This window comes from Falco peregrinus, chromosome 5 (assembly GCF_023634155.1).
Source record: "Falco peregrinus isolate bFalPer1 chromosome 5, bFalPer1.pri, whole genome shotgun sequence".
NCBI classification, from domain to species: domain Eukaryota; kingdom Metazoa; phylum Chordata; class Aves; order Falconiformes; family Falconidae; genus Falco; species Falco peregrinus.
This window is the reverse complement of record NC_073725.1, coordinates 44,274,135-44,782,624: the sequence shown is the minus strand read 5'-3', so window position 1 is coordinate 44,782,624 and position 508,490 is coordinate 44,274,135. Positions and strand designations below refer to the sequence as shown.

At 40.8% G+C, this 508,490-nt stretch overlaps 6 protein-coding genes, 2 long non-coding RNA genes and 1 other non-coding gene across 15 annotated transcripts; 5 read left to right on the top strand and 4 right to left on the bottom strand.

Moving 5' to 3' along the window:
* Window positions 1-34,516: 34,516 nt before the first annotated feature.
* On the bottom strand, window positions 34,517-79,665 carry SPAG6 (sperm associated antigen 6). Its single transcript, XM_055806631.1, has 11 exons — window positions 79,567-79,665; window positions 79,392-79,487; window positions 67,568-67,734; window positions 64,001-64,184; window positions 57,195-57,400; window positions 56,141-56,314; window positions 53,533-53,685; window positions 51,012-51,203; window positions 49,592-49,708; window positions 46,704-46,849; window positions 34,517-44,517 (listed from the first exon to the last, which is right to left on the bottom strand). The coding sequence occupies exons 1-11, from the start codon at window positions 79,589-79,591 to the stop codon at window positions 44,451-44,453; spliced, it is 1,527 nt and encodes a 508-aa protein (XP_055662606.1). The 5' UTR covers window positions 79,592-79,665; the 3' UTR covers window positions 34,517-44,450.
* Window positions 79,666-87,853: 8,188 nt separating this feature from the next.
* Window positions 87,854-93,183, top strand: LOC114011188 (uncharacterized). The gene is made up of 4 exons (XR_008747454.1): window positions 87,854-88,636; window positions 91,145-91,300; window positions 91,845-91,902; window positions 93,084-93,183. It is a non-coding gene; the product is annotated as an uncharacterized LOC114011188 (long non-coding RNA).
* On the bottom strand, window positions 89,921-100,866 carry BMI1 (BMI1 proto-oncogene, polycomb ring finger). The gene is made up of 10 exons (XM_013296415.3): window positions 100,383-100,866; window positions 95,177-95,310; window positions 94,654-94,750; window positions 93,850-93,905; window positions 93,684-93,734; window positions 93,314-93,422; window positions 93,178-93,223; window positions 92,507-92,605; window positions 91,982-92,062; window positions 89,921-91,878 (listed from the first exon to the last, which is right to left on the bottom strand). Exons 2-10 carry the CDS (start codon window positions 95,286-95,288, stop codon window positions 91,549-91,551), a joined length of 981 nt encoding a protein of 326 aa, XP_013151869.2. The 5' UTR covers window positions 95,289-95,310; window positions 100,383-100,866; the 3' UTR covers window positions 89,921-91,548.
* Window positions 100,867-102,414: 1,548 nt separating this feature from the next.
* Window positions 102,415-106,043, bottom strand: COMMD3 (COMM domain containing 3). Of its 2 annotated transcripts, XM_055805872.1 has the most exons (8): window positions 105,875-106,043; window positions 104,870-104,981; window positions 104,708-104,771; window positions 104,561-104,595; window positions 104,181-104,241; window positions 104,039-104,095; window positions 103,885-103,944; window positions 102,415-102,794 (listed from the first exon to the last, which is right to left on the bottom strand). In XM_055805872.1, the coding sequence occupies exons 1-8, from the start codon at window positions 106,005-106,007 to the stop codon at window positions 102,735-102,737; spliced, it is 582 nt and encodes a 193-aa protein (XP_055661847.1). In that variant the 5' UTR covers window positions 106,008-106,043; the 3' UTR covers window positions 102,415-102,734. The 2 variants fall into 2 exon arrangements, with proteins under 2 accessions (XP_055661847.1, XP_055661848.1); XM_055805873.1 differs by lacking the exons at window positions 104,561-104,595; window positions 104,708-104,771.
* Window positions 106,044-135,749: 29,706 nt separating this feature from the next.
* On the top strand, window positions 135,750-135,823 carry TRNAN-GUU (transfer RNA asparagine (anticodon GUU)). Its single transcript has one exon. It is a non-coding gene; the product is annotated as a tRNA-Asn (tRNA).
* Window positions 135,824-199,395: 63,572 nt separating this feature from the next.
* DNAJC1 (DnaJ heat shock protein family (Hsp40) member C1) lies at window positions 199,396-312,798 on the top strand. The gene is made up of 12 exons (XM_055806260.1): window positions 199,396-199,853; window positions 239,392-239,493; window positions 240,272-240,318; window positions 246,779-246,944; window positions 247,835-247,932; window positions 248,984-249,077; window positions 258,793-258,883; window positions 268,347-268,513; window positions 296,317-296,436; window positions 310,497-310,545; window positions 311,013-311,494; window positions 312,583-312,798. The coding sequence occupies exons 1-12, from the start codon at window positions 199,680-199,682 to the stop codon at window positions 312,649-312,651; spliced, it is 1,659 nt and encodes a 552-aa protein (XP_055662235.1). The 5' UTR covers window positions 199,396-199,679; the 3' UTR covers window positions 312,652-312,798.
* A 5,869-nt stretch (window positions 312,799-318,667) lies between these two features.
* Window positions 318,668-455,580, bottom strand: MLLT10 (MLLT10 histone lysine methyltransferase DOT1L cofactor). 6 transcript variants are annotated; one of them, XM_055806257.1, is made up of 21 exons: window positions 455,371-455,580; window positions 446,919-447,087; window positions 443,187-443,266; window positions 426,287-426,341; window positions 412,630-412,739; window positions 406,371-406,474; window positions 403,796-403,889; window positions 401,655-401,750; window positions 389,391-389,486; window positions 384,355-384,610; window positions 381,742-382,308; window positions 354,273-354,451; window positions 337,228-337,345; window positions 335,817-335,889; window positions 331,084-331,238; window positions 329,073-329,261; window positions 328,591-328,679; window positions 328,104-328,465; window positions 323,463-323,565; window positions 322,477-322,689; window positions 318,668-320,329 (listed from the first exon to the last, which is right to left on the bottom strand). In XM_055806257.1, exons 2-21 carry the CDS (start codon window positions 447,085-447,087, stop codon window positions 320,261-320,263), a joined length of 3,177 nt encoding a protein of 1,058 aa, XP_055662232.1. In that variant the 5' UTR covers window positions 455,371-455,580; the 3' UTR covers window positions 318,668-320,260. The 6 variants fall into 6 exon arrangements, with proteins under 6 accessions (XP_055662232.1, XP_055662229.1, XP_055662230.1 ...); XM_055806254.1 differs by lacking the exon at window positions 455,371-455,580 and adding an exon at window positions 447,690-447,872; XM_055806255.1 differs by lacking the exon at window positions 455,371-455,580 and adding an exon at window positions 447,690-447,870 and having other exon boundaries at window positions 318,668-320,312.
* On the top strand, window positions 352,808-356,252 carry LOC106112277 (uncharacterized). Its single transcript, XR_003553053.2, has 3 exons — window positions 352,808-353,820; window positions 355,680-355,778; window positions 356,073-356,252. It is a non-coding gene; the product is annotated as an uncharacterized LOC106112277 (long non-coding RNA).
* Window positions 455,581-460,322: 4,742 nt separating the features above from the next.
* On the top strand, window positions 460,323-467,872 carry SKIDA1 (SKI/DACH domain containing 1). Its single transcript, XM_055806475.1, has one exon. The coding sequence runs from the start codon at window positions 464,958-464,960 to the stop codon at window positions 467,463-467,465; it is 2,508 nt and encodes an 835-aa protein (XP_055662450.1). The 5' UTR covers window positions 460,323-464,957; the 3' UTR covers window positions 467,466-467,872.
* The last annotated feature ends 40,618 nt before the right edge of the window (window positions 467,873-508,490 follow it).

The window sequence follows — 508,490 nt, the reverse complement described above, 5'->3', positions numbered from 1 at the left end:
CAAACATCCAGAAGGCAACATCTCCTGTTCATGGTTCCTCCAAGCAGCATCCCCCAGCTCCTCCACATGCTCGCCTCTGGTGAAAGTCTTGCCTCGGTTGTGGCTGTTTCCTATTTTCCCACCTTCAGCTTTAAGGCAGCCTGGAGAGCAACACATCTGCTGAGGAAACGAGATTTCTAAAAGCTTGCTATTCAGTTACATAGTTTTTGTCAGATCTAGTCTCCTCACCTTTAAATTAATTTTCAGAGTCAATGAGTTTTCAGCTGTATGTTTACATAGTGCTGAGCCCTTGGAAGGCAGAATTAACCAGAAAGACAACAACCAGGGGCCGTCTCAGCTACGTAACAGTTTTAAAACCCAAACAGGGGACACAAAAAGTCATGGAGAAATGGCACAAAAGCCTGCTGTTCCTGCCTATAGCAATATCTGCTCTTACTCCCACCTCATTAATTGCTAGTTTTCCTGATTATAGAAACAGCTTTTTCTGCTGCTGAAATGTATGGTGTCGTGTCATTTGCATATGCAAACTGACATGCGAACAATGAACCAATTGCACAGTTCCTTAGAGAGCAACAATGTAGAGGATTTACGACATGTATATGGCAACAGGCAGGGAAGGGAGTATGGGGAGATGGACATACAAAGCCGCTCATGATGTTCTTTATATTGTTTTTCTGACAAATAGTCTTTCAGGCTGTTTCTTGAAATAAAATATTTAACATATTAGTGGATTACTGACAGTAGATTTGGGAAAAGAATAGAACTAAATATCTGTGCAACTTTGATTTGCCTCCAGATGCATACCTGTTTATCAGATTTTAATATATAATCTCTGATTACATGATCACACATTGTTCTGCCACAGTATCTCTATGTTATTCAATGCAGAGAAGGCAGCATTAATTTAATGAACAGAAGCCTGGCATTTTATTTTCTTCCTGTTATTCCAGGTATAACCCAAGACTTTATTTTCACATGCCATTTAAACTCTACTATCCAAAAGGAATCACTCATTTCCTTATGGACATTCATCGCTGTATCAAAATGCTTCACTAACTTTTTATTATTTTCCTCCTAGATCAGATGGGAGACACCATTACTACTCCCATTTTACAGACCGTGAACTGAACTAGAGACAGATTAGGGGGAAAAATAAATAGTAATTTGAGATGCCAGGAGCCTGCTTTTTCAAAGCACTGGACATTATATAGGACTTCATAGATTCAAAGCACAGCTCTCATCACGTGAACTCCACCTCTGAGTGCCTAGCATTCCCACATCACAAACATAAAAACAGTAATTGCCTATAGAAGATTTCGCTTAAATAATCTGACCAGGAAAATGTACAGCCCTGTAGCAATAGCAAGGATAGGCTCCAGTTCTCCAGAACATCATTTGGCAGCCTTCATCATTGAACAATGGTTATACCACATCCATGACAAATGAAGACATTTTACTGAAGGCAAACACACAAAAAAAAAAAACAGAAATTTTGTCACATGGACTGATTCTGAACCACAGGGCTCACCACTGGGGTTGACATCCTTAGATTCACCACAAACACATCTGCTACTTGAGGTAAGAAAGCAACTGGCAGCAGGAGTATGTTGTTACATCTGCGTGGACCAGCACTGGAAAGGAACACAAGGCACAACTCACCAGAAAACTTCTCAGCTATCTGGTGATTGCAAAAGATGGGTGGGATTTAGGAACCCTAGATACCATACCTGCTTTGAGCAGGAGCATGATTTAACAAACAGAGTCTTTCTCCTTGAGCTTGCTCCCTTTCTGCCCCATCCTCCACCACCTGTTTCAGGCCCACCCACAGCCCTTGGTTCCACTGCAAGCTTCTCACCCTAAACTCTGCCTGAACAGCCGCAGTTCCCTGGGCAGTACCAGAAAACGCCCAATTGTGCCTCCTTATTTTAAAACACAGAAAAATTACTCAGAAGGTATGGACCGTTTAGCCTGACATCAGTAGACAGCTGAGTAGAAAGCCAAAGACAGCCACACCGGTACAGTATGGTTGGATCTCTCCCACGCATCTGACTTGGAACCGCAGAAGTGAGACATCCTTTACATGTAGATAGTAAGAAACATGTAGATCAACAACCACCTTACTGAAGAATATCAAAATGTAAGATGTGGTTTAATGAGCAATTATCTGAAAGGGACTTTTTCCTGAGTAAACCTTCTGGGAGTAGTTCTTAGTCTTTTTATCTATTCACTGGTGGTCTACACAATGTCATAAGATCTTGATCAGTCAGGCTTGCACATGGCACTAAAAGCAAGGCCTGCAGAAAGCAATGAAGGGATCACGTCATTCTTACAAGTTCTGCTAAATAGTCACAGCCCCGCAGGACGTTTCAGGAAAGTCAAATGGAAATCAGAAATGCAGGTCATGCTGGAAGGACGGAAGACTACTTTGAAAATCAGTTTCTCAGAGGGAAGCCAAAGAGTTCATTCAAATAAGCACCAGAACACAAGCTTGCGGCATAAGGTGCAAATGGAAATATTGAGTGAAAGGAATTGATTTTGCTATAGTACAATCCACTCACAAGACCACTACTACATGCAGTCCTGATGCCCACTTCTCCAAATCTCTCATCTTTCTTACAGACAGTTGTACAGAAGTGGTAAAAAAATGGAAAACAACTCCTATAAGTGTAAGCCAAGGAACAATTGCATAGCTACATTGGGCAGGATAGCTGTTGTCCTTTCTGACCCTGGAACTGGTTTTCAACCCAGCTCTTTCATGGACACTGACCAGGCCCATAAGTTTTGTAGCTTCCCATGAAGACAGCTATTATTTTTTTTTCATGTTTTGCATTTAAGCTTTCCGCACTAAGTCCAGGAGTTGTAAAGGAAAGATTTCCACATGCACACAGATGTAATAATTTGGCTTCTGATCTTAGGAAAATATATGGATGTCAATTTTAACTTTGTTTCCTAAGGAAACCGAGATGCACAGGCACCATGTGTCTCTGTATGTGTATGACCCAGGCATCATGCAAATCCTCTGGCCAGCTTTAACCAAATTTGACAGAGGAGTACAGATTGCTTTGAGCTATGAAGTTCCTACACATTTTCATAGGAACAGGAGTTCAGGTAGAAAAGGGGGACTTTATAAGCACCCTGCACAAGGGAAAGTGGTAGTATGATCCCTCAAGGTAACAGGCACTAAATGAGACTGCAAAAGAAGATCCTACTCACAGCAAAGCTTCACTCAAAGCTCAGAATCAATCACAAAACAAAATCTCTAGAAAGTGCTGGAAGGGGTGAAAGCAGATTAACAGAATTATTTGTTTTGATTGTCCTCAGAAATAGCAGAGCTTGGCCCCAGCTGCCGAAAGGTGCTGACAGGCCAGAACCGAAGGGAGGGGAAGAAAGCTGCCCCCCCGCCCCCACGGCTCTGCCTGGCGCGGCTGCTTGGGCTCTCACAGGGACAGAACTGGCCAGATCGGGGCAAGGTGTTGGTGCCAAGCCAGAGGGTAGAAACCATGGGAGGGTTCACCTTCCCCTCCATGCTGAGCTATGCTTCACCTGCAGGAATCACCAGCCCAGCCCACACCTTCTCTGATCAGTTCCCTGTTGTCACAGGAACCTGCCAAGCTGAAAAAGATTGTAAGTAACTCCGCTTATGAAAAGTACTTGGCAGATTCTTCTCCCTCATTTACTCATTTACTACCTAAAAATGCAGTCACCTAAACATAGGTGAAATCTCTACCAACTGAGATGTACCCTCTGTTGTAAAATACGTACAGAAGTGCTAGATACATGGAAGAATCCCTTTTTTTTTTCTAGGAGGCTATATGACCCCACTCGTACTGTTGCAAACCATTTTCATATAATATTTAATAAACTTCCTTGGTGAACTAGCTTTGTAGTAAAGCATCTGAATAAGTCATGACACTATTTGGCTGATAATCTGCAAACAACACTGGTACCAAATAAAAACAAAATTAAGAAGTGAACTGTGTCTTAATATTTGGTTGAAACTCTAACAAATACCATGATAAATTCTATTTCACTATTAACAGTGCTTCCTGGCAGCTCTCACACCATTTCCCCAGTCACTCTTTTCTTCTTTATTCCCAAAGTTAAACATAAAGTTTACACAGGAGTAAGCAAACCTTATATTACATTGTTATTCAAAATTGTTAGTGGTTTTCTCTTGTTGACTTTTGTTTTCACTGACATATTGGGAAAATACCCGTATTTTCTGTTCTGATTTCAGCCAAATATTAGCAGTGAAATGTTTTCAAAACCTAACACTACCACAAGTCTAGAGAAAAAGCAAGTGCTCAAGAGTATCAAACTCCTTATTGTCCTAGCTGTACTTCACAGAGATGACACACCTGAGAAACAAATGCTTCTAGAGTCAATTTACGAGTTCTAAGACCACAAAACAGTCTCTTCACACATATGTATTTACTATCAGAGAGTGATTTTCCATAAAAACAAATGGTTTTGCTTAGACAGTTATAACATTTTCAGCTGGTAAAGAGTTCTTTACCTACAGGCAAAACCTTTTGGGGTTTAATTGTGGGAAAGTCATTATTAAATCTATGAACTTTAGCATTAGTATAATGTGACAGTATTTCTAAAACAGACCTATGTCACAGCAAGTACATATTCCTTTAAATATTTTAAGTGGAAAAATCCTCCAGGGGAATAAGTAGGACAAACATGTTTACGATTATTCAGCACTGTGGATTGCTGAACTGGTGATGTCAGCTGTACAAGGCATTTCTGCAGGCAAAAAAAAAAAAAAAAAAACAAGATACCATTCAAATGGCTGTATCTATGTCCCCACACTGAAAGCAAATGCTCCATCCCGCTGGCCCAGAACAGATGAGAGGGTGAGAGGGTCTGCTCCTCACAGCTGCATATAAGAAAAATACACCAAAACCGACATCGAATATATTCAGCTTCCAAACTAATGCATTTCAAAGTATTACGTACTAGCAGAAAGTATTCTACTAACAATAATTCTTTCACATTCAGTGCTTTTTAATGTTTGGAAAAGGTGAAGCGAACCTACTCCCTCAAATTCTCAGTGCTGGGTGTTTTGCCAGTCACCCTGCATCACGTCCCTTTTGATGAGGATGGGAGCAAATGCTGTGTCTCAGGATGACAGGGGCTGTGTCCCTGACGCGACATGGGGCTTCTTGACAGGCTTCACTGTCACTCTGCATCAGCGCCCTGGGAGCTGCCACTTGGTTCAGCACCGGCTTGGGCTGCTGACGGGAGGGCACTGTGCTGACCTGGCCCTGGCTGCCCCACGCACCACGGCCCCACGCGGCACCGCAGCTGCTCACGCACCTGCAGCTGCACCAGCTTCTTGACACCCTGCCAGGCCGCAGGGCCGCCTGGGCCAGCCAGCTCCTTCCCCTCAGCAACCAACACGCTGCCACCACAAGCAGAAAAGTGATTCCACCAGGTATCGCTTCTCGCTTGGCAATGAGCTAAAGCACCAACCCAGCATCACTCCACAGCACCTTTACACAGGCGAGTAACCAAAGCCAGGACCCGATTTTCTGCCACTAAACGTTCCATCTTGGATTTTCATCAGGGAAGGCAAGTTAACAGCATCCAATTATCCCGGCCCTCTAGTAATGACACTGTGCCCCCTGCAGTTTCCAGGGAATACGGGCTCTCTCCCGCCTGCCTCTTCTGAGCTGCGGGGCACGAGCTTTGCTTACCCAAACTGCTTGCTTTCAGCCCGAGGGAAGTCTGGCTTGAGACTGCGCTAGCACAGCTAGCAAGGGCTGGATCCTGGGAAGGAGCGCAACACGAGAGCTTGGGCAAAGAGGAGTTCTGCATCTCATTAACTGCTCTTCATTGCTGTGGAAGGTACTCAGGGGAAAGTCTTTATCAGTGCAAAAACAGATTTTCAGAGAAAGTACCCTCTTCCCTCTGGAAGCTCAGCCTTCCTCCTTCCTCCGCTGCCAAGCAGGACAGAGACACACTTATGTGCCACTTCCATGTTGTCAGACCAACTCCAGAGGCCACAGAACCAGCACCGCTCCTTGAGCATCCCTCCTGCTGCACCACCCGCCTGTCAGCGAGGGATGCTGTTGCTGGGGCAAAGCTCAAACTGAAGGCGAGGGCAGTTACATCTGCATGGCGGGGCCTTTCTAGCAAACTTTGTAATAAATATCTACAAACTCACAGATGGTATGTTACTGGCTGTATAATTACCATCACAAATCATTTTTCCACACAGAGTTAAGCATAAGTTCGCAGCAATCCTGTATTATTAATATTGCAAACAACGTTATTAACACTATTGCAAATAACATACAAAGCAAATAAAATACACAGCAGATGATACCTCTGCAGAATGATTGAGAACTAGCGAAAGCACAAGCTTCACTGACTATACCTATTCCTAAAGGACTAAGATTTAATCTAAAACTTCCCTTCTAAACAAATCATGATTTCTGTAACATAAATAAAACACTTCTCTGGCTCAAGCCCAGGCAGCATGTTGACCCATTTACACAACCTTGTTTCCTGCTCATAGGTGGTAATTACCACATCTGTGTTTGTTTCTGAAATTGGAAATTAAAACACAATTTGGTTTACCTAAAACAGGGTCATCATCTGCAAGCTCAAGAAGAAAACAGCTTTCTGTAACACTTAGGGCTCACCAAATCTACACTGGCTGAATTTAAGGAGGCAAAGGAATGTAAATTTTTTTGCCCCATGTGAAACATGGACTCTCACGGAGTCAGGGGAAAATCCTTTTCACTTCAATCAGGCCAGAATTGGGTCACCTCTGCCACCATATCCCCCTTCAGCAAGTGAAATTTTGAGAGAATGAGTAACAGACTATGCACTGAAAAACATTACAGAGTGTAATATTATTGTCAGTTTTACAGAACAGCTAACATGCCTGGTGACTTTCAAAGGACCTTCTAGCTTTTAAGCAACTTAGCTGCTCAAGACAACAGCAAAGATTAAAGCAAGAAGTATGCAGTTCTTCACTCCCATGTGGCTTCTTTAAGATGGGATCTGCTGTCGCTGTGTTCCAGTGGGGGCTCGCCAGCCCCGCAGTGTCAGTAATTTCTCCGCAGGGTTTCTCTGGTCTTCCTACCTCACTAGCTCGTTTCGTTAGAAATACTGAATTATTTGCACTACATCACTGCGAGGCAAGGTGGCATTATTCTCTTAGTTGTATATGCAAGACCTTGAAAGACAAAATTTAAAGCTGAAATGTTTGATCTCTCAAACGGTTTTGATCAGGAAGCAACAAGGCCTGGCTGCTCCCCTGGCTGGCAGGGCAGAGGCTACAGCATCCTACAGCATCACTGGGACAGGGACTGATGGCAGCAGGCTGGGCTGATGTGGGGTCCTGGGCCATGGGCAGGGTGGGTGAGGCCCCAGGTGAGGTTGGGCAGGGACAGAAAGACCTATTAGTGCCCTCAGTTTTGGATGTCCCAGCTGGAAACAATGGGAGATGGGTGTTGTGATATCTTTGTGTGCTGTAGTACTTCACGGATTGACAGTGTAACTCTGAACAACTTTGAAGCGTTTCCGAAATCAGATCTCCTTTAGTTCAGGTCTCAGCTGCTCTTTAAGCACCAGAAATAAGAACAGCACAAAATGGCCATCCCAGAAAAGTTTGTTGCAGGAACCAGCCCAGGTAACAGATGAGCTCTGCAGCAGAGGCAAAGCTGTGTCCCCAGCAGCCCTGATCTGCTGCCTGCAGGATTCCCCCTCCCGCACTGCCTACTCCTGCTGCCCACACAAGACCACAGCCCATACAAAGGAGGAACAGTGACTGAAACACCGGAGTCACTTGCAGGGCATGAGGTATCTTCTGCATCAAATGAGGGAGTCTTGCAGCAAAGATGATGCAAAAATCTCAAAACCAAAACGGTCAAAAAGCCCATTACAGTAAGGCCATGTTAACTTGTAGGGAAAATTTTCATTCTGTTGTTTGCTAATTTTTGACTGCTTGATTTTATGTACCTATTCTTTTAACAGTATTTTACTCTGTGAATTTCCTACTCAGAAAAACACAACCTCCCAAGCAGCATGAAAAAAAACCCTTCTCATTGATTATAATTCTATCAATCCTGCACTCCATCACCTCACTTGGGACATCAGAAGCTGCAGGTGAGTCCTGTGTGACTTGTGTTAATGAAGATACAGTGTAGGAGTGTGCCTAGGGAAGGAAGGAACACAACTTCCCAGCAGAACTCAGTTACTAGACTTGGGAAAGAGGGGGGAAGAAAAAATAGCCATAACAATTCTTCAGTCTGAGTTACTCACGGCCCCACAGATAGCTCTGCGAGCACTGCACAGCAGGCAGCACAAGGGCAGGAATGAATAAACTGGAGATAAGAGAGGAAGAGCTCCTTACCACCAAACGTGAGAGCACCACCAGTGCCACTGGCACCTCCTCTCTGGCTAGCGATAAGGTATGCTCACATGGCTCCTGCACTTAGTGTTGTGGCAGATCGTCCTGAGCATTAATTTATAAACTTGTGTTTTTAAGTAGTTTTCTGAAAGGTTGACGCCACATTTCCGCACAAATAATTAGCTCTCACCCTTTCAGCCTGGAAGGCAGCACACTGGATTTAAGACTTCACAAACGGTAGCACTAGCAGTCTATACACAACCAGGCATGCCCTAGCATCTGAAATAAAGGCTGCTGATATGTTTTGTATGAGAATCACTGCACAAAGTGCATTAATTTCACCGGGCACAGAGTCCCCAGTCCCCTCCGTTCTGGCAGGAGGTCCACAGCACGGGCTTTGGGCTCCCTTCTCATTTGCTGTCTGGCTGGCCCAGCAAACCCGGCGGCCCCTTCCATGCAGCACCCCAGCTTCACCCAGAAGGCCGCATGTCCTTTGGCAGGAGCAGTGCCCTCAGCTACCCCCATCTCGGGAGAGAAAGACAAGGCTTACCTCATGAGCCAGAAGCACGCCCTGGAGGCCAGGTGTCGGTTCCCCGGCAAGGGCTTGCAGGTATGTCAAGGCCAGCGGCACCTTCCCCTGCACACCTCGGTGGCCTCACCTGTGCCTCAGCTGCGCGGCGCCCGCCCCGCCAAGGGGTTATGCTGGGGACCGGCTCGTTCCCTCTCCCCCGGAAGAAGCGGGCACAGGCCGAGCTCGGGCAGCACCTACACAAGTCGGCCCCAGCACCGGTGCTAGAACCCGGCCGCGGTTCCACACCCAGCCGAGGGGCTGGCGCTCCCCAGCTCCTCCGGCCTGGCTCGGAGACCCCAGCGCGGGGCCCGAAGCCGGCGGGGGCGCCCCTCCGGCCCCCGGACAAAGGCCCTGGGCGGCCCCCGGCAAACCCTGCCCGGCGGCCGCCCCGTCCCTCCCGCCTCGGCGGGCGGCGCGGCGGGGCCGGGCGGCGCGGAACGGCCCCCGGGAGGACCCCGGCCCCTGCTGCCGCACCAGGGGCGGCCAGCGGGAGCGCGACCCCGCTCGGCCGGGGGCGGGGGGTGCCCGTTCTCCCGGAGAGCTTATCCAGCGGCCGCGGGGGCCAGTGGCCGAACGGGTCCGCGGCAGCAATGGACCGGAGAGCCGGGCCAGGCATCGCCTCCGCTCCCGGGCGCCGTTGTCCCACCGCGGGGCGGCGTGCCCGCCCGGCCGCCAGGCGCCCCCCGAAGCCCCGCCAGCTGCCCCCGCACCCCCCCGCAGCGCCTCCCGCCGCCAGCCCAGCCTGTCCCCGGGAGTCGGGACGGGGGGCGGGGGCGGGCTTTTCCCGGCGGTGGGGTTTCCCGGGTAGCACGGCACAGCATATGGTTTACATGTTGCACTACTGCATTCACGGGCTAAAATTCAGCCCAGGGATTGACTTGATGTAAAAAAAGCCCTAATTACAATAATTTAGAGGTGCCTGAATGACAGCAGGCTCAATTTTTGGTTGAATTTGCAATTAAGGGAAGATAATTATGCCTCGCACTAGCGCAGAGTATTAATATTTATGGTACGAGCCAGAGGCTCCTTTGGCCGGGAGGATGCGGCGGAGCAAAGGTTGAAGCCCCGCGGTATTGGGGAGGGGAAAGTTTGGAGCCCCATAAAGCAGGAAGACCGCGGCTGCCTCCGTAGCGCTGATGGAATCCAGACCCCGCCAGCGCAGGCAAAGATTTATACATATCCTTTTATATATATTTATATCGCCTGAGATACGGATACTTCCTCTATAAACCTTTTACCATTCAGCAGGCACCTCCTTCACCTACTTCGGTTTTACTCCCGACTATCGATCCCGGGGGCTTTCCATGCCTCATTAACAGATTGGTGACTAAATGAGTAGAATTAATTTTTAAAACCCTTTAATTTACTTTATTAATTACACACATGCGCCCTTGACTACCCTGCGCGTCCCGGCTCCCTCGGCACACGGTGCGGGAAGCGGCTGGAGCGGGGCAGGGAAGGGGTGAAGGGCTCCGAGCCGCGCCCCTCGCCACAGCCGGGGCATCACCTGCCGCCGCCTTTTAGCGACCATTTACGGTTCCTTCCGTGACGCCTTCGCCGGTGCCGGGCTGAGCACAACAAAGGCGAGAGACCCGGGGCGGGGGCGCTTCCCCGACAGCTTCGGCCACTCGGTTTCGGAGAGAGGCGAGAGAAGCGGCTTTAAAAACCAGCGCGCACCCCGAACGCCCCCGCAGGCCGGTGGCGCAGGCAAGGCGCGGGGAAAGCTGCCCCCCGGGCCGGCCGCCGGTGCCCGGGAGCCGCGGGCCGCCGCGGAGCGGTGCGGTGCGGTGGCACGGGTCCCATGGCAACCGGGAGGGAGGGCCGGGGCGGCGGGGCCGGCCAGGAGGGCTCCGCGCGGCGCCCGCGGCTGCCGGTGCCGGTGGGGCGGTTCTGGCAGCGGGGCGGCCCCGCTCCGAGCGCCGGCTGCGAGCTCCCGGACCGCGCGTCCCCTTCCGTGCTGACGCCGCTAAGGCGCCCGTGTGCACCTCTGCACCAGCGGCGGGGGCAGGTTTCAGCGCAAACGTGTGATGCGGAGACGTAAACGAGTCAATACGTAAATGCTCCCCTGTATTTATATACGTCAAAACGATCTTGCCGCCGGGAAAGGCTTCTGTACCTTTCTCTAAGGCAGCCCCCGCCAATTAAAGCAGAATACTGGGAGGTAGCAGCCATAATTTGTTTGGTTTTCCCTCTCTGAGGACTTCCACTTACTCGCAGCGTTGCCTTCAAACAGTTAAACTCCCAACCCTCAGTCCACATGCCAGTAAATTAAAGAAAACCACCTTTATTTATTTATGCTTATCCTTGAAAAAATCCCTGTAAAACCCTGGCTGATTTTGTAGCCGTGTTGAAACACTATCTACGTTTTATTTTCATGAACTAGAGGTAAGTCTGACAGTGTAGAGAGACGTACACCTATGAATCGTTGCATCGTTTACAGTGCAAGTCAGAGGTATATTGTACCAGTCACCATTGGCTTCATACAGCTCGTATCCTTTTGTATGCCCTGTCATTTACTAAGCTGCTCTTTTTGACGAAGAGGGTAGGGAGGTGGAGAAAAAGAGATGCAAATCAGTTTTTGGGGGGTTGGAAGATGAGTATATATTGTCTTGCTAGTAGAGCTGGCTTTGCCATTCCAACAGTTTATGCCAATAGGATGATTTATTAATGGAGTTAGCATGACATTTCCCTGCACTGCCTGCGGAAAGGCATCACAGCATCATTGTAAACTCATCAGCGCTGCATGGAGAAAAACAATAGGATGCGGAAACTGCAGCTGGCTGGAAGAGAGGAACCTAAGTGGAGAGCCTTAAAGTATCTTCCATGAGGACAAATCCTGCCCCCCAGACTTCCAGATGATGAAACGCTCCGGTCCAAAGGACTAACAAGAGACCTCTGCAGCTTCCAAGCCTAATGCTGAGAGTCTGGGGGATTTAAATGATTCACTGACTTTGTACCTGTCTTTCTACACAGAATTTAGGATGAATTTTATCCATGGCTAATCCTATTGACTTCAAAGGGGATGCCTGCAGTAGTAAAGTGTTTTTTACTTAAGTGAGATCTTAAATATGTTTGAAAAAATGAAACAGCTTTGCCGTTTAGTTTCTAAGAATAATGCTGCTTGGATTCTGTTTCTCAGAAAGTTCAGTTTTTAATTTCTCTGTAATCTGACTAATTATCTCTGAACAAGTCCTCAATTTTGGGACAGCAGTCAAGCAGAAAGGCTTCATATTGTTCAGAATCCACTTAAAAGTGAAATATGGTACAATCTAGTCTGGACTCAATCAGAGAGACCCATGGACAAAACATGTTTGGTTTAGATTTTAAAAGCACAACTTAAATGTGGAGAAAACAGCATGGTGAGATTTTAATCAGTGCAGTAGTGTTTGAAATCATGGAAAGAGAAGATGCATAGACCTCTTCTTGTCTGGTTTTCTATTTTACTGCTAATTTCAAGGAAATCTCTTAACTGTGACTTCATCCTCTACTTATCAAAACACTTCTCAAGACAATTTCTTTTACAGTAATGGAGATTCCCAATCCCAGCAGTTGAGTTAAGTCTTTGATGTTTCTTCTCTTCTGATAAGTTCAATGTTTCCTGTTTTTCCAAGGTTCTCATGTTGGTTGATTTGTGTATTATTGGTGTTTGTTTGTAGTGCCATTCTCATCACCCCCAGTCAGCACCTTTTTCCAAAATAACTATGAATTCCAAAAAGTCAAACCTGTCACCTTGTTCAAACCAAATAGCAACCAACTCTATGGGAGAGCTGTTCACTGAGTAAAATAGTCTCCAGGCTTGCCCATATAGGTAAATAGAATGTGCAGGGATGTAACATTCTTTAGAATAATATCTTGGAAACTCTGACCATTCCTAAGTGGAAGAGACAAGAAGCTGTGCCATTACTTGAAAATGCAAATGAAGCGCACAAAATTACAGGTTAAAAAACCAACCAAACAAACACAAAACAAAACAAAACCTTCCCCTCGGGAGGAACATCTTTCACCATCTATGGATTACCATTTTTTTAAGACAAGTGGGCAAGAAGATAAATCAAGCTGCAGAGTTTATCTGATGAATGCTGTCTTCATATGAGGTCCTGTTTGGTCTTTATCTCTTAAGCAGAGATTGACTTCAATTGCAGTTAATATAAAGATTTATTAACTTGAGAAGTAAATATTGACCAAGGTGAAGCCAAGGTCAATGTTTACCTAGAGGACTAATAAATCTTTGCATTAACCTAAATATGGAAGCTGGTGGGCCATATTTTGCTCTCAAATCAGTATCTACCCTAAATTAACCCCAGTAAGATCAAGGTATTTGCACCAAATGTGTTCAGGATACACAGTGTTGTAAAATACATACTGTGTTGATTTATCATTGGGAGAAGAATTGGGCTTTTTTTCAAAGGATAACTGATTATTTCTTCACATATTAAAATCTAAAGAATAAATAGCAGTAGATGGGTAGAGTTGTTTTTGCTTAAAGGTGAACAGTGATTTAAGTGAATATAGGTGCAGGCAAGGGGTTTGTTTTAATTAATGCACTGATGGGTAAATATTATAAATTACCATGGAGATAAAAGGATACTGATTTGACATGACCGATTTCAAGAAACAACAGCTTTTTACCCTCTTATTTATAGCAATACTAGTGCTGGCCCCTTCAGAACATGTGAGCTGCCTGTTCTAGGTAAAACAGCTGAAATACTCATCATATCTGCTGTCCTGCCTTTCTACAGCACCTCTTGACATAATTTCGGTGTTACAGCGCTTGACTGCTTTTGTCTTTGTAACATTTAATTTCTAATCCACACAGCTGTGCTGTTTTATTGGCCCTTGTAGATTTAGCTGTTTAGCTTATTTCATAGGCATTACTGGGCCTTTAACTTGTAAAAATGCCAAGAAAACACCAATCCTTTGGACCTACCTCAAATATTCTACTACAGCCTAGTCTCTATGTGCCTTGGAAGAATATCACCTTTATAAACCTCTCCGGATGCTTCATGAGTTTTGACAGAATTAGTATAAGTGCTTTTCTCTTTTGTTATCTCTTTAATAGATTTTTTTTTTCCCTGGGTTCTCTGTCTCAGTTGTCTGGTTGAAATGCTGCTTTCTCTGTTCTCAGGAACAAAGAAATGGCTCCTGTTTAACTTAATCAAATACTCTGGTCTCTTTCTGATAGAAAGAATAGCGGCCAATTTACCTCTAGCACTATTAAGTCCCCAACAGTTTTCCTGTGTTTGATTTCTGTATGTGCTTTCAGTACAGCCTTTTTTTCCCTACCCGTTTTCCTTTGTCTCCCTCTCTTTGAGAAGACTGACACAAAAGAATATCTTACCCATAACATATTTTTCTTGCAAAATTTAGTAGTTTCATTAATTTATTTCTTGGCATTTATTTGCAATTAAATTAATTCTACCTTCTGCGTGCATGAGGTTTCAGTAAATAAAAGTATTGCTGCTCCAAGCACCAGATCTTTCTATCTTTGCTTTGCTTAGCCTTTGTGCAGCAGAAATCCCGTCAGCTGTAATGGAAAAGCAAAGTATTACTGACTTTAACAGTCTTGCCTGTGTGAGAAATGAGTCTCAAGTTTTGTCTGTTAGTAAATGCATTCTGGATCATATTTCACAATCAGACTTTCATACGCGCTCTGCTAACATTCGGTTTCTAGGCTCAATTTTTTAGTTGCACTTCCCATTCATCACACAGAATAACTGATCCTAGAAAATTAATCTGTGTAGGATGAAACAATAAAACGAGCATCCAGTCTCTGCTGCTCACTTTTCTCATGCAAGTGGACCCCTCGAAATCAATAGAATCATTCAGGGGAGTCAGACAAGCAAGAGCTAACTCAAAACAGGTACTCCGTACTGCCCAGAAACAAAATGCTTCTGTCCTCTCTGCCTCTATGAAATATAGGTGCCTCAGGCTGTATCAAAATTATGAAGGGAAACTAATTTTTTAAAGAATTGTGTGGAAAGGTCTGTTTAAACACTTGATGGCTGGCTTTTGCATGCAAAGAGCACAGTTTGGCAGATGAGCAAAAATGCTATGATCAGGAAATGTTAAGTCACTTTTTTTTTTTTTTTTTAAGGAACTATACAACTAATGCACAGTTAAAGCTCTTTTAACTTGTTTGGAATAGCAAATGCAACCTCTAAACTGCTCAGCTTTTTAAATAGTAAGTGTTAATGCAGAAGGCTGGGAATGCCTTAGAATGTTACTACAAAGTAGTTCTGCTGTTTAATTAATTTGTTTTCACTCTGTTTGCATTCCTTTTGTATCCAGTGTTTTCAAATGTGCTTCAGAAGTATAAAATATTGTCCAGGTGTTTGTAAAACCATCACTGATACAGTCATTTTTAATCAAAAGTGGAAAATACTCACAGAAGGGGAATCTGGAATTTACTGTGGTGCATGGTGGAAACTCAGGGTTCCAGGGCTGTGTTTCAGGGAAAGAAACATTCCTTGAGGTCCAGTCAAAATACCTCAGATGTCTACATGCTTGTCAGAAACTTGTTGTGAAGAAACTGTACACGAAGATTTATTTGCTTATATATTTTAAAATAACAAATATATTCAGATCTCTCCATATGTATTTAAAGTTAACATTCATATAAGAAAAGAGATTAATTTTGTTCATGTAATTGACAGACTAGAAATTATACTTACAGGACTGATGGAATACAGGTTGTCCACATGCCACATTTCTGTGGCAATGAAAACCTGGTCAGTCTGATGTTGTTTTATCTCTTAAGACTTGAATTTGCAGTTATTTATAGACAGTTTTTTTAAGTGTGGACTGTTCTCATCAGTAAAGCTACACACATGTTTAGGCTGCTCTAGTTTTACTGTGTTAATTACGCTGACCTAAACATCTACAAATTGCCTTTTAATTTCTACTATATCATGATAATTAGAATCTTTACAAATACTATTGTGAAGTCAAAAGCCTGGCTAAAGCATCAATTAAAACCTTAAGTTATGTTACTGCCAATAAGTGGTCATTAAGGGCATGTGAGGGCAACCTGCTTTTGTAGAATCAGATTCTTAGGGGTTGGTCTCTAAAGCAGAAGGTTTTAATTTTTATTTCTTTTTTAAATGACTTACAAACTAGTGAGACCACTGTAAGGATAGTGAAGATTTTTTTCTATCAACAGCACATTGTGAATGCAGAGCTAAGCTTTTATACACTAAACTGTATTATTGAACACGGAAGAATAATCCCTGATCTGTGGAAAGACAAGCATTGCGATAATATTGATGGTTTAGGGGAATGCTCACTACATTTTAATGGAGAAAAGAGAAATTAGTAGCTTTCACTAGTCTGACAATTTTCCTGCAACATGAAAAAGGAACTTCTTCAAATATAATAAAGGAGCAGAATACAATTTCTTCACGCATTACAATTCTTCCTACTTACTGGAAGCATACTGCAAATTTTCAATACATGCTATGAAAAGGTAAAGTTTTAAGTCTGTTCAGTGTGATTTTTTTTTCCTTTAGTATGTCATGCATAGCTACAATGGAAGGAACTCTTACTCATGAGCTTGTGTTTTTCTGCATGACCTGCAAAATGTAATATTTGCTCAAAAAGTATTACTGCTAAAATACAGTCCCAGAAGAACACTTCCAAATGGAAATAGTTAATTAAACAAACCTCAGAGTAGGTGAAAACTGTTAATTTCACTCGCCTCCTTATTCCCATATCACATTGCCACCCTAATTAATTTAATCTTCACTGAAAATGAAGTATAAACTCTTGTTTGGGAAGTAATAATCACAGCATGTAACAGGCTGAAATACTGTTCTTAGTCAACACCAGCTGTTTGGCTTGAGGTAGTTTGTGGTGTTGAAAAAGCATTTAAATTATACAGCAGCAGTGGACTTTTAATGGAATATCTGTTTCCACTCAGTAGAAACTTCTCTGTTGAATCTCAACGTGAAACAGAGAAAAAGACAGACTCTCATCTCTTTTCTTGACAAATTTCAGCATGAAGTAGATGAAATTATAAGGGTTTAGATATAAAGCCCAGTGATGTAAGGAAAAATAGTATCCTTTGTGCACAAGCAATAAACTAGACTCTGAACACAATTAATTTTGTAAGGTAAACCACAGAATTAAATAGATATTAGTGGTGGGTTTATGTCCAACAAAGTGACTGGGCAATTTAGCATGTCTTGTGATATCCTCAGCGTACAGCACAGAATAGCTCTTTCTGTTTCCTTTCTCTGAAAATATTTTCATCTCAACTCAAGAACTACGGAGTTAATGGAATGGAAAATTCAGGCAACCTCATGGTCCTGATTTATGCGCGACAAGAGAAACAGTTCCCGTAGATTTCTATGATAAAATGCTTTCCTTTTATTACGATCAAGTTCTTTGCAGTTTGTTTGCTTTTTGTGGGGGCGGATGTTACCCGTCACAAGTTGGACAGGACACAAGTGCTTTTGAGCTACTAAAGAGTTCTGCTGGGGTAGGTATGCAGGTCAGGGTGGCTAATCCCTAACATAGATGCAGTTTTACTAGCCTAATTTTGTTGGTTTTTTTTTCACCAGTACAGTTCGTGGAAAGTGATCCTGCAGCTGTGCAGTGTGCATTTGCAGCCATAGCACTTTACCAGTACGTTACACCACTCTCCCTATTTTGGTAGCATCTTCCTAGTAGAGGCATGACAAAATTACCCACCATAGCCCTGCCAATGCAAGTGCAAGCAGCTCGAGCAGGTATAAATCAGGCGTCGCACAGAGCTATTTGTACATGCAAACCCTGACCTGCAGTGTGTTATTTGCAGCCCTCCACCAGATATCTACATTTGACCCTTCAATGTCAACAGAAATGTCTGACTACCAGCACCTAGTTGTCATCTCCTTTCATTATCACAGGATTTTCTTGGGCCTTTTTCTGTTCTTCATATTCGCAATGCTAAGCTTCCATATTAATTAAATGTCAACATTCACTAGTCTGAGACTATGTTATCCAATAAATACCTGCCTGAAGCCAACTACATGAAGGGTGGAACTCGCATGATTTTTAATACAAATTATTTGTTTGATCAAATTAATCAGTAGCAGAATAAATGGGAGCTGTAATCAGGGCTGAAAAGCATTTGAAAAAAAAAAATGCTGCTGTTGTAACTCGTCTCTCCACTCTGCCTCTGCCAGCCTTCATTTTGGGGAGCTCAGCCTTCCCCATGCAGGGCTGGGCTGCCTGCCTGCCTGTATCCACAACAAACAGCTGAAGACGGTGGGAAACCCCACACAAACAGAGCCTTACTCGGAGCCGGTGGGGCTTGGGTTTTATTCTCTTCCAGGTGTCTCAGCTCCAGGTGGCTTAGTCGAAAAAACCCGCATCCTGGTGGGAGAGCTAACAATACATGGCCCTTCTCTCTCGCTTGGTTTGCTCACGTTACCCGCGGGCTGCACCGCCGCAGCTCCGGCGGGTAGATGCTGTTGGCCGGACCCCCCCGGACAGGGAGCCCAGCCACGGCGGGGCCGGGGGCTGCCCTGCGCCCCCCGCCCACGGAGGCCTCCCCCGCCGGGCCTGCCCCGCCGGGCCCTGCTCCCCGGGGCGCCCCCAGCCCGGGCCGGCTGTCAGCCGCCGCGGTACAAGGCGCCTTGCGGCGGGGCCGAAGCAGCGCCGGCCCGGCAGGGAGCGCGGGCAGCCGCAGGCCCGTCCCGCCGCCCGCAGCCGCAGCGCCCTGGGCCAGGCGCCGGGGCCGGGCCGGGCCGCCCTCCCGCAGCCGGCGGCTCGGGGCCGGGCTCGGCGCAGGAGGCGCGCTGCTTTCCCCGGCGGTGCTGCAGATGGAGCTCCAAGCAACTGTCAGAAGCGCGGGGCCTCGCACCGCCCCGCAGCGGGAGGCCGCTGCAGCCGGCGGCGGCGGGCAGGGCCGGGGCGCCTTCCCCCGCTCCCGCCGCCCGGCCGCGCTGCCTCACCTCGGCAGCCTCCGCGGCTGCCACAGCGTGCTGCGGCGCTCCAGGCCTTACCTCCTCGTCGGGCCCTTTGGGATTCCTCGCCCTCCACGTGCTGCGTGCCATCTTCCCAGTGGGGCTTGCTGGGGCTCTGGGAGAAGCGGCCCCCGCCGGCGCCTGCGGCCCCTGGCAGCCCCCAAGCACGAGCTGAACGGCAGCTGCCACCCGTGGGACCCTGCAGGGTCGGCAGCCCTGAACCCGCTCTGCATCCGAAGCAGGAGAAACCCATGTAATTCCTTGGCTTTGCCTTTTCTTCCGGGGCATCAGGGAAGGACGAGGCAGCCCCGAGGAAGGGCCAGGTGTGGGATGAGCTTGGTGCTGTCGGCGAGGCTGGCAGACCCCTGCCTTGCCATGGTGCCCCGTCACCGCTCGGCCTTCCAGCAGGCTGCCGTGGGGCTGGCGCAGGAGAGTGGTGGGATCTCATACACGGTGGCTTGGAAGCCCTCGGAAAGGGCCTGGGATTTCAAAACAACATGCTGCCACTGCCAGCGCTGCAGCATTTTAATTAAGATTCCACGATATCTGTATGACAAAACCTGGCAATCTTAATAACAAAGTACCACAATGCCACAAAGTAGTTTTACAACTAAAAAAACCTCTGCAGAATATTTCCCTGGAATGTATTAGGATCCGATTTCTGCATTCATTAGTAATATCAAATAGCATGTGGTAGATGGTTATTTGGAAAAAATGCATTAAATGTAAATTGATTTTGTATTTTCAGGAATAATGTGGAGAGAGGCTTTTCCAGCATCTCCAAGCTTCAGCCATTCCACCACCTGCTGCAGTTTGTGCCCTAATCTTGTGAGATTTACATAGCATTTTAATTTTCAGTCTTGTCTGCATTTGCCAGCTGAGGGATTCTTACTATACTTTATATTCATTCTGAATTCACACCATAACAATAGCAAAAAATCAAGTACTGACAAAAGCGAGAGGCCAAACATGACTCAATTAAAATAATATGTATCACTATTAATCACCTCTGCCTGTCCGCCTACGTTCCCGTGGCCGTGCCTCCCTCCACAGCAGCATCACCTATGAGAAAAGCCAGCTCTCATCCCTCCCCTCCTCCCTCCGCTGCCTTCCTGAGGGATGACGAGGAGCCAGGGAGAGTGGGAAGGAGCCCCCAAGGGCCGTGCTGGGAGAAGCCTGGGGCTAAGAGGAGAGGCGGGTGCTGAGCACCGTGCCAGCATGTGCTGGGCTGCCCTGCCCGCCTCAGCTCACACCAGCCACTGAACCGCGCAGCATGGCCAGCGCAGCGAGCAGCCTGGTGCCCGCCTTGTCCTCGTATTTGTGCAGAGCTCAGCTGGTCACCAAAGCTTAACACTTCACATTATTATTAACAGTTAATCCACATAAAAATAAGGCAGGACCAATGACAGGGAATAAAAGCAAGCCGGTAATAACTGTGCTCCACAAAGTAACCCCCCCTGGGTAAGCAAACCAAAGAGGACAGGGCTTCTGCACAATTTGCCACCATCCAGTCGTCAGGGTAGCAGGAGACTGATCGGAGACGAACAGTGACAAAGGGAACACCAGAGGCAGAGGCAGGAGGGCTGGCCCTGGCTGTCACCTCCCCAGGCCCTGCCATAGCCACGGTGCAGCACGTGAGCTGACGTGCAGAAACAGGGCGAGGGTCTCACAGGGCCTCGGCCCAGGGCAGCTGCTGGCAAGCTGGAAATCAGGTCAGTGAGCCGGGGGGCCACCCCCCTCAGAAGTGGTCGACAGAGCAACAAGCCCCAAATCTGCTCACTGCAAAGCCTGCCTCTGGCTGTTGTGGAGACCAGGTTTAACAGGGACCACAGGAATCAGTCTATCCCCTCTTCTGTGCTTCGTGCAATTACTGGCATTTGCTCAAGGTGGACACAAACCGCTGCTGGATCCAGCCAACGGCAGCCCTGTGCCCACCGGGACAGCGGGGGCCCCACTGCAAGGGAAAGCCCTTGTGCAGTGATGGAGAGCAGGGCTGGTATGTCTCTGTGTGACAGAGCAAAAACACAGCCCCACACGCTGCAGACATGCCCAAACATGATTTTGAAGGTCATAACATGAGGCTGGAAATGCAATGGCTGCCCATGAAATTATGAAGCTTTATAAGAATAATCTTACTGCTCTCCAGCATCTGTCTAGCCAAAGGCAGGTCCCCTCACCCCCAAAATAATTCAAATACAACCCAGGGAGCTTCTCTCAAAAGGACCTTTGACAAGGTCTCAACCTGTGACGGAAACGGACAGGACTGTGTATGCAGGAAGTGATGTGGACATCTGCTCCCCTCTCTTTTTCCAGATAAGTCCTATATGTGTCAGCGTTACCCAGAACCTATAGCACAGAGGCAGCAGTCACCAGAAACCACAGACTGCTTGGTTCAAAGGAGAGCAAGGAAAACCATGCAACACTTACCGTAAGCATACATATTTCATCTGGCCGTGCTAGCTGCTCCAGCCCAGTGCGTATGGGCTCCATTTCGTTTGAATAAAAACACTTCGGCTAGCCATGGAGGCAAAGCAACAACTTGCAAGAAGCACTTGCTAGTTTCACATGAGTAATCACACATCTGAAACTGGTAACAAAAAAATGGCCCTGTCGCCAAGCGTATCAAACTTCAGCTTGACTAATTTGTGACTGGTTATCTCTTTGTGAACAATATGTTGAATCAAATCCGGGGAAAAGTGGGTAATTAATGAATCAGTCAATGACATCAGGTCAGTTAGAGACAAAGCTCAGCATGGCTTTTAGCTTGGGACTGTTACTTGTTGCAAATGATCGAACACCTAAAGAACAAACATTTTTTCTGAAAAATGTACTGAGCCAGGCAGACCCAGAAGCATTCGCAACAGAACTGGGCTTGGCTGCTTCCTTGGGTAGCTGCCGTACCACACTTTTCCTCTATGGAAATAGCAACATGAGATGACACATCAGCCAGGTTAATAGTAAAAGGAATTATTTTTCTCTCCGTTCTCATAGCTGAAACTGCTGGGAGAGGCATTTCCGATTTCCTTTTTCAGTAGCAACTCTGGCCATCATGTAGTTTATCTGACCTTTGGCTATGCCACACCATGAAATCAGACACCACTAGGAGGGGGGCCAGAACAAAGCCTGGAGAGATTAATAAGAGCATTATTTGCGATGTGGCACAGGGCCATGAGTCACCGTGCAGCTAGGCTGCTGCACCTTCTGGCAACAGGAACAGCCCGAGTTCTGCATCAAGCTTTCTGCTTTAAAAATAAATAAATAAATAAAAGAACCATTATAATCTTCACTTCTGTTCTTCTTTTACACAAAATCCTGGTCTAATGAATGAATGGGAGAAAGAGGAAAAAACCCAGTCAACTGCAGTAGAAGCAAAATATAAACATAAAGTTAATGTGTGACTTTCATTCAAAAGAGTCTATTCTTTCCATGATTGTTTGGGGCTTTGGGGGATTAACCAATAAAGAAAAAAAATCTGCTTGCTCAGCCTGATGTTAATGTTAATGTGGTACTTTCATCAGTGCAAAGATTTGCTCACATGCCCCCTAATACCTTCCACCTTCACAGCCACAGCGTCCTCGGGTGTGAATGCAGCACTCTACGGCAAATACAACTTCATCTTCCAATGTCATCATGTGCAAATGTCTTGACTTAGAGAACACTAAATTCTGTACAGGTCAGGTTCAAAGAGCTCAAGGATAAATAAATATATGTAATTATTTTTATTACAGTTCTATACCAAGCCCAGATAGTAAGAAGGGGAATTAGATTTCTTATCTTCGACTGCATTTGACTGTAAGGTTAGAGATCAGCAACATCTTGATTAGGAAACAAGAACGATATGAATCAAGAGATTCAAAATGAATCAAGATTATGTGAATCACAGTGAAACAAACATGAACAGTATGACTTGTGCTCTATGTTAAGGAGCTCCCTGACAAGCTCCAGCAGGAAAGCTGAGACTGGGGGAGTCTCTGGGTGAGGAGCAGGGGGGACAGCCCTGCTGGAGGTGAGGCAGCCTCTCACAGCACAGCCAATCAGGAGGAGCCCACGAACGGGGCTTTCTACAGACAGACAGCAGAAGTGTCCTTCTTACCAGCCCTGGTCCTTACAGAGAATTTCAACCATCCAGGCATCTGCTGGAGGGCAACACAGCATTGAGCAGGCAATCCAGGAGCTTCTTACCCTGCACTGATGATAATTTCATCATGTGAATGCAGGAGGGGCCAGCTGGGGGTTACACTTGACTTTGCAGTGGTGAATGTGCTCACAGTATCAGTCTGAGTTTATCTTCCATCACCAAAATTGAATTCAGGATCTAGAAGAAGGCTGGAAAGGTAAGCTACAGAGTTATGACTTCGGATTTCAGAAGAAGAAACTTCAGTTTACTCAGCGAGTTGCTAAATAAAATCTCCTGGGATGCAACCATAAAGTGGAAACATGGCCAGAAGATCAGAACAATTTTTGAAGAGATCTTATTGAGAGCTCAGCAAAAAGCAATCCTGTTGTACAGGAAGATGGAATTTCAGGAGAAGACCTGATTGGGAACATCTTCTTGATGTAACCAGATGCAAAACAAGAGCATGCCAGAGATGGACACGAGCGATGGCGCACATTTCCTGAAAGAACTGCCCAGTGTGACTGTGAGACTTGTCTGCTGTCTGTGACAACTATCGTGACTGGGGAAGTTCCCAATGGCTGGAAAAAGTCTAACACTTCATCTGTCTTTAAAAAGATGAGAAAGGAAACTGGGGAACCATCTGCTGATCAGCAGCATCTCAGTCACTAGAAGTTCAGGGAGTGTGTCCCTCTCAGAATCCACTTCCAAGGCCATAAAGGACAAGAAGACATTTGGGAACAGTTAGTATGGATTCACTGATGGCAAACAACTTGACCAGCTGGCCTGATTTCTAAGATGAAATTACTGAATATGTGAAGAAGATGAAAGCACTGGGTGTAATCTACCCTGACATTAGTAAGGCTTCAACACCACCTCACACAGTGTCATCATTTGGAGGTTCAGAGGGTGTAGGCTAGAAAGACAGTCTGTAAGAGGAGCTGAAATCTGGAAGGTCATGTCTAGCAGGTCACCAGCAACCAGAGGAACACCCAAGGCGTCAGTACAGAGATCCACATTGTTCAGTATCTTCATCAGCAACCTGGTAACACAGTCAGGTTTGTTGGTGACTTAAACTGCCTGGACTGACAAAGGGCAAAGCTTCGATGCAGAGGCTCCTTCATAACTTGAAGTCTGGGCCAACAGACATTTCATGAAGTTCAACAAGGAAACATGATCCATTACAGGCTGGGAAGCACCTCGCTGAAGAGTCGTCTTGGTGAAAAGGAGCTGGGGATTACAGAGGGCACGAGGCCAAATGTGAGTCACCAGCATGTTCTCATCTGAACAGGGCATGTCACATCCTGGGCTACATTAGGAGGACAGTGGCCAGAAACCCAAGGGAAGTTATTACCTCCCTCTATTCAGCTTTGCATTGCAATTTTTGGGTCCAGCAGTCCAAGAAGGGCGTGGAGAAACTGGAAAGGGTCCAGTAGAGGGTTACGGAGGTGATCACAGGCCTGGAGCAACATGAGAGGGGCTGAGGGAGCTGTGCTTGTTTAATTTGATCAAGGCAAGGCTGAGGGTTGCTGGAACAGCTGCCCACAGCTCTTTGAAGGGTGGTTACGCAGACAAGAGCCAAACTTGCCTTCTTATTGCCGGAGGCTGTAAAAGGGGCCAGTGGCCACAAGCTGTGGTATGGACATGAGAAGACGTCTTCACCAGGAGGGCAGTGTAACCCTGAAACAGATGAAGGTTGTGGAACTTCTGCTTCTGGATATGCTTCAAGATTTAGCTGGACCATGGCTGACTGTTGGTGACAGCCTCACTTCAAGCAGGGTGTTGGACTAGATGAACTCCAGAGGTCACTTGATTCTGTGAATAGCTAATTGAAATAACAACTGTATGAAATGATAACGAAGTATGATTATAAATAAGATTAAGTGGATTCATTTTCCATTTACACAAAGAAGGTAGCTGAATATGCTCTGTTTCATATTTTTGCGCTACACTAGAAGATATAGTGATTCCTGAGTAATATTTAAAAAAACTCGAAGATCAGGGGAACAGTAAATAACAAGGAGGAAAGATTGTAATCCAAAGAGTCAAGTTGATCATTTGCATGGGCACAATGAAACAACAAGCTTTCCAATACAACCAAAAGCAAACTCAGACATTTACAAGGATGAAAGATTTACAGTGGAAGAGATGCCATGCTGATCAGCAGAGGTTCGGTAAAAAGACCTGGAGAGCACAGTAAATGAATTTGAATTTGCAGAGCATATTGCTGTCACAAAAGGAGCTAATGTACAAAATCAGTGCACACCAACACGGATAAAAGGAGACACCAAGTATGACGCAGTAGGTTACGTCACCTCCGACACCAGCTCTCCTGAGCTGTTCTGCTGGCCACCTCCTGAGCTGAATACAAATGAACAGAGGAGAGTCCTAGAGGGTACAAAATGTCTTACGGTGAGAGACTGAAACATTTCAGTACGGTCACTTTTCAAGGTGAACCTAATGGAGATTTCTGCATGGGTTTGAAGAGAGACAGTTCCACATGGCACAGGGCCAAAACTGAGTTTTGCTGCTTCCTAGCTGAAAAGAAAAGAGCCTTTACGGGCACTTCAGTGTGTTTTCCTCCACGTTCAGCACAAATGCAGAGCCAGTGAACCCTGTAAGCCCATGTCAAGCCCTGCAAGCCTGTGCCGAACCCTGCAAGCCCATGCCCCAGTGCTGCAGGAGCAAACTCAAAGCCAGGCTGTGGGCATAAGCAGCAAGCAGGAACACGGTTTTCCCTCTGCAGATCTGTTTTGCCGCTTCCAGCAGTTTGCTGCCTGGGGCATCTGTCTGTTCAACCCTCACCCAACACGGGCTTTGGTCTCTGCGTATTTAGACAAGGAACACAGATTCAGCATCTCTTAAAGCTTTCCCAAAGGTTGGAAGTTGAAGCTAGATCAGCTGAAACAGGAAACATGCCACAGTTATGTACACAACATATATCTGAACTAAGTAACAGTCGTTAACCATTGAAATAAATTACTGGTGACTGGCAAGAGAATGCTATTAAATTGAGTGTATGTTTGTCCCAAAAGCTGGTGTTTTCTGCAGCTATTAGGCTTGAAACATGACTTATTCCTGGGTTGGCTAGGCGGGAGGTCAGCTAGATGATCATCCTGGGTCTTTCCGGCCTTAAATTTTGTGGCTCTGTGGAAATTATGTGTCAGAGGGTTTTTCTCATTGTAGCCAGACTGAGAGCTTGAAATCCACATGGTTACTGACAACTCCCAACTGTCAGTAAAGCTGTTTCACAGAAAGTGTTACATGACTGATGTCTCTACAACTGCACTTTTCCAAACAGATGGGGGGGGAAAAAAAAGGCACTGGTCTCAAATCAAATTAGTCTTGATGGATTACGCAAAAGAAATTTAACACATGCTCCACATTTTGAGAAACTTCTAAATATAACATCTCCATTGAAAACAAAGTATATGACAGTGCTAAAAATATGTAAATACACAGCTATAAAACTATCTTCACATTACAGAATGAGGACCACTATTAGGGGCTGGAAAAATGACGTTTTCTTGATGTAGAAGACTCATGTCAGCATTGCCACACCTTGTTTAACCTCAAAGATAAGCTCATTTTTGAAAGCTCACTGTTTGGCTTCTTGAGGTTTGTCTTTACAGAGCACAGGACAAAGACAAAAACATTCCCATTGTAACTGATGTCGTCATTGTGTTTAGAAATAATAAATCCATTACATTATGGAAAAAAATAAAATAACTCACAAGAGAAAACATGATATTTAAATTCTGTTGCAGCTGGAAACGTACTGTAATAAAGAATTAACTACTGAGTCTTTGTCTACACCCTGGTTTTCTTTCATTATAATTAGGCAGGGTATAATCTTATTTTACCAGAGTAGTTATACTGGTTAAACATTTACTGCATATGCAATTTTACTCATCTAAAGGTATGATGCATTAGTATAAGTTACGCCATCACCATTTCAGGAAAGAGATACAGCAACATTAAGAATAGCACACTAGTATACCTACATATCTATCAAGCAATTGTATTGGTTTAAACAGAACCATGTAGTTAAGGGAACATACTGTGTGTGTTCAAATAGGTTCTTGGGAACTTAGAGAGTGATATTCTGAAGATGTAAGTTTTTTACGATTACTTGTAGGAATTAATAACAATAGAAAAAGCAGTCTCAGAGACAGAATTAGCAGAATAAAAAGACAGAACTGAGACTTGTACAAACAAAAAAAGCAGATTTTTTTTCTGAATAATTTCAAATTACACAGGTCAAACAGGCCCTGAGAACTATAGCAAATAGGGTCTGTATAACAGAGAAATTATTTTCTCAAGAAAATTACATTTGAATTCATTTATAGCCATTTTGGTGCTCCAAGTGATAAAAAGCAAATCACTTCTCTAGGTTCTTTATTCCATGTAGAACCTGGTTTGAAAAAAGAATAATGACAGCTTCCTAATTATTATTTTTAAGGTAATTTTTAAAATAAGAAAAAGAATCTCCCATGTAATTATCAAAAAGAATAAATATCCTTCCAGGAACAGCAGCAAAAAATTGGCCTGTAGCCTCCTACCTGGTACAGGGCCAGGGAGTTTTCTTTGGTAAGACCGCGGCAGGAGGAAGAGGCATAAAAACCATTGTAGCAGCCGGCATTAAGAACACTGGCACAGAGGACAATTTTATTCCACTTGTCAGTGAACTCATACAAGATCATCTTACTTGGCTCGGTAAAGACCAGTGCAGCTCTGTGCGAGCAGCAGAACAACATCCCTTTCTCCATGAGAAACACCTGGAGCAGCACTGCAGGGAAAGGCACTTGCAGTTCCTGCAACAATGGTTAGGCTTATAACTAGGAGTACTGAAGAAATATTAATTACTGCCTAAGCAGTGCTTCTTTATATTCAGTGTATTTTACAAACATTCGTTTTGATTCAGCCCTGGCTTCCGCCAGCTTGTAGCAGCAGCCAGATGGGGCTCACTGCCCCACCAGGCACCTACACGACTTCGCGGGGATGTTTATATGGTGGGAGGTGCTGCCTGGGAAAGGATCTTGTTCAGGCATGTGCTGAGTCAATGTATTTCTCTGGCAGCTTGTAATGGCAGAACAATTATAGTCGCCAAAGAGTTATTTATAACTGTCCTCCTGCAACAGGATTCTTGAGGGAGGATGTTGGTACGAGCACTGCTATTCCATGTACACACACATCTACACACACGACAGCTGCGTCTCTATTTAATGAATGCAGCACACTGCTCTGACATAAGTTCTGGGTGGTTGTTTTTTTTCCCAAGGAGGTCACTTGTATGGCGGGAAAAAAAGAATGCAGCTCCAACCACAGTCAGTCTGCACCTCATCCGAAAGCCTGGAGGCCTGCCCGCAAATTGCCGTAACTTCTTCATGAACTCATCAGAACTGACAGCATGGGTAAGCCTCTGACCATACAAACAAACCCGAACGCTTGTGTGGCTTCACTTGCTTTGGCTTGCCTTAGACTCACCTCCTCTCAGAAAGCAGCCACCACACAGCTTCTGAAGCCCGTGTGAGAGCGAGGAAAAGGAAACTTGTCCTTGAAAAACTGAGGGCTCTGAACTCATCACCCCGCAGGAAAGCCAGCCCCATCACAGCCCAGCCTCGCTCCCTGCTGGCTGCAGCCCCTTCGCTTGCTCATGTGGAACAAGTTACAAAATCAAATCGTTGCCTAACAAATTTAAGGAGTAATCTGCCACAGGTGAAGAATGACCTTCATAGTAGTGCTACTTTCTTCTACTCTAGAATATGGATGGACCAGGCAGAAAAATGACACAATCTGAATATGCAATGGCAAGTGCCTGATCTGCAAAATGCAGTTGTATGTATGGGGCCTCCACGCAGCAGCGCGCCTTTGTTATTGTACTGGCTGTGAGCAGATTGGTGAGGAACAGAAATAGTCCTTAGGCACTCAAGAATGTGTGTCTGCTAGTTTATTTTCTCTGTTTTGCAGTTTCAAATGCAAGCCTTCAGCTTGCCTGTCTGCTGCTAGAAGGCTCTGCAGAGGAGGAGACACTGCTTCCCGCGCTGATGTTTTGTACAGTTTCCTTTCCTGGCATTTCCCTGTGCAGGGGGAACATGTGCCTTTTGCTCTTTGTATACAGAAAATGTAAAGAAACTGGGAAACAGGATGGGGCTGTTTACTAACCCTCTCCACAAGCCAATGTAACGGTAAAGGAAGACTGAATGTAAAATCTCCACGAGAGAAAACAAAGCCTGTCTCTCTTCCATCTTGAATCTCAGGGTCCTGCCAGGCAGGCACGATGCTTCGCACATTTAAAGATGCAAAGCACATAATAGGAGCTATATCATAGGGGAAATAAATATGCCTGCATGCATTTCAGAGAAGGTAGGACTAGAAGCACCACCCTTTCTCCACCATTTTTCTTTGGTATGTGGATCTGAATGTTATGAACTACCACAACAGTAAAAAGAGGTGTTGCAAAGACAATCAGGCGACTGATTCCAAAATTGGGATTCAAAACCTCTTGCACATAGACATTAGACTAAAGAAGTAATCTTTTGTACTGATGGGGCTGAATTAAGAAGCTTTCATCCATGGTTGTTCCATATTTATTTCAGCTGCACAAACCCTGGTTTTCTTTGGGGGTTCAGAGGAGCTGGAACGATTTCACAGTGCCACTGTGTCAGAGTCTGATGGCTGGTTTTCACTCCAGACAACATAAGGGATGTACAGCAGCTATCAAAGTGCCAGTATCAAACAAACAGCAGTGATGTTGCCCTTCACAATTATTTTTATTCTATGTGCTTTGTTAGATTTTCTTAAAAAAAATTAAAAAAACCCCTATTCTTAGTGGTGCTAAAATTAGCAATGCCAGAAGTAGATACTGAAATCATCATCTTCCCCATTTATTTCGCTCAGATGTGAATGATGCTGCGTCAAGCACACAAAAGGAATCTCATGCTGCTGGAAAAACAAGTGTATTACATTGCTGAAATGTCAAGTTTCCACCATGCATTTGATAATAGATTGTGTGCTCAGTTTCTTGCATCCGTTGCAGCAGCTTACTAAAGATAGGCTCTGCACTTGCCAACAAACCAGCCTGCCCTTTGGACTTCCAGGCAACTGTGACTTTATCATTAGCCCTTTCAGGTGTGGCCTGGCCTGTCAGATGGTTGTGTGTTTAAAAAATAGTTAATACTTTCTTAACAACAGAATCCTTCACCTGATTGATCTTTTTTTTTTATTATTATCCCATAATCTTCCATCATGTGCTCTTCCCGCAAAGATTTTTGGCTACCGTAACAGGTGAAAGGTCACACCTGGACATCATCCATCACAGCGGCATTTTCTCTGCACTGCAATTGCATGGACAGTTGTTTGTTTTGCAGGCTGTGGTAAGCAGGTAGGAACAACTCCAGCAAAAAGGGTTGCACGCTGTCAGTGCCGGTCCCCAGATGACTTCTATCATAATTTTAAGGCTCTGCATGTCATGAAATGCCCTGACACTAAGCTTCAGTCTGTTTCGAATTATACCAAATGCCTGCACATAAATCTCATTCGGAACGGTCCCCCTCAGACACAGGCTGTGACAAGCTCAGGGTGTGGAGAGCTACATAACTAGGTACAATTGCTATATCCTAGTTATCATTTGGGGAAAGAAAGTACTTAGAGTACCTTTCTTCAACTTGCAAAAAAACAAGACTGGAAAGCATCAGTGGTCACGCACATCTCCGAAAAGTCTGGTGAGGAACTGGCTTCTAGAAATTCTTTCCCTTCAGCTGCAGCCTTGTGAAACTTGCTTGTCTTCAGAATCTTACAGCAGTAGTTGAACGAGCTGTGCTGTCACCTGCCCGGTTTTAGACACACTGCTGCTGCAGGCTAGCAAATAAACATGGGGTCCGTACCCAAGGGATGGGCACAGAGAGGGAGACATATGAGGAGGGGAAGAAGCCTGTATCTATGAGAAGTGACCCACTTAAAAAGCCCCTGGTCACTGCCTGCTTTTGTCCTCCCACCTTGCCCCTGCCTCCTGTGGTGTGGGATGCTGTGTTGTGCGGGAAAGGTGAGCTGAAAAGCAGTGCAGGGGGAAGACAGTAACACACTACCAGGCACTGGAAAGTAGTCAGCATCTCCAGAAACAGGGAAAGCGGACAGTATCAGTGGGTACAGAGAAGATGCTATCAGCTTGACGGAGGTAAGAAGAACAGTTGTATGAAAACGAGAAAGTGAACAAATTAGCTGAATAAATTTTGTGGTGAAAACAGCTGGATGAGCATCTCTGGAGACTGAGAAAAACCAGAAACAGAATGGAGAGATCATCATCATCTGTCCATGCTTATAATGATGACAGATATGACAGCCTGCCCAAGCCAAGCATTCCCATCCTGCTGCAGCACTTTCTTTTCCCAGAACAAAGCTCGGCAATTGCTTCGAGCTCAACAAAAAAATTGACACCTTTCACTGCTGCCTTCTGTGTTTTTATTTACTGTTCACTATTTCTTTTTTGCTTTTCTATTTTCCTTTCTCCCCATCTTGGTGATGACCAGTAAAGAGCATTACCTGCAAAACTGCATTGGCTGTAAGCGGGCACAAGAAAAATCTTCACTGCCTTCCAGCCTCTTTCCCGAGCTGGATCCTCTCAAAGTCTCCTTAGCAGCATTTGTGCCTCATCAGATATAAGAAATAGCTGTGTTTAATAGTGGGGCCAAAAACTGTTCATTGGGGTGTTTCTTTAGCCCAAAGGGCCTTTATTTAGCCATGCTCTTCAGTTTTGTGCTCATTTCTTCTGTTAAATCCTAATCTATACAATATGCTCTCTCCTCCCTTACTCCAATAAACTGCCAATGCAGATATTCCTGTCATGCTGTAGAGAATATCCTACCAATTAGCAATTATATATCAATAGCAGGTATAAGACCTACAACAGAAACTGTATTATCACCTAATCTCCATACATCTTCTCTGTATTTTGCAGACCATTTAATGAGAAGCCATGTAAAATGCCTTGTCTCTGTGGAGGGAAGTGTGGGAAAGAATAACTGGCGCCTAAGTACTCACTTCAAAAGTTGAGCAAATGTGTTTTGAAGTTAAAAAAAAATTAATTACTGACATTTCTCTGGATGATGGCTTCCACTCCTGAGTAGAGCTCCATTCTGTCCCTGACTGCTGTTCATACTCACCCTTCAGCCCTGGGCTGCATTCGATGGGGAAGGTAACCCGGCACGGCAAGCAGCAGGCTGCCAGAGGGACGGCAAGCTGCCATTGCAACTCCCAGGCACAGAAAGGACTTTAGAAGGGATCCTGAGATTTGCAGACCAGGAAGTTTGCCATCCATCCTTGCTAATGGCAGTAGAGTCTAAAAAAATAAAAGTCACCGTAGACAGGAATAGACATGGTCTGTTAGGAACAAGGCAGTGTGGCTTCTGCAGAGAGAAACCCCGTCTCACCAACCCAGCGCACTCCTTGGAATAAATCAGTAAAGACAGAGTGGCTCCAGCAGACGCAGAACAGTTCAATTTTGAAAAAGCTTTTGATGAGGTTCCACACCAAAGGTCATCAGAGAAACTAGCTTGCTACAGGATGGGAGGAAAGCCTGTTACAGACAGACAATTGGAGGCAGAACACAAAGGGAAAGATAAGGCTTAATAATCACTTTCCAGGGTGGAGAACAGGCATCAGACCATCCCTGCTGTGGGATTAATGGTGGGACTGGCTTTACCGAACATTTTCAGTGAGTACCTGAAAAGCAGAGTGTACAGTGAAGTCCTCAGGTTTGTATGTGATACTAAGCTCTTTCAGGCAAGTAACTTTAGAAGGACTTCATAACACTGAGTGGGCGATTAGTCCATAAGCAGATACTAAGAGGATTAGGCAGTGATGAGCCTCTAACATCCAAATGCAGCAGCTGGGGATGCCAGGGGAGTACAGAAGGGATGGGCTGCAGGACGTGACGAGGGTCACCTGCTCTCTGCAGGTAGTGCTGCCTCCTGCCACTGTTGGACACAGACTCAGGGCTGGATGGACCATTGGCTTGATGCAGCAGTTAATGCCTTACATTCTTAAATGTGCTTCTGCACACTGTCCCAAGACACTTCCTATTTCAGCGCATGCTCTAATGGGGTGAATTCCCTGCCTGGCACTAAGCTCGGGATGTAAAAACCCATGGAATCCAACCGCTTCAGTCCCTAAAGCCGGCACTGGCAGCCTCCCTCCATGTCTTCATCATAGGTGACCTGTTAGACACGCTAAATATAAACCCCTTCAAGAACCACAGGACAGTTAAAGAGAGAAGGAAACTGTCTTTGCAGATGTGCTTTTGCACACATGCACTCTCTCACTTCCTCCATCTCCATTAGCAGCCCTTGAAGAGTAAAGGTCTGTGCAAAACCAACAAATGCTTGACTCGAAATCCCTGCTTCTACCTCCACACCTCTCCTTGGATATCTCTGGGGTTTGACAGCATCCTTTCAAGGTCCAGGATCACTCAGCGTTCCATTCTTCCTCTTCAGTTTACCGGTGCAGGCATGTCCATCCCTGCACTGCAGGAAGGCCTGTCTGTTTCAAAGGCAGGGTCTGCTGATGCTCGTTCCTCTACCCACATCCTCTACAGACCCAACCTCAGAGCAGCTGACTGGTAGAAGTCAGTGGCTCAACCTGCCAGCTCCAAAGCCACACTTTTGGTAGCCAAAAACAGCCTGATGCAGTTCCAAAGCACAGTCTGCCCTCAACTGTGACAGGGATATCTTAATCCATGCGGAAGGTCACTGTCAGAAATACCATTAATGAAATGAAGCTGAGGCCCTGCAGCCGGCAGGGCAGATGCCCTCCAACTGCTGCGATGAGGCTCTGCCTTGCAGCGCTGACACCGCCCGGCACAGAATCAAGGGCTGGGGCGGGGGGGGGAAGCTAACATCAAGCATCAAGAAAGCATGATTTTAGCAGCTTCTGTAGCCTGTCAGCCCTCCGTGCTGTGTGGTTTCTGCAGTGATAGGTAAAGGCTAAACCCTCTGTCTCTCACAGCTCCTCCTGCTTCCCTGTTTGTTCGGGTTGTATCCTGAAACCTTCCCTGCATTACATCCCCATTTCCAACACCCAGATACACGACCTCAGAGGCTCCTGAGTTCTCTTCACCAAGGGAGGACTGATGAGCCCAGCCTGAAGACAGACCTCTGCTACCACTTAGAGGAGCTGCATCCCAGCTCCCCCTCCCCCACCCCCTTCAACACCACCCACACAGCAATCCATCAGCATCACCCATGGAGCATCTGGGGGCAACATGTAATTAGGAATGATGCTGCCTGCCATTTATAGACATACTACTGCAAAGAAAAGCTGGTAGAAGTAATACCCACCAACAGACATACCTTACAGTGTGCATCAAACATTAATGGGGAAAAGTAATAGAAAGGTGGAGGAAAGATACAGAGAGGAGAGAGAAGGATGAAGGCAGCAGCATACTCCATGCAGCTCTGGAACAAAGCAGTCATTAAAACACATACTCTGAGTGATCATGATGTAGCTGTGTGACAAAACAGTTTATTTGAAGCAATAAACAAATTCTGTAAAATAAGAACACCCTGTCTTGCTGGGTAAGTAGAGCTGCATTTGCTTCATGATACCTTTATTGGGATACAACCCAGCAGAAATTGTGCAGGCACGCACGTGCTACGTTGCCTATACACAGGACATCATGGGGCCCATGGTGTTTTCCTCTCCTCTTGAAGTCTTTCACTGCAAGAGATCTTCTTTGCAATTTTCCTCACAGCTGATACTGTGTGGCTAATCTCAAGCACGCCTGCTCCTCAGTTTAGGAATATTTCTTCTCAATTATTTCCTATTTTGAATCTCCACCTTGTTTTTTTTTTAAAGGACTTAAAAAAACTGGTTGTGCTTGTCACGACACTGTAAGCATTTAACATGCAGGCCTGTGTGTTTGCTTTTGAGGCATACATCAGCCTATTGTCACAGCAAAAACCAGCTGTTTCCGAAATGCTGTAACAATTCTGCCAAGACTCAGTAACCAGTCTTGGAAAAAGTAAAGTCAAACAAAAAGACTGTGAACTCTGGCAAGCAATGTGTGGAGTGGTAATTCACACGGGCTGAAGAAGACATAAAGAGTAACTAGTCAAATAAACAAAAACACAGGACAAATTATTTAAGTGCATCACAACCTGGAATCAAGGAACAGAAGAGTACTCAGAGGTCTGTAAAAGCATCCGAAGGAGCTGAAGGAGAGATTCTTGCCTCTCTCCCACAGATAAAGTCATGTAGGAGATATGTGTATCAGTGAATTTGAGTTAAAGCAAATGAAAGAATTAAAAACCAAAAAGACAGGCAAGATGAAGGAAATCCAGACAAAACTGACTGAACCACTATTTCATTCAGCAGGAAAAAGGGAAGGAAGCAGATGAACCAGCTGTCCGCTCAAGGCACAACGATACAGCAACTGAAGACAGAGAAGACCTCATGCTCTGCTTTGGGGGCTATGGTAAACACTCTTCAAATGAGGAGTTTTTCAACTGCATTATGAAGCCAGATCCAATCTCTCCGTTGCTTTGTTCTTTCACTTGGTTTGCCAACCTGCAGCAGTAAATCGATGGTGGTTAAACAATGGAATTTTTATCAGGCTTACAAACTGTACTTGCTGCCTACAGTTCCCTGCAGAACAGCTTCAAATTACAGTGCACTTGTGTGAAGTTGCAGAGTTTTGTCATCTAACCATCCCACCAGCCCAGAGCACATCACGGGAGCTGTGCCGCCGTCATCTGACTGCCATATGCCCAGGCCCGGGAACCTTCCTTCAGTGCACAGTCACCCTCAAATCAACAAAAGCTTCTGCCTGGCTGAGAATTTTCAGGACCAGCTCCCCAGACAAGCAGGATGGCCTCTCAACAGCACTATTTAACTAACATTCATCTTTTATGTATTCTTCGTGTGTCTTACCACCCCAGGATTCCAACACACTAGCACCACATTTCATTCATCTGCAACAGATTGGAATGAACATTCAGCTTAAGTTTTATTACCTTACTAGTGAATTTTCGCAAATTACCTTTTTGTTTTGTAGATCTTTTTCAGTTCCTTAACAGCTATTGCAAGGGGGTTTCACACTATGAACCTGACAGGTGACTTAACTGTGTATAAAAGGATCTCTAGGTCTGGTCCTTTGGACCACTTAGGTTGAGGGGAAAGGAAAGGTATATCCCTCCTTCAAGATTCAAATCATTTTCATTAAGATTACAGAAAATTATCTGTGGTCTCTGAGGAGCAGGAAAAATCCAGGTTTCAGATTGCTTTTGTAGTTCTGTGTCCTTCCTTTAGGTGTGCAATGATGTAGCTCCATTTTCACACAGAAGGAATCCAGCTGAGAGCACATTTTTTATTATAACTCCAGATGATGCTCAAGAAGATGAAAACCTCATTTTTCTCAGGTGGTCAGAGAACAAGTCCCAGTAAACTGACATTCTTTTCTCTCATCTGAATTCTGCGGAGGAACTCAAATTGTTTGTAAAGCCGTTCCAAAGATATTTTTAAAAAGATGCACACAAAATACAAGAGAGGACAGTCCTGGACTTTTTCACCTTTTCAATCACTTTTCAATCGCTTAAGAACAGTCATTTAGGTCAGAGTAGTTAAACTGCTATGAAACAGCTGCTAAAGCATTCTTCTATTGTAAATCAAACAGCAATTTTACCAAACGTTCCCATTGTACAACTACATTAACATAAACAAAAAAATCAGGATTTTAAAAAATCCTTGGGAGGGGGAAGGGCTAGGCCTAAAATAATGATTCATGACCTCATGATAATTCGAGTCAATGGCAAAAACATTAGCAGATTTTGTTACTAGTAGGTCGTGCCTGATATAAAAAGATACATAAATATGGGGAGATGGTCCAAACTGGAGCTCCACACCTCAGAGAGAAAGCCAAGTTTCCCCTCTTGCTGTCAGACAAGGCGATGTATCACAGGCACAGCTATAGCTTCTGAAATGGCAGCTTCTTAAAACACTGCCATCAAAACAGTTCATGTTCTCCACTTTAACCAAGGGAATTACCACAAGAAAATGAGTTAAGGTCAGCTACACATTGATCACACTGGTAAACAGTAATAACACTTAGCACTCAGAGCAGTTTTCAACTTCAAAGCACTAATGAACAACACTCCTGGGACATCCTGAGGAGGTGGAAGTTCTCCCTGTGCCAGACCCAACCAGGCAAGGCTGGTGCACTGCTGCCAAATGGACATGGGATGGAGAAGGGGAGAGGAATCTATAAATCCTCTCAGCCCTATGGGTATACGCTGTACTTTGTCTTTTCTAGGGAAGGGTGGGGTCTTAATCCATGCAATTAAGGACAGACTGATTTCAGCTGCATCTCTGTGGCTATGGTGGCATATAAGCAGCACAGGCACAAGGGCTGCTTTCCTTGCCCCCTTCCCTGCCTCCTGGATTCTGGTGTGCTCCAAGCCCTTGCAGTCTTCACAGATAAACTACTGCAGGATTTGCTTTGGAGTGACTAAAAGCAAGAAAGTTTCATATTGTTAAACTGATCATAGAATCACTGGAGTTATCCTCCTTTCCATTCCCATAAAACAAAAATGTCTGTAGGAATCACGATCCAATACTAGGCTGGCATGAGCGGCACTGCCACTGCATCACCAACCGATGCAACTGCCTGGCCCCAAAGTTGGAGGAAGAGACAAGCCCCATGACCAAACCTGGAGACGGCCACAGCAAGGAAGTATTACTCATGAAAGGAGATAGAAAACTTGAAGCTTCCTTACATATTCATTTCCCAAAGCAGGTAATAGCTGCAACACCAGTATGTTAGCGATTCTTCCAGTCTCCCTTTCTATCTCATGCTCTGCACAGCTGGGGATTCAGTCTCCAACACAGAGCATGAGCCATTCCCCAAAAGCTCTAGAAAGATTTTCCTACTGTTCCCTCATTTGAAGCACGATTGGGGAAGAAAAAAAGAGTAATTTTATCACTTCTGCTTAGTTTCCAGCAAGAAGCAGAGCTGTTCAGGGCACAAAGGAGTATAGCTGATGCAGATCCAGTGCCTGATTCTTGCTGCAACGGAAATCAGGTGGGTGCTGCTGACCTTAATGGAAATTAGTACCATAAAGCTGGCATTAGTGAGCAAAGGACCTGCCAATGACCTGCTCTCCTCCAGCCACTAAAGATGCTTTACAGGGGCAAGCTTTGTGAAAGCAAAGACAGAAATCATTACAACTACATTTTGGTTGACCATGCTTGCAAGTGTGCATGTGTGCGTTGTGCAAGTGTAACAGGAAGGGGTTGCCTAAAGATCAGAGCAGACTACAAATGGCAGCTGTTCTTCCTGAATTTTACACATTGCTCAAGTCATAAAGAATTAACTTTGCCCAACTCAGTAAAACTCCCTTCCCTCTTTGTTCATATTCACTCTAGTATAACCATCATTTTTGATCCTCTAGCAATTTCCATTGTTGGGGCTTATTTTCTGTGACTTGAGAACCTGAAATTATGCTATATACCTTTGTAGCTCATTGAACTAACCAGTATTTCTTTTAATTTAGTAAGGAAACATTTAACTGGGTGTGACCAAATAAATACTGTGTCTAAACCAACACAAATATACGTTGCACAAGGCTATAAACCTGTCTCAGAGCTCCAATGATATTGCAAGTCAATGAAGCTTCAGTGTTCTCATTAACGTGATTCCATCAGACCTCTACATTGTATATTATTAATTTTTCAGCAATAGATTGTAATGTAATTTATGGCACTGTGGGGCAACAAAGGCTGCATCTTGGTAGTAATCCAACCTTTTAGGTTGATAATGGCTTTAACACTGCCCTAATATTAAAAGGTGAGCATGTACAGAGGCCATCAGACCCAATTATAAATAGAACAGGGATAAAACACACCACTAGTCTGTATCAGTGAAGACAAAACCTCCCTTGAAAAGAAAGGGCACAAATCTTGTCACAAGATTACAAAGAGTTTTGTTGCCAATTTTGACACAAAATATAATCAAGAACCTTGTTTTTTAGAAAGACATTAACATGCTTTCTCCCCTCTCAAAAAAAATTTTTTTTTTATAAAAGGAACAAAATATAGAACAGTTAAAGTTAATCTGGGTACCTATTCTTTAACTCTGTTTGGAGGTAGGAACTGGTTAGAATAAGTGTACTTTTCTGAAGAAAATGCAAGCCTTCAAAACCTCTGTGGAAATCTGCTAAGATGATGGCATCAGTACACTCACATTGTTCTTCTCCATAGCTTGCTGATGTGCGATAGTGAACACAACCAGTTTCTGTTACAGACAGTAGATCACGGTCCTCAGCACTTCGCTGAGAATTCAGCGAGCCTTGTGATCAGACCTCTGAGAGAGAACACAAGCAACTACAAAATGTGTTTAACCCAAGTAAGAGTAACCTCTTGTGAAAGGCAGCACAATACAATTTACTGGTTTAAAAGGCATTCTCATCATCAAAATATGCATTAGTATTGCTTATATGTATTTTTTAATTCAATCTTTTGTGCAGTATCTAGAAATACAGTACAGTGGTAATAATATAATAGGTATTTTCACTAGCTAAATTATAGAGCTGACTGCAGAATACAGCATAGTAGCATCAATATTAACAGTTAAGTATTATACAAAAATGACATCAATAGTTTTACTATAGTCATGAGAGACATTGTAATTTCCTCTTTCTCCAAGATCCATTGAAATTGTGTCAGATGAGGAAACTCACAAAACCCACTGGCTTTTAGTTCAACTCAAATTCTAAAAATCAGCATCTCTAAGAGTCTTAGGTAAATTTTTGTCAGTTCTTGAACAATATTCCTTTCTGAATATGGTATTAGTCATAAAGAACTTAAGTTCCGCTGCATCAACCTCTCATATGAATTTAATTTTCCCAGCCCTTCTGCAGGTTAAAAAAGGAGTATAACAGGTACTTCACAGCTGAAGATGATGATACATTGGGATTTGTAATAATTATCCAAGATCATAAAACCAATCCTATGTCAGTGCAAGAAGTGGAACCACTGGCTTTGCAATCTAGTGCTGCTCCGTATTTCCTTTCTAACCTAATCACACAAGGAGATCTAAAACTCTTAACCACCAAGATACTGGACACCAAGCAGCCATTAAGAAAAATACCGAGGTAAGCATGTTTTCACAGATCCCTCACCTGAAGGGACAATGGTCAGCCACCCCTACATGCCCAGAAATCAGAGGACTCCAATTTACACCAGAAGCTGAAGGCTACCCCACTGCACCCCCCTATGCATAAAACTCCCTTTTGGCCGAGGTAATTCACAACCCCCTAGACCAAGTCAAGAACTTGAGGATCTACTCACACTCCATCCACTTCCTAATTACAGTAACTTTATGCTTTACTTCACAAAATGAGATTCCTTTCTTCCTTCACCAGTTCCACTCAGCTCCTTCATGATATTGTTTGTTAAGATGCAGATCTCCAGCAGACTGATTACTTCAGATGAGACAAAGCGATCCCTTGGTAAATCCCTCTGTACAACACTTGCAGAACATACTATATGCGCTATATGCACAAGAGCTAAACTCCTTGAATTTCCTCTTTTCGGATCCTCTTGGTTTCCAGTCATTCAAACAAAAATGGAGCTTTTGTAGGCCAATTAATCCATCCACTGAATGAAATATGGTAAAGTTTTACACATCCACATTTCTTTCAAAGCCCTGGTTTACATCTGTAGATTTAATAATAGCTGTAGTAATGTAGACAAAAATCATGGCTCAGGCCTCCAGAGAAGATCTTTAAAGACTTGGGTGGCAATATCCCAATGCTGCAGTCAAAGGAACTGGCAAAATTATTTAAGGACTGTTTCTGCTTAGATTTATTTCTGCCAAAACACTGGCTTAATTTTCTTTGTGTCTATTAATAAGCTACCTCTGTGAGATGGACACTTACTTGAAATGCTTGTATGTCCTAAGCTCAGAAGTAGGCACTGTTCGGTGGCAAACTGAGACAAACATCCAAAGGTGGTGTCAGGCTTAAGCTGCAAAATGAGCCTGTTCATCTTCTCTAGCATCAGTCACAAACTAGCATGAAAACAGCATTTACACAATGAATTAAAATGCAAATCTACATTTTATTCTATGAAATTGAGACAAATGATACACACTTGAAGCCTGCCAGAGTAGCAATTACAAACATTAATATAGTTTTAGATGATGACTTAAGCCAAATGAGAGGATGCAATAGAAACGCTGAGCTTGTGAAACAGTACTGGAAAAAAACCCCAACTCTTGCCCTAGTAATGTAAGCCTAAAATACACATTAGTGATAATTCTGCTGTAAAGGGCTAGATCTACTTTGTAACTCCAGAGAAGCCTCCAGCCACAAGGTGTATATACAATGCAGGGAAGCAGCCTGCCAGCAAAGGAGAGCTCAGGGTGTCTCAAAGTATGTGGGAGAGGACTTCACACTGTCACAACTTAATGGCATGCGACATTGTCCAGGGAAGTCCCGCAACAAGAGGCCAAACAGTCACTGGCCTAGGACAGAACTGCCTAGCTGGTGTAAAGATGTATTTATGCTACGTCTGATTTAGATTGTGCTCTGCACAATCAGATAGATTTGAAGGTTTCCCTTGTGCAATCATTTCCTTTGCCAGGAATCAGAAAAAGACTGTGAAAAGACTGTGAACAAATTGTTTAGGCGTTGAAATTTAACTCTGTAGAATCCTTACAGTGTAATCACAGTGTGACACAGCAGGAGTACGTTTGTCAGAGGACTGAAGCCTCTTTGCTCTCTCTGCACAAAACATATACATTAGCATTGTATGGTGTGGGAGTGCTCCCAAGCACACGATGCAGCTATGGGTACTGTCGTGGTTTAACCTCAGCTGACAACCAAGCATCACGCAGCCGCTTGCTCAAGCCCCCTCACCCAGAGGGATGGGGAGGAGAATCAGAAAGAAATGTAAAACTCAAGGGTTGAGATAAGAACAATTGAATAGGTAAATCCAAAGCCGTGCATGCAAGCAAAGCAAAACAAGGGATTCATTCAGTACTTCCCATGGGCAGGCAGGTGCTCAGCCACCTCCAGCAAAGCCAGGCTCCATCACATGTAACAGTTACTCGGGAAGACAAACACCATAATGCCAGATGTCCCCCCCTCTTCCTTCTTCCCCCAGATTATACACTCAGCATGATGTCATATGGTATGGAATATCCCTTTGGCTACTTCGGGTCAGCTGCCCTGACTGTGTCCCCTCCCAGCTTCTTGTGCCCCTCCAGCCCTCTCACTGGCAGGGCCCAAGGAACTGAAAAGTCCTTGATTTAGTATAAACATCACCCAGCAACACCCAAAAACATCAGTGTGCTATCAGGGTTGTTCTCACACCAAATCCAAAACACAGCACTGCACCAGCTACCAAGAAGAAAATTAACCCTATCCCAGCTGAAACCAGGACAGTACACAGCTCCATGCCTACCCTGCCTCCCATCTGCACTGCGACTGCGTTCAGCCCTCTGCACCATTTCTGTTCTGTTAGGGAAAATAAAGGCTTCAGATCCTTCAAGACTGTCTGGAAGACTTTCCATTACATTTTCTTTTAGAGACTGTATAAGAGTTTATTTTTAAATATCCATAATGTGTATGAGAAAATTATTACAAAAATCTTTTTAATAGACCTAATGTTTTTTCTACTAGTGTCCTAGCATTAATAATGTCAGAATATGAACACCAAAACTGAAAAGGCATTTAGTAGAAGCTAGTCAGTTCCAAGACTTTTCACTCTGATGTGTGCTAAGGAAAAAACCCAGCTGGTGGGGTTTCTATACCAGCATTCATGTCACCAAGAGTTTCCATCTCAGACTCCATACAACAAGGTACCATGCATCCCCTGCTCCTCTTGAAGAGCAGTCTGAGGGCATCAAGTACCTCACAGGAGCCGTACAGCCCTCTGTAGAATTAAACCTTTACACAAGATAGCCCATCAATGTTTTTGTGAACTGTTGAAAAATACGCTGACAAGGATAAAAGAAAATAGTCATTTGGAATTTTGCAGAGAAAAGCCACTCTAAATCATTTCCAACTGCAATAAGTTTTTGCTCCTGTTTTACGAGTAATAGAGGAGACTATCCCTGCTTTATAAACTCAATCAGTTAATATGTTTAAGAAAGTAGACAAGTTTGTCTCCTGCGGGGGTTTTCAAATATTGTCTTTCCTTGTGGCTGCCAGTATTTCAACATCCCGTTCCAGAAACACTCTTTATTACCCTTTGGGAAAAAAAAAAAAATTAAAAAAACCCACAAGAAACAGCTGCATCCGAGGAAAAGAAAAATGGTTAGAAGAACAAAAAATGGTAAATTACATTTACATATTAGGCAATACTAAAGGGTTGTACGCTGCTCCCCGCTGCTACAGTACACCAGAGGAATAAGCAGAATGTAAAAGTCTTTTCACTCTAATCTCTCAGGATGTTCTACAGACAAACAAGAGCTCACATCTCCAATAACCTCCACGTCAATGCATTCTGCAACTTCAAGACTAAGTTTCAAGTGTGTTTCAACTCAATTCTGCAGTAATTTCAGCTCTTGAAGAACAAGTACTGAACAGCCTTAGTCCCATCACGCGGGTCCCCTCTGAACGTGCTCAGAACTTTGCTAACACTCTTCCTGCAACCAAGCAGTTTTCTCTTCTGAGCTGCATAAATTTGCTGCTGATCCAAATGCAGACGAACCTCGGAGGGTCCTTTGTGCCCATGGAAGTTCTAAGTTCACTCTGTCCTTTCCAAGAAGAACAACAATGCATACACCAAACAGGGTATTGCTGCTTCCCTCCACAGTGAATCCTGCCTGAATTAGAACTTTTGAGAAGATGTATCCTCTACCATGCCAGGACCACCAGACTGTCACATATCATGCAGAATTCAACCCTTTTATCACCATCAGATCTGATTATTTCTTTACGTATAGCAGCTACTAACATGTTTGGAGATGCAAAATCATATCACTTTGCTTTCTGAAAGGTAGCAGTAGGCAATACCTCACCACAGAATGGATTCCATAATTAGAAAAAGCACAGGAGCCAGCTTTTTCCCCCTCATCAAGCTTGGGAAGCTCTAAACAATATGCAGAGGCAAAAGGGGAAAATGGTTACAGTACTGAAAAGGCTAAAATTTGAATGAGATAACAACAAACCTTTCTTGTGGAAGGAAAAGGAAATGACCGATTCTAAAAAAGCTTCTGTGATAAATCATCACCCCTGCATGAAATTCCATTCATATATGCTGCAAATGGGAGTGATGTCAGAGAAAAACAAAAAGGAACAAAAACTTAGCAACAAACAAGTTTATAAAGAACAAAATACAGCTTGCTGGAATTGCCGAGCTCTTTCAGTAGTTCAAACAGTAGAAGATTTCAGAATCAAACAAGTTTCAACGGCTGTATTTGTATTACAGCTCTAATAAAAATTTTGAGGTTTATAAAACTGGATGGTAATTTTCCACCCTTTCCAGAAGCATCTCAGAATATCCAGGGGAATAATACCTGAAAGAGAAACATTTTGTTTGTGCATTAGACTACAAGGCATGTTCTGTGCTAAATAATGAAACACTCTCTGTATTTCTATTGACCAGCAAAAATCCTAGCATTAAACACTAGTCAAGGAATTCAACAGTTATTCCCCTACAATATTTTAAGAGTCTGCTTTTCAACTTATATTACCACTCATACTTGGAAGTCAGGTTTCCAAAAATATGTTTAGCTTCTGTTAGGGTACGTAGGTAAGTGGCTAGTTTTCAGATAGGTTCAGCAGCCATAAGCATTGTCTTTACTGAGAAATGTAGATGTTAACTTCCTTTGAAATTATGTCCTTTAGTAAAAAAGCATGAGTTTACACAGAACCATAGACTGCCAGACAACAATAGCCTACTGCTGTTTGTCAAACATAAGCACACACCCCAAAATTAATGTGAAGTCTACAACAATGCAAGAGACATTGATTCTAGAACAAAAAAAAAATTATCACAATGACCTTCTCTAATACCAACTCAAGGACAGAGATTATCCAGTAGGTTTTCATTAGAGTAGGACTCTATGGTGCCATTGTTGTCCTCCTGTCATTCAGTTGGTTTTCCACAACAGGCCAACTACATGCTTCCAATATGCAAACATCACCAAAACTGCATTTAATACTTGTTTCCCAGGTTAAGAGTATCTGACATTTATTACTGTGTGGTATTCTAAAAACATGCATCTTAGTACATTTCTGGTTTTGCAGGCATGTGAATTGTAATCTCTGAGCCCTGGAAGCTTTAAGTATAAAGACAGAGGAACACACTTCCACATAATGCATGCCTGAAATGTATTCAGGCAGAAATCCCCAATGTTTTCACACTGAAGGAAGATCTATTTACCTTGTTGATTTTCATTTTCTGGGTGATTTCTGCATAATGTAACTCTTTTTAAAACTCATATTAGTTCTCTGATTGAAAGCTAACTTTTCAATGCATTATTATATTCAGTCTGCAAACAGCCTAAAATAACAGGTCTCCAGGACAAACCCAGAGCTGGAGTCTATTATAGCAGCTGTGCCTCAGGCAGCACAACCAACATCAGGCAGTAGCACAAAGAGGCAAGCAGTAGATGTTGGAAGGGGCCCTTTTCTTTATTACATCCCAGCCTACATGAGTAACCTTGTTTCATTTACAGGGGAAAAAATAGCTGTAACAAAGAAACATTAATTATGTCCAGCAAAGCATAAGCAAATGTCCTCTTCCCCTCTTAAGTATAAGCTGCAGAATGAAGTTTCTTTATGGTTTTGCTTTTACCCATTTGACAGCCACTAGCTTTTCCGTGTCAAGAGAAGCAGGACTTCATTTTGTGTGACTTTGTAGCTACTATTAGCTGAAGAACTCTGTTGCTATAATTAAAATGATGATGCAGATTTCCAGAGCCTGTAGAGGGAGTGCACGAGTACAACATCGTTTTTCTGTGTTGATAGAGTGAAGGACTGCTAAATGGGTATCTAGAATCTAGGAGGGCATTTCTCTCATTATTACAATTTAAGATGGTGACATTTTGACTGTAAGCTATTTAATAGTGTTTCTGTATTCATTAAGGGCAAAGTTCAACTTGGTGCAGACAGCTGGTGTATGGTCTTTTTATATAACATGATGAGGCTTGGGGGAGGAAGGGCAGCTGTGGGCAGAGCAACTGTGCAGGAGAGTCTCTGGACCCTCTGTACATGAAAGGAAGTTTCGAATGAGCCTCTGAATACACTAATTCAGAAAGATTCTTAGGGCAGTCGAGGATGCAACCAAAGATTCACCAATACCTGTATTTTGGAGCCTGAGTAATCCATAACTAAGTTACCAAGTACAAACTGAACATCCACAGACATTAATATGGCAGCAGTTGTGCTGAAGCCTCAGTCTGTCTGGGTAGTGCAGGACTGACTCTTCTCTCCAGTTTCCTGCAACAACCTGATTATTTGGGCTTTGCTTACAAAGACATTTGATTCCAAAACCAATCAGAAATAAGAAAGTGTTCAAAAGTATGTGTCTAGCGGTTATGTTACCACTGGGGCAATTAACCAAATGTTACAGTGTTTCATTAAATATAAAATTAACATAGAAGTTAATTAATATTTTAAATACTTGCTTTGTATTGTTCCTGTTAAAAACATCTAACAGTGTTGTAAGTATGAATTTTTAAAATTTAATTTTCCCTACCTTACTATTTCTTCTGGATAGCAATTGTTAATAGTGTTGATATATTCTTGAAGAAGTGACCCAGGCTCTGCTTTTATTTCTTGAACCTTTTTAAGTCCACCAGTTGTTACAAAGAGACGACGTGCTTTACTGTCATGTGGTAACACCTACACACAGAAAAGTAAATTAAAAAAAAATATTGTCTTTTAAAGGAACCTCTATGCTACTAGGCTCAAAGATTGCTTATCTGTTTTTAATTCAGAGGATAGATAAAAAGGAACAGAAGTACAACATCTGTAATGACTACTGTATTTTAACACCCAGTTGTACAGGGAAAAAAAAAAATCACAAACCAGCCCTTTATGGTTATAACAATTTAGCATGTAATTTAATACATAACATATATCTAAAATTAATGAATTGAGTATTTCTTTTTACGTAAATAATATTTCTTGAATTATTCCTATGGAGACAGTAAGATTGTAGAGATGAAATAGATAATAAAAACAGAACACTAACATGGAATAACAGCAGCATCTGTTCCACTTAAACCAAGTTATTCAGGTCTTTTATGTCAATTCCCACAGTTTAATTGTAGAGCAGAATTTTATATCATTATAATGATCTAGTATAGATTAGTGCATGAAAACAATACTGAGAATCGTTGCAAGTGAACAATGCAGCCTTGAAGCATTACATGCTACTATTAAATTCCTAGATATTAGGAAGCCTTTTACAAACACATACACACATGCACACAAAGCAAAAAATGTGAAGTTTCTGCAGCCAAAGGGGATGAGAAGCAGAAATGATCAGACAATACATTCTGTGCTCCCTGAGTGATGCCAATATGCAGCTCTGTCCAGAGGATGGGAGGGAGGGAGGTGGGGGCTGGGCCAGGCAAGGGAGAATGACAGCACATAGTCGATAGGCCTACAAGGCTGCAATAATATTAAAAAAAAAAAAGAAAGAAGGGTGTGTGGGGGGTGTGTGTGTGTGGAGACAGATAATGCAAGACATCAGCTGCATCTACAACAAAACCACATGGATTTAAAACCAACTCAAGAGTTATATATCACAGGGGCAAAAGCATTTTGTAAGCCCTCACACTGGTCAGACAAATCAAGCCATAAATTTGACTATCTCAGTGTAAAACAAGAGCCTTGAAGGAAGAAGGGATTGCCTAAAAGGCTGAAGCAAAAGAAGGATGAGGCTTCTGCCATGCGTATAGGCAAACAGCCTTCATCTCTCTGGTCTCTCTAGGCTGTATAAAATCAACACACTGGTGAAGAAAAACACAGGAGCAGCATGACCTCTCCCTATTATATGCTCCACAGAAGTATCAGGAACAACTGTGATCATTTAATTGTGGGCACTGAAAAGACTGCTGTTTCCATGTATTTCCCATAACAAGAACTGCCAAGGAGGAACTAGCAAGGACACAGGATACAGCCCTTTCCCTGCCTTCCTCCTCCACACTGTGACTCCCGGGCTGGATAAGACAGCAGAAAACTCTCTTGGAAGAGACCCTAAAGACAGCAACTCTGAGACACATTCCCTTCCCCCAGTCCAAACTGAGACAGCACAGAATTGCACAGACCCTGAAAACAATAATGCTAAAATTACCCAGTCCAGCACCAAGAATGGATAGCATCCCACTCTGAAGCACAGCTCAGAAATAAGGCTTTTACTGTGCTATAAATAAGCCCACAGAAGTAATGCACCACAGCTCTAAGAACTGCAAATTCCCAAGCTATGGTACAGGAGAGAAAAAAAGCTTTTACTGCAGAGAACTTAATTTTAAATGTATACTTCAGAAGAGCAAATGCCAGACAAGTATAGTTTGTTTAATACAATGTAGGAGAAGAAGAAAAACAAAACAAAACATCAGCTGATATAAAGGGTACAAAACCACTTCAACAGCAAACAACATTCAAATCTATACACTGGGTAACCAACTACTGTGCACTCAGCTCATTAACAGCTCCAGTCAGCAGACAAACAAAAGGCACTGGATTCTGACCAAACCTCCGATCTTTGTACAGACTTAGCAAGAAGATAGGACAAACCTAAGTGTGGCAATGTAATCAGAAATCTGCACTACAAACACTAGTGCTTCCAGATCTGCAATAATCAGAACTGAATATCAGGAGTGTTTTACCTGGCTATTTCTAGAAAGAACACCTCACCAAGAGAGCCTGGTACCTCCTGCTGACATTATACTGCAGAGTATCGCACAAAAGATAGTCTATAGTTGAGCAGGATTCCAAACAGCTGGTAAACATTGCAGACACTGGAAATTTTCTGATTAGTTAGCAATTACTTAAATAATCTGGAATTTTTTTATCAAAGCGTATCACTTTTTATGCGCTGCACTCAAAATCAACAATGTAATAACAAACAGTTTCAAATTTTGAGAGGGATGAAAAAAGATCTAGGATTTTTACACTTACTTAATTGAGACTGAATATTATTAACAAGATAGAAGTGGTGAAGCCTTCATACTCTAGATTATTGTAAAATACCTGACTTAAGTCACTCCTGTACAGACAGCTTTTAGTTTATCAAAAACAGATGTGACTGGGATTTATGTGACACATTGGCTCAGTGAAAATATTTGCACATGAGTTAAAATTCCACTTCATCTCAAGAAGCAAGGAAGAAAAAACCACCTTGCTTATAAGCAACTGTTTTCCCAGCATTAGGATGAATTATGGCAGTTTCCAAATGAAACAGTCTCTAGCTTTATCAGACAAAAGAACTGGTTGCTCCAAACCTACTTCTGCAGGGGATGCTTCAGGATCCTGAGAAAATAACTGAGACCTTTAGAAAGATTTCATCTTTGGAAAGATAGCTTCATTGCTAAATTGAAAACCATTAACATATTATCAAGCAGAGCCTCTTCTTACCTTACTAAACTGCCCAACAATATGTTTCATAATATTGGGAGGGGCATCATGCAGCAATGGTTCAAGTGCCGGAAGATAGGTGCATTTCTGAAGGATGTTCTTTAAGGCTTTTTTAGTCTATTGAAATGCAAAATAAAATTTCTCTAGTAAGACATCAATGAAAACAACAAGAAATCATGTTATATATCACTGAAGTCTAATCAAAAAGGCAAATTGATCAGAATTCTCAAAGAGCATTTTCTGAACAAAAAACTATGATATCTATCAGGTCACTTAATGAAGAATCAATTTTCTACTTAGATTTATTAAACCTCAAAACCTACAGTGCATATTCTTATTATGTTATCTATGGTCAAAGTAATGGCAATTTACCTTTGACTACAATAAAAGCAGGAGTAGACCCTTTAAGTAAATTGAAGTATTGTAATATAATAAGAAGGCTAAATCAAAACACATTTTAAAGGATTCTATTTTAGAAATGGCTTCCTAGAAGAGTCTGCCGATCTGGGACGTCAAAGTGCAGTACTGTCCAGGGGAAGAGAGAGTGAAACAGTTGTACATCAGTGCTTAGTTTCTGAAAACAGACTCAATGTTGACTGCTACGAGCAGTAAAGATCTTCTTGGGCAGGATTATAGCTACGGCTAATTCCACCTTGATATTTTGGTAACTACTGAAAATAATTATACAGAAGTTACTTTACAGATCTGGAATGTTATTCTTCAGTGGAACATACAGAAACATAGTACAACATGGGAGACCATATCCTGTCATATTGTACTCTTCAGCTGGCTGGCTTAGTGTTGCTCAAAAATACACTTTTACCCAAACTGCAACTCTAGTAGCTCCCACACAAGGAAGGCCCTAAACATGAACAGCTATGTGTTTTCAAGAGCAGAGCTTTCAATATTTGTTATAGTTTTATTATAATAATAAAAGTGTAAGCAAATTTCCTACAAGGACTATATTTTGTACAAGGTCTTATACTTTAAAAAGAAGTAGATAATTAGAGATTAGTCACAAGAAATTATAGCATTTATGGGTGTATGCAACTGATCTAAACTGGGAAGAAAAGGGACCAGACTGCTGGTCTCTCACTGCACTCTCAGTTATGGTAGCAATCATTATTACTCTTCAAAAAGTTATCATTTAGGTGCTTTGCTTTCTCATTAACATAATCCTGGATTTATCCCATTTAATACAGCTTTAAAATGGCTGTATCATATGATTTGGTATATGCCATATGCACACCCATTAAGGCCAGCCAGTCCTAACAAATGATACACAGCCTTTGGACACCCTACACCCAGGAAATCCATGCCTCAATAAACATCAATAAAAGCACATACCATTTAGTAGGTTTTAAGCACTTATACCTGTTGATTACAATAAATATACTGTAGATACTACAAAAATACTTGCTTTCATTTGAAGGTCTTCTGAACTGCGTGTGTCCACATACATAGCAAGCAGTGTAGGTAGCACGTTTGCTACTGCAACAGCACGTGCATGCGCAGGAGTATGTCTTCCAACCTGGCCCAAGGCCCAAGCAGCTGCTGCCTTAATATGATCTTCCTGTTCTTCTAGCAAGCAGGCACACAGTGGTGGTATTCCCTGTAGCATCAGTCAAAAGCACAACCTTAAAAAATCTACACCAGGGAAGGACAAGTTTAAACTGATACAAATTGGTAGAAAATATTTCTCTACACTCTTCTAAAATAAGCTATAAGAGAACGTATGCCAGTGGTGTCATTTTTACTTCATGACTATCAAGAATTTTTAATAAATCTTAATAAAGCTAGTTAAAGAAAGAGACAAACAGATTCAATGTTCTGACTCAGAAGGCAGTTTGAGCTAACACACAGATTTAAGGGATAAAAGGAATACATGACAATCAGGCTGTACTAAGAATAAAGGCTTCAAGTTTTGTCAGAGTGAAAATAAAAGAATTTCAGTGTTTATGAATTATTAAAGCAGTTTAAGACCAGAAGGGCTCAATCATTGGGTCTTTTTTTTTTTTTTAATCCACAGCACTAAATTTCAATTCAGCAACCTCTTCTTGAGTCCAGTACTTCATGTTTGACTCATCCAATCACTTCCAGAAAGGGTTTCAACTGTTGATTTGAAGACATCAATAGATGGAGAATACCTCACTCACATCCAGCTGTTACTTAAGTTCTTCTGGTTCAGGGTCACAGTCTTTACCCTTTCTCCACAGGATTATGGAGCTACTCAGTAGCTGGTATTTTATGCCAGGATACTTCAATAGGAATCATTTCATGCTAATTTAGGTAAGGCAAGGCTACTAAACATCTAACCAGAATACCTTTTTCTCCATCCCATGGATAATTTTTTAGTCTTTTCTGCACACTCATAAGGTTTTTTTCAGGATCCTTTTCTAATTACAACAACAGAACTATATACACTAGTACTACAGATAGATTAACCTCTCTTTTCCAATTATGCTTTCACTCTTCAATACCACAAAAGGACTGAATTGTCTGTCTTTTTTGCCACTACACTGCAGCAGACCACCACAATGAAGTGTTTGTTCAGTATGACCCCAAAAATCATTTTACAGAATTCATCCTTTCCAGGATATGCTACTGTTACATCGTAAGATTGTAGATCTGTAACTGCATGTGGTTATCCAACAGTGCATTTCTTTCAAATGGTTCCAGTTTATCAAGCCCTGTCCTCAGCACTATGTACCACTCCAAAAGCTTAGTTTCCCCTAAAGCAAATTTTTTTAATGGGTTTTGGGTTTCTTTTGTGGATCATTCCTTAAAATATTTAATTTTCATAAGAGTTTGAACAGAATCCTATTAAAATCTCTCACTGCACTCTCAATCAGTTATGGTAGCAGCCATTATTACTCTTCAAAAAGTTATCATTTAGGTGCTTTCTCATGAACATAATCCTGGATTCATCCCATTTAATGTCAAGCCCTCAACAGCAAGAGCATGTTTGCTTTAGGCATCCCTGAAAGTGGAGAGAAATAGACACATCCCAGACAAGGGCCTCCAGAGAGGGCAAGGAAAAAGTGTCTATTGCTTTAGTTTTCAAATGCAGAAGAGCTTTTTTTTTGTAATCACTTCTACCTTCCTTGCATATTTATTGATGTTATGTTATAGCAACTTCCATTTTTTAACTTGCATTCCTACTAGAAGACATTTCTATTCCTCCATCTTTATTGTTTCTTTGTTTCCACTCACACAGTATATTTTAAATGACTGACACAGTGTGAAAATGGGCCAACAATGCTCAGTGAAATTACTTCCTTCCTCCTGTCATTAGTTAGCATTATTCACATCAGAATATTATGTCAGGCACTAATTTCACCTATTGTGAATATTGCAAATTCTCTCCCTTCTATATCATTGCACATTAGAATTTATTTAAACCTGAAAACGTATAGCTTATCTCATTTGACATGTCACTTGCACAACTGAATCAAACCACACAACTTTAGAAACTGAAGTCTTTTCAAGTCTGAAGATTTCTGTTGTGAGACTACTCTGGCAGTACTAGCAAAGTCATGCTAGTGCAATGAAGAACATGTCATTAAATATTCTTGTTTCAAAAAGGGTTTTGATGTAGCCACAAATATTCATTTTAAGAGGAAACAGACCACAGAAATTCACTGACTTATTTTCTGTACCCGTGCAATTGCAACACACAAAAATCATGTATTGTAATACAAACAGATGCTCACAAACTAATCCAGGACATTTTATTAAAGGTTCTACTTCATGAAGACACACTTTGATCAGGTTACCACAATTTCAGCTGTACAAAGCAGCAGTATTAGGAGAAAGTGTGTTTGTCAACAGCAAGTATGTAATTCTGTTACAAAATACATTCTCTGTATATGTTAACGTGTATCTCCTTCTCAGAATACCACTGAAGAATTCCAGAAACACAATATAAAGTAACAGCTAACCTTAGAGACAATCACTGCCATTGACAGGTTCTCCGAATGAGCTGCTACGTAACCAAGCATCATGATGCCAGGCAGTCTGACAGTCCCTCTGCAGCTGCCAATACAATCAATCACAGCAGCAACTCCACCTGCATTTACTATAAGCTGTGAAAGCTGAAAAGATAAACAGAAGAATTTAAATACTGTGAAGTATCAACAGGCATAAAGCACTACATTAGCAAAGTCTTTAATGTATTGCTCCTGATTTGCAAAGTAAAGCTGCAATAACAGTGATATACCATACAAACTGTTGGGCACCAAGTGCAGCATGAAGTTCTCAGGAAGGAAGCTGTTTTGCTACTGGTTTTGATTGAGTTTACTGCAAAGAGATTGGGACTCTGAATTCTTGATGCTGTATAGCATGGAATGATACATCCTCAACTCCATTAGTATACACCAAAGAAATGTGCAAGTGACAGCCCGGTACATGAATGCTCTTGAAGATGCACCTACTAAGCCAGATATTCTTTCATACTAGTGCCCACTCATTCCCAAGCCAACATCACATGCTCTGTGCAGGGACAGAGGGAAAGGCCCAGTCCTCCTCTCACCTGCATTCTAGAAAACCTCTGCAGCATGAAAGCCTTTGTGGATCCCCCCACTGAGGCATGAAGCCAGAGACAACTGTCACGGGTGTGCAAAACAACTTGGACTACACTATTCTGCCATGTTAGTGTACTCAGAGAGGTGTCCAGGGAACACACTTGATGGGCAATGGAGTTTGCCCCAGAATGCCAATACAGCCTTGCTTACAAATTATAATCAAGCTATGCAACACATTTCTCCCCAAAAGGTATCACTTCTCACATCACTTGAAGGACAGTAGTAGGGTACGTACGATAGCAACAGTGAATAGAAATTAAAATTATTTTATATTATGATTATGTTCTTCTATCTTTTTAGGTATATCCCACTTTTCCCAAAGATTCCACAGCAATAGAAAATATTTTTTTAATATTTATTAAATATTAAATAAATACTTTAAGAAATAACTTTCTTAAAAGTCAAAATTAAATGAACAATACTGAGGAATGTGGATTTCCAATGCAGCTGATTCCTATAAACAGGAAATCCACCCTTGCCTTAGAGCCTTTAAGAGGGCATTGTTTTATTCATGAAACAGCTACATGAAATTTAAAGTTATAACTTAGGAAAAGCTGTTCACATGATTATGAACTGCAGCTAGTGATGACTAAGTCCTACATCTGGCCACAGCCACGTGCACTTAGACACACAGAGCTGCTGCATAGACTCCCCAGTGCTGTGACCCTCAGGCCCTGCTGCAAGTCCCCCAGATCCTGACCTTCACATGAATTTTACTGCATATGCAGATATGCAGATAGAGAGCCGAGATCCAAAAGCCACAACGCTCACATGACTGACACAACCAGCTCCTCTAGAAATATTATTTGTCAATCTGTCTCTGCTGCAACATGTGTTGCTTGAATAGAGTTGCTCAGAGATGGACACAGATCACCGTCACTCTGAAGGTGAATAGTTAAATATGGGTTGTGACTCGCAAGTCACCCATGCACTTCCTACAGCTCCTTTAGAGAGCTGCTAGAATGGCCAATTCCCCTTGCGTGGAGGATCCCGTGCTAGCAGCTCTTGTGACTTCACCTGCAGCCTTGAGAGTCTGGCCTCACGCTTCCAGCTCTAGTGCCCTGCTTTGATAATGATAATTTCTTCACTTTTTTTGAGAAAGTGAAGTTGCATTGTTCATGAGAGGCAGAGAGAAAGCAGGAAATGTGACAAGAGTGTAACCTTTAATCACCAGCAGCAGCTTAAAGACTACTAGGCTGAAGAAACAGCACAGTATTAATGTTTAAACACTTCTCAGTTGTTAAGCTAGTATCATGATTTTGAAATGGCTGTGTTCCACAAATACACTGCTTGTATTTTATTCCAGTCATTTTTAGAGCCTTTTAATTACCTCTATGGTCCGACAGATTAACAAAAGTTATAATTCCTTGGTTTTCCTATTTCTTTTCTATTGACTTTGCCAAACATCCCCCACCTTTCTGTATCAATTACTGGCAAAAATGCTGCTAATGCTGAGACTGCAATTATAAACTTAATCTAATAAAAGAAACTACCATCAGTTTAATAATAAATAAAAGAATTTTTGACCTTCGTTGTCATTGGAAAAATAATTAAAATGTGATCCCAGCATCCCAGAAGATTTTTAAAAAAGACACACACTGTCTATTATTGTTACAGGATGATCTTGTAATTTATTAGCTGGTATCACGACTTCTGTGAGGCTTTTCTCATGATATTTTTAATATCTAGGACTGACAATACTGTCAGCCTAGAACTCCCTCTCTGTGCAGATATCTTATGGAATGAGGTAGGTAGGTATACATTGTATGATTCCTAGTTTCCTCACCCAATTCATATTCAATACACATCTCATAATATCAGCAACCATTTCCATATTTTTCCAATGAACATGCCAAACAGCTATTTGCCCTCCCTTTCGAAAAGCAAATGACAGAATAATCCTGTATTTTATTTAAAGTGTAAAATCTAATGATATGACCTTGTATTTGCATTTTCAAGGTTTTACCTCAGGCGTATGCTTTGCTATCTCTCTAATTAAAGTTGCACCATTTTTCTTGACATATTCATCTGAGTCCTTCAGGCATGTGAGCACAACTGGGAAAATTTCTGCTTCAACCACCAACTCTGCAAGATCCACTGAATGCTTTGCTATTTGGCTTAGAGCTGACAGCACCTGACGCTAGTAAATAAAAATTTGTTATAAAATCAATAGTATACAAACATCCCACAACACACACTCCTCCTGCACACAAAAAAATCTATTGCATCAAGGAAAACAAAGCACGATAGGGAAAACAATTACAGCTATTTTACAATTCACTGAGTCAATTCATGCAGGAATATAATGGCACAGAACATTCGCTGGTTCCTGAATAAAAGTTTCTCCTTTGTTTTATCCCATTCAAGCTTGCTACGTATTAAAAAAGAAAATATATATACACCTTTTAAAACTGTAATTTAAATTTAGTGAACTCTACAGAAAGTATCTTTATTTGCCTAAGTTTGGTCTGTCAGATCTTATATCAAAGAATTTTTATCTATTTGTTTGAAGTGGCATTTTTATGTTCTCTTCTGTTTCTGTTAGAGTAAGACAGAAAAATCATATTAAGAAACATTTTTTGTGTCCATTAAACTCTAGTGCTTAAACCTTTGACAACAGCTATTCACATCAGATAGTACGTACTAAAATACAATAATACATTTAATATTAACTGCTTTATAGTATAATCTTAAGTATGCAAACCCTTTTAATATAACTGAATTGCGCAAATTTTATCTATTAAAAATTTCTGTTGCATTCTTCATATACTATAAAATTCAAAAAAATTCATACTCTTCACTTTAAAGATTAGTTTAGCTGCTGCTCACAGAGCAGCAGTTTTTATCCGGTAGCTAAATCTGTGAATATGTTCAGAACTCTTTGTCACTAACTATGTAGTTATATTTTGTTTATGCCCAAAACAAGAGCTTCCTAAATAAATATGCACATCAGTGTCTTTGATGCAATATCAAGTAATGACTGGTATAATGGAGATTTTAAAAAAAAAATTTAAATGTACCTTCAGTTTAGCATCAGGGTTCAGGATCATCTGAGCTAAGTGAGCGATAGCTCCTGCATCCACTACTGTCTGTGCTAACTCTGGAGAATGCTTTGAAATATCACTGAGAGTTGAAGCAGCAATCCTTTTCAAAGCAATTTCTGGCTCCTGGATACAGAGCACTAAAAGGGGAACAGCGCCTGCATCCACCACAGCTTGTGACAGTTCTGTAGGTCCAAGGAAAGTAATTAAGTGAGTATGGGTGACTGACCCTTGTGCAAGCCATTTTTCACCCTGACAGATACAGCAAAGGAAAAAGGGGAGGGTGTAGTTCACTGTCTCGACATCTGCATTTCAAATCAGCCCTCCTGGTTTCATAAACCGTGTGGACCAATCCACAACTGAAAAGAATGCAGGTCAATAGATGGACCCCCATTTACATGCACACATTTGAGGTAGATTAGGCTGAAATGGTTTGTTATTCTGTTTTCTTTTTCTTTTTTTAAAGTAAGCAGATGTCAGCTGTTTAAACCCTGGCTATTCTACCCTGATCAATAGGAAAGCATTTTATGCATGGCTAACAACAACAAAGAAAGCCAAAGTACCAAAATTTTACCAACCACCTAATTAGAGAGCATTTTACCCTCTTTAAATGATAAGCAGATATTAGCATAGATCAAATGCCAAAACCAGAAATACAAAAAACATACATAAAAGACTTATCTCACATAAAAGATGGGAAAAATGGAAACTTGCTGATCAAAACTAGGCTTTGCTACCATATATGGGACAAGACAGAATTTATAGTTTAATCACATGAAAATGTTATCATACACAATTAGACAAATGAGAAATATCATCAGTGGGATATTGTGTGTCTGAGATTAGTACAATATCCTTAACTAACAGCACCTCAAATAAAAAAAAAATAAAAAAAAAGAAAAAATCTGAGCATATGATTAGCTGACATTGACAAAAATTACACTGTTAGAAATTCATTAGCTCTCTCCATGTATGCAGCATTAATCACAGTCCTAAAACAAGAATTACTGGATATCAGAAGCAAAATTTATACTAAAACCAAGCTGTCCTATTTTAAAATACTGTTGAAGAAGTGGTAAAAATCAGGGGGGATTCAATAATCTATTAGGTTCTTAGTTCAGTTTTGCTACACCTTATTATGCATATCCATTATTATCTTTAACATTTATCTTGACTTACAGTACCATGGCAACATACGGCTGTTGTATTTCAAGACTCTAACTTAGCTTTTGATTTATAGTCCATCCATAAAGAGATTTTCATACTAAGAAAAATATAGCATACTTCATTAAATATACATAGACTAATATAGTTTTTCATGAAATCTCTAAGTCATGTCATTATTACGTTGTTAATATCCAATGTTCCTGACCAGATTTGTTTTCAATTAGCGAGTTATAGCCACACGCTCCAATACATGTGATAAGTCAAATATTTACACTGTGTATTATTTTATATTTTAAAGTACACTACCTCACAAAATTAATAAATAATGCAGTAATTTTTAAACTAATACAAAACCAACCCTTCAAGATTCACTTTTCAAATAACTATTTGACTGACATTTTAGAAAGTGCATCCTCCAAATACACACAAATCGTAAGATTTCAACAAAACCCAAATGCCAGATCTTCAGTTTTACAAATTTGAAATGAAATATACCTGAAACATATCTGAAAACAAACCTGAAAACTAGCTATTCAATGTAAGTGGTATAAGCTACATTCAGCTTTTAATGGAAAAAACATACCTTGTTTCTTCAAATAATATTTTGATGCAATACACTGGCCAACAGTCCAGACTAATCCATCTGACTGTGCTTCAGTAGCAGCTTCAGAGCAAACAACTCAATTCCCTACAGTCTGCTAGGAGATCCTAGTATTGGGAAAATCACGTCAAGTGGGACAGGATACTACTAGAAGAATAGGTTTCTTTGATGCCTTATGAGCTGAAATCATGAAGTTTGAGTAGGGAGATAAAAAGCAACACCTTAAGGTCACAGCTATGCCCAGGCATGCAGAAGTAACCATGTAGAGCAAACTAAACTTGATCCAATTTAGATCAGCTCTTGTTGTTAGAAGTCTGATATCATTTAAATACTGATGGTTACTGTTGGTCATGGTTAATTAAATGGTTGTTCTTCCAGTGGTGTTTATAAGGTTCACGGCTAATAACTTACCACATAGAGGGCTGTACCATGTATAAAAGACAGACAAGCAGTAAAAAGACTGTCACAAAAACAGGAAAGCTGAGGCAGGGACAAAAGAAAATATAGATCTATTCATCAAACTCCCCTGCAAACTCAGCCCAAAACTACAGTTATAAGTATTAATGATTCTATGATATTTCTTTTTCTCATAAAGAGGCTCAAATAACTTTCCCACTCAGCAGAAAATCTTTAATTCAGACTATACACCAAAGGATTCATGAAACTTTGCTATCCAATTACAAAACACAGACAGGGTGGGGAAAAAAATGAAGGCTGAGAAAGAGTTAAAGGAAAAAATGCAGTTGTCAAGAAGAAATTTTAAAAACAACTATTAGGTCAAAGAAATTAAAAGATTTGGAACAAATTACAAAAGGACTTTTCTGAACACTATGCCAAGACTGCATTATATGGGCAAAGACAAGACCAATAGCTGAAGAGGAGAAAGGAAGCAGAGAAAAACTAATTTATGAACGTCATTTAATTCCACAGAAAGTTATGAAAAGCCTGGGCTTGGAACTTCAGTTTAGGATGCAACTCAGTAAACCTGTCCAACTACATAATGATAGCGTAGGACTTCTCCCTGCATGAATGAAGGCAGGGAATGCTGTTCTACATATGCTCAGAGACAAGAGAACCAAGATTCAAAACTCACCATAAATTAGTCGCTTTAGGAAGATTTTAGCAAATGGAGATACTGCAGACAAGACAGACTGACATGGAGGTAGAAGACATACTGATAATGAAAGACTTCAGAGATTACGACGTCACCAGTTCAACTAGAAGTTGTACTAGAATTGTACAGATTTGTCTCAATACAGAAGTACTCATCACAGACCAAGAAATTCATCCAAAGCAAGTTGAGGGCTAGTCATGAGTTTATGTGATCAGGAAGAGTGGCAAGTGAATGAAGAGGAGTTAGGATCCTGACTACATGCCCACTGAAATCAATGGGAAGTCTTACAGGATTGGTCTAAACTGGTTTACGGTGTTACCAAAAAAAAAAATCCACACTAACATTAGCATGTTGGCAATAATAGCATGAATAATAAAAAAAAAAAAGATTAGGGAGAAAAGATGAAGTTGAGAAAATGAATGTGCAGGTAGTTCTCAGAAAAAGAAAATCAGCTCTGAACAAATGCCATATTCACATAACAGAGCAGCAGCAAAACTTTCTTTGCCTGGAAGCAAATGCAAGTTTCAGTCCAGACCAGGGTTCTCAAACAGACTCTGCTGTGGTAGCAGGTGTATCCACAGTAAATAACAGGTTTTGACCAAACAGCCACCAATACTGTATTTTTCTGAGGACTGTGTCATCTTGTAATGGCCGCATAGGAAGACTAATCCCCACAAGTAGTCCAAAGGCTGCACTTCATAATCACAGGTTTATGCAGACCACTACAACCACAGTGCTAAAGATTCCACTAGAACCAGTGGGAAAACCTTTCAGCAGGAGAAGGATGCAAGTCATTAGTTATGGGGCAAGCTTAGATCCTGGAATAAGGCAGTTACTGCTAGACTTGAATCACCGGAGCGCTGAGCAACCTGGCCTAATCTTGTAGCTAACCCTGTTCTGAGCAGGAAGCTGGACTAGAGACCTCCTGAGGTCTCTTCCAAGCTGTGCTATCCTATGATCCTAAGAGTACCACTGTATGACAGAAAATGAGCACACCACCACTCTCAGCAATACACTTGAGTATAAACAGTACTGGGGGGGGGGGGGGGGGGGGGGGAGGGGTTGTCCTACCAATTTACAATATGCTGAAGCAGGTAAGAGATGATTAATAAATTACTCCTTTTACAGACGCAAAGCAACTGGAAAGCTATGTTATTTACATACCTCAAACACAAGAATTTTGCATTTTAAAAGTAACTGAATATGGTATTAGTAAAAATTTACAAAATACTTCTCATGGACTGGATGGTATTTTCATGGTATTTGAAACACTTTACACTTTTTTTCAAACACAAATAGAAATAATGAATGGCAAAATCACAGCACACTGATCTGTACACTTTGGAGTAAGAACAGCATCTGAAATTCAGCTCAAAGGAATCTGCCAGACAAAGCAGAACTGCAAGAGCTGTTCCTAGATTTTGGAATCTGACCTGGCAAGATTTCTAGTGTCTTGAAATCTCATGAGACATCTGTCTTGACCTAAAATCTCACAGGCCTTCTGGAGACATCTGTTCACAGAAGAACTGCATTTTAAGAGATTGTTATATGAAGACAGTAGGGAACTTGCTAACCAGAGAATGTTTTCATCAGGGGAAAAAAAAAAAAAAAAAGAAGCCTTGATTTCTCAAAATTGAAGTCTTTTCATGGGAACATACACCACAGTTCCTAGAGAGCAGCTTTACCAGGTCATGGATGGAATTTCTGATTAAAAGCAGAGAGATCCTCCCATTGCACAGCTATTGCCGAATGCTGGGAGCCTTTGCTTGCATTCAGGGAAACAGAGGTTCACATCCTGCCTGAGACAAATCAGGACTTTAATCTGTCTCCCACATACATCCCAGACATATGTGCTAACTATTGAACTTTTCTTGCTGGGGCAAATAAGCCTCCCTACCCCTCAGACTTCTCATAAGAGGAAAAAAAATGAAATCTTGTCTTAATGTTGTCCCAGTTTGGAACTGAAACAGTTTTTGAAACTGAAAAACCTTTTGTGGGTGGGAAAAACATTTCACACCCAACTCTATTTTTAGAGTTTAAGCTGCAATATGTGTCCACAGACAGTCAATGAAAGAGACCCATAACTGCTAAATGTTGCCAACACAAGCATTGTGAGTTTAATCCAGAGTTTCTTGAACAGTAACACCAGATGTTGATAAGAACAGGTCCATCTATCTTTGTATCCCATCTCAACAATATCCTGTTGCAAAGGCATGCTTGTAGGAGTGTAAGAAACATACCATCACAAAGCGATCTTTCTTCAGTGTAACTCCTCTACTTTCAGTAATCATTGTAGAGACTTCCTGTGACTGTGTTGCACAGGAAGGTGAATCTCCAAAATTGGCTGTAGCTAGGCAGAAACAATTTCTTTCAGGGTTTTTTTTTTTGTTTTGTTTTGTTTTTAACTGACTACATCTAGTGACCTGTCTATGTCCTGATGCTTGCAGCTTGGTAGCACTCGTGATTTCAACCTTATTTCTGAAAATGCTGTTATTGCTGGCATAAATTGACAGATATGTACCCATTCACTGTCAGTGAATAATTAATTAATAACCATGGAATAAAAATTTGTACAAGGAGTTTGTTGTTTTCAACACCCTCACATCACCTCCATCTTTGCAGACAATGCCATCACAGAGTGAACTGGATCACCCTAAAAATCAACCAGCATCCATGTAGTGAATAGCATGAATGGCAATTGAAGTGAGTCAATATTGATTTACTAACATAACAAAACCACAGAAATGTTTATGTTAGGAGTAACACAGACAGATACACTACACACATTTATACAAACACTTTCAAATGACACTTAAATATCTTTCAGATGGAAGCAACAATTATTTTCCACTAAGAGTGGAATTCAGACCCCATGACCAAACAATAAAAGATCTTTACTACAGAGGTGCCCCAAGAATGAATTTGTTCCCCAGAAAGAGCTGTCTGTTAGGAAAGGGCTGACAACTTTGGAGTCTGTCCCATTAAGTCAACCCCCTCTAAGTTTGAAGGGGAAATCCCCCATGCCTTCCACAGTCCAACACTCCATATCAATTAAAAAAAAAGGAAAGAAAATAACAGCTTTCAAATTCGGTCTACGTACATTTTAGAGCCAAAACCAAACATAAATGCATGAGTTAATGCTATGATCCTAGAATAAGTTTAACTTTAAACAACATGAACACAAGCCATTTCTCCCACCCTTTCCAGACAGCCGTTTCTTCCCTCAGTTCTTTTGATTCATCGCTCTAAACTTTTACTTGAATTCTTTTTCCAGCTATTTATATAGTTATCAACCACATGGATCAGCTTTTAAATAGGAACATGACACTGCCAGTGAGTTATACAACTGCTTGTGAGACAGCAGCGAACTGCTCGATATCGGATTCCTAGATCTATTCCTGACTCAGAGTATGGTCTACTGGCTAATGATAATATAGTCAGTGCAATGAATTTGGCACATTTATTTTGCAGGCAATGCTGTAAGCTGAATGAAACTTGGTTCTGCCTAGGCTTCTCCATTTTACTATGTATATAAAATAAGAACTAATGTCAAGCAAAAGAAACTTTGCTCCACAGGAACAGTTACACAATACATTAAGATTCTGAAATTTCTTCATGAAGGAGAATAAAGCAGAGTATCATTTCCTGGCCACAGGCCCAATGCATCTCCTCTTAGAGCAACTCTCATAACAGCGCTGCTGGTGTCAGATATGCCCGTTTCCCACAAAAGGTACAGCACTGTTGAATTGGTATAGTTAGAGTAGGTTCTTATTCCAATTTAAAATTTCATGACAGTAGAGAAGAAAAAGAATCTTGCTATATTTATGAACATTACAATAATGCAATTTACTATAACGCTTACATAGCATTAAGCTAAAAGATAACACATGTGAAACCTGTTACCTGAATTGTGTCGGGCAACATACTCAAGCGCCCAAGATGCAGCTTCTTTGACTCCAGGGTCAAAATCTTCCAAGCAAATCACAAGCATTTCCAGTGCTCCACACTGAACTATTGCCTGAGCTAGCTGTGGAGAATGTTTAGCAACTGCTCTTAGTACAAATGCAGCTGCTTTCTTGTAGAAACGCTATACAAATCAGAAAGAAGAAAAAAAAAAGCTTTCACTAACATTAAGTAGTTTGAAGCATAATACAATACAGACATGCATAAATTAGACTTCTTTAGTAGCAGCAATGTCTCATACAGATCCAAATGAGGACCACCAGACATCACACAATGAACCTACAGTCCTTCTTTAAGACAGCTCACGATCTAAAACCTGCAGTAAGTGCATAAACAAACAGAAAAAATGAGAGGACTAAGAGGATATGGGTAAAAGATGATAGTCTAGATATGTCTGTCTGTCTAAGTGAGCAGTGAACAAGAAGAGCTGCAAAAACAATAGCTCTTAACATATTTAACCAGATTACACAGGTTGTGCAGGGCAAGCTCCTAAAGTAGTTCTATGCATTGTGACACTTGCAAGGTTTCACAATTTCTAATGTATATACCCTCACAACATCGCTATGAGAAAACATTTACATTTACAAACAGGAAACTGAGACATAAAGAATTAGATCCAACAAAAGCGTTTAGGAATTGAATCCTGAAATGCCTAAATACTGCCTAAGCCCACAACTAAGATCCTGAAAACACATCCTACCAAACACCCAACACTGGATGACCCTCCGTTTCAACAAGGCAGACTGCGATTTTACTCCTCCAAGTGTCCAGAAACAGCTCACTTGCAACAGGACTAAGCACCTCAGCACCTCTATCATAAGTTCAAGCAAAATCCAAGGACAGTTAGTCCTGCCCCCAGAAGTCACATTTCAGTCTCCTCCTGCAATTTCGTAACTATCATTGCGATGTCCAAGCTTAAGATTAAATTTCTTCCCCTGCCTTACAGTTTCAAAATCCAGAGCCCACTTAAAGTACTCCAGCCAGAGACAACCACATTGTGAGAAAGTTCCTCTCCCTCGTGATGCCACTGTGCAGCAATGAGTGCAAGATTCACTGGGACACAATTGACCTACTGCTATGTCCACGTGCCCAGAGTATGCTCTCCAGCCTGGTAGATCATCCTGACAGATCATCCCTATGGACAAGCTCTAGAGGGCTCTCTCTCCATGTCCAGTTGGCTTTAATCTCTTTCCAAGATTTGACTCTCCCCTGCTCTGCACAGGCAGCCTGAGCACTTTACAGTGCTAGATTCCTACTGCCAAGGTACCCAAAACTTAAACAATGCAAAGCCCACATCCCTTTTGGATCAAGTCCAGAGAAACAAAGAACCACATGAGTACTTTTGTACATCCTGTAAGGTGCCCAAACACCTCCAAATGTCTGATCTAAAGCACTAAGGCACAACAAGAGAAAAGTATCTGCAGTGGCTCCATCAGAAGCAAAATGGACCCAGGCCTACGCCCTGACCCTGAAGGAAAGTGACACAACATGCCACATCCATCCACCTGAACTCCTCGGCCCTCAAAGCCCAATGGCCTCATCCATAATACTGGAAACTGTCCCTGCCTTGTGCTATCCCCTAAACCACATCCAGGGATTACCAAACAGTTTGATGGCTGGCATTGGCTAAAACCATATTAGGGAGCACGTTAACAATTAAAGAGCACTGTCATCTTCCAGCGCTCAAACACATGCCCTGGTCCTCCTTAGCTTACCTGTACTCATCTAATTCCTTAATGCCAAAAAAACCCCAGTTTCCTAAGTTAAGGCCTACAAGCAGGTACATTAAACATAATTTACAAGCAAAGCATTAAACATCATTTAGAGGAAACAGAAATTATGGGAAACAGTACAGACAAATGGTCAAATCCCTAGCTAATGTAAGTTATCGTAAGTTTTGCTGAACTCAATGGAGCTACAGTTGTTTACACCAGTCTGTCTGTGCAAATACAGGTATGTTATTTCCGTTACATAACTATGCTCCCGGCAAAGAAAAAACCACTTCTTTGTTTTTATTATTCAAAACACATTTATTTACAAACTGTATTCATGGGCACAGTCAGAACACACTGTAAAACTGTATTTTGTTCAGTTTAATTGACAAAACATTGATTTGGGATATGACCCTGTAACAGTTCTCCATAAATCAGCAGAATCAGTATTTGCTCTGTGCTCAAAGAATCTGATCCTTATAGATGTTGATACACAAAGAGCGAGTGGAATGGAAACTTTTTTTTGCCTATGGGAAGCAACAAACTGCATGCGTTGCTAAACTCTGCATGAACTGGATAATGAGCTTCCTTCACTTGCCCTCAGTCACCAAGGCATAGTAGGCTTTCCATGACCTCACACTAATCTTGCTGCTGCCCCAAGTGATTCTGAATTACAGCCATCTCTATGTAAGGACAGCACAGGCAGTAACATGGAAGACATAAATCAAGGTACTCGAGCTAATTTAGTGAGGGCTTTGAGTTGTAGCAGGGGGGTAGTTTCCAACCCAAAATAGAGGATAAAGAGTTTTGTTCCCCTTCTTCCCTTAAAAATAGAAATAACCAAAATGGTTATAAACTCTTCTAACTAAAACCTTAACTTTCTTTCCATGATAGACTAGTATCAACATCAAGGTTTTTCTTTAGCTTTTGGGGTTTTTTTAAGATTAATTGTATAGGCAATGACTTATATCCACCAAAAAATATGCAATGACTATTTTTGTTTTCCTCAAATGACTGAAAATGAAGATATATAGTTTTCCAAATTGATTTCCATTGAAATCCTACTTTTCCTAATTCTAATAAATCAAAACTGCAACCTAAGTATAGCTGTGATATCAGTGCACATAAGTCTCAGCTGACTCTTTCCAGTTATTAGGAACCTTATTTCAAAGTATTTCTGTTAATCTAGGTTAGAATCACTTGCAAAATCAAAGCTAGAATATATGCAAAACCTGAAGAAAAATGGCAAGGGAGAAAAAGAGACCACCAGATTTATTTGCATTGCAATTGTGACTACACTTGTTTGGTTTTTACAAATATGAAAACCTTTCAGCATAATTTCCTGTGTCAGTAGGTTGATATTTCTCATGCTAGACTTCCAGAAGACTACGTTTGGATATATTAAATATTTAATTATAGAAGTTCAGGTTTTTATATGTATTTTACAAGTGTTTGGTATTACCGACAACTCCTAGTCAATTACCGCTACAGCTTTCAAATCGTCTCATTTTTAAAGAGGGACCTTTTGAAAACACAACAGTGCCATGAATATAGTTCTTATAGTGCACTAAAAGGTAAGATGACTTCAAATAAGCTTGACTTCAAAATATCAAACTTAGGCACACAGTACACACTGATCTCTCAGGGGTTCAAACATACGTGCATGTTGCCTCTGACTTCAATACATTTATTGCTATATTAGAATAACAGCAGATAGCTAATACAGAAATATTTCCCTCTCCCTGTGCAATAGTTTAAAGAAAAAATATTACTTAAGAAAACAATGATGCCTTACATTCTGCTCAGACAATGAACACACGAGCTGTGGAAGAATGTCTCCCTTCACGACTGCCTCTGCCAGGTCATCGTTATAATTGGCAAGTCTCCCAAGAGCCAAAGCAGCAGTCTGTTGAACAGTTGGGACAACATCCAGCAAAAGAGGTCTCAGCAAAGATATTACACCTGAGTTATACCAGGAAGAGAAAAGCCCATTTAGTAAGCAGAATTTTTTCTAAACTTTTGCCTTTATTCATAAAAACCCTCTTCCAGGTAATAAGAACTTGTAGGAAATCCAGGTGTTCCGCTGAAATTAAGCTGGCACTTGGATAGCAGTGCTGACACATAGCAAAGTTTCTGCCCATTTTTCATAGGTACAGAACACTTCTGAAATTTAAAAAAAAGTCACATGTAGAAATAAGCTATATGCAAACATATTAAAGTATACACGAGAAAATAAGGTATATTCAAACATATATAAAATGCATGTGTTAAAGTATGCACAGGAAACTACTCCATCTGGAGGTCCCAGTGAGCTGACATTGGCACATCACTCATTCAGCATGCCAGCAGAACCTCTACATTGAATTACACAGAAGTACATTTCATCTGTTATATGCAATGATTGATTTGGGGACCAATATCCATAATATATTACAGTCCAGACAGAAAAGTTGTAGATTTTCTTATCATGTTATTATTTATGTATCTTCACTGATGAGTCCACCGTGTATCAGTTAAACATGAAAGAATATTAACCATCCTCTAAGGTGGTCTTACAATACATGACATAAGTGAAGTAAGCAGCTGTGACATGAACCATTAGAAGTTATGGCCTAAGAAAGTCCTTAAATGGATAAACATCTGGCTAAAAACAGGAAGTGGGAGGAGTAAACTTTCCATTCTTGCAATACAAGGAAGGAGGTCACAGTGCAGTTCTGCAGTGCCATTCAGTAATCATCCATGATCTGAAACAGCATGAACAGTGAGGCAACTCAAAGTTAGCCAAGGTAGTACCTGTGAGGGAAACTATAAGAAACTAGAGGCTGAATGACTGTGTAACAAAACAACAAATGAAATGGAGCATATACAGGGAAACCAATCCCAACCTCACATATACAGTGATGGACCCCAAACAGGTCACTACCACCCAGGAGAAATATCTCTCTGTTAGAGCTGACAGTTGTGTGGAAATACCAGCTCACTGCTCAGCAGCAGAGAAGAAACTCTACCTACAGAGGTATACAGAGCACTCAGGTTTATTTGGAAAGGAACAGAGCACAAAGCAGAGACCATCATTATGCTATTGTATAAATCCATCCCACATTTAATACCCTCCCCTAGAGCAGAACTGAAAAAGGTTCAGTGAAAGGCAACAAGGATGATCAAAGATGACCAATCTGTAGGAAGAGCTTCAACATACAGAGAACTTCTATTTAATAAGACTGTCCAATAGGGATAGGAGATCTACATGGTTACATAGAAAAAATACTATTTGTAAGGTCTGAGAAGGAAAAATTACTTGTCTTGTGATTCTTCAAAAGTGCTGTCCCCTGTACCAGCCAGCTGCATGAATTAATACTTCTGAGCTTTATACCTCAGCCAGAAAGCAATGCCCTCTGAAGATGCCAATGTGCTACAACTGAACACCAAACACGCAGAGCTACAGTCAGAAATCTCCTTATCAGCTGTCTCAGTTCTTTCCACTACTTTTTTTTTTTTACTAACGAAGATAAAGATTTAGCTGGGTGAATGTGGAAGAAAGCAAGACCTCCTTCTCAAGGGCTTGTGTGGTTGTAAGCACTAAACGAATGTCTTTTGGTGCAACAGTCCCACAACAGTGGGATCACTGCCTAATGGCAGATGACACTCAGGTGTTGAACTAGCACACCATGACAACAAAAAGCTGAGGGCCTTAAAGCAAGGAACAGTCCACAGGGATGGAGCCAAGTTACACCCATAGCGTACTTCTGTATAGAAGGGCACTCTAAAAAGAAAAAAAAATTTGAACAGCAGTGTAATTCTCACAGAGAACATTTATTTTAAATTAAAACCAAATTGCTCCCAGCAAGAAGAAAATAGCCTAATAACCTACACATGGGTCTGAAGGGGGGGGGGGGCAGGCAGGATGTAAAACTAACCATGGAGGCCATGCTGACCACTAATGAATTTGTTCTGAGACTGTCAATACTCCAGACAGAAGCTGTACTGTCATAAGAGGTACGGCCTCCCAGGATGTTCACAAGTCAAAACAAAACAGGTCTCAGGGGGGGCACACAGTAAAGGGAGAAAAGTGAAATGAAACTGTGATGTCTAACAGCAGTACAGAAGCACGAAAAATGGCTCTGTAATATGCATTAACTGAACACGCACATATAGAACCTATGGAAATAGGTCTGTAGTAAAGCTGGGGCCTGCTCACACTTCTGTCAAAGCCAGTGGGAGCTGAAGGAGGCCTCCTGTGTACAAACAGATAAAAGCTAGATTCTCCAGTACTGTAAGATCAACGCAAATTCATTTAGCACTTGGCAGAAATCACTACCTTCAGAATGTGGTCATCATATTGACATCATATCACAAACTCTCCCAAATAGCAGGTATGGTCTCACTAGCAAGTTATGCTTCGTATCAAAGTGCACTAAGTACTTTATATGACAAATTAAAAATAAACTAACATGTGAGTTGGAGCCAACCCCATATGTCATGTACAGTGACCTATCTTCTAGTAAGTCACCTGCACCCTCTACGGTGCATTTTCTCATCCTTCCCTCTAACATCAGTTGCATGGTCAAAAGCTGCTGAAATTCCTAAGGGGTCCTTCAAGCTATTCTGACTACTTACACTGAAGGTATTTTAGCAAAGCAGGAACAGTTACAGTAACATGCTTGTATTTAGCGTACAGATATTACACTGGAGCCCCGAACCTGAGATAATATGAAAACAAGATTATTTTATAAAGGGTAGAGTTAGTTTTATTAGTTTTACTGATATTAAAGAGACTGTTAGAAGTGGTTGAGGAAGAGGAAAAGGAACACTTCAGTGTGCAGTGTCCTGACCCTAGAAAAGCCAAGAGCCTGATGGGTGGGACATTCAACCACGATGTCCCAGACAGTTCAGTTCTGGTGATGGTTTCCAAATCTAATGAAATTTACATCAACTACAATCACTTTACCCAGGAGGAACCCACAAGTTAGATCCAAACCACAGGACGTGTTTCTGGCCTGCATGACATACCTAGACACCGCAAAACATAAAAACACATTTAAGGAAGTTTACCTATACCTATGTTTTGAGTTGTCCCAAATACAAGATTTATAGCATTTGTATTTTCAAGATTAGCTGATACAGATTTCACTTTTAGAATAGGCTAAAAAGCCTTGAGCCTGAAAATGCTTCCAAGCAGCATGCCTCCCTATGGCCAATACCATTAATTTCATGGTAGTATAAACCATGTAAAGTGTGGTGATGATATTTAAGTGTCAGCACAAAATATTCTACTGCAAATTATTTTAGCTGATGAAACTGAAGGCAAGGAAAGAGATGAAAAGTGAAATGGGAGTTACTGTTTGAAGAAAGGACACAAGATGCTACAACAGGGTTGAAAAAAAAACCAACAGTGAATGAATGGAAAAGGTTTAGAAATAATAGAAACTGTGCTGATCCTCAAGGAGACTATATTTTCCCCGAAGTGATGTCCGAGTGTGAGAAAAGAAGTGAACAAATAATTATCATGACAAGAGCTTTGAAGGAACAAGAAAAAGAAAAATCAATTCTTGATGCTGTACAAGCCTTATATTGACATCAAATTAACTGAGAATTTAGAGAAGTGTATAGGCTTAGATTATGTCTGTGCATTGAACAATTAAAATCTTGTACCTCTACTTCCCACCTTCTCTAAAACCATTTTCTTTCCCTGCATCAAGATGTTATCCATCATCTCTAACTAATCTGCAAGACCAACTGCTTGAGGAGTTTTCATCATTGCCATGATTTTTACATCTCCAGCAAACCAAGTATTTCTTTCTTTACAGCACTTAAAAAAAATAAACAATTAATTCTGAGAGTGACGGTTACATAGAGATTATATGGTCTCCACTAAAACACCTATAGGAAAACCAAGACGTCCACCTTTCCTTCTGTAACTTTTGACAACAGTGCTGGAAATGAGATGCCTGATACAGAAGGAGGCTTTCCTCTCCTGGGCCCAGCCCAGCTTTCTTCTAGAGACAGCTGTATTTGGCAGGCTCCTCTATTTGATCTCTTCCTTCCTTGCTTTTGACTATCCTGTCTACAGCAAAGTCTACCTCTCTTCTCCAAAGAGGTCCAAGCCAGGATTCCTATCAGCATTTTTAACTAAATTTAAATGTATTTAACATTATCTTACAGCAAGAAAATAGGTAAGAACCTTTCAACAACTTCCTTTTACCTCTACTATTCACTCATGTGAACAGGGACATACAGAGCCAGGAGTAGCAGTGGCTTGCCCCTGAAAACTTTAGGAGAACCCTTTGGTCTTCTTCTAAATAAGTCTGTTGTGACAGAAGTAGGAAATTCATTAGCTCTAATTCAAAGGCAGCAACACAGAAAGTAAACTACAAAATAAGGCATTTAGACCATTGGACTAGATTTGTTTTGGAAGAGTTCCCACCAGCAACTCAGAGTAACAAAGAATTACTGCCAAATAATCTCTCTTGCATCATGGAACCTTGACTAAACTTGGGCAAGAAATGATTCCCCTTTCTATCCTCAGTTTCCCACTCAGATTTGTTTCAAAGAATAACACACTTTAGAAGCTGAATCACCCTTAACACACACTTCTCAAGTGGAGCTGTTGTGCACAGGCCTGATGTACTTTCTTTTAGGAAGAAAGTGCTGCCTGCTGCCTATCTGGGGGAAAAAAAACCAAACCAAAACAAAAAAAAACCAACAACAAAAAAATCCAACAACAAAACCACTCAGGGCAGCAGCAGGTTCCAAGTTTTTTCATTCCAAGTTTTTGTAGCCAAACAAACGGTCGCTATTCTGGAGACAGCAATCTTCATTTGGTCATTTTGATTTCTGGGAGAAAACTACCTGGAACACAGGGTCCTCTACCCTCCTCCCACCCCTGCAAAACCCTTGTCAAACCTGACTAGTCAAGCCAGAGAAACACCACTGTACGTTTGAAATTCTCTCCATTTCTGCACCTGAAGATAACCACTCATATCCTATTCTCCTTCCTTAAAAATAAAATGTATTTCCTTTTTAAAACGTAAATATGGAAAAAAAAGTCATTCTACGCTAATGCTGTCTCTGAACACACCCTTATCTTGAAAATGTCCTTCTAATTTATGCTTTGCATCAAATATAATGTTGTCTTCTCATTTTTGTATGCTACCTGTTAGGCTAAGAACATTCACTGAGCTAACATTAGCACTCAAACATTCATCATATTACCTTGACTTTTCAGTACTCCTGATGTCAAATTCAGCTGATTTAACAAGGAAATGTAACAAATTTATTTCTGTCTCACCACAACTACTTATCTTCAACTACCCTTTCCTAGAAGCAGCAAAGCAGCGAGTTTCAAGTAGGAGACTTAAATTTCCCAGAAGAATAGTGACAGAGAACTTTCACACTCGCTTGTCTTAACACTGCCTCTTCCAGAGACAACGTGGTACTCACTCCAAGAAAGGACTCCTCACTGCAATGGTTCCATGTATAACACAACTACAATCCTTTAAATATCAGAGGGAACCCAAATACGGTTTGGTAACAGAGACTCTGGGTAATCAAATAATTTGTACAGCAATGGTGTATGACATAATGCAGATTCAGTTTGACAGTGAGACTGGAGATTTCTGAAGGATCAAGGAGCTAAGTTTCTCCTGAAAAGCTGATCTGGCTGATCATTTCCCAGACCCTGTTTCTGCATTAATGGAACAGAACTAATCCTGATCCAAGAGGGCTGAGTTTCTGAAAATGCCCATCACAAGGCTAGTTAGTGACCGCCACACAATCCTTTACAGACACACCAAAACCAAGGCAGCCACAAAAGGCTGCTTCTTTTTAATGGCCACTTGTTCAGATGAGACTGAAATTCCTAACCAATTCTGGCTTTGAAATTTTACTTGCAAATCTCCTCCAAACAGGCCAGGAGGAATCCTGGAGCAGTTGAGCTTTTAGCTAACATGAGCTACAAAAAAAAAGAAGCCAGCGCTCCAGTTCCAGCTGCATTTACTTTCTCCTTCTCTGCCATCTCTCTGGTACTTTTCTTAATACATAGCCTCCTCCTTCCCTTCATCAGGCACCATCACCACCATCATCAAGCCTTGGGGAAAGCCACTCTCTTCACTTGATCTACTACAGCTCCAAAGATAAGCTTTTGCCTTTCATGCCACATTGCATACTTCTCTTCCACTTCTCCTCCCACTAAAGCTCAACAAAGCTTTTAACTCAAAAATAATTTAAACCAAAAAAATGTGCATCCTTCACAAGGAATGGTGCATAAACGCAAATACAGAAACTGGCTATATGGGGGCACTGGAGTCTGTCCATGCACATCTACTTGCAAGGTCCAGATAGCGCAGATGCTTTAAGGGAGCAGCTCTTCCTGCACAGCTGACTTGGCAGCCATGCTCCCTACACACCCTGCGCTCCCAGCAGGCTTTTTACAAAGCACTGTGCTATCAGAGCACATTCTTTAGTATTATTTTAAATGTGGAACTGCATCCTGAAATCCCTTCCAAGAGTCAGATTCTCCTTACACAGGGCCAAGTGTCCAACTGCCACATTCAAAACAGGTACATTTAAAATACATAAACTAGAAAGAGAAGTGGAGAAAAGCATAAGCAAAAAGCCTCAGTGTAATTGGATGAGGGGAAAACATTTGAACAGCCTTTTCTCAAAAATGAAGACTTCTAAAACCACCCCAAAGATCTGGAAGTACAACTTTTAGAACCTGTCACCAGTGGAATAGCTCTGGACCTGGGAAGGGACCAGCACTCATGACATCATCCTTTACCAGCATAAACAGACTATGAAGTAGGGGGAAATCTGCCATGCCACAAGGGTCTGTGACAGAGCCCTAGTCTGACACAGACAAGCCCTGCCCACAAACTGAGCCTCTTGCCAACATGGACTGTGAGGAACAGATACAGAAGATACCAAGAGGTAAAAGAGGAGGAGAGGATATGGTCCTGGAGTACAGCTTGTATAACTGGAAACATGAACTGAGATCAGGGTTGTGGGCTGATGGAGTGGGAGGGCAGTTGGAAAAGATTCACTGGGAAAGGGGTCTTCTTTTACACTGACATTTTGGAACTTTCTTGGAACCCTGCAGCCTGGCCAGCAAGTAGGTGTAGATAACTGGCTAGCTGAAAAAGGTCTCATAGACATAGTCCAGCTGGCTGGACAAAAATGCACATGGCTCTCAGCTTATCTGAAGTAAAGCAAAAGTTACACAATAACAGCAAGATTGCAGTGGGAAAAGAATGTTGCAGGTGGGAACAGATAACTACAGAAGAGAAACTAGGGGCGGGCTTGGTATTTAGGCAGCTAACCAATAATGAGCTTAACTTTTGTAATATGTATGAGCTAATTATAACAAAGTCATAAAAGGTGACTGTAAGGTTCAATAAAGGAAGTCTGCTGATCACTCATATTGAGTGACTGTGTCCTCCCTCCATCGCAACAAGTAGGTAAGGCAGACAAACAGAAGTTGAATTTATCTGCCCAAGATGACAAAAATACCCCAGCAGCAATGAGAAGGGAACCCAGGTGTGCAGGGTCACAGCACACAGAGTGCCATGGCATCACACAAGCTGCTAGACCACACAGCTTCAAATTTCTTTTTCCAGATTCCAGACTCAGCTTTCCCTATGACTTCCACAGCCATTATGCTTAATAATATGATGAGTCCCAAGAAAGCGGTTAAAGACCTGATCTTGTAATAGCTTTAAAGTCAAAGGCTAAGTTGCAAGACTAAACTGTTTCTTAATCCCAATGATATCCTTAAATACCTTACAAATTAAAAAAAGCAGTGAACCCATCACCACAAGCCCTAATGCAAATAAATAAAAATTTAATTGATACCGTAAGAATACAAAAATGAATATTCAGAAGCAACTACAGTCTTATTCTGATACATTTACTAATGCTGAATTGTAAATGCCTTTAAGAAAATAAATTTTAAAACCGCACCATTTCAAAAGGACTATTTATTTACAGAGTGCTACACTTCACAAGGCAGATGAAGAAAGAAGAATTAGGCCCTCAGCGACTACGGCTCATAGAAACATACTGGAAACAGTTCAGATTTTCTCCTAAATTTTCTAAAAGACAGAAAGCTGCCTAAATCTCAGCGCAAGAAAGAAAGAAAGAGCTCAAGTTCATCTGCCATTATAACTGAAAATAGTCTGTAGGATTTACAATTTTGGAAGGATGAGGGGGTGTGGAGCTCACTAATGCATTCCAGGACCAAACTTCATGAGCTGTAGCTGCCAAATGAATAGATTTATTTTAAGGAATATGTTTAAAGCTGTTACTATCAAAGCAGCTTCTCCCATTACTCAGCAGTCCTCCAGAAACAGGATTTGATAAATTAATTTTCTGGCACTGTTCCAAGTATATATTTACTAAACAAAAAATGTTTAGGAGTTTTGGAGGAGATTTTTTTTTCCAAGTATCCCTTAATTAAACATTCAAACGACAAATCCTGCGGTTATTATTCATGGTCGTATTTATTCATAAGGAACAACCTTATCAAAGCCAGCCACAGAGTCAGGGAACACACAGGAATGAGTTCTGACAAAGAGATTTCTCTCATCACTCCTTGTACTTCCCTGCCACCAGAAAGCTGTTGAGCTCCCAGGCACTAAATCCCCAAGACATTCCTGACCACAAGAAAGCCAGTGCTGTGTAAGTGTGTCAAAGTAAATAGGCCAGATTCTAGTTCCCTGGTTAAAGCCACTTTTGCGATTTCTGCTCAGAGGGAAAGGCAGCTCCAGAACTTGATGACATACAGAAGCCTTGTAAGAGAAATGCTCTGGGAAAAGGTGGGATTCCTGTTGGCCGTCTCTGGCCCTCCTTCCAGTTTGCCAGTTCCCACCAGTTTTCCTTACAGGTCATACACAGGAGTCTCCACAACAATGGTACCTTAAGGTTTCTCAACAGTCAAACCAGCATAAAAAACTCTTACCTCTGCTCCTGGCCACTTGCTTCCCTCCATGCTGCAGTCTGCCATCTCCTAATTTGCAACAATACCACTGCTTGTACCTGGCTTAATTCCACAGAAGCAGGGCTTATAGCATAGTAAAGAAGTATTTTTTAAACACACTTCCATCTTTCATGACATTAGCATGGTATCCAAAGACACCTCCACAAAGAACAAGGTCTCAAACCAGTATTTATTTTTCCTATAACATACTAAGCGTTTATCAGAAGGACTTCTAAAAACAGGACCAAACACTTTATTCCTTGAGCACCGATCTTTCACTGCTGCCAGTCTAAATTTCAGATATTCCAGGAATATAAACTGAGGCAAATAATAAAATGTACTGTAGCATACTCTTCTAAGGGCTCCATTTTGTTCAAATTCAAGTCACGGTAATCTTGCCTTCTGCTTCAGCCATAAAAAGACTAAACCCTGACAACCTTTGAGATCCAAGCAAAAAACCCTGCAAGGTGCCCCTGACTCCTAAAGCTAATGGAAAATGACAGCAGGCAAAGACTTCCCACATCTTCTTAAAACAGTGATTTCCCTAAGGGATAGCTAACTTTCTTTACCAGAATAAGAAACGAGCCCCCAGTCCTTTTATATATGGATTTATACAGAGATACATGTATAGACAGACACCCTTCTTTCCCAAATCACTGCTCCAGAGATCACTAGATCAACACCATAAAAGGAATGGCAGTTATCTGCTAGACAGATATGCCTCAAAATATTTGTGTAAGTGCTTTAAAAAAGGACCAAATCACATTTTTTGATGGGAGGTTTTAAAAACCACGTAATCACATTTCACTTAGGAAGAGGTTTTAAAACCTGTATCTAGCACATCCAGAAAAAGGTCAAAACTAACAGCTAACATTTTAATCCATTAGTTTTAAAGACACAGGTTAGGGAAGACGGTAAAACATCTGTGGGCCTCAGCCATTCAAATTGTAATAAGAAATACCTTATTTGCAGACATCCCCCTCTCTTCTAGCATCTGAAAAACTAAAGCCTATGGAAAAGCAGCTCAGTACCAGAATAAGCCAAGAAGGCTGATAACCTACACAAATGCACATTTCCACATTACTGCCCCAGAGCCTCATGCTTGTAAAATTAACCTTCAGATCCACACCTGGTGTGAGCAGAAGACAAGTTGCAGACCTGTGAATTGATTATTTCTTCTGCACAAGCAACAAATCAGTTCTGAAGTAAAGCTACCAACCAGATTACATCAAAAAAAATATTTTAAGAAGTACAATTTAACTAAAAGTTAGTTGGGCACTTTGTTTGCTTTCTTGAGATAGAAACTGTCTACATTTTAAAAAACACTAAACAGTAAGAAGCCTACCTAAATGGGATCTCTTTGTGAGCAACTAAAACCAGAACTATAAACGGACACAGAGGGATCTCTTCTTACAAATAAGACATAAGTTATTCCTATGGCCAAGATGTCCATTTGGTATGAACTGAAGCAGCGGCATTAACTCACTGAAAGATAAAAAAAAACTTACCAAGAGGCACAGCAAGGTAATACAAAAGGCCTGGTGTCGGCATGCCACTCCCATAAGCAAAGCAAATGTTTCTTTAACAAGAGTTTAAGTGACAGACTTTTCAATAAAACCCTTTTCATAAACAGATACAAATACAGAAAACTGGAAGTAATTACATGATTGTTTTTCCTTTTTTGTTTGTTTGTTTACTTGATCCCATCATATCTCAAAAAAGACCAACCACTTTACTAGCTTTGGGAAACAAGTATTTAAAACAAAACCAAGACAAACCAAAACCTAATCAATTCACAAATACCATATGGTAAACCAACTACTGATTTATAGCACTTCTTCAAACTGTCTTTCAGGTAATCAATTACTGAGCACTTCTTTCTCCTCTGTTAAGCTCAGGAACTTTGGCCAAGCGGAGTGGGTCTGCCAGATGCCAGCAGCACAACAGCTGGTAGAAGTGCTCCCGCAGCTCCTGTTTCTAAAAACGCTCAATTTGGTTCACGACATCCCACGACAGCAATATAACAAAAGCGAATCCCTCCTAAACTGCGCAAATCTGCTGGTGGAAAGCATCGAAGAATTTAGGAACAACCTGTAAAGCTACCACAAAACCAGTTACTTCTAAAGTAGGCTTTCCTTGGCAAGTCAGCGCTGGCTTCAGGGGGAATTCCGTTTTCTGTACTTTATATAAAGCTCTGTCAGAAGCATGAGGGAGTAAATGAAGAAGCGGGTTATACTGAGAAATTTTCCCTGAAATAAAAATAAGTTATGAGATCATAGCCAGAGGCATCTGCCTCAAAACAAACACAGAAATAACCCTGCACACAGGCGGGGCAGCCCGCACGCAGCTGACGAGCGTAATTAACTTTCCCACCGCGCCGCAGGAGATCGGCCAGGCCGGCCTCGCACCGCGGGCCGGGAGACCGGGCCAGATCCCGCGGGGGAGAAAAGTCCTTGGAATTAAGCGGCCAAGCTGGGGCGGGGGGGGGGGGGGGGGGGCGGGGGGCAGAGAAGCTCCCTGGCAGCCCGGCGCTCCCGGGACGGCGCGGCCCGGCCACCGCCGCGCTCCCCCGCGGCCCCCGACCCCCGCCGCGCTCCCCCTTCCCCGCTGCCGGGTCCCCCGTGGCGAAAGGGCGGCGAGCGCGTACCTGCGTTTTGGAGGGTCTCGATGTTCTGCGGCCGGGAGGCGAGCTCGGCCACCGCTTGCGCGAACTGCGTCCGGGCGCGCTGGTACTGCTCGAAAACTGCGGGCGGCAGCGCCAGGGCACCGGGTCAGCGGCCGCCCCGCCGGCCCCGGCCCCGGCCGCCGCCGCCCCGGCCTACCTTGCAGGACCTGCCGCTGGCTCATGGCGGCGGCGCAGCGGGCTGCGCGCCCGCGCAGGGCCGCACTGTGTGTACCCGTCGCCCTGGCAACCAGGCGGAAGCCGCGCCGCGGGGGGGCGGGGCCGCGCCACTGCCGCCTGTGACGTCACGCGCCCTCCCGCCACGCACCGCCCCGCGCTGCCCCCGGCCCAGCTCGGCCCCCGGCCCCGCTCCGCGCCGCTCTGCGGCCCCCGGCCCCGCACCGACCGGCGGTGCGTGCAAGCGGGCACGAGATGCAGCCCGGGCGGGCTGCACCCGGATGGCGGCATGTCGTACACGTCTGTTAAACATATAGGTGCTGGGCGCAGGTGTGGCGCAGGCACCTATAGAGATGCGCGGGACGTACCGACCCGTAGCTCTGGGGGGAGAGGGCTCACGCCCCCGTACCGCACCTACGGCACAGGCACACGCAGCGGCGCGGGGACGTGCCTGTGGGTGCACACGGACACCGAGTTACAAAGGAGCGTACACTGGCGGCTGCGCGCGCTGCCGTCCATGCCAGGGAGTTGCTGCGCCCGGCGGCGCCGGGGTGGGGGGCGGCTGCGGGACGGGGCCGGGCTCTGCGCGGGGGCTCGCCCGAGCCGCACCCGGGGCTCGTCCCTCGCGGCCGCCGCTGCAGTCCCTCCGCGTCCCGCGCAGCGCGGGGGCGGGGGCGGGCGGGCCGGAGCCTGCCCGGCCCCGCATTTGGGAGCGGTGACACCGCCGCGCCGGTCCGCCTCGGCGGGACGGGTCGCTACGGGGCTGGCCGGTGGCTTCGCGGGGCGGGCGAGGCTCCCCGCTGCCCCGGCCGCCCCGCCCGCGCAGCCAGCCGCTCCTCGGGCCCCGGCGCGGAGCGGGCGGGAGGCGCGGTGCTCCGCTGCAGCGGAGATTCCTTGTCCCGCCGCGCTGCTGCGCGACTCGCCGAGGGAGAGTGAGAGCCGCGCCGCCCCGGCTGAGTCCCACGCATCGCCCGGCCGCTCCTCCGGGGTCCCCCCGCCCGGCTCTCGCTCCTCCTCCCCTCCCTGGGTGGGGGAGAAATAAAAAGGGAGAAAAAAGAAAAATCAGGGCAGCCGCAGCGCTCCCAGAGCTGCCCCCACCGCACCCCGCCGCGCCTTTATTCTTCGGGGAGGGGGGGGTCCTTTGATTTTAATTGTTTTTCTTTTTTTTTTTCTTCCCCTTTCTTTCTTTCTTGCCACCACTGCGGTTTCTCCTCGGGATCTCCGCGATTGCCTCACACCGCCGCGCCGGCCCACGCCGGGGTTTTTCGCGCCGCACGGGGAACGAACTCGCCCCGTGCAGGGCCACGGAGCCCCCGCACACCCGGGGCGCGGAGCGCGCGGGCGCCTCGGCGGTGCGGCCAGCGCGGGCGCGCAGGAGCGAGCCCGTGGGCTACGGCCACCGTGTCCGCCGGGAGCCACGCGGGTCGTGCCGCGGGGGGAGCGCCATCCCTGCAGGAAGGGACGGCTCTGCCGGCTCCGTGCACCCGCGCAGTCCATTATAAGCCCGAGCGCAGCCACCCGCGCAGCGCCGGGAGCTGCCAGCACCGCGCGGCTGCCCGGCGGCTGGGGGCAGCGCCTGCGCTCTCCGCGCAGGGGCCAGCCGCGCAGGGGGCCGCGCACCGGGCACCCGCGCAGTAAGCCCGCTGACTTTGCCAAGTACAGGCACTAGTTACCCCCGTGCACCATAACATTATTTTTTAATTTTTTTTTCCCAACAGCTGATCATTCCAGTCCATGAGCTAGGCACTACCTTCCACTTTTCCCATCTTGGTGTCTCTGGCTGTAAGGGCTATTTACGAATAATTTTCTTCGTAACCGGTCAGCCAAGGCATGGTTTCATCTATGAGTAAACACAGCCTTGGAGGTCTGTACAGCAACTAATGCAAACGGTGGGACTGCGAAATGAAATCAGGGTTATCAGGATCTGAATGGAAATAGACCCTGCATCTCCTCCAGTATCTTTCGAGGGCGATTCCCAAGACGGGGGATATTTGTCAACGAAGTTACTGGTTAGCCCTGCTATCGATCAGGCTGCTCTAAGTGGAACTGTGATCCACAGCAGAAAACCAGAGTTACTATTCAACAAAAACCGTCCCTTTCTGTAGTCACCCTCTATCGCACATTGGCTTCGGGGTTTCATAGGCTTCTATTTTCTTCTGCAAAGCTCCAAATGTACACAATCAGATGACTGACACTATACAAACGTATTAATTGATAGATAGTGAAAAGTTTTGTCTCATACCTTAAAGTTGAAAGGCTGAAGTTACTTCAGCCGCATTTTAAAAGTTTTTAGAAGTGTAAGAAAGACGTCTAAATTTAATAAATAATCTCTGGGTTTGCACAGCTCCAAAAAGGTGGGCTACCGTAAACAATATCATAGCTTAAAATGACCCACGTGTTTCCAGGAGTATTTAATACTAAAAAAATATCTTTTTAAGCAAACAAGCAAAACAGGCGATGTGCTGTTCTTTACAAATAAATGAGACAAATTAAATCAGATTGGTGAGAAGGTCGTTTGCCACAGAAAATATTTTGGGAAATTATCACCATGTGTACTTGAGAAGGGAACAGCTGTTAAACACATTTCTTTATACTTATTTCTGTTCTTAAGTTAAATAAAAAAAATAAACAAACGGTGATGAATTACTTCCAGAGGTTTGGGGGGGTTTTTTAAGCAGATGTGTCGATTACAGATAAATTGATTTATCTGTCTAATTAAGTCTAATGTTCGGATAAATGAAAGAACAAAACTCACCCTGAGTACCTCCAAAATTCGCTGTTACATTTCGTTGCTTGATACTGAGAGTCTGTTCACATGGTTAATAACAATAATGAGGAATAAACACCATGCAAATGCGGTCTACGGAAATGTCACCGGTTCTCGCAAAAGTACTGAAGACGGAAAATCATTTATGGAAATGACGTAGTTGTGAGACTTCACTGCCTGCTGCTGGGGTGCTCATTAGTAGGAAACCTGTATCCTTAGGCGGGTGGTGTTAGTAACGACTGCGTTACTGCACACGTCATCTTAAAAAATAAACCGGAGACCAGGGGAATAGGCATCAATTATCCAAATTAATAACGTGCCCTCGCTTTCTGGCGGGTGTTCTTTGATCTCAGCCCTTGATTCACTTGGAAAGACACCCGTAACGGGGCGGGGAAGCATCATTTTTCCCAAGCCGGTGAAGGGCGAAGTTGCCTCTGGAGTTTTTTTGGAGGGGGTGAGGGGTGCCGGGGGGGCTTCCCACGGGCTTTCCCGGCTCGGTCCCGTCCCCGCAGGTGCGAGGCAACAGGTGGCTCAGCCCCCGTGCCGGGAGCTGCCCGGTCCCCCCAGCTGGAAGGGCGCCGCGGCGGGTCCTGGCCGGGCTCGCTGCCCCTCGACGGCTCACGCCCCGCGGCGGGGCGGCTGGCCAAGCCGTGGCTGCTCCTCCACGACGTGAAACTGCGTGGCGCTCATTGAAAGATGAGGTCTTCCTGCGTCGTGGTGTGGCGGCTTCCCCACCGGGCTGCGGGGACGTTCCCCGGGACAGCCCGCCGGGGCTGCGGGCCACCAGGGCTGGAGCCAGAGCCGCCCCCCGGGCCAACCCACCTCCCCCCGCCTTTCGGCACGGCGCTGGGTCGCCCGATCTGCCTCTGGAGGGTCTCCTCCGCGCCTGGCAAATTGTTCGAAGCTTTGAGCAGATATTTGCAGGGTTACAGAAATAATTTTTTTAACCCCGTGCTTGCACGACTGAGCGCGTTTGGTGGGAAGAGGAACGCGCAAACTCCTCCTCTCGCTCTTGCGGACCGGAGTTGAAAGCGCTGGGCTTTTGCGGGGGACTTTTTTGGGCGGGGAGGTTGAGCGGGGAAAGGTTAGTGGGAGTCAATGGGGCGCAGGGAACCGAAGTGCTCTCTCGAAGAGAGTGTTCTGAGTGAGGGGACTCCAACTCCGTGTACAGCCTGCACTGAAATATAGTATCTGGGTCCCTGAATAATTAAATTTTCAATTTTAAGTTAGGCGTTACCATTACGTGGTTTTAGCAAAAATTCTGACAGTGGGACCGTAGCAGTGGAGTGTGCCCTCTCTTTTTCCCTGATCTTCGGCTCGGGGCTCCAGCGACTCACTCTATTGTGGGGTCCCCTCTCTGGATTTTCGGTGGTGAGTTTAGTCCGTGAGACCTTCCCATAGAGCAAATTAGTTCTGTAAGGCGAAGAAATGTCGAGGTACTTCAAAAGCACTAGAAGGAGGACTTCTCCTTTTTCTTCACCTAGGAGGGCGACGCTGGCATTTGAGCAGACATTTGTAATCATAAACATGTAAACGGTACAGATTTGGCTGGTGGAGATTGGTGCGTCGCCATTGCACTAGGCAAAATCAGGGGAAAAAAATATAAGGGATAAATAAACTGGATAAGGGAAAAACATTTCAGGTTCACTTGCAGGATGGGACCAGGAAATACTAGCTGGCAGGGCTGAGTCCCTTTTACCACGTGCGTATGGTTACACCTCTGGTTTCCTGCGGAACCGTCAGCGTTTGTGCAGTGCCATTAAAAAAAATATTTTTTTGGGACGTTCCAAAACTGAAAGCCAGAGCCTAATTTATTCTGGGGACTTGAAAGGAACGAGGTCTTCCTTTGTGTCTGTTGCTCCGGGGGAGGGTGTGCGTCGGGCTGGCGCTGAACGCTGCCCGCATCTACATATGTAAACCCAGCAGCGCTTCTCCCGCCCCGTGCCGGTAGGATTGCGGGCGCTGGCAGCTCACAACAATGCTGCCAGACAATGCGAAATACGCGGAGCCTGCGCGGCTGCGGCGGGAAGGTCGGGGAGGGGAAGGGGGCTGGCCAGTGTTTAGCTCCCGATCTGGAAGGACCAAATTTGCGCGATACCCGGCGGAGCCCACGGCTCGCCCCGCGGCCGCTCCGTCCTCCTGCCCCATCATTGTTCCTGGCTGCTGTGGTTAGAGGGGTGGGGACAAGCAGCAGCCAGACGACGATATCCCAGTCTGCAGAAGAAGGTGTAACGAGAGGCACTGGCAGCAGCAAAGGCTGCAAATCGCTGTCGTGTGGTTGCTATTAGCAACAAATCAGCTGAACAGCCTGCAAACCCCGAGCACCTAGTGCGGAGGTGGGAAGGAAAACGCCAGGGCTGGGGAGGCTGGGGCTGTGGGCGCTTTCCCGAGGGGACTTCCGAGCAGCCGCGGGCTGCCTCCCCGGAGGGCGGCCGGGGAGAGCAGGGCGAGGGGAGCCGCCGCTGCCGCCGCTGCGCACCGCGCTCCAGGAGAGAGGAGAGGCAACACACTTAAAAGAGACAAAATGGCAGCTCGTGGCTTGTAGGCATCCCTCTCGGCGCTGAGCGCCTGCCTCGCCTCCGCCGGTTCCCCCCGCTGCCGGCTCCTCGGTGCTTGGGGGCTCTCCCTGCGCGCCCCCTGCCCGGGGATAGCGCCCGAGCCCGCGGAGCGGCAGCGCGGTGTCCCCCGGGGCTCCAGCCGCAGCCCTTCGCCCTCCGCAACCAGCCCACCCCTCCTGGAAATCAAACTCTCACCCCTGCGTGTGGGACACGTCCCGACCGGCTGCACCGTAGCACCCAGTGGCCGGGCAGAGCCGCGGCCCTGCGCACCCGGCTGCGCCTCGCGGGCTGCCGGCGCCGGGACCCCGCGGAGGGTGTGCGCAGGCTGCGCACCCCGCGCAGAGACAGCTGCCTCGCAGGGACACCACTCTCACAGCACCTCTGCCCCTTGGCCACGCCAACACCTTCCTTTGCAGCACTCTTTTCACGTTGCTCTGGGTTTTGTTTTGTTTTGTTTTGTTTTGGATTTGGTGGGGGTTTTTTTCCGCGTTTCCCATGTAAAGTTTTTGGGGTTGCGTATGCAAGGCTGTTGTGGGGTGGGCTGGTGATTGGTTTTATTTCTATTTCGTTTATTTTCCTTTTTTTAGGATCAGCCCATTTCGGAGGCCTCCGACAGCGACAGGGTATTTGGCACGGTGTTATCTCACAGATCAGAAAGTGCCTCGTCGAGGAGGCACCTCTCGAGCGTCCCCAGCACATCCAGAGGGAAGAGTGCGAAATGCCAGGGCTGGCAGGAGTGCCCGAGAGCTCTGCGCTCCGCGGAGGCCCCGGGATGCGGGGCGGCGCCTCCCGGCCTCGGCCTCTTCCACCGGGGATGCGGCGTGCGAGAGACACCGGCAGCGCGGAGCCCGCGGCGGGCGCGGTGTGTGTGTGTGTGCTGCTGGCTGGCCCTGCTGTTGGGAAAGTGCCTCCCTGCCACCGGGGAGATGTCACCCGGCCGCTCCCCGGGGAATATCCCCCGCCACCGGCGCGGGCAGCGGGGAAGGCATCTGCCTTTCCCTGGCGATGGGGAACATAGAGCCCTTTGTCTCTCTAGACGAGGTGCGATATTCAGCTGCGTGCCATGAAAATACAGGCGCCAAATGGCCACCGCGGCCCCCTCCCTTCTCTGGGGGAGGTCGGGGCGTACCGGGGCCCCGCCGTGCCCTGGGGGAAAGCCGGGGCCGGCCAGCCTCGGGGGGAAGCGGGCTACCTGCGGCAGGGTGGACGGGGATACGGTACCGCGGCGCCCGGCAGCTTGCCCGGGACGCCGGAAAGTCACGTCCCGGTGCGCACACCCCGAGACGTGCGGGCTCGCTGGAGCGCCCTACGGGCAGGACGGCGGGGGCGCGGGGCGGAGCGGGGCTGCACCGCTACGCCTCGGCGGGGGGCGGCTGCGGCCGGGCGTGCTGCCCGCCGGGCGCGCCCGCCTCCTCCCGGCCCCGCGGCGGAGCGGGGCGCCTCATCCCGTCGCGGCCGCCCGCGCTAGCGGAGGCCGGTCGGGCAGCGCTGCGCGGGGGCGCGGTGCGGTGCGGAGGGGCACGGTGCGGTGCGGGGCGCCCGTGGGGGTCCCTGCGCGCCGCCCCCCTCGCGCCCCGTTCGAATCTGGCGGCGCGCGGGGGAAGTTCCGCGGGCGCGAGGCCGGAGAGCTGCGCAGGCGCAAGATGGCCTCTGCTCGGGCGGCGGCGGGGGGCGCGGAGCCGGCCCGGCCCGCCCGGCGGCGGGGGGGACGGCGGGGGCAGCCACCGGGGGCTGGGCCTCGGCCGTGGCACCGGCGGGGGCCGAGCGCCACGTTTCCGCGCCGGCCGGGGGAGCCGTGTTCCCGTCGGCGGAGGCGGCGCGGAGCGAAGCGCGGTCGTACCGCGGCTCCCCGCCGGCCCTCCGCGGCCCGGGGGAGGGGGCAGCCGCACGCCCCGGCGGCGGGGCGGCCGGGAGGCCTGCGGGCTCCTCGCAGCCCCGGGGCAGTGTCCGCCACCGCCGCTCGCGGCCTTCCCGCGGCCGCCGCTGTCCTGCCCGGCGCACCCGCGGCTCGGCGGCGGCGCCCGGGGATGGCGGTCCCGCTCCCTGGCCGCCCCAAGCAGGGAAAACCTCCGCATGCCGCAGGAGGTTCATGTTCTTCGTGCTTTACCCGTTACCGTCTCTCTCTTTTTTTTTTTTTTTTTTTTCCCTCCCCTTTTAGCCCGCATCCCCACATCGTTGCTGTTAAATAAATACAGATATCCCATCCCCAAAGACGGCGGGACCGAAAGCTGCCCCGGTCCCCACCGGGCTTTAGCGGCTTTTCTGTTGTCCTGGCGGGACTCCTCTGTTAGCGGTGAGGGAAAAGGAGTGAAGGAGGCAGAGCTGTAAAAAAATCCGTGCTGCCAGAATCCTTGCAATTCTTCAGTTTGTAAAGCACAAAGCGACGGCGGCTTGCAGCTCTCGGAGCGGGGCAACGGCTTGGAACCGCGGGGAGCGGAGACCCACGGCTCTCAGACGGCGGAGCCGGTCCTTCTCCCGGCGTCCTCCCGGTAACAGACAGGCAGAAAACATGAAAAAGAAACTGTTTAGAGTAAAATAAAGGAAATCCGTTTCAAGTACGCAGGAGTAGAAGCAAGAACGTTAAAAATTAACAGCGGAAACAGGAAACACTTCTCCGAGTAAACATTGTCTCCGAATGTCACCGTATCGAAACGGGGAGGGCGCAAGGTGCCGGCCGGGGCAGCCGCCACCCGCCTCCCGCGGCCGTACCTGGCGGCGGGGGCCGCCGCTGCCCCGCGCCGGGCCGGGAACCGGAGCCAGGCGGGGCGAGCCTGCCCGATCCTCGTGAACCGGTTTGGTGGCAAAGATCGGAACTGCAGGAGTTCCTGCGCGGTGAGCGATGAACAGTCCAGGAGTGATGTTCGGAAGGCAGGAGCGCAGCTCCCTGCCACCGGGGCGAGGGGACATGCGGGGCGGGGCGGAGGCGAGGCGCAGGGGCGGCGGGGGTGGAAGGCTGGGGGGGGGTTCGCCCCGGTTCCCGCACCGGGGGGACTTGCTTTCTCCGCGCCTTGAGAAACGAGTTAATCCCTGGGCAGCCGTACGGCGGAGGGGGTGACAGGCGGAACGTCCTCGGCAGCCGCGGGGGGAAAAGGACCAAAAGCATCGCTTGGGCTGGAAGGACGCCTGCCGCTTGCTCTGCCTTCGCCTTCGGGTTTCAGCGCCCCCGTCCATTATAAGAAAATCGGAGAATGTGGCGTTCGGGTGGAGTTCCCAGCAGCCCCCCCGGTGCCGCCTGGTGCGCTGCCCCTGCCCACGGGCTTACCGGAGCTTCTCGGCGGTGGCCGCCCGCCGGCACCGGCCTGCCGAGCGGCAGCGGCGCAGTTTGTGAGCAGTGCTCGGTGCTGGGGGACGAACAGCTCGACTTAGCAAGCTCGTCATGCTCCTTCCCTTTCTCTTGTTGTACATTTCAGCATTTCTTCTCCCTATCCCTGCCTGTTTTGCCCAGAAGCTTGCGGAGCTCCGCACGCTCCCTCGCCCTCCCCGGGCTGGGCGGCGGCCGCCTATGCCCTGCCCCGGCCGGGCACAGAAGCGCCGCTCGGAGCCGCAGGCAGCTGAACCAGGGAGGAAAATTCGGTCGGACGAGGACTGAAAAACATCATTTTCCATCAGGCGCAGACCCCCTCCCCGTGCCTCCGTCTTTGCTCAGATTGCTTGTTGAACAAGCTCAGAAAAACGCAGCAGACCTCAGCTTTATCCCTCGATCTATATAAATGCAACGTCGCATAATTGTAAGAGTCTTCTTACATATACCGAGCTGAGATTTCTTTCCAAACAGGGAGGATTCACGTACATCCGTAAGGAAACTCATTCGCTATGTAGCTGCAAAGAAAACCGGTGAGGCTGACACAGCAGCTTCGCAAGCAGAACATCAAGATGCTATCTTTGATCGTCCTCCCAGTTGTGCTTAGCAATATATACGCATCGCAGTGCCATCTGCCTAGGGCCAGCAGCAAAACAAAAGTTTCACATGGCAGCTCAAACATCCTCGGCGGCTTCTGCAGCTCAGCAAGAGAGCTACTGAAAACGTTTGTTCTTTTTCAGACGGGAGATGTCAAACTGGAAGATGTCGAAAGTACTGCAAGAGCTTAGTAAACCTCGAAGGGAATTGTCCAGCTCTTGTTTCATTGCTTTAGACTTCACGGACACTCCATAAAGACCGAGAATAGTTCCGGTTTGATGCTAAAAGTTGTGATTATCAGCTACTTCCAGCATAAACAGGGGCAGTTTGGCCAGTGTGCTAACATACAAGCCTCTGCTGCAGGTTCAGGGCTGGTCTTTGGATGAATTAATTCAACCAGTACAGTGCGATTAACTCATATAGTTGAGGGAACTATGCCAAGATAGTCACTCAGGCACACGGAGAGGTATCTTCACATTAAAACATAGTTCCACCGAGGCTTTAAAAAGCAATCCAGAGCAGTACAGGCAGAATCTGGCACTCGCCATCACAAAAATCATGTTCCTCCCTCCCCAGCCAGCACAGTTTATCAGGAGTTAGGTCTGGACAGATTGGAGGTAAAACTTGTGGCTGCCTGGGATGTGAGAATACACCATTTGCTTATTTTCAAGAATAATTCGGGAACAAATAAAGAACAGCAAATGTTTTTGAGGCAGGCAACCAAAACAAATCACTGCAATTTCTAGGCATTTTCTGTTGTTGTTGTTTCAGGACTCTACTGGGTTTTTTTTCACTAAAATCTTTCATATATCCAGAAAGACTTCCAATGAGAACAAGATGCTTGTCCTTCAACACCACATTATCAACAGAGGTCATTTGCTATTTTTCAATGAATTATCCCTTTTATTTGTTTATTTCTTTGATCAGCTATAAATGAAAGTTATTCGTGTATATAAAACTGAAGTTTTTACTGTTGAAATTGAACTGTACATGTTTACTACAGGAAAAAATATCAACTCTTGTTTAACAAGACATTATACATCAATAAGCAATAACCTTGTGGAGGATTTGCAATCACCTGGTCTATAAAAACAAGCAGGACAAATAACAGCAATTTATATGCAAAAGTAATGATTTAATGACTATAAGCAAGACAAAGCAATAAGAATTGTGCTTCTTTTGCAGACTGGAGACAATGAAATGTTTAACTACAATTTTCCCGTACAAACATGAAACAATATCCATATAGAATAAACACCCTCACAAATGTATAACTGATGGGTGATGAACACACACAAAGTTCGACCAAAGCAAAGCACAAACTGAAAAGTGTTCTCGGCTGTTCATATTTTATGGTGGAAAAGTTCTTTCTACCCCCCCAAAAAATACCCTTAGAAGCCTCAAATAAAATGCACCTATTTTGCAGGCCATTAAAGAGGAGGCATTCTCCACAATTCATTGGAAATATTAAAGTACCTGTTAAATTTTAATGAAGTTAGTACTGTACCATATACATATATATTAAAACAAATTTAGATAAAATGCCTTCATCCAGCAACTTGCTGGTTCCTTAAAATTTATACCAAATAGTTTATGGCTTCTATAATGATTCCATGTGCTTTTAAAAACACAGTCCCACCACACCAAATAATAAAAAGGTAATCAAACAGGTCAAAGACTTCCATGTCCCTTAGCTTTTTTTTTTTTTTTTTTTTCTTCTTCATCACTGCATCACTTCAACATTTGGTAAAGTAAAAATATAACACTTGGAAAAAAAGACAAAGCCAGTCAAATCCTTTTAAGATTGCCAATTGCCTCCAGGTTATGAAAGACTTGAATGTACTTTCCCAATACTGTAGCTCTCACACGCAAAGTGTTTCTTGCAGTATGAGCAAAGCTCAAACAGGCGGCATCTGCAAGGGTCGAACCAGTTTAGAAATTTAACAACCATATTATGAGTGCATGAAACACAATATTTTCTTTATAGTATTTATAAATATATCATACAATACTGTTTCCTGTTATGTCATATACCAATATGGCATTGTACAATAAGCATAATGCCATCTGATTCTTACAAAAGCGAATCATTTAAACAAGTCAGTAAATAAAACGGTAATACCCGCTTTTAGGCATACAGATTGTAAAACTGAAGTTTACTTTTCTTTTGATCGGTTCTGCGCAGCAACAGAGAAGTAAAAGATGCAACATAAGAATCAAAATGGCTAATACGCAAAAATTGTTATTCACAGTGACATGGCTACATATATGCATTATTCTATGCATATTCTTTCCGTTTTGTTGGATTTCAAGATGAAAAAGCACTTGCTTTCTACAGGTTCACAAAACAGCATAAGAACAATAACAATCGAAGAGAATGCAATGGAGGAGTTAGTCTGGATTAACAAACTACTTCCCGGGATTTGTATCAACTTCTGGAGACTCCCGAGTCCAGATGATGGGGACGGAAACAACTCCGCATCACTCAGAACAGGTGAAGGTGTAACTTTTGTTTGCTTCCCAGTCCTCTGAAAACAATTTACATTTCAATCTTGCGTTTCCATTAACGTCCATCCTGAATGTCACCTAGTCCGCCTTTTATAGCCAAGTTCAGTGTCACTACAAAAGAAAGCAATTTGGACGATAGTCACATGGATTAGCATCTATAAAGCTGTAATGGCATGGAGAGATCTATATAAAGGAGGGGCGGGGAGGGCAGGGGGTGATAGCCTGGTTGGCACGTCAACCAGATGAAGTGGCCGAAGAGCCATTTATCGACGTTTTCCGTGCTCTGTTGGTAAAGGAGGACTGGTGGTTACTGCTGGGGCTGCTGCTGGTGCCGTTCATGGTGCTGGAGATGTGGGGGAACTGGGGGTGTGGAGACTGGACCGGCGTGCTGGGGCTGGGCAAACAGGAGGAGGTGGAGGGGATGCCTCCTGCTGGGCTGCTCGCCTTGTCGCTCCCAGAGTCACTTTCCAGCTCCCCGCTATTATTCAAGCCTTCCCTCTGGTGACTGATCTTCATTCTCTTGCATGTAGGTCGGACCCGGTATTTCAAGGGGAGAGGCCCGTTCTGCAAGGCAAAGGCAAAACCCTGGTAAGGACCCTCCCCGGGCCACAACCCGCACCTGCACCCCCCACCCTGCCCTGGGAGGAGGCATGCTGGAGATACTCACCCGCCTCCAGGTATAGATGTAGGCAATATCCATTAGGGTGTAGTAGTCCTTCAGAGGCTCCTCTTCGTACATCACATCAATCTGTCCAAGAGAAACCCTTGCATTAAGGAGCATCCAGGTATTTACCCCTAGCGTATGACTGCTCTAGGGGGGAAAGTAACCCCACTGCCATATGTATCAGAAAACTGAAAAAATGCTATACCAAACCCAGCAGGGGATATGGACTTTTCATATCTATTAGATATGTTTTAAATACATTAAGGAGCAGTTTCTCAATACTTTGGTATTTACAGCATTGAAAAAATTACAGAATGTCACCAAACTCTCCTGATAGATATTTTTAAAATAATGTTCATAATCCCATCAACATATTGCACACACCAGAAATACTTGGTAGTTGGCACTTGCTGAAACTGGCTGTAATGAGAAACTAAGTGCTAACCAGCAGTAGCAGGCTCAGAATAGCAAGACTGATTTAAAAAAAAAAAACAAACCAACAATACAACACTCTTTCCCCATACGTACCTGGAAAGTGTTGGGTATATCCATTTTACTCCGCAGGAACTTTCTTAGGTGCATCACTGTCATTGCTGCTGGGCAGCGTAAGTATCTTTTGTCATTCACCTGATGGCATAGTAAAGAAAATCAGTCTACTGAGAACAAGCAATTACTCCCACCAAACTTGTATTCTAACATTTTATGTCATTAAAAAAAAAAAAAAAAGGGACCTTGTTAGATTATGAATTATGATACAACAATTTCTGCTGCCTTAGAAGGAACAACAGAAATAAGAGCTAAATTACAGTTCCAGAGAAAGTAATAAAAAAGCAGCGAATTTCATATGTAAAGATTTGTATCTCATACAAAATCCCTTTTTAGGATATATATGCATTACATAGGGTCTTTTTATATTCAATAATAAATAATTTATTAAAATATAAATTTACAGCAGAATTTGACAAAATATCAGCTTCTGCTTTAAAAGTAATACTACAGGTTTTTTTTTTATTTTAAAAAGTTGCTTACATATACAGCTGTATGATGATGTTTTACCTCTTTTGTACCTAGCACCACAATAGGAGATATGCTTCTTTTGTTCTAGATACATATACCTATGCATTTTTCTCAGCTACAAACCTGCCCCGAAGATGTTTGTGTGTGTTACATTTCCCCTGGAGTAAAGGAAAGTTATTTACCTCTTCCTTTGATTTTTCTTTCTCCTTATTTCCTTTTCGTTCCAGTCTGCGAGAAGAAATGAAACAATTACAACAAATAATAAATATAGCTGCCAACAGTCAGGTAAACATAAAATATTGCCATTCTGGAACTTGCCTATTCTGGTCAAAGAATTCAATGGATAAGCTTATTATCTCGTCGTCTGTTATAATTCTTTTGTCTTCGTCAGCCACTTCTCCCCTGTCTTCATTAGAGCCATTGGCAGCTGCGCAGAAATTTCCACAATAATTTACATTTTGAAATTCAAATCAGGAAGAATGGCAATTCTCAGTAACAAGAAAAAAAATCTCCATAGTAAGATTATTAATTAAAGCTCCCTAACTGCTAAAACAGTAAACTTTTATTAGGCTGAATTTACTTCTTAAAATTCTGTCATGGTAATACACGATTTGTAAGTTAAAAAGGAAACAGCAATGCATCTAGGTCAACGCTACATTCATTAAAATTGTGAACGAGAAGCTTTTACCATCAGCTGATGGATGAGCAGCATAAAAATCCCTTCTTCTTTTCATTTCATCTAGATGGAAAAGCACATATTTTTATTTTAGTATTTACTCTGTAGCTCCCGGTACTGATAGCAGCTCTGGTTTTGTTTTTCTGCTCTGAAGAAAAAATCCAGTTTAACTACTTACTTTTGAAAAGGCCTGGTACTAGCTTGTATACAATATCTTGGAGAGTTTTATCTGACCTGAAAAAAAGAACAACCCCAAAACATAAAATTAAGCATATGAAGCGATATTTTAATCCAAGCAGCAGCCCCCCATTTATAATCTTTCACAACAATGAGACATCTTCTACAAAGTGGGAGCCTAGTCATAAAAAGTTAACTTACAAGACCTTGTAATCAAACCGACAGTGTTCTAAATACTGCTATAAAACAAAAGTCATCTGTGCCACCACAACTGAAAAAGAACTAGCTTGGACTGAAGGAAGCCCTTAAAACCTGTATGTTTTTAAATAAATAAAGATAATAATAAAGAAAATAAAGACGGCAAAACGTAATACTGAAAGAAAAACATTTCTGAAAGAAGCAGCATGCTTTAAAGGCTTTTGCCCCTGAGCTTGGAAAGTTTCAGCAAGAGTTTCCATGACTGGAAGCTATGGCTGGAGTGAGGCATTTCTCAAAGATACAGAAACTAAAAACTGTCGGGATGGTACACATGAGAATGGGGGAGAGTGAGGAGGCACTGCATCAATGGGTGGCGTATGCAAAAACAGATCAACAAAAACTTTCTGTCTCGCATCCAGAGAAATCTTCAATTTCAATCAATGACAAAACTCCAAAGAGAGAGCATACTACACGAGTTGGCTTGTAAATTGACAAGCCCTTTCAGATTTAAATCACAGATGAAGAGATAACATCGACCAACTACTGCTCGTCTCCCCATAAAAAGTAAAGTAAGAGGCACAGGGTGCGCACTGCATCTTTCTCCTACCTTATATTCAAAAGCGGTCGAGTTTTGTGAACTTGGACATCACAGATAGGACAATACTTGCTGGTCTCCAAGTAACGCACGATACAGGTCTTACAGACTGTAAGTCAAACACGAAAGCCTTTTACTGATGGAAAGCCTTTTACTGATGGTCGTAGGTGACGCTCAGATATGCACAGACAGAGGTGCGATTTTCTAAACTATGCAAGCTTGAGCAAATCGTCCATTGTCAGCAGTGCGCTGCTTAAGCTAAACAAATAGCCAAATAAGCTGCAATTACCATGAAAAGGGGACGCTTAGAGTATATAGATTATTACTTTAACAAAGACCGCAGGGCCACCGTCAGAAAAACTGCGTCGCGGCCAGACCACCTATTTCCCAGCCCGTCGGGGAGCCAAAGGGGCGGCGGTGCCGGGCACCTTGGGGGGCTTGGACTGGGGGGTCTTTAGTGTTGTGTGTGTTCCTGGGATGCCGGGAAAGGTGGGAAGTGGCGGGGGAACAACGCGGAGCGCCCGGTCGTACTTACAGGAGTGGAGGCATTCTATGATGGTTGTTGCATCGATGAAGTACCCGCCGCAGAGCACGCACATGAGATGGGGGTTTAGCTCGGTGATTTTGATTCTGGTCGTTCGGTGCATTTTGGCGTGGCGAGTGGCGGCCCTGGAAGACACACACACACACAGAGGGCCGATCAGCGGGGACGAGCGCGGCGGCGTCCCAGGTGCCGAGCCCCGGCGCGTCGCTTTCCCCCGTGCGGCCGCATCCCCCGGCGCCCGGGCAGATCAAGCGCGGGAGGCGGCGGCGGCGCGGGGCCGGGCGGCGGGCGGAGGCCGGTCCCGAGGCCGGCGGGCGGCCCCGCACCGCCCCGCACCGCCCCGGGCCGGCCTGGGCGCAGCCCCGCGGAGGCGCGGTCGCTCCGCGGCACCCACCGCGCCGCTCCCCGGCGGGCACGGGCTTTCCCTACGGCGCGGCGGGGCACCGGCCGGCTCGCGCTCCCCGGGCGGCTCGGCGGCGATGCGGCGGGTAGCTCCGGGGAGGGGGGGACGGCCGGGCACCGGGCTGCCGGCGAGCAGCACAAAGGGGAACCAGCGCCTCCCGGTGCGGCTGCCCTGGCATTTCCGGAGAGCGGGGAGGGGCGGCGGGGGGAGGGACGGGGGTGGGGGGGGGACACACGCACCTCCGAGCGGGGCCGGGCACCGGGGCGGCGGGGCCGGCCCGCGAGGGGGGTCCGGGCGGCTGCCGCTGCTGCTCGGTGCCGATCCGGATCTGCTCCGCTCTCCGAGGGGGTTGCTATAGCAACTTACACTTACACTTGGCATCCTGCCACCGCTGGGAACACACGAGAGCTGGGCGGGGGGGCGGCCGGGGGGGGGCGGGCCGGGCCGAGCCGAGCCGGGCCAGGGGGTGGGACGCGGGGCCCGGGGGCTGGCGGAGGGGGTGGAGGAGCCGAGAAGCCCGCGGGGGTCTGGGAGCCCGGCTGCGAGGGGAGGGGAGGGGGAGGGCGGGAGGTGCGGGGGGTGGCCCGGGGGGGGTCAGGGTGCCGCAGCTCGGGGGGTGCCGGGGCGCGGTACGGGGCTGCCCGGGCGGCGGGGGCGGCCGCGGGCCCGGAGCTGAGCCGGGCTTTGGGGTCTCAGCCCGGCGGAGCCGAGCGCCAGAGGCTCCTCCCGAGCCTCGGCCATTTCGGATCCTCTCAGGGGCCTCTCTCCACGTCGACTCGGTGCGAGGAGCTGTCTGAGATCGCTCCTCTCCCCCTCCGCTCTCTCCCGCCCTCCGCCGCGCCGCGCTCCCGGGGACCGAGCCCCCCGCGCCGCCGGCGGGGTGCCGAGCCCCAGCTCCGCGCCGCCAGCCTCCCCGCTCCCCCTTCTCCCCTTTCCTCCTTTCTCTCCTTCCCCCGCTCCAGCTCCTCTCTCTCTCTCTCTTTCTCCCCCCCCTCCCCTTTTGACTCTCGTTTGAAAAGCCTCCCGCGGACGAAGCGAGCGCGGTGCAAAGTTTTGCAAGAGGTGGAAAAAGACTGGCAGCACCATGGTAAGGTGGTTGGACGGGAGAAAACAAGTCTCCGGATCCTTAAACAAACCCCCTTTTCAGCAATAAAGCATACCAAGGTAGGGGTGGGGGTGGGTGGGGGGAAGTCCAGACCGACTTTAAACGGTACATTAGTGACAACATGCGAAGGACCATGTGACCAGATCATTCCTAAAGCTAAATCAACACCTTGTCAACACAATGCAGTGACAAGAGTGAAAAACAAATGTCATTTTCACAGTCTGAAACCCGTAACCCCCATCGGATGCACTGGCACCAACGTTTGATGCACACATACGATTTAAAATGAGAGGGAATAAGAGGTAAACTACGTCGGGGGAAAAAACCCTGACAGCTACGTCAGTTGCAGAGTAAATTATTTTCTGTCAACCAGATCCTGATAACAACGTTACTCCAATGCAAACTATTCATTTCCCCACGTCAGTGCTCCCAGCACACCAGCTCCCACCCTTGGTCCCCACTCTCCCCGAGGCAGAGCTTGCCAGCCACCTCTCACTGCAGCACCGTGCGAGATGGAGCAGTCTCAAGATGCGAGGTTCTCCTCAGCCACTCGCAAACTTCGATGTTAAGGCAGCATTAAAAAAAAAAAAAAAAAAAAAAAAAAGCAACACACCAAGCAAACCTATTTCCTAAAACCTTTGCATTTCAGCCAAATTGCCCAGGACAGGGGTACAATATTCCTCAAGAAGTGTGCACAGCGCCAACGAGCGACCCTAGCCAGGAAACTTCTCTTGCTGCTGCAGGAGAACCCTCGAGTGAGCAGCCGATAAAACCCCTCAGCATCAAACCACAGCCGGCCAGCACACAGAAAAGCAAAGTGCAAGAAGCACCCAGCCAGACCAGGTCCCCAAAGCTGTTCCTAGCCCTGTGCGGCAAAAAGCAAGACTCCCATTGCGTTGTACTGCGGCTTAAATGTCGCTTCCAGGGTCCCTGACCCTCCGCTTCTTACTTTTAAATTGATACCGAGGGTCTGCTTTTCCCAGAAAAGGCTGAGCTCGGGCTTCTGCACTCCTCTGCGGAGTCCAACGCCCTGAAGCCGGAGACTCTGGGGTCCCTTTAGGTACTTAAACACGGGCAGGCTGCTTTCACGGTTCTGTGTTTTATTTGCTGGAATCACTACCTTATAATTCAGAAATATCTGAACCAAAAAACCCAGCAGTGACCGAGGTCACGCAAGCCGGTTGACCGAGAATTCCTTCCCAGCCCTGACGGACTGGGACAAACCTTTCAAGACATTAACGCGTTTATTTCACACAGGCGTAGCCCCTTCCTAAATGGAGGGGGATTAAATTCAACCGTGAAACCTGTTTTGTCGAAGCAACCCCTAAACGTGGATTATTTATCGCCCAAAGTTAGCACATTTTCAACGTGCTATGAACTATCTTTGAAACCAGTGGTTTTTCTCCAGCGAGCTGAACCAAGCGCCTGACTTCTCCCCAAAAAGCCACCCGGCCGGGCACACGCACACGCGTGTCTGTCCTGCGGGTATGGCACACGAATGCAGCACGTTTCAGTACAGCAGCCTGAGCTTCATATTTTGGTACGAGGGAAACCCTCTCAGATTTTTTTTCCTGCTCGTGCTGCGAGCATGGCAAACACCAACACTTCACACAGTCAATACAAACAGCCTCTTAACCATGACAATATATATATTTACACACTGACACACGGAACAACTAAACGTAAAATACACGGACATAATACTCGCTAGAAGTAAACACTGGCAGCCAACTGATTATTTAGAGGCCTTAAACGGGTTATGTCAAAATGAAGAAAAACAGAAGTGCATTCTCCTGCTAAGAATCAGCTATGTTATTAAAAATCTATAAAGGCAATAAGCTATTAAACCTTGCTCGACAGGTCTCTAACAGAAATACATACATAAAAACCAGAAGCATCGCTCGGGTAGGTTTGTGTACTTTGCACCCATCTCCTCTCGGAAAATTCTCTCATCAGGAATAAAGCAGCCGTCATTCTACATCTTCACCCTTTATCAGTCAGAGCCACTTTTACCATCGAGCCTGTTATTACTCTTTTGCTTAAGAATGGCCACATATGTTTCAAAGGAGGGGACGGTGCTTCTTTCAGAGAAGGCACACGGAGCTCAAATATCTCTGCCCAGCTCGCTGCAGCGAGGAAGGACCTGAATATTGGCAACTGAGTGCAAAAGGACCCCTGTCCCTTAAACCGCCTCCCTGGAACTAAGTGAAGGACATGATCTGTCTGCTTACAGAATACACTAAAATGTTAATTTCGTGCTATCGAAGCGGTCAGGTAGGTCAAGCCTTCATGTCTCTGGCAAACTGCAACACAAGTTTGTCTCAGTTTCCAGGACACGCTGCAGAGTCACTCAAAGTGGTTTCACTGGACTGGCTTTGCAGAATCTCCCTGGTCTTTGGGACAGTCCCATAAAATAAGTTGCTCTGACCACTACAGACCAAGCAAAAAAAAAAAAAAAAATCCTTTTAACGCCAAGCTTGCAATGGGGCACACATGCCCAGGTTTTCCTCAACTTTTCTGGAGAGTGGAGGAGTGAATCAAAGTTTCTAGACACTGAAAAGTTCACTACCTCACTTTTGTAGAGACGCGATTTTTCTACTTATTTTTACCTGATTATTTGCAAATATTTACAGCAAACACAGAGGAACGTCCCGCGTTATATATTGCCAAGGCCACACAGTTACAAAAACACACACCAGCAACTTTCCAGTGCTGCCCATAAGTAGCACGAGGAGCCCACTCGTGTTATCTTTAAGATCTGACAAAGGATTTAATGTGGATTTACCCTTCCGGGGGTCAGGAGAAAAATAAATAAATAAATAAAAATAATAGAAAATAAATTAGAAAAAAACCCTCCAAAGCCAACACCACAACCCTGCGTCCCACAGACACATCACCTTTGCTCCAAAGGCTCCAGCAAACCGCACTCCCCAGCTCCCCAAGACCGCAGCCAAACTGCTACCCTGGCCCCCCAAAAAAGTTATTCCTCGGCGATGGCCACCCCCTTCCTCTCCCAGCAGGCACAAACCCCCAAAGTTTAGCATTTAGAGCAGAAATGTAAGAGGAGACATTGGAAACAACTGGGAACCGCCATCTTACAACCCATCCAATTTCACACAAGTACTTGTCCAACTTAAGTTAATAACATTTTCTGCTGGGTGCCCCGACCCCTAACAACCCCCCCAGGAGGATCGCTACCCCCCGCTGGCTCTATCTCTATAAAATGGGTGCGCTATCTGACATTTTAACCTCCCCCAGACACATTTCTTTCGGGGAGGACTGAAATCACTTGACCCAGGCAGCTCCAGATTTCACGAACGTCCCTGTTTAATCAAAATCTGCCTTTAAACAAAGGGCGCTCAGGCCGGGCTGGCAGCAGGGTCTGGAAATATAAATATTCTCCTCGGGGGCCATGTGCACAGAAAGGTTTTAGGGGGCGTCTGGAGAAAGAAAGGAACTAAAATTTGCAAATGTGGGTGCGTAACGCGAGCGAGTGCACAGGCTGCTGCTGCTGCTGCGTGTCTATATGTGTGTGTGTGTGGCTGGAGCAGCCTGTCAGCGCTTTTCCCATACGGAGAGCTCGGGGGACACCTAGGCTCCCCTTTGCAGCCCCCAAACCGGCCGAAAACCGCCGCCGAGCCCCCTTCGCCCCCCGCCCTTGGTAAGGCGACACCTCGCTTCATACGTACCCGGAAAACGGAGCCGGTGGGTGATGATCGGAGCGGCCAAAAAAGACAATGAAAGTTAAAAGTCGTTCAGCAGAAAATGAATGTGAGCCAAGCGGCCATCTTGAAATGAACTGCAGACGCTGTCAATTGCAATAAGCTTATTGCCGCCGCCGCCGCTGCGCTCCGCTCATTTTAGTTACAAAACACCCGGGTTCTCTCCTGGCGTCCACCGGCCCTTCTCGCTCCCTCGCTCTCCCGCCGAGTTCGCCGCCCGGGCGGCTCAGGCGCTGGGAGCGCAAAGTCTCCCCGGTCCGGATGGGTCCTCTCTCCACCAGCCCATTGTCTCTCCCTCTGCCCCCCGCTCCGCCTCGCGGCCTCGCTCGCGTTCCTTTTTTATTATTATTGTTATTATTACGAGTATTATTGTTGTTGTTATTTCATAGTTGGTGGCGGGGACCCGGGGAGGGAAGGAGGGCGGGCGGGCGGGCGGGCGGGAGGAGGGCGGAGGAGGGAAGAATGCAACGCTGAAGGCACACAGTGGAAACTGACACCGTCCCCAAAATGGCTCGGAGTTCGCCCGCCCCGCCAGCGTCACGTGGGGCGCCTCATTCCTTAAGGGCGGCCTGGGAATTAGCGGCGCTGCCGCCGGGGCCCGGCAGCCTCCCCGTGACCCAATCCCGCAACCCGGCCGCCTCCTCCCCCTCCCGCCCTCCCCTCCCCCGCCCGCCGCCCCTTCCCCTCCCTCCCGCCCTCCCCTCCCCCCCGGCCCTGCACGCGCTCGCCCGCGCGCCGCCGATGCCTCCTTTTCCCCGCCGCGCCGCCCGCCCCGACCCCCGGCCCCGCTCCCGCTCCGCGGCTCCCGCCCGCCTCCCCCCGCCCGCCGCGCCCCGACGCCTCCTGCCTTCGCCCGCGCCGCCGCTCCCGCTCGGCCCCTCCGCTGGCCGCCCTCGCCCCCGCTCCCCGCGGGGCCCCGCGCCCCCCCCCCGCCCCCCCCCGCCCCGAACACCGCCCGCCCTCGAGCACCCCGCGAGGTGCGGTCCCCGCCCCGCCCGGCGCTGCCCCCCCATCCTTCCCCCCGCCGCAGCCCCCGCCCCCCCCGCACACCCGCGCCCCCCCCCCGCGCCAGCCCGGCCCCCTTCCCCGCAGCTCTCGCCTCACTGCGCGGCACTTGTTGCGCGCGCCCACCCGCGGCCCCCGACACCCGCGGCCGCTCCGCGCGCCCCGTCCCGCCGTGGCCTCGCGCTCCCGCCGCCTCTCGCGCGCTGCCCTCCGCCCGCGGGACGCGCCCCCCGCCCCGCCGCGCCCGCCCGGGGCTGCGCGGGGCCGCCGGCGTCGAAGGGCGACGCGTCCCCTCGAGGGCCGCGCCGACGCTTTCCTGCCCCCGAGCAGCGGCCGCCGGCCCCGGCGCCCCCCGAGCGGCGGCGGGTGCCGGTGTCGCGGGGGCCCGCGGTGTCCCCCGCCCCGCGGAGGGGACGGGGAGCGCCAGGCGCTGCCGCCGCCGAAGCGGGCGGGAGGGAAGCGGGGAAACCCTCGCGGGCGACCGCTCGCTGCCGGAGGCAACGCGCCGCCCGCCGCCCGGGCGCGGAGGAGCGGGGAGGGAAGAGCCCGGTTCCGCGCCGCGGGCCCCGCCGCCGCCGCGCTTGCTCCGCGGGGTCGCTCTCTCCCGCCGACAGGTGCCGACGGGCTCCGCGACGGCCGCCGGCGCCGGGGCGGCCCGCAGCGAGCGGAGGGCAGCAGCCCCGCCGCCGGGCGCGGGGCGGCACCGCGCGGGGGGAGCCGCCGCCCGGCTCCGCTCGGTCCCGCGGGCTGCCGGCTTCCCGGTAGGCGGCCGGCCCCGCGGAGCAGAGCCGGGGTGCAGCCTGCCGCCCGTGCCGGGGACCAACCTTCACTCCGACCGGAGATGCGAGAGCAGCTGGAGCGAAATACCGCAGCGCGGTGGGCAATTTAGCAAACGCGCCGCGGCACGGGAGGAAGGGATTTTCGCCTCACAAGCGCTGATCTAACGTTTAGCATCTTACTTTTAGGTACAGCTAATTCACCCGTAGAAATTGCGGAACAGGAGTGCATAAACTTTATTAGATCCCAGAGAAAAATAATCGGTGACAACTCTAAAAATACACAGAATAACATAAAAGGAATGCTTTGAAGACACGACAGTCCAGCAAATATTTAACAAGAGTTAATTAAAAAAAAATGACATGAGCAAGGAATACCAAGTGTGGTCAGAAAAAAGTTATTTCGCATCCAAGGACTTGAAGAAGAAAAACAATAAAAATGAACAGTTTGCATCAAGAGATGAAAGCTATTTGTCATTTAGAAGACACTCTTAGGAATCAGAGTACTTGGGCTCAGCAGGCTGACACCTTCCTTCAATCACATCTGAGTCGCTCTTCCTAGACTTTTTGCAGCATCTTTTAGTTTTCCAACTAAATCCTAAGAGATGAAACACTGTCTTAGAATAAACATTTTTTTTGAAAGGTCAGCTAGAGGAACATAAATTTTTTTTTATAGAGTGGCAAGGGAAACCAGCACCTTATACCACAAAGAAAGTTTGCAACTGATGAACAATGCCAGCAAGTAATTAAATAGCTCCCTATTTTTACAACGTAGTAAGAAAAGTGGGAACTGAAGGAAAACAGCTTTAAACCATATTATCTACTAAAATAGATCACTATTCTTAACAGGTAGATCTTATCAGTACCCTTAGGATAGCCAAAGAGGACATTTGCTCTAGGCTCTCAAGTACTATATACATTTCTAAAACTGAAAACATTTTGAATGCAATTTTGTACTAGGACCATTCTCCAGCCAAAAATGCGTCAGATTTAACTAAATCAGCAAACTGATTAAATACACTCATTAGTGAGAAAAGGATGACTTTTCAGACACACATTACAAAAGCAGAGGTATAAACCTGAAGTTTTAATATCTTGCTTTTTCTCTCCCTCCCCCTCCCGCCCCCCCCCCGCCCCCCCCAATCCCTCTTCCCAATCCTCCAGAGTTTGGTCACTTCCAAGCATCACAATACCTCTATTGTTCAGTTACACATTTAAATCACTAAACAAAGATCAACATTTGTTTCAGTACATTTCTTACATGTCATTAACACCACTGAAGAGCCGTCAGATCCTTTTCTATTTTTAATCATGACACATTTAAATCATTGAACCAGCTTCTTTAATCATTTCTCTAAAGCATGGGAAATCAGAGTTTCAGAAAAATGATGTATTTCTTCTCATATATGTATGTATATATATTACAGTTATGAAAACAAATAAAATATTTAGGCATGTATGTAAAACACTCCCCATGCAACTAAAATCAGTTACTTTGCAACTTTATTTGAGAGGACAGGAAAGCTACACTCATAATTTTTGTAGAAGATTCTCCCCTACCCTTCCAGTCCTGGATTTTTATTTTCTATAACAGTATGTATGATTTCTTTTTGACTGGCAAGCTGTTAAAAACATTTACATCCACAACTGGAGCCAAACATAGAAATGATGATGAAGGAAAGAAGTACCTGTAATTGCTCCATCGTGCAACTAAAACTAACATCTGGGTGTGATCCTGAATCATTATTCTGAAGAAAAACAAAACAAAACAACGTCTGTTTTATATATATAAAAAATTGTGATATTGCATTTTTTCCTCTGAGGGTGCCAGGAGTACAGTACCTCTACGTTTAAGGTCACCAAGTAGGAAGGCTGGTAAGTTTTATGAAGTTGATTGCTCTAAATTAAAAACAAAGAGCGTAAAAAAAAGTCAAGTCTCAGCACCCAAACAGACTAAAGAAACACCTTGATGTGCTAAAATTACCTTGATCTGATATTCCAAGCGCCAAGAGACATCAGTTATATGGAGAGGAGATCTGCCTATGCTGAAAGACACAACAGTTACAAGTTCCCTACGCTAAAAGAAAATGCCATTTTCACAAGCTGTCCATCAATAAATAACTTTTTCATGATCCTTGTCATGTTTCTTGAAAAGTTCAAAAAGTTTCTTTAAAGTAGAATTCCAAAAGGAAGAAGAAAAGTTTCAACAGCTGTTTTCTAAAGTTTGTTAAAAATTTACTTTTTTTTTTTTAATGGAACAACATTTTAAACTTTAATCACCTAAAGTATGCATAGGTGTTTTCCAGGACAGTTTCAAAGTACTTGTAATTGAAACTATGTATCTGTGCTGACTGATTGACCTACCTTCCCAATAGGATTTCCAATGCATCCTTGTTTTTCTGGGGAAAAGAAAGAAAAAAAGGGGAAAAAAAAGGAAAAAAATATTTGCTAGGTTCAAGAAATTCCTATGAGAGAAAGAAAAGATAAATATGTTAAAATTGGTTTAAGAACCTGATATTCGGTGCAAAATTGTTCTATTCTCTCTTTATCCAGCTTACATTCTTCTAGACACGTGCTACAGGGAGAAAGAATTTATTAATTTTCTGTTAACTCAGCAGCCCACTTTAGAGTAACAAGCACCAGAAAAATGGGGTAGCTTCAACGTATTAATACCTTATAGCAGATATGTCGGCTTTCTGCTTTCCTGCCTCCAGAATACACGTTGCGGCCGCAGCATGGCAATGTTTTAATACCGTAGGGTCAATATCTTTCAGGTCTGGATCGTCTAAAATGAATGAATTACTGATCACACACGTTGTTTGCCACATGCCCGCACCCGATACCAAGAGCTGCTGCTCGCCCTTTGAACGGCACCTTTCCCACGCACGCTTCCAAACGAACGGCGTTTGGTGGCTCGGAGCGAGGGGACGGAGCGAGCAGGCGGGGTGCGCGGGGGCAGGGGCAGCGCCTGGTGCCAGCCGTACCGGGCGGGGCTGGCCGGCGGCGATCGCCCCGCCGCCTCTGCAGCTCCTTCCCCTGAAAAAACAGGAGCAAGGGGAAAAAAAAAAAAAAAAAAAAGAAAAAAAAAGAAAACCTCAATTTCCTCCCCAAGCCCCGTCCGCGCTTCTCAGAAGCCTGTCGCCAAAGGCGAGGAGCGCAGCCGGGGCCGCCCGTCGCCCCCGGCCGGCACCGGCGGCTCCCTCCGTGCGCCGGGGCGGCGGCGGGGTCATTAACACCGCCAAATTAATTGCACGGCCGTATGCCCTCACGCCGGGGTTGCCGCTGCAAGCGTCCACACGCGAAAAAACCCGCGGTCGCAGCGAGGCGGCCGAGGAAACCCGCCTCCTCACCCCACCCCGCGGACACGATCGTGGGGGGACCCCGTCGCGGGCCGCCCCCACCCCTATTTCCGACCGGTTCCAGCCGTAACGCAGCGGCCGCGCATTAGCGGTGACACCCCGCGCCGTGGCACCCTGGAGCCGCCCGCGGGCGACGCTCCGGGTGGGAGCCGCCCCGTGTGCGCGGGGCGAGGGAGGGTGGCGGACGCCGGCCCCTGCAGCGCGGACACGCGTGTACAGCCGCGTGCCCCCGCCGGGGGACGGAGCACGGTGCCCGCCTGCGCGCCCCGCGGAGCGGCGCGGCCCGCACCGCCCCCACGCCGCGCTCCCCACGCCTTACCCAGCCCGGCCTGCGGGTGATCGAGGAGGCTGCGGAACGCGGCGCGGAGGAGAGCGGCGTAAGGGCGGCGGGGGAAGCGGCGGGGGTCGCCCAGCAGCCGCCACCCGCCCTGCGCGTACGCCGACAGCTCCATTGTGGGCGCCGTGACCTTCGACACGCGCCCACGTGACGCGCGCGCAGCTGATCGCCGCGACGAGGCGGAGCCGCCGCCGTGGGGCGGCCGGGAGGGGGCGGGAGGAGGCGCCGCTCGCCGGGCGCTGCGGGGCCGCGGGGAGCTCGGGGAGCGGCGCGTCCCCCCGCTCCCCCGAGTCACGCCGCTGTCCTGCCCACGCGTGACTGCTGCGCGGGTGGCGGCGCGCCCCGCTGCTCGGCCCGTGGGGCTTGCGGCGGGAGTTGATGCCGTTTCTGACCGGGTTTGGGGCAGGATGCGGCGCCTGGCGCAGCGGCGGTTGCTTGGGGCGTATGTAGCCCGTCAGTGCTTTCAGTTCTTAATAAATCTTCAAAGTGCTTATATCTCATTAAATCCCTAAAGCGCTTGTATCTCAACACATCTTTAACCTGCATATATCGGTGTGAAACTGTGAAAGTCCACAAATTCAAGCTGTAAGTTTCTGCAGACCTGCCGCCTGCTAACTTAGAACGTCAGAAAGAGAGCATAACCCTTTTCCTTGTAGGTTATTTTGCTTCTGAGATAGCCACCTTAGATATGTGTCACAAGGCATTTGCCCCGTGTGTGGTTATAGACCTGCATATCAAACCAAATTTTATTTTTTTTATCTATGGTTACGTCCGTCTTAAATGCAAGCATAGAATCAAAATGATCTTGTAACTAAGATTGCGGTAGCATTTTGCTAAAGGCTTTGCATATTTTGACGTACATAAAATAGTGGTTTACAATACAGCCTTCACTGGTGATTTAGTAAAGATGTACAAATGCTATCTAAAAACAGCTCCACATTAAGCTAATAAATTCCTAATGTGAGGCATTAACCTGTTGCGTTACCTTTTTCTTTTTTGTCATAGTGAAACATTGTCATAGTCTACAAAAAAATCTTAAAAGTTAATATTTTACAAGTGAACAATGAAATGGTGTGTGTTCATATTAGCTAAGGACCAAATTAGGACTGATCTAATAAAGCACAGGTAAAGGCCTTACTATGTCACGTGAATTATGATGTATATACCCTTTGGAGCTGAAGGATGCAAAATGCTTTAGATACCACCTTTTTCTTCGCTCATGGCTGTTCCAAATGGACAAGAACATTACTGTGCAATCTGTTCCTCTTTATTGAACAAACGTTTCTGCTGAACCTTTCTTAAAGGAAAATTCAATGTTGAAAGCTGCTCAGCCTAAAAAAATGAGCAAAAGCGAAAGGCCTCTGACAGATTCATGATTTTAAAATAACATCTATATAATGTCAAAAAGATAGTCCTTTTTTTCCTGCTACAGATACATATCAGACAACAAGAAGGGCAAAACCAACTGACTTTGCAAATTATTGCCATATATGTCAAATAATAGAAAAACAGAGCAGAGCATTTTCCCCCTCTAAATTTTTAATGTTACTTAAATAGTGTTGCTGATAAAAGCAGGTCAGATAGCTGTACTTATAAAGTATAATATTCCAGAGTAACTTAATTTAAAATAGTGCATATAGCCCCACTCTTTTGATCGTCTGCTGACCTGTGCTGCAATCCATTTGCAGGTTGACAGTGCTGTCAGAGGACTGCACTTCTTACTGGGAAAGGGCTTTCAACAAACACATTTCACTTCATCTGAACTATTCATGGTAATTGACTGGTCACTGATTTAATCAAAAAGCTGTTAGGAATTTTGTATCTGTATCCATAGCTCTCACTAATTACAATCAGTTGTCTTAAGAGCTCAGTCCAGCTTTGGAGGCCAGTTCAAGTTTTGTTGCAGTAAGAACAGTAAGGTTAAACTTCATGAAGTCACATTTTATGTTTATTTGAATCACACTGCTTTTGAGATCATCACTGGATTTTTATTTCCTTTTTACTTTTTGTGATACTAATATAGTTCTTTTCTGCAAACCCAGCTGCCCCCTTGGCAGCGTGTGTGTCTCCTTCAGTACGGATGCAGAGCACGGTTGACTGGGTGATCCTATCTCCTTGGTTTCCTGGCACCGTGGGTTGTCTGGTCACTGTGTTGTAAAAACATGTGTTTGTACACCTAGGTCTCAGTCATGCCCAGGTTAAGGTAAAAAGAAAAACAGCTGCAGGATCAGGCCCTTAGTTCTAGCACACTGTGTATGTACGGTATTAGGCCTCGTGATACTGTGCAGAATGAATGCTTAGAGTTTTGGGGTGTGATCTGAAGGAGTATCACTGGCCTGATCCTTTGGCATAAAAATTAATACACTGGATTGTTGAAATCTGAGCTTCAGAGTTCCGGCTGACAGAAGTCTGGTAATCTTCATTTTGCCAGAAACAAGAAAGGCATGGCAACAGGCAGGAGGACTCACAAAATAAGACTTCCTCTATCTTTTGGTGTGATGGTCAAATATAGACACGATACTTAAGAAAAGACAGCATAAAATGGAGGAGAAGAAAAAACATAAAATGGAGGAAAGGACAAAGCTCCTGAACTGTAGAATTACAAAGGTAAAGAGATGAAGGCTATAAAAGAGGATAGTACCCTCAAAAAGTATGAAATGTATGCATACGGCACGATTGCATGTTACAGAAATGTAATCTTCACCATGCCCTTATAATTTATAGCGTATTGAAATCCGTAAATTAAAACCTAGCTTTAAAAACAAAACAACTGCTAACGATTCATTGCAAGATTATGTGGTACATGGAAGTTTAACTCATTTTCATCGCCAAATTTGTATTATCAATTCCCCTACCCTACCTCTCAGCCTGACTTTTTTTCTTTCTCTCTTTTTTGCTCCAAAAAGGACATGAGATGGATTCAGACTGTTAGATTGCTATCAGATTTTATTGTCTGTGCATAGTGTGTACACATTTAAAAACCTTATTCATTACAATTTCCAAGAGGAAGCTAAACCGTATATTAAATAAAGAAATGATGAAGGAAATGCATTAATACTTGAATACTAATTATCAGGGAAACAAACTACCTCAGTCCACGCAAGCTAATATTTTTTACAGCTTGCACTTTGTTGGTCGAAACAAAATAATGCCACTGTCTAAAATGAAGGGAAATCACTTAGCGTGTCCACAGGACTAATTCATAAAAATTAAGAATTGCTGTGAATATTTCCAAAAAGTCTCAGATTAGCATTTTTTCTTCTGGGTATTGCTCTTCACAGAGTTTAGCTATTCTAGCATCAGTTTTTTGCAAAATTATTACTGACTTTCAAGAGTTTCACCCACACGTTAATGGAATGCCCCTAGAACTTTTCTTTTAAGTCAGTATCAAGTCTTCTTTATTATAAAATATATTTTACTGAAAAGAAGTTTAAGGCAGGTAAGAACAGTAAAGAATAAGTATTTTCTACAAAATTTATTTCTTGCTGGAATCGTATCTGAAGAAAAAACATGATACTTATGTATCAGTCACTGACATGATCACAGCATCAAAGAAAAGGAGTCTGCTTACCCCAGAAGGCCCAGGGAAATTTCTCTCATGTCACAGGCACAACAGTGCAATACAGTAAATAAAATACTTCCTTGAACCAAGCCACTATGTGGATTATTTATTTGGTGTGATTGCTGTAGGCAATCCTCATATCTGGTGAAAGTGCAGTACTTGTCACATATTTTAAAAAATACTTTATACTCCCAGACTTTTTTTGGTATGTATTGATTTCCATAAATGCAAGGACTGTTCAATAAAACATACTTTGTTTGCTCACAAATAGTTCTGATTAGCGGTTAAGGAAATCGTCTTTTTAATTAAATATGTAAAAGCACTTGATTTATTTCAGTAAGGTAAAACCTCTAGTAGCTGAATACATTTTTATCAACTATTTAATAGTTTTTTATTCTATTTAACCTGAAAAACATTTTTGCTATTAGGTAGTATTTTTGAATTAAGTGACATTATTAAAAAAGAAGAAGGACTTACCTATTTACATTTTGCTTAGCTTTATTCTGACTTGTTTTTAGCTTCTAGTTGTCAAAACTTAGAATCTTCTGATTTTCTTCTCATACATGAAAAAAGCTATATATTCTTAGGGTGTAAGATATTGAAAACAACTTAGAGCTTTCACATTTAAATGATACACTTCTAAGCAATTAATACTTCTGTCCTTATTTAAGTTCCCAGGAATAGAGGCAACCAGCGAAGTATCATTTCCTTAAAACATCATTGCTCCTCTGATTTCTAACAGTTCTGGAAAATCACATATATATTATAAAAGTTCCATTTTCTCCTTGCTTTACTAAAACATGTATCAGATCAAAACTAAAAAAAATAATTATATTTTATTATTTCTTGTCAAATAAAAAAATCACAGGGAGAATTTGTACACTTTATGTCTAAGGGCACACAAAAGCCTGCGTAATAAAAGGATGTAGGGATTTAGGCATGTGCGCAAGCATCACTGGGATGTACTAGATAGTACATCATCCTCCAGGACAGCAGCTTTGTCTTTTTGTATGGTTTAACATATTTTAAAGTCCTTCTAATTAAGTGAAAATCCTGTATTTTGTATTTACTAAATTTTCAGTCATTCTTTTTCTCTCACAGAGAAATAAAGCTATGTAGCTCATAATGTGTTTGCTCTTTCTTAAAACTGTAGTGTCTTTGACTAAATTGGAGGAGGTATATAAATGAGGCCTACATGAAAGATGCTGTCTTTAATGTTGGCTGGAGAAATACAAAGATTTCTGCTGCTTTAGTGGAACTACTACTGTAATTCTGTGTCTAGTCCTGTGTCACAGATGAACATAGTTTGTCATACTCACAAAAATGCTGGGAAATGCTTTTTAGTGACTATACTGTTATTTTCTTTTTGTAAGCAACATTTATTGGTAGTGTCTTGTAAATGGAAATTTTTGCTACTTTCCAAATGACCTGACATAATTTACAGATACTTCAAAGTTGTACCTACTGCTTGTGCTACTCAGGCAGCACTCAGATACAGACATTACACAATAGTACCCGAAGTTCTTTACATTTAGACTTAGTATTTAGATCTACTGAGAAATGGCTAGTCAGTATGTGCTTTTAAACAGTAAACCAAATACATTTGAAATTTGTCAATGTTTTAAGTAAGCCTTTTTACATGTTTATACACTCGATGGTAAGATTGTAGCCTTGCTGGTAGAAGCCTGTAAGGAGGATATTATGCTCTGTTGTCAAGAAGCATTCACAGTCTGTCACATTAGTGCTAGAGATGTGTATAGAAGAGTAATTATTATAAGCTGACATCCAGCAAATGTAAGTAAGAATAGATAAACCTCAAAGGAAAATTAAGCTGTATGTTTTAGGTACTATTTGTCTCCAGATGTTTAATGTCAGGACACTAAAATGTTATTTAGCATAGCACCTAATTGGTAAAATAATTTTTTATTTATATAACAAACAGAAATGTGACTTTCTTAGCTCTGCACTTAGCTTCTTATCAAGGTAGATAAATATAGAAATACAAACAACGAGCTATCAATTATCCAGTATTTAAAGAGACGCATGGTATAACATTTTAATTCTCTTTATACAGTTCAGCAGTACCAAGCAGCAAAAGTATCTAAATCTGCTAATGTAATATGCGGTTTTCATTTAAAAAAAATAAATAATAAAGTTGGAACAGATATATGAACAGCACTATATGGCATTTTTTGCTAGACTTACTCCTGCTGTTTCATGGAAATGTTTGATTCTGGTCATAAAGCAAGGCTTGCAAGCCAAAATGATAGATGCCTTAAAAGAAGCATTGATAAATAAAATCCTGCAGACCTTGGCATTCACAGTTCCCTTTTGGCAATAGTGAGGAAAGGCTGAGTAATAGTTAGGAAACAGACTTATTTAAGATGTTTATTGCAGCTAAAGATATTAGGGCTAGAGCTGCAGCTAGTGTAGATCAGCATATCTGCCTTGAAATTACTTATATTGCTTTGTGTCAGCAGAGAATCTGGCCCATATCCATTATCTAGAGGGAATATAAACTACTACAAAGCATACTTATCTAACCAAAAGCAAACGTAGTGTGAGTAGCTCATTGATGTTTCTTGTAACACTTATGTTAACCTTTATAATGTGATAAAAATCTGGCACAGTTATGTATGGTTGCAAATGATCTTGCTTTGATAATAGCAACAATTATAAATTAGCATTTATCGCTTTTAATCGCTTTTCAAATTACATTGGTAAAAGCTTAACTTGATACTGATGAGAGGGCTAGTAATTTAGGACCTTGTTGTTGCTCTAATTAACTTTACTGGGAGCAGAATTAGGCCTCTTGTCTGAAACAGATCTGCCTGTCATAGTAGGGAACTGTATTTTTTTAATATAATGTCTTTTTTGTGTTCTCTTTTGTGAACTTACTTCATATCTAGTGATGACCACATTTCACAGAGCCACTAAGTTTAGACTGCTGGCTTTTACATATAAACAAGTGTGTTACTCAACCCAGTAAAATCACAGAGAGTGAAGTTCAGATGCAGGCATCTGCAAACTGCAAGTTAAAAGTTGTAGTTGAAAAGACTGTGCTGTGAGACTTAGAATAACATAACAAACCCTGGCTCATTCTTAATTTGCTTGGCTCAATTAATGAAAGAGGAGTTTACTAATTACCCAAATTTTGAGCAGTAAACACTGGGTCTAAGTAGTATCTCAATTAGTGGTTATAATGCTGCAACCATTAGACCTGTTCAGCAGCCGTTCCGGCAATGACTTACATGCAAATCAAGGCATTGAAATACATGGAATTTTACACATGCTGAATTGTCCGCATCGTTTATATGACAACAAGTTTATTTCAGATTGTAGAAATAGTTTTGATATTAAAAATACAGTTGTGGTTTCTGCCCATTTTTAAATAGCAACTGTCGTTATGGCCAATCTGAGAAAACAAAGGGGAATGCTTTGGTGACCCTAAGTTTATTATATCGGCAACACCACTGAAAACTACCAAGTGTCCATGTACTGTCTGTTTCATGCAAGATTTATTTGTTGTGAGAGAAAACCCTGATGGTTGGTTAGTGAATTAGGTCAATAAGCAGTAGGATAGTGATAGGGGAGATTCTATTGCTCTTGGGGATTTAGGCTTCCTAGCACGACATTTAAATCAATAGGAATCATCAGTTACCCTAATCTGCCCATACCAAATAGCACTTGGGCCTGAGGTGGTGGAAAAAAATTGGAAGAGACCCTGGGAAAATGTTTTTTTCCCCCTGAGATAATTAATGTAATGCACTGTGTAGATTCTTATAAAAATATTTTATCTACTTTTACTGTATGTGCAATTTTATTTAAAAATATACTTCAAAAGGTAACATTACTTATGATCATCATCACTTCTTATTGGTGCACTCATAGAACACTTCAACTGTTTTTGCAAATGCATCAGTAACCTGTCAAACTGTACACAAGAAAGAGGCACAAGGCAAGAAATTCCCATTGCAGTATAAACAAAATGTTAAGATCCTGGCTTGTGACTTCTGGTATTAGTTAACATAGTACAATGTTGATACAGTCAAAATGATAACAGAAAGACAGTTAAAATTACAAAGCTATGTACAACCAATATGAAGAAGTGTAAGAAGCCTGTATTTCATAAGTAAAGTGAACACTTCCTCAGTAATAATTCAAATTGGTGAGGATACAAATGCAGAACTATATAAGTGCGTCAATGAGATGCAAAGATAAATCTACATTGTTTTCACATCCTTTGTTTTCACTGTGGACACAGGAATCTGAGGTGAATGTATACTGCCATAGCAGCACTTAGAAATCTGGGAGACAATGTTCTTCTAAAATAAAGTTTATTTTCTTGATCTATTAGTAGCAGGCAAATATAGTTTTGGTCAATTTGCTACGTTAAATCCTAAATAATATTTGTTATATAAGTGAGAACAGTTTTAGACAATGTTATAAACAGTCCATCATTGAAAAAACCTCTTACCTCCTTTTGCCTTATGCTTATTGTAAGACATAAGTGAACCCATTCTTTGTTTAAATAGTTATATTAATCAAAGGGACGTTTTCAGACAAAACACTTTATCCTAGACCACTATTCAAAATAAGCATTAGATACTCCCCTTCGGCTCCACGGTATGCTCACACAGGAACATGTTAACCTTAGAGAGCTACATCAGCTTGTAACAGACATTCATTGATGGCATCATTCTGATTTTGGTGGTCAGGAAGCCTGCTTGCAGCACCTACATGGGATGTGTATTTGTTCAGTCAAATGTTGTTGCCATTATACCATTTTCACAGCAATAAAGTTCCATTGAGGCCAATTAGGAACTACTAGAGTGGAGAGTGAGCAACAAATTTCAAAATTTGATCCATCATTTCTTGGCTGTCGAACCCTGTGCCCATCTGTTCAGATGGCAAGCAGCCCACTTGCAAGTGAGCTAGACCTTTCCCCTAAGAAATGAATGACTGGCAAGAACAGTTTAGTTAGTCCATGTAACAATGTGAACAATTTTTTTTCCTGCAGGAGGTATGGTCCGGTATCTAGGATAGCTGGACAGCATTTGCATCTTTTCACTTCTTTACATTTTTTAGACTTGTACATTGTTAGAAATGGTTAAGTGAGGGAGGAAAGAAAATCAGGGGCTTATTGGTAATGGTTGCTGCCAAAAAGACAGGTTGTATTGGAGCAGGTGCTTTGAAAATCTGTGAAAGCCAGCTGAAAGGTGTCAAAATGTGCATAACATGAACCAACAGTTCACAGACATTTTGTGTGAATTTGGTCTTGTAGCAGGAAAGTTCAGAAGGAACCCTCAGCAGAAAGTATCTGCCTTAGGAACAGCCAGCCAGCTTAACAGGCATACCCTTGTCTGCTCAGTCACACCGTGCATGATGCTCTCATGCAGGAGGGAAGACAAAGAAAAAGAAAAGGTTTCCTCTTGTTACATTTGTATCCTTCATTATCTTGGAATTGTCAAATAATGAAAAAAGATATGATAATCTGTTCCTAAAATATGTTAAGCCAATCATCTAGTCTAAAAATAAAAGCGGATCAATTGAAACTCCATAAGCTGTGTTCGGGTGGGTGATTAACTCCAGAGCGTGTGCAGGTAAAAAGAAAGAAGAATGCATGATCCTTTTTATAGTACCAGTCAAACTAATGCCTGTGAGCCACACTTGTCCCTTGACCTTGTTAAATGTGGCCCACGTGTTGGAGGGAGTACAAGAAACTTTTCCGACACATTCCCTTCCCACATGTTTTTCCTGCAGTGTGCTACTGTAGATAGTTCTAAAACACATGGGAGTACAAGTGGCTTCCCCATGTGTATTTAAAATCTAACAGAGCTACAGCAGTCAAAACCACATGGGGATAGAAAAGGAGCATCAGGAAGAAAATGCTTTTCCACTATTTGTGCTCATGGTCTTCATGTGCTCAGGGAACACATGGGAGAGCAAAAGCAAGACAAAAAAAGACAAGGGAGCACAAGAGAAGAAAGAAAGAGGAAGAAGGAAAGAGACAGAAGCAAAGAAAAAGGAACAAAGCATTGAAATGACATTGGGGGGAAAAAAAGGAGAAAAGACAAATGAGAAAGGAGAAGGCATTGCAAGGAAAGGACGGGAACTGACAGGGAAAAAAATCACGGAGAAAATAATTTTGCTGCTTGAAAGGATAAAACCAAATAAGCCTGCCTGGGCTTTTCCTTTCAGCTTTATAGTTTGTGTGCGTGCTTAGTTTCAACAAATGTAGGAAGAGGCGCATTTTGCACATTCCCCGATGTCATCCCTCCTTTCGTTTTGTCTCCAGATACTGCATCTTTGTTTCTGCTTCTGCTTTCTGTCTCACTACGTCTCCGGCTTCCCCCTCCCCTTTTTCTTTTTTCTGCCTCTCACAGGCAATGAATGAGATGTGGCATATCATTGTATTAGCAGGGCCAGTTTTTTTTCCCAAACTTGCCTTAAAAATGGAATGCCAACGAGTATGTTGTTATTCTTTGAGCCTTTTTTCCCCCCAAGAAGACTGAATTGAGACAGCCTGAAGTCATCAACATAAACCTAAGTGAGCATATGGGTGAAATGTGACTTTTGCACAATGCTAGTCATGGGATATAGTTATAGCTTGATTTCAAGGAGCTTTACAATGTCAGTGCTGAGAAAGTTTTTACTTTAGTTGGTGAAGTCCAAGAGGAACAAATAAACATTCTCTTGCCTTTGCCTCTCATGCTTGTGGATCACATGTCTGCATCCACAGCCTCTCCTCTGGACTTCCCTAGGTGAACTGCTTTCTAGGTGCACCACTTACCCTGTAAGCTGTCCTCAGGAAAGATGCTTTTGTATGTTGCACAGCAAATCTGAGCACACTCACAGGAGTATACAAATATTATGTTATCTAATATTATAAATTTGGTGCAACTTGGATTGGAATAAAAATTAAATCGCTTTGAACACAATTTTTATTGTATTATGATTTGATAAGACTTCTGTTCATCTCAGAATTTTTTTCCTTCATTTGGGGATGAAGATAATACTGAGTTTTGGCATTGCATGTAGATTTACGATTTTTATTTTTAAAAGCAAAGGAAGACTCTTAAAACATGTATATACTCTGCTTCTGGCCCCAGTTTCTCCTGGTTTTACATCTTATGCTCTATTTTTTTTCTTCTTGTTGACCCTTTTTAGTTGTATGCCAGGATCTCAAGCTTTCCAAACTAAAGCCAGGAGCTCAGGAGGATGAACAGCTTTCAGAAAATGGTCAACAGCTCTCAGGGTGCAATTCTAAAGGTCGTTTGTTATCACATCTGTTCCTGTCAAGACATCCTCTCTGAGGCAAAGCCCATCGGAGAGGCTGGAAACCCTGGGAGGTTCTATGCTAGCATTTTCTCTCTCATGCTGTATGGTGAGACTGAAAAGAGTGCATTCATCTGTGGAGTTCTCCCAGTGTCAGTGAAAACTGTCAGAAACCTTTTCCCTCTGTCCTGTTTTACTGTGACCTTCATTTCCCAGCCAATGGCCTGACTCTTAAGTGAAAAAAACCCCAAACAGTTAATGTTAGGATTGGTCTGATTCCCTCTGCGTCTCTTGGGGCAGAGTAAAACCGGAGACCAGCATGTCACAGAAAGTCCAAAATTTCTTGAAAGTGGCTATGAAGAACAGGAGTCAGAGGAGAAAGGAAGAATGCTGGGTTGAATGACCTGTTAGTTTTGCTAGGGTTGGAACTTCCCAATGCTGGAAGCTGTTCACACCATGGAAGTTATGGAGCTGATTAGGCTGGGCAAGTCATGCTGCTCAGGCTTGGAGGTGGAGTGCTGCTTTGAGCTTCCCATCCACCATCCACCTGCATCACTAGGATCACCATGCCACATTCTACTGGAAAAATGCCATAAGGATTTTACATATAGAAATGGAGTCAAGCATGCATTTTATGGTAGTAATCTAATTTAATGATTTAAGTTGATAATATTACCATTACATTACAGTCCTCTGGAAAAAAAGAGGGCAGAATTTAGAGTGTTATCTAGATCAGTTTTTAAATAGTCTGTGAATACAGTAAAATACCTGATTAACTTAAAAAGAGTTGCTGTATCAGGTAGATAATACGTGTTTTAAAATGTAAGCACATACTAGAGTACTTGTTCATTTAATCTATTATTTACAGGACAATGTATAAGTCTAATGTTATGGGCCAAAGTATCTCCTAGCACAAGCTGGTAAAGCCCTGTTGGGAACCGTGTAGCTCTGCCTATTACACCAGTGAATAACAGTTTGGTATTTTTCTATATTAAATGGATAGGCTACTTAAATTAACTAAACGATGATATGCCTCTGTTCATATTTTGGAGAATAATTTATTTAATTTAAAGACAGTGAAGATGTAGTAGCTTAAAGTACAAACCATTTTTAAGCATAAATAAATTCAGACAGATTCTTTACACATTCTAAGATTTCAGTTCATTTTTAACACCTATATTGTTTTGTGAAGGCAAGAAAGTTAGGTAAAAGTGGTATTTTGTGGAAGAGGCTTTTGTCCTTGTCTGCAAAGGAGAGGTGTTCCAGAACTGTTCCACATTGTATTTTACATGGCAGACAGAGGATGAAAAATGGTGAATTCTGCATCTGTCACTATTCTGCATCTGTCATTCAAAGAAAATTCCCCTTTCCCTTTTTAGGAAAGTTGCCTAAGGATGATGGGATATGGCTGATAACAATAATCCATATTTAGGCAACCAGAAGATTGTGACAACATTAGCCAGAGTAAGGGAATGCAGACTTAAAATCAAAACATCTGTTATGGTAACTTTAACTTACCCTATTATTCCTAGATGTTGCAGTGTCATAACTTACATTCCTGCATCGTTTTGCCATAAAAATACACATCTAGCCTTGAAATTCAGCACTAAATTTAATTTGCTTTAAACTTCATATCATTAAATTAATATTACTGAAGCACAGCTGTTCATCTTTGTATTGGGTTTGCGTGGCAAGGTTTTGGTAGTGGGGGGGCTGCAGGAGTCGTGTCTGTGAGAAGCTGCTAGAAGATTCCCGTGTCTGATAGAGCCAACACCAGCCGGCTCCACTGCTGGCCAAGGCCAAGCCCATCAGCAATGGTGGTAGCACCTCTGGGGTAACGTATTTAAGAAGGGAGAAAAAACTGCTACAAAACCAGCAGCTGGAGGAGAGGAGTGAGAACATGTGAGAGCAACAACTCTGCAGACACCACAGTCATTAAAGAAACAGGGGGAGGAGGTGCTCCACGTGCTGGAGCAGAGATTCCCCAGCAGCCCCTGGTGAAGCCCACGGTGAGGCAGCTGTGCCCTCAGCCCAGGGAGGTTCATGGTGGAGCAGATCCCCACCTGCAGCCCATGGAGGAGCCCATGCCAGAAAGGGTGGATACCTGGAAAAGGATGTGACCCTGTGGGAAGCCCATACTGGAGCAGGTTCCTGGCAGGACCTGGGGACCCATGCAGACAGGAGCCCATGCGGAAGCAGGACTTGTGACGCCACAAGGGACCCACACTGGAGCAGTCTATCCGGAAGGACTGCACCTCGTGGAAGGGACCCGCACTGGAGCAGTTAGTGAAGAATGGCAGCATGTGGGAAGGGCTCACGTTGGAGAAGTTTGTGGAGAGCTGTCTCTGGTGAGAGGGACCCCACGCTGGAGCAGGGGAAGAGTGTGAGGAGTCCTCCCCCCGCGGATGAAGGAGTGGCAGAGAGAATGTGTGATGAACTGACTGCAACCTCCATTCCCTGTCCCCCTGTGCTGCTGGAGGGGGAGGAGGTTGAGAAATAGGGAATGAAGCTGAGCCTGGGAAGAAGGAAGGGATGGAGGTAAGATGATTTTAAGATTTGGTTTTATTTCTCATTATCCTACTCTGATTTGATTGGTAATAACTTAAATGATTTTTTTCCCCATGTTGGGTCTGTTTTCCCCATGTTGGTAATTGTTGAGTGATCTCTCCCTGTCCTTATCTTGAACCATGAGCCTTTTGTTATATTTTCTCTCCCCTGCCCAGCTGAGAAGGGGAGCAACTGAGCAGCTTTGGTGGGCACCTGGCACCCAGCCAGGGTCAACCCACCACAATCTTTAGACACTAACAGTACAAGTAAGTAATCTTCTACTTAATGGATTGCAAAATATGTTGTAATTTGTCCCTGATTATAAGAATAATTTTATTTGCCTCAGCATAACTATTAAATACAGAGAGATTGTAGTGGTATGAAGGATTTCATTATTAATAGTTTTATGAGAGAGATTCAGAATATAAACAGATTTCATGGCTGTTCTTAACCAAAATACCTAATATATACCCTTCATTCATGCACATCAAGTTTGCCGTGGAAATTTCTGTCAACATACAGAGTTCTTTGATTTTCCTGTGCTTCATATCACAACGTGTTGCTGTATCACCAGCACTATAGCAATGAGCACAAGGTTGCATAAATCACAGGAGGCAAATGCCCCAAATAAAATACTATAATGAATGAATGGAGGTGTAGTGCGTGATGAGACTGATTCTGTTATGTGATAGATCTCGGTCAGAAGATTTCATTCTGTTAGTTTCAGAGAGAATCAGTCCCATTATGTGTGCTAGGAAATGCTGATATTAATTCTGATTCTGCCCTCTTTCTACCAATCATTCTTCTCATGAGCAAGACCCAGTGCTGGTAACTTACAGCTGCTGCAGAGCTTGAATTTAGGACCGTATGCAGTGTCTGCGCTTGTGCTGCCAAATCACATTGCTTGTCCTCTGTTTGTTCACTGTGCCTACTGACTATGATACTGGACTTCCAAAGAATATATTAACTTCCTGACTCTCTATAGTAATACCATACAGATGGTTCAAATAAACATTCCAAGACAGTGCATTTTTCATCTTGAAAAAAATAGCAATCCCAAAGAAGTTTTGTATTTATTCAGTGCTTACTGTCATTGCCTTTGACACCAAGCACAAAATTAATAGTTCAAAAAATTGGAGTTAACTCTCTAGGCTTTTGCATTGATTCTCTTTTGTTGTTCTTCATTTATTTTGTTGACCACCGCAGTCAAAAAGAGAGGAAAAACTGCTCATGACATTCATTTTCTTGAGTTATTGCACTATTCTGTCTCACTAAAACTTTGTTGTTGTTTTTTATATTTTGAAAAAAATGTAACTGTTTTTATGTGAAGCACAATCTTCATAAAGAAATGAAGTTGCTCTTGACTCTACCTTACCATTCTGAAATTTCATTGACATTGATACAAAACATGACTAGGTAACTAAGTTACCTACATTAAACTTCTGCATATTAAAAATGTGCTGCTTTGTTTCTTTAATTATGTCATTGGCAGTTCATTTAGTAATATTGCTTCTATCAAAAAAGCTGCTGAAACATTATGAGTGAGAACCTTAGCAAAAATCATCATGTAAATAATGGATATTTTGGCTGTATATGGGCTGAAGGTTTGGTCATATTTGATCACACAGTTTTTATAGTTACATTATTGTAGGTGCACTGAAATTTTTGGCTTCAGAAAGAGTACACATGATTAAATAAAAAGAGACTTTGCTCCAAATATTACTCATCAGTAACATACTAATTCCCACCAGAGAAGATGAGATATATCACGGCCTACAGGTCTTCCATTTCTATTTCGTACTGCCATTTACTAAGTAATTACCTAATGAAAATTGTTAGATGTGCTAGGTTTCTGAGTTGGATTCTTGTACTCTAAGCTGTAATTATGGAAAAACTTACAGATGGAATGATGGAAATTATGGAAAATACTGTGCATGTCCATACTTTTCTGAGTTTTGTTTTAATTCTTTGGGCTAATTATGAAGATAAAAGTGATACTTCCAGTAAACTGCAGAACAATCAGAGTTAGTCAAATCCATATGATACCTGTTTTTAAAGGAGTTTTCAAAAGCTGGACACTAATTTTGATCTCTCATCCAATTGCGAGTGATGTAAATGGGAATGTGTCCCTGATTTCTATGGGAACAGGAGCAGGTGATAGTTTTTCATTGTTGTTTCACACATGAAGGTGGCAATTGTGTATGTATGACTTACAGTGATGTCAGATCTACATTTTTATATGTTTTGCTGCAGTCTGTGAATAACTGGACTGTATGGATATAAATCTGTCTTTGATTAAGACAGATTATTCTGGTGTCCCATTATAAGATTATTTTACATAAATAGAGTTATCATTGACAAGTACAGAATCATTCTGATTTATAGGACTTTCTGAAAAATATACACATCTGTGAAAAATGTTAACTTACGTGTAGAAATAAGGGTTTGATGCAGGTTCTTTTTATTCTGCTTTTGCATTAAGGAAAACTATTTTGCCTGTTACTGGTTCAAACAGTCATGGAAATTTGCTTTTATCAGAGATCTATTCTTCATAATTTACAGATAAAGTAAATCAATCTGTATTTTTATGACTGGAAGTGAGGGAGCATTGTAAAACTGCAGTATTAGGCAAAGTACATAAGAACATTCTGAACCCCCAAATGCTATATTAAGGTCACACACGTTTTAAATTAGGAGCCTCTGTTCTCACTCATAAATGTCTCAAACTTTCAGCTTCTGATCTGAAACTTTTGGTGGTTGAATATTGTAACAGTAGCCACTGGAATTAGTAGATACTGACCCTTGTGCCATATGACAGGGTATATATAACTGTTTGTGACCCTGACCAGGTTCATGTAACTGGAGCGAAGAAATTAAGTCTAGTCTCTTTCTAGAGCTCCTGCACACTAGAACTTTAAGGTAAAGGTGACTGTTTTTTTTAATTGGTCTATCAGTATAAAATAAACTTACACAAAGAATAATACTAGATTTAAATACTTTTCTCCCCATTCACGTGACATCTATCATATTGTATTTATAAACATGAGGAAAGCAAAACATAGCTCAGTCTCACTGCCTTCAGATTGGTGGTTGTTACCAGTGAATACCTGAATATTTATCTTATATGTTTTCAGCTTAGATTTTTAAAAATTATTTTTGGTATTGTTTCTTTGTTATTTTTCTTTTGTTCTTACTATCTGCAAGACACATAACATGACAAGCACTGAGCATCTATTTATGTGGAGCATTCAAGGATATGGAGAGTTATAAATATGTATGTGTGATGATAATATGTAACTATGACAAGGATATTCCTGCCTATATTTTTTGGAAGTGACCATACAAAGCTATGGTTTATTGAAATAATGGTAAAAATAACATTCTATAAGTGTACTAGTTACATAAATACTCAAAAATACAAAAATGTGTTCTTAGTCCCAGGTAGAAAAGCTCCTCTTTGAAATATTTGGAGACAGATGTCCCTACGCCTCCCTATCCCCCAAGATCCATTTTCTGCAAAGCTCTTTTAAATGTGAGAGAGGATAGAGTTTCGCAACAGTTTATTGCTAGATTTACAATACTGGCAACAAAGTCATTCTTAAAAAATGGGAAAGACTTCTTCCAGGAACTGATTTCTGGTTGGGTTAATGTATTATATAGGCCAGACTGTGTCTGCGACTAGCCTTTACACAGTAATCCTGCTACAAATGCACGTGAGATCCAGTCCTGTAGGAAAAATGCTTCTGGGAGCCAAGCACCCCTACCTTCTGGGTAATCTCTTCAATGGAGCAAGAGTAAGATAGGGTCATGCTTCCACATTGATGCAAACATAGAAAGAACAGTCAATGGCTTCCTAAAGGTGCTGCAAGCCAGCAATGTCCTTACATTGGTTTACAGACAGATTGTTCCTTTTCCAATTATTCCTAATGTGTTGTTTGAAACAACCATCGTCACGACTGCTGGTCAGCACACAGAAGGTTAATTATTTGGCCGTGTATTTTGACATTACTGGCTAGATTTTATGATGTCCTTTTTTGTTTCTTACATAGAACATTAGCTGAAATCAGCTGGATGTAAAATGGACATTCTGTATTTCATTTCTATATATTATTTTAAATAATTCCCAGAAGAGCTGTGCCACATCAAAAGGCAAAAATAGTGGCTAAAATGGTTTGGTGCATTAAATTGGGTAGGATATTTTTTCCTTTCTAAGTAGAATAGGATCACTGTGTATCAGAGTCTTTATCACACCACCTACCTGGTTTGCAAAACCTTGCTGCTGCAGGCAGCTTGATGCGGCTGCCCGTGACACCAGTGGCAAAACCCTGTGGGGGTTTTTTTGTCTTCAGCAGAAGAGGGATTGGGCTGTCCAGTGCCAACAGCATGGAAATCTGGTGGGTCCTCAGTGTCGCACTGGGTGTACAGTGATTTTTCACTCTTCGTTGTTTCAAGGAGCTCCACTGAGGGCTGCTCCACAGTAGTAAAACTTAAAGCGGCGCAGGGTATGAGAAAAGCATACAAAACCTTTGAAAATTCACTTTTGAAATGTAAATCCTTTATAAAAGGTTAAAAGATTACAGCTATTAATTTTAGCATGTCTTTTTGGATAATAATTGCTTTTGAAGTGGCTCTGTCCTTAGACCAGGGTAACTTCATTTTGTGTTACTTGGTGACGGCCAGGTTTTGTTTACACATAAATGGATAATTATTTTGTAAGAACGATAGAAAGAAATGGCATTGCACAGAAGTAGTGTGTCTACATGCACATATACGTGCACACAAGGCTTACCTTCACGCCACGAGCCAGTGCTTTTGGGGCTGCGGCAGCAGGACTCGCTGTGTCTCTCATTTCCCCTCATGGCCGCGTGAGGGGCTGGCGAAGAAGGGGCAGGTGAGGAAGGGGCTGGTGAAGAAGAGGTTGTTCTCCACTGCCGCCTCTTCTGGAGGGCCTCTGGAGGAGGCACTGCCACACGGCCGTGGCGAGGTGCCAGGGTGGCGGCCGAGGTGGCGGTTCTCGGGCACAGGCATTACCCTGAGGCGGGGTGCGGGAGGAAACCGTGGCAGGGCGGCCAGGTAGGGCGGCCGGTGGCACGTGGTGCCTGTGGAGAAGGGCGGGAAGGAGTGCTGCTGCCGCTGCGGTGCTCGCTGAGGGGAGCACGGGCAATGGCGGGCTCCCAGGGCTGGCTGAAGGCAGGGTTCCCTGGAAAGAGGTCAGCACCTGGCAGGGTGGGTGCTGGCGGGTGCTGCAGGCTGGCTCGGGAGCGTTTTCCCTCAGGGGAGGCCCGTGATGGCGGCCATCAGGGCATGTGCCTGGGTGGGGAGGTTGTTGCAGCTCTGCCGCCATGTCAGGATTGGCAGTTCTGTGCGCGGGGCTCAGGCGTGCATGGGGTTCATCTGTACCTTTTTTATTAGCAAAACAAAAAAGTCTGTGAAATTCAAACCTTTTGCCATCCCTCCAGCTTAAGCAGTTCTACGGGTAATTATTTTAAAAACAATTACACAAGATGTTACCTCAGGCAAATCATATAAAATTAAAAGAAAGTACAGTGCCATATTGTCAAATTTCACATCAGTAGGAAGTTTTAAAACTCGCAGCCTTCTGGAATTCCTGTGGTTCAGTGTTTGTTCACGATGCGCGCCGGGGGAAAATGTATGGTAATTCCATGCAGAGGTAAATGTGACTGAATCCTGTTTGCTTTCAAATAATTGCATTTATTTACATCAGTTTAACCTCCATTTAAAATGTCATGTATATCTCAGTTAGATTAATGCATGTAAAAAAACAAGCCTCTGTGGGAAGTGTTTTGAGTAAGCAATTTGTTTTGCTTGTAATTAATGGATTCTTACCTAAAGTACAAGTTATAAGTAAAAATAAACTAATGGTGAGTGGTAGTTTGCTGCTGTCCTTCAAGTAGTGGACAGTTGGGTAATTACAGACCATCAAAGAACTAGTGCACTGCTGATTATTATCTTTTAAGAATTTACCAGCCTCTCATTGTTCAAAAGAAACTTGCATTGAAGGCTTTAAATATATGCTATTAATAAAACAGACCTATTAAGTGGTGTGGTGGTTGGTATTTACAGCTCACACAGGAGAACAAGTCACCTTTCCTTTGTTGCTTTGTCTGATACAGAATACCACATTGTGAAATCGTAAGCCAAATCTCATTTAGCCATGTGTATCTGCATCTGTGCTGAGGGCTTCATTCTGCAAATGTTTAAGCAGCTTGAATATGATGAGAAGCTTTGAAGCAGAGTCAGACTATACCTCTGGAGAAAGTTTCTTGAGTGTTTGTAAGGCCAGATCCTGAAAATGTCAGAAAATCCAAACCTTGTGAGCAAACCTTGGAACTGAAATGAAATAGTACCAGTGAGGAAGGTATTGGCAATAGCATCTGCTCTGAACTAGAAATGTGTGCAATTTCTAACATGTTTTTATATGTATACTTATGCCATGTGTTGTTAAAGATTTGTTATTTTAAAATCCTTATTGATAGGTATTTACAGAATTTATTTTCCAAAACTAAACAAGTCACTAGCCACAGAAGTATTTTTCACAGTTGTGATTCTCCATTTATTTAATATCAGAGTGAACAAAACATACATTTCCATGGTGATTTTAGTTAAAAACTGTGCTTGGGATGGAAATGATGTTATATATATCCCTTTTCGTCATAGAGGTAAATCCATATTTAATATAATCTAGGCTGTGGTCTTTGTATTGGCTAGAATTAACATTTGAAGCATAATATTGAAATATGTGTTAATGCACGCAGTGGTGCTGGAGATAGTGAACTTTTTGTACGGGGGAAGGAGGGGGTACATGCTATGTAAAGCTGGTTGCCATGTTTCCATCAGAAGTACTGCACAGCTCTTGAAGCTTGTCAGGAGTTTGGATTCAACGTTGTTGTGCTCATTTGCCTGTAGACCATGTACAGAGAGCAGACATGTTGTCTTCAGTAAGGAGGCATCCACTGCCTAAGTTGATCTATGTAGTTTGGCTACCCATTTATCTTGTGTTTGTATCAGAATGAAAGAGTCAGTCCCGCATCTCTCATTCAGAATACTTACATGAGGTTGGATTCTTCATCTGAGTAAGATTACCAGGATAGGCATCATAAACCTCTCTAAATAGAACACTGAAATTGTAAATAATGTAAAACAAATGCTAAATATTGTACTCTTCAGTCGCTTTCATTGAGCCAAACTCTAATAATCATTAAGGCATGTAAAAAAATTCAGACGTACGTGGTTTATAGGAAAGGTCAGATGCAGCCCATGGTTATTTTTAATTCACTGAATTGTTTTCAGCAGACATATCTGTATGTAGCGTAATCTGTTGCCCATTTTCAGCAAAACATCCCTAAATTCATCATACATGAAAACAGAACTGGAGGAAGAGGAAATGAACAATTTTCCAATTTATGCAATTTAAGAGAAATATGGGGGCGATCTTTAATGATCATTGGCTGTATGAAATACAAATTATCTGTACCTACCAAGCTACAAAGGTCTGTTGAAGATGGCAGAAATGCTGCTTTTAAATGGTTCTGTAGTCTTGTGAGACTAGTCTTGTTATAAATCTGCTTGTGTGTCATTGAACTGGATCCTGTGATTTGTAAAAGACCATAAATATATATATTTTTTGTTAATGTAATTCATTTTGACATGTTTTAGCTTTGTGGTTTTGGCATAATATTTTAACAAGCTTCAAAAACTCCTAAGTTAAAATCAAATGAAAGAATATCAGAAAATGAGCTATTTTAAGGTTGCTTGACAATTTAATTGAGAATTCACTGATTTTAACAGTACAATTGTGTTATTACAATTGTGTTTTCTTGATTTTTTAACAAAGATGAAAAATTTCCAGGTACGTTGACAGACTTATGCACATCTGTTTTGGGGGAGGTTGGGTGTTGTTTGTTGGTTGTGGGTGTTGTTTTTTTTTATAAACTGCAAAGAAGAAAAAGGTTAAAACTGAGAATCTGGAAATACCCATTACATGAATACCATAAGGAAAGCAATTGTTCAAGTGCTATGTTAGCAGAATTTTTTAAAGCTGGTTAATGTAATGACAAGACTAGGAAGGAATATAAGACTTTAAAATATATTCATTCATACAATAATGTACATGATTATATGTTTTTCATATTTTGTATTTATACTTAGGTAGTTACTTGTGGAAATTGAGCAGATGTACAGTGTATTAACCTACAGTGTGAACAAACTGGAAAAGCTAATGATACTGCAGTGACTGCTTGGCTGTGTGAAAAACTGAAAATGCTAGTTTGTGTTCTTTTGAAAAATACATAGTTGCGATGTGGGATGATTGGAGGTATCTTCAGTAGCAATTGGGTACGTTGCGGTGCATATTTATTAATGTACCTTTTTTTTCTTAAAGTAGAATTTCATATATGTATAATTATTATATGGATGCAGTAAATAAATACTTGCAACACAAAACTGAGGAAAATTAGAAAGGCTTTTATATGAATGGAAGAAAAGTGAAAAAGGAGAAGGGCAAAGGAATAGTTTTAGTCCTTTCAGGCCTAGGGGGTTCCTGGCCAGGTGAAATTATGAGATTTTACATGTTGCCTGACTGCTCTTGGACTTATTAGGGCCTTACATCATGGCCTTGAGGAGGAGGACAATGACTTTGGTATTGTCAGAATATGCTGCTGTGCACAGCCTATACTTCCTTTTCCTGAGAGGATTATGCTGTGTGTGAGTGGCAGTGTTCTGCCTAACAGTAGAGATGTCTGAATGGAAGATCCCTTCCCTCAGAGGTGGCACATCTCAGTAAATGTTCTGGTCACTTGAGCCAGGGGCATTTTGACCAAGATGTATTAAACTACTCTTCCTATTTATTAATTACTGCATGTGATTCTTTATTTAGGGGCAAATTGTTCTCATTTTATTCACAGTTAGTGAATTGCAAGTGTGTGGAAAGGGAGAGAGATTTAGCTTTCGTATATCTCTGAAATAATTTATAATACAGTCTAATAATAATAAAGTCCCTCTGAAGTCCCTCCTGGCAAGGACAATGGCAAAAAAGGATTGTGGCTCCTCATAACATCCTTGTCCTGTCTTACTTTTTACTTACTTTTACCAGCTTAGCTATATTAAATGTCCAAACAACAGTCTGTGTACACTGTGTTCATACTTTTAGACATGTATCATGCTTTTATTTCACCTTTGATTTTCTTGGGACATGATGCTATAGGGAATTAAGATAAAGTGCAGTCATCTGTCCAGTTTCCTTCCTGTAGCCATATTGTATATTATACTCTCAGGCCCCACAGTGTTCTGCAGGAGATTATCCATGAAATGATAAATCCTCGGTAGGAGCCATCAAAGCATCATTGCCAGTTTGTAGCCGCCAAAAGACCCTCACATCTCTTTCACTGTCACTGCATTATTGATTAGCTTGCGAAATAGTGAAGCTGTATTGATGGCAAATATTTAAGGATGAAAAAGGAAACTGTCCTCCAAGGTATCTGCAGTCCTCTCTTCTCTGTTAAAGAGACCTTTCTTCTCTTGTATTTCTCTGGCTGTCTTCTACCTATTGTATGCCGTAGGATGACGTGCTCATCCGAGGGTACTGGCAGGATGGGCAAATGGTTGCCTCAGCCTGCTGGGGCTGGTAGTTGCCAAAAGCTGAGAAAGGCACATGAAGGAGAGTGCTTAGATAAAAATTGCTTGGTTGGTTTTGCACACACGTGCATTTTGACAGAAATTATAGGAAGCAATTCCCATTTTCTATTTGTCTATATTTCAATTAATTTGTATTTTAAAATTACCGTAATAACCCAGGCAGTCTAGGCCATGAGGTCTGAAGCAGTCCTGCCTAAAGCAGCACATAACTGGCTGATATTCTAGTCCCATTAGACAACATAGCTGTTGGAATCCCAGCGTGTTCTGTCTTAATATTTATGGGTTCTCCTGATCCAGTTACAGGAGTACTCTGTGCAGACAGGCTAAAATACAAGATCTGAGAAAAATCTTAGCTTGTTGATCCATTTGGGTGAATGAAGAACAGCAAAGTACACAACAAAACAATTCCCTGCAAACTCAGCAAGTTATTTCTCCCTGTCCCTTCTCCAAGGAGTCCCTGCTTAGCTACATTGGCACATGCAGGTGGTTTCTGCCTGGTTAGTGTATATTTAGTTCTCTGCCTGGTACTTTAGCTGAAATCATTAACATGTGTCTTGTGTGTTACCTGAATGAAAGGCGAGTTCACGGGTTATTATTGCCCATTTTTTCTCTTTGCTCCTGCACTTCCCTGTTTCGATTACAAATCCCCCTCCAGGCACAAAGCAAGCTGGACACCTACAGTGCAGCTAAAGAGTTATTTGTTCCCTAGGTGGACACTAATGAATGACTGCAGTGCTGCCCTGAGTGAGGGGGTCCCCACTATTAAAAGTTTAATAGAAAGATCTGAGAAGCTGGGGGCCAAGAGGAGGAGGAGGGGACAGGGAGCTGTAACTCACTAAGTGCCTTCTCTGTTCCTTTGCTGTAGTAGAGATTATACCATTCATTAGGACAGGGGCAAGAGGAGAGATGTCAGTTCTCTCTGCATTCTCCTTTTGCCTTCAGCGTCACCACAAGCTGTTGAAACTGCAAAAATATGTTGGTTCCTTTCCACTGTAGAATCCTTGAAAGCAGCAGGAGTACAGCCTGTCTGAAAAATGAGTTAGTTCACACTTCCTTTCATTTTTCTGATTTTTTATCCTTTTGTTTCCTTCCCACTCCTCTTTGTTCTCTTTTTTTCTCCATGATCTGTCTGTCTTTTCTTTACACTCTGTACTCTTATTTTCCTCTATAACATACTTTTCAAGGCTTGGCATTAGGATAGGTATATTTAATTTAGGATAGGTATATTTAATTCGGGGACTTAAAGGTTCTTAAAAAAATATTATTTAAATATTCCAGCACCCACATGATCACCCATGAGTGATCAAAAAATTTCATAGAACAGTGGAAATACATTGTCTCTCATTTCAACTTCCTCAAATTTCCTCTCTCCCACTCTATTGTAGTAGAGAGATACCTGGTTTTAGTTTTGCTTTTAGTTTTTGATCTAGGCCCCATTACTGTAGCATCTGTCCATGTCTGAGACCATATGAAGAAAAGGGATTGATTATAATTAAGAGAGGTATAGATGTATCCTTTTGTTTCTCTCTGCTGTTTATGACCAAGCATATTCTGAATTTCTCTTACGCAATCCTTATGAGGAACAAGATGAATCTCTTGTACACCATTCCTATTATAGTGCCAAGAAAGAGGTTTTTGTTGCATGTTCAGGCCACCAATGTTTGGTATCCTGGCGTCCCGCAGGATGCTGCTCAGATTGCAAGGGACAGACAGGGTACAGCAATGGAAGAAGCTTCCTTGCACCAGAGGGGTCTGAGAGAGTTTGAATTCTGCTGGAGCTAACTGTAACCATAGGAATTCAAGTTTGTTTTCATGATGGGATATCATAACCTCCCTCCATTTTGGCAATAGGGTTCTAGGATTAGGAACCTCTGCTAACCTTTTGTTAGCTGGTAATAGATGTAGCTGGAGGAACAAAAATATAATGGCTTCTCCATGGTTCTTTGGACCCCATGTGTCATCTTTCATACAGAGCTCTTCCAGAAGGCAATGCAAGAACATTTTGAGTCTGTAAACGCATCCTGAAAAGAGCACTGATACCTGAATTTGATGCCTGAGCTCTTTGAAACAGTCTGATGAAGAAAAGGCCTCCAGAAGTGGTGTTGCCCAAACAACCTGTCAGCACAGGTTTCTTAAGATTGCTGCCTGGCTGAATATGTCTGATCCCTGTTTGGAAATATCTAGAGTGGATCCACAAAGTTTACCTGTGTCTTCCTTTCTCACTGCCTTTCCTTCAAACAATGTTCTGGATGAATTATAGCACTTGGACAGATGTAAAGCTGACTAGTGTGATCACTTGCAAAATAACTTTTAGAACTGAGGTGGATGTTTTCTGGTGAGAATATTTCAGGGAAATGGGTATTCCTAAGCAATGCAAGATATAAAATTTATGTTCTTTTTATTTTTTAACACAATGGGTTTTAGTCCACTCTAAAATTTGCCTTAACTTTTTTTTCTTAATTTTTCTTAACTTTAATTTTTTCTTAACTTCAACCTATTTAAGAAAATACTTTTATACCATGCTAGTAATCTGATTGTACTTGAAGTTAATCTGATTGTACTTGAAGTTAACACAGACTTTTGTATTGCTCCGAATACAGTTGCTTACCTGTACTGAGGCCTATGTTTAGAACTTAAACCTGAATCCTGGACTTCAGAAAATATTAAAATAGGTTTCTGCTCCTGAAAACACAGGTTGGCAATTCCTCTGCTTTCCTGTGTGTTCTGTAGACACAACATTAAAGTTCAGTTGCATAAGACTCATTCTTATTTTTGTGATATTCACTATCATTTTAAGAACTCTTAAGCATTCTTAGTATGTTTAGTTCAAAAAACCTGCAAGGACAGGAAATTTCTCCCTTTCTTACCATGATAATAAGAAGTGCTTGAGAGAAGTAAGTGCTATGGGAGAAGCATCATTATTGCTCTCCTCAGTGTTATGCTCACTTCTTATGCCAGTAAAATTTTATTCTTTTCACGTTTTTGAAGCAGTATCTTAGGATTGTTTTGGTGGGTTTTGTTTGTGTGTGTGTGTAAACTATGAAACTGACTGCCATAATGATTGTACTCTCTTCAGTAGTCACTCAGAACAGATAGATGGCAGGGAACTGCAATTCAAAATCCTCCTTATAGTGTGTTGAGTGAGATCTGTACATCAGTTCTGAATGTACCCCTCTCTGTTTGTTTTGGGTTGTTTGGGGTTTTTTTGTATCTTTTGTCATAGCTGCAGACTATGTTCCAAGTTGCTGATAATAGCAGTGGCTATTGTATAATTTTGTCACAAGCTGCACTGAAACAACTTTTTGTTTCTTGGAACGTAAGTGCAACTATACGTTTTGTGATCCAGAACTGGGTAGCCTAGGCCATTTCCTTTTGGTAAACATAGTTATAGAAGTTGAGAGAACGGTTGACTTTTAGGTTACCCAACAGTATGCAATTAGCAACACCCCAAGATTTCTGGATTTTCTCAACTAGCCACCTTTTGTATGACTCACATTATAAGAGAAGGCAGAACAAGTGAACTGGAGAGGTCAGTAAAATACTATTGTTCAGCCTTGTTCTTTGTTTTTAAGGTAAGTTGATCCTATTGGCAGGGATGTCCTTTCAGTTATAACACTTCTCTGACTTTACTAAAAGGCCCAAGAGTAGAAGTTAATAAAGTCTTAAAAAAGGTATGGTAAGCTGCCTTTGTATTTGAAAAACAGAAAATCTGTATACACACAACTGAATAAAAAAGCTAAAAATGCATTTTATTTGAAGAATGAAAAGAAGTCTTGCAACTGATCAAGAAAAACTATCTATACCTGCTTCTGCCAACCTTTTGAATCCTTCTACAGGAATAATCTTTCCATGGTCTGATGCTTGCAGCTGCATAAAAAATGCCACTTTTGTCATGGAAATCTTATTCTCTGCTTTTAGTAATTTTAATAGCAATGTTGAATTATGTTAGTTGTCCATTTATTTTAATGTCTTGGTTCTGGTATGGACTAGAATCATGTTTCAGAGAAAGCCACAGGAAATCTTTGGATGGTAAGCTGTGTACTTACAGACTTCTGTTACAAAGTAAGCAATCGCGAATATATTTGGGCAGAAGCTGATCAGCTGTTCTGAAATTTTTTGTGACTGTGAATTTTTGTAGTGTGGGCCGAGTTGTAACTTGAGAGTTGACAAAAAGTTGATGAAAAATGACTCATAGAATAATAAATAATGTAGGTGCATGTGCTTGTTGGGGGGTAAATGGTCCTTTCCTCTGAGAAACTGTAGAAATAGTTAATGAGTAATTCTGTGATGTAAGTGGGAAGATTCTTTTGTCTCTGTTACATCCTACTGAATTCATTTTAGGAACAGTTCTGAATGAATAACTAGACTTGTTTTTCTGAACAGAGGATGAGAATATGGTATGTTTATAAAAGTCATAAACAATACCCAGTCTCACCCTCTGTCCTATGTTAACTTTCTCTGACATTCAGGAACCAAAGCCTATATTTGAAGAAGATTGCAGATGTCATAGCAATAAACATGCCAGTTCCTGGATCTCAAAATAGCAATAAAATAATGTTATAAAATATTTAAATACAGGAAATATAAAAATAGTTTACTATTACAGAGTATAATATTTTCATATATTCATATATAATTTAATTGTATACATTTACGTTTTAATAAAAATAGAAAATAAAACATTATCCATAATTAGTGAATCCAATAATGGCATTTAAATTATATACACTAGATACTGGGAAAAACTTGGCAACTCCAGATACAATTCGCAAGAAACAGCCTATCAACAAAAAGAGCCGTCCAGAAATAAAGAACAAAAAACACTGATAGGGAGGACGATTAATCTGAAGTAGCAGCCCTTTCTGGTTTCTGAACGCCTTAAACAGCACTCGGCCTCTTCCTTTCTACTGAAGATAAAGTCAGAAACCTTCTCCTAAGGGTAGACAGCTAATCTTTTCCATTTGCAGAGCAGTGATAGATAATGTTGCTCTCTGCTATGATGGCTCACTGGTTAGTGCTTCAACAGTCAGTGAAAGTCATCCATATTAAGATCTTTTGCTGATCTCTTGGTTTCAAGCTGAAGAGGTAACATTCACTTCTGCGTATGTTTCTCGTTATTTTCTTTTTTACCTTGTAAGACTTTAAATGGAAGACTGAGATTCAGTGAGGAAGAATGCTGAGAAGAAAGGTGCCAAGTGACTCTGTAGCCTCACCTGCAGCGCTCTCGCTGTCCTGACACATTGAATAGGCAGTCTGGTACGTCTAATGCCAGGTGCTGTGTTTCTCTGAGACACCTCGAAGTCAGAGCTTGTGCTCAGTATCAGCATAGGAAAGTCCATTTTTAGATCTGGCCTCAACACAGATTTTGAAAACAGTCAAGTTTACATTCATTAAAACTAACGGGAATATTTATGTGTATAAAGTAAAATGTTTCAGGGCCCAAAATCCATGCCCAAGTGTTTATCTACTGCTCTATGTGTTACGCCTTTGTTCAGACCAGAATTTTGGTATTTCCACTAAATAATTTGCTTGTGTGTAAAATCACAGGACTGTTTACTTGTCCTCCTACACAGAGAAAATAGAAGTGATCCAGCCTGTGAACTGATTCTTCTGACTGAGAATAGCAGAGGTCTGGGTAGGAAAGCATGCCACAGTGGGCATGATGGCCCAAATAACAATCTTTAAAATAGTTAATTACTGTTGAGGGCTTGCATATCTTGTCTTTCTCCTCCATGTTTTGAAAGATGTAGTTCAGTAAGGTACCAATGATACACAATGAAAGAATTGAGCAGTACTGTGATAATAGTGACATTTATGTCGCTCTTTTCAAAGTATTGGAAAAATGGGAAAGGCTAAGCTATGGATAATAAAGGGTCAGCTTAAAGTTACTCACTGGGCTGAGAAATTAAGTCTTACGGTGTTGAAGAGCAAGGCATTGTACAAAATATGAGAGCTGGAGTAACAGGCTTTTGCTCTTCTTCTGCTGAAGACTCTGGTTTCAGGAGTGACCTGGGCCGCCTTGGTCTTGGGTGGGCAGAGGCTAGGAGATACCCCACATCTGCTTGGAAAGGAGTTAGTACTCATCCTTGTAGTAGGTGTTGTGTGCCTGCTCGACTCCAAAGGCTTTCAGCAGACAGAGGAGCCATCAGGCAGAACTTCATGGAGCCATGGGGACAATGTGAAGCAACTGACACAGTAAGAATTCAAAGAGATTCGAACAGTATTAGTCTGTGAAAGAAAAGGGGAAAACATTTGCTTATGTTTGGATGTGAAAACTGTATTTGGTGGGGCTGTGGGTGTAGATTTACTGTAAGGTAATGTGGGAAGCAGGTTTCAATGAAACAGTAATAGGAAGGTCAGCTTTTCTTCACGGCTGTTTTCAGTCACTTGGAAAGGTAAATATAACTTACCTACATACCTGGATGGGGATGCTGTCTGTTTTAAACAGCCCACCTATTCCCTGCAGTCACTTAAATTACCTTTTAAATATACTAATAGGGCAAATTTTCAATGATATTTGGGAATTACATTTTGGCTGGCATGTGTAACGAATGAATTAGCAGCAGCCAAGAAGAAGCTGTTTTAACTCTGATTCGTGAATTTACTCCCCAGAAAAAGAATGCTGTTCTGAACAACGATCTCGGGAATTAGCCTTTCATATTCTTTTAGCATTTCGCAAGATTCGCCCTTCGTAGGCCGGGACTCGCACGCACAACCGCGCAGCGCGGTGACCCGCAGGACGAAGGCAGCGGAGCGCGCGACCGGCCTGGGCGCCGCAGCACATGGGCGGCGCGGCGGAGGCGGTACCCAGCGGCAGTCTCTGTGGCGCAATCGGTTAGCGCGTTCGGCTGTTAACCGAAAGGTTGGTGGTTCGAGCCCACCCAGGGACGGGTTCCCCTTTTGGCTCGCCGCTTTTCCTGCAGCGCCCGTCGTTTTGTGCGTGTGCGCCGGGGGAGGATGTGAGATTAGCGCCGGCGGCCCTGCAGGCGCCGCGTGTTTCTGGGCAGGGGGGCCCGCGGCGGGGAGCGCGGCGCGGCAGCAGCCCCAGCTGCGGCGGAGGCAGCTGCCCCCCGCGCCAAGCTCTGGCAGCGAGCGGTGTCGCCTGCGGGGCGAGGTGGTCCCGGCCTGCGTCGCCCGGCCCCCAGCGCCGCGAGAGGCTGGGGCCCCGAGCCCCTGTCCTCGTCCCCCGGTGCGGGTCCCCGTGGCCCCCTCTGCGCTGAGCGCCGCGGCCGGCGGGCGAGAAGGGGCTGGCTGCGGCTCCGTCCCGAGGCGGGCGGGGACCAGAGTTTCTACACGCGCTGCCGCGAGGGAAGGTGCAGAGGAAAAGATCTTGTTTGAGCTGCGTGATGATAATTAACGATGATGCCGAGCGGCCGGGGTTTGCTTCAGGAGGCGCTGCGTGTACAGCGCTGCAGTACTCGAGCTAGCGCCGTCGGAGAGCCAGGGCAGGAGCCGGGGCTCGGAGAGGGGCATGCCATTTGCGAGGAGGGCTGTTAGAATTACTGTTGTGTACGGCCGTGGCCGCTGTCGCCGGTGCCCATTAGCGCAGAAGTTAACAGGCACCCAGGCAGACTCCGTCTCTCCCGAGGGACGAAGGCTGCGCGGCTGCCCACCCTGCCCGGTCGGCGCTGAAGCCGCCGGGGTGAAGCCTCGGCACGGAGCGGAGTCTCCCAGCGCGCTGCCGGGGCCCGGCCGCCAGGGCCCGGCCCCCCGGTGCCCCCGCGGGTCCCCCCGCCCGCAGCGGGAGGGTTTCCAGGCCCGTTTCCTGCTGGCAGGCAGCGCTGCCGCGCCGGGCTCGCCCTGCCCGCACCAAACCGCTTTGCATAAATGAATGTTAAAGGCAAGTGCGTTGGGAGCTTCGCCTAAACGTATCAATTAGAAGTTGGCACCTTCGCCGCATCGGAGCCCGTGAGCTGGTTTCAATGAGCGTTCCGGCCGCGTGAAGTGCGGCTGCCTTCCGGAGCAACTTCTGTCAACTCTTGCGAGGGTCTACTTACGGTTTATAGAGAACAGAATTCGTATTAAAAATGCCCCCTTCCCCGGTGAAGTTGCGTTGCACAGGTCTGCCTTTGCAACGCTCCTGTTTTGAATAAGGAGTACGATATAGCCCTCTTAAAGGTCAGGCTGTGCCACTGATGTACCACTGATGACAAGATACGGCCCTCGCTAGCTGAGGTACCGGAGAAAAGACACGTATTTAGAAACACCGAAGAATCCTTTGAAAATAATAAACTCTAAATCGTTGATGTGCTCTATCTGCAGCAGTTCGCTGGCTTTTTTTGTTGGTTTTTTTGTTTTTTTTTTAAATCACCCTCATCTTTTCGGTAAAACATTTTGAAAAACTGGCAGCCGGGAGCTTAGCATCAGGGTAGGTGCAGCTGGCTGCAGGACCCACCGATTGCCATCAGCAACACCTAACCCATAAATATTTCCTCGTGATCAGGAGATTTTTATTTTAACCAGAGTAATTGAGATAAATCCTCTTCTTGGTATTTCCGTGCTGTTTGCAGCAAGAGGATGAATTCAGCCTGGTAGCGCTGCATTCGCTGCCTGCCAGCCAAGCCTCACAGGGGACAGAAAATTTAAAATCTGCATTTGCCTGTGCTTGGATTGCCTCGCTACCAGGCAGACGTCAAGAGCTGACAGGAATCAACAACAACAACAACAAAATTGATCATGTCAGTGTAAAGCAGCAATGGCTGGAAAGGCAGTAACAATTTAGGAGCTCGGCTGTACCAAACCGATACTTCGGGAGGAAGGGCAAGCGGTTCTGCCCCCATAAAGCAAATCTTGCTTTCCTTAGCGAGTCACAGATGCGTTTTATAGAGGTGACTATTCCTGACCACGAGGTTTGTTAACGCTCCTTCCAGTTGTTGCACGTTGGTGTGCAAATGTACACCAGCAAACCTGTTAAAAGAGATGCGGTATGTGAGCATCCACTCTGTGCTCCCGAGCGAGGTATGTGCAGGAGGAGGCTCTTTCAAATGCACATCATGGGCTCAATAATATAAAGCGACGTTTAGGCGATGCTTGATAAACTCATTTTGTAGAAGTGGAAAGCTCGTGCATGGGAAGTGCCTCATCCCATCTGCTCGCTAACTAATTACAATTAAGGTTGTGGAAAACGGGAAACCCGATACATTTTCGGGAGAAGATAGGGAATCGAAGCTTTCTTTGTATGAGGTAAAATTTTTTTAGAGGTCAGTGAAGCTTTCAGCTCTCAATCATGAAAAAAAAAAAAAGCTGCTCATAGCTGCGCAATGCATCCAGAGAAACCAACCAGTTCTTGCGTTAATCCATTTCTCTACATGCAGTTCAGGATAAACGCTGTGTTAAGTATAATAAGGAACGGCATCATCTGAGACTTTCAGGAAAAAGACTTGACATATTCAAAGTGACCTCCTAACAAACACCGAGTTGAATTCCAGTTCGTATTTCTAACCAGTATTCCAACCGATTTGTAGCGCAGCTGGGGAAGAGCCGCCGCCGAGATGCCCGAGGGCCCCGGCGGGCCCCCAGCCGGACAACCGGGCGTTTCTGTGCCCACCGGCGCCGGGCAAACCCCCGCAGCCCGCAACGCGCCGCGGCTCTTTGTTCGCCGGGCGATGGGCCGGGGCCGCGGGCAGCCCGGCGGCTCGGGTGGGCAGCCCCCGGTGAGGCGAGGCAGAGGGGACAGCTCTGCCGCGGTCTCCGCCTGGGGCTCGGCACCTCGTGGCGCGGAGCCGCCGCGGGCCGCCCGCCCGCCCCCGCCCGCTGCTCTGCCCGGCGGGGGGGGGGGGGGGGGGAGCTCGTGGGAGCGCGGCGCTGCCCGGGGGTGCGGGGCCCCCTCTCCGCCGCGTCCCGCGCAGCGAAGGGGGGAGGGGACAGCACGGCGACCCGCACTGCTGGCGCCTCCGGCCAGAGCCGACCCCCGCCTTTGCTCGGGGCCGGGGGGGGGGGGCCGCGACAAGCGGGGACAAAAGAACACTGCCCCCGCCAGGGGAAGCCCCAGGGGAGAGGTCGGCTGTGCGTGGGAGCCGGGGGGAGCCGTGCCGCCCCCTCCCCTCCCCGGGCCTTCCCACCGCCTCTTGCCAGCGGGCGGGGCGGCGGCGCCCCCAGGGCCGCGCGGAGCCGCCCCCCCCGCAGCCGCCGGCAGCGGAGCCGCGGCCCCCGCCGCCCCCCCGGCCCCCGCCGCGGCCGTCGGCCGCCCTGCCCCGCCCCGCAGCTGCTCGGTGGCAGCCCGGGAGGGGACGGCGGGGGCCCGCGCGGGAGTCCAGGTGCGGGGTGCGGGCCGCCCGCGGAGCCGCCGCGCTGCCGGGCGCTGCCCCGGCCCTGCCTCCGCTCCCGGGCGGTGGGGCCGAGCGGCTCTGCCGGGGGTGTCCCGCGGGGGCGGCCGCCCCGCCGCCGGCTGCGGCGCATCCTCGCCTGCCTGCGGCCGGCGGGCCGCGGTGCGGGGGCGGCATCCAGCCGGAGCGGCGTCCGGGGGGCGGCGCGGGTGTCCGGGCTGGCAGCGGGGGGGCTTGAAGCAGCCCCCTTTGAACTTTCGCCAATATTTAATGACTGGGGAGGTTGATAGGGTGGGGGATAAAATATTCGTAGTCTTAATAAAGACGGGGACCCGGAGTATTTGAGGCACGAAAAACTGTAGAGCTCGCAGAAAGGGTGCAGAAAACAGCCATCTTGAATATTTTAATCTCTGGCAAGTGTTTCTTTGGAACAAAATGGATGTTGGAGGGAAACAGCATAGTTAACATTACTGTAGCCTTCCATTTCTAACACCATCCTTCTCGCAGAATTCAGCTGGCACGAAGCAACGAAACTGGAAAGAACACCGCAGCCTTTCCTCTGCGTGCAGGGGCAATAAATAATCATCAGCTGAAGACTGTGCTCTGGAAATCAGAACCTCCCTACATCCTGGTGCTTTTTTTACCCGCGATTTGTATCGATTTGTTTCCATCGATGGCAGTCACATGTAATGCTGCAAAAACACTTTCAGAGCTTATGCAACGTAAACAATCGGTCTGTGTTCAGCCAGAACACGTTTGTAGAGATTTTTTCTTTATTTTTAATAATCCCGTACGTTGTTACTGTCACCGAAGTTGAAGGAGGTATTCCTGCCGATAACCCTGGAAATAGGATCAGGCCCTGGGCTCAGGGTTGGTTGTGTGGTTGTGTGTTCATGATACAAACCAATTATTCTAAGGATTCATTGTTTGGTCATAAAAATCACTCTAGGCTGAAATTAGGCTTAGAAAGTCCCCAGGATTTTTTTTTTTTACTTTTACTAAAACGGATTAACAGCTGTCTTTATTTTTTTTCTTTCCTCTCCCCCCCTCCCCAAACTGATGGTGAAAACAAATACAACATGCTGATTTCAGATGCTTTTTGTTTTCATATAACTGCAAAACAGCTTTCCCTTTTTTACTAAGAACTGTGAGGCTATTAGTGCTGGTTAGGCCTTCCCAAATTTTAAAAATAATTTTTTATTTTTTTTTAAAAAGGAACAACCGACTGCAGGGGGTGTGTGTGGTGAGAGCAGAGACAATAAGTCAGTGGTTCAGCTACACAGGCTCAGAAAGGCTCTTTCCCTGGCATTATTTATTTATTTATTTCCTCATCGCTGTTTGCTTACTTTGGACCTACTCCTCCGCAGATAAGCTCCGCAGAAACAACCCACTTTCAAAAGCCAAAGACAGCTAATAAGAACCACGCAGGGATGGCCGGAGAGCACTGTCTGAAGATTAAAGGACAGGATGCCAAGGCAGAACTGCTTGATTTTATTCACTTACTGATTTCTTTAATGTCAATTTGGGCAACATTTCTAATCCTGATTGCCAAGGATAAGGTTCCTATTGAGGAATTAGAGTTTCTAATTTTTCAAGGAAATTTTGAGGTATGCATATACCTCAAATGCATATGCAGTTCCTGATTATTTCAGTACCTTGCTATAGCTTTATGTTCTGTATCTGAACATTTTTGCTTGAATTTCTGAGTGCCATACTTTCCCCTGTGGACTGATACATTAAAATATATTTAGCAACTGTTTCATAGGCATCCTGATGTTTGTAAAGCATTTCTTGAGACTGTTTGGATCAAAAGCCACTATGAAGTCAAGCAGCTACTTAGTCATTTTTTCAACTGGAGCATGTAGGAATCTCAAAAGAATAGCATTTGTGAAAAGAAGAGTGAGCAAAATTACTAAAATGGAAATAAGCTCCATCAGAGGTTAAAATTACAAACATGTTTATAAAAAAATTGCATAGCCTAGAATCAATAACCTAGAAAAGCAGGAGCTGGCTTCTAATGGGCAGGTCTTATTCTAAAAATGAAAGCAGCATTCAGCTCAAATTGTTAGTGTTATCTGAGAAGCAGGAAGATTTCAGCTAGATTGAATAATACTGGGAATGTGAGGACTGCTCTAGGGCCCAGAGAGGAAAGCCATATCAAATTTGTTGAAAGCTTAAGGAATTGCATTTAATGCCATGCAACTCCAATTTATGTGGGAAAGGTATGTAGGGTTCCGGGGAGGAAACAGGGTGCTCTGTATTTTGTGGAAAAAACTCTGTATTTTGTCCATCAAATGTGAAGGACAAAGGAATTTTGTAGAAATAAATAGAAGAAATAAATGAATTTAACTTACCCACTTGCCAAAGCAGGTGAGTTAAAAAGTGCCTTTTTAATTATGACTCAAAATATATATTTTGCCTAAAAAATGTATTCACAAGAAGAGAAACAACAGTACATTTTTCCTGTAAAGAATAAGTACATTTGTCCTCATATACCTAAGGCATTGTTACATGTGATGGGCTCAGAAATTTTTTTCTGGTGTTATATTCCTTTGTCATCATCATAGCTTTGGTGACGAAACCAGAGAGCTAGATTGCACCTTAATAAGTAAACAGGCAGGGACAGGTGTGGGGATACTTTATCCACACCTTCCAGAAGGCAAGGAGTACCTAGGAACTTCTAGATAACTGAGGCCAAAGGGACTGGTGTTTTTATGTTATATTCTGAATGGGCAGGATATTCTGGTTTTTTTTGTTTTCTTGATGGGTCATTGCCATACCAGGCTCTGCAAACAACTGTTAAGTGCTTATTAGAGTAGTGCATGTATTGGTAAGGAATAATTGGTGTAACAACTTGAGGGCTGTTTGTAAATGTATCTGTTTGGAAATCAGGGCAGTTAAATCTATTGTGCTGTCTAAAAGATAATTGTAAAGTGATGCAGTAAAATGGCAGAAGAACTGAAGTGATCAGCTTTGGTCTCCTTTTCTTTTTACAGATTCCCTGCAAACATTTCTGGTTTTCTCAGACGGATGTGTTGTTCAGATCGCTTCTGTAAGTATTTCTTCTTCTACAGCTTGATTGAGAATAGGCAGTGACAAGTAGCTGCTATTCAAAAGTCAGGTCTTCAGTTTTATTTGAGGACATACTGTACCTGACATTGGGGATTTTTTGGGTGCTATAAATATTCTGAAACTCAAACATTAGCTTCACATATACTCTCCATGATATAAATATTCTGAAACTCAAACATTAGCTTCACATATACTCTCCATGATTTGCTTAGCCTCAGCAGAGTGAAAGTGATACAGAAAAGGTCTGTGCTTGGTACTTCAGGGCCTCACAGGGTTGCCGGGCCCTGAGGTACTTCCAGTATAAATGAGAGATAAAACTCATAATTAATGATGTGCAAAGTTCTAAGTTTATACAAATATCTGCAAAAATGTTTTATTCATTTGGCTTTAGTATTTAGTAATGGATTCTGGGTTTGACCCGGTCTAAGTTAAAATGAGGAAAGAAAAAGAAAAAAAAAAAAAAGTACTTTTCCACTTTCATTTTCATTTGGGCAGTGCAGGTCTCATCAAACAGATGGTGGAGCTTCCCCAGAGTGCGGCGGTGACTGTCCTTGACTTCTCTAGTATGAATAGTTTGCTCCCAGCTTGTAACTTGTTCCGTTATATCATGTTGTGGAGAGCTTACAAACAAGGATCTTCTGTACGCCTAACCTAAGTATTCCCTTTTTTCAGTCCTGAGATCCAGCTCTTGCTTTTACTGCTGTCACATCATGCACTTTTAAAATCACAGATATGCTGGCTGGAAAGATAATAATTAGGAGTTTATTGTGGAAGGAAGGTAAGATTAGCTGCAGCAAAGATTTGTTACTAGAAAATTAATATCCTAATTTTCAAGATTTAAGAGACTTGTACAAAATACCTGCTGGACTTTTTTTTAGTTTCCAGTTCACATGAGTGCCGAAAGAACCATTTGGGGCCTATTACCCAGCTTTTGGAAAGTTTTCTTGTAGTGGAAAAAATTGTAAGGGATTTGGAAATGAGGACTCATCTGGCTAGTAGATGTTCATAAAAATCTTAATGACTTCAGCAGCCTGAGGCTGTTGGGGCTGGGCTGGGCTTGGATGGAAACTACTGGACTGGCTTACTGGAGGTTCCCCTCCCTACACGTGTGGTGACGATAAGGGAAGGGGAAGGGCTGGAAGCAGGCTTTGAAATCGTGGAGTGTATCTGTGGCTGGGCTGACACCATCTCTACACAAAATGGTACAAAATTATTTTGTACTATCAATTGCATGAAAAAAAATAGCTCTAATGCATGGGACAGTTTTGGAGCTTGCACATAAAACTCTTTGGGTTTTCCTACAAAGGCACTTCACAATTTTATACTTGCCATTTTCATGCTATAGTTTACAGCTTTATATAGAGAGTATATTGCTCTGAAGCGAAAGTGTTTTCAATTTAGTTTGTGTTTCTTTGGAGGGCTTTTTAAGCCAAAATCACAATGTATTTGACTTAAAATGGTGACATTGCTATATACAGAAAAGCTGCTTTGCAGCATTTCTAGAGGCTTTTACATACTTCAGTAATTTTACTGTTACTCAGACATCTGTGTGCTTTTAACTCAAAGGCAATACCATTGATCTCAGGGGTAACTCGACTTTGGTGGTAATATGCAAAGGAGAAACCTAATTTATGGTCAGTTTGACAGCTGGCTTGAAAAGTGGAATAATAAAAAAATATTAATTCATTAGAAAAAAAACCCCACACCTTCATAATCAGTTCTAGGCTGGTCTGTGTAATATACTGAGCACATGATATTGCAGTCAGGCCACTGGGTGCTATTGGCAATTGGGAATTATCTCTGAAACCCATGCTGATTTTCACTTGAACATATTTAAATCTGTTTCTCTCTAAGAGAATGTAGGGGATGTTGTCCCAGTGTTGTGGGGCTGAATGGGCTGGCCTGAAGGTGAGGAGTATTGTGATGCTCCCGCTAGGAAAAGAAGGTGTGTTTTAGAAAAACTGAGCAAATTGTCATTCTCTTCAGGAAAAATTATTTTGTTGCTCAGCCATGAAGCTATGGTACGGTACAGCAGTCTGCCGTTCTGCCAGCCTTTGGGGTGTTCTGCGGACACACTGAAACCCCAGCACTGAAGCTGAGTACCAGCAAGAGGCTCTGAAGCTGTGTGTGTCCTGAGAAGACCTTCAAGGTGAGCTGCTACGGCACGAAGTGACACTATGGCATTGATGACACCACCAAAGCAGGACATTCTTTGTTACCCTTACCTTTTGGGAGGTACAGGGCCAATGAACAAGCCACCAAATAAGACCTTTTTTCTTTAACTATTTTTGATTATGTGTTGAATCCTGTTACCTCTCTCTCTCTCTGACTTTGCTAGGATTTCTCGACAGACAAGCAGGTTTTGGCCTCACCATCACTAATCTGCAGAGGAATAACAGATTTTTGCAACAATACAGTGGTCACTTAAACATCCATAAAGGATCATTTCTGGGGTTTGGTATTTTGGATACTCTGCTGATGTAGTTAGTCATGCAAAGTGTTCTCCTCAGCCTTACTTGAGCATGAACCTAGGTGTTGTCTTGGTTTAGAAAGGTATTCCAGTGTTGTTGAAGGTGTTGCAACAGGGTAAGTATAGGTGAGCAGACAGCCGCTGGGGCTGTGGAGGCTGCTGTGGCTCTTCTGGAGACCCAGAGCAGCTCTTGAAGCTCCAGCCCCACCAGCCCCAAGCAGTCACTGCTGTCAGAGGTAAAACCTGTCCATCCCTGAGCCCTCAGTGCCCTGGGTTGAGGAGTCCAAAGAAGAAAGAAACCTGTTTGCTTTTCTGGCACTGGTTCAATCAGTGCCATGTTCAGACTGTTCACCCATGGGTATATGACAGCAAATCCACCTTTCCTGTCTGTGATCCTGTCTCCTTCCTCTGCTGTGTGTTTGGAGCAGTTTTTCTGGCATGGATCAGGTGCTGCAGGCATCCATCCATCCATCCCTGCTGGTCCTGCAGCCTGCTGCGCTGCTGGCTTAGCTCCTCTGGAGCAGCGGTTCCTGTCGGGCAGCGACACGAGCGCTGTCTGCGCAAGATGAATTTTCTCACTCGCTTTCTCTCTCCTTCTCTCTGCATTTCCCCTTGGTCTCTGCTGCCTTTTTTTGCTTCTGAGATCCCTCACTGCCTTTAGTTGCTCCCCCATCTCTTCCCTCCTCCTTTCCTTTCTTCCTTTCTTCCATTTTTCCCATTTCTTGTATTCCCCCTTCACTTATTTTTCTCTCTATTATCTTTCCTGTCCTCCTCTGCATTCTTTCAATCCCAGCAGGGCTCGCGCATACAAATTGACCCCCTCCCAGCCAGTAATGTGATCGAAGCTCTTTGTGGCTCCTACTATCTCTATGGTAACTATCAGGGGGGTCTCGAGAGTGGTGGTAGACCCAATGCACCGGCCCTCATACTGTTGTTATGTGCTGACCACATGGGCCTGACTGCTCATTTACAACTACTTCTTATTTAAAAAATAAATAATCGATACCTTAAAGCACTTAAATGGGGAAAACAGACTACAGGCTTGAGCACAAATAGTTGGGTTCTCAGTGTTTTGGAAAATGGTTTCTGTGTTCAGAGCTGCTTTACTTGGCAGATCCGTTGTTGTTTTCCAGTCGTTGTGGAGTGGCGTGTTGGCTGCTTCATGTACTCTGGAGTTACGCTGCGAAAATGAGTATCCCCATTGCAGGGGTGGCCGGCAGCAGTGCAGCGGTGGTGGCTGTAACCACCAGCACAGACTGACAAAGTATGTAAGAGGGGTTTGTGTGTTATGCATGTTGTGACTCTTGCTTTTTCCCGTGCTAGCCAGCCTCCTGCATACCCCCGGGTGGCTGCTGTAATGCAGGTATTAAAAATTAAATTGTAGGCAAGGGTTGGGTTGGTAATATATCTACTTGGCCGCAATTTGGGATTTGTGCAAGCATGAAGCAGCCATGGGATCTGATGGAAGGAACCACTGAAAAACCTGTGGTGTGGACAGGAGAAAGGGACATGCACCCTTTTGGCTAGAAGGCTTTCCTCAAATAGCCAGGGGTGCCAGTGGGAATGTGGGGAACAGGGTAGACTTAATGAAATCTAAGTCTGTGTATATTATACCAAATCCGTTTGCTCAAGAGAGAAGAAACTAGCCCTAGAACTTCTGAAGATCTTAAATTAATAGTACAAAATTAATTAGATCCAGATACTTGTAGTAGTTATTTATGCAGTACATACAATATTAAAAATATAATTCCTGTCAGGACTCTACTCCGAATGTTGTTCTGTTCTGTTAAATACCTCAAAACCACTGTGATTCCCCCCCCCCCAAAGTGTGTGTCTAATATTTGTGTCCAAAAATTTGATTACATTTGTAATAGCTGTTAATTCATTAATTATATCAGCCTATAGACAGCAATAAATAAAATGTGTGACAATTTTTTCAAGATTTACCTAGGTTTTAAAATAAATTGTTTCATTTCTTATGTAGCTTTGTAGACATTTCTGAACCTCAAAAAAAGTCAACTAACCTTATTATATCCTGACATGACATATTGCCACCTCAGGTAGGATGTGCAATGGCGATCAGTTAAGTACACTTTACCAGCCTTTATGCTACATGAAAATGCACTGCAAACCCAAGACCATCCTATTTGAATCTCTAAAACCCTCAAACAATTACACTGCAGAGTTGACACTGAAAGCATCATTTTGCTCAAATTCCTGAAAAGAATAAACTTCAGAAGATGATTATTAGATTTTTCAGCTGGCTGCGTAATCCATGTTCACAACTGTATTAATCGTTTAGTCCATTTAACTGTATATCGATTGAGTTTTGCATCTACCTGCCTATGGCTAAATCAACATCTATAAATTGCCCTTTTGGGTGAAATGCAGTCAGCGGTGAAAGGGTTAACACTGTGGGCATTTAAGTGGTCATAATTAACAGTCCATTAAGATGAATGGAGAAAGTTCGCACTTAGGGATGCTATTGTTTAATTCTGTCTGTTTACAGACTCAAGAGGACAACAGCTCGGGGCTTGACATTGCCCAGGGTTTGCACTAGGGAAGTTAGGAATCACATTTTAAAATGAATTATAACCTTAGATTAAAAAAAAAAAAAGGCAAAAATCCTTTGGGAAATATATTTCGTGCTTTTGTCGCAATTCACTCTCTAGAGTAAGTGGGTCTGATACTGCCATTTTGCTTTCCACTGAACAAGTCCACTGAAACAAAGCCCTCACTATACTTAATCCCCTCCCTGTTTCACAACGATTTATATGTGGTGGATTTTGTAGATGGTTATTAATAGGGATGCAGGAGGAACTCAGCTCTATGAACCTGTAAAGGTTCTCCTGGTTCTGATGGGTGACTGCTTTTCTGCAGGGTTTAACATTTGCTATAAAATCCCACTATTAATATCATTGATGTCGAGCATTGCAAATATGAAACAGGACACAAACCCAACATACCAGCCTAGAAAATCTCCATGTAAAAACTTGGTTTTATTTGCCTTTTGCATCCCTAAGATTTAACAAAAAATATTTTTCAACCTTTTCTCCAGTGAAGCTGGAAATACATTTCCTAAAAGGAAGCCGAATTTTTCATGTAATCTGTTCACTTTGAGCTCAGAATCTTAAAAAAAAAAAAAAATCACAAGACCACAGCAATACCAAGACTTGCAACAAAATCCTGGGTGTTTGAACATCACTGCTGAAGAACGCAGCTTTCGCAGCAAGCCTGAAGTCAGAGCTCTCAGGAGAGCTGCGACGGGCCCAGGCTATTCACTATTTGAACAAGAACTTTTTTAACCAAAGTACAGTAGTGAAACCGCCAGAGAAGCCTATCATTTTGAAATAACACACAGTTCTTTTTAAAAGGTCTCCATTTTATTGGTACAATTTTTTCCCTTGTAAAGGATTGTGAGTGTAATTAATTACAGGCAATAAATTGTAAGTGCATTTCATAGCTCCTGTATGTCTAGCTATATGACAGTGCTCAGAAATGCTGTTGTTAAACATACTGAAGGGCAATAGAAAAGGCAGACATTGTCACTAAATGTTATTCTTTCTTTTGGTATCAGAGCCCCTGAAAACAATATGACAAATATCTCCATGAAAATGTCCTAATTACTGATGTCAACATGAATTACTGTTAAGTTTTTTCAGACACAGTTTTGGTCTTAAGGGCAGGGATGCTTGCTAAAAGATAACCTCAAAATATGATTATAGAATTAGTTTACCTGTTCTCATTAGAAATAACGTATTCATGAATTAATATGGTTTTGCATGTCGTCTACAGTTTGGATTTCTTGTGCTTTTAAATGTAACTTTAGAAGTTAAAAATACAATGCTTTTTTTAAAAAAATAATGTTGATTTTAAGAATTCTCAATGTTAATTTTAGCAAGCATGTGCTTGGTTAAATTTAAATTAGACCATAATACCTTACACTTATTAACATTAAAAATGCAGCTGAAAGAGCCAGAATGATTCCTGGAGGTACTTTGTAGGAAATCTTGTTTTATTGCATTTTCCTGGCAAATCAGATTTATAGAAAGGTAAAATGCATCATTTTAAAATAAAGTATTTAAAATTAGTTCAGCAACTTGAGTTCTGCATGTTTCTGGTTAATAGAAATTGTTAATATTTTGAAAACAAACTGAAAAAAGTAGTCTGAATTAACAGGAAACAGTACTTTATGATGCATGTCCCATTAAAACTGTTAGTAATTTTTAAAAAATTAATAATTTATTTCATCGATTAAAAATGGAATCCAAAATAATAGAGGAGAAAGACTCAGAGACTAAAGCTGTGTTTGAAGAATGGTAGAATTCTTATGCATTAAACAGGAATTCAAGCAGCCACTATCTTTATTGGATTAAACCAGTGAACTCCAGCAGATGCTAATTCAAGATGGAATTGTTACTGAAGACGTGAAGCCTCAAGCCCAGCTCCATGGATTTGAGTTCGCGGTGCATAGGTGAGCTGCAGCCCCTGAGCACACCTCTGCTCACTTTGCTACTCCTGAAAGCTCTTTGGGTGCTGTAAGAAAGGCTTCATGCAAGAACAGACCCCTGTACGTCAGCGTCCAGGGCAATGATTAGGGTGTTCTCCTGAGAAGCTGGTTTGTATCCCCAGAGGCTGGCAGTATCATCTGAACTTGCCTCTTTTACTCTCTGGATATTGCTGTGGCTGGAGTCTGGCAAAAACCCATGAGGAACTCTGAAAATTTTAGTGTTATTTCATGAGGGGCACCTCATTCCAGTTTTTAACTGGAAATAGCTGTTGCTGCTGTGTTGTGTGCTGGATTCAGTGCTGGTACCCAGCAGCAACGTGCCTGCTGGAGCAAAGTGGAGGTGGAGGCATGCAGCAGCCCTTGGCGGCTCAGCTGAGCAGCAGCAGTTCTGGCCATACTCAGAACAAAAAGCCAAGATACCAGGATTTCCTGGTTAAAATGTAGTCAGCTGTCCTGTGTCAGGTTCCCGTGAAGCCAGGAGAGGGTTTGGGTGGTTTCATGCTTGGAAGGAGGCAGTGGTGCCTCCTTCATTCAGAGCTTCATTCAGAGCCTGTGGATGCTGTCCACTTCCCAAAACCTTCAAGCTGCGTCTTTGGAGCTTGTGTGAGCTGTGGCAGGACCACAGGCTCCTTGTCCTTCTGTGTGTGACAGCTGAAGCGGAGGTGATTGATCTTGATTACTCTGTTGTGTAGGTGGGTAGATGCATAAGGGAGCTTGCCTGTCTTTGCCTGTGAGGTATTTATATTTCGAGATTTGTGTTTCCCGCTCCCTTGGTTTCAGTAATATATAATCTTTGTATAGGGGCATCTTGGTCAGCAGCCTGAGGGCAGTATGAATACTCTCTTTTTCTCTGAAAAAAACCCCAGGCCCGTTTTACCTCTTTGTTTACCTGATACTCCATTCTTTGGTGATTCTTGACTCGTATCACTGCTTTCATGCACCTTTAATTGCAATCGCTGCCAGTATCAGCAACAAGCTCCGTAGGGTTTTTCCTTTTCCTTGATTTGTGCTGTAACTGGCCACAAATCCTTTGTCTTCCCCAGGACATAAGCCATTAGTTTTCCACAGATGAGGAGTTGACTGGTTGCAGGATGCTCAGTAAATGTGCTTTCTAAGAAGTAAACCTGTACTGCTGCTTTGTTCCAGCTGTAAAGAACTTGCCATGATAAAAACAGCCTTTAAATGGTGATGTCAAAATGTCAAAGAGGAAGGTGGCTGTATGTGAGGTCATGGGTCTCGCTGATGCAGAAAGCAGCCAGCCCTGGAAGTCAGCTGCAGATGGGAGATGGACAATGGCGTGTGCCAGGACCGTCCTGCACAGGAAGGACACTTTGGGAAGCAGTGCTTCTCCTGGAGACCACGGGCGCCCCACCAGCAGGCATGCTCTGGGTTGTCCTTGTGGTAAGGAGAGAAATAATAAATGTTAAAAGCCCACTGGCTTTTCTTTTAACTTTTAATGCTGGGCTAAAAGGGTTGCAGTCAGATTCCAGTGACTAGTCAAATCTAACTTTACAATTTAAAATGATGCGATTTCACTAAATTCCTTGGGTAACTATTCTACAAGCCTTTAAACACAGTGATTAAACTCAAGAAGAAAACTAGTATGAGTTCTGGTGAATTTTGGAAAAGGTTCAAAAAGTGAATGTTTATGAGGATGGCATAATATATTTATTCTGGATACAGGGTCTGCAGGTTTCTTTAATTTTATTTTTTTTTTTAATTCTAAGGTTAAACATCCCACCTTATGACTCTTACGTCTAGCCCTGCACACTTCTTCAAATGAGAGGAAGAAGGAGAATTTGCGAGTCTCATCTTTGTGTAGGACTCAAACTTACTGAAGCTGGACAGTTATGCTTATATGGCACAGTCACAGATCTTGATTTATATCAAGATTGTGGTGATATTTTTGGATGATGTGGATTTTATATATCCTGCGCATTTTACATACGCGGCTGTATATGCAGTTAGACTTACTCAGCTTGATAGGATTGTATCAGACTAATACTTATGGTCCATTAGTGTGTGGTGCAGGTTTGCCTGAAAGGGTCAGGGTGTTTTTTGCAGAATACAGACAACAACAACCATTATTGAAAAAGCAAGTGGCTGTTCGGGTGTGCTATTGAAGAAAGAAAACTGCTGGAACGCAACAGTGCTTTCAGAGGGTAGGCATTTTCTCCGATGTGTGTAATGACTGACAAGTGATCTCTGATCCCGAGTGCTTGGATGTGGTCTGGGAAATCTCATCCTGGCTGTTGTTACAGGCAGGGCTGTATGGGTGGCACTTGGCCTTTGAGCCAGCGGCTCATCGGTATCTGCGCTCCCTGCGCATGGTCTCCTAGCAGCAGCAGCAGCTGATGGTAAATGATGCCAATGTAATTGTTTCAAGAAATTGCAGAGTGTTTCTTTAAGAATTATAAAAATATTCAATTACAGTTTGAAGGTATGAGAGCCCAGCGTGTTTTCTGTGTCAGGCAGGAAATTTCCTAACAGTTCACTTTACTGTGTGCTACCTAGGAGAGCTTTTCTGAAGGTCAGTTTAAGGCACTGAGATAATTCTAATGCATAAATGGGTTTTGCTAGTATCTGTTGTCACAATAAATGAATCACTGCTTGCTTTCAAGACCAGGCAGACAATTAACTTGGGGTTCATGTGGTGGTTTTTAATTTTACTGGACATAAATTCACATTTTACAGGTAGATGTAGGGGTGTTTAAAACTTATTTTAGGTAAAACAGCCATTATTTTCTTCAAAGGACAGCCCATAGCTCCTGTAGCACCTGCTGCCTGTCTCTGGGACATACCAGCATGTTATGCATTTGGCTACCTCTGGTTTTGTAGGATGAATTCATGCATCCAGGGCTAGCACTGAGTGTAGGTGCCGGCAGCTTCCAAGGATGCCTGTGATCCCAGTTGTTCTTCAAGGCACAGTGGTGTTTCTGTGACCTTATTCAGTGAATGTAGATCACTCATTTCTCAACAAAATTCTAGCAGTCATCAGAAATGGAGACAAGACACAGCTATCTTTTTGGTGTTGATATTTACAGTTCGCTGTAGCTGTTTTTAAATAGGTAGTTTTTTTCCAAATGTTTTTTAAATCCTGTCTGTTCTATTCATAGAGTGAAGGAAGGAAGAAAATAAATAACTGGTCCCTGGTGAGCAGGAGCTTAATTTTAACTGAGATTTCCTTGTTTGCGTGCCCAAGGTAAGAGCCGTAAGAGATGCTGCTTGGGAGCCAGAGAAATGGATATCATTGGGAAGACTGTGCTCCAGAGTTAGGAGAAGCTTGAAGCTCAAGCTAGACAGTTTTTTCTTACAACAACTTGTTTCTCTTTCTTGGTAGAAATACTGATTTTTACAGAAATGCATGAATAATGATTTCTTGTCTTATTGAGAAAAAATGAGTGATGATTGTGTGTCATGCAATTTTTCTACATTTGTTCTGAACAGAGGGGAGAGGATAGCTTCAGACCATGTGGTATATCTAGGTTGTGTATCTTTTGGATTTGTGGAGTGCAACCATATGTGAGAGAAAGGCCACTTGAAATATGTGGCAACTGTAAATGTATCACCTACTCCACAAGATTTACTGATGGGGTGTTTGGATCTTTTCCTAAAACTCTTGCTGTGGAAATTTTTTGAGGAATTGATGCCATGCTACTTACTAGCTGTATGATTTGGCATGGGATTCTCTGCTGGCAGCGCCACGGGACCAGTCCCACCTTGAAATGTTGTGGTCTGTGTTAGGCCTCAGTGTTTGAAAATCGTTTGTCTTTACTGGCAGATGCTGGAGGAAGATCAGAGCTGCAATTAACCTATTTACAGTTAAAGCTTACGCATGACTTGGAAAAAAACCCTAAACTTCAAACCAAAAAAGCTTTTAAAGTTATAGAACAAATGACTGAATAGAGCAAATCTGGGTTTAATTAACTATAAAATTGGTTGCAAATGTTTTAAAAATCTTTTAACATTATGGGTTGGGAAGTTGCTATTTTGGAAGCTCTCGGCAAGTGGCACAGCCCTCTGGGGAGTATGTGGGTGGCGGAAATGCTCTGCTGGCGTGGGTGATGGAGCCAGGTCCCCCCAGGAACAACGGTGCCTCTACCAGGAAGCAGCTGAGCCCGGGACTGTGCCTGGCGCTTGCCTGCACAGAGGAATCCCACACTTGGGTGTGTTTTAGCTCCTGTTGCTGCTTCTGCTGCTGAGAAAATTCAAATCATTTGGCATTTTCTCACTTAGAGACACTTCCTTGCGCAGTCGCCTCGGGGCCCAAAATAGCATTACTGACCTGAATGTGGACCATCCCTCCTGCACGTCATCGAACCAGCTGCGTTTGACCATTGACCGGGGGGGCTGCTGGGTTAAGCTGCCTTCCTATGGGTGCCCCGTGTGCGTGGAGACCAGAATAAACCAGAGAAGGGTGAAGCATTTGAGGAAAGCCCACGCTACCAAATATTGCAATTGCAGACATTTGGCAAAATCTTTTCCAAGGGGCTGGAACGAGGGGCTGATTTTAAGAATTGTTCTCCAGTTATTAGCTGTGACTGGAAGGGATGACATAGGAAAAGAAAAAGTGTTGGTATTTCCAGATCGGTCAGTATTTCAGATTATATTCGTTTATTATAGAGAAGCATCCAAATCTTTCAGCCACTCCTCAAGGCTTAAATAGCAGAGACTGGCATATAATGAGTAGAAATATAGTGTATATTTGCCAATTTAGGCTGAGAATCTAACTTCTGATCCTTTCCAACATACCAATGGCCAATATAAAAAATGTTTTTGTGGCAGAAGCCTATGCAAACTGAGGTGTTTCTTGGGGAGTAATAGAAGTGGAATGTGTAAAGAATGTTGTGTTTACTATCTGGGAAGCATTATTAAGAAGTATTTAATTTCTCTCAAAAAAAATAAACCGTTATATAAGAAAAGCAAACCCTGCAAAAAAGACCCCACCACAGTCAGGCTTTGAAAAATGTTTTAATAGTGAAGCTGAGCAAATAATTTAAAAAATAATTTAAAAAGTAATTTATTCAGTGCATGTAAATAATGTAATAACTGTGATCTCAGCTCACAAAAGTAATAATTTTTTCGATTTCTTTAACTAATACCTCTATATTTTATTTATTATCTGTTGGATTGAAACATTTAATACTTGTCTTGAGTAGCTCATGTTCAGAGTTGTAGCAACAATAATAAAAGTGTGTTCTAGTGCTGTGATCAGATGAACGCACAGGCATATCATGGAAGATTTTTACACGTGTAGATTTAAAATCTTTCTCACATAGGAATGTTTGTACATTATTTGTTGAGCGCTACTTGGTTGCAAATGCAACTGCTGCATTTTGCTCACTATTTAAGTCAGCAAGCTGTTCTTAGCAGTTCTGGTGAACACTTTTCCTCGTTCAGTTTCACTGGGGATAAGCTGATGTCTCATTGAGTCCTGGCGATCTGGACCCCCCTGGTACTAAGAGCTGCCAAAGCTATTTTGCTTGTCGTTAGTGCACATCAGGGACCTCCTCACAGCTATGATGATCTTCAAGGAGATATCATTTTTGATTATGGAGATGACCGCGTAACCTTTTAAAACAATCAGTTTATGCTGAACACTAATGCCCAGTGTGCAAACGCCAGGGGAAGCTGCTCTGCAGGCACTGCTGCTGCTCACAGCTCTGCCCTCTGTCCTGAGGAACACAGATGAAACCCCAATAAACACAGCCTGTGGGTACCTCACAGCTGTCATTTTTCACCGCCTATTTTTTATTGGGGAGGTAGTGAAGGTATTTCAGGTTTACAAGTGATGACCAGAGTACAAAGTCACTGCAGTCCAACTCCTCAGGGAGTTTAAACAACTAGTTTTCGCACAGGCATAAATCGGAACCTGGATCCTGGTCTGTCAGGTCCTGCACAGGCTGCCAAAACACTGGTCCAGTGGTATGGGTTCTTGGTGCACTGCCAGCTGTAAGCAAGGACACAGTCATGCCCCCAAAGCCTTGAGAGGACACTACAAGCCTGCCCTGCTAACCTGGAGGGAACCACACAGGAGCTGCCCTGGGCAGGGAAGGATGCCTGGGCTGCTTTAGACATCACCTGTCTGAGGCAGGACCTGCAGATCCTTCCCACCAGCATGAACCTCATTTTTTTTTTCCTTTGTAAAAGCAGGAGAAGACTTGTTTCAGAGTGTAAGACTTAAGTCTCAAAGGTTACGTGGGTGTTGTTAGGACCTGGTAATATTACTGCTACAGAATATGCTGCTGATGGGGAAAATGTCCCTGTAAGGCTTGGAGCTGCAGTTCAGAAAACTTTCACTGGACTAACACAGTAGAAACATTTACAGGCCTCATCAGGAGTCAGTAATAACTTTAATGGAGCCGTTAATTAGTTCTGCTCTTTTCAGACAGGATCATTAGAATTTAATGAGAATTAATAATTTCATAAAGCATGGAAATATACTGCCCCAAGCAAAATATGGTAACACACATTTCACAGATAGCTATTTTAAATGAATGCAGTGACATTTTCTCATATTGTTGGATGATCTATAATATTTTTATGTAGTAACTCTAGGTAAAGTATGTATTTAGCTCACATTGTAAAGCGTGTTACTGTTTTAAGACACAAAGCCCCATTGTTTGTGAACAGGAATATAAACCTAAATACAGCGAGGTAGATGTGATTCTTTACCACTGTTGGCTTTTTTCTTCAACATTTTAAAGACAAAGCTACTGATCACCTAGAAGCATCACTGAAGAACAGCAGAATTCCTCTGCCATGTGCTATAATATTCTCTTGTGTCAGATCTATCACACTACTTATCTGAGTAAACCAAGCACATTATCTGAGAATAAGATGTCATAAAAGAAGGACAGAAAATATTTATCAAACATATTTGGGGCTGGTTTATTTTCACATCATCTGACAGCATAGTAATTAAGGTAACAAGCAACACACAAGCATACTATTTAGGGGGATTTTTTTAGTCTAGCATATTATGTAAATGGTTATCTACAGTTTTTGTTTTTAAACTATTGTTCGCAGTATAAAAGGAAACCATATCTCATTTCCAGATTCTGAGCTGGTTTAAATTGGCCTGACTTCCACTGACCTTCATGAGGGGTTGTACTGATGTAAATGAGTGGAGGATGGAGCCCAAATGCTTTAATGAAGGCTTTGGAAGTCCTAGAAGAAAGTGGAGGAAATTCCTACTTTGGAAGTCCTAGAAGAGAGGGGAGAAAATTCCTTCTGGTTCAAGTGCCCAAAGCTATTGTATATACTATAACTGGTGAAGACTCTTCTTCGCAAAATTGTGCCTTTGGTGCTTGAATATATGGATGACATTCTTTATTATATTCATTGCAAATGAAAATAGTTAATCAATAAAACCGAAAATATGGTGGTTACTATGAACTGGCTTTCTGCATACAGCCTGGACTTGCAGGCAAAACAAACATACATAAAATGGAGGCAGCCAAAAAAAAAAGGGTTGATCCTGACCCCCTATCCCTGTAATGTGATGCAACTGTAAGTTTAACACAGTTAAGTCAGTATAAAGCTGGTGCATTGGGGCAGAGATTCCGACTTGCATAGTTTCTGACCTTATTCCCGAAAGAATTATAGCCTGGATTAAACATGTCAGAGTGAGTAAGGGCCGAAGAAGAGCTCCCCTGTAACTGGGGCTAGGCTGTGGTACCGTATCATTAGAGAACTATTTGTGGGGAGATCCAAATTCCCTCTTGCTGTAGCAATACCTTGCCAAAGCACAGAAAGATCAAACTGTTCAGCTTTTCATGATGGTCCAACCCATTTCATTTCTAAAACTGCAGAGCAGTAAAATGAACCATTCTTACTTGCTGGCCCTTCTGAGCAAAAAAATAGCAAGAGAAAGCCCTGGCTTAACTTTCAAATACATGATACATCTCTTATCACATATGTGAAAGAAAATTACCCTACTTCTCTCATATTATTTTTTATTAAATTTTATAGTATTTAAGACTAAAAGGTATTTTTTCTCAGCCTCTTTTTCATCTTCCAAGCATGAAAATTTCTGTTACCATAATGATTGTTATGTACTGCAGCAGCACTGAGGCACTACCGATTGGAAACCAAAGAGCCACTGTTCCTGTATAACAAAAAGACAATCTCTTCCAGAAAGCTGGCAAATACAGGGAACGGGACAGGAGGACACAGCAGAGCAGGGAAGATGTTGCAATGGCACTGCTTGTTGTATGTGCAGCTGTGAAGGGTGAGATTTGACCACTCCTTGGTTATTGAGTGGGAAGTCGAACAGACATGTGACATAGCAGCATTTTAAAATCCCCAGGGCCTGATGCTAGCTGTGGTACCTGTGAGCAGTGCTGCCCAGTCCCACTGCTTTCTCTCCTTTGGATCACGTGCTGGAGGTGGCCCAGGTTCAGCCGTGATGGCCATCCTCTGTTCCTGTTCTGCAAGAATTTTCCCTTGGTCTCTCTGAGCAAGTGGGAAGGTGAGGCGAGAAGAGATCATTCCCGGTACCTTAGTTACTTCATTTCTACCAGCTTTGAAGTGGCTGGTGCCATGAAATTACTGAGCATTCTCCATGGGACGACAAGTGATGGAAAACTCTCCGTGCCCGCTGCCTGCTCTGTCACGTGCAGGTGGCAGGCAGCCTCACACCACTCCTCCTGGCTGGCCCTGCTAAGGAGACTGCCGGGGTTTTGCTTTCAAAGTCTGCCTTACACCGGTCTCCATCTTCACAGGGGTCAGGGCTGTGCGGAGCAATTGTTTTTCACTCTCATAATGTGTCTTTCCTCACAATAACATGTAAAAGTGAATGGAGGTAACAGCTTTTCTTTCTGGTCTAACCTAGACCTTTTATGATATTTTAATATTGGTTTAGGTTTTACTTTGAAAGCAATTTGCATCAGTAGTTGTACACTTGATCATGTATCATATGATCTAAACCCTAGCTACCTGATCCCGTAAGACGATTAGTATTTTACTGCTGTATTTTATTAAATATTGATGCCAAAGTTTTCTTTTCAGCATTTGCAAATCCATAGTCAATTAACTGTAAAATAATCTTTCAATTTGGTGAGAGCTACTGTAGTTGTATTTACTTTGCAGTTTACTACCATATGTTTAAAATATTTTAATATTTTTATTACACCTAAAAACTTCATTAAAAGAACATTCAAGCTGCAAAGTGGAGTATTCTGAAATTAGGAAAGGATGGAAGTATGTTTTCCTGTGCAACTTCAAAACTCTTTAGGGAAACCAGAACTGCGTGTTAGGTGCCTGGACGCTGTATACAGTGTCTGAGGAGAGGCAGGTGCCTTCAGAAGGGTTATAAACAAACCTATGTGATGGTCTGGGAGTCACCTACACTCATAAATTGGGAGTGCGAGAGACAGGGCTCCCTCTGAAATGTTAGCTCTCTCCAGAGGTGAAGCATCTGACTGTGGCTAGGCAGGAGCTTCCTTGGTGTGTGTGGGACCCGCAGCCTGTGGGAAGCAGCCATGCTGATCTCCTCTCCTCTCCCCAGGGAAGAGACATCGGGAGAGTCTCTGAGAGAAAGGCATATTAATGCAGAAAAATCCACAGTTCTGTACCTCTGTGAAATTTCTGTCTGCTTCAGGGGGATTGTAACATCCTGGTCACCACAAGGCTGCTCGTGCACTGTACGTGTGATTGTAGCCGGAGGAGTAGCCACTAGACTTGAGGGCTCCCTGTCTCAGGCATCACCTCCACTGCTGGGTATGGAGATGCGCTCTTGGCCACTTTTTGTGGTTCAGTGGATCTTCACTTCATTGCTGAGCTCCAGCACACCTTCAACATGAAGGGGTTAAATGCCCTCAGACAGATTTGCCCTGTAGATGGGAGCTAAGAGAGTTTGAACTCCCTTCAGCCTATGGAGAAGTGGCCTAAATCTGGTGTTCCTGTGCAAGTCCTCAGTCAGGAAATGATTTTATAGAAGAGATTACTGCTGCTAACTACAGGGCATCATAATACCAATGATCCCTGCTCCACCTCTGGAAAGAGAGGCTGGAGGTAGAGAAGAGAGTTTCAGGCTGCGCATCCCAAATGGATACAGGTACTCGTTGCAGCCTCAAGGGAAACAAGCAGCCACCCGCAAGCAGTGAGGTTGAACTCCTCATGTCCTCAGTGTACTTCCCTAGCAGAGGGTTAAGTACTGCTTGCTCTTTAATGAAAGTTGGAATTCCTTTATACATGTCGAGAGTGGCTGGGAAGGCAGGCACAAAGCACACAAACCCAGCTCTGCTTTGACCTTTGTTCTTGTCCCTTTCTTTTTGTTCAGGAGGATCTTCAAACCTGTAAACCCTGAAGCTTCTGCACAGCTTCATTCTGGATCTAGGTTTGACTTCTGGGGCTACTGTTCATGTCAGCGCAAGAAAAACTTTATGGTGAGCAAAGTTCCTGCTGCTCCACCCCACACAGCTAAGCTGGTAGCTTTTTGCCTTGCAGTGGGTTGGTTGGAAGAACTTTGCCTGGTGTCTTGGCTAGAAACTATTACACCTGAATAAAGTTCGTGGGACTGGGAGCTATTCAAATAACAGAGGACTTGGGCACCGCTTTAAAATGCAGTTTTCATGAACATATAAACCCAATTTAGCAGTACTTCTGTCAAACCACTACTTTACGTGATGTTCCTTATGTGATGGTATATGATACAAGCCTAAAATTTATACTTCAGTGTGTTTCAACCTCAACTTCTGGCTGAGTTCTTCAGCTGGTGTGGATTCATGCAGCTCCTTTGGCTTTAGAGGAGAAGGGATGATTTACATCAGCTAAAGAGAGGGTCCCTCTTTCTAATGTGGTTTTCTTGGGTCTTTTTGATGTATTTTTCTGTCATTTCATTTTTCGTTATTTTACCAGGAATCTTAAATGTTTCCCTGTAAACATTAAAAAACCACTTGTGTCTTTGGCATCAAATATAACAATAGAACTTGTTTTTACATCTCTCCATGGTATAATATAGAGGCATTGCCAAAAGCTATCCACTATCATTACAAACATGGGAATGGAAGACATATATAAACATAGGAGTGTAACCCCTTTCTCCAATAAGGGTTTATAATAGCAACAGTGAACTTGACCCAGTGCATTTCCTGTAGGGATAAGGTGACCTGCAGGGGTTAATGGCCCGTGGCTTTGCCTTGGGCTATCATCTCACCCAGCCAGTGATTAATCCTGGAGAAATGCCCTTTGCTCCCATCATTATCCCTTAAATGGAGCCTTTAGAATTCAAAATGATTTCGGAATGGAATTTACCACTGCCCTGCACTCCATTCATTGCAAGGAACTTTACTGTAACTGCATGTCACACTTGCATAAATAACCTTCAGAGCGGGGTGGAAAAATAAAAGAAAGATGAAAGGACTGGCCCAGGGAAAGGGAATAAAATTCCAGTGCAGGCTACCACTGCCAGTAATATTCCAACAGCAGGGTGATGCAATACCAGGAGGATACAACTGCTGCATCAAGTGGAAGTAACCAGAAAGCCCTGCAACATTTGCTGTATGTAAGAATTTTCCTGTGCAAGCATTAACTGCAGCATATTTTCAGGCAGCAACGTATTATGTTTTTGTTTGTTTACTTATCTGGTTCCCAGGCATATTCTTGAGAAACTAGGTTCTCTTTGTAAACTCAGGACGGCAAGGTCCCTGCAGTGGAAGCGCATGGTCTGAATAGCTGTCTAAGGAGCTGGGTTATCCCCTTGGACAGGCGGAGTGCAGAAAAGGCTGCGAGTGTCAAGGCAGCATTCTGCATCAAAACCAGAAAGCTTCAGCTCATCTGCTGCACTCTCCTGCAGGTCTATTGCTTGCGAATTGTATCTGCTAGCATAGCAGCTCGCGTACTTGTAGAAGATATTGCTTATATTTTACTCCTGAGAAGGCAGTAAAATCTGTTGTAGTATAACAATCTGTACTCTTGGTCAGTTCTATACTTCCCTTTTACCACCTGATGTAGGTTTCATACCCAGCCATATTAAGATAAACATGCCTTGTACACAAGACTGTAGAAGCAATCAAATTTACTTACTGTTTTTTCTTTTAATAGGCACAAGTTTTCTCATACACTATTTCAGTCAAGGAATGTTCCAGATAGGAAGGTATTCAAGATCAGTGCTGGACAACCAGTTTAACATAACTCTACAATTAATACACTGGTGGCTAAAGTCTGCAATGCCATCCTGGCAGGTTCCCACGTCATCTTCACTGATCACACCTCCACCTCACCAGGAAATATATTCCTAGTGTATTTGGAGTCATTTTGCATGTGGAGCCACGTCATCTCTTGCGTGTGGTGAGTTTGGAGGTAGTGGTCACCTGGTATGTGGTTGTATTTTGATCCTGGTCAGGGCCATTTTTATTCACTCTCATCTTGCATAGTATTATTTTACTTTGCTTTATTGTGGATCAACCTCAGGCAAGACAATCTATAGTGCCTGCAAAGGCGGAAATATTCTCCAGCTGGTTCAGGGTTATCCAAGATGGAGTATAGGATGCTCTTCAATAAGTTGCTCACTATTCCTCTGGTGTGTAAGCAGCATGTGGCAGAGTGAAGCAGGGTTGTCCAGCTCTGGAAGCCAGCCTGAAAACTGTACCTGTGTGTGCTTGTCTGCCAGAAGCTTCTGACTGCAATATTAAGCATCTCACAAGCAGAGACAGTCAAGGTCTTCTCTTTTCCAATGAGTGAACCCAAATCAAGATGTTAATGGAAACTGGGATTTCCCACTGTGCCAGTGTTCCCTTCAGGCAGTTCCAAGAGTGGTTTCAGATACCTGTGGGTGATGGTGTGGCCCTTCTCTGAACCCTTATCTCGCTTGATTATCAATGAGCCTGAGGTAGAGCCTGGTCTCTGGGCCGTGTGGAGCCCTGGTCTCAAATCCATGAGCAAGAACTTGGTGATCTGTGGATGAAGGTACAGTGTAGGTCAGCACAGGAGGAACATACATGCTGAACAGCTTTAACAACTGAAGCCTAGACCTTTATATACTGTGGATTTAATTTTGTAAAGATACTCCAGCTCCTGTCCTTCTGCAGTAGCCAGAAAGAGCCATGCTGCTGTGCTATGGTGTTCTGTCACTGCTGGGCCACCTGGCAGCAATGCCCAGGGAGGGGCAGTTCCTAGGGTTGGGGACCAGGACTCTGGGGTTCTTTGCTGTCCAAGTTCCCACTCAGCACTGTGCCAGTCAGACCTGACATGAGAGCAGATAATCCACATGTGGCTCTTTAACTTGCTACCCTTCTTTCTTGGTAAAAATATCAATCATCTCTGGTATCTCGCCTTCTATTCACGGTGTCTCAGCTAAATTCTAAAGTGGCTAGACAATATGTCACACTGCGAAGATGCAGGACCTCTGGGATACTGTTGGAGAGCTGTTATCAAACAGAGGGGGCAAAAGGTAGACACCTTTTCCAGTCGCAAAGTCACAAAACATTGACTGTGTTTGTGTTATTTTTAAAATAAGATTTATCTTTCTGCTTATTTTTCGTCAGGATGGTATACTTTATCAAATGATGTTGTTTAATTATCAATACCTACATAACTCAAATGCCTGTAAGATTTTTGGGAGAAGTCTTTTCTGTTTTGTTAAGAGAAAGCTGCTATTGAACATAGGACATTCCTAGTACATTCTTTAGCAAAAGCAGGTACCAGGATAGATGCTTACTTACATACATGAACATGAGTATATGAAAAGAGGAGTGCATGTCTTCACCTTTGGGAATAATTTCAGTTCTGGAAATCAGAAAAAAAAAAAGCTTGCAGTTAAATTTTTTAGGTGTTGCAGCTGTTAGGAAAGAAGGAATTTTGTCTGAAAATGAGAGTTCTGATTCTGTTTTACTGGGAAGAAGAAACAGTAATAAACTGTATCATGTTTACAAATACCTGCACAAAGTGTTGCCATATGTGTAAAACCTTGGGGCACGCAGGGCCAGTGCCGTAGCTGGGGCATCCATCCTCCAGCCTGTTTTGTTGGAGGAAAGAAGTGTCTTGCCCCACCTTGGGACTGGAAGAGGCAGTCTGGGACCAGGCCAGCGCTACTGCCATCACTGTAATCTGGGATTATCAAAACTGGATTTATGTCATGTTGTTTACTTAAAGACAATTAAATACCTGGTTGGTTTCATGTCTTTTTTTCTGCTATACTAGCAACTATGAGAAAACACTTAAAACAAGCATATACCTGAAAATAATTAATTACAAATTCTGTTAAATTCTCCCAACTGTTTTCATTTTACCATCAGCTTTAGAGCAGTATTTCATTGTGTGTGTGGAGGGAATTAGGCACCACGGTGCCTGATACCTGAATGAGACTCCTCATTTTATTAGGGTATAAATAATGGTAATAATTTGATGGGGCTCCTTGAATAACAGAAGAACAGAATGGGGCTTGCTTTACAGCATCATACCTTGCCTTGTCTGTAGGGCTGGTGTTGCAGATTGCTTTCCCACAGATTGGCTTCTGCCAGTAAGAAGGTCATAAATGCCCACCTTAATCACTGGATATGTCTAAAAACCCCAATTTAATCACTATATAGGTGCCATGTACTTTTCAAGATGCAGCTTAAAGAACTTTGAAGAGTGGAAAATATGTTCTTATTACGGTGTAGTTGAGGCTGCTATTTGATAGTGCAGGGGCTGGGACAGAGAGCTGGTCCCAAGTGCATTCATCTGTAAAGGGAGCAAAGCCAGTGGCTGGTTGCACAACACCCCTCTGCTGAGACACTAGAGGGTCCAGGACTCGTCTGAATTTCCTTTTCTTCTATAAAATAATTTTCTTTTATTTAAAACAAGGGCAGGGGAGGGGGAGAAAAGAGAAAACTCTTAAAACTTGAAAACAGACCCTTCTGTAACACAACTGTTATTTTTTAAACAAGGCATTGTTTCTAGCCAGCTCCATAGGTTGGAATTCATGAAACATATAGATGGTATGGAACATGGAAGGCTGTGGACTTCAAGCACTTACTCTTTCTCTTGTCTCTACTCACAAAGAATTCAAACACAGAATACTACTCAAGGGAATATAAAATGGAAAACTTAATTGATCGGAATAATATTTTGCCCTTTCACTTCAAACACTACGGCTGATCATCATGACCTTTCCTTTTCTTAAGGGGAGGTATCAGAAGACACATTGCCTTTGCTGGCACAACCAAACTGGCTGCTTTCTAAATCACCTGGTAGACACCTTTTCCAGTAGCAAAGTAGTGCCTACACCTGTTCCCTGGTGCAGAGACCCTTAAGCACAATGGAAGGGGACAGGAACATACCGTAAAGCTGTGCACCAGAGATCCCTTCGGTGTGTCTGCATAGCTAGTGACTGTGTGTATTCCCCAGACAACTTTTTCAACAGAAGAAGAGAAAACAGCCTTCTGGAGTAGTTGTTGTCCGCAGAGATTTTGAGTGCAGCTGTCAAGTAAGGGCAGCAGAGCCAGTATTGTTCCACAGAGACCTGTGGCATCATGGCCATGATGCAGCCATTTATCATCAGCCTCTGCCATTCCCAACCCGGGGCCTCTCACATGATAACATAGCGCGCCACCGCTCCTTTAATGACTTGGTCCCTGGTTAATCAGTTTGTTCAGGTTTTGAATGCTGTATTCAAGCATATTTTTAACAATGAAAAGCTCTCAGTGCTAAAAGAAAGGTCCTACGTATTTGAGTCACATTCTTTTCTTTCCAACCGTTTCAGGTTTTGTGTCACTTGATTTGTACTAGCTGTGGCTCATTATGAGAAGTATTTGTCCGTGTGGGCACTGAGGCACGCACAGCCCTACATGTGAAATTTAATTATGGGCATGGGAATTTCCTGTCCATTCCCCTGAAATATTGTTGGTTAGAACTTGATAGAGTGAAGGTTTTGCAAATTGGAAGAGAGAACCATGAAGGAAGATAGACAGAGGAATAGACAGAGGGGTCCAGAGATGTCTGATGTCTGGGGATTGAAGAAAAAAGCCAGGTTCCCTTAGGAGCAGTGAATGACCTTGGAACTATTGGAACAGAGAAAAAAGAAGACACCCTGAAGGCACAGAGGGATACAGAATGGAGCCGGATGACAAACACTGAGGGATGAGTCAAACTGGACCGAGAGAGAAAAAAGGGCTTGGAGGGGAGAAAGGTTAGGGCTAGAGGGAGTCTTCTGGTCAAGGAAGCTTTAAATCAGAGACTGTGAGCGCAGGATGCCTGTGCTGATATTACGGTGCAAGGTACTCTGAAAAGCTAAGAGATAAAATCAGCAAAATTTTTATTTCACAGAATTGCTCTGCCTCTCCCATCTCATTAGAAACATTTTAGCAAGTGCCAGGTGCATGGCAAAGGCTGAGCCCTGGCCACTAGTGCACAGCCTGACAGGAGAGAGGGACTTCGCCTCCTGTAAATGAAGCCATTTGCCAGGAACCTCCCTGCACATGCAGTGATGCAGTTTATGTGTCCCGGCTTGGGAGGAGGATTATACGCAGTGGAGAAATCTTTCTTTACAGGTGGGCAAGCGGTATTGTCACTGTCACTCAGGAGTTTTGTTAGGCTGGGGCTATATTAAGCATTTCCTAAGTATTCAGGGACTCTGACTGCAGAATCCAATCATGCTACTGAACTTTGATTCATCTTTTGAACTCTCCTTTGAGAAAAAAAACCTGTAGTCTGTAGTCCCCTTTGCCTAGTTTGGGTTATTATACCATGACCACTGTTTCTGTCCGTGCACTCTGTGACCTACCCAGCACAAACAACGTCTCTCCCTCTCCTCCCAGGGAGCACAGCCCTGACCCTTAGCTCCATGCTGGCTGCTGTGGGGTTTCCCCAGTGGCCGAGCATCAGCCCTATCATGAGCATCATCGCATATAGGGACATGGGGCAGAGCTGGTCTTTCCTGGAGAGAAAGAAATGGCAGCAGGTAGCACTTGTTCCTGCTACAGCATCACAAGCAGCTCCAGCACCATAATAGAAGGGAGTGAGGCTCATGCAGGAATTAAGGCTCCCTTAATTATCACTCTCTTTCTCCTTGCCCTAAATCCATTCCCGCTACAGCTTCCAGAAGGCGTTGAGGAGCACTGCCAGCTGCAGCCTGACAGCTAACAGCAGCACGTTAATCAGAGGAGACTGAGGTATGGCTGCAAACTTCTCAGGTATTTCTGTCTGCCTACCAGCATGATGGTTGTCATAGTCGCACACTGGCTGCTTTTCACCAACAAACAATCAACAGATTTCAACCAAGCCTAGCGATGGTGCTGTTGTCACTTGTGGTGCAGCTACAGAGAGCTGGATGTTATCTCCATGTTCTTGGGAGGGAAACCATCAAAACACCAGCAGACAGGAGGGAGTTGGTGTGTTGTCTTCCTGCATCTGCAGATGGTGTGAAAATGGGGACCTTTCACCTTTGTAGAATGCCAAAATCTGAAACTTAATTATTTTTAATTTGCATTAACCATTTCAGTACCTGAACACTTTAGCAAAATACTTGCCAGTATACATTGTCATGTTGGACACTGTAAATGTAGATACATACATTTAATTTAATGTTGAGGAAATACAGATCTTTCCTGTATTGATGACATTGCATATTTTCCTGGTTAGGATGTTAGAAGTTGCTTTTCCCTTGACTTAGACTATGGAGAAGGTATCCTAGGTCAGTGGCAGTTCTTTCTGAGGAAATCCTGTGGAACACATCGGTTCTGTACGCAATTGCAAGGCGAGAGCTACAGCCAAGGAGCTTTTCAGTACCACTTTCCTAGTCATGATCATTGAATTACTGTATGAAGAATGCAAATAACTGAATATTCATTTGGCTGTGGAGACAATTTTGCACCTTTAGAACTTGAGATGCAGCTGAGCTTCAGCTAAAATACAGAAATTTAAGACATATTATTTAGAATCAGAGATAACTCTCTTCAAAGTTAAGATTGTTTTTCCATTTAGCAACTCTCTTACTTTATAACTTTATATACAAAGTTAAGACCATTACATAAGCCTAAGCATTATTTCTGGAGAAAGTAGAATGTGAAGTGTTTGCAATAAGGAGGTGTTAGTACACCCAGCTGAAGGATGGAAATAAATTCATACAATTGCATGGAATATTTCTCTGGGTTTTTTCAGTGCTATCAGCCACTGGAAAATAGGAAAAAAAAATAAAACCCAGACATATAGTTGAAAGCTAACAGTCTTATTTGCAACTTACTTTAACTTAAGACTACCACCAGAGTTTCCATTGTTTGGTGCTGGAGTCATATAGTCTGCTGATGTACAGATAATATCACAGTCCCAAAGTAATAGCTTTCTGTTTATAGCATATTGAAAGAACAATTGTTAGGAAATTAAAACTTCAGAAAAGCCTGAGTCCTGAGATAAAATAATACAAATACCTTATTTACCCATACCTCATTGAAATCCAAAAAGCAGGGGTATATTTCATATGGACAGCAAGTTATCAAAGTATCTCTATCAACTTAGTTGCAGTCTAAGTACTCTCACACTTTTAAGGAGAGTGAGAGGGGCAACCCACGAGAGAGAGAAACGGAGATGGAAGACTCAGTAGAAGAGGATGTCAGGACTAAAAAGAGAACAGGAGGAAAGAGCAGCTCACCATAGTCTGCAGTAGCTAGTAGAGTGGGGATGGAGTCAGAGGAGAAAGGAAAAGAGACTGGGAAGATTGAAATGTTTAACTGTTATTTGTCCAAGGATAATGCTGGAGTAAAAACATAACTTTTAGTGAGATTCTGACAGATTTCCCAGCATCAGACCAAACTGAATCACTTGCTATCAGCTGTGACTATATAAAACATGCTGCTCCAACTAAATTGGCAAAGGAAATAAGAAATGAATGGTTAGCACATAAACCCCTAAATTTTATGTTGATTCACCATGTTCTTTGTTACCTCAGAGAAATAAAGATCTGAAGAGCGTAAATATGCAAAAAATGTTTGCCAGGTTGTGCATTTCTGATGTTTCCTAGTTCTTCCACAAGTACGACACTCTTGCAGCAGGTTGCAGAATTCCACCATTAACAGACAGCAAAATACAGATAATTTGTGGGTCCCTTTTTCTTCTTTTTGGAGCGTGGATTTACACAGAGAAAGGCAAGTCACCTTGTGGATATTCATTCGATTAGAAGACCATTTCCTGGGAACATGCTTAGCTTGTAAACTTGGGAGTCGGGACTGTCTTTGTTCTGTGTTAGTGCCAGGTGGCCTTGGTCTCTAAACAGGAGTTCTGGTTGCACTAATAATAAATAATCTTTAAAGATTATAGTAATTCTTGATTTGGAGGTGACAAAGAGGTGCAGAAAGTAAACCAGTCATTTATAAAAATCCAGCCTAGGTTGGCTTAGCCTTTTCAGAGCTGTGAGCCAAATGTAAGCTTTGGGGCACCTCTGTAAGCTGATCTTTGGAGCTCCATCAGAGCAGGGTTCTCCTCCAACACAGGTGGGCTGACAGTTTACAGAGTAAGTGTTTGGGCATGTGGAGGTGCTCGGGGAGGTAATATGCCAGCTGACACAGTCTTGGCAGCCAGCTCTGACTCATGAGCTGCTGCTTTGATCTGGCCTTTTCATTGCACTCACGAGAGCTGCTCCATTTTTTTCAAACATGTTGATAAATTTCTCATTTTCCCTTGTATTTGCATAACTCACGTAATTGCTGTGAAGTAACTTGAGAGTTCTCTGTAAGTATTCCATAATCTGTGCTTGGGATTTGTGTCATCTTGATTAGGTGTGATTTGTAGGGTTTTGTGATGAAGGTTTTGTTTCTGTTCCTTGGCTGAATGAGAATTGAGACACTTCGGGCAGAAGCATAGATGCCAGCAGCACTGCTGTCCTGTCTGCTCTGTCAGGGCATATGCCATGTTTTCAGGTGGAATCTTCTAAAATTACTCTTCAGCGGACAAGCTTTCAGTAAAAACAGGCAGTGGGATAGTAATTATGAGTCAGTATGAATGAAATAGGTGTCAGTCATACTGGAAGCAATCACTTATTAGAGAAGTGCACAAATATGTAGCTCTCAATTGTTTGTTTGCTCTCATGTAAGAATAAGACCACGGTTAAGCTACAGTTTTCACATCAGCAAAAGACATACAAGACATACAATAGGGTCAAGCAATACCTATATGCATACAAATATAGTGCAAAAATTATATTTCTGTTTCTCTTTGAATTGATTATTTTAAAAAAACGGGCAAGGAATTTGCTAGGAAATTCAATTGCATAATGTGCAAGTTGTGTACAGTTTGCAAACATAGTAGTAAACTTTAAGGCAGAGCCTTTTTTTAATTACAAAGTGATGAAGGGCTAAAATCAGAGCAAGAAGAAGAGACCTTTATAAAGGGGGGCACATAATTCATGATACATTCTAAGGTGTGTGTGTAAAACTGAGGATTAGCCTGAATGGCTAGCGAAAGCTGGAGCACACACAAGGTTCAATCACAGAAAGACTGAGCTACCTTCACTCAGAATCCATGGAAAAAACCACATTACCAATACCTTTATCTGCTCATGGAAACACATCACGCTAATTTGCTCCACTCCGCTCCACCTCTTAAACCACAAGTTTTAGTTTAAAGTTGTGGCAGTCACTCTCAAAAGCCTGTATGGCACTGGTTGTCCTCTTTTTTTTTGCAGTTACGCTCTGACAGATTGTTCCAACAAGCATGAGACTTCAAGGGAGTGCCTGGCCAAGGTCACCATTCCCATGTCTCAAGAAGGACGTGGGGCCACGAGCTTCATAGTTATCAGAGGTAAAAGCGTGCCTTGCTTCCCCAGCCAACTGCTTCCAGTCTTACTCTCATCTCACGTGAATGTGAAGAAGTGTAATCATGACCATTTATCACCAAAGGAAGGAAAGAAAAAAGCCCTTAGTTGTGGTCAAAAGGAGCAATCGGGTTACACATTCTGGCATCTAATAAGACAAGACCTAAAAAAAAGAGTTACTCATGTACTTGACCTGCGTGGTTAACCAAAAATCAGCCTCATAAGAGTATTTTGTTGTAATAAGAAATTGCTGATGGAATCATGTAATTCTCTGATGCCATTATAATTCTTTTCAAAGATGGTGCACAGACAGTCCTGATCCCTGAACACAGCAGAAATGTGACAGCAATGAACGGTACTTTTTCTGTAGCTCCAAGCCCTTTACTAGCCTTTTCTTTTCCCTGTAAAAAGGGAATTCCTTTAACATAAAAGTCACTTTTACACAGTCACTAAGCCTGCCGTACAGTTCACTTTCCTACTGCATATGTTTGACATCTGTAAGAAATATTGTTGTACATGGTTCGAATATACAGCCCACCACTCAAGCCATGCAGAAAATCTGGAGGAGATGGCAGAAGCTCAAGACATCTGAACAGAACTTTTACTGTTAGAGAGGTATGTGGGTTTCAACCAGAATGATCCTGATTAGCTAAAAAAGAAAGAAAGAAAGAAAGAAAGAAAGAAAGAAAGAAAGAAAGAAAGAAGAGAATTTCTGTCCTAAACATTTAATGGTGGCCTCATTCACTGCATTACAGAGTGGAAGCAGTGGGGCTGAACAGCAAACGTTTCAGCAATGCAATTGCAGTCTCTCAAATATTTAAATCTGGAAAAATTCTCTGATTTCTTCCTGTGCTATGATACCTTAAGAACAATAGGAAACCATCAATTCTAATTTTCAATTTGTCAGTAACCTTGTCTTCTAGTTTAAAGCAAAGGAATCATCCTCTTTTTTTTTTTCTTTCTTTCTAATATGCATCAGAAATTTAATCTATTAATTTGTGCTGATCTTTTATTTAGGCATATAATTATCTATATGTAAATTTTGTTCTTTAGTTGAAAGAACACTTCCCTATTTTTAGTATTTTTTTATTGATAAGAGAAAGTCAATATAAAACAATTTAAAAATACAGAGACAATATAAAACGAGGCAGGACTACCACACAGCTCTGCAGATACCAAATCCCTGAGTAGTATTCTCTGTCCTGGCCTCGGAGTAGGTTACAGCTGTGGTATTAAAGGCCAGTTCCCAAGGGTCTTTCCTCCCACATAAATTAACTGGAAAGCAGTCTGTGGGGGGGTGAGGACAGAGGTGGGTATTGGCAGTGTTGGGAGATCTGATCTGCTTCTGTCTGCATGGAGTAAAGAACTGCCTAAGGATTTAAATTTAAGGACATAATCCTGCAAGTTACTGGATCCTCTCAACACTCCTTTATTTCAATATTCTGTAAAGGAACTGAGGATCTGGAAGGCCAACACCTGAAATACAGAATGTTGCACCGTCAGTTAACTCGGTGCTGATGTGGTGCCTGGATCCTGGCTGGCAGTCTGGCCACGGGGCAGAGACAACCTGAGCCATCTCTGGCCAAGGAACTCAGGCACAGGCTGAACACAACCCCAGAGCAGAGCTCAGCTTTCACGGCTCAGCTCCAGCTCCCCAGAGCTTGGCTTACCCCGGCCACCCTGCTGCTGGGCTTTGGGGACATCCTGCTCTCAGCTTTGGTACCCACCTACCAGACTTGTCCTGCCCTCCGCATCTCACTGCTAAGGCTGCTGCTGGTGGATTATCTCTCTCCTGTGGTTTTCTCTCTCTCTTTTCCGGAGCTTGTCTCCAGGAGAGTTGTGTTGGCTGCCTAGAAGGTGGGAGCTTGGAGGGTGGGGGAGATGAAAGTCTCTGTCACCATCTGGAAGGTTCTTGGTGGGATAAATTGTCTATGTGAACAAAACCATGAAATCTCATTGTTCATGACATATATGCTCTTCAAAGGTTGACTGGCCAGTGGAAATACAAAATAAACCCCCTAAATTGGCCTCCTAAGTTACCCAGGACCCAAAATAGACCTCTTGTAGTACAAGGCGTGTATTCTGTGTTGCAAGGATTTTACAGCGATCAGATGTTAAGCCGTATCCCATCTTCTGCTAGTTTACTGTTTAAAGAGACACCTGGCAGCGTTCTGCCTTCTCTAGCCGACACAGAGCAGTTTTGGCAATGCTTTCAAAATGGTGTGAGTGCCAGAGGCGATACAAAAGTGTATTGACTGCTCAGCCCAGGTTGGTTCCTGCCAAAATATAGCACGGACACAACCCAAGTAAGCAAAGGCAACTTGAGGGGGTAGTCTGCAGGCACCTGATCTTTGCCATTTGGCTCAGCACGCCTGAGCCCGAACACAGCTGCAGTTACTAAACCCCGTGGGTGTAGCCAGGACGGCTGTATTCCAGCAGAAAGTGGCTGGAATCACCTCTATGAGCCCTGCCGATGGAGGGACTTTTCTGCTCTAACCCAGTTCTCTCCCGTGGGATGGGGAAGAGGAAGCACAGAAGCTGTTAGCAAAACAGCATGGATGCCCAATATTCTTAAGCTTCTGTGCCAGACCTCTTATTTTTCACGAGGTGCCTGTTTTTACAGGTGAAACGTACCGATTCCTCTGCGTTGGGAAAGGTCATTTAGGCGACTAACAAAGGAGGCTGTTAATTACCAAGAGGTAGTTCTATAGGGTGTACTTTGCAGGGTGTAGGTGAGAGCTGTCTTTTCTCACGCAATTTCTGCCTCCATTAATTACAAACCCCTGCTCTGACAGCATCCTGTGGAGTGTCAGTCAGAGATGGGGATGGAGATGGAGTGCTCCCCAGGCCACGAGGAGGTGGCTCTGTTCAGTGCCACAGCCTGTCCCTGGGGCTGCGTGGTGAGCCAGGCTGGGAGGTGAGGCACATACGATAGTCAGACTAGCAAATCTTTACTTTTTTTCTTTTTTTTCTTTAGCACAGTGAAGGAAAGAGTAAAGAGGGAGGGAGGGAGAGGAGAAGAGGAGGAAGAAAGGGGAAAAGTGGCAAGGAAGCGCTGATCGGGTCAACCTCTGCGCTCCTGCAGCGGGCTGGGCTCGCCATCGTCAGTTCTGTAAAACTGTGTTACAACTTTTGGTTAATTTTTTAAGTAGGCTGTAATCATTTATCAAGTTTGTGATAGATCAGAAAGTACTGGTGGTGTTAGAAAAACTCTGGAAAGAGTAAGCAAATTAACATGAGACAGCTGTTACAGGCTTTTCCAGCCTCCCAAGAAGGCCGCTTGGACTGCAGCATGGTGCACGCTGCTTTTCACTGGCATGGGTCCACTGTTTGTGTCACAGCCAGACAGCTTGCATTAGAGTTTGGCCCGAATGTGAAAAAGCCCTGTTATTTGTATTTAATTGAGAAATACAGAGTCACAATTCAGGTTTTAAAGCTTTTTAATTAGTGAAAGGTTAGGACAGAAAATTCAGTATAGCTGTTACTGATGAATCTGGCCAGGGCTTGGAAGGTGGGTGTTCAGTAGGTGGGTGCTTACAGCAACCTCATCCTTTGAGGGTGATGAGCACCCTCCAGCCCACCGGCTTCCCTGAGAGCAAGTGTGCAGTTTCTGCTATCACTAACATCATATGACAAGTTAAACTTACAACTCATGAGGGTAGGTGCTGCCTGCGATGCAGGACTACGTTACAGCTGCTGACAGAGCATCATATTCAGAGAGGTCTGATGCCAGGTGAAATCCAGAGCAACTCTCTTTCCCATCAGTAGAGTTTCATCAGTGTAAAGCCACTATAGGAAAAATCAGAATCCAGGCCAATGTGAAAAAATTTACTACTACAAAGTGTAAGGAGGTTGTAAGTCTTATTCAAACTGCACTTGAGATGTGGAAGTTTTATTCTGGACCTGGTGTCTGGCTGCTTTGGGTGCTGAAGCCATCTTAAAAATTACCTAAGTATCCCTTCATGTGTGGATCTCTCATCAAATGCTTTTCTACCTCTCAGCGAACTGCAAATTAGCACTTGAAACAGAGTGCTCAGCCTTCTGCCACAGTTTAGGAAGTGGGATCTTGGTGTTATACTACAAGCTGTTTTGGCTTTTACCTAGGCCAAGACTGAAAGGGGGAAAAAAACCCCAAACAAAACATGTTTAGAACTAAGATTGCGATTCAGGATTTTCAATGATTTATTCATCCACCAAAAGAAATCTGAGGACATCCAAAGTTACTTGCAAGCATGAGTTGAATTTGGCAAATAGCTTCAGATTAAAAAAAAAATAAATATCAAAATAGATCAGTTCAGCATTTCCCAAACTATTTCCTAAAGCTTTTTCAGACTAGCTTCATATGCACGCCTGAGTGAAGCTCACATAACGGACGAAAGGGAGGTCTGTTTCAGGGTGACAAACTACTTGGAAGCTGAAGTCCAGGACAGTCCCCTGAAATGGGAGATCAGGTCGAATTCCTCGTCTGGTCAAAAGAGAATACGGATCGGAGTGCAGCTCTTCTCCCCATTGGAGATATGAGAGAGGACAAAAGAAAACAATATGTTTTGTTAAACTTGTTTTTAAGTGATTAAAAATAGCTTCAGGTTAACTCAGGACAGTTTGTTTCCCAAGTTAGGCCCAAGTTATTTATTTATCTCTGCTTAGAGCAGCATTTCTGCGCAGCTCCCCTTAGCTGAGCTGAGCACAAGCACAGCCTATGTAAGTAATGGTACATCCCTCGGTATGACGGGCCACAGGCATGGATGAAGGAATTACTGTATAGTCTTGCTTCTGATTTGAAATTATAGTAAACATTTATCTACTAATGCAAATCGGATTCAGTCTATGAAGATTGATTTTCGTATAATTTGACCTTGTCTAATAAGTCTTCTTGACCAGATGAATTACAGGGACTTTGCACTGATTTATTTTTGCTTATGCATAAAGTACTGTGTGCTTGTTCATCTATTATGCTTAGCACATCAGACTCAGGAAGATTATATTATTTGAAAATTAAATTTCATACAGTCATATTTAACATAGACCTCTCTTCAGCTGTTTGGCTTCCTATAGCCCTGTTCTCCAACATGAAGAAAATCCATAGGAAAGAAATTACTTTGTTGTCTGAAGTCTGCATGTTAAATAATAAACCCAGAACTGTTACTGATCTGATTGTACTCATGCTACGATGGAAGAGAAAGACTAAGCAATATAATGTTACTGTAAGCATTTCACCCTAACCTGTGGCCACAAATACTGATGTGACTTAATTATAATTACACCATTGTTGTGTCACTACAGGGAGAATTTGCCGTTATTTGATTACCTTATCCTTATTCCGTATTTTTCAACATATTTCAGTTTCTATTTCTCTCAACAGTAACTCCACCTCAAATCCAGAGATTCTTGTAAGGCTGTATCCAAAGTTGCTGCCATTAAGGGAAAGGCTCCCTTCCATTTCAACACCCTGTGTATCAGGTCTCTGATGCCAAAAGTGTCTTAAGTTCTTGAATGTATTTTAAACATTAACTATATATGAGTGAGGGGAAGATAATCGTGATTGTAATTACTCTTTTTCACATTATTGTCTTACATTTCCATTGAAGTAACCTCATGTTGTTACTTTCTTTTGATTACCATGGTTCTTTCCCAACCCATCTTTTCTTACATTTGAAATTTTAAAAAATATCATATACTCATTTAATCAACTGCCCCTTTTAGAACATTTATGATTATAGTAAATTTGTTTCAACACTGCCTTCCTCAGCATTTCCCTAGATACCTCTTTGCATCTATTCCAACAAATTGCGGTCTATTTATCACTATTAATTGTTTACAGTCCTTCAAGTGGTCCATGATTTATCTCAAATTATTTAATATATACCCTTCATTTTTTAAAATATGAAGCTGAATTATGTCATTTAGCCAATTACCCAAGTAAATAGGGAGTGTGGTTATCCTGCTCATTGAAAAATTGTTGTGTTTTGGCAACTGCATAGTTGGACAATAGATACAGCCTCTATGAAACTCAGCCAGTCATGTGTGTGTGTGTGTATATCCTTCCAAGCAAGCAACAGTAAAAACTTAACTGTCATACGTTTTTTATATATATCTGTACACACACACACACACACACACACACATATGCACGCATGCACACATATAACTGGAATAACATTTACTTTTTTTCTAAATAAAATCTTAGCTATATTAAAGTTGAGATGTTTTGGGATTCTCCACCAATAGGGCCATGTTTGTAGGGCCATGATTCTGCAAAATATTTAAGCGTGTTACAATGTGGAATTACATTGGTGTCATTAGAATTAATGTGCCTGAAAAGATGCACTTAAGAACTTTGAGGGAGTTTAAGCAGCAGAACTTGAAGGCAAACCAATATTAATGAAAGTGTGAACATTTAAATGTTACTGACTTACCAGTGATAGAACGAAGCATTCAGTCCTATAAGGAAACTATATCTATTTCTTTTTTATGATGATAGAGATCTAACTTTTAGCCCTTCAGCTACTCATATTTTGAGATTGAATAGTGTACCTCAGAAGTGTATAATTTTAGCGGAAAAATATTCATATTTAAGAGGAAAAAATAGTATTCCCATAGAAGTCTGATTGAAATTAAATATCAGGTGTTTGAAACTACTCAGGTGTTTAGAAAGTTAGAATTTGCTGAAGGGAAAGGAATTTGTATCCAAAGAGTAGGCAATGTATTAAAAATGCATGGAGAAAACTGAAAAAAACCATAGGATGCATTGTGGAACCATGTGATAAAATCAATTTCACAGTGAATCATGCAGCTCTGCAGTTGAGTGTTGATAACTCATGATTCAGCCAAGAGTCTGAGAATACTTAGTATTTTTTTTAAAGACCCAACTCTCAAATTCATATGATTACAGTGGGAATTCCAGCCTTAATTAAACTGAAGTAATTTGCAGAAGTTCTGCCTGCAGAACAATGCTACAAGCCATGTTCATGTATGCTCTAAAGACTTAGAAATCAAAAGACAAATAAAAGCAACCTGTAAATTTTTGTTGGTGTAGACTTTTATTGCTATTAGATTGTAAATAAGGTTTATTTGTTTTGTCTGGAGACTGCTTTATTCAAAATGAGTAACAATCTACAATACTGAGCTGTAGAGGGGAATACGGTGAAATGAGACAACCTACAAAGCAATCTATTTAATTTAACACAGGATTGCAGAGTGACAAACTCTATCTCGGTAAACTAAAGCGCTAGCAATAAAGGTTAATGAGGTACGAGCACAAATGCAATCTACCTTAATACCAGTGAAAAGATCCACCCAACTGCTGTGTGTTTCCAACTAATAAAACACGACTGACATGCATTACCAGCTATGTGTAAGGAACCTAACAAATGATGGATCAACAAATCATCTGTATTTTTTTCCCCTGTTATTTTTGCATAATATACTCAGTGACTTTAACAAAGAACAAGAATTTTTTTCCCCAAGAATTACCATAAATTTGCTTCTTTGAAAGTCTGGAGTATCCTTTCAGCATTTGCTCTGATCAGTTCTGGGGATCATACAGGTCTATAACACATATGATGACAGCGTTACTGGGGCTGCAGAATCAAGCACCCCAAAATTAGGAAGTGCTACATTTGAAGTTTTGTGTAACTCCAGTTTTTTATGAGCTTATATCTGTTTTGACTAGCATGGCTAGAAAACTTTAGCACTTGTACCTAATGTTGAAGATTGGTCCATTTAAGACCTAAGGAAGTGTTTGTCCAAACTCTCTCCAACCAATATAATTTGATTTCTTAAAAGATACTACCTGTGACTGCAAATCTCACTTTACAGGTATTTCTGATACAGTTTTTAATCAGCGATAAATTGCTGGTTTTGCTGAACAACCATTCACAGTACTTAGTCGCTCTTCTTCACATATCTCTTCATCAGATACCAGTGTGTTCTACGTCTAGTCTCTCCTGCCTTCCATTCCCCATTTTGTCATCACTTTCTGCTCCCAGGTGTCTTGTCTGGCTGGCCCCAGTTTCACCAGTCACTGGCTCTCTCTGTTTGGAGTCAGGTGGCTCCTTCCTCTTGCACCTTGTGTGAAGGCAAAGCGAGCCACTGTAAGTGCAGGAATGACACGCGGCTGTTTCTCACTACCTGTTCCAAGCAATTCATGCTGGGAAAGTACAACTTCACCTGCATATATTTGGTTGGAAGAAGCATACTTAGATGCTCCAGTGACAGCATGTGCATGGTACAGTTACGTAGGAGTCTGGAAGCAAAGGAGAGTACTTTGCGGTGGTGGGGGCAAGGTGGTGCATGCTGTCGTCACTCCAGAGCTACAAGCTGGTGGAGAGTGCTCTGCTCACAGAGTGGCTGTTGGGGTTTTGGAGACCTGTTCAGTTCCTGGATCTAAGGTTGCATGAAATGCAACATGCACAACAACTTAAAGCTGCCTTAAGAATGTCCTTCTGCTCTGACTGTTCCCCCTGCTTCTGGACCCCAGACATCTGCTCCCACCAAGGGATGAGGCCACTGCTCCCCACATTGGGCTGGCGCAGCTGCTGACAGGGCTGTCCCAGCAGCAGGACTGATGTGGCTCAAGATCCCCATTGGGTGTATTCACAACCTTCTACAATGTAGTTAATGCACAAGCTGCTTATCCTGGATTATGCTAATTCCAGTGGCAGTGGCAGCAGTGTAAAATGTCACCTGAGGTGCTATGTCCCCACCAGTACTAAAATAACTCTTTACAGCCATAATATTTCTTGGGATGCATCGCATTATCCTCAACCCTGTTACACACTCATCTAATCTCTGTAAAAATCTTCCCAATAAATTGTTCTTTTTGGATGGACAAGGAGGGTCGTAGAGAGGTGCAGAAGAGTGGGCAGTACAGTGGCTTTGCCATGCCTCCATAATTACGGGATAATTATATTAGCAGTTAATGAGTTTTACTGTTTTAAGTTAATACCTCTTGGTGATCTTGGGTCAGCCAATATACACTACAAATAACTTTATATTTATTTAAATTTGTTTTGTATGTGCTTAGGATTCAGGTCAGGGCAACATTATAAAATGTCTATTTCTGCTTATTATGGTTTTTTAACATCTCCCATCCTTTCTGCTCTTAGTCTTCCTGTCCCTTTTTAACCGGTATCCCTGCCTGCTTGACTCAGTGCCAGAGTGGTGGCAACAGCAGGTGCTGGAGACAGCAAATAGTGGAGGAGAACATGGGTATCTTTTGATACCCTCCAGTCTCTTTCAGAATCATTTCCCCTCTCAAACCACCCTTGTTCTAGGTCTGAACTGAGGGATACTCATGAGTTATCACTGTATGAGTAACGTGTGATGAAGACAAATCACTGAAAGTTAGGTCTAAACTTGTTTGTGAGAAGAAGAGGTAAGCACCACAGGGTTTAGTGGAGCTGCTCCTACTGACACAAGGAATAAATCTGGAAAAAAATTGGTTTAGTTTTGAAGTTCTATGCTTTCATTAATTTTAATTAGAATTTTAATTTCTTTAGCACCATGGACCTGTCTCTGGATTTCAAGAGCAGTTCATGAGACTGTATCTCTGCAATCCCATAAGGCTCTATCAATAGGATTGTTGTGCTTTCTCCAACAAGATTATAAGCACTCATTTGCTTTCAGCAGAAGTTTTACCAAGCATCTATTCATATCGTAATGGATTATTGACATAACACAGCAGACTGTTATGAAGTATTCCACTATGTGTAATTAGAGTGTATTTAATCTGCATAATAAAAATCCATATGAACAGTTGTTGTCATTCATGCCCAAAAGCTGCTCATCTAAGTGAAGTATCTAGCTTGCCCCATAGATTTAGGGATGGAAAGCAGCACTTAGAAAAAAATCTCATCTAAATCAAGACTGTCAAAAAAGTGCTTTTACTCAGCAATCCAGATGTGGGCAATCTGATTTCTGCCCTTCACCCCTCCCCACCCACCCACACTCCCCCCACCCCCCAAAAAAAAGAAAGAGGCATATAAGGCATATAGACTTGAATGTTAGCTTCCACCTTTCATCTTAGATCATGTTTTTACAGTCATTTGGTAAGTATTTACTTTATCATTCCTTGTGCCTTTGGTAGGATGCCAAGGCACTATACAAGGATCTTGCTCAGGGTCCTTCTGCCAGGGCTGGGAGGAAGGGTGAGGCAGGTTCTGTGCACTGTGGGGCAATCCACCCACCCAGTGCTCCCACACCTGCATAATGGGTAGAAGGTCAGGCTAGCATCTGTATATCATTTAAAACCCACTAAGGTATGAAAAGTAGAGCTTAACCGGGAATATGAGTCGCTCATAGAGCACCACTGGATGCTTTGTAATGGGAGAATTTTAGAGTTAAAAAAAAGTGAGGGAAGAGAAGCTGTAACTGATAATGCAGCCTGATAATACTGGGAAAACCAGTAAGTAGGAGAAACATTTTATCCCTGTAGCCTGCTAAGGCTTCCTCCATGAAAGCTTTTACTAGATCAAAATTTGCAAAGAAAGCACTGCTAGCAGGAAAAAAGAGCTCAAAATATTTAATAAGATGTTTATTTATATTTTTTTCATTTCTTACTTCTTTTAATAAACATGTTTGTGATTTTTATTTTGCCAGGGAACCTCCTTGTGTTCAAAATTAGCCAAAGCCGAAGGATATTAACTTTCATTGTAAAGAAAGGTTCTGTTCAACCACTGCCACTGCTTGTTATGTCGTGGTGAAAATCCATCTGTAAGTAGCCTGAAAACAGACAAATGAAATGAAAAAAACTCCCCATAGGTAAAACCTCAGCTATAATTTTCACATCAGCCTTTTACAGTCAGAATACAATAGAGCCATTTTGTGGTATAATAAAGAGTTGTTAGTTGTTCTTCTTGTGATTTAAAGCCCTAAAATTGTCAGCATAGTCTAGAATATTATCGTGCACAAAAGAAAACTACACTGCATAAATTCCATAGTAGCTTTTCATTTTGGCATCAAAATAATAAACTCAATTACTTAAGAAAAGGCATGTGTAGGGAGTGCAGTGGGCTGTCGTGGCATTCATGAACTGGTGTGTGTGTGTTGAATTATGCAGAAGTGTGGTTCACAATGAATTGAAAAAATTGTGCTGACACATGAAGATACTGCAACATTCAGGTGAGCAAGTCCTGTTAAGCAACTTTTAAGCACCTAGTGCAGAATTCTTACTTTTGTATCTAGAAATTAATGCTAAATGCATGGGTAGTAAGTTATTCTGGAATTGGTTCTAATTCTGGTATTTAACTTTTGAATGTTTGTCTTCACAACTTTAGCAATGTTCCTTAAATACAACTTCCAGCATGATGTGAATTTAGATGGTCAGACTTAAAAATTGCAGGTTCCTCCAGATCACAAGAACAAATGCACACATTTGTGGTTCTCAGCCAAGGAGATAGGATTTTGGGTTGTACTGTAATTTAAACCAAAGAATGTTAATTTTAGTGTACTCATAAAACACTTGTGGCTATCTTAGAAGAGTCCCAAGATGTGTTATCAACCCAGATATTATACAGAGCTTTCAAGAAACAGGATTCTGAATGTCTGAGTTTAAAAAAAAAAAGGCAAATGCGATAAGAAATATGTTGAAAGACATTCTAAATCCCTTCATCAGAGGGAAAGAGATAAAAATAATAACACTCAGTAGCTAAAAAATACAATCTGTGGAAATCTTAATGAAGCCTAATGACTCATGTGAGCTGCATTGTTAAATTTACTACCCCCATTTTACAGCTAAGAAAAAAGAAATATGAAAGTGAACACTAACATTTTCATCTTTTGGGTGTATTAAATTTTGCAACTTAATCCATATTCTTACATGCTAGTGAAAGAGGGAATAACGGAGTTCTTATTGCAAATGAAAATTAAACTATCACATAAGGGGGGATAAATATGCAGGGGAGAGAGAAAGACCCCCATTCTGTCAGGCAGCAAATGATTAGTGACCCTAACAGGGGTTGTTTGAAAGCAGGATGCTGAAAGCTTTAAAAGGCCAGCCACCTGGATGTCTTTTCCCTCTGAAAGAAGAATGTGTATTTCAAAAGTTCTCAGTCAATGTCAGTTTGGTCTTCTCCATCTTATGCAGCCTGCACTTGAACCCTCGTAGAGCAAGTAAGCATCCATTGGGTTTTATTTTGTGTGTTGTTCTGCACATAGTTTTGTCCTGTGAGCTGATCATCCTTTGGCTTCTTTACAGTCTTTTGTACTTTGGAATTTGTGAATTCAGAATCTTACTCATTTTCTTCATTCTTTTCCATCAGAAGCTGTGGATATCTCCTACCCTTCTGCACTCTGTGTGTGACAAAGACCATCTCTATGACACAATACTGCCTTTTGAACCCCTACTTTGCTGTTACATATTTTATATATATACATACAAAACATGCTGTCTTGTAGTTGCTTAAATATACTTTACCATAATGATTTTATTATATTTATAAGGAACTTGCATTTCCACAGGTTTTAATAGAGTGGTTACATAACCAGGTGGTCCTACTGATTTCTGTTAGGTATTTCAGCAGATGACAGCCTTAGTTTCGAGAATTCTGCTTTGTAACTTCATTAAGCTAAATAGAGGTCACAGCTCCAAGGAGTTTTTTGAGATCACCTTTTCACAATTTTGATACAATTTTCTAATCAATGAAGATTACAATGTGAAAATGTGTAAAGAATGAAGGCAGTGGGTTGATTAGCATTGATAACATGCAGCTGTGGCCTTGCCTCGAAGGCAGTGGGTTGGTTGGCATGGACAATGTGCAGCTGTAGCTCGTTCCTGCTAAGTAGTTAAATAGCCCTGAGGATGGTGGGAGAGAGGGTTGGATTGAGGAGGAGTGGTGTGGTCTGGCTTCTGGAAGAAGGAGAAACAGCATGGGCAGTAGAATCTGACTGACAGTAAAAGTCTTGTTGAGGCCTGATAGCTTGCTTGTGCTGCAACAGTTGGTGCCCCATGTCAGGCTGACTGAGTTGGACTGTGTCTATGGTAACTGGTGCCCAGCGTAGCTGAGACAAGCAGGAGAACCTGCAACCCGTAACAACCACTGTGAGAGGTGAGCCATTGACAACTAATTGATATGGGTGTATTGCAATATTTGTTGTCCATCTTAATGCAAATAGCAACTAAAAAGCTATGCTCAACACTTTGGTCTTCAGCATCAGGTTCTGGTCTGTCCTTTTCTTTTTCTTTGGTATACTTTACCAGTACTTTTATGATCATATTGTATCTGTTTTTTGTCAATTTGCTGTGAATTAGGTATTCAAAGAGAAAGCCCATCTACATATGTCTTTACGCTATCATATACTGATAAGGAAGCAAAATGATCCATATAGGAGATGTACAAATCCAGCCCCATCCTCATTCCAGGCCTTCAGTTTTAAAGGATTTTGTGGCCCCATCTTAATAGCCCATTTGATCTGGAGCAAGACCCCAGATCCTTGTTTAAAGAGCTGTATGTAAATAATTATTTATAAAAATAGCTTCTTTACAGAATGTATATATGCATACATAGATGTGTGTATATATATGTATGCATAATGCATATGTAAATATTATGAAATGTAGATTTATTATGCCATATAAATATAAATATATACATTCTATGTATGTAGATATGGTCAATTTTACAGCTTCTTTTTGGCCCAAATTTCACCAGCTGTTCTCTGCTTCCTTTACTTTTCATAGGCTGCTGGACTTTCCCCTGAGGAACCTGTTTTTCTGCTTCTGATGGCTGCTGTTGTCTTAACTGTCCTACAGAAATGCATATGCCTGGCAAGATGTTCAAAGTTGGATTCAAGTCCTGGACATGAGGGGATCAATGGTGTTATGTCTGAGAACAGTTAAGGAGGAAATTGGAAGGTCTGACTAAGTCTAACAGCCTGGAGGACGAACTGTCCAGCTGACAGCTCTTGGATCGGTTCATCTTTCTACAACCGGAAAGAAACAAGCTTTTGACAGACAGGCTCTTAAGATGTCATTTGGTGACATGTAGGTGGGTCTTCACAGTTAGCTCAGACCACATCTTCCAAGACTTCCTAGTTTGGAACAGCAACTCATGAGACTGTCCAGAACAGCCATGACTCTCACATGGTTGAGATCCACAATGGTACTCACTTTGATCCTTCCAGACTCATTTGCAGAGAGGTCCTTGTATGTGACACTGATTTTATCTTCAAATAGCTTCTGTTCATGTCCTAGGATTTACCAGCTTCCTTTGTATTGTTAAGTGACTTGGCTGTTGATTTGACAGCATTTACCTTCATAACTTGAGCGAGCATTCCTTCACACTGAAAGTCCTTCAGAAGAGAAATCGGAAGTCTCAGCTCATAAGCCCTTCCTCATTTTCCCTGGGAGTCCAGAAGGCTTTTCTCTCTTTTATTAAATATTCCTGGAAGAACTCCTAACTCCAAAGCAAAAGCACAGGGCAAAGATCATGGGGTCCTTCTATACTGTCCTTCTGAAACAATTCTGCTTCCACAGTGTCCTTAAAGACAAAAGTGCAGACTAAAAGTCTCTCACTCATTTTTATGATCAGGGAGCTGTGTTATTGCATTACTCCTCCACCCTAACGTGGCCAGAGGAGTTCTGTGTGAACATAGACTGGCTTGTTCCTTGTATAGACCAAACCCCTTCAATCTGTCATTAATGTAAGTCTTCCTTCGACTAATATGGATACTTCTTTTCCCTTTAAAGAAGTCCAGTGAATCAGCTTCGAGAATACCCTCGACCACCAGCCAGAGGATGAGCCCCATGCCTTCAGTGTCTACAGGAAGTACCAGCGTTTCTGCCCTGGAGCTGGCTAGCGTCTAGCGTTCTTGTTGGATGGTTTCTTGATTATTTTTTTTTTTTTTTTCCAGTTAGAGGGTGTTCTGGTTTTGGCTGGGATAGTTAATTTTCTTTTTAGTAGCTGGTTTTGCCAAAAGAATGCTGTGTTTTGGATTTGGTGTGAGAACAGTGTTGATGGAACACTGGTGTTTTTAGTTGTTACTGGGTGATGTTTATACCAAGTCAGGGAATTTTCAGTTTCTCGGGCCCTGCCAGCGAGAGGGCTGGAGGGGCATGGGAAACTAGGAGGGGACACAGCCAGGGCAGCTGACCTGAACTGGCCAAAGGGATATTCCATACCATAGAACATCATGCTTGGTATATAAACTGGGGGCCAGGGGGGGTTGGCCAGGGCCTGCCGATCATTACTTGGGCACTGGCCAGGCACCAGTCAGTGGGTGGTGAGCACTGTGTTGTGCATCACTTGCTTTTCTTTTCTCCCTTCCCTTTGGATGTCATTCCTCTCCCCTTCTCCCTCCTTTTTATTATAACTTCTATTATTATTCTTGTTGTTTTAGTTTTATGTCATTTATTAAACTGTTCTTATCTCAACCCTAGTTTTACATTCCTTTCCGATTCTCCTCCCCAACCCTCTGGGTGAGGGGGAGTGAGCGAGCAGCTGTGTGGTGCTTTGTTACCGGCCAGGGTTAAACCATGACAGAGGAGTATGCCTTCCCAGAAATTTTTTTCATGACCATAGTCATCCAGTAGGTAAGAATATATGACTGTAGTGATTCTTCCATGGCCTAAGGTAGTTTTTTCTCCAGTACTCTTAAGCTTTTGGTACAGTTCCCTAAAACACTGCTTTTCAATGCCAAGACCTCCTAATGCTGAGCTTGCCTTCAGTCCACAGTAGGCGATGGCTCTCTGGATGACACTTCACCTGTTTACACTGGTTGGTGATAACCTGGTAAACAACAGTGCAGATTTCAGTGGCCACATGCAGCAAGTGTGCTGGTGTATGATGATGATTTACAGGACAGGACTTTTTGATCAGCTTGTTTGAAATGTCCTTGACAGTCATACCCACATTGTGTTAACAAGTAGAGGGTTTTCCCCTGGGGTTCGCTGAATATTTTTGAAACTGCCCAAAGTTTCTTCCCATCACGGGCTTGCTCCTTGTTGCCTTGTTAGCTTGTCTTTATACCTTTGATATGAAACCTTCCAAATCTTGTTCCATTCTTCATTTCTCAGTGAAATCAGCCTTGCAGTTATTTCAGTCTGGAGAATAAAAGGAGATGGAAGCTTTTAGAAACAGGCTGCTGTATACTGCCTCTTTTAGAGTTTACCCTCTGTACTCCTACATACCTTCCTAAGTAGTGTCAGAATTCTCTTAGTTGGGAGAGGGACTTCTATCAGCTGTTCTTAAGCTATGTGCTTCCAGTGCTGAACTGTCTGGCATAATTTTGATATAGTCTCTTGCACAAAGACAAAAATTACCTAGCTATCAGTGCTTGGTTATAGTTATGCTGGTGGTATGAGTGACATTCAACCACATAACTCAAAAAGAGTTACAGATAAGCTACCTTTCCTATGTTACTTCTATATTCAATTATCCACTTCATTATGTTCTGCTTCCTCTTTATGTGTTTGCCTTCTGCACTTGCATTTTAATTCAGTATTTGCTTTATTATCTACTATCTGACACTTTTAGTCCTAAAAGAGATAGTGCTTCATTTCTGAAACAACTGCAAATCTTCATTTTTCTGGATTTTTGTCTTGACTTGCAGTTCACATTCACCACAGAACACCTCCTGAGATTAACTTTTCTTGTTTGTATTCCACACAACTATATCTTAACTCCAAAAGTCTTGCTGTAACTTCAAATATAGTATTACTTGTGTGTTGTGTCCAGCTGTGACTGGTATGTACTTTTTGTATTCAAAGTGATAATCCAGTCTTTGCATGTAGCAGTCTTCAGCAAAATTTCTGCTACAATTCATTCTTTCTAGCTCTTCTTTGCTTTTTTCAGCTCTAGTCTGCAGACTTTTGCAGGATTGTTTTGCTTCTTAAAAACGTAATGGATTTGCCCAAAGACTCCCTTGGTCTACATTTTATTTCAAACCTTTGTGCAATCTTTTGTACAACTTCTTATAAATCCACTCTGTATTTTGTGGACTTCTCTATAGAGTCTTCACTTTCGTTTTGCAATTGCATCACTTCATGGATTTACTGTTTAATACATACAAAACATCATGCATCTCCTTTTTGATTTCTTACAGGACACTGATTCCTCTTCAGCTTTACCTTACTGTAACTGAAGAGTATTCTTTAGTGCTGTAACAGCTGTCTTGTTCTCACTTGCATGTAGGCTATTCATCTAATCTAATACACCTGACTACAAGTATTTTTTAGGCTACTGTTTAATCTTCTGGGGAAGAGAAAAAATCTTGCCCTGCTTTCCTTCAATTTTCTAGTGTATTTCTGAAAAGTTAGAGACATAGAGAAACCAGTGATGACTATACTAAGATATCTTTTACTTACATAAGTAGAAGAAAAGATAGCATCTATTTCGTTGCTGGTACTACATTGTCTTCTGAGGTGGCAGTGAAACAGAACTCCAAATCAGGATTTAGAAGTACCATAAGTCATTATTGTCACTAAAGAGAGAATGCTGGGGAAAGATTCACATGTTCTACTTGATCAGCTGGATGGCACGGACCGAGTGTAGCAAGATCTAATTCAAACCAGAATGCCTCTTAAAAGTGTTTTTTACCATGAGTGTTATATAATGTTCATAGGTGTTATGTACTTAAAACTCTCTGAAGTTAAATGAGGATGGAATGAAATGGTATATTTATGCACCAAATTTAAAAGACCAAGGTTAAAAATTGGCTTGTAATGACTTACTATTTAGAAGCTCTTACATTTAGTTAAGTTATTCAATGTTGTTTTCTATGGAGATATTCCAGAAAACTGCTTTCAGTTCTGGAATGACTGATCTCCTAATTGAGTGAAACTTGGCAAGCCTCAGATCTACAAGAAGCACAAAGAATACAGGTATGATAGCAAACTATAAAAAAAGATTTAATTAAATACTGTATTTCTAAAGTTATTGTAGCTGAGAAACCACCATTTTCTTTCGCTTATTGTTCAGGAAAAAGGCAAAATGTAACCAGAAAACAATAAGGTCCAGTTTGCTCATTCCTTAGCTGCAAAATCCTTTTTCGAAAATAAATCTTTATGCTGCTTCTCTCTCCTTGTAACAAATGTTTTGATGACTTGCTGGCAAAAATGAAAACAGGAAGAAAGACAATAGTTTGTGAAGAGCCTTTTCACTTGGGAAATATTACTTTATGACAGATTATGTTACAGTTACTATAACTCCAAATATAATACAAAAAGAAAGCAACAATGTAAGTGCCTCCCCAGGTATTTCATGGTAATTACAGCTTTCTGACTGAGAGAGCTGATGGCTAAAGGCAATTTAGATATTTAAACTGACCAGTTTGTCTCTCCTTTTAGGTCAAGGTTACTCTATTAACAGGCATGTAGACTGACAGCATATTCAAGATCTTTTTTTTGGAGGGAGGTGCAGTTTCAGGCGACAGCCTTCAAAAATATGGGTAAAAGAGTGATAGAATCAACTATATGATAACTGAGGCGTACTTAAATGAGAGCCAGAAGAGTACTGTGACTACCATTTACAGTTTACCTTGGCTGCTGTTGCTATTCTGTACAGTTCTCAATAAGGAGGAGGTGGTGTGTCTATTTGTCCTGAACATACTATAGTTGTCCTACACTAAAAAATGTTCACTGAATATTCTTTTCCATGAGGCAAATTTTTTAATATAAATGAACAGATTATCTTCAGCAGTGAGCCACGGACTGAAATTTTAGAAAGCTGACTACAACAGTATTTAACATTTTTTATAAAGGCACACTGAAATTCCACTTCAGGTGCGACCCACTGTTGCACCTGGCCTCTTTCCAGATTAGTTTTGTTTTCAGTATTCCTGTACTCTAAAAAGACTGCAGATGTGACAGGTTTTTGGCACAACCAGGAAGTGCTACAGTTATGGAAGTGCCACCATTTGTGGGAATTTTAGTCCTCTGTCCAGTGAGAACAGGAAAAGTAGTGTGGAGAGTGGGAGCAAAGTCTGCTACTGGTCCTGAACATGGGCCACAGCTGGGGCAAGGTAGCTTGCTCTTAACTGCAGAAAGGCTGAGGTTGGTTTCCCAGGAGTATTAAAAAATACAAACACTGACAGTCACAAATAAGTAAAAATCACTCAAAATCAAAACAGAGACCAAAACCCCACAGTTAATCTCTTAAGCAGAAAACCTTGTTACTTTTTTCCCCTCTTGTGTTTGAATGTACTGCATTCTTTGACATAAAACTTAAGCACAACACTTGGGCAGGATTGTTCCTATACCTGCTGTGAGCTACAGCATCTAGAGGGCTCTTCCCACTCTCTGTCAGCTGTTCAGAGGGCAAGTGGCCACAGATGCATCTCTGCTCTGGCTTGTTTTTTCACTGCCAGAGTACTTGATCCATTCTCAGGTGGACCTGCTGACAGAACAGGCTGTTTTTTGCCCCAGAGTCCAGTTCTTTAAAAAGAAAAGCTACTTTGTTAAAGGAAAGTTGGATGGTAGTGTAGGAATTTTGGCCAGAGCTTGTTCATTATAGGTTGCCTTTGGAAGGCTACTAAATGTTTGTTCCTAAGCTGCATGGCCTAAATCGGGTTGTTTGGTGTTGTGGTTTTGTTTGGGGTTTTTTGTTTTTTTGGTTTTTTTTGTCCTGGAAATGTCAGCAGGAGACACTTGTTGTATCAGGACAGCAAAAGGGGCCCCATCTCTGGGTGCCACCCTGCTTGTGGGTGTGCCAACAGAGGACAAATATGCCCAAGTCCCATCTCTATAGCAGATGCTGAGGCTGGAGTGGGTGCCAGGCTGAGTGAGCAGCTGGGGAACATGGAGGGGCTGGGGTGGACGAGGAGCAGGAGGGAAAGCAGGCTGTGCAGAGCAGTGGGGTGAGGTGCCAGGAAGGGGGAGCATGGCTACAGGGAGCTGCTGGCGGTCTCTAAAGCTGAAGGGCAGGCAGGATGTTAGTTCCATGCTATCAGGAGCTCCCCGCAGGCAAACCTCTCACCACACAGTGCAGGGAAGAACAGGCACCATGCCTTTCCTTAGCTAAGATTGACAGACACCCCTCATAATGCAGCGCATGGCCACGGAAGTTCTGCATCCTGTATGATTGTCATGTAGGAGACAAGCTCTCCTGGACATTTATAGCAATTAGCCTCACAACTGCAGCTCATGTGGACGTGCTCAGTTTGTCAGCTTCACCTGTCATGTATGTATGATTTGCTGTGCATGCACAATAGCGTGCACATGCAATGCAGTTAACTGGGGCTGTCTTGGCTTTATGCTTATGATCTTGAGCCCTGTGTTTGATAGGACCGCAATCATTGATGGCTGGTGGCACGTAAATTATCAGTCACTGACATGCAAGCTGTGGGAGGGCAGCCTGCACCCAGCAGGAGATACTGCAGAGAGAATTCCTTTTGCCCTTTCCTCTAACATGCTGCAAGAATAAATCACCTACTCTGCTCTAAATGGTGCTTAAGTGATATAACGGTGTCCTTTGCTGGCCTGTAGACAGAGATAACAGCACTTTGATCTAGCATTGATTAAAACTCTGCTAGTCTCATGTTTGTTTACTGTTTTAAAATAAATATTTTACAACAGAAAGTTGAAAACCAGAATTTGAATATAAAAGCAAATCTGGACTATATGGAATAAGGACAAGAGGGCTGTTTTTCAACACTAAGATTTGTATTCAAGGATATCCTAAAGGCGTACAAGGGACTTTGACATCAAAATCCTTAATATTTGCAGGATATAAGAGTGTTGGAACTTACATTATGGGTCAAAAAACAGGAGAATATTTGTCTGGCCTCTGCAATACAAATGAAAAAATTAGTGGATCTGTGATTTACCTATTACAGGTGGTTGCTTTTCCTAGTTTTCACAGATAGTTTTGATTTTGGGAGGATTGCCATGCTACTGACAAGCTATTAAATATAGTAATTTTTGTCTTGTAACTTTTTTATACTTTGTGCTGAACATATGACTCAGTAGTACGGCCTGCATAAACACGTGGGCCCAGATAACACCGCTGTGCAAGCTCCTACTGTGCTCTGAAAACTACCTGCTCAGCCTGCCAGTGACTGAGAATATATACTAGGAACATCCACTAAGTGATTTCTTCCTGTACATGCCACATGGAGAAGTCAATATTTATACCTCACACTTGAAAGAATTCATTAAATATATTTTGCTAAATAACACTCTATATTACATATTCCTTGTCTAATATTTGTCCACAGAAGAAGTATGTTATGCGAATTGAATGCCTGGTTAAGAAGAAGTAAATGAGTACAACATATTTAATATTTATTTGGTAGCAGAACACAGTAGACACAGGGGAGGTGAGAGAGAATGCAAATACAGGAGGAAGAAAAAGTCAGTAAAGGGCATAGACAGAACATGAAATATTTCTACGTGACTAGAGTGATTCTGAAAAAAGTAAGCAGCGAGACAAATGCAGATATTTGGAATTTAGAATTTAAAAGTGAAATATTTTAAGTAACAAATAACATTTAAGGAGGACTGTAAATTACTTTTCACAGCAGATGTGCTTTGTCTGAAAATATATTGCTTCAAGAGAATTCCAGAGGTGATCCACTTCTCTAAGGTCTGGATAATTTGGGTTCTTCGTGTTTAGGGTGCCTTTTATCTTCAGGGACAGGTTCTTGGTATGATAAATCTGTTTTTACTTTTCTATTGTTTTTGTCTGTGATGTAGTCAGTGAAATTCATACCACAGCAAAATCTAATAACAACAAAAAAACCCCCATGTTGTTGAGAGTTGTTAAAACTCTGCTAAAGGCTACTTACTGGAGAGGTTAGTTATGGAGAAATTGGACTGGTTAATGGGAGTTTGTGAGAAATTATATTGCAGAATTTTGGCAAAGTGCGTGCTTTGACCAGTAATCTGTTTTTCTGAAAGTAAGGTTTTGCACTTGTAATGAAAATAATGTTCTGCTCTATTTTCTGAAATATATTCCTTGAGAGCAAATGGAAGTCACAACTGTACAGGTAGAGGAAGGATTTTGGCAATTTATGTTACGATTTGAAGAAAACTCAAATATAATCTATCAGCAGCAAGATGCTGTGATATGTTTAACACTGAACTGTTAATTTTATAGAAGTGACTGCAAGAAGTGAATATATCTCTACTTGACATCATATAAATGTAAGAAAATTTGTATCAAACATTATAATGCTCATTTAAGCAGATATGTGTTTGCATATGTAGCTGTGGGTAGGATTTAAAAGTGTCCTTTTGGTATATATAATCATAGAATAATCCAACCTCATTTCCTTATATTGGTTTCTAGCTATGTACTTTTTCTGCTATGTGTGTAATTGTGGTTATCAAATGCAGACTGGCCTTCCTAGGAATTTCTTTTTGGTATCTGTATAGACTGGAATTCCTCTGACATCAATGGATTTTTTCCCAATCACAATTAAGTGCACTGTTATATTTCATATGGAATTTGAAGAGTTTTTACAGGATCCTTCTTAGAAAGACATGTGTACACACATACATCACATTGATGGTCTTCATATGTTTAGTTAGGTCTGCTGTTTTTGCACTATATAACCACAGTCTGCCAACTTTGTTAATGCAAGCCTGAAATGTGAAAACCACGGAACTTGAAATTTAACTTTCTTTTATAAAGAAAACATTTTGAACATCCTGAGCAAATTTCAGAGTATTATCCTAAACTTTGAATGGACAGCAATTTACTACAAAAAAAAAAAAAACCCTAAAAAAATCTATGGTACAGAAACATCAGTCTTGAGTAAATGTTGTCGCTTATGCTCATCTCTCATAGCTTTTCATTCACTCTGAGTAAAGTCAGTTCTTTTATTGAAATGACACCCCACAAACCAAATGGTGTCCATGATTAATTCCTACATACATTTGCTGTAGCAAGCTCTTCCGTTGTACTGTTGGTATGTTGTGCTTCTGGTTGCACAGTCTCTCTGTGCATGGTCATAGTTCTAGTAATTTGTTTTATGGTGCCGTTGGATTTGCCAGACTTTCTCTTCTCCAACATTTTATGGTGCTAGTATCTTCCTTTCTTGGGAAGGCACCTTAGCAAATGTTACAAATGTACATACCTACCATGTTAATGAACTGGAGAGGAGTGTTATGTACTGACCAATGGGATTGTATCACCTTTATAACAATAAACAAATTCTCTGATTATATTTAAACTTGCTCTTTTCATTTGCCAGATCAAATTCTTTTTTTTTTTTTTTTTTTTAATTATTCCTAACATCAGCTCCTCTGTGGCAAAGCAACAAATACAAGGAGGGACCAATCAGGAACAAAAGAGCACTGTAAGCATTGTGCAGGGAATTAAAATCAACAGAACCAGAAAGATTCTGTGATTCTCTAAGTGTTAGGAGAGTGGTTGCAGTACTGAATTACTATTGTTACCTTATTTAGTGCCTAGATGGTTCTCGTTTTTCCTGTACAAGATGAAGCACAGTGTGGGACCTGATAGAAGCATGGTGAAACCACGTGCACAGAGAGGACCGCAGCAGCTCTCACGTAGCAGCCATCTTGTATCACCTCTTCGTGGTCCTCCAGTTTGCGCTCCCAGCTATTGTCTTAATGTCAGAGCAGTCGAAGTTGGAAAAAATGGTAAAGATGTCCCTCTGGTGTATTTTTAGGTCTCCACACTTTTTTTTAAATCACATCTGCGATTACTGTGAAGCAGAAAAGGACTTGGAAGGGTCATGTAGCTATGAAACCGATATAAAATGTTCTCTGCGGAGAAATAGTTCTTTGCCCCCTGGTGGTGAACTAATTTTGAAAAATACTACAAAACACTTTTAGGAAAATTTACTTGAAATTAAAGAGAGATACCAATTGCTTCATTGAATACAAGTAAAAGTAAACTGCTAGGCAATACTTAATGTGTCAAACATAATTAAGAAAAATCCTGTTATGAACAAACTCCATCAATCTTTGATAGTCACTGCAGAATAGAACAAAAGGAATCAACATCATGGAAAACTCTATGAGACCTTCAACGTTTCAAAATCATGTTTCTTACTTCATTTTTTTGGAAGGGTTAACACAAATGTCTTCAGAACATAGTGTAGCCTTGAGAATCCCTGATTTCCAGTGTTCTGACATCATGGACTATGGGAATTATATTCATCTGTACAGCATCTTTAGATCTGCCCCTCTCTGGAGATTAGTAACGTCGTCCATACGGTGACAGCTCTCATTCTGGGGAACTAGACTAACATTCCCTGGATAAAAACTTTAAAAGAGCTGTACATATTTCTAAAACTTGTCTAGAGGTTTTCAGCTTGCGTATATTGAGCATCTCCATATGTGAGTACATAGAGTACTAGGATGTTGTTCTTTGAATAGTAATAACAAAATTGAGATCGGAAATCATCCACTTGCAGTTTAAGCCACAGATCATTTTGAAAGGTGTCAAGAATACATTGTTTAAAAAGATGACATAAGTCTTCTAATCACTGATTTTGTTTCGTCTTTTAATTCTTGTGCCTCCTAAACTTCTGCCTAAAAGAGTGCTTCCCTGTGTCGATGTTCTTCTTCGGAAAAATACATATTAAAATATAGTGACAGACTACTGTCATGTCATACAGCAAAACATTATGCATTTATGCTGGAGAAAGGCCATTTATAATGGTCAAGGCTTTCATGCATTGGCTTTATACTGTTAGGATATGGCTGATATTCTGAAGATGAAACCCCTTTTCCTGTCCCACAGAATGTGAGTTATCTTGTACAGTGTTAATGTGGCTTCAGGTAGTTTTTCAGTTTGGAAAAGAGTATCACAGGGTATTGCATACTCAGTAGGGAGGGATTGATTGGTTTTTGGCACTAATGATGTAACATGAGGAGGAAAAAAAAAAAAAAAAAAGAGTAATTAGTAAAAGAGAGGACTGAGCTGCCCAGAGGAGGCACATATTACCTATTTCCTAAATAATATTCTTTCATGTCTGATGGACCATAATAGCTTTCTGGTTTTAGCTGCATTACTTTTGCTTCTCTTTCCATTCCCACATTTCTTTCTCATTATTTTGACTTATGTCAATTCTAAGGTAACAGCTGGTCTATGCAAATGGCATATTTCTTACAAATCTTTCAGTGGGCAGGTTTGCTCTAAAGTGATCCTGTCCCCCCATCTTTTCCCCTGCCATGCTGGATGTTACCTTCCCCTGGTCTCTGGACCATTCATCTGTTTGTGTGGCTCTAAACTGTAATTGTGAAATGATGTGACTTTAAAAAAAGATCCCTTAAAAAGGCAATAACCAGACTACTTGCCTATTGGGATGGCGCACTACCGGAGCCCTCGGAGCAACGTTACTGCCGCCTTGCTGGCCGCTTTTGCAGGAGAACCCTCTCTTTCCCGTGCAAGTCCTCAAATGTTCCTGCCAGCTGTGAAACAAAATTCCTGCCTCCGCTCTGCTTAGCCTCACTGCTCAGGGAACAGCTCGCTTTCAGCTCTCGGGGTGTAGTTATACAAAGGTTTTTTTCCAATGGGAAAGCCAGTTTAAGCCAGGCAGTTTCCTGCCTGTGCTGCCCTCTTGTTCTTGCTCCTTCATCACAGTTTGCTGTCCCCTCGATTGTGCGAATGCAGCTGTTTGTGGGCTGTGTTGTAAATTGGATCACTGAAGTAAATCTGAGGGTTTGTGTGCGTGTGTGTATATATGTGTGTGTGAACAGCTTTTTTTTTTTTAAGAAAAAACAACTGGATCATTTCAGTCATTTGATTTATAATGTGGCCCACAAAGAGTTGAATTAGCACAGTTGAGGAGGCAGCAAACAGTGGCGCAGAAGTGGGAACAAGCCCCTGGGCTGGGGGGAGGGCGCAGGAAACTCTTAAGCCAGCTTTGTTAACAGAGAAAACTACTGTCACTGTACAAAATCATGCAGAGCACCTAAACGGAACAGCTGGAGTAGAAAACTGGTATAGACTGCAGAGCAGTCAGGCTCTTGTATTGCTGGAGATAAGGCTTTATCTTTAGGAAGAAAAGGGGTGGTCCCTTAATAAGCTCTTTCCCCTAGATGTCTTCTATTCATTTGAGACATCAAAATCGCAGGCTGTTTAGCTATTCAGAATATGATCATGCGAATCCTACTGGGCTTATGAAGCATGTTGGTCTTTCAGTGCTGTTAAAAACGCTAATAATAACTGGTTTATGCCTCGGGCCTTGGGTGCTACTGTCAATTAGCATCAGAACAGAGATTTATTTAAACAAATAATTTCTGTAGATGCTTCTTTCCCTTATGGTTTGCAAAGGAGAGATTCGTGACCGACAGGACCTGGCTCAGTGATACCTGCCTGCGTGTGCTGACAAACTCGGGGCAGAGAAAGAAAATGCCATCCTTGCCTTCATAGTTCTCCATATTCTTAAAGGAGCTGCCCAGCTGGGGAGACTACATACGGAATTAAAAACCTTTCTCTGATCCTCTAGCCATTTAAATGTCATGCCTGAGTCACAGAAAAAAATACTAATACCTTCCAACATGAGTAGTTTTAGATGGTAATGAAAAAGCTGTATGTAATCCTCCTCCTTCTCTACCTTTGTGTCAGAGTTCACAGTGCTCAGATTTAAATCGTCGTCACTGGTCACCGAACTCACCAGTCTTTGCACGTGTCACTGGAAATTTCTCACCTATAGCACTGCAGGCTCATCGCAAAGGCAAGCGTTGCTGAATTTGATTACCTTTTGTTTGTATTTTAAGGCTTTCTCTGAAACCAGGAGAGAGAACTGACTTTTAACTGATTTATTTTATATTGTGGAAGCCTAGTGTGACTCGGATTAACTGAAAGTATTGGAGAAGGGGCAAGGACTCTAATGACTCACCAAGAAAAAATAAATTCTCGCGACTTTAAAGAGGAAAACAGAAGAATGAGAAGATAATAATGTGTCATTATTATGGTGGTGCTTATAGCATTTTAATAGCATTTTTAGTATTTTCTTCCCAAAATTTCAGTATTTATTCTGGAGTACAGAATTATTTTAATGGAAACATTTAAACTAATCTCATAGTCTAGAATTAAAATTTTTTTTTAGAAATGTTACATGTAGTATCAGACTTTTTCTTCTAATGGTTTAAAGAGCAGAATAAATATGAGTATTCAAATTTCCCACATTGTTAAAACCAATTGGAATAATTTAAGTACGCTGACTGAAACGTAAGATATCTCTTAAATATGTATTTTAAATAATCATAATCCCATTATCATTAGTGCCTTTTTTTCTCCTATTATTCTTTCTAAATTCACATTCCTCTTGACTGAAAGAAATCATGATTTATCTGAAGAATTCTGAGATGTTTCTTTCAAAATAGCTATCATCTGCTGTTGTTCTTATAAGTATTGAAGCCATAAGCTACCTGCGATTGGTGCTCAGTGTTGGGACAGTTTTTCCTAGTCTCGGTGGAACAAAATAAATCAACTGCTTTTATCAGGTTTTTCTTGAAGGCTGTTTTAACAGTTTCAGCAAGAGCAGCCAGAGGTGGATTCTGGAAGGAGTCATTCTTCGTAACAAATGCTGAATGATGAAAAATAGGATCAAAATAACAAATGCTTCTCTTTGAGGTTGATCATTGCGCTAGATCAACTTAACTAACGAGGCTTAAAAGCTAATGAGGTAAGCGGAAGTAGATAAAGAAAATACAGAATGAGTCAGAAGGGAAGGAGAATTTGGAAAGGATCTATTAAGGGGAATGGAGTATTGTTAATTTCACATTTAAAAAAATCTTTAACCTGATTTAAAAACAATACTACCTTCCTGAACTCTTCATTTTGCCCTTGTTCCTGAGGGTACTTTGCATCTTTAAACTTCGTTCTACAACCTTATGAGTAGGTTAACTTTTTGAATCCAAAGCTGCTATTTTTGTGCAATAAAGCTTGTGGCTTGAAAGCACGGAGAATGTAGATAGACCAGGCAACAAAGGGAATCTATGCTCTGAATATTGGTGTGCAAACCAGAACAGATTAAGAAAATAAGGATAAGGGAAGAAACTGATCTATACCAGGGTCAGTTACTCCAGCAAAACAAAGCAGCTGATAAATTAGTAACCCATGACTTTTGCTCTACTTTGTCATTCTCTAGAAAAGGATTTTTTTTTGGCTCTGCCATCAAGTGAGAGAAGCATTTTTTTAAATGATCAGAATAAACAATTAAGCACTCCTTTTTGAGAAGGGTGAATTAAAAAGTTTACGTCAGACACTGTTGGTTAAATTATCATTTCCTGGCAAATGGGTTTACATGTCTTTTCAGAAAACAGAGCCAGAGGCAGAATCATGATCCTAACAGCCCAGTGGGCATGCATATGGGATATGGAAACATGAGTTTAAATATCAAGCTAATTAATATTTAAATAGTTTATACAAAAGGGAATAGTTTCAATAGAAGGGAATACCTAAGACTACTCTATACTTTATGAGTTGGAAAATTGCTAATGGTTATGTCGGTTCAAGTCCTTCCTCTGAATTAAGCGGAGTGTATTTTAAAGCCACATCTTGCTATTCCCACAGAGTATCCAAGGCAGTGCTCTACTGTACAGGGATTTTGTAAATGGTGCCTAGTTCCTCTTAAGTGAATTCAGGTGCATATAAGATTGGCATTTGGGATCTTATTTTATATTGGAAAAACTATTTTCAGAACTTGATTCGGTTCATGGGTATTTTTGGGATGAGGGAGACTGGCTTTTCTTAAGGAGAAGGTTCTCACAGGGAACTATTAACCAGGCCTCGTTTCAAGAGAGGTGAAGCAGATGGGGTGTTCCAAGGAGCCTGACCATACCACAGGAAAGTGATTTAATGTTCATAGTCTGTATTGTTAAGCCATTAAGCCTCCATCTAATTTCTCACCTAGCATTCATGCTTGACATTAATTTAAGCAAGGGAAGAACGGAAGGTCCAGGGACAACAGCTTAAAAATCGAGTTGACGTTGACAATAAGCTGGAGTGATTTTAGAGTGAAACAGGTTACAATAACCAAGCCTGCCCTTAAGGGATTAATAAATCCAATGCATCCCTGAGGGGCAGGCTGTGCGCAGGGCAGAGCGGGCCCCCGCCGCTGTCATCCCGCACCCCTCCGGCGCTGCTGACCCCGAGAGCGGCCCTGGCCACGGGGCGGGGGGGCAGCGGCCGCCCCCACCAGCACCCCCCCCGTCCGGCTGAGGGAGGGCTGCTCGGGGCGGGGGGCGCAGGGCCCCCTCCCGGCCGCCGGGGGAGGGCTGTGTGTGTGTGAATCACCCTCGGGGGTGAACCCCGGGTGGGGCGGGGCCGAGGGGGCTGCGGCAGCCCCTGGGAAGGGCGAGGGCGCTGCGCGGCGCCAGCAGGCGCAGGCGGGCGGGCAGGGTGCGGGCGGCGGCGGGAGGAGGCGGCCGGCGGGAGGAGGGGGGGAAGGGCCGGCGGGCGGCGCGGGGCGGGGCGGGGCAGGCGGGCGGGCGGGCGGGCGCGCGGACAGGGCCGGCTGCGCAGAGAGAGCTCGCGCCAGGGCCCCGCGAGCCGCTGTCACGCCCCCGCGCGCGCGGCTGGCCCCGGGTGCCCCCCCGCCCTTCCCCGCAGCCCCTCGACTGCGCGAGCGCCAGCCGTTGCCGGGGTACGCAACGTCACGGCCTGCGGAGGCGGCGATTGGCCAGGCGGGGAGCGCTCCCCCGCCCCCCGTGGGACTCGCCGCCGGCGGGGCCGGGCCTGTCTCCTTCCCCCTCAGTGCGGAGCCGCCGCCGGGCCGTGCGCGGCCTCCGTGGCGCCTCCCCGGCCACGTCCTCGCCGCCGCTGTCGCCGGGGCGGGGGTCATGGGCTGCCCGCGGTCCGCGCCGCGCCTCCGGCTGCTGCCGCTCCTCCGGCTGCTGCCGCTCCTAGCGCTGGTGGCGCCCCGCGCCCGCGGCTGGGACAGCGGCGACCTGGAGCTCTTCGACCTGGTGGAGGAGGTGCCGCGGAACTTCTACGACTTCCTGGGGGTGCAGCAGGTGAGCGAGGGACAGGGCCCCCGCCCGCCGCCCGCGGGCGCTGGGACGCGCCTCCCCCGCCGCTCCCTGCCCCGATCCCTTCCCGCGGGCACGAGCCTCGCCTGTCACCGCCGTCCCTGCCGCCGCCGAACATGGCTGGCTGGCCCCCGCCCCGCTGCCCGGCTGCTCACGGCGGCACACGGGCGCTGGGCACGCCGCCGGCCCCTCGCCTTCCGTCTCGCTCGGCGCTGTCACCCGCCTCATGCCCTGGCACGCGTGCGGCTGCCCTGCTTTGTCGCCGCGGTGCGGGCCCCCTCCCGTGCCCCGCTCCCGGGGCCCAGGGCAAGGCTCCTGTCCCTTCCCCAGCTGCTCCCTTCCCTCTCTCTGTAGCAGCTCCGCTCTTTTTCGAGTACTGTTTGTTTTTCTATCCTTCTGGACCCACCGTACATTAACCCTCCTTTTATCACTGCACCTTTTTGCATTCCTACTGCCTGTTGCTCTATTTTTTTCTCCAAATGCATTTATAGCTACACAGAAATACCTTGTGGGCTTCTTCCACTTCACAGACATATGCTGGGTATCACTGTTTCTCATCTTTCCCTCGTTCTGCACAGCTGCTGGTTCCTTATCTTCTTAAGATTGTGCATTGCCATGTGTTGCGGCTCCTGTTTTCTCTCACGCATGCCATGTGGTAGACTGTGACCCTTTGCTGTGGTAATGGCTTGTAGATAGTTATATTTGTTTACTTTCCCTGTATCTTGGTTATTGTGCATGGTTTTCACCTCTGTTTGCTAGGCAACACTTGACGATTATCTTAAAGCATTTACTCTGCACCTCTGGTTAATTTTCATGCACATGTAGTCCAGACAGGCACTACTGTTCCAAACACTTTCATCCCATTTTAGATGTGGTTGCTGGCTTCACTGCCACTTGGCATCTCCAACTTGTATCACTTGTCCAGGCTCCCACTTGATGGCCGCCTTCATCTCTAGATGCTCTGCTCTCTGTGTGTCTGATCTTGCTTGATCTCTCTTCCTGCATCTTATCAGTTGTCTTTTTGTCTTTTTTTTTTTTTTTACCCCAGTTGGTATTCCTGTCCTTAATAAATAAATATGCAGTTCTTTATGATCTGCTACTTCACCCAGAGTCACCAAAAGACATTTTGTTCTTTGTCTCCTAGCACCTCTACATTCTGATGAGTGATCCTGCTATTTGAATGGTTTCCCTGACAACCTTAAAGTTTATCCTGAAGTAGTTTTTGAGAATAATAGCTGTATTTTCAAGTACTTTTCATTAGGGCCATGTCTGCAAAGAGAGGGAAGGTGACTGCAATATGCAAGGGTCCTATTTTGGAAACTGCTGGGTACAGCTGTTAATGGTGGTTGTGGGGTTCTGACTCAGTTTCATCTTTCTTGTATTCCTTTTCAAGCATCTGGTGTTAAATACTAGGGAATACCATCACACATACAACACAGAAAACACTGCTACCCAATTTTCATGAGCGTAAAAATCTAGGTTTTATTTCCTCAAAGGCAATTTTAGTGTTACGTAACCTAGGAATATAACATTTTGTTTCAGTTGGTGATGTTCAGATATGGTATCCAGCTCTTTGTTAGTAGCTTTCACAATCCTTTTTTTCTAGGGCTCAGTCTGTACCTTGTGCAGTATGTTTGGCAAAATATAGTGGTACTTTTGGCAAGCAAATGTCCTGCTAGTTCACACTTCTACTGTACTTCTAATCTTAATGGAGAACTTGAATCACTGGCAGTGTGTGAGCAGGGAAAAGTTGGTGAAACTGCAACACAAATGAAATGAAGTTTTGTCAGTTAAAAGTATATGCTGGTCACTCATAATGTCGTTATAGTCAAGACTTTAGGTGAAATTGTATTGAATGCTTTGCACATGCAGCAGAATATACCTGTGAGTACAGTGATGGAATACATAGTGTTGAAGTTGAGCTTCAGTAGAAGTTTGTAAGCATTGGAAGATGCTGTGTAGGTTTACAGGTTCTTCCACGCTATATCCTTTTTTCCTGCTGCTTGCTTCTCCAGCTCTAACCTATACCTGGAGCTTCAAAGAAGATACGGAAGCACAGGGTTCTGACTTGCAGTGACAGCTGCAGCCATTTAAGTTACCAAATGACAAGAGTAACTGGCCTTGTAACAGGGTCAATGGAAGTGCCAAATTTCAGGTGTGCTGTATCCTGCCTTGAATGTCTTAACACAAAGCTGCTTTTTACCACGATGCCTCTATGTGCTGTTGGCATGTAGACCTTACTGGTTATTTTGTGTGTCACTATTTTAGTTGGAATGCCTTTGACTAGAATGCTGTGATTAACTTTTTGTAGTTCTGGTGCTTGCGGTTTTATTCCCTGTGCTCGGCTATTTTTCTTGGCATTTTAGCACAACAGGGACAGTATGCATAACAATAGCCTTTGGACATGACTCTTGCATTCATCGAAGCTTGCTTTCTCCTACTCCTCCCCTCCGCATTCCTCTTGGTGTCCATTGCCTTGTATTGTGTCCTGATAATCACTTCTTCATGTACTTCAGGGGGAGGGAGTACTTCTCCCTTATGCAGGATGTAACTTATGTGTCTGAGAGGTGGATGCTCAACTGTGTTTGTTAATGGTAGTATATCGGGGCTGCCAGATTTCTTCTAAACATGTCATCTTGTGTTTTGAAAAAATATAGGGAATGACTCCAATGCTTCCGTAAGGCATTAAAGCAGCTCTTAGGTTTTGTTGGGAAAATTTGATACTGGCTGCTTGTTGAATGTCATACATGATGTCAGAAGCTGATGTTGACCTCGGTTGACAAGGTGCAGAAGGCATTGTGGGAGGTTCTGTAGCTCTCTAGTGTGCTTTGATAAAACCTCTGGCTGCTGGATTTTCCCCTGGAATTGGAAAGGAATGATCTTGTTTTGTTTCTGCTCTATGCTTGCAAGAGTAAGGATTTTAAGTTTTGTCTTTTCAAGGGTCTTGTGGAAGCCTCCTGGCGTTGTCAATTAACTGTCATCCAGCACTGGCAGGGTGTTAGGTTTGAGGCTGCTGTAGTGTTTTCCAAGATTGGTGGCTGAGATAGAGCATGATCTAATGAAAGTGATTTTTGTTGTGAATATGGAATGACAGAGGAAGAGTAAGATTGTGACTGTCTCGACTGTTAGAATAACTGTCAGTGCTTGGCTTCAGGGAGGGGTTGGCTGAGAAATATGCAGGTTGTCACAGAATGGTTGAGGTTGGAAGGAATCTCTGGAGGTTATCTTGTCCAACCTCAAAGTGTTAGGGCTGAGAACTGAGATTAAGAAGTATGTGATTTTTATATAAGGATGCGATCTATCTATTCGTTAATCTGTCTGATCTAATGGTAACAGCGTATATAAGTTTTGCATTGTTATGTTGTTACTATTGCTGTTCTGAAGAATTTGGGAATTGCTCTGCTTTCCTGTTTCTTTGATGGTTCTTAAATTGGTGATGTGATTAACTTGAATGGCTCATTTAAAACATTGCTGTTCTCAAGAAATTTGACCTAGCAGAATGGGGAGATAAGAACCTTTGGCTTAAGGAGAGATTACATTTCGATGTCCCCAGGTGGTTACTGAAGAAAGTAGAATCATAAACTCCTGACAGATCAGATAAAATAATAATTTCAGTAATCACTTTAGTATAGCCAGTTTCAAACTGACAAGGGCATCGGGACCAAAGAGTATTCATCCTAAAAACTCATGTGAAGCAGCAGAATTAAACCAGAGGCTATGCAGACTCAGTTAATAAAATTGCCCTGTTAACCTGAGAATGAGAACATGTGAATGTGATGTCAACTTTTTGGAAAAAATCCAGGAAGATCTGGGGAGCTACAAGCTTGTATGGTGGACAGACTGATCAGGTTAATTTCATTGTCTCTGGCAGCTTTCAGTTGCTGATACCTGCATAAATTTGATATGCTCTGGATGAATCAATTTGGCATCAGTTGAACCTGTGGAACTTCTTGCCAAAATACGCTTTTGGTTAGAACTGTTTATATGGCTTCAAGGGGATTACCTGCTCCTCTACTCTTTTTGGCTTGTAGTAAGGAAGGCACTACAGGCCTCTGGATGTCTTCTGAAACTTTGTGTTAGGATACAAGGGATCCGATCAAGACATTTTTAGGAAACATTTGTGAATATGTGTTAAAATGCAAGAGCTGCATTGCTAGAATTGGCCAGTGCAGAGTAGTATGTTATATATTGGTTAGGATCAAGGAATTTCTGCATAAGGCTTTGGTGTCTACTGGTAATAAGGTAAGGGAACAGGTTTGCATTAACAGTTCTGCTAGGTCTGTGCAGTGTATGAAAGCAAATGCAGAAAGTTTCTCCAAGTGCCCTTTGATGTAGTAGAAGAGGCCCTGGGAGCTCAGGTTCCTGAAGGAGGGTTACCACATCGGTGGTTGTTGCTGGCCAACGCTGGATAAATATATAACCCCTCAAAAATATTGAGATGTTATCTTCAGTATTGGCTTATGCCTTCCTTGTGGCACATGATACTTATTTTGAACCAAGCTCTAATGCATTTGTGTGGCTTTACTGTAGAGAGCTAAGAGCACTGGATTTGTGTCATTGCTAGATGATGGGTTTGCTAGATGCTGCTGCAGTACAAAGTCAGAACTGCATGTACAGAATCTGAGTTTGGTCCTGCAGCCTGTGAGACACTGGTATGTTAGCAACTCCAAGAAACTGCAAGATGTGAAAACCAAGGAGTCAGGTTTCTTTGGCTGCAGGAAGCCAAAACCTTTCTAGATGAGCTGGACATACTGAGCTAATAGGTGCCTTTCAAGAACACTGGAACAGAGGAGCTGTGTGTACCTTGGCAAGTAGCAGGGTCTGACAGAGTTGCGTCTGTAGAGTGCAATGTCTGGTGGTGTCCATACTGTTTGCATTTCATGGGTTTTGTTGTTGTTGAACTAAATCCAGGCTGGCTGCATCGACTAAATGCCCGATTGTGTTCCAATGTGCTGTTTGCGCTCCTGGTTTTACATCTTGTAGTTCAGTTCTGTCTAAAAGGAATCAAGGACAGCTTCATGATACGCAGTGGGTACAATAAGGAAGTATGCTGTATACGTGCACTCCTGATCTGCACTAGAAAATTAAGGTAGATGCACGTCTAAGACTATAGTTTATAGTAAATGGCTGATGCTGAATTTCACCTGTTGGCATAGCCCTAGAAGAAGCTTACCAGGAATTAGCCCCACAACACATTGTGTGGCTTTTATGATATTACAAGGTGCTATGGGACACTTAAGAAAATTCTCAGTAATAGGCATTTGCATAGTCTGTCTTATGGAAGTGTATTGACTGATGACATGCGATGCATACATCACTGCAGTTCTGAAGTTCTGAATTCGTATGTTATATAAGTAAAGTTCTTGGATATAGATTTGGTAACCTACTTTTCAGAAAGAACAGCAGTCTGAAGCTGTCAGTGTTCTGTTGTCTGGCACTGCCATAATTCTGGCTCTGAATGGGTTGCTGTCCATTAAAAAAAAAAAAGTCTAGATGAAACTCAGCAGTTTGTTTCTTCTTCCCAGTGACAAGCTGGATCACATGCATCACACTCCAAAGACTTACTTTCGTTGCTCTTCTTACACTTAAGGCTGTTCTCCTCCCTGCTGCTTTTTAAGGTTAACATATGTGGGTGCAGCGTTACTAAAATCATGGAGTGTGCATCATCTGCAAATGTTTTAGAGAAAATCTAGGTTGGTGATACTGCTTCAGTGTTCCAAACTTTGGAAGAGATAGTTTCACATGCATGCAATTGTGACATTGCTTTTTCAGATGATTGTATCAGAACTGTGAGATGTAGGCTTTTCTTACTTTGTTTTGTAAGATTATTTTGTCTTTGCATGACAAACAGGATATTTAGTGTGACCTTTGAAAGTCTTGTGCTATGAAGTGACATGGAGCCATGTAGTAGCTTGATATCTCAGTTACTCATCTTTGAGGGATCAAAGTTATTGGCCTAATGATTAGGCAGTTAGACATGATGTTTAAGTCTGTTTCATGATTGTTTTCTACTCATTGTTAGCTTTTAATGTGCTGTCAAAAGCAGCCTCAGAGTTCTTGGTTGGAAATACGTTTCAACTTTCTTGCTCCAAACTGTCAAAATAATTAACTCCTATAATACACAACTAGGTGATATTAGTAGCAGACCTTTATTTGGACAGTGAAGGATTTTAGTAATTCCTGAAACTGTATTTCTTTTTAAGTGGTGCATGAGGGAGGGGTTCTTCAAAATTGTTTTTTTGACTTTTAAGAATTGGATTCTGTTATGGCAGTTAGAGCAAAAAAAGCCCATCAGAGAGCCCCAAGATACACTATCAGCATTGAGGCAGTAGTAGACTCCATTGCACTAGTTCAAACAAAAATAGCATTAGAAAAATCTGGATTTATTTCTAGTGGCTTTAGCTGTAATCTCCGTTCATTACATACAAGTAATTGTATGGTTTTTCTCAGTATGTTACTAAGACATAATTCTGCATCCCTTCGTGGTTTTAAACTTCCTGTTTGAGTCTGTTATTTATAAGTTATACATGGAAGTAAGATTTTCAGCAGTTCTGGAAACTGCTTTTCATAAAAAAATGTAAATTTTTTCAATAATGTGAAGTTATTGTTGAGATTATTCACGTGGATCCTTTAGAACAAAGTTGTTCTGAGTTATATTAGTTTACTTGCTCGCAAGAGTTGCCACCGAGAAGCACTTATGATAACTGCTTAGATTTCTAACTAAGGAAATGGGTTTTCAGGTGTGGGGTTTTTTTGCTTTTTTTTAACAGTGCTGAACTTGTAGGTAAGCTGCGGATACATAACATAACTCATTCTATAAGTGCCCTGACACATACCATGTATGCGTATCATTTCCTGATGTTTTTGTTCACAGTTCCTGCATTTGAAAATGATCAAGACATGTAGACTTGTAAAACTTGTATTTTCCATAAAGATAGGTTTTCTGTATTGTTCCCTATTAAATTTCTGCTTGGATGTTGTCCAAGGAGATCCATGTTTTTTTGCTTTCATTGTTGGCTCCTTTCTTAAATACGGAAAAGTGTTTCAGAATTGACCGTTGTAAGTAGTTTTAAATACATCTACTGTTAACTTTCCCTGACAATTCATTCATATAATACTTCCCTGGTTTCTTTCAGATTATATTTTTCTTCTTTCTTGCTGTGTAGAAGGACATATGGTAATAGGAAACCACTGTGTTTGGGAACCCAAGGGAACTAACAGTATGCAAAGTGCTGTAAAAAGGATAAAACAAGCAGTGTTTAATGTTTTTTTTCTGTCTGCAGCAGCAATAATGTTTCAGCTCTTCCCTCTGTTTCCTACTTCACTTAGCCTTTATGAATGCATCCATAATAGCTTGATCTCAAATTCCAGAAATAAAAATGGGTTACTTCTCTTCCTAGAAATGTTGTTTGACATGTAATTCACTGAGGGGAGTGACCAGATTCTTGGTGAGGAATGGTAGGCGACCTGTGCCGGTGGCCTCTGGTGCTTACACAAGGATGTTTGTTTTATGCTTGTTTCAAACACATCTCCTTTGCTGAAGTTCTCATGTATGTATCTAAACCAGGCACATACTTAATCTAACGGTTTTGTAAATAACTTCCCACTGGGCTTTTTACTGCTTGACTGCTGTGGATTGTGGTCATCATGTTTGGAGTTGTGTAAAGAAAAATCTTAGAGGCAACTTAATTTCATTCTCTTGAATGATAAACCTGTTATGCTCCATCTAGAGTCATTTTACAATTAAGATTAACACGGTTTTCTCGTAAGATCTAGAGAAAACTGTAGCTTTAAGGGAGGTATTTGGAGGTATCTTTGGTGCTATTTAAACTTCAAGTACTTGTTAAAATTTAAAAAATAAAATGAAAATTAAGCATTTAAAATGTTCCTTAGTTGGGTTGGTGGTTCTTGTGTTCTCAGCAGAGCCAGTAACAAAGGGCCTGCGGTGCTGTTGTGCAGCTGAGCCGTTAAGGATGAGAGTATAAGCAATGACAAAGGTTTTAATCTCCAAGAATAGGTCTGATATACATTAATTACCTCCTTTTATTCATTTTAATATCTGAAACGTTTTGGTTTTCCACAGCATCCTAGTGGGCTAAAGAAATTAATGCAGCATATGAAAACCTTCAGTTTTGCTTTTGATTTCCTTGTTAGTATTTGTGCTTTTGCTTAGCTGTGTGTTGTGCCTGTGAAGTTTGCCTCTCAATTTTGGGTTCCTAAACAGTAGTTTGTTGTTGTGGTTTTTTTTTTTTTCTTTTTTTTTCCTCCTGCAGCCTTAAATTGTTGGTTTTCCCTAAATTCTGAGGAGATTTGGGGTTTCTGGTTTTCTTTTGCTTCTTGCTTGTTTGGATGTTATTAGTTCTGTATGGAAGTTATTTGTAAACTTACATATGTGGCAATGTGTTGTGCATGTGGTATATGTTAGTTATGCAAACAGTAATGCAGTTTGAATGTAACACTTTAAAGCAGGATTCTGTATTACTGGGCTCTCATGTGATGGATTGCTTAAATGCACATTTCTTAAATGACCTGCCTTGCAGGCCTTACAAACTGATCTTCCTGATGTCAAACAAATGAGCAGTGGAATGAGAAATGAAGAAAATTCATAAGCAGTCCCTCATCTTGCTAGATCTGAAATTCTTCCTTCTCTGTGTTAAATCTTGAAAACCTGTAGAGGAAACCAGAAGATGCATACGAACTGTTGAAAGAAAGTCACTCTGCAATCCGTCTCTGACTAAAGAGAGAAGGAAGAATTAGGGGGAGTGTTGCTTTACACGAGCTGTAATACTGAAATGTTGCTGTCTCCAACACTCAAGTGCTTTTGCTTGTTGAAGGAAGCATTCAGGCTAATGAGGGTGAGAAGGCTGTGAAGTATCCTTATTGCACTGATTTGGGGTGAACAGCTTCTCCTTTAAAGGGAAATAGTTGTTTTTACCTACCCCTGATAATATTGCAAATGATTCTATAGTCTGATCAATGTTTCATTAAATTTCAAACTTATTTAGACTAGCTTTTGTATTTAATAATCACCATTTCATAGTCATGGTTCTTATTGTGTTATTTTATGGGATATAAATGCTGTGATGGGAGAGTAGAAGAGCTGTATGCCACTTAATTTTGTGACAGTTTCCAGTTGTATTAGTAATTGCTTTACTGGATGTTGTGTCTAACAGTGGCTACTGTAATGTTACAGTAGGAAAAAAGTCTGTAAAATTCCACGCTGTTTGGAAGCTTCTTCCCATTTCCTAGTAGGAATTATTTAAAATCTTATTCAATTGAAAGGAAATCTTACTCAATTCAAGCACTTCTTACAGTGGATTAAATATTTGAAATAAACCTGTTTTCCAACCTGAGTCTACCTATCTGTTGTATTTTTTCTGTCAACTTGTAACCTGTGTGGTTTGTAGTTTCTGTTCTACTGAGTATTTTTCTGTTTCTGCTGCAGCAGCTTTTCAACACTATAAGCTACCCCAGCAACATTCAAAACAAAATAATGAAATTGAATGTTGGACTGTATCTGTTGAGAATAGTATTTGTTTCAACGGATGACATACAGATGGAGGGTATCAAGCAGTCAGTTGTCTCTTGCATCTTACAATTGTGAAAGAACAAACTTTTTTTGTATGTGAGTTATATACTACATTTAAAAATCAGGTATAACTGACTTAGATTCACGTTCAGTTACGTAGTACAGAGGAACCATGCTGGAGTGCACCAGTAGTCCATTTAGTAAAAATTTCTGGTCTTTGTGTTTTCTGGTTGAGTAATGCTAGGTGCTTAACCAGGAAGCTGTGTTACTCTTGAAAAGGACCAAATTAAAAAAAAAATAAAAAATAAGAAATCCAGTCCTCTGCTGGACAGATGGTAACTCATTGATAGGTTAGTCTGACTTACTAATTTCCTCACTCATGTTGATTTGTGCCTTTCACACACCTATAGTTACCTTTCTTACCTACAAATGTATATTATTTATAGGCACCTTAATTTTCTGATGGAGGTACAGACCACATTGATTAGCGAGCTTAGATTTAAGGACAGTAGCTGAAGCAGATCAGTAGCTTACTGGTTTCCAGGGTCCTGTGATTCATTGGTTGAAAATCACTGTCTATCTCTGTGCAGTTAGATATTCTTTTGGTCCCTGGAGATACCTACTTCTGTTTCCTTGTTAAATGTTTTTTTTTCCTTGGTGGTGTTGTGCGGTACGGCTTCTGAAGAGGAGTTATTTTTTTAAAATGTTATTTGCAGTTGAGAATATTAAACACCCTTGCCTTGCCTTGTCTTGATTATAAATGTTTAATAGTAGTCTAGTATTGTGTCTCAAGCAATGGATCCTGGTTCCCGTAAGGGCCTGTTTCCATTCCTGAATCATCTTGGCCTCCAGTTAGGGCACTCCACAAGCTCCTTGGATGCCTTCAGGGAGTGCTGGATGCTATCAGTGTGCTCTGGCTGGTTTCCATTCTGGTTTCTTATTTATATACTTCCATATAACCCTTGCACTACTTTCTTAAATAAACAAAAATAATAAAGCCAAAGGCAATAGATGGTGTTACCTGGGGAGAGCATGTGAGCATAGCCATGTTTTGCATTCCATTTGCCCCCCTGTACCTCTCAGCCTCCACAGTTTTTGATCAGTAATGTTAAAAGGTGCATTCCTGGTGATGCCTTTCAGTGAGATGGTGCTGTACAGCAGGTTTGGAGAACTGTCAGCAGCAGCTTGTGTTGGATTGCTTCATGATTTGTAATTGCCAGCTCCAAGCTCTGCTCTCTGTAGGCATGGTTTAGTAAGGCAAAAGTCTTGTCCATGCTGAATGTTTTCTCGGACTTCTTTTTGCCAAATCACTTGGTTTGGCATTTCCTTGCTAGCATCTGGTATCTGTCCAAAATGTATGGTGTCACCTACGAACTCTGAGATTTCACTGTATGCTCTACTCATCAGGTTGTCATTGAAAGTGCTGAATCAAGCTAGTTCCAGTACCAATCCCCCAGCAGGAGACCTTTCAGCTGCCTATTCTCTGCCCCGAAACCTGGCCATTAAACCTTGCTCTTTGTATCCTGTTCATTAATTTTCTAGTTGTAAGACTCTTTCTTCCCATTCTGTGGCAAGTTAGTTTCTTTGATGGCCTTTGGTGTGGAACCTTGTTAAAAGCTTTTTCAAAATCGGACTGTACTGTGTCTGCTGGAGCTCTGGACCTTCTCTGTCTGTCCTTACTGATGCACTCTGACTTGGGTGGGTTGGTGAGGCAGGGTTTCTTTTTGCAGAAGCCATGCAGCATCTTTTCTAACAGACCACGTTTGTCCCTGTCTACAGTGACTTTATTTTTATAGCCCCTACTACCTTTAGTAAGGATGGATGACAGACTTTCTGGTCTGTAATTACCAGGATCTCCTTTTTTCTTTTCTCTTTCTTTTTTTTTTTTTTTAATTTTTTTTTTTGGTGTGTGTATGGGAATCACGTTGGCAGCCTGCCATGTCCCCGATAGCAGTTTTTTGCAGTACTGGGTTACCTTCTTCACTTGCAGGTCTATAGCTTTGTGTATCAGTTTCGTTCAGCAATCTCAGGTGAAAGCCGTGGTCCTGGCAACTTACAGCATCTAATTTTTGTGTTTGGAGGTATATGTCTGTATATTTATTTCAAGTTAAATTAGCTTCTCTTGAATTGCCTACTACAAGGACTGTGTTGATGTGGGAATCTCCTGAACATATCCAACAGGAAGGACTTGTTAAATAAATTATTAAATTGCATGGCTGTAGCTTTATTCCTGAATGAAACTTTTCATGGTTTCATCATCAAGCAGTTTGTAGCTAGCATCCTGTTTTTGATTACATTTAAAGAAATAAAAGGATTTTGAAAATCAAATGAATGCCACTCTGATTTGCTTGGACAAATACAAGAGGCTGTATTAACAAGTTAGGAAGAAGTAGTCAACACTTTTTTTTTTTTAGCTATGCATTCCACAAGTTCCACTGGAACTGGCACAAAATCCTGTTATATTGTTGTTATAGTTACTGATAACTGGAAGGGAGAATAACTGCTGTTAAAAAATTTTCTTGTTCTAACTGCTACACTTACATGATTAGGCATATTCTTACAAGCTCAGGTCTGTAGCCGAGATACCCAGAAGGAGTTCAGGAGTCTATCATCTGCTTCTGGGTGCTTTGCTTTAGTGTCTAGCATTAACTCTGGAATATCTCAGTCTTGGACAGTAGTTCTCTTTTCAGAAGGTAGAATGGAGGGGCTTGGGTTTGTATTACTAAAGATTTAGGTAGAGTTGGTTTGGTTCTATCCCGCCACTCTGCCTTTTGACTTATGGTTCCTTTATACCATAGAATTCTGTGGATTTTTTAATTCCCCAGCAACATTCTTACTGTGTACTTAAGTTTATTGTTTTGGAAACGATGAGGTTATTTTATTCTATCCTAATTTTGATGGTACTAGTTACTGGCAATGTGTTTGCTTATTCCTATTGGCTTAAGAAAGATTTTGGTATTGCTTTGTTTCAGTACTAGAAATCACTCTGAAAATTTCAATTTTTGTTTTTTATTGAACACTAACATTGTGAGGAGAAAGAAGTGAAAGAGTTTTATGAAATGCCCTCAGTTCTAGAAGTTTTAAAAAGATAGAAACTTGACAAAATAGATTTTGCAGCAGGGAACTTATTTGGAAAGCAGGAACTTTAAGTGAGCTTTTAAAGCTAAAAGTTGCATTGAATAAAATGTATTGAATTTCAAGGTTCTAGTATAGTTCTTTAGTGTACGTTCAAATTTATTTTTCTGCTAAATAGAGTTGATCTGTTTAGTGTTCAGGGACCTGATAAACTCTTACTTCTATGTACTATCTAAAGCAGTTAACCCCTGTATTTGATCCTACCCGTTGCTTCCATGCTGTGTATGTCTTGACTAACGCAGAGATGTGGATTTAGGGTAGGCTTGATTGACTCTGTTAACATGTACGTATCTGGAGTGATGCACTGAGAAATCAAGTTTGAGAACCCAAAGAAACAGTAACTAGAAAAAAGTATGGTGTAATGAAAGACTAAATCAGACTGCGTTTTCTGGGGAGTCTAGTTTTGTAGGTATGATATAATTGGTGCAGAGTTCGGATAGTTCCATAGGACAGGTGTTGATGGTGAGTATTTCCTATTTTGAGCTACCTTAACAGTTGGACCTACGATTGTCCTGTGTAGGCTCCAATTTGTCATAGCGCAACAAGTTCAATATATACGTGCAATTAAACGTTATTCAGTGCTACAGCTGATTTTTATCATACGTGTCTTAGCTTTATCGTGACTTTTGCATAAAACCATTATGTTTAATTCTGTCTGTCTCTGAAGATGTAAGCTTGAGTAGACTGTATTTTAATCCAAAATGTTTAGGTAATGCTATATTCTCCCTCTACACGGAACAGACTTAGAAATTCACTTGAAGTAAATACCATACCCTAACAATAGAGAACTTTAATCTTGATATTGCACTTCCTATTTTAAAACATGATGGTTTAAAGTTGTCACAAAACATTTGCTTGCATTCATTTTGTGGTATTTGAAGTCTAGAAAACAAATTGGGACAGCATCTTTGTTTAAAAAGTGCTCTTGTATGGATTGCCATTTTTCATTGCAGAATGTCAGCTTCTCTTGTATATGTATTTGTGAATATGAACACTGCCTAACATTGAATATGGATATCCATATTTTCTTCTTAAGATATAATTTCATTTGTCTTCTATGTTTGTCTTCAAATTTGGATGTTTTAAAAAAATACTGTTTTTTTTAAGAAAACTCGTGGTATTTAGGGAACTGTTAACAGGGGCATGGTATCTTCTTAAATTTCTGACTTAAAGCAGAAGGCTGTAAAATGTGAGTTTCTTCACTTCTGGAATATGTAAGATGCATTCCCATAGCTTATGTGCTATTTTCTAACAGATTAACTTGAAGACACTGTCATTGAATTAATGGTATCCCATTATTATCGGGGTATTGGTTATCCTGTCTGCTGTCATGAGATATGAGAGCCTTACATGACAGCTGGTTAGGCATGATCAGATTGATACGATGGCTAGGAAGGACAGTACTGGACTAGGTTGGTTTCTGAAATTGATTTCTCAGTCAAGATAGAATTGTATCTTGATCAGGTATTCAATATTTTGCAGTCCAGCTAAGACAAATATACAGAGTATTTCCCATTCCAGCTGCAAGAGTGGAACTTGCTATTAACATAAAACCTAGCACCTCCCGCAGCTTGCACAGGGATTGCTTGTGGAGTCCCAGACTGTTTTTGGCTGCAAGCCTTAAAGAAGTAAATATATTGCAGTCATTCCCATTCTTCACAGGACAAGTTGGTAAGATAATTATTGTGGTTATTCTTAAGGGATAGCTTGCTTAAGCAGAGGTGCATTTTGGATTCTCCGTTGGTGGGGGTGGGTGGGTAAACAAAATCTACACACAAAAATACTGCCACCCCCCAAAAAAATTTCTATTAATGGATCTAGGCATGAAGGCAAGAATGCCTAAAGGGATGGTAACTGTTATTTAGTTGGCAAAGCTGGAAAATAATTATTAAACCTTCAGGGTGAAACCTTGGCCATTTGTCCAGTTATACAATGAAACCAGTATGCCATTTAAAATTGAGATGGTATGAGTCCTGAAGTGGTGGTCAAAGAAGATGACTCCCTGAAGGACATCGATTGCTTAGATACTCGTAAGAATAAAACATGAAAGGAAACCAATGTGTTGTGAAATGTGGAAATAAGCTGATTCTGATCTCACCCCCGTATTTGCTGGGTGTTTTTATATGACTAAATTAATATACAAATTGCAATTTTCTGTGCTAGGCTGTGCTAAGAGTATTTGAGATAATTGCTCAGTCTAGAAAATGCTGTTTTGACTTTCAGACCCATGCTTGTGCTCTATCACTACTGACTGAATGTCAGTAGTGACAGATAGATACACTGGCAGTAGGCACCTTGTGAACAGGACTCATTTTCACAAGAAACTTTCTTGTAATAACTTGGTTAAAGAAAAAACATCATTACAAGTGGTGGAAAAAATACTATAGATGAGTTTTACTAGTGTAAAATCTGTCACCTAGTCAAGTGAGATACAGTGTGGGATAGTACTTTGAGTCACAACATGCTAGTGAGAGGAAGGAAAGCAGGAAAATCTAGTGGAGCTAGTGTTTGCTTGGAATGGGTTGTTACTCCAGGGAAGTTTCTTATGGTCATTCTTGCTGATTGCCCAACAGGCTCGAGCTCTTCTGTATTAATTTTTTTAAGGTAAATATTGAGTTGTTGAATTTAGCAAGAATTACTATGTGTGCTCTGCTGTAAATGTTCTAAAATTGTGTTTCAAGCATCAGTACTCTGGAATATGCACTGCAGTTATTAATACAGGCCAAGGAAAGGAGCCAGTCTTCAAAAGACTCGCTACTGGCCTTTCAATGACATTTTAAACTGCATCTTGCTTATGCTGTCCTTTGATTTCTGTTGAAGTTGAACCTTGGTATTTTGGATATAAAATCCAAATACTTTTTATTTGGATAAAGTATGAAAGCCTACCCCATTTTTTTGACAGCCAGGTCCAGACAATGTTTTGGATGATCTGATCTTTAATTTCTAGGCCATAGCCTGCCTTCTAGAATCCCAGTGATATTCCTGTCTTGACAAAGGAGGGCAAATAGAGGTTTCCTTCCAGCTACTGCTAGAATAAACACCTGTGGCCCAAAGAAGGAAGCAGATGTTTGCAATAGACTTCCTGAATATTTTGTTTTAGTTGCTCCTTCTTTCCTTTACCTAGAAGAGGTGAAAACAGATCCTCAAAATGAATGATCTATGCTGACTTTTTTCCCTCTTCAGTCTCTTCATTCCTCTCTAGACTTCATAGCAGAGCTGTTTAGACCTCCCTACCAGGGCTTCATTTTCTGGATTAATACTTGGTTAACAGGCTTACAGTTTTCACTAGCCATTAGCTCCCTGGGCATCTCGGAGATCTTTTTTTCCCTTTTCCCCCTAAAACTAAATTTGTGTGTTCAAACTGTGGATTCTAGAATAATGATGGAGAGCAAGACAGTTACCTGAGTGGCTTCTTGTTCTTTGTTATGCCTAATCTTTATTTCTTACCAAGACAGCATTGTTGCTGTGGCTGCACTTAGTGTTTTTCTTTAATTAGGGCAGTATTTAGGGTCCCTGGTGGCCACAGCTGAGAACTGTTGAACTGACTGTGATGCTCAAGTATTGTTAGGGCTCTGTAAATACATTTTAGGAACCTTATGCATTGCAGTTTATGGTGACTGTCCATGCAGCCCTTGCAGCTAATAGTTATTTTCTCTTCTCTGATAACACTATCCATGGCTTTTGTTTTCTTCTGCTCTAGTTTTCAGAGGCTGAAAGAGTGAACAGTCTGAAAAGTCATCTCAGTTCTGCTTGAGTATATACTGTACTTTGTCTTCTATTCCTCTCTTTCCTTTCTTTGTACCCTCATTAAGAACTATGGTTATCAATCGTGGATACTATAGAGGGATATGTGTAACTTTTAAAGCACCATTTCTCTGGTTATGTTTTCATATCAGTATATTCAGGACATCCTTGCACATCCTTTTGAGAGGTTTGCAATCAGGTTGAACTACATGTAATCCTGTTTGGGAAGAAAAACTAAGGTGGTTGTGGTTTGTGTTTTGGTTGTTCTTTTTTTGTGTGTGTGGTTTGGTTTTTTTTTTTGTTTGTGGGTTTTTTTTTTTTTTGTAATCTCCAAAGTAGTCTACTTTTGTTTGTGACTCTTAATCTTGGAGGTCATCTTTTGTCTTTATTGTGTGGTTGGTTGGTTTGTTTTTAGATGTGTTCCTGCTGCCATTGAATTTTACTGTGGCTTTCACTGCTCATCATAAATTCAGTCCTTTCAGCTCAGGAGCTAAAGTTGTTGTATGCACCCTGGTTAACTTACACTTCAATTACTTCAGGAACATCCTCTGTCTAATCTCTATGCTTTCCATAACTAAAATGACTGTCTAAAATGGGTTTGGTTTTTTCAGTTGGACGTCGAGATTGAATTGCCAACCAACAGGCAGTTAGTGTTGCCTTGAGCTTAAAGCTGCATGTGACATTTACTCTGTATTTTTTAATCCTCACATACTGTAGTTAGTGGGGTTGGTTGTGTGGTTTGGTTTTTTTCCTTTGCTTGTTCACTGATTTCTAGGCCCTTTCTGTTCAATTTTTGGTCTCTTCTTACACCTGTAGTTTCTGAAGATCCATATTCACTTCTGCCTATCAGTATCAGTTCTATTCTTCCTTTCCCAGTGTTGCAGAAGAAACAATTGTCCTAAGTTTTGTAATATATACTTATATTATTTGTGGCTTTCTCCAGTCATTCTTGGACACATATTTCATGTGGTCTTGATTTCAATATGTAGGTGTCACATCAGTGATGATTTTGAAGAAAGATTTTTTACAACTGTTTGAAAATTGCTGGTCTAGAAACGATGTGTCTTTGGACAAGCAGGCTGGGTTCCAGGGCCAAGCAAACACAGAAGTCAGATCTTTCAGACTGACCTTTTCCAGCTGGAAAGTTTGGCTGTCTGGAGGTTGCTTTCCCAATGCCAAAGTTTAAACAGACTGCTTTGTGTGAGCCTGCTTTTCAGCAGGGAGCTGGCTCTGCTCAGTTAGAAGCAGGTAGGTGGCCACCCAGTACTTACACAGTGCAGACTTAATGTGCAGACTGGTAGACACAGGATTTGATAGAAATAGTTATTTCCTTACCAATGAAGTATTGATAAGGCATAAAATATCTCTGGTGTAAAGAATATTATTTTTACTGTTCAGTTTAATCTGAGGCCGGGTTGGATACGGCTTTGAGCTACCTGGTGTAGTGGAAGGTGTCCCTGCTTGTGGCAGGGAGGTTGGAACTACATGATCTTTAAGGTCCCTTCCAACCCAAACCATTCTGTGATTCTAGGATAATTATTCCTTTTCCTGTTTTTAAATTTCTGTAGCAGAAGTGGAATTCTTAAGCTCTATTGCAGGGGCTAGTCACTGCTCTGTCTAGCAGGACAAGAGCAAGAAGTCTTTGTACTTTATCTTATGCCATGGATAAAATACCATGGAGTAACTGCTGAAGAGAAAGTATAGTGAAATAAGATTGTCTGCGTGGAAGAACAGATAGAAGCACTTAATGCAGTTCCACTGCATGTATGTTTGGATGTTTATTTTAGGTGTTCCTAGTCATGGTGAAGACCTTGTGGGAATTGTGTAATTAGAAGCATTATATGTGGGAGTGATGGGCAACTGTGTGGAGTAGTTGTACCAGAAGTCACTCAAGGGGTTGAAATTGAAGTAACCAAGGTCTTGCAGCCTGGCTCCATTCTGCTGTTACTTTATTAGTTCTTTTTCCTATTTATTTGATCTAGAAAAACCTCCCAGGTTTTTTGGTGTGTTGTGTGCTTGTTTTTCCCCATAGGTCACTTTTGATTATAGAGCATTAAGACTTTGCCTGACATAACAAATGTCCGCTGTTGATTACAGCTGTGGAGCACAAAGGGGGAGACTGACATAGCTGCATACTTGCTGCATTAGACACTGCTGAAGAGATGGGCTGCTGTTTTGCCCTTTCTTTTGAGATACTGCGAACAGGCAACACAAACTCTGAGGAGATATTTGTGCTGTTCCTTCTAATTGTTATGGAATTCCTCCTAATTGCCAAATTCAGTATTTTTTAAGTGTTACATAAATTATTGCTTAAAAATTCTTTCATTGAGATGCCTTTTTGTTCTAAATATACTGCTGGGGAATATGGATGTAGATTCTTATTCTGTGCAACTTGAAGTAAAAATGAACTTTACAAAAAGAGACTTGAAACCATTGCTGAATTTGTGTGATGCTTCATAATGCTCTGGAGTAGATATACCAGAACTTCAGTGAAAAGAACCATTAAGATTTTTCAGTATTCGGTATTTACAGTTCTCTCTACTATACTGATCATTTAATCTGATTATTGAGATTTTACATTTTTAAGTTCAGTTTTGGTTTCTTACCACTTGATGGCAGTGAAGGAGCTAGTGTTGCCAGGCAAAGGTTCAGGGCAAGAACCCATTATGAATAACAAAAGAGGAGGTACAAAGGAAGCCTCTGACATTTAATATTGTTCACATTTCTAGGTGATATTACATATACCACAAATGACAGTAGAGGAAGAAAAGCCTCTAGATGGAGCTTCAGTACTTCCAATGGGGGAGAGATTTTTATACTCAAGTGGTTTGCTCCTATTTATAATAATTATTTCAAACAACTTTCCCATTCAGGAATGGAATGATAGCAGACATAATCAATAAGTAATATCAGTGCTTCTGCTATTATAAACATACTATACTTCTTGAAGAACATGCAATTCTGACATTTTTCTCACACCTTCTGTTCAAATCCTACAGCCTCTACATTCTTAGGAATTCTCAGGTATTGTTAGAAATGTGTGATATAGGAGAAGGATCAGCATAATTATTCAAGCTTCTTTTTTTTTTTTTTTTTTTCCCAAAAAAAAGGTAATTGGATTTTGCTGGTGGACCAAAAAGAGACACTTGAAAAGTACCATTCAAATAGGAAACTGCCCTGCAATATTTACTATTTTGCATGGTCTAGTTCCAGTGAAGAAGCGTTTGTTGTAACATTAAATATTACAATGCATGGATGTGTGTTTGAGACACTTTATTAGTGAAGGTTCTTTTGCACTTCCCACACCCATGTACACCTCTTGCCAAGCTGGTATGGGGAAATGAACCATATAATGGCCCTGCTATAGTAATTGGCTCCACATGGGTGGACTCTAGTGCACAGACAAAACCTTATTTGAAGTAATTGGTGCTTTGTGTAGGTACAAGGGTCTGTACATGCAGATTTATTTTGGATCCTGGGTCAAATCTTGGCATTACTAAAGGTTTCAATTTCAAGCAGTGTCTTTGACATGTAAGTGATTTTGAATGAGTATCAAAAACATCCATGCAGATGACAGCAAGTAATTTGATTGAACAGATTTGTTAAAAATACACACATAATATAGCCTGTTAATAATTTTAGAAAAATATTGATAAAACAAATTATAAGTTTGCATAATTATTAAATATCTTAAGCGTTGGGACCATTATTCTAGTTCTAGACCAGGCAGTACTACATAAACTCATAGCTGAAAATAAGTGAAAATTTACTGGAGTCACAAATATTTACTTAGGTTTCAGATAAAATTTTCATTTTTAAAAAGCATTTAAGTGCCTAATTTTTAGTATTAGTTGGCATCTGTTAGGCTAATTGACAGATTGCTGTTGCTGGTTTAATATAACGGCAGCCAGAGCATACTCGTTGGGCAAAATTCAAGTTTATCTTACGTAATACCAACTATGTATTCTGTCTAGTGGTAAAAAGAAAGGGTTAGAAGACAGAGGTGAAGATAGCACAGTATTAAGAATGATTGTTGCAGCCAATGGAGACTCATTTGCTGCAAAAGCCCTTGTGAGATTGTAACATCTCTTCATATATGGCATTAGTTCATCGTGTGGCATAAAACGATATTGAAATGAGTTTCTTGTCAATGCTGTTTTGAGTAAGATTTGTTAGAAAACAATGAAATTTTATTTCATTATGTGATACGGGTTGGCTGCATTTATTTTAATGTGAGTGGAAGAATCTCAGCTGCTATGGTGTAATACAATTTCAGCAGAACCTAGTGCAAGCTTTTCCTGCTACTATTTGATTTAGGGGAATTTGAAATTTGAAAGATACAGAGAAAATTATTATAGCATTTGGAATGTGCAATCAATTTGTTTTAGGAAGTTAGTGTTGATCTTGCTCTGTTTGCTTGCCAAGGCTCAACAGCATAATTGCCAAAAATCAGGTGTGGGAAGAACAGATATATTTATGCAAACTAAAATTTTATTCTTCTAGTTGATTGTCAAGAATTTTAGCAAATGTAACTTTTTGGTGGTGGTTTTTTTTTAACCAGAGATGTAAACTTATCTAGCTCACAGGCAATTTATTCAGGGATTTATGTTATATGACTGCATACAATTGTTAAATTTTGTGTTCAAGAAATCACTTCTTATAAAAGGGGAAAGAAAAAAACCCCAAAGGATGTGGGTATAATGCAGCTCTTGCACTTCCTGGAGGGTAGCTAGTTTGTAATAAATGTTTTCTATATTAGTGCAGTAGTAGCAATTCTCCAGACGCAATGTATTATTTTTATTTCTCCTTGTCTGGTTAAGTTGCAGATAATAGTAAAGGTCTCAGTTTGTAGGTTTCATCTCTGTTAAAGTTGGCAATTTTATAGTGCTCTTTTAAAAATCCTTTAGCGTTTTTCTTTCATGGTGCTAACATTTGGTAGTTTTTTTTCCCTGAAATTTTCTCTTAGTTATATCTTTATATTAGCTTTATCATTAAAACTTTGAGGTTCTTTGGCATTGAAAAAAAAAAAAGGGTTAATGGCATGTTTATTTATCATTGACTGCTGAGCAAATCTCAAATGGTTGCTTCCTGTTTGGGTTGAAGGAACAAGTGAATCCTTGGAAAAGGCATAAAATTGCACAAATTAGCAACCAATATATGGAATGAATTTCCTTGAATATTCCTGGATTTGCTACTGACGTGTTTTGAACAAGGAATTAATTCTGTATCTATAGGCAATGCTGAACTTTGTCATTTAGAAGTAAAAATGCCCTACCGGAACTAAAGACTTCATACTATTGTGAAGTTAACTTTTACCATAGCTTACTTTTTAATAGCAATGGAAGAGATTCACTACTTAAAACCTAGTGAAATAGTGAACATAATCAGAAGTTTCCCTTCTGTGGAGAGATGTTTTGAACAATTTTATTTTATTAGAATCATAGGAAAAAAACTGATAAAACTGATTGATCATATAGAAGTGTAATGATTAGCATTTCTTGTTGTAATGTTTAGTGAGAGCAGAATAAATAAGTACGAAGAACTGAAAATAGTTCATAGAATTAACTCTTCATGGTTTTGTTTTATTTTGCCCTAAGAGAGCCTTTTAGAATTTTAATTAAATTGTGTTGCAATTCATTAATGCAGTGAGCAGCAAATTTTTTGTTTGTGTGCCCATAGTCAATATTCAATCAAATTTCTGACCCAGTTAAAGATTTCTGGAGACTCATTCAGTAAAGAAAGCAAAGCCAAAATTGCCTTTTTTGTTGTTTTATCATTAAAGCTTTTTTACTTTTTGTGTCTGGTTTTATTTGTACCTCCTGCTAGTAATAATTATTAACTGAGCAAATGACTTGATTTGCTGTCTTTTAAAAATATTTTTCTTTTCACTTTTTTGGTACAAATATTGATACAGAAATATAGAAACTAATTATAGTTGTATCTTGATGGACCATATCCCATTTTCCTTTTGTCACTTCCTCATTTTTTGAGAGTTACTTTTCTGCCCTAGGTCCCCACATAGTCTTATCTAACATTATTAGCTGAAAACAGGCGGGTGGTAGTGAAGACTTTAAAAAATTTTGTTAAGGTCTTTCAGGTGAAGAACATTACGTAATGTATGTATGCATATAGGTTATAACCTATGTGTTGTGTGTAAAGTCTGTCTAAATTGAGATAATTATGGAAATTTTCCTCACCACTTTTTCAAGGAACACTGGCTATGCTAGGAATCCTTTATAAACAAGCCTCTTTCATGCAGCTCTAGATAAATATAAACAGAAAGGTTTTCTTGGGTCAGATAAACTATTCTCCATATGTAAAGGTGCCTGTAAAGGTGCCTCTAATTTTTCAGTTCATGGATATTTAAGTCTGACTCTAGATCTATAAATATTATTGAATAAAAGCGTAGTGTGCCTGTCCATTTATTTGGGAGCATAATTCTAACGGTGTTTAGATAGCAGTCATGTTTCATTCCCATATAAATACATGCATAAATCCTAGGATGCCTAGAAACTTGCTGAGTGGGAATTTTGGTCTTTAAAACAATGTTGTTTTAATTGCATGCAAATTTTGATTGCCCCATGTGGGAATAGTATAGTTCTATTTTATTCTTACATAGTGCAGGAAAACTTAAATACAAAATACATGAAATATTGTTTCAAAAATATGACTACGGATACTTAGATTCTTTTTTTTAATTTTCCTTTTTAAAAATAAAATACTTGGATTATTCATGTTTATTCAGCTTGGTGGAGTTTGTCTTTTAGGGTATATAAAGCTTTTTAATTCTTAGTCCAATGTTTTACATTAAATGTGGTGATGAAATGAGATAGAGGTGATATGAAAGTATCACAAGTATGTCTTGTATTGTTAAATACTAACAATGCCGTTCACATAAGCAAAACAGTTCTGGATTATTTACGACTTCTGAAAATGTGCCTCACAAATTATATTTCAACAAGATTCAAGTAATTTGGATTAAAAATGGTTGCAGTCATTGGTGGTCTGAAAGTAGACATCTCCATTTGTGCTTCTGGAGTACCCTCACATGTAGTGAAGTCCTACTGAATTATTAAGGAAGAACTTCGTTGTACTATAACAGAATTGGTAATTAAACCCCTTAGCCAGTTTCTCATGTGGCTGCCGTTGTTTTTAGAAGCTCATTACTTTCATTATACTTGGGAGATTTTGCAAGGTCTTGTGCTTTGTCTTAGGTGATAAAAAAACGTATGCCTTGCAGAAAGTGCTTGGTAAATACTTCTGGGTCTTTTGAGACAAAAAGTACACTATCCTGTAACAGAATCATCAATTGCCTGGACACTGTGTTTCAGAACTGTCTGACTAGACCTGGGCTCATCTGCTTCTAATACATGCAGTCTCCTGCCCCTTCCTAATTGATGCGCTTGGTTTACTGATTTATCCTGGCTTTTCTAAAATGACATAGTATATGTTGGTTTTCGGTTCTGTGCAGATACCAGTCTACTACTGCCTATCTCTCAGAAATGTTACACTTCTTTATTGTTTTAAGGAATAATCCATTTTGTTATATTTATGTTAAGATTTGTAATTTGAAATGGGCAAGTTGATAACTAGCCAGATTGTTCTGCAATTTAGCAGAGCCTGTTAGAAGAAAAATGATTCTTCAGAGAGCTGAGGTTTATTTGAAGGGGCGGCAAAAAGCACTGCTTATGAGTTGGTATTATAAAGCAAGTCTGCATTGCTTATGCAAATATTTTTTTTTCCTTTTTGAATTTACGTCTTTCTCTTTTTGTACAACAGCCATGTACCTTAATACTGCTTCTAAAGACTAGTAACAAATTTCCAGGACTGCATACTGTAAAATCAGGGAATGTCAGTTTTCAGAATGTCTCAAATCTTAATTTGGTTTCTTTGTGCTTGTTCATTGTGATGATTTTTAATTCACTACATGATATTCTACAGGGTCTTTACTTATTCAGGCTCAGGGAGAGATCTGGCCCCAGTGCAGCTTCAGGCTTATGTATTGAAAGAGACTGTTGTCTGTAAAAACTGTTTAACCTGTAGATGTTCAGGGTATGTAGAGAGTGGGGGAGAAGATTGCATGGAAAAAAAATGGTTTCATGGGTAAGCTAGTCAGATGAAAAGTGCCCTTGAGGATTGGATTCTGTTCCTCCCTCTGCCACAGAATTCCTATGTGATGCTAGGCAAGTCGTTTAAATGAAACTTTTCCCAAGTGGTGACTAATTGATTTGAGTGCTCTGCAATTCTGGTTGCATAATTTGAGATACTAGGGGCTTATATGCAGAAATGCTGAGGGTTTGCAGCTGCAGCTGAAGTCGATTAAAGTCTGTGCCCTGAATGTATGGAATGTTGTTTGATACTGAGCACTTGGAAAAATCGTGTCTGAGATAAAATTAGCACCTGAGATTACTAAAGATTTTACCTTAATCTGTGCCTCATTTTGCAATCTATAAAGAAAGGAAAGTAATACACGCTTGTCTCTTAAGATATTACAATGGTGAATAATATTATTGATGAACTCTGATGCCATTGTGATGGGCTTAAAAACAAATAACCACCGCTTCCAAACGTGTTTGAACAGCATGCAGCTGAGAGCAGATGAGGCCACACATGAGTGTGGAGAAAAATACTGAATAGCTGCTCACTGGGTAAGCAGTCATCTTCTGTATGTTGCATAAAGACAGAGTGGCAGGAGTAACGACGACAGATTGTAGTTCCTTTTCAGAGAACCACCGGGCTCTTTCCAAATCTCCTTTACCTGTTTAGAATACTTATTATTGTCTGTAGCATGTATTAGCTTTATCATATTTCTGTTATCCCTTGATTTTTAAACTGTAAGCTTATATTTTAGATTTAATTAAACTCCAATCTTCTATTTTGACAATCTAATTATTTTTTAACAATAGCTTTTCTTGACACTGTAAAAAAAAAAAAAAAAGTACCATCCTCTCTCAATTCAAAGAACAAAAATAGAGCTTGACTCAAAAATTTTCTGCTTTTGGTCTGTTTGCCAACAGTGTGCTCTTTGTCGACATTGCCACAGGGTATACAGCTTCCAGTGCTGGCATCTGCCTAAAGTTGGCTCAGGGTTTGTGTGGGGCTAATTGGAAGAGGGGAGTTAGATGAGGAAATAGACTAATTTTAGTCCCCTTCTGCCTTGCTTCTTGCTTCCTCAGTTTCTTCACCCTGCAGTATGTATTTCTTTTATCTTGTCCAGTGGTACTTACTGTGACTGGTGTCCCCCCTGTCCCCCCTCAAAACAGTTTTGCATTATTTCTTCCACCACTGTTCTTGTGTTTGGGTCTTTTTTCTCTTCCAAAAAAGACAAGCTATGAGAGGAAGAAACTGCATCTGATGGAATACTCTTTCATTTCTTGGATTTGATTTCATGGCTGGGGTTATGGAACAGAGGGAAATGTGGCTTTGGCCTATTATTATCTGTCAGTAACAGAATGCTTTTTTCCATGTAGTAGCTTGTGGACTTGCAGTTCCAGTCTTTTCCTCTTCACCTATGTCAAAAGTTACCTACTAGATACATTCTTGCTTGTCAGTTGATCTTTCTTTTAGTCTTGACTTTATAACTTGTAATCTTGGGGGAGAACCCATATTAGGATTTATCTGTGCTTCATTTAAGCCCTGTGATCACAAAACTTTTCATGTAGCTTTTGCATTTGAAATATCCTACATTGTCAGTGTTTCTACTTGAGGCAGTAGGACCACAGTTTTATCTTCTGACTTTCACTATTATCTTTGATGCTGATAATCCTGTAATCCCATGTTGAGAGGCAAGTAAATGAATTTGTAATAGCCACTGTCTTCTGCAGTCAGTTGGCTAAAACAGATTTCTGGTACCATAGCTAATGGGATGTATAACCTGTGCCAAGATTTTATTACTGCTCACTCAGCTGCTGATTCTTCTTTTTTACAGGCATAGAAAAAGGCATACTTCTCACCTTTTATTTTGGACCTTTTTCCTTTTGCAGTGTTTGTCTTGCTACCAGCTCTGTTTGCACAGTTTTGTAGTTCCTGCAGTTGGCTATTGCTTTCTGTACTGCTTCCAGGCTGAGGAGCTGCCCTTTTAAAATACAGGTGTCAAAGAAAACTCCTTTTATTTGTTACTTATGCTTGTGATGGTGGGGAAATGAAAAAGGGATGGAGAAAGCAAGAGATCTCTTTTCAGTTGTCCAGTTCCAACTCTGATGTTATGACTTGAGAATAAGTCTCTGTGGGTGGATGAGAGATGTTGGGAGGTAAATATGCTCCATACAACTGCTGCCTTCTAGTATCAGTGGCTGAAAAACTGATTGCCCCTTTAGTTAGTTTTCTCTCAGGAGCAGGGAGCCTTTCCCCGATCTATTTCACCTGTGACTTCAGAGGGAATATTGGGTAAGAACTATTATTTTGCCTATCTCAGCCTTCTGATGGTGACAGGCTATTTAGCTTCCCAGCAAAAAAGGCTTGGTTTTTGCTTCTCTTCTTATACAGACATAAAAATAAGTCAACAGGCACATACATACATGTGCTTGATACCCACCATCTTTTGTAGTGAGGATGTTGTTGGGTGTTGCACTCACCTAACTGAAGGATGCTTAAAGATAGGGAGAAGTGTTTACTTCACACTCATCTTCTCAGCTTTTCTTCCTGCCTTCTGTCTCTTCTAGACTTGTCTGGGTTTTCAGAGCATCGGGTTCAGCTGCAGCCTTGCTGTGGATGTTGAGAGCAGAAGCTTGGCACAAGCGGCCTCTACCAGCTGTTCCCTAGGCTGCTTTCATAGAAGGATCTCCCAATTTGGGTAGTCTGTCTTCTGCTCTTCTTCTGGCTCTTGCAGGCCAACAGGGAGACAGTTGATAGATCAGTATGAATCGGTACCCTCCTTTCCTGATGCAGACAATGCCTTCAAGGCAGTAGTGAATGAGAAGAGCAGTAACTGCTTGCAGGGAATGGCTTTATGAAAAGCAGGGAAGTGGTCTTTCTCCCTCTCACTTGGGCCTGCGTGGTCCAGTTCAAACAATTTGATTTGAAAAATGTAGAGGGCAGTTCAGGGAACAGCATGCCACTGTGTGTAAAAGTATCTGTCCACAGCTGCCATAAATCTTGAGAGGTTATTGTCTTCCTTAAGGATTATGGGACTCATTCTCATGGACAAACAATGTCAGTTAAGCATTTGTAGTGATGTTTCCATACAAAACTGTAGTGAATGGGAAGGGTGGTCTTCAAGTCAGTTCCATCACAAGCCATTGCATATATGTGGCTTTCTTAATATGGGCACAATTTCTAAAATTTAATTTTATTTAGCTTTCAGTTGCTTATAAATTAATTTTTCAGTGTGAACTTTAGTTGATGGTTCCTAATGCTAAACTTCATTTCTTTATGCAGGTATCTCTGAACATCGGCTGCCGAATTTGTGGCTCATGCAGATTGGCAGGTTTTGCAAATAGTCTTTTGGGATGTTAGTGATCCCTGCCTTCTGCTCTGGCCCTTTATCAGATGTGCCATGTTTTATGCCATCAGTCTGTGAGTTGATGTGGTCAGGCAATGCTTGCGCTTTCAGCTTACTTTTTTAGGAGTGTGGTAACTTTTAGCAAAGTGGTGGGCTGTAGTAATAGGTAATCTGTTAAGCTTATTGGAGTTTTAACTGAGATGTTTAAGTTTTAGGCTAAGACGTGTCTTACAGAAATTTTGCTGATGCTGGCATCTGTGCTACAGAGTGATGGAGGGCATTCCTATATCCTTTCAAGGAGGCTATGTACTAACTCAGCAGTGAATTACTATATAGGTAGTGGCATGTTACAACCTCCCTGAGGTCTTCTGAGTCCCGAGGTAGTAATAGCTCATTAAAATGGTAGTTAATGAGTATAAAGGGATCATTATGCGACTCTCCTACATGATGGGTAGCGCTAAATCCTAACTAGTTCAGTAGAAAGTGTTCTAAATATAAAAGGAAAGAATTTGACAAATGTTGCTGGTAGTTCTTTATAAACTTAGCTATTTAAAGAAATGCATTTGAAAAAACACTCATAGAAATATATTTTGAATAAATTAATACAGATTTGTAAATGTATTTTAGGGCTTTCAGAGGTATTATTGTGCTATATAATCTCAAAGTTACCCTAACACGGTCTATAATTAAGCATCTTTGGTTAAAAATATGCAGCATTTTGCCACTTCTGATCAGTCAGGTTTGAAGCTCAAAAAAAACCACCACCAAAGCGCCCCCCCCCTGCTTACTTACACTTGTTTTTTTAAGATCTGAAGATTTGTAGACATTTTCTGTTCTGTATGCCAGAAATAAAGGGTGGAACATTTCCTCCTTGAGGGAGGAGGAGAGTAATGTTCTTGTAATGATTTTCATAGAAAATGTAACCGCCTCAATGAGACCTTTTTTTTTTGTTTGTTTGGGTTTTTTTTTTTTTTTTTTCTTTTTTTTTTTGTTGTTATGCCTTTTGTTTAACTATGGTTATTTTCTGGAGAAAGGTATTAGGCTTTATCCTAACTGAACAATGTGGATTTTACAGCAGTGAGATGAAAAACTTCTTGATCTCGGTAAATGCTTCATGTCTTCTTCCAGCCTCTGGAAAGACAAACAAGCAAATGAAAGACAGCAAAGTCTGATATACCTAGATCTCAAAGCTCAAGTTCAGTGCACAGGGCTATTTTTAAGTGTCCTTAAACTATGAAAAATAACATTACTTCTACAAAAGGAGTCCTTCAGAAATGTTGTGGGATGGTACAGAAGCTAGGTAAACAATAGGAAAAGAAGAATGGAAGCAAATATAAAATATATTAAATACATACATTTATTGTAAACCTATAATAAATATAGATATGATTTTAAGAGAGGTACTCCTGCTTTCTGTAATAAATGAGGGAATTATAACTGCTGTGCCTGGATATGCTTTACTACAACAGCTCTACAATATCCTCATTTAGGTGTTTTTGTTGCAGGAATTCAGTATGTATTTATAATAAACCAAATACAGAACATTTTAAAAGGAATAGTTTAATTTAAAAAAAAGTTTTAATGATATTTGTAGAAATTCCTACTTGCTTTTGTTGTTCAGTTTAGTCCTTATTTTCATCTGACATTCTATCTGTTCCGTATTATCTTTCAAGGCTAAAGCTGGTAATAGATGGAAAAAGTATTCTAAACTCAAATTATGTGGATGACTAGTGATCATCTACTACAGGGTGACTTAGTAGTTCAGAGTAACTGCTCTGTAACAGGAAAAAAAGCTTAATGCCTAGTGGTTCAAGTCATGGAGCAGGGCCCCATGGGACTTCATAGCGAAGAAGTATTTCCTAGCAAAGAAGTATTTCCTGCTGCCTCTTGATACTTGCCACACCTTTGGAAGCTCTTTTAGGTTTTGTGAAAATCTCATTGACTCTTTCTTTTCCAGCATAAGCATCTGTTATCTTCACTGTGGCAAGAATACTTTGAGCCAGGACCTTTTAAATTGCATAAACAGATTGCAATAAATAATTTTGGAATATTTTTAGAATAATCATTAAATTGATTACATAATTCTAAAACACAGGACTGTTAGTGACCTACTAGTTAACCTGCTGTGACAGAACTGGTTAAATCTAAGTCATGCCTGATAAATTTATGCAAGACCTGCTTGTAAAGAAGACTTCAGCAGTCCGTTCCAGTAATATGCTAGCAATGCTTGTAGGTGATTTTCCTGGTACCTAACTTGAATTTTCCTGTGCTTTTATCTGACTGTTGCTGCATAGTTCTGGTAGATCAGACAAGGCAGTTATTCCTTTTTTCTTTACAGCTGCCTTTTACATGTTTGAAGATGTTACTTCCTTGTGTCAGCTGCCTTTTCTTAAGGCTTAAGTCACTTTTGTTCTTTCAGTTTCTCTGAACGAGTCACTATTTATTTTTCCCCTGCATCCCTTATTATTCAGACTTTTGTTTTATCTTTTGAACAGGCTTATAGCTTTCTTTAACCACATTGGTTGAACTGGATGCAGCAGATTTAAGATCTGCTGAGATCTTAAAATTGCTGTATGAAATGGCACAGTTGCTCGTTGCCGTACTGCTTGTGTCATGGTGGGCTGTGCTGCACAGAAAGGCATGTCACTGACTCATGCTCAGCTTGTGATTCACTGATCGTTTCTGCCTAACTACTTTTTTCTGTCCTGTGTTTCTGTAGTTGATGAATTCTGACCATTAGTCTTTCACTTTAGAAATGTCTTTTTTTTAAAGCAATTCTCCAGTTTGTCTGGAGCTTTTAAAATTCTAGTTTGCTTTGACAACATCTTTGTAGATTTTCCCAGGTTAGTGTAACTACCGGTTTAATAGTGATTCTGTAATTCAACTTGCTGTTAAAATACTGAGTATCAGTGGACTTGGGACAGACCTCATAAAATTCCATTTGATACACCTGTTTAATTTTGACAGATCCTATAACTAGTAAAGGTATGACTTTCTTTCCAGTTTGTTTTGTACCTGCAAGAGAAGCTGCATGTTTTTGTCATTGTTTAAAAAAAAGCTGTGCTTTAGAAACACTACATTAAGATAAGAAAATGATCGCTGTCTATTCATTCCAAGCTTATGTAATAGCTTTTATTTAACAGTGTTCTTAAAATACTTTGTGGAGTTGAGAAACAACTACAAATATTAATTAGAGCACTGTATAAACATTAAGAACTGCTGGGAGTGCATGCTTGTTTACATGTGTTTCTACATTAACATCTGTGTGTCTGAAAATGTACATGATGGATGTGTGTGGGTGTATGGGCATACAAATTGATATCCTTCACTGCTGATAGAGCTGAGGAAGTTGCTAATAAATAGTTAATGTTTATTCTGAAAGTTGATGCCTGTGGGAATTACTCAGCATGTAAATGTTGTGTTGATGCATAAGATAATGGGTAGATTTTTTGAAAATTTTCTGTGTTGGAAAGAATTGTTCTCTGTTGGTTTCTTTTAGGGCTTTATAATATTTTCTTTTCAGCCATACATCCTATATCCTCTCTTGTATGCTCTTTCCTCATTTTTTGGACATCAGAAGGAATGGTAACAAACACCTTTCAAAAAGTCACTTAAAGATGCAGTCACAAAAGTAACAGCAACAGTTCAGGTGACACAGGAATTCAGTGGTTACTAGCCCAAGCAGGTGTTTTTTTTGTTTTAAACATTTATTTATTAATTTATTTTTTGCCTTTGGTTTTCTTTAAGACCTAAATCTGTGGTCATTAGTAATCTACCTCAAAAAGAATTACACTTAAATTGGGGTCTGGGAAGCAAGTATTTGAAAAGGCAGGCTAGGTGTGTAGGAGCGTGTAAGTCAATAATGTCAGTTGTGGTGGAAGAGTGTAGTGAGAACAGGATAAGCAAGAGGAGGAGGAAAAGGTTAAGGCATGGTATGGATGTGTCCTTGCTTATTCTCTTAATTTCCTTTAATCCCTTACCCTATGGGAAGAAGTCAGAAACATACTGAAGCTGAAATGTAGCAAGAAAACTATATGAGCAATCCAATAGCAGCTTATTTTGGGCGTTACCTTGTAGGAAGGGTTGGAACTTGTCAGATCCAACACCCCAAAATCTTCACCATTTTATCTCCACAGTGGCGATTGTGGACTGCTTTCAGCTGTCCTTGGGTACAGTGTCACTTCTCTTGTAAATCAGTGAGCTGTGCTATGCAGGGGCAAAGGCATTGAGCAAGAAATGCACTGCAGGAGGCGTAACGTTTTGCTTTCCCTGCCAACCTGGACTGTAAAAGCAGTGGTCTGTCTTTGTACCTATTTAGTTCCTGTGAATATGTTCCAGGATCAGGAATTTTGTAGTTAATATTTTTATCTGAGAGCTGTAGACTGGAAATCTCTGATGCAATAGGCAGATTTTCAAGAGAACACCCTAGAAACAACTTTCTTTAGCCTATAAGGGAATACACACAGGTGTATATGTAAATATATACAGCTATCTATGTTATAAGGATATATAACACATACTAATATGTAAACAATAAATGCATTTTATAAAATGGAATCAAAATAAATATGTAATATTGCTCCTGGAAAAACATGAAAAAAAAGGATACCTACTCGTTCTTTCCTTTTGAACTACCAAAATGGAAAAACTAAATGGAAATAAACTATGTAGGCAAGATTTCACGTTAGTCAGTATTGGCTTGAATAATGCCCTCAGTTGTTGTTTGATAGCTTTGCTCCATTTTGAATTTGAAGAGTAATTCTAAAAATGTTGCAAGTTGGTGAGTGTTCTCTGCATCTCGGAGACAAGGCTTATGTTAAAGCAAAAGTTATAGTTATACATGACAGTGTTCTCTTGGGCAATCTTATTTTTCCTAAGTAATCACTTTCTGGAAATCTAAGTAAAAAGGTAAAAGGCTAAAATAGCTTCAACAGACCAAAAAAATTACATATAAATACTGCTGTTCAAATGGGTCAAGAAAACCTAAGCCTGTGCAATTGTGCACATGTGCTGAGGAGAACACTTTTTCAGTTTCTCAAGCATGAGGCAGCAGAATTTTCATTCATTTGGCACGATAGGCTTAAAACAGAGTCTTCTTTCATTTGACACACTCCCCTGGAAACAAACATGCCAATGAAGGGATTGTGCCAGTTATCAGAAGCTCACAGGAATACATTGTGCTGGTTTGTATTCATTTTCATTTCATGAATTGCTTTAAAACTTAGCAACATAAAAAAGCATTAAAACATCTTTTTAGTGTTATATTTAGTTCTTACATATTTCCCTGCTGTGCTGTTATTCAGTTTAAATCAATGGAATGTTGAGACACATGGCTCGGTTTGCAGCAGAGCAGATCTCTCCTGCTGCCTGGGTATGCTTGTAGTATTCATCTGTAGAGAAGCAGCAAATTTTAGTTTAACTCATTTTACATCCTTGAAAAAGATGAGTGTCTTAGAAAAAAGTTCAATAAAAATAAAGGGTGAATTGAACAAAGGTTGTGCAGCAAGAAATTTAAACCAAAACTCAGCTGTTATCTGTTAACTATAAAAGTTCACAGATAATGCTTGGTCTTCTGGGAGATACTTGTTTTTCTTTCCTAGAGTTATATTCTTCAGGATTGCCAGCAGGTCCTTCCCACCTCTGGAATTTGCTACAAGACTGTTTCCCTCATAGATATTTTTCCAAGTGCAAACTTGGCACACTCAGGTGTACTTCTTGGAACTAATCTGGTCATGGGAGCTTAAATTAGGACCAGGTTGCAGTGGATGCATGTGAAGCAAATATGGGAGTGGTTTTTTTAATCCAGTTTGATATGGATGAAGATTCATTTATTTCCTAGCCTTGTGCTGTTGCTGCTGTTAGAGGAACAGTCACATTAGAGATGGGTATCTCTGCTTTAGGTAACAGTTGTTTTTCCTCCTAGTGCTACTGAGCAATTTTTGTGTGGTAGAAACAGCATGCAGGGTTGATTTATTTTTTACTTTTTTTTTTTTTTTAAAGGGAAGCTACTTTCTGAAAAGTTGTTTGAGGAAACCAGGGATGCTTGTGACTGTGCACAGAAGATGTGTTGTGACATTTAAGGCTATTGATACTGATGGTGGGAAATATTTTTATTTCAGAAGTCTTGCTTGGTTTTTTAAGGTGTTTTGTTTGCTTTTGTTTTAAAAAGGAAAGGTACAAAGTCTAGTGCGAATGCAAGCCATTGAATTATACGGTTTCGGTGGTAAAACTTTCAGAGTCAGTGTGGCCTTCAAGCAGATTGAAGAGGTATGTGTCAGCCTAGGCTGAATGAAAGTGGGGGTGAGAATGGGGTTGGAAGAAGGGTCACAGCAATATAGTTTCTGACCTAAGAATTGTCTAGAGAAGGGAAGGGTTGTGGAGCAATAGTGGTTGCTGTTCTGTCCCTATATGAGAATGAGACACTTAAAGAGGGGTCACACTGTGTTCCTTGGTGTTGCTGAAAGGATGAGCACTGTGGAGATTTAATTTTTGGCCTACAGTCATATTTATTTGGTCTCTTGCCACTTAGGGATATTAAGTTTTCTGTGGACTTCACATGAAAGCAGCGAGGTAACACTGTTGCCACAATATTTAAGAGACAGCTGTAGCTTTTTTCCAGTTATCTGCCCCAGCTTCTTTTATGATTTTTTGTGGGACAGCCTGTACATCCTGCAGCTTCAAATCATGGAAGAAAAATAAGTGATTGTGAATTTACAAAGCTTGTTTTTTGTTTCTTTTTCTGTACTGTTCCTCTTCAACCTGTATACTTGATGGTTACCAAAAGGAAAGTAGTGACTTACACAATAAAATTCTGAGCAGAATATTTTGTTGAAGAAACCATATACATTTGAACTGCTCTTGAATAAAAAAAAAACAAAACAAAACCCAAACCCAAACACAAGAGTTACGTAAGTTTGACTTAGTTTGGGAAGGCTGAAAAAGGCTTTATGAAGGCCTGCCTGCACTGAGGTTATTTACAGGTATAAGGTTCACACTTTGAAACACGGGCAGTTTGTGCTCGGTACATTTGTCATTTTGGTTGCTGTATAGCTTCAGTAACACTACTGTGGAAAATCCTACAGTTACTCAGCAGCAATGCAATGAAATAGATGTACTGATGTCGTTCTCTGTTCACTCATTAACAAGTGATTGGACAAACTGCAAGTGAATAAAACGTGATTCTGTCCGTACACTTGGTCCTCTGGACCATGTGCCTTCCCATTGCTAATAAAGATAATGCCACCTATTTGAAGACATCGGCAGGCATATTTAAAACCCAAGATGAATTGAGCACATTTACTGTGTTAGAAGCAGTTGCTAAATTGTAAGTAACTAAGTCTTGTTGTATAACTGCATTGCACTCAAGGGAACAATTCAGGTTTTGAATTGTATATGTTGGTAAGTGAAAACTATGTAGACATTGATTATTTTTTCCCCTTGACCTAATCACTGTTTGCCTATGGCAATATCTGATATGCTATGTGTTCACCAAGAATTGTCTTGGGACCACGATGAGGCACTTTTTTTTTAGCTTCATTAGTAATCATAGTTGCATTAGGAATGGAAGGCAATGGAATAATACACTTGTACTGTAGTGCGTCAGTTTTTTCTATTTATTGTAAATGTGGAAGTGAACTCTCTAGGTGGGAGTCTGAATTTGTATAGATGGAGGAGGACATCAGATCTGAATGTGTGCATTTTCAGAAAGAATTTAATTTCAAAGAAATGGAATGCAAATGCCTTTTTAGAATATTTTTTGTGTTGTGAAATCCTTTCTTTGTTTCTGCTTATGTATTTGTAGTCGAACGATACAACTTTTCTTGGTAATACTAGAGAATATGAAAATGATGCTAAGTAAAATAAAATTTAGTAATGTGTTTTTCATTGTCTGAATTGAACATGCTGCCAAAAGTAAATGACATAAATAGTGAGAAGAATGTTTCTTCTCCCCCATCCTGGGAACCTGATGTGTGTCACTCTTTAGACAAAAAATAAAAATTCCAACAGACTACTCGGAGATGTGTTTAATTTTTGACATACTGTTGATTCCTTCAAATGGTAACTTTGTGTGCTAAAATACTTGTTTGTAGTGTAAGAGAGAATGTGAAAAACTGTAACTTCTACCTGGAGGTCACGTAACTAGACACATGGATGCTTCTGGTTCAATAAAGTATTAGCAATTAAAAATTTCCCACATTAATACTTGCATAATTGCATGCATAAGAAGCCAAACTGTAGTTTACCCAACTTGCAGTTTGGTATTTCTGAGAACTAATTCCGGCACAAAACACCTTTTCCTCCATGGTCTTGTCTGCTAGGCACATTTTTTCCAGCTACGCGGCTGACAGTTGAGCAGTTTTAATTTTAGCTTAAAGCATTCATTTTGCATTATCTTTTATTGTAAGTGTTTATATTATGCTTTGTGTTTTCAAAATATATGTGATGGAGTATTGCCTTTTTTCCTCCTGAATGGCAGTGACTTACATGAAAATGGACTTAGATGCTGTGGGTGGAAGCATGTGCTGTTGCAGTGAGAGTAGTTCTCAACTTGTAAGATCTGTTAAGTGGAAATGGGAAGTAAGGTGGGACAGTATTGCCTTGAAAATGACAGCAAGAAATAAGGTGATGCTTTTGATGTTTGTATCCACATGAGGGAGACTGTGTGACAGGCTTGTTTCCTTTAATTGGTGGCAAAACTTGCCAACCTGAAGCACACTGTTGGAGAATCACTGAATGCACTAGCTGTCTATAACATTACCAGCTCCTTCTGCTATTAACTTTTATGCATATACAGATTTTATTTTTCCTTCCTTAGATGTAACTTGAGATTTCTGAACTGTAAATGAAGCCACCCAACACGTCTTCTGAGCATTTTCTTTAAACAAAACCTTAAAGTGGTCATGGCTTTCTTTCCCTAATCTTGGGACTTCTACCCTAATATGTAAAATAGTATCTTAGTCTGTAGAAAACACTGACTCTTAACTCAGTGTTTTGTTGCCCAGCCTTCATGAAAATATTACTGCAGGTGACCATCAAGAGTCAATTAGCTATAAATGAAAGTCTCAGAATAGCAGACTTCAGTATGGTATGTATTTCTTCATTAGTTTGAAAATAATTGTTCCGTGTAGCTTAATTAGGGTCATATACTGCTAGGAGTTTCTGTAGTGATGAGAGCTTTTTCTGAAAAACCAACCACTTGTTTTTCAGGGCAGCTCGTAGAGGATCTAGAACCTTGCCTGAAGGTGCCCAACATTACCCATAGGTAGCATTAATTAGCAAAACGTTCAGAACGTATGTTTTCCTGTGTTGTGTTTGACAGTATTGTAAAGAATCAGCAGGCAGACTTACTGTTGCTTTAGAAATTTATACGGACCAGTTGTAATTAAATCACAGCAACATCCCATATTTAATTACTTAGTGGTATTATTGACCCCCTTTCAGCCTTTTAGGAGCTTAATTATGATTAGCTGATATGTTCACAAAGATCACTTCCATGGTTTAGCTAAAAACATGGCCAGAAAACTATATCCTGATTTTTATGTGCTATAGTAGTGTTAAAATATTATATTTTGTTTTGAAGACAAGCCCATATTGTTTTTGAAATGGCTGACTGGGTTGGTAGATGAGGTGAAACAAAACAATGTCTAAATTATATCTGGTAACTAAGACAAACAGTCTGTTTTTGTAAATTTATATTTTTTTTTTTTTGTTTCAACTTCTCAAGGTGAAGCAACACAAATATTTAAGCAACTTTATTCTTTCAGAGTTGACTTGAGATCTGTTGCTTTGCTTAAGCATGAAACTTAAGATAAACTACCTTTTGTCCTGATCTTTTACACAAATAATCATGCTGCTCCCAAATAAAACTAAAGTTTAAATTGTTTGGATACAACTGAAAACACTCTTTTGGTTTGTTTGTTTGAAGTCATTGGAAGAATACTGTGAGAAAACTCTTTAATATGCTTTCATCAGATTTTTAATGGTTTATTAGGAGTGTTCCAGAAATAATACAAGCACATCTAAATGTGTGGTAGAAAAGGAATAAGCTGTGGTTTATCCTAAGTACATGTTCCAGACATACTAATTTCTTGAGGTTATCATGTTCTTAGTCCCTAATTTTTAAAAGATTTATTTGTGCTACCTCTTCACAATTATTTCATGTAATTCTGTTAAATCTGCATCTCAAGAATTTAAAGTTTCTTTGTGCTTAGGATAAATATTTAGTCACTGTCTCTTCCTTCCCCTTAACCAAGAGTTAAAAGTAAACCTATAAAACAATGGCAGTATGAAACAACTCACTGGCAGTAATCAAACTGGAAGCAAGCTGGTGCTTAATCAGAGGAATTCTGCTTTGGTGTGCACATGCCTTAGAAGTAGCTGTTGGAAAAATTAAAAATTAAAGGAGAAATCTTCCTGTGAGTAATAAAAGCACTGTCCTTTGGCAGACAAGAGACTATGGAAACTTTGGTCTTGCATTAGGGGATAATACCAGCTTCTTTAAAATATACTTTTAAAGCAGAATTTTCTCAATTTCTGCATTCCCTCCTGTTTTATTCTTTTCCCCTTCTCCTCCTTGAGTCTTTCTCTAATATTCACTCCTGTCCCAAACTTGTATACAGTATTATTATAGCCTCATGTTATAAAATTGAAAATTTTAAAATGAAAATAATGATTTGTAATAAAAAGCCTGACAGACTAATTACAGTATTGCATTAATTATTATCTTATTTCTGCTCTGTTCCTCTCACAGCTATTTTGGATCTGGGGTTTGGTGTTTTTTAATCCCTATTGACACCATAATTTTGTGAGAGAGCATATACTGGGGAACGATTATATAAAATCAAGAAATAAAAACGGTCAGATAAACAGTTGATTTCTAAAATGTTGCCTTGGACATGTTAGTAACAGAATGCAAATAGTTCTGTTTAAATGTGATGCTTTGTGGATCTTTTGGTGAGTGTAACACGCATGTACTATATGATACAACTCTTGAAATCTTCCATTTCTGGATATCATTATAGCATGTACTAAATAGCAGTCATTAATTCAGAAATTTGTGCATTGTGCAGCTAAATTGGTACATCATTGATGCATTTTACTTCTGAGTTTTATTTTTTCTCCCAAAATGTGTGCAATTCTTATAATGATTAAGGTATAGATTGATGTCAGTGCTACAGTATAGCTTCAAGAGTGCAATTTGAAGCTACTTTAGAAAAATACAATCCTTTAGACATGGTGAAGCTGCAGTTGAATGGAAGTCCTATTAGTGGTGAATTTCATGTAAATATTAATAAGGGAAGAGTTCATAGCAAATCCTGAGTTTGGGAAATTGAGCATGATAATTTGCTGAAATGATGTCTGTCTTAAAGATATGCAGGTGCAATAATTTTCAGTTTTTATTTGAACTTTTAAATGGTGCAGAAGGTACACGGGTTAGTTTTTGAGCAAAAAAGTGTGTGGAAGTTCTGGCAAATACCGTTGTAAGGAAGGAAGGTAAAATGAAAGATGAATTGGACTGAAAGACTGTTCAGTTATTTAGGATAGGCTAGTTGCATGGTTTTGTTGTTAGAAGTCTCAAATTATGTTGTCTTAGTTTCTGCACATGGCTGGCTGTCTTCACATCTTAAGGTTCTGGGAATTAGTTTCTGACAGTTTGCTTTGGTTTCCTTTTTCAGGATGCTTCATCTGCAGACATTCGGAAAGCGTATCGAAAGCTTTCACTGATTTTACACCCAGACAAGAATAAAGATGAAAATGCAGAAACGCAGTTTAGGCAAGTAAGTGCAATGTGTGGCAATAAAAGTTTCCAGGGAAAATAGAATTGGAATTTTTTATGATGATGTTACTTTAGTAAGTGCAGTGGTACACCTTTGAAATTACTTCAGTTGAACATTGACTTATATTTTTCTGGATGTATCTAGGTTAAAAACAAGTACCCTTTTTTTCCGAATTACCTTGTTGAATTAACTCTGATTTAGTATTTATCAGTATATTAAAAATAATATGAACAAAATACTTTTTAGGAGGAAAATGTGTTTTACACTTTATGTAAGACTTTATAAATAGTATTTTCAAAAGTAGTAGGGAAAACCTCTAATTAGTTCCCCATGCAAGTCATATATAGGCATAATTTAATTAAAATTTATTTCAGTTTTTTAATTTGCACCTTTTGAATCTTTACGGAGTGAAACCACAAGTCTATTGTAATTAGCTCTACCGTTGAAAATACACTTCTGGGGACTAAATATAGGCTATTTAAATTAAGTAAGATCTTTAGGATGAAACAAATGATACCTTTTATTTGTAAGGTGTAATTGAGACAAGACTCTGTTTGACAGATACGAAGAGGGGAAAAAGTCTTTTGTAGGAGTTGCTTGTTTGTATATTTGACGCTGTATATGAATATGTCACTTTCTTTTGCATTTTGAGTTTGCTTCTTAGTGTTGTAGGGGGAAAGTGAAAACTAGCAAAGGTCATTAGCTGGCAAATGTAAAATATGATACTTTATAAACTCAATCTTAAAGTCCTTCGGGTTTTTTTCTGTTTTTGTTTTAGTTGGTGGCCATCTATGAGGTTTTAAAGGATGAAGAAAGGAGGCAGAGGTGAGTTAATTTGCACAGGTTCTTAAATAAAGTATTCATGCCAGTGATATATTGAAGTCTTATTTGACTTAATTGTAACTCTTCAGATAATTTTTTGTCATGTAAGTTTGTAATTCCTATGCAGCTGTTAATCAAATATTGTATGTGGGGGAAGCTGGTGTGTATTGCTGTGTGATACACTTTTTTCTTCTTTAAAACTAGTATTTGAAAGACTTCAAAAGGTAGTTGTTACATTGAGCAATTTTTTAAGCACTTAACAATTATCACTTTGAGTTTTATTAAAGCTGTGGTTGAAAATACAGGCCAGTGATTCAACTGTCAGCCGTATCTCTATCAATAAAAGGTTTGTTGCATGATATTTAGGGATTATTTCCAGTGTATGTTGTCTTTAACATTGTTTTCTGTTGCTTAGTTCATTGCTGCTTCTTTCTGATGTATTATCTAGAATACTGTAAACTCTAATATATACAAAGCATAATTTTTTAAATAAATGATAGTTGTCCCTGCTGCTTCAGGGGCAAGTCCACCAATACCTGAAGAGGGATAGTATTAAGAACTGAAAACGTGAGGCTAATCTGCTTTCTGGAAGACTTACTCTGAATTTTTTTTTTCCTTTTAAGCAGATGACCATTTAAAATAATGAAAACTAATGTCCCAGAATGCTGGGACATTGAAAGTTTTGTTTTTGGGTTGGAGTTTTAGTAAATCAACTTTCAGCTTACAAGTCTTTAAACAGGGCTTTACAAGACATTTCTTGAAGGGTTTTTGGCTTTGTAGATGTCTTGGCAAGAGTCCAGGTTTTGTAGTATAGATTATCTACTTTTTGATAATCCTCTCTTGAAGTGTCATGAAAATTTACCTCATAGAAGTACTTCTGGAAATTTGTATTTTTTTTGTTTCACCTCTCACAAGAGAATTTCATTGTGAAGTTCTACTCAAGGAAAGTTGTTTTTTGTTTGTTTGTTTTTTTTAAGTTAAATACTTTCAGACCACTTAAATTGAGCTATCCACAAAATTTTCCCACCTTTTTGTTTATAACATTGTTTACATATACTTTGTGATGTTGCCTCTCTGGAATTTAGTTCCAGCATGGAACTTCTAGGAATTTCTTTACAGCTGTAACAGCAGCTTTTTGCATGGAACTGTGATGCAGTAGCTTGTAAAAAACCCTGTATTTTTAAGCTTTGTATACATTACAAATGTGACTAACTTACCCAAGTTCTTTGTGAGAATACTGTTAATGCAGTACAGTGATTACAAATGAGAAGTTAAAGCAGCAGTAGATTGTTGAAGCTTAGATTGATTTAATTGTCAATAGCTTATTTGGTACAGAGACAATGTATTTTTCTTGCACAGTGTGGACGTATGGTTGATATTGCTTCTATAGTTGATTAAATATAAATGTAGAGGTTTAAATAGTGTTTACCTTCAGATAATTTTCTGGTAGTAACATGCAGAGTTTAGAAATAACACGTAGAGTAGCAGAGCTATATGGTCTCATTGCTTTGAGAAAACCTTTATCAATCATATTTATTACACAGTCTAATGATAAACTGTCAGCTGAGCTTGTAAGTAGAGTGTGATCTGTCCTGTATCCTGTAAGGCATTGTTGTAGCATGTCCGTAAAACAAGTCCTAAGTAAGTGTGCTAGGAGTTGCTCACCCTGTAATATTGTTTCTACTGTAAAGGACTCATGGATTTCTTGCAGCTGTACAGCAAAGGAAAGGTGAGAGTTGTTGCTTTTTGGGACCTTCCTACTTCAGATGTTGGTGTTTGACTATGCATTTTGTGAGGTGATGGTCCTAGTGGAAGAGGCTCAAAGTTTACTGTCATGCCTGTGCACTAAGTCTCTCAGGGCTTATCAACTCAGGTTTATCCTGATCCCAGAGACACTTATTTGGGCCTGTTCTAACTTGGGCTTTCTGCCAGAGTTTGTAGTTGGTTTTTTTTTCTTTTCCGTTGTCAGTGTGGTAGTTTTTAGTGCTGAAGTAACTCAAAGACCTGATGGGATGAGAGGCAGATTAGTTCCATTTCTTACAAATTAGTAAGTGAGGAATTCTGGCAGTTCAGCTGGGAACCCCTTTACAACTGGACAAATGGTTTGGGGCATGGTGTTACACCACGTCAAGAAGAGTGAGCTGCAGCCTTGTGCTTCTGTACAGTGAAGGCAGCCGTACCTGCCTGCCTCTTACTGTTCATCTCAGAAGTGGTGTAATCCAGCATTGGTGCTGGTGTCCATACAGAGAGTGGAACCAGTAAAGGCAGGAATAAGGTCCTCTGCACTGTATGACTGATAAACTAACTTTGAAACTATAAAACTGGGTCTGATTACACCCTTCCTCCAAGGCTTGGTGGTTGTCAGAGGGGTGTGTGTGTGTACAGAAACAGCATTCTAAAAAGGCAGGTCTGTTGGCCAGCTATATGTGATTATTTTTCTGAAACATTTCTATTTTTATATTTACCAGTGAATTTTTACTTTATCTGATGGCAGAAGCCTTTCTTAAAATACCACGGTTCCTCTACTGACAATTATAATAAAGAGCTTTATAATTCAAATGTGGTTTGTTTTTTTGAGAAAGTTGTATACTTATTGTGAATATACTAATTTTGTTACTACAAAATACAGTAATGTTACTTTTAGTACTTTCTCTTATGCACTTTGATACATAACTAAAACATTCTAATACTGTAACATTAAACATACATGCAGCATTGTTTAATATCAAATTAAACATACATGCAGCAGATCATAATACTTTCTATTTCGTATCCACACTGCAGAGCATGTGAAATTCTGCAGGAAGGTTTATCTATAAGACATATGTAGAGACAAGTGCATTTCCTGGAATATGCTTTACTTTAGGGCATTGGTTGGTAAATCAACTTGAAGATGATAAATTTTATTAGCCTTTACTTTTTTCATAAATTAAAAATAATCAGATAGTTTTACACACTTGTAATTAGGCAAAAATCTTATATTTGAATTTCATTGTTTTGTTACCATTTTAAGGAGCTTTTTTTTACCTACCAGGCCTATCCTCTGTAACAATGTGGTCTTGATTACAGGAAGCATTTGTAAAGGAATCAAGATATACTTGTTTAGAGCAAGAAAGGTGTTTATCTTAGCTCTCATTATAATTAAATGTCTGTATTCATAGGTATAAATTGTTCTGGCTGATGTTTCACTGAATGTCTTTGACAGCTTGAGGAAAAAAGGCCACCAAAATAAAAAAGTGCCAGTGCAGTCTTCCTGTAGTTCAGAATAGATCTCATTAATTCAAGGTTATAGAATATAAACTATATCAGATTTCTGAAATAATCTGAAATATGAAATGCAGTGGCTCTCTTTAAAGGGAAAAGTAAATTATATTAAAATAGATGATACTGTAATTAGCTACTACAGTTAATGAATTCTTTTTTCTTGCAATGTAATTGATTCTACAAAGAGCTCTAGAAACTATTCCATGAAACTTTACAGATGAATGAAATTTTAATAATCTTGCAGTTGGTTACTTGTTAGTACAAGACTAACAAGTCTTCTGTAGAATCCTGAGTTTTAAAATAAAGATTCAATTTAAGTTACAAATGGGGATTTTTTTGCTGCTGTTTTGGTCTTTTTGTTTCTGTACTGGTGCTTTGGGGTTTTCGTAGCTTGCTGACTACTACATTTCAGAGACAACTGGCAGAATACTCATGTCAGAGATTTGCTGCATTCTGTGTACATATGTCTGCAGAGAAAAATACTACAGAGTTTTTTTCCTTTTCATTGTGGTTTTTTTTATGCTTACATAGAGTAAAAATTAATATCGTTTGCCAAAAGAAGAATGATTTGTAATTGAATTTTGAACATAGTTCTTGATGCAGATGGACTAACTATATTTCATAGTTAATACAGGTTTCTATAAAGAAATTCTTTAATGAGAAACTTGCTTTTAATTAAACCACATACTAAATTTAGAAGTCAAGATTTAAAAATTAATAGAAACTTCTGAATTTCAGTAGGATCATTTTCCAGTTGAAAATCTAAAAAACACTGATATCTTTATTTTTCAAATGCAGAGCTTAATTACTATTGAAAGCAGTGATTTATCTTTTAACAGTATATATTCTAAAAAGTAGGTTATAATAGAAGCTATCTTCCCTTAAAATGGCCAGTCGTGTGAGCCATAATGCTCATTGATAGTAAAATCAATAGAGCATTGATTCTGAGACTTAATCCTTGGAGACTGTTGTTCAGAACAGCGGACATAGCCTAGTAAATACAGAGTGCTGTTTAAAGTGTTTAATGCAAGAGACTCTGCTGTCTTAATTTATTTTTTCTTAACAGATAATTTATAATAGAACATGGTTGCCAAATGTTGGTTTGCAATCTTGTTTTACGTATTGCTATATTGTTACCATTAGCATATATGGACCTTATTTAGTCAGTAGCCACGTTTTCAGTACATCAATTAACAAGTCTTAGAGTATAAGAAAGGCAAATGCTTAATAGATTTATAGTAGAATTAATAAAAATTCTTTCTTGATTCTACATGTATTTCTCTGAAGCTTTCAAAGGAAGGGCATCTCTTGTGAAGTCTTGTTAACAAACCTGATTTGTTTTAAAAATGGTTTTGTTTCTAAAAATGTTTTCTTGTATTTTAACAATAAAATGTTTAGCAAATGCATTATTATTTTTTAAATGCTAAAATTTCTACTTAAACAAAAAGCTAGGTAGAAGTTTTAGTTTTGAAATAACATCCTAAGCAATTTTTCTGAACAGTTTGTGTAAGGCATTGGTAGTGAATTCATTCTGACCTACTGGGAAAAGAAAAAAGTTATTACTTCAAATTTTACAATAACGGATATTAATCTTAGTATTATCATGATTGTGATGGAAGATAGAATTTTGCAATAGGAATTTTACTTCTGGTAGCATTCAGAACACTGCAGAATCCTGAGGTGTTAAATCTTTTGCATAGAAATAACAGTACCAACCTGAACAAATGTATCAGGTCAGCTTTTCTAGATAGGCTGAATTAGAATAGATATTTTTTTTTTAATTGAAAACTATTGCTGCTTTTTCTGCTTAAAAAAATGAATTTGATGGTGGAAATTTTTTTTTAGTACATCTCCAAGGTATCAATTTAATAACTATCAAAGTAGCTAGTGCAGTTGTTGCATTTAAATTGATTTACATGTCAAGACTGGCAGTTTAGCAGCTGCGCTATTATTCCTGGATCGGTCAATTTACTTGAGAAAAACCTACTACTGAGTTCTACTGACCTGCATGACAATATAGGCCCTATTTCTATTCCTGTAATTAGGCCTGCGACTAACTCAGAATATTTTTAATTAAAATATTTTGGTCAATGTGTTGCACCAAATTAGGCCTTTCAGTGCAGATTTAATTCTGGAAATGGTGTGATTAGAATATGTAATGAGTTGTGTTCAATTTAAGATTAACAGGTTGTGAGTCTTGAACATACAGGTTTTTGAGTTTACTGCCGAGATTTGTGTTTGAAAATTTACTCTGAAAAGTTAACGAATAGAAAAATCTGTTTGGCATATCTGTGGTTTGTTTATTTTTAAATTGATGAGAATGTACTGCAAATAAGACTCCAGAAACACTAAGATGTATCAAGACATTTTTGTGAAGAAAAACTGGCAAATTGTCATAAAATGGTTTCTGTACAGTCAGCAGTGGTAGTAAAATGAAACAGTTTTAAAATAGATTGATTTTGGAGACAGCTTTTCAAATAGAAAATCAAAATCATCTAGCTGTAGTGAACTTTGTTTTCTAACATAAAAATTAAGCCTTTAACTTAAATTCATATCTGACACAGAATGGATGTTAAGTCTGGCACCATTTTTACCTAACGGATATTGTGCTACAAAAGGACAAAACAACAGCAAAGATACCTCTCCCCTCCCCCCCCACAACTGTGCTTTTAATTTGTAATAGAAAAAAAGATTTCTAGTGTTTGAGACGTTGTTCTTTGTTGGTTATGTACTTCTACCATGGATACCTGCCCACTGATTATTCAGCAGGTAGACAACATCTGCATTTGTAGAAGTCTGTTATTTCAGAAGTGAATGAACTGGGGTGTGTGTGTGTGTGTGTGGGAGTTGTTGCAAGAACAATCGAATTACTCTTTTTTTTTTTTTTTTTTTTCTTCTCCTTTCTTTTCTTTTTTTTCCTCCAAAAGACTAGATATGTTTCCCCAGTGTTTGGTTCTGGATCCTGTTTGTTTCCAGATGCAAGCCTAGGAGCTGACAAAACAAGGCATTGCTCTATTAAAAAAAAAGGGGGGGGGGGGGAAGGGGGAGTGATAAAAAAAAAAATTACTAAATGATCTTTTGTGTGTGTGTGTTACTCAAGTGGGCTGTAGATTATAATTTGTTTTGTTTTTATAATTGGATGGTTTGGCTTACTTCATTTTTAGCTCTCCATGAAAGCCTGTTGTATTCGCTACTGTAGGTATGATGATATTCTGATCAATGGACTACCAGATTGGCGACAGCCTGTGTTCTACTACCGGCGGGTGAGAAAAATGAGCAATGCTGAGCTGGCATTACTCTTGTTCATTATACTCACAGTGGGTCATTATGCTGTGGTTTGGTCAATCTACCTGGAAAAACAGCTGGTAAGTATTGGTGATAAATCAAACTCGTTTCAATTATTAGTATTGAATTTCCTGCAGAATTTTGCATATAATAGGGACCTCTACCACTTCCCCTGTTTTGAATTTGATTTTTTCATATTTTAAAAGGATTATATTTTAAAAGATGATAACTATAGAATAAGATATTCAACATACCAGAAATAGTAATCTTAAAAACTACTTAAAATTTCTAAAATTTGTCATAAAGAGCAGGAGATAGTTCTTTTGGCTTTTAACTGAAAGGAAGAAGAGGAATAAAACCTCTTGTCTATTGATGCAGAATCATATGCTACTATAGTCATGTCTACGGTTTTCCTAAATGTTGTTTAAAAATAATCAAGTTTTATTCATTTAAAAGTCATACTTGATTTGCCTTTGTTCTTAGTGAAATGCTTTTTTTGTTTGGGGTTTTTGTTAACAGGATAGGCATTGATAAGTAGTATAAACCACATTTTTTTTGATTATTTTTTATCATACAAAAATCTATTGCACTTAGACTAGAAAGAAAACTAAGCATAACTTAAAAAAATATTCATACATTAGCATCTATTTACTTTTTTTATTTTCCACTGCATTATTGAAGTTGATGAATGAGAAAGGAGGCAAGTTGAATGCTTTCCTCCTCTTAGAAAACTTTGATTGCTATGGAGATACACATGAGTGACAGAACTGGACTTCATGTGTGTTTAAAGACTGGATACCATGGCAACAGTTATTGTTAAGATAGATCATTTTACTTAATCATGTAGGACCCCTAGATGCATTTGCATAAATGCTACTCTACTGTTTACCCTTCACAGAAGAGTCCCAGTAACATTTGTGGTTTACATGTTAATGATAACCTGTAACTGTAGTTGTTTTTCTACATCAAGGATGAACTGCTTAGCAGAAAAAAGAGGGAGAAGAAGAAAAAAACAGGTGGCAGGAGTACAGATGAAGCCAAACTTGCTGCTCTAGACAAAAATGAAAGGTGGGAAGGAACTCTTAATTTTCTGCATTTTAAAACATTTTATCAGCTAGTGGTTTAGTTCTAATATTTTCTCCTTGCAGCTTTGAAATATTTTATGAGCAAAAAACCTGTCTTTGTAGTAACAGCCATTGCTGATATAAAGTGTGCCAATGTAGATGTGTTTTCAGATTTTGATTTGTAAATGTGTTATTTATTCAGCATATCAACAATAATTGAAAGATAAAAGGCTGAATTGATCGTATCTGGCTTACAGAAGGGTATTGTTTCTACAAGTTGGTTTTAGAAGATTTTACAACTTCTTTTATCTTTGAAGATTTTTGCCTTTGATTACAATTAACAAATGTCAGTTTATTTAAGCTTTAGTTTAATACCATACCAAGCAAGGAATTTTCATGGGGTTTTAATGCTTGTCTGATTTGATGCTTTTTATCTGATTAACTTAAAAACAAGTGTGTTGGTAAAGGCTTCTACCACCATTGTTTGTGAAGAAACACATAGGGTAACAGTGACTTTCAGGACACTCCAAAAGATACCACCATTTCTTCTATTGATTCATAGAAAGAAATAAAGGGTTTAAATAGTTCACACAGTAGGGGCATGAACTGGATCAATGCAGGATGGAGATCAGAGACCATTCTGCCTGTCGTCTTTCCTGATGACATTGGTGAGTAATGCTCCAGTGAACTGCAGATGACATTAATTTTTGAGTATTGTTTTGTTTATGCTGCAGTCTTTATATCTGGTTGTCAGCACTTGTGAACTCTTGGTTGAGGCTTGGCTTGTGTTTTTTTTTGAAACCGAAGTGATTATGTGGCTTACAATTTTATTTTCTTCAAGAAAAGCCCTTTTTAAGAGATTAAAATACAGGGATGATTAGAAGTTAGCTGTTACATGTTTTGAATTCAATATTGAAAAGGCTTCTTTAATATTATGCAGTTACACAGTTTTATAGGAGTTGACAAGTGCTAATCATCTTAAAGGATAATGGGAAAGTTCTAACTTTGAGGTTGTGTGACAGTAATGAAAAACTTACCATTTTATTTGACTGCAGAGTACTGGACAAACCACAGTGGCATGACTTACTTCCATGCAAGCTGGGAATATGGTTCTGTCTCACTGTGAAAGCTTTACCTCAGCTATTCCAGGTAATAGTATTGATTTTAAGTTTTATTACTTTATTTTTCTTTATGGTGTTCTTACATATGATATCAGATATGTAGCACTTGTTCTTAAGAATTTTTTGCTAAAATCTTTGGAGGCAAATTTAATACCATAAATTTGTAAAAATATGAATCGTTTAAATTAATATTAATCTTAATGTGCTAGGGAATTCAGTAGCAGTTCCAGTTAGGCAAAAACTAGAAGAAAAAATTATGGAAGAGGGGTGATACATATTCATCTAATTAGAATAGCAATGTCTTTTAAGCGATTTGTTAACAAAAGTATTTTTATCGCAAATAGGCAAATGCTGTACTTTCATAAAAAATATTAATGTCATTTAAATTTGAGGAAACAGTGAAATTACTTTTTCTGATTAAGTGAGCTTTTTTGAAGTTACTTGGTAATGACATAAATTGATACCTGAAATTACTAAGTTAAAGTAACAAATCATAACCATGCCTTTAAGTGTGGCAGACTTGCCCACAGTTGTGTTTTTTAAATCTGATTCTATAAACTGGAAAATGTAACTGATATTCAGCCAGTGTAAGTATTGACAGATCAGTTACCACAATAACTTTTTTAATATCACTTGCTCTTTCTTTTCATTTCCCTTGAATACACTCATTTGTTTTTAATACCCTTGTCACTGCTAATGGATATGGATGAGGGAATGAAAGGTGGGTTTTACTTTGGTTTACAGAAATACTAGTATTAATTCTGACATGTAAATAGCATCACTGTTCAGTTTCTTGTCTTGTGTTCAAGCTGGAAAAAGACATAATTCATAAATTCCTAAACTGTTTATTGCGTTTATAAGTTTTACTAAAGTCTGGCTTTTCAGCATCTGCTTTTATAACCTTAAACTTTTCCTACAAAGAAATGCAAAAGTTAGTATCTCTTCCTCTTTTAAAAGTTTTCTCAGAACTGTGTGTCTATTTTATTAAAGAAACCTTTCTTTTTGCAAGTTTTTAAAGCAGAAATTATGGTGTTTAATTAAAATAACTGTTGTGTCCAAATTAAGCTTTGATGTTCATCCCTCATTGAGGTGAGTCAGATGGAAAAGAATTGAGTTCAGCAGTTGCTGTTGCTGCATTTTTGAAACTTCCTTCATATTTATAGTACTTTCCCTTTTGCCTTACTTGCATAATATTAAAAATACTACAGAAAGTAGTAAAATTCAGGAAGAATTATAAACTAGGATGACTTAGAATCTTTCTAAGCAGTCATTTTCTCATTTTTACAATTTTAAGACAGTATGTTAAGAAGCTGGTGTAACAGGCTTCCGATTTGCTATTCAAAAAGCAGTTCTTATGTCTGCCAGAATATGCAGAAAAGGTGAATACAACAGATACGGTGTTCTGCATTTTGTAGATGCCTAGCCAATTCCTCTTGCTGTGGTTTTTAAATCAGTTAGCTTTTTCCCCCACTACTATTAATTTATCTAGCAACTCATGGAAAATGGAACCAGGAAGCAGGGATTTGGTGGCCAGGGAAGCATGATGCAGAGGAGTTCAGAACAGAAGGGCTTTGAGCATGGGGGAAGTGATGGGGTTCTAGAGTAAATTGCCCCAAATTGCACTACTGCTTAACTCCACGTTTTATGGTGTTAAGATGACCTGCTGATTATGTAAGTTAAAATACAATAAAAATATAAGTAATCTTCAGGTAACTGAAATAAATTACTGGAGTTTATTATTTAACAATACTTGAAGTATCTACTACTTCTGAAGAGCGTAAGAGCAGCAGTGACCTCATGTTGGAGATGATTTTTGAAACAGCAGTTCAAAAGCTACCTTGTATGTGGTAGCTAGCCAGCTAAAAAGAGGCCAAAGGATGTGTCTGAGTTGTATTTAAGGTTTTAGCAAGTTCTGCCTTCAATTACTAACATAACAGCAAAAAGATAGCTGTACTTCCATGATTGTACCCTGGTAACAGAGATCCTGTTTTGATTATAAGTACTTTTCTCTTTGATAAAACACTGACATAGGCTTGAGATTTTATTTAAATGCTTTTAGTGTACGTAGAATCACTAGGGCAGCTTATCTAGAAGATAAAGACTCCAACAGATACTGAGTAGTGTTACATATGCTAGTTACACATGCAAATTATTTAACAAGGTGTTACAATGGTTGACGTAAGGATGGCTGCTGCAGATTTTAGTTGTTTGAGTTAATCTAAATGATTTATTCAGTCATTTAAGAGCCAACAAATTATTTTCAAAGTTGGCTGTTACTCATCTGCAACTAATGCAATTGTAGATTAACTTCTAAAAATGCAATCCGTGTGTAAATGAACCCCATTTGGGACAGAAAAGGGTGAGAATTAGCAATACTTTTAATTAAATGTTGCTTCTGCCACTGAGTTTTTTTCAAAGCCCTGTCAGTGAAATAGCTGAACTGCTTCCTCAAATTAAGAAAACAAAACTGCCAGCCTCTGTACACAATTTCTTCCTCAACGGAATCTATTAAAAATCCCCAAACCAACCCAAACAAAAAACAACAATAAAACCCCAGCAAACCAGCAACAACAACAAAAAAAACCCAACCAAACAAAACCCACAAGATGTCAATTTAAACTTTTTGCAAGATCTTGCTTGGATTCCTTCTACCTAGCATCCATCTCTCCCCCCATTAGTTAATGTGAATATTCTACTTAGAACAGCTCTGTCTGAGGATTCAGGTTGAGCTCCTGTCCGTGCCTGGCTCTCATTTATCCAATTGAGTGTCTTTCTTATACTTCCCTTCCTCCTTCAAAATGTCAGATTTCAGAAGGAGGCACTTAAAATAATTAAGGTGGGTCTTTACTGAAGAAAAGTGCTTTGTTTGCATGCCCTTCTGATGGCCTATGCCATTTTATCGTAGTCTACATTTTGTGTCAAGAAACTGGAAGAAAAATGGATGAGAGGAGGATGAGAGAAATGATTTTTTTTAACTATTGACAATTGTATTTTGAGAGAGACTATGTAGGTTTTATATCCACACATGTAGTTTAGTTAAATTTGGGGGTGAAAGCAGCATCTTTAAGCTTGTTTGAAGAAGCAAAGAGAAAAGAATACATAAAATGTATCGTAAATCAAATATCTGTGGTGTGAGAGAAATGTTAATTGGAATGTAAATTACACTTGACTATTACCAAGTTTAATTCTTACAATGTAGGCTCAATAAAAAGGTAGAAAAAGAATGCAAATTGTTTCTAAGGTCATTTATAGTTTACTCCTTCAGCAGAATGACCTGGAAGAAGGCTATGTATTTTAAAAAAATAAATAAAAGAAGAAGGAGAAAAAAAGAAACAGAACTCAATTAAAATGTTTATTGGAATGGAAAATAGTTCTTACAGAGAAATAAACCAGCTGAATATACTGTGCAAGAATTTCAGTTCAAATGGTGAATGTAATAGAGTAGACAGTCGTGTTAAGTATGCTTTTGGTTAGTGGGAGAACAGTCATCTATGAATCGTAGTTTATTCCCAGAACAGCTGACTAGAGTTTTTTTCTTTGGATGTGCAGACATACAACTTAAGAAAAGTGGTCTGTCTTAAAAATGTTGTTAAATATTTTTCACAAAATATTTCCTTCAGAAAACTGAAGGTAGGAGTGTTAGTGTTCCTTTCAACTACTTTTCCTCCACCTTGATGTGGTGAAGCTTAGCTATGAATGTCTGTATTTTTACACTAACTTCATTAATGCCAGTCAGCACTAGGAAATATTTTTTATTAGTGAAATTATAAGTCTGCTTTTGGCCTGACTGTAATGAAGCAGAAAGCGTTTTTGTTTGGTTCAGACAAAAACGGATTCTTGTTAAAAAAATAGTTTTCTGTTACCTTCTATCTATAATAGTGTAGGTGTAGTGCATACACCCTAGCAGTGAAGTGCTGGAAGAACTTCTGGTGGCTTGCCAGTAATGAGAAGGCAGTTCAAGCTCAATATGTAATTGCACTGGGTATAACCTAGTGAGATTATCAACAAAGCTTTCAATTACAATTGAAACTTTTGTTTATAAAGACCGTAGTGTAGCGCAAAGTGAATTAAAACAAAAAGGCCAGTAATTTATTTTTATGTAGACTACCAGATGGTAATTACTGTAGCTGATTTAGTAGCCTGGAATAGATTCAAACTAGTGACCCAGAGGTGTTTAATTTCTTGGCATTTTTTCGTCAGGTTTTCTTTTAATACATGATTACATTTCAGCACCTGTTTGGAGATGGTTCAGCTTTGGCCTTAAATGGATTGGCAATGTGTTATTAAACTCAAGAGGCTTTGCCAGCAGGGCATCTCCTTTGGCAAAGTTAGCTTTTAAGCGAGATTTGATTAGGTCAGCAAACATTTATGTGGGTTGTTTTTGTTTTCACATATGACTTTATATAAAATCATCATGTGAGATATTAAAATAAAATTTATTGCATTTAATAATGTGTGCCTTAAAAGATATTTTTGAAGGTGATTACTCAAGTCAGTAAGGTTAAGTATCTCCTTAATTCCCACTTTACAGGGTTTTGATGTGTTCCAACTTACTGTACAGCACCAATGTTGATATAAGTTGCAGGGAGCAAGCAGTTGCAGGACGTGTGGCACAAGTGATTGCCCATTTGCTCTGTTTCTTGCTGCTATTTTGCAGCTGCTGGGAGAACGAAAGTAGGGATGCAGCTCTTGACCCCAAGGTCAATTAGAAGCTTAGAAGCAGGTCAGAGGAGAGTAGATGGTAAAACAAGTATTCTGGGTGTATGCAAGTGAGCAAAAATAATTTATGTCTAACAGGGTGCTGTCTGAGGCTCTGGAGACAGAATGCGCTTTGCTGCATAGTAAAACGTTTAAATACAGATAAGACACTATTTGCCTTTAATTGCCTGCTGTTCTGTGGCACCCAATTTTGTTCTGCTCCTTTAAATCACTTTATGTATGTCTGCATATCCCAGCACACGTACGTGTTAGAGGAGTGTAGCTTCGAGAGTAGCACTTGTACATAAGGTGATACTGGCTCTCAATTAGTGGTACTGTTCTGTTGTGGTATGAGGTTTCACAGGGTGTGAATGGGTCCCAAGGAGGCCTTGCAGTGTTGGCCTCAGTTCCCCCTTCTGGCTGCCTTTGTTTCACCACTGTGGATGTGGAACACGCAGCAGATGCTGCTGGTCACCCAGTGCATCCTAGGCTTGGCTACACACAGCTGGAAAGCCTGGCCACACCTGGTATTATTCCAAGGTCAGAGCATGATTTTCTGATTATAAAGGAGGAAATAATGCAATTCCTATTTATTTACTACTTTGCCTTTGAGTAAACATGTAAAAATGCCAAAGAGAAATACTGTTTAATTCTTCCTCTTTTACATTATTTCTTGGCATAACATGTTGGTAATACTAGTTTATAAACCCATCCAAAAGAGTGTTTTCACTGTGGTATAATGGCTGGCATTTTTATTGCACAGAAACAGCAAATTGAAGGTTAGATGTTGCTGTAAATTTGACTTTTTTCTCTTTGGTTTTTTTTTTTTTTTACAAATTATACAAGAACCTGTACTCAAAAGACCAAAAAATTTGTTCATGAAATTTATACAAGTATTTCTCTTAAGTCTGTAGATTGATTTAATAAGAATTAATGCACAGACAATTATTTTCAATGTACTGATTTGAAGTATGCTTGTGGGAAAGTTTCCAGTTAACTGTAAATTCTGAGGGGATGTGTTTTGTTTGTATTAGTCCCTCACCCAGAGAACTAAAATGTGAAGTTGATTCTATCACAAAATCTGTCATGAAGATTCACATATGGTCAATACAGCAAGTTTTTTCTAATGTTTGTCTTATTTCTCCTAATCTCTAGTCTTCTTGAGGTAGACCAGAAAGTCAGGAGGACTAACTGGAGAGGAGGGAAAAAGCAAACCACAAATCAAACAAACCAACAAAACCTCATCACCCTCCCCAAAATTCAAGGAGAGGGCCAGAGTGACAGAGTCTTACTCAGAACTGAAGTTTTTAGTTCCAAAATTAATACAGTTTAAATACTGTATCTGTTGATTTGAAAACAACAAACAAAACAAAACACCAAAACCCCCAACCAAACTCCCAAACAAAAACAACCTTAAAAGTCCAGTACCAAGATTATGTATTTCTGCGTAACTCAAGTCTAGCTTTGTCTTGGCAATCTCAAATTTATTGACATGAGAACTTATATAAAAGGAACTGAAATACAAGAATTTTTCAGTATTCTTGGTTCTTATTTGGGCTTAAAATATTGAAAATACATTAATTGATTGTCAATTTTTTTTCTTCCACAACACTTTTTTGAGAATTTTGATTAAATATGAGGGTAATCACAGGAACTTCTTATACTTTACAGCGGAAATATAATTTAGAAATATATAATAGCAGAATTCTGCATTTCTAATACACTTTTTTATGTTATGTTCCTTTTTAGGAAGTGTATATTTGAAATCATAGTATAATAAACCAGCATATATTAACCCTCTTGATTATTCTTTTTGCTTAACTACATGCATATTGCTGCTTTGATGGTGTAGAAAAGTAATGTATTTGTGCTGATGTTCTTTTTTTTGACAACTTCTCAAACTCTTGCAAATGAGAAAAAAGTATTTCTGATTAGGTAAGCTAGAGCTTCTAGTTAGAACAGTTCCAAGCTTTGCATTTGTGTGTCTTTTCTCTGTCCCTTTCCACCCCCAGAAGGACAAAAATGTTGCTTTTTCTTACATTTATCACGTGTTGAAGGTGAAGTGTACATCAGATAAAAATTTTTGATGTTTCACATATGTTGAGCTGTTTGGGGAAAGATCCTCTGAAAGAGAAATCGTTACTGCATCTTTGGGAAGGATCACCAGATTGGAGGAGCCTGTATCTATATTGCCAATGTTTTTAGGGCCCTAAAATTTTTGAATTGAGGCAAAATGACTGCTTAAATTTGTCACTTTGGAAAAATCTGAACATAAATCTGTTTTGAAATACTTTTTACTACTGAAACTAAATAGGCTTGAAAACAAGTATTCCTCTTTAGACTGATCCTGTTGAAAACTAATGAGGAGTGAATTGAAATGTGCTTATTTGTGTTAGGGCAGAAGAAGTTTTATTTATTCAAAAACTTCCTTTTTAAACTGTTTTCCAGTGTTTTTTCATTTTAACTTACAAGGTCTTATACCCATGTAGTTTGTGTCTGTGGCTAAAATCTTTGCTCAGGTACGTCTTTTAATTTCTCTTTATGACTTGTAGAGCCATTTCTTACGTTTTTGTAGGAAAGATTTGGTTTTCAAATCTTCAGAATCCATGTTGATTTTTTTTTCTTTGTTTTTGAAGCACACAAAAATGTATACATATAAATGTGCAGTCTCCCCTTTTTTGTGATTATGGTGTCAGCCGTTATAAACTGCCATTAATAAGATAAAAGAGTAATGTTGCCTTTGTTACCTGCGTATTACTCCATTTGCAGTGATAATCCATTTTATATCTGTAAAGCAACAATACTACTAAATTTCATTTATGTGCTTCTGACTAGTTTTCTTTGTTGTTCAGCTATTGTGTCTCATTTTCTTCTGAGCCACATTTCCAATTGTTCCATGATTGACGTGCTGGAGAGATTGACAGTTACCCCCTAGTGCCTGCTGTCAGGAGATCCCACAAGCAATAATGGATTTTACACCAGAATTTAGCATCAAATATTGGCTTTCAGTGTCAAATGGGTTAAATTTAAATGCTAGTTAATTGTAACCAATTTGAAATCATAGCCTTAAACAAAAGCATTTTTTGGATGTCAATATGTCTGTGTCCTGTGTATGCCAGGCAACCCAAATATCTCAAACTTACAGCAGAAGTTAACCATTACATTTATGGCTGTTTCTGCTTCTTAACAATGCAAATGGTCCAAAACTGGAGAGTACAAGAGCAGTTTCCGTAAGTGATAGGGAATTCATATTTCAGGTAAACCAAGAAGACAACCACTGCTGATCGTAATTTTGTAATTCAGTGTTTTAACATAGGAACTGAGTATGGTTCCTGAAAGTCTTCGTATCTGCTGTTAATGATAGTCCTCCTGTACCACCTACACATGGGTTTTTTTAGCCCCAATTCTAATAAACACACCAAAACTCCTTTTTCCCCATCTGTAAAACCAAAACTGTAAGCATGTGAGATGCCCTCATCTGTTATGTTCCAGCAGCAAAAAGTTATGTCAGGTTTTCAAATTCTGTGCACAGTGATCTGTGTAAACCTGGCAGAGCAGTGTAACTTCCCATTTCCCATACCCAAATGTAAAGACAAATAGAGAGCAAGAAGAGGTATTTTGGAAGGAGATGAAACCTTACTGGTCTTTTCTGGGAATTTGTGAGAGTTGTTCTTCAGGCATGCTGACTTGTATTGGTGAGACATCTCCACAACACTATGAAGTTCTGCTCAGAGCTGGATTTTGATTCTGTCCTGTGTTTTCCCACTGCCCTCAAGTATCTTTGAAGGGGTAGATGTCAGTGTAACACAAAGAACTGTTGTGTCATGGTATCTTTTCAGGAAGCAATGGGTTTAGATGACCTCTATCATTAGAGGTGGCAATAATTAACTCAGGTTTTATTTAAAAAATTTATTAAGATGTCTTATGTAATTTTTAATGAGACGAGGTTTTGTTCAAATTTATGATGTTAGTTCAAATTCTAAAAATATTAAAAAAAAGGTATTTTACAATATGTTCTACATTTAAATCAAAATAACCCTCTATATGTAAAACATGGGACTATTAATGTAATAAGAATAAAAATATTTTTGGCTATAAAGTACTAAAATTAAGTTTTTCTAATACTAGAATTAATTTTTATTTAATACAATAGAATTTCTGCATGCTTGGAAATGGCAAATAATGATTTGTCCATTTTGACTTTCCAGATTCATTGTTTTTGAATGAGTATAGAAATCTCAAACTGGTAAACGAGAGTAAGAAAACTCTCCATATCTCTTCAGCGATCTGGTTGTTCGTATTGGAAAGCTTTCAATGCAAATCTATAATTACTATTTCATCAGATTTTGGAAATGTACTTTATTGTGAGATTTGTGACAGGACTTCTAGTTTTATGTGTAAACTTGCCAAATAGATTTCAGATTAGAACCTAATCTAATCCTTGGAGAAAAAACTTAATATATTCAACACTTTTAATAGCAATGTAGAAGGTGATTTTTTTTTTTAAAAAAAAAACCAAACAAAAACCACAAAACAAAAAACCCTAAAAAAACCCCCCACCACCAAATCCCCCCAAAAAACACCAAAACAAGTTAGGTATTTTGGAACATGCAGTAAGTGTTACCATAATAAGTTCACACTAAAATGACTGCTGCCTAGCAATTGCCTTTGTCCCTGCACACACTATTCTAATTTAAAACTTTTCTTTCTTCCTTGAACTTCGAGATTGCTAATGTGAGCAGAGTGGGTACGTTGACCTCTTAGAAAGCTGTAGGTAGTGATCAGAAATGTGTTTTCTAACCATTTTGCTTTTCAGGTTCTCATTGATCATCATAGTATACAATATCAATGCTATTACTTTAAACCTTCATTATGCAAAAATTCTACATTCTAAACAAATACTTTCAATACTGAAAATTGTTGTAACTCAGAGAAACGAATATGTGTTAAATTATTTTGCAAGGTTAACTGAGAATTTAAAACAGAGCCATTGCAATAACTTGCTTGTATAAGGATGCTAATGCCATTGCAACATTTTCTTAAAGGATGCCAGACAATTATATATAGAATATAAAGAAACAAAAATGAAGGCGAAAGAAGATGCCCTGGCTAAGGCTGAACTTGAGACACTTCAGAGTGAGTTTTTACCACTGTCTTAATAAAGATGTAATATGATATACCTACTACACAGGATGTATATGAACAAACATTTTTATAATCTTCTAAAATACATGCTTTATATATTTCTGTACAGCTGTTAAATAAGCTTTTAATTTTCTGACTAATTATGCAGTAGGCTGTGGGCTTATTCCTATAGAAGCATAAAACTCTATGTTTGATAGTTATTGTAACAAAAGCATACTTGCTAGAAATGTTGCTTTACAGGAGAGGGAGATCTCAAACGTATAGATCTTGGAAGTACACATTTTCAGAAGTGACCTTTTGAATTTTGAACATTCTTGTATTCTTTGTCTGCAAATATTTTTTTTAAATTATGTTTAATAATTCTTTTGTGTATATTGAGTTGACTTTTGTGATAAAAATTGAATGTAATTTGAATTTCCAGAAGCATGGATGCAGACTTTGGAGGTTGATTCATGCTATTGTTGAAATAAAGGCTTTAAAGTCTTTACAGTCTTTTATAAGACCAGAGAATGCAATTAGCATTTCCCTTAATAAAGTATTCAGAATAATTACAGGTGACTTTTCTTTCAATTATTTGCTTTTGACAGTAGTTAAACCTAACCCTCTTCTGAAGACAATTTTAAAAGTTTTTTGTCTGTTTGTATGTGTGTGCTTGCTTTATTTGCTGTACTTAAGTGCATGCTTCTAAGTTCCTTTATTCTGACAAGTGCATCGAGTGTCCTATAATAATTTACTAGCTTTGAGTATGCATAAGCTTTTAGGCACTTAAAATACAGCTGCATTATTTATATTTACAAAATAGCTTAATTTTATAAAATCAGCAAAGAGATCCAGTTTCAGCAATAATTCCCAATTTATCTGTAGCTGAATCTGTTTTGAGAAAATGGATAACATTAGTGGCTCAGTGAGAACCATGGACCCAGGCCAAATCTAGCAAAAGAGTGTGTTTAATGCTTGTTAGGGAGGCCTGCCATTATGTTTGAGATACCTACCACAACATGGGCTCTTGAAAAGGGTCCTGACTTGGGTTATTACAAACTTGTTAAATTGTCAGATAGTAACATATTGCTGTTGTTCAGAATAGCTGGCATATGTTCTTCATTGAAATCTGTGAACTACTGTTTTAAAAAGGACAAGTTTTTGAAAGCAGCAGGGCAAGTGAAAGTATAAAAATATTAAAATTGTAGTGTGCACATTCCTGTGCTTCACTGAAAGACAGTGTGTGAACTTTTCAGTATTTCTCCTCTGCCAGGTGTCATGTAAGAGTCGCTTTTTTTGATTGCCTCCAGTAGAAGTACCCACACGTGAGAGGTGCAGGTTTGGCATGCTTCCCCCCTCCATGTCATCCCTGACCTTTCACAGAAGCACCATCCTGTCCCCTGTCGTGCTGCTGGGTGTGACATTGGAGCGTGACCCTCATGTCTGCCAGGTGACCCAATGTCACTTGTGAGAGCAGGGGCCAGTTGGCATCCTGCCCTCCCTCGGTAGGCTTCCTGGCAGGGAGTAAGAGGAAGGACTTAGAGTCACTACCTGTAATTAGCAGAGTTTGAAATTTGGCACAGAATTAATTTGGTCAGCCATAGCAGTGCTGTTGCTGGGCAGCAGAATGAGCTGTCAGTTACCTTTTTCTAAAAGAAATGACTCTGAGGAGAAGAGCAAGTGATGCATCTACGTATCTATAGGCAAAAAGTTACATACTTTTGTACTGAAGCTTGCATGCAAAGCATCTGTTAAATTTGCTTATTTCATTATATTGTTTTGCATTGTCACTTCATAATTAGCATAGAAAGGTTGTAAATCACCAAATGTGCATTTTGGTTTTTTGTTTGCCTCCATTCTTGTTAATTTTAGAGACCATCCATGGAATTCAAGTTCACAATGGCAGTTACATTTACTCAATTAGATAGATGGGTCTCATGCAGATTAGCAATAGCTGTTTTACAGTGCTTGTTTTTTCATGACTTAATTGCTAGTTTACCCCCATGTCTACCTGCTTTTCGCTGAAATGGTGTGGTATTCTGTAGGCAGCTTCAACTAAAAACCAGAAAAGGGTACTGGAGGAGGAAAATATAATTTGCAAAGTAGGAAAGAGAGGACATTACAAAACAGTATTGGGATATGTCATTAAAGTGCTATGTTCGGTAAGGAGTATGAAAAAATAATTTCTTGGTAAGTCAATATTATGCCAATTTTGATTTATTTTTCTGGCCCTTTTACAGTGTTTTGTATCATTTCTTAATCCATTCAAAACTGTCATTAGTCCCTTAGTAAAATATAACAACTTTACCTCACAAAAATATAGCAACTTACAGTACAGACCTTATGTTTCTAGGGCATGTGGTTTTGTGTGAATTATGGATAACTGGATGGTTTATGTACAAAAATAGAAATGGTTTGCCTTACATTTTCTGATGCTCTTTCCACATTTAGATACCAGGACAAAAAAATTATTCTAAAATGAAAGTGCTTTAATGAATAAAGTTTCTGTTAACCTCTCACTGTAACATCACACATGTATAATCCCTGCATCAGGGAATGATTCTGTAACAATAGATAGTCCTGTTCCTCATGGCCATGTGATGTAATATACTGAACTGAGTAGTCATTACACTGCAAAGGCTTAGGGATGCATTGTCAGGACAGATGACTACCAGCTTTTAAACTTAAATGGCAAGATTTGAGTAGTTACCAAGACAAATTCTAGAAGTTCTGCTGGTCCTCTTTCAACCACGTGCATTTTCTGGGGGGAAACACATCTATTTTTCTTTCTATATATTTAGCTTTGGTAGTTTATGTTCTCATGTTTGTTTTCCCAGACTTTGAATGTAAAGACTTAAATTTATTTTTAAAATACGCCTTTTCAAAGAAATAGCACCTGCTAGATATTGCAGGTGAACTCTTCACTGGTATCTCAGTTACCAGACATATTTGCATTGTAGATCCAGAATTCTTGCCCTGATGTACAAAGCATCTAGAATAATAATACATGGCAAGAAGCTATTTTGTTTCTAGTTATAAACCATGTTGAGTAATACTTTGTTCTTTTGGTTTTTTTCCTTGCCCGCATCATTCAAGCTTTAACTGAACTACAAAGTTAGTAGCCCTATAGCTGCATGACTAGCCTTCTTTCTGTATTAGGGCTTTATGATGGTATCTACAGTGGTGTTTCTGTCTCTGTATAGAGCTTTATAGTAAGGCATGTCTTCTTACCTGAATACCTGCTGTGAAACATCCAGAACTGTAGTGAACCCTTTAATACATTTGATCAAGTTTGGTTAGGCTTGATGGTTCTCCCTTTCCAGACAGCTTGGAATACAGCATGCTGCTTGGGTAGCTTTGTGTATTGTTTTATGAAACCTAGAGATAAAAGACATCACTAGATCATTTAGCATGATGTTTATTTCAGACCCTTACAGGCAAAAATCAGTGAAAAATACTGATTCTCATGACTTGACTTGTTTGACTTGTACCAGTGATGTACTTCAGCTGTTAGCATCTTATTTAAGATATAATATTGATCAGAAAACCTTGAGATGCCTTCTGTTCTTCATGGCTTGTTCCAACAATTAATTTTATTGTTAGCTATATCTCAATTTCACTATGGATTTCTCTAGCTTTAGCTTTCGGTTGGTTATTATTAGCATTTTTATGTGCTTAAAAAAAAGGTTTTATTTATCTGCAGGTTTTCTTTATGTAAAGTATTTCTTTAGCCCTTAATTTCTGTGGATTTTCTGTACTCAAGTTTTTCAATATAGCTGTAAGTATTGGGCACTGGGTTTGTATATAGTGTTCTAATGTTTGTAATCGGATTATAAAATCACATTTCTTATATTATTACTGTTTTGTTTACAGAATCACAGATTACCGTAGTTCTCATTATTCTGATCACTTGTCTACCATAACTGCAGGCTTGTACATCAAAGGTTCCCTGTGTACAGTCTCTCATAGGTGCAGACATGACATAAGGTCCTTAATTGTGTAATTTTCAAAAATGCTTTTGATTTGATTGGTCCCACACTACCAGCCAGTCCATGTTCCGACTACTTCCTACACTTTTCACTGTAAATCACTGTGACCAAATTTATGTAGTGAAGCACTATGCTGAAGGCAACTTTATGTACTTCCAAATAATTGACAAATATCTTGGATAATTGTGTTGAGTATTAATCCCTGCCAAAACGCAGTGTTAGCATACCTGCTCAGTAATGATTTGGTGACAGGCAGGTTCAGAAAAAAATAATTCATATAATGTGTGCTTTTTGGTTGATGTGGGTGTGAATGTTCTGATCACTTAATCGTTACCTCCGAAGCCTAATTATGGCAAATGAAGTATTGTCTGTTTCACTGATTGTTTTGGCAGGCCTGCTGAAAGGATTTTGAACTTGCAAGCTCATGTGCTTTTCCCAGTTGTTTCAACTAGGCTATATGATGCCTCTCTGTACAAAATTTGCTTCAGATTTTATGGAAAATACTCCACTAACATATATATATGTGTGTGTGTGTGTGTGTTATGAGGCTCATATGAAAGAGACATTTCATTATATGTTTGTTGATGGCAGATTAGCTCTCAAATACTGGAGGTTTACTTCTAACGCTATCATTATGGGGATGAGGTATTTTGGAAGAATTGAAAGTTTTGGCAAGGGTAGATACTCAGAGAAAAAGATGAAAGACATGAAAAACTACAGTTTGTGAGAAGTTTTTTGTAGTTGAGGATACACTTATCACTGAGCATGGTTTTTTGTTAGTTTGCTCAAAGGTCCCAGTACAGCAGATGTATGAATGTATCGTGACTTAGAGACAGATATATATAATCCCATTGATTTTATTAATAGTACAGAAATTACATTTTTTTTAAACAGGAATGTTTGCTCATATTTGCATTGATATTGAATAGTTTGTCTTTTTTTTTTTTTACTGTATTTTCTGTGAATTCTGGGAAGTCTTGTTCATGCTTAAGAGCCTTGCAGAGAGAGGGAGCTCCAGCTTGATGTATCATACTTCCTTGGCAGCAGTTCTGCGCTTGTTTTTTTTGTTCTTTCTCTATGAAGTGGTTGTTTCTTCTGTGAAAAATTCTCTGAATTCTGTATGTTTACATCAACTAACAGGTAAAATGAATATATACTTTTCTGAAAACTTTTAAAATATGGACCTCATACTTATTATGGAAGAAAACACAGCGGTTTTATTACATGGCACTTCATCCAAAATGCTGATTACTTATCTTCTAAAAATGACAGCTGATATAGGTTAAAGCAAATAACCATTAGCCAGATACTATTAATAATGCCACTGATAAAATTAATGTAATAACAAGGTGGAAGACTAACGAGGAAGGTCAAAGTATGTGATTATGTGCAAGTAATTCATCAAACTTCAAAACCCGGATCATGGTACCATAAAATAGTAAAATGTGTAGCCAGTATGGGAATAGTATTGGAGGCCTTCAGGAACGTGAAGTACTGTACTTTAAGAGAGTTTGCTAATTGTTACCTGCTAAAGTCTAGGCATCCCAGTGATGCATATGTTTATATGCAGTTCAAACATAGGGGACAAATGATATCTCTTTTTTTCTAACTTTAAGTTGTTAAATACACAGTCAAATTTAGTCTTTTGGTAAAGAACTTGATAGTTCTAAAGGTAGAAAATATTCATAGAAAATTAGTATCTTTGCGGTGGGAAGTCAGTAAATTACAAAACAACTTCTGCTACAGAAGAACTAGAACTCTGTAAAAGTCATAAATCATGTAAAGGACCAAGGATTTTACTTTGGAGTGGTAGACTTGAAATGGTTTTCATAGTGCTTACAATCTTGGATTATCCATTTACTTTCTGCTGTTGCCTTTTTTTTTTATTTTATTCAATAAACTAGAAAAGTTACTACACTGGGAACATGATGTATTTTAATTGCCAAATCACAGAAAATAGTACTTAGTGTAAGCTATTCATTTACCCTATTGAGCTTGAAGTCAGCCTCTGGTTTCACCAAGACTGTTTCTCTCCACTGCATTTCGTTTTATGAGCACCAGTAAGTCTGCTCATAATTAAGGTCTGCTGGATATTGGTGCCCACGTAGGGCATAGTGGTCTCATGGGGACTCCGGTGGACAGTGAGTAGGCTGTCGCAGAACTGGGAAGAATGTCTGAAATCTTTTTCTGCATGCTTTATCCTGCATTTCACTTAAAATTTATGCACAACAATGTTAGAACAGTATTTGAGACTGGAGGAGAAAAATGCATTTTAAAAGCCTGTTCTGTTACAGTGGATGGCCACATCATCTAAACCCAGCACCATCAGAATATGACACTAAGTATTAAGGGAACACTTGTGTTTCTAAACTCTGAATCACAGCTGCAGTTGTCGCTACTGTCAGCATGATCAAACACATCCTTGCTTTAGGTTGTGGTGGTGGCAGCAACACCAGCTTCCTGGCTGTCTGTCAAGCCTTAGCAGATGTAGAATTCAGCTGTCTAGGCATCATCTACTGTTTGGAAAACCTGGACCTTACTCTCTTTAGGGGAAAGCACTAGGTCAGGTCGTAAGTGTCTTTTGAGTTGCCAGTTGAATTGCTGGTAATGAAGAGATTACTGAAGAGAGAGGTCTTCTTCTTGGGTGTCTGCTGTGGACTTCTGTTGTGAGGGTGAAATAGTTTGTGATCTGTTTTGCTTTCTCCATCTTCGCCTGGAAGAGCAACAGTGCTTGGCTGCCTTAAGTTGAGGCTTCACAGTGTACATCATTACCTTGGAACATAACTTCTTAACTTCCTCTACCTAAAATCCTATATGATGTTACTGTTAAACCACTTTTATGTGCTTTCCTATTCTAAAAAGTGGCTTTGTAAAGTTCTGAGGTAAAACCATTCTCAATGGGTTATTGGGAGTCCGGTGTCAATGGTGCTGTGACTTAAATTCTATTTATTTTGTTTTAATTCAGTATGTGAGCCATTGTGATATGTAAGGGATGTGCTGAACTCCTACATCTTGTTGAGTATTTGTGGGAGACACAAGGTTTTTTTTAGTTCTGGTTGAGTGCCTGTTTGAGGTTGTACTGCCATCTTCTCTAGGTGGGATTATTTTGTTCCTTGGATACTTAGCAAACAGCAGGGTGTCTTTCTGTGTTAGGTCTTCCCCTGTCACTTAAATGCCTGAAGAAAGCCTAGATACTGTCTTTGATACCTCATTTTAAAGTGGGTGCAGTGTCTTCTGGACATACTTTTAGAGAATTAGTTCTAAAACAACAGAAAGAGCCTAGGTGACCAATCTGCAGGCTAGGCTCTCATTGTTTAAATGTTAGTTAGATGCATTCAGGCTTTGACTATTAACATATTTTGAGAGGGAGGATTAGCAAACAGTAGCTGACAGAGTGCAAGATTAAAGGAAAATCCAGCAGTCTTGCTATGTCTGCACTGTTAGTGCATTCCAAGTGAACATATGCAGTGTGCTTGATTGTTTTGCAGGACTGAACTACAGTAGTGGAAATTGTCATTTAAGGTAACGTCCTAGAATATTTTGGCCATTATATGTGTTTGCAGTAAATAGCTGGTGAAGCCATTGTTACTTATCCATGCAAATCTTAACTCAGACTCTAGAAGCTATTACATAAGGCAGCTTTGGGGAAAAATGAGATAATGATTAATATATGTGAATTGATTATAAATATTACCTTATGAAGCAGACAAAAATAATTTTGCACCAGTATTGTCTTTAGTAACATCGAAACAATGAGAACTGCTGACTAACACTTTGGGGCTTTCTTTTAGTTTGGTTTTTTTGGGGAGTATATATTATTTGATTGTATTTACTGGGCATACTTGTAGAAGGATGCTAAAAAAAAATTCCAAATTCAAGTATTCACTTAATATTTCATTTATTGAGACTAATTTGACAATTATAAGCAAAATTAGAGATTTTTCACAAAACCAGGTCTCTGAACAATGTACATTTAAAAGTTTAAAGGATTGTTAGTTATTCTGTTAACTTTCAAGATCTGTATGAATTTCCTGTTCTTGTTGGACTTCTGAAAGGTACTGTGAAACAGTCTTCATTTACTGTTTTCTTAAATATTTGGTTCCTTAGAGTTTGTCAAGTCTATGGAGCCTTGTCACAGTGCTGTTCTTGCATGTATTCTGTTAGGAAAAGGAATTCTGCATCAAGAGTCTGTAGGTAACAGTCCCTCTGTCCTCTATAGGATTTTTTTTTTTCAAGAAGGTTTTCATGAAAAACACATTTCTCCTCTGATGCTCAGAAGAGTATTAGGACATGGTTGCAAAGGCAGATAAGCTGATGTAACGACTCGGTGCCGCTGAGAGGTGTCATTCTCCTTTTGTTCATCCACCACTTTTAAATGATTTGGAGGTTGGTTTGTTTTTTTCATTTGAGTGTAAAGGAGTAATTTTCTATTAGATTAGTGAATTGAATTAATTTGCCAAGTGGATGGATGACTGTTGAAGCATAAATAGAAGAGAGAGGACAACGTACACACTCAGTGGAGAGTGGAAAGGTGGAGGCAGAGTAGAACTTTCCTCTTTTGGCTGCAGCCAGCTGTTAGATCAGCTCTTTCAGTTTAGGAGCATCCAGTTATTTTGCATACAGCATATATTTTTTTAAACAATGAGGAAAAACCAAGAGTCCCCCTTGGCATACCTGAAGTTTCTGGATGCTTTCTGAGTGTTCACACTTCTTTTTCTGATCCTTATCCTCTTGTCTTTCCTAAAGTTCTGGCAATTTTCAGTCAACCTTTTATCTTTCTTTTGAGATCATCATATGTAGCAGATATGTTTTCAGCTACTGGGATTTAGGGTGGTGGTTTGTCCCTCTTTCCTGTCCCTGAAGTTTGCTGCTTCCATTTAATACCATTTGAGTGCCAGAGAGAGCAGAAAATGGTGATCAGTTTGAGCAATGAGGTCCAACATTTAAATCCACCAAAACATGTAAGTGCTAGAACAGAGCTATTTATAGTTGCAGAAATATGAAAACAGAGAAGCTATTTGTTTACTTAAAAGCTTTTACACAGCATGACTGACCATAGAGTAATATAAAATTGTCTAAAACTCACCTTTCTACCTTTGCCAGTTTCTTTGAAGCCGCCTGGACTTTCAAAATCTTTTAATAGCTTTTAAATGCTTTCGCCTATACTAATCTTAATTGCAAATTGGTGTAGCAGTAGTAAGAAATAACTGTGATTTGGTGGGGCTTCTCATTTGGCCGTTAAAGGCATAGCTCAGATAGAAGAGGGGCTAAGTTGGTGCATTGCTGTTTGCTTTTCATAAATAAAATTATTATGCAAAACTCTGAATTCTCTTTTTAACAAAGAAATTGAAGCCTCTTTCTCAGTGGAAATTTTTCTCGGTGGAAATAGCATTAAGAGTTGAGGAGCTAAGCCTGCTTCTGAATGATACTTCTCTGCAGTATTGGTAGCATTACTTTTTTTTTTTTTTTTTTTTACTTCTGTATAGAGGAGAAGAAGCCTAAAGTCAAGAAACCAAAATCAGAATTCCCTGTATACACAGTTCTGGAGTCACGTACCTATATACCATCGTATGATCATGGAGCTTCAATTGAAGAGATTGAGGAACAGATGGATGATTGGTTGGGAGGCAGGAACAGAACACAGAAAAAGAAGGTAAGTTCAAAATCTTTTCATGTTGTTACATATTTTAAATGCTGATTCATTTGCTTGCTGCTTAAGAAAAATGTAATATTGTATGTATACCACCACAATATTCATATACCATTGAAGTCCAGAGAAGTATTGTCAGGCAGAGGCATAATGGGAAAGATTATATTGATGTTCAATGTAATTTGTGTAATGATACTTGAAGGGTTGTTATAGTAGGATGTCATTGATTAAAATATATGAAAGCCCTCTATGGTTTTTAATATAAATACTGTTCTTGTTCACTAGAAATTAGTAGGACATCATGCTGTCAAGTTATATGAGGCTTGGTTGTTTCTCTTAATTGCAGTTAATATCATTTTGCTTGCAAGAATAGATTCTCTATTTAAAAAAGGAAAAAAACACAAAGGAAAAAGAAAGAAGAAACCTTCACTTTTTAATATCCAGGTGTAGTATCTTTTGATTATGGAACTGTTTATGTACTTTGTGCATTTCATCTGACTTATGGAAAAGTCCTAACAATTCTACTTAGGCCTATTGTTAAGGTACTTTCTACTTAGAGGTAAGGGTTCTTGGTGACAGTTAGTGTACTTACCTTCTGCGAAATTTTACTAAGACATACTGGCTTGAAAAGGTATAGTTTCATCTTGAAACTGTTTGATTCCTCTGTGCTTCAGATTTGCTTACTCCTTAATTGTTTTCAGGCTTGTGAAAAAATCCCTCACATTTTTAGCCAGAATTGATTTTTTTTTTCTAAAATAACTTGAATTTTGCATAACCTGTTTAATTATCTACCACTGTTGGATTCCTAAGCTTCATGACTTCCCACTTGTCACTTTTCTCTTGCTGTATCTTTTGTCTTTCTGTATTATTTAGTGCATCTGTGTTCTGTTTACTTTTACATTTCTGTAGCAAATCCATTCTGCAAATATTCTTAGCTTTTAATTTCTGTGTAAGGGATTGATTGACACTGAATCCTTGAACACTGGAGCATATTTTCATGCCCTTAAAGAAAGTAAGAACTTGGGTCCTTAATTCTGTAGGTGAGTTATGTGCGAGTAAAGAGCGTCTATACAGTCATTGCTTTGTTTAGCTTGAGAGGTGTCTGTGCATTGGTTTCCTGTTAGTTAGATCCTGTGAACCAGCTTTGCTCACTAGGTTGTGTGGGCAAATTACTAAAGGAGAAAAGATGTATGTTTGTTTACAGTAGTTTGGGTTGGTTGCATGCTTGACTATCTGGATCCCCAAATTCACTTTTATCTCTGATGGAAATTGAGGGGGGTTTTTTATTTCCGTGAAAATGAAGGAATTGAGTAAGACTGGGCCTATTTCAGACATAATTTTGCATCTCCTACACAGAATGTATAGAAGTTGTGTCTTCAGAGACACTGCTAAGAGAACAAGTTGCAGGTTCATCCTTTCAGAAACAGGAGTTGCAGAAATTAAAATATCAAAGAAGTGTTATTAAAAGGTAAGTAACTTGTTTTTCTACACCTAGACCTGGAGGTTCAGTATTGTATCTCATCACTTCAAATGAGTTCATTTTTTGAATTATATTCTGTTAGGTAGGAATGACATTAACATCTTAGGGACAAGCAGGCAATTTGCAAGTATACTGTCTGGGCAGAGTGTTTGTCCTGAAAAGCCGAGGTGTGCTTCTCTTTCCTGACAGCTAATATGTTACAGCAATGCAACATCGACATTTAATACAGTAGTGGAGAGAAACACATTCATAAACTGTACAAAGAAATAGAGAATATGTGGTACAACCATTTTCCCAGGGAGCTTATTACAAATCATATAACACAGCCATTCTCATGTTGACATACAAATGGGTCCTACAAGCTACTAAAGCCAGTAACACAAGTGAATTGTTCCTGTCATGTGACACATTCTTTGTTTTAGAAAGATGTATTTTCCTCCACTGCAATCACACATGCAAACTGAGAGAGTGTCCCTTTTCTACCTCCCTCTTCTTGCATGGACATGTAATAAAGTGCTGTGTAACATTCACCTCTCAGTTCTGCTGGTCTTAGGAAAAAGTGACTCTTTCATAAATCATTTTGCCATCAGACTTTCTTGCAATTGTCATGCTTCACTCATGAGAGAGCTTTTGGGTTTTTTCCCCCTTTCTTTAATGATATCTCAGGGATGTGCACTATGTACGGCCTACCCATCTTGAGAGTAGTTATCTGTATGGTAAGATAAAAGTACCTTCATATAGTGGTATGTTATCATATCATCTGTTCAGAAATAAGGAAGTGGAATTGCTGACCCTGGTGTTGGTATCCCAAGTGTTGATGATTATAATTCATTTAATATTGTTCACAAACCTCTTTGCACTGTCAACATTTGTACTTTAGGAGGTGCCTGTAATCCATGGACGGGACTAGTGTTTCGGAAGTGGTGTACCAAGCAGAATGCCCAATTTGATAAAAATTTAGATTGTATTCAGTTATTAGGTTGAAGTCAGCCTGTGTGATGTTTTTTTTCTTAATACATGCCGATATTTGAATACTTTGGTTCCTTTCATTTCAGGGGACCTTTTTTTTTTTTTTTAAAGGTGGTTTAATGGTTCGTGGGCTGCAGTCCTGTAAGCTGTTTACTGATGTTTCTTCTAGTTTGGAAGAGTACATTTGCACTCTTTGGAAGAGTGGATTTAGAAGTCTAAGGTTATGAATTTAGATGCATCAAAGCTGAATAAAAGAAATTCAGATTTTTATTGTTCCATCTGCAACAGGAATCTGGATATTTTTCTGACAGGTATTAGTCTAGGAAGTAACATCATAGACTAAATAGCTCTGTAAAGTAGATATATCAGCATGGAGAAGATAATGGCTTTCAGAAGTCTGACTCATCATTGTTTCATTAACCTTACATAAGAGCTCTACATTTTATTTGTGGTCCAAGAGTGTGCCTTTGGCCCTGCAGAAAAATAAAATTAGAATTTTCTTCTTAAAATAAATATTATTAATTATTTACAATAACTGGAATTCTGTATTTGTAAAGAAAAAAGGATATTTGTGTTTCTGTCACAGGTTTGATTGATTTAGAGTTGGTGGTTTCAGAGGCCAGTTTCCTGGGCTTCCAAAAAAAGAAAAACAAACCACTTTTTGTAGCCTAGAAAGACATGTTATTATTGATCTTTTCAATGTGTCTAATAAGTCAGGAGGTGTAGGAATAAAGTGCAGCTTGTCAAAAGTTAAGCTATTGGATACTGTAACTGAATACAAGAAAAAGATCAATGTTGATGTTAAGAAACAGGTCAAGAGGAGTTGGGCGGAGAGGCTGGAATTAAGACTAATCATGATCTGGGGATAACTTCGGAAGAAAACAAGTAAATTAGTGTTTATTGAAGGTGATCTTGAAAGTAAAGGCTGATGAAAATTGCTTGGAAATGAGAATTGCCATCTGTAGTGGGGAGATAAAATTTTAATAACAAATTCAGAAGACTTTGTAGGGTAGACCTTACCCCAAAGTTCATTTAAAGTATCATCTGTACCGAAAAGCAGACAGCGTCCTTTCTTAAAAAGGAAAAAAATACATGCAACTGTCACCCTACGAAGTGAGCAAACTCAGTTCAAAATAAAATAACATCAATACAGAAGTACATGGAAAATAATATAAAAAGCAATTTGGAGTACCAGTGTGTGTTTTGTATTGGTCTACTAACTTTAATTGATAGTTGCTTAGAAACATTTGGGTTTTTTTTTATCTGGTCTGCGAATATAATATGGAAGCTAGTAATGTACTGTTGATTACTGTTTCCATAGGGTTTAAGTATTGAACGGCTTCCTTCTTAGGCAAGGTAAAATGGTCTACCAAGAGATGTAGAAAGAGGAGTGTTTTCTGATTTTTTTTTTTATTATTATTTTTGTTGGTAAATTTGCATAGCTGACTGAAAATGTGCTTAAAGCACAGCAGTTATTCTGTCTTAGTTTGTGAACACACTAAGTTCATGTCTGTAAGGGGCTTGTCTTGCCATGTTGTTAGCCTCTACTTAGAACTGAATATTAAAAGAAAGCGAGCTACTGGGAGACTCTTAGATAATATTCAGTATTACAGTACTGAGAGGTAATTCTTAGGCGTTTCTCTGCGGTGATTTGTCCACCTTTAGGACTTTTTGTATAGTCTTGATTGTTGCACTTTCCAGAAGTAAAGAAAAATTAACAGAAAGACTAGATCAACAATAAAAATAAATTTAGAAAATCATATTTATAAGGAGAGGTTAAATAGATAGAGGTTTAGACCAGAAGAGGGGAGCTGTTGGGGGAATAACTGGATGCATCTTTTTTTCCAGTCTGTTCCAGGCTGTTTCAGGTAAAATTATAACCATTTATCATTGATTACTACCTTTCATAAATTTGCAGAGAAAGAAATACCAAATTTAGCTTGCAGCCAGGATGTTTAAATTCAGATCTGGGAAGACATGCGGGGAGAGATGTGTAACTGGAGCGTGTTGCCTAGCCCATTTGTGAAACCTTTATTTGACCATCTATCCTGTTCTTCAACTCCATCTGTTGAAAATAGTGTGAGCAGACTCAATTGTATTTGAGAACATGGAAATTAAGTAATACAGCTCTTGAGTGTTTATTTTCAGTATAGGAAAGAATATACTTACCTAGCACAAAATTGCATATTCATATAGCACTGTTTAACACTATTCATGCAAACTGCATATGACTGTGAAGCTTAGAGGAATTACTAAAAGCTCATTGTCATGCTGTTAACACACCTCTTCAAAGCAAGCACTGAAAAAGTTTTATTTCTAAGATTGTTTTTGTTCTGTCACTGAATGTTTGTACTCCCAGATCTTCCAGGTTGTTAAGAGGAGATGTGTATCTTGATTTAGTTAGCTTGAGCTTCTGATTTTTTATTATTATTTTTTCTTCTTTATCTGTCACTAAAAAATTGACTGGAAGAAGTGTTCTGTGTATGTTTGTTAGGAAGTAAGGGAAATTTGGAGGGTATATTGCCATGGAGTTCCTTCTAGGTTTTGTGGCCTGCATACATTGTTAAGCCACTGTTGCATTCATTTTTAGCCATTTAACATCTGCTTTCCTGTTTGGCAACCTATTATGTGGAGTGGGAAGAAAAAGCAACTTACTGGAGGACGTGTTTTGTTACATCGGATCTTGTTCTGTCCTTTCTGCAAGTATTCATGCAAGAATATATATGTATTTACTGTTTCTGGAATGATTCTATTGATGAATCATTGCCAAGTAATTTCTCTCTGTGGGATTTCTCTCATTTTCTTTGTTCTGATTTGATTTTACATGATTTGTAACATGCGTTGTTTTCATGAAAGCTCAGTGTTTATGTGAATGATGTTACACGAAAATCTTGGCCCTTGAGAAGTCAGCGGGAGATTTATCATTGTCTTCAGTGGGATGAGGATTATAATTCCTTTTGGTTTACAGATTCCTCATCTTTGCCCACTGGAATCTCCTCTTCGTTCCATATAATGATTTGACTCATTTGTCTCTGAAGATAGAGTTCCAAGTTCTACCTCAGTGAGGGGTGAATACTTTTGACCTTTTGATATTTGCTTGCTCTGTAAAGGGGAGATAAAGGTGGAGAAAGACAGTGCCTGATCCCTTCCAGCTGGACCAGATGTATGGGTAGAAAATGATGTTTCTCATTATTTTTGTTTTTCATGTTATCCTGCGGCACTGCTTGGCATTTGGGTATTTTTGATATTGCAGGAGCACCTGGCTTGATTTTACTAAAGCAGGAGTAGTAAAAACTATTTTTGTGCACAAAGTTTGGAAAGCTTAGATAACATTGATCTCCTGCATTTGCTACACTTTACCCTTAAATTAGGATTATTAAAAATGCCATGAAACAAAATTATACATAAGCTTTTACACAGTGGGTTTTACACAATTTATTGGTAGATGCTGGAAACACAGTTAGCATTTTTTCCAGTTTTTGAACCTGTAGGCAGTGGTCATCTTGTACTGAACACTTTTTCTTGTTAAAATGCCATTTTTATGTTTATCAGCTTGGGCCATCAAAGCACTCTCCTTCATAGATAGGATATTGATAAACAAGTGAGCTTTTTAATCACAAAGGAGGTTTTATTTGAAAGTTATCTGTGGAACAATGATATAAAATAACTTTAAATGTACAAAGGAGGCCTCTGCTTTATAACATTAAAAGGAAAAATGCTATACAAATGCTAAATTATTATTTTGCTAGTTTAAAAAGTATAGTTTTGACATTTAAATCTTAGTAATTTTATAATCTGGCACATTTCATAATTGCCAGCTAGCTGCCACCTGCTCTCTTCTGCCTTGAATCTTCCCACATCTGTGCTGCTTTGAAATCTGAGTATGCTTTTTCTTTAGGAGCAAATAACATGGTGCTTGTTCTCATCAGATGTCATATGACGGATTACCTGAATACAGTTTCCAGGCTTTTAAAAAATGTTAATTCCTTAAGCAAGCAGTTTGTATCTTAGCAGGATTAAGGTGCTGTATAAACCAGATGTTTTAATAAATTGGTCTTTGAGGGGAAGGGTTACTCTTTTAGTGTGCTAGCTGAGGTTACCTGATTTCAAAATAACTTAATCTGAACAGTGAAACAAATACGGTATCTGAAAAATGTGTCTATATTCTAATGCTTTTTTATTCCTGGGACAGGTACAAGTAAGCAACCAGCAGTCTGAGGTTCCTTACGGCGTCCTGCTAGCGTGCCTTGACCCAGACCCAGAGAGATTGCTGTAGACTCTCTCAGGTCGAGAAAGTAAATCACTCTGTGGGCCCATTGAATGTAAGACACTATATTGAGACTGCCAGCAACCATACCTGTTAGTGTCAGTTATGAAGCTGTTCACTAGGAGCTAGTCTAAGCTCATAATACACTTTAACCTGAGCTCCAAACTCTCATCAGATGGTGATGACTTTGAGTCACTATTGATCTGGGCCATATTGAATTTAGTAACCCTGAGGTGAAAATGTCAGTATTCTATTACCAGACTCTTAAGCAATGTAGTGACTCTGAAAAGATACCGCATTTAAAAAAAGAAAGGAAAAAAAACTATCTGCATTAGAGTGCTACTGAAAGTGTTAAGTCATAAGACTTCAGGCTTTACTATGGTTTAATATGCTTTGAATCACTGCAAATGCTGCAGGCTCAGCCAGAGTAGAATATTGGGGTTTGCATTTTAAAGTAACTCTACAGTTTGTGTCCTACAGGTAACTCCTACAGTTATCATATTTACATCAGTGTTAGTGAAAAAGCTAGTTTTGTCCTATACACATACTTACTTAAAAAAGTGTTTAAGTCTACCTATATAATATACTTGGGCTCCTGCCTGAGGTTGGTGAGCAGGATCAGAACAATGTAAGTTTTTTTTTCTGTGCGGCAGAACAATACTGATAAAATATTGATGATAACAGTGGGACAGTGTAGAGAAGGAACGTTTTTGTCACATACTGTGTGAAGCAGGGAACAGGACTCAATTTACCAAGAGAGTAGACAGGCCCTTGGTTATTCTAAACTTTTTGTGCAATGGTTTTGTCCCATATGTACATATTAGTAATTCTGTTCCCCTTTCTCCTCCAGTCAGCCTAATGACTTATGATGTTCAAATCCAAAGTAAAGTCCATAAAGGCGTAAATATTTTAATAGCTTTAAGGAGAGAATAAATGTGATTTTTTTAGAAATATTATTTTTAATTCTCGAGTTTTCCTTGGAGAAGATGACCCACATGTTTAAATCTGGAATAAGACCTCTTTGCTTTTGACCTGTGAATATCAAATCATTAGGGTCAGAAATCCGATTTCATCTGCTGTATTAAACATAGTGGGTTTAATCCTCAGCTTTTCTTAAGGAGGAATAAAGGGTGGTGATGATTATTCTTCAACCAGCATCTCAAGCTGGTGTTTTCAGTGTTATGGCAGATATACATCAAAGAACAAATTGTATTTGTAAATACAAAATGAAGAAAATAAATTCCCCTAGTGATGGATTCAGAGAAAATAGTTGTTATGACCGGGACAAATGTCAGAAGTAGTAAGCATTGAACCAAGGGTTAGAGACTTTTGCCTAAAGAGGTGAGGAATATGTAAAGACTGAATAAACACTAACTGAACTACTGCTATGTAAGAATGTGGAATTTTTCTGCCTTTCTCTTTTGAACCTGTTGGTTAGGTTGGATAGGTTAACAAAGCATAGAAAACTTTATTTCTTTATTTGTTCTTGAATTTAGAGAAATAATGGTGTGTTTATAGAATACGTAATTCAGTAATATTCTGCTCTCAAATGTACCGTGCTCAGGCTGGCTAGAACTAGTTTGGGTGGAGAGGTGTTGTGATCTATGCAAGCAGGAACGTCATGCTATGAACCTTTAAGGAGAATATTAAAAAGAATCTAAATTATATAGATAAATGATTTGGTATGTCACCCAGGGGAAAAAGATTTTTGGAAACAGTATGTTTCACAGCACAATCGAAATTCAGTCTAAATTGCAAAGGAAACAAACAACCAAAATATGTATTTCCCTAAGGATGTTTTCTGAAGATAGTAACAAAATGTTATGTAAACACTTATACACTAGTTTTTTAAAAACAGATCAGCCATGCATATGTATTGAATTAAGGCAATGCAGTTGACATTTGCCTGGTACTTCCTGGTCCTGATTTTTAAAACTTTCTGTCCAGTTAAATATAGTAGCATCAGTTCTTGTCTTGTACAGACAATAATAATAATAATATGCTGATTTCAACATCATGCTATAGATGCTGTGGTGTCAAGTTCTAGCTTTCAGTGATTTTTTTCAGCTGAATCTGTATTCCAGAAATTATTGATGTGTCTTGCTGCTGTAATTCAGTCTGACTAGTTTTACACATACATGTGTGTTTCCTGTTTGTAGTCCTCAACTTTTTTGAGTGTGCCAGCTGAAAACTACCCAAAAGCTCAAGGTAATTGTGCAAAGTGTTAATCTGTGTGGACAAGCACACAGGATTTTTAAAGGCAGCTCTGTTTCTGCACTACAGCCTCTGTTTAGACACCTGCCTGGGTCCAAATTAGGGCTATACAGCTTCTGTTATATTAGCTTTTTTAACTCGGGTTGGACTTGTTAATTTACCTCAGGTCTTGAGTCCTGTTTCACTTCTGAGATTGACATGATAGTTGTCCATCACAGAAAGACATGGTAGTTGACATAAGAGAAACCTCATACCTGTGAGGAGAAACAGGAACTCAGTCTTTCCCAGTCAACCCTGTTGAACTGTGACTCTTGTCACTGCGAGTGTCTCTTCTGTCCTGAAGTTGGTACCCATTTTACATAAATTTGCAAGAAGCTGTGCAGTGTCTTTGTAATTATTAGTCTTCATTGCACTGGGTTTGTAGTCTTCTCAGCCTGGGAGAGATGTAGAAAAACATCTGATGGGACTGCTCTGATTTAGCCTAGTTGGGGTCAGGGAGTAGTGGAAATCTTGATTTTCCTTGGCAGTGCTCCCTCCCTGTCACCTCCCAAAACAGTCACTTCTCTCAACTACGAAATGACAAGCAGGGAAGCAGAAGAGACTGTAGTTGCACATATAGAGTGTAGAAGCTGGAGGAAGAGATGAAAGCTGGTTAATCACTGTGACCTTGTCCCACTTGCTCCTGCCCATCCAATGGGAAGGAGACAGCAGTCTAGCGTTGACAGTGTATCCTCAGAATTTTGCCAATAAATGAGAGGCAAGGACGATAAATATCCCTGAAATGGGATTTGCACAGATTCCACAACTTGGGGATCAGAAAGAGTTTGCAGTTTATGGTACCAACTTCTGTAGTGCAGTTCACTGCTGCTCTTTTCAGCTTTTTTTGAATTAATTTGACAGTGTGGACTGTTGCAAAATAGTTAGTTACTTTTCTTGGTATGAGTTTAGCTATCTTTAAATTGGAGAATGAAATTAGCTTCAAATAAATCTATTTTAATTTATAAGTGTAAATAAATATTGATGTTTCTGTATCTTATTTTCCAGACAAACCAGTTAGAAAATACAGTATCTTACCTTTCACAATACACAGTGCTGGTGCTTTCCTTTTCTTCCTGAGCCCACGACTATAGTGCAGTTTAGTCAAATTTATTTATAGTAATTGCTCAGAAACTATAATCTAAGGTAAACTTGAGCAACTCGGTATATACTGAACAATGTGAGATGTTTGGCTTTTGTTTTCAGAGTAAAGAAATATGTAATCCTGCCTTGCCAAGGAATGTTTTAATATAATCCTGCCTTGCCGAGGAATGATTTAATAGTACTGACATAGGCATTTTACCACTTAAGAACTCTCAGAGAATCTCAGTCTAGCTTTTAGCCATTTTCTGTATAGTTTTTGACACTCACAGAGGATGCAGTCTTGAAAAGATCACCTTTAGTCTTCAAAACCTTAGCTCAGCACCTTGAGCGTGCAGTTGTGTTCCGTTTAAGTGAAAGGAGTTGTGTCCAGATTTAAAGTTGAGTACATTTTGAATTGGGATGCTAGTTATTTGGCCTAAACCATTCTTTATAAAATGCTAGTGGATAATATATTACTTACCCAAACCTGCAAAAAGAGGAGAGCACTCTTAATGATGGCACAATATGAGAAATGGTACTTTGCAGTTGAGGTTGGTTTGTCATATTGGTGATAGCACTTCCCATCATTTCCAAAAAGCAGAATTTCTTAAATACAGTGACTATACTTGAGATGCAAATTGTGAAGGAGTGGAGTTTCTTGCATTGGTTGCAGTTGAGTACTGTGGAAGAATTTTTGTTTTGCTGCAGCCCTTGGAGTTTCACAAAGTAAGCATGCATTTACAGCATGCATATGCTTACAAAAGTAGCAGGTTTGAGGTGTTGTATAGTATCAGATTTTTTACATAGACTGCATTAGGATACATTAGCATTCTGACCATCCAAAGTTCTCCTAGTGGTGGTCTCTTTTTGAATCGTGAGATAAACTATGTGTCTGGATTTGTTATTTTGTTAAACCACACACACATGGGAACACAGAAAACATAATACTTTAATTTGTACTATTAACTAGGTGGTACATGTAATTCATATTGGTTATCTGGGTTGGAACAGCTCTAGTAAAAAATGTCAACAGATAATCTAGGTATTAAGTTACTATCTTAGTTACTAAGTGTGTGTGTTTGGTTTTTAACTACACTGGTCTTGACTGGATAGCTACCAGCATCAGCAATATTTCACTGCCTTGGGCTTTTTCTTAACTGTCCTTGTTTGGAACACTTGCCCAGAGCAAGTGAGTACAGGAAGAGACTGACATTAATGTACATTTTCAAATGGCCACAAAATAATGGGAAGGAAAAGCTGTGCATGTGAGAAAAGTGAAGGGTAACTTTGACTTTTAATTAGTCCAGACTTCGTTGTTATATTTGGGAATTTGACAGGTAGATTCAATGTTCGTATGTTAAGCAGTTTTAAGTAGTATTGCCCTTATTTTCAATTACACATACACTATTTCATTATAATTAACCATTTTGAAACATGGGTTTCTTTTGAAAGTGCAGTTGCTTGAGGTGGGCATTACACATCTGTGTTCTATGAATTCATGAAAACTACTCAGACTTCCTCCTCCATGTTATTACATGACAACTTAGAATGTTGGAAAACAGACCGGAAAATTTAGTTTAATATGGGCCATGTTCATGACATTTTCCAGGTAGCCTGTTTAGGGTATTAAATGCATACCATTTCTGATTCTTGCAGGCATGTTCTAGTGGGGACAGCAGACTGATGGGGATTTTTACACAACTGTTAGGTTGTAGACTGGATACTATTATCTATTTTTGTTCTCTACCAAAGAGAACTTGTATATTGAAACCAAACTCTTAAGTTTTGGTATTCTGCTTAGCAGAATTTTATCATTTTGGGACATGTTGTCCATTTGGAGAAGGGTGCTGGATTTTTTTTTCCTTTGGTTTTAACATGCTGATAGACCTAACTTGATGAGCTATACTTAGTAAAGAAGAAATATTTGAATACCACCGGTGGACGTAAATTGCTCTGTAATTGTGAAGTATGCATTTTGGGGATGCAGAGTGCCTCCTGCATTAGAGTTAAAAATGAAGAGAGCAGAATATCCAGGCTGTTTCGGGGAATAACTGATTACTGTCAAAGCAAGATAGCATTGCCAGTGAAAGAATTTACTTGCATGTGATACGGAAGGAAGAATGGTATTTAGTCAACAACTACGGTGTGGAAATACTTCTGATGGAGGTGGCTGAAACTATATTATGAAGGCAGGCAAGGCATAACACACACCCCCCTCATTTTGGATAAGCTATTTAAGGTGAATGAAGGTAGGAGAAGCAGGTTGCCAGCAACAGACCAAGGTAAAAAAACCCACAAATCCAAAAGTTATTGAGGTAAGATCTCTATCTTATGATAAAGTGTGTCAGGAATCAAGCCTGAAAAGCTGGTCAAAGGACAAACGAACAGAAGAGGACAGCACTGCGGAGCAGTCAGTCAGCAGGATTAGCAGCGTAGTAATATGTTGTTCATCATGACACAGTCCGTAAGATTGAGGATGGTTTAGTGTACTGAATGCTTTTTAATACCGTATGTTTTCAAAATACCCATAACGTGCCACGTTATACTGCAGTGGATTAAAGAGTGTACAGCCCAATATGTAATAGCCCAATGCTGTTAAATATTTGACACTTGCTTATTCTGCTTACTATTTTGTGAGACAAATAATAACCTTGCAAGGAAAACCACTTCTTACTAATAAAGACTAATCATATGTTTTAATGTATCTGCCATGTCTTTGGACTCATCTCCTCTAGTAAGTTTAATAGCATGGCCAAAGATTTTTAATGTATCAAGTAATTATGAAAAAAGTTGCCACCTGCAGTCTGTTAACTACTTATTACCCTATGCACTTATTTATTGAAGTTTAACAAAATTCTTTTCCTGAAGAGTTGACCTGTGTACTCTAGAAGGCTTGCAATTTCATGTTCTCTATCAAATGGCAATACTTTTCAAACTGCATTTAAAAATCCAAATAGAGTGGTGTTTTCAGAGAGAATTAAATGAAAAACGTTTATTCCCTTTCTTTGGGAATTTGTCTTCACATTAATATGTCACAGGCCAAACCTAATTACCTATTCAACCTATAGTATATTTGATCTGCATGCCTGAGTGTCCTACAATCAAATTTACTGAAGAGCTTCTCACTTTTTTCTGCATTAAAACAATTGCCTTGAAGCAGCTAACAATTAAAAATAAATGAGTTAACACTTTCTGCTAAGTGCTACCATTTAAGTGGTAATATGCAATTAAAAACTACATTTTAATTTTTGTTCAATTACATTGACTTAAATAGTAATTTTAGTGTTGTATTTATAAACCATTTAATTGTGACATTTTTCCTCTGGCTTATGTGATGGAAAAGTAGATTTGATTTTGCGAATCCAGCAAGAAGTAACCTTTTTCCCCTTATAGTTTGCTGTAATGACAAACACAAAAAGACAAGATTAGCTGGGTTTGGTGTAAATGTGACAGAACAATTTAATTTAAAAAGCCATAAAAATATGTCATAGTTCTCAAAACCATGAAAAATGATTCAAATTATCTATTTCATAGGGGGAATGTTCAGATTGTTTTATGGTAATGTAGGCAAGTATTTGAAACATTCTTGCATGTATTTGGTCACGTTAGCAGCTATAGGTAAAGAAATCTTCATATTCAATCTAGAATCAAAGCCCGTTAGAACCTAATGTGTGAAAACATTAACTGTAGAGCAGCAGCCTTTCAGGTGTGTATTGCTAGAGACAGGTGCTTTACTACTTCTTTCTTTAAAAAGAAAATGGTATTTGAGTAGGTGTGTTGCAAATAACTAGTTAGGGTATTTTTATTTTAGTGCTGGAGGGAACTTGCTGTGGAACAAGCTCCATGTTAGAATGGATTGGAATTTTCTCTTCCACTCTGAACCCGAGTTCCTGCAGGTCCTTTTAATATGCTGAAAATCACTTTGAGGCATTCTCTTAACTTGCAGCCTAAACTTACGGTAAATGAACACCTGAGTACTCATGTTCCACTTCTGTGATGTGTTAGTCTGTTATATTCCTGGGTGTAAGGGTGTGAACAGGGTCAGAAAACCATTCTTGATTAAACAAAACCAAACCTGGCCTAAAAAGCATGTTTGTGGTGGGTTTTTTTATTTTCTAAAGCTAGATCATCTGTGTCTCTGGAAGGAATTTATTTTATCCATTTAGTAGTGTCTTTTGCTTTTTTGAACTCTGAGTAACACTGAAGTTTATAGTTACCCTTCTACCAGTAAACCTGGCTCTCTTTACATCGCTTCCAGTTGATGAGCTTCTAGCTTGTGTATAAATTGAAGTGATCATGCACTTTAATGCCATTCCATTTGTGTTAACAGATGCGTAAAGTTCTTAGATACGCTGATCTTCCCCAAGAACCAGAATTTTAAAATGTCTCTTTTCCTGGTGTCCAGTCCTATTTTATGAATATTTATGTCTTAGGGCTGGAGTAAACCTTAAGACATCTGGTTGTGTTTCTTCCTGTTAAACAAGATCAGGTATTGCAGTGACCTGTGCCTTGGTTAGATGCTGAATATACCTCATTCTGGTGACAGCAAAGCAGCTTCACTGCCAAGAAGGGTTCTTCGTACCTTTTAATTAGACCATTGCTGAAGAAGTTGTCTTTTTTCTTTCAAGTTTCAATTAACAGTCTTTCATTCCTGTCCCAACCTCATGACTCAGTGTCTTCCATACGGCAGTGTCAGCATGACTGGTGGATCTGCTTAAGACAGGAGGAACTGTATAATGTAAGGAAAAAATATACTTTTTGTTGTGGGATTTTCGGTTTCACGTGAGTGGGCTAGCAGAAGCAGGGCAATAAATGATGTGGTGGGTATGTACTGAGAGATGTACTAGGAGAACTGTAGCTCCTGAAATGTCAACCCTTGTATAATAGGAGGAATGACTTCTGAAAACAAAATTCAGATTTACTAGAAGTGCAACAGCAGATTATAGGAGTCTGTGCCTCCATACATGTTGTGACTGCATGCAGGAGTTGTGGGATTTTGGATGCATTTCTATACTGACTTAGATTGCGGTTTTGTTGGGGTTCTTTGCCCCCTCAAGCCATGTAGAATTGTAAGAAGTGTAACTTGGAAAAAACTTTTATGTTTGTTAATCATTCCCTTTATACCTTCACCCAGATTTAACTGTTTTAACAGGGCTTTGTGATTCAGGACACAAGAATATGATCCAAGATACAAGAATGGGGAAAAATACGAGTGTCCCTCTAAACATCAGGGAACACTTTTTTTTTCTTTTCTTTTTTTTTTCTTTTCTTTTTTTTTTTTTTTTTTACTGTGAGAGTGACAGAACACCGGCACAGGGAGGTCGTGAGTCTCTCTTCTTGGAGATAGATAGTCAAAAGCTGTTTGGTTGTGGTCCTCAGCAGCTACCTCTGGGTAGCCCTGCTTAAGCAAAGTGTTGGACCAGATGACCTGCAGAGGTCCCTTCCAGCCTCAGTCACAGGATTTTGTACTGGTAAATGGTATGCATTTACTCATTGACTTTAACTCCTTTCTCAAAGAATGCAAGAGTAATGTCAGTTTAAATTGACTAAAAGAAAGTAATTGTAGAGAAACATCTTATTCATCAAATATAAGTTATGTCTTACCTTCCTGATCAAGAAAAACTGAAATAGAAATAAGTCTTCAAAACACCTCTCTGTGAAAGAAGGCCAGGGGTAGAAAGTTCGTTAGGAAATTTAGGCTTCTGGTACTATTTGAGGACTGTGTAGGAAGTAATTATTCTGTAACTTTAAATGAGGACATTTAGGCTCTAATAACTTTGTTCTTGGTTTGGTGTCCTTTTCATACATGCTTATTTTATCTATGTGGTATGGAATTGTCTTTTTTGTCTGTGGTGACTTTGAACCTTTGTGATCATGAAAGGGCTTCAGTATTTCAGTGAAGGCAACCAATACATACTGCTGTTCAAAAGATGACAATAACATATTTAGAAAGTAGATATCCATGGAAGATTTCTATAAGCTAGTCAAAAAAAGAAAAAATGTGAATACAGTGATTTCAGCACTTTTGAAAACTTAAGGGAGTAACTTTTGATTAGAAATAAATAGCTTCTACCTAAAATTATTATTGGTTAGTGTAGGAAATCAAAATAATTTGTTTTGTTATACCCAATAGATAACTTTTTCATTTATTTATTTCTTGTGACGGTAATTAGTAGACTCTTGTATTGCTTTAGCAGCACTTTACTTACAATTTTGTATTTGTGCCATTGTAACTAACACCAGCAATCATAGATATTGGCAGTCTTCTACTCCTGTAGTTTTGAGGGGAGATTGCCAAAGAATTCTTCTGCAAAACTTCTCCTAAATACAAACCGGAGTGTTGTAATTTTTTTACTTCATAATTCTTAGGTGAGTTTACTGTGGCTGACTGCCACATGCCCACCCAGCCACTCTTTCACTCCCTCTCTTCAACAAGACTGGAGGAGAAGATAAGATTAGAAGGTTCATACGTTGAGACATGGAGATCAAGTAATCAATTACTGTCACAGACGAAACAGATTCTGTGTGGGGAAAATTTATTTACTGCCAGTTAAAATAGAGTTGGATGGTGAGAAATGAAGATAAAACCTAAAACACCTTTCTCCCACTCCCCTTGAGGCTGACGGCTCGACTTCACTCCTTTCCCAATTCCTTTACCTCCTCCCCGCTCACAGTGGCACAGAAGGGTTTGGTCAGTTTGTAACAGTTCCTCAGTGCTTGCTCCTTCCTTCTCACAGTTCTCCCTGCTCCAGTGTGGGTCCTCCACAGGCTGCAATCCTTCAGGATAAACCTGTTCCAGTGTGGGTCCTCCCTAGGTCATGTTTTATTCAGGGCATGTTCCCATACTCCAGTTTTGGGTCCTCCATTAGCTGCAGCATGGGTATCTGCTCCAGCATGGTCTCTTCCACAAACTGCTGGAGAATCTTAGTTCCAGTGCCTGGAGCACCTCTTCCTCCTCTTTCTCTGACCTTGGTGTCAGCAGGGCTGTTTCTCACTTTTTCCCTTGCTCCTCACACTGCCGTGCAGCACTTTGCCTTTTCTTAAATATGTTTCCCCAGAGGTGCCACCAGCTTGGCTGATGGGCTCGGTGGGCTCCAGCAGTGGGTCTGCTGGAGCCAACTGGAGCTGGCCATGTCCAGCACGGAGCAGCCCCTCACCTCCTTCCAGAGAGGCCACTCCATCTTCCAAAATCCTGCCTACAGACACCTGATAAAAAATTCTCACATTTCCTGTCATATTTCTAAAGATTTTTGCAATAAAATACTGAAGTGTTTTCATTCTTTTTAAGTCTCCTGTTTTTTCCAGGTGATATAGTTTTAATAAGATGATTGTGCAGATCAATGACTAGTCATTAATAAATTAGAGCAATTTCAGCTCTATTGACAAGAAATTATTTTCATTAAAGTAATTCAGAGATGTTTTTTGAGGTGGTGGTGGTGTTCAGAACCTGAAAATTACTGCTCAGCATTGCTTTCCCCTACAGATTCTTTATGAACTGGGACACTTTCAAAGAAAGTATTAAAAACTGCTCTTGGCTCTGAATTCTTGAAGTAGGAATAAACAATGAATAGGAAAGGGAAGAAAATATCAGCTCAGAACAGCTTTTTGTAATTTAGGGGTTTACATGAAAAAAGGTAAAAAAGAGACATAAAGAATATCTGTGGAAATTTCTCAAGGGTTGGAAGTGGTATTGACTGATACTTGGAGAGTGACCTTTTAGTTTATCAGGTGCCTTCATGGGAGAAAAGACTGGTCAGTCTGGGAGGAAGACATAGGACAGGTCAATAGAAGTGAAAGCCAGAGATGCTGGAACAAATATAGTATAATAGCGATCACATTGTGAGTATATAGTTCATCCAGTGCTTCCTTTCAGAGCCACTGTTTGCCACCTTTTCTTTCAAATGATTGATTACTACTGTTAGAGTATCTGCAACTTTCTGAATATAGTCATAACTTTTAAAAAATTGTCTTCACGTAGCTGGTTCTTAACTCAATTTGTATTTACTTCTCATCCTTGTCCCCCTGTGTTTTGTCCATTAGAACACAAATTTTTCTGTCTTAAGGTATGGCTCACTACAAGTCTAGGAATAGCCTGGCAGCACCATGTAATACTGCCAAAGGTGGTGGTGGAGGAATCAGTCATTCACTCAGGCTTCCTGCTGAGATTAAGTCAGCAATACTTACATATATGTACATATATATACACACATATAGGTGCACAGCTTCAGAATGATAAAGCTGAATAATAATTCCTTTTTGACCTGCATTAACTGTGGAATATACTTATAAACTAAAATATTGATTTATGTTTCTGAATAATGGCAACTGATTTTGCTTTCCCAAAAACATAGGGGAGCTGTTATGTTGACATTTTACAGTTACGGACATATTTGCATTTTAGTTTCTAATAAGCTTGACCTCTCAAAGTAAACTTTATGTTTGGGGGTTTTCTGTGTTTAAAAATAATCTGTTGACATGCAGTTAGGATGGGTTAGTAGACTGCTTGAAGCTTAAAAAGAATAGATTTGGAAATAATTGATGTGGTAGCCAGTGAAAGAATCTCAACTATACCTGTTTTACTGGAATTAAGTTGTTCTTGTCTCACATAAAAATGAAGAGAGCTGCTTAATTGAGGGGGGGGAGCAGAATTTCAGAAAGGGAAAGGCTTATGCAAAAGGGCCTAAGATTTGTAAGTCAAATGCAAATCCAAAATAAGGTCACCCCAAGAACAAAAAAATACTGCCTTTTTCAAAGAAGATAAAGGAACACTGCCAAGGTTTTTGTTGAAGTAGTGGATGATCAAAACATAAAGCAGTTTCAAGAAGATGGTAGGGCTAAAAGGAGTTGGGAATTTTTGACATCATGTATTGAAGACAAGTGATGAGGGAGTGTTTTAGATTGAAGCATTCATCTGAAGTTGATAAATTAAAAATTGTTTAGAACAATGGTCTTCACAGTTAGTTGACCTAAAAAGAACTCTTAATATTAAATCAATTTAATGCTGCTGTTAATATTTTAGCAATTGCTTAAATGAGCCTTGAAATGGGAGATGGAAGTAGGATACCAATTTTGGGGCTTCATTGAGAATTCTGGGAAGTACAGGCTGGTTAGCATGAATTCCATACTGGGTAATTTCTTGAAATTGTGAAATGAATGATCCTATTGGATGTGCCAGTTTAAAAATAATGGTAAAAAGTCAGCGTGAATTTAAAGAAAAGTTAAGCCTTATTATTTGAGCTTTACAGTGTACTTGGATTTTATAAAGCTTTTGACAGGTTCTGTCAGCAAGACTTCTTATAGAGACAAAGTAATAATACGATGAAAGGGAAAATCTTTAGAGTAATTTGTTAAAGAACAGGAAACATACATTTTTGTTATTGCAAAATGTCACTATGAGAGTTTCATGTATATTTTCAAGCATCTGTTCAGTACTGGAAATGGTCTGTAGTGTGGTAAATTGCAAGGGGTGATGCCGAATTATTCAGGGCAGCACTAGTTGAAACGTCTGTGAAATCACCACTCTGAAATTCCTCTCCTGAGGAGTCCTATCTCTTTCTATGGACTTTCCTACTGCAGAAAAGTTGTGTTCAACTATGTGTTTAGAAATTAAATAAACCACACTGCCTAGGAGTGGTGTGGTTTTGGTGTTCCGGTCTTTTTTTTTTTTTTTTTTTTTTCCTCCGTTCTATGTTACATATAGAGCTGTAGAGCAGGGCAGAAATGTATTGGACAGACAAATGAAAAAGCAGCAGGGTATGGTGAGAACTAAGAAACTGAATGTGTGTAGAAGGCCAGCTTATAATGTTGATTAAGAGTAAAAATGGGATGAGGAGAGCAGACAACTTCATCACTGGCTTTGTAACAGGAATGGATTCAACTTCATGCTTAGGAAATCCCTAATCCGGGCTGGGGACAGCTGTGAGGGAAAGAATCTCTCTGCCCTTAAAACGCTTGCTGCTACACTTGCTATAGTAAAAGACCTGATACTGAGGCAGAAGAAACTTCATGCTTATGTTTTTAGGTATTACTCTTTTATAAGAGCTGTTGTCTATTTACGTTATGTATATTGTTTAATATTTTAATGGTGGAAGCATTCCTGCATGAAGAATAGTATAAACAAAAATGATTATGGTTAAGTTATCTTGACAAGTTTATAAGTGAATATAATTACTCATATCTTCATATTTACATGTAGTTGCTTTGAAAAATGCTCTAATGTTCTTTCATGCCTATGTAATATATTGTTTAAGATTAAATTATTTAATTTACTGGGGCCAGAGGATATGCAACCAAGAGTTCAAAGAAAATTTAGAGATCAAATAACTCAATTAACTGTTTGTTTTCTTGGGTGCCTCAGGACTGAAACGGCAAATGTGTCATTCTCTTTATTTATTGTCAGTGGAATTCAGGGACCTTTACAGGCCTGTGCATCTGACGTCTCTTTAGGGAAAACTATCAAAAACTGAAATAAAGGATAGAAGTAATGAGCACCAGGTAAATATGACCTGCATGGAGTCCTGAACATTGCTACTGTAAGGCGAAGTCCTGCCTCAAACCCTCTGGGCTTTGTAGAAGAATTAACAAATATATGCAGGGAGAAGGTGATCTGATTAATAAAGTCTGCTTGATTTTCCAGAAGGGTTTAACAAACCTTAAAGGCTTTTAAGGAAAGAAAGTAGTCATGGGATAAGAGGAGGGATATTTTTTCAGATAAATAATTAGTTAAAAGATGGGAAATGGAGGTTAAAAATAAATAGCTCTTTCAGCAGAGCAAGGTTAGCAGTGGAGTTGGGCTGAGTTTCTGCTAGGAATTGTGCTGCCCAGTATATTCATATAGCATAGTGAACAGGATAATATGGTAAAAAGGTAAGCCCTGAGGTGAGAGAGTTTATCAGTGATAGTATTATTTGGAAGAGTGAACATGAGAAGAGACGCTGAAGAACTGCAGAGTGAACTTAGGAGTTTGACTGCTTGGGCAATACAATGCCGGGAAAACTTCCCAGTATGTACATACCAAATGATGAAAATGCTGATCTAGTGGATGACTGTCTTAACTTCACGCACAACGTGTTGAGCCCTCAGCTGACTGTAATACTGGGAGTGTGAGATCTTCAATGAAGCCAGCACTGGTAACATTTAAAACATTAGCTCAGGATCATTCCAAAACCCAATGCAAATGTTAGAAATTGTTAAGAAAGAATAGAGAGCAATACAGAAGAATACTTATTCCACTGTATAAACTTCTGATTAATTCTGCTGTGTGCAGTTTGGTACCTCATTTTGGAGAGGCTGGTTATAATGGAATTGCAGGTGGTTTAGAAAAAAGCATCATGGGCAGTATTCTGCATAAAACAGCTTTTATGTGAGAAACCAGCTGAGCAGATTAGGACTCTTTAGCTAGGAAGAGACAACTTACGGGGCACGCTGTATGTGTATACTATAGAGGGATATTTTGAACAAAGTTGTAAGTGACATGGAAGTCAGTAGATGTAGACTGTTGCTGGTTTTCCACCCAAAGCCAAAAGCGATGTGTCATCAAAGCTAGCAGGAGCTGGGTTCAAAACAGGCAAAATAAGGTGGTTCCTTGTATAATGGGTAGCAGATGTGTGCAACTCATTGTGAAGATAATGTTGCAAATCCAGAAAGTTTATGGTTTCAAGGGAGACTGGAAAAAACATTGTAAGACAGATTCATTGAAAGTTACTAAATAGATAAAATCTATCAAGGAGAAATTCCTTGAGCTAAAAATAATTGGAGTCTGGGAAAATATTAGAGGTAACCTGTATGCTTGCCTTTCTTTTATTCTTGGTATCTGCATATGGTCCCTGTTTCCTCACAGCAGTGGATCTGGAAAGGATGAATGATAAACATACTTTGTGGTAACATGAAAGATTATGTAGTAAAGTTTTCTGGAGCTGCACTCCCTGAGCACAAACGATGAGCATATTGGCCTACCTTTACCATTGCTCTGAAACAGTATAGCTGTCTTTGGTTTTGTGGCTCAATAAAAATGATACTAGTGGAAGTTGGATTTTGAGGAAGCGCTTTGGAAGACCAAAGGGTTGTATGAACATGCGGCTTTGAATAAGAGTTCATATCATTAATACCCTTTAGCAGATCTCCAGAGCTTCAGAAGAGATCTTTAAGAACTGTAGCAGATCCTTAATGTTCAGCAACAGCTGGATCAGTGCCAGCTGTGTATTAGACTTGATAAAACAAGTCTAAATTCAGACTTACAGGTAGAGCAAGAAATTGCGGGAACATAGAAGAATATTGTAAGCAAAATAAGACATTATGGGCAAGAAACAAAATCGGGAAGACTTTTACTTTCAGTTCTTAGAGTTGCTGCATAGAAACACCACCTTCTTGTAGGTTAAATGTTTCCTGATTTGCAAAACTGTCTGGGATTTTACTAGGACCCTTGTTCTACAAATGTTTGCACAGGTATTTTTAAGTAGATGCTGCCTCATGGTTTATTTGCAAGATCATGGACTGGATACACTCAAATCAGTGAATCGCCAAAATTAGATGAAGCATAGCACAAAGTCCTAGGCAGACTGGAAACATGAGCTGAACTTCCAAACGACAGTGATTTTAGTTGAATCTACACTATGTTGATGACAGGAAGAACTGGTCTAAAGCTAAATTTTAAACTAAAGAAATGTAATTATCTCATATTATCAAGTCAATATAAATAACTTTAGAATTTCCTTTATAAATTCTCAAATACTAGCCACTTCCTAATTATATCAATAACACAGTATGTAGTTTTATACTTGCTAATGTTAACAGGTCTAAACAAGTCAGACTCTTCTTGAGAATAAATGCTTTGTTGTCTAAAAATTTGCTTTAAATGTAATTGAAAATAGAGTTGCTCATTTTAAAAAAATAAATCCCAATGGTTTAAAACTGTCATGCTGAAAGAGGTGGTATGGAATCGCTAAGCGGAAATGTGCATACGTGTAAGAGTGATGCTAAACAATAAGAAAGATGGATGTTTTTTCTGTAGAAGGTGCATAGTGGTTTGAGTGAACTAATCCTTCAATATTGCCAGCTATGTATGATAAACCATGTTAAAGGATTATTCTTTATGGGAATGCTATGATTTTTTTATGTCTACACTTGTTTATTTTCATTTTAAAGACTGTAGACCATAACTCCATAGTTTTAATTTTGTATTCAGTATGGGGAGTTAATCCCAGAATGGGGCTCTTTTTGATGCAAAATCTGAATGCTTGTGTAGTCACAATAGCTGTCCCCTCACCATGTAGTGTCTTCCATTGCTTTACTGTAGAGATGAATTTTGGCCCAGTGTTTCAGTAATATTGGACACACATGGTTTTAGGTGACAAAGCAGTATGTTTATGCATTCATTTGACTCTCGCAGTTACAGTTGGCTACAGATTAGAACAGGGAGGATACATTCACACCATGACCACCCTCATAGCTGCTTGTAGTAGTTGGATCACAGTAGGCGCTGTTGCATCTGAAGACACAATTAACTGTTGCTGAGGAATTGCAAATTCACAAAAGCTCTTTTACAGCTTTAGCGGTCAAGAGTGGGTTTTTCAAATTTATAAATGTTTTAGATCTTCACCTTTTAAAATTGTCAACTTGAAATAAGATGAACAAGTTGATATTTTAATGAAGCTAACGAATTCTTGTGCTGTGAATTTGCTATGTCATTAGCTACAGTTCTACAATATTATTGTAGTTTTGTCCATTGTTTAGGAAGATAACCTTATGAGTTCTGTAATAGTTACAAATAGTTAGTAGAGTTGTGAGCACATAGGAAAATCAAAGCTTACCAGAAAGGTCTGAAAATAAAACTTACCAGAAAGCTTCTAACATGTGTACATCATTGAAAAGAAAATCTTGATTTCCATGTGTAATTGTTTAGTTATGCTTTAGATATGGTAAGAAAAAATAGCTGTGAACTTACTTTAAAAACAAAACAACAACCCTCCCCCTGCCCTCCCCCCCCAAAAAAAGAAAAAAAAACCCCCACAGTTTTAATATAAATTAAATAGAAAATTACAGTAAACTGCATATTAAGGCTAATTTTGAGATACAAAAATTTTCATCATTAATTTAAATAATGAATTCTTCTATGATTTTGGTTAAAAGCCTTCTTTTCAAAAATTAAGTCAAATTTCGTAAGTAGGACATTAAGTACCCCAAACCTTGTCTATAAATCTGAGAAATACTTTAGCGTAGTATAATATAATAAATAAATATACGGAATATATTAATATAATTAAAGTAATAAGGTGGTTGTGCAAAGTGGAGATTTTCTATGTATTTATAATTTCTCTGTAGGCCAGAGTGTAATTGTATGATAATGCATGTAATGTATGTGCAAGATCTCTCACATACACATTATTTAAATGTCTTGCATTTGAATCATAGATAATTCATTTAATACTTATATTAAAAACTATCTGAATATGAATGTCTGAGGCTTTCTGCAATGAATAAAGGACTACATGGATCCAAACTAGGACGATTGATAAAATCCTTGCTACTATTGGCTATTATTTACTGTCTTTTAAGTGGCAGGTTGTATTTATGCCAATTTATCTGCTTCAGGGAACACTCTTGATAGCAGAACAAAGTGAATAAAAGTAGTTTGCTTTGCAAATGAATGCAAATGGTGGAGCCTTTCGGGAAGCCCTTTAACAGGAGCAGTGCACTTTGATTATGAGTGAAGCTGCCATTTGGACATGGTGAAAAGAGCACGCTTGAACCATTGATTGGGGGAGACAGTAAAAAGTCAGGAAGGGCCCCGTTAAGCTTGCAGTGCAGCAGGCGGATGTCAGTGTGGTTAGAGCACAGTGGGAGAATGACAGGCAGGATTAGTGTCAGGGAGAAGCTTTGCTGTAGTTGTGGAGATGGTCCCTGGGGTCACTCACCTCTGACTGTTGTTCTGTGCTGATGGCTCTGTAATGCAAACTGCTTGATATGTGCCTGTTCATTATCGGAAATGGTGATTAAAAGAGGTATGTCATAAAGAATTCCTTAAAAATAAATAAAATGGCAAACTACTGATGATAACAAAGATTCAGCTCTGCAGTCGTTGCCTAAGATGCTGCAAATGTCAAAGATGGTTACTGCATCTTGCTTTCTGAGGCAAATGCAATTTCATGCCTTAAATTGCTCTAATTGTGTGTTCCTCGCTGTGTTCACTTTTAGTTGGTCATTATGAAGACAGTTATTTTTAACAGATTGTCTTATGTAGTTAGAGCAAAACATTTTTATATCTTTTCATTATTAGGTGGTAGGAGCATCGGGCTTTGTTTTGTGGCATAACTGTGTTGGGGGGTATCTGTTTAATAGTCTTAATGGAATATTAGAATCAACAGATTTCATTCCTCAGTCATCCCAGAATGCTAAAACATAGAATGATTACAGTGACAAAAAGCTATAATGACTGTTGTGTTTTAGAGATACTTTTTATATATAAAAATGAGGCCATTTTCTTTGTCTCTGCTAAAAATAAAAAACTTACATACGCAATTAAATAAATGTCTAAAATTTTGCATCTTAAATTGTGATTTAATCATAGAAACTTTTAGGTTGGAAAAGACCTTTAAGATCATAAAGTTCAACCATTAATCCAGCACTGCCAAGGCCACCATGAAACTGTGCCCCTAAGTGCCCTATCTGCATGTCTTCTGAATATCTCTAGGGATGGTGACTCGACCACCTCCCTGGCCAGCCTATTCCAGTGCTTGACAGCCCTTTCAGTGAAGAAATGTTTCCTAATATCCAATCTAAATCTCCCCTGCTGTAACTTTGAGGCGGTTTCCTCTCATCCTATCACTTGTTACTTGGGAGAAGAGACCTACCGCCGCCTGCCTACAGCCTCCTGTCAGGCAGTTGTAGAGAGCGATCAAGGTCTCCCCTGAGTCTCCTTTTCTCAAGGCTAAACAACCCCCATTCCCTCAGCTGCTCCTGTTAAGTCTTGTGGTCTAGAACCTTCACCAGCTTTGTTGCCCTTCTGGACACACTTCAGCACCTCAATGTCTGCCTTGTAGTGAGGGGCCCAAAGCTGAACACGGTATTTGAGGTGTGACCTCACCAGTGCAGAGCACAGGGGGACAATCACTTCCCTGGCCCTGCTGGCCACACTGCTTTGGATACAAGCCAGGCTGCTGTTGGCCTTCTTGGCCACCTGGGCACACTGCTGGCTCATGTTCAGCCGGCTGTTGACCAACACCACCGAGTCCTCCACTGCCCAGCAGCTTCCCAGCCACCCTTCCCCAGCCCGTAGCGCTGCGTGGGGCTCTTGTGCCCCCAGTGCAGGACCCGGCACTTCTCCCTGTTGAACGTCCTACAACCGGCCTCGGCCATGGGCCCGGCCTGCCCAGACCCCCCTGCAGAGCCTCCTGCCCCCCAGCAGATCAGTGCTCCCCCCGCTTGGTGCCCTCTGCACACTGGCTGAGGGGGCACTCGATCCCCTCGCCCAGATCATGGATGAAGAGATTAAACAGGACTGGCCCCAGGACTGAGCCCTGGGGGACACCACTTGTGACCGGCCACCAACGGCGTTTGACTCGGTTCACCACCGCTCCTTGGGCCCGGCCAGCCAGCCAGGTTTCACCCAGCGCAGAGCTCGCGTATCCAAGCCCTGAGCAGCCAGCGTCTCCAGGAGAACGCTGTGGGAAACAGTGTCAAAGGCTTTACTAAGGTCCAAGCAGACAACAAACATCCACAGCCTTTTCTTCACCCACTGAGCGGGTCACCTTGTCACAGAAGGAGACCGTGTTAGTCGGGCAGGACTCGTAACCCCGTGCTGGCTGGGCCTGATCCCCTGGTTGTCCTGCCTGTGCTGTGTGACGGAGCTCAGGATGACCTGCTCCACAGCCTTCCCTGGTACCAAGATCAGGCTGCCAGGCCTGTAGCTCCCCAGATCCTCCTTCCTGCCCTTTTGCAGCTGGGTGTCCCTGGCTGAGCTCCGGTCAGCAGGACCTGCCTGGTCAGTCAGGGCTGCTCCTACGTGCTGGGAAGCGGCCGGGTGAGCCCTTCTGTCGGTGCCCTCGGGGGGATCCCGTCCGGCCCCACGGACCGGGGGTGTCTGGTTGGTGCAGCAGGTCACTGGCCCTTTCCCCTTGGATGACGGGGGCTTCATTCTGCTCCCCGTCCCTGTCTTCCAGCCCAGGGGGCTGGGTGCCCGGAGAGCAACTTGTTCTTACTATTAAAGACTGAGGCAAAGAAGGCACTAATGATCTCAGCCTTTTCCTCATCCTTTGTCACTGTGTTTCCCCCTGCATTCAATAAAGGATTGAGAATCTCCTTAGGCCTCATTTTGTTGCTAGTGTATAGAAACATTTTTTTTATTGTTTCTTATAGCAGTAGCCAGATTAATTTCTAGTTGGGTATTAGCCCTTCTGATTTTCTCCCTGCGTAACTTCATAACCTATAATAAAAGTATTTATGTTTTTTATCTTTACTGCATTTTATGATGTTATGTTTGTTGTATAAATATTGAAAGAAATTAAATGAGTCAGCGTGTATAATATACAAAATGCCTTTTTTGAATGTTAAAAAAATTTTAACATCTTAGTGTTGGTCTGTGTTTATGCATTTTCAGCAACAGCACAGGGAGGTGGTACCCAGATACTTGAAGTATTAAGTTTTGGGGTTTTTTTGCATGATTTTATTAAGTTGCTTAAAGATATTTTCTTTTCAGTGTATTACCTCACAAAAATATGTCCAATATCCCAGTGTAATGAATGTTTTACAAATGTTTTACAGGCACCTGAATGGACAGAGGAGGACCTTGGCCAGCTGACAAGAAGTATGGTTAAGTTCCCAGGAGGGACCCCAGGTCGATGGGAAAAGATTGCTCACGAATTGGGTCGATCAGTGGCAGATGTGAGTTCACTCAGATTTGCATTGTATAGAGAGTGACAAAGCAGAACAAGACAGGCAGTGTAGAAGGCAGACGTATATGGGGGCCGATATTGTCTTTTGAGAGAGGCTACAATCCTTTTAGGACCTGGAAGTGAACCATTAACTAACTATGCAAGAAGCAGATGTCAGCCAGTCTCTCCCTCCGCAATTAACAGCTGTAACTGATCAGCTGTATGGGGGATTCTGGTGCTTACAGATTTGAGCTACTGTAACCCAATAACAGAAGAACAATGTGCTTTGGGTTTTGTAGCAGCCTCCTTTCACTGCAAGCGAATGTTTGTGTGACTTGGTTAAGGATTGTATTTCTGTTTGAAGCCAGTCCTTAAAAAATGTAGATGAGCTAATGGTGTTTAGACAGGTGGCTTCTATTAATTAAACCAAAATATCTTTAGAAAGCTTAAAACGAGTTATACATATTATTTCAGTCCCTTTTTCTGGGTTATAGCATGGTTAATAATGATATTGTGTAAAATCATTAATATCCTTGTTAATTCATATTTTTTAGTATTGCACCAGATATCAAAGAAAGCTTGTACTTATGGATTTGAAGTGTTACGATCTTAAAATCCTTAGGGGCTAGGCTGTAAAAAACTTCTCATTTTCAAGCAATAGATCACTAGAACATGATACAGTGTCTGCTGAGGACCATTTGAAAGCCCTTTCAGCTGACCCTATTTTATAGGCTCTGTAGGGGTTAATGAGAATAATGTTTAAATCTGTTGATGTACATTTTGAGATTAGATGTTCTTTATTTATTATATTTCTGGATTTATCTTAAATAATGGGAAACAAAGTCTCTGGTTAGAGTGAAACGTAACCCATTATAGCCTTCTGGGCAATTTGTGTACTTAAGTGTGAGTTTTTCCCGTTAATACAATCACAAAAATAGATTTTTAGAAGTTACTTTGAAAGATTTAATGCATCTATACAGTTCTGTTACATATACTAGAAAACAAGCCATTTGCATTCTTATGATTTTAGAATAACACACTTTATTTGCAAATAAGTGGATGAAAGCAAGAAGTACTAACCTGCTATGTAAATGAAATTAAGTCTTCTTTTGTTTATTCTGTTTAGTGTTGTTTATCGTACTCCTTGAAGTATTCATACTACTGAAGTGGAGTGACTTTATTAAAAAACATGCTACGTTTTACTAAGCAGATATTAACAGCAAAAATATTTCACGTGGCTTGGTAGTATGCAGTGTGCATGGGAAAGATCTTTTGAGATTGCTTTGGAAAAACTGATTCATTTGCTTGATACTGATAATACAGACACCCAGAATGGTTCCACGTATACCCATCACAAAACTAACACCATCTTAAGATTGTCTTTTGCACACATTTTCTGCTTTATTCCTTGAGACAGGTGTAAAAACATTCTCTATTAAGAATCCCTTGCATAGTATATTTGGTGAACATACTTGCACACAGCCAGTACTGGCAAGAAAAAACAAAGCTTGCTTGTGTCTTCCATTATGTGAGGAGTCTTGAGCAAGATGCTGCTCTTTTCAGTGAACTGGAAAGAGAAGTGAGAAAAATGTGTATGTTCTGAGAGCTGTCATTTTCTTGTATGAAAGAAAGGAATATTCAGGGATCTTTATGTGTGGAGAAAGGTCTGAGTGTAATCCTTCTTACTTCCAGTGACTATATGATTATTGTAAGTGTTCTCACACAAGTTTTTACTTCTCTAAAAATTTCTAAGTGCTGATAATGTTGGGTCAGCTTTCCTGACAGAGACTACTTATTGGAGTTTCTGTGACTTTTATCATCGCATTGTGCAGAGTTGCAGTGATTAGGTTTTAAGAAGAAATACTTAAACAAAAGCTTCCTGGAAATTTCTCTAGATCTTAAACCATTACTGCATCAGTATCAGAAATGTTGAAACTGGGAACTACTTCAGATACATCTGTTTAGCCATTGAATGAGACGTGCAGGTTATCCTTTATATTTGTTGAAGCTGACACAGAATAGCATCTAAATTTACACTAAGGATTCTGGTTTTGCTTGGGCATCACTATAGTTGAATAAGAAATGTTACACTAAAGCTGCAGAAAAACCTTCTGGTTTTGTTAAATGTTGCAACAGGAAAAGAGGTGTTTGCATGTGCAGGCAGCATTTGCTGCACAAACAACTTGTTTGTTTCTGCTGGGAAAGGTGCAGGGAGGTAAGTTTTGGTGTATGAGGTGCTCTTTTGAAATAGCTTGTGTAGCAGGATTTGGGAATCCCTTGCTTACATCTAATTTAACATTAGTCAAGCCAGAGAGAATTTGAAGTGTGTGTTATATGGCAAATGCACTAGATCTTAAAAAAGAAAAACATCCAAGGACAAATCTGAATTTGTTTTTCTGACATTTTCAGTGACACAGGAAATACTTTTTAAATACTTGAGACCAATTCCTGCTTGTTTCTTCTCCTGTAAGGTATCAAAAGCAGCAAGGCTTGGTTTTCCTTTCAAAGTTAGAGAACTGTAGTAGAAAGGATTGACAAGGTACAGTGTGCTTGTTTCTGTGTGATTTTAAACATTCAACCCCTTTTTAATAGTAGGTGTTAATAGGTGTTAGGTGTTAAGAAAAACAGTTCAGAGTAATCCAGTCCAAAATAATCTCTTTTTTTTAATCCATTGTTGCTTCTGCCTCAGATATTTCCATACTTTTTAAAGAATAATCTGAAACCATTCATATATACTAGAAGACCATCAGAGAAATTCACTCACTCTGACCAACCCAAAGAAATTCCATTTTAAATTGGTTTAACTCCTTCCTTTTTAAAAAAAGTAAATTCCTACATCAAACTATATTAGCTTCTACTGGCAATTTTTAAGCAGGATGGAGTGACTTGAGAGTGTTCTTGGCTTTCGTGACCTTTTCAGCTTCATGGTGGTGTTTTAACTTAGTTTTGTGGATTTGTTTGCTTCGAAGGTTTTTAAATAAATTTCTGAATTTTCCTCCTGCAGTTATGTTAATGAGTTTTGGAACAGTATGAAGCAAGGTTTCTAATGCTTGGAGCTTTAATACTGATTTTTCACATACAAAGAAGGCCCAAAAATTTGTTTGACTCCTTTTCAGAGAGATTTATTCATCTTGGAAAGTTCTTCCTTGATTTTGCTAGAACATGACTTTGATACCCCAGAATCTGGTAAGCATATGTAAATCTTACAAAGCTAAGAGGAACTGAAAGTATACTGGAAGATGAGTAGAATTCAAAAAGGTCAGAGCAAATTTGAAAAATAAGTTGCAAAAAAATAGGGTGAAGTTAAAACAGAGAATATACACAAGGACACACAGCAAAGTGGTGGTGATCAGGTTCACAAATAAAAGATGCCCAAAAACTGGCTAGGAGTAGCTCTTAAGAAGCAGGAGGAGCATGGGAATTAGGAGAGATAATGAGTTAGATACAAATCAACAAAAATAGCAAGTTGTAAAAAAGGCAAGCAACTTACTGAGTATACAAACCAGGAGGATGGTAAACCTGCCACCTTTGTCCTTAGTTTGTGTCTAGTTTTCACTATTGCACTTTAAACACATGATTCAAGGTAAAGATTCCAGATGAGAATAATAAGTCTCTAAAATGTGACCTACAGGGAAAGATTATGAAGGAATTCATGTTGTTGAACTGGAAGAAGATAGGAACTGAGGATGTGAGTATTCAACTACCTGAAAAGAAAGCTGTAAAGAGGGAAGGGGCTTTGCGCTGTATTAGTTTTCTAAGACAAGAAGTAATTACCTCAAATTTTATCAAAGGCTGCAGAGTAACATTGTGGGGCAAAGAATTACAATGGAGGTGATAAAGCTGCTGTGGAGCCTCCATATTTGCAGGCCTTTGAGAACAGGTTACACAAATATCTGCAAGAGACATCAATGTAGTGATTCTGCCTGAGGTTAGGTCCTTCTCTTCATATGGTCTGTGATTAGACTAGCAAGTGCAAGCTATCTAGGAGGAAAGGGGGAGGAAACAAAACCTTCCCTACAATTGGAAGCATGTGTGAACTTGTTTTAAGAAATGTAAAATGAAAGCCAGATAGTCACTGTAGTTGGTTAGTAATCGCTGCATGTACCTTAGCTTGGCTGTTCTTAAGTTCAGTAATTCCTAACAAAGTGTTATTTCAGATTTTTTTTCCCCATTACTATTCAGATTGGGGGTTTGTAGGCATTTAAGTTTGTTAATTGTAATTTCTGACAACACTGAACAAATAATGATTACTATAACGCCCATTATCATGGATATGTCTACCAGATTCCCCATCCAAACAAGTACATCCACATGATGTGATGTGGGCCACTGGGAAGTGCCTGCCAGAATCCAACAATGAACAGCAGTGTCCATGCTGTAGTGCCCCTGAGCTCATTCAGCTCTACTGCTTTGATTTATGCTCCCTCATGTGATACCAGCATAAATATCTTTGCAACATACTCCTGTGCTTTTCAGCTCAGAACTAGGTTAAGCTTGCAACTGTGGTGCAGACATACTGTAAGAAGGCTTATTACTTTAACTTTTGTCATGTTAAATATAGGATATGTTTATCTTGTCTCTCTTCAGGAAGACATCTTTTAACAGCCAATGAATAATCAACCCAAAATAGATGAGGTGAAGTTGTGCTCATTCTATCAGTATGTTTAATTATTTAAATTGCTAATTGTCATTTTAGTATGTGCATATTGGGAATTTAGCAATCTTCTCCCATAAAGATGATTTTCGACCAGCTTAATATAATGAAATCTTACTGCTTTTACAACTGAAAGCTTCCACAGCTTTTAAAGTCATTTTTATTGCAATTGGCTGGTGTTATAAATTAGATTTTCAAGTACTTTGATTATGAAAGGGAAATGGAGTTCAGTTAACTCTAATCAGGATTCCTGCCTGCTGACCTGGTTACCTGTACCACTGCTCTCTGTCATCCTCTAAACATCTGTTCTTTGACCCATTTTCCTTGCTGAACTTGTTGCTCCAGGGTTAGTTCTGATTCCTGTCCTCCAATACTTAAGGAAATAATTGACCTTTTAAAACAAAATAAAAAAGTTATGTTTGAATTTCCTAAGCACTATGAACACCCTATAACATAATATAAATAATGAATGGAATAGAGTTTCAAGACTATTTCTGCAAAAATTACATTGTTTGATTTGACAAATGCTAAGCCTTATGAAGATTTATAGTAATGATTGTCAGCTTTTGCTAAATTCAAAAACTGAGAAAAAGCATTTAGATGTGAAATTATAGAAGTATATTGTACTTGACAATGCCTACCTTTATAGATAAAAAGTTTAAAAAAAAATATTTGCTGAAAGGCATAAATTAATTTCAGTAACTACAAAGGACATTCAAATTGTAAAAATAACAGAGGAAGGAAAAGCTGTCTGGCATGCCAAACAGACTTTAATGTGATTATTAGGTGCAGGTTTTTTAAATTAAAGGCAAAGAGATCTCAGATTTCATACTTGTGAAGTAATATCATTCACTTGTCTTACAGGATTTAAATTGATTCTGTTTGCTCCTGCAGTCACTAAGCTTATGCATTTGTGTTGCAAAAACAGACTGATTAGGATTTGTTGCCTGTACAGAAAAATACCAAGGTAGACAGCAAAACAATAGACAGGTGGCTATATTTGAGCAAACATTCTAAATTATCATGAAACCCAAAAACAAGGTTTGGGGAGTGCTTATTTTGTGATATCTCTTGTATGTCCAAGCAACAGATTCAGCCTTTTAAGTCTGACTGTGTGAGTTCATACTCATCGTACTTTATATGCCATTCTAAAATAGATTTCTTACTTTTGACAAACGTGAGCTCATTACCTTGCCAGCAAGAAAACATGTATATATGAAATGCATATGTAAAAGTTCATGAGTTTATTAGGTGTTTGGCTTCTGGAGATTGTTTTCCTAAGTCTGTTTTGCATTTTATTTTGTATACTATGTCTGTGTTAACTCAGTAACTGTGCAATCCAGTTGTGGATATTCTGAAAGATTCACCCCTAGCAGCTTGCATATATTTATGTAATCAATAGTTCTTGCAGTTGCTTATTGAAGTCTGAAGGCCTAGCTCCGTGTTGAGGTCTGAAAGGGGTTATGAATATCTTAGATGGGATTTAGATCTTATGTAGGTCCCTCAGTCTGAGAGTGAAATATTTGAAACGCCTGGCTAATCCCACAGACACACCAGAAGGTCTCTATTGATACTTGAAGGGAAGGAAAAAGTGGTTGCTGTTTACAGTTCCCTCGTTGTGCAGTTTGCTTCTCTGCAATCCTACAGTTGCCCCTACAGTTTTTGCAGAATTGGGCAGCACAAATGTATACCCAAATGCAAAAAGGATTGATTTCCTTCATATAAAGCATGACTAGCACATTCTTTTCACTTAAAGGAGAAAGTTTTTTACAGAAGACACCAACTTTTAATTCAAATAGGTGGCTTGTGGGGTGGTCATGCCAGTGACGCTGCAACTTTTTAGAGTGGCTTGAATTAATGTAATGTCCCACATGCATCCTGGTGAGCTGGGTTTGAATTCCATTGCAGAAGTCATAGCTTCTGACTCAGGATGCATTTTGCATTGACAGTCACAAAGTATGTCCAAGCATTTGTTGCAATGGGCATTTGAACCAACCTCTTGCCTTATGTGAGTGCCCACAGCATTGAGCTAAAGACTCTTGAACATGGATTCCAACTAATAAAAGGGAAAAAAAAAAAAAAAAAAGCATAGTATGAGGTTTCCAACATCAAGACAATTCTCGTTGCTGAATTCTTCCTCTTTCTGTGTCCTGAAAAAAGGAGTAATTCTGCTGCTGCTTTAAATTAACTATTTGGGCACTTAAACTGGAGAGAGGCTAGTGTTCTGCATCTGGTGATTTAGGCCAAGTTTGCCTTTTTTGCAGGCCACATCTTACAACTGCCTCATAATTAAACTCACAGTTGTTTTGGGTGTTTCTGTTGAGGAGGCTACCTCTTCTCCATCTGCTGTGGCAAAGTTTAGAATCACACACAGCTTCAAAGTCCGTAACCATAAGAAAACTGTACTGTTGCCAGCTGCAGCTGGTTGGTCTAAGAAAATTCAATTAAATTCCTAACATGTTTCTTAGTTTTTTCAAGAATAAAAGCTGTTGTCCTTAAAATAATAATTTGCTATGTTAGCGTTACATTCAACATGTCATTTACACAGTGGATAAAGACTAGTTATGTTACATAGTTTTGGGAAAGTTGGTAACAGTGTACTAAGCAAACTGTTGTAAGCAGTGCTAAAATAAAGGTGCATCTTCTGATTTGACATGCATCGTTTCAAGAGTTCTAGTAAGTTGCAAATTGGGATGCTTGCAAAAATGGAGAACGATTTGGCTTGGTGCTTCAGTATTTGAAGTTTCACCAATCTGTTAAAACTGGCAGACAATTTTAACAGCCCTTTTAGTGTTTGTAAAGCAAGGCAGTTTATAAAGCAACAAATGTTGAGTCTGTCACATGAAAATAGATGAATGGGTTATTATTGTTGTCTGACTTCGGTCACACAGTTCTTGATACAATTGTGGATGCTATGAAAAAAATATTTAGATCTAGATTGGAAGAAAACTCAGTGCAGCAGGTAGTATTTTGATTATCAGGGGAGACCTTTAAATTTGGCAGTCTATTTTGTGCTGTTTTGGAAGGTTAGAGCTGCAAAAACCTACTACTTCGACAAAGCCAGAAAGGCATTAAAATTCTTGTGTGTCTGGCTTTCCTTTATGAGAAAAGTGTGATTATAACTCAAATTAGCCTCAAAGATTCAAGTAGTTCCTTATTGCTGCCTATTAGCCTCAACTACTCACAGTCTGTCTCCACATTATTTTTCTCTAATTCCAGAGATCTTGGTGTTTTTACATGACATAACTAGACATGGAGTGTGCAGGAAGCTAACTAGATGAACAGGGCACTGCTACTGGGACAGCAGATTTCTGATAGTTGATGCTGAGAAACTGGCAGCTTTAGTAAATATTTAGAGAACTTCTGCTCAGGAAGATGCTAAGATTATTAAACAATTTTATCAGAGCCCCCGGTTTTCAGTAGCACGATAACGTCATCCTTGCAAGACGGTTATATACATTTGGGAAGCCAAATGTCTGTGTCTTATGGTCATAACCAAATGGCTATGTCTTCCTCTACAAACCCCACATTATTTTCTCAGAATGTTGTCAGAAACCAAGAGGATTTTACTTCTGTAATTATCTGGTGCGATGCTAATCAAAATAGTATCCTGTTCAGGGAAGGAAGGTAGATTGTTGCCCACAGAAAATTGCCAGGAGACAGCAAATGGCAAAGGCTGCAGAGCCCTGTGGGCATGTGCCCTGCGAAGCTGGGCAGGTTACGGTGCTGGAGACATCAGCTGAAGTGAGGGGCTGCTGGTTGCTGCTGTGGGAATGGGGAATTGCTCTTCAGCTTTTGCAAAAGGGCTGTTTCTCTCAGTTTGGCATCAGTAGGATCACTGTACCTGACTTTACAGGGTTTTTCCTCTAGATCTCTCACAATTCTGTGCTTTTTTATGCCTATCTTCCCTGCAGGATGAAAAGTAGCCTCTCATTCATGTGATCACAACATTTGCTTTTGCCTGCGCTACTGAGAGTCTTTTAAGCTGACTCTGAATAATTATTTTTTTTCTCCTGTATATCTCTGGAGCTTCGATTGTCCCATCTGAAAGAAGTGGCAGGTGTCCAGGGTAACAAGAGATTTAACATTTGGATGTTCACGATGAGGAATGTTTTTACTCCTAGGTGTCTCATTGAGTAGCAACTAGTCTTGTGATCCAGACTAATTGTCAGCAGTACAGGAGGAAACCATCTCTGTCTGGCTTTCATCACATAAAATCATCCCACTAATCCCACTTGCTTTCGATAAAATCTTTTTGTAGCTGAAGAGCTATTGAAACTGAATTCAGAAGGGAGTTCTCAGAAGCAAACTGTTCATGTGGCTTTTTTCTTTAGGTCCCACAGTAAGATGGTTTGATTTCTGCTTCAGCAATTTGATTGCTTGCATCCAACCTTTTGGGGGTTTTTGGTCATCTTTCTCAATCTAAAAAAATCTTTTTCACTGTGCATGTGATTACCTGACTTCATTTGTGACGTGTGTTATCCCTGGTGGACTACAGGGATGCCTAGGTTATTTGGGCAGGGAAACAGAAATGTTTAAAGCTGATTTCTCTAAAATAATGCAGCGTGTCTGTTCAGCAGTACAGATACTTGCAGGAATATGAGATCTGCCCTCTTCTGTTTTAAATCAATTTCACAGTCCTGATCCTTATTATTTAAGGTGTCCCCAGACCCAGCATTACTTAAGAACTGGCTAATACTCCGGTGAAAGCTGTTGTCAATAACAGCAGGCTTTTAGCACAACTTTTCACAGTCATGATAAAACTCATAATTTAATGTACATGAAAACTGTAATTTTAAAGCATTATGCAGGAACAATCAGCAATAATAACTAGAAGAGTGATTCTATAGCTGCTTCATACTTTGAATAACAGTATTTAATTAGGGTAACAGATAACATACTTGGAAAAAGTAATAATATAAGCAAGTTATAAGAAATTGAGTAGAGAAAGCAACAGAGCAACTTACATTGCGTAACAGTGATTTTTTTAAAAAAAAAATCACTGTTAAGAACTACCTAGTTCTTAACACCACCCACCACAGGACAGGGAATTTAAATTGGTATTGAGGATATCAGAAAGTGTGGAGGAACTGGCAACAGAAGAGTCTGCAAACTTGAGTGGCAAGAGCAATGATTAAACTCAAACATAGGAAATTGAAATACAATTTCTTGTGTTCCATAGGTTGGATTCCTAATAATCCTTAGTAGTTTAATACTGACATGTTATGATTCTTGCCCTGTCGGCATCTTTAATAGCAATGACAGTTGAAGCTGATGGACAAATAAATCTTAAGTCTAAATAAGTGATACCTGAAGTCAGTGCAAAGAGCTGGAGTAGACATGAGCTGTACATAGCACCTGGAAAAGGTCTTGCAAAAACATCCATAAGAAGAAAGATGACCAAAAAAAAAAAAAAAAAAAAAAGGAGAGAATAATAGACAAATAATCTTCTCATGTAACCTGTGAATGATGATAGTAAAGCAGTAAGTAAAAAGATTGATGACTTGTCAAACTTAAGTCAACTGAAGGTGCTTGTTTAGTGTTTGAAATTGTAGATTTTCAATATCTAAACCATACACACAGTTGTTATTTCCAGCTTACCTGCTGAATGTTCAAATTGAAAGTCCATCAAAATGTGGACAGATGCCATAATACCTTCAGAAGAGAAAGCATTGGAAATATTAGGTGTGATAAATGGAGTAACTTACTACAAATGCTACATTTGGGTCCACCAAGTTGCTATGGCTGAAGTTAGCTAAAATAAGATAATCTATGGCAAGACCGGTACTTCTGAACTTTTCGCATGTACAGGGAAATGTGAAACGCCAGTAGAAGCTAGGAATAAACCAAAATCCTTCACTGTTCTAGTGGAGAGGCCTGGTTTAGATTCTAATTCAATCAGATGTAATATGCAGCAAAATTTGTATTGATTATGGGATACTGACACTAACCTAATTTGGGAACGTCTGTCTTGCAAAGGAAACTTGAATCCAGCATATTGATTTGCACCACTTCCAGTGCAAAGTTTGTTGCATGTGCAGTCTCAGTTTGAAGGATGAAATGGTTAATTGCCAACCTCTGAAAAGTCAGAGTTGAATGTAGAGACAACTGAACATTGGCATTGAGGTAGCAACTCGGTATACTGCTTGCGATTTGTTCTGCTCTATTTTCTTAAGGGAATCTTTCTGTCTTTTTTCCTGTCTTCTTGGCCTTATGAGTAAGCTGTACATCTTTGAAAGAAGTACTTTTAAAATTGCAAAATGGTACAGAAACTCTTTTTCTGGAATGCATGAACGTAGATAGATAATGCCTTGCCGTATTCACATCCACGGCATCATTGCAGAAATCCTCTAAAGGATCAGCTGCTTGTTTGCATGGCAAGTTCTTCTCACTCGTTTCAAGGTAATCTATTATAGCCCAGTTTATATAATACAGTTTGTAGTTAAGAGATGCATAGCGGGACAGCACTCAGGATCCATTCTGTTCAGCAGGCAAGAATGGATTCCCCTCCACTCAGCCTTCATAGGCTTCATAGTAGGGAGACACTACTAATAATGAAAATGGAGCACGACTATTTTAATTTTTATTATTTTAGACTATAAGCTCTTCAAGGAAGGTAATTTCTGTTAGTGGATCATCTGTTTTAAGGAGAATCACAGAATGGTCTGGGTTGGCAGGGGCCTCTGGAGATCATCTAGTCCAGCCCCCTGATAAAGCAGGTTCACCTAGAGCAGGTTGCGCAGGATCACATACAGGTGGGTTTTGAATGTCTCCAGAGAAGGAGACTCCACAGCCTCTCTGGGCAGCCTGTTCCAGTGCTGTCACCCTCAAAGTCAAGAAGTGCTTCCTCACATTCAGATGGAACTCCCTGTGCTGCAGTTTGTGCCCGTTTCCCCTTGTCCTGTCGCTGGGCACCACTGAACGAGCCTGGCCCCAGCCCCTGGACACCTGCCCCTAAGGTATTTGGGTGCATCGGTGAGACCCCCTCTCGGTCTTCTCTTCTCCAGGCTGAACCGGCCCAGCTCTCTCAGCCTTTCCTCATTAGGGACACGTTCCAGTCCCCTCATCATCTTTGTGTCCGTCTGCTGCAGCCTCTCCAGCAGTTCCCTGTCTCTCTTGAACTGGGGAGCCCAGAACCGGACACAGCACTCCAGATGCGGCCTCACCAGGGCACAGCAGAGGGGGGGTCACCTCCCTCGACCTGCTGGCCACGTTGCCCCTAATGCCCCCCAGGGTACCACTGGCCTTCTCGGCCCCACGGGCACACTGCTGGCTCATGGGCACCTTGGTGTCCAGCAGGGCTGCCAGGCCCTTCCCCGCAGAGCTGCCTTCCAGCAGGTCAGCCCCAGCCTGCGCTGGTGCGTGGGGTTACTGCTCCCCACCTGCAGGACCCTACACCTGCCCTTGTTGAACTTCAGGAGGTTCCTCTCTGCCCAGCTCTCTGGCCTGCCCGGGTCTCGCTGAATGGCAGCGCAGCCTCTGGGCTACCAGCCACTCCTCCCAGTTTGGCATCATCAGCAACCTTGCTGAGCGCACACTCTGCCCCTTCATCCAGGTCACTAGTGAGTAAGTTGAACAAAATCCATCTTGGGCTTTTAAAATCAGGATCATGCAGATCCCAGACAGAACTGTTAGTGCTACTTAGAATTACCTGTTCATATTAGTATTCCATGATTTCTCTTTGAACAGTTAAAATTTTATCATACTGCAACAGTACAAACTGGAGTGTTCTATGCCAGATATCTACGTCTAGATAAAGATTTTGGTTAATTGGAGTTGGGATTTTTTTTCTTTTTTGTTCACAGAGTTTGCATTTAAATTTAATCACAACTTTCATTAAACTTATCAGCCCAGAAAATGAGGCTTAATTTGTTAAGTCTTGCTGTCATTTAGTTAAGGAGATCCAGCACTTGCCTATTTTTAAAGCAAAGTCCTGTAATTTCAAGAGCAGAAAGGTGGGTGGGAGGAACCAAAACCAGACTAGATTAGAAGCAGATGGTACCGAAGTATTTTAACTACTGAAGTACTCACAAATCTTGCATAGAGCAAAAATCCTGAGTCTTTTTATTTTCTTCTTCTAATTCCAGCAAATAGCTGTACAGGCCCCTGGCGTGTTGCTCTCCAGTGCAGCTCAGCATAGAGAATAATTGTTATTAACATTAGTTAGCTAAAACAGCAAAGTCTATGCTGTGGCTCTGAAGACCTGAATGATTTATATTGCGGGTAAATATGATCCCACAGGGAGGAATTTCTGACTTATTTTGTATATATTATTGGTTTTTTTAAGTTATTTTTGCTCTGGGCAGCACGCTACCAAGTGCTTTACGCTAAACAGATGTTAACATCTGTAGTCCCAGATTCAAATAGCAGGAAACACAGGTTCCCCATCCCAGGTAGTATTGGTTCTGATTCATTGTGTTGCGTGGTTACATTTTAATTGAGTGGCTCAGACTGCTTGATTTCGATTTCTAGCTTTTTCACTAAGGCCTCATATTCAAAAAAACTGAAATTAAAATCTGGTCTTCATAAAACATTTTCAGTACTTAAAAGTGTGTATGTTTCTTTGAGTACTACATTTTAAGATGCTTTTATTTGGTACTTGAATTTCAGATCTAGCATCTGTGTTACATCAAATTATCTAAGTGATTAAAAGGATCTTAATTTTAAATTAAGCCTGTCATCTTCGTTATCTATGGTAAGGCCCAGAAATTTGGGATGGGGAAGCTCCTTACTCTGGGTGGGAGAAAGCCTGCTTGTTTCCTTACTTAAGTAAAAATGAAAATGTTAAATCTGGTGTTACTTTTCTCCCAGGATACAGATTTTGGTATACATGGAGAGGCTGACGCAGGCAGCTCTCCATCCTTTGGATTCTCAGTAACAAATCTTTTTCCTGAAATATTGGAACTTAGGAGGTGTCTTCGCTGATCTTTGGTGTTCAGACTGTTAGATTTAATTTGGGACTGCATGCCTGTCCATTAGCATGCTTTGTCATCTGGACTTACGTGGGTTCTTTTGTTCAGTATTGAGAAACTGATATATAGAAGATAACTCATTTGTTTCCTTCCCCCCCCCCGCCCCCCCCCCCCCTTGTGGTATTTTTAGGTTAGAGAATTAAGGTTTTAACAATTAAAGAAAAAACCTGAATATCAACTGTGATGTATTATGTTGATAGAAATGTGTAGCATCACTTACATTATTTTAATAAGCTAGGAATGTTTTAGAAAGGACAAAGTCTAGAAAGTTAGTTTTTGCCAGTTTGGAATCTTTATATGAACAAAGCCAGCAGAAGAACATCAGCCTCGCAGTATTTAATGTATGTTCAATGTTGGTGTTTTGCAGCAACCTGCTAATGAATTCTTCAATAACCTGAACAATGTAATTTTTTAATAGTCCTTTCTCTTGTTGTTTTCATGCAGGTTACCATGAAAGCCAAAGTTCTGAAGGATCCCGTTACGTATACACCAGGTGTGTGCTACCAGATCCTCACTGATGCTTCCAAAAAGCACCATATTTGGATTATAGCTATGCAAGTACACTGCATTTGGTACCTTTCAGGGCATGCTTTGCTAAGAGACTTTTGCAACCTTGCCTTACTTTGAGCAAAGAAGTGATGGGTATTCTAAGGGAGTGTTTCCCTGTAGTTACATCCTTCCAGGCTTTCTTAGTCAGTTTATTCTGGGTTTTGGTTCATTTGTTCAGACTGTTCTGTTTGTTTGTATCAGTGTGGTAACCAGATAAGCTCGTAATTGGCAAAGTTCATTGCTTCGTAACAAATAATTTGATTTCTTGATGAGCATTTTCCTTAAGCTCTTCATCTGGAAGGTTTTTCCCCTCTCTGCACTGTTCTGAGTACCTTTTATATGTGGGCAGTTCCCTGCTTGTTTGTGGTTTGCTTTATTTTTTTAGAAGTGTAACAACAATACTTCCAACAGGTATCATTAGGCTCTCTGAGCTTAAAACACTGGCCCAGAATTCCAAGAATGTCAAAGTCAACGTGAATTTGCCAGACTACATAATCACCCAGCGGGAAAGGGAAGAGGAAGAGGAGGAGGAGGAGGGGAACTATGATCATATCCCAGAGCAGGTGCATGTCCAAATGGGTCAAAAGGAGACTATTGCAAGTGAAACTAGACACCGCAAACGAAGAATTGTCAAAGCACCTGAAACGACTCTGCTAGCAATGAAAGAGGTACCAGAAGAGAAGGGCAGAGGAAGACGCCAGAAAGACTTTGATAACGCTGAGCAAGAGGAAGACAGTGATGATGAGAGCAGAAAAAGAGAGAAAAGCCGTATCCCAGAAGAACTGTGGACTCAAAATCAACAGAAACTTCTTGAAATGGCCTTGCAGCAGTATCCAAAGGGAACATCGGATCGCTGGGATAAAATAGCAAAATGTGTTCCTGGAAAAAGCAAGGTATGCTTAGTTTTGTTTGAACTATAGTATAAATTGAGGGGAAACATATTTTCTACAGGTTTGTGATTACCTTAAGAACTGAGGGTCCATGCAGACAGGTTAGGTCTTTACTTAGCCTATTAGTCCAGACACAATCGACCTAAAGAGCATCACTGTCATGTTTGTTGTTTTTATTTAAAATACATTTCCACATAATTCAGTTTGTTTGATCTATTAGAGAGAATGTTGAAATACCTCCTTTTTCTTTTAAATACCTACCTCTCCTCTGCCTTTCAGATCTTTAATTGCAGGACAGATTAGATTTTAAACCAAATTTTTATTCAAAGTCAGTAACCAAATGTTGGTGAGCTGCTTTGCTTACACTTTTACAATACCTTTTACAATAGCTTTCTCAACCCATCTCAATGAACAAAGTAAGTAATCCATCTGTAAGTGTTAAATGCTCAATAATCTGATGTTCTTTTTGTAAGTGTACACTTTAAAACAGCATTCAGTGTCATTGATACAGTTGGTCTGTGCTAGATTTTGTAATAGTTGTGTGCTTGCTTCAGTCATTGTAGCAGCAAAAAATCCTTACATTTTTTTTTTGTGCCAAACACAGCATGAGAAAGCAGGAAGATTGGGTGGGGGATTTGAGTGTTTCTTTGGCTCTGAAGCTGTTCAACAGTATCTGGTATCAGCAGGTGCTATGTTAGCGACTGTAAAGGCCTGTCTTAACCTACCTGCGGCGTGGCTCGTACCAGAATAACTGTTCTGAAATAGGTATTACAATACAACCGTTTAATAATTGCTTTTAGAGTCATTGTCAGGAGGTACTGAGCAACTGTTTTCTTGGGTTTGCGTGCGCTAAAGAGAGAAATTATCCATTAAGAAACATAAATTGCAAGTTCATTTTTCTGATCTGCTCTTCACTATATGTAGATTCTCCTGAAATTCAGTGTGCAACTTAAAAAACAAAGCCAAAAAAAGACCCCAGAAAAACCCACACAACCCTGAGAACCTAGCTCTTCTAGATGAGGTAGCATGAGGAGAGTTAAAGCAATACTAAAGTATCAAACTTTAATCAACACTTTCCTTTTTCCTTTTAGGAGGAGTGTATAGCAAGATACAAGTTGCTTGTTGAACTGGTACAAAAGAAAAAAATGGCCAAAAGCTGAATGTTCTGAGCAGAAGAGATGTAGCTCATCTTTGTCAAAATGTGGTTTTAAATCTCATATGCAGGAAACTGCATTTTTGTACCTCAGTATTTCTATATGTCAGGTGCCTTAGTAAAAGAAAATATTAATAAATCTTATACCATCTTACCTATTCTGTGTTGAAGAATGAAGGTGTATTTTTGTGTTGGAGAGCGGCTTATGCGGATGTGTGGTAACAACATCTTAAAAATTAGTGGACCTTCAGGAAAGCCCACACTGATAATTGCACGCTGGAACTGGTAGGTTTACAGCCAATGAATATACATTATTTTTATATATATATATATATATAATATATATAAAAAGAACTTGTTGTTTTGGGGGTTTTTTGAAAGAGGCAATTGATCTGAAACTGTTTAGCAAGCACGAGAGTAATTGAATTCTGCACTCGGCATATATTTTTCTTTCTTGTAGCTGTAAATCCAAGACCGTATGCTTATAAGCATGTCTGCTGCTACATGAAATGTCTATTCATTCTAACAGTATTTTGAAGTAAGTAGTATTTCTGATGTTAACTTCCACATACATTTATATGCACCTGCAATATAATACCTTTTTTACCAACCCTGCAGACTAATACACAGTGATATTTGATAGTGCTCTTAACTTGGTAAAGTTGAAATGGGTAAGAACATTAAAGGCCTTAAGCTCTTAATTAGAATTAAGATATACAAGGCATATACTTCATGATCAGTTTTTAAGTATAGGACTTAAAAGCTAACATTATTGGGCTAGGAGTTCTCATATTTGGGGTATTTTTGTATACTCTGGGTTCAATATAGTTTAATTTTGTATTAGAATAGGTTATAAGGGTTATTATTCCTTACCTGCCATCTTGGTTTTCATAATTTTGGAAAAGCTATGCAAAGCTTACAGCGCTGGAATAAAGGGTACTTAATGGGCTCTAAATTATATCAATAAATCAAAGCAGTGATCATAGTCTTTTGTCAGAAACCTTATGGACTTGCATTTTTTGAAGATTTACCACACAAATTCTGATTTAATACCAGGATTCTAATAAGTTTTTGAGCTTTAAATCAGAATTAAAAAGAAAAATCAGGGGATCATGTATCTGAACTCAAAATTGGAAGTTGGTGGCTGAAAATCTGTCAGCTTTCTGCCATTTACACTGTTGATTTTTTCCCAGTAACTGCCAATTGTCTTGCTTGTGACAGAGCAGCATTTCACAGAACTTCATCCCATTCCCTTAAAACATTAAGGAAGAAATATTCAGGGAAGATAAGTATTCCATATGAGTTCCTTTATCAATAGGAAATATTTTTTTGTCATATATAAAAAAATTATCTTAGTTGGTAGAAATAATGATACTACAGCAACTTTACTAGACACAAAATAACGCTTCTGAATTTTCACAGAGAACTTCACTGGTTAACTGCATTGGAAACTAAACAGATTGAATAGTAATTCTGTGCTACTCATGCACCTCCTATGAAGGAAGAGTCTTAAATGAGATCAGGTGAGGTATTTTCAAGAGATACCCAGAAATCTTAACTTTCCAAAGGTATTAGCCATCCAGAATGCTCAAGGATAGATGACTGCAGCTGTAAAGCAAGGTAATTGAACTGGCTACAAAGAAAAGCTGCTAAAATGTTTAGGTGACTTGGTGAAAATTAACTTGGTGGAGCATTGATAGGGCTGGGGTAGGACAGCACAAGCGAACGGAGGAGATGGATTGTTCATGAAAAATTAGATGGGTAATTGGAATATTTCTGCCGTTTCAAAAAAAGAAAGCAAGTAACAGGAGAGTATAGCCTGTGAGGATAAGAATCATCTTTCCACTCTGGATTTAGACGACTTCATGTGGAATGGTATGCCTGGTTTGGTATATCACATTTCAAGGAAGAGGCAGACTTCCAGAAGACAGCAAAGAAAGAGAATGATCCAGAGTCTACAAAGCCTGATGTGCTAAGAAGGACAGAGGGAATTCTTGGTATTTGCTGTACAAGAGAGACGGGTCGTGGGGGAGAGAGAGATCTTCCAGTATGTAAAAGGAGAGCTTTGCACTTGTGTGATCTCGTCTCCCTGATACAACTAATACAGAACTGTTACATGCCTGTGGTGGCTATGAAGAATAATAACGGGCACAGTTTGGAGTGAGAAATAGTTTAGCTAGATACTGGGGCAAAAAAATCCAGTGGTGAACATAATAAAGACTTGGGAGGGCCTTGACACCTTTATCATTGGAAATCTTTTAAGAGCTTAAGATGTAAGAGCACCTGCTCAAGACTTGCCCATGTCACGACTGTGTATGTGGCAATAATTACATACTGCCTGCCCAACACCTTCAGCTTCCTCTGCCCTAGCCTTTCTGGATGGGGGATCTACTAAAGAAGGATGAGCACCACTTACTGGTAAGAAACTTTTCTCTCTTTTTTGTTTTTTGTTTTTTGTATTTTGTTTTTACGGACATTGACACTGAGAAACTTAAAGCAGTGCTCCTGACAAATACAGTTTATCTGAAGAAAGATCCTTAAGGATGGGCAGAGATTGCATGTGCCGTGCTGTCACACTTGTCAGGTTGTGTACCTGAAGGGATGGATGTCAGTGTCTAATCACTGGTGCTCCTTATGCCTAGATGGAAGTGAATTGACAGATTGCATCCTTACTGCTTGAAGAATCAAGCTGCCTGAGAGCAGAGACAAGCTGGCTGTGCAAGAGAAATGCATCGGCCTCTTCTGCAGTGCAGCTGCACTCTGAATGGGTGGCAGGCCCAACTGTCCCATGGTCAAGAACTGGAAGGGTTCTGCAGTGTGCAAGTGGAAGGGTGTTTCACACTGAGTAGTCTGGCAGCGGCGGTCTTTTAGGATGAGAACGTGAGTCAGTGTCCAGCATCAGTGGATCTAATCTCCGCAGGCACATCCTCGGAGACGGCCACCGAGGAGGGAGTCTGAGCCTTCCTGCAGTGATGTGGTGAAAGCTTTGTCCAGGCCCCAGCCAGTCTCGCTTCACATTTGGCTGCAGGGAGGAAGGTGGTGTGGGTAAGGGCCGGAGCGCTGGATGGTGACAGCCAGCCCTTTTGGCAGTGGATCGAGTCTGTGATGACTGAGGTCAGATGTGATGCTCACTGGAGCCATAGCCAGGCTTTGTTCCCTTGTGGTTCTGGTATCTACCACCAACGCTGGTTTTTCTAAAGCTTTCTGTCCCTGAAAATCAAGGTCACTCTAGGCTTGGGATTTAAGCAACTTCTTCCAACTTTTGCTCTAGCAAGGAATGCACATTTCCTTTAAGTAATGTTCGTATTTGCTTGCTAGCAAAATAATTTTAATTCCCTGGGCAGCTGTGAGCTGTACCTCAAAGAGCCTTTAACTTTGCGCATGAAAAGGTTTCAGTCTTACAGGGTCTGTGCTGTAGCTTCTGTACTGTGACTTGCACCTAAACAAGTCACATCCGAGCCTGTCTGGAGCCTCTTTGCACATCCCTGTTGACGGGATAGGCAAAACCCGACGGACAGTGGCATTTGGGGCAGACCAGCCAGGGAGGGCAGGGTTACCGTACCGTGCTGAGGATGCCTTCCAAACGTCAAGCTAAAGCATCAGAACGTTGTAACCTTGCCATCTGACAACCATACGCAAGTGAATGAGTAGAGTATGATGAGATGCTATAAAGGTCAGTAGTGCTCTAATTTAGTTCTAGAAGAGTTTGGACTGCATTCTTTTCAACTTTACAGCTGTCAGTGTATGAATTAAGGAAAAAAAAAAGTTCAGGTAAGATTTTGCAGTATGACCTCTGTGAGATGACTGTCTGAAAACAATAGCAATATTGAGTGTTTGACTTAAATAAGAGCCTTTTAAAGGCAGAACCAACAGTGAGAGTTTAGTGCAACTTACGAAAAACAGACACTGGCTAATCAGTTAGTTAATGTTACGCAATTATATTGCTGAAAGAGTAACACAGCTTGAATGGATAAAGTTGATAAAACCAGGATTTGAGATGTCATAGGCTGTCCAGTATTAGTTGGCTCATGTAAGCCATAAGGCTTGTTGTCAGTAAAGCTGGATTTTGGTAAAAAAAACCAGCAGAAAGTTCAAAAGCCTGTTAAAATGAAATTCTTCTGAAATGCAGTGGACTTGGGCTGTGCTGCTCTTGTGACACTGAACCGAGAGCGGTTCCCCACATGTGAGGGCAGGTCGGGAACCAGTGACTTGGCTACCAGTGACCAGCTCAGTGGCTTGGGCTGCTTTGGCATCAGAGGCATTCCACAGGGACAGCAGTATCGGCTTCTACTGAACCAGTGCCAAATCAGCCACAGACCATCATCTTTGATGTCAAGATCTGAAAAATCATTGAAACAAGGTTGGTTTTGACTGCATCTGGCCCTCACGTGAACTTGGCTTTGATGTGGTCTCTTTCTTTAAAGAGCTAGTGAATTGGATTTTCGTTTGGATGACAGAAGTCGCCTTTCTCAGTTATTTCCCTGCGGTTGATCAGGACTATGCGTACTGTAAAACATCCATTGCCATCTTGGGCTTCTGGCACCAATCTCTTAACAAGCTGAGATTTTAAGAATGTCCTGAATTTCTCAGTTTTACTAGTATTTCCAACTCTGCCCCTTTCACGCTTCTCTACATCTTACCAGAAGACTAATACCAGAGTTCAGGCAGTCTCTCAAATACTAAGAAACACAAGGAAAAAAAAGCAGGACTTGGTACTTTTACTGGTTTCAATGGAACTGCTCCAACTGCAGCAGGACAACCAGGTAAAGTTTTTGGCTTCATCTTAGATCCATGAGTAAAGCCCTCCAGTCTGTGACTCCAGTAGAAGGGACACTCAGGAGTTCCCGGAGGCCTCGTGCTGGTGGGCATATTGGGCTTTTCTTCCCTCACCTACAGGTCTACCAGTATGAAGTGTAAGGCTAGTGCCCCAGCATATACATGCTATATACTCTCCTATCACCGACCGTAACAAATAGGCGACACCTAACAGAGCCAGAAGCCAGATGGTACCCAGTGCTAGAGCTTGGCTAGATGGTGTGTAGGTTTAATCAGCAGAAATACCTAGTCCTCTGAGCCTCTTCACCTAATAGTATAAAACATTCACTACCCCTAGAAGTGTAGGGAATTTTTTCTAGCCCTGATGGCCTGATGGAGGGCAGCGACGCCCCTGGCTGTGCCAGATGAGGTTTCACATGCCCCTGGTGTTAGTTCTAAGCCTGCTCATTTACCTACCTTCTTTCAGGACTACAGTTTTCCCCACTTGAAAATAAAAGAAAAATATTCAGTCCACAGGACTTGAGCAGATGGAACAATACACAAATGGCACAGGCCTACGGCAACACCGTCTTCCTGTGCTGCTCGTTCCAAAAGCTCATCTCAGCCCGAGGCTGCACCCAACTAGCAAGGGGCTAAAAATTGCGAGGAAGCCGTAATGCATCACCGGTCTGCCACAGCCCGTCTGCCACAGACCTCGGATTTTACATTCAAGTGACGGTACAGAAAGGGTCAAGTTCCTCCTTGCTGCCTGGGAAATGAAAGACCGGGAGTTCCTCCCTGTGTTTACCAAAGCCTCCAGGTGCAATACGCAAAATTCCTGGAAAAAACACTTGCACTGTATTTTCTGTAAAACCAGCTCAAAATTACAGCAAAAGGCGGCGAGATCAGCTCAATGCAGGTACGGTGTAGATAAAGAACCTGTCCCGACTTGGTGAGAGCTCTGCAGAGATATCTGAAAATGAACTGGGGCCATCAGAGCAACAGCTCACTCCTGCGATTCACAGTAATTCTCTTTGAAGGATGAAAGCAAAACGACTACAGCACAGGGCTGCAACTGGACCTTTCTGGCCGGTAACCAAAATAAGTCCCTGGGCAGTATTGCAGCTGCATCAGTGGCTCCTGAAAGCAAAAATTTGCATGAGAAACATTTTAAAAAATTTGTTGTAATAACTTTTAGTGCAATTGAAATTCTCTTGTCATGTGATACCAACAGGAATACTCCGGTTCTATGAGAGTCACAAGCAGTATACAACTATAAACATCATTAAAGTTTATTAACAAAAGCTTTGTACATATCTTTTCATACACTTGGAATTTTACATCTAGTCAAAATAACAGCACATTTCCATCTTACCTTCTGTACAAATTGTTACAGAATATCCACCAGTGGGTTGAGTAAGTAAAATAAACCACTGGTTTACTTTTGTAAAGTATCTACAAAAGTGATTTGTGACATTTTTAAAAAATTCCCCAGAACATATAAAAATAAATTATTTTTACTTTTTCAATTAAATCTACTAATTAGAAATATTACAAATCAAAATATCAATGTTTTCTTATGAATTCTTCACAATACAAAACAGATTCACAAAACTTTATTTACAGAAATGAGGTAAGAACTGTGCAATGTTTAACTAAGAAACATATTGCAGAATTAACATGTTCTTCCAAGTAAGTACACAGTGGAGGTCTAATTACAGCTGGGTCCTTTCCTCTAATAATTCCCGCCTTAATATTGATTAGTGGTCATTACCCCCATTTAAACTATCCTTCACCGTACTGCATAGACTCATGCCATGAGATCAGCTACTGTCAGAAGTGTTGTAACACAAGTCCACCCGTTTCAACCACTGGTATATTTTAGTGGGAAATACTAACTCACTTTTTTTTGGTAGTTTATTAGCGAAAAGTGACCCAGGTAACAATCTGCCTGAGCTATCTACAGTGGTATAAACACCTCTAGTAAAGGCAGAATAACAAGGCTGCTGGTGCAACACAGAATATTCCTGCTGCTAACAAGGACACATCTAGTGCATGATCAGCTGTTTGCAGCCATCTCAACAAAATGGAGGTAGCGACAGGCACTTGGTTTAGGCCAAACACTACACAAACTTCTTTCCAGTGTGGCCTTCTCATCTAGTAAGAAAACTTTTGTCACTGGAACCAAACTGGTTCCTTTAAAAACCTCAGAACTCTAAAACCTACACCAAAATTAATAAGCTTTGGATTCCATACTGTAATTCTTCCTCAGGAAAAACTCCCACTATATGACAACAGGAACTTAAAGGAATAAAAAGTTCAGAAGTGGATTCCCTTATGAGTCAGGCTGCAAAATAGGCGTGTAAAAAAAGAAACAACAAAGAGCACGTCCCGGCTGCCATTACAAGCTTAGTCTAAAAGGATATATTGCAACTGCAGCGGCAGATCAGACTGGCTCGGGTGGGGTTGGTTTGCTTTTTAAAACTACCGCTCTGAAACCAAAGTAATGCATAGGACCGCAGACCGTTTACTAGCCTTTGAATCTGTAAGATCAGGACTGAGGAGTCAAGTATATGTTTTTCTATGGTTGATTTTGTACTTAGTACCATCATACTGACAAAATAATTACGGTTTGCAGAGTTTTATCTACTTCACAGTCTGAAACATTAAAAAGTACATCCATTTTAGTGCAACAAGAAAGCAAATGAAAGCCTACCAAAAATATCCGTATGAAAACTGTTAACCTTTTGCTGTGCAGCAAGAGCTCCTTGTTGCATTTCTTCAGTCTGCAGAAAGGAATACTGCAGTTTGCAGCCAGATGAAGTGCTCCAACAGCAGGACATGCAGTTCTCAATTATCATTCAAACGTCAACTCTTCTCTGACGCAACTGGTCCAGTTTTATCATTGAGCCTCTGTGTAAGAGAAAATACTTCTAAAAATCAGATTATAGCATACAGAGTTAAGTAAAATTAAATTCATACAAATGACAAAGCAGATGAGGTACATTTACTAGAGCTATTTAAATATTAACTCCTGCATTGTAAAATAATCATGGATTGTAAGAAAAGAATAATTAACGGAATAGTCCCACACTGAAGCAAATCATACTAAGCTTATCACGGCTAGCATTAAACACCAATTTTGCTGCTACTTTCATTCCAACAAGACTTGCTGCTCCTCGCTGTTGGTCTTTCATTAGAACTACACGATGGTCAGGACAAGTACCAGGGGACCTCTGCTACATTCTACCTACTGGAGAAGGCTGAAATCTACACTTCTCCGTCAGAATAGAAATACAATTTTCATTTTGCCCCCGTCACAATTATCTTTCTTTCATAAACTGCCACAAAGACATTTCCTGCAAGTATTGAACAGGACTGAACAAAACCCTCATCTCATTCACTAAGCATTCAGAAATACTTGAAAACCTGTTCCAGCTGGAAATGATATTAAAACATTCAAACTTGTGAAAAATAGAGAATTTGTTCAAAATTCTTTTGGAGTTGAAATAGTTCATCAATCCAATGCAATCTGCCTTAATCCTAACCTTTAGAAAAAAGACATAAAAGCAATTTTAAAAGAAATCTATTTCTAAGAGGTTTGGTTCAAAAGATGTTCTGAGATTTCCTGGAATTGTTTACAACTAACTGTTAGAAGAACAAAACCTGAAAATGTAACAGCATATTTGTAAAATATGTCAGTGCTGCCCGGTCACACTGTCCAAACCCAGTAAAAGCCATTTCAAAATATTAAAAATAAGGTCACAATATAGAAGAGCCTCTTCTGATGTAAACTAAAGAGAGGGTCTCAATTCCATACTAATTTTTAGAAAATGAGGGGAGACAACTTTTAAACATACTAGAACAGATTGTGAACATTTCTAAATGAAGGCAAGGCATTGAGCAAACCCCCACACTGCCAGAGCACTTCTGCTCTGACTGTCGGTGACCGGGAAAGAACGTGATCTTACCGGAACCCTGCAGTTTGCAATGAGCATGCACAAAGCATGATGAAAGTAAATGCCCACATTTTTGAATGGAAGGGAGCCGTTTCCAGGAAAACTGTCTGGAAAAGTCATGGTTTATGTTTTGTGCCTCACCCTATGTTTGGGAGGTACCACAAAAGCCCAGCTGCCTAAGTCCTTCTCTACCACCATGCCCCTAAAGCAGCTGGAGGCTTTAGGAGTGGGGAGCAGCAAGGGGACCGGTGTCTATCCCCCTAACGTTTCCCACCTGCCACAGCCAACAAGCTTCCCTTGTTTCACTGCTACTGCCACGTGACGTCTTCTCCAACACACGCCAGAACTCTGTATTCCTGCTTTACTCATCCTTTGGTTTTACAAGTTTCCACATGTTCCTCCCCTTCATCCTCTCCTAACTGTATGACCCTTAGAGAATTAAATCTATTCTCTTGACTCCTTGAAGAAAGAATTTCCATCTTGGAGATGGAGGTTATGGGCAAACACTGAAGAGAAGGGAACATCTTTGCCAGAAGAACGTACCTTGTTCCCTTAACTGTCTAGGAAAGGTGTTATTACTGTGTCAAGCAAAGGAGTTGCTCAGCCTCCCTGTGTACAGCCTCTCAGTTCTTCCCACACCAGAACCAAGATACACATGGCCCATTCTCCTATTACGTATTTCACCCTCCCAGCAACGGGCTCTTCATCTCTCAAGTCATCAATTAATCTCTGCAGCTTCCCAGGGACTGAGGCCTGTCCAGGACAAACTTTTTAAGATTATAAGAGGAACGATCTACAAAATTGTGGACATGAAGTTGGGGAAGAAGGTGTGGTGAAGAGAACTAGGGCTGCAGTTGTAATTACAAGAGGAAGGCAACGGTCACTGGATTGGTGTCCTGATCCGGGGAAGCAGGAGTGCGCATCAGACACGTTAGGTGTAAGTGACTACAAGTTCACAGAGTTCTGAACCTCATTAAGTGCAGCTGAAGGCTCAAGAATAAAGAAAATAAAGAAAAAAAACCCCACACCCTCCTTGAGTTCTGAATACAGGCACATAACTTGCTTCTAGTTACCTCATGGAGGTACTACATCAAAAACAAGGTGAGAAATATACTTACTGTCACCTTCTGAGCTGCATTATCTCCATGAATTGTAAGGAATGGGTTGGTAGTAGCTGCATTAAGTGGCGAGGCCTGTGTGCCTGAAAGTAAGTTGTTTATGGGTATCTGTGCTCCTCCCGTAATCTGCAATTGCTGTACTTCAGACTGATGGTGTTGGTGGTGGTGATGTTGTTGCTGTACTAATTGATACAAAAGGGCCTGATGTTGTTCCTTGAGTAATGAGGAGAGAGAGAGAGAGAAGGAAAAAAAAATAATCAAGAATTAGTTACTGAAAAATAACTCCTCCCTGGGTTCTTGCTTATGCCAATCTTTAGTCAGTGCAACCCTTAACCTAATCCCAGCTAATTTAGGTTGCGCTAACGAAGTTCCACAAGACTGTGTAAACAGAAGTGCCTATAAAATCTCCTGAAATCAGTAGCTCAGCAGAAGTTCAGTTAAGCCTGCTGGCTTTGTCAGGCCTTTATCTGAAGAAACATACCCGAGAAGAATGTCAAACCACGTTTGTCAAAGTACTGAAGCTACACAACTAACACCACATACAGTTAAACCAATTACTCCATGGCCTATATGAATACTGCAGGGCAAAGACAGCTCATGAGACGACACCCAAAAATCTTTTGCTAGAGTCCTAGTGGAATCAGAGAATAGCTTAGGATATGTAACGAGTCCATACATGGTCCCAAACTCTGCTGCCCAGAGCTGATGCTGAGAGAGACAAAGTCTCTCAGCCCCAGGTCTATGTTAGACAAAATGTGACTCAAGGCACTAGGGAATGATTCTTTTAGCAATACACACAGCCCAGTAACACCCTGTAATTTAGCATGACTGTCATCCAAAAAGGTTGAAGCAACTGAAAAACCAAGTGTTATCAAGATCTGTAATTTAAACAAGTTAAACACATTTCTAGGATTTGTATTAAACTGAGTTTATCCATGCCTTAGAATACAATAGAGGAACAAATCATAATTAACTCAAAAACTTACTGATGTGAGTTGCTGGGTACTTAGTAATTGCTGAAATTGCTGGTGCTGTTGATGGAGTAGAAGTTGTCTTTGTTGGTCAGGAAGTAATCCTAGTCCCGAGGCACTGTAGGATTTGACAGGGTAATACTGTAGTTTATATGAAAGTACAGGAACTTTTTACATTAGCTTTCCATTGAAACAAAAAATGATGCATAGAAATAGACAGTTCCTATTTAGCATTTTGATTGCATATTGTCAAATCTGTCTGTCCAGTTGCGTTTTTGATACATATCTAGACATTGCCACCACCACCCCAGTCTCCTTTATGCTGAGCAACAGCAACTCTTGCCTATGATGTAAGTCTACTACACACACATTGTTTTAAACTCAGATAATAATTACCATTTCTACATTTTTTCAGATATTTTATACAGTAAGGCCAGATTTTATATTTTAAGAGAGCTCTTGCCAACCTTTAAAACTTAACTAGCATTTACTTTGTCTTAGTTTCCTTCTAATTCTCATCTTTTGCTATATTCAAATCTATCACTATATTGCCCAAACCTCGTCTGTAATTCAGCAAACATTCAGCCTTGAATTGGGCCAACTGATGCTGCCATGGAGTGAAGCGGGCTGCCTCTGCGCTTGCCAGCTGCTTAGCTCCCAGTCCTCATTTTCAAGCCTACATAAAATTTTCTTCAGCTATTTCAGAAGTTGGACAGGGAACTGATCCAACTGACAACTGGTCTGGAAATAAAGAGTTTCCTTAGCTATTCCACTTCACGTAAGACCAGCAGCATGAGGTTTGGACCAGAAGACCAGGAAGACAGCTGGATTCATCTTTCGGTACCAGTGTTAGCTTTTACTAGTTTAAAACACCCACTGAATTATCAAGGTGTAGTTTCACAATAGGTTTACCCTGCTATTGAAAGGTTAAATATTTCCCTTTCAGCTGTACATTTCTGTCCTTGCACAATCAGCTACATCTTGTGGGAACCGAGCTGCAACCTGAGCCAATACAAAACACACTAAAAGATTATCTATTAATGTAGATGCGTTTATTGTGTGAATGCACAGCACTAGTACCAGCAAGGTGTGCACAGGATGACCAACAGGATGACAGGACTGCTATTTGTGATAGATATTAAGGAATTAAATTAACTTAAATCAGCCACAAATCCCCACAATTAGGCTACAATAATTTAGATTTCAGGTAAAAACTGCATAATCACAACTCCACAAAATATTCCAGGTCTACACACACCAGGGATTTAACGTAACAGAACACAAAATGGGACAGCATCATTCTATTTATTCCCCAATAACTGCTAGCAACGTTTGTTTGTTGAAAGCAGAGATGACACTTCATCTACCCAAGGAAACTCCTAGATTCCTCCTGTGCATTTGACTTTTAAACAGTGACACTCACAGATTAACTGAAATTCCTTCAAACAACTTTAAATTCAACTATCAAAAATATTTATAACATCTGCAAAAAATAAGCATTTTCAGTTTGACTATTACCATTATTTCCTTCTTCTCTTTTTACCTCATTTTTTCTGTATTCTATACTGAAATGAATCTTCTCCACTTTTTTTTCATTCTTTTTATATCATTCTTTTTTCCTCTATCATGTTTTACCCTTGCACTTTTTTCTGCTGTTGTCCTCCCTTCTCTTTATCCGCTCTGCCTTCCTCTCTCCAAATGCTTTGGCACTCGGAAGAAAACACCCTCAAGCCAGTAGCTGAGATCTAATTGTCTAGAAACAAAACCCTGCAGCTCCTGAGCTTCCCAGAAGAGGCAGTTCATGGGATTTCACCACAGAGCTTTCTCTAAACCAGATCAGCTTGCAATGTAAATTTAATCCTTTTTAGCTTCTCATTAAAAGGTATATGATCAGTCTGAAACTCTCCATCCTACAGTCTTCTCTGGTTGCGAGAAAGTAAAGAAAGAATCCTATCTTTTTCCTCAAATCATTTAATCTCCAGGTTGCTAACAATCTGTATTAAGCCATCTTTTTCCCAGAAAAGGATCAAGTATCCCTCTCTGCCAAGTGAATGTAGGCTCTTTTACCTATAATTTGAAACTCTCTCAAACAGCAGTGTGCAAATCAGTGTTTTCTCACCTCCCTATGTCCCACAGGTAAAGATATGAATAAGGGCAATATGCGTAAAGAAGTCCTCACGTATTGGTGAGTAACTAGCTGCTTTTCACATAGAACTGTGCAAACAAGATTCTGAAGCTTGGGAAGTTCCTGGAAGTTGCTACTTAAAAGTAACATTTGTGAAGTCTTTTAATTACAGAACAGCACGGAGAAGTTAGAAAGTAGGACTGAGTTCTCATGTGGCTTTCCATCGTCTTGCGCATACAGATTTAAACCCCCTCCAAACTTGATCACCATTATGTGATCTACCCAGGTTCAGAGCGTGCAATAGCACAGTAGCAAACCTCCACGCCTGCCTGTGCTTGTTACCATTTAACCTTCCCACTTACACAGTTTGAAGAGTAGTGATACCTAGAGAAATTTAACATTAAAGAACTAGTCAACTACTTGCCACTGAAATAGCACTCAATAGAACAAGAAGAGTGGCAGGAATAAATGGTGTCCTTAGACTCTAAGAACCAATAATCTCAACCAATGGAAAATACTTTTTTTTGGTTGTTTTTCCTTCGTCCAAAAACATACCAGAGCCTCTCCACAACTTAGTTCCAGTGAAGTTTTTTTATATTTTTCACCGAAGTGTTTGTAATGGAAAAAACAGGAATAAGCAGTGTACATGTCATTACTAAAATGGTATTATCACTAATTAGCATTAGTGCTTGCTCAGCCTGAGCTTTTTTTCCCTCTAAATATACAACTAGAAGCAGTGAAAACTCACAGAAAATGGGGGCAGTGGTGGAACACCTCAAAAAGGAAGGGGCCCCAGCAAATCAGCTGGATGAGGTCATTAAAAGCAGAGAATTGTGTGAGAAGTGCACCTTAAGATTAATGTTTGTATTCAATTAGTATTATCGAGCAAGCAGTGGAGAAAGAGATTATGCAAGAACAGAAATAGAGCAATTGAGATGGTGGCAGTGTTGTACAGCATAAGCTTGTTGGAGGAGAAAATGGGGAATCATTGGAGTATTCCAGACTATGCTAAAAGATAGCATGAAGCTTAGGAACAGGATACTAGTTGCAGTATTCTGTGTGAACTGGAGTGGTCTACTACTAAGCTACACACACAAGAGTTACAGCAGTTAAGAAGAATATTAAAAAAAATTAAAAATAAAAAAAGAATAATTTCTGCAATATAAAAAGTCAGAAATAAATAAGCGGTGTATTAACAATACCATGAGAAAACAGCAGTATGACTGGTATATTCTGGCACTGCCTGAAAGTGGAAAGCATTATACTGACTTTGGCTAGCACTTCTCATTCCTCCTCCCACTTTTGGGGAGAGTAACACAAATTCTTCGTGTTTTCAGCAGACCTCTGATAGTCAGGAAAGAAGGTAACTTTTCATTAATGAAATGTCTTTTGTTTAACCTATGATATAAACTATGAAAAACACAATCTCCTCAGTAAAAATATAGTAGCACATCAAAACAACAGGTTACGCTTGAAAGTATCAGGTTTTATGAGCCTGTTGAAGCAATACCGCACAATGACACAGCACACAAATATTCAGGAGCTGCCAAACAGCAAAGAAAGAAACTGGGAAAAGAAGCTACAAAACTAGGGATCCCTTGCATCACTCCAATCACATACGCCTTTTCTGGTGGGTAATCCACCATAGTCTCCAAAAATAAACTCTACTTAAAGACAAGTAATCCACTCTATTTGCAGGCATCTCTTTCTACACAGAACTGTAGTTCTTCCTAAGCGAAGGACAATACAAGGGGTGTGGGGAAGGGGAACAGGGAGAATGAGTTAAGCCCAGGCTCTGCTCTATCCCAAAATGCTTCCAGACCAAGCAAACCATTCCCCTTCCTGGAAAGCAGCTGTCTCCTTTTGTTACCCATTTCCCTTGCAGCTCAAGCAGCACCAGTTTATGCTACTGAGGATACCTGGTCTTGGGGAAGTGCTGTTACAAATACTGAAGCGTGGATCTTTTTACACGTTTAAAAATCCTTAGGACCACCACTTGAAAAACTGATTTTGTTGTCTTTGGAGTCAGGCGCAGAGAAATGAAAACACCATGCAACTGTATCACTACTCTGTTAGTTATGCCTATTACATCTTTAATTACGTGACCGCATACCCTTCTTCTCTCCCTCTCCCCCCTTCTTACTGCAACAAATGGCAGCCCTTCCAGTGCTCCTTTAATCCTGGAAGAACAATTGGCAAGACAAAGAATATTGTTTTCTGAACTAAAAAAAGAACTGAAGCACATTTACATAATTACGTTTGTTTGGGAATGTGACTCGATTAAAAAACAGGAATAAATGGACATAGGATTCCCAAAAGCTAAACAGAAAGCATCTCTCCTTTAACTTGACTATCTGTGCTTCCATTAAATCCTTCTGACTTTCATTCACACATCAGGAGCAGAGCCTAGTCTGACAATTACACGCTAAGGAAGAAACAGTACCTTTCGAATAAGACAGTTAAAAAAGCATAGCTAAGCTGAAGAACAGCAGGGTTTATCAGGGAAAAGCATAAAATCAATAAATTCTTACCTGTTATTTAACGTGGTTGGCAAAGGATGCGTTGCATTGGGTGGCACGGTTGCATGAGCGAGAGGAGAAGGGTTCTGTGATATTGTTGCTGGGGTCTGAATTACCCCATTTAAAGCTCCTACAATTCCATTGATTGCCAGCTGGCTGGCTGGCAGTGCTCCAATTATTCCACCCACACCAGGCACTGCAGGAATGGTGGAGGTTACAGTCTGCATACCACTAGCTAGTGCCCCCACTGTCACACCATTGACCTGTTGAACTCCGGTGACTCCTGAGCCTTGCTGAGCTGGACTCTGCCCAGCAGGTGGTGGAGTGGAAAGAGCTGATGAACTGCTGGTGCTTTGTCCGCTGGAGGTTATCTCCTAGTGTAAAAACAAACAACAAAACCCGCTCGGCTGCATAAAATTTCACCTAACAGCACAATGGAAGGCCTATGATGACTTAACTTGTAACAAGTTTAAATTTAGAAGAAACACATAAAGATTACCTGATTTAATACAGGAAGAGAATTGTCCGGTAAAAAACTGTTTCCCAGATGAGGGCTTTTACTGCTGTTCAAGGAATCAGTGCTAGGTGCTAAAGTAATTATTTCAAAAAAACACAGAGTGGTTAAATTTCTGTGATGTGTAAAAAGATTCAGAATAGTTATTTCAAAATAATGTCAAAGGTAAACATAGAAAATGAAAAGTCAACCTTAAAATCACTGCTGAATAGTAAAATATTAACTAAATAATTGGTGAATCAATTCAAGCAGATGTGCTCCAGACTGGAGTAAAAGAAAAACTGCACTGAAGTAGGAATGGTTCATATAAATCTGCCAATTTACTTTTAAACATTTGAACATCGACAAATATTTAGTCTATATTCAACCTACGTGTATATGCATCTCCCACCAATGCCATATGTGGATGAAATAGGTATTTCATATAAATACATGTTCAAATTATTTTAATACTCTCCTTTACTTACCTGCTTGTACTGGAAAGGCATGTACTTGATGAGAAGGGCTAGGATTTGAAGTTATTGTTGGAAAGGGCACCGAAAGCTGTGCATTGAGTAGCTGAAGCCGCTCCTTCTTAGCGGTCAGATTCTTTATCTGTTCTTCTAACCGCCTATTTTCAACCTGAAGTTGGTGTAATGATTTAAGCATTCCTAAAACTAAGGTAAAAATGCATGTGTTACCTTTCACAACCACATTCAAAGAATGACTAACACATTTATTTTTAAAAAGATTCTGTATTACCATTTAAGACTAGCATGAAGTCATATGTGAAAATATAAATAAAATTGAGACACACATTACAGAAATTTGACTTTAAGTGGAAAGGTTTAGGATCAATCTTGTGTAACTTAAAGTGCAGAAAAAAGTACACAGCATGTGATAGTGATTTTGCAATTTATCTGCACCCTGGCTTAAATACAGATAAAACTGCATTATTAGAGCCGACATTAGTTCTAAGCAAACAGCAGTACAAGACAACTTATCCCCAAACCAGAATATTAAAATAGTATTATTTTAAGTAACACAGGTTAACTGCATACATTTTTGTTGGGGAGCGGGGGGGGGGGGGGGGGGAACTATTTCAACTGCAGTATTAGAAATTTTACACATCAAAACAGAAGCAGCTTACATTCAATATACATTCAACTAACAATGCAGCCAACTAACAGCATTTATGTAAAAACAAGCAAGTTTGTGAAAAGGGAATTTTTTCTGCTTTAATGCCTTGTACACCGAGTCATAAACTTACAGAAATAATGAAAAAAATGTCATCCAACGTGAAGTTACCACCTTGTTGGGAGCAGGAGCTCTCTTTTGCTTTGAGTGGCAATCTACAAAGCACCCGGCAGGGAGCACTGTGTGAGCACTGCAGTTACCACCCCTTTTTGTGCATCATCTTCTGTACTAACCTGATTTTTACCAAGCACAGTTTTCTGAAACTCCAGTTTGGTTCCAGAACTTGGATTTCCCCATTAGTATTACAGTGTGACTGTAAAGCCACAGGGATAGCCATTTTTTTTAAAATTCTAAATTGTATTTGTTTAACATGACCTCTGGGCCTACTACAGACATAAGTCTACTGGTATAGGCACATCTGGTCATTTCCCAAGGATTTAGCTTTTATCCCTCCTCTTCAAGAACATACAAAGGAACCCTCAGTGAGCCCAAATGAGATGCAATAAGACTTAGCTAAACCTGTCCTCCAGCTATCATGTTTAAAGGATTATCCCTGCATGAATTTCCTCACAATTAGCATTTTTGTCAGGATACCATTCATAAAAATACCAACTAGATACCACTTTACACTACCAATGAGAAGACAAACATGTTCAATAAAATATGACACAACCCCTAACCTGATATTAAAAAATATTTTTTAAAATTTATTCAATCGCCTTTGATATTGATATATTGTTGCATATGGAGATCCAAGTGATCTACTCATCAAGTATGTTTTTAACATATTCATTGCTTTGAGAATTTCTTGAGAAACACAGAACATAATAAAGATACGAAAGCCCAGTAGGACACCTGCCTAAGATTTGTAAATATTTTTTTAGAACAGCAACAGAAGTAGGCGGTTTAGATTAAAAAATGAAAAATACAACATTAAAAAGATTAATATGCCAATCTGTATCACATAATATAAAGCAAACTGGGGACCTGCACTATACCATTTACAGTAGAGGATCCAAAGTCCAGAATTCATTTCCAAACACTGCAACTGACCAGCTGGATCTGCAAGTCACTTCCTCTTGCATGACAATTTCCCCATCCATAAAAATGGAGATAATTTTAGAGAACTTTTTCATAATCTATTGAAGCCATGTGCCGGATTAAGAATTATGTTACAATTATACTGTATTTCTATTCACAGCAGAAAATAAGTTTTTTAAAAAGTTCTTGGACGCGCACTGAATGGCAGTTCTGAGTAACACAGTTAACAAAAGCAGTAATAAACAGAATGTGAGCACTTACTGTCACTAGGGGTGCCTTGCTCCAATAAAAACTGTTGTCCTTCACTCCATTGCCTCTCCAGAAGTTGTTCTATGCTGGCTGCTACTGGGGGCAAATTTTCCCCACAACTGTTCCCTGATTGATCATAGCGAATCTGCAAGCTGCTTACAGGAGACCTGTTGAAAATATTGCAATTAATTGTTTAAAGAAAAAGATGGAAGGAAATGTGTTAGTAAAAGGCTGTTGAAGTTTCTTACCTTGTATCAGCCCTTACCACCTACATATCTTAGACTTCCGAGACCAAGTTAATTCATCAAAATCACTAAGAACTCCTGGTTCTGACAAGGCTTTATTAAAAGGAAGATATAATATTTCACAGCATAAGAATTTACACTGAGAAAGCACATAACCTCTTCTTGCATACAGACTAACAATACCCAACTGACAAACAGCATTGTACTAAATTATACCACACATACTTCTACAGCAGGAAACTTTTGTATGTGGATACATAGAGCACCTGTCTCAAAAAAAAAAAAAAAAAAAAAAAAAAAACAAAAAAAAAACCACAACCAAAAAAAAAAACAAACCATGCAACAGAAAATCTTCAATTTTTTCCCAGAGAAAACTGGGAAAACAAAACCAATTTGTTAAAATTGGGACAGTAATGATACTTCCACATAGAAAGGCTGTATATAATTCCACTGCCTAACTTGTTCTAAAAAGAATCATGTAAAAACCACATTTTTGAGAGACAATGTGAAAATATTATTTTGCAAGGGACACAATGGAAGTTAAGTTATACTCTGCTTGTCCTGTGCACACTTTATATACTTCCTTTTTTACTCATTATCACACATAATTCAAAGAATAATCCCTTTGCCACGTCTTCTCTCATTCAGAAGAAAATGAAATATTCAGCGGACAGCCACTGAGAAAGCTGGGGACCCCTCAGGTCCCTTGAGAAGGCTTCTTTTGCACTGGGGATGGGGCAAAATTTAACCTCTGAGCAAAACCAGATGCTCAAGTGTATTTCTGACTCAGGATTCTGGCCTCATGTATGTGCAGTCCCATTCTTCATACTCAACAAACGCAAAAAAGTCAGCTGTGGTTTTGTTTGTCTTCTTGTTGTTTTTTTAAATTAACTCCAGTGAGCTCAAATTCTGCTTTTTACATGTTAGTTATTACTGTAAGTAGTAAGTATTGGTGCTATCACAGGATCACAGCCATACTGTTCTACATGTAGTGCAAACTTAGCAACAAGACCACCATAGTCCCAGTACAGGACAACATATAGAGCTCAGGAAATCAGTGTGTTAATTATGATTAGCATAATAAGCAGTGGTCACAGCACATTAGCTACCTAATGACTGTCAAACATTTTGTAGGCACCAGAGCAAAAGCGATTTTTATGAGAAAAGGTTTTAAGTAGGTGACTTAAGAGCTCTGTAATTTACAAATAATTCCTCTTTTGCATACAGGATGAAAGAAGAAAAACGCTTGTTAAAACAAAAAGCCCTGATGAACGGGTAACCAAGGTAGTGGCTTTTGACAAGAGATGACAACTCAACACCATTTAACAGTTCAGCACAGACATAGCAAAAACAGCCTTAAAACTAGTTCTTTACATGATGTGCCTAAGTGATAAGAAGGAAGGTTTATGCAGAAACATTCTGAACAGATGTACTACACACCGCACAAACAACACACTTTAAAAAACAAACCAAAACCAAAACCAGAAAACAAATACAGAAAACCACCACATAAGCCCCCCAGCAACTTCTTTCTCTGTATGCATGCTTTTGAAGGATGCATAACTAACAGATTGCACCGTTTGAATTATAAATCACAAACAAAATTCTTGTTGGGCTTGGGACTGTCTCCTATCAATTTCACAAAGGTAGAAACAAAGCAACATGTGACTATATAACCTCTGCAATCCTTCACTGGAAGCCTGTACAGAAGGAGAAAAAAAACCCTAACAAACAAAATCTAGACTTCTATGTATCACAACGTTAGTCAATCCATCCTCTTCCTGCTGAACCCCTACCTCATCCATTAGACATGACATGGTTCCTGCATACTAGGGTTGAATCCTTATCCCAAATAGTATTTGATTATAGTTTCCAATAGGATTATAGATGTGCTGTATGCACAGGTCCAATGCTGTCGCTGAGATGGGAATCCCTCGTTTCATGTTTCATGCCTTGCTTACTTTCAAAACTGTTTTTTGTTTAAATTTGGGGTACAGTTATTCATACTCTTATGGTGTTAACTGTAAGCAATACTGCATTTAGATATAGGCAGACATACATTATTTCAATGCAGGTATTAGATAATGCATTTTAAAATCTAAGGTTAACTATGGGGTAAAAAAAAAGTTTAATTACTCTCTTGGGAAAAGCAGCAATTCCTTTGCAAAATGGAAACAGCACACATATACCAGGTATATTTCTCATGTATATTAAAATTTTAAATATAACAGCTTAAACATTAAATACTGTGGTTACACAGAGATAGGAAGATATAACAATACACATTTGAAATGACCATACAGCTCATGAGTCACACTTCTCTGAAGAGCTGCAATCGGCTGCGTCATCAACAGCAAACAATTGTTTCTGCAACTGTTTGTATTTTAAGCAACTATTTGATAATTACATGGGTTTTTCGAAGAAGCGTGTTATTTATGTATCTTGTAAGCTTCAAAGGGAGCAGAGTCAGAACTTGCAGAAAAATAGATTTAATAGATAAAGCAGGTAACATTCAGAGTTGCAAAGTTTTCAGATGGCAGATTTTTGAAGTCAGCTTTTTATTCAATACAAATCATATTTTCAGTAATCAGTCACTTGTTTATTTAACTGGGGAAGGTGGGGAGTTACCTACACATTTTAGTAACATCAACACACATGTGATCTTTCCCATTGCACAAACCAGGGGTGAAATTTGCTGACTACAGAACTTAATTGAACGAGTAAGTTTTCTAAATTTTTTCCACACTAGGTATTTAAGTCTAAGCTTTTCCATCTTTCAGTTCTGAAACTACAGCAGTGATTTCCCCCCCTCCCTCCCCCCCCAGCCGGTTTTTTTGCATTGTTTTTTAACAACTCTACTGCCAAGGAAAAGCTATCTGCTTTGCAAAGTGCTACAGCTTACGCACACTGAAGGAAGCTCTGCAATTGTGGACCGAGGTGGCCTTTGTGTCATACAGTTGTTATTTGCCTTCCCCATCAAAACCAGCTGAAATTTGATCATATTTTAAGTACTGGACTGTATATACCCTGAACATACACTCCACAGAAGCATCATATTCAAGAAGTTTGGCTTCCAAATATTCTAACCTAAACACAGCCAGCCTGAAGACAACTATGGCCTACTGCAAATCATACAAAGACCAGGCACTTTCATATTAACCAAGAAGGCATTAAAACTTGTAACTACCACAAAATGCATGCCTAAGAGGACTACTTAATATATAGTCTAGAGATCTGGAATTTCCTAATTGTTGAGCACGTCCCTTTTCAAAATTCTCTTACCTTACTTGCCTGTATATATACAGACATGTTCCTTATTTATAGGAAGATTATATGCTAATTTTAATATATCTATTTATACTGAAAACACAGTCTAAACTGATTTGTAAATTCCCTGTTTATTGTTTTAGAAGCAACATATATTGGAAAGCTTAAAAGCCAGTTCATGGCTAGGTAATAACATCTAAGTATTACAATGGATATTCTCACCCCATTCAACAAGAAGTCCTTTGATTAATTAAGGAATATAATACAAGATCAACAACACCAGGCATGTACATTAAATTATCTAATTTGGAGATATTTATTATAAATTACTGTAGTAAACACACACTGTAACAATCAAATTCATTGTTACAATGCTATATCTGTGTAACTACCATTTTTTAGCTATCCTAAAATCCTTTTCAAGATAAAATCCCCATTGTTAGTCCCCAAGTAAAAGAATACAGTAATAACACTGTAAAATCTAATTCATATGGGATCCCGTATGGAAAATAAAGCCCTTTAAAAACAAAGATTCACTTAAAATACCTAGAAAATATTACTGAAGTATTTAAAACACAATATTGAAATTTTAAAAGCAAGAAATTTAAAACAAAATAATGCAATACAATTCCAGCAAAATTCTTATGTCAAACTTCTGCAATAGAGGTAATTTGCAGCAAAACAAAAGAAGTACTTTTTTTTTTTTCCCCTCCAAAGAATTTTTGCATATTTTGAAACTGTGAGGAAGAGGGAAGAAAATATCAGTAAAAATTTTAAACAAGTAATTAACTTCTCAGACCATCTTATTCCTGTAATTGTTTTAGTCTTTAAGTCTATGGGATTTTGGAACTTTTGCAAATATGACTAAAAATATGACTACGGTAACAAATCTGAGGAGATAAGTAGTACATGTGGCTTAAACGATAGATAAATTCCTCTAAAGCAAGTCTCCATTTCTTAAGTAAAGTCCTTAATTTGTAAACCTAATTTGAGTTGATATACATGTAAGTAAATTTCAGCACATTTTTAGCTATCTGGACATATTGGGTTTTGTTAAGATGGGTATATCTATATAAAAATAAAGGTATGTATACATGCGTGTGTGTATATATATATATATATATATATATATGCTTTTAAAACATGTATGTATTACTAAGTAAGAAGACAGTGAAGTTTCCAAATCTTAAAACATTTCCTCTGCCTGCACTCTCCAATGTAAATAATGCTTACCGTGGTGAGAGACTTCCTCTGGGTGAACCTCCTCTGCCAACAAGGCTGCGACTATTATCTCCGAGATCTTGATCTGCAGTGTAAATATTTCACAGCTGATAAATCGACTCTTCTTAGATAAGAGTTTTAAAGCTGATGTAGGTATTTTAAAAATACCTTAAATCTCAACTTCTGCCTGTAGTTAATGCTGAAGAGTGAATACGTAACTAGTTTAAGATTGCTGAACTGTAGCATGTAAGGTGTTGTCCTTACACATTTCTGAGGCTGTACCAGGCCATGGATTATGTTCACTTCTTTCATTCCTTTCAGTTTTACAGCACAGAAGCGTGGTTTGCATTTGCAGTACCCTCCCCTCAGCCACTTTTAATTTGTACGGTGAAAGTAATGAATCACAGCTGTGGACAGCTAATCTGTATGCTTATCACAGCAAATCCTGATGCTCTGTATTTTTTTAACACTTTGCATCCCAAAACAACTCATAAAATATGTAACGCATTAAACTTACCACTGCCATCTAACAAGCACATATTATTCTGCAAATTTACTGAAAACTTTATGAAAGCGTATAATTCACTAATTCCTATTTATAAGCAGAAGCATAGGAAAGTCCCTTACTAAAAAGGTAGTAAAACAAACAAAAAAGGCCTCATTAAATATACGAAAACGTTTTGCTTGGAAGGACTCAAAAGGGTTATTTTCCCTATGGCCTCTCAATAAAATAACCCTATCTGCCCCCTTCAAGGTTGCCCTCCCCCTATTCTGAGTCAAGCGACCTCCGACCTCTTGGAGGGCAAAGACATGACTGATCCATTCTTGGTAAACTGCTAAACTCATTCCCTTCCCCCAAACAGGCATGACTACTACGACATGTCAACAAATCCTTATGGAGGGAATGAAACAAAGCAAAGCCAGTGGCTCATTAAAACTGTAGAGGAGAGCCAACGGCACAAAATGCCAATCGGTAAATATTCACAAGATTATTAAATGCTGCAGAAGTTCTCTAACGGGATCCCTTTCACACCAAGTTGTGTGTAATGCAATTTCATGAATTATGCAAATAAAGGTTTAAACTATGCAGGACAAAACCCAGAGCTGTGTTACTCTTTGCAAAGAGCTCCGAACTGAACACATCAATCACAGAAGTCACAGGAGACATTGTTGCATTCCTGCCTGCTGATGGCTCTGCTTAAACATTTACATTTCAGACACTTAAAAAAAAAAAAAGGGGGGGGGTGGGTGGGGAGAGAAAACCTCACTGTTCTGGGAGACAACTGAGATTTTACTTCCAACACATAACAACTTTATACAGGCACATTTAATAACCAAATGCTAGGCAGAGTTCAAAAATCAAATTTAACAATCTCTTCCATCTGTAAAGCTGCGCATTCGTCACCAGCAGCGAGAAGCTTACCTGCTTGGTTGTTTTCAGACTGAGCTATAAGTCCTGCCATTGCTGAATTTGGGTTCAGCCTATTGCCGTACATGTGGGATGGAGGCAGAGTGAGAGAAGATCCAGGTAGGGTGCTCGCCTGCAAGAAACGAATTAACATTTGAATCCTTCTTTTTAAAAGGGGGGAGAACTGCTAATGTATTTTAAAGAAGCCTTCCTAATGCACAATTATTGACTGTTTTTTAAAATCTGAATGTATTTAAGAGAAATAAATATTATTTTCCATTTGTGAGTACAGAAATAGAATTGCAGTACTTTGAAAATATATCAGGTTTTAAAGTGTGTTTTACTTGTCGTTGGCAAGATCTGTTAACAAAAAAAACTTCCCATGAAAAAATTACTGTAGCAAATGTTAAAAATACCAACTGCATTTTAAAACAACCGCAGCGTAGCAGGATGGGTAGGGTTCCTTTGCAATCCTGAAGTATGCACTCAATGCTAGGACTTAGTAGCATGGCGACCATGTGGTTATCCTACTAATTATTTAATCTTATTAAACCATTTACAAAATAAGGGCAGGTAGACAACAGATGTCTCACAAATGCTTGGGTTCCTTACATCACAAGCCGGCTGTGGAGGTCAAAAGGTCCAACTTTCAGCTCTATAGTTTAACTACACAGAGCCATATTTCCTTTGCTCAAGTCCGTCATTAGTAAAACCTGCACACTATTTTGTTACTTCCTATTTTGATAGACTTGGAAGCCTGGTGTTTTTTTGTTTTGTTTTGTTTTTATTTTAAAGAACGCAAACAGCCATTACAAGTATGTTTTCTATACAATAGAGGGCTCACGGAATCACAGCTTTGCCCTGACCCCATATAAGGAACTGTATTTTTGGCAGTTGGCCAGCTCTACTTATTGAAGAGCTCCCAAAGTTTGTGTTCATTCATGTTGCTAACCGCAATTCTGAAGGTCTCTGCTGGGACTTGTGCCAAACAAGCGAAAATGAACCCTTAAACAGATGAAGCTAAGGAGGCTGGCCAAAATCTTGCATAATCCAGCGCAATAAAAATACCTTCTTCCTTGGCTGCTTATACTTTTTCCCTTTCGAAGAAAAGATTTGTGTCAAATGCTGAGTTGCAGAGACAGGCAATCAAAGGGGAGAGAAAAAAATAAAAGGCACGGCTGCATATTAAAAAGGCATTTTCCTACCTGATTAAAAAAAATATTTCAGAACAAAGAGAAGATTGCAATATTGGGGGGGAGGGAGGAATCAGAGATACATAACCTGTATGATCACTGGTTTTAAAATGAATCTTTTAAGAAAATGTAAACAACATTTACAAAGGAATTTTTTTTAAAAAAAAAGTGAAAAAAGAAGGTGAACAGGAAGGAACTCAATTTGTGGAACATTTTGACATGTATAACTGCACACAAGAGACAGGGGAAACATACTGGTTATTACAGCAAAATATTACAGAGTATAAACTATGTCTCTGGAAAGAATCACACACTACCATTAAGTTCTGGCTTTCAGCCAACATATTAAACTTGATGAATGGACTTTTATGAATTCGTACAACTGTTTTCAATGATGCTTTATTTACTATATACTGGTGAGAAATTGTGCCTGATACCTTTAAACTGAAAAGTGAAAAACCTGATCATTGCAAGTAATTACTTGTGGCTTTTTCTAACTTTGTGACAGTAGAAGAATGAAAGTATGTGTGAGGTTGCTGGACACAGAACTACAGTTTCACTTCAAATCTGGTTGTTATATCTTTTTTTGTAAAGGAATTGCATGTCTTTAGTAGAATTAATCTGAATTAGTTGTAAGTCTTAAAAATAATGCAGGCATTTTCACCTACCCACACAGAACAGCTTCCAGAAATACAGTAGGTGTTAGTACTGTGACACTTACTGATGAAGGTAGCAATACTGCACAGCTACTTCCTTTAATGAACACCTGTAGTATGATTCCAGCTCAGCTACCATCATTCACTAGCAACCTTCAGCTGTTTCCCCCTCTCAAAAACAAAACAAACTTCAAAAACATTGTCAAATTCTTTCACTGAAGAATGGAATATTACAAGATTCAATCATTATTTGCTTCCATATCTAAGAGACAAGACTAGCAAAATAAAAATCTGTATATATGTTATTTATATAAACTGGCTGAGGTTATGAATTCTACTAATGGAGTTCATGCTTTTTTTGTTTAAACGATAAACATCAGGTCTTATTTCTGTTTAGTCTTAGAATATTTCTATAAAATATTTCTCTTAATTCTAGTAAGTGTACTGCTCATGTTTTACACAAAAGCTGCGGTACTTTCACTGTAATTCACTGCAAGGCTGCTTAAAACTGTAATAGCAACTATATATTAATTTATGATGGCAGGGCTGCTACAATCAGCATGGAGAATAGCTATTTATTTGATTGAAACATGCTCAAATAGATTTAAGAACTTTCTGAAAGTCTAAGTATCTTGAAAGGAGTTGCTAAAGTCTGTTGAGTAGCCATCACATCACAAAACAAGAGACATCAAAGGAATTAATGTTTGCTAAGTGGGTTGATATAACAGATCAAAAGACTTAGCGTGATTTAAACAATATCTAAGAACTTGAGTTTTTTCTCAAGTAGTTGATCACCCTAAACTTAACCCCTGATTATACTTTAAAATAATAGTGAAGGTGTCCTACAACAAGTTGGAACTACAAAAGTTCTAGTACCATCATCTATCCTATGCAACTCTCAAAGGAAAAAAAAAAAAAAAAAATCACATTAATAAATTTGTTCAAGTAAGCTGGAGGTAAATAAAAACTTTTCCAATACTTTTTTTAAATGGCAATGTAAAATGACAAGAATAATGATTTGCGAAGCTTTATTATGTATGTGATGACTTCATCTGACAGGAAAGTAGAGGAGGTGGAGGAGCGCTACATTACTTAAAGGTGAAATTGGAGCTTCATGTTTCACTCACAGTCCAAACAAGCTGTAGCAAGCATTTATTAAAAATGCGCAATCATCCTGTCAATACATATTAAGGTCACAGGACTGAAACATGCTCTAAAATGCTGAACTTTTAAAGCTGTAGTATTCTTTATTTCAACTGATTCTAGTTAAACAGTCAACACAACACACGATCAAAATGTAAGAACTAATGAAATAAAGAAACTGCTAAGTATTTATTTTGAAAAGGCAGCAAATTTTCCAGAAAAGATTTTAGCAGAAGGATTTAAGCCCATCTAGAGGTATATAATACACTGCTTTCATTTATGGCACATTCAATAAATCAGAAAAGCAATAAGCAGCAGAGCAGCACAGAAGGAAGATACACTAATTCACAGAATGCCCAAATGCAGTAAGAATAAATGATTGATATTTGATTGATGCTTAAAACCACTTGGCTCTACAGAAAGAAAATGCAAGTATATTCTTCTAATTAAAGAATGAGACTTGCAAGTTAAATTTAGTTAACTCATATATACATATAAATAGCCTCTGAAATATTTAAAATAGTTTTGTATGTGTTTGCACCACTCCAAAATGGTATTTTACTGTAACAGTATGACTATAAAGTTTCCCAAGCTGACAACTATTTGCATTCATAACTGAACATTTACTTAAATTTCCAGGGAAAACAGTTTCTTCATTTCAGAAGTTACATGTTCTTTAAGCAGGAAAACCAAAGGGGAGAAAAATGAGACAATACTTTGTTGTATGCAATTAGGTTAGGTCTCAACAATTTGAGAACCTTTAAGCATGCCTATTCCCCTGTTCCTTTCAAATTTTATGCTATGAAATATTTTCTGATAACAGGCCTCATTTCTGTCTCAGCTCCACACCAGTAAGGTTTTAATACTCAGCGTGTGATGAGAGATGAAACCAAGTGTGAACAACTTTCGGGTCCCATGAGTAGGCTGACTGTTGAAGCTGTCAGGTTCAATTGCATCATTCCACATTATTCAATGCCCCAAACTGCTCCCTAATTGTTAGGGGCTTAACATATTCAAAACCATTGTTTAGGCTAATGCTGAAATGCCTACAGTCGAGTTTCCATAAAGAAAGGGGAGGGATTTAATTGTAGTTAAACCATCACTGAAGGCTCCTCCTTTCATGACAGGACAACAAGGATGGCCAGAACAACCAATTCCAAGACGGCTTCTTAATCAGTTTACATCCAATCAACATCCCTTTTCCCCTCTGCTTTAAAAATAATCATTGCTATATTGTAGCTTTGCTACATTATACCACCATTATGATGATGCTTTACAATTAGTGACAGATCATCTAATGACCTACTTCAGCCAATATCTATTTGTCAACAATAACTTCAAAGGTTATTTTTATTTCTTGTTTAAAATAAAAACATATCATTGCTCCTGCACTGTCTGTATCTCTTGAAGTATGAGTACCAGATTAACGTGGCTAGGGTCGTACCATTTACCAATTATATTAGGTTTCTTCATCACAGCCCAATGCTGTGATAGAAAGTGCAAAACTACCCCTTGTTCCTATTAACATGAAGTAAAGAAATCAAGAGCACTAGAAATCACCAGCAACTACTTCTTATGGCCAACTATTACTGAAAACAGGAGCAAAAACTTAAATGCAGATGAAGTTTAAAACTAATTTTCTGTGAGCTATTCTGCTATACTTCTGAGAAGATGTTACTAATGTTTTCCATGCAATTGTCTAGCTTCATGAAACACGCAAGGAAATTCAAGCACTACACCAGCTATTAACATCAGCTTACTTAATCTAGAAGTTATCTTAAACTGATGTATTTTGGCCAATGGCAAGCAACATTTATCTGAACAATGTACTATTGAAAATAACATCAAAATTAAAACCGTACTGCAATTAAATGAGCTTAAATATTCAAACATATTAATGCTGCATACATGATGATAATAAAAAATAGGTAATAAACATATATATAAACAAACTGCCCTTCTTGAGAAGTTAAAAGAGCTGCCTATCACATGACAGCAGCAAAAGCAACCTGGCCTTATGTTTCCTAGCTTAATCTGGACAAGTGAAGAAAAGTGATTTTTATCCCTAGAAATATTAAGGCCAGTTATGCTATGGGGAGCATGTGACAGTTGGCTTTACTTGAGTATTAAGTGCTGTTTACTTGGGAAGAATGTGCTTCCTTTTACTCTTGCAGTATTTATAGTACCATCTTTAATTTCATTTAGGAGATGTGGGGGAACCACTGCTACACATATCATTTGCCTTCTCTGAATTCTGTGTAGCTGCTCATCTGGGATGGCTGTATATGCCCGCAGAAGGTGGTCAGGCTGTGGTTAATGCAGCAATACAACCAAATTTCTAGGAAGCCCAAGAGGAAGTTCTGCTACATCAACTTTTCACGCATCACTTGCTGCAGCACAACTCTCGAATATTTTTGCCACAAATATGGAATTTGCTTAGAAATCTTATCTAGACCTTGTTTCCAATGAAATAAATTTCCAAATTCCTGTTTATTTTCCTATATTCCAAGAAATACAAATGGAATTGACGATAACACAGAAAATCCTTAAAAAACAGTTTCCACATTTCTTCTGAAAACCATCATAGGACTTCTCAAAACAACTAGCACAACACCAAATAAATGTTAAAATGCAGCATGATAAAGGCTACTTATATATTTTAAACAGGTACTTTCATTCACACCTTTTTAATTCATATTTTGTCTTTCCTAGTTGTAAGTTGAACTTATGAAATTAATTTTCAGGCAAACTATATTGACTTCTCAACTAAAACAGCCTACAGCACTATTGATGACAAAGTGGGAAGTGTACTTTTTACAGCTAACCTCACCTCACCTACTACCATATGTACATCACCAATGTGAATCAACCCCAAACAGCCACTGTAGCCTTTTATTCACTCACAAAAGCAATACTGGGATTGAAAAGATAACCTGTTCCATACTGCTACCATTACCATCCAAGCACTCTAAAGTCCTTAAAGTTCCAGATTTTTTTAAAACAGATTATCAAGGTGCAATTTTACAATGGAAGTTTTCACTAACTGGCTGAAATACAAGATTTAACTGAAAAGCTTAATTAGGAGGCTGGAAAAGTTAAAATTAAATCAGAAAAAGGGTTTATGATATCTTCAAAGAAAAAAGCAACTTTTCCATCAAACAGAACATTAATTACATGTACAAATTATTATAATTAAAATCTGTCAGGAAACCGTATACATGACATGTAAAATCATCCTATGGATACATTATTCACATCATTAGTACTTTTTATGTTACTAGCAAAAATAAATACTTTGAACTTCGAGCTGTAATGAAGACTCTTGTTATGAACAAGCAAATAATCAAATACTGTCTTTGAGAATCAATTGTTTTGATTAAACGCACAAATAAATCCTTCAATTAAATGAACCCATCTAACCTTCAAACAGCAGCACTCAAATATATTCCAAGAAAGGCATGAATGAATGCAACTAGGAAACACAGTGGGATTTGAAAGGCAAAATGAAAAATTAATGGCACACCTACAGAAACTAATTTATACCTCTGCCCAGTGTACAACAAGGGCACATCAAGTCATTAAAAACCACATGGGTAGAAGGCCTGTCTTCCAATAATGTGAAAAAGCTATAACCCCAACTGTACTACCCATTTACTCATCTCTTCCATGTTAACTAAGCTGGATATTATATAAAATTTTAACCAATTAATATCTATTTATTTATAAACTAGACACAAAAAAAGACTTATACAAACACTTACTAGAATGCTACCTCATTCAGAGGGGGGATTTCTGTTTGTTTTGTTATGCCTTTTTAATATTTAAAAAAAAAAAAAAAAAAAAAAAGCTTTACAGAGATAAGACCCTGGGATTCCTCCTCCTCCCCCACAAACCTAAGTGAAAACAGAGCTATCATTTCAACACAAAACCCTTTTACCCCAAGTCTGTTCCTCCATCCTTTCCATCCACCTCTGTCTTCATAGCACTTAACCTGTATCTGCTCTACATAGACAATGGAAGCAGTGTCTTACCCAAGAATCTGTTTTACTTAAGAATGTTAACCTATATATCAGAAACCACGATTTCACTCTCATATTGACCAGCAGAAAGAATGGCTTGATCAGGAAACAAACCCTGTATACCCACGCAGTAATCTATTTTCTTTACATGAGCATTCCAGAGAAAGCCAGACACTTTTTAAATGGCAAATGATGGATCTGAGAGAAAAATAACTACTTTAAAGATCATCTATAATTTCAAAAATAGTAATAAGCATCAGCCACTTATTCACAAACACTGACACTTTAACTTTCTAAATATACAGCAATAGTCTTTGCTATTTAAGTGATGAAACAAACACCTACAGTAGCAGAATTCCTGCTGTGTAAAAAACTCTTGCAAGATCCTCAACATTTTATACAAGGCCTATAAGGATACTGCCTCAGCAACAAACTTTGCAGCTTACAACAAAGCATACACCATGCAAACTTCAAATGTTTAGGTTTGACTTGAACAAGATTTCGTTTCATCTAAATATTTATTATTCTTTTCATTGCATACAGACTAGAAAATTTCACGTTTTTCACATTCAACACCATTACTATTGTCTCAGGCAGCTAAATTGAAGTAGTGCTACACTCAGTTCAACGAAGAGGTCAATGTGCCTCAGTTGCCTGGAGACTGATGGTTGCTACAGCAGCACCAGATAAGCCAAGCTAAATAAGCTTCAGCTTGAAGGCAGAAAACATTTATTGCTAGACTGAAACATTGATGCAGTTGTCTCAGCATGCAGCACTGCGCAAAATCATGCAACTGCCTTTCAGACTACCTGTATATTGCTTAAGTCGACGCAAAGACATTCTTAATGAAGCAAGAGGAAAATACAAAAAGTAAAGATATTTTAATTGGGCTAAATACTAGATTACTTGCAACTATGATTCCTTTGTTCTTCTAGTTGAGTCACATGTTGGAAGGAATTTTCCCTCTGGCTGTAAATTCTTCCTCCTTACTACTCTCCTCCACCCCCACCCCAAAAATCCTCAGTTACATTGAATGAGAAGAAAATTCTATTTTTACCAGTTTTGCCTAGAAGTAACAAGGAATTAAAACAGCCTTTAAGTGACAAACAAGAAAATTTAGATGGAAAACCCTTTACTTGCATGGTTCTTTTACATTTTTAATTTTGCAAGACTCTTAAATTTAACCGGCAGTAACACAAACAGGGTTTAGTGGTTTTGGAAGGAAAGTCACTATTTTGCAGTGACATCTTGCACCACAATACCAAACCCCCACCGTCTACAACATCACACTGAGGGATGCATTTAGCACACTTTCTAAATCTACTGGCGCTGGCAATTTCCTGTGGCGATGAGTCCCAAGGATGAGCAACATATTCTATTAAAAATTATTTCTTTTTGTACTGGATGTGCTTGCTTTTCCTTTTATATTTTTTTTCTTAAAGTTCTGAGGTAACGAGAACAGAGTAGTTTCAGCATCCAAACAGTCCGTGATCCATGTTGACATTCTGCCTTTGACCCAGTGGGTAGGAACGCCTTTTGAGAGATCTTATCATCAAGAGGTGTTTTGGCAGTCATATAAAATATGTTAATTGGTTTTCATGTATCCACCATTTCTATCGATTAGAGAATTATAGTACTGGAGTAAGGATATTATTTCCATTTTCTGGAAGCATCCTGCTTAAACCATGCAATTATCATAACCTCCAGATGTTTTATTACTCTCTTCTTAATTACCACTCATATTTAAGGTAGTACTAATCATCTTTCTGAAGACAAATGCAGAAAATACAACTAAACTGACCACAAATTTCTAAAACCTGCTATTTTTATGTCGGATCTTTAAAAAAACCCACACAAAACAAAGCAAGCATCAATATGCCACACACTGTATGGCAATATATAAATTGAACTTAAAAAAAATGAACTAGCAGAACTTGCAAAACATACTGTTTATCTGCATGGGAAGGTCACTCGCCTCTAGATTACATCAAATGAATTGGTATCAGCAAAAAGACTGGTATGACCTGATGTCCTGATGTCACCAGAAGAAGCACATTTTGGAAAAATTTAGCAAAACATTAAGTGTTGTCTATATTTTACATAAATGACTGATTTCTAAGGAGTGAGAGGTTTCACTACAAGGCACCTACCTGGTACTAGCTTTTCAGACAAGCAGTAGAAATCTATACTATCTGCACTCTGGACTTCATAAGAGCTATTCTGGCATTCAACATCTCAACTATTTCTGTATTAAGAAACAGACTTCAGGAAGTTGCCTGAAAAAAATGTAGAAAGAGAGTAAGCATCTTCCCGAGTTATGGAAATCATCTCTGATTACATGTCTAATGTAACCCACCATAATTAGGGTAAGTTCCTTTGCATTGCAAGAAAGGATTATGGCTTAAATAAATTTGTTGAGATTATTTCAAAGTCTCCAGTTTTAAGTCTTAAGATGTTCTGATCCAATACACTAAACTCTTAACTTCAGCCATTACACATGGTTGTGACGTGTAACTCTGGGAGGGAAGCAGGAAGCTCACTTAAGCAGTCAACCATCTAGTGCAGGTGACCTGAAGTCTGAGATAGTCACATCTGTCACATCCCAGTGTCCTAAAACTGAGGACAATTTGTCTTTTTTCACGTATTCATTCTACCCCCCAAAGAATAGACCTACCATTTTCTACAGCAGCCAGAGAGGATGGCCCAGAAATTTTCCTTAAATGGATTTACACTTTCACCTGCCCAGCTCTAGCAAAATTCAGATGCTTAACTTGAAACTTTCCTTCCCTCCTCACATTTACTTTGAGTCGAATATGTATTAACAAAAACAAATTTAAAAAAAAAAAAAAAAAACACACCAAGAAGAAGAAACCAGCAAGACTGGAAAACATAAGTGGACAGAGGAGTATCTTCCTCAGCCCTACTGCATTCAAGATTATGACACCCATAATCTGAGACTACAACTGCAAGATCACCAGCAATATCAATCGGGTATGTGCATTTCACTGTCCTACAAAAATGCCCAAATTCCCCCCGTCCTGAAGACTTGCAAAAAACCCTCTTAACTTGAATTTTCAAAGACTACTTGCTGAAAGCATACACTTAAATTCCCTCATAATTCCACCTGTTTCAGAAGGTATAGATAAGATTGCTCCAAAAACTGCGTCTAACTTCCCTGTTGATAGAGACAAGAACTAAGAATAAAATTCCTTTTTCCTGTATTTTCACTTATTTTCCTGTGGGTGCCAGAAAAGAAAACTGAAAGAGAGTTCTCTTGATAGCATGCAAAATAACGAGCAGACTTAAACTATCACAAGAAAATAACCACTAAAACAGGAAACCAAAACCAGTGCAAACTAGTGATGTGGAAAAAAAGCAGGGGACTACAGAGATCCAAAATTAGGGACTAGACTAATTCAGTAAGTGAGAAAATAAAAACCACAGGATAGAAGCATCTGAAATATAAGGTGCCCTACATTCAGAATCTAAGAATCTGAAAAGAGCTCAGGATTCCTGAGCTTTCACATTCCTGTATTGTTAACAAATAACTCCAAATCTATTAAAAAAAAACCAAGCCTTATCTCCCTCTAAAAACTGGATCAGACAAAGGAGAATAACCACCACTATATGAATACTAAATAAAACACTACTGCTCCCACAGAGAGTAAAGCCAAACGAACTTCAGAAGGGATCATGGAAGTGATTAAAGCAAACTTATTTCACTTAAAATTGCAACTGAGCAGCAGCACCTACCTTCCCAATTATCACATCTCCACCATGGAGGCAGTAGTTCATTACACCATGTTGAAGTGGACCCCTCATGCCATCACAAATAAATCCTGGACTAAAAAGAGTATCGAACAGCACTATTCAGTTTCCCTATCTCTGTGCAAGCCATAAGGACTGCTGTTAGAAGTATTTCTTGTCCTTTTCCTTCTATTTATTAGCTGCTTCTGTGGCAAAGGAAGCTTAGTGCATAAAGTAAGAGATGGGAACTTAGAAAGAAAGTAAAACAGAAGCTGCAGAGGAGGAAAAACAGCTTTAAAAAAAAAAAAAAAAAAAAAAGAAGAATCATCCACTGGCAAAAACCATTTTTTTTCTCTATCTTTTGGATTGTATCTGTAAAACAGTTCAGTGACAAATATGTGCAATATTGCTTGAAACTATCTCACAGATGTGCTTAATACAGTCATTAAGAGCACAGATACCATCACATAGAAGAAAAAAAAAAATCTACAAAGTCACAATTTTATCACATTAAATTTCCAGAATAAGAATCCTGAAAAATTCTGAATAAACTGAGATTACAATAACGTAAAGATCATACACTACTGAATCATATCATACCAGCACCAAAGAGTCAATGAGCTACATATGTTTAAAATAAAAGGCTGTATGTCTTAAAGAAACCACTACATGCCATTTCCACTCCCACTAAAAATACTGCTGAAATGAGATAATATACTTAAATGCTTTTTTTTTTCCCTTAAAAGGAATACAGTCTGAGAGATGGCGTTAATTATCAACAACAGGAAGAAAACCCAGTCAAAAACCTTTACTTGCATTTCTGCAGTCTAATCCTGTATTTGGACCATAAAGGCCTTGGAAACAAATGGCCACAGAGCACTAGTAGGGTAATTTCACTCATTTAAATCATCAGAAAGAACAGAGATAGCTCAACCAATTCCAATCTCAATTTCGGCCAAAGCAGCAACATTTAATTACATAACATTAAATCTGCTAAGTGAAAAATTTAAAAAATAAATAAATAAATCATAATTTTTCAATCTAACAACCACCATTTCCTGAGGAGAAGAAAACAAATCTTGCTGTATCATACCAACAGATATGGAAGCACCCAGGTCACTGCTTTTTTTATGAACATATAATAATCACTAAGAATAACATCAGAAAGAGCAGTTACGCAAGCTGTTATAGAACAACATAACAGCAACATACATTACATACAAGGAAATCTCCAAGATAAAAACTGAGCAAAGGACCTTGGAGTGGTGCAACTTGTTACTTGGCTTAACAAGGAAAAATGAAGACAATGTTCAAAATCCAAATGCAAGAAAGTGATTTTTCTCAACAACAGAGCATCCATTAACATCCACGCAAAAGTTAAAAGACACGCTTCTGAGAGAAAAGACTGTACTTTGGGATACAGTAATTTGCTGTCACATGCAAAACCAGCAGTACAGGCAAACACTTCAAGAGGATCAATTCACAGAAAAACAGGAGTAAATAGTTGTGTGGGCTGTACCTTATTCGCCTGTATTCCCGTCTTCCTATATTCCTGCAATTGTTAAATGCATTGTTATGCTAATAGAACTTCACTGATTTAAGCAGCATATCCTATCTGAGGCTATGCCCAAGATATAAAAAAAGAGGAACAGGATGCAAAAATTCTGCATTTCCAGCAAGTGGCATTTTTACTAGACCACTGATTCCCACCTGGTGAGGAATAGCAGCATTTAAATTCAGTTACGGCACAGCATGAAACATAAGCTAATAATCTCTTCTGTATTTATTAGATTGGAATAAAAATTATGAGTAGCATGAGAGAGAAAATGAGACACAAAAGAAGTAGTTGCAACAAGGCCCATACTGTGTTTTTGTCTTAAAAACAAACGAACTAAAACCACAGTATGGGAACCATCAAACTAGACAACAGAATGGGAGAATCAAAATCCAGGATCTTCAAGGTGGTGGGTTTTTTTGAAGATTTAAAATCAATGTTATTTAGTTGTTGAAGGAAAAAGTTTTAATCACTTAAGTTTTATATGGGCATAGCAGTTCCTAAAAACTAAGAAAAGGCACAGTAGTATTATCTAATTTTCTCACTTTAGGACACTTGCTTTCAATTGCTTGAAAGTTTTCTTAATACTATAAACAAAGTTTTCTGTTTTACATGTCTACCATAACCTCCTAGTCAAAGTACTTCAGCCAATATTGAGATTAATTATATGGAAAAAAAATTTTCCTGAGACCTTCTCTTTAGAATTTCTGACCACCCCTGCTTTAAAAAAAAGGATGCAAAAAATCTATCAAAAGTTGACAAATTTATAATGTCCCCAAAATCATAATTACAAACGCCAAAAAAAGATCTCAGAAAACTTAACAGCTGAAATCTTAAAAGAAATGTATCTTAGCAGCACATCTTAGAGGCTATTCTAATTTTTAGTACTATTCCAATGGCATACTTGCCATCCTGACCAAACAGCTGAGCAACCAAGATTTGGTCATACTTGCTCTTTTAACTAATTGTTTAAATAAAACCTGCTTTTTTAACTATTCCTTTTTGTCTGCTATAGAGGCACAAGATTACCTTAACTTATAACCACTATATGTACACCTAGAATCTCAGTTGATTTTCCTTTAATTAGAACACTACACAAAAAAATACATTAGCACACAATTATTTGTAGACTTCCACGGTGAAGACGTGGGTAAACACGGAGAATACATCCACATGAGCCCAGTAAGAGGACAGCACTATGAAATTTGCAGAACTAAGCAGGAAAACCCTAACCCTTGAGGTATAACAAGTCATATATGGTAACCACATGAAAACTGGAGAGCAACTGCATGGTAAAATAGGCTTTCTTGACTGAGTCTCTTCAACCACTAGCAAGGACCTCATGAACTGGATAAGACTCTCAGTGTCCAGGAAAAACAAAGGCACATACAGGTGGTTGTCATGATTTAGTATGAATCAAAGACACATCCAGCAGGGATATCTGCTTGGTATTTTCAAGTCTTGAAACGTTAGGAAAAAGTATCTAATCTGCCTGGTGCAACGACAGAAGTAGCACCTGATCCTAAGCCTCAACCAGGACATGAAAGCACTTAATATTTTAAAATTCACAGATATCCACCTTCTTTCTCCTCCATGCTAAAGTACTCCGTAAACTCATTTTCCCCATGAATGAGGAAGAACTGTGTCCATGGACCTTACAGCCAACTGACTTGTTCACCTCTTGTGACTACAACTTATTTGTAGAAAGCTTCTCTCAAAACTGATAAATCAGCAGGGTAAAAACCCCAGAAACGTGACATTTAAAGAAATTTAGCCTCAACTGGAAATTTCTACTGCCTACCTGTTGGATGCTACTGGATGTCAGAAAAAAAGTGTAAGTGCCAGTCTAACTGCAAATGGTGAAGACAAGAAATACAGAAAGCAAAAAGACTGGGACAATAAATATAGGTGCCTTGGTTGTACAGCGTAATTTAAAGACGTGTTGTGCTACACAGCTTATCTGAGGCACAATGTTTGGTTCAAATATCAATACCCGTATAATAGTTCAGGTGACATAAGGCCCAAATTCAAATATTTATGTGTTGACACTTGAAAAAAGAGACCACGCCTTTACCAATTTCCAGCTGGCAGACTAGTTACCAAAATGTAGTCCTAGTGTCACTGAAGCAGCACAGGTATTCACTAATTCTCTGTTATAGCACAGGAGTCTCCTTTTAAGGTTGTCAAGCAAAACTTTTCACCATTTGAACCCCCCTTTATAGTTCAGAACCAAAAGATACTTTAAATGGTAGTACCTGCGAATAAGATCCTGACAAATAAATCTATGACCACAGGAGAACAAGCTAGGTACTGAGTTTAAGATACGTGACTCCTCTGGAGAAGGCGGCAGGGTGGGCAGGGAACAACAACCACCCACACATCTCCCAAAAAACCAAACGAAAGACAGGAATTTTAAGCGCTTAACCTATGGAGGGCTCTCTAGTTCAGCTAGAAAAAGCACTTTCTCACTAAGAGAAAGTGCATCTCCATATACTTCACCTTTTTGTGACATGAGGAAAAAAATACTATGGTATTTCTGTTCATGCCTGCTAAATATGGGCTCCATCCCACTGTTTTTTGAAGCCGTTTATTTTCTGACAGAGTTTAACAAATAGAAGTGATGGTGCATGATTCTTGCTTATTTAACTTTTCCATGTAATTTGTGATTTTACAGACCTTGGTCTTCCCCACCTCAGTGTCTCTTTTCCAGGCCAAGAGTCCTACACTATTTACTCATTCCTTCTAAAGATGCTGTTCCTTGCCATTGTTCACTACCTCTTTTGATATCTACTGTATCTGTTCGAATAGAAACAGCCTTTTTCCCTTTAATATAAATTTCATTTGCCCTCTTACAACCTTGTCAACACAGGTCAGTGCAGTCTTTCAGCAGTTTGTGACAGCTGATGTTCATAATAGCTCGCTGCATAATCAGCAAACTTGGCTTCTGTTGCTCCCTTTTCCTAGATCATATATGAATACGCCGAGCTGTACAAAAGGCCATCAGGCTGATCTTCCCATGACTCTGATGGAAAACATCTCCACAGTGAAAACTGAGCATCTACTTGTTTAGGGTTTTTTAAGTCTTTTAATCTGCTACTAACCTATGACACAACCTCTCCCTTTATCTCTAGACTGTTCAATTTAAGTGTCTTCAGTGACTTTTCGTGTGCAAAACTCTTTGGGATTTAAAAAAAAAAAAAAAAAATTAACGCAAATTGACTGAGATTTCCTTTCCTTTCACAAAAGCTACACTGGCTCTTTGCCAAAGCATCATATTTTTAATTAATTTCTTTAAAATAGCTTCTGTCAATTTGTGCAACAGAGATGTACCCAATTTTGGGTGAAACTGACCAAGGTTCCAAAGTTACAAGACGGAAGTCACACTGACACACTGGCATAATGCAAGCCTTATTTCTTTAGGAAACCAGTCCAGAAGAATTACATAAAAATATGAACTACCACCTATAACAACAATGTTATTTGATACTGAAATGTATTCTGTGTTAGCCTGCACATAGTATTTCTGCTATACATGTACTCCACACACGTGTGTGCACATACAAACACATAAGTACATATGTATTAAGCTTGATTTCAATTCTTCAGGTTTATATCCACTATCTTAAATCACTGTAGACTCTATAAATTAAAAGTTGATTGTTTCTATGCACACACAAAAAAGATGTATTTGATACATTCATTGTAAAACAGATTCCCATCAGAAAATGAAAAACACAAGAAACATGAAGTATAAAAAAACTATTATGTCCAGTACAGTATGCCTTCATACTTACACTCTGATCATGGTGGCTCTCTACAACTATGTTCTTTTGCCTTGATAAATGTAGTCTTGCCCAACATAAAGTCATACAAAATATTACCATGAAGATACTTTTTTCTGATTCATGTCACCCTTCTACACTCTTCCAGTGCCTTCCTTATCCCTTCACCATCAAACATGAACTACATATCTTCATTTGTATGACCTTTCAAATACAAAACTATAGCATATATGTCAACTTTCACTTGCTACCAAGATATCAGCCTTAGCCACCTCTTTGCCAGGGCTAGCCTTACTTATCTGTAGAGGGATGAAGCTGGGTGAATTAACATTGATAACATACAGCTGTGGGCTGGCTTCAGGGGCAGGGGGTTGGCTGATGTAGATAAAAGTGCAGCTGTGGCTGCTTCTGTTAAGGGGTTGGGCGGCCAATGAAGAAGCAGCGAGAACACTTTCCTTGGGTGAAGAGAAGGCAGCGGAGGGACTGACATGAAGAGTATGCTGGTATGAGATGGTAAGACCTTGTTGCAGCTTGACAGTTTGGGGAGTGCTGTGACAGTTATCCATTTGTCAAATCTCTCAAATAAACCCCCTCTGTTTTCTAACCGATACCAGCATTTTTGCATGAAGTGTGCCAAACTTCACGTTCCTCTTTTAAATCCTTTCTTAAAACATTGTTCTGGTAACAGACATTGGTTAGAGCACTGATGAATTGTAACCAGCATTTATGCTACTAGTCATAACATAGTCACATTTACTACACACCTCCATAGACCATTTTTGAAAATCTGTGCTCTGCAAAGATGGGACTATGTAATATTACAGGGAACTTCTACCCCCTAATACGTTTTCACAACAAATACAGTGTTTATTAACCTATTTTCCAAACAAATTATTGTTTCTTTTAACATTAAAAATAAGCAGGTCAAAAACAAGGTTTGCTATCTTAAACTCTTGATAGTTTACCTGAGTTGCAGCAACAACAGTAGTTATAGAAGGCGCAGTTGAAGGTGATAGAGCTCCCACTTGCTGCAAGTGGCCTGAAGCCTGCTGAGGTAAATGAGAACTGGAAACGGGAGTGCTAGATCCTGAGCCAGATACTGCATTTGGAAATGATACTGCTACATCATTGCTGCTAAAAATACCTGCAAAAAATTACAAAAACAATTACATGCATCTCTCTCTCTTCCCCCTCCCTCTGTTTTCTAGTAACCATGTAAATATGCAGTAGAAAATTAATCAAGACAAGCAAGATCACTTAATACATAATGCAGAAAGCTCCTGTGTTGAAATTCTAACCGTGCTGATTGATAAAAGTGCTCTCATCATTTGATATTCTACAGTTCAAGGAACACAGATTGATTTAGTTCTAAGTTTTTGTAAAACATGTGTGATAAATCAAGTATTTATGTGTATTACAAACTGCTCAAATATTAAAAGTAGCAGAATTTTTGGCTAAAATGCCTGCCTTCAACTGAGTCTGCTATCAGAGTTTGTTCTTACAATGAGTTACTGTAAAAATTAAGTAGATAAAGAATGAAGTATTAGACTATGTAACTGAACATACATGATACAAATGGAAAAATGCTTTAACTTTGGTAAAATGTTTCTAAACAACATACATTTGTTGAAAACTGTAATTTTGGCAACTAAGGATTGCCTGTGTATTTTGAGAAAAATATTGACAGCAAGTCTGAGGACAAAGTACTCAGATTTGCTGGTAGAACTGGTGGTATTTCATTTATTCACAAACTAAAACTCCACCCGTGATCTACGAATACTTGACTAACATTTCTGCTAGAACAGCCAACAAGTAAATGACTAAATACATTAACATTAGTCAGACTTGTACGTTAGCAATTTAAACAGGAGGAGTTCATACCCCTCTGTGAAGCCATTACTTCTGTTCATCTACATGCAGGGTAAAGTTCATTATACAGGTTGGGAAAAAACCCTACTGACCAGAAGCCCAGGACAAGAAGTAGTACCTGTCTATGAAACCGTTAGGCTCCACGTGCATTAGATAAGTGAGCTGTCAGCTGGCCAAGGAATATCAAGCATGGTAGCACTGAACTGCAGTTAGAGGAAGAGTGCCACAGGGAGTAAACAGAAGTAGAATGAACATGGTTAGATCAAAAAAAGCAACAGAACTGAAATGCCAGTTAGAAGGCAAAGGGTGGAGCTAGTTTGTCACTCATACAAATAATGATCTGAAGAAGGCAGTGACAATAAGAAGATACGCAATGTTAAAACACCACTCGCCACCCAGCAATCCCTCTGAGCACAGGCAGTTAAGAGAGACTATCATCATCCAAACCCACACATAATATGCAAACACTGATGCATCTTAAATTGTCTACCTCTACTGTCAAGAAAAAATGGAAGAGAAAACCAGCCAGACCCAGTAGAGAAAGAAGATATGAAAAAACAGCTGAAGACACATCCCAACAACCCTTTTCCTGCCTAACCAAGGTTAGTGACTTCTTGTCATCATCTCCCCAGTCCCTTCAACATAGTGCAATTCCATACCTGCTCCACTTTTCTACTGACCTTCATATCTTTTTCCATTTAGCACACCTTCCTGCATCATCCTCCCCACCCCCCCCACCCCACCCCTTTTTTTTTTGGTCACCATCCCAAAAAATCTAGTTATGGCATGGCATTACTAGTAATTAAGATTCTTAAGGTGTTCAGTATGTTACAATCTTTCTCTAATTATATCTGCTTCATCTAACTAGACAATAAATCCTATGGATTCTGCTCTAGATTTCTCCCTACACACCACCGAAATGGACACGATTAACAAAAAGCCTTGCTACTGAGTCTACTCTTAAGTGTGATGTAATTACAACCACAAAAACCGAAACGTACCTGAAGTCCTCAAAAGATTTTATTTTTTTAAAAAAAATCTGCTTTCAAATTAATAAAAAGGATGAGATTTTTGACTCCCTGTATTTGAATGCATTCAAGCAATTACACATGTAAGAAAATTCTCGGAAAAGATGAGATCCTCATGCAATTATCTGGCTCCAGGAACCATGAATTTTAAGGGTAAAACCAATGAAATATCACAACACTTATGATTAAATCGCAAGAGCTCATCACCACAAATGCTATCACTCTCATAAAATGTCACTGATAATGAGAGGAAAAAACCAAAATGTCCAGTGACAGTGAAGTAGTAAAAAAGAGAGAGATTTTGCCAGAAAGGTAAAACAACTCCAAAAATTTAAAGCTATTGTAGATATTTTTTTTCTTATTTTTTCAAGATCTTACATATTTAGTAACTGCAGAGCTTCTGCTGCTTCTATTTTAATGATAAGGTTTATTCTTCCTCTTAAAAATAAAATTCTGGAATACAAGCAGATATAAGATCACGGGCATAAAACTATTTCAAAAGAAAGACAAGCAGGAAAATAGGTAAGCTATTATTTGTTGCTGGTAGTAATACTATTAAAAACACTATTGCTGTTGCAAAATACAAGACAAATATGACCTATCTCCACACTCTGTTTGGGCTAAGTACTTCCATTTAGCAATACCTTACTTAATACATAAAGTACATGCACCTTCTAAAACTAGTCATGCAACCAAGATATTATTAATCCATGCAAGCATTTGAGTAAGAACTATATGCTGAACATACAAATAAATCCTTGATTTTCACACCACTTCAAAACTACCTGTATAAAAACTACGTGCATATCATATTGGAAAGCCAAGAAAGTGCATATTTAAAATGTTCAAACATATCAAGTTGTTCTTCTGGGACAGATCAATCACTTTCTGGATCAGGAAGGAATAATAACGAAAGCCTGAACAAATCACTATAAACCACATTAATGTTTAAAACAAACAAACCATCTTGAAGTCCTTCCCATATTACTGAAAAGCCAAGTAGCTATAGCTCATGATGAACGGCACTGGGTAATTCGCCAGAGGCATGAACAGCATGGTTAAATACAATCTTCAGCATTTTAAAACAGAACACAGTTCTTAACTGCAGGTGTAAATGGGCATGTAACACTGTTCGGGTAAAGCCTCACTGTGCTTAACACTAACACAGCTGCAGAACATGGTTTCAGGTTCTGACGGATCAAACACATGTATAGCCTGCATTGCCGGAGTGAAAGACTTAAAAAAAAGGCAACTACAAAAAAAAAAAATCTCTGGACAACAAATAACTGCCTGCTTAGCACAGAAGGGCAGTACTATACAGGAGGGAACAGAATATGCAGATTAGAAAAAACCCTGTATTCTTTTTGCTGACAATCAATGATGAAATAGATAATAGAGGAAATAAAGTGAAAAACAAACGAGCCTCAAGTCAGAACTAGCTGTGCGCCAACATAAACCAAGTAGCACACAGAACAATTTTAGTGATTTTATCCAAAATCTCAAAAAAGTAGTTCTATGAGCAGAAGTAGTAACAAAACAGATTAAATTCTGGCTTTCAACAGTGTTGCTTCTCAAAAATTGTATCAATATACTAAGCTTTCCCACCATGATTTCTGTATCTTGCTATGAAATCCTCAAATTTTATAGTACTACAGCCCCTACGTTATTCATCTCGCTTACATTCCCCTCCAATACCGGTGAATGCCTAGTTCAGCAAGAGACAAGAACAAGCCGTGGTCACTCTTGTACCCATACACTGTCTGTCCCTATTACAGGGACTCAGATATTTTAGACTCCTTTAAAGAGTTTGGTTGAAATTGGACAACAGGCTTCAAGCTTACTATGGGCCAAAATCAAGAGACAACATGTAGACTGCTTCCTTAGGAAGCTAGGAAAATGTTCTCCCTACCATAAAACTCTATTTTCTTTTTTAAGTCAGTAACTTGAAACTCCTGCTACTGTGAAAAGAGGAAGTTATTCAAGATATCTGTCATAGGCTGCTGATCCTACCATTTTGCCGAACTTAAGGAAATAAGCAGAATATGGTCAAAGACTTTTTTAAAAAATTGTAGGATCATTTAGGTTGGAAAAGACCTTTAAGATCATCAAGTTCAACCATTAATCCAGCACTGCCAAGGTCACCACTAAGCACTATGTCTACCTGTCTTTTGACTATCTCTAGGGATGGTGACTCAACCACATCCCTGGACAGCCTGTTCCAGTGCTTGACAGCCCTTTCAGTGAAGAAATGTTTCCTAATATCCAATCTAAACCTCACCCGGGGTAGCTTGAGGCCATCTCCTCTTGTCCTATTGCTTATTACTTGGGAGAAGAGACTGACACCCACCTCACTACAGCCTCCTTCAGGTAGTTGAAGAGAGTAGTAACAGCCCCTCTGAGCCTCCTCCTTTTCTCCAGACGAAACCCCCATTCCCTCAGCCACTCCTCTTAGGACCTGTGCCCCAGACTCTTCACCAGCTTCATCGCCTTTCTCTGGACACGCTCCAGCACCTCAATGTCTGCCTTGTAGTGAGGGGCCCAAAGCTGAACACGGTATTTGAGGTGTGACCTCACCAGTGCAGAGCACAGGGGGACAATCACTTCCCTGGCCCTGCTGGCCACACTGCTTTGGATACAAGCCAGGCTGCTGTTGGCCTTCTTGGCCACCTGGGCACACTGCTGGCTCATGTTCAGCCGGCTGTTGACCAACACCACTGGGTCCTCCACTGCCCAGCAGCTTCCCAGCCACCCTTCCCCAGCCCGTAGCGCTGCGTGGGGCTCTTGTGCCCCCAGTGCAGGACCCGGCACTTCTCCCTGTTGAACCTCCTACAACCGGCCTCGGCCATGGGCCCGGCCTGCCCAGACCCCCCTGCAGAGCCTCCTGCCCCCCAGCAGATCAGCGCTCCCCCCGCTTGGTGCCCTCTGCACACTGGCTGAGGGGGCACTCGATCCCCTCGCCCAGATCATGGATGAAGAGATTAAACAGGACTGGCCCCAGGACTGAGCCCTGGGGGACACCACTTGTGACCGGCCACCAACGGCGTTTGACTCGGTTCACCACCGCTCCTTGGGCCCGGCCAGCCAGCCAGGTTTCACCCAGCGCAGAGCTCGCGTATCCAAGCCCTGAGCAGCCAGCGTCTCCAGGAGAACGCTGTGGGAAACAGTGTCAAAGGCTTTACTAAGGTCCAAGCAGACAACAAACATCCACAGCCTTTTCTTCACCCACTGAGCGGGTCACCTTGTCACAGAAGGAGACCGTGTTAGTCGGGCAGGACTCGTAACCCCGTGCTGGCTGGGCCTGATCCCCTGGTTGTCCTGCCTGTGCCGTGTGACGGAGCTCAGGATGACCTGCTCCACAGCCTTCCCTGGTACCAAGTTCAGGCTGCCAGGCCTGTAGCTCCCCAGATCCTCCTTCCTGCCCTTCCTGTAGATGGGCATCACATTGGCTGACCTCCAGTCTTCTGGGACCTCCCTGGTTAGCCAGCCAGAACTGTTGATAAATGACGGAGAGTGGCTTGGCAAGCTCCTCTGCCAGCTCCCTCAGTACCCTTGGGTGGATCCCATCCAGTTCCATAGACTTGTGCACATCTAAGTGGAGCAGCAGGTCACTAACCCTTTCCTCCTGGCTTGTGGGGACTTCATTCTGCTCCTCCTTGTCCCTGTCTTCCAGCTCAGGGGGCTGAGTACCCAGAAGGAAGCTGATCTTACTGTTAAAGACTGAGGGAAAGAAAGCATCAAGTACCTCCACCTTTTCCCCATCCTTTGCGGCAATGTTCCCCCCCTGCCCATCCAATAAAGAATGTGGACTATCCTTGGCTCTGCTTTTGTGTCTAATGTAAGAAAAAGTGTTTTTACAAACACCTTTTAAGGCAGTGGCCAGCCCGAGTTCTAGCTGGGCTTTCGCCTCTAATCTTCGCTCTGCAAAGTAGACTTCCAACCCCACAAAAGCTGCACAGAACTACAGAACCTCTCTACTTGGGGGAGGACAGACAGACACAGGGCAGGGGGGGCAGGGACAACCACCTCAAAAGGACTTGCAGTAGAATTCACAGAAGTAAAAAGAAATTCTGAGTTATAAGAACAAGAACTTCTTTACAAAAACAAAAGCTATATTCACGTTTTCAGTACCTTCACTTCCTGTGGCGATCTCAAAAAGTCTCCCCCAAAACCCTGACAACCTCATACACAGAGCAAAATGAAAATTTGCTTTTGTATGAAAGTCCATTAATTGGTAACTATAAACACGCAGAAAAATTGATTAAGTTTAGTTACACAAGAAAGAACATGTTTTATTCCAGTAGAATGTTAGTAGTGGAAGAAATACCACACTATTGGTTATTTTGTAATATGGACATAAGCTAAAGTGGATCTAATGCTAAACACAAGCCAATAAAAACAGGTTATTGTGACACCGTTGTCTAAAAAATGAGAAGAAAGTTGTGTTTGAAACCGCAGAGCTAGTAAATATTTTATTTCAATTCATCTGAGGCAATGAAATTATAGCTTGGATGCTAGGGCCAATCTGTTTCTTTCATGAAGAAATCTTAGATCTAGGAATCAAATAATCAAGCTATTTTCTGGCTGATGATGAGCAAAGTGGTAGAGTTTACTTTCACAATGATTTCTACAAGATTCTGCAGTAACAGTTCTAGAAGTGCACAAAAATGGTAGTTACTGATCTGCAGCCTGACAAGACATCATTTCCTTTGCTTTCAGTGACTGGGGGGTCCTTTTTTGATGGAGGCACCACAGCATTTCACAGATCAAGAGTCAATACCCTCCTTTCATGAAAGGCATTCTGTGTCCCCTCCATGATGAGGCAGAAGGAAAAAAAGCTCCTAGACCCAAAGTACTCCAAAGAATACACCACTGGGGATGGAAGGGAGGAGGGAAGATACAAAATAGTTACACACACTTTCAAAATGGAACAACTATTCTAGTTTCATATCTATCAACAGAAGGCAGACTGCCATAATTTTTCCCTTTGAAAATACTCTGCAGATTGGATTTATAGTCAAAGACCAAAATACTTACCAAGAACCTTCATAGGAAGAACACAATTCAGCAAGGCAACATCACACATTATGATGAATCAGTGATCTAAGAACAATCATCCTATCATCCTCATATACAGCAAGGACCTGAAGTCTGCCTTAAAACTCCATTAAAATTAACCCCAAATCCTTGACAGCTCAGCTAGCAAAATATGTTTAGTCAATCTCTGCTGCCTACTCCCATTCCTATGATCATGATCCTGACTGGACAGCTACCTACAGTCATACAGAAACATATTTGATAACAGTGTACAGGGTGAAGGGTCAGAACTGATCCACATAGCTACCAAAATGGTCTACTCTGTTCAGCTAGTCCCACTTGCTGTAGCAAACAATGTTATTTCATGCTCAGTCCCACATTCAGCAATGACCACACGTCAGCAGCATCACAGAACTCACTCTTCAATAAACTGTAACAGTGAGGTATATATGTTTCAGTTAACTATCATGAAAACACACATGTGAGTTACTTACACCAAGCTCAGTCCTCAATTAAGACTTATTTCCACTGGTAGGCTTTTAAGTACAAGATTTCAAAACTGCCTAAACCACTGTCAAAGGTTACAGCTTCCTGAGACAGAGTGTGCCTGCTTCTAGTTCGAATTAATCCATGCGGCTAAAGGTCTTACACTACAGCCCTCACTGCAGAAGGGCTCAAATCCACATTTTTCATAGCCCAGCCAAGGTGAATTTGCTCACCAAGAGGACAGGCTTGAACACGACACCAGGAGACAGATGAATCACACGCTGGACTAGGAACACAGGAAGAACTGTATCATTTTTCTAGCCCAATATATCCATCTCCAACAGTGACCAACAGCAGCTGCACAAGGAACAGCACAAGAACAGGGCAAGTGTGCAGTTACTTTCTTAAAAGATTCTCCCAGCCTCTAGAAATCTATAATGTACGGATTTTGAGCTTGAGGAATGGTCTTTGTAATTATTAGCCTTAAATTTGCTTCCAACCCTGCTCCAACAGATTTTTTCCAATCCTTTCTGAACAGTTGTAACTTCTCATACCATGTCTCACAGCAAAATTATACCTCATTTAAACTGTGTGGTCTTTTTTTGGGGGGTGGGAGTGGAAAACAGGGACAACACATGGACAACTATCCTTTCATTTATTTCCTCCAGTTGTTCTGATCCCCCAGAGAAAAAAATAATCTTTGAGATGCTTTATAACTGTCTCTTTAATGTTCACGTATATAATAAATTCAGCTTTATTAAATAAGACACATTAAGAATTTCATACTTATTCTAGTCTGATTCAAGAAGTTTTGAAGTACTCTTCTAGAATAACATCAGTAAGATAAAAGAGCTCCACGATCATACCTGACACATATGCTCAGAACTACAGGAAAGACCTGTCGTTCAAGTGTGTCACAGAACAGAAGTATCTTTGCAAGAAGAAAAAGTTAATATGGAAGAACAATTGATAAGTAAAGATCCTAACTTTTATTTAAACTTTTGTCACGGTGAGCCAAGACATACAAGCCTAAGTTACTTTAACGTGACATACTAAAAACAAAGCACGTTTAGGTTCACTAAATGAGTATTCTGGAGCAAGAGCATGACACTTGGGATCTACATTCCTTAATGACTTCCCAAGAGAACTTAATGTGTTTCCTTAAGATCTCTGAAAACCTGCCATAGCTTCAAACCACTGTGACAGCAGTCTATCTCAGTGCTGAAATAGTAAGTCACTGGAAGTACCAGATTCCTCTCCAGTATTAATATAACAGTCTTTTACAGGAGTTTCTGCTTCAAAAGTTCTCTCTTTTGTATTCCAGTGATCTGAAGTTGGTGTCTTTGAAGGCATGCTGCAGGATGCTTGACTGAGCCATAATTTTCAAAAAGTGGTCCATTAGAGAGGCTAACTAATAACAATGACAATTCTGTTGTGATCAGTTACTTCTGGTGGTGGGGCACAGCTGTTGCCCAGACTGCTGAAACACTACACATAGCTGTCATTAGCAACAACTAAAGCTTTCAAGTGGTATTACAGAAACTCATGGACAGGTAGTTATACTTAAGGTTGTAGTATTTGACAACTGAACAATAGCACTCCAATATTCAATACTCTGAAAAAAATGTGCATAAAGGAACTATTTCAAGATGACTTTGTAAATTGCCCTTCTTTTATTCTTCCTTTTTTTTAAACTTAATGTTGTTTAGCCAAGCACTACTGTCCCCATGCTTCAATATAGGCAGATGCCTTTTTATCAACACTAAACGCCTGCCCAATTTGGACTAGATTCAAAAACTTTAACTCATTCATGCTCAGTACAGATTTTGAGTAGTTTATCTTGTTAAAAAAAAATTATACCGTATACACTAAATTTTGCCTGCATTGATGTGGAGGCCAGGGCTACAGAACTGAAAAGTTTCTTTGGAAATGTACTGTCTTCTAATGACAACCACAGCGCTAGGACTGGCATGGCAAATGTCTGTTCTGTGCTACCACTCTCCTCACTGCAACTCACAAATTAGCATAAGACAGAAGAAGCTCAGAGACCTGAAAATAGGAACAGGAGGAAGAAATAAAACAGAAGATGGAATGAGCAAGAACAGAAGTAGCCACAGAAAGGCTACAACCAACCATTACAATTTATAGCTAGATCTAACATAAAATAACATCATTCAGGTCATCACTCCCCATAGTCTTTTTTTAAAGCAGACACTAAAATCCTGAACAGATATGTATGTCTGCACACCCTCCTCCTCCGTTCCTGTGGTAGGCCCATAAAAATGATGCAGAGGAGATGAGACTTCAAGGTCAAGTCAAAAAAGTTGGACTGTAAGGTCCAGAGTAAGACTGAGAAGGACAAAGCACAAAGTCATCACACAGCTAATAGCAGTGAAAACTTTACATCTCTCAACTGCGATGCTTCAGGTTTTTTCAAACAAGTTTTTTAAAAAGCATGAAAAAATATAAGAAGTTGACCATAAAACTGAGAAACAGAGCATTGAGTACTAAGTCTCTAACTGGTAAAACTGCAGTGTGCCACTTCTGCCTTGAAGTGTCTTGACTCCTTTCTGTAAGACAGATGTCTTTATGGGAGACAGCTTGCATGACTCTGTTTTCTAGTCTTCTTTTTTAACTGACCCTTTCAACTGGACTGAAGTCTCTAGCTACCACCTTTCCTCCTTTACAATTTTGTCAGCACCAAATTCAACTGACAGGCTTCGACCTTCCCCTTCATGCTAGCATAACTAGCAAATGAACCTCTCTGCTCAAAACCTGTGTTTATCTCCACTCAAACCAAAACTGTTTTTTCTTTTTGGTACTTTCTTGGTGATGTGCAGCCCGCTTACACAATGCAATGAAAAATCAAGCTCCTGATACACTGCCTCCATCAAAACTCTTACAGACAATGACCCTTACAGTCCTCAGCATTATCTGACTCAAATCTGAATATGCTGTTGGAGTAAATGATCTTCCTATATTTAAGTATTTATCTCAAGTTTGAATACTTTCTTTTCATCCTGTACACATATGGTAAGATCTTTCCTTGCTGTTCATATTATCAAAATGTCTACCTACCCGCACTGATTTCACCTATATACATGCTTTTGCCGAAACAAAGAGTATGCAAAAAAACCCCTGCAAGATTGGGGGGTGGGGGCAGAAGTAACCAACTTTAAAATCTCACTTATGGGAAGGTAGATAAAACACACACACACACACACAAAGGTGGATTAGATGAAAAATCCTGTCCAAACGCTGTTCTAAAACAGACATGTAGCTAACACTATACTGTCCCACAATAATGAGTCATACAAAACATTACTATTGCTTGATACGAAAGCATATAACATTAAGTAACCACTCTCCTCTGCCCTTGCAACTTCTATGCTGCAGTCAGGAATACACAATCAGTTTAAAAAGAAGTGGTGCAATGTGGAAAGAAGTCATCACAAACGGCGTTCCATCAATTTCTATTCTGCACTCTGTTGTGAACCTATCCCTCTTCAACATTAAACAGCAAAAAGGCTCTGCTTATAAAACAGCAGAAACTCACCAAGTCCAAATTCAGCACACTTTGTCAGATACCCTTCAGATGTTTTATTTTTGTTCAGAAAAATGGTGAGCTTGCTTTCCTTCATCTCAAAGCTGGTTCAGAGCACTGTATACCTGGGAGAGTGAGAGGGAAACCCTATATCAAAAGGAAAAAAGCTAAACCTATTTTACTAAAGCAACGCAAATCTAGAGTAATTTGAGTATTTCTCACCACATGTAAACTATGAAATAGAAATTTAATGCAGTATATTTTTTTTATTATTTAAGAGACATACCACTGTAGACATCTGCCTAAGATGCAAGTCATGACTCTGACAATGTGAAAAGCAAAAGTCCTATAAAACCTTAATGACTTCTAGCTTAAAATGCAAAGAACTTCACCACTCAAAGTTTATACATTTAAATTATTTTTGCATTGCTGAACTCCAAGCCAATACAATTTGCAATGCATACAGCATTTCTCTTCCAACACATACATACAGCAGTAAGAAAATCAATTCGGCTGACACAAATGGATGAAAAAATTCCAGTATTTATTAACAGATCACTTGATACCTAATAAGTATCACATTGAGAAATAAACTTGATCATCTTCAAAACTAGCCTCATGAGAAGGTTTGAACTGTAAATATTCCCTCCTAAATCTTTCAGTAACTTATGAATATAGCTGATTGTTTCCTACGAATGAACAAAAGCCTTGAAAAAGTAAACCAAAAAAAAAAAAAACCCCACAAAAGTAAATCCTAATTTAATAAGATATATTTCATTTCCACTGGCTATGAGTGAATACAGAACTAGGTGTACGAAGCCAATACTGAATACTAAAGGGAAACAGCAATTAGATACATTAAAGATTCAATATTGCTCCCTCTGAAATTGATAGCTCCGTTATCAGTGACACAAACGGGCAGCATCTGGCTGTCAGAACAAAGAATGGACAAAACAAGGCTACCTTCACATGCATTACTTGTCGTAATTTAAGTAGTCGGGAAGGCAAGTGGGAGAATGCCTGAGGTAGACACCACTATGACACACCTATGAATGGAGCACAGAAGAAGGACTAGAAACACTATTCACAAAATTAAAGAAAAGAATCTCAGAACTGGAATAAAACTGTTATCATTTTACTGCGCACATACAAAAAGATCATAAAAAGAGAACTGAAGAACTATTGACCTATCAGGCTCCTGCAGACAATCTACAAAGTTTTCACTCAAGTACTGAACAATTGACTCACTGCAGACCTGTATTTCACCCAATCCATAGAATATGCAGACCTTCAATCAGGCTTTTCCACAAAAGGCTACCCTTTGTGATAAATGAACCTCTGAAAAAGATTCTAATATAACTTACCATTATGTATGGTATTCATCAACTTCGAGAAAGCTTTTGAGTTAGGAGAAAAAGGGCTTCATGTTAAGATCATGTTTAACAGACGCACAAAAGAATATATGTATAGACAGGAATTTCAGTGAACAATAATATACCTGAATACATCTTTCTTGTATTACAGCTCTGATCATTTACAGTAGCTCAAATTGTAAAATAGATTTATTTCTATCCACTGTAATTTTTTACTTGTATTCTTGTATTTCTTTTATTGGTGTTTGTTAGCTTTTAGATGTCGAGTATAAGAACACTCCAGCACTTGCCAATTTAGCTGCATTCTAAATCTACTGTTACAAATAAAAATTCAAATACTTTCCAGCAACAATCAGTCTTCCCAACAGAAGACTGATGTTAATTTCATTGTCCACACCAAATTTATAAACTTAAGCTGAAGCTGCCTTGCTAATTTTAATCACAAGGCATCCTTTTTGCTTCACTGATAGACTAACACAAGCAATCAAGAAGTTTAACAGAAAACAGTTGTGTCTCCTGGACTTTAGGGAGCTCAACTGAAGAACAACTAAAATGCATAGAGAGAAAGAACATCCAACTAGTGGTACACCAAAAAAGATGCTCACATGAATTTCATTTCCTTCAAGGATTGGGTTTTTAGAGAATATTGATCTTTGACCATGAAGTGCCAGAACACACTCACATCCTCTGCTGGGCAGAGGTCTCTGTATCTCAGCCTCCACAGCAACACAACACTTTCTCGCGCAGCTGCAGAGTGATGGCAGTCATGCAGACGGCCCACCTTTTCTACTTATTTACCTTTATTCACACTTAGGATAATGACCTCATGACTACAAAATTACTGTAGTTTCAATTTCTGAGTTCACTCTTTCACACCACTAGCAAACAAAGCCCTCAAATTACATGTCTGGTTTGACAAGATGACCGAATGGTTTTGCAGGTGAGAGTGTGGCGAACACCTCTGTACTGCTTCCATGGGTGATTTCTCTACCTGCATCAGTCTCTGCAGTCTGTTCATGTTCCAGCAGGGTGAGTGTCTTTTATGCTTTATTTTTCTCTTTATTCTCCCCACAAGTGGCAGCTAAATACCGCTGTCATAAGCAGTTTTTTAACTGCCAAGCTCTTCTGAATATCAGTATTAAAAAAAAAAAATTAACAACAAAGACAATTTAAACTTTTGTCATTGATACTAGAACATTACAAAACTAATTCAGAAGTCATTAACAAAAAAAAATCCTTCCCTTTTACCTACTGCCTAAACTTGAATAACTAGCCAAAGTTACTACCAAATGCAAAATTTATAGAGTATCTTAATTGAAACATGACAGAAAGTCTACTGCAGAAAAATACTGATTTTTTTAAAATTCCATGGTACAGAAGAGAAACCCTACAATATACAAAATCCTGGTTGATTATTGACAGAATTAATCTGATAAAAATGAAATTAATAATTTTAATTAACTTACTCAACAGTTCTCAGAGAACTAACAACAATGTACAAAAACATAATCAAAACTATTACTTTACAAGGCAAAAAAAATAATCACTAAAATGGACAGTGTTAACATGGCTGGGATCATATATATTATACCATAAGGACAAATTCTGCCTCAGGTGCAGAGGACAATGCAACTGCTGTCTGCCACCCTTAAGAACAGAATCCTTTCACCCACACCTACTCTCCACAGCCTTTACTTGATTATAATTAATTTTTTTGATCCAGTTATGCTCTATTTTTCTGCACAAGAAATAGCCATTTTGATCCACCACTGCTTTTGATATTAAGGAAAGCCCCTTTCAAATTTACCTAACTGTTGGGTAGGCTTTGGGGGGAGCTTCGTGTTGGGAGTGTTTTAGATTGCCTGAAGCTACGCCTTTTGCTTTTGTGTCTTTAAAATTGTACCATACTGGAGCTACCATTAACCCAGCCCAACAAATGCACTGTATTCCCAAGCACCGCTCAGAGCTCTCAGAACGTTTTAAAGCACAATACACTAGATACGCCGCAGCGAAAAATTTACTACTACTACAAGATAATACTTCATAGACAAATGAGGAAGAGATGCAGTTAAAGAGCTGACAGAACAATTCAGCAGACCTAGTCAGCAACGTGGGGTTAAAACAAGCAGTTGTTCCCAACTTAAGAACATACATAAAAACAAAGTATGAGAAACAAATTGCAGTAGCCCCCCCTTTCAACCGCAGCTACTGATTGTGGGGGGGAAAGAAGTCTTTTTAACATTCACTGCATACCCAATCCTGAAGAGAACAGTGCCAATTAAGGACACAAGAATTACACTTTAATAGTCTGCTCCTGTGCTTATGAGAACGAACTTTTGACAGTAAGAATTTGCTACAATGGAATAGATATGTGAGAAAAGGATACACACCTTTAAATCTTATTTTGAAAGTCTTTTTTTCTTTTTTTTTTTTAATCCTTAAGACTACCAATAGGAAGAAAAAACACTGTCATGCAATGACCAAAAAAGACAAATGTAGTGTCATGAACCATCAGAAGGGAACAGAGAACACAAAAAGTGTAATTATGGCACTTTAAAAATTCATGTTGCACCTATATTTCAAATACGACCTGCACTTCTTGAAAAAGAAAATATAATAGCACTAAAAAAAGCTCTGGAAAGGGCAAGAAGGATATACTAATGAATGATAAAAGGGTATTAAGATATCTAAGTCTAAAAAGATAATGAGGGAAGCAAATTACAGAAATTTATCAATTATGAATAAAGATGAATATTTTTAATGACTATTCATTCACTGTTTCTAGAGGAGTGTCAACACATGATCAGCAACAACTGCAAACAAAGTACATCCTTTTACAATGCATGAAGATATGAAACTCACTTCTCATGTTTCAGTTATTAACAGCATAAATGGTTTGAAAAATTATTAGACAAATCCACGGAAAAGACCAATTCACAGAAGAGATCAATAGCTAGATATCCAAACCTGAGATGAAATGCAAGGAATCCTAGTAAGAAAATGTCCTGCTTAACCTAATTCCTTTGAAACAAACTGTTCTAACCTAGACCTCATCCAGTTACATGACGAAGGGCCAACACTAGATCAGCCCTCCTTATGAACTGACTGATGGAGCTAATTCTAGACTCTCCCCAAGCCTCAACACAGAACAGAAGGAGAACTGTTCCCCTACCACTATTGCCTTCCACACTCCATAAATTAGTAGAAGGCAGGTGAAAAAATGTGTTTGTCCTGTAAGGAAAAAAGAGCTACTGTCTGGGTTCCTGGTACAAGTGCCTCTCTGTTGGCAGCTATGGAGTCCTGACTTTTCCTGCACTGAAGTACTTTCCCAGCCACCTAGTTTCCTCCTACAACGTACAGCCAAGCTATTGAACGTGCTGAAGTGTCAAGAAAGGTTAGGGGTGGTGAATGGTAATCACATATGCCAAAAAACTATATGCTCTAATAGCTAGACTTCACATTCATTGTTTTCTTTTATTTTCCATCTCTGCTGCCTTAAACACTTTGTTCTCAAATCTTGGCTAACTCCTTGCTTTCTTCATCTAATCCTTATGGTAGCTGCTATTGCTTGCTTCAAAACCTTACAGTTATTCTTCCTTAAAATCAGTGCTGCTCAGGAAGACTTCATTGCTTCCAGCTCAGTCATTTCAATTAGTTTCAAGATACCTCAGAACAGACTGTGTATTAATACCAACATCCCAGTCACCAGCCTTTTACTGTTCATTACCTGTTTTTAAGGGAATTGGTTATGCATACAAAAACGTGAAGTTAATTCTAAGCTTACCACTACTCCCAAAGCAGAAAAAAAGGCCTAGTGACTTTGGGCCTTGAAAGGATGTTATTTGCTCTACATGACAACTAAATCCTTCAGATTAGTCATTAGTCCATGACAGGCGGGGGCGCGGCGGGGAAGGCATTCTGCATTTGAGATTTTTACGTGAAAGAAAACTGTTTTGATGGCTAAAAGTTGAGTTGCTTTTCATGTGCTTGGGAGGAGGAAGGAATGAGGGCTTTCTATTGTTTTTGTTTGATTGATTTACATGGAACCTCTAAGTCGTTATCAGGAAATCCTTCTCATAAATGTTCAAAACAAATACATAACGGGAAATAGATATAAAACAAAGTAAACTACAAAATATCTGATAAGATTACTCATGCACAAGCCCCAGACACATGGCATATTCCTCACCTCTGTTTTCAGCTTCTTCTCAAGTTTCTAGAGCTATACTGCCTTACTTTTGGACAGAAATTTCCAATTTTTTTCAAGTTACTTAATCAAATGAGAACTCTTCAGAAACTTTTTACCACTGCATGTAATTCTGCCTCATGAAAAACATGTAGCAAGCTAGATCACTGTCAAAATTAAGTTTTCTTAATACTATCCTTACAGCCTTCTCACAGACACCTAACAGATCTCCAGGTCGGACATCAAAACATGAAGAATTCTATTTAAAAGCTGAATAAAAAGTATAGAAAGAAGAACACGAAGTAACGAGTTTGCATCTAAAGTAGGTGCTAAATCCCAATTTAGTTCAAATGGACAAAAAATCTGCTTTAAATTCAGGATCAGACAAGAACAGCTTTTCTAACAATATAGTTTGCTTCACTTACTATTTCTTGCATTACCACCACAAAAGCCCTGATAAGAACTATTTTGCTAAGTATTTTGACAGCACACTTTGCGTGTACAGCATATCTGTGTATCAAGCTTGTACAGCAGTTTTTCAGTTATACGTAATACTCCTGAAAGATAGGTTTATTTGAATAATCTTCTAGAAATATGGTGCTGGTTTATCTGTGCCAACCTTTTGCATTTTATTTATGCAGTGGAGGTTTATTAAAAATGAGCTCACATCAAGCTGGATCAACACAAAGATCAGGCAGGTTTTAAGCAACTAGCACAGTTAACCTGTATAAAATTCCAAGAACTGCCACACAGTGAAAAGGCACTGGGATATATTCTCATTTAATGTAGCTAAGACGCATCTTTACATCTAGACATACACTGGGTTCCACAGTTTCTCTTTTTTAATGCATTGTTTAAATATAAAAGCTATTGAAATCTTTATTTGTACCTATAAAGCTATCACGATGGTTTCTGCCATTTTAACTAGAGCTAGGTTATAGAGCTACAGCATATGAAGCTACCTGGGGACCACCTGACTTCAAATATCTCACTACAGAGCGAGAACTGCTGTGGGACACATGCTACAACGTTGTTCCGTGCGACACACACAGCCTGTGCTGTGGTATGTACTATCTAGATTCTAGAGCTTCAGAAAACTACTGTTCTTAGCCCTATCACATCCATGCAACCTGTTTAAGGAAGTAAAATAAATTACTTGAGTAAGGGGGAAGCACAGGGAAACGTGAGTTGATAATCAGACACTTGGTCTGATTATGTTTGTTTTAAAAGAGCACAGTATACAGATAGTATAGCTCCTATACATCAACAGAGGAATCTGTCCACTCTAAGTCTTAACGGATTTGTCCCCAAGCAACATCTTTCAGTTAAAAGCTCAATTATGTTAAGGTAACTAGTCTTCCTTATACCACTACACTATGACGGTACTTTTTTTTTTGCCTTTTTTTTTTTTTTGCGCTTCTTAAGACTTTACAGAGGAATCTCAGAAATTATAGTGATCATCACAACAACAGCTCTGGACATCAGAGACTCTTCTGATACAGAGGTTAATCACTCTAATCATAATTCTGAAACAACTTTCAGTCAGTTTAACTTAGGGTACTGCAGGTCCTCACATCGAATAAACAGAAAATGTAAATGCAAAGTACATTTCTTTCTGATTTTAAAAATGTGACTGTAGTGCTATCACCTCTAACTGACAATAACAACAACAGAAGAGAATTTGACCGTATGAGTTGTACAGTCTTCAGAGGGACAAAAGTGCTGCAAATACCATCAACACATACACAACACTTATTTTTCAGCTATATTTGATTCCTGAAAGACTTGAAAGTCTGTAAGATCTGAAAAGTACAATTTTCAATGAAGAGTAAAAAACCCCCTACAACTCCTTTTACAGTCAACCCTATTTTTGCTCCACACACACACACACTTTTTTAATGTTCCCACATCAACTTTAACAGATTTTACAGAGTTAAAGGACTGATTGCTATCTCGCATTTGACTTACAAAGAATGCCATACCTTAGTAAATTGACTCCAGATGCTGAAAAATGTTCACACTCAAAAATATGTATATTTTAATTTACATACATACACACACACACACAATTATATCAAATGAAGAGGGGTTTAACTAATTTTTACAGGAGATCCTGGGAGCTAAACTGCTGCAAGTAAACAACACCTGTATCACACTTTATTTTCATGTACCAATAGAATTTTCATTTCAGGAATATCTCCTTGATCTTCAGAAAAGGGATACATCTGTAAAGCAAATATCAAGTTCTGGAACAAAGACATCTGATAGGATAGAAATATTAACTGCTTCGGAGTGTCTCCTTGTTTCCCCGCTCTCTCCATTTCAAATTTTAATTCTTAGTTGTATGAAGAGACCTAGAGAACTAACACAGTCCAAGCACAAAACTGTACGTTTTGGTACATTTTTCTTTTTCTGCCTTTTTTTTTTAAATATAATAATAATGCCACATATTTTTACTCCATGTATCTGCAAAGATAATCAACCCCTGGAAAAGCAGGCAATTTATTTTGTTCACTATGCAGGCAACAATAACAGCAAAGCTGTCAGCTATATCTCATCCATACAGTGTAGTTTAACCAGATTACCCAGGCCTAAAATAAGTGAGTTTTTTATTAGGAATTCAAACCTAACACCAAATATATACAAGACACTCCATAGGCTTACGGGTCAAATATAATCTAAAAGCAAACAGTTTACAAAAAACTCATAGACTTCTTTGAAAATCTTCCCTTACCAAACAAGAAAAGTTGCTGTACTTAACTACTTTTCAAATTTAGCCATAAATCTAAGTAGCCTTTAAGCCCCCCCAGACCATTTTCTTCTCTACCAACACAGATATAACAAAAACCCCATGTATTCATATAGATATTTATTATGCTTCAAAAAGATCATATTTAGATGCCAATTCTGCAAATAGTTCAGTATGGGCAAAAATCTAGACCTACAGAATTTTATTCATTATTAAATTCCTATTTGGGTAGAAGATTCACAAAGCCTGAATAAAAACAAGATTCAAAAAGTTTCTAATTCATTACATCTTTTTGCTCAGCTTTTTAAAATTATTATGCCCTTCTCCTGAAATGAGTAACTACCAAAATCTTTATTTCATTTTTAAATGAAAGACCTAAAAGGGAACTCAGGAAAACCCACATTCCCTTTCCCATATTAGACTTGCTTTTTGTTTTGTTGGGGTTTCTTCAGAATCAGAAACGTACTACAAGTTCATAATTTAAACATACTTTTTGCTGTTGACTATCAGAACATAATAAACAAATAATTGATGATATATTTTAAAATTTAACTAGAAACTAATGCCCAGAGTCACATCATCATTTGGGAACCTAGCTTCAAGTATATGATCTTAAAAATTTCCATTTTAACTCGACAGACACTTACATGCTCACACAACAATTAACTAGTCAGGTAAAATCTCATTTCCACAGCTGCCAAGATCCTTCTCCATGATCAGCAGGCCTAGAGCAGCTTGACATGCAAGCTACACCCTGGTTATTAGAACTTACCTTTCCTTCCCTGTGACATTTTTTATTTCAGAAAGCCCTCATACCTGTATTCACTTAAAAAAAAGCACCACACAAAAAACAACCAAACCAAAAAACACTAGAATTTTTTGAGAAAGGAAAACTTTCTTTTGTTTTGCTTTGGTTTAAATCAAGTTTTGTTTCAAAGCAATGCTACAAGAGTTTCTGGTCTTGTGACATTCACAGAGGAGCCGACCTGTATCTAACGCGCAAAACACTGCTTCCACGGAAAGTCAGGCAGCCTGGAGACTTCACAGGTGGAAAGGCTGAACATTTCTTGTTTTCAGCAGCATGTCTAATTAAGTACTACATGTCTGTAATTTTCTGACAACATTTTATTAAAAAACAGAGAACGGGGCAATTACCAGTATACAACTACCAATGAAAAAATCTTGACCAGGAATATTAATTCTTCCTGTATAACAATTATGATCATGCTTTTAATCATTTTTGTAAGCGGAAAGAGTCTCAAAGATACTTCACTCTATCACACAGCTTATGACTCTGAAAAGGAAATTTTAAAAATCTTAATCATTGTATGCCTCTTCTCAAGTTTCCTATATCCACATTTTAGGAGAAATTAGATCAGAATTACAGTACTCTGCTATCTGCACTATCTATGGAGTAATTTCAAGTGATGTTTCAAGAAGGGATAGAAAAGTTATGAGTATCACAGGGATGACAACAGCCTTTCTTTCCTAAAGCATCTCAGTATGAGATAATGTTCAGTTCTCCATTGTTATTCAGAGGTTTTTCATAATTGTTTTCAAAACACATCTCTTGTAAGGGTCATTTTTCAGTATTTTATATACAAAACTTTCTTAATCAAGGATTCATTGCATCCAAGTACGTTTCTTACAACAGACATTTTTAGAAAGCACTGTGAACCCTCACAGCAATCAGCAAAGATTTCTTAATTTCTTCCCAGTCTTTGATAAAAGCATAGAACATACCGTATCGGGAACTAATTTCTGCAGAGCCATACTGCCTGACAATTCCCTATTAACTCCTGTATTTTGAAATGCATTATTTGCCCAGTTACAGTCTATTTCATAAGCAAAACTGATGCACCGTGCCAATTTTTCTTTCCAAAACCAAAGGGATAATACAGCGCAGAATTAGCTTTAGAGATAAGAGCTCAGCAGAAGAATCTCTGCATGTGATTTGATTCTTAGCTCTGGAACTTCCCACACTTGCAAATCCAATAAATATGCCTGACTAAACTGTATCTTCTAGAAGACATATTACCTCCGAATTTTCAGAACCATTACTGAGAACTGTTCCACTATTACTTTCTCTCACTTGATCATGTTTTACCTTTCTTGCTAGGTTAAGGACCATTATTGTATCAGTTTTCAGTTCCCTATCTGGTATACCCGTAGTCAGATAAACTCACTCCTGAGGTTTTCTACAATAACATGCTTTTTCCAGTCCTTGAATCCTTCTCATAGCTCTTCTCTTCTTTACAGAGAGCAGATAACAGAACTAGGCACAGTATTGGAGACCAGATGCACTCTGCTGAACACAGAGCTACATTTCTCGTTAGTCTGCCGTTTACGTATTCAAATCTTTTCAAACACAGCTCAGCACTGGAAGCTCAGATATAGCTGATTATTCACCTTTATCCTTTTTATTTTCATCCCTCCCTTCCCCACAAGGCCATCCTTATCCTGCAAGTACACAGCCATTTTTCTTAGACATAAATCTTATACTTTACTCCATAAACACAACTCTCTGTCTGTACTGCTTACCAAGAGGTCCATTTTACCTTGTCTTCATACCCACATTTTTTCAAAAATTGCAGAATTTTCCAATAAATAGCATAAGGTTGATAACTGATGCACAGGGAAATAACACAATCCCAAAGTAAACACTTAGATTTAGTAATTCTCTGATGAAAATTAAATTAAGACTTACATTTAATGCAACGGTTTGTTGACTTCCTATCATTACAGGTCTTTATTTAAAATGTCATGCGGTATCAACTGAAATGCAGACATCTACTGTGCCACTATTTTTATTAAAAGAATTGACACAAAAGAGTCCGAGAGGTTACTTCCCATAACTGATAATAACCACCATTAATCACTACATCTTTACATCTCTTAACATCTCTCTTCTATCAGACATCTCCTAATTACATAACATTAACTACCCGCCAGTCTCCTACAACTTCACAAGTTTTAAAGACTTACTGAAATTTAACACTGACAGTCTAAAACCGTGAAAATATGAGGTATTCATCATCAGGAAATACCAGTTTATCACCTCTGGCTGTAGCTGCTGGTAACACCTGTTTTGGTTAACAACACTGGTAAGGGGATCCATTTCATGATATATCTCACTTTTCCTAAGCCTCTAGTACCTCGTGTGATTTCTTCCCAATTACTCAATGAATGTCTCCATGTTTTCTACACCAACAATAATCAATTTTAACATTTTAATCTCTTATCAAACCAACACCATTTCTGCTGAGCCTCAAATATGAATAATTAAATTCTCTGCCCATGAATTTTGCCTTGTGTGTTTTCTACACTATTTGCTTAGTCCTAAAAGGTCATTAATATCTATTAGTATCAATTTGTTCTTTCTATTCTTTCTCCTCTGGAATACAAACTGGCTTTTTAACACAGCAAGACTTCTTTTCCTGCTTCAGCTTCCGGGGCAGCTAGCAGATAAACATAATAGCACAAACTGTTTCAGAGTAATTTTTTCTCAACTCTTTATCCCAATATATTTAGCTAGTAAGTCAAAGGCTACAAGAGTTTATAAAGATAATATCATAAAGTTTTAACACAAGCTCTGAGGGATTCAGTACCTCAATGACAATGATTTCAAGTTACTCATCTACTTTGAAACTCACAGTTCTCTTACATCATCAGTATGACAATGAGCTTAACAGTAAGATCATCTCGCACAGGAATGTAACGCTTGGCAGAGGCTTCATCACTGCTTGAATCAGATGAGAAAAGAGAATAACACATGGACTAAGCTGAAGCATTTAGTAAACTCCTGTATAAAGCTGAAATTTCACTGCACAAGACACAAGACCCAGAGGGGCCTGTGCCAAAAACATTAACTGTTTCTAAATCAGAGTTTGAAATACTACTATATTAAAGTACAATACTGGGTTTGGATACATCCGTTATTTCAAAAACTGTCTAGTATTCCCAACCAGAGCATACCGAGGACTGGTCAAGGGTAGAATATATATGATGTAGAGATAAAAATGTAAGAAGAAAATTATAAGGTTGTCTCAATAGTGATAAAGGAATTCTAGAAGATGGGCACAGCAAGGGTGCTGAAAGAATGAGCTAACCATTTCAAGGCCCAGTTTGCAATTTAACCTTCTCCAGACTTCTTACAGAAAAAAGGAATTCCTTTGTAAGTTTCTTGTAGGGTTTACAGTATTCATAAAGGCATAAAATCATTTATGCAAAGACATTCAAAATATTGAAGCAAATTATCCCCTGAAGTCCTTAGCAACTGAAGCTGATACTGCACAGTTTGTTGTACACTTGAAATCAAGAACAGAACTGGGACAGAGAAGCATCCCTATATGCCTGAAGCACTGTAATTCTTCCAGCCACAAGTATCCACGCAGAATTTGAACATAACTGTGCAAGAACTTTATCTACCATAAAACAAAAATTTCAGTTTACTTCTGATGCTTGATTGCTTTTCATTTCACCTTGCTGCATTATTCCACAAAAGTCAGAAGGTACTGTATGTCACATCAAATGTTCTTTTTCCTACTGCTGTGGGACATGAGTTCTCAGAAAATTCTTCACTCACTGGAGTGTACTTCTAACAAAGAGGAGCCAGAGCCTGCACAAACTGCTTGACAGAAAAATACAGAATGTATGAAAGCTATTTATCATAACTTTTTTTTTTTTCTTCCCACCACCTTACTAGTTTCTGCACCATTGCTGAAATAAAGTGCAAGTATGGTAAAAGAAATACTTGAACTTGAAATCTACTACTAGCAGAAATAAGCATTGGAACAACATGCTACTTATCTCTTCCACTCCCTGGATGAAGGTTTTCTGTTCCTTAATCACCACTGGGGGAAGGGGGTTGGGGGAAATGATCTTCAGCAGAAGGGATCACTGCTTTACAATACTTCGGACTACAACTTTAAGTCCCAAGAAGGATGCTGAGAATGAACTTAATCCTGAGAATACAACTAGTGTGACTTAAAAAGCTAAATAGCTCTGTAAAATTGTAGAGTTCTGATGAGACCCTGTCCCATTAAAAAATTCAGATCCTGAAATCACTCCAAAGACCAGGCCCATCTGGGGGGAACCAGTATTGGCTTTATGTAACTCCTGCCTGACAATGGACTTAGGTCTTCTTAGACAATAAGCTTACAGTGCTTGTGAATTTCCAGCAAAAAGATAAGTATGGTTTGTAAATAAGCTATTACTGTTTAAAGAAGCTTGTTTGCTTTTTCTTCTTGTTTTGTTTTAAACAGGGACAGACATACTAGAAAAACGTTAATTTTAAATAGAATTCCTTATTGACCTACCAACTAAATTCTATTTGTTTTTTTAAAATTACTTTTCATTCCTTTGATAGACTGTTGAAGTAACACATACAGTGTTTCCTATCAGATTATAAATACACTTCAGAAAAAATTATTATGAGCATTAAGATTGAACATGTAAGGACTCAAAATTTTGAACACATCAGATTAGTTGCATGGTGATTGTAATACAACCAGAGTATATGTATTGTAACAGCTTTTAATTACACAACCTTGTACTGTTCACGATACATCTCTATTATTATTACGTAGGGAAACAGAAGTTCTGTTGGACTGGAAAAAAGTTTGGAGAGGACAAGTATTTTCGCAAAATGAGCTGAATGTACCTATTCTGAATAAAAGTTTTATGGAAGACACTGAATTATGTATAAATAGAGTATGATAAATCTGCATTTTCAAAATAAGTTTTCCTTCACATTTCACCTAACTTGAACATTAACTGTGAACAGGATTATCATACCTCTGAAATAATGATTTTAATAATTTTTAAGAATCTTAACAAGTACTCTAAAGAAAATGGAAAAAGCATGGTAGCTTAAGATAGCTGCACCTAAGAAGGTTGTTTAAAAAAAACAAATGAGGAGGAGATTCTTGAAAAAGTGCCTCAAAAGCTTTGTTTCATATGGTCTAACGCATTCCTGATAATGCTTCTTTGAAATAATAAGGCAATTCCAAGTAAGAGTCAGTAAAAATCTTTTGGCTTAACTTCCCCTGCATTTTCTCTAACTACATTTATATGCACAAAATCTTATTTGAGGTTTTGGGTCAAATCGTTTAGATTCACTTGTTGGATTTTGTTACTGGACAACACAGAGGCATCTCAAAGAGAAACATCAGTACATCATACCTCTGTGTTTCCAATAATACCAGTAATACTCAAATGCCCTTCCTCACTGTAACTAATTGTAAATTGCCCGCTAAATGCAGAAAATGCTTTACGATAAAGTGGAAAAGAGCACTACAAGCATAAGAAAAAGGGGAAAGCAGGGAGAAGAGTACATTAAAACAATAAGCTCAGACTGAAGCGGAAGTTACAAATTTAGAGTTCATGCTTGAAGGCAAAGATATCCAATCTGGTTTTGTTTCTTTGGGGTTTTCTGGTTTTGGTTGGGGTGATATCATTTATGGATTTTGTTTGTTTGTTTGTCATTCATATTCTCTAGCTCCTTCAAAAAATATCACGATTTCAGCAGACAGGTCTAACACTGGCTAATAAGAATCCACAAGTATGCTTAACAGAGGTGAAATTACAGGCTGAATATCATGACAAAGATAACACCTGCCCAGTATTTCCATCCAGGTATTTCAGAGCTTTTTACAAAGGGAGTTTAACATTATCACTGGCATTTTATAGATGGAAGAACGAGATGTAATAGAGGACAAAGGAAGGAAAGATGGACCTGGCCAGGGAAAGGCCTGTCCTGGGAGCTGACAAGACCAAAATATTTTAAGATAAATATAAGGGGGGAAACATGGGTCATTCACTTCAAACCAAGATCTTGTACTTCCATCTGCTACCCAGTTACAACAATACATAATCCACCGCAAAGAGATTATAAAAGGAGTAAGAAAGATCATACCAAAATAAGTCAGAACACTGATCTAAATTGGTTGGATGATCTCTGTCCTCAACAGATATGAGGTTAAGTGTTTTTAAAACCGCATTTTACTCAAAAAGATGGACAGTGAACTGGGAGGTTTTGTCACACACCATTTCTCCCTATTGATTTCAATATAGAAAAAAATATTTTTTTTAATGTAGTTGCCACTGCTATTGCCGTTGTTGCCCGTAATAAAATTTTTTTGCCTATATCTAAAAAGATTAATACAATGTGGTTTTAAGATCAAGGTTTTAAGTACCTGACTTGTTCTAAAACAAAGTTATTTGTTTCTCGAAGCATGTATATTTAAAGTATCTCTTGCTTATACAGTGAAAATATATAATATAAAAGCATAAACCTCTGTCCACAACCAAATATTCAAGTTCCATTTGTCTTTCCCCCCAAAAAAAGACAGATTAAGTAAAAGATCCATTAAACAACAAAAAGGACTAAATTTCAAAGTTACAAAAATGAGGTATCAGATAGTTTGCTTTTTTTTTAAATCCAAATACAAAGGCATCAAAAGAAACTTCAAAGCAACAAAGACTTTGGTAGATACTGTATTCTGCAAAGTCATTCCACACACAGGTTTACTGGGAACAGAAAGCCTCTCACAGCCCCAGATGCACATAACATTTAGAACAGAGGAAGAACAAACCAGCCAATTTCAATTGCTAAAAAGCACACAGGAATATGAAAATGTCATCAGGCTCACAGGGGCCCAGATTCAGAATATCCTTTTATGCGTTTAAACTAGTAATTCTCCATATAGACATGTTGATTTTTTGTTAAGCTAAATTGGGAAAAAATAATTGAGACCTACTCAGCACAGCTGACATGCTTGTGTACTGATTTTGTTTGCTCTATGAATCAGAACATACAGACAATACAGCCTGCATAAACTATTGCTTATTTTAGCTAAACCTGTCATGTGTAATTTCCAAAGAACCTATTTTCATGCAACTTATTTTTTCCCCCCTAGAGCCTCAAAACCTGCATTTATATAATACACAGGTCAATCTACTAAAACCACCTACAGCATAGTGGTATCTATATATGGAACAAAACTTACTCTTCCAACAGTAATATTCTAATTTTTACTTTTTCCCCCCCAACGCAACTTTCAAGTTAATTTAAATGATATGCAGTTCTTGAAAAGCATACTCAGAATCACAGCTAAAATAAAGACACATTTTGAGGTAAGACAACAAATCCAATAAATGCCTACCTGAACCCACTGGAGATGAGCCAACACTAAGACTTTGTAAACTTCCATTCCTGAGCAAAGTTGGAGATTTTTGAAGACCAGAGCTTGTCACACTTCCTGCAGCAGATGCCACAGAAGAAGTTGGGGAAGCAGAAGAAACTGACAGATGGGAAATACTTTCTTGATTTTTATTTCCTTTGGGTCTACCAGGCCCATGTTTACTTTGCTTATTTCCTTTTCGTTTCTTCTCTGTTACAGTTTCTTCTTCTATTCCAGAAGTTTGAGCTCGTTTGTATGCTGTAGAAGTAAGGCTTGAATTACCTATGTCTCCAGGTGAGCTGTCAAAGTTTTTAGATTGGGAAACAGCTGATGATGAAGGGAGACCAACTAAGGAAGTGAAACAATTGGCACCCCCCTCTTGACTCCCAGCCTCTCCTTTATGTACATCTTTGGTTGACGAAGCCTGTTGAGAATGCGTGAAACTGTCACTTCGCAGATCTGTGTCTGTAAAACTCAAAAAATCCTGGGGAGACTGAACTGAACTTCCAGAAGATGACTTTATGCTCCCAGGAGTGCCCAAAAAGCTGCCTAAAAAAGAAAGCAAAGGGCAGGGGGGGAGAGGAGAGAGAGAGAGAGAGAGAGAAAAAGTACAATTTTTGTTTCCTGTAGTTGATGAAAATTGATGGGAAAGATTAATACCTTAAAATACAAAACTTTAAAATACAAGGACTTTAACACAAAAAGTGCTACCAAGAGCTAAAGAATTTATATTTAAGACAACTCATTGCTTCTCCTGCTGATCTTCACTCTGCTAGATCTGATTCTCAGATTCCTATCAGAGATTCAAATCTGAATGAATAAAAAGAGAACAACAACTTCGCTGCTTAGGTAACTTTGACATTCCTTCTGTTTTAAAGCCACAACAAACACTTGGTGCAAGTCATGGCAGGGTTTTTTATAAACATACACATATATAAAAAGAAGGCTGATGGAAACATGCTATGATCAGGTCTACACTATGTCTACAATCTTCTTTACCATTCTACCTAAATCAAGGGTCTGACACAGGTCAAGGGAACAGCAATTGTACTTCATTTACCCTGGCTGAGGAGGTGTTCCATAGAAGAGGTGTTTTGAAAAAGGACATGAGAGGAAGTGGAGAAAAGCGTATAAATTGGCATTTTAAGACTTCTTTAGCACTGTCAGAGAACGATAAAGATCTTTTGTGTAATAGAATTACATTGCTTCTGTAATATTTGGAATGCAGTCATTTCATCACTGTGTTAGCACAAGGCAGAAAATGGAGCACACTTCAAATACACACATCAATTTTCACTGAAATTCAATAATTTTATATGGGTGGATGCTGTGGGTACTGTTCGGTAGAATTCAGACTGATAACTACTAGCCCATCAAGAAAATCCTCCTAAATAGAACAAGAGGTACAAAAAAAGTCCTTGAAAAATCAGTGGTTTGTCTTTAGTATGCCGTTAAACATTATTAAGAATTCCATTTCAAATATAATTTACATTAATACAGCAATTTAAAAATCATAAACACACTGCTGGTTTGTACTTTAAATAAGTTATATAGACTTAATTTAATGCAGCTGTAACAAAAATACATGCATATACCAAGTATCTATTTTGCCATATGCAGTGAGCAAGATTTTCTTTAAATGCAGGATTCCAGAAGACAATTTGAGAATTTAAACAAAAAAACACTTCAGTCTTTTTCAAGTAAAAAAGCCTGAAATATTACAGGAGTTCCTGATAAATTTAGAAGTGTTCACTGCATAAATAAACTGAAAGGAAAACCAGCATCATAAAGGAGAAAGGACATTCAGCTACTATACACCACAGTGAAAATTACGGAAAAGCAGTTACTTTAGAGAAGGCCTAGTTTGTTGCATTTCATAACATGTTTTATTAGTTAAGAAATAAAAAATAGACATTTTCTTTTTTAATATTTCTTCAACTATGACAAAGATGCCATAAATAAAATTTTCTTTTTAGAACTCTCAAAAGTGCATTTAGTGGGTTTTAGCATGTCCAAAACATCAAACTTTTTGTATTACATAATGTAAATAAACTGTATATATTTGTCACATAATCATCATCTACTTATGTATTTCAATGACAGAAAAATGAATGTAAAAAAGTCTGTCACTTTGAAGAAAAAGGCACATTTTAAATGTCTTTACCTTGAAAAATTATTTAGGGGCCACCGCATCCTATATGTTAGGTAGTCCAGTTTCATTCTAATATGCACTAACTAAAAAACATTGGTATTATTCCCATAAAGAGCTAAGAAAGACCCCTTGACTCAAATTCATGTTAAATTTTAACCCAGACTAACTTTTCAGCTTATAAAGAAACTTCTGTTTTTATCAGGTAAAGAGAATACCTTTACAGTCTAAGCAAAAGCATCAGTTTTGCCCTGTAAAGATGCACGACCTTCTTTTTCATGTTATGACAATGAACACTTTTTCCCTGAAAAAAGTTATTTTTCCCCAAAGTGAAAAAACATTCTTATTATTGAGGATAAAAGATGAACTACTTTTCAAGTTTTACATACATAAAATTTCTAATTCATGTCCAAGCAGAAGTCGTGTTACAGCATAACAATTAATACCTTGCTGAAAAGGGCTAGCTGCAGTCACAGTGGCTCCTGGATTTCTTCCAGCACCAGGCTTTCTTCCCCTCTGACCTGAGTTGTGACCTGCAGATTTCTTCCCTTTACTCTCTGACCCTCTAGCCTCTGAAGAATCTTTTCCACTTGAAACGTGTGTAGAAACTTCCTGGAAATTTGCATTTGTAAATCGAGCTGTGGTATCTTCCAGCCGCTTCAAGGAGCCTGACATGGAGTTGTTGCTAGTGCTCGTGTATGTCTAGCATTTTGATAAAAGAGACGAAATAAGAGAAAAGAAAGTTAGGTCACACAACAAACTGTAACAAAAGAACTACTTAAAAGTAGTTATTCTTTCAAATAAACTTAGAAGTGTTCAAATACCAAGGTGACTGCTAATAGCAGGAGTTATGTAAACTGAATTGCTAAGGTTTTCAGCAAACAACTGAAGTCATAAAACTCATTTTGTGGGGATAAAAAAGGCATAATAACATCAGCCTTGTTTGAAATTTTTACTTCACCGAGGTCAATGGATTAATCTCAAATCTATGGTTACACAGTCTTTATATGCTACTTAAATAGAAAATTGTTATTTTACTACTTAAAAGTTAAAAAAAAAAAATGAGACTTTAACCGCTTTTCTGAAAATACAATTTTTATGCAGTTTGTTTCACCAAACTTGTTCCATCAGCTGTGGAACTGATGAAGGCTTCAGAACCTAAGAACTTGCATTTTTAAGCCTTTGGTCTCAACACTGAACAAAAATCAACTCCAACAAGACCAACTGTCCCTTATATCTTCATTTTCCATCATCGCATCAGGATTCCCTGCCATCTGAATCATCCCATTCAGCCAGATCCTTAAGTATCATCAAGTAAAGAAGACATGTGCTATCTATTTGGCCAAGACGTATGCAGGAATGACTGGCTACCCACTACAAACCTGCTGACTGACATGAAGGAGAAATGGTAACATGCTTTTGGGCTCCTAATGCATTTTTTTTCCTCAACCCCTACCCATGCCCAAGAATGGCCCTTCTCCTACACCCATAAACTCTTCACAGGGCTTTCAAAAATGTTACCTTAAGGCCTGTTATTCTTCATTAAATTTTGTCAGAATTGTTCATATTGGTGAACAGTAGTATAAGTAAGTTCACAGAAAGCAGTGAAACGCTGTGCACAGCATTAGGAAATCACACAAAGGTATATAATTGTTTTCATAATAAGTAAAAAAAATAATTTACGATAGCAGAATTTTAGTATCAGAAGAAAGAAAATGAAAAAAAAATTAGGGAAAAGGAATTAATATTATACTGTTATTTATACTCAAACCAGCTATTAAAATAGCCTTTTATTTTAAGAATAAAGCTTCGTCAACAAAAAATACAGATCAAACCTAGACTTATCTGTTCAAAACGAGGTTACTTTGGTTTTCTGTTGTTTGTAGAAGAGAGTTTACAATAGTATCTAAATGTCTCTATTAAAGACCACATAAACACATACTTCTAAAGACTGAGCATACACACACACTTCCCTTCCCTGATTTGGATGCCTGCTGAACTTAGGCCTACAGCAGAACATTTCTTATCTTTACATACAGCTTTGTACAACTGTTATAAATTTTTTTCCATATTTTTACTAAAACAGCCAAGACACTTACATAGAACTTACTTTTCAGTTGCAACTGCCAGAAGACAACTAAATATGCAAGCTTTGAGGAAGATGAAAATGTCAATCTATTTGCATAGTGCCCTGTATGAATTGTTATGAACTGCAATAAAAATATATTACGGATTTTCTGAGTAACAGTGAAGAAAAATCAGTTTAAGTCTGTTAAAATACAACATTAAAAACAATTTACCTCAAATTCATATTACTATACTGGTAAATGTTTCTAATGAAGATGGAGCCAACTTTAAGGTAAGTTTAGTTGTTAACTTTTTGAACTATTACAAAGTCCACAAGTATATTCAATTTTCCCGAAACTGATGCATCATTTGACCTGAGTTAAGAAGCTGTGGTTCAAATCTGGGTCATTTGAACAAAGGGTTTCCAGACATGCATTAACCCAAACCAAATGTCAGGCTTTTTCTAGGATCCAGGATCACTCCTCTTACTCAAAACCTTCCTTTCCTAATTGTTATTTCCTATCCATTCAGTTGAATATTAATTGCAAGGATAACTCTCTATAGGTATCAACAGTCATAGTTTGATGTTATCTAGTACCTCTTCCCATTACTGCACAATTTTTTTTTAATTTACTGAAATCTATGTGCTTACTCAGAATATCTTGGACACTAACATGATGTAATACACCCCAAGCGAAGTAAAATTGGTATCATTTGGTCAGTATTTCTTTCCACAGGTTATATTCCTTACTTTAAGGAGTTAATCACAACAAAGTGCCCAGATACACATACATCAACTGCTTTGAAAATCCTTGAGATACACAATATCTTGGTAAATGACCTAAGGTAAAACTGCAGCACAAACTTTGTATTATCAAGCTAATTGGTTCATACAATAACCTACCCACCACCAAACAAACTGCTTTTCTAAAATGCTAAGCTCTAGAAGACAAAGGCCTAACAGAACAGTCTCAGAAAAACCTTAGTATGTCATAGAAAAGTTATATTGTTTGTTTGGGTTGGGGTTTTTTGAGGTCATGAGTCAGAGTGGCAGGGAGCAAGGATCTGAGGAGAGAGGCAGAACATCTTTGGTTATTTTCTGCCTGGCTTCTGTGGCCCCCCCAAGCTTACAATTGCTGTCCCCTCCCAGCACGTGCATTTTAAATGGAATACACTGCTCAAGGCTCCCTGCTTCACTGCTCACACAGCAGTCAGTTATGTTCCTTCATTTCAGTACAGACATACCCCTAAGATGCCCCTGATGTTGCCACTCAACTCCATTCCTTGGTTTATCTGGGAGGACTTGACTCATTTCATGTTAATCCAGTTCTCAAAAAAATCAATGATTATTTGACAGTGCAATTTCCAAGCTAACTGTGTGTGTATTAGGGTTCCTTTATGCTTCCCCTAAACCAGTTTGCAGGTCTTTTTCTGAAAAGCTTGCCTTCACGTTGCTTGGTGCGCAGAATGCTACTGTCATTTTTACACACCCCATATATCACTCTGTGCGCCCTTAAGAATTATACCACCCATCTGTAGCAAGTCCTAGAACTTCTGGAAAAGCTTCAGATTTACAGTAAAAGTGTAATAATCATTCTATACATAGTACATCCCAAGGCTTGAGAAGCCTTTACCCCCATACAGATGTATAAGGTGGTACTCTTGCACAGAGAAGGGAAGGACCATGGCAGGTAATCCCCCACCGAAATACCATATGGTAAGAGCATAAGCCAAGCAAAAACCAACCAAACCACCCACAAAAAAACCCCCAAAAAACCCCAAAAAACACGGAAAAAAATGCTAACATGTACATATACCCCACAGCCCACCATCCCACAAACACCACAGTGCTGCAGGATAGTGATGTTCCGTCATACCAAACAGATACTTCCCTATTCATTCCCTTCCGTAACCCACTGCAGCAGGATCTGAGCACCTCTCTTGAGGTGAACTGAGGAGGGTTATCATCATCATCTCTACTATTACAGATAAAATTCAGTCAGCTGTATTTCCTGTTTGCAGTATCTTTTATTTAATTACTGACTGCAATTTGAACACAGATACATGTCTTGTGTATCTTTGTGTACATCAATGTTTTGGAGTACCCTTAATTAATAACACATACCTATACCCCCACCCCAATTAAAAAAAAAAAAAAAGTGTAAAGAAAGGACAACTGTATTCTTCTGGTTGTGTTAAACCACACACATTTTTGAACTCTTGATACAAGCCAAAGCTAAAACATGAGACAGAAGCTTTTATCAGGACTAAATATAGGACTGATGTCTCTTCCAAACTGAGAGGAACTTAAAACAGCAAAGCAGAAAATTGACTCTTAACTTTTTTATTTTAAAAAAAAAAAAAAAAAAAAGAGTTATCAGGAGTTTCAGGAAACCATTGACTATTAAGTCTCACTTAACAGCATCAAAAAGAATACAGCAGAACCAGAAACAAGACTGATTTATCAGAAGCATGTGTCACAAATAATGGGACATTAACAGGTACACATCCTCAAGTTAATAATCCTACTACTGAGAATGAAGAAATAGCCAAAGCATACTGAAAAACTAAATTTCTTGTTGTGATTCTTGAAGTTGATACCATTAGTTGAGGGAATAATTCCAGAGACTAGAGAAAGTTTCAATTATTCTACCCTGTCCTGACAAGATCTTGGCGTACCATATGCAAACAGACACATTTGCTGAATACTGCATCTCAGCAATCAAACTACATACAGTTAACACAAGCTTCAGCATCTTTACTAAAAAACAGGCTCTGCACTGGTGGCTAACTAATTCAAACCATGATTCCTCAACTCCGATGTCAAACATTTCCACATGAATGAGACAAAAGTTCTCCAACTCTGAACTCCTAAAACCCATTTTTCAATACTGCTGCCCACTCTGTAATGTCATGACTATTGTTATTTTTTTGGTGGATAGTAAAAGCAATTCTTGTATAGTACAATGAAAACTGTCATTATTTAACCCTCCACGTTGTCCCTTGAGTTAGGTATTTGCTAGCACATTACAGGAAGGAAAGACCACAGAACCTAATAGCACAAACTGCTAAAAAGCAATGGGATATTACAGGCACAGTGAATTTCAAAGGCAAGATTTTCTAAAACTTCTCTAATTATTAAACACAAGTCAATGAAATAAAACTTATTGGAGTACCAGTGGCACCTGACTGGGGTCATTAATCACTTGCTATTCAATTACAAAACTCTAAGCCTTTGTCCATATGATAAACCTCAAAGTATTTTAGGATTTTACATTATAGGAAAAAGTATCAAGTGTGCTTGATACAGCATCTATGTCATTATAAAGTTCCTGTATACAGAGTGGAATGATCACAACAAGAAATTTCAACATAAGCAGCTGAAGTGGAAAAGGATGAAAATACATTGACTTACTTTCTCTGTAGTTACAGTAAGAGATGGAACCAAGGATGGCGAGGACTCCGACTGCTTCTTATATTTTTGCTTGTGTTTATCTTTCTCTTTGTATTTCTATAAGTTATAAAAGAAAATATAACCTAAATTCAGCTTCATCTTTAACATAACCTATCTTATTTAGCATCAAGCATTATCAAAAGATAAGAGATGGTAATAATGTTCTGTGCTATTTTAATGGAAACAACACTAATGTTTTGAAATTTTAATAATACAATTTTATAAAAGCAAATCAAGTATTTAATTTGCTTTCAAAGTACAAACTGAAATTCTTCAATTATAGCCAGCATTTATGAAACCACTGTTGTTAGTAATATCCATCTTCCCAATGATCGATTAATCAACAAAAGAAAATGGATTAAAAACAGACATGGCTTCTGCTTCAGAGGTCTTCCTGCATTTCTCACCAAAGATTTCTATCTTCCTGCATTTCCATACCTGCACAGTATTTTTTCTTGGGATGCTACTGTAAATTAATGCAAGGTTTTAGCTTTGGCTCCCCTACTGACATCTCCACGCAGAAGAATGAAACTTGATTCAGATTTTCTTTCCAGAAAGGTGCATATAGTTTACATACTAAATAAGTATCTTCTTCCATATTAAACTGAACAAAATACCAAAAGCTATACAAATCAAGTGTGCTTTCTAAAGAGGCTGAGAATTTAGGATTTTGTTTATTTGTTTTAAAAAAACACAACACGAAGCATTGGCAGTGTGAATGAAATTGTGCAGAAAGAAAAAATAATTTCTTAACCCAGAGCCTTCGGAATATAATAGAAGCCTTCCATACTGATAGAAATCAATTCAGAGAGGATTACAGAAGCAGAATGAAAATGGATTTGTATAAGTAAGTCAGGCAAATACAAAAAAAAATACAGTCTGACAAAATTAACAATTCAAGTTATAATACAGAAGTTCAGTACTTTTACCAATTTAATCAAAAACAAGTCTACATAGTCACTTTTTCCTTAGCATCCTAACATGGTTTATTTAGACAGTCACCATCACAACATGCAGAGAAACTGCAGGTGTGAGAGAAAGTTACTTGTAAGCTACTGGCACTGAAGTATTTTGCTTCTTTAACTACGTATTTGTGGAAATTTTGTGTACTCAAACAAAACTCGGTAGAACAACATGATCTACTGCTATTTGTCAGAATGAGTGCTTCAACAGAAAGCTACCAAAAAAAATGCATACGTACAGACACAAGGGGTTTAAAACTCCCACTGTGGAGCTTGAAAAGATGAGGAAGACAACTTAAAATGTTAAAAGTCTGAATAGCTTTATGAAACTCAGTAACTGTTTTGAATCTTAAAAATAATCCATGCTGATCCTTCTCTAATTATCAAAATTATTATCCAGACCCTCAAAAGAAAACTTAATTTTGTTCAACAGCAACTGCACAACCACTCTCACCAAGCACCAGGACAGGATCTAATTTGTGCATACTCTATTCAAGTATCACCAAGTACCAGCTTTCTGTTTCAATCACAGTGGAAGAAATATAGCTAGAAAGATGCTGATAACACACCAGTGCTTCACCACTGCTGAGCAGCGCCTGCACAGCATCAAGGCTGTCCCTCCAACATTCCCCCCTCACCAGCAGGCTAGGGGGTGGGCAAGGTCTGGGGAAGGGACACAGCCAGGACAGCTGACCCAAACTGACCAAAGGGATATTCCGTAACATATGATGCCTGCTCAGCAATAAAAGCTAAGAGAAAGGGGGGGGGGGGGGGGGGGGGGGGCGCAGGCGGCGCCGGGCCGGGCGGGAGGGTGTATAGGGGGGAGCACATTCATTATTTATGACATTTGTCTTCCAGAGTAACCAGTACACCTACCAAAGCCCTGCTTCCCAGGAAATGCTGGACATGGACATCACCTGCTGCTGAGCAGACTGTAACATCTTTCGTTTTCCTTCACTTCCACACACCACCTTTGTTACTGCTTTATTAAACTGCCTTCACCTTGACCCACAAGTTTTTTTCATCTTATTTTCTCCCCCCCACCCTATCGTGCTGAGGAGGGGCATGATAACAGTGGGCTTGGTGGGCACATGGCATCCAGCCAAGATCAAACCACCACAATTTAATGCAGGCTTGTTGAGGTTGCTATAGATCAGGGAGGTTCTTTTTGTTTTGATTTGGTTTTTTGTGGAGGGGGGTGGTTTTGTTTGGGTCTTTTTAGACCTGGAAAATATACATTTGAAATTTAAAAATATATGGAGAAGAGGGATTCAAATACGCTGCACAGACTTTTCAATAATTTCTTAAATATGACAGTCTCAAAAGTATTATCTATACTGCCAGAAAACAAGCAGGGAGCAAGACAAAACAGAAGCATCTACACCCACAACTGCCATGTTATCCACCAGATCTGTTGATCCAAAAGCCTTTCATCAGTGCCAGCTATGCTAGCTACCCAGCTTACTATACCATCAGTGTACATGTTTAGATAAACCTGAGTAACAATTTCACTGATCCCCAAACAAGCTTCAAGAAGGAAGTTACAAAATAGAAACCTAAGCCACTGTCCAAGTTTCCTTAGCTTTTATCATTTTACTAGGCAATTCAAATCACGCAAAAGAAATTTTTTTATTTATAATTTTGGAGCCAAGAGGCAACGACTTTAAAATGCTTTAAGATGAAACTTCACAGCAGTATCAGTAAACAATGGGAAACATTTAAATGAACATGTTTTACAACTCTTCTGTTGACTTTCTAGTGTTTTTACTTTCAGTGTTAATTTTGTCTGAAAGGACAGAAATAGAGAATTCTGATCAAAGGACAGTCAGGAGGACTTCGACATTCCATTCAACATTCCGTTAACAGACTAAAGTCACTTTGATAGTAGTCTCAACAGAGAAGGATGTGTCAAGATGGAAAAAAGGAATACAAGAACAGGGACAAGGAAAGGGTCATAAATGACTATGAGCCTGGAAAGAACATGCTGTAAGTTCTATAAAGCGAAGCATCAGCAACCATATCAAATTCCTCTCCCAGATCCAAAACAACACAAAGTTTGCCAGGACAGCTTACCAATATTACAGCTTACCACGCTGGGCCACTGGAGGGGTACCCCACCCAAAGGCCTTTTGCATACAAAGATCTCATCCACAGGAACTCTACTGGTTTAAACCCACATTCCCTCCTCCTTTTAGGTTATAGCTCCTCTAACACTCCTCTTTTTTTTTCTTTTTCTCTTGTTTTTTCTTCCTAAGGGAAGTTCAGAAGTCCTATTCTGAATACGAATTGACTCCAGATGCAAATAACAAAGAAGTGGAGAACATTTCACTGCAAGAAAACCTTTGAAAGGAATGCTCAGGTTTTACACTGATAAAATAAAAATTTCAGCAACAACCTGCTGAGATGAAGAGATTTAGTGCCCAACAAAGTGACTCCTCGGAGTTGCACCCTCTTCTCAACATAAAAGATGCATACAAAGCATTAGAGTTCTGAAATACCCACTTTTGGATCCAGAAAAGGAACAACAGAGGAACATGAATTCCCACAATATTTAACAAATATCACAGCTTTCAGTCAAGTCTGTCTCAAAGGACACACAAAGTAGCCATCTTCCCTACTGCCAGAAAAAGAACAAACAAAACAGCTGGCCCTCCACAAAGTCACTGCATGCTTCACTTTTGTAAGACCTCTTCTGATCAGCCACAGCTCTAAAAACAAAACAAAAAAACCCACAACACAGCAGCAGCTCACTAAGATAACATCCACTCAGAAAGCCATGTGGAAACCCACCATTCTAAGGAAGGTAACAATATCAAACGTCTGATCTTTCATAAGCTTTACTGTATGGATAAAAAGGGCAGAAATTACTCTTAACAAGGACTGAAAATAATATTGCTAGTAAGTGAAAGCTAAGGGAACCCTGACGGCAGACAGAACCCATGTATCCCATTTATATACTCAGACTTAAATTTTTTTAAAGATTCATAGGCATACACTGAGATGTTGCCAACATCTGTAGTTCAACATAGTTGCCGAGCTGAAAAATGCAATGCTACATTCCATAAAAACAGAACTTGGTAGAAGAAACATTCCAAGGAAAAATACATTAAAAAACTACAAGGCCAACTACAAAATTGACAAAGGAAGCTTCAGCCTTGGCTCACAAATAGGGTTGGCCACAGACCAGATACAGGTAGGTCCTGAAACCTTTTTTACTTTAAGAAACATAAGGCTCGATTGCCACGCAGCTGCCTGGAACTTGAAGAGCTCTGATTTATGATGTAGCAAAATACCAATACAAAATATCTTGAGTTCATATGTCGTATCAATCAGAAAGCTTTATTTATCACTACGGATCTCATTTTTTGCTTTTGTTTCTTGGCTAAAGAATTATGTACTATCTTCTTAATTCCAAGAGCTACATGCTGCAAGATAATGAAACAAATACAGCGCCAAGATTTCTGGAATTCTATAGCACCTTCTGCACATTGCCCTCTTGTGGGGTAGGGGGGTGGAAAGGGAAAAAAAGCACGTTTTCATTTCTTCTGTTTCTTCCACAAAGATCCAATCTACAAAATTATTACATAATATGATTTCACAAATATAGTTTGGCTCCATGTCTTTGGGTTTTTAGTTCATTTACACATTGGATCACTCTGAAGATCAGCACTTGCTCGTTCATTAACATACTTTCAGAGGGAACATTTATCAGACTACTGAATCAAAGTATCATATCATTGAAATATCAAATTAAGGATACATGTATCATTTTATCTTAGCTCTGATCTGTTACCAGCAAAATACATGTCATCGAATCTATCTTTCCACAGTTTGGACCTCATGCCTGGGAAGACTAAGTAATGGAAGAGAATGATAACTTTTCCAGTACAGATGGAACGGGTGAGTTTAATGGCATTATTAATTCATAAATATCCACCTGGAAGTGTCATTTAACTTTTTCAATGTATTTACACTTATTTGCAATTTATTTTTGTCTCAGGAATACTGAAACAAACTCCTGCAAAGAGGTTTCCACGGTACTTCATTTCATTAAACTACGTGATGAAGTTCACTGTTACCAAGGGGGGGGTGGTGTGTTGAGTTTCCCGAGCCCTCTCTCACCTTTCTCACATTGCTTAGCTTGTCAGACCTTCTGTGTGCCAATTCAAACTGCTAAAACAGCAGCAACAAAAACCAAAGTGCATTGTTTTCTGCTCTTTTAGCAAGTTAGGTTAGTTTACTGAAGGAGCATGAGAGATTGACAGTAGCAAAGACAAGAAGATGTACATGCAGAACAGAGGAGCAAGAGCTCACCTGCCCAGGAAACAAGATACTAACTTCTATTTTGAAAGAATTAAAACATATGCATGCTATCAGCAAGCACTAGTGCTCATCCCTTTAGACAAAAGTGCTTGGACTGATCTTGAAGTATTCCATTTTTATCCCCTTCTCTATTACAAAAACAGTAACCCCACCACCACCTTTAGTTGTCCCAAGTTTTCAAACCTTAACAATACTTTCAAATCTATTTTCCTTAGTGATTCTTATAAACAAAATCATTTGAACGTCTAAATGACTGATTTTTCCTCTGCTGTTTCTTGACTCCTTCAAATAATTTCAACATATCAGAACATTCGATTAGCACAGAGTACTCAGATTTGTGCTTTTGTCACTTACAGATTTTCTGCACTTTCTGTCACTGAAGCTTGTAAATCCAGAGCTGACACCATCAACACTAATAAAAGGTTAATAGAAAGCTGTCCATAGTTCTTGCTAATCCCCTATATAAGACCTGCTTGGCCTCTTGTTCATAACTAGTAGCTATGAGCAATATAACCACAACAATCCCAGAATGAAAGATGCCCGTGGTCCACAAGTTTCAAATTCAAATTCTGATTTATCTTGTTCTGACAAGAGCAACCCTAGCTCAGACATTCACCTATCTAACACTTTATACAGTATAACCCACAGCAGGACAACTAAACGCAGTAGCAGCATTGCTGCAGTCACAGTAATAAAAGAATATAGGCACAGGACAGTTTATAGGGAGAGGCGGAACACTACCGCCAGCATTATTCAAATACATACATATTCAGCTCTAAGCATGGAACTTGTTCTGAAGTACCAATCCTTGATACAGTTCTCGAAATCCTCACTTCAACACAGGGGTAATGGTCAGAATTCTAGCCATCAGTGGTGAAAAGACTCAAGAATCAATGATAAAAATGCCAGCCAAAGTTTCTCGTAGGTGCAAGACTGACGCACAACTCTTATTGAGAATAAGCTACTCTTCTTTTGATATTTAACATTAAAATATGCTTTTTCTCTTATTTACACAGTTTAATATTAATGGTTGGTGATGGACGCTCAGCACTAAACACTTGAGCAGCACTTTATAACTTCAAAAATGGTGCAAAATAAACTGCATCAAAGCAACTGTTTATCACCCATGCTTACCCTCATTTATTCCTATAAAAACTGTAAGTATTTAAAACTTTAAAATATGTATTATGTTACATACGTATTATGTTACATATTGTAAAATGCTCCACTGTCTGCAAGGTAACTTAAAGATATCTATCAAATATATCCATCAAGAAATAGGCAAATAGAATGGCAAGCAAAAGGAATACATTTAATTTTCCTAGCTCAGTCAGCTTTACATTGCAGATCACCTTTAACTGCATATGGTCTACCAGCACACAAACCATTGTACCCCATGAACAGCAAATATATACAACTTTTTAATAAAGTTACCAAGATTACCTTCTAGAAAACTGTTAGAAAGTCAACATAAAGTACTAATAACGTTATAATCTAGGAACCAAAGCAAAGAAAAATAGTGTCTTAAAGCACCTTTCGCATACATCTCTCACAGTTATAGCTACAGAAGTGTAGGAAGATAAACTGCTCAAACAGAAACAAAAATCAAGCAGCAACCTTAATGACATATTTTTAACGTTCAGGTGTCATCTAGTTTTCAAATTAAGACAAACAATGAAGCATGAAATGTTCACATTCTTTGAAGTTCAGCTTACCTCTTACCCCAGTGGTTCAAAGTTACTCTATCTTAAAATGTGGTGGAGTACAAACATCGAGGACTGAAGTAAATGATGCTACAATACACCAAACTTGTAGAAAGATCAAAATCATAATCAGACAAAAAGTTGTTTTCTTAAAATTTTGTGAAGATATTGATGAAACTGAAGTAATATGTAAAAATAGCATAAATAATAAAAAGCAAAATAAGTAACACCTAATAATACCTCAAATATATCATTGCTATTTTTCAATTAAACAGGAAATCTTTTGGTTGATCCCTGCATCCTAAGGAAAACATTCAGACTAACAATGTGATTTTTCTTTAACAAACTACAACTCTTGTTTGAGGAGCATACTAAAAACTTACTACAGTAGAGATCTACTCAAATTTCTGATTCTCCTAGTGTTGCTCTAGAGACACCTATAAAAAACACAGCGAAGCAGTAGCTCCATGACAGAAACAAAAAAATAATACAACTTCTTCAGATAAATGCTTCAGGGTTTTGCCATCCATGGAATTTCAGTGTTACAGTCTACAGAGACAATTATCGCTATTACTAAACACTATTAGTTCATGTACAGGTTCTGCTGTGGCAAAATTTTGAGATTGTTTTCTTTCATGGTGAGAAGTAGAAGACTGAAATGTGTACTTGGAAGGGAAAAAGGACAGCTGCAACTAATGCAGTCTTACAAAACTCTACACCTTACAGAGTAGTTTTTAGGTGTACCTGAAGTGGTGTGTTTGTCATTTTGATTTTGTAATAATTAACTAATCCCAGGTGCCAAGCTTAATACTATTATGAGATGTTGTTTCTGCTAAGGTACACTAAAAGCATTACTCTTTTTTTTTCTTTTTTTTTTTCCCTCCATAATATACATGATGCGTTACTGTAAGGTTAGAAAAATATAAGGTAGTCAAATCAATAATTCTGTGATAAGCATGATAATGGAAACAGAAGTTCTACTTTTCCTCTTACTAAAATAAAAGGTAAATAAAAACAAGTTTATCTGCTTACATAGCTCTTCCTCACCTCCACAAGAGATCACTTTGATGTGCCGTCTCTACCAACTGGTGCAAACTCCAGTAGATTGCTTACAGTTTATTATCAGGCTGACACAGAATAAGCACAAGTCAACACAGAACTTTAGCAGGCAACAAGTCAAACAGCAAGAGGCCACCTTTGCTCTTAATCCCGCAGACTTTAAAAATATATATTATTGAATACATTCAAGAGTAGCTTTCTAATGAAATTTGGTTTACACAGTCACACTCTGTAAGTCCTCCCAAATAACTAGGCTTTCAACACAATTTGACATGAAGAGATATGGTAAAAAAGAAAAATTACACTCCTACAGAGTCAGTAAATAACAGGTGTCCAGAAACAGAAATACTGTTCACTGGCATCAACAGTAAAAGACTGGAGTACGAAGTCACCCCTTTTTGAAGTCCAGGGAACCCACACAAAAACTCAGTTTTAGAAAAGAGGTTCTGCAGCTCATAGATAGGGTATTAAAGACCATCTCTACACCAAGCTACATACGGTATATGCTTACTGACCACTTTTTAAAGCTGTTTTAGAGGCATCCTTCTTTCCCTCTGACTGAACAGAGTTTGAAGAAGTCCACTTGGATACACATCACTGTTAGTATCCATACCACACAACTGTCATTTGAATAATATTTATCTTCAATAATTAAAATTGAAGTAATTCTGAAGTGGTTGCAAAACAGTTCTAGTTATGTTTAGCAGTCCTACAATTTTGCCTCATGTGTCAAGAACAGCTGAGAGGATCAAACAGTCAGATCTACTAAACTGATTAACAAAAACTTTAAAAAATTAATGAAAATGCAGTGGGACCGTGGGATACTGCATTACTGAGATGAGTCTGGAGCTGTCTTCCCCGTAAGTTGCTGCACAAATATTCAAATAACATCATTAAGTTTATGAAGTGAGGCAATTAACAGAGGAATGACATAATTAGAATTGCCTTCACAACACTGTTTTATACAGTACTATAAAATGACTCTTCAGGACTAAATCAGAACTTTTATTCTTTTTTCTTAAGAGAGGAAAAAAAGGAAACCATTGCTTATTCAGCTGACTGGTAATCCAAAGAACCGCAGTCTGTTCCTGGTTTGGCCACAGGATCTTATGTGATGAGTGGCAGGTCAACTTTTATCTTTTCACAGTCGGTTTATTCAGATAGCAAGGAATACATAATGAACGCTTGATCTGAGTGTTTAAAACTCCATTTTTAACAGCCCACATAGAGCATTAAAATACATTTGAAAGCATCAAATGCCTTTCTCCCAAATGAAATTCATAGCCCTGACGTATGAATGTAGGCTTACAACATGTTGGGAAAGTTTGGCCAGTTCAGAAGGCAATTCACAAACCAACATGCCACTACTCTATGGAAATTTTCAATGAGTACAAGTGTGCTTCAAATTTTCCCTTCTTATGGGCATAACAACCAATCTCACACCTACAGTGGAACATGGTGAATGTCACACACTGCTTCAAACTCTTCTCAGAAGTTCCAAGTTTCTCCCCTCAAAATCAGAGAAGGTGTAATGTTTCTTTAAGAACAGGACAAGCAGCAAGAAGATGTCCATAATGAATTCCCTTTAGCAGTAGCTCAGTGTTTAGCACACCTGTCCCATCTCCTGCATTTTTAGGTTCTCCTCTGACACCCTCCAGCTTCAGTAATAGTGCCCTGGGGCTCATCATCACTATTTTGCTTTTCTTGCCTCCTCAGTCACCACTTCTTTCACATTTACAGTCTTCAGTCACATGCCCATCTTTGTTTAATTTGCATCATATAAGCCATCACAGTGAGGAGTTTTAGATTTCCCCTTCCTCCTCAGCCAAGACCAAAGCACTTTAGAAGAAAAGGAATTTGTCCAATTCAGCTGCCATATAGTAGTTACTATGTAGTAAATTCACATTTTTCATAAACCAAACTTATAATGCTAATTGTCACATAAGTGGCAAGAAAGACTTCCTTTAAAAAAGGTCAACCCCGGACATGTTAGGTTCCTTCTTCAGTCCCTTCCAAAGATAAGGTCATTCACACAAGTCATTCTTTAACTACAGAACATGTAAGACTGAAATCACCAAACAAAAAATCTGTAGCCACAAAAAGTTAGGTGATTAACAGTTTTAGGAAACTGCAACTTTTTTCACCACTTGGTGCTTTTTACTAGAATTGTATTTTGTTATTATACAAAATATAAAGAAAATTAAACTTGGTAAGTGAACATGCTATAACATGCCATGAGAACCAATCAATGTCAAATAATTGGCTAATGCTTCAAACTGCATTGCTTCACTTGGTATTACAGGCCATGAGATCTTCTGGATTACCATGCTGCAGTTCACGCAAGGTAGAAGAAACCTTAATATCCAATTTCTAGAAAACTTCAAGTCACAGAAAAAGGCCAGGACTTTCAAGGCAAGCCACAATATTAACTACTTCTAAAATAAGAACCACATTAAATCACATCCAGAGCAGAAGCTGAGCAGCTGGCAGAAAAAAAGAGCTGATACATTGGCCAAACATGCTCTATTGCAAAGTCCCGCCAAGTATTCCCTGAAGATTTTACAGGTATTACAACCAGAAGGAGCACAGTATCTCCACTGAAAGTTACTTTAAAAAAAAAAAAAAAAAAAATCAAAAAAACAACCACAAATGCCTTTGTAGGTTTTGTTAACCTACAACAACAAAAAAACCCACACCCAAAAAACAATGGCAACAGGTTTTTTGCACTGCTCAGACATACAAAACCTAAATTGAGCCTCATGCTCAAAGTTTCTTCAAATTCAACTTCAAAAGTTTTTTCAAGGTGACTCAAATCCATGCATACATTGCCACAAAACATGACTTGAATTTTGATAGCGGTAAAAAACTAAGAAAACAAATAAAAATACAGCAAGTATTGGTACACTTTTACAACACAGGTAATTCTGTAGTCTGTAATTCAAGATTGGTTTCTTCCACCAATGTGTTACTAAGAAAAAAAGATCTCCAAAACCCCAGACTTCTATTATTTTAGTCATAAGTGTAGATTTAGAGGTACAACCACATTGCAATGCACACTCTCTTCAGCATTACCAGATGAAGATGGAACTATTTCCCCACACCATTAACCAGATATAAAGACAGTTTTTAGAAGATTACCAAGAACAACGGAGATCAACCTCCATCCAAAGTGAAAGTGAGCTTAAAAACCATATCAAGTATTAAGGAGATTAAAGGTCTGAAAACTGACATTTGCTATCCAATTTCCTGTCACTATAAATATAGCTCCTTCATATAATACACATTTGGTAGATACATTCTTTGATTTCAATTTTTATGTAATGATACTGAATAATGCAAAACTAAGTCTACCCACACCTGCAGAAAAAGTCCATTAAATTTGTTGTACAATACGTGTGCAGGTGAGCAGTTTTGCATGTATTCTTAGAGGACTAAAAAAGAGCCAAAGCAAATTTGCATTATTGTGCCACTGTCTGTTATCACCCTGTGTTGAATTTAGATTACAAGCTTCCCATAGACAAATAACTATTAATGTTATAGCAGTAACAAAAACAAAAAATCATTATAAATTTCAAACTTTTTTAAAACAATATGTAAAGTTAAATTGTTAAAAGAATACACCAACAATAGAAATTACAGTCAGTTACATTCTTTGTAACCTCACAGGAAGATTCCCAAGTAAATGACACAGTATTTTGCCATTACAGCAGACTTGAGCACCAGTATTAGTAAGATGTGTCAACAAGAAACATCCGTTCTTTGATGAGAAAAAGATGTAACAGGTTGAAACATAAAAAAGTAGATGCACCTGTTTATCAGCACACTTGCTAAAATGTCTACCCCTGGTTTTCTTTCCCATCTAGTCACAGAGACTACATCAAAAACACTCTAATGGAAAACTAAAGGAAAGGAAGCTGCATGGAAACAGCCTTCCCAAAGGATACATTTCAGTGTGTATCCCAAAACTGACAATAAACAGAAATAGGAAGGTGCATGTACAACTGCACCTACAGATGTTCCTCATTGGACCCCAGCGCCTCTAGTTTAACACCTGTGTTTATTATTCAGTGCTTCAGGAACAAGACTTCCTTCATGCTTTTCAGCAAAAATTAAATTTATCAGAAAGTGCTACTATTAAGCAGATGTGCCACGTAATTAGCAACGACAAATCCACTTACTTTTTTCTCCTTCTCATGATGTTTATCCTGAGAGTGAGAGGAAGAATCACTTAAACTTTGATCATATGACCTATTAGATCCCCGTTTGCTCTTTTTCTAAAAAGAGAAAATATATTTATAGATAGAGAAAAGGAATCATTTGAATAAATAAAAAGTATAAAGCATTTCAACTGATAAGATGCCTTACTGCTTGAAGAAAAAAAAAAAACCATTCAGTTACTAAAAAAACTGACAAATTACTAACACTAATAAAATTAATAAGACTACCTAACGTATACCAGGAAAAAAGCCTATCCTTGTATTGACTTTCACACCTCCCATGAGTTTGAAAAGTATGCTTTCCACAAAGAAATGAGATGTGCCACTTTTTAAAGGTTAAAAGATGCTAGACATACTTTCAAGTTTTCATAACATAAAACAGAAGATGCTGCTCAAACAAACACCACATGAAGCCACAGTGCTAGCACTGCCACATGCTTGAAACGCACTGTGAGGTAGCTGGTTTATGGCTTCATGATTTATTATTCAAGTGGCCTGTCCACAATATTTTCATTAAAATGGTTTAAAAAACAGGATACAGAATGCCATGGTCATGTATGCATTTACAAGCAACAGATATAACTACCTCTATTTCTGTAATGTTTGAGAGGCTAGTCTGGGTCTGCAAATGCTTTACGCTAAGCCAGTGTTCAAAATGTTTGTTATTTCATCATAACTGAGGTAGCATTATAAAGACAATTCAGGTCAGTGCTTTGCCAACTGAAGTTTTCAGTGGTGTAGTAGATATACACCACCCACCATTTTCAGCAGAAAATACTAAACACCTGTATTTACCAGGCATCAACAGTCATAATAATCCTAAAGAAACACTAAAACACTTAAACAATCTTGCCATTCTTTACTGTTCTTACCACCATAGCTTCATAATGGAAAGCTAACTAACTACATGTCAAGTACAGAGTTATGTCTTTATCATTAAACTTGCTTTTTAAATAAACCTACATGTTCTCAATCACAGCAGCACTGGAACATTCAAATCAAATCCGTAACAAGTGTAAGAGCTTGCCTTCACTGCTAAGAAATAGACCACATTTGTTCTTATATATACTTAACTCAAGATAATAATAATAAAGTATTTAAAAATCTTAGCTTAGTAAGGGCCTAGAAAGCCCCGACTTATCTTCCTTAGGAAGCAAACTCATCAATATTCACAAAAGCACAGAGCTAACCTCACCAAGCTTATCTTCTAGAAACTAGAATGGTTCATTTGCCCTGTGTTTTTACCTCAGTGCAACCCATTCAAAAGTCACCCAAGTATTCGCCTAATTCAACAGTGAAAACAACTAATCAGCAAATGTAACTATATATACAGGAGTAGCTGAAGTTAAGTCTATATATTTTAATTTTTATAATTCAATATTCCTAATAACATATTTTAAACATCAGTAAATCCTTCAAGTCCACACATACACACACACAGAGAAACAGGTATCTGAAACTGTTAAACTGGTAAGTGATAGGGAAAACTCCAGATATGTGATCCAAAACCTACTGAAATAACAGAAATTTCAAAGTTTTTTGTTTGCTTGTTTGGTTTTTAAAAAAAAAAAAAAAAAAACAACAACAAATCTCAAGTCACTTCCTTGAGCTTGTGTTTCAGAGAACTTACAGGCAGGGAATATCCACTGGCTACACGGTGAGAGATACAACAAAAGGAAAAACACTTGGGGGGGGGGGGGGAGTACAGGGAAGAGTAACAGAAGCAGAAAGAAATGGAGGGCTTCTTTCTTCTCTAATATACAGGATAACAAGTAGTATTTCCTATATTATTCTGAAATGGACTACAGTCATAACAAGCCAACTAATCATATAGCAAAAGAAAACATTACAGGAACTCAAAGAAAAAAAACACTAAATGTGCATGCTATTTCTGGCAGAGGGGAAAAACCCACACATCTAGAAAGTAACCATGTAGAAAAACATTTTCAGCTAGTACTTCTGTAACTGTGATTAAAACATTGTTTTAATGAAATACAATCTACTTCCTGAGCTACACGAAAATATTATTTCTAGCATTAATAGCAATTCAGAGGGAAAAAGAAGTCAGCGACATTTATTCATAGAATGTAATAAATACATACCAGTTTACTAAAATGGTATTTACAGTAGCCACAGTATTGGACGTTATCTGCACCATTGCCTTCTTCTTCACAAAGAAGTCCTGCAAACTGTGCACTAAAAATAAACCAGACAACATTCAAGGAAAGCAATTTTACATCGGCTTGCACCACACTATCACAGCTGATAATATACGGGTATTTATAGCTTCATTTAATAGAAGAGATTTCCACACATGTGACTTCTAACGGCAAGCAAGCACATAACCAACCTTTGTAGCCCTGTGAAAAACATGCATGGTTTATACTTTGGCCTGATACTTTTTAATAGCCTTTAAGCCCCTCCCACAAGCTTATAGCTTGAAATATCTACATGTATTATGCAGCTACTCCCACAAATAAATAAACCAAGTAAATTACAATGATTCTTAGATCAAATTAAAGCCAAAAATGTATGGGAAAAATATATGGAAAGAAAAGCTTTTAACAAAACCATACTGTAGATCCAAAGAAGAAATTCTTCTGAAGTTGCATACATTCTTCTCTGCTTTGCCAGGAAAATTACTACTACTTTTTTTTTTTAATAGAACTTAAATGACATAATAAATTAAACCATATTTATTGGTTTAAAAGACTGTGGCAGGTTAATTTCTTTTAAAAAGAACAAGACTTACAAGATTTCTTGCCTGGGCTAATTATTACCTTATTCTACAACATTTTTTCAAATTAAATTTGCTTTTCACCATCTGTAACGTTGATTTATTTTATCAAAACCAACTTAGACATTGCAAAACCAAATATTGTTTCATTTTCCAGAGCATTTTCATTAGCCTAATAATGCAATGTTACAGTCAAAATGATGCACGGGAGTATTTAAATAAAAGAATATATAAGGCAGCTTATTTTCACTGCTTTTTAAGATCACCTTCCCTGCATTTATACATTATGTTCTCCGGCAATCCAGAAATACTGCTTCCTAAATACATGCACACCTACAGCAGGTGCCAGCTACAGAAAACATTTAAGAGAATCTCTTTAAGCAAAGATTTATTGTTCTAAGCTTGCCATACAAAACCAGATGGACTCAAGCCCATTCTTCCTTAAGACATTAGTTTTATTAATCCAAAACACCTTGCCCTGGATCTCTGCCTTCTGTAGCTTTCACATTTTTCTTCCATTTTGTAAGTATTACAGAAGTCTCTCGATATCCTCAGTCACAGTACTCTGGCTAGGTAACATTTTATAGCGCATATCTGAGTTTTTTTACAATAAAAAAAATCTAAAAATTGGCAAGATAATCATTTTAATTATGAACCAGAGAATTAGGTTCTTTATGGCATTCACTGAAAACAGGGGTTTGGAAGCAAGGAAAAAAAAAAAGATGAAAACAACTCTTGTATGCATCCAAGTGTTTGAAAGAGACCTTTTCATCTAAGCAGTTAGATGTATACAATTTTTCATATCTGTTAAGTAACTTCTTTACATGGTATGCACGCTTTGAGGAACACAATCCATCTTCACCATAAAAAGAAACTTGATATTGATCACATCCAATGAAAAGTTAGATACTTACAAAAGAGTAAACCCTGCCAGACAGTCAAGTAACTAAAAGAAAAAAGAGCTGCCAAGAAATCAGTGTCTTAACTACAGAATTATATCCTTTCAGATCTGCATAAAATATTCAAAGTATCACTTGACTACACTGAAAATACATTTAAGTAATCTAAGTATGCAAATACCATTTCTCTGACTGAGCTGGTCATGAAGCAGCATACTGGGGCACTCATAAAACACACGGGTAAATCCACAGATTACACAGGTAGACATTCTGTGTAAATCTGCTATCTATCTATTGCAAAATAGCTTCAGTTGAATTTCAATAAAAAAGTAATGCCTGTAAATTTTGGGGTGGAACTCCTTTTGCCTCCTTTTACCTGTTGACATGTGGTTTAATCTAATTATCCAGCTTCTTTTAGAAGTTTTTATAAAATGAGACAAGTGTCTCCTGAATGCAAGCAAACTTAAGTAACTGGAATGAATCAAGATGATAGACACAGCTCATTTTCTCCAACAGCTACACATGAAACCTAAATTAATAGTTCAGGTTAGATTTGTACCATTTAGATAAAATCAGTGAGGTGAATTACCCCCAAATGTTTGGAAATCTGTACCAGAAGGGTTGAGTCTAGTATATTTTCATGCATAGCTCAATGATTTTTCCCACCAATTTACCAAAAGTAAACATCAAATCACTTAACAGGTAAACAAGCAATGTTTTCACATTCCTATATCCTATAAAATATAATCTTAAGAAAAATAACATAACAGCCAAAAAAACCCACACTAACTTATTCACAGGAGCACACAGCATTTAGTATGACCCAAAGGAGTACTATCAGACACCTTTTGCAGGTCACAGCAATGTCTATGCTGCTACTGCCAGATTGTTAGTAAACTCTATTATAATGAAGTTAGGTATTCCTACACAAACCACTTTTATTTCTTTACTCAGAAATATACTGAAGAGTTCATTCAATTACTTTGTGTGCATCAATTCTTTATGGAACATCAGAGATGTTAAGTAATAAAATATACTTACCACGTTACATGAAAAGCTTGTCGACATCCATGTTTATTACATGTCATACAAGCACCAGTGGCTGCTTTACTTTCTCTTCCTTGTTCATCACAGATATAGCATGTCTATCAAAGAGAAAATACTTAACATGATAAGAAGCATACAGATAAATTCTGTGTTCTCAGAGGAGATTCTAGGTTGAGAACTACTGGATTTTGCAGCTAGCTTATATGAGAACTTCTTTATAAAAGACTAATTATGTTCGTTTGCAATAGGAGATCACCTGGTAGACACTTGGGACCTGTGTAGCACTCATCAACAGTAAAGCAGTACAAATACTCATATACTTAAATTCTATACTGCTATTCAACTAGTCAAACGGTTGAACAGCCAAAGGTTAATAGCATTGGGCTTCAAGATTTTCCTGTTTTCAAGTTTGTGTTTATGTCCTTTCAGGTCACAATTATTTTAATTCATTTAACACTACCTGTATTTGTGGCATTCAGAAACATCAAATTAGACTGAGTACAAGATACTGTATGGCATACATGCATATGCCTATAAAATTACATACAGAAAAACTGCAAACTTAAAATTTTATTCATACACTTGGTGTAGAGAGTTTTCCCAAGTCTCATAGCATGCTTCAATATTCATATGATGCTCAGTTACCTTTAATTAAATATGGTATTTGACAGAACACTGTTTTAATTTCAGCGTAACTTGGACAGCCCCATAAACATCTTACAAACTAAAGAAGCAAGAACCTTCTGTAAACAAAGCTTGATTTAGTATTTCAAACCCATTTCAACCTCAAAAATAATCTAAAATAAAAACAACCTGTCTAGTACCTGAAAAGCATTTCCATCAATTTATCTGTTTTACTGAGATACTATGCTAATTTTTAGTATTTTCAAAAACAACACCAAGACAAAAAGAATCCAGAATCTTTCTCATTATTCAATACACTGTTGTTTGTTTTGTTGGGGTTTTTTTAAACGCGTAGCCAATAAACATGAATACATGCTGTATGGAAGCTCACTATTATACTAGACATCACTACAATCTCTCACCAGCGTTTCAGGGAGAAACATCAGGGAAAACTACACCTGTTTCTATTTTTTACTGTTCTGATTACTGGAAGGCCATTTAGAGATCATATCATATTTATGTGTAAAACTTAACTATTTAAGAATAGATTCTTACTGGAAGTATCCTCCAGTATTATGGCAGTCAAGTGTCTCTTTTTACATGAGAGAACCTTACTGAGGTAGCTGACATCAATGACACACTACTATCTCTGTAGAAATCCCATTAAAAGATCTTAAGATGAGAAGGGAGAAACTTTTTATTTCTTCTCAAAAAAAAAAAGTCTACCTTTAAACTGTAACTGTTTTACTGCAATTGTATCACAACCTCCCTTCAACGAAGCAGAGAATGAGTAGAATAATAAATAAAAATAACATCAACCATGATGGGTAGTAGAAAATACACTTTAAGAAAAATGGACCAAGATACCACTGAAATAAAAAATAAGAAGGGTATAATGCAAAACTATTATTACTTAGAAAGACATGAAAATGAGTGAAATTCTGAGATCAGAACAACCTTTTACCAAGGTATTTAGAATAACGTTTAACATGAGGCATCAGCCAATTAAAGCATTTTCATTAACACGCAAGGCTCCAGGGTTGGTGGTCATTCTTGTATAAGTCCACAGGACTTTTAAAAAGCATTCAACCTAACAGCTCACATATCCTAAAATCATACTTTATATCCTAACTTTTGAAGTATCAGAAAGGGGATAATGCTACTCAATTCTTTGCCTTGCTCCCTTTGTACATCAAGGTAGTGCACACAGATAATTCAGTTGTTTGACAGGGTCTGAGACTGGCTGCTATTCAGTTTTCCATACTATGACCTGACTGACACATTTAGCTTTTAGGAATAAACAAGGTCAAGATCTATCAACCTAATCTGAGTAACTATATTAAGTGTAAGCTACTTCAAAAGTAAGGTACCTCTATAAAGAGAAAGTTCAACAGACCCCATAAAACTCAAGTTCCATTTACTGTTCTGTTTTTTCAGAGTTCTGCCTTAAGATATGTGATTTTTTTTTTCCCCACTGAAGCTCAGAAGGAAAATATAAGCATTCAATTTAGTAAGGATGTAGGCCCTGTTTTTCAACACTACATACTACATTTAGGGTCTGTCATTCAGGACCCCTTAAACTAATTTACAGTAACAGGACTGAAGAATAACAACCAACCAGCTAAGTTATGAACAAGTTTAAACATGACATGGTGGACTGCCTACCCATTTTAACCAGCTCAGTGAACTTCTATCCTTCCTATAACAGTCATAAGAACTATAAAATCTTTTTGTAATTTTCCACATGAAATGGGGCCAGAGAAGGTTCACCTTCCCATTCCAACATGGACAGTAAGTTCTCTCTAAAGCTGAGCTTCTCATACTTGTACCTTCTCTTGGACACACAAACAATTCCAGAAGCCTGAGAACGTTTCTCTTCCTTTCACAAAGCAGAAAAATTATGACCTTCACACATTTGCAAACTCATGCAGTTGCTACATTTCCTCTGAAACTCTCTGTGTCCCACCACCTAAAGCAGCACTGCTCTTCAGAGCTCTTAAGGGAAGACAGTACTCACAACTTATCTCAAACTCACTGGAAAATAAGCAAAACATTACACAAATCTTTTGACTCAGCAAGGAAACTTTACTCAAAAAAATCCACAAGTATCTCAGCTTCAATAATGGCAAAATACACATTTTGCAAAGCTGCCTTTATGTTTCTGTCAACATTTTTCTTCCAAAGATTCAAAACATAAACCTTCTTTGCAAAAGCAGAAGGTGAGGCAAGAAAAACCTTATAAAACAAAAAGTAATTGGAGAAATAGTTTACTCGTAACAACTACCCAACAGCATTCCATGCTTACAGATTCAAACCTAGGAGTTGTACAGAAATTTCTCACTGTCGCACTAAATACTGAAATAAAAGTGTAACAGCTGCCTTTACTACTAGGCAGGTCCAGAAACTCAAAATGCACTTATTTTTGATTAGTTCTTCAAAGAGATTCCTAATTGAATATAATTATGGCTTTTTTCACGTACTTTCAAATGAACCTGAAAAAGACAAACAAAGCTCACATAAACTAAATAGATATCCATGCATAACCATCCAAGGAATAACACATATCTACTAAATACGAGAGCAACTACTAGTCCATTTCTTTTTGGAAGCGACTGTGTAAGAGCTTTCCTGTTAGTTAACCCACTAGTCATTCAGAGGATTCACTCTCTAATGCGATGGGTTTTATCCCAGAAGCACATAAGTATCAGGGAAATAGCAGCCAAATTTTGCACTGACAAGTCTTGTTTTGTTGTCCACTGTGTTTCTTCTTGTATTTAAGATTACTGTACTTTGTAATATTGCATGTTTTGAAGTGTTCAATAAAGAAAAAAGTGCACAGAAAAAAAACTGTGTAAGTTGAGTACTATCTCCTGGCAAAACTTCAATGATGTTTGTTTTTATTTTAAAAGACTACAGTATAAATTCTCCCTTACGGTAATTTTCCCGCAATTGCATATGCTAGCATTCTATATATATGCATCCAGCCACACACACATAATTATTTAGGACTTCACAGGAAATAAAATCTTTCTTAAAATCACCCTATTCCAACCTAAGTTGACAGACAGAAAGAAATTAGCACTAAGCCCCTCTAAAAAGAGAAACCACTGTAGTCATTTTTTGCCTAATTACATGTTTACATTTGTTCACAATTGTACAACAGATGTTTTAAGAACCGTTTGTCTTATCTACTTGTCAAAAAAAAAAAAAACTTTTCTTTCCCATTTCCTCCCAAATTGATAGTCAGAGTTACACACTTTACAAAGTTTCTGATGTAGAAAAATGTATCATTTAAATAAACACAATGTATACTGAATAGCAAAGCCCTGGTGGGGGGTGGGGGTGGTGAAATTATTGCAGGCTAGTAGTTGTATTGGGTTTGGGGGTATTGCTGGAAACTAGCCTAATCAGGAACTGGTAGCAGTTTAGCCACAGCAGTACCAAACTCGGCACTGGCTACAGATTCACCAAGAAAGCTGGGAGAGTCCCCTGTCAGTGACTGCCTCTTAAATTCTGTGCTGTTACAACCAGACTGCTGTTGGCAGTGAAGTTAGATTGGTTTCAGGAGGTTTGCTGCAGCAACGGCACTACAGGCATTTATTTGATTCCCTGAACTGTAGGCAAAATAAAAGACAACAAAAGCTAAGTTCTGTAAAAAGAGAGAAAAAAACAAAACAAAAAAAAATTTTGCAGGCTAGAGATATGACCCCAAACCTTGAAATTTCTGATATAGATTTCATTATATTTTACAATATACTGTAGTGGTCTGTATGAAAATAGTTTTAGGCTGACTGTTAGTTAACATGGAAAATGGGCCTGAAGCAGAACACCCACCAAAACTGCAGAAAACTAAGATCTAGACAACACCAAGAATTCTATCAACATGATCTGTATGGCACTAGTAATTATCTAGCAAGCAGGAAAAAAAATCATGGTATTTTTGCAGTAAAAAGCAACTATATACCATATATTTAGAAAAAAAATCAGTTCAAGAAAGAAGAAACTTTAGTTGTAACAAAATGGAATTAAAAACTAAGGACAGAGACCAACAATGGACTTTGTGAACAAGTAATATTAAAATATGCAGGGTACACTTTTTGAAGTTACAAAGATTTACTTATCCAGTATCAACTGCAATCAATGGAAACGGTACAAGATAAAACAAAATCCAAAGTGTTCCATGAAATATTTGAAGCACCTGAGGAAAGAACCACTACCAATTAAAAAAAAAAAACAAAAAAAACCAAAAAACCGCACACACCATAAAACACATTGTGACTACTATTCAAGGAAAAATGAGAAAACAGATGTGCTGTTGGCCCAGAGTTGAGGAAAGAGAGCAAATAAACTCATCCACTACAGCAAATCTGTACTACTTTGTATCCAAGCACAAAAGTTTTATTACTTCTGCGCTTCATCTCACTGTTGCATGTTCTTGCCAATGCAGAAGGAAGCCAATACAGGTGCTCAGGTAGTACGTAATGAGAAAGCATGAGAAGAACCTTGAGTTTGACTCCTGACTTTTCAGATACACTGGTAAATAAGATGGGCAAAACATACTGATAGCAATTGTAAGAATCTGAAACAGATAAGGAAAAGACCTAAGCATGAAAAAAGGATAAGAAAACAGGGAGCATAAATCAGAGATGTAAAGGGGGCAGGGGGGGGTGTGGTGTGTCACAGACAACATGAACAGGACTGGTTTCCTTGTAGAAAGAACATTAAAAGGTGGTATGTGCCTTCTTTCTCTCATTCTTTTCTAACATAGCCTATTCCTCTTTTACCCCAGCATCCACAAACCACCATAAAATAAAGTGAAAGAAAGAAACTAGAGGTAAAAAGAACACCACAAGAAAAATAAACTTAGTTTTTAATTAATTTTAAAATTAACTTAAAATAAATTAGTAATAAAACTAATCAGAAATTCAGACAGCTTGCTGCCTACAGAAGGCGAAAAACGAAGGAGTATGTAGTTTAGTGAGGAAGAGGTAGCACAAGTAAAACAGAAGAATGTAACTATCAATATAGAACATTAATAAGTTATTATAACTTGTGTGTTTTTTTTTTTAATAAAGTCTCCCCACAATTTATAAAACATTCCATCTCACTGACACTTACTTAGAAGCAGTTCTCCTGTAAGCAAATAATCCTACTAACGAGAATATTGTTTACAAAGGCAAAAGTCAGCAAGCTTTTGCCTGAATATATTATCATAGCTTTTCTTCCTAAAAAGAAATGTTTATGGACATATCAATTCTTAAAACAGTAGGACTTGGTGGTAATTAATAACAACATTTCAAATAAGCAATAATCACATTTTAACCTATAGGAAATACTTCACATTCCTTTCAAAATAAACTGTTATTCAAAGATAATGATATTTTTAAAATTAACAAAACAGTCTCCAATCTGTAAAAGAATAATGAGGCATGGCACATAACCTTACAGCTTAATTTAATAACATAGCTTTCTTAATTCTTGAATTTATCATAAAGTCATAGCAAAAAAAATGCAACATTACTGCATACATTTATGAATTTTATTTAAACTGCATTCTAGTAAGATTATTAAAGCTCACAAGTTTTAAAATAAATACATTAGATATAGATAAAAAGACATATAATTATACCTTATTATAACGATCATGAGGAACAGACTGCAACACGATAGGTTCCATTGTAGAAACATTTGCAAACTGCACCTCGGGAATGTACAGAGCACAAACCACATGAGCCCAACCTACAAAAAGTTATAATTGTATTTAATTTTAATGTATTCTCGAAGCTCAAAGGACATTTCAATTATAGTACAAAGAACCTTTTACAACACTTTTTTTTCTATGGACTATTTTAACTATTTGGAATATTACAGACATAAGTTACCTAAGTCATGTTTACATGTCATTTTATATTACCCAAAGTTTAGACGAGCTCTAATACATTTTTAAGTTTAGCATTTGGATTTCATGGAGTATTACTTTTATAAATTCTCAACTGAATAATGATCTGTACAAACAGTGACACACAAATGGAAAAATGGATTATTTCTTTAAACCTCTTGGGTTAACACAGTCATCACATAAAAGCTATGCAAATTCCTGCAAAAGGGGAAATACCATCTGAACAAAATAATATTTATGCACGCATTACCATCATTTAAGACTTCTGCGTATACTTTTTATTTAAACAAAGTCATTCTAATTTGACTAGACTCCTGTTTTCTTTCTATAGAAAAAGAAATCCAAAACACACACACACACACCTTCTATCAAATCTCTTCTTTTTCTTCTTTGAATGTATGGCCAACTCATCTTTTTCGTAGGAATACCAACTCCTATATCCAGTCCTGTTCTAACTTATTAACTTGGGGTCATCAATAAATGCTCAGTTGTTATAGCACAATATGCTAAGTAACATTTCAGTAAGTAAATATACCTAATTGTCTGACATTCAGTTGGATAGAGGAGGAGGGGAAAACACCAATTCAGAAAGAAACCTACTAATTTCAGGCCTTTTTTGAATAATAAGATCCTGAAGAATTGTTAGATTGTTTCAGTGGAGGACAGTCTGCCCTAACAGTAAATTTAGCAGAAGCTGCTATATAGCTAACACAACATATTAATATACTGACCCTAATAATAGGATTACAAAAGTAACACTGCATAGTATAGTGCTACGCCACCTGAAAGTCAGTTTGGTGTGGCTAATCATTTAGTGTGAATTCTGTTCTTCCCCAAGAGGAAAACTGAAATCTTTTGTCACCAGACCTTCAAGTACACCTTAAAAGTAATTGTGCTTTCCTTCTGTCCAAGCTTACTTATATGCAAATATTAAGGACACAAAATGTCAGAGTTACATAATTAGATAATCTAGTAGATTATTAGATTAGGTAAACAAAGTAAATTATCGTTGTACAAATGCATCCTATAGTTGTTTTTTTTAAAAATACAACAACAAGAAATCACACACAAAACCCACCATACTGCCTCGCTGCAGACCTTCTGAGTTTTGTTTTCATCTTGTATTTTCTCTTTGTAACTACTCTACTGAATCTAAAGGTTCTTAATTTCTTCACCCAACCATACGTTGACTCTTGAACTGAGCGAAACAAAGTTGTACTTACAAATAGTATTGTTGAGACTCTGGAATAGTATTTAGTATCTGGAATTGCATACGTGCTTTTCGTTCTTTTCTTAAAGCACAAATCATTTGTAGTTGCTTCCAACTAATTAGTGTCCCCCCCTCCCCCATTTACTCAATTGGTAGTTATATAGAAAATGAAGAGCACACACACATAACTATCATCATCATCAACATTCATAGTGAACGTAACATGTATCATTCTAGTATTTCATCTACAATTAAACACTGCTACTTCATCATTTTATTCACAAATAGTTTGTAGAATTACTCCACACAAGAAGAAGCATCACACTAATACAAGAGTAGGGAAAAGAAAGTACAAACTTCCTAACATGAGCTGCTTTTAAAACTACTTCCACAGACCATTTAAAATTGTCATTAACAGACTGAAAAAAAGCTATAAAAATCACAGTCTTTCTGTTCTCTGCTTGAAGTATCTTCAGGGAATAAGCGTTTATAAGGACTTCTGTAAAACTTGCAAACTGCCCTAAACCAGAGTCATCTTACTAAAGGCAGATAAATAAACGTTAACACAGTGTTAATGGTGAATATTTATCTTTAAATCTCTCAACAAATTAACTCATGTAGAAACACTATTCATGTAATAAACCCACTAAACCAGTAGAAAAGTGACACTAAAATTTTGAAAAAAAACCTTCTTCAGTTAGTTACACATAAACAGATGGCAAAAGCTTTTACTTCAGATGTAATGAAGCCTGTACTCCAGTTATACTTACTTATAATGGAAAATTATCACGTAAATATACAAAATATACCAGAGACATAAAAAAAAAAAAAAAAAAAAAAAAATCACTTAAGCCAACTGCAATTTTGGTAAGCAAATTATTTTCACTACAAGAAACCAGTTTCAGAAGTAACTTTAACAACCACTCCTACACTATCAAAACAAATTAAACCTAAAAGCTTAATATATTCCGATTTCCAAAATACAGAGAGCAAAATACACCCAGAATAGGTGTTGGCAATAGCACACTTTCATGAAAACAAAAGCAGCATCTGTATAATGAAATAAATGAACTACCACATCACTAATACACTTGTTGAACAAGCAGTCAACAAGCACCCAGGGAACTGAGGACCAGGGACCTTTTCCATTGGTTGCCGTGTGGCATCCTTAGATCCCAGATAATCCAACCTTGCTGAAAATTCACAACCTGTTCACTAAAACTTTAACTCTAGGGGAGTGTGCAGCATCTTTACATTACCAGCCTCAAATGCTTACAACATAAAAGAAGCCTAACTCCAGCACCAGCTCCCACTAGGGCTCAGAGACTCCATACACAAGTGCTTAAATGTTCTTTTGTCCAAAGTTTTACTGGTGAAGAAACAAAATTGTCAGAGCACAACAGCTCACCCGGAAGAACGAAAAGAGGCAGAGGTTCAGCAGCTCTCCCTGAAGAAAGAATAAGGATGACATTTTTCCATAACAAGTGTGGTTACAGATTGGTTGCCTAAAGGTGCTGTGGAATCTCCATCTTCAGAAAACTCAATAAGGTCTCCTCTACAAAACTTCTCAACTTAAGGTAGGTCAAGAAGATTCAGTTTCACCATATAAGGGCAAGATAGTAGTGGAGGAATACAGACAAGGAAGCAAACAACCATCACCTTTTCCCTAAGCATCAAAAGACTAGTCACCACTGCTACGAAGAGTAAGCACGTAAGGACGCCTACAGCAAAACAAAGCATGATAGCTTTCCTCTGTCTCTCATTGATGGAAGAAGGAGCTACTAGCATACAAGCAGACTAGACTCTTAACCATTTTCTGCAACGAAAAGGACTCTTGACTATACAACACAGTGAGAAAATGCCTCTCCCGTCCTCCACTGCCACTTCCTTCTCATTTTAGACAACTACTCTGAAGTAGAGCACAGAGCTCTGAATCCCAACAGAATAAAATACCTACAGTCATGTTCAGAGTTGAGTTGCTTTTGTCTACTATTTTTTACTGGATGACAATTGCCTACTTTGTCTGCAGGGATAATGAAACATCCTAAACAGACACCCATCAAAACTGTGCATACAGTGGATAAAAGAAGGAAGCATTTATAAGGATTCATGATACTTAAAACTAAATTAAAATACATCTTTTTCAATTAACTCCACTAAGCCATAAAGACTACACTGTAAATTTCCTATTCAAATCACTTGCTACGTTATTCTTAGGCAACTATGAACTTCAGCAACCACACATCTCTCCTCCTCTCTCCCCCCTCCGACCCCCCCCATGAAAAACCCCATCATTAAAAATCCAGTCTTTTTGAGCTTTCCCACTGTTTAAGTGTGAAAGATACTGTTGTAAACCCATCTTTTAGACTTAATAAAAAACAACCCCAGAAGCACTGTTCTACAGGTTCAATAACACTTAAAGCATTCTCACTAGTTTCTGTTGAAACTGAAAATTATTTTATCGCCGTTCCTCTTCACCCAAAACACCACACAAAAATAACAACAAGATACTCTGACTTTCCTTAATTTCAACAGACTTAGCCAGGCACTCATGCCATTTTTCAGATCACTTTTGTTCCAAATGAATTTGCTAAAACCATCTGTATAAACCATAACCTTTACTATTTTAATCAATTATAAGCTTCCATTCACTTTGGTTGTGCATGGTTGGCATCCAAACAACTGGCCACAGACTTATTTCTCACTTCTTTTAATTTTACGTATAAAATTTACAGTAATTGCTAACAAACTCTTACTATTCCCACTGAATTGCTTATTTACTCAATTTACTTTTGCTTTCATCTCCCTTTCAGGACAACTTTAACAGGAGGCGGGACGGAGGGGCACAGGCCTCATGTTTTTGAAAATGCTGGAACCGGCATCTTGCAAAATGTTCTTTAAATTTTCCCTACCCTCAGAATTCCCCCACCCCCCTTACTTAACTTCCTATTTTTCAGTCTTTGAGAGGGTGGCCATTTGACCTATGTGCTTTCTCAATAATAGTATTTTTACTAGATGACAATGCCTGGCTTGCTTATTTTAAAATAAACTTGGGCTTTAGCTTAAAAACAAGAAATTAAGAAATGTATTACAAGGAGCCAAATCAGCCCCTGAGTTTGCTAGTTTCTGTGTATTCTTATCAGCACTGCTTTCTCTGAAGTGACAGGGAAAAAAATACAGAAGACTACCGTGGGCTGGCAGGTTCACTGCCTCTTTTGCTTTAAACAATCCAATATTCTACAACAATCAATGCTTCTATCCAGAATCTGGTTTTGATTGTTACTTATTAGAAACAACTTACTGGTGAGATAAATTAAAATCAAAAATATCTACTTCAACTGTGCTTTCAAGTCCAATAACTTTGGCAAGTAATGCTGCTTACCTTAAAAAAAAAAAAAATGCACCATGCTTTCTAAGATAACATCACACAAGCATAGCTAAGACACTTTCCTTTGAAGAGATCTTGGGAAACAACTCTAACCAACATCAAAACAACATCAAAACCACATATAAACCAATTCCAAGATCTACTTTGATAACAATAATAATTAAAACAGTTTTATCCAATATCATAATAAATTGGAGATTCACGCTGAAAAGCCTTCAGAGTTTAAAATTGTCTTATGAAACTTCCAGCTTTTGACTTGAGTCCTTTTTGATTCATCCCTCAGACACACTACTGAGTTTTTCCAATTTTTGTGTTTCACTCTGACATGCAAAATGTTTAATTACTAGCACAGAATCTATCCAAGTTTTACTAATCTTTTGCTGAGATTTTTATTTCAGGTTCCTAACAGATTTTTAGTTCATTGAAAGCCTAGCAGTACATACTTAGCATATATAATTTGAATATACATTATTCATTAACATTCAGAGTAACAAAACTCAGCTTCTGTAATCCTAACCAAAAGTAAACAGTTCATCTGTTATCCTAATGTGACAACAAGTAGCTCCTAATAATTTCACCATCAGCAAACAAAAGACTGTTGCCAACAAAGAACTCTGTAACTAGAACCAAACTCTACTGAAGTAATCTAAAAATTAATGAAGGAAATCCAAGAAGATAAAAAAATACATAGTACATTATCCACCTAATTTTATGCCTTTAAAACTACTGCTTAAGTGTTCAAAACCTGATTCACAAAAGCACTGTCACTGTCAATCAATTCATAGTACCGTTAAATCTTACAGTACAAATTTTGAAGCCTTACTTTTAGAATTTTTACTTCATAATAAAGTAACAGCAACAAACTTGTAGTCCATCCTACTATCCAAATCAAGAGAAGCCCACCTATAGCTTGTGATCTAAAAGACACAGAGTAGGCACTAAACTAGGGCCTCTACTTAACTACAATCAATGTTAAAGCTGTACTGCAAAGCAGTACCAGACTGCAGAGGCCAGAATCACAAACTCACACCAAGATCCAACCATAGTGTCAGTCTGGTCCCACAGGAGAGCTCCGGAATGTCATCACCGTCTCCTAACCGTGCACCAATTCCAGAGTAGAATTTGTTTATGTGTTTTGTGTAGTTCTTGAAGAGTCCATTATAACTCACTAAGGAAATTCTACTTTGCTTAAAACTACAGCTCACTCCTAAATCAAGTGAAGGAATTATTCTAGCATGGAAAAACATTTCCTTTTGAAATGTTAGTTCATTTCTTATCATGGTTGCTCCAGGTTGTAATTTAAGGATATATCTCAATTCATTTCAACCGTGGGCTGCCACTAAAAGGTAAGGTCTCACCTTACTGTTCACTTTCAACAGTGCCTCCTTGGCCTATCCACATAGTATAAGCTTGCCATGTAGCAGAGTACAATATTTTATTCACCCGATTACTAAACTTGTGGGATAACAGAAGTTTACCTTTCCAGTACAATCAGTAAATAAGTTGATACAACCCACACTGAGGCGGTGTGATTACCATACACAAAACTACCAGTGCAGAAACAGCCACCCATGGGATAACTACAGGCCACTCTGCTCAGCAGAGGTCAACAGCTGTTCTAGATTACAGGAAATTGCACCCTCAGTTTCCACAACTATCAGATCTGCTGACTGACCCCAAGACTCAGCTCTGTCCCACTCTGAAAGGTGAATACAGCAAGATGTCCTTAAGACTGTTACCATTTGCCAGAGGGTAAAAATAAATGCTATTGTAGGCCTTTAGTTAAGCTCTCTCCATGAAGGCATTCCACATGCTTTTTTATGTTGACCCTGATCTTCCTTTCCTGTAAAGACAATAAAACTTGCAGAAAATAAAGCTATCATCTTAAGTTACTATATTTTCCTTACCCTAGTAAATACAGTTTTAGAGTTTGCTGTAGTTAATACAGTGTTGTAACTGCATTGTTTGATCCAGTCTTTTCAAAGCTGGGTAAAAAAAGTGCTCACACTTAACCACTAGAGCTCTCACAACTGTGGTTGCTAGTCATTGGTACATAGAAAGAAGGATAATTTCTGATAAAATAAATCAATAGTTTGTCTATGAAGCAAAGGCTTCACCCTACAGAATCCTGCTATAGAATTTCACCAAACTCTCCATTTATCAAAATTTGTTCCTCAAAGAATTGGTACATTTGAAAAATTCACTTTGGATCATCATTCAGCAGCACAGCAAATAGTACATTTTTAAAACAGCTTCAGATTACATTCCACTGGTACACTGAGTAAGCTAATAGCTTTAATAATTTTATCTGGCATGCTACAAGCATTAATGAGTTTCTTTCCCCTTCCTCAAGAAATCCTTTGATACAACATAAGGAAGTAGTGTCATAAATATTTATCTAAAGCTCTAAAAAAATCTGTCATAGTTATACATTATGATTACTAGCAATATAAATAATAAATACACAATATAGATTACATGGTAGTATGTATATTAGTAAAATATTTTAAATTGTTTATCAATTTTTAATGTCTTTCCCAGTTAAAAAAAATAAATACACATTCAAATCCCTACAAATCTGCACAACACTAAAGGACCACAACATCTGTAGGTAAGCACCTCTTACAAAATGCGTATGCCTGAATGCGTACATATGACATTATACCATCCACATTTTTAGACATTAATACCCAGAAAATGTATCAGATCAGTAAACTTGAAGGTGAGAGCTGCTGACTAACAACAGCGATAGCAAAACTGAGCGTATAATGTTTTTATAGACTTGGGAGACCCCGACGCTAACCCAGGGGATGGGAAGAGGGCCTGGACCATGACATAAAACCACCACATTGTTAACTGGCTTTTTCCCAAGCAGCTGCATGAAAGAAGTCTTGGTGAAAAGTCACACAAAGAATGCTGTTAGACAGCATTCCTGATCATCATCCAGTGGAATCAGATTTCAAAGTAACAACTTGTACAGCAAAATCAAGCCTTCTAGGCTTACAGAAAATCGTGGACAAAGATTACTGTAGGAAAACTATTTGAATAGGAGATGCACAGTATTACATACAACTGCACAATTTGCACAAAAACACACTGCATACCCAGTATTGTGAGAAGATAGAAGAATTTGGATTCAAAAAAAACCATAATACATTCCAATGCTCGTGATTTTATTTCCTCCTCACTGAGTGTCAAAAACCCAAAAGGAAATTACTGCAACAGTTAAGGAAACATTACTGAATGGAAAAGGCCCAAAACTGTCAAACAGCCAACAATTCTCAAGTATCTTCAAACAAATGCTCACTTGTTGCTTTTCTGTTTTCCAAAAAAAATGTGTTTATATTTTGTCCAACTACTAATCCATACAGAGTACAAAACTAAAAGTAAAGTTAACCTCTCTTTCAACAGCCTTCTTACACATAAGACAGCAAATCAATTAGCAACTCATACAAGCATCAGTTTTTCTCATTTCAAAAAAACAGTCATGTGTTTAAAACCACAGTGGTGCCTCTGAATGAACATGAATACCAAACTTAGCAAGGAATTCTGTCAATAAATATATTCTAAGAGAAAAGTTCCTTTTTCAACTCAATCCTATTTTTCTACTTTTAATATCAATTAAAAAAATCAATAAAAACTACAGTAAATAACAGAATTTATAGAACTGCAGCCTCTGAACACTGAAAAGTCCTGTTTATATAAAAACAAATTCCACAAAGCCTACATATAGGAAAGATTATTTCTTATTCACAAAAATTAACCATAGCTGTAAGACAGTCACAAATATTAGGCAGCCAAATTATTAAAATGTATTCAAAACTTAATCACCCTGATCATAACTGTGCAATGTCCGACCACTACTCTTAAAAAATTAATTAAATCAAACATGTAGCTAAATACAGTCAACTCCTAATAATCCTTAGCACAGATAACCTGCTGCTGACCGATAAGCCACACCACAGATATTAGTCCAGGCTACACTCTGCTAAATCCAACTGTATTGTTTCCAAGATCTGTACAAGTGCAGGAGCAGAATGACCATTTTCACAGTATGAAGAAAGCAAACAAACATGCAGAACAAGACATTAGCTGCTTCTGTTCAGGGTCAGTTCAGGTCTCTGACAATGGAAAACACAGGAGGGACAGACACTGAGGCAGACTAGGACATATTCCACTCAAATCCAGACAGAATTATCTCTTTGAGCTCACTACGGGTTCTGATTACAGTGACAGCACCCACCATCACCAAGTCAAGAACAGGCAGGCATCTGTGTACTCTCCAGTGTACCTAAGGTGGTTATGGGCAACAAAAAATGTCATTTCCACCTGGCACTTTACATGACTCTTCAGTCCTCCCAGACCCAGACACGCTAGCAACTTGGTGCAGAATCATCTGCATGGATTTCCAACACTAAAGCGTAAAATTTCCACAACACTGCCTAGAAACCACTTGGTTAGTACAGAGTACAGTCACTATTATCTAGAATAACTGAACTTCCACTTGTCCCATTCCATCTCCAATAACCCAAAGAGCCAAGAGTTAACTATGGCTGTAAAAACAGTTAATGCTGCAAAAATGTAAATTACCCATGTCTTCTGTTTTCAGAGCAAATGCAGAAAACAGTGCACCCAATCTTCAGAATATTCTTCAGGCAAAAGCCTTGCTAAAAATCAATGCCTTCATTCCAATTTCAGGATTTATCCTAGTTTCAAGGTAACATGAATGCTTAGGCTAGTGAAAACATTCTGTAGTTAATGAGAAAAATGTGTACCAAAAAATGGTGACCCATAATTACGTTAGTAGGCTATGTTAGGGAACACTAAATCATACTGTAATCATTTTGCAGTCTAGAGATTCCATAGCATCACGTACAGTAGATTTGCTTCTCTAAAATTTCACATTCAGCTCTGGTAAGGACTATGTGCTATTTGGAAGACATATAGAGAAGGAGAAAGGGGATGGTCAGTTTTCTGTACAAGGAATGCCCACTTTGGGCTTCTTCATCCTGAAAAGGAGACAAAAGAAGAATATAACAGAGGTCTATAAAGCCAGAAGAAGCACTGAAAAGGTGAACATTGAATAATTGCTCTTTGTCTCGTCCTATCCCTTGGCAAGTGCCAAGCGGCATCAAATAAAATTGTCAGGTAACAGCTTCAAAACAAACCAGTGTACATCTTGACATATTGTACAGATCAACTGCAAAACGCCTTGCCACACAACATTATGGAACTAAACTTTTACGCAGAAGAGGACACATAAATAGTGTGATGGACTCTTCCATTAAACACAAAAATACCAGTTCTGGTTAAACAAGTCCCAGAGCGTAATTATTTGTAGGCAGGGAAAGTATACTGAGAAGTCATACAAGAAAACTCCCAAGAATCTACTTCACAGTAATAGAGAGCAGGTGAAATGTTGTTTGGCCTCCATGATATGCTCCTCTTCTCTTAGCATCTCAGGCTGGCACTTTCAAGTTCTGTGTAAGGTCTCAGACGGTACTGCTCCAAGAACACTGTATTTATGGTATCACTGAAAACTGTTAATTCCGTATTTGCCACAGATGATACTGGAACATATAACATTAACCCTCAACAACTGTACTGATAAGCACAACTAAGGCAGAGTAGATGTCTCCAACTAAAAATATGAAACCTAAGAAGCAAATCTAAAGAACTGCTGATCTCCAGAAAGTCAGATAAGCAGGAACAGGCCGATAAAGGGAGAGGGAGAAGGAGGAAGAATGCACACAAAAGAACCTCATGCCACTTGGAGGTAGGGGGGGTCAGAAAACCCCACAACACACCAACAAAACCACACCATAGAGCACCACTAGTATTTTCTAATCAGTAAGTCATACTTAACAACAATGCAAGTCTGATTCCCAGACTACTTTGTCATATATATCTTGCAGTGCCCCAAAGTTCTTAAAAGCAAGATAACACCAATATATAGGTGCTGGAAGAATAGGCTGCTTTCAGTTACAGCTGTGCAACCGACTTAAGACAGCTAATGTACAGGCCGCTGGTAAAAGAACAGTCCTGGCCGTTCCCCTATAGCAGCACTAGCGTGGTCCGCTGAGTCAGGGAACTGATTTCATTTAGCTGAAAAGGAACCCGGGGCAGGGGGTGGAGGGTGATGTTAAATGCTAGTACCATCACAGAGGAGGAGGAAGTAATGCATAGCTAGGGTCCTCTCTGCAGCAATGGCATCTTACTGCAGGTTAAGAAAATCATGGAACCCTTTAGTAAAAGCTCAGCGGACCACAAAACACTAAGATTCCTGACATAAAAGAAAATACAGTATCTTCAACACCCAAACAAAACACATTTCTTCACACTATTAAAAAGCAAATATCCAGAAGACTGTTACCAAAAAAAAAAAAAAAAAAAAAATATCTGCTAGAGCAGCAGATCATGCATATGCATGAGCTATGCTATCTGCATATTCAAAACAAAAACTGCTTTGGTTTTCTGGCTACAGACTGCAGTTACCTGTTGCCAGAAGGCAGAAAGAAGCATAACTTTGTGTCACTGACATAAAATCAGTAATTTCTTCAGTCATTCTGAAAAGCTATAGACCATTTAATTATTCCTATACTTACAGAAAAGACTCCATAATTACAAATGTCTAAAGCTGGATCCTTCCAAGGTTTTATCAGAAATGTTTGTTTCAAAGTTTCTTCAGGAAGACCTGCATCTTTTTATCACTTCCCTTCACAACAAAATGTGAAGGGAATTATTAACCTTATTATATTTTTATATAATTATATTATTATATATTATATATAATATATGTGATATTTTATATATAATAATTGTATTTATATGATATAATTATATATAATTATATATAACATATATTATAACAAAATATTAACCTACTGTAAATGTAATTTTAGAACAGTAATCCCATTACATGACCTTCAACAGTATTTCCTTAAGTCCAAAACTCTGCCAGCACAATACCTTGTTAGGCAACTCTTTTAAAGGAAACCTTCAGGTTAAGAATGTAGATTTCTGAAATGCAACACCAGTCGGAGTTTATTTTTTCCAAGGTTCACATCCTTCTGTAAAGCTGTTATTTAAAGGACATTTGGTCCGTAAGGTTGAATTTGCTGTATTCAACACCATGGACAATATCTATTACTAAGGTAGGTATCTTTTCAGAAGGTGAAGTACAAATTCTTAAGCCTTCTCTGCTATGAAATTTTCACTATGAAGCTTTCACTGATGAAAATAGCTAGTCATGAAAATTATAGTTGGGACAATACTTTTCATAAAGTGTAACATCTTTGCTGTTTAAACTTGAAGAATTTCAATCTTATACAGTACTTCACCTTCAGACAAGTATTCACAACTACAATTAATACAACTACAAGAGAGATAACAGGATGCTCAGCTCTTTGATGCACACTGTCAAAGTATGTTCTCAAAACTTTATGCAAAGAAAAAGTTTCAAAATCACCATAGAGAATAGCAAGGCATTCCCAAACACTACTTCAAGTATAAATATAGTAAACACATCAGAAGCTTCATACTTCACAAATTTTACTGTGTATTTCAAGAGGTTTGAGGCTTTCTTATTACTCACTGCCTAAAAAAAGCAAGGGTCCAACTGCCATTTCTGAAGAAATTAATTCAACAGTGCCATTATCAACCTGTCTGAGAGGAATAGTTTTAAGGCTGAAGTAATGGGCTGGCACTTAAGATGGTAGTTTCACTGACACAGATGACAGGCTCAATACAGTCTCCCAACACTCACAAATGATGCAAAGTTCACTAACATGTTTCAGATAAGCAAACACTACAATGGTGAACACTAGCGTGTATACTGTACTTTACAAAGTATAGGCAAGGGCAAGGGTCGATCAGCTTGAACACAAGAAGGCTCTGTGTTCCTGCAACTCAACTGCAACAGAAATAGCAAATCTGCATCAACACTAAGCTAAGATATAAATTAGTCAGAATATTATATATGCAGCATAAAATCTCCAGAATACAATTACACAGACTGTCCAAATGAAATCCACAATCCTGATCATACTTTGTCCTCTCACAACAGAAAGGGTTCAGTATCAAAATGACTAAACTGTTTACAGGTAGATGATGGACAAGAATTTAGACATATTTAGTAAAGAGAGAAGGAATTCCAGAAATTATTGAAAAGTTAAATTTTTGCACTCATACCACCCACCTATAAGTATAAACATAATCAAGACAGGTTATTCAGTGGAGAATTTCTCCAGCAGTTCTACTCAGCAGGAGCAGAACTGACGATAACCTGAACAATGAAATTAGAAAGATACAAGGAACAGGTAATCATTACTGCAACTTTTCAGCTCTAACTTCTTTGTTACAGAACCTATTAGTAAATCAGGCATGAAAGAGCTATCTTTTGAAAATGCAGTGGTGCATTCAGTGTGGGCTACAGACATAAAAATTCCACTTTCCTCCATGAATGGTGCACTTTCAACACCTTTCTATAAACATTCAAACTCCAACTAAATACACATAAAATTTACCCTTTTTACCCATTAAAATCTTACGTTAAAATGCAGTTTCTCTTTCATTGTAACTTCTAAAAATAAAACTAAGAATAATGATTGATGTTCTCACAACTAATTCAACCTAAATAGGCCAGATAAAGGTTACTGTAAAACAGCTCGCTCTTTCCAAACTAGCCAGTGTTTTCATTGATGTTTAGGTTCCCTGCAATTATTTTCTTTCCACAGACTTCTTTCCCTCTTACAAAATAAGAGTTCACAGAAAATAAGAATAAAACTTACCCCCATTATCTGTTCTCTTTAAAGCACCATCCTTATGAGGGCATAATTCACATCTCTAGGAAAAAAAGCAAAAATAAAATAAAAAAATGGAATGATCATAGCAGCACTGAAAAAGAAACCACACACATTAAAACTGTTAGCTGACATTAAGGAAGCAACCATTCTTTAGAAGTGAATAGGTATGTTTTCCTTTAATCTTAACTTGAATATTAATATTACTTTGTCACGATCAATGCTTTCTCTTCCAGATCTTTAAACTATGAGATAGATAGATAGATAGATAGATAGATAGATAGATAGATTAAAGCTACTTGCAGTTCTACCTCCAAATTTTTATTCCTGGATTCCACACCCTGGAATTCTGGAGAGAAGCCTCCAAAAACTGTAGCATGGAGTAGACTGGCTTGGTAAGAAACTTGGGCACAGCCCAAAGACTCCCTACCATATTTCCTTCTCCTAGGATCTCTATATTCACCAAGGTGGTCAATCACAAAGACATGCCATAGATAATAATCAGCACAGGTGCACATACTATGGCTGACTCCACAGCCTCTGCAGACTTTCAATTACCCTGAGAGACCAAAACCAGCCCCACTTTGTCTCAGAAAAAGGAGGTCAGAAGTTGACTCACCCTTGAAATTCTCCAAGACTGCATGTCTGCATGCAGTTTGAAATCGTATTCTTCTGACATACACCAAAATCACAACAGTACAATCTTTCTGTCTCTATCAAGTTCCTAGTAGCAAGTTTATCTCTGATCCCACAGCAGCGTGAACCAATTCCAAACCACACTGGAGATGACAGAAATGGAACAGGTTTGAGATCCATTCCACTTCAACTGCTCCAAATGACATGCAACGGAACACCATTACAGGAGATCCTATACCTAGGAATGACCTTCTTAAAACCTTTATGTATTCCCAAATTAGGGACAACTCAAAGTATACCAGTCTAACAAGCTTTTCAAGAAACCAAAGAACTGTCTGATCATCAGATCCAAACTTAACACCACATCCTTCAAACGGAGAGGGACACCTGGCATCAGTACAGATGATCTTTGTGTTCCCTGAACAGTACTATTGTCCGTACCAGCTAACTGCCGAGTCAGCAAATAAAGGAGCCTATGATGCTGGAAGTGCCTCAGAAACAGGTTGTCCAAATTTGAGGAATGAGAAATTCCATTCCTGAAATGCAGATGGCTGAAGTTTATCTTGAGGACTATCTATTCCTCTTAATATGTAATAAAATTTATATTAGCAGCAAAGTGACTTTCACAAAAGGTAGAATAAAAAAGTTCTTAAATTATTTTTGCTCAGTGCATTGATATAGACAGCTTCACACAGTTAGAAGAATCTTTACGATTGCTGCTTTTTGTCTTCTGCTTTATCCCTCCCTCACATTCACCTACTAAAACGATCAGCAATTTACTAAAAGACAGCATTAAGTCTATGTTCTCTATCTATTTAGAGATAAAAATGGTTGAAAACTTATGTAAGCTGCCTGCAGACTGAGATCATTACACTACTTTGTTTGGGTTTTTTTGAAGTCAAGGTTATAAGGACTTCCTTGCCACTGAAATGAACTGATCAGTTCATTTTAAACAAAATCCTACATATGCAGTATGTATGTGAGCTGTATCTTCACACTCCATCTCTCCAAACATTAAATACTAGGTGCTGAGAAACACTCAATAGCAGTATGTTTGTTCCAGTGAAGTCCCCATACACTGAAACAGATTCTCAAAGCAAGAAACCTGGTATATATTGATGGTGACAGCGCAATGAAGTTTATTCCCACCCCAAAGTTGTGAGCTGGCAGCTTAAGGCCAGTGAGCAGAGATGATACATCTACCACTGAGACAAGGGAAGCTATTAATATAGTCTACATTGCCCCACCTCTGCAAGCCTGTGGAAGTTTCACATACATTTTCACTAGTGGCAGAACCAGTTTAGGAGGTTCTCTTCTTCCCTTCACCTCTTCCTTATTAATCTCTGCCTCCACCACTCCCTCAGCTGCTGACCCAAGTATCTGTAGGGCTGCCCCTTAAATCACATCAGTGAAATGGAGCAAAATGAACTTTTTCTTTTTAACATTTTTAATTCAGGTCATATTACTGATGCAATTTAAGCATAATCAAACAATCAGCTCAATCAGCAAAACTGAAGGCAGGCAGCCATAGTACTGCAAATAATATTAGTAATTAAAGAATTGGCAAACTTTTACCACAAAATAAAAAGCATTAAAATTATCACAGGACACTAAGCAGCAAGGAACTGAACCAGTCCTTTATGCAGAAGAGTTAAGCATGCTCTATTCAGTCTCACCAGAGCTCAGTTTCAACTAATTTCTTTTTGTCTTGCATCTCATAGGTCCATTACATCTTCCCTCATTACTCCTCTGCAGCCCTGGCTGCAACCAGTCAGAGAAGACACAAGACAGAAAACTGAAGCAGAGAAGTAAGCAGAGCACAGCGGAAGAAAAGCTGAGTGCAGGGAGCTCTGTGGAGTATCTTTCTCGCTGGCAGGGAGCTCTGTGGAGCGTTCTTCTCCCTGGCAGAGAGCAGAATGCCTGCACTCAGCTTTCTTGAAGCTGGAGCTGTGCAACTGTGCAGAGATACTTTGATGACACAGAGTGCTTCTGGTGCAGTGAATTCTGGCTACAATCTGCAATAACATAGCACCCTAGTAAGCTAATACACCGCACAGTGTCACTTTCCACTTCCTCCTCCAAGCTACGAGCCCAGCTCCTTCCCTGGCTCCACACTCTCAGATTCTGTCAACCATTTTGGCTCTCCCAAGTTTCAATATGCACCATGTAGTAACACCAGTAGCTTTGCCAAGTGGGAACAGTGTGCCCCATCCCTTGAGACAAGTACCTGGCAGAAAATATCTTTTTAAAAAAAAAAAAACAAAAACACTTTATTACTAGTTCTAAAATCTTACAGTAACACAGCATTTAAAAAAAATAAAGTAATAGTTTTAGCTGAGAATTTGCAAAGTGACTGAAAAAAAATCTTAGGTACTTTCAAAATGCTTAAATGCATGTTGTTACAAAGGATTCTGTAGGACAAAGGAATGGGGATAGTTGGGTATACATGTATCTCAGAAGTCTATAATGGTTTTGTCTACATAGTTTCTCCTTCTTCCAACTTACTTATGGACGGAGCTAATTTGGAGTTTAAGCGAACAGCAATAGCTGAATTGCTCTACTAAATGTCACATCACCTACAACTTTTATGATGGAATAAAGCTTTGATCTCTGCAACACAGTATAAGGAATAATCTGACCATCTGTACAGATGGTCTCTAATATTTGAGCACACAGACTGTGCCAGGGCTCTCTTCTCCAGTTGTGCCTTCTAAGTCTCAGCTCTGGCAAAAGATCTGACACAAATTTATTGTCTGAACATTCAAAAATACTGTGGGAAACTACTAAACAAACTGGGGGCAGGGGGGTGGGGGGAGGAAAGGGGTAGCAGGGGCGGACATGACACCCACAAGATATCACAGCCTAAATAGGGCAAGCTGTTATGATGGATCAACAGTTCAGATAAACATCATCAAGTTAGACAGTTCACATGTGAATACTGAAGAGGCTGACTGTGACCCAAGAAAATAACCACATCCTTTGGTGTGCTGAGGGGCACTAGTCCTATAGCAGGGAGGGACACCAGTGCATGTGGTGTTGTAGGTATAGCCAGTTGAATTAGATGTGAAGAAAAGGAGTGAAGAAGACACAAATACTGGCTGTAGGAAGAACTGAAGTTGTAGCAAATTACACTGTAAGGACAGGAAGGGAAGGGACAGAGTATAACATGGACATCTCATTTTTTGCAGCTCTTTGGTGGAACAAAGCTCATTGATCTAGCTTCTGGCCAAGCAGAACTCAGGGCAACTCTCAGCAGGAATTGCTTTGGACTACAGGGTCTCCCGTAGAGGACTAAAGTGAAACCAATCTCAAAGTTGTGCAGCTGGAACTGTCTGACAGTGCGACTGTAACAACTCACTTCCGAGCTACATAAACAGCAGGTTTAATTAAGTGAAAGAAGACTGATCCTGTAATCTCAGCATCCAGCCAAACCAAAACTGCCTGGGTCTCATGAAAAACCCACTGCCTCCTGAGGGTTCCATTCTTTAGAAAGTCACCCAGCAGAGACCTGAAGTGGCCAGCAGCATGGGAGGCCCATGCAGAAGGGGAAAGAAACAAATTTTTCTGTCATCATTAAAAAAGTAGAAATAACCAAGAAATAAATAAAATAACCAAGAAATAAACAGTAAAATTAAAAAAAAAGAATGGAAGGGTCCACTAAAGATACCAGCAGAAAAAAAGTTCCAGGACAAGAAGACCAAAATAACTTAAGTAAAGAATGAGCTAAATAAATCCATCTTCCTGTACTGAATTACTTAACAGTCCAATTTGGCTCCACAGCATTGTGGCACAAAGTTTTCACCCATCACTTTAGAAACATATGTCTTTCCATTTTAACCAGGATTATGAGCTACCTTAACCAGCAGTATATAACATTAGTCAAATCTAATTCGCAAGTCTTTTGGTTAACTTAACTGTAACAATTTTTCAACTGGAAATGGAGGAAAAGCATAGAGAAGCTGATTTAATCCAGCAGACTACCTTATTTACGTTGAAATGAAGCGAAAGAGGCAGAGACATGCAGTAGATAGGGAAGATAAAGAGAGATAGGAACAAGACTATGCAAGTAGGAGAGGAGAAAAAAATAGTAGGAATATAGCATTGTTCTTCCCTCAGGGTTCTGTAAGTTTAGAGCAAGTTTCACAAAGCATCATCTGCAGACATCCATTATATGCTGTCTCTTGTTATAAGCAAACAAAGGTCAAAATTCTTGTGCAAGAATTCTGTTACTGAATTCTGGTCTAAGTTAGGCCAATGGAACCATTCACCTGAATAATGGCTGTCAACCAAGTAAAGTCCTGAAGGACTGGATTCCCAGCATTGCAATGAGGCAATAAAGTGTGTCTCAATATGACCTGTTAACCTAAATAACACAAGAAGATCTGCAGCAGATTAAATAGACCACAATTCCTAAAAGTTAGCTGAGAAATCAGGCTGCAGTTCCAGCTGACTTTACTTAAGGCTCGCTTTAAGGTAACATAATTGCACACTGCTGCCAATAATCACTGGCCATCCCCTGCTGTGTACTTTCTACTGTCTCCCTTGGTCTGGAAAGAGCATTCATTTGACCATACGGAAATCTGAATCAGCAAGCTAAAAACAAAGTACTTTTCCAGTCAGATCACTTCTTTGAGCTATCTTTCCATAAGGCCATACAAACAACAATGCCAGATTTAAAAAAAAAAAAAAAAAAAAACCCAAACAAAAAAAAAAACACCACAGTAACACAGATAGGGAACAGAGCAAGGGTACAACCACCCTGTTCCGGAGGTAGCATCGCCTATGCTGGCTGTAAGTGAGTATGGAATTTCAACCAAGGGCCTTAAATACAAAAAACTCCAACACACAACCAAAACGTCATCACACACACTACACCTACACCCCCAAAAAAAACCCAACAAACAAAAAAAACCCAAACCCACACACCAAACCCGAAACAGACTAATTTAATTTTGGTAGTAATACAGACATATTTCTTGGGCCCACACACAGACATTTATTAGGCCAATTTTGTTTTGATAGTTCCCTGACATTCATATATTCCAAGTTTTTTAACCGGCATCAGTCATATACGCAAACTCTTTAGTTTACAAGCTTATTTTCCCTCCCAAGCTGTACTACATCCAGCATGACACTTAAGCTTCCAGAACAGTTGCAGGTTTTTTATCCAAAGTACATTTTGATCACAGAACTACTGTCTCACATTGCTTGATAACAGCAAAAAAACCCCAGTATTTAACTGAAAGAACAACTGTAAGAGACTGCAATACCCGACCCTTAAAGTTACAAATAACGTAACAGCCAGTTACACAAAAATCACAGTTCTTAAAACCTGACACTCAATCTCTTTCAATCCTTCCATCAACAGGAGTTAAAACCTGACAGACAAAACATTTTATTCTATTGCTCCTGTTAAGGATTAATCAAACAGTAGACTGGTTAAATGCATTTGGTTTTATTGTGAGTTTTAGTTCACAGTTAAGTGAAAACAAACCCTTCACACACTCCATTGAATTTCCTAAAATTAACCCAGGAAGAGAGAGTCACTTGCCAAACAGTAGGTTTATTGGTTTGCTTCTAAATTTGCTTCCAAATACATCTATTTTACAGCATACCATGCTACTAGGTATTTCTGTATATACCAAAATGCCTCAACTTAACACACTCCCCCAAAGTACACAGACAGATTTACAAAGGTAAGCAACGCAGCTGATCCTAAGTTTCTAATCAATGGCTTTCCATGGCACCCCCCACTGCTCTTGGCAACCTTGCCGCCCATTCACTGGTAGCTGTGGAAGCCAGCAGCACAGCTGACTGCATCCAGGTATTCATCTCCCAAGTTCTGTGGTACAGCTTCACTTACCTTCACCAATATTCCATACCATTTTGCCTCACCCTTGGGCCTTAGCAGAAGGAAGCATACAGAAATCAACTCTAATGATCTTTATCATATCTAAGATGGTCTCTCCCAATCCTTTAGACTTTCAATATGCTAGATAAGTCTTATATACTATAATTCAGATAATACAAAGTATCTTAGTACAGGTTTAAAAAATAGCTTAGAAGGGTAAACACATCCATACTGGTAGTTATTTCAGTTAGTGTAAAACAACTGAATGCTAGCAAGCACATATGCATTGCAAAAAACTCTGGGCAGGGCAGGGCAGATATCTAGAAAGCAGCTCTGGATACAAAGTTGATCACAAATCACATCTAAAATTTCAGTTATGTCAATGCTGCACATACATCAGCCTACCTATATATAAGTAGTTGATGTTCTTCATTCACTTTTTTGATGGAAAACTATCTTCTAAGCTCAAAACGTTTATGCTATTTATTTTCCTTCTCCCCCAAAGGGTGTAAAATCAGTATTCCATCTTCTCCAGAGGAAAGTTATATTTTCTCATCTGCCTTTTATACTTTTCTATGTCCCTCTTTCCCCTAGTGTTTTGGCCCATTGCGGGGGGGGGCACACACAACACCAGCACACATACACCAGAATGAAAACACTGAATATAAGAAAAACTCTTTTCCCCCAGTAAACTTTGAAACATTTGGGGTCATTTTTGTGATTGGTCTGCATTAAATTCAGGCAAATACAGTACTAAACAACCAATGTAAACATAGCTTCCTCTATAAAAAGACACCATATTCTAAAGACACATACAAGTGTAATTATACCACAGACAACTAGATTATACTTAACAGAAAACCCAACTCAAATTCAGCTATTCAGAGGGTATCTACAGAAGAACAAATGCCTTAGAGCCTACAAAGAAACAGTTTTTGCAGGATTAGGCAACCAGAAGAAGAAAACCCCACAGATACTTGCAGAGGAGTGCAAACCAGTATACTGGAAATATAGATATACTTGGCATAAATTCTATCAACAGATGAGAAATCACAGGCAATTAGTACAAAAACAGACCTAGCAACAGGATGCGTACCAGACTGACCATGTCTACATCTGCTGGCAATACCTTACCCCAGCACTCAGAACCCAGTGACATCTCATTTTTCTGTTCATCCCTTCAAACTATTCTCTATGAAGCAAAACCGCTACTGCCAACATACAAAGACTAACCAGAGAAGATCATCCTCTCAGCCCTTCAAGCCTCTACAAAGTCCAATAAAACTCACAAGCATTCCCAGATGCTGCTGAAACTACTGAACCTCTACTCACACCAAACTTAAGCTATCTATTCACATCAATGCTTTTACTCTGATATTTCACTAATCATTTCTTTGGTGTTTTTTCCTTAAAACCAATTCTTCTCCAAAACCTCCTAAATAAAGTTTATTTCTGATATTTTTATTTTTTTTTTACAACCCATGCTTTATAATACTTGCCAGAGTCAAAACTTATTTTTTTCTTGTTCAGTACAGCAAAAGGAAGAATTGCACAACATTTCTTCCAAAAGCTTTTATAGGAATACATGGCCCAGCCAATGAAGAGACTATCTACAAAGCCAAATCCCCATTTTCTTATTTATGAGTTTCTAAACTATAGCTGGATAGCAACACACCTTATCAAGTCTCAACCTGCAGTATTTTAAGACCTTACCTAAAAACCTACAAAATATTCACATTCAATATTTTCATCTAAACGGCTCTATAAATGATAGCTTGCAACCACGTAAGTATTTGAAGCAGAAGTCAGCAAGCAGCTAACTACACAAACTTTTCAACAAAGGTATCTGAAGAGAAGCAAATTAAAGTTCCAATGGTTGCAACCTATGATTCACACCAGACCTCTTTATAAGCCACAATGAAGATCCAACAGGAATTAAAAGATCTTCCTGCCAAGTTCAAGAAACACCAATTGGCTGACACCTCTAATAGAGCAAATGTACGTATACTGTCAGTACTTCTCTTTGAAAGTGCTATGTTCTGCAACTTGACAACTTAAGAAATTAATTCATCTCCATCTTCAAATAATCATTTCTTGATACTGACAAATTTGCCAAATCTCTGCCCTATCTCTATTCAGTCATCTGTCCCAGGAGAAGGAAAGAACTTTTTTTTAAAGCAGACAGCTGACAGGTAAAAGAAAAAGACTGACTACCTGAAGCATTTTGGGTTTTATACCTGGATAAATTAAAGAGACTCAACCTAGTTCTCTTTATCAAGGCAGCAGATAAAAACATATGCAGATTCAGTTAGCTCTGTCAAAAGCATCTACTACATAGAATAAATCTATAGACTATGACTATGACAAGAAGATTAGTGCCACTCAACACGCAAATCAGCATCCTTCCAAGACCATCCAGTCACTATGTACTACAGGTGACACTCAGTCATACTTTTACTCAATGCAGATACGGTAACTGTAAGAGAAATAACGTAGAGTACAACGTAACATAGTGATACCACACAGCAAGTACGAAGATCTAGTTACTTCAACTTCAGAAGTCCAAAGCCATAAACATATTTATCCCACAACATATTTAAAACTAGTAAGCCCTGTAGAAGACTATGAGAAATACCTGTCACATTTGGCTGGATTTCCAGCTAAACACCCAAGCTTTTGTTATCAGACTGAAAGTATGCTACAGACCCAATTCAATCTAACTGAAGAAAGTACAGTATGCAATGGTTCACTTCAGTGTCCTCCTGCAACGTGCCACAGCTGTACCCTAAAAACTCCTAGGTAAAATGCATGCTAGCATGTTTGCAGCTAAGGAGCTTCTTGCTTACTTTAGAATCTTCTTCTGCCAGTGATTTAACAGTCTAGCAGTGACACGAACAGTCACAACACATTTCTGCCTAAGAATTAAGCAATTCCTGTAATGAAAAATGGTTTGCTGTAGTATCACTTTGGTTAGTAATTTTGCCACAGAACCTTTAGAGCATTTACTTAAGTACCTGTTATACTAATATCTATGATAAAAAAAATTTTACCATGTAGTACTTGAGTGATGGAACACTGTTTTAAAGCCTGAATACTCTTATGTATCCGTATCCAGCATAACCTAATTAGAAATTACTGCACAAATAAGGTGTACATTTGGGTAAACTGCAGCTAATCAAACCTGGAAAAAAGTAAGTGCACCTTTTCCACTATAACAAAGTGCTTCAGGTAAGTTTATGAACTCAGCTGCGTATTTAGAAACCAAGAATGCATACCAGCAGGGGAAAATGTAACACAATCATGAATAGTGTTAATACTCATGCTTTGATAAGCACAGCACACAATACAGTGCATCAGGTTTAGTTCACCAGCTGGAGTGGAAGATGCACAGAAACTATTGCACTTCTGCAGCACCTTCTGCTGTTTGTACTTCCTGATGACCAGACACTACACAATCCCAAGAATTCTGTCATCTTTTGAGTCGTAGTGCAATAAGGTTACGGGCCTGTATTCACTACATATACAAAAAACAATCTAAACAGGAAAAAATATTTCCTCCTACTCATGAAATGCAAAGCAAACAACACTCACCCATCTATGTAAGGGACAAGAAACACACATCACTCAAATCAATAGCATTTCAGAATAAAAGAAGTTTCACCTTCACCAAAATTAGAACAACAGAAATTCCCCACAACCATTCCGCTCGTCTCTCTAGCTCTGTTTAGTCCATGTTTTGCCTGTTACCTCTCCCAATTACCATCCTTACCTCAAATTCCTCATGCCCTACATTGGGCACCAAAGACAACTGTGGTGGGTTGACCCTGGCTGGAGGCCTGGTGCCCACCAAAGCCTCTCTATCATTCCCCCTCCTCAGCTGGGCAGGGGAGAGAAAAATATTACAAAAGGCTTGTGGGTCAAGATAAGGACAGGGAGAGATCACTCAACAATTACCAACATAGGGAAAACAGACCCAACATGGCGGAAAAAAACAACTTATTACCAACCAAATCAGAGTAGGACAATGAGAAAATAAAAACTACATCTTGAAACACCTTTCCCTTACCCCTCCCTTCTTCCTGGGCTCAACTTTACTCCCAATTTCTCAACCTCCTCCCCCTCCAGCAGCACAGGGGGACAGGGAATGGAGGTTGCAGTCAGTTCATCACACATTCTCTCTGCCACTCCTTCATCCTCGGGGGGAGGACTCCTCACACTCTTCCCCTGCTCCAGCGTGGGGTCCCTCCCACCAGAGACAGCTCTCCACAAACTTCTCCAACATGAGCGAGTCCTTCCCATGGACTACAGCTCTTCACTAACTGCTCCAGCGTGGGTCGTTTCCACAGGGTTCAGTCCTTCAGGACAGACTGCTCCAGTGCAGGTCCCCCACAAGGTCACAAGTCCTGCCAGCAAACCTGCTCCAGCCTGGGCTCCTCTCTCCGTGGGTCCACAGATCCTGCCAGGAGCCTGCCCCAGCACAGGATTCCCATGGGATCACAGCCTCCTTTGGGCATCCACCTGCTCTGGCATAGGGTCCTCCATGGGCTGCACGTAGATATCTGCTCCACCATGAACCTCCCTGGGCTAAGCAGCACAGCCTGCCTCAACACTGTCTTCACCACAGACTGCAGGGGAATCTCTGCTCCAGTGCCTGGAGCACCTCCACCTCCTCCTCCTCCCCCCCCTTCTTCGCTGACCCCACTGTCTGCAGAGCTCTTGCTCTCACATATTTGCACTCCTCCCTCCTGCTGCAATTTGTTGCACAGGGGTTTCCCTCCACCCTTCTTAAATATGTGAGCACAGAGGCACTACCACTGTTGCTGATGGGCTCGGCCTTGGCGAGCAGCAGGTCTGTCTTGGAGCCAGCTGGCATTGGCAGTATCAGACTCAGGGGAAGCTTCTAGCTGCCTCTCACAGAAGCCACCCCTGTAGCCCCCCTGCTACCAAAACCTTGCCATGCAAACCCAATACAACATGCTGTGCCTAAATATCTTTAGGCAGACTTTTTATTCCAGTTACCCAGCTACAATCATTCACTGACTTCCTTCCAGGCTGCATAGTCATTCATAAAAGACAACTGTGTTGTTGGTTTGGTTTGGTTTTTAGGGAGGGGAGGAAGGGTAAGCAGGAAGATATTTGCTAATAAGCAGCAGTTTCTCACATTTATTAAAAAAAATCTACTAGCAATTTGTATTTTACAGTCACTTTTCCTTTTCTTTAGAAGTTTACTTTCAACTGCTATGTAAAAGCCACATGAGTAACAAAAGCACAAAGGTCAATTTTTCTATTGTAGTCTCAAAACTAAAGCATGTTTTCTACTACTTGTTATAGTGTTTTTAAAAGTAGTTGTGGTAATATTCTTATATCGCATGTCCTTTAAGGAAAATTAGATACACATTAAAAAAGCATTCCCTTCCAAATTTCTTTAAGAATTATTTCAAGAGGCATCTTCAAAGAGAATGCATACAGTATTAGTCCTGAATGATTTTGTGGCCAGTATTTCAAATTGAAGGAAAAAAAAAAATGAAAGAGCAAGGCTTTTTTCTTCTAAAATTAAGTTTAGCTCACCTCTATTGTGTCTGTATTTATCGATGTGCATTCTAGTTTACAGATACAGGTGTAATAACCACACCAAAACTGATTCTAAGCACAAGCACAGAGATCCCATTCCCCTGTAGACAACCTGTTGAACCAGAGCTGTCAGAGCTCTGATCACAAACCTGTCCACACATTGAAAGCCAACAGTCCTAATTCCTCCTACAGTGCCTCATTCTGTTTAGGCAAAAGGTAAGTAACACTACCTACGGTTATTTTATACTACATAAATGCTGGAGGTGGTGTATTAAACTATGCATTCATCATACAACTCTTATGAGCAACTCCACAATAATAAACTTGTAGATGCATGTGATGAAATGTTTTTTTAGAAAGGGAACTTGGAGAACTACAACCATTTTTGTATTAAAGATTTTAAATAAAAAATAAAAAAACCTCAAGTGTTCAGACTGTGGATCATCTGTGAAGCAGATGCAGGAACAGCTCAGGTCTGGCAGGATTACTAGCAGGAACCTAATCACTATGAGAGCGCAATGTACCTGAACTGGCTTTGGGGGTGAACAGTATAGCTGCATTTCTACAGCCCTGAATCCTTAAGTACTATATGATCTAAACTGAACTTTGCAATGATGGCCTTCCAGTCTCTGCACTGAGTTCCAAGAAACACACATGCAAATGCAGAGACTCCAGTTACACTAGATTCAGATGAGATCCATATGAACACTATCTCAAATCTTACGTGGCTAGCTCCACAGGGAGTCACAGCCCCCTCAATACATTCCCCAGAACTAAAATCCAGGTGGCTTATTAGACAAGCTGCAGTGAAGTGCAAATGTGCTGACTCAGTTCTGGGCCAGAGCTGCATTCAACTTCATAAGCCAGCCCATCAAAAACAACACAGAAATGCCAAGTGGAAAAACACTGCCTTTACGACATTAATCCGTACCAAGCCCAAACTGATCCTTCCAGATGCAATGACAGGCTTATAATACAGATATTCCAGCGAAACAGATCAACAGCATATTAATTCACTTGCAATGCCGTAAGCAGTCTGAATTCACATGTACAAGCTGAGCTGGGCTTGAGGTAGTTAAACTTCCTGGAATTTGTAACACTGAAGTTCAGTACTGAGATACCCTGGCCTCTCTGAATCAAGTTGGATTCACAAGGACCAGCATCTACACATAGCTAATAAGCCTAACGAAGCCAACTGCACAAATGTTGAATGCCTCTGTAGTGCCCAGTGGCAGTACATGGATTATTCCAGCTCCTTCATGATAAGCACAAATAGTAGTAGCTCATAAACACATTGTCTAATCATAATATATAGTGGGGTATAATTAAATCATTCTTAAAATAAGATCATTAAGAAAGATGTTTGGCATATAACAGGATGATGGGAAAAAAAACTCTTTTAGAACAACAGTTGTGCTACAATTCCCAAACTTAGCTTTTCTATAGCCTCTCTCTTTGGATACCAGTACCATCAGCCCCTGGACAACATATATGTACCATCCAACTTCCAAAGTCATGACACAAAGTCCCTTTCGTACTACACCATATATATATACACATCCTCACAGGGATCCTAATATTACTTTTTTCCTGCACCAACATCTATCTGCCCTGCTTTTTGATTCAGAAGTTCAGGTACAGCTGAAGACATCAAAAGGGCCCACTATGCAGGGTAATAACAGCTGGTGCTGTCACAGGCAAAACTGGGAGCAGTTGCCACCATCTTGAAGAGAACCACATTCCAAGCTCACTATATAGGTCAGCTGAGATAAATTAGCTGATTTAGGGAAAACTAAGACCTTTCAAGTAAAGTTAAAAACTTAAAGAGTGATTGTAAAAAGTGCATACTCATATTACAACCTTCTATTTATTATGCACTACATATGCATGATTATAAGGCAAGTCAAATAATTACCAGACACCTCAATAAGTCCATTATCCAAACAGTTCAGGTTGACAAAAATTGCAGTTCCTCTCACACACACAAAGACATGACTCTGCTAGAGCCAAGACTCAATATGGCTTGTCAGGCATGGAACTGTGCTTTCCAACTAGTAGCGGACCATTCAAAACCCAAAGACACTGGCTACCACCTCACCATTCAAAACACAGAAATCAACCAGCCAGTAGGCTTCTGCAGCTGGAAAAAAAAAATACATATATATTATCAGCCACTGCTTTCACTGACAAGCAATATGTACCAGTTCAGCAGCAGCATGTGAAAGGGAATGAAGTAGACACCAGTGAGTAACAGTTAGTTCAAAGTATATGGGAAGCCAAGTGCTCTAAACTGCTGTTGAGCAAAGTTCTCTGGTGACCCACCTACTTGAGGTACCTGCTCCTGAGTTAGTCTATTTCTTTCAGTTGTTGCAACAAGACTAAGTTTAGCACAAGTAATTAACCCTAGTCTCTTACCAGAATAGATTTCTTTGCCCAGTAACTCCAGTAACTACAGCTTAAAACAAAACAAAAAACTTAAAGGAAAAAAAAAAAATACTCCCAAAACCACACAATACAGCTTCAGCAGGGAAAAGTACAGCTAGAGAGCAAGACTGAGGTCTTTTTAAAAATTAAAAACAAGTAAACAGAAGTATGTTCAATGTAATGTGGTTAATTTAATTCTGGTTTTGTTTCTAGACAAAAAGGCCAACAGAAAAATAAGCTTCAGTCTCCTACAGCGATGATAAGGCGGTTGCTTTTGCAAGTGTGTTAAAACTCCTGCATCTGAAACTGGTTACAATAAAGTTCCAGTTTTCATACTTAAGTCAGAGCTTCAGTTTAGTTTCTTTATGTTAAGGGCTTTTCCAAGACACCATCTTTCTAACTCACTAAGTAGTTGTTCAAACTTCAACTGTTATCAATCTGTTCTATCTCACATGTAATTAGTTTCAGTTGAGAACCACATAAACCTACGTACGCTATGTTACAAATGGGAAAGATTTTTTTGATTTTTTTTTTTTTTCCCAAAACAAGATTAGTAATCAACTTGCTGAACCATACCATAAACCAAACCTGTTAGGTGGAAACAAGAATAGAATACACCAGGCACTAAGTTCATCACTATTCTTCTTAAGTTCCAACAGTGAAGAAAAAGCACTATGATGCCTATCAAAGCTATTCTTGTTGGTAAACTCAAAAAATTATCAGAATGCAGTGAGACATTGTTTATTTTAGAACTTAGTACAGTTCTCCTTCATTCCTTGTGTCAGGAGAAGCCAGGAATAACTATATCCTAAATCTTGATGAGAATTCCCTATTGTGCACCAGAAAAATCCTCCTCCTAGCCACCATCTCTTTTCTCCCCTCATATATTTGTAACTTTGTTGTCAACCTGTATATATATCAAACTCAAGAACATTAAAAATGCTATTCTTAAAACTTTACATTGCTGATGGTCTTCCCATGAAAAGAAACAGCTTTTCTTTAGAAAGGGCAGCGGTTTTGATACTCTGTTGACAAATATTTGGAGAGCACACAGATCAATCCGTTCTTACTCCCACCAACAAGTTTTCTTTGGAAGAGGTTAACAAAGTCTAAGTTACTAGGGCATTATGAAAACATTAGTGGCAAGTGGAACAGGTTGCCCAGCAAAGTTGTGGATATCCCATGCCTGGAAGTGTTCAAGGACAGGTTGGATGGGGTTTTGAGCAACCTGTGGTCTAGTGGAAGGTCTCCCTGCCTATGAAAGTGGCATTGGAACCAGATGACCTTCCAGCTAAGGAAGGGATTACGGTCCCTTCCAACCCAAACCATTCTATGATTCTACAAAGTTGCAAAAAAGTAGAGGAACAAGATTCTTCAGTCCTGTGCCAAAAATTCACGCAACACTAAGTCACCCTACCATTTCCGCAGTACTTTATATTCGAAAAGGAAATAGGTACAGCAAACAGCTCACATAAACACTCTGACAGTCACTGACAGTAACTAAAAATTTGGTCTCAGGCTTTGTCTTTAGATACCAAAGTTAGAAACAGTTTACACATGCCCTAAGATGCTGCATCACCTCTCTTCCCATTTTTATATGAAATTTTTTTTCAGAGGCAAAGGAACAGCTTAGTCTTTCTAAATACTCTCACTTTATCTTTTGCTGGAAGACAAACTAAAAAGTGCCAAGTAGTGAGAAACGTGATTCTCTTTTTCTAAAGATACCTGATATCATGCAGCTTGATCTGGTAACACACAAGTTCGACCAAAACAAACCCTCATGTAATCAAGGGAAAAGAAGGGAGGGGGAAAAAAAGGTGTTGGGGGTTTGTTATTGCTCAGAAGGATTATCTGAATGCCCCGTATTTAACATAAAAAATTAAGAAGACAGAGGAAGAAAGTGTTTCTTCATTAGAAGTATCACATTCCAAGTAAGCATTAGATTCTGAAATTAAGAACACTACCTATTGGTTAAGTGTTCCTAGACTGAAGCTTTCAACTGGCAATCTAAAGTTGCTGTAAAAGAAAACTGGACACAGATCTTATTCCCCCCCTTACCTAACTAAAGTGTTAAACTGACAAAATTATACAAAAGCCACACCACAGTTAAGAAGAAATCAATCTCTGAAATAGTCAGGGCAAAAAACTTAAAAAAAAAAAAAAAAAAGAGAGAGAGAGAAATCTACTAAAAAAATCAAACACACACTCCCCACAGAAATTATTAGAATACTTAAGACACAGTTACGTATTTTCACTTAAAAAAAAAAAAAGAGGGTCTCTCCAAACAGTATCTAGATGGAATTATGACAGAACACTAAGCTATTTTCTACCATTATTGGGATAGCTGAGTAAATATTATCCACACAAGCATTATAACTAGCATTACTTAATAAACAAAGCACATACCACTCTGGCTGCTCTTTCCTGAGATTCACACTTCCTGCAAAACCAAGGTCCAGTGGGTACTTGAACAATTCCATAGCAAGCTGTTTTGAACAAGACAAAATATTTCAGCAAACAGAAGCAGCACAACAGTACTACTGAGTGTTATAAAAAGAGCTTAGTATCAGTTGATCTCACGTCGTTTTAATAACTCAAGTTGACATCTATGCATTGCATATGAAATCCTATCACAATGGTACTAGAAATGAAGTACAAGCTTCCACTTAAAAATTTATGCAAAATTTGTTGAATAAAAAAATATTAGCTTAAAAGTAATATAACCACTCAAAAGCAGCAATATTTAATATGTGATCTGTTTTGCTATTTATTTACCAGCAAAATAGGTAAAACACTTCACAATAACAAACATCAATCATTCATAGTAAAATCTTTTTCAAGTGAAAACTAAAAGCAACTAACAAATCTGACTTTGTCATAAGACATTAACACACTTAGTTACTACCAAGTTCTCTTACTCTTTATAAGTCAAATAACTGGGTTTAAATAGGAAATCCATAATAAACTGAACAAAGATACAAAGTTTGCCTTTTTTTTCCCCCTGAAAATTCATATGGAGTGTAAATACAAATTAAACCGAGCATCAGCACTAGGATTAGTTGCAACTATAGCCACGCTAAAACATAAATCCTTAGGAAAGAGATTTTGAGACATGCAGACTTCTCTGCAAGACTGTCATCTATATTTTTATAGTATATAAAAAATCATGAGTTTGGTAAGAAATCCCACAGAAAAAAAGTTTAGTAATTTGGCAGTAATTTTCATGTTTGAAATGCACAGATCAGGAAACTAAGAACTGCTAAGGGAATGAAAATACAAGAACATAAGTGCTGTGAGTATATTCTAATATCTGTATGGGCTTAACAACTAATAACAAACAATCAAAAAGCCAAAAATTTTCCCCTGAAAGATATTCCTGAATCTGACATTGTATTTTTGATATCTCAATTGCCAACAATATGTCACTTAAACAAGAAGACTCGGCTTAAGTATGTAACGAGAAAAAAAATATGATAAATTAATACTGAAGAGGAAAGCTGAGATTAAATTAGTATCTTCTAGTACACATACAAAAATATTGATTTCATGCTAGCCTGAAGGGGGGAAAAAAAACCCTACCAGTAATGCAATACTAGTATAAAAACCATCTGGCTAATATGTCTTTCCCACTACATTGGAAAGTCAATGAAATCATTTCCCATTATACACATAGATACATGTAGGCATATTAAGATTAGTTGTATGATTTTCAAACACATTATCCAAGTAGTGACAGACTCTAAGCCCATTCTACTGTACAATAAAGTTCTTTAACATGAGGAAAAACAACTTGTTTTCATTGTGTCTGTATCAACCACTGATGAGGGGGATCTTCAGTTCCTCTTCAGAAATTGAGAGGGAGACTTTACATGTGCAATCACACTTTAGATTAGCAAGAGACAGTGCAGAGTAAGAAACTAATCACAGAATGCAATGCAGACAGGGCTGGCAATCAGATCCAAAGGCAACACGAGTTGGGCACTGAGCAAAGCTGAAGTACTTTTATATCTGCAAATATAACAGAGTACATCTGCAGCCTAACAGTCCAGCACAGGTTTGTGCTCTGATGCACTGTTATATTGTTTATTGAGTTCCAGGACTTCCTTTGGTTTATACTTTCACTACTGTGCAAAGCTTCTTTAAACAGATGAAGAGATTTTGTCCTCCACAACTTACCAAACACTTGTAAAGAAGTTTCCTCTGAACTAGACATAAATTATAATAACAAAAAATGCAGTTAATGAAGCCTTATGGGTAACACTGCTGCCTGAACTTCAAATAAGGACTACTGGCTTTAACCATGAGGACTACACTACTTTTACTACAGAAAGACTACAAAAAGAGTGGACATGCTCCCTCTACCACCTTCATTCACATGATGCATCAAATGCAAAATGTAAAACATCAATGGTACAGTAAATCAAAACATACAGTTCTTCTTTTCTTAGACTTCTACAACAGCATCTGGATTCAGACGAAGCACTACTTTGCACACTTCCTGCAAGATTCAAATTCAGATTTGGCCTTGACCTTAAAGAAAGTTCAATATTCTTGTACCAAATTTACTGAAGTGTGTCTCTGTATTAGGTATACTTCCTAAAACAGACCTTTGTCATTCCCACTATTTCAGCTCCAACTGCTGATATCATCAAATTCTTCCACTGAAAATATTAGCAAGGCTCTAGATGTAAAGGAAGATGCTCAAGATAATACAAAAGTAACAGGTGGTTCAGGTATGACTTCTAAGAGTACTCCTGTTTTAGTGTTCTTCTTCATGATGCTAAGATTCCACAAATGCAGAGTTACCTTACCGGTTAACATTACTCAGCTCTTAACAGAAAACTGATTCAAAACAAGGCTAATTTCACAGATCCTGTCAGCCTCCCTCCACATTCAATCCAACGTTAACAAGAATAACTGAATTCTTCTGCAGATCTCATTAAATTGCTACTATTTCTCCTTATTTCTTGTCATCTTACAAAAGCACATATACCTGAAACAAACTAAGTTACTATATCATCTTCCACGCAATTTAAGACCAAGTGTGAGGCACACCTTAGTAGCATTTTCATATGCAGCAGGCATTCGGACTAATGAACTGGATTTAGGATTTCCTGTCTCCTCTAATTTGCTCACCATCTAGAAGGAGCCAGCCACAGAGTTCACAGAACTGTCTGGGGAGTTGATACTGACAAACTACCATCTTATTCTTTATTTCTGCTACCAGAAAGCAAAAGTCGTAACTTCCTTTCTTACAATGTAAGCAGCAGAATCCAGTCTCTTCCTCTGCTCTCACAAGAAGGGTCAACCCACTGACAGAAACAAAACAGTCACACATAGAGGGAACATGCCAGCTCCTGAGCTGAGCTGGACACCAACCAACCAGCCTCCACTAATCCAAACAAATCCAGCATCAGCCATTCCGACAAGTACCCTCCCCCTGCAGAGCCACAACAGGAAGTCTCTTCATCTACCAGGAAACATCAGCCAAATGACATTCAAGGAAAGGCAGGCAAAAGAAGAAATCACATGACAGCCAAGCCTTTCCTATACACCACTCTCTTCCAGTCCTAAACCCTTCCCACCTACTGGCTGCCCCTTAATTTTTTCTAACTTGGGAAAGGCAGGGATAACCGGGATCAAGTACAGGAAGAACAAAATAAAGTAACAATTGCCAAAACAGAGATTAGTAAGAAGTTCTGCAAAGAAGGAAAGGAGTTTTAGGTAGTCTTTGGATTGCTGCAGCTGAGGCTGTTAACAGAGTGCAAAGGCAGACTGGAAGCATAGACACAGAAAAGGCACAAGAGGAAGAGCCCTGCAAGGGGGGTTCTTCCTTTCTTGCAGCCCTAATATAGAAAATCATAACATAGGAAGTCTCACATAAGGAAAAAGAGAGACAGACCGGAGGTATAGAGGATGACAGGGCAGGTCGGACCCGAAAGGGCACAACCCTGCAAACAGGGAAATGGGTTTCATGGGTGACAAGAAGGAGCTGGGAAGGGGGAGGGAGGAAAGGGGAAGAGAACAGCCAATGGGGTGGGGGGAGCAGGCCCAAGGGAAGAGGGCAGGGCACATCAAGAAGGAAGTAGCAAGGCTTCAGGCCAGAGCGAGTGAGCTGGCACCGGCCTGCCTACTCACCTTGATGCACTGCGACATTGCAGCCGTGCCCGTCGCAGTAGACAAGCGGGTTCTCGGCCCAGCCCCTCTCGTCGGAGCACACGCAGCAGCCGCCGATCATCTCCTTCATGCTATTGGAGAACTCGCCCTCCAGTGACACAGGCAGCAGCAACGGCTCGCTAGAGACCATCTACGGGTTAAAAACACCGTCGTCAACAACACACACGCACACACACGCTTCACCCTCTGCCTGCCCCCTCCCCCGGCGGTGTCTCCCCTCAGTCACTCAGCCGCCGCCGCCGCCACCGCCGCCACGGCAATGATTTAGGGCCCATGACCGCCGGCTGAGAGCCTCTTCTCGCCCCCGCCCGACCAACCGGCCAGGCTGTATCAGTCACGCAAGCAGGCAGGGGCAGCCCGGCGGCGGCACGCTGAGGAGGACACCACACGGCAGGCGGACAGGCACGAGCGCGGGGCCGGCGCGCAGGCGCACTGCGCGCGCCCGCGGGGAAGGCCTGGGCCTGGGCCTCCTCGCGATGGTTCGCGAGCCGCCCGTGGAACGTGAGCCGCGGCTGAGCGCGCGCACCCCCTCAACGGCTCCAACCGCCGCGCCGAGAGAGCGTGCGCGAGCCAGCGGCGCCCCGCCAGGCCCGCGCGCCCGCCCCTCGCCTCGCCTCCGCGCGGCCCGGAAGAGCCGGCGCGCCCGGACACCTGATGGCCCGGCCCGGCCCGGCCCGGCCCCGCGCCCGCCGCCCGGCCTGCGAGCCGCGCCGCCCCCGCCTGCGCACCCACCTCGGCGTGCTGCCACTCTCCGTCCCCCGGGCGAGCCATCGCGCCCCGTCGGCCGGCCTAACCCAGACGCGCTCCGGGCCGGGCCGCCGGCCGGGCCGCTCGGCGCGCCGCCGGCCAGCCCGTGCGAAGCCGCCTCCCTGCCCAGCCCGGGCGAGCGTTAGACGGGCTTATTGCTGCCCCCCTCCCCTCCGAGCGTGGGGGGGCGGGGAGGTGGCAGACATGCGCCCCGCTCCCACCCGCGATGTCACTCTGCTCATGCCCCCTTCAGGAAGGCTGGAGGACTCGCCCCATTCCCGCCCTCTTCCCACCCCGCAGAAATCATTTTTACTATCGTGTTTATTTTCCCCCAGATATGACTGCAGGACTAATGCATTCCCGCTCCCAACTTTTATTATCCTGTTTATATCCCCTCCGTTTGCCTGCAGGACTAATGCGTTCTCACTATTATGCCACTTCCCTGCCTTCACCACAACATTCACTATTTTGTTTATTTTCCCTTTGATAGGGCTGCAAAACTAATGCATTATTAATCCCGCTTTTTCTTCTCCCCCAAAACTTGTGGCGTGGCGGCCGCGGCGCTGCCCCAGCGCCGGAGCAATGCTGGATGGAAGACAGGACGGAGACAGCCGGGAGGCCGCAGGCACACAAAAACAAGCATGCTTTTAACACAGCTGTTCTCTACTTTTGCTTAGAGGTGGATATGCCTTTCTAGAAGTTGAGCGTTTCGGTTGTTTGTTTTTTAGTGGCTTGGGTTTTTGGTTTTTTTAGTAAAACAATTCTGTTGTCTTTTTTAATTAAATGGGGGAGGGGAAGGGGGGGGAGAGCTGAGGTGGTCAGCAGAGAGGAAAATCTCAGGCTATTCAATTCTCCATTGTGAGCAGGTATGCCTGTAGCAGAAGGAACTAATTGTGGTGATTGTTAGGAGCACAGAGAAATTAAATGCAGCCTTGCAAAATTCTGCTCCACTCACTTGCCCCAGGGCCAGCATTAATTTATTTATTTGTTTATTTATTTATTTCATGTTGGGCAAGGAAAAGATCATTGATTTATCTTCATTATCATGCTAAAAGGCAGAGAAGCAGAATTTCTGCATGGACTCTATTTTTCATGATGATTTTGCAAGGCCAGCTTAGTTGATATGGTATCTGTACAAATCACTACTGAATTATGTGCATTCCTGGACACATTGCTACCTAGACCTATATATATGCAGGTTATATTTTATACGTTGTTAACTAATAAAACATCTGCACTTGTGTACACGAGTATGACAAACTGCTACATGGAAGGGAGAAGTGGGATGTGCACAACCCTTTACCCCCTACAGCCATCTCAGGCTGCAGTCTGTATGCAAGATACCTTAGGGCAAGCTCTTTCCTCTCCTTGAAAGTTTTAAGTGAAATTATTTAGGCAGAGGAAGAATGGCGGCCAGGAGAAAAAGGACTCATGAAGGTAGATTCCTAGATGAAGGGCCCAGCCAAACAGGCAATTAATGCAGCCATTTGAGACACATTCTAAACATTTCTCTGTAAATGTATCTGCTAATATCCTTGAGAGTTCAGTAATTTTTAAGGCACATGTAAAAAACGGAGGCGAGGGACTGGAATGTAGTATGTTTCCATTAGTGTAAAATCATTCAGAGATTGCTCTCAAAAAAACTCCAGCCCACACCCCAATGTCCTATCTCAACACTGAAGAATACAAATTTGAACATAAAACTATTTACATTATAAAACATACTTACAACACTTTTTATTACTTTTAAAGCTTGTAAAAATACCCTGAAAATTGCAGGTGCAGGCAATTACTTTGTACGGAAATAAAGCCATTAGTATATCCTGGTGTTTAAAAAAAATAAACACAAATTATTTGAAGCTGATAGATACAGTGTCCCAGCCCGTCTTCATTCTTGTCAAGGAAATGACATCTAATTTAAAAAGCATTCTCAATGATTCTGTTAACCCTGACAAAAAAAAAAAAAAAATCCCAAAACCATGATACAGCAGCAAATCTGTCCTTTATTTACCTGACAGGTATATTAAAATAAATATCCTTTTAAAATGAAAATATATTTAATATATTTTAATTTGTTGGGTGAATTTATACGTTTAAACTTCTAACAAACAATTGTAAATTTTTCTCACAGACTTTTTTTTTTTTTTAATTCATTGAGGTCTTCCTGAAATTTCTTCTTTGAATAGCAACTAGTACAATTCCCGGGTCTGGGGTTTTTGTTGGTGATTTTTTTTTTTTCATGTTAGCTATTTTAAGGCTCAATTTTTAGTTTTATAAAGAAGCATCATCAGAGAAAAAATTAATCACTTTGCAACAACTTGATTAAAGCTGCACCATGGCAACAAGAGTATATTCATGAAAAACCTACTGTATAGTTTTCAAATAAAAATATTTTAGTCTGACACCATGTAACAACACACCAGCTCAGTATTGAACCACTGAAATTTTGCTTTGGTCAAAATTAAGTCAAGCTTAATACATTCAATTATTTAATGAAACATTTGTTGTCATTTTATGGATTTCTGTTTAATTCTTTCTATAGAAGGAATGTACATGAACTGAAAGAAACTCCATGACTACCACCTTATGGTATTGTGTAATATTTGATGGAAAAATTTAGATAACCTCTTGATAGTTCTGTAAAACAATTATTTAGAGAAGACCTTTGAAATGCAAAATAGGGAAAGAAATGCATTACCACTAAATAAATACTGCAAACACTAAGCTTATAAAGCTATGGAATCAGAACATAAAATCTTGTAGCATGTATGTTCCTATGATTGTAGTATTTAATAAGCACTGACATGACACAGAAGGCCAATTTTCTTTTTTAAAAAAGAATCCTGTCCTTCTTATAGTGATATATAAGAGATTAAAATAATTAGAGGAATATAATTCAATGAGTAAGAATGAATAATTTCATTGCTAATCTAAATGCAAGGAGAAAATCCAATTCTCTTAGAAGGAGCCTACAAAACCTAGGAGCTAAACAAGTTAGATTATAAGACATGTACAAGAAGATTATATGTTTTCATATTTTTTTGGATTTTAGAAACTTTTTCACATAGAAGGAATGTGTAAGTGAAAGAAAATTACATTCTACAAATGCAAATTGTTTTTAAAACTTTAAGGAACTCTCCAGAAAATGTTAACATATATTAGTGCATGGCACTTCAGCTTCATTAACAAAAATAATGAGGTATTCACCTTAAATTTTTACTATAAACTAATCAGTTCAATCAGTAATGCTAAGATTTTGGAATGCTTGCTTTAAATGTCACTTTTTTTTTTTCTCTACAATGTGCAAAATCATAGTGTAAGTTTAGTGAATAAAACAAAGCATTAAGAAAAAGTGTTTCATTTACAAAACCACATTACCAGTTGGATATCATCATCAGAAAAGTCTTCCAGGAATAACAGAAAAAGCATAGACTTTATATAAAATGCATGCTATATTAGACAACATAAACTGGTATCGGGACTTGGAGCTGTAGGGTGGGGAAACTCCTCCTTTCTAGAAAGCAAATTTCTCATAAGCAATTTTTATTCCATTTTCAGATTGGGTCTTTGTTGAGAAAGCTTTGATCTTTACCTATGAGAAAAAGGATACATGCTGCAGCTAAACAGATGCAACTGAAAACAGGAAAATTACAACTTAGTGATACTCAATAGGTAGAACAATACATCTCCCTATTATCCATTTAAAATACTTAAATGCTTGTCTGCCTTTTGTTTATGTGGGTTTAAATCATTAACAGTCTTCAGTGAAATACGTTCTAATAGTGGGTATTTGCTTCATTCCTAGGAAGGCAGCAGCAAAATGGTCACTTTACACAAAATAAAATGCGACTCTTTTGTGTTGACCTTTGCACACAGTGTGTTTTAAATGGCAGTCTGCCTTAGATCCAACAAATTATTTCTATCCATGTTCAATTATGAAGGATATAGCATGTCTACAGAACCCATATTAAAAATGATAATGTATCTTTATGTGTTTACTCTTAAATTATACTGAGAAAGAGTAAAGTTCTCTTTTTCCTCCTATTCTTTAGTATACTACTCAAATCTGTATTTAACACCTATCCAAATGCAATGTACTGAATAATTTAAAGTTCCAACATTTAACATGTAGTCACTTCTTGATCAGGAGTTTGCATGCTATATATTTACATGTTATGCAAGTACAGGTAGCAGCACCAAAGGTCGTGTCAGTGCATCTCCTGGACACCACGCCTCTTCATATGTTGTGCTATTTTCTTTTGTGCAAATGTAATTACAAATTTTGTAATTCTTTAGACTGCAAAGAGAGGGGGATGTAATTCCACCAACGATTGTATTCATATTCTTGCTTTTAATTGTATTATCACCTTTGGAGACTTCGGTAAATTCTACTTAACTAGCAGCAATGGATAAAATTGGTGGTTTTCAAGTACTGCTTCTGTTACTAATGTTGGCTTTTAAATGTTAATTTCAGACTGAGGTTTACAGTAAACATAAAAAAAGGGATTTTCTTTGAATGGACAAGCTTAAACCAAAATTCTAAATAAAGGAATCCTAGCACAGGGTGTTTTTAAGCACAGTGATTAATTCCTTTTAAAGATTTAACATTCCCTAAGTGATAGAAGTTACAGATTTAAGTGTGACAATTTATAATTCTCTATAATAAAAAGGCGTTTAAACGTGAACCACATTTTTATATGAGTCAAGTCAAGGTAATGATAATTACAGTATGATACAAAAGAACCTGAAATAAACTTCAAGTAAACCATATTGAATATTAATGCTGTATTAAGCCCTGAAAAGCTGGGTTAGTAAACTCTGGAATTTAGATTATATGCAACTTAAAAAGTAACACAGGGCTTTTCTTCAAAGAAGAATACTTAATTTCAAAGTTTGGATTTTTATGAGGTATGTATTATTTCATTGGATTTTTATTAAATACATTTCTATAGCATCACTCCAAAACCAAGCCTCAGACTACTTTTCCTCTATAGGCATATCTCAATGTAGGATTTGCTAAATTAACATTCCATATAAATTAATAGCTTTTTTTTCATGTTTGTTACGTTACGATCAGCAGTGTGCTACTGCGTTGTATCACAGGTCACATTTATTTGATTCCAATTTAGGAACAGTATCTGTACTACATACTAAACACGAGAAACTACATGCTGAATTTCCCATCAAATATGTTAAATACAGACTATTTTAGATGGATTTGTGTAAACAAAACACATATATCTAATATAGGCGTGGGAAAAGAAAAGCTGGTTTGTTATATGCTAAAGCAAATTGGAGTAAATCAACCGCATCCGTGGGCTGTATAAGCAATACTACTCTGCTTTTCCCAGTACCATTTGGACAAAACAATGTTACTTTTTTATTTAAAGTGTTTTCTTCTCAACAAGGGGCCACCACTTCCCAATCTCAAAAACACGCCCCAGAATATGTTAATTAATTGTATTGTGTCTCTGAAAGAAAGAGGTTGCCAAATGCAATAAAAAAAAAAAAGTCTTTCGATCAGTGAGCTCCGTTCCCACTGCTAGTTACCATCTAATTTCAATTCCACATATATATACATAGATACATTTCCTCTACGTACGACTTGGACCATTAAAAACTGTCTGAGAGCGAAAGTCTAACTTGACCACATAGGGTGTATCTGGGAAGCTTAACATTCCTGGCGAATTAAGCGCGCAAGCCTCGGATCACTTTTTGTCAATCTTACTATGGTACTTCAGAGTCGGGAATGTGGGTAATTTTTATATCATGGTACTTCCCAATTAAAAGTAACAACAATGCTCCTTTGTGAAAAAACTTAATATATTAAATATGTCAACACATTCCACACAAATACAAAATAAAGAGCAATGAAGAATGGCAACAAACGTTCTCTCCCTATTTTTTTAAATCTTTCCTTTCAATAAGATAGTTTTCAAATAGCGATATATTGTTTTAGTAAATACAAGGGCATTAAACGTCCTTTTGAATGAGCTTTCTAAATTTGTAGTTACCTTTTGAAAATTGCCAGGCAGCAATCAAGTAAATGCATCTCCGGAATACTCAAGGAGAAGTAAACCAAGCCAGAACAAAACAAACAAACAAAAAAAAATTTCTTTCCTCGATCTTAAAGTTAATGCCTTTGGATATTACCAGGGTGGTGTTTTCCTATTAAATATTACTTGCATTTTCAGCTTTCAAGTAACACGGATGCTTTTTACCATCTAAACTGAATTGAGCTTTTATTTGGAGGAGTCCCGCAAAAGCCTGCAAGTTTACAAAGAGTGAAAGACAAGTCCCAAACTGTATTCTCTTAAACAATGACTGCAAGCATGCAACTTCCCAAGTGTGGGGGGCTGGGGGGAAGAAAGTAACTTCAAAATTATTTTCAGCTAGATTATATCCATAAATATCATCCTTTAACTTATCTTACTTGCTGCTCATGATCTATGCAAAACGTTAATTTCTTGGCAATATATTTAATAAAAAAAGTAAAAATCTAGACATCACTTCTAACCTTTGAAAATAAAATCTCACACACTCTCAGATAACTTGCTTAAAATAATCACAGTTCTCCTAGAAAGGATTTTCTTAAAATAACTAGTTCTCTAGAAATTCCTTCCTCATCACAAATAAGAGCCCCTACCCATTTTGATTTAATATTCCAGAAACAACGTGCAAATACATATTTTTTCCCCTTAGAAGATCAAGGGCACTTGTTGGAAATTTTCTTGAACACCAAGTTAATCAATTTGTCCTCTATGTAAATACATGAAAAATTTCAGGTCTGAAATGGCGTACCAAAGCAATTTAATTTCTAAGGGGGGGGGGGGGGGGAGATACAACAAACACTTTTCCTACAAAACAAAGCCTTAAAAATCTCAAACCAACAACATAAAACAATCACTTGGGGGAGGGGGGGGGGGGACGGGAACGCAGACATCATGGTGTCTTCATGGAAGATTAATCTTCCTTTTTATAAGCAGACCAGCAAGACGAGTTCCTTCCAAAATTCTCTTTGCCTACATTTATTATTCCAAATCCAGCGGTTCGGAGCAGTTTCTCCCGCTTGCTTTAAGAAGTCCTGTTCTAAAATCCACCCACAAACAGATGTTACTTTATGTACAAATCCACTGCGGTAGCGGCTTGGGTTTTGGGGTTTTTTTTACCTTTCAAGTAACACGTGAGCTACAGCCTCACAGGAGCCCCCTCAGTGGATGGCACTTCTAAAGGCTCCTCTCTACTTATTTACGGGTTTTCTTGCCGGCCCCCCCGAGCTGCAGCGCGCGAGCACGCCAGCTCGCGGGGGGCCCCGCGGCGGCGGCGGGGGGAGCGGGGCCGCCCGGCGGGAGCTTTTCGCTCCTTCCCTCGCTGCGGCCGAGCAAGCCCCGCCGGCGGAAAGCGGCGCGAAAAGAGGCGGCCAGGGAACAATGGGGAGCGCCGGAGCAGGAGCAGAGGGAGCCCCGGCGGCGCTTCCTGCGGCCCCACCGCCGCCCGGCCCCGCTCCCGCCGCTTCCTGCGGCCTCGCACGCCGCTCTGCCGGGGAGCGCGGGCCGCCGCCGGCGGGCTCCCACCCCGCTCGCTGCCTAACCGGCACGGCCCCTCTCCATGCTACCTACGGCAACCTGCCCGGAGCCCGCCCCGCTGACGGGAGACCCTCGCTCACCCTTGAAATCCCCCAGGCAAGCCTGCCAGTTCAGCGCCGCGCTGCGAGGGCACCCACGGGTTTACTCTCTCAGCCGCTCACCCCCACACTCTCCCGCCCCCGGCGCAAAGCGTGCTGGAGGGCGAGTGGGGCTGCCCGGCTGGCCCGCCGCCAGCCCCGCTCCCGAGCCTATCCCGGGGTCGGCGGTGCGGGCAGGCCGGCCTATGGGAGCCCTCACCCCTCCGCCGGCTGCCCCCGACCTCCTGCCACCGGCCCCACGCCCGCCGGCCCCTCGCATGCCATGAGCACTACCAGCAGGAGAGGAGGCAGCACTACAGACGCGCCCGACCCGGGCGCTGCAGTGCTTGCCTCTTCCCTTCAGGGGACGGTGCTGCACACAAAAGACGGCTCAGCATTGTTCTCCTCCCTGACCCCCAAATCCCCTTTTCCCCGCCGCAGAAGCCGCCGGGAGAGGTGGAACGGGAAGGACCGGGAAGGACGAGGAAGACGGGGAGAAACCAACTGCCCGCAGCGCCGGCCGCTTCGCTGGCTCCCTCGCCTCTTTGCCTTTCCCTAAACTCTCCCCGCGGTGTGCCTGCAGCCTGCCGTCAAAGGCTACCTGCCCACGGCAGCCCGCCGGAGCCGTCCCGGAGCTGCGTGTGAGCCCTTCTGCCCCACCGGCCCGAGCTCCTCGGACCTGCTGCGAGCCTTGCCCAGCACACCCGCGGCCTGCAGTCTAACAAAGTCCCAGCGCCAGACACCGTGCTCCTGCCTTCCTTCACTCCCTCGTCCCCTATGCGCTATTATTGGGTCTTTCACATATCACTGCACCCAAAAATCCCGCTAAAGCTGCAAAGGCACCCCTCAACATTTCACCAGCAGAGAACCTCCTCGAGTCTCCACCACGGGATCACCCGCTTCACACACCCACAGGGAGGGGAAAAAACCCCAACAGTACCAAAGCAAGGTATTATTTGAAGGTTTCACCCTCAAATTCGTGCAAAGCATACTGATTTTTAATCTTGATGGGCATGGTTTGGAGACCAAGTGATATTTACAACCACAGTGCTGCCCACTTTACTGTCTGCAAGCCGAAGTCCAGCAGAATGGCATGTTTCTGGCCACCACGTTAAAAACACTGTATAGCAGAAAACAAGACACAGGGATCCAGCGGAAAACTCAAAGCATGTGAGGGAGAGAGCGGGAGCTACCACACAGCGTTGAGGAAAAAACATGGCTTGATTTAAATAATTGCATAATATTAGGATTTAACTTATAAATGTTTACATTTGTGCGATTTGATTAATGTCACATTTGATTTCCTTAAAGCTACTGACAAGGTGCTTTAAAACAGGAGATTAACGTCTACCAGTAATATTCAACAGGCAAATCCCTCCTCCCGATGCCGCCCTGCCCCCCCGACCCAGGCAGGTAGGGCCCTCCTGCACCTCAGCCGGTGCGGCCTGCCCCCTCCCCGGAGCCCTGGCTAGCGCTCCCCGCCCGCCCTCAGCCACGGGGCCCCACAGGGGCCCGTCCCTCCGCCGCGCCCCCCCCCCCCCCCGCTCGTGGCGGTCACCGAGGGGATTCCCCCGCGGGCTCTCCCCCCTGGCACCCGGCCACCCTGCGCGGGGCCGAGCCCGCGCCTCAGTGCGCCTCGCCAGCTCTGCCGGCCCGCCTGACGCCCCGCGGCCCGTTCAAGCGCGGCCGAGCGCGCCTCAGTCTCTCCCCCGCCCCCACTCGGCCGTTACCGCCGCCGCCACAGGAACACCCCGGCTCCCGCCCCCGGGTTTTCCCGGGCTGGCGGGGGCAGGGGAGGGAAGGAGGGGGGGGAGGGAAGGAGGGGGGGGGGGGGGGGGGGGTCGCCAGCAGGAGGCACGAGCGCGGCCGGCGCAGGGAATTGTGGGTAGGAAAGTGGTCGGGCGGCAAAGGAAGCGGCGCGCGGGGGGAGGGGTGAAAGGTCAGCGGCCGAGAGCCCCCGCGCTCGCGCCAATGGCGGGCGGCGCCTCGGCGGGCGGGAGGGTCCCGCCGCTGCATACGGCCCGGCCGCCCCGCGCCTCCGCTCGCTTCCCCCGCGGCAAGCCGGGCTGCCGGCCTCCCTCGCCGTAAACACTGGGCGCGTGTGTCCCGGGCGCTCCCGGGGAACGGGATGAGGCCCGGACCTGCCCGCTGTCCTTTGTAACGGTTCGCGGCGAGGCCGCGCGCCCGCCGCCCCGAGTGCCAGCGGTGTGTGTTTGCACACAACCCCACCCCCACCCGGTCTTTGCTCTTTGATGCAATTTATTTGATTTGCAAATAATCGCTGATTTTTTTTCTCCCCCCCCCCCCCGCCCCGCCTCCTAACCTCCGCTTTCTCTCGCGCCACCCCGCCGGTTACCAGGGAGATCAGTCCTGCCCGGCGGCGCGAGCCGCGGGCCGCCCCGCGCGCAGCGGTCCCGGCTTGGGGGCGGCGGGGGCGTCCGGGCCAGCCCCGGTCCCGATCCCGCTCCCACCGGCCGCGGCTCGCCGTCACGGGGACTCTCCGGTGAGTGCAGAGCCATGAAACCGGCGACTTCTGCCCGCTGAGGGCACCGCTACTGCGGCGACGAACGGGGGGTCCAAACCGCTCCGCAACTTCCTTGCCGTCCCCTGCACCCCCGCCGCCCTACAGCCTCCAAAGGTGAAGTTTAAGTGAGCCCCCCCACCCCCGCCAGCTCTCCGCAACGAGACTCCGACGGAGGAGGAAAATGTGAAATGTTCGCACGGAGAAGTGGTTCCCTTTGTTCTTTCATTGTTTCTACCCGAACTGGCGGCTGCAAGGACAAACACTTACCTTCTCTCCTCTTGGCTCCAAAACACACACGTTCCATCAGCTTTAAAATGCACGGTCCACTTTGGAAGCGACTACAAATGTCGGGAGAGTTTGTATTCCATTCTTTTTCGCTCTCTGCTCTTTTTAGCGTAAGATTAAGTTGCCGAGCACGTTGTTGCAAGCTGTAGCCCCCCGCCTTAGTGAATGGTCACGTTTAGGACCCTCCAAGTCCATCCTAAGTCTGCCAGTAGAATTGAGGGTATTGGAGGTCTAAACTTTCAAAAGGAAAAGGGCCTGCGTCTATCTAGCAGACCTGAAAATGCATTCAGTACCTCACTTCCACAAAATGGATATAAACATTTCACCCCAGACAACTCAATGAAATACACATTTTAAAGCTTGTATGTAGAAAAGCTGTTCCCTCAGCTGAGATAAGCCAAAAGCAAACTGGCGTGAAGAAAATCTATCTCAGTGTATTCCACAGTGGGAATCGTTGCTGTCTGGAGTTTAAAACAAATAAATAATGAGCATCATATAGAAATATTAAACGTAAAGTTTAAAGGGAAACGACCTCCAAGAGGAACATGCTACCCAGGGTGAAATGGACAATCATAGCTTTTCAAAGTGTCCCTTTCTTGCAAAAATTACTGCTTTTCATTTCCCCCCCCCCCCGCCCCTGTGTGACCAAGGCAAGGGAGAACGTATTTTCTGCCGCCTTTGTAGTCCAGCCGGTGTTTCATACCCAGCCACACAGGCCATTCCCCCCCAAACCTTGCTTTAATCTGATTATGATGAGATTTGTTGATACAATGAATATTTGAAATGATCCTTGTGTCTTAGTGAGCGGGATGCATTTCCAGGCTCCTGTTTCCAAGGCTCCCTGCCACAGAGGGAAGGGGAGCGGTGGGGAGACCCCACTTCCCGAGGCCCTGGGGGGTGGGGGGGGTGGCAGCCCCCTCCTCTGGTGACCAGGGCCACCAGATTAATTCAGCCCAACTCCCTGGGACGGTGGTTGGAGCAGGATGCTTAAGTGCCTTTCCCCCCTGCATCATCACGCCTTTGCCAATCGAAAAACAAACAAATTAAAAAATATATAAAAATAAAGAGGATGCAAGCGACCCAAGTAATTGTGGGGCCAAGAGTGCGTGTTGTCATCCCCCTCCCCTCCTCCTCCCCCTCCTCCCGATGTGGCCTTAATAGCAAACTGGAAGGCCGGTTTGTTTCATAGGGCCATATTACAACCAACAAGGTAAATAGGGAGTCGTGGGGGGAGAGGGAGGGAGGGAAGGAGCAAAGGAAGGAAGGAGGAAAGAAGGAGGGGGGGTGGCTTTTCTTTGACAGCGTTTAATTGGAATTGAAACATTCTGGGGCTGTAAACATTCTTTATTTATTCAGCACACATAAGCGGGCATTGTTTTATCACCATCATAATTACGGTGTCCTTTAAACTGACTGATAGCAAAGGAGATAAGGGAATGCGCCTGTAGCTCCAGATCAAATCGCTGGCTCTCCCCGGGTCACCAGAATCCACACGGTCCTTGGGGATGAGGAGCGCCGGAAGATTGTGGCCTGGCCATCCCTTACGTCATGAAAGTGATTTGCACCACATTGCTAATTTGGTGCAATTCATAACCTCCTGCTCTCCTACGTTTGCAACTGCTTTTCAGTTTGCAGGGTGTGTTTTTTAAGATGTGTTCACCAGTACAGAAATTAAGAGAGATCACCTATGTGCAGGACAGGATCTGATTTCCCAATGTTTGTTGCTTTACCTTTGTCTAATTAAAAATGCAAACTTTTAGGATCCTTTCAGAACAAAGACTCACCAAATCCCCTTTACGTCCAAGGATTTGCAAATTTATAAAGGCTGCATTGAATTCAGCATGGGTCAAGGGGCAAAAAAAGGGTAGAAGGTCACTGCATTTTGATTATGGGTCAGTAAACAACATGGCATGTAGTATGTGTCCAGAAAGTCCTGCTAAAAAGTATTTTAAAACTACCAGGGGTATCAAACTCAAGAAATAGTCTTAGCTCGTGGTGATTATAAATTGCACAGAATTCTAGAGTGCAAGTGACACCCTAGCCCCCACGGCAAAAAACGCGACTTAAAAAGCATTTAAGCAGAACTCTGCATTGCTGCTTTGTTTACGGGGGGTGGGGGGGGGTGTGGAGGGAGAGGGGTGGGGGGGAGGAAGGAAAAAACCAACCCTGAAACTCCTAGGCATAAGAGTGTTAGCCAGATTATGATTTTTTTTTTTAGACCTGTGGTTGGCATTTCTTTGTCCTACAGTTTTAGAAGATTTAGTTATACATTCTGATTTGTTGTCGTACTAGAATTTACGGCAAATTTTAGGTATTACAGTCACATTTAGCTGACTTTTAAATAGCAGAAGGATCCTATTATACTGTTCTTTGACCCTATTATATTTATGTTACTGGACTCTTTGTGATAGCCTCTAGCTGCTTTCTATCTGTGTCCTCCTTGAGCAAAATATGCCCAGCAATATCTAAAAATAAGGTATAGCATTGGAAAACAAGTTCTCATTTGAAATATATATTTCTGCCCAGCGTCATGAAAGCAAAGCTTTATTTAATGCTTGTCAATACCTGAAGACATGGTCCAGTACTTAACAAATAATAATAAATAATAATAATACTCCAATAATGTGGCAATCCTAGTGTGAAAATGCACATGACCTCCTAGGTTTTCCCGAAGATTTTCAAAAGAATTCTTGCCATTAGTACAACTGGTGGTGGACATCACTGCTGCATTTCCCAACGAAACGTTTAAAAGACTGTAAATGGTGTGTGCATTACTTCATTGCAGAAGGAAGAGGTCAGGCTGAATTGCACTGGCATTTAAACATAATCATACTATGAAAATAAATCAAAACATCACGTAAAAGGAGTATTTTAAATGTTACACACATTTTCTTTCTGGAACGGCGTGGTTAAGCACTTCCCCGCGAGCATATATATTTCAGCACAAGTTTACAAAAATGAAACTGTATGATTTCCAATAAATGGGAATAGGTCCACAGCGAGGTATTATGAATATTATTTTGCTTTTTCTTTTCTAATGAGGTTTATCCTTCGACCAGACAGCTTCAAGACTGAAATACTACTGACTATAGAGTGTGGATTGCAGATTGCACGCTACTCAACGTGAAAAGGAGCACATTTGATTGATAGTCTCTGTGTGTGTGTGCGCCTATACACACAACTCTCTGTAGTTGCATGTGTATGTATTTGGCAAAACCGGGCATCTCTGGCCGTCCTTATCTTAAGAAATGTGAGACGAACCTCCATCCCTTTAATCATGCTCATCTTTGATCACCAGCGAGGGTGACACAGTCCACAAAATTAACAAAGAAACTCCCTTGCTTTTGAGAGATGGCCACATATACATCTGGGTCTGCACACACATGCACGACGTACACACAGACACATGAACACGCGGGCACACACCCTGGCTCCCAGTAAGTAAATTATCACATAACTTTTCACGTCATTGATACCAGAGACCTTTAATTTTTCATTTTCATTCTTTTGACCAGCTTTCACATTAACAATCTAAGCCGTAAATGTTGGTGGCTATTGATCGCAATCCCCTGTGTGCGTGCAAATCCATTTTCAAGTCCCCTGCCTTTAATGTACGTGTGCATGTGCAAGGGGCCTCCGCCGGCTCTTTATCAGGATCTCCCCCCAGCCCTGCTCGAAGACGACCCCGGATACACACCGTGTGCTGATGGCCAAGGGAAAGGGCACGCAAAACCCCCCAAAACAAACGGTGGAGAAGTAGCGAAACAGACGTCTCCGCGTGAGATGCGGAGAAAGATACGCAGCCGAAAGTGCGTGTAAGTACGCGCGGGGATGCGCAGGCTGCTGCGGGGGTTCTCCCCGTCGACACCGGGCTCTGCCTCGACCCCGGTGCTCATGGCTGCACCTTTCGACAAACCGGGCTCTGCCGAGGGGCCGTCACTGCTCTGGGGCGTTCGGCAGCGCCGGCGCGGAGCCACCGAAAATGCCGCTTTGGGGAGGCAGCTGCCGAGCCGCGCGGCCGGGCTGCCCGCGGCAGCGCGTGGGGGCGGGTGCCCGTGGCTCCCCGCGCGCCAGCGCACGCGTGGGCTCGCACGGGAGCGCGGCCCCGCCGGGCCACCTGGCGAATAAAGGACTTTTCAGCCCATCGGGCGCGTTGGTGGCGTCTTCTGAGCAGCTTTCTCGGAGTTTACTCTGCCTTTGCTGTTGACTCCGTAGCCTTAACCTTAAAGCAGGGGGAGGAGAGCAGTGGGGAGGGGGTGGGGGTGTTGGCGGCATATAAGTACCTCAGGAGGAATTTTTAAACGACCTTATTGTCTCTAGCGCTAGAAAGACTGCGATGATTTCTTTTTAGCGCCAGCAGCTGTTTTCTCTCGAAACTTTGCTTTCAGCTTCAGCATAGGCGAGGGTGCCTCTCGCACGGGCGAGGCTGGGGATCCAGATGCGAGGCGAGGGAAGGCGAACTCCGCGGATGGTCTGAGCTGAGCCGAGGCATTGTTCACTGCTGCTCTCGGTTACGTTTAAAGGCTGAAATATCACGAGATCCACTCAATGATCCTTTTCTAATTCGAGGGACAAAATGTAACGTGCTGTAGCTCTGCTTTCTCGGATGGGAATACTATCCCCGGGTTTCAAAGGGGAGAAGTAGGCATCGCCGTCCGCGTACACATGGATTAAGTTGAACAGCGGCGATTGCATCTGCGCTGAGAGCAACAGTAGAGTCCAGGGCTGACTTTTCAAATCTCAGCCCTCCGAGTTAGAGGCTCCCTTGAACAGACTTCCTCCATTCCCGGATGCACTTCTCCAAATTCCCACTTCTCTCTAGAATTCCTGCAAAATCGAGGGCTCGCCTGCATTTCGCCTTGCCATGCAAAACCGCGTTTTTACAGAGCGATTATGCGCTTGACTTTAGCTGTACCTGACGGGATAACACGAACTCCACGCACCATATTGCCAATACGCGGAGTGGATATTGACGTTTGGGATTGAAGATTTTTTTTTTTCTCCGTCAATTTTTTGCTAAGTCCCAGAAATATGAGATGTCTCGTTAATTTGGCGGATATGTCTAATTCTGGAGGTGCAGTGATACATAAAAGTGCTCGTGTTTGTATCCAGCGGAACACTGGATGCACGGCAGAGATTGGTGATTTTTTTTTTTTTTTTTTTTTTGCAACGCCTAACGTGCGAACCGCAAGCATCACTTTAACGTGACAAGGGAGAGGCATGCAGCTATCGCAACATTTGCGAAATCCTCGTTCCTGACGTTCGAATAATTTAACGTTCCTAAGAAGAGGTTAAACCTTCGTCCTGCTTCTTCCAATTGATTTTAAGGGGCTGCTATAAATGGAACATCAAAAAGCTGCGGCAGGACTACCCCAAGCGGAATATGCGAACTGCGAGCTAGAAGCATCCTAGCCCCTTGCAATATCGTACATTGTGTGTGCCAGCACTTTTTTGTTATTACGTAAAGGCTCTTGGAAGCACCTTGGATATTTTAGATTCTCCTTTCTCTGCTGGAAGCAATCAGCACGCAGGAATCCTGACGTGGGCTCTGGGACTATAGGACATTCCAGCTCGTGATCCAGCATGGTTAATCGTGAAAAGTGTATACATTTCTGGCTTATCTATGCTTTGTTATGGGTCTGACGTGAGCTCACGTCCTCCTCCCCCCCTCCCGCAATATTACAGGCAGAATTTCAGTTAAAAGTGGTACAGTATCACGGTGCAGGAACCCGTGATATTCAGGCAGCAAAATAACCTTAGTCCCCGGCTGTAAAAAGCTAATTAAGCAGAAGAGGAAAATCAAGAGAAACTCGAAAATGTAAGTATTCCCTCTCGTTAACAACCGAGCATTTAACTTTGGAGCCTCAGAAAGGGAAATAGCAGGCTGTTCTGCACGTTTTCGCTAAGCTTCATTTTCCACACAATGCAGAATAAAATGCTAGTTTAAAGCGGCTACGTTACCGAAGGATTTTCCATCGCTACGATCAGACTTATGTCCTTTAAATTCACAGCATGCACAAAAGAGCAACGTTTGTCCAAAACAGGCTAAAAATACACGTAACGATAGGGAAAAAAGCATACAAATCCTTCCTCGGAAGCTAGCGACCAGGAAGTCTGAGAGGTCTGAGTGTGTTTGAGCTCGGATTGTTTAATAGAAAGATTTATATACTAACTGTATTATTTACTTTGGGAGGGGAGGTGGCAGTATAAGGGTATGCTAATTAGTGGGAGATTTTTTGGGGGAAGGGGTGGAATATCAATTTTTATTGCATCACCTGTCAGGAGTGTCCAATCAGCGTTGGCTTTAGGGGAATTAATTGATGAAGGTGTCTCCGGACGAGCTCACTTCACTCTGTCATTTTATTTGTAGCTAAAGCAGCGGCGGGAATAGCAGCTGCATTTCTTTTCTCTTCCTCCCTTCACATTCCATTATCATAGTTTCCAATGGAAAAGCAGGGAATGAAAGGGAACAGGTACTGATCTTCAGCAGCAACTTAGAGAAACACTTTGGCAAACCTGTTTTTTAAGATTATATATTGATTGTAGCCTCACGGTATTTTTTTAATTTATTTTTTTAATTTTGTCTAAAGTTTGGCACTTCATTCACCAGGAATAACAGCCTTTGTTATATTTTATTAGCAGGATGCCTTGAGACAAATACAGCATCTGGCTGAGGATTGTGTGTGTGTGGCTTTTTCTTTTTTCTTTTTTTTTCCCCCCTTTTTTTTTCCTCATCTCTCTCTCTCTCTCTGCAAATGCTGGGAATAATTTAATTCACGAAATGGGAGACCTGAAGTCGGGTTTTGAAGAGGTGGATGGCGTGAGGCTCGGCTACCTCATCATTAAAGGAAAGCAAATGTTTGCACTCTCCCAGGTTTTTACAGACCTACTCAAAAACATCCCGCGAACTACCGTGCACAAGCGAATGGATCATTTAAAAGTAAAAAAGCATCACTGCGACCTGGAGGAGTTGAGAAAACTCAAAGCCATCAACTCCATCGCTTTCCACGCCGCCAAATGCACCCTGATCTCCAGAGAGGACGTGGAAGCCCTGTACACATCCTGCAAAACCGAACGGGTTCTTAAGACGAAACGGAGGAAAATCAGCCGGGCGCTGTCACCCACCGACCTCCGGCCGGAGCTCGCACCCACCGACCCCTTCTCCGGCTTCTGGAAGGAGAACAAACTTTGGCTGGGATTGAATGACTCTCCTCGGCCCCTGCTGCCCGTCCGGAGGAAAGCCCTGCGTCCGGGGGACACAGCCTTGCTACCGGCCTCTCATCTACCTCACATTTTTAGTAAATACACTGGCCACAGCTACCCAGAAATCGCTCGGGCGCCTTGCAAACCCCCCGTAAACTATGAAACGGCGCCGGCGGCGGGCAACTGCGCGTCCCTCCGCGCCCGCCGCCCGCCCGCCGCCCGCCCCCCGCCCGCCGCCGCAGCCCGGCCGCGGCTCCCGGCTGCCGGCCCCCCGCCCCCGCCCGCCCGCTGCCGCCGCCGCCGCCACGGGGCGGCCGCCGCCGCCGTCGCGCTGGGCCCCCCCGGCGGCGCCCGCCGGCCCCTGGCCGCGCCGAGGCCCTGCCGGCCCCGCGGCGCCCCGCGGCTGCCGCTGCCCCGCGGCTTCGGGCCGCCGCCGCCCGCCTTCCCCGAGAGCGGCAGCAGCGACTCGGAGTCCAGCTGCTGCTCCGGCCGCGCCGCCCACGACTCGGACTGCGGCTCCAGCCTCTCCAGCTCCAGCGAGGGCAGCTCGGAGGAGGAGGAGGACGAGGAGGAGGAGGAGGACGAGGAGGGCAGCGGCGCCTCGGACTCCAGCGAGGTCAGCTCGGAGGAGGAGGAGGAGGAAGAGGAGGAGGAAGAGGAGGAGGAGGAGGAGGAGGACAGCACCTCGGACTCCGACTCCAGCTCGGTCTCCAGCCAGGTCTCGGTGCAGAGCATCCGCTTCAGGCGCACCAGCTTCTGCAGCCCGCCCGGCGTGGTCCACGCCAACTTCTTGTACCATCTGGCGGCCGCCGCCGCCCCCCGCCCCCCGGCCCCGGCCCCGGCCGCGGCCCCGGCGGAGCCCGGCGGGCCGCCCGCCCTCCGCGGCGCTCCCGGCGGAGTCAAGCCGGAGCTGCCGGAGGAGTGGGGCCGCCCCGGCTGGGCTCCCACCGCCCCGGCGCTGCGCTGCTCCGGCGGCCTGGGGAGCTGCTTCGCGGAGATAAGAGATGACAGGGTATCCGAGATCACATTCCCACACTCTGAATTTTCCAATAATGCCAAGAGTACTGACCTAACAATTAACTGTGTTGCAAAGGGGGCCTCTTCACCTAGCCCAAAGACAAACAATGCATTTCCACAACAAAGAATACTCAGAGAGGCAAGGAAATGCCTTCAAGCAACTACTACACACCGTGCAGATAACAATACAATAGCTGCTAGGTTCTTAAATAATGATTCTTCATCAGCGGCAGCAAATTCAGAGAAAGATTCCAAAATCCCTCATTGTATTGAATTTGCCACGGATTTGCCCTCTTTACAAACTGATCCTGAAGAGGATGCTGCTTCTCCAGGGGCAGCAGCAGCAGCTGAGCTCCAGTGCACTGATACAGGCAATAAGGCATTGCCATTCCTGCACAGCATTAAAATCAAAATAGAGGACAGCAGTGCGAACGACGAGTATGAGCCTGATCTTACAACACATAAGCTAAAGTGTGAGTGCAATGATACTAAGGATGAGTTTTACGGTGTGACTGAGAGTAATAACCAGGACGCTTTATTAACAGCCAAGGAAGATTCTGCATGCACTGAGAAAGAAACCACTTCCTTAAACCCGCTGACTCAGAGTCAGGTCCTCTCATGCACTTTAGGTACTCCAAAACCTGAGGATGGGGAGTATAAATTTGGAGCAAGGGTGAGAAAAAATTACAGGACACTGGTTTTGGGAAAGCGACCTGTACTGCAGACTCCTCCAGTCAAACCAAATTTGAAATCAGCTCGAAGCCCACGTCCTACAGGTAAAATCGAGACACATGAAGGAACACTGGATGATTTTACAGTTAACAATAGACGCAAAAGGGTAGCCAGCAATGTAGCATCAGCAGTGAAAAGGCCATTTAATTTCATGGCAAATTTTCCCTGTCCACCATCACTAATTATTGGCAATGATGGGGATTTGTTGCCAGCTTATTCCTTAAACACCACTAAGGATTCCCAACCACCTCACAAGGCCCATCCTGTATGGAAATGGCAGCTGGGCGGTTCTGCAATACCTCTTCCACCTAGCCACAAATTCAGGAAATTTAATTAATAAAATAGTTTGGAAAATATTTTCTTGAACCACCTTTAACTTTCTTACGTTTTTTAAACTCTGCAGGATGGTTTGTACAAGCCCATTAATGCTATACACACTTTTGGAATCCTGCTTTATCACATTGTGAAGACAGAAACCGGATTACTATTTTCTTTACCAAACAGTGATTTTTTGGTTTGTTTTGGTTGTTGGTTTTTTTTTCCCTGTTGCATTTGGTTGGGGTTTTTTTGGTGGTTTTTTTTTTTTGGGGGGGGGTTACATTCCACAGAGTACTTCAGGCTAAAGACTCAAGTTAAACTCAGTTATTATGGTAGAGCTGGAACACTTTACTGTTTGAATGCTAATAATGCACCAGTACCTCAATTCAACTGCTGCAAATAAATGTCAAAAGGTTGAATAATAAATATTAGAATGAGCCATTAAATTTATGCACTAGATTTCAAAAATGGAAGTCTAACTGTTAATTCAGTTAAAGTTTGTTAAGTTACATGGTTGCACAGTAAGGGTTCACTATAATTCAATGTGGCAGCAGCCTACTTTTCGGGAGCTTTGTTTTCGGGTGCAGGGGTGTCTTTTTCGCAGAGCAGTTGCACTTAACTTCTTTTTCTCTGGTTTGGAAAGGCTGGGGTCCGCCTGCGACCCCAGCGCTGGGAAAAGCTGCCTCATCTGAAACCAGTAAATAAATGTGGAATTCTATTTTTGGTAGAAGGGTGTCTTTTTACTTGAACAGCCACTCTTTTCAATTGGGAAGCCTTTTTGTTTCACCCAGAGGTCTTAAATAAGGTTACTGTTACCCACTAATGTCATACTTAAGTTGTGGTCTGAACATGCCCCTTACAAACTTGCAAAGCAACTGAAATATTTGCCCGGCTAGCAGTACAATTTATGGTCCAGCCCCTCACGCTGGCTGGAGGAAATAGCAAAGCAGTAAATACAACACAGAAAGTGAAATGAGAGGCCATAAGTGGAAAGAATACACAAAATGAGAAGACCATGTTATTCATAGCTTTTTGGCACCAAAACTCAGGCGTTTCAACCGTGTTACACTTCCCGGTTCTATCTTTATCTCTTTACATTTGTTGTCGTGGGTTTTTTTTGCCATGCCATCCTCTCTATGTAGCAGAAACATTTTTACTGCACGTGACAATCAGAGGCAATTATCTATATTTGCACTTAATATCGAAATAGTCGAACAGGCAGACTTCTAGAGTCTAGCCCTCGGTAAGACATGCTGGTATAATATATTGTGATGATGGAAGCAGTAAATCAAAATTATGGAAATTTGCACTGTTGAAAAGCATGCTTTAGCTTTATTTTCAATTAAAAACACTGTTTAAAAAAAAATCCTGATTCCATACACTTTGAATTATTGCAGAGTTATCCGTGGTTTCCTCTCCGTTTGTAAGTTCACTGTTTTTATTTGGAGGAAATACGCTTCAAGAGGTTAACTGTTTCCCTCCCTCCCCCCCACCCCCTGGAAAAGAAAGGGAAGGGGGGGGGGGGGGGAGAGAAAGGCTGGAGGCCGAGGTGGAGGCAGAGCTGAGGACGGGAGAAGGTCTCTCTTGCGGGGGGAGGACGGGTACAGCAACTCTGAAAACAGCCTGAAAAGTTTGCAGCTTAAGAAAGGCAGTTATAATTGAGTTGCTGAATCAGCAGAGTTTAGGATGAATAATTGCTGGTTTCTTTCTTTGGATTAGCATTTTATTTATACTAGATCATTCCCAAATTAAATTTTAAGGATTCCACTCATCGATCAATCCCGGGAGAATAATTTATCGTAAATCAAAAAAGGAAAACAAAGCAACAATGTAATGTTTACTGTGTGACTCAAAGTCAACATTTCTGCTGGCAATCCACTGCCTGGGTTTCAGTTTTTTAATTCCTGCCTTTTGTGATGCCCTCTCCCAACCCCTCGTGTCTCTAAATATTCCAAGCAGTCACTAACTGATTTCAACTCTGTTTACTATATCCACACCGGAGTTTTCCTCTCATTGTAAAAGTCTTAGTCTAAGAATACCTGCAGCCAAATATATTTAGAAAGAGTAAACAGTTGCCTTTCAGTGGAGTCACCCTTCCCCCCGCATGCACACGCACACACACACGCACACACATCACTTTAAACTGCCAATTGCAAAAGGTGCATTGCATACTTAACCGTTCCGCTGAAATTACGACGGTCATGAAAAATCTGCTTACTGAAGTTGTTCTGAGATGAATGTTTACATTCGTATGTTTAGAGCTGCACAGATTACAGCCTTATTTTCAGAGAACTGTAAATATGTACAAAATGTACTGCTCAGGAAAGCCCCCTGCTCTGTTAGAAAGCCCTGTCTGCTTGACAAAGGTCTTCTCTTGACCAAAAAAAAAAAAAAAAAAAAAAAAGAGAGAAAAGCCAAACCCAAAAGCTACAAAGGTGCAATATGCAAACTTGAAACCTAAAATTTTGCCTTGTCAATTAAACAATGTATCACTTTCAAAGTAACTCCATCCCCTGACCCTGTTTACTTCCAATTAGAGATATGCTGATGTGGCCAGGAATTGTAAAATACAGAGGTGCCTTTTCAGGTTCCTGAAATAATCCTGGGAGGGGGGGAGGGGAAGGAATAAGCATAAATTTATACCAAATAGGCTCTGCAGAGTTGAGGACGTGAAATATGGCGCCCAGCCCCACCAGCGGCCCGGGAGCTGCAGGCCTGGGAACAGGAGTGGGGCAGGGAGCACCCCAGGACTGGCACCCACCGGGCATGCCCAGCAGGCTGTGCTGGGCTCCCCTCCATGCAGGCAACATCAAAAGGCAAGAAGTTAAACAGCCAAATAATTTTCACACGTGTACACCTCAGTTTAGTGCAAGCCACTAACAAGGACATTCGTGTTTTTACTACCGTTGGAGAAATTAGCCAGGTACAGTAACTCACTGTGGGGAAGAAGAAAAAAAAGAGGGGATGGGGGAAGGTACTCTTTCCAATTCTGGTAGTTTGGTAACTGTTTCTGACGGCATTGTAATTATTATTGCGAGTAGAGGTCATTATCATTTCATACTTTAATCATATAAAGTCATGTCATTGAGTTATGTAAAAATAATCGATTTTCTCCCATAAAGGTAAGTCCTGATAACGAGGAAACACAAAGGCTTTTCAAGTGAGACAGGTTACCATTTTTGCTGCAATGTTTACAGGAGAAAAAACTTAAAATGTATTAGTAATGCATTGCCTCCATTTTCCAATTCCTGGTGTACGCAAAAATCAACAGAATTTTCTAGAGGAAAAAGCAATCAAGGGAAGTGTGTATACTTTATGGACTATACTCCATAGGTATTTGCCACAAGTACAGTTCACTGGTAAATTTTCTGGGAAGATTTCTGCTGCCAGATGGAAGACAAAAGAAAGTTTTGGACTATGTTTAATTCTCTAGAGCATTAAAAAGGGAACACGTGTAATGCCTTCAGCAACGAGGTATATTGCCTTAAAAGATGTAACTTTCTGTTTACAACAATTTACTTTAAGAAGTGATTGTTCTATAACTTACACTTACTTGACTACAGTGGGATAATCTCTTTACTGGTTTATTTAAAATGCCACTACTAGCAATAATGCAAAATAGTGGTAGCTGTTGTATGAAGTTTGCTGTTCAATCAATTCACATGGTGATTTTTTTTACATGGTCTCTGATCCTTTTTCCTTTAATAGATTTAGTTGCCAATAAATTAAAGTTTCTACAGAAATGAGAGCAATGCTATCATGTTTGTGTTTGTTTACACATGTGAGTGTGAGTCGGAAAGGGTAAAAAAGCGGCATTTTTGACACACAGCAGTAATCTGCAAGGAAGTATTCTACATATGCTGTATGTTAGAGAACATGAAACACGGATAACCTTGTTAATTGTGGTTTTTATGGTTAAGAGGATTGCTGGAAAAAGTATGTCATGGCGCATCCTGGGATCTATTTGGTCAGCTTGGAAGTACAAAAGGAAGGCAAGCGCCTGAAAAGGAAAAGGCCTGGCTAACAAAATAAGGAGGGAGGCATTAGGGATCTACCTTGCTGAAGTCGTGCCTGCAGACACCCCCCATTCCCCTGCTACTTAGCCCTGCAACCGCGCTTAAAGAAAGCGCGGGCCTGAGAGCCACCGCTGCGCGGGGCCGGGGCTGCAGGCGGCCGGGGCTGGCTGGCCCGCGCCACGGCCTGCCCTGAACCCGCCGGGAAGGGACTGCTAACCGGGCTCAGGCCTTCCACGTTGCATTTTTTCACTGCGCTGATATAATTATTTGCCGTGCCTTAGGCCTCTCTCTCTCCCCTTCTCCCTTTCACTCCGAGGCGGCCTCACAAGCCCCCGCTTTAAAAGGCCCGAGATGTTTTGCATGAAGCGCTCACAATAGGGGTTGAGAGAATTGACAGTTTCAAAAACAAGGCGCCCTGTCCTTTCCAGATGCCGAGGACCCCTCTCCCGCACCATCTCTCGTTTGCTCCTCGCTGCTGGTGGCTTTATCCTTAGCATTGCAAATATACGCCAACAGCTGTGTTTGTAAACAGGGGGGAGGCCGGCGGGAGCCCCGCCGCCGGCCCTGCTCTGCGCGGCGCGCTGCCTCCGCCGGCCGCCGCTGCGCTGCCTCGCCAGCCAACGCCTGGAAATTAAATTAAAAAAAAAAAAAAAAAAAAAAAGGAGGAGAGGGAGACTAAAAAAATGAAGGGAGCTAAGCCGGGGCGCGGGAGCAGCGGCGGCCCTCGAGCGGCGGGCCTGCTCGGCAGCGGGGCCGCCCCTGCGCGGCGGGCCCGGGGGACTGCGCGCCTCGGGCCGCCATCTTGCCCGGCGCCACACAGCTTCCCCTGGCACCCTGGCCCGGCTCCCCCGCTGCCGGAGCGGCTCCCCGCGGTTGGACGGGGGCGGCGCGGCTGCCCGCGGGGCCCCCGGGGGCTCCCGCACTTCAAAGCGGCCTCTCGGCGGGGCCGCGGCTCCCACACCGCACCCCCCTCCGGCTCCTCCGCTGGGGCGTCCATCTTCCCGGTCTCTCCTGTGGCGCGGCCCCAGCCCCGCCGCCTCCCGCCCTGCCCTCGCCGTGCGCGGGGGGCCGCGGCCGGGGAAGAACCACGGGAGGAAGCCCGCGGTGGTTCCTCGGGGCAGCTGCCCGGTGAGGGGGCAGCGAGGGCGGCCCCGGGCCGCGGCGGGGAGGCGGCCAGGGATCCGCCGGAGGGGCCCGGCGCCGGAGGAGGCTTGGGGGCGCCGGGGGAGGCTTGGGGGCTCGGCGGAGGTCCTGTGCCCTCCGCCCCCGCGGAGCCGGCCCGGGGAGGGGACGGGGAGCGGGGTCATCGCATAAAGTGCAACAGGGCTCTTTGCTCTTGCGTCTAAAATGCAGTCGGAGCTGTAAAGCGTGTGAAATTACGCACTGGTCTCTTAAAGAGTGGCTAATTTATAGTAAATAGCGAGGGCTTTGTAAATGGCTTTATTATGTTGTTTCTTGTTAATTGTTGAGAAAATCCCCATTGTTGAGTGTGAATGGCTTTATGGGCTAACCGGTCTCCGGTGCAATCGAGGGGCAGTAAATGGCCGCTCCGCTAATGTGGCCCGTAGCGAAAAGCCGGCACCAGCCGCGGTGACCTTTGGGCGGCGGTGCCCGGGTGAGCGTAGGGGCCGGGCCGGGCCGCGGAGCTGCGCGGGGGCCGTGGCGTGCGGCGGCTGCACTAAAATGGACGCCCGGCAGGCAGCCCCGGCACCGGGCGCGGCTGCATCTTCGTCCTCTCGGAGCGGACCCCGGCACGGAGGTGACCCCCTCTCCGGGCCTGCCTGCCCGCGCAGCAGCGGCGCTGAGCGGCGCCGCGGCGGGCCCGTCCGGCTCTCCCGGCGTAGGGCCGAGCCCGCGGGCTCGCCGTGGCCGCGCACACGTGCAGGAGCCGCTCCCCGCCTTTGTTAGCGGCCGCACCGCCCGCCTCCCCTGCAACGCCCCGGCCGGCAGCCCGGGGTGCCCCTGTCTCGCCGAGGGGCGCGTCTGCCCGGCCAGGGGGGCGGGGGACGCCCCGGCAGCGCCGCGATACAGTGCGGCCCTCGGCCTCGCTCGCCGCCGTCCCCCTTAGACAAATAAACAGGAGCCAGCACCTCCAGCCCCTTCTCCCCCTGTCCCGGATGGGTCGGGTGTGTGTGTAGAAGACAGGGGTGCCGCAGTGAACTTCCCCAGACTCCACATCCCGGCCCCCGGTGGCGGGGGGAGGCACGCCGCTGCTCCCGGCAGCCAGAGTAACCGGGATGCGGGGACTTCCCCGCCGCTGCAACATAAACGCCGTTTCACCGAAACGCCTCCCTAGCGCACGTGCCTGCATATTATAAAATACAAATCGCGATGAAATGTAAATTCCACTCTAGAAACTTATATTGGGCTATTCTCTTTCCTGAAATCTCTCCCCCTCTGATTTCGCTATTAGGAGAAATCCCCCTGGGTTTAAAGCACTTGTTTCACGGATTTCTGTACAGCCCACATCTGTTGACTTCCCCTCTGCGCTCGCCCCTTCTGCAGACAGAGGACGTCGCGGGTCTCCCGGCGGGGCCGAGCCGCGGAGGGGCCGCGCAGCCCCAGCCCTGTCCCTCGGAGCCCGGCGATTTTCCAAACTGCCTTTCAGGTTCGGGGTTGAATTGCAAACGTGTCAGCTGCACGGCTCCCTCTTCGCCGGTACTGGAGCTCGCAGCTTTTCCAGGATGATTGGTAGTGTCGGAGGAGCTAGATAGGGCTGTACAGTCCATTTCCCTCAAACCGGGATGTTTCCGCCAACCTGCGTTTGGTTTTCCCCAAAGAGCAGCGGCGAGTTTAGCCGGGAAACACGTCCCGGCTAAACCCTCGCCTTCAGCTGCCACTCGGGTCACTTCACATCTTTGTATGATATTTCATTCTGTCATTCCCCTTTCTCTACCTTCCCGGGCAAAAATAAACAAACAAACAAACCGAGCCTTGGAAAAGCCGTAGCTGGCGACGAAGCGCGGGGCCCCCGCACCGGCAGCGCCCGGCGGAGCGGCGGGGCCGGCGAGCCGCCTCTTGGCCCACCGGGGCACGGCTCGGACGGGGGACACCCTCCCCGGCCGCCCGGTTCAGCTCCCGGAGCAGAGCCCCCGCTCCCCGGGACCACCTCCCGCCCCAGCAGCGGCTGCCGCCCCGGGAGCAGCGCCTTTGCTGGGGCTTCCAGAGCCTTTGTGCGCTTGTGGAGATGCGTGTGAATGGGGCTGCGAGTGTTAAAGCTGCCACATAACCTGTGCGAACATATGTTTTATATTTACTCGCGATGCTTTTGTATTCCCGGGATTCGGGGGTAAACGGCCTGAGACAACAGCAACCCCAGAAATATTATCTAGTAAACTGCATGGGCGGGGAGTGGGGGGATGGGGGGTATGAAAAAAAAAAAAAAGAGAGGAAGAAAAAAAAAGGTGTTGCTTTCTTTTGAAAATGATCGTTCCCCTGTTCGTGGGTATGACAGTTCGCGTAAGGGTAAACAGCGATAACGTGCTATTCCGTGTATAGTTTTCCAGATCGTTTGAAAAACTTTACTGTGTCTGCTGCGGATGTTTGAAGTAGCACATTATAACCAGAAGAAGGATTTTCAGGTTGTTTCCCGCTATGACATAATCGTCCCCGTCAAAATCTGGCTAAGTTCGCCGGAGGGAAAAAGATGTTCATGCTAAATGATGTGGTAGAAGAAAAGAGAGAATGGCGTTTAATACGCGCTATAAAATAATGTCAGATCTCCCCAGCTGTGATCTCGCAGTCTCTCATACATTTTAGGGGAAGTTTATAAATGGTTACCTGGGGTTTACAAATTTTGCTAGTAAAATCTCATTAATTCCATTATGATTTCTGTATCCTTCTCCCGTAAAGGGGCCTGTAAAATGTATTAATTCTACACAAGCCCTGCCATTCATCAAGTCCGTGAACATTTGTATTTCCCTATCTTAACTGCGTGGAGGCCGATAAATGGGAAGGCTCTCCAGATAATCGCTGAGATCTCTGGTCCTCCACGCAGGGCACTTGGAGGTGTTTGTTCCGTGCCCAGAAAAGCGAGTTCCTTAAAGAGGTTTGAAAGCAGGCGAACTTTCCCAAACACACCTGGAAGTTGGGGACCTTTATGCGTGTTTGCCTTGCTCGCGGGGCAAAAAGGAGGATACCCGGCAGCAGTCCCTCCTCAGCGGACTTAAAAAATGGGCTCCTGCCTTTCCCCGAGGCCTTTCTGCCTCCCTGCCTCCCTCTCTGTAAACACCAGCGCACAGATGCAGCGGGGGGGTCCCGTCCCCGAAGCCCGGCTCCTCCACCAGCGCCCGACGTGCTGCATTTGTTCCTCCCGTTTTCCGCAGGAGACGGATGACACCGGGTTTAGGGAAAAAGCTCCGGAGGGTAACTGAGAGTTCGGCGGCTCCCAGCGCCAACCCCGGCACAAACTGCAAGATCATTTTGCTGCAGCGTGGTGCGATCTGCTCTGGCTTCACAAAACCTGCGAAACCAAGCCGCCTTCCAGGCAAAATTTACTGCTTGTATTTGGTTTAGCAACGTCGATGGCGTCTGATCATTTAGAAGGACGAACTACATAAACATCTGATAGTTTGTATTAGAATCAAGCGCAGTGACAATTGCACAGAGCTGGTTTTAATTTTATTCCAAAGTGTTTACACATCGACATATGGTAAATTTGTCTTCGCTGAGAAAGTTAAGAATCAATAGCGTTAATAGCTTTGCATAGGCATGATAGCGATTAGCATTTCTGCATCTCTACCACCCCAAGGTTCCCGAAGAGAAATGCTTGGGTGCTCAAAGAAAAAGGGGTTTTCCGCTGAAGAGTAACCGGCTCTTCCCGCAAAGGTGCTTAGAGGTTCGTCGTAGGCACCGCCGAGCTCAGCAGGGCTCGCCCTCTCTCTGTTGACGGGTACGAAGAAGTAGCAGCGCCCTTGCTCCGTTTTTTTCTTTATTTTGCAGTGCCTTCGCTACCTGCAAAGCCTGCGCCTGAAAAAAAACAACCGGCTTCTTCCCAGCGAGGAGAGCTGGTCTGTGATGAAAGGTTGGAGCCTGGTTCCCCCTGCCTCCGACTGGGGTGACAGCGTTTTCCAGGAGCCTTTCTTGCTCCCAAGAAAGTGGGAAAAGCAAAGCTACCGAGCGCGCTCCCTAACTCACGCTTTCTATCAAGGTGCCGCAGATCCTTAGCGTACTCCCTGGTTTTCCCACGGGATGTCCAACGACATCCAGTCATAGCAAGACAGGATGGCAAAAGCTCGTAGCAAGACAGGATGGCAAAAGCTCGGTTGTGCCGGGTCATTTTTAGAATCGAGGATATGCTCCCAAAGAGAACGTAAAACTATATATATTTATGTGTATTTTAAAAACCCTCATACGCAGGAGTCATCGACGTTTACAAACGCTGCTAACGCAGCAATTTTCCCCAACATTGACGGACTATTATTTTTAATTTTCAGGTATTGCTTTAGGAAGATCATGAAATCACGTAGAAACTCTGAGCTTAACCCAATCCACAGATGTCTATGCACGTCTCTAAGTCCAACAGGTCAAATATTTTTTAAAGACGCATTTACCAAGAGAAAAAAAAAAGGCATCTAAGCTGGAAACCTGTGGGGGCATAACAAAAGGAAAGAGGCCAGAAAGAAATATCCCACAGTGGATTACAAGGTTATGGGACAGGTCACTATAGGAAAGTTAAACAAAAAATGAAGGGTACATTATATAAACCTCACATAATTAAAAAATAGTTAGTTCCAATGTCGTAGTTGTACCCTCAGATATTTGTTGAGTTTGTTGATCGAGTGCCTGTGAATTTATTGGGGGTTTATTCTCTTAGTATACCTTTATTTACCCGGCGTTTGCTTTTTCACATAATTAGAAAACTGACTGCAGCCTTTAATGACTGTGTATTTAATGAAGACTACCATTTTTTTTACACCGCAGACGAATGTACAGACTGAGCTGTTACAGGAGGGGACGTAGTCAGACAAGAAATAAACCCAGACTTACAGAGAGAGGACTCTAAGACAGTAATATATTAAATATTGCAGCGATCGATTTCAATACCCTGAGTGGACACGGGAATAAAAATTCACCCCCAAGATGAAATGATTAGGAATTCTTTGTTGGGAGGCAAGAAAAAAAAAAGCCATTTTTTTTTCTCCCCAAGATCCTTTTTGTTCAGGTTAGAAGAGGGCCGGGCAAGCATCTTTCAAGCTCTCGGGTCCCGGTTTGGGATATAACCCTAAAGGTTAGCCGCATCTCAATGGCGTTTCTCCGCGGTAAAAAGATGGGTCTTTGTCCGAAGACAGCCGGATTAAATATCAAGCCCGGCTCCGGTGCGCGGGACAGGGCAGCCCCCCCGGCAGCGGCCCGCGGAGCGGCTGCCACCCACGGCAGGGCTGGCACCGGGGCGGGCCGGGGGCGGCGGGGCTCTCCCGCGGCCGGGAGCCCGGGCCGGGCCGGGCGGCGGCGGGAGCGCGCCCCGGTGCCGGCGCTGGGGGGGGAGCGGCACCGGGCCGCCCCCACGGCATCCCCTTTGTAGCCAGGCCAATTAAACCGGCACACAAAGCTGCGCCCCAGCCACCCTCCGCTCCCACCGCTGCCCCCAGCCCTCTCGTCCCTTCCTTCCCCGCGTACCCCCTCCCGCTCCCCCAGCCACGGCCCGTCTCGGCTTTAATTAACAATTACAAGGCAGAATGAAAATTAAAGAGAGGGCAGAGGAGGAGCGAGGCGTTTCCGCGCCCCGCGGGAGCCCGCCTGAGTGCTGGGGATGGGGGCCAAGGTGGCCGGGCGTGGTGCGGGGCTGCCGGGCTGGAGTCCCCCCGCACCCTCCGTGCCACCTCCCTCCTCCTTCTCTTCCTCCTCCTCCTCCTCCTCCTCCTCCCGGGGGTGCCGCATGGCCGCCCTGCACGAGGCTCTTGACGGTAGCCGGAGCTGAGGCTTGGCAGGGCAGCGCCGAGGATTGAGGTTTGCTCCGCTCCCGCTCGGGTGCAGGGAAGAGGAATTACAGCTCAGAAAATGTGAACCTGTCGACTGCCACGTCCCGAATGAAAGGGCCGGTAGTGTTTTACATTCCCAAACCTATAAAGTTGGGATGCCATCGCTGGGCCCCTGGATTCACCTGTCACTGCAATCACTACCCTCGAGCACTGACAAATATTCACAATAAAAGAGTGAAAGGGTCTCTTAAGGTTCACTGATTTGTGTGTAGAACTTTGGAAAACTGCAAACAAGCGAGAAAAATTGTCCATTCTTGTGAAGGGAAATACAAGTTTGCACTTAACCGTTCAGCGACAAAACCCAAGGACTGGCCAAAGAGCCGGTGACATACACTGTAATCTCCATAACAATTTCATTTCCTCTCTTCCCTCTCTCCCTCTTTACTGGTTCGCAAAGAGGAAAATCTAAGGGTTTAATCCCGAGGAAGGCTTTCCATTTATTCCCACTGTAGGGAGAAGGGGATATTGAGAAAAGCCGATCCCGAACAAAATGGAGAGGGAAGTCCCCGGGCTCTGCGCGGGGAGAGGCGGGTTGGGAGCATCCAGCCAGAGGACACATGCGAGTCAGAGTGAAATAGAAACTGGCGCTATTAAATTTCCTTTTAAGTGTGCCTTAGGATTAGTTGTACACGGAATCTAGTAATTAAGGCCCTTCTCTTTAGAGAAAACCTTTTCGGTTTCGTATTCCAGCGTCGGGCGTGATTGCTGCGTGCTCGAGAGAAAAAACATAAAGGACCAGTTTTTCCTTTGAGCGCAAAAAGTTGCTGCCACATAAGTGGTTTTTACTAAAGACGACATTAAATTGTAGGGTATTAGCAATAATCACCGAGGGATCTGTTTTATACCGTCTCAGGCCTCAGAATCTGCTGTTCCCGTCTGGCTGGGACCAGGGAAAAGCACTTCCCGATTAAATTCTGCATTAATAGAACTTGGCAACCGGCAACAAAAACCTTGCTTAAGTGAAATGAAGAGACAAAAGGCACTTTAAATGCTGAGCTTGGGGGCTGGGGAGCTTATGCCACTAATTTTAAATGAAGACGACGTTCATGCCTTGCAACCAGTGGAGAGCCCGTGCTCGGGCTGGGCGAGGGATAGCAGGATAGCACTAATTCTCCTCCGTGAGCTCGCTGCTAGGCTCCGGGCAGGGCTCGCCGCCCTCCGCATCCTCCCTCGCCTCCCGGGGACGCGCCGTTTGTACCCGGGACCTGGGAGGACCGCAAAAACAAACCCCTCGACTCCCAGGCTGAGCTGCCCGCGCCTCTTCTGACCCGGCGATTAAAAAGAAGGGACCTCGGAACCCCCCCTCCCCCGGCCGGGGGGAGCCCCCGGCGCCCGGGACCGGCGGGGCTGGCAGGAGGCGGCGTGGGGGGTGTCCCCACGCACTGCCCAGGGGGGACGTCCCAAACGGGGCATTTCCGCGAGATGCTCCGGGGAAGGTCGTTTCCCCTCCCGCTTTGGGGCTGGGGTGGGGTGTCGTTTCCCACGGGACACGCGACCTCCGAAGCCCCTTCCCGATGCCCGTGAGCTCGGCGACTCGCGAGGAGGGGCGGCAGCTCCCACGCGTGTCCGTAGGCCGCCCCCGCGGTGGGGCGACCGTGCCCCCTGCGGCCGGGTCTGCGCGGCGCGGCGCGGGGCCGCAGCCCGTGCGGGGGCCGGCTCTGGGTGCGGAAATAGAAATGTAACATCTCTCCAGACAAATTAATTTTTGACGGATTTATGGCACGGTTTGCTTTCAAGATATTCATTGGCTCCTGCGAGCTGTAATAAAGTCCAGGGTGCAGAAGTATAAACACGCACCGTCTGCTCGGCGGAAACCCTCTAGCAGTATCTGCCAGCGAAAGATCAAGACACTTTGTGCATTTTCCACAGATAATGCCCATATTCCGAATGAGTGATCAGAGAACTCCGGTATTGTTAAGTAAAATGAGAGGAAGGCGAGTGACGTGGGAGTCGAACAATGGCATTTCTGAATCAGTTTGGTTGATTGACATTTGGGGGCTTCATGACCCGAGGGAATAGGACTCATTACCGTGAATACACCAAAACATCAACCGAGATTAGAACTCTGGATCTTTTAAAAATCCCATTTCATTCTAAATTATAGTGGGAAAATACCAATTCTAAGAAAAAAGAGAGGGTGAAGAAATTACTCCTTTATGCTCCTTTAATTGCTCAAAGCCACCAAATAGAGTAAAAAATAGCGTTAAGATTTTAGGCAGCATTTAAGAGGAGAAAATTGACTTCACCAACTAAAAATCTTGCCGCTGACAGAGCACCGAATGCGAGGGAAATACAGATTTCTGGGACCTGCAGATCCTGCGCCGAGCTGAGATGGGAATAGGCGCACGGTGCAGGAATAACTTAATAAGAAGGATATTTGACAGATTGATATGAATAACTAATTAGTTATTATTCCATTTTCCTTTGCTAGGCGTTTTATATCCCAAATCCTCAGGAACAGGACAAGTGAGCTTGGGGGCGAGGGGAATAGAAGGGTGGGGAAAAATGCGTCCAAACTAAGCTGGAGACTCAGGAGAGGCAATCCCGAGGGGTGCCACGGGATTCTGTTCGGAAGACCGGCTGGCTCTGCACAACGCCTATTTCTCACAGAACTGGGAGCAAGAAAATACCGCGGGGTGTGTGGCAGGGGAAGGCAAGATGCCCAAGAGCCGGCGACCGCCCTTCCCCGGCGGAGCAGCCCCAGCCGGGGGCAGGGGCCGCCACTCTTTGCCCTTCTGCTTAACACTTTAGTTCTGCCTCCGGATCCTGAAACCGAAACCACGGTCCCCGGGTCCAGCACAGGGCCAACGTATTTTAAGTGCAAGTTGTATTTGCTCCTTCCTATCTTGAGGGAAATAAATGCTCACGGGGTTCCTGATACAGGATGGAGCGCTTCACCAATGCCATTATGAACGTGGCTGCAGGAGAAGGTTGTCTTGTTATCAAATTTTCGATCAGTTATCAAAGCGGAGGATTGCTTAAGAGTCATTGCTTTGCACAATGGAAACAAGGACGGTTTTATTTATTCGGCGACCAGAAATACAAATTAGAACCCTGGCAATCCTGCCAAATAAATTCAGGTTAAAACACAGAGACACAAACAAACCCGATGATTATCTAAATGTTCAATTATACATTTACTAACACGGCTAATGACTCAAAGCCTCCGCACATCTAGATAGCATCTTTATACGGAGACATCTTGGTTTTAATTAATGACTGCTTTATTCTCATTATTCTCAAGAAAAATAGGGGTCACGTCACATTAAAATTAAGATTATTTTAATTTATTTAGGCTCTTCAGCAAAAATGGGTCTAATTATATTTCGAATTGCGAGGGAGAGGCAATTTAACTCGTTGGAGAGTTCGAACAAAGGCAGCCCGCCCGGTAATGTGCCGTGCCGAGCCCGGGGTGGGGAGGGACCGACCCGGCTTTTCCCCGCGCTCTTTCGGTGCCGCCTGCAGCAGGGAGCCGGGCGCGGCGGCCGGGCGGCCCCGCACCGCGCCTGTCACCCGCGGACCCCGCACGCCCGGGCCCCGGCCGAGCCCCGCTTATTTCCGGAGACCGGCCGACACCGGGCGCTCGGGCGGGAGCAGTTAAACCCGTGGCGCTCCCGCCCGCCGGCCCATCCCCGGGCACGGCGGGGACGGGCCGCCCGTCGCTCCCGGGAGCGTGCCCGGGGCGGGGGACTGCGGGGGCCGCGGCGGGGCACGCTCCGCTCCACCAGGAGGCGGCGGGGGGCCCGGGCCCGCACCTGCGCGGGGGCCCCGCGGGGAGCTCCCGGGGGAGGGCAGCGCCCCCGGCCCCCGAGGGAACAAAGGCGGCGGCGCGTGGGACGCCGGATCGGGCGCGGCGGCGGGTGCCGGGCGAGGCGAGGCCGCCGGCGGAGGGGCCGCCCCACCGCTGCCACCGCCGCGTCCCCAGCCCGCCGCTGGCGGCGCCAAACGCGGGCCGGCAGCGCCCCCTGCAGGGCGGAGGCGGCGCGGCAGCGCCTCGGCGGCGGTGCCGCCCCTTAAAGGGGCAGGGGCTCTTAAGGTGGAACGGGCAGGGAGCGGCGGCCCCGACCCTTCCGCGCCGCGGCTGGGCGCGGGGACTCTGCGTCCCGCCCGACGGCGCGGCGACACCGCCGCTGACCTTCTCCTGAAACACCGTCGATGCTGCCGGCGTCTCCGACCTCGGCTCTCGCTCTCCCATGAAGGCATCGCTGTTTTTGCGGTGCATGTCAGCGAAGCGCGGAGTGCTCCAACGGGCGTGATTTTCCACGCGGGAGCCGCGGGCCGTACCGCGCCGCGGGGATTAGCCGGGGGCGGCGGTGCCGGGTCAAGTACCGCCGCCGGCTGCGGCGGGAGCATTCCTAAGGTAGGGGCCGGTGGGGCTGCCCGGGACGAACCGGCCCCTCCGACGGCCGCGGCGCCGCTAACGGGGTCCGGCCCCCGGCCCCCCGGCTCTTCGTGCTTCGCTTCATGGAGGGGGCCACCTCGCTCGCTCCCGGCCATCCGCGCACCGTGCCCCGGGGCGAGCGGCCGCATCGGCTCCCCCGCCAGCCTGGCAGCACTTGCCCCGGGCAGGGGGTAGGAGTTAAAAAAAAAAGGAGAGCGGAGCCAGGGGCGCGCACCACCCCTGCCGGCCCCGGGCAGGTTTAGCGAGGTCCGGCCGGCTGCGGGGGCAGGTGCCCGCGCTCCCCTCGCGCACCGGGCACGGCGGTAGCTCCGCGTCAGGGCAGGCGGGGCGGGGGCTGCGCGGGGCGAGTCTCCGCGGCTGCGGGACGGGACGTTCAAGGCCAGCTATTGCCGCGGAGCATCCTGCTCCTGCACTGCGCCGCTCCCAGAGCAAACCAAATAAAGTTAATTAAGGAAAGGAAAAAAAAAAAAAAAAAAAAAAAAGGCGCGGGAGAGGAATCTCCCCCACACAGTATTTTGTAGCTGCCCGAGAAGGGCCGTGCGGCCCCGTCCCACCCTCCCCCGGGCAGCGGGGGCTGGAGCCGCCTCCGTGCGCGCTCCTCCGCGGTGCCCTCCCCACCCGCCAGCCTCAGCGAGCAATGATTTTATTCTGGCTCTTGGGGTTAGTGAGGAGGCGCGGTGACAGCAAGGAGGGTCAGCGGGCGCTGAGCCCCCGCGGGGCTGCAGGGGGCAGGGGGCGGCCGAAACGCGCAGCTCCCGGCGCCGGCTCCCGGGCCGTGGGGCGGACCGAACGGACACGGCCACCTCAGAAAGGACGCTCTTCTGCGCTCAGAATCGAAACCGAGACGGCAGCCACGGGAGCTGGAGATGCTTCTCGGTTGCGCGAGGGCGCGACCGTTGCTCTGAAAATTCAGGGCTGAATTTCTCATGTTTCTGGAGGGAGATTTTTTTTTTGGGGGGGGGAGGTTGGTGTGGAAACTAATGAAACATGCGTTAGAGCTGCCCCACACAGGCCATGAAGCACGACGAGGTTTCCCTCTCGCATTCTTCAGCGGTGATTTGTGAGAGCCGCGTATGGTGGCAGCGGCGGGGCAGCCTTGCCGCGCAGCGCCCGCGCCCTCGCAGTGGCTTGCGAGCTCCGCGCACCCACCGCGCTGCCCGAAATAACACCCACGTGTCTGCAAAACCAAACCCGCATTCCGCCCCCCCTCCCCGCGCAGCAGAGCTGAATGGCGACGGCTGGCGCGGCGCTGCGCGGCTCTGCGCGGAGTGGTCCCCGTCCTGCTCCGCCGGCTGCCTTAAGTGAAACAGGCTAGCGAAGCTTTGGAAGAAGGCGAGGAAGGAAGGGCCACGTCCTCCGCGCACCGCCTCCGTATTTTTTGCTTTCCGCTTGAAGTTTCTGCGGAGTGGCCAAAAAATTAGCGCTGGGTCTCTCCCGGCCAGAGAAGATCCCCGAAATCTGGCATTTCTATATTTAGCTTGCTGGTAGGCTTTCACGTGCGGTAAAGCTGGAAGCTTAGAAAAGTAGGCAAGAATCTGCAGCCTGCCAAGTTACCCGAGAGGCACAAATGCTGGAGGGGTGAAGCGGTGTTTCACGCCGGGGGTTCATGCACAAGAGAATTAAAAATAGTACATGGCGATTTCTTGATTCATCTAATGTTTGAGGGGAAGGCTGTAAAATCCTGAAGGGGCAAGCAGTGCCATGAGAAAGCAACAATCCCACAGACTGCAGCGGACCGTGTCACAATAAGCCATAATAACCGCGATTAAAGCTGCAGCGGCAAATCAGGTACCTTATCTCCCCTTTTTATCTAAAGCATCAGAATATTCTGTCTTCCCTTGACAAAGGAGCCCTCATCCAGAGCATTTTGTTCCCCTTGACAGAATGAAACACATTTTCCTCCTGAAAGTAAACATAATGCATGTGACTAAAACATTGGCAGGGCCAACAGCAGGGAATTTAACTTTTAAAGAAACCGATCTCTGTCCGTGATTGATGCTGTGTCGCTCTGACAACAGAGAGTGTGTAGCTAATTGCCTCTATAAACGAAAAAGATATTGCCCTCATTTTATCAAACACATTCTTTGTCCGGGGCTAAAACAAGTGTCACAGTAAATGAACATGACTGTAGAGATTAATAGTTTCCCAGCAGTGAAATCTGAATAAGAACCCCATGTTGGCAACCAGTGTCTGGTTTAAACTGGGAATGAGATTTGCATCGGTTTTTCAGGAGCAGTTTCCCTTCCAAGGATTCACCTAAGCAGCTACGACCACCTGGGCGCTGCTGGCTGGGGTAACCCACAGCTCATATCATCGGGACCTCCTGGAGGCCCTTGGGGCCCCTCCATCCCTGGGGACCTCTCTGGCCCTTGGAACTTCTCTGGGCAGAGCTTTGCCCATGGCTGCCCAGGCAGGCTGGTCTGCAGGGTACAGCTCTCCCACTCACCCCTCCACAAAGCATTATGGAGAAGGGATGGCAATAGGTTTCCTTTGGGTTTTGGTAAAGGACAGGGCGATCCTGACTTTTTCTTGCAGAGGAGCTTCAGGCGTCTTCTCTGCTTTTTAAATAATACTTTTTTTCTTTATATCTTGAAGGCCAACAGCCAGTATTAGGAAGAAAAAGGGAAAGCTTTACAGCAATCTTTATTCAAACAGGTAACAGCAAATTCAGTGCGAGCACCTAACAAAAATAAAATTTCTTCTTTAGTTAACACCAAAATGTGGCTTCTGGGATCTCTCCTTTACAACTGCTCAGCTGATACTTTTAGTCCCATCCTTTCACTTACAAGCCATTTCCTCAACTTCATAGCCAGGCAGGGTCATGATGCCCTGTTACACTCCTAGTTTTTTTTTCAAAGGGATTTTGACATTTTGAAGAGCATGGAGAAGAGACCCTTCCCTCCCACCCTTATGTTTTGAAACCCAAAAGTGCCGTACAAGATGCTCTTGGAGTGCATCCTTTCATGGAGTGTATCCATTCTTAAGGGACTGGATTACAACATGAAATACCCTCAAGAGATGGAAATGTGAGGTGCAGAAGGTCTCTTTAACCTAGTAGGTTAAACCTTGCAGCTTGAACAAACAGCTGGAAGCTGGAGCCAGACGAATTCATGTGTGAAGGAAAGCGCTCATTTGTAGGACACTGCCCAGGGAAGTGGCTAACTCACTATTTGCTGCTTTTAAGACTTCCTGCAAATTGTGCTTTTGTCAGACACAAGTTATTGGACACAATACTGGGTGAAGTGGGTAAGATTCGGTGGCCAATATTAAGCATGATCATAAGACCATATCGTATCTGCTCCTCCGGACTTGATGTTTTTGTAGATGCATAGAATTTAACACCGAGGGTCACAGTTTCTTCTGCTTAGTCCAAATTCGATGACACTAGTCAAGCAGCATATGAAGATCCTGAAGTGCGGGTAGCTTCCCCTGAGGCTGCTGTTGAGTAGTTTTTAATTTTCCTTCAGTTTATCTAGCTCTGCTATTGACAAAGCACCTCCAGAGTAAAGCATCTTTGTGTAATTATTTATGCTTCAAGTTTAAGTTCTCAAATTCATTCCTTTGTCTTTTTTTCTCTATGATTTTGCTCCTTACTCCATGGAATAACAACCACTCAGTGCTGATATTTTCACTGCTGAACCTGCCTTACAGATAGCACGAACAGTGCAGTTATGCCTATTAGTCACAGTGCTTGGCCCTGGTGTTAGACTAATTTGGAAAGACTTCCTGCATAGCAAGAAACAGCAGGATTTGATCATAGTCAGAGATCCATTACAACGTGCAGCAAGGCTCTTTAAGAAGCTCTTATCACCTGGGACATTTGAAAACCGCACTACATGAGACATCAGTAAAAAAAAACACGAAGAAACATTGCATTCAAAGGAAGACGATCGCTTGATCTGCTAGATCTTTTCCATCACTGAATTCTAGGACAGTGATTTGATTAAACAGTAATAATAAAAAAATCTGACAAAATAGAAAGAGAATGGACAGCGAATATTGACTCTTTAACAGCGCTATTTGCAGAATATTAAATTAATGTTCCCACATGATGTGCAGGCATCAATCCTGATCTCCCCGGAGTCAATGGTGACATTTCTATCGCCTTCTGTGGAAGAAAGCTATTTATCTGAGGGTGCCTTGATCAAAATAAACACAAGGAAATAGATCGTACTTGAAAATATTCTGAACTTCCTTTTGCTCGGTTTGAACAGTTGCTTCGGTCCTAGCTTATTAAATCTTGACTTTACCCCGAGAGAAGTTGCTGTTGTATTACTATCCTCTTTCCTTTGCTGCAGGGATAATCAAACATTTCAATAGCTTTCTGTTGACTGTGAGACTACAGTTACTTTTAACCCTTTTTCGGTCTAGTCAAACAAAAATGTTAAAGAAAACATCTCCAGACAGTGCTTGGTCAATCTAAATGTCAATTAGACTTTAAAAAACCCGAGTGCTCTATCAACTGTTAAAAAGCAGGTATTTTACAGAGAGGGAAATACATTGATGCACTTCTTGCTGTAAAGAAAATCTGCCTGTGAAATTTGAGTACTGATGCTAGGCAAATATACAGATTTTTATGAGATCTTCTGTTTTAAAATGCTTCCCTAGAGTTCACAGCTCCCATCTTGGGCTCACAGCAGCTGACGTTTTCTCCTTTTTTAGCAAAATAAAACATGCTATATTTGAATGAGCACTATGGGGAGAAGTGCATCTTTTCTGGTTTACATTAGACAGCCTTTTTGCTGCTTCTTGTAACCTCTTTTTTGTCCCATGAAAATATCCCCACAATAAGATGCACAGCTGTTTGCATGAATGTCTACCTCTATTAGCTGCAAAGGGGGAGAACTATAAACTTAACCAGATACTCTTTGGTTTTAACTAATGTAGCTGTCACTGAATTTTCCCCTTAGTTCCCTGGACAAAAATGAGTAGTGCTGGGAATATGTGGTTGGTTTTTCAAATGTCTTTTTGTAGGATCCTGTAAATAGCACCATTCAGAAGCGTGCAAGGTATGAGCCCCCTTATATTATGTGACCTCTTAGGTATTAACAACGTGCATTTCTATAGGCTTATTTAAGCAGTCAAGTTACAAATAAATACAGACCAGCACAACAAACTCAGAGCAAAGATTTACCATCTGCACCTCAGTATCAAAACCTTCTGCAATGAAGCAGATAATTTACTTTCCTCATTCAGCAATGTAACTCAGCCAGACAACTAGAGGCCCTGGTATTTTAATAAAGTTTCCAGGGGCGGGGGAGGCAGGGAAGCGTTAATCGGCGCAGCCTCGCCTGCCTCCCAGCCCTGCCCATGCGGGGGAAGGAGCGTGGCCTTTTGCTAAGGGGAGAGGGGTGCGCAGGGAAAGCCCACTGGCTGTGGTCAGGGGAAAAAGCTTTGTGTGGTGTTATTTTGTGTATTAATGAACGATGTCTTCAGGGAAGGGCCTACAAGAGATCTGGGCGTTTCCCGGGCGGGCAGGGGTCTCCCCGGGCTGCGAGGGAGCTCGGCGCTCTGGAGGGATGCTGAGATCCCCGCGCCCCCGCTGCCAGGGGTTCGCGGGCACAAAGCAGGCAGGGACACGGTGCTGCAGCCGTCCTTCGGGACCACTAGTTGTCTCATCAGGACGCCCCTCTCCAGCCCAGGCTCCTTGTGAGCCCGGCCAGCGGCAGACCCACCGCTGACCCTCCCGGCCCCCGCGCGGCCCCGCTCGGGGCGGCAGGGGGGGGGTGGCGGTGGCACCGCCTTCCCCAGCCCCGGGGCAGCCCAGCCCCGGCTTTCGCTCGGCTCTTACGGGAATTTCGTGTCTTTACGGTCGCGGGTGCCGTTTTGCCAGGACGGAGCCGCCCACGCGCGGGAGCGGGCGGGCAGCGCGGGCGCGTGTCGCGGTCCCTGCGGGGAACGGGCGCGAACGGCGCCGGGCTCGGCGGCCGGGGGGCTGCGGGGGCCGCCGCCGGTCTGACCCACGGGCTCGAAAAGACACAAGCGGGGACTTTCCGTCCCCCTCCCCCGCCTGTCCCCCAGCAGGCTTTTCCCAAGGGTTTCCCGCGCGGCTGCTGGGGCGCAGCAGTTCGGCTGGTCCGGTCACCCCGCGCCCCCCGCCCCGCGGGTGGGTACCATCTCCCTCCCCCCCTGCTCTTTTCTTGTGATGTGTTTCCCGTGTCGCGTCCCCTCATCTCCCCCCCTCCTCCCCGCCCCCCCCCCCCCCCCCCCCCCCCCCCGCTCCTGCCCTTCCATGCATCCAGTGCTGTGAATACAGCAAATGAATCAGTAATACCTGGGTTCCACTATTCCCCGGCAGTTCAGAAAACTGCTTTTGGGAAACTAAGGATGACAGGGAACTGGGAGTTACCTATCCAGACCCAAATTCTCCTCCAGAGTTCAAGAAGGTGAAACTTATTTAATGATGCATCTCAATGAGATAAATATTTCCCTAAAAACAGCCTCATTCATTACGCAGACCTGATTAATGCTTTATGTCTGTAGCTGTTTATCGACTACCGGATCAAACCCTGCGGATCCACCCCACCAAATCCTAGTAATATATGATTGTGCAATTAAAGGCTGTCATAATGTGTGCGTAAAAGGGACTAAATTAAAACCACACAAGCAGTTTTATGCCAGCATCATAACTCTTCGATACCTTTCTTTGTAGGCTGGGTTTTCCAAAGGTGAAAACAATCTCTCTTTTTCCCCCCCCTCCCCAATGTGGAATTCCCAGCGACAGCAGCAGTATTCCACCTTAGCAGGATCTGAAACTTGAATCTTCAGCCGGGCACCACAGCTTGAGTTATAGGACACCCAGTGCTGGTCCCATCCAGGATAATAGTGTTATTCTGGGTGTGGGGAATGGGTTCTGGGGGCACGCTGGGAGCGGCGGGGTGGGCATTGGGCTGTGCCCCTGCTTTACCTGCCATGGCTTGCCTTCAGTCTCCCACACAGGGGGTGTCACAGCTGCTCCCATTGTATCTTGGCCAGGCCTTTGGCTGGAAGGTGGGGGCTCAGTGGTGTGTTGCCACCATTTTTGTTGAGAATGCGACTGAAAGGAATGTTTGTAGCTTTATATCTTGGCCAAACCATAACATAAAGTTATGGGGCAGAGAAAAGGTCCTTTTCTGGTGCTGGGTCTCTCCTCTTGCCAAGATTCAAAATTCTTCTGAAAGCAAGTTGAAGGTGGCATAAATTCCCTAATATGTTCCAAAGTTGTTTTATAAAGGAAAGTATTTCTCAGCACAAACACTAGGATACCTGCTTACTTAGTTTTACCAATATTTTAATTCAATTGTGTAAATTCCAAGGCATGATTGACAAGATGTTCTTTGCTTGTGGGCTCTGTCCTCATTTTAAAATCATTAATACTTCTGTCAGTCTACAAAGGATTGATTTTATTATTGTTTTCTGTGTTTCCATGTGAAAGTTTACCACTAGACTGGTTTTTCTTTAGAGAAGTACATAGCGAAGACTGCTTCTTATGCTCTCTTTGCAAGAGGTCTTCTTATTCCTGTCAGATTTCTGCAGGCCACTGCTGGTTTTACTAAAACTGAAATGCTTACTTTGACTTTGCATTGTGCATTATTTTAACAGCAGAAGATGGCATATAAACACCTTTTATCTACTTTCTCTCCTACTGGGCTTGTAACATCAAAGATCATCCCATTCATCTTTGTTTCAAGGCGGGCTGGAAGTTTTCATCTGACAGGGTTGTTGAAAATCAAACTGACTGTACTTGATCACAGTGGGATCTGCATGAAAATCCATCTACAAGTTGAGCTGTAATACTTACCTGTCTAGGTCAATTTGAGAACAACAAGAATGATAGGCACATAAAGCTGAAACAGTGTTGTTTCACAGTAGGACTGTTCCACTGCTAGTATAGTAGAAAAGGCTGATTTAGGTAAATGTGGAGCTGCATGCAAAGCCACATGATTTTATCCCAGAGGTTATTAGATGCAATTCGTTGTGATAATTTGTCTTTCCACTTGCCCTGACTTTGTATGCCATATTGCCTGGGGTTTATCCCAGCTGAAGAAGGAGGATTAAGGTATGTGGAGGAACGGAGTGGAAGTGTCAATAGAGGTTTCCTGTTGAATAGGGGAGGAGCACAAAAATCCATGCATATGCCTCGGTGTCCTGGGAGAAAAAATGCTGTTTTCCAGTGGGGATCAAGCTGTCACTGGAAAGCTTACGGGTGCAGGGCACAGCCACAGCTGGCATGAGCTGGAGGTTCAGTTTCAGCCTGTCGTGGGAGAGAGCCCTGTGAATCCATGGCTTATTGTCGGTGTAGTTTTGGCACTGATAACCAAAACCAGCAGCAGATCATATATTTATTTATACCTTGTTATTCTATCAATTATATAATTTACATATGCAGAAAAGTGGAAAAATCTTCTCCCCTTCCAAAATGAAATCACAGTATACTATGATGTTCTAACACTTTTGTGCGGTCTCATATATCAAATAACCTAACTATATTAATCAGATAAGTAGGCAACTAACTTTTTTTTCCCCTGAGAGTTAGCCTTGCTTTACAAAAAGTATGTTTCTTTTGACTTAGATATACTGCCTCTGCACGGACATGAGTAACCCTAAAGAAGCTACTCCCATAAGTAAGCCTTGGACATCATGTTTTTATTTGGAAATTCAATCATTAGCTTGTATCTTCCTGTAATTTGAGCAAGTTCACCAGATATGAGTGTTTATACGTGTATTAGTGGTTGAGCTAGTCATATTGCCTGTAACTAAAGCTTTCTGATTCTTTCCGTTATGTGGCCATGCTTATAACTCAGCCAAACTTTAACTACCGGGACTGAAACTTTCCAAAGAAATATTGAGCCTGGGGCAGAACTTGCAATGGAAAATTTCAACTAAAAGACTTCAGATTTCTCTAAAAACAAGAGTGAGAAAATTGCTTTGTTTGGCTCATGTTAACAACAACAAAAAAGTAATCCCAAACCTTACAGAAAAGCTATAGTGTTTTCTGCAACGGTGTCATGATCCAGTACCTGGGGGAACAACAGTATTTGGAAAGATACTTCCAGCCGCTCCTGGGAAAATATGTGGGAGTCTGGTTGATCTGTGATTCTCAGGGCAGTTACAGTTTGAGTGTCTTCGGGTTTTTGTGCTCAGGTCTCCCAAGGATTTGATCCATCTGGAGCCCTTGTTTCTCCCAGCTTCAGAGGCTGCTGTGGGGCTGAGGTCTCTGGAGGGGCTGGGGCAGTACCCCAGAGCATCCCATGCTTTTGGGCCAGGTGAGCTGTGGGGAGAGGGGTTGTGCGGTGCTGCCCATCCTTCCACAAAGGAAATTTCCATCAGGAAATTATGTACAAAAATAAGCTGAGGTTGTGAAGTCAAGTGCTCAGGAATTAGGAAATGCCAGAGTGACGTTTCCTGTGCTGTCTTCCCTCTGTGTCCCTTTTCTGTGCAGCCGTTATGGTGCAACCTTTGAGCACTCAAACTGTTTTTACAGCTTTCTCCTTAAAGGCATTTTTTTTCTTGTGATGATGAATAATTATTTTTTTGTAAATTGTTTAGTGGCAATAGCCTGATGGCCAGGCATAATTACAGAATAAAAATGGATTGTTTTTCTTGAGCAAAGTGTTTTTTTTTAATCATCAAATTTTGATGCTGTTGAAACCTAGTATCCTGTGACCCTAATGGAGATAGACATCTGTAAATGAATTGGATCTGTCAGAGGTGTTGTCTCTCTTCCTCCTCTTTTGTTTGTTGCTGTCTTGTCATTTTTGACTGTTCTCAGTTCTTATCTTAACATTGTAGCAAGGAGATCGGTATTCAGCAAAACAAAGAAATGCTGGCTAAAACGAAGCAGTTCGTGTTGCCCTAAAGAGGAAGGAAGGATGCCTCTTCCTGCCTAACCGCTGGTGTGCTCTGCAAGGCGTTACTTACTGCTCTGCCTTCCCCTGCCTGTTTCCTGGAGGAGGTGGAAAGCAAAATGATAAACGTCCTTGGCTGAAGCTTGCACACATTAAGTTACAAAGACAAATTACTTTCCAGATCTTCTTATTGTACATCCTTGGCAGGTTTTGTCTAAAATTAAAAATAGGTATTCTGTGTATTCCTGCTCCATTATTGCCTGCAAATATATAAACTAAACTTATAAAAGCAGTATATACTCTAATTGTCTCAGATACGAGTTGTACTTTCTTCCAAAAAGAAAGAAGTCTGAGTAAGGAAGGTACAACAGCAGTGGTGAAGTTCCTACCTTCATACTGTATCACCATAGCTGCAGCCCCATGGGCTGAACCATCATGGTACTACAGATTTCATCAAGGTGTCTGTAACAGTCTCAGGCTCCTCTTCATGCTTCAGCAGCTCTGCTGTTACATATTTTCAGAAGTGTCGAGAAAGCAGTGATTTCCAGATGGTATTTTTCAGTTCTTGAAATTAATCTGTATGAACTCCAGGCAATTACTCTGTTGATACTATATTTGAACTGGGTGTCCTTTGATAGACATACTTGTGCATAAGAAGTAACCAGGATCTTCAGGTCAGCCTTGTCCAACACAGGGAGACCAGAGGGAGCCTGTGCACACTTGTGCCCTGCAAACAGCAGTGTGTTTTCCTTTTGTTTTCTGTTGAGCTGCGAATGTTTATTCTGCTGGTTTGTGAATCCATCTCCATGGATGTTTCACTAGGCTGTGCTTGATAAGGAGTTGCTACAGGCTGTTGTGAGCCTGTGTACACTGAATTCCTTATTAAGTAAATGTAAATGAGAGGATTTGAGGACTTCCATAACAATTGAACTCTCCAATTCTGTAGCAACCCTCATTTAATCTGTGGGAAACTCATCAAAGAGCCCCGACCAGCCTCACCAGTTTGGGATGCCACCGGGAGATTTTGGGGCATTGTGAACTCCCCCAGATTGAGGGGTGGATCTGAAAACCTGAACAAAACATGGCTCAGAAACCACTCCTTCGTTTTCCTCACCAGATTTTCTTCTTCCTTTGTCTAGATAATTTGTTTCTTAAATTATGAGATGATGCTGTTGATTCTGATAATGTGCTCAAAGCTTTTGTAGATATGGTGTCTTCTGTGCAGGTAGCCTGTGTTTTTGCCAGTACCTTTTTGTTTTGCATGCTTTCTGGTGGTGCTCTGAAACCCTTAGCCTGTCATCACTCACTATATGCTCAGGATGCAGCTCCTTACAGGCTGCCGTTTGTTTCTTGAGCTTTATGCCTTTAAAAGCTTAAAAATTGTTGCTACTTTCAATGTGTCATGACACATGTGAAGGCTTCTCCCGTTCTCAGAAATAACATTTTGAACTGAACTAAAATATCTTTAGGTCTTTAATTTATAAAACTCTGAGATCCTTCAATACCTCTAAATTGTGCCTGATTTGTTCCAGGTTCAGAAGGCACTGTGAAGGACTGAAGCAATCCAAATATGCTGTTTATATCCTTGGTCCTTTGCTCCCATCATTACCTGAGACTATTCAAATTAAAATGCTGAAATGTTTTTCTGCTAATATTTTATCCATGTGTTTGACCTGCCTGTGCAGCCAATGCATGTTTTTATGTCTCTTTTGGGCTTTTGAGGGTGTGCAGGTGGGGATGTCCAGAGTTAGGCATGTTGTACAGTCAGGCTAACCTCCAGAATATCATTTAGCTTCACTGTTACCTGATATTCAGGGAATTCAAGCTGGGAACTGCCTGCCAGGAACACTCCTTGGTTTAAGCGTGATCCGATGTTGCACTTGATCATATCTTGACAAGCTCCCCTTTATTCCTGGAGGATGCACTGGTACAGCATTACTGCAGCTGTGCTAATTGCTTCCTTTCACTGCCTTCCACCAAGACTTCTGTTAAATCAGCCCCTCACTTGTACTGGTGAGGCTGCCTCACTACTTTTCACCTCTGTTGCTGTCAGAGGCTTTGAGATGCTGTCTCTACTGTCTGATTTTTCAGTAGCTGTATCTTCTGCTCCAGCCTTAGCGATAGCTCCTGTGCACAGCTCATTCCTTGGTTCAGCCTGTAACTTACTTTGGTTGAACAGCAATCTTCTTGCACAAGAACATGAATTTTGCCAGGTTCAGAAAGAGCTGGATTTCCAGTTAGCCTGCAGTAGGTGCTCAGCAATAGCCATTATTCTACATTGTGTAGTCCACACTTGCTTTCCTTCCAGCATGTTGGTTTGTCAAAGAACTGGAGTAAGTTCTTTGAGCAATCACTGTGGTGTGCTGGCTGCAGATGTCCTCAAGCTCAAAGGTGTTTGTGCTGCTCTTTGCACAAATCATACTAGCAGTTGCTGGCAGTGGCTCTTGTCTGCCGGCAGCTTTATTCCCTTGCATACGGTGGTTTCCCTCTAGACAGCCTGTGCTTAGTGCTGTTGCCTGCCTAGCGTAGCCTGTGGGTATCACCTGGCCTGGGACCCAGTGGGGGAAAAGGTTTTTTTATCCACTCTAGGTTGGACCTTCTGGCCCATTGCCCTCTCTGGTGGGGTAATTGCTCCACTAGCCACTCTTTCAAGTGAGTAAAGGTTTGACAAAGGAGCCCTCCTCTGGAAAAGAATAAACAGCTAATGTTCCTAAAGAAACTGCATTTCTATTTTTACACTTTCAATTCTCCAGCGGTTACCTGGACCAGGACCTGTGGCTGCAGAAAGCAGGCAGTTGTCAGGGGCACTAAACTACCGGAGACTTGCGAAAGGGTCATGGATTTGCTGCCTGCTTTGCTTATGCCAAGGCACAGAAAGGCCAGGCTGGTTTCTCCTTCTGAGGGAAAGCACATGTGTTCAGCTTGGTGGAGAGCGGCAGCCCCTGGCCGCAGCCATGTGCTCCCCGCTGCTCTTAGCTGGGTGGCAGCAGCAGCGGCAAGCCCAGAGCTGGGCTCTTCTCCTGGCTGGTCCGGCCAGCTCTGCCCCATTCCACTAACCTCTTGTTGCAGCAGGATCCTTGCTCAGCTGAGCAGGGCGCCTCGTTCCCGGAGGGTCCTCCTGCTGAACACCGAGCTGGATGCGACCTGCTCTGCTCACTGCCCCGGCCCCCTGCCCTCCTCCAGCAGGGGTGATGTAGACTTCTTGGCACGCTGGGCTCTCCTCCACAGGGGTCTCTGGCCACCCTGGGGGGCTGTGGGGCAAAGCCCCCTCCTCCTGGCCCTCTCTGCCCCCTGTACAGCCCAGGGGTGCCACTTATTGCTGCCTACCTGCTATTCTTCGTCACCTGGCAGAGGCCAACCCTCGTTTGGCTGTCTTGGAGGGACACTGGCGGGTGCTAAATTGTGCGAAGCTGGTAAAAAGCAGCTGGGTGGATATTTTAAATCATTGCATCTGTAAATCTGTAAAAACAAATGCCAAGACAAACCCTCAGCAAGTTTGTAGCCCTGTTTTCTGTTTCCAGCCCTTCAGCTCCAGCTCTTCTGGCTCTGAAGAGGGGATGCTGGCGGCACAGGCATTTGCACCCTCGGACATGATCTTCGGCCAATGGCCCAAAACTATATAACATGTCTTTACAATTCCATTTCTTTTTTGGTTTGGGTGACCTCTCTTTCTCCTTGTGATTAAGAAACTATGTTTACTGTCTTTTCTGGATGACAACAAACACAACCTGTGCATCAGTGGATGACTTTGTGCCACTCCAGCCACTGCTGACCTTCCTGGATAATATTGGGAGTGCAGCTGTTTCGAGAGCCTGTGTTACCCCAGGTCATGTCACCGTGTTGAAACACACATACCCAACTTGCTGATCAATAGCAGGGGGAAGGAGGGTTTGTACTCACCCAGGTCACAGAAGCTTTTCAATATTTTCCTCACAGCTCAGGGCTCCCAAAATACCAATCCTCCCTCTACGCATTTTCCCTCAGCTTTCCCAAACTCTTTGCCCTAACTATCACTTAAAGTCTAGTCAACATGATGTATTTACTGTCAACTCCTGTTAATTCCTAGAGGGGGACTGTTTCTTTGTTTCATGCCTAATAAGCATGCTATGCTGTGTTTTTGCCCAGTGAAGAAATGACAACTGTGGTGCAAGCTGTGGTTAGCTGCTGGGTGGTGAAGGGCTTGCAGAAGGAGCAGGGCGGGCAGTGAGCACAGGACAGCACAGCCTCCCTTTTCTGTTGGCTTTTTGTCCCACTGGCTGGGCCAGGAGATGGTAGGACCTTGCTCTCCCTTTTTCATTGACACAGTTGACATCTGTGAAGGAAGGGGCTGGAGGCAAAGGAAGGAAGGAAGAAGAGCTATTTAAGCGAGCAGGCAGTGTTGGGTCAAGTGGAGTATAGATTGCCAGTGAATAAATTTTGAGTAGAAATTGGAATAAGGTTTCCCACCATTAGAAGGGCACAGTTTTGGAGGCTTGATGGTGCTTCTTGAGGTTGTGAGACACCGTATATGCTGTCATCAGGAACTCTGATTAATTTAAATTGTATCTTCATTCTTGATTTGTAGTTATAATCAGGAACTGTGTTTTCAGGAGTCTGCAGATTTAATAGGCTACCTGTTCTGATGTCAGAATGACATTTTTTCCTGTTAGGATAAAACTGAGGAAGGACAGGTATTTTTATGTCTTATTTGACTGTTTTTCCACTCATATGTCATTATGGCAATAAATCTGGCATAGGATATGGGTATAAATATTAAGTACATTTTATACCTTTGTAATACTTAGTGCAATAATTACTTTGAAACTTGAAGCTGGTATCCAGCATGGATAGGAGGTTGAAGTATGATCTCCCAGAATTGAAGAGCTGGGGTTTTGCTGGTAGGCTGCTGAAAAAGGAGGCCCAGAGCCTCTGCAGGTTGAGAGCCCCCCCTCTGTGCTCCTCCCTTTCTCGTTAAGGTAAGATGTCATATGTCTGAAAATGGTTTCTGTAGGTAGGCTGAGGACAGTTGACCATGAATTATAAGTTGTATGGTGGGAGTCCTGTAACTCCTACACTGGATCCACTTAAATGCTTGGGTATGTTAAGCTAATAAAGTTGCAGGCTGCCGCTGAAATCCATCCCAGAGTCTGTCTTCAATAGCCTCCTTGTAGTGATTAATGACAGCAAGCCCGTTGCTGTTTGCAATGAAGGATTTGCTTGTATCTGTCTGCATTTGCAGATAGCAAAGTTTCAGATAACGGATTATAGTTCCTGTTGTTCTTTTTTGCTTAGAACAGGGCACAGAAATTTTACACCCCTGTAAATTGTTGTCAAATGCTGCTATTCTGGTTTAGTAATCCACGTGTTCATTTTGCATAACTGTAACTGAGTAGTTACAGTATAATGTTGGGAGGAGAATTGGGACCCTTTATTCCAGTGGTGTTGCCGTATCAGTAGTTCAGACAGCTTTTCCCCTTCTGGTTCTGGGTAGATGTATACTAGAATATTTTTATAGATGCTGGTAGCCCTGGAAAGAATGACTAGCACCTACGGTGACTAGTAAGTTGCCATCAATGGCTTGTTTTATTTACAAAACCTCTGATTTTATAAATCCTCCTCTTCTTTCCGTTTTTCATCATGCTTATGCCCATGACATCAAAAAAATTCTTATTTTTTTTTCTTAAAAAATAATGATAGGAAAGTTGCTCAGGTATACATAAAATAAACTCTAGGAAACATTAAGTTTTCAAATGTTTTCTATGCAAGTACCAATAACCATTCTCTAATTGTATTCAGTAACAGTTTGCGGTTTAAATATTCTGCAGTTCTTGGTGGGATGAGGACATAGAAAAAGAAAAGGAAATTTGAGTGATCAAAAGATCTGATTTCCCAAGGTCATGTATTGGCTATTGCCAAGGCTTCTGATGCCTTGAGGATGTCCTGTTTCTCATGGTCAAACCTCAGACAAAGAAATGGACTTGCTGGGGTTCCCTCCTCCGTCTTCCTGCTAAAGCTCAAAATGTTTTTAAGATTTCTTCAGTGCTTTGTGCAATAGCCTCAGGGATTAGTTAGATCTCTCAATTAGAAGCACAGCATAATGTTAAATGTTTTGACTGTCCAAAGCATCCCTCTCATGTATAATACGACTGTGAGGTCCAACATGCATGTAAATATACTTGCACATCAAAAGTATCTTCCCGTTTGGTTTGGTACCAGTCACAGTGCATATAGCTACTGCAGGTTTGATGTGTGCAGCCACATGGCTGTTTGTTTACTTTCTTAAAGAAAATACCTCCCAATAGACTCAGGTGAATGATTAAAAATAAAAGGCAATTTCTGCAAACAGATTTAGTCCACTTGACTCTCAGTGTTCAAAACTCACTTAGACTATTGAGATTTTCTTCACTATATTTCTAATTTTGTGTTACATTTATAGATATTTTTTGCATTGTATCCTTCACTTTGGATGTTTCCAGCATCCTTCCCATCAAAATTAATCTGATTATTTCCTTATTGGGGGAAGGCAGGGAGAGGCAGGAGAGCAATGGGGAAATTCCCATTAATTGGTTTGGCAGTTTTGATGGAGCTGAATGAAATCTTCCCACTCATTCAGTTTCTATGGCCTCGTATTCACTATCTTGTGACTCCTTGGCTTGTGCCCATGGCACATGGAATTCCCAGATGGTCTCTGCATTGAAATGCTAGCCAGGCCTGGGACTATTAAGCTTCCAAGACTAGGCAAAACTGGGTGCATTGAATCTAGTGTGGCGAAAAGCCAACCTGCACCTAACCATGTAATAATTTACAGATACATACGAACCCTTCACATTCTGGAAGGTATTTTTCATTTGGTGTACATATATATGTCCCATTAAACTGAGTACTGTTACATGTGTTCTCAGAGAGGAGAATAACTTCTGTGTTTTCCTTCTTACAAGGCATATGCTGTTACGATATATATTTTTAATTGATTAAGAGGTGGGAACAGTAACAGTGTATCTGATCCAAGTTTTTAGCAAAAGACTCTTTATTGGCTTCCATACTGTAAAACATTATTCTAGGCATGATCCCAAAGGCATTTTTAATCATCAGGCTAGATGAAAAGAATATACATTTCTAAGTATCCTGGAAGTACTAGTGATTTAAATTACAAGTTTATCTGGTTAACATTTTGTTTGGTGGGCAATAAGCCACAATTCAGAAATGTTAAAATCCTGTCTTTTGTGTAAAAACGGCTTTGGAAGCTTCCTCCTTCTCAGTCTTTTGCTGTTTGCATGGTAGGATCTCAAGTACTTGCCAGAAATACCCTCTTTGTTATTATCAGAAGAACAGTACTTGCATGCTGAATTTGGGGTGGCTGTGGTACCCCAGGTTATTGTCTGGTACCATCCCATGCTTGTCCATACCACGAGAATTCTGAGACCTATCAACCTGTCCTAGGCATTATACGATCAAAAATGATGCCTCGTATCAAAAGCACATGGAAAGTGACTTTTCTGGTATTTTCAAGGCATGTAAGTGGCTGTGGCTAGAATCGCAGATTTAGCTCATGCTCACAGGTAGTTGTGGGGTTGCCTTGTACATGTGTAATTTATATGCTTGGCACCATAGCCCTCACTTAGCACTTATCCTGTCCGCCGCAGCTGGAGCGTGCTCTTGGCAGTGCTTCCTTGAAGGGTGCTCTCTTGAATTCCCCTCATCATTCTATTTTTACATTTTAAATAAATGCTCAAACCTTTTGATACTAAAGACCAGTGTAAACATTTATAGATACTTAAATAACCTAAATAAGTGTGCATGGTCTATAGACTTTTTTTCTAAAAAAAAAATAAAAATCACCTTTCTTTCTTTTGCAAATTATTTATAGTATGAGATTCTATCATTATTTTCATAAGCTCATACTGTATGAAAGTGTAGTATGGACTATCTCAGAGCTATCGAAATAGGTGATGAAAACCATAAAGTTAGGAAAGTACACAGTTGTACGATAACTATTCATATATCTTCTTTTAAGTAAGAATATGCCATGTAAAAGTTAAGTTTTATGAGCAGACGTGTTAGCACAACCTCTTATTGAGGTCTCCTGTTAGCTTCTACTAAAAGACTCCGTTCTCAATTGTTTATAACTCTGCCATCTGTTATCTGCTTAGACGGAGATTTCCCTTGGCGTGAACCTGGGTTGTGCTGTATTAGTTTGGAAAGCTTCAGCCAGAATGGTTCATCCGGTCGGGGGAAATGGCTTTAGCTATGTTAAAACTCCTTTTTTAATGGTATATGAGCTTCTTGCTTTGGAACAGGCTTCTTGACAAGGGGATGGGGGAGCAGGGTGTCAGAGTAGGATTTTTGTCTTGTTCTGAAACTGAAAACCTGGTTGAACATGGTTTATAAAGCAAAACCATTGTATGTAGATGCCTTGGAGAGATACTGTATATTGTAGTCTCTATACTTCTAACCAGAAATCCTGCGCATGGAGAGCATCTCAAGCCCTTGAGGTGTGTGTGTGGTTAGAAGCCATGTTTCTGACAGCAGAGGAGGGTGACGGTGAGCCCCAGCTTTGCAGGGTGCATGCCTAGGGGCAACCGTGCATGGTGGTGCTATTCCCAAGCAGGACAGAGTTTGGTGGGACAAGCACAGTCCTGCCTCGGCAATGATTTTGTAAAGGACAGCTGGCAGGCAATGCTGAGCATTTCAGAGAGATCATCTTACCACGTTCAATAGCACCATTATGACCCTGAAGGCCGCCACGATGCCTTACCATGCCAAGACTCACAAGAGCTTCCATCACACCCATCAGTGGTCTGACTCCTGATCTCTTCCCAGAGCAGCCAGGGAGCACAAATGGGGTGTCATTACTCTGTTCTGAGCCTCTCTTAGGGGACAAGCCTACAATTTCAGCTTCCTCCCATCTCTCTCCATTAGCTGCATTCATGTGTGTGTCTCTGTGTGTTTCTGTTCACCAGGAATCAAGTGCTACTTGAGACATACCTGCCTCTGTAATCCTTGCTCTGCCCAGACTGGCGAGCTAGAAGAGATGCCTGAGCAGTCCGGATGTAGCAAAGATTTGCCATGTTGCTAATGAAGGTCTGCAGTTTTCAATAAACTGAACCGTGAATATTGAAGGAAGAACTGCGGTTTCCAACCTTTGTCATCTTTTCTGCCTTCTTCTTCTTATTTATCATTTCACCCTAAAAATGAAAGAAATTAGTCTTTAACCATTTACACCTGAAAGCTGAGAGGACATTTGAAACTTGTTGAGCGATTGCCAACTGGAGAAAAATGTTATAAAGAAGAAGGAAGTTGTATAAAATTTGGCATAGCAAGTATTTGATTTGTTTTTCCCTTCTCCTCCTGTATGTGTTCAATCAGTTATCTTGATGGGTAAAACATTAGAAATGAAACCAACTTTTTTTAATAAAATCTCACAGCAGAACTGAATTTGCTGGGGCTGAGCAGTCACTGTGGGCTGAGCCTGTTATCCTCTGCTTAGCTTTGGTTTTCAGTGTATCTGCTCTGGCTGGAGGCTTAAAATAGATGGTGACTCCAGCTTTTGAGGGAAATATCTTTATGAAGCAATCTACAATGTTTACTGGAGATTTGCTACCCTGTACCTAAAGCTTTGTGCATGACTTCAAAATAAATATTATGGTGAGCTTTTTAATGTGCAATGAAATTACTGAAGCGAGTAACAATTTGACTGAAATAAACAGTTTCAGTCAGTATTCAATGAAGTTAACCCAAACACTCCTTACTAGGGGACAGTAATGAGAGAGACCCCCAGACAAGAGCCTAAAATATCCCTGGGAATGGACATGACATTGGTCAAAATCCTTTCTCTGTGAGGAACAGCAAAGGAGAGACTTTTCTTAACATTTGGGTCGGGAAATAAATACACATTACCCAATGTTCTCCAGCCAGGGATGGTGAGAGCTTGGCTTAGATGCTGATGCCCCAACCCCAGTGGCGTGATGTTTGCTAAAAATGAAGAGTCCAATTCTGAGAACTGATATGAAGCACCAGAAGTGAAGATCTGGCCAAAAAGCTCTTCCTTTTTTGATAAAATCAGAAATAGGTGTCCATGAAAGGAGGGACTTCTGGAGGGCAACTCAGCCCATGGCTCAGTCTGGGCTGAAGACCTGGAGAGCTGTGGAGAAGCTAATAACCATTTGTCTGGTGTGAACTTTGAATTATGCAGACACATAGAAATAAATCCCAGGAATGATGCAGACTCAGAAAGACCTGTAAGGTGTTTACTGGAAGTATAGCTATAAAATAGATCTTGTGGAGTTCTGCTAATCTGTACAGCTTGGTAAGGAAGGGTACTTCACAAAGTCTAGCAATTGAGCAGCAAGTCTTTAGACAGAAATGATGAGGGCAGCTTTGGTTAATGTGATTAAAATAAAAAGCATCAACTTTCATACGGATGCATTCTTGCACATTAGTAAGTAAAAATTTTTTTTATAATTAAATATAATTACTATAAATAGGGAATCTGCTGAATTTAAACATAATGTTTCATGACAATTATTTATTAATGAAGATTATTAAGATGCAGTCATTTCATTCACTGAGATAAAATTACAATCATGTAGTCAATTGTACTGGTTATGATAGGAATGATTGTATCAAATATCGATACAAGAATTGTGACAAGAATGACTATCAAATTAAAAAAAAGAAGAAATGTATAAGAAACGAATTACTGGTGTAAAAATGTAGAATTATCTTTCTTTGAGCTTACCTGTAAAATTCAGAATTTTCAGAGCACCACTGGACTTCAACAAGGAAAAATGGTTATATTATATAAAATCTTATATAAAGCAGCAGTTCTTGATGACATTAGATTTTTTTAAATTACTTTCATTTACTTTATTCTTTTAGGAGACTTCTAAATTTTTAGTGTTTATTTATTTATGTGATATACATTGGAAAGAAATTAAATCTCACTGTAAGATTTTCTTCAGCTAGTAGCCCCCTAAACCAATCTCAAATAATGTTTTTTGCCAATTTTGCAGTAGGGGAGTATTTGGATTCCATATATTTTTTTAGTGGTGGAGTAGAAGAACATCTAAGAACAAAGCTCCTCTTTTATCTGCCTTTTGCTTCTTATCCACAACATTTGCTTCACGTCATAGTGAATTGAATCTGCTCCTAGCCAAGAGGTACGCAACCGGTTAGCAGGGGTGAAATGGAGTGATATTCCTAAAATGTCCCTTTACTTCTGCCCTAAAGACTAGTCGCATGTGCTCTCATTGTGTTTCTAAATAAGCTTGAACCTGGAACTTGTTTCCTTGTAGCCTGGCTATTAGACTCTTTTTCCCTTGGCATGAGACAGACAACTTGGTGTGTTTGCCCAGCTCAGGGCCCCATTTATACAGACAAATTTACTGTGCCAGAAGTTACATTAAAGCATCATACTGCCCTGGTTGTTTCAGGACAGGATTCTGTAACACGGTAAACTTTCCTACATAAACATTTACCTATGCAGAATTTATGCCTGCACATTTTTACTTTTTTACAAAATAAAAATCACATTTTTCATTCTTGAAGTGGTGAAGACAACTTTCACATATACACTACTACATTGCCTTTTCCTGTTTCCAGAGAAAAAAATATTGTCTACTATGAAGGCTAAGCCTTTCCTTTAGATTTACAGCATTATCTGCACACCTACTCAGCTCAGCTGAAAAGGATAGAGAGGCAGGAGTCAAATAAACGGACACTGCTGGGCTTACCGGCCCAGAAAAAAAAAATATGAAGGAAAGTAGCTTCAGTGTATTTTATTTCCCACTAAATGATGATAAACCTGACATAAATCAGCTCTTCTAATGACTTTGTCTCTACTAACTGTCGTATGTGGGTATCTGGTACTCCAGCATGATCCCAATGCAGTCTGTTAGCAATCTTTGCAACTTTACAACATTTTGGATATAGGTGGAGGGCAGTGTACATGTGGGCTTAAAATATCTTGTTAAGTGAGAAGCAAGTCTTTAGGGCAGGGCTTTAGAAAGCTCTTCCTCAGAATGATATGTCTATGAGTGGCTGGGTATGTGCACTGACGAAGTGGAGCGATTTGAGCATTATTATGAGATCTAGTTAGGAAAATTTGCTGAAATACAGATTTGAGTATCTAGAAGAATGGCATTCTGATTCGTAGATGTGTTTGATTGTGTGATAACTTGGAAATTACCACCCAAAGAAAGTTGTTGAAACACTGTTGTTCAGATGTTTATAATGAAAATGGATATGTTCCATACAGATCAAAATGGGACTGGTGCTGGACACACTAAGTCACTGGGACGCCTTTCTACCTTTCACTTACTTTGTCCCACAAGTCATCACCCAAGCTGTGAAAACCGCAACTTTGTGTTTATTTGATACATGCTAATATCCTTTGATTGATGTAATTGCATAATGATAGTGCTGCTTCTCCTTTATGGTGTTCTGCCTGTATTTAATGTTGGGAAACACCTTGGGAAGTGCCTCTAGTGCCTGGGTGGGTTCTGTGGGGTGGTCCTCAGGCTGCTGCTGGTCCAGTGCTTTGCTCTAGAGCCGTGCGGTGCAGGTTTTGGCAGGAGTCCTGGCTGCAGCATGGCTGCATTAGCAGGATGAGGGCCGCCCCTTCCCAGGCAAACGGCTGTCCTGGGTGCAGTGCTCAGGAGATGCGGCTCTGCTGCTTGAGCGCCTGCAGCTAGCTGGGTCAGAGCAAGCTGAAATCTTTCTGTGCCAGGCTCCGCTGCGAGGCACAGAATGGCCTTGAAAAGCCTTGGGATAATTAAGTTTTACTTTAGAAGTCTTGCCCCACTGAACTCCATGGCAAAACTGCAGGTGACTTCACAGGGATAAAACCTGTCTCTTATTCCTGCTAGATTTGGACTAGAAATCTCAGCTTCCACTAAAGCTAATGGAAGTCACATGCGTGTTCTGGGAGGAGAGCAGATCTCTTTCATCTCTTGAGTACCATGCTCCTCTGTGGCACTTCCAAGGCTGCATCAGTTATCGCAGGTCCGTTTATTTTAATGATGCAGCAGGAGTGTCCTAACTTCCTATGAAGGTACTTTGTTGTAATTATCTTGTATGTCTAGGGGCACCACAAGGGGTTACATTTATTTTACTGCCAAAGAACTGTTGTTTCAGCTGCAGTTCTATGAAGAAACAATCACATCTCCAGCAGTTTGTTAGATTAATCACAGGTGTGTAATCCCAGCGCATACCCTAGAGGGTATATCCTTTGACCCGTTTCCTTTTTTAAAGGGGAAACTCTGAATTAATATCACTTGCATTGCTTATCACTATTCACATTGGGTTTCTGCAGGATGCTGCAAAAAATAAACTAAAAGTTTCTATGACCTCTATTTTACTTGTGTATAAGTGAGTATTGTAACTTAACAAACCTGAACTGCTCATTGGCAAAATTCCTTGGAAACTTGAAAGTTAATGGTAAAAGTTTGAATGCATAACTGGTTCAAGGACTAAGTAAAGCCCATATAAGGGAAGAATTTGTCTCCTCCTAGTACCTAGCTATGCGTCAGTGTTTTATCCCAATGGCTTTAAAATAATTAGTTCATCAGCTCATTGTTTTATTACTTTGCAGTAGACAATAGGTAAAGATCTCTAATCCTCAGCAATCTATGTGGTCATTGCACGTGTTTAAAACAGGATCACATTTGATTTTAACATAATAATTGTTCCTTCAGGTTAACAGTAGCACAAGGATGCACCATTTTCGAGCTTCATTCAGCGCCTTTTGCTACAAACCAGCACCAAGTGAATGTTAAGAGTCTTTAGAGACAAACCAGAAGGTTTCCTGGACTTTTACATTTCAATGATGTAACCATCTAATGTAGAAACAAGTAAATATCTAAGAACTAGATGTTTTGTAAACTATAGTATGTTTAAAAGCCTCATCTGGGAGAAATTCAATGACTATATGAGAAAGATGATGCATTTACCTTTATTATAAGTTGAATTCTTACAATAAAACAGCCTTAGGAGTAGAATCTCTGTAGGGGAATGGATTTCTGTACATTAAAAAGAAATAAATCTAGTGATTCATAGAAACATATGAACTGTTTTACCCAGGAGTATATTTTTAAGTAATTTTGGCTGCTTAGTCCTCTGGTTTTTTGGAAATGAGATTTTTGTGTTACCTGAAGCAGTGAGCATGGTGGGTTGGTATCAGTGTCTACCACAGCACTCTAGAGACATGTGTGCACTGTGAGAAAGTGGGATGAAATATTAGAGCTTCAGAACAACTGTATCTGTGTTTTTGAACTTTCATGTTGAGCCCTATCCTGAAAGAAATTCAGACCCAAGAAAAATGATTGCTGAAGGATTGTTCCATACCAGGACTCAGCTCCACATCAAAATGTAGCACTATGTGAATCAGAGAACATGCACCCAAACAGGTATTTAATTAAGGTGATGAATGCAAATGATGAATGACTACTGGCATGGATTTTGCAAGTGCTTGTGCAGGAATGCAGCTCTTCCCAAGCACAGAGCCCTGTGGACTGCTTGTCTGTGGTGGTGCAGATGTGCAGAATTCATAAAGCAGTGAGGAAGTTTGGGAAAAACACCATTCTGGAAGGGCGTAAGCCTGAATTTTCTTCCTGTCTGTATTCCTCACTCATGCTGTCCTGGAATCTAGAGTGACTCTTGGATTTTTAGGAGTTGGCCTTAATATAAGTCTTTTGTATGCCCTAAATATAAGTCTTTCAAATGCCCCTAAGGATCTGTTCAATATGCACAGTACATCCTTAGTTCCCTGATTTATCACTAAGCATAGAAAAGCAAGCTTGCTATTGTTTTAGCAGAAGTCTCTCTAGGAAAGGAGTAGTCTGGCTGCTCTTGCAGAACAAGTCATAGATGCAGTTCTTCAAGTTATTTATATGAAATGCATCCAATGGGAATTCAGATTCCTTCTGGGATTTCTTTCTGGGACAGGGTATTGCAAGTAATAGCCTTTAACAGCTATTAATAATCTATTAACTCCTTTGATGGCTCTGGTGAACACAGCTGTGTGACAGGAAATCTTGTTTTGGGAGAATGGACGTCAAGAGTCCACCCTGAAAAAGATATTTGTGGGAAGAAGAAAAGGGATTAAAAAAAAGTGCTTTGCCTCAGCTGAGTGTTTGTTTTATCATATTATTGTGCTTTATAATAGCATCAACTTCAAAGCCCAGTTAGCACTTTTATGAACACAGTATGACTGGTGAAATAGTTCACATGTTTTTTGCTGAAGACAAGGTTGTTTTCTGCTAGGGCAAATTCATACGAAGGCTTTCTCAAAACAGACAGGACTTGAAACTTCATTGAAAATGATGACTTACAATTCTGCAGAAAACTGCAAAAATGAACATTAATTTTTTTTACTGTAAGGTTTTCTCTGGTGTCACTCTGATTGAGCTAGTGACAAATGCTTCCTCTGCTTCCTACAGAGGGCTGCTTGTTACAGTAATGGATCCATCAGAGAAAATGACTAACACTGGAAATATAATACTTAATTTTTCAGGCACTGCTAATTTGTTAAATTTGGCCTGCAGTGATTCAAATTATTAACAATGACTCTGTTGCAAAAGGAGCAAGAAATCCTGTTCATTTCTATTGAATCATTTCATATCCCAGTACCTTTGCTTTGAGACTTGTTGAAAGAGTACTAACAGTAAGAAGGAAGCCTATTAATTTTATAAAAAAAGAATAAGCCTCTCACTTTGATTGCATCCATTGAAAGTTTAGCGATGTAAGTTTTACCAAACGACCACATAAGAGCTGAATAAAGCCTTCAGAATTTCTCTGCACAGTGATAACTTGGACTTGTACCAAATGTTTCTTTTGCAAAAT

Bases quoted from the DNA above. Each gene is read 5' to 3' on its own strand.
- SPAG6 (XM_055806631.1), bottom strand. From the start codon at position 79,591: ATGAGCCAGCGGCAGGTCCTGCAAG. The intron at 56,315-57,194 runs GTACATTTAAAT...TTTATTTACTAG, and splicing joins ACCCTGATGCTAAACTGAAG to CGTCAGGTGCTGTCAGCTCT. The intron at 51,204-53,532 runs GTTAGCTGTTAC...CTGATGCTACAG, and splicing joins TGGCAGTGATTGTCTCTAAG to GGAATACCACCACTGTGTGC.
- BMI1 (XM_013296415.3), bottom strand. From the start codon at position 95,288: ATGCACCGAACGACCAGAATCAAAATCACCGAGCTAAACCCCCATCTC. The intron at 93,224-93,313 runs GCAAGTTCCAGA...TTCTTCTCGCAG, and splicing joins GAATTCTTTGACCAGAATAG to ACTGGAACGAAAAGGAAATA. The intron at 92,606-93,177 runs GTAAATAACTTT...CTATGCCATCAG, and splicing joins AAGAAAAATCAAAGGAAGAG to GTGAATGACAAAAGATACTT.
- COMMD3 (XM_055805872.1), bottom strand. From the start codon at position 106,007: ATGGAGCTGTCGGCGTACGCGCAGGGCGGGTGGCGGCTGCTGGGCGAC. The intron at 104,772-104,869 runs GTATTAATACGT...TTCTCCCTGTAG, and splicing joins GCCGACATATCTGCTATAAG to CACGTGTCTAGAAGAATGTA. The intron at 102,795-103,884 runs GTACTTCTTTCC...TTCATCTCTTAG, and splicing joins GCACGATGGAGCAATTACAG to GATTTAGTTGGAAAACTAAA.
- DNAJC1 (XM_055806260.1), top strand. From the start codon at position 199,680: ATGGGCTGCCCGCGGTCCGCGCCGCGCCTCCGGCTGCTGCCGCTCCTC. The intron at 246,945-247,834 runs GTAAGTATTGGT...TTCTACATCAAG, and splicing joins TCTACCTGGAAAAACAGCTG to GATGAACTGCTTAGCAGAAA. The intron at 296,437-310,496 runs GTGAGTTCACTC...GTTTTCATGCAG, and splicing joins TGGGTCGATCAGTGGCAGAT to GTTACCATGAAAGCCAAAGT.
- MLLT10 (XM_055806254.1), bottom strand. From the start codon at position 447,728: ATGGCTCGCCCGGGGGACGGAGAGTGGCAGCACGCCGAG. The intron at 331,239-335,816 runs GTAAGCATTATT...TATTTTCAACAG, and splicing joins AGAGGAAGTCTCTCACCACG to GTCTCCTGTAAGCAGCTTGC. The intron at 322,690-323,462 runs GTAAGTTTTTGA...TCATTACTCAAG, and splicing joins GTACCCAGCAACTCACATCA to GAACAACATCAGGCCCTTTT.
- SKIDA1 (XM_055806475.1), top strand. From the start codon at position 464,958: ATGGGAGACCTGAAGTCGGGTTTTGAAGAGGTGGATGGCGTGAGGCTC.